Source organism: Anabrus simplex, chromosome 4, assembly GCF_040414725.1.
Source record: "Anabrus simplex isolate iqAnaSimp1 chromosome 4, ASM4041472v1, whole genome shotgun sequence".
Taxonomy (NCBI): domain Eukaryota; kingdom Metazoa; phylum Arthropoda; class Insecta; order Orthoptera; family Tettigoniidae; genus Anabrus; species Anabrus simplex.
This window is the reverse complement of record NC_090268.1, coordinates 331778251-332354966: the sequence shown is the minus strand read 5'-3', so window position 1 is coordinate 332354966 and position 576716 is coordinate 331778251. Positions and strand designations below refer to the sequence as shown.

The window sequence follows — 576716 nt, the reverse complement described above, 5'->3', positions numbered from 1 at the left end:
GTTACATTCTTGGCACAGAAAATGTTGTTGCTGACAGTCTTAGTAGGATGTTCTATCCTGGCAGTTCTGATCCTCAATCAGAGCCTGCAGATCCCTCTCCTGGGCAAGTTTCGGCTTTTGTTAATGTAGTTTTTACCAATTCCCCTTTCCTTTTCAAAAATAATTCTAAACATCAGGAGGATGATCCTGAATTGAAGGCTATTATTGACAGGATTTTTCCTGGTGAGCATGTCAAAACATATTTCATTAAGAATGGTGCTCTGTGTTGTCCTGCCCGTGGCTGCAGAGACCCCAAAATTGTTGTTCCCTGCTAATTTATTTCCTGCTTTTTTCAAATAATTCCATGAATCCCCTGTTAGTGGACACCTTGGTTTGTTCAAAACTAGAGGTTAAATCCGCAAACATTTCATTTGAAAATAAATGGATTGTGAAATCCGCACCATGGTCAAATATTGTAAAACTTGTAATGTTAGTAAACCTCCTCCTAATTCCCGCCTAGGTCTGTTGTCATCTGAGCAAGCATCTCGCCCGATGGAGGGATTGTTTATAGATTACATTGGTCCTTTTCCTTGATCACGGACCGGCCATCGTTTCGTACGTGTGTGTATTGATGCTTTCACTGGTTTTACATGGCTGTTCTCAACTCGTATGGCTAATGCTGCAACCCGACGAAGATAAAACAGATATGATAATAAAACCCATAAATATCACCAAATGAGCACAAGAAGCAAAATAGTTACCATCGACCATCAGCAGCATTAACAAAACCAGCGTGGAGCTCACAGAACATAAGGAAAGGGCAGGGTCAAACTAGTTACTTGAGGTGTTGCCAGGTCAACATTACTAACTACTAAATGAAATCAAGATTAATGTTTAACCCTTATACGCTCAGCGAGCCGATCTATCGGCTCGGGTGGTATTGCTTAAAACACTCAGCGTGCCGATCTATCGGCTTTGTGTTCGGACGGCTGTATAAGTACCTTAATGGACCCCCAGATGTCAGGAAAAGACATTAATAGTAGCTTTTGGATTTAGTTTACAATTTTCTCGAGAGATACAGACACTAAGCTCACCTGTTTGGAACAAATGAAGTGATCAAACCGCGTATGTTCACCGCATGACGAGTTGAAGTGTGCTGCTTGCCAGTACAGTCTCATTTAAGCTTCAAAATACGTGTTTTCCTTCGTTTTATTGTTTACATTTTAATAATAGATTATTGTTCATTATATTTTGTTTATTTTCTACATTTATCAGTGTTCTCAAGTGAATTTTAGTTTAACATTTCGTGTTATTAGATTTTCGTGCCACGAGTAGGCCTAATTTTTTTACATGGCTGGGCCAAGTTCTAGACTAAATAAATCCGATGTTTTGGATTATTTAGATGCTTTAGACGATGACGGTGACGTTATAGCCGATATTGATTCGTATTTCAGTCCGACTCATTGGCTGAATGATCAGCGTTGAGGTATTCGGTTCAGAGGGCCCGGGTTTGATTCGCGGCCAGGTCGGGAATTTTAATCGCCATTGATTAATTCTTCTGACCCGGGGCCTGTGTGTTTGTGTTTGTCCCAATACTTTCTTCTTCATATTCAGACAACACACTACACTACAAACTACCACGGTAACACGCGATAGTGATTACTTCCCCCATATAGGGTTGGCGTCAGCAAGGGCATCCGGCCATAAACCACCAGCCAAATCCACATGTGCGACACAGTTCGCACCCGCGACCCCACAGGTGTGGGAAAAGCTGTAGATAAAGAAGAAGTGATTCGGATTTTACAGGTACTGATGATAGGAGAATGTTTTCCAAAACACAAATGCTGACTCCGGAAGGTACGTGTACAGTTCTTTACGTCAGGTGCTATAACTCATGACTAAATAAGAATACAAAAAACAAAATTATATCATGTTATACAGAATTAAATGCTCTTATTTTCAGAATGACTGAACAACAATATCACTAAAGAACATATTACTTTTTTAGTATTTAAAACAGATTTTTATTTTTTGTAATATATTTTCAAATTTCAAAATTTATTTTGAAGTAAAATATGTCATGAACAATTTTGGGATATTTTTTTCCTAAAATGATATTAAATAGTGTACTACTGTAATTTTTTTCAATTTTGTAACTGGGGATTTCTTTATACGGCAATTTTTTACATTTTAACATGCATAATCATGAAAAATGGCCTGAGTGTTTTGGGCTTGACCGGTGAAAATAGCCTGAGAGCAAAAGGGTTAAATAACTTGAACTTTACTTAAAAGTTAGGCAAATTTTAAACAGAATTGATGAGTGAAAACTGAAGGACAAATAATAATTTGTAAATAACCTCTTTGAATTATGGATAAAATTAATTTTAAAGCAATATATATTATGAGTGCGCATTCGGATAACAACGTAAAATAATTTTTATTTAGTAATAAAAGAGTAAATGGAAGAAAACATGGTAATAATTCAATTCATTAAAATAGGAGACAAATGTCTATTTTTTAAAATAATTAAAATCGTGAAAACACTCTCAGATTACAAACTACAGCATGCCTTAGAATCAATGAATGACAAATTTTAAAACGGATCCGTGCGTTAAATATTAATTATACAACTGGCCAAATATTCCTTGTAAGTAGTTATACTACAATTAATCTCATTAAACTGAAATTTGCTTCCAGACCCAGTACACAAGGATTTCAATCATCCCAGAAACACGGAATCACACAGAATATTAAAGGCAACGATAGCCGACCAAATATTCCACACGTAAATAATTAAGAGAACACAAAAGAAAATCGCACGAACTCGAATAAAAATATGTCTCAAATAAAATACAAATTACGAAGGGAAACACTAATAAAATTTCACAGAAAGCGAACAATGGTACACACGAAGCATGCAGCTCCCCAAAACAAAACCAACATCCCACTTAAGACAATAGGCAAGGCCCACACCAAATTAGCGTACCGGAGATTAGATAAAAAAAGACATGCAATAATGAAAGTAGGAAAGGAAGCACGGACGCGAATAATCTGAGGAGGGTAACAATAAGTATCCTTAAGGAATGGTTGAAACAAATTTCAGCTTCCTGGGACCACAATATAACAATAATATAATTATAATATTTTGAATTTAACATTTCTTTCAACCAGAATATTAATAAAAGATGTAAATGCCGGTTATAAAATTTTAATTTTAGGAGGCCCTTGAAAACGGCAATGGCCGAATAAGACCGGAAATAAACCATCCCATTAAGTAATTAAACAATGACCCATTACGAAAACAACACTAGCACATAACGTCTTTCGAAACATAGATAACAGAGCAAAGGGATACCAAAAATATGAACCAAGAAAAGTAGAAGGAAATCCACCAACTAAATTAATAATAATAATAATAATAATAATAATAATAATAATAAAAATAATAATAAAAATAATAATAACTTTAAGAAACAGAAAAAGGCAGCACAACGATAAATCTCAGTTAAATAAAACGAATGGAATAATTTGCCTCCTACCCGCGCATATACCACGTTCCAGAATTACTCCATTATAATAATTTGGATATAGAACTTTACCAAAATCACGTTAAGGTACATTTTAATATTTAGAAGATACAATTTATATCATTAAAATGTCCGATGCAGAAGAAATTCCAGCTTAATTTAATGAATAGACGATGGTCGATATGTCCATAACCTATAGGCCTAATTTCAATTACGGTCGCAGAGAAAACACGAATTAATCTTGCCGAAATTAGTTTATATTATAGATGTCACAGATAGCATGTTGCACACTTTCATCTTCTCCAAATAATCCGGGAGTAGAACCGTTTCGAAATAATTAAGATGATACTTGTACTTACAGTTTTGGATGTCCAATGTAATATACGGTAATCCAATAGCTTACGTTCTAGACCATATTGCCAAAGGTACACTCACTCAGATACACATTCCACAACACAAATATGAAAGAACGATGAATAGAAACTACAGTAGATATTTAATTACACTATAACTAAGGCCAGCGGCCTATTTCAATGGCTATTAGCCCGGAGAATCAGACTCCATTCTGCTAACTTTCTGTCGATTCTTATACACAACAACTCCTCCAGACGAACCCATCATGGCGCTCAGCTGGTAACAGACTGGTTTCCAGTCAGCGAGAAGCGCATCGCTCAGTTCAAAGCAGTAGACTCGGTGCGCGCGCATTTGTACAGGTTTATTGGGCGAATCACAAATTTCAAAGCTACCGACGTAACAATGGATTTGAAATACATTTTAAATAGGCACAGTTCAGGCACATAAATTAACGGTAATGCAGACAATGGCCTAGAATGGTAGATGAGATCCCCACACACAAATACATATGTCCAACAAATGAGGGTATCGTAAATTAGTCTCAAACGCTAATACTACAATTTCTTGCTGGAAACAGATCATTGCTTCATTTGGACGCTGTCAATTTTTGGTGAGTGATAACGCTAGAGCTTTCACATCTGTGCAATTCCGTAATTTCTATTTGACCTATCTATTTCTCGTGTAACTGCCACCCCTTATTATCCCAGGCCTAATTATGCTGAAAGAGTTAATCGAAACTTAAGATCTGCTCTTATTGCCTACCATTCTTCTGACCACACCAAGTGGGATTCATTACTTAATTAGCTATCATTTGCTTTCAACATTACCAAAGAACTTCTAAGATATGTGTATCACGGAGCTTATAGTTCGTAAGGTTTTTGTGTGGATTTTGTTCGGAATGAATTTGTAAAATTTCACTTATAAATAATATTTTTCAAATATTTTCAAATTTAAGGAACGGCGATTCATTTCGTAATCTGCAATCTAAGCCATGTCCATGCCCTCGATAGGTCCTGCCTGTTTTCACTTTCCTGGTTTATATTCCACTAGTTGGCCCTACTGATATTGCACATTATGTTTTTGTTGACTGAGATCCGCGTAGGCCAGCTGATGTTTCTCTGAATGTATAGTGTATATTGTTTTCTGATAGTTTGTAGTTGCTCTTACTTCCCTCCTTTATTGTGTTTATTACTTGTTTTGTGTAACCACCGTAGTAAAGGTTACACGACGAATTAGATATACTGCTTCATATCGTAGGTGAAGTCGATGTCATGGTTATATCCGAAACCTGGGTTAAAAACAACGAGGCCAAATATTACAATTTTAGCAACTACTCATGTTTGTTTGCTCAGAGAGATACACAAGGGGGTGGTGGGTCAGGGATATTTATCCTTAAAAAGCGGAAATTTAATATTATTAACAAATGTGAAATGAAACATAGCTTGATCTGGGTTGAGATTTGGGGAGACATCTCAGCTGGTAATTCCAATCCAGATAGTTTGCATATAATTGGAGGATCCAATCCCGTGAGGGGCAATGCAACGTCATTATTAACATCTTTGGAAAATTTCCTTTCTCAGACTAACAATATTCCTTGTTTCTTTATTGGTGATACAAATATTGACACTTTTACTGAAGATCATTTAAAAAAGCACTTGTAAATATCCTTTCATGCTATGGGTTCACACTGTGAACAAAATTTATGCAACACGCACGACTGACAATTCATCAACTCTTCTGGATCATGTAGCAGTTAACAGAGATAAAATATATTTCACAGTTTCGAATGTAGATAATGACATAAGTGACCATAACATCCTTATCACAGATACTGTATGGCCACATAAGAGAACCTATATCCAAAACAACACTTTGACGTTACCCTTAAAATGCAGGGATAACATTATTTTAATAACACTAATTTCCTGCCAGGAAGGGAGGTAAAAAGGAAATGAACAGTGTTTTGAGTAATTCAGTTGAACTCATAATAGATCCCAGGAAATCACTGGAGAGGTGGAGGGAATATTTTGAACGTCTTCTCAATGTAAAAGGAAATCATCCTGGTGGTGTTGTGAACAGCCAATCTCATGGGGAGGAGGAAAATGATGTTGGTGAAATTATGCTTGAGGAAGTGGAAAGGATGGTAAATAAACTCCATTGTCATAAGGCAGCAGGAATAGATGAAATTAGACCTGAAATGGTGAAGTATAGTGAAAAGGCAGGGATGAAATGGCTTCATAGAGTAGTCAAATTAGCATGGAGTGTTGGTAAGGTACCTTCAGATTGGGAAAAAGCAGTAATTGCACCTACCTATAAGCAAGGAAACGGGCAGGATTGCAACAACTATCGAGGTATCTCACTGATTATTATACCGGGCAAGGTATTCATTGGCATCTTGGAAGGGAGGGTGCGATCAGTCGTTGAGAGGAAGCTGGATGAAAGCCAGTGTGGTTTCAGACCACAGAGAGGCTGTCAGGATCAGATTTTCAGTATGCGCCGGGTAATTGAAAAATGCTACGAGAGGAATAGGCAGTTGTGTTTATGTTTCGTAGATCTAGAGAAAGCATATGACAGGGTACCGAGGGAAAAGATGTTCGCCTTACTGGGGACTATGGAATTAAAGGCAGATTATTAAAATCAATCACAGGCATTTACAGTATGTTGACAATTTGGCTTCAGTGAGAATTGATGGTAGGATGAGTTCTTGGTTCAGGGTACTTACAGGGGTTAGACAAGGCTGTAATCTTTCACCTTTGCTGTTTATAGTTTACATGGATCATCTGCTGAAAGGTATAAAATGGCAGGGAGGGATTCAGTTAGGTGGAAATGTAGTAAGCAGTCTGGCCTATGCTGACGACTTGGTCTTAATGGCAGATTGTGCCGAAAGCCTGCAGTCTAATATCGTGGAACTTGAAAATAGGTGCAATGAGTATGGTGTGAAAATTAGCCTCTCGAAGACCAAATTGATGTCATTAGGTAAGAAATTCAACAGAATTGAATGCCAGATTGGTGATACAAAGCTAGAACAGGTTGATAATTTTAAGTATTTAAGTTGTGTGTTCTCCCAGGATGGTAATATAGTAAGTGAGATTAAATCAAGGTGTCTTAAAGCTAATGCAGTGAGCTCGCAGCTGCGATCAACAGTATTCTGTAAGAAGGAAGTCAGCTCTCAGACGAAACTTATCTTTACATCGGTCTGTTTTCAGACCAACTTTGCTTTACGGGAGTGAAAGCTGGGTGGACTCAGGATATCTTATTCATAAGTTAGAAGTAACAGACATGAAAGTAGCAAGAATGATTGCTGGTACAAACAGGTGGGAACAATGGCAGGAGGGTACTCGGAATGAGGAGATAAAGGCTAATTTAGGAATGAACTCGATGGATGAAGCTGTACGCATAAACCGGCTTCGTTGGTGGGGTCATGTGAGGCGAATGGAGGAGGATAGGTTACCTAGAAGAATAATGGACTCTGCTATGGAGGGTAAGAGAAGTAGAGGTAGACCAAGACGACGATGGTTAGACTCGGTTTCTAACGATTTAAAGATAAGATGTATAGAACTAAATGAGGCCACGACACAAGTTTCATACCGATGATTGTGGCGACGTTTAGTAAATTCACAGGGGCTTGCAGACTGAACGCTGAAAGGCATAACAGTCTATACTGATAATGTATGTATGTAAATATATATTAACAACACGGAAATAGGTGAGTTCGATACTTTTTAAATATCTGGGTTTAATAGTAGATAAACATTTAAGCTGGGTAGAGCATGTTGATTACATTGCAAAAAGGATAGCTCAGTATCTGGGCTTTTAAGAAGATGAAGATATATTGTCCGTAGGGAAGTTGTACTTACAGTATATTACTCACTCATCCACAGTCACTTACAATACCTAAACGTAATTTGGTCTCGTTGCAGAAAGACAGTCCTTCATGAACTTATGATAATACAAAATAGAGCAATCAAAAATAGCTATAATCTTCCTTTCGACACACCCACTCGAGTTATATACGCTAATAGTAAAATTATGCCCATATCTATGTGCACTGCTTTTAGATCATCATTATTAATTCACAAAATCAAACTAAACAGTGTCCTGCACGATAGTAACTACAGCCTGAATTCAGACATTCATAATTATATCACACGACAAAAAGGTGACATAGCTCTCTTTCAAATACACTCATTGTGGTGTAGATTGAGTGTGCGTGACGTGTGACATGGTGGTTGGTATGGGTAGGTGTTGTGTTGTATTTTATAGATAAAGTATGTACGCTCAGAATATGATCTCGCCATGCACCAGAATGGGAATGGTAAGACAATGCACCAAGAAAAACACAAGGAATAAACCAGGATACTAATCCAACTGACGCAGTACCAATCGACGCACGTGATGGCGTAGCAAAAAGGGTGTAACAACACTCAAAAAAAAAAAAAAATATATATATATATGTTCGTCCGTGCACAAGTTCACAGGTTGTTTACAATTTTCAAGAAAAAAGGTTTTCAGCAGAGCGCATAAATGGAAGCTTTTTCACTGAGTCCATATATTCAGAGGAACCGAGGTAGGTACAAATTTCGTAAGGGCAAGGAAAGGCGTACGACAACAAAAAAGGGGAAAGAAGAAATAGTTTTTTTATAATAACAATATATTAGCAAAAAACACCCAGAAGAAACATTTACAAGCCAAAGAAAACAACAATCATCCAAAGGTCAGTTAGTTTCTGACTTCCAAAAGAGAAAAAGCAGATGGGACAACCATGTTAATTTTCAGATCTGTTTTTCAAAGAGAACAGCTAGACTCGAAACCTTCAATAATAATACAACCTCTTTTACATGAGGAGTGTCCTACACAAAGAAAACAGAAATTTACGTATGAACACGAAAAAACATTTAAATTTGAAAGACATATGGGCCACTGTACAATAATACACGTAGAAGAAAAAAAAAGGGGGCGGAAGGGATGCGGAATAGGAAGGTGGGGAAAGGGGAGGGACGTGAAAGAAAACGGTACCAATGGCTGCCAACAGGGATTTGGAAAATAGGACCAGCCAGTATCGAAGAAATTCCAAAATAGCAAACAGAAGCTAGGTGATAGTTCAATTGATTCTATTCATGCGTTTGCTCGGGAAAACAGTTGAATTTCAATGGTTCATATCGCAGCAATCACTTGACGTATCACAAAGTCCAACTTCGGAGTGAGATGGTAATGTAAATTCCAAAGTAAGGTACCGCTATCAATAGCTGCAGTTAGCTTATTATCAACATGAACTGTCATTGGTAGCCAGTAACGGCAATTTGAAAATTAAGGAAGTGCAGCATTAAAAGAAAGTTCAAAGAACAACATGGAAATGAAATAAATTAAAGTTTTCGCTCACCCGTCCAGCAGTCGTAGCTTTTCAATGGTACACAAAAGCACATTTTAAAAGAAACATTGCACACAGTCCAGCTGGTAGCAAAATAAAACCAAGTCCTCCCTCCACACAAATCGTCGTGTTCATCCCAACTCGCTGCTCAAGCCCAGAGCAGGCCAATTTATATTGAGGTAGAAGCGTCCAGAAAGGACGAGAGCATACAGTACCCAATGCGCAGCGAAGCGGTAGGGGAAGGAAAGAGGGAGGGTAAGCAGCACGAGCAGTTGAAGCTGGACGGGCGAAGAGAGCACAGGCAGGTTAGTAGCGGCATATGCAGCGTAGTAAACGTAGAATCCATAAAACAGTAGAAAAATTCGGAGCACGTTATATCATATAAGTATGACAACTGTAGCTTTAAGTTCTCAGCCATTCAATCATATAATCATCTTCCAGGAGATTTAAAATCAGTTTCCAATCTGTCATCTTTCAAAATTAAATTAAGGAAAGTGCTATGGAATCAGTACCTAAGTAGATGAGTTTCTTGATAAGACTTTGTGCAATGGTAACGTACTACAAATTTATATATTTATTTGCAGCCAATGTATATGTATCATATTAATTTTAGACGCTAAACAAATTGTTTTGTACAAGTCCTTTATATGAGCCTTTGGCTCGTTGGATTTAATTAATAAAGTAATATAATAAAAGTAAAAAACGAATCTCAACTATCATTCATTAATACTTACTTAAAATACGATATATCCTTGGTTTTATTTCTCTGGTTAGTACAAACGTACGCTGAGCATATGGCTGGCATTCTTGAAAGAGCGAATCTATCTTTTCACTTCTTAAAACTTACGAAAACTTAGGAAATTAAATTGGCATACACGATCTCGCAGTCACCTCAACATATGTTCTCGTGTCAATTCAATTTGTTTTGACAACCGTTAACATGGCTGCCCCTTATCAACTTGCTTCCGCAGGGAGCGCTGATGCCAGTAAGCCCCTCTGTGTTATTCTAGATCGTTCAAAGACTTTAATATTACTTATCTACACTCGCCAGAGCGCGCTGATGCTAAGCGGAATATTGAACACTTTCGCGCATCGCCATGTTGCGGGCGCTTAAGCTTCGAATGCATGGGTAGCACCTGATAATGTTTACTGACCCTTGCGTGTTTTCGATTTGAATCATGCCTGTTAGTGGGTTTGGTTTGGTATTATATGTGACGGAGTGATAATATATTGTGAAATATTTTCAAGGAATGTGGGAGCTGATACATTACGGTACGTTAGTTAAATTGATCGGCAATATTAGGCCTAAAGTTAAGCGTTACCTGTGGAATGGAAAGATATACACGAGGGTGAATTCGTGTGCAGCCTTCATTTTGTACAGACTGCTATCAGAAGGAGTCTGGTATTTCTTTTCACATGTGAGTAGAAATTGAACTGTTAAAAAATAATTTTCGTTTACCATAAATCGAGAACTAAACAGGTTATAGGGTGGTTGATCCAGAGAACGCATTGACATGAATATTTAGGTTTCCTTTTCTTGTTTTTCCCCTTTTTCCAATTCATCTGGGATAATTGTTTAGAACTAAAAAGCTGTTCTGAAAAAGACTACATATAATTTCCATACAAACTGTGTAGCGGTATTACAAATTTGATAAACCTGGACCTAGAATCCGTAAGATATGATTGATACAACTTGATAAAACCTTCTAATATTAGGGTAAGGTATTGCTTCAAATTATCAATTATCTGAAAAATGATTTATTAGTATCGTATGTCTTAATTTCTCCATTTTCCCACTTGGTTTAAAATAAAAGAATACAATTGTTAATACGCTATTCCAGAAAAATCTGACAATATAAAGTCTAAACAAAGCTCATTACAATCTTGTCAATCATAGTCAGCATTAGAAAACGCTAATCAAATTAACTTTTCAATATGATATTAACCTTTTTTGTTTGCAAGTGCTTTACTTTCAATTTCTTTTTATTTTCCTTCTGGTGGAGAAAAATTAGAACGCACTTTCAATTTTTATGTGCTCAGATAATGTTAATTCATAATTAGTTTGTAAAAGCAGTAGTATTTAAGAAGATAATATTATGAGGAGTGTTTTACATCTTAAATGACAACATTCTTACTTAAGCCTAACCGGGCGAGTTGGCCGCACTGTTAGGACCGCGCAGCTGTGAGCTTGCATCCAGGATATAGTGGGTTCGAACCCCACTGTCGGCATCCCTTAAGATGGTTTTCCGTGTTTTCCCATTTTCACACCAGGCAAACGCTGGGGGTTGTACTTTTAATTAAGGCCACGGGCTCTTCCCATTCCTTGGCCTTTCCTATCCCATCGTCGCCATTAGACCTATCTCTGCCGGTGCGACGAAAAGCAAATTTTAGAAAATAAAACTTAAGCCTAAACCACGCAGAGAAACTCAAACTAACCCAAGACATTAATCTCATTTTAAGAAATACACCACAGAAGACTAGCACCAGTGTAACGAATGTCAGGCAGCATTTTCCTAAATCCAGATCACACAAACATGATAATTTAACTTCTACTCATCCAATTACGTTATTCCATATCCGGACTAAACCAAACCCCATGGCACAACAGGCCCGAAAGGCCATGACCTACTAAGCGACCGCTGCTCAGCTTGAAGGCCTGCAGATTACGAGTTGTCATGTGGTCAGCACGGCGAATCCTCTCGGCCGTTATGTCACCGTCAGATAGCTCCGCAATTGTAATCACGTATGCTGAGTGGACCTCGAACCAGCACTCAAATCCAGGTACAAATCTCTGACCTGGCCGGGGATTGAACCCGGAGCCTCCGGGTAAGAAGTAGACACGCTACTCCTACACCGCAGAACCGGCATTTCATATTCGGAAAATGATAAAACATGTATCTGATTGTTTTAGAAAGATTTGTGCAGTCATGTAATTTTTAAACAATCTGTTCAGATAATTGAGTAAAATTTGCTGTAGTGACTTATCTGCGAGGAATCATACGCAGTAAGCAATGTACCTTTCATAGAAAGATTTTATTTCACAGGTTTCTTGTTTTGTTGATATTGAAGATTATTGTTATCGGTACAGGAGTTCGTAAATATTTAATTTATGTATTCTCCAATCTACTGAGAGACACGTAATTTTTATCTCACGACATGTGATCATACTTAAGTTGTAGACAGATTTTTGAACATGTCTTCATATTTTCAATAAAGCTAAATAATTGTTGGTCCTAGGTTTCTCAAGAGACTGATTGCCACGCGATTCTTGTCCTTTAAGTCTGGCCTTCTTGCCATACGTACAATGTTCAAACACATCAGTTACAAACACGACCCTTATATTAAAGTGAGCGACATGATAATTTTCGAGGTACTGCTAGTGTACTTTTTTAGTAGTGTATTTTTCAATCTTCTTATTCAGTCTGCTAAAGGTTTATTTTTTTTAGGCGTGCCACCTCTAGGGTATCCAAAGGATTTGTGTAGATTGTTCAGTTTTTATACAGATGTATATTTTAATTTTACCACAGTCTTGATATTATGCATAACTTATTTATTGCGTGCGTACACGGTAGTCGGTATAGGCTGACATTAATTTTATAAGGCGAATGTTTTCATTTGTGCGAAATTTAAGTTAAAGCGTGAATTCCATACGATCTCCGCGTCAAGCTGAGGAGCGCCCGCAACATGGCGGTACGCGCATGGACATGTCTTCCCCAGTCACGCGCTTCTGCGCAGCCAGCGGTGTGGGGACTTGAGCTCGTTGAAGCATTAGCTATATTAGAGTTGAGACTTCAAGGAATATGTATACTTACATGGCGGAGCCCTTTTCAGTAATCCTAAACCACAGAAACATTATTTATAGAAGATTTAAGGATAAGTCACGGTTTACTTTCTACCGTAAACTATGGAAAATTAATTAAAGACAGACATCGAAAGAGATCTGAAATATGGAGTGAGTTTTATTCCACTGATGCTATGACAAGCAATGATTGGAAGCAAGCTAACTTTAACCTCAGAAATATTATAACAAGGTTTGCTACTGATGGGGTCCACTACAAGATATGTGCGAACCACTGCCTGCTCGATCTGCACCCGATGGCTGCTTATACTGCCTGCTCATTGCAACATTTTAACGTGGCACTAAATGAAACACTCCGTTTACAAATACCCACAGCAGGTGGCAGCACCGACTGGCCCCAGACCTGTCGAAGGAAATAGCGGGAAATAGGGTAGTACTGTACTTGTTTTCAGTGAAAATGGTGTACTCCTGCATGCTTTTATGCAAATCAAAGAAAGGGAAACTAGAATGCCGTGGTATTTAATACCTTCATGTACAGAATTGCGACGAAAGTGGTTAAGTATTATATCCAGGGAAGGAAACAGCAAGAGAATTAAATGGATTCCTTCTGACTATTCCGTGGTTTGCCGTCTACATATCGTAAATGACGTTTTCAAAGTGTCCAGCAAACCGCGAAAATTAAAAACGGGATCTGTACCCAGCCTTTCCCTGATTATCCAGCTTACAAACAACCGCTAATTTCAGCAAAGAGGAAGAGAAGGGATTCAAGCACAGAGACGTCTAGCAAGAGCTCTCTAAACATCATTGCAGAAAATGGAAAGCTTTATATAAAGTTTGAAGTATTACATAGTAAGTAATATAATTTCTGGGGACAACTGTATTGTTCATGTGAAGGTACAAAACAGAATATTATGATGTCATAGATTCCATTACGATTCGTTCGTTAGTAGTATAAAATCGTGTCAATATTTTCTTCTTTTTCTTCTTCTTCTTCTACTTATTATTATTATTATTATTATTATTATTATTATTATTATTATTATTATTATTATTATTATTATTATTATTATTATTATTCATAACGCAAGTACGGCCTATTTAGTTGTTTCGTTTTTACAATTATAGCTAAACTAATGTCTGATTCTCTCTCTCTCTCTCTCTTTCCAGTCGACTCTTCGACTACTCATACGGAGGTAGGCCTAAATACTAGTAACAACGAACCGTGTGACGTTGATTGTCAAGTTGATATGTTGGATGGCAGCAGCATGGAAATTCTAAAGGGAACAAATAAAATACTACGTGTTGTGCTATTCAGAATGAAGAAGAAAATAGTATATTTGGAAGAAAAATTACACCGATCAAGTAAAAAGATTGAAGATTGCAATACGCAACTCAAACCGGTGAACATTATAAAGAAATCTGCAGGTGAGGGTGTTGAAAATGCCGTTTATATTAAAGATCAAGTGAAAATCTTTCAGAAACTGCGCCCAGTATGGTCTGAAGAAACTATACGGCATTGTATTTGTCGGCGGATTGCTTCTCCGAAAGGTTACGAGTATGGGCGGAGATCAAAATTAATACTGTCAGCTTCACGTAGTACACTAGACAGACTGTGGTGTCCAAATTCGTGAAACCTTTACTTAGTAATGTAGGGAAGTGCCATACAGATAAAGTTTCCAGCTTTTCTTGTTCGTCGAGACCTCTTTATCGAAAAGTCCTGAAGCTATAACTCTCTACATAACTCTATAACATTAATTTTAACATTTCCAAGCCACATAGGTCTCATTCTTCTGAACAGAATTTAATCAACGATTTCCCTCTATTAGGACATGTTAAGACGTGGTATCTATCACATTCACGATCGCACAATTTACACATGCATCCGAATTCAGGTTCATGAAATGTTTTGGTTTTGAAAAGCTTAAAGTGAAAGCCATGGACAGCCAATCTAATTACAATATATGTCTTAATTCGTAGTTCGCTTCCATCCATCCCCGCGTTGTCATAGCATCTGTTGCATAGAAATCTAACCAAATGTCTTCTCTTTTCTGCTTCAGTTCCGTAAGTAGTCGATCCTAATTTGTCGTGGATGGTAGTGACATCTTGAAGCGTAGCTCTTCGATCAGGAAAGATTCCCTCGTCAGAACATACACAAGTCGAGATAGTGCAACGAGCTAGAAAGAGGACTATAGAGTGGCTATTCGAACGCCATATTTGAATCTTCTTGAACGCCACGTCCGCCATATTATTAGCGATCAAAACAAGTGGGCGTGGCGATCGAGCTACAACTCGTTGGTGATTGAGAACACAAAGTGCACGAAAAGTAATCGTCACAATTTCTTCATTGCGAAAGTACTCAAAGGAGCATAATGTATTCTGCAAGTGCATACATAATTACGCATTAAACAAAGAAGAGAAATCAATGAATTTCCAGTACGGTTCCATAATTACAATAGGAATCAGATTAGGCCTACATTGTCATTAAGCATTACAACACACGGAGAATGAAAATAATAGAAGAGAAATCACTGAAGGTACGAAATAGATACACTCTAAATGTACATTAGCTGCAATAAAACCTTTTTTGCTAGTGGCTTTACGTCGCACCGACACAGATAGGTCTTATGGCGACGATGGGATAGGAAAGGCCTAGGAGTTGGAAGGAAGCGGCCGTGGACTTAATTAAGGTACAGCCCCAGCATTTACCTAGTGTGAACATGGAAAAACCATCTTCAGGACTGCTGACAGTGGTATTCGAACCCCCTATCTCCCGGATACAAGCTCACAGCCGCGCGCCCCGCAATAAACCTATTACCGGTATTAAATGTACATTAGGCCAGCCCAACGATTTAGAAAGAAGACACCTCTTGATACCTCGTGCCTGTCAATAACCGACTCGTAAATGTATTTTTATTTTACAAAATATGGAATATAAGTAAAACTGGCGTTTCATGTTCATTTTGAAGTTCTCCAGAAAAATGGTTTTATATTTAAGCTCTATTAAACAGACATAGGCCTATCTTTTAAAACATTATAAATTGCCTGGTCATGATTTAGGTGGTTTATTACAAAGGCAACCTTTTGTCGCTCATACATTCAAAGTTGTGAAATTTGCGGCACGTTAGGACTCAGGCAAAAGGGAAATGTTCAATAAATTTCCAAGTTTTTTGAAAACATTGGACAAATGGCTAGGTATACTATTGATAGGGAAGCTGCCACCTGGGCGATCTAACACCTTCACTCACGTGCATCTCTGAAGATCCTGATGGAATAAAGTGGCAGTAGCATGGGCATATGACATGCTGAAAGCAACAAATACCGATTCTTCCAGCGAGTTGTTTCACTTTGTCGACCAGCAACAGTTTATTTCTCCCTGAAAATTTTTAAAATTTTGAAGAAATCACTCTCACTCACTCGAACACTAGCGACACACACTTTCACATCCGTGTCACAATTTGAATATGATCAGTAGCAGAAATGGGTACTCTTGCCGTGCTTACCCAAGTCCTACACATGCTGTCTATATACCACCAACCTTACAAGCGATGATGTTGAACTGATGGACAAGACAAATGCCTATCAGACAAATATCAAACCTGATCTGGGGTTAGATTCTCAGTGTATCTCAGATATTGGCCTATAGTACATACTGTAAATACGTCCCAGGTACCATGACATTTTTACCATGTTAAATCAATGTAAAACCATTTTGAGCCATGAACAAAAATTCCTTCATCTATAGTTCTTTTTGGTAGGCTACATTTATTTCAATGTAATACAGATCATGATGAACCAATCCAACTACTGGTGTGCTAGCTGTGGAGACCTTAATTTCAGTCATCATTAATTTGCATTTAGAGCAGTTTATATGTTGAGTGAGGGCATATGATTCTGCTGATGGTGACTCATCTGTTGGATGGGGATGTCAGGCTTGCTCAGACCCCTTGATAGGAGTAAGATAAGTGCCAACACCGGGTTTCATCCTATCCCTACCTTCGTCATACGCAGATGCACAAGTCGCCCATGAGCATAAGCTAGAAAGTCCTGCCTGCTTCTGGCCTCTCCAGAGACCACATAACATCATGTAATGGATTAGAATGATTTCCAATTTCATCCCCAGTGAAAGCATGGTGCCTTTATAATAATCTGCTAATATATTATGACTGTTTCCTTCCTACTACTTACCCTAGTTAACTGCAAATACCAAACCACTTAAGCAGAAGTCATCAGACTGATGGCCATAATTGTAACATATTTATAATTTCATATTTTATAGCTTTGTACCTGTACTGTTTATCGTAGGGACATGCTGCTCATTTTTAGCCTTGCCTGTTGGCTCAGTTTTGACATAAGTTTTTCACTCACCTTTGCAGCTGCCCTTCAAATCTTGAGCCAGTAACATGTAAGATTTTGAATGAAACTGTAGCTTGATGATCTTGAAATCATGAGATTTAGAGTCTTATGAAATTTTTACATTTTCTGTGTTGATCAATATGCTTTAATGTAATGTATTAAGGAGAAAGTAAGTCAGTCAGCTTGTGTTCTTAAAACTGACACATCTGTCTGCATGTATGTATAAATATTAATAAAGAGATGCAGTTTTATTTGGTACACCTATCTAGTACTTCAACAAGATACTGCTAGTTTTACATAGAGAATGTCACAGAGACAGTCAATGTCCAAGCAAAAAGTACTTTTCAGAAAGAGGAAGATATTTGCTTGCTTCATATTGCAAATTCCAAGACAGGTGTTAGTTGGACCGTGAACTTATTTCAAAGTAAAATGTGAATTACAACAGTAGTAAAATGACTGGAATCTACTGAACGAAGGTTATCAACTTTAATCCTGAGTCTGACACTGTGAAACAGTTGACAACCTACCCACACGCACAGGCTCATCAGTATTTTAAGGACCTAAAACAAATGGGTGTGGTGATGAATCAAGGACACAAGGTGCAGGAAAAATGAACAGTACAAAATTTTCTTCATTAGGAAAACAGTAAAGTCTCTAATATATTTTTAGAAAGCAGTAACAATACAAAATTGCTTATTACATAAAGGAAAAAATCATAATATACTCATCAAAAATGTTAAGGATATTTGCAGTTTACCTACCAATTTATGCTGTATTTATGGTTAGACTGAAATGCATTGTGAAGAAGATTCAGTAAAAATTGTGACTGGCAATGGATTGTCCAGCTCCATGACTAAATAGTTAGCATGGTCCAAAGGGTCCGGGGTGTTCACCTTCAACAGTTAATTCCCATGATTCGGGGGATGGGCATGTGTGTGCCATCTCCAGCATTAGAATTAATCATAGGTAAGGCCCCATTCTTGCAGACACGCGAATCGCCTAACAGGCATCAAGTTAAAAGACCTGCATCAGGCCTCTTCGGAGGTCACACAACATAATTATTATAACGTACATTATTTAAATCAATATCATGGCAGCCCTGTCTTCTTCACAGCTAGGGGCATTTGACTCAGAATTGGTAAACAAACCCAGTACACTAGAACTGAAGTGGCGTACAAGCAAACTTGTCAGTGTGACTCGCTTCTATGAACTGAAATACCTCATCCTACACTGTCTACGGCAGATCGTATCACACTAGTTAAGCTGATGATAACATTGCTGACATGAATCAAAGTGTTGGTTCCAAGTTGCGAGAAAAGTTCCAAGACCCCCATTCAGTAACAGATGGGCACTGCGCAGGCCATTCATGCAAATACCACCACCTCAAGAGCAATATATATGAATTTAAGCATGGAAACACCGTATACACACAGCTGCTACTCTGTGGCACGAGCTTTGAGACAACAGAAGAGTTATTGTAAGTACCCAAACTGTGCACAAGACTCCATGGTGGGGAACTAATCAAGATAACCCCCTCAGGACTCCTCCACATGGTGGATTGCATTCGATGGGCTAAAGCACATCAGACTTGGGCACGAGATCAATGATCCAGAATGTGGTTCACTGATGAAGTGAGAATTGGTTTACACCATGATGATACCTCCCCGCATGTGTGGAGGGCAAGAGAGGAATGTTACAATGAATGATTCTCGGTAGAATGTCACCAACATCTTGGAGGTTCGGCGCTATCCTGGACAGGCATTGTTTCACCGCTGGTTCACGTTCAACGTGACGGCTGATGTGTACAATGCAACACTCTCCAACCCATAGCAAGTCATTTTGCAGAGACTGTAGGAGATGTATTTACTCTATAAGACGATAATGCTTGTCCACATCGTGCAGCAGCTGTGAACATAGCTGGAAGGATATGTGATCGGCAGAATGGACTGGCCAGCGTCTTCCCTGGACAGGAACTGCATAAAGCATGCGTGATCCCTTCTTAGAGTAGGAATTTCAAACCATCAACATCCACCACTAACGATTCAGGTCATAAAACATGCTGCCATCAAGAGGTGGGATTGTTTGCCTCAAGAAATGTTCAATAATTTGGTACTGAACATGTCCCACTGCATTCAAGAGTGCCACAGGGTTTGTAGAGGACAAACACTCTATTGACTTGTGGATGCATTAAAAACTATCTTTAATTTGTGGGGTTTACGTACAGACCAAGTGTTTTAATTTTCACTGGATCGTAAGTTATTGAGTATATTTTCATTGTACTTATTATTCTATGTTTCACATGAAGCAATATGATATCGGTTCTACTTGAAGGCAACAGAATCTGGTATATACTGAATATTTTTGATGGTGTGTATTTTTACACAGACGTTAACTATATATATATACATACATACATAATAATTAATTACAAAAGCAATCAGAATACTCTAGCATTAAGTACATTCAGCAATACAATATTTACAGAGAATGAAAATATTACAGCAAACATGAAAGTTCAAATATACATACACTAAATTTACAAACAAAAAATGATATTACACCTGCCAATAACCAACTGTTAAATGCACACGTGGAGCGAACATTCAAATAATATTTTCACCCAAAAATATTATTTGAAAAAAAAAAAGTAATGTACAGCAAGCATTATTTTCAGCTTATTAAGGACTTTCAACTTGTGAGGTTACTTTGATTTTAAACATGATTCTTCACTAGAAAATCAAGTAAAGGCAATATTTCAATCAAACAGGCATGTTTTCGGTTACACTTGGCTTTGAGGTAACAGTCTTTTGGACTGCAGTTAGATGACCACATTGTGGCAATGAGGTGCCTGGTGTCCAGGCTACTTGAAATTTCTGCTCTTGTTTTAATAAGTGAAGCTAATACAGGAAGCACGAAAAGGAAAAAGGGACTGAGCAAGTTGGCCGTGCGGTTAGGGGCGCGCAGCTGTGAGCTTGCATTTGGGAGGTAGTGGGTTCAAACTTTATTGCTGGCAGCCCATAAGATGGTTTTTCTCTGGTTTTCCATTTTTTTGCTATGGGCTTTACGTCGCACCGACACAGATAGGTCTTATGGCGACGATGGGATGGGAAGGGCCTAGGAGTTGGAAGGAAGCGGCCGTGGCCTTAATTAAGGTACAGCCCCAGCATTTGCCTGGTGTGAAAATGGGAAACCACGGAAAACCATCTTCAGGGCTGCCGATAGTGGGATTCGAACCTACTATCTCCCGGATGCAAGCTCACAGCCGCGTGCCTCTACCCTTTCCTATCCCATCGTCGCCAAAAGGCCTATCTGTGTCGGTGTGACAAAGGCAATCGAAAAAAGAGGAAAAGGTCAGGTGGTGACAGACATACAATAGCCAGTTATTCAGCTCCTCATGGGTGCCAGGTAATGCCTATGGGATGTAAATACATGAGATACACCATAGGGTGGTCGAAAACAACATGAACCGGGAACATGAGCATTTGAATGTTGGTCAACCTGATAAATATTTTGAAAAAAGTAATTCAGTATCTCACGTAGTCCTTTTATCAGCTGTTGAAGGTCACTTCGCAAGCAAATTCAAATGGGCTATGCGAGGCAGAGTCGCTAAATCTCCACACGACTTGATACTGCTTGAAAGCACCAATCGAAGAAAAAAATTTGCCAGGGGAGGAATTACACCCTGAAACTCTGAGCGGACAGTATCGCACCATAGCAACTATGCTAAAGTGACACCAGCTGAATCCATGGTGTGTGTGTCTTTGATGATCATTTCTCATCATCGGTACCTGAGGGGCAATAGAAAATGTTCATTAAGCAGTAGTGGACATGGACTCGCACTGTAACGCAAACCTAGTCAGTGTCGACCGCCGTCCTGTCAGCATCGATTCATCAACTGGTGCTGTCAAACTGGTCTTAACCATGTGCAGATTTAGTAACACCTTCTCCTAAAGCCCATTTGAATTTGCCCATGACGTGATTGATTTGCTAATTTCGGCAGCTGCTAAACTGACAAAAGTGAGGAATATGGAATTATTTATCAGTATGGCCAATACTATAATGCTCATGCACCTGGTTCACTTTGTTAACAACCACCCTATATATTCAAAAGCCAATTAAATCCTACAAAGAAAGTCGGGGGAGGCCACTTATCCTCAGCATAATACTCCGTATAACTCTCAAAGGCAACAATAATTTAAGTGTGAAAATCAACTTGTTGGAATAATAATAAAAACATGCCAAAGTAGTCGCAGAACATTGCCAATAAAAGTGCATGAAAGTGCTAAGAGAGTTGCAAAGAAAACACACAATCGGTTTCTCAATCAGCTGAATCTCAAAGTTTGACTATTAGAAATCTAGAGCAGTTTCTAATTTCACACACATTACGGTCAAGGAAATGAACAGGTACTCTGTTAATGTGTATGGTTTAAGAAACTACAGATTCAAAGATGAAAGTGAGCAAAAACATGAGTCTCTGTTAAAAAAGGGCATGAGAAGTAAACACATTCGCTCTACTGAATTGATGGAGCCATTATTGATTCAAAGTATTTCAAAAGATAAATAATGTTATAAACATAACCATGTTTTTAGGAAAGGCCTTGTACATGAATTTATTCTTATAAAATAATAAAATCTATTTCCAGCCACAAGTTTTCTTAAATGATTTACTCCCCTATGTATTTCAAAGACTGAGCAAATCTTTTCAGAGTGAGGGTCCAGAAAAATGTAGACACTCTTTGATAGTCAATATAAATGAACAAAATGACACACCTTACAATCCTTGCATGGAGGTAAGTTCATTTTCCGGGTTCAAATTGACCCCCATTAGCAGCCAAACAACGTCGATGCCACTGAACTGCTGACCGAACTACGGCCGTCAGGGTTGCCAGTCTGATAGCCACACAGGATGAGGAAGCCTCGATGGCTTCTCGTAGTTCGTTCAGTATAGTTGGCTTCTGTCGATAAACTTCATTTTTCAACATCCCCCATATGCAGAAGAGGTGTAAGGTCTGAAGGCCGTGGTGAGTACTCAATACTCCAAGTAAGCTCTGATATTTCTGTGGTAGTAAGGTGGAGCGCCATCTTGTTGTAGGTAATATCTTTCATTTCCAAACACCTCTTGGAAGGCAGGCAAAATTGATGTTCGTAGCACATGAAAATACACCTCACCAGTTACGGTACGTTGAAAGAAGAACAGGCCAATCAAAGCGCGCAATGACAGACCATACCACACATTAACACCAGGTAGATTAACATGTTGTCGACGTGAACGTGAGGATTTTCAGAAGCGCAGTACACGCAGTTGTGGCGGTTTACAGTACAGTTCAGTTTGAATTGCGCCTCATCTGACAAGACAATCATCCCTGCAAACCGTTTATCTTCATGAAACATGCCTTCAAACCACTCGCAGTACTCCATCGTTCGATCCGGGTCGTCCTCGTTCATAGCGTGCAACGATCTTGAAACGTACACTTTCCACTTTACAGCCTTCAGAATTCATCGCATGGTTAATCGGCTTACCCTGCCTTCACGTGCACCCTGCTTCACATATTTTTTACGTGATCTGGTAAAATGTTGCAACACAGCAGCGCTGGAAGCTGGATTTGTTGATGTTTTCGGTCAGCCAGACCTTTTCTTATGCACATCCTGAACAGTACCGTCGGCTTCAAATTTATCCCGAATAAGATAAATTGCTGTACATGTTGGTGGCCGAGTACGCCATTGCCGCTGTACCTCCATGTTTTCATACTTCCAGTACCACTTCAATATGGCTTTGCGTTGTTCAAACGACAATCTTACTTCATTCATTGCTGCACTGTCATCTGCTGGAAAACGCAAGCCAAGATTGTTGCGCCATTCTGTTGAGAATACAATGGACTACGCTACTGTGCAAGAATCGCAATGATATGTCATTTGTTCCAAAGATATTAACTATCAAAGTGTCTACATTTCTTTGGATCCCTCTGTAGAACTTGTGACTGGTAACAGTTTATTTCATAAAGAATTAATAAACTTTGCTTGTATTTTGACAAGGATTGGAAAAGCCTACAAGATATTACAGAAAAAGAAAACCTCTCTCATTTCACATGGTACAGGCCAAGCTACTGCCCTTTAAATAATATTAATTTTGTAAACATCTGTCTCACTTGCTTTCCTCCTTCCTTCTCAGATCTGCTTCTACAAACATGATGCAGTCTACAGGTAAAATACTGATGTAAAATTAATTTAATGAGCGAGGCATAATGAGATTCCTCACCTGGTTCCACGGCAGTGAACAAATGATCAAATTCAAAAAATAAACAATTCGGCAACAAACTTAACACCTCAGTCTGAAGTTTTAACATTACTTTTCTTTCATGCTTTCCCAGTAGTTCATAATTATTTCTAAAAACTTTTTCAGCAATTTTACATAGTTTTACTACATCTTGAGATGGATTCACAAGAGAACCATTCACATTCTTTTCTACTGCTACAGTAATCTGCTTCCGTATGTACTGCTATTAGCCAATAGAACCTCCAAACATTGTAAACATTTCAACTTCTTAGATGCCTGACGAACTACACTCCCTGCAATGTACTCAACTACATTATCAACATATATACTAATAGAATCATAGTTACGACTAAAATAGTCGTGATCCAGTTCCAGTGCATTTAACATAAATCTGTTGTCGATTGTATTCTGAAGAGAACTGATACCACTGGCAGGGACAAGGACATCACAGTCAGAAAGTTCACAATGTGCACTTTCAGATGGCTGCACACGTGCAATCAAACATTTCCTGTACGCCGACCTAAACTGCAAAGCATTTGGATTATTCATGTTCCCACCTCTAGAGCGTAAAGAAGAAAAAAATAATTCCAAATGATCTTGGCTCAACCTACGCGTCAGAAAATATTTCATAATAGGGTCATCATTCCAAACATATGCCTCAGCCAACTCCTTAACAGCCACAAGATCAACAATGAGCCCATGAATCGGCATTTTCCTATTTGAGTTGCAAACAAGTGTTCCATCTGAAAGTTTCAGGTGTTGTAGATAATTGATACAGTCCTTAATTTGATTGCAGACAGTTACTCTGTTCTTTCTGGAAATTGGAGGTTTTGTGCCTTTACCCAATGGATGACAGGAATTCAAAATATCAAATATTAAATCAATAATCTTAACAAATTTAACAGTGAGTTCACATCCTGCAAATTCCTGAAACCCTAATGCATTACAGAAAGACATAGCACAACCCACTGACCTGCTAAATGTCTGAGCAGCAAGGGCAACTTTCATTTTTTGGGTTTCATAGTAGATATGTCGCCGTCTCAGTTTATTTGCAGCATGTAAACCCTCTTTTTCCTGGAGAGTAACTAGACTACAAAAATACTCCCTTTTAATCTTATTTTCGTCACCACCTTGAATAGTGCCATCAACAAGAACTTCCCTTTCTGCCAGCAAGTTCCGCATTAACTTTAACACATGTGCAGCGTCAAAAATACAATACACTTTTCTCTGCTGAAAAGATGGGTGAGAGAACCAGCACTGTACGTTATCACCAGAAAAAGTTACACCTAATTTCTGCATAACAGATTTATTTGTAGGTGTTCCATCACAGACTATACTTACTATACTGACTCCTGTTTCATGCAGTTTCCTAAGATACTGCTCTATTAGATTAGCTTTCATAGAAGCTGATGTGCCATCTACAAGGCAATAACCAACAGGTATCTTCCAGTTACGATTTAAAGCCGTAACCATAAAAACAAGAGCTTCCCTGGCCAAGGGACAGTCATCACTTCCAATAAAACCCTGTCCTAAATTTACATAACCACAAATTTGATTACCGTCCCACACAAGATCTTTCTTTATTGCCATTTCATCAAACATTAAAGATGCAAGGATAGGCTCGGCACTTCCCTCTACCTCCTGTGTAATTTTCCTGAAACGTTCCTCTGTGAAGCCTGGATTACCATCCAGAAGTGATGCCCAACGACGGAGAGTCCTTGGATGAGGAAGTTTAACGTGTTTCCTGAGGTACTGATAGGCTCGTGAGGAATAAAAATGTAGCGTCAAAGCAAATCTTCTTATCTCCTCAGTATAATTCTGTCCACAACCCTTGATCTGAAGTTCTAGAAGTTCCTTCAGTATACCTGTAAAACATTTGTCTAAAATTTCAGAGCCAGATTCACACAGTCTTTTATTAAGTCCTGAAATTAGCTGCTGGTAATTAATTATTTTACTCCTCTTTCTATTAATGTTCTGTTGAAGACATTTAATTTTTTTTCTTTAAATTGGCATTTACTTCCATTGCATTGTCATACATTCTTTTCATTTTGCGTGGACTAGGGACACAGTACGCATGATCATTTCCTATGATCTTCAGTTCAGCACTTCCTGAAAAGAGGAAAAAAAAGTAAAAGTGAAACAAACGAATAAACACAATCCACTGTTACCGGTAGCATTACTATTGACAAATAAGGACTAGATCTTTCTACAAGGAAAAAATTGTCAATTTACTGGATATAGCAGCATTCCGAGAGACTACATCTCTGATGACTTGAGACATGCTAAAGGAAAGCTATACAGTATTCAGACTTTACAAAAGCATTTGATAGTATTAACAGACAATACGTTAAAACCATGATGATACGAAAGGACCACATATTGGTAATTACTAAAATAGTTAGCCTACCGTATTTACTCATGTATTAGACCCCTTCGCGTATTACATCCCCCTTGGCTTTTTGAGACGAAGAAAATGAAAAAATAAAACTTGCATACAAGAACCCCCCCAGATCCCCTTTGCCTGTCCCTATATCACTGGTTTTGTCCAGGTCCTATCCTAATGTCCGCACGGCAAGAACAACTCCTCACCAATCGTGCAACAATAATCACTACCACCAGCTATCGAAGCACCACTCACTCATCAGTTCCTAAGTACAGATGTTGACAGTACGCTACAGAGCACCGCTTGGCAACATCCTTCCTGAGAAGGCCGCGAGCATGTAAACAAACGACAGTCGTTATGCGGGTGTGAAAGTCTTGTCAACCGAGCTGGAGTAATGATGAGCTCACATCTTGTGCAAGTACAGGGCTGCCATATTCGCTAAAAGTGAGAGAACCATCAATTTCACTCTCGCTTCTTGAAATTTTTGTCTAACATATCCAGACCAATGGTTTTGTCACTATCTTACCGTAACCTATCCAGATCAATGGTGGTGTCACGCAGGATACTAAAGGCCTAAGGGCTGGTAAGTGACTCTAACCTGTATGCCCCCCGGCCAATGGTCTAGTAACTAGCCGGACCTATCCAATCCAGACCAATGGTTTTGTCGCTCCTCGGACATAACCCATCCAGCCCAATGGTCTTGTCACTAAGGTTGTGTAAGTTGGCAAGCCTGCCGAGTGTTACATGTGCCATCTCTAACCTCACTTTCACACACCGGTTATGGAAGTTTTACACCGAATACTGTAACAAACCATCCCATAGCGATAATGATGATAGGCCTAGACCGAACACTTCGTACTTTAAACCATTTGAAATAATTATTGTGTTAATGTCACTTATGTTAAATCGCATAGTTACCTGAATTGTTCAATTCCATATTTGTGGACGAAGATTCGAATAGTGGCGGCGTAGGACTGGAGGCTCTCATATTGTTTCGTATCGTAGGTGGAGGTCTAGTACGCTGTATTTTCATAAGGTGACTCGGAAAATCAAAAACTGTAGGGATGGCTCTGGACAGCAAGCGTCTTCTATCATTGTTGATCACTATGTATTTTTCTTCAAAATGTCGTGAACACAGGAAACTGTGCTTTGTCGGAAACCATTTATCACGTTTCATATTTATTACCCATTGTTTCGTGAGTTCCTTATCTTTCAGAGGGAACCTAGAGAGAAAAGCATAGACTTATTTACAAACACTGACAACGGGGAAACATACTCTGCTAATGACCAAACATTGCATTCTTTACTAAAAAAAACTTACCTGAAATATGATATATCCTTTGAGCTGCCTCTACGGAACGTGCAGTTGATTGCTGCACATATAGGCGGCATAATTTATGCAGTTAATTTATCAGATTCAGTGCAAATAAACCACGATAAGAACACACAATAACCAGAATAAACCGTAAAATACGGGCGGATATAATATGGCGTCGCTATTTTGCCTTGGCACCGCCTAGAGCGCTGTAGCAGACGAGTTAGCCACTCTATAGTCCTCTTTCTAGCTCGTTGAGATAGTGTATACTTCGAAAGCCCCAGAGCTCTCTTTAAGTATGCGGCTTTGACTTCTATTCGTCGTAGACTATTGGTATTAGGGATGGGTCCACTTAGTTCATTTGCTCGAACTAGTTCATTAGATAACGTTCATAGCCTTGAGTCGTTCAAATGAACGAGGTAGTTCATGACGTAATATAGGCCTAGAAACAGCCCTCGGGGTACTTCGTTCAAATGAACGAGTTAGTTTATTATGAGCACGAACAGAAAACAGCTACACAATGCTTCCTCCCGTCTGCCTAAGTAAAGAAATTGTATCTAAAACACAGAGAGACATATAAGCTTTCTAATTTTGTATAACTTCTCCCCCAGTTGAGAAGTGCGGCTGATGTGCTGTCACGTGACCATTTACACGTCACGCCATTGGCCATTTTTGTGCAAGCTTATTAGTCGTTCAAATGAACGAGGTACCGTAGATCATTTGTGCTGTCTGCATGGAAACATCTCTCGCGGCACCTCGTTCAATGAGCGAAGTCGTTCAAATGAACGAGGTAGTTCATTTGTACCTTCTCCGTGGAAAGAGCTCACGCAGCACTTCGTTCAATGAACGAAGTCGTTCAAATGAACGAGGCGCCAGCTAGCACGTACATTTTACAATATATGGTGCTTGCTTAGGTCTTCGTCCTCTCTTAATATGAACGACAAAACATATAGCCTTTATAAAAAAAAGCCCCAAAATCATCCGACAACAACAACATATGGCCTTCAACCGCACCGCACCTCTTACGCTATTTAAAGCTCGGCGGTTCGAGGGGCGTATGAATAAGCTGTTTGAGAAAGAAGAAGCGATTTACCTGTTTTATGCACGGGAAAACATTTCTCTAAGATGATAATTGTCCTTTTTAGCTCTTAAAGAGCTGGGGAAGACGAATCCTGTGGAAACGTTCTATTACTAAGGAATGTGCCTGAATAACTAGCTAATATTACAATGTTAGATATACGTCTATACAAGTATTTACTCGACAAAACCAGTGTTTTCCTTATGCCTGACACTACACTCATCAGAATGGGATGTGTCAGGCCCTACCCATTGACGCTAGGATGTATGCAGGTGTTAACTTTTGATATGCTCTATTGGTGTGTAAAATCTAATTTCCTTAATATTTCCATTAATATTACATTGTAATAAGGGGAGTAATTACTGAAATTGTGAACTATAGTTTTCTGTCGATCACCACCTAATTTTAACCACTACTACATTCATATCATGTTATACATCATTACACACGGGGCAGGACAGATAGTAACCGAGAATAAGAATCGTCTCGCAGAAAAAGGAAAAAGGGTTGAGCAGCTATTATTTTATGAACAGTAATATCTGAACTGTTTTACGGCCCTCATTTACTGTTACGGTTTCCATGGAGATCGAGGTGCCGAAACTCTGTCCCGCAGATGTTCTCTTACGTGCCAGTAAGTCTTCTGACAAGAGGCTGTCGTATTTGGGCACTTTGAAATTTATGAGCGTTTTCTATGTGGTATGAACAATTTTAACATATCTTGTTATTTTAGTTGATTATTCTTCTTCGCCAATACACTCATCTTAAGATAACCTATGCGTACTGAATACAATACCGTAGTCTCGTTTCGGTTACTAACATGATTTCGCTACTCCGCTCCAAGTGCGTGTGATTTCGTTGTGCCTCATGTTGTTGACATTGATTTTTTTTGTGTAGACAAGTATTTATTTACCAGTGCCCGTGTATAATTCCCACAACTGTCGTGTATTATAGAACGCTTACAGTACGTAAGTGCCAGACTATAACACGCTTTTATATTTTTCGTAATGTTTTAAGAGGTAAACCAGCCATATTATCACCCCATTGTGTGTATTGTGGACCGTGTTTTGCATAAAATCGGACTCGAACAAACACGAGCTCATTTATAGCTAGCAGGCAAGTACCGGTACGACATTTTGCGAAGATTGTCGTCTTTCGGAGCTCCTAGCACGAGCAGAAAACAAGTACCCAATGCACAGCGACGCCGCCAGTTGAGAAGTGACAGGAAATGTGCTGTCATGTGATCATTAACACGGCACGCCATTGGCCATTTATGTGCGAGCTTGTTTCGTCTTTCAAATACACGAGGTAGTTCAAATGAACGAGGTAGTTCATTGGTGCTGTCTTCATGGAATCAGCTCTCGCGCTTCTTCGTTCAATGAACTAAGTCGTTCAAATGAACGAGGCGCCAGCTAGTACGTACATTTTACAATAGATGGTGCTTGCTTAGGTCTTCGTCTTCCAGTGGCGTGCGGTGGTTTTGAAAAGTGGGTATGCTGTCCAAAGTAGGACGTACTAATTACCGGACGTAGGAAGTATAATTTAACGTACATCATTATATAAAAGAATGTAACCAAGCTGTAACCATTTAGAATTCCCTATGTGTAATCTCATGAAAATTGAAGGACTTCTAACCAGAGCGTGCGGTATCATGTCAAATCCTTGGCTTTTCAGAAAACACAAAATAACTAGTGGAATGACATCTATAGCTTAAAAAAATCGATATAATTTTTAAAGCTGCAATTAACTTATTGAGATGTATAGAAATAGTTTACTTACTCCCAATGACAGTGCATAATCCGTAAGAAAGGAAGACACACGTGTCATGTTGCGTTTTTGTCTAAAAATGTTATTTTAATCACTTCCCTACATAAAAGTGCATATATTAGTAGAAATCACGTCTATTTCATGTATCACCCGTCACTATTCATTTAAAAAAACTTTTTGATCTCTTATGTGCTGTATGTATCAGAGAAATCTCTGTCCTGTTACATTTTTCACCCTTCAGCATAGAAGCCAACTTGAAATGCCTCTGACACTATTGCAACAGTATCACGCATATTACATTGTACACATAGGCCTATCAAAATGATAGTAATTTGCTACGTTTTTGTGAGAAGTACTTCTATTGTCCACTGTATGCTCTACTACTAACAAAACTATGCATTAAGTCCTTCCACAAGATTTTTGGTTGCTTTGAGTCTACTTGAAGGTGAAATCTAGTCATCTCTCTTGTTTTGTGAATGTTGTGATGACATCATAAAATGTGTGTGTGCTTTTTAGTTGGTGCAGATCTTCCTTTTCTATGGACAGAACTGCCAAGCCTGAAAGCCGCTCTTCACTCTGTGTTGACCTCTGATAAGTCTTAATCCTCCTAAGAGCTGAAAATGACCTTTCAACTGACGCTGTAGTGCTTGGAACAGTTACTATAAGTACACCCAATTTATACACTTCAGGCAGGGCTGTATCTAATCGTTTGCTTTTCAGGGAACACTTGAACTGATGAGGGTGTTGACCATAAAATTCATCAAACGAATACAGCACGGTAAGCTCATTCTTCAATCGGATAAAATCAAACAAGTCTTTATAGGGCAATTTAAGATTTTCAAAAGCGGAATGAGGAAAAGTAGCTTTGTACGCTTGATACTTCAGAGGATCCAACAAGGAAATAAACTGTAATTGGTTCAATGACCCAAATCGTTCGTCTAATTGTACAATAATGTTGTCAAAAATAGAGTGGTAAAGGCATTTCCTTGATATTATTGTATCTGCTTGCCGACATTGTCGTTTAGTTGGTAGAGAGTCTCCGACACCATGATAGACCAGAGTCTCGGCCCAAATTATGTCGCACTTATTCCTGAGGTTTAGTATCTCTCTTTTGATTTCCTGAACTTTCTGGGATAAATATAGGACGTCTAAATGCTTGGATTGAAGGATATTGAAAAGGATACCAGTGAAGGTAAAAAATATTGCTAAAAATCAGTAACAAGAAGGAAGTTTCAGTGCAGGTTAGAAATTTCATGAAACCTTATGCCGCTACTACTGTTTCACTGTCCCAGTTTGAGCTTTCATCTAAAACATTTCGAAATAATTCAAGGAATGAAGTGCGATGTTCTTTCACTGTGTGAACAAGACGAGATGAAAAATTCCACCGTGTTGGAGCATTTTCTAGGCATCCTTTTTGCGGTAAATTATTTCAGTCCATGAGATCGTTTAGAGGACTTGTGAAAAAATGATCCTAATACCGTTAAGGTCTGAAAAAATATTCTACATTCCTTGATACAGGAAAATGACTGTGACAAAATAAGATTAAGCTTGTGACTAAAGAAATGGATAAATATGGCCTTCGGAAAGAGTTCCTGTACTTTGGTTCTTAGTCCACTTGTGTGGCCGGCCATCACAGCTACTCCGGCATATCTGGAGAAGGTTTTCCAGATTGAACATTTTCTAGTTTCTCACATGAGCTCCTAAAACGAAACGGTTTGTCCAACAGTTGTTCAATCACACAAATAGAGTCAGACATCCAGTGGCGGCGCGTGACTTTCATCACTGGGGGTTCAAAAGAAGAAAAAATTGCCTCCCCCCCAACCTCTCCTCTCCCCATCTCCGCCAGCTTCTCTTCCGTCGTGGGCCGTAACCTCCTAAACTAAGATGACATACGTTCTAGAAATGTGATCAAATACGAGAGGAGCAGAAAATACGGTAGGCCTACGTGCCGAGTTTTACCACATGCAAAATAAGAAATAACTGCTTCATTGAAGTCCGCAGAGTCTCGAACAAAGTTTCTTTCAATTGACAACATAGCAAGAGCAATAAGTCTATCTTCGGTCATTGTGCTGCGCTAGAAAGTCTTTATTCTCTTCAGGGTAGAGAAACACCTTTCTGCTTCCGATGTCATGGGAATAGTAACAACTATATTTAAAAGTTTTCATTGGTATTGCCTTGCCGCTATTCTTTGCCTCAATGATTTTTGAGATAAGTTTCTCTCCAAAAGGTAATTATTCCAAAGAAGGCACATTAATAGGTGTTTAGTAAGTAATGATATATTTGGGACAAGATATTAATTGGAATTTGACAGTTTAATGTGACTTTTGGTAGTAACGATGCTTTTCAACACTAGCGCTAGTTACGTGCACTATTCTCTGTTGCCTAGTCAAATTCCCGTAAGGCCAACAGATGGCAGGCACATACCCCAACCCCAACAACACGACTAGCTAGTCTTGAGACAGTGGCCTATTGCGTATGCGTAAAGAACAGAGATCCGTTTCTGCGATATCCTGGTCTTGCCTTAGTGCTGGCTTTCGTCCCCTCGCACCTCGCCACTCCCTTCGCCTATGTACGGAAGGAGAGATCGCCTTTGCAACGGGGTTCATTCCAGACAAGTATCCAGCCACAGACCTTGCGCAGCTCACATGAATTGAAAGCCAGTACGAGTATATTACGGATAGAGGGATTTAGCAAGAGCTTCGAGATTGACAAGGGAGTTGTGAAAATAACATAGTTGAGTACAATTTGATATAAACTGGAGGTTCATTGCTCCATTGCGCTATACCAGAAACCGCCACTGCAGACATCGCAAATATTACGATAGTTGAAACTATAAGAAATTACCGTATATTTCACTAAACACTTCTACGTAAATACACAATTACGCACTCACGACACAGCACTGTCCACGTTGCATGTTATTATTATGAAAATCATTAGAACGTACGCTAATACAAATACGCCACATGCTCCACAACAACGCTGGTACCTACTACCGGTAGTACACAAGTTTTTCTCACAGGGTTACATTTAAAAAAGCTAATTTTCAGTTCTAAAATGAACTGGATATTTGTACTTTTAAAACGTTCTTCACTGCTGTCAGTTATCACTCGCAAGAGCTGTTTCATCAATAAGCCAAATCACAATAAATAAACGTATCATAAACCCGCACAAAGTTGCTTCACACTGCTACACCATGCGATCAAGCCGGGCAGCGTTGAGTTGTCGGCTTACCATGCTCACTTACTGGCGCGGTTACTACGCATGCGTCACCTTGAGCTCAACGCTGGCCGAGCGAAGCGGTAGGTGTGTCGCGTACCTTCGCTAATGCAGAAATTCGTACTGCAGAATACACTTACTGCATACTGCAGAAAACCATACTGCAGCAACAAATGTCATTTAAAAAAAAGTATTGCCAACTGACAAGATAAAACTAATTGTTGCACTTTACAGTTTTATTACTGCCTACTTTACTTCTCAAGTCCAACGGGTAAGCCCGGCTTAGCCTGCATACCCACAATGCACGCTACTGTCGTCTTCTAACCTGCTGTAGGCTTGCGTGAACGACCCGTTCAAATTATTTGAACGAAATCGTACTAGTTCAAACAAAAGAGTCGTTCAAATGAACTAGTTAGTTTATGAACCACCCAACTCTAATTGATATTTAGGTATTCCCAGACGAGTTGTAGACCATAGGTGATTATAGGCACAACTTTAATATTGAAGAGCTGTATCGCTGCTTTAACTGACATCTTACGTAAATCTTTGATTTCGTTCACTGCTTTAAATGCCAAGAATGTCATATTCTTGATGTGTTTTGTAAAAAATATCACCTCTGGATTGGAATATGACTCCCAGATATTTGAAGTGTCTAACCCTTGTTAGTTCTTTGCCATTGTAATGGACTCTGTCAGTCACTGCTGGCCTTCCCCCTTTTCTGAAAATCATGTAGACAGTCTTTTGGTCATTTATGCTGAGATCAATTTCATGTTCCAATGCTGCCAGAAGATCAAAGGACTCTTGCAGGTCCTCCAGCCGTTCTGCAGCGAGAACCATATCATCTGCATATACATACAACTTTACACCATCATTGATGCATCGTGTCACATCCGAAGTGATTATTGAGAACAGGAGATGACTTTTGAGGATCTCCTTGTAGTAAACCATTGGTATGTGCTATATTTTCTGTAAATATTAATAATATGTAAATTCCTTGGAATATCTTTTCTTCATTGGTAGATATTCCATGATATTTGCCGAGTATGTTGCCTTTTGTTTGTATCATTCTCTTTGTATTGAAGTCAAGCATTGGCGTAAGTTTAGTTGTGTGGTGAGAGACAAACGTTTGTGGAATAAGGAATGCAGATAAAAACTAATGTGTATAGTGTATTGAACTTTTTTTTGCAGGTGACTGAGTTGCTGGGTCGAGCCGCTGATATTTAAAATCGAAGAAAACAATAGCGTGTACCATTATTTGATTACCGCGCGCCGGCTCTGAACTTACGTTCTTGTTTTGATACATAGCGTGACAGGAAAATCGTAAAGTATGAAGTTAGTCAGGTAAGAAATATTCTATGTACATTAAAGTAATCCTGTTTGAGCTCAGAATGTATTATCCTGTCCCGTGAGAAATACAACCTGTGCATATAACCTCAATGAATTTCAAGCCGTAACCGTTTCGACAACTGCGTTTATTTCTAAAACTAATTTTTTAATACACTCCTATTATAAATGTTTTCTCTTTTTTTCAGATTTCTGATGAAATTGAGTCATGAAACGGTTACAATTGAACTCAAGAATGGAACCCAAGTTCATGGAACTATTACAGGTGGGATATTCTTCTAGCTGCCTTTCCGTTGCTAAAACTGTAGTTTCTTACTACCTTATTTTATTTCTTCAAGTTTGAGTTTCTGTCGGGTTTTATGGGATTCCTTGATAATTTGAGTTAGTGTGATTCATGTTAATTCTTGGCAATTTAACTTTTATCTGACTTCAAGGGAACTATAACTGCACGCTAAAGAATTATTGTACCGGGCGAGTTAGCCGTTAGGGGACTGCATCCAGAGAATAGTGGGTTCGAATCTACTGTCGGCAGCCTTGAATATGCTTTTCCGTGGTTAAATGCTGGGGCTGTACCTTAATTAAGGCCACGGCCACTCCTTCCCAATCCTAGACTTATCAGTAGTTGACCCCTAGCAGCCCAATACTCACTATATTCAGCTGCGCGTGGAACGACTGTTGTTTGTTTACACGCTTGCTGCCTTCTCGGGAAGGGTGCTGTCAAGCTGTACTCAATGCTGCCAACCTCTCTACTTAGGATCTAGTGAGTGGGTGGTGCTTCTATAGGTGATGGTGATTATTGTTACACCTTTGGTTACCGGGTGAGTTGGCCGTGTGGTTAGGAGCGCTCAGCTGTGCGCTCGCATTCGGGAGATAGTGGGTTCGAACCCCACTATTGGCAGCCCTGAAGATGGTTTTCTGTGGTTTCTCATTTTCACACAAGACAAATGCTGGGGCTGTACCTTCACTAAGGTCACGGCCGCTTCCTTCCCATTCCTAGGCCTTTCCTGTGCCATCGTCGCCATAAGACCTATCTGTGTCGGTGCAACGTACCACAAAGGCAAAAGTTCAGTTAGACTTACCATTTTCCAGCGCACGCATCTAGGCGCTGTTGTTCTGTCATTTGTGGGTACGATGCGCATTGGTATCACCCAAATATCACTATAAAATTTGTCACAAATGGAACATAATAATTGCTTTTACACATATCAAGTGAAAAATCTGCGGCAAATTAAGAAATACCGTCATTATTTGAGAAATATGAAAACATACTTAAGGCTTGTAGACAGGACTGGTTTATGTCGTACTCCGCTGCTGGTGCCGTCTTTTCTTACTTTCTTGAGGTCCAGGGCTAGCACCGTGGAATGGGAGGGCTATGTCTGTGGATTCTCATTATCTTTGTCCATTCGCTGCTGGTGCCGTCCTTTGTTACTTTCTTCGGGTCCAGGGCTAGCACCGTGGAATGGGAGTGCTATGTCTGTAGATTCTCATTATCTTTGTTCATATGACTAGAGCGGCCAGTTCAAACAGCAAAATGGAGGTCAACAGAAAAATAGCATGATCCCTGGACCAATAAATATTTTTATTTCTGTTCGAACGAAGGTAGCTCGATCCCTGGACCAATAAATCACTAGTCCACTGAATTTTTCTTATGTACATTGGCCATACCATTTTGTTGCCTATTAAATATTGCATATCGCGATACAATTCATGAAATGGTGTCATTGACAAGTGAAGTAATGAAACGAAAGCAAAGAACTTCAGTGAACACAGATATTACACACAAAATTGTTGAAAGTGTAAGACAAAAGACATACATGTGTCACTGTGAGCGCAACACCAAATGTACTTGTAAAGTATACATATACATAATATTCTCCAAAAATCAAATATTTCTTAATTTGCTGCAGATTTTTCACTTGATATGTGTAAAAGCAATTACCGTATTTACTCGTGTATTAGACCCCCTCGCGTATTAGACCCCCCCTGGCTTTTCGAGACGAAGAAAATGAAAAAAATAAATCTCGCCTATAAGACCCCCAACGTAATTCGTCAGAGAACGATGACGATTCCGCTTCGAAGCGGATACAAGTCTTATTGCAGCACTGATGACATTGCACAAATTTGTGAATAGTTTCGTCCGTACGACCTACGCAATGAAAAACGCGTCAAATCCATGCGTTACATCTGTGTTTCGTAGTTAAGAAATGTCCACCTCTTTAGCGTAGGTCTACTGCAGCTCTGATGACGTCGCACAGATAGGTGAATAGGCCTAGCTTCGTGTCCGACCCGCACATTGCGAGCATGCATCAGTCATGCTATATGTCTGTGTTTTGTAGTTAATAATGTCCGCCAGCGTAATAGTTAGCACAAGAAGTTCCTGTTTTCCGGGGTCTGACTTCGATTCCCGGTACTGTACTGCCAGAGATTCACGAATGGCAGGAAGGTTGATATGCGGTAAAAGCGGTACATGTAACTCCCCTCCACTGGGGGTGTGTCTAAAAAGAGCTGTACCACCTCGGGATGAGGAAACGAGTTTACTTTAGTTGAGAAATATTCGCGGTTGTTGCTATTTATACAGCAGGCGAGATCATTAACAAAGTGGTCGTTAAACATCTCGTAACTCGGGCCAATATAGGTAAATATTTGGAGAGAAGTAAGTTTAAAACGTGATAAAAGCTATTCAACTAAAACGATTGTTTTACTCGCCAACGTACCTAACAAATAATAATAATTTTATGTCCCCACGTACTTTAAACGATTTTCGGAGACGCCAAACAAAACATGCCCGGGTATACGTTAATAAAAAAAGAGACAACGAACGTACAAAATTAAACATTATGATAATAAAACGCATTACCGCCACACCTGTAGATATCCATAAATACGGCATATTTTCCTGTTATTTTTTTTTCATCGAACTTTTGGCACTATCAGGGCGATAATATACGATACCTAACCTAAACAATGTGGTCTGTCTTATCTCATGGACAGCTGTTTTCGCAAATGCTGATGTGATAAATGTAGAGAACAAGCATGAAATATACTTAAAAATAAGGGTCTGTGTTTCAACAGCCGCAGTTATCAAAAGAATGTTTCCAGTTACTATGTATTACATTCGGAAGTACAACTCATAACATACGCTAGTTATCAGCTGATGGTTTGGCATCCCTTCTACAGCACGACTTTACTCGGAAGGAGTGGCTTCTGCTGCATATACACCAACTGCGAATATCAGAGACCATCTGGGAATAGATTTACACTGTTTAGACTCTATAGTCGGGAACGAAATTATTTTTGAAAGGTTCAAAAAGACGGGACCTCGTGTGCTCTTGATTGCAGTGCATGGCTCAAAGAGAATGAACAATGAAGCATGGCTGACGCGACTGACGAGAGATAGCAGTGAAGATGACGTCACTTAGAATGCCGACACGCCGGTAGCAAGGCAGGGAAGTTGGCGGCGCAAGGCGATAATTCAAATGAAAGCAGTGATCAAGTTTACTGTGTGGTAGGCCTTCTGCTGAACTGACAGAGACAAATGACTGGCCTTCAAGTTCTTTTGCATCAATATTTAATTATATGATAACACGATACCCTTATCCCTTTCTTCTATGGGATCGAGTATGAAGTGAGACGAATCTTCGTAGCGAGTTTTTACGGCCGTATGCCCTTCCTGACGTCAACCTCACCAGAGGAATTAATGAGATTTAACGAATGACGTGATATGAGTAACTAAAACGGACTTTTATATGTACCGTAGGCCTAAAAGTCGTGTTCACCATTTTTTGTCTTTTTATGTTTAGAAATACTGCCTTCCGATGAAAATAGCCAGTATAACTTAAATACATTTAAAGTTTGTTAAATAATAGTATAGAATGTTTACACGTACAATTTATAGCTCTTTATAACCTAGAAGTCATGTGTTCGCTGCACAAAATTTTGACGTTATCGCATATTGGACCCCCCTTCATTATTTTTGGCTGTAAAAGTGGGGAAAAAAGGGGTCTAATACGCGAGTAAATACGGTATTATGTTCCATTTGTGACAAATTTTATAGTGATACTAGCTGATGTACCCGTGCTTCGCTACAGGATTCTCAGAAAGACTGACTTTGTGGTTTTCCTAACTGAAATCAACATAGGTCATTACAAAAACGTAAGTATGAATGTAGCTATTAAAAGCAATGCTATCATATAAAATACTCGATCAAATGGAAAGCCGCACGTTTTATCACTTTTAACGAACAGTGCTGCGGTTAGTTTGCGGTGCCAATCTAATAGTCCAAAGTTCCAGAGCTGGGATGACCAGGCCGCAGATTGCCATGAACACTCATCCGCCACTACTCCGCTAAATATGCACACTGTTCATTCCAATCAGTGCCTCAGAGTAGGGATTGAATAGCCCGAATGCTATGATGATCCAGTGTGTTACGTACCAGTAGTATCGGTAAATTTATAAACCAGGGGAATGGCATGCTAAAGAAGAAAGTTATCTAACTCTCCAGCTACTTCCCACCAATATTCAGGCAGGCTGTTACACTCTGTACGACTGGGCGAGTTGACCCGTATGGTTTGCGGTGCGCAGCTGTGAGCTTGCATCCGAGAGATAGTGGATTCGAACCTCATTGTCGACAGCGCTGAAGATGGTATTCCGTGGTTTCCCGCTTTCACACCAGTCAAATGCTGGGCCTGTACCTTAATTAAGGCCTAAGGCACTCCTAGCCCTTTCCTATCCCATCGTCGCCATAAAACCTGTGTGAATGTTCAGTATGAGTGGGAGGATAGATGAAAGTTATGGGGTCCCGGGTGATTGAGACGGTAAATGGGAATGAATGAGCCGGCCTAGCTAATATATATGTGAGGTTTCTAGAGAGGGGGAGAGAGACACACACACACACACTCTTTCTCTCTCTCTCTCTTTTTTTTTTTTTAATGTTGATCAGATCTTGTGAGTATTATGTAAATATGCCTATGTAAATACGGTAACTGTATATAAGAACACCATGTAGAATGTAATTTTATACTTGTATATTATAATTTTAAGTGGTGATGGAGGCACTTTTGTGTATGTGGGGCTATGCCCTTTCTCCATTCACCATCCCTAAATTGTAACTACAATTAGTGGAAAATAAATAATAAATAAATTAAAAAAAACCTATCTATGTTGTTGCGACGTAAATCAAATAAAAAATACTCTGTACGCAGCAGTAATGCTATCTACCGGAGATGAGGGCAACAGAAGACACAGAGCACATCACGACAAACAATGGTCAATGGAATGTTATTGTTGATCAATGTTATGAGCTTTCTATATTGTAGGCCTTCACATTTAGTTTTCTTTCGACTCTGTGATTTGTAAAATATTTTATACCGTAAACTGTAGTTTCTTATTCTCCGATTTTACATACCGATTTTCATTAAATACTGTTTACCCATTTTCTCGTTACTCGGCGCTGATATGGACTTAGTAACAAAAATCCAAATTCATGAATATCTTTGTGATCATAGCCAGTATGGTAACAATGTATAAGACATGAATAATAGGAAATTTAATACTATATAACCTTAGTTATGTAGCATTAATCGATTACACCTCTAATAAGAAATATTTGAGAATTACATTTTAGGCCTTCCCCTAAACTACCATTTTACTCAGCGTGAATAAAATAATTTACGGCCTAGACTAAAGCGACTTATTTCCTGACTTTGCATACCGATTTTCATCAAAATAGGAATACTAATAACAATATTTGAGAATTAAATTTTAGGCCTTCCCCTGAACTACCATTTTTCTTAGCGTGAATACAATTATTGATAGCTTAGATTGTAGCAACTTATTCCCCAACTTTGTATACCCATTTTCTTTAAAATACGACCACTAATAACAAACAGTTGAGAATTCAATTTTAGGTCTTCCCCTAAACTACCATTTCACTCAGCGTGAGTAAAATGATTTATAGCCTAGATTATAGAGGCTCATCCCCCGACTTCACATACCGATTTTCATTAAATTCTCTTCAACCATTTTCTTGTAATGCGTGTACAGACAGACAGAAATTACGGAAAAGTAAAAAGTGCATTTTCTTGTTACTATGGACATGACCAATACAGAAATACCATTATTTTCAAATTCTGAGCAATGTACAGACAAAACTCATATTTTATATATAAAGATTTGGGTGATACCAATGCGCACTATACCCGTCATTTGTTTCTCGTTCGCGTCTCACAATGGGCATGATCCTGCGGTGGACAGAGCTGCCAACTGTTCATATAAAGAACTAGTCCCAGTGCAGCGGCGCTACTTTTGAATAGGTCTGGATTGTTCAAAGGTAGGTTAGTGACAAAGCCATTGGTCTTGTGGCGGCATCAGGAAGAATGAACTCGCCCCACATACAGAACACACCCTTGTGCACGATGCAAGATTGCATCAGGGTATAGCTTGCTAAACTAGCGTCATTCGGCTGCGTGGAGTGAGCATGAGCGTCACGCCTGTTTGTGTCTTGTTGGTGTAATCAGTGTAACCTATCTCCTCACATGCAAAGGTGTACTAAAACTGTGTGTGGTGTAAATAAATCTTATTATCCATGAGGACTGGTTTATTTATGAACGATGTGGAGCCGCCTACAACCAAGACTCCATAAATGGCGACCCCGAGTATGGAGAACACGCTCATACCATAACCTATCTTGGACCACGTGCTTCACCACAGATCACGGTATGTTACCACACTTTATTTCAAAGAGGCATTAGACTGTTTACTTCATTGGAACTACCACCTCTTCCGAGTATGAAACCAAATCGACAAACGACAAAAACAGTCGCCAGAATCCTAACGGCCGTCGGTGATGCGCATCGCTTCAGTCCGCACGCGGCAACTTTACGCCACTTCTCTTTGTTACGCCGCATCTGCTAATCTTTTAAAGATAAAAATTTCATTGTTCCGTATTGAAATTATTGATGTTAAAAATTAAATAACTGGAAAGGAGGTTCAACCTATTCAATACTCAAAAGAAAGAAACGTAGCAATCACATTTCTATTTAAATGGGACCGGTTTCGACCTTAGTCTAGGTCATCATCAGCAACACATCATCTAAAAACTTGTATGTATATAACCTACGTTTTACTGTTCCGGAATATTGCAAATTATTCACAACATAAATTCGTTGTGAAGTTGTACGAACATCACAAAGAAATGTATAGGCCTACAATGGACAGTACCTAGTTTTCTAACCATAATTACAATCTTGGTGTTAAATTGATGTACGTAATCCATCAATCTTCTGTGCAATTTTCTTTCTCTTTTTGCTAATTAAGGCCTAAGATACAGACTACTCCACAACATAGGCCTACCTTATTTGCTGTTCAAACAAGTAAAATTACTTTAAAATAACCTACTTCTCATGCATTACAACTGCTTGAATTGTTGTACTATATATATATAAATCGTAATCGTGCCTTTTAGTGGTTTCTAAGTTGTTACATTACAGGCATAACATACAGTTGCATTATATGGACATTCCTCAAGACTTAAAATGGACATTGGAACCCACGGTTTATGCTTAATATTTTCATTTATAACCAAAATCAGTGTGTAACATCTGCAAGATTATTTTGTTAACTTATAGTTTATATGTTTGTGAATCTCTTATCATATGCTAGGCCTACCTGCATAATATTTAGTTTCCAGCTAACCTATAAGATTGTTTCAAACCATTTGTAAATTTGTGCTTGTGTTGCTCATCTTCACATCTTCATTCACTTACACACACAACTACACATCGTACCTCTGACTACTTCTTTGTCACCTTGTCCGGTATTTTCAGAATTCTTTTTCTCCTTGCCCTTGTGTCGTGTACCCATCTTGATTATGGCGGAGGATCGATTAAAAGCTTTGGAGGAACAAAATAACAACTTGCAGAACCAACTCCAACAACTTATTGCTTTGACGAAGCCTTTGCAAGAGCAGAACGAAGCATTACTAGCCCGGCTCCAGGAGCATGAGTCTACTGGTACCGATGCTACATCTAGCAATGTTGGCCAAGTTGCCAAAATCTCTGCAAAGCTACCACCGTTTTGGTATGACAGACCAACTGTTTGGTTCGCCCAGGTTGAGACTCAATTCAGGCTCGCAGGCATCACGGCCGACCAGACTAAATTTGATAATGTAATTTCACAGCTTGACACCAAGGTCATAGCCGAGGTAGAAGACATTGTCATTAACCCTCCTACCACAGGACGTTACGAAAAACTAAAATCTGAACTAGTCCGTCGTCTTTCCGTATCCGAAGAGCAACGAGTTCGCCAACTTCTTGGTGACGAAGAACTCGGCGATAGGAAACCATCACAATTTTTACGTCACTTAAAGTCATTAGCCGGTAGCTCACTTCATGACGAAAGTATATTAAAACAACTTTTCATGCGTCGACTACCCCAGCACTTGCAGGCTATATTAGCGGCCCAGTTAATGCCTCTAGCTGATGTAGCAGAGCTTGCAGACAAGATCTTGGAACTCTCACCTACTGTCGCACCACCATATAGCCACTTGGCCGTACATGCTACAGCTGCGCTGAACACCTTAGCTGCCCAGATGGAGGAATTGACACGTAAAGTCGATGCCCTGGCCCGTAACCAGCCCCGAGGCAGGAGTCACAGTAAAAGGAGATCTAAAAGCCGTGACCGTTCCCTTACTCCACAGAGCCGGCTTTGTTGATACCACAAAAAGTTCCAAGATAAAGCTGTAAAATGTACTAGTCCCTGTTCCTGGCAGACGGAAAACGGAACGAACAGCCAGTGAAGACGGCAACTGTCTGTTCTACATCGGGCCGCCGTCTATTTATTTTTGATCAGAATACCAAAGCAAAATTTCTGATTGACACCGGATCTGACCTTTGCTGTTTCCCGCGTAAGCTTCTGGGAAGCACTTGCAAAGCTTCTGGGTATGAGCTGAGCGCTGCAAACGGTAGTACCATCAGGACATACGGTAGCCTTTCCATGAACCTCAACCTTGGTTTACGTCGTGACTTTCGTTGGCAATTTGTCATTGCTGATGTTAGCACAGCCATCATTGGTTCTGATTTTCTGGCTTACTATAACTTACTCCCTGACTGCCGTAACAGATGCCTCCTCGACGGCACCACTGGCCTACACGTTAAGGCATCTGTAGCCTCTATCAAACAGGCCAGCGTAAAGACTGCTGCAGTATTCACCGACTCACCTTTCAGCATGTTGCTCGCTGAGTTTCAGTCCATTACTCGCCCACCTGGGATCCAACGTGATATTAAACACAATACTGTACATCACATTAGGACAACCGAAGGTCCACCGGTCTCTTGTCGACCTCGTCGTCTAGGACCCCAAAAATTGCAGATAGCGAAGAAAGAATTCGAGGACATGGTAAGGTGTGGTACAGCGAGACCTTCTAATAGTCCCTGGTCCTCACCCTTGCACCTTGCACCTAAGCGGGACAACTCATGGCGTCCATGTGGCGATTACCGGGCATTGAATGCAAGAACAATACCCGACCGCTACCCGGTACGACACATAGGAGATTTTTGCCATAACATTGCTGGGTCAACCATTTTCAGTACATTTGACCTTATCAAGGCCTACCAACAGATTCCAATTCACCCCAGTGACATTTGCAAAACAGCCATAACAACCCCTTTTGGGCTGTTTGAATTTCCCTATATGTCGTTTGGGTTACGAAATGCTGGACAGACTTTCCAGCGTTTTATGGATGAGGTCACTAGAGATTTAAACTTCCGTTTCCCGTATATCGACGATATCCTGGTGTTCTCACGGGATGCTGAAGAGCATATGCACCATCTCCGCATACTTTTCCAGAGATTAGCTGATTACGGTGTAGTCATAAATCCATCCAAGTGCGTATTAGGTGCAAGTGAGGTAACCTTCTTGGGCTATCGGCTCTCAAAGGATGGTACAAAACCTCCACCAGAGAGAATCCAGTCTCTCTTGGAATACCCTCTACCGAAGACTGTCCAGGGCCTCCGCCGGTTCCTGGGCATGGTCAACTTCTACAGACGTTTCCTACCACATGCGGCTGAATTGCAGGCGCCGTTGGTGAACGTCCTAGCCAATTCTAAGCTTAAGGGTTCTAAACCTGTCCCCTGGACTCCAGAATTGCAACGTGCTTTCCACGAATGCAAAGAAAGCCTAGCGCAAACCACTCAACTCGCTCATCCATTGCCAGATGCGCCCCTAGGTCTCTTTACCGATGCATCAAATACTCAAGTTGGAGCGTGTTTGCAGCAGAAAGTTGGACACCATTGGCAGCCCCTAGCATTTTTCAGTAAGAAGCTTTCAGCGCGTCAAACAACGTGGCCGGCCTATTACAGGGAACTGTTAGCTGTGTACGAGGCTGTCCAGCATTTCCGCTATATACTGGAAGCACAACAATGCACCATATATATGGACCACAAGCCTCTGCTTTATGCATTTTCTCAACGCAGAGAAAAACTACCCCCAGCCCAACTAAATCAGCTGTCCTTCATATCCCAGTTCACAACTGATATTCAGCATATAAAGGGAGCAGATAATGTTGTCGCTGATACAATGTCTCGTGTTGAAGCCATCTCACTAGAAGATGACTACGCTGCGCTGGCTCGATCCCAAGCGGACGATGATGAACTCAAAGCCTTATTGCATGGTGGTACGTCGCTGACATTAGAAAAAGTAACCCTTCCAGGCACCATGACTACCATTGTATGCGATACATCAACAGGAAAACCTCGTCCGTTCCTGACACTTCCTTTTCGACGCAAGTTCTTCGACAAGCTCCATAACTTAAGCCACCCAGGTATTCGAGCCACCTCTCGTCTAGTCTCAGATAGATTTGTTTGGCCATCTATTCAGAAAGACACTCGTGCCTGGGCTCGTGCTTGTTTGTCCTGTCAACGCAATAAAGTGACGAGGCATAATATATCTCCTTTGGGGAATTTCGGAGCACCCACAGGCCGTTTCAGCCACATTCACTTGGATATTGTTGGTCCACTGCCTGTCTGCGAAGGCTATAATTATATCCTCACTGCTGTTGACAGATTTACTCGCTGGCCAGAGGCATGGCCGATGCGCAGCATCACTGCCGAAGAAACAGCCGATACGCTAATAAGTGGTTGGATCTCCCGATTTAGTCTCCCAACTCGTATAACTACTGACCAAGGAAGACAATTCGAGTCTACACTCTTTCGCAGACTTATGACACAATTTGGTACAACAAAAATCCGTACAACCAGCTACTACCCATCCGCTAACGGTATGGTGGAGCGTCTTCATAGACAGCTAAAAGCTTCCCTGATGTGTCATAGTGCAACATGGATAAAAGCCTTACCCCTAGTGTTACTTGGCATGCGTGCGGTTCTAAAGGAAGATCTGAAAGCTTGCCCCGCCGAACTAGTTTTTGGGGAGCCTCTACGCCTCCCTGGGGAAATGGTTACTTCTTCGCCCAGTTCTCCTACTCCACTTGACCCTGCGGATTTTGTAAATCACCTAAGGAAGGTAATGGCCGAACTAAGACCTGTTCCTGCCTCCCGCCATAGTCAAGAGAAAATATTCGTCTTCAAAGACTTGGCAACTGCCTCCCATGTTTTCTTGAGAGTTGATCATGTGAAGCCTCCCTTGCAACCCCCATACTCTGGTCCTTACCCTGTAGTCAGCCATAATGAGAAGACTTCGATGCTAATGATCGGAAACAAGGAAGTAATAGCGAGTACAGACCGTGTTAAACCTGCATACATAGAAACAAACCTTGCTGTTCCTACCCGCACCAACACACCTGACACATCTGCTACCCCCATTTCATCCAGTCAACCTAGCACTTCTTTTACACCTGACTTACCTGATGCGTCATCACCACCCAGAAAGTACACAACACGATCAGGACGCAGAGTTCGCTTTGCCCGTCCATTCGATTTGTGAACTTTCCTTCTCCGTGGGGGGGTGATGTGGCGGCATCAGGAAGAATGAACTCGCCCCACATACAGAACACACCCTTGTGCACGATGCAAGATTGCATCAGGGTATAGCTTGCTAAACTAGCGTCATTCGGCTGCGTGGAGTGAGCATGAGCATCACGCCTGTTTGTGTCTTGTTGGTGTAATCAGTGTAACCTATCTCCTCACATGCAAAGGTGTACTAAAACTGTGTGTGGTGTAAATAAATCTTATTATCCATGAGGACTGGTTTATTTATGAACGATGTGGAGCCGCCTACAACCAAGACTCCATAGTCTGGATCAAGCAAAGGGGGTCTGGGGGCGTAAGACCCCAGGTTAGAAGCCGCAAAGCGACCATAGGTCTCTAGTATCCCGCATGTCACCTTCATTGCAGTTGTGTATTTATTGTGCAGTTGTGTATTTCTTGTGCGCGGGTTGGTAATGGAATTCATTTTACTTCATTGCTGACCGGGCGAGTTGGCCGTGCGCGTAGAGGCGCGCGGCTGAGAGCTTGCATCCGGGAGATAGTAGGTTCGAATCCCACTATCGGCAGCCCTGAAAATGGTTTTCCGTGGTTTCCCATTTTCACGCCAGGCAAATGCTGGGGCTGTACCTTAATTAAGGCCACGGCCGCTTCCTTCCAACTCCTAGGCCTTTCCTATCCCATCGTCGTCATAAGACCTATCTGTGTCGGTGCGACGTAAAGCCCTTAGCAAAAAAAAAAAAAAACTTCATTGCTGGGAGTGACGTCATATCTCATTGTATCTCACCCAATGGAAATGCTGGACGTAGTTAGGCGATGGACCATGGCGCGTGATAAATTGTATTAGCAAAATTATTTCTGGGGGACGGTGGGTGGGTTCTTGGCTGTCACAGTGAACACATCTCTCCTCTACAAGGTATTCCAGTTAAGATTTCTAATATATTGCATCCTTATCATGCTGTAAGAGTGTGGTAAGTCGAACTGAATTTCTACTGGTAGGGCATTTTAACAAGGTCCTTTCAGAGATATATATATATATATATATATATATTTTTTTTTTTTTTTTACGTCGCATCGACACAGATAAGTCTCATGGCAATAATGGAGCAAGAAAAGCCTAAGGTATAAGTTGACACTCTGCAGCCCAAAGTTTAGGAAGTAAAAATAATGCAAATCTTTCGTGGAATTCCTTTCAGAGGAGAGATGTACTCACTGCAATGTCTAGGAACCCACCATCCCGCACCCAGAAGTTCATATAGTTGTGTTGAACAGTGACAAATAAAATCTTTTGGTATATGTCTCGTAAAATTACAATACTGAACAACAATTATCTCAAAATTGAATTTTAAAATCTCTAGTTGGCGAATAGTCCAAGGTTGCACATTTAAAAATTGGTTTATGTCGGATTTTAAACAATGTCCGATGTTTCTATCAAGTTCTAGAAGATATGAAGTTCAACATTAGCGCAGAGGGAAATATTGTCAATAAATCCACAATAGAGGTTAAATGTTGACAAAACTGTTGGACATATCTTGTGGTAGATTGAAATCTTGTTGTGTTACAAAGGAGCAATCCCAATTCAAACCAAATGAACCTGGAGAAAAGAAAGTTTGAGATAACTCAAGAAAGAATTGAAATGAGGGGATGAGACTGGCGAAAAAAGAGAGAACAAACATTGAGGGCTTACCTTGCGCAATGTGAAACAAGCTTGCCGGTTTGAGTGCAACTGACAGAGTGAGAACAGCGTAAGGCAGAAGGGAAGGAAGTTAGTGAGGGGAGAAGCATAGAATGACGTAAGTAGGGAGGGGCGGGGAAACGGGAAGTGGCTTTAGGCGAGGTAGGCGGGAGGGAAGATGGTGATGTTTGTGTTGGAGGGGGACCTTTAATTGACTTGAAGAAAGAATTTTGGTCTACTGACTTGCTTTTTCTGAAATAAGTGATAAAAAGATCAAATAAAATATTAGGTTTCTCGGATATTTCATTGAGATTGTAGTTAGCGTTAAAGTATTGGTCCAAATGTATATAAAAATCCTTGATTATATTAAGTAGAGGGCCTTTATTAGCTATTTCAAGGATGTCCATGTGTGATTCGATGTTCGTAAACTTATGATTATAGTCGACCATATGTTGGCCGATAGCCGAAAATTTGTTATATTTGACTGCATTAAAGTGTTCCGAGTATCTTATATTGAAGCTTCTACCGGTTTGCCCTACATAAGAAATATTAGAACAGGCGTTACATTTAAGCCTGTAAACACCTGATTTTGCGTACTTGTTAACCCTATTAATGTGTGATGTATTATGTAGAATGTGTGTGTTGCTGTTGTTGGTTTTAAAAGCTATTTTTACGCCTCTTTTCTTTAAAATATTAGTGATCTTATGAATTTCGTTGGTGTAAGTGAAAGTAGAAAGGAATTCGTATTTAGGTTGTTTTTTTTTTTTTGTGTGTGTGTGGGGTTTTGGGACGGAATTTATGTTTGTTGATAATACTTTCTATGAAATGGCTGCTGAAGCCATTGAATCTTGCTATGCTACGGATAGTATTCAGTTCAGTATAAAGATCTTTCTTAGTCATGCCTACATTGAATGCTCTGTGAACCAGGCTGTGAACCCACCCTCACAAAAAAGCAACATATAACAGCCTGACCAAAAGATTTTATTTGTCACTGTTCAACATAACTTTGCTACATCTACAACAGTTCATATTGTCACCATTTATATGTATATCATTCCACCACATCCCCAGTCCATTCCTTCATCTCTCTCACTGCATAACTCTGTTTTAGGACTATGGTATACACTTATGTATCTTGGCTAGGCTGATGATGGTCCTTATAGGACCGAAACTAGTATCTTGTAATAGCACATTGGAATGTTTTTGTAAACATCGCATGATTGTTAAGTATTGAGAAGGTGGATTAAAAAATGTATTTTTTTATGTGTCCTCCCTCCAAGCTCGCAAATGTCGACAGAAGCAAAGGGATTGTTGACAAACATGATCACTGTTTCAGGCATTGAAAACTGGCTAAATCTGATACCAAATTCAGACCCAAGAGTTTCAAGATGTTTAGCAAGAGATGAAAAATCACGCTTGCCGCCATTTACTGTATCTGCCATAGATTTCAAATTTGGAAAATTTGAAAGGGAATTTCTATTTAAATGGACAATCCATACCTTAAGTTTCTTTTCAAATGCGTTGACAATACTTATCATACCTGAAATGTTATGATCTTTTCCTTGCAATTCGAGATTTAACTCATTTAATTTTGAGGTGATGTTTGCCAAGAATGCTAATTCGATTAGCCAAGATATATCATCAAGTTCATGATAATATTTCCCAGGAGATGATTTTGTAAAGTCTCGCATCTCATCCAACAGGCAGCAAAACCGTTCCGAGTGTTTTGCCCCTACCTTATGTCTGCATGAAGGATGACGTCACCATACTCCGAATCTGGCATACTTTAAATATTTCTGAACAATCAATGACGAGTAGATGACGATCCTATATAATTCACGACATGAGTTACAATTTTCATGACATGATCAAATTTTAAAACCTTTGCGCATAAAGCTTCTTGGTGAATAATACAATAAGAAAGAAATTTTGGAAATGATTCATCCTTAGCGCAAAATTATTTCTACCAGTCATAGATGGTGCCCCATCTGTTGTTAAAGCGACAAGCTTTGACAGTGGTAAGTTACTCTCTTTCGTGAATTTAACAAAAGCATTAAATATGTCTTCTCCCCTAGTACGACCATGAAGTGGCAATAGCTTGACAAATTCTTCCTTTACTGTAAAATCATTCAAAACCATTCTAGCAAATACACACAACTCAGCAGTGTCAGACATATCAGCACTTTCATCAAACTGGAGTGAAAAATGTTCACACGATTTCAAATCCTGATGTAATTGAGATTCCATATTAGAAATCTGTTCAACGCGCCTAGCAACAGTTTGGTGAGACAACTGAAGTCCTTTGATTGAAGATATCAATTCAGATTTATCTTTGTGAAATTCGAACAGAGATACAGCGGCATTTAGCATAGCTTCCTTCACTACTTCCCCATCACTGAAAGCTTTCTTCCTTTTAGCTAGGACATAACAAACTTTGTAAGAAGCTATTGTCACATTACGCATTTGCTGAACTGGCTTCTTAAACGCACATTGTTGCAATGCTAATTTAGATTTTAGGTCTTTCACTTTGAGTTTTCTTAGTTCACAATTAACAGGAAATTCACTGTCAAATTTTTTGTGATTAGTCAAAAAATGTCACTGTACATTACTTCTTTTAGGAACAGACACGCTAGCATTACACAATAAACACACAGACTATCCTTTGTTTTCAATAAAGCAATACTGGTCCTCCCATTCACTGTTAAAGTTATAATTTCTTTGCCTTTTAGCCATGTTAAGAATTATGTTTAATGAAATATAACTGATTATAAAGTGAATAATTTAAAGTTTAAATAGTAATGAAAAAAAGCACACGAAACACGTTGAATGTACAACTTATCACAACACAAGGCACTCAAAACGTATTCCATAAGCCCTGCATAAGCTCACAAGTAATACTGAATGTTCGCCTGAAAACTAGGAACTGGGAACATTCCAATTGCAAGACTTTCATAAATCGTTTGTTTATTGTTTACAGCACAGCTTTGTTTGGATTAAAGTTACTTTGTGGGCAAATTGGGTGTCCCGTTGTCGTCCTGGTGAAACTCTGTCATGTTAGGTAGTTTATGGCATTGCAATCAAGTAAATCATAAGGAAGCGGTTCTGTTTGGCGGAGTAAATATGTGGCTATATTTGGCTCCGTGAGTAGAGAGGTTTTATCCTCCCCCAATCGCAAGTTTCGGGTCATGGCGAGGTGATGCATGGCTACTGGGAGAGTAGTTCTTAGCGGCCCAACCCAATCACAAGTTTCGGGTCGTGGTGAGGTGATGAATAGCTACTGGGAGAGTAGTTCCTGTCGACCTTTTATATCCCGGGTACTCGTGGGACTATGTATGGTTTTTGAGTTTGATTTTGGTTTTAATTCGTCGAAGGCTGCAGGCCTTAAAACTGCGTCTTTAAATTGTACCGCAAAGAAACGTAAACGTTTCAGCAGAGCCGATGATTTCTTCAATAGGGAAACGTCTGAGGAAAATCTGCCTCGATTCCTGGTTGCCTCCAGAGTCGATGGACAGAGCTTCCTTTCAGAAAATCCGTTTCTAATTAGTAATGCTGTGGAGGATATTGTTGGTGGAGACGTTGATGAGATGCGGAAGCTACGAGACTGCTCCGTACTTATCAAGACCACAACGGTTGTACAGAATAAGAGGTTACTGGAAGCTACAATGTTCGGACCAGTACCTGTTAAGGTGGAAAAGCACAAGTCCCTGAACTCCATTAGAGGAGTCATCTTTCACAGGGACTTAGTCAATGCCTCTGATGATGATTTCATCCGAAGCCTTGCACGTCGGGGAGTTTCCGACATCAAGAGGCGTATCGGAGCTAATCTTCACGACACAGATGCTTTCATACTCACCTTTGACAAACAGACACTGCCCGAACTAATTAAAGTTTCAATGTATACGCTGACAGTTCGACCTTATATTCCAGCACCTATGCGCTGTTACAACTTCCAACGGTTTGGTCACACATCACCGCGCTGGCAAGGCTCAGCAACTTGTGGGGAATGTGGAAAAGGGGCACATACTGGTGTAGAATGCACACCACCACCCGTGTGTGTGTAAACTGCACAGGTGTGAGCATGGCCCCCGATCCAAGAATTATCCTATATTCTAGGAAGAAAAGATCCAGGAGATTAAGTCACTGGATAAACTATCTTATCCAGATGCCCAGAGGAAATTTAAATCAATGGCCCCTCCGGAATTCTCTGTCTCCTTTGCTGAGAAGGCAGTGAAAGTACCAATAACACCAAGTTTTGTAGCAACCGCTCCGGAGAAACCATCAACTAGCAAGCAGACAGTTCCTCACAGCACCAGTAACCAAGAAAAGAGAGAACAAATCCCAACAAAAGCATTGGTAAGCAAGTTATTGCCAAAAAATTATGGAAAGGGCACTTCTCAGACACCTTCGGCTGGAAAGTCCTCTAGTTCAAGAGCGGGGGGAAACGACTTCCCCAAATATGGCTGGAAAACCTTCCAGCCTTCCTACCAAAGCACAGGTCAAGAAGGAGGAGAAAGGGAAGCCACAGCGCTCCCCTAAGAAGTTGGGGAAAAAGTCTTCTCCAACCCCATCGGGGATCTCAGCATCCCCGAAGAAGACTGGCAACCAATCTGCCGGTTCTCCTTCAAAGAATAAGGAAACGGCGGGTAAAAACGAGAGGCCCCGACGGTCTCACGTTCAATCCCTTTCTGAAAAACTCAGTTCTCCCACGAAGAAGGCCCACCGTTCAAAATCAGAGAGCACGCCATCTACGGAGGGCTCAGCCTCCAAGTCACCGCCTGCTGGGGACACAATGGAGACTGAAGCCATTATTATTGTAGATGGTGACGATGACATAACGGACACCGACAAAGACGGCGGAAATTGGCAGATAGCTGACCGAAAGAAGGGCAAGCAATTGTCCGAATTTCCTAACGCTATCTATCCACACAATGGCACTATTGCAGTGGAACTGCAGTAGTTATCGCTGTCGCCTAGCTGAGTTATGTCAATTGATATCCGTCTATGCGGCCTCCATAGTCTGTCTACAGGAATCTTGTTTGAGACCTGGATACGACACGACTATGAGAGGATATCGTCTTTATTCCAAAGATAGATTAGCTGCGGATGGTGCAGCAACTGGGGGCGTTTTTACCCTAGTTTGCTCCGACATCTTCAGCGAAGAAGTACCACTCCGTACTCAGCTAGATGCGGTTGCAGTTCGCACTCCGTTGCCAGTAATGACAACGGTGTGCAACATGTACTTTCCGCCAGACTACGATCTTGAAACGCATGCACTACAAGATTTGATCGCTCAGTTGCCTCCTCCTTTCCTCATGCTGGGAGATGTGAACGCCCGTAACACTATGGGGTTCTCCGTTTTCCTGTGCTAGGGGGAGGATGCTCGAGCGACTGATCAATCTGTTTGATCTTTGCGTGCCTAATACAGGGGAACCGACACACTTCAGCGGCGCACATGGTACATTTTCACACCTGGATGTCACGTTGTGCAGCCGTGCGCTAGTTCCCCTGTGACGGTGGCAAGTACACGATGACCTCTGTGACAGTGACCACTTCCCGATAATTCTATCTATCTTGAATCAAAGACAGTCCGAAGTACCCAAGCGCTGGTTACTTCGGCGGGCAAACTGGCCAGAATTTTCAAAACGCGCAGTGATGACCGATGATATGTTGGAGTCTGTTGACGACCACGTCTCTTCCATTACTACGGGAATTTTCGCTGCTGCAGAGGAAACAATTCCTTCCTTGTCCGGTATTCGTCGCTGGAAACAGGTCCCATGGTGGATGGACGAAATTGCAGCAGCCATACGTGATCGCCGACAGGCTTTTAAGCATTATCGTCGTCGGAATCCTACGATGGCCAATCGTATCACATTTAAGCGTCTGTGCGCGAAGGCCCAGTTTTTTATTCGAGAAAGTAAGAAAGCTACGTGGGAAAAGTATGTGTCTTCTATGATGGCACATACTCCGTCATCACAAGTGTGGATGAAACTCCGCCGTATTGTTGGTGTACAGAATGTGCCCTCAGTACCCGGAATCTCCATTAATGGAGATATAGTTACGATTCCTTCTGTTATTGCCGACCACATCGCGTCACATTTCGCAGATACGTCCAGCTCTGGAAGATACGACCCTGCATTTCTACCAATTAAGCGCGAAGCAGAGGCATACCATCTCTCTTTCGCCTCTAGTGCTTCGCATCCCTACAACATGCCCTTCACGGAGTGGCATTTGCGAAGTGCACTATGCAGGGATACGGCTCCTGGACCAGACAAAATCCATAATAAAATGTTTGAGCATTTGAGTGACAGATGTCTCAAGGATATCACTCACCCTGTTCAACAGTATATAGAGTGAGGGAGTATTTCCATCTCAATGGCGTGAGGGAATTGTGATACCAATTCCCAAGCCAGGTAAAGATCCAAAACTCCTGGATAGTTATAGGTCAATATGCCTTACAAATGGCCTTTGTAAGCTATTTGAAAGGATGGTTAACCGGCGTCTTGTGTGGGCCATGGAGAAGGAAGGTCTCTTGTCTAACTACCAGTGTGGGTTTCGCTCTCATCGGTCTGCCACTGATCATCTGGTCAGACTGGAGAGCTCCATTCAGGAGGCCTTTCTCCGGAAGGAACACCTAGTCGCTGTGTTTTTTGAACTGAAGAAAGCTTACGACACTACCTGGTGATATGGGATTCTCTCCACACTACACCAGTGGGGATTTCATGGAAATTTGCAAACGTTTTTTGAGAACTTCATGTCCCTCCGTCTCTTTCGAGTCCGAGTAGGGAATGCATTTTCTCAATATTACGTTCAGGAAAATGGAGTACTTCAGGGATCTGCACTGAGTGTCACGCTGTTCGCAATCGCCATCAACGGCATAGTTGCCGCTGCTGGGCCTGCAGTAGTTCCATCGCTGTATGTAGACGACTTAGCTCTACATTACAGCTCCGGAAGGGTGGCCTTTGCTGAGAGACAGCTACAGCAAGCTATTAACCGAGTCGACAGATGGGCCCTGCAACATGGTTTTCGATTTTCAGCGGCGAAAACCTCAGTTGTACACTTCTGTCGACGTCGGCCTGTGCATCCCGAACCAGAGCTCCACTTGCAAAACAGTGTCTTACCAGTGGTTGACACCTGCAGATTCCTGGGTCTCCATTTTGATAAGAGGCTAACGTGGCAGCCCCTCATCCGTCAGTTGAAGGTTGCCTGCATGAAGAGACTTAACATGCTTAAGTTTCTCAGCGGCACCTCGTGGGGGGCTGACCGTGCGGTACTGCTACGATTTTACACGGCAACAGTCCTCTCCTGAATAGACTACGGAAGTGCGGCTTATGGCTCGGCATCAAAATCTATGCTGAACCTTTTAGACAGTATTCACCATAGTGAAGTAAGGCTGGCAACGGGAGCTTTCCGTACTAGCCCCATTCCCAGCTTACTCGCTGAAGCGGGAATTCCACCTTTACGGATAAGGAGGCAGCAGTTACTTCTCACGTACGCTGCCAAAATTTGTGAAATGCTGCTACATCCAAGCCATCAATGCATCTATATCCTATACCACCAGAGGTGCCAAGACCGGCCTAATGCCACACGGCCGATTGGGTTTCGGATTGATAGCTTGTGTCATGATTTGAATATCGATATCGGTGGTTGTCTTGAACAAACTCTTAGCAAGGTACCTCCGTGGTTGGTTCCGCGACCGGATATACGTCTAGATCTGCTCCGTAGACCCAAGGTGAACACGGATTCCTCCGTTTATCGGAGGCTATGAGACATATCTTCACGGATGGTTCTAAAATCGGAGATAATATTGGTTGCTCTTTCGTCATTGATGATATGAGCACGAAGATCTCGCTCCCTAAAGTATGTAGCGTGTATACTGCAGAGCTTTATGCCATCTTAGAGGCTCTGCAGTTTGCACTGCGTGACGAAAGAAGCCACTTTCCTGTCTGTACCGATTTGTTAAGCTCTCTGCAGTCTATTGAAACCTGTTTCTTGCAACACCCGCTGGTACAGCAGATACATGACCTTCTAGCCAGGTTAATGGATGCTGGCACCAGAATCACTTTCACGTGGCTACCAAGCCACATTGGGATTGCAGGAAACGAACTTGTGGATGAAGCTGCAAAGGAAGCTGTACTTTTACCTCCAAGACCAGTCAGTGTACCTGCCAAGGATATTTGTTCTCAGCTACATCGAACCATCTTGGCGTCCTGGGAATCGGAGTGGCTAGATATCCGAAGTCCCAACAAGCTGAGAGCAATTAAGAAGACAACTACCGTGTGGCGGTTCTCTTTCCGGAGAGAGGCCATAGTACTGTGCAGGCTGAGGATAGGTCATTTACGATCCACGCACTTATCTCCTGAAGAGGGAAGACCCCCCCCAGTGTGTTCTTGTGGTGCCGACTTCACCGTGGCCCACATCCTCACAGAGTGCACCGATCTCTCTGGCCTAAGACGGAGCCTCGGCCTGCAGGAAACACTCGAACGCAGCTAGGCGGGCAATAGTTCCATTGTGGAGATTTGTCTCCCGTATGCAGTTATCAGACTGTGCCTCTATATAGGCTTCTGATAAACTCACCTGCATACACCCAGCGTCAGTGGGTAGGGTCTGACACATCCCACTCTGACGAGTCTAGTGTCAGACCTAAGACGAAATGCTGGTTAATAGAGCAGACGCCTGAAAAGCCTTACATCTGATATGTTTACTAGCAGATTACGCGACTACTGCTGATCTCGTCATCCGCTTTATGTGCGACTGGACTTATCAAGGGTATATAAATTACAAGTGTACTGTTACTTAGGGAACGTATACGTTCCCTTTTGTTACGCTGGTAATCTTTTCGGCTTAATTCTATAATTGTTTTTTTGTTTAATTTTGTACTGCGTTTCAAAATTCCTTCGTTGAATAAATAATTTTGTTTTATATATTAAATTTCTTTTCCCCTAATTTGTTCAGAGAGGATGATTACCTCGTACTTCCTCTTAAAACAAAAATCACCACCACCCCTTATACCTGGCGCTAGCCGCCGCCCGCGGAGGATTTCCGTTTGTCGCAACTACTTACATGTCGAATAGCTCTCTTTCTGAACCTTTCTTCTATCTCTTCACTAATATCGGACACGAGTCACTTAGGCATAGATCACATTTATGGTTTACTCAAAGCTCTTTGTGTATTTGGAGGTACGGATATAACAAATTTCCTGACTTTGAGGACGGTATTTTTAAGGGAAAAGTAAGAATATTTATTGAAATTCAAAAGTATTGTTTTCAAATTTAATTTGAAAATTAATTGTGAAGGGCACTTCGGGCGCCGCGTTGGACAGGGCTGATGTAGTCTTTTGGTGCCATACTCATTGAATTTTTTAAACGTTGATAATTTTTTGCCTTTCCTTTTCTCTGTACTTCGTTTTCCCTTTCTCTGGCTGACTCGTATGTGTCTTATTCGAGCATACCCGTTTGTCCCTCCGAAAAAACTAAAAGCGTCTGACGGGTATTCCTACTGGCCAGAAATTTGTGTCATTTACTCTTTCTGGGTACTTCAGCAGTATTCCTACCGTGAAAAATTTGGTGTTGTATCTCAATACCATTTCCTCGCATATAACGTTTCCTGCAATTTCCTTCTTGGCAAGGAATTTCTTTATTGTCTCTTCTGTGGTTTCCTGCCTTGTTCTTCCCACGAAAAGCCAAGCCATCTTGTCTACTGCTTGTAGATCTTCGTCTCCCGATCCAGTGCCGGTCACAGTAGCTTGTTGTCGCGCCTGTCGTAGTTTCCTTCTCTGGTATGCCAGCCTCCATGGCTCTTCAGTTGTTGTATCCGTTGACCTGTCTTGTTCTCGGTTTTGGGTTGGTCCGCTTGTTTTCAGTGGGGGGTAATTTTCCGCTTTGATGTATCTCTCACTGCTTTTACCCTCTCCCATGTTGATGTTGGGTCCCTTCTGAATATTGGTGTTAGGTGGATGCTTCTCGGTAAGGTTGGCAGAGTGTAGTATTGTATTTCCTTGTTGAGGTTTCGGGTTCGGGTTGCAATTTCCTCTGCGATCATCTTTTTGATATTTCATGTGAAGTTTTTCATTATTAATTTCATTTGTTGGTTGATGTATTCTATGATTTTGTCTTCCAATACCTTGCATGTATCGTCATTATGGTCGTTCGGCTTTTCCCTGGCAGGTGTCTGTATAAGCTGGCTGCCGCTCTCACTTCCCCATCTAGGCATGAGGCTGCTGTTGCTTGTAGTTGCCTGTATTACGTCATCAGATGGTGCTAGTTGTCCCTCTGTCCTGCTCTCTGTCATGGAGTAATCTGTGCTCTGTTGTCCCTTCTTCCTTGTTCCTCACTCCTTCCATAACCTCATCTTGTAAGATTTTATTATGCCTATTCTCATGTTCTACAACACATTTCAGGGTATGAAAACAGTCTCTGATGACACTCACCGCTTGATAAATGTCTTTTTTTTTTTTTTTTTTTTTTTTTTTTTTTTTTTTTTTTTTTTTTTTTTTTTTTTTTTTCCTGGTAGCCTCCTACTTCCGCGATATTCAATAAACTTTTCAGAGCACAAGTAACACTCTAGTTGTAAAATTTGACCAGGTCCAGCTATGTGGCACAGTTCACACCCAAACCATGACCCCACGAGTGTGGAAAAAGCAGAGAAGAATAATTGTGAATTTGAAATGGCCAATCCCATACTTTGGGAATCCACAAAGTGTTTTCCTATTATTTAAGTTTCTTTTTCTTTCTGAGGCTTGCTTATTATAATGCATACTAAGCTAGGCAGGATAGGAACTCAGGTGAGGTTATACACAGTGGTAGGCCAGTGAAGGCAGCTGAAGGAACAGGAAAGAAAGGCTTGCCCTATTTTTTTACATTTGGCTTTATGTCGCACTGGCATAGGTAGGTCTTACAGCGACGGTGGGACAGGCAAGGACTAGGAGTGGGAAGGACGCGGTTCTGGCCTTCATTAATTTACAGCCACATTTGCCTGGTGTGAAAATGGGAAACCACGGAAAGCCATCTTCAGGGCTGCCGACAGTGGGATTTGAACCCACTATCTCCCAAGTGCAAGCTCATAGCTGTGTGCCCACAGCTGCACGGCCAACTCGCTTGGTCACTTGCCATATTTCTTTTGCACTTTGCTCTTACTGCTCCATTCTTTTATGGCCTGATAAATACATTTTTGTTTTGTTAAATGTAGTCCATGATAATGATGTTAAGGTTATTGAACTTAAATATCAATAAATGTCTTGCTCTGTGAATAATTATTTAATGGACCTGATATGTACACAAGGGTGCACATTTCTGTGAGTGATTATTAATTAATGCATATTTTGTTGATTGAAATATCTTGTGATTGTAAATTATTTGATTATACTCATTCCATTGCAGGACTTTATAATGACCCTGTTGTTTGAAAATAGCTTAATAGTAATATTTTTCTTGTAATCTCTTACACTCTTCTGTGTTATTTCATCTTTGAACTGACCACGATATTTATGTTACAGGAGTGGATGTTGCGATGAACACTCACTTGAAAGCAGTAAAAATGACTATTAAAAACAGGGATCCAGTCCAGTTGGAAACCCTAAGCATCCGAGGGAACAACATTCGTTATTATATCCTTCCTGATTCGTTGCCACTAGAGACACTTCTCATAGATGATACTCCCAAAGCAAAGGCAAAGAAGAAAGAAGCAGCAAGAGGTAATGTTTTATTAATTAATCTCACCAAGAAGTTTGGGAAATCTGAGAAGATATGTAATAATACACATTATAAATTCAGGAAAGGATGGGGGATAGCTTTGTATGCTGCTCTGTGGAAGGTTGTGGCATTGAATCCTAGCACAGTGGTTCTAAGTTTAACTTTTTACTAGTTGCATTCTCAGAAATACTAATTCCATCTCTCATGAACATTTGATCGGCAAATCCTGTTTCTTTTCAACGCTCGACAAGTTTCTTTCTGCTTCCTGGCTTCATCAGGAGGGGCATTCTCAAGAGTTTCATGGACCCTTCCTAAAATATCCCCATGTTGGTGTGGAAACTATTTGTCTTAAGAAATTTGTGTTAATTCAGGAAAGAATACAGGCAAGAGTTTTAGGTGTTTTCTGGTGGTAGAAGACATTTCACACATAAAAACTGAAGACCTTTTAATAATGACCTTCTCAAAGAGAATGGATGGCCGTCTACTTAGAGCTAAGCTGGGAACCAGACTTAAGCTTGTCCAGGAATGAGAAGTGAGTTTGGGAAAATTGGAATTAATTAGTAGAATAGTAGTCTGTGATGGTGCAGCGTGTGGTTATGTGGAATTTATCCTTTGGTCTCCTGTCTGCTCCTGCTTTACGCTGCAGCTTCTCATTGAGCTCATTCTTTGTATACATATTTTCCTGTCCTTGCTTGTAGCTTTATATGCAGTTCAGTGGTGATTGATTGATATTGATTCTTACATCTTCGGTATAGACCGATGCCTTTGAGCTTTCAGTCTGCTAGCCTCTATGAATGCACTAAATGCTGCCACAATCCTCATTTTGTACCTAGTTCTTTGGCCTTGTTTAGTTCTATACCTCTTATATTTAAATCGTTAGAAGCCATGACCGAGTCCAGTATTCTCTTAGGTAACCTATCTTCCTCCATTTGCCTCATATGACCCCACCATTGTAACCGATGTATGCGTACAGCTTCATCAGTGAAGTTCATTCTTAACTTGGTTTTGATCACTTCATTCAGAATATCCTCCTACTACTGTTCCCACCTGTTTTTACCGGTAGTCATTCTCACTACTTTCCTGTCTGTTACTTCTAACTTATGAGTAAGATATCCAAAGTCCACCCAGCTTTCACTCCCATAAAGCGAAGTTGGTCTGAAAACAGACCGGTGTAAAGATCGTTGAATCTGGGCATGTTCCCCCCCAATTGGAATTCTAAAAAGGTTGATGTTCAATTGTTTAATATTATACCAGGTTATTTCATAAACTGAACTTGCTGACAGCCATCTAGCATCTGTTATAACCGGAAATTTCTGTAAACAATTGAGTGTTGCTGACGTTATATTGGCTTTTATATTCAAGAAAATTGTTAATGTGCCCCCTCCCCAGGAAAAGATCCTGCGGGCGCCCATGCATCTGGGAGCTAACTTTCTTCTTACAAAATACTGTTGATCACAACTGCAAACTCATTGCATTAGCTTTGCTGTACCTTGATTCAGTCTCACCTCACTACCGTCCTGGGAGAATACATATCCTAAATACTTGAAATTATCTACCTGTGTCTTGAATATATGGGTTCACAAGATCACAGCTTTTATTGACAGAGGAGAGAAGGATCTTCACAGTGGAAGTAGTCTTGGTCAGGCGCTACGATGGAGAAGAGAAGGATCTTCTCAGCGGAAGGGGTCTTGGTCAGACGCTACTGTAGTGGAGGAGGGTTGCTGATGTCAAGAAATTTATGAAGATTTCCAGATACTGCATAGCTCTTTGTAGTCATACATAGCAAGATAGAAACAGGAACATTGAAAGGAACACATAATAGGATAAGCAAAATGATAGGCCAGTGTGAGAAAATGGAGAAATAGAAAGGAACAGTAAAGGACAAGGACAGTCTCCATACACTGTCATCTTCAAATAGTTTTTGACTTTCTCCTCATCAAACCCAGTTCAACATCCATTTCTTCTCTGTCCCTAACAAACCTGTTTCTGCTTCCCAGCTTCATCAGGGAGGTAAGCTTCAAAACTCATTTAGGGACTATCTTGACAGACCTTCCTTCTTGATGTGAGAAGTGTAGGACAAGAAAAAAAAAAAGGCACATATACACAGGTAAAGGGAAGAGATAAAAAAGATAAAGATGAAAACAGGTGGTAAAAGACCAGGAACTCAGGACAAACACACAAGGAGAAAAGGAACCTAATGGGTCAATATAATTAATGGAAAGAAACAAACCAGTGCCAATCAGATCATATATAGAAAAATAGGAACATCCAAAGGAACACACAATAAGAGAAACACAGCAAAAATTCTGTGTGGGAGGGGGGAGAAATGGATAGAAAACACAAAAGAACAAGGACAATATTCTGCGTTGATGTGACATACAATGTATCATCATCATAAGTCGTTGGACTCATTGCTGAGCGCCGTGACCCCATGAACTAAGCATTGCCGTCCCACTCAGTTCCTAGCTTGTCTTAAACCAGGCTGAAGAAGTGAATTGGTTTTCTTCTTGACTTGGTCTATTCACCTGCTCGCTGTTTTTCCCCTCGGTCTCGTGTCCTCAAAGAACTGGAAGTTTTTTTGGGTTGACATGGAAAGAAAGACATTTGGAGATATAAAGTTCTTTGATAATGGATGCCTTAGTTCCTTTTCAGTCCATTTGATGTGTAGCATGCTGTGCCAGCACCAGAGCTCGAAGGCATTAATATGCAGCTTGTCTCTGGCCTTGAGACCCCAAGTTTTGCAACTGTATATGAAGACAGAAAACACAAGTGTTTCAACAAGGCGGATCTTTGTATTGTTAGTGATCGCCCTGTTTTGCCAGATCTTGATGAGCAGCTTCATAGCCATTCATCGTAGCATAATCCGCCTTCTTATCTTCACAACTTCCCGTGTCACAGATGGCTGACCTAAAATAGACTAAAGAATGCACAACTTCCAAGTCCCTTAATTGATCTATGAGTTGGACCTGTGCTCCTTGATCAATTATCGTAAGTTTGGACTTGCTGAGAAAGTTTAAAAAATACAGGATCTCGAATGCTCTTGATGGCAATGAAGATGCCGTCACGTGGGATGATAACGACGGCAGCGGGGAAAATGACGGCACAGACGATGTTTCAGATGAAAGCAGTGATTAGGACTACTATAATCTGAACATTATAGCTTCTAAATTGACTTGGCTGATTTTGGTCCTAGCTACTATTCATAACAATTTATGGTTGAGCGTAAAGACTTTCATATTGAGCGCGATCTCGAAACCTAGTTTGCACCTGCATTGTGTACATTCACCACGTGCTTGAGCTATCTCGCTCGATGTGTGTGTTTTTCAGTATGGTTCGCAGTCTTGTGCATTTTCATCAGTAATTTGTATTTTTTATTACTTCTAGTCTTCATCTCTCTAGGATAACGTAGTTCACAGCATAAGTTAATACAATAAAGTATTTTTTTAATAGTTTTAATAGTTCATTGTAGCTGTAGTTTTATTTATATTCATGTGTTGGTTAGTGTATCTAGTTCTCATGTGTATACCATGTCTCATTTTATTTCGGGAAAGACACGAGGTAAGAGTGACAGATCACTGGAGTGTTTACTTTGTAGGCCATAACTTCCTGTGCCATCCCTTATCTTTAAGTAATCTGTTATTTCCTCACACTCTTTATTCTTGTATTCTCATTTTAGTGTTGAATGTTGTTAGTAAGTGTATATTTTGTGAATTTATTTTCCCCCATGATTCATTAGCTTTTCTGAGTACAGTATTACATTTTACATGGGCAGTTGTATTGCATCAGCTGAACGCTGGCAACGTAGGTACGACAATGCTCCTGTGTTTTCCGAACTGTCAAATACAACTAACAGTGACGAATGACTGGCCATTAAGTTCTTTTTCTTTATTTTGTGTTAATATTGCTTAATATGGTAAATTAAGCTGATTGTTTATATTTACAATATATTTAGGCCTAAAAGTCATGTGTTCACAATTGTCCTTTCTGAATTTATAGATACAGTAGAACCTCGATAATTCGAAATCGGTTAATTCAAAATCCCGCCTAATTCGAAGCAGCTCTTGTTCCCGGAAACATGAGATACAGTTTTGCATGTTATTTCAATTGTTTAATTCGAAATACGGATAATTCGTAATTCGAAGTACAATGTAGGCCCCATTACCGAAATTCAGACTTTTAATTCGAAACTGCCTTTACATTTTAAAACAATAGTATGTTAGAGTAATTTCAACTCAAAATTTATCCGCTCCGCGTCATAATAGAACGCGCGTTCCGGAACGTGGAGGGGTAGCTTTCCGCGCTTACACTCGGTGGGTCTACAGTGCGCTTCATGATTGCTAAGTTGAATGAAATCGGAATTCTTTTGTATTCAACCTTTTAAGGAACGCCGTAATATCACGCAACAGGCAGTGTGCGGGAAAACAGAATCCGCAAACACTGGCGATGCCGACAGTTGGCGAAAAAATGGCCTCATATAATAAATTCGTAGGCACCGAACAACATTGTCATTGTCGGTGAAACTGCATTGCTTTATTTTAATGCGAGCCCAAACGGTCTTATGGTTTTAAAGGAGAAATTGTCAGCCGGGAAATCGTACAAGGGTGAGGGATGGGGGTCATAGTAGTGCCTTGCAATGCACATGGAAGCGAGATACTTTATCCCCTCGTCATAGGAAAGTTCGATAAGCTACAATGTCGGGCACTTTCCATGCCAGTACAAAGCATCTAAAAATGCAAACAGTACAGAAATCCAAAAAATAATGCATTTGCACAGGGGAACCGGCATAATTTATCCTCGTCTTTGAATTGTGCGATTTTTTCTTTCGTTGCGTGAGGTTATGTTTTCATTGATTTATCCAAGTGCATTATTTGAACATTGTAAATACACCTTGTTGGATACATTTCGGAAATAGTTTTTTCCATGACATGTGAAAGGTTTAAACTGTGAATCGAGGTGATTGCATGTATTAATGGGTTTTAGAATACTTTGTGACGCGGTAAGTGTTTACATTTCTGAAGTACGAGAGAAGTGCCATGGCGGGAAATCGTACAAGGTTAGAGTCATAGGAAAGTTCGATTTTAAGGGCATCGGGTACTTTCTGTGTAAATACATGGCATCTAAAATGCATACAGTATAGTAATCCAATTAATAAAGCACTTGCACATGGGAGCCAGCATAGATTTATCCTCGTCTTTGAATCGTGCTTTTTTTTCTTTCTTTTGTTTCGTGAGGTTATGTTTACCAGTGAGATATCCGAGTGCATCATTTGAATACTGTAAATGCACCTTCTTGGATACATTTTGGAAATAGTTCTTTTTCCTTGGCATTTGAAATGTATAAACTGTGAATCAAGGTTAACTGCATGCAGTAATGGGCCTCAGAATATTTTGTAACACGGCAAGGGTTGGTACTTCTGAATTGCGAATTGGCGGTTAATTCGAAGTCCGATTTTTGAGTCCCAACGACTTCGAATTAACGAGGTTTTACTGTACTGCCATCCAACAAAAATAGCCAATAAAAGTCAGAATACATTCATGTTTGTTAAAGAACAGTGTAGAATGTTTACATGTAAAATTTATAGCCGAAAAGTATCGTATATTGGACCCCTCCCCTCTCGTACCTTTTTGGCTGTAAAAGTGGAAGGAAATTAAAAATTGTTGAACATTATTTTATGGTCTTTGTGTTCCAATTTTCAGTCTAGATGCGATAACAAATTGTCATTTATATATTTTAAATTGTTTTGCCTGAAAACAAATAGCCTTGTAAAGTTTTATGTATCCACAACGGACAGTAGTCCATTAGCGGAACAACACGTCTGCCCCAAAACACGGTTGCCAAAATCTCACGACTTTAGAAAGTCAGTTTGAAATTCACTTTAATTGGAGAGGTGATGTTTGTCACCTCTCCATTGATTGCTGCTTAGATTCGGTGGTCAACTGGGACACCCTTGTCATGAGACCATGACGATGTAGTCCAATAATGCATTGTCATCCTCATGGTACTGAGTCAAAATTGTCGGAGCACTAACACATCTCTCTTTTTTTGTGTTCCTCAGTCAGCATCTTTGTAACCCACGGATTGCACATCTTTCTGTAGTTCAATATTTCTGACATCATTTTGTAGCAAACTGACCTTGAAATGTATGGAAAGTGAAGTGACAGGATATTGTAGACCGTCTGCATGAAAGGTGGTGTCAGCTTCACACACAATATCATCGCTGGTCGAGATGACCAACCAGAGCGTGATCTGTCATGAACATTCTCCCGACCTTCCTTTAATAACCTTTCCTTCTTGTGGACTTCCCTATCACTCACAGTGTCGAGGTCATACACATCACAGATCTGGCGATGAATTTCTTCTCGTGGCTCATTCCTTGCTGCCTAGAACCAGATAACGGACAGTATGTCACGCGATTGGCTGCTTTATCATCGTAAGGAGTTCCATTGCATACTACAAAGCAACTAAGTACCCATGTGGTTACAAGCATGTGTTTAAGCCAAGAAAAGGAAGGAGAACAAAGGGTAAAGGTAGTAAAAGACCTGGTCTTTATCATTTTGTCTCTTCCTCCTTCCTGTGTTTATCCATCTTTATTCTTGTCCTATCCTTCCCACATCAAAGCTGGTGATTTGTCAAGATGGCCTCTCATCGAGTATTGAAGCCCAGCCCTCCAGCTGAAACAAGCTCAATGGGAGTTGAGAAGAGTGTAGAACTGGGATTGAGGACAGAGGCCATCTATATATTAAAGCTTTTTTTTAAATATTTGCTTTACGTCCCACTAACTACTTTATGGTCTTCGGAGACGCCGAGGTGCCGGAATTTAGTCCCGCAGGAGTTCTTTTACGTGCCAGTAAATCTGCCGACACGAGGCTGTTGTATTTGAGCACCTTCAAATACCACCGGACTGAGCCAGGATCGAACCTGCCAAGTTGGGGTTAGAAGGCCAGCGCCTTAACCGTCTGAGCCACTCAGTCCGGCTTAAAACAATTTACTAAAAAACAGTTTTTCTCTGGAATTACCTGCCGGTGAATCGTGGGATATTGATAGGTCTATAAATTTAGCCAACTTTAGCAGTCATAACATCAAATCATTAAACGATCACTCCAGTAATTACAGGTGAAGGCTTACCCTAACCTGCAATATATTCTGTACTTAGGAGATTGCTAAATGACTAACACTTATTCTGATTTATGTAATTTTCATCCTAAATAATGTCATTGCATGCAGCCATGTCCGATTACTACCTGTCAAGCCAGGGAGTATACACTTCCTTTGATCACAGGAGGATACTATTCCCTGCTAGATACTCTTTGATTACCGAGCTGGATAGCTGCAGTCGCTTAAGTGCGGCCAGTGTCCGGTATTTGGGAGGTAGTAGGTTCAAACCCCACTGTCGGCAGCCCTGAGGATGGTTTTCCGTGGTTTCCCCATTTTCACACCAGGCAAATGCTGGTGCTGTACCTTAATTAAGGCCACGGCCGCTTCCTTCCCACTCCTAGCTCCTTCCTGTCTCATTGTCGCCATAAGACCTATCTGTGTCTGTGCGATGTAAAGCAACTTAAAGATAATTTCCTGGTGTTCTGTATTGAACTGTATCACAATTAAATTGAAATAACAAATAACGTGGTTCATCCTATTCAATACAATAAGAAATCTAGTGTTACATTCTTATTTGATTGACTAGTTGTGTGTGTGTGTGTGTGTGTGTGTGTGTGCGCGTGCATGTGTGTGTGTGTGAGAGAGAGAGAGAGAGATGAATGAACTGTGTTGTGAGCCACACAGTTCGAGGCCGGACATCGCTGTTCACTTGAAGGGACTGAGGGTGACATGCTGGGGTAAGATGGCAACGACAAATATGATTTTTCCACTGGTGATTATGATGAATAGAAGTATGGGAGCATATCATTATTGTATTGATTTTAATATTTTATTGCACACATTAAATTGATGGCAACAACAAATATGATTCTTCCCTTAGTGATGATGATGGATGTGATGATGAATAGAAGTATGGAAGCATTAAATTAACTGTATTGACTTCAGTATTTTATTGCACACATTAAGATTAAATAGATAAAAACTGTTCTCAGATGCTTTGCAGCAGCATGTGAAGATTATGATGCGTTTCTTAAAACAGATATATATTCTATTCAGTTTTGGAATACATAAATTATATAGGATCAATTTCTTGTAAATAAATCACAAAGCCAAAATCCTTTCCATTTTTTAATTTTCTCCTAAAATTAGGATTAACAAATTATTTGTTAGCGTGGAGTATTTGCATATATACGGCAGTTCCTGCTTAGTAAGAATTAGAATATCTTGCTAGAGCACCAATACTTTCATTTGTATGTATGAATTGTTAGTTGTCATTCTGTTCAACAAATGTACTGTATTCACCTTTGTTATTTAGCATTAAACTACTTTTGAGTGAATGTCTTTAGATTATTGGTTTCCACAAATTTACTTCTCTTTATCACATGTTGTTATTCTGATTTGTATTCTGAATTGTGTTGCAGGAGCCAGCCGAGGTAGAGGGCGTGGAAGAGCTCGTGGACGTGGTCGTGGAAGAGGAAGAGGCAGGCGCTGAGCTAAAAGACTGGAGAAATTTGTGTCCACATGATTTTGTGGCTATATTATGCCAGAGACCTGTTTTTATGAAACACAAAAGAACTAGGAGAACTTTTATATGAATATTGTGTGTTTGCGTGTGTGCGATGCAGATTTCCAGTAGTAACTTCTTTCTTTTATTTCACTCTCATAGAATATCATTACAGTCTGTTCCACTAGATTTTTGTTTGTTTGTTGTAGTAGTAATTTGTTTTGTCAATATTAGAGAAGTTGGTTGTTTGTTCATTCAATCTATTACTCCAGAAAGTGTTCAGAATATGTTAAGGTAAGAGCCCCTTTGTGAAGATCTTTAGCGTATCTTGTTCTAAATATATCATACTATTTGAAATTCACTACTTGTATGTTGTAGTAATTATTACTCTTCATGGCTACTGTATGTAGTGGCAAATTTTCAGTTTAAAGTACATCAGACTTTTTCTTTATTCTTCCTGGGGTTAGTATTTTTATTTTGCTTGGGTTTGGTGTTCATTATAAACAGTACAGCTATGTGACTATTCCCTTTTACCTGTAATATGAGAAAAAAAGAAGGGATACAACCTTTTGATGAATGAAGGTATGAGCAAAAGACAGAGATGTCCTGCGACGGGCATGAAGATGAGACTTGTATGCCTACAACTGTAATATCACAGTTAACGGAGTATGGTACACTTTTCTCTAGGGCAATCAGCATAAATTTCATTATTTTGAAAGATAAATAAAATGATATCAATCCTATCTTGTTTTCCTTGTAACAGCCACTGCTGTCAGCTGAAATTGATAAAATATGGCATCAGTGCCAGAATTCAATACAGAAGTCATTACTAACTGGAGCACAATAAACAATCCTAAATGACTAATATAAACAAGTGCTCTTTCAAACCTTAATATAGGCTTACACAAAACTTTCTTCAGCTTTCCCCAGTTATTTTTGTGGTTGCTGGAGCCACCCATGCTTATTTTGGTTTTTTTTAAATTTATTTATTTATTGTATGTAGCGAAGTTAGGGCTCACAGCCCTCTTCTGGGGTTTTGAAGCCAGGGGCCTATTCCACGAACAAACTTTGCACTTTTCATTTCAGATTTTGTTCCACCATCACTATTCAGATTTAGCTTGCAAAGTGAAAAGTTAGGAATCTTTTCACTTTTCAAGCCTGTTATGTTCCTCCATTGGTACAGAAATGCAAAGTGCAAAGTAATTAAGTGAAAAGTTTTCAGAAATTTTGCAAAGAGATGATTCACTTTTCAGTTGTGAATTAACAAGTATGTACACTAGTTTCTCGGCCTAGAATTTGGTTTAGTGATATAAACATGTTACGACGAGAGCTTTTGTTATCATCAAGTGAGGACAGTGATGAAGAATCCAACAAGAGAACATACAAAGATAGGATTAATTTTCATAACCTCACTTCGACAGAATTTCGCGAGTGTTTTCGTGTTACCCCATTACAGGCTGACTATATTCTTGAAATGATTGGTCATTTATTGAAACCTGCAACAAAAAGAAGTAAATCCCTTTCCGAAAAGGAACAAATTCTGATATGCTTACATTGGTTAGGAAATGGTGCCCAGCTGCATGGTGTGGCAGCAATGCATGGGACATCAAAATTAACTGTTTGCAGAACTGTTACTAAAGTCGTAGATGCTATAGTACATGTAATATTTCCTAACATAGTACGTTGGCCTGATAATCCACATAATATAGCGACGGAATTTCTAATGAAGGGTGGCTTTCCTTCTGTGTGTGGATGTGTTGACGGTACTCTCATTAATATTGATGCTCCTACTGAGCACGAGGTGGTTTATGTTGATAGACGTGGGCATCATTCTCTCAATATTATGGTGATTAGTGGCGCAGACTTGACCTTCTACAGTGCTAATGCTAGTTGGCCGAGTAGCGTGCACGATTCCAGGGTCTTAAGAAACACTGCCGTATGTAGACGTTTTGACTCAGGTTGGAGGCCCTTCCCAGGAGCAGTTATATTAGGTGACAGTGCCTATGGACTAAAAGAGTGGCCAATACCCCCTCTTAATAGAAATCCTGACGATGCTGTTGAGCAACGATTTAACAAGGCATATTGTTGAGAACAGTATCGGAATTTTAAAGGAACGTTTTCCCTGCTTAAACCACTTTCGATTATGTCCAACAAAAGCGGGAAAGGTGGTCTTAGCGTGTATTGCATTGCATAATATTGCACGTAAGGTTGGAAGAGAAAATGAAGACTTACTTACCTTGATGGATGAAAATGAAGACCCCAATCCTGGAAATGATGTGACACCCAATTTAGACGCCGTTGCTAAACTCAGTTCGTTATTGAGATATTTCACTAACTGAACTGAACAATAATATCTGTTTCTATATTAATAACATTAATTTTTATTTACTATACTATATTTCTACTAATCTACATATAATAAAAATGTTACCATGAAATTTAAGTTCAAATCAATCACTCGGTACTTTCATTGGCTATGTATTCGTCTGTATTATAGACAAAATTCTGCGAAGCAGAAGCTGCAATGTCACTAGTAAATTCTGATGGTGGTATCTCCAATTCCCTTTCCAACTTCAGAGTTTGCAATTTCCTGTGGTAAATTTCCACACGGAGAAGTTCCTGCCTCAGTTTTTTTGTCACCTTATCTTCTTCAATGTTAGCAATAGGACGCGGCGAATTCGACAGCTTCCTTTTCTTTCTCCTCGGTGTATTTTGTAGGTTTTCGAGGTTTTCGCTACTGGGAAGTTCACCAGGAGTCGGTATTGGCTCCACGGTCACTTGATCTTCCATGTAGCTTTCAGGAAGATTCAGCCCGTCTAAAACGGCCGAATCTTTCTGCAGGATGTCAAAGATAGCAGCATCCACCTCATCCAATTGTTTATTTTTCCCTCCTTCACTTCCAGTTTTCTTATCATTATCTCTTTTTGCCTAAAAGCAAGAATTTAATGCTTCAGACGTGATATATAGGTAAGAAGAAATCATTTCATATATTCTTCAATCACTTCTACATTACCTACAATTTTATGTAACATGCTGCATCGACATATGTGAGGTTATATGAATTGATTTAAGCGATATATTCTCGATTAATGCATTTAATGAAAACGTAAATATTTACGTACTAGTGCACAACATTTCCATAATCCAAATAGATTATCCCTCGCGTACGTCCAAGATTTTTCGGCTCCAGCTAACTGCAAAGACTGAGCTTTCTTTAGAACTTCAGTCCAAGCGGATCGCTTGTCATCATGTGATAGATTATTTTTGAAGTTGCCAAAAAGAATGTCCCGTTTCTCCTTGACAACTTCCAACACCGCTAGCTTCTTGTAATTTTCTTTCTTTCCCATGATCAAAACTTTAAAACTGCCGGTACCACAATTATCGTCAAATTCACCGCGAAAAATAAAGTATTAAAATCATGGAGTATTATACAGTTTGACCATGGAATAAACATGATCGGTTCACTCATACGCAAAGACTTTTCACTTTGCAAAGAAATTGAAAAGTAATACCTAGATCATGGTGGAACAGAAAGACTTTGCACTTTGCAAGATTTGAAAAGTGCAAAGTTGCAAAGTGCGTTCGTGGAACAGGCCCCAGATGCTGCTTGATTCTTGAGATGAAAATCTCTACCCATGATCAGCTTGGATTCGAACCTGAGCCTTCTGGGTGGGAAGCCAGCATCTAAGCCACTGAGCTAATCTCATCCCCTAATGTAGGTCTGCACACGTATCCCTAAATCAAGTCTAACTCCTTACACCTCGCTTCAGTGAGCATGCTATAGACAAACCAATATCCAAACTCCTAAATCAAATACAACCCCTTATGCCTCCTTTGCTCGGTGTGTCATCAGTAATTGGTATTGTTAGTAAATACAGTAGTGTCCAAAAGAACAGAACTTGTCCAAAATAGCAGTGTCAGAAAGGTTCTGATAGCTAAGGTACACCTTTGACGACAACTAGCAAAACTTGGCACTGTCTTCCACAACAAAATATGCTGTTATTAGGGTGTATGGTTACTCCTAACGGCCACATATGCTTAGAAGCGACGTGGCATGCTTTCTATCAGATGGTCCAAGGGCTCTTATGGCAGTCGATCCCATTCCTCCAAAAGGGAAATGCAAAGGTCTTGGTGGGGGCTGGCGGGACGCAGTTCGCCTCCCCAATGCATCCCAGGCACGATCTATAGGATTCAGATCCGCAGACCTCGCTGGCCAGTCCATGTGATGAATGTCTTCCTCAGCCAGAAATTCATCCACCAGAGCAGCGCGGTGTAATCAGTCATTATCATCCATTAAGGGGAAGTCTGGACCAATCGGACCTCTTGAAGAGTCGAACATGTGGTCTCAGTACCTCATCATTGTATCTCCGAGCGTTAAGAGTGTTCCTTGGACCACCCATGAAAATGTGCAGGTCCGTACAGCCATTCGACATGATGCCGCTCCATACCACGACGCTACCACCACCATACTGGTCCCGTTCCACAATGTTCCTGTGATTGTATCGGCTACCCGGTTCTCTCCAGATTAATGTGCAACGGGAATTGTTCTGCAAACTGAAGCGGGATTCATCTGTAAAGACCACGAACCTGCTACGCAGGTGTAGCAAGGGGAGAGGTGATCTCCCACGTGGTGCATCCCAGGTGGCGGATAGGGGGGTCCTACCGGCTTGCCGGCGGACTTGAGGGAAATAAAATACCTCTTGCGGACCAAACACTCTACCCTCAGCGGGTGGGGGACGCACATGTAGAATACACCCGCAGTATCCCCTGCCTGTCGTAAGGGGCGACCAAGGGATGATTGAATTAGAACCATGAAACTACTCTTGATTCGTATCATCATGCGGGGAACACCATGGGTTGCATGTACTTGTGAGTAGTATCACTAAATTGGTACGAAATAGGTTTGCGATTAGTTGCAGTAAAAAGCCTGGCCTGGTGGATTCCAGTACCCGTGCGTTGTACCCATGTGAGCAACACCGCGTGTCTGGGCGTAGCCTGTGAGTTGTACCGCTATATGAGCGGCACCGTGGGTCAGCGTTGCCTGTGATTGGTACCCACTATGTGAGGAACACCACGGGAATACCGGCGCCCGTGTCTAGTACACCTAGGTGAGGAACCTTACCGGTTTGCGTTGGCTATGAGTGGCGCCATTGTGTGAGGAACACCATAGGTCTGCATTCCCTGTACGAATTGCAATACTTGTGAGTAGTACCATCTTGTGTGGACCACCGTGAGTCTTCGCTACTTTTGATCAGTACCCCAAAATGACAAATACCATGGTTCTACTTTACTCGCGACATGTACCATTCTGTGGGGCCTTAGACGTGAATTTAGCACCCATTCAGACATCAAGCATCATTATGCTTTATAAATGGTCCCTTGGTCAGTAATACTCTAATTAACTACCTTCTTTTTGAGTCTGATCCACTGTTTTTTTTTTGTAGGGTTCATGTCCATCCATTCATTCTTCATGACAATTTTTTGAAATTTTATTTTGGTCAGTGGATGAATTTGAATTTTTTGTTATTTCATTTTGTACCATTAGGGGACGATGACCTCGATGTTAGGCCCCTTTAAACAACAAGCATCATCATCATCATCATAATATGTAAAGAGCACATGCCTCCATTCATTCATTGTCCAGTTTCGATGTTTGGCTCCACAGTGAACGGGCCCGTCTCTGTGCTAGAGTGAGCGGGACGCACACCGCTGGACGTCGGGCAAACAGCCCTGCTCTGAGCCTCCGATACACAGTTTGCCGGAAAACGGCAACCCCTGGGACGACTGCAAGCTCTGCCGACAATTGTCTTGCAGGTGCACTCCGATTTCGTCGGGCGGTTAAGACCAGATATCAATCCTGTTGTGGGGTGGTTACACTTATCGACCTGGTACTGGCCTACGACTAACATCTCCTGTGTCTCGAAATCGTCTCCAAAGCCCGGAAATGACACTTTGTGACACATCCAAGGATACGGCGACTTCAGTCTGTGTCTGACCTGCTTCCAGGCAGCCGAGTATTCTACCCTGCAAAACGGGGTACAAATGGCGTCGTCATGCCATTATGTTGTCACGTTCACCACGAGGCTACACTCCGCACACTGTAGCAGGGCAAACACGACTGAGGGAATATGGGGCGCAGGCACTGGCTGTGTTTACCTTGCGGTTAAAGCAGGGAACACTCCTTTCCTGTACAGAGCTAACATGTAAGGTTGGTAGGTGCATGTCACACGATTTGCGGTCTATTTCCTGTTGCCCTGCTTACTCGTAACTTATGCTTAACTTTTGGACACTAGTGTAGTTTTTACTTTCAGTTTTAATGCATGTTGCCAAGTGTTAAACAAATGATATTCAACTTTGTTTCTACATAATATCAATGAATAGCAGCCACACCAGCTGAATGAATCACTCACGAATGTCAAGTTCAGTCGAAAAATTGCAAGACTCAGACAGAGGATTAAATGATCATACGCAAGCATTTACATTACTTCGGCTATGTCTATATTCATGAAACATGAAAACAAAGCACTAAGATTAGCAAGGAAAATAAAAGAACTATCCCACACTCACAAATTTAACACACTGAACACTGGCATATCTGTAACCTATTAACCCTTCGTGGGCGGCGATGTATTATGGCTGAGCGCGGAGGGTGAATTTCAGAAAAAAAGTAATTTGATGTAAATTCTGCAAAGAATATCCTGAATTATGCATTCATGTATTAAAAACATATTTTAGGTTACACTGAATTTCAGCACTGATGTGCTCCAGGAACAAAGTTTTATTCTTTTTTTTTTTGTAAATTTCTCACTGCAAAACCAGCACAAGTGTCACTGAACAATTTTACCAGTGAGAAGTTGTTTTGTATGTTTTATTACTGTAATCACAGTTCACTGGCTAAATACAAGTGGGGCACAGAATAATATTAATAAGCAGAGGTGTTTTGAAAAATGAGAATCTTCCACGCGTGACCATATACATTGATGGTACAGGTCATGCAAATAGTGGTGAACACTCGTATGTGCAGGAGGGGAATAACACGGCGGGGAAGAGCGATGCGGTGGAGGGTGACAAGCATGATGAGCATATATAGGAGAGTTTATGCCAAGGATATTTTAGAAGCCCAACCACATGAAACATACAATCTTACGGTAAATTGTGTCATTACTGTTTCACAGAACCTTTCAATAATTACACACACATACAATTGCACATTACACATAACATAGCACGTTAATCGCTTGACAAAAGACTGTCACTATTTCCACACATTGGAACACGTTTAGAAAATGCCTCTCCCGATGTTTCTTCATGTAATGTAGCCGTGTCTGTTTCACTTCTGCTGGCAGTGTCAGTCGATTTATCATCACCTTCGCTTACGGTATCGGTATTGCTTTGATCACTGTCAGTATTCGAGTCCGTGTCACTTCCGGCGTTTATGATCATCTTCTGTGCTTGGTCCAATTTTCATTTTTCATTTTCAATTTTCATTATGTGCTCTCACCGTTTCTTCCAGTCCGCTTTTGTGATGGAAGCCATTTGTTCATCTGTAAGTTTTAATAACGCACCCATTCTGAATGTCACATTATGTTCAGAAACGCTGTTTTTGACACTTGTACATATCAGTTATATAGGATTCAATTCTGGGTGTCATGGAGAAAGACGTAATGTGGTATGACCATGTTTGGCTAAAATAATGTCCATTTTTAAAGTGCACTGGACTGGTTTGTTTATTTTGATTAATGTAACTGAGGTCTAAGCATGTCCTTGTGGAAAGATAATCCCTTTTCTGTTAACCAGGACATCATTTCACTCCTTGTAGAGTTTGATGTGGGAGCACAAGTTGGTGCTTGTTGTGGTAAGGAACAAAGTCCATATCATTGTGATAATCCCCTGTTTTCTGGCCAGATTTAAATCTTATATAGGCATTACAAGATGATATATGTATTGAATAGGAGGGCATATTAAATTTCCTTTGTAAAGTCTTACATAGGCATTCAGTACAAAACTGTCCTCCCCACTAGCATGGTTGATGATAATAATTCTGTTTCCTTTCGAAACAGGTTTAAACAGGCTCTGCAGTGAATTGTCACTCCATCCGTCTGGTGCTGTTTGAGAAGTGCGAACGTGTCTCGTCCATATAGACAATCAGACGACACTCATTCCTGTATATTTGAATAATTGTTAAGTAAGCAATTCATTTGGACCTCACACTGCTTTGTTTCTGGAGTACTTTTAGGTTATTCCTCGTCTTTTTCCACCTAAATCCTAGAATGCGAAAAAATTTATTAAAGTCTGTAGTTTTATGCAAATCTTTAAAGTAAGTATCCTTTTATCTGTGATGCAGAAATTATTTACCACGCAGCAAACAACTTGTTCATTAAAATTTCCTAAGTGGCTTCCATGATCTTCTGGGCCTTTCCTTGCGGTGTTGAAGATGATGAGGATTCCCCTGCGTGGACACTATGATGGTGTAAACGCTAAATAAAAATGTAAACAGAATCTGGGATGGGTTTAAAGAAATTGTTGAGGAATGCGAAAACAGGTTTGTACCTTTAAGGATGGTAAGGAATGGTAAAGACGCACCTTATTATAATAGAGAAATAAAGAGACTAAGAAGGAGGTGCAGACTGGAAAGAAATAGTTAGAAATGGCTGTGGAAGTAAGGAGAAATTGAAGGAACTTACTAGAAAATTGAATCTAGCAAAGAAGGCAGCTAAGGATAACATGATGGCAAGCATAATTGGCAGTCATACAAATTTTAGTGAAAAATGGAAGGGTATGTATAGCTGTTTTAATGCAGAAACAGGTTCCAAGAAGGACATTCCAGGAATAATTAATGAACAAGGGGAGTGTGTATGTGAGGATCTTCAAAAGGCAGAAGTATTCAGTCAGCAATATGTAAAGATTGTTGGTTACAAGGATAATGTCGAGATAGAGGAAGAGACTAAGGCCAAAGAAGTAATAAAATTTACGTATGATAACAATGACATTTACAATAAGATACAAAAGTTGAAAACTAGAAAAGCGGCTGGAATTGATCAGATTTCTGGGGATATACTAAAGACAATGGGTTGGGATATAGTAACATATCTGAAGTACTTATTTGATTATTGTTTGGCCGAAGGAGCTATACCAGATGAATGGAGAGTTGCTATAGTAGCCCCTGTGTATAAAGGAAAGGGTGATAGACATAAAGCTGAAAATTACAGGCCAGTAAGTTTGACGTGCATTGTATGCAAGCTTTGGGAAGGCATTCTTTCTGATTATATTAGACATGTTTGTGAAATTAATAACTGGTTCGATAGAAGGCAATTCGGTTTTAGGAAAAGTTATTCCACTGAAGCTCAACTTGTAGGATTCCAGCAAGATATAGCAGATATCTTGGATTCTGGAGGTCAAATGGACTGTATCGCGATTGACCTGTCTAAAGCATTTGATAGGGTGGATCATGGGAGACTACTGGCAAAAATGAGTGCAATCGGACTAGACAAAAGAGTGACTGAATGGGTTGCTATATTTCTAGAAAATAGATCTTGGAGAATTAGAGTAGGTGAAGCTTTATCTGGCCCTGTAATAATTAAGAGGGGAATTCCTCAAGGCAGTATTATCGGACCTTTATGTTTTCTTATATATATAAATGATATGAGTAAAGGAGTGGAATCGGAGGTAAGGCTTTTTGCGGATGATGTTATTCTCTATAGAGTGATAAATAAGTTACAAGATTGTGAGCAACTGCAGCGTGACCTCTAAAATGTTGTGAGATGGACAGCAGGCAATGGTATGTTTATAAACAGGGTTAAAAGTCAGGTTGTGAGATTCACAAATAGGAAAAGTCCTCTCAGTTTTAATTACTGCGTTGATGTGGTGAAAGTTCCTTTTGGAGATCATTGTAAGTATCTAGGTGTTAATATAAGGAAAGATCTTCATTGGGGTAATCACATAAATGGGATTGTAAATAAAGGGTACAGATCTCTGCACATGGTTATGAGGGTGTTTAGGGGTTGTAGTAAAGATGTAAAGGAGAGTGCAAATAGGTCTCTGGTAAGACCCCAACTAGAGTATGGTTCCAGTGTATGGGACCCTCACCAGGATTACCTGATTCAAGAAGTGGAAAAAATCCAAAGAAAAGCAGCTCGATTTGTTCTGGGTGATTTCCGACAAAAGAGTAGAGTTACAAAAATGTTGCAATGTTTGGGTTGGGAAGAATTGAGAGAAAGAAGAAGAGCTGCTTGACTAAGTGGTATGTGATGTAGATGTTGATTCCCATAGGGAACCTAAAATATTTAACCCGAATGAGTAAATTTATAATACCAATTTAAATGGTCCGCTATTGGACATTATAAATTTATAATGTCCAATAACGGACCATTTAAATTGGTATTATAAATTTATAATGTCCAATAACGGACCATTTAAATTGGTATTATAAATTTACTCATTCGGGTTAAATATTTTAGGTTCCCTATGGGAATCAACATCTACATCATTTGATGGCCAGGCAGGCATCAATTTTTGAAAATGAGACATAGCTCTCATAGTGCATTGGCACTGCTGGTGGCTTCAAGTAGCCTATGCAGTGGCCTCCACGGTATGCACTAGCCTTGCGTCTTGGGTGGTGTGCTAAGTCCCAACTGACGAGCCTAACTTAGCACACGAGGGCAAAACGCAGGCAACCAAGAATGAGTTAGCTGGAAAATTTATAATGTCCAATAACGGACCATTTAAATTGGTATTAAGTGGTATGTTCCGAGCTGTCAGCGGACAGATGGCGTGGAATGACATTAGTAGATGAATAACTTTTAATGGCATTTATAAAAGTAGGAAAGATCACAATATGAAGATAAAGTTGGAATTCAAGAGGACAAACTGGGGCAAATATTCATTTATAGGAAGGGGAGTTAGGGATTGGAATAACTTACCAAGGGAGATGTTCAATAAATTTCCAATTTTTTTGAAATCATTTAGGAAACGGCTAGGAAAGCAACAGATAGGGAATCTGCCACCTGGGCGACTGCCCTAAATGCAGATCAGTATTGATTGATTGATGAGTTCATTCTTTATTCACCAGAAGCAAGTAAAGGATAAGCCAATTGCTTCGGCGACTCATTTCAGTGTTGATTTAAATTTCAATGTAGCACCAAGCACAGATTCTTTTTTCATGAATTGGTAGACATTGGCAACCAAAGAACTTGGCCCTTTAATTTCCTTTGCAACAGTGGCATCTTCAACTCCGAGTACTTTGATAGACACGATGACAACACATCTGCTGCCCTATGTCGAAAGTATATGGACAGATAGATATATCATACATGGTTATACAAATGCCATAAAATCACAGTAAAATATGGGCATATACACATTTATATAACATAGACTCCAAAATAAATACAATATACAATGAAAAGCTGTTTTTTTAATTAGGGGCTCAGCTCTTGTACTGTTATGTGCTTACATGTTTGGCATGTTAATTTGTAAATACGTGATTTCTTATACATACTTTTATTCTCAATTGTATATGAATTTAAAATGAACTTATTAGTTTTGTAGGCAATATTGTTTCTTTGAATGCAAACATGATTATATACAATACAATAATTCGACCAGTACTTCTGTATGGTTCCGAGACATGGAGTATAACTAAGAAAGAGCAGCAGTAGTTGCAAGTCTTTGAGAATAAAGTTTATAGAAAAATATTTGGCCCATGGTTCGATCCCATCTCTCAAAGCTGGCAGAAAAGATCTAATTATGAGATTTGCACCCTCTGTCAACAACACACTATAATGGGTGTGATAGAATCCAACAGACTGCTCTGGGCTGGACATGTACTGAGGATGCAAGATAACAGAGCACCAGTAGATCTATACAAGGGATCTCTTAGACCTTCAGGAAGACCCCGAAGCACCTGGAAGGAGGTGATCAACAAGGTATGCCGGACCCTCCAAATTGATAACTGGGAAGAGCAGGATGAAGATCAAAAAGGATGGAAGAGGATTGTGAGATTGCATGGGAACTTAACGTCCCTCAGAAGCCTACTGAGTGAGTGAGTATTGTTTCTTTGTTTGAAAATTTTAGTCTGCTGATAGAGTGCTTATTTTTAAAGGTCAAGACTGCAAATTTATTTTCCTCCTTTCAATCATTAAATAAATTTGTTTTTGGTTCAATTTTTGCCTTCTTCATCGTTCTGTTAACAAATGTTCAGGAATATCCATTGTTACGAGCAATTTTGTGGATTATATTTCTTTATCATAATTCTTGTTAGACATGGGTATTTTCATAGCTCTATTAATTAATATGTAAAATGTTACTTTTTGTGTTGACTTGGGTGATTAGGGTCATTTCTAATAATAGTATCAGTTTGAGTAGGCTTTCTGAAAATGTAAAAATAAAAATGACCATTATGGCTAGTAATTGTTACATTATTCTCAGACTCCATTGTGAAATGCACGTGTTCATCCAAAGTATTTTATATTCTAATAATCTGTCAGGTTTTACCCCTTGTTCATCAACAATAACAAAGATATCATCAACATATGTTAACCATCCAACCAATCCATCTATTTATTATATTCTTTTTAATCCATGTATATGTTTGCTAAACTTCGTGACGCTGGAGAACCTTTTAACTGTGAATTTTGCTGTTATTATTTTGCTATTATACAAGTCAATACAGGAGTAACTAACACCAAATATGGTGAAATTTATCAAATTTATTTTGTCTTTCCTTTAAAATTTTGCACCCATTTGTTGTATTACTAGCAAATGTAACCGTGCTTTGCTCCTGTATTAATTTTATACGGATTTCTGCATAAATTACTGTACACGTGGTGAGTGAGATTTTATTTAAAGTGCATGTTTCTTAGCGTTATCAATCAAACGTTATGGGGAGGTCCATATGTGTTCTTTCCTGTGTAAGGTTTGAATTGTTACAATAACAGCAGGCCCACTTGCCTACTGCCATTCTCAATTGAGTTGGGGAGTTTCATTATAATGGCAGGCCCCTTGCCTACTGCTGGTCACAGTCAATTTGGGGAGTTTTCGTACTTCCAGACATATTCCATTTGAGAAGTTTTCATTATATTGGCAGGCATCTTCCCTACTGCCAGCAAAATGAAGAAGTTCTGCTGTTATCATTATAATGATGGCCCCTTTTCCTAATACCAGTCACACATGAGTTGGTGTGTTTCGATTATAATAGCAGGCCACTTTCCCAACGCCAGGCACATTTTAGATGGATGAATTTGTTAATAAAGGTAGGCACCCCTGCCTACTCTCAGACACAATCTGGTAAGGAAGTTTTGAACAAAAATTGCATGCACCTCTGCCTTCTGCCAGTCAAATCGAGAAGGAAATTATTCATTACAATGCCAGTTACACAATTGTTGGAGAAAAAGTCGATATGAGGAGTATTGATTATAATTGCAGATGCCCCTCCTACTGACTGTAACTATCAATTTGTAAAGTATTAATGATAATGGCAGACACTCCCTTTCTAGATCGCTACAAATCTACTTCAGTGAATATAGATTGATATGCGAAAGTATATGCATGTTTACAATATTGCTGGACTTCATTCACACATTAACTGCTGCTAAACGGTACATAATATCGACAAACGGATTGCACCATAAGATGCCTCTTTTAGTGATTACGTGGTTGAACCTATGACATTTTCTCCTATCTCCTCTATTTATGGGTTAGATACAGTCAGAAACATAAAAGGGCAAAATTTGGGTACAGTTGTCACTCACTGCATTACTTTTCGGCTACTTATGCGACAGCTAGAAACAGAATTTGGTTCACAAGTGACGACTGTTTGGGCCAATATTCTTGCTGAATTTTATGATTCTATCTTTAATTAAGTGTGTCAACCTATAAATAATACATGAAAAAAGCGCACAATATACGTATAATCAAGAAATACAGTCAAATCTAACGTATACGGAAAAGAGATAAGACAAAAAGTCATAGGACCAATGTTGCAGATCTCATCATGCTGAGTTCGATTGTGCCATCCGTTTTGTGATATGACGTACTGTTTAGCACGAAATACCTTGAAATGAAGGTCTATACCGTCATTAAAATCGTCTCCATACTTCGTTATTTTTTGGGGGGTAAACGTGAAACATTAAACACTTGGAATTTCCCGTCGGTTACAAGCTAAAAGCTATAATTTTCTGCCAAATTTCAATTTTCTCACTCATCAGGCAGATTGTGCCGCCATCATGATTTGGGGGAGGTGGGTAAAAATGACGACTTTCAGGAAACGTTTAAGCTCCCGAAATCTATATTTTATCACTTTGGATAAATATATCCGACTCTGTTCTTATGCTGAGCTTCAAATTTGAAACCCTCCAGTCTGACCCCCTCAGGGAATTTTGAGAATTTTCGATTTTTTTAGGGTTCCTGACATCATCAGCTTCTCTGGCACCAAGTTTTAAGTTTCTAAGATGCCTGGAAGTGCTTCGTTAATTCACATCTACTTTAATTTTTATACCGTTATATACATACCAGGTGTATGCATAAGTTTTTACCGGTTTTTGTCATTTTCAAGGGAAATTCAGTTTTTGTTTATTCAAAATATTGACCATCGGCTTCAACATACTTCGCCCATATTTCAGGTAAGTTATAAATACCATGCCAGAAAAATTGCTTGTCTTTTGTGACAAACCATTCGTCGAGCCATTTTCCTACTTCCTTGAAATTGCTGAAGTGCTGCTCTGCGAGCGCATGCCCCATTGATGTGAAGAGGTGATAAATGGCTCCAGGTCGGGGAGTATGATGGGTGCGGAAGGATGTCCCATCCAAGCAATTTTAAGGTGTCTTTCATCGGTTTTGCTGTGTGAGATGGCGCATTGTCGTGTAACAAAATCACTTTGCCATGTTGTCTGGCCCATTCCGGTCATCTTTCGATCAATGCGTGATTTAAATTAATAATTTTTTGGCGATAGTGTTGTGCATTAACAGTTTTGCCGGGCTTCAAGAATTCATAATACACAATACCGCTCTGGTCCCACCAGACACAAAGCATTGTCTTCTTGCCAAACAATTTGGCCTTGGTGTTGGAGGACTGGCTTCGCCAGGTGACAGCTATGATTTTCTGGGCTTCGGGTTTTCAAAATAAATCCATTTTTCGTCACCTTTCACAATTCGGTACAGAAATTACTTTCTTTCATGGCGTTGAAGCAGCATTTCACAAGTGACTTTGCGATTTGCCATTAATACAAATCATGTGGGACTCATTTACCAAGTTAATTTATCTTTCCCATTGCTCATAAACTTCTGCTGATTGTTTCTTGTGACACCTTTAATGCTTGTGCCAATTGCTGTTGAGTTTGAGTTGGGTCATCATCCAGTAACGCCTGCAATTGCTCGTCTTTGCACTTCTGTGGTCTACCAGAGCGCGCACTGTCTATCACATTGAAATCACCCCATTTAAATTGTCAGAACCGTGTCTCACATGTTCTAATTGATGGTGCTTGTTCATCATAAAGCGGGCCTCGTGGTGTAGGGGTAGTGCGCCTGCCTCTTACCCGGAGGCCCCCGGTTCGTTTCCCTCGGCCAGGTCAGGGATTTTTACCTGGATCTGAGGGCTGGTTCGAGGTCCACTCAGCCTTTGTAATTAGAATTGCGGAGCTATCTGATGGTGAGATAGTGGCCCTGGTCTAGAAAGCCAAGAATAACGGCCGAGAGGATTCACCTTGCTGACTTCACTACACCTCGTAAATCTGCAGGCTTTCGGGCTGAGCAGCGGTCGCTTGGTAGGCCATAGCAAACGATGACTTTCCGCAGCCTTTTTCTTTTAATAATATAAGAAAAGCAATGTGTGTCGCCAGTGTTATTTTTCAGGCACAAACGTTGGCGTGATCACTGAACAATAGAACACAGACGCTAGTGTTCGGTGGAAACAGCATGTGTTTATTGGTAGGTTAATGTCAGATGAACAAACTGATGTATGTGCCAAATTCATGCCCTGCATACTGTTTACTGGTGCCATCTCTTAGTGAAACCAGAAGACATGCATACACTTGTAAGATTGCTCCAAACTGACTTGCATTTATTAATACAGATAATGGAAACCAATACTATTCACCAATACCCAGAGGGATGAGTTACTTCCATTAAACAGTTCAGCCTGTTATAAAGAAGAATTGTTATTTAGTGTAGGATGGTCCATATAGCAATAATAATTGTGAAAATAATGAATTATTGTACCCTCCTGAAACAAGTCTATGTGATTAACTGTCTTGTTACCTTGTCACTTCTTCCCAGGTGTTTCCAGTGGAATTCCAAGTCCAAACTTTTCCTCTTCATATTTCTCCTTGCAAATGTTTATGATAGTTACTAATATTTGCAACGACCCATGTATGCTCTAACACTTCGTCAACTGACAAAAGTTCTCCCACCATTCGCTTTTTTGTGTTTAAAGTACACGTTCACAGCAGTAACATCTTTTGTCTGTCCAAAAAAAGGCACTCGTTTTCCCTTACCTTTTCTTGCAGCAGGAACATAAAAAATGGGTGGAGTTTGAAGCCTGTTAAAACGCCTACAAAATATACACTTCAAACATTCATACTATCTCTTAACTGACAATACTGTAAATATATAAACAACGAAGCTTACCTGCAGAAAACTAATCGCTAATGAAGTTTATCAAACAATTAATAAAATACAATGAGAAATGCAAAAACAAAACTTTAGTATAATTAACTAACCTGAATTTACTCAATAATCTCACTAAAACTCTTATAAGACACTAAACACCACAGTATTTACTACATATCATAAAGGAAAAATGAACTGTAAATTAGTGTTAATGTAATATTGAACAAAATCATACCAAAGTGTCAACCGCAGTGATAGATAAGGCACCAGAAGCATACACACATAAACAAAGCTATGTGCTAGAAACATAATCTGCAACTCACAGTCTGAGCCAATAGGATTGCCTTTTCTTTCTTTTCAACATTGCATCAAGTGTCAAGTAAAAGCTTGATTTGGACAGAGTATAAGCAACTAAGTGACCCGCTCGCAAGAAAAGAATACACCATCGCAGGAGGCTGCTGCGCATTGCAGCTGTGTTGTTTGTGGGCCCTAGAGTAAAGTTCTGTTGAGGAGAAGTGCTAACCAAGGGAGGTCAAATTTGGTTTGGAATTAGTATGCTGAAGTTGATAAAGTGGAACATATCCATAACGATATCATATTATGATACTACATTTTGTCCTACTATGCATAGATGTTTGTTTATGGTAATACAAATCATTACTAAGCTAATTTTATAATGGTTAATTGGTCAAAAATGGGTGACCCTATACAACTTATGTTAATTAAGAGTAATACTTGAACCAAGCGAGTTGGCTCTGCTGTTACAATTATAATAGGTTGAGAAAAAGTCCATCTAATCAATACATGTTTTAATTTATGATTATATATGCATCACATTGTATATCAATACAGTCCAAACATGAAGATTATTTCATATGATATTGGCAGTGCTGTGTACGTAGGCAAGTCAATAAGTATCTGCAATTTTGCTCTAATTGTCTTTATATTGGCTCTATGGCGTTGTGTGCTCATCAGCCGCTAGATGGCACCGATGTCTACTCTGTGGTAGGTTTCAGCATTATCAGATCAGTACAGCTTGCGCTGTTGCGATGTTAAGATGGCCGCGCCACTTTCTGTTTGCACCAAGAAAGAACAGCGTTCTGTAATCTTTTTTTTTTTTTTTTTTTTTTGGTCTGTGGGTGTACCAGGAGCGGAAATTCATACAAGACTTTCAGCACAATTTGGGGACAATGTTTTGCCACAGCAAAGTGTTTACCAGTGGACTGAACAGTTCAAAAGGGGTCGCACGAGCATGAAGGATGAGAAAAGATCCAGGTGTCCATCTGCAGCAGTAACTGATGCCAATATTGAACAAGTGTGTGATAAGATCCTGAATAACAGATGAGTGACTGTTGATGACGTGGCAAACCATATCAACATTAGCCATTATTCTGCATATGGAATCATGCATAACAGGCTTGACTTTCACAAAGGCTGTTCGAGACGTGTTCCAGAACATGAAGAGCAAAAGCGCAATCATGTGAGAATCTGTCGGCACCTACTGGACCATCATGCTAACGAACGTGAACGTTTCTGAAACGGATCATCACTGGAGATGAAACATGGGTTCACCACTTCGAACCAGAGAGCAAACGTTAGAGCATGGAATGGAAGCATCCCAGATACCCAGTTAAAAAGAAATTCAAGAATCAATTTTGCAGGACTCTCAAGGGCCAATGCTGGAAGGTGAAGGAAGTGGGGCATACGTGGCTTGCTGAGCAACCAAAAACCTTTTTTGCAGAGGGTATCAGAGAGCTTGTGAAACAGTGGACCATGTGCATCAACTGTGTTGAAAAATGATATCGATAAAAACTGTGTACTCTTTTTTAATAAATTATAGAAATTGATTGCAGATACTTATTTTTGACTTGTCCCGTAGTTGTATGGTAGGGTTGGTAAATCTCTTCGCTTGAGATTCTCACGGCTGGCGGCCATTATCTCAAGAACCTCATGACTCCTCTTGAGCAAGATAACATAACTGCTTATTTATTAAAACAAATTAAATGGAACAATCCCAGTTTAGGAGCTTACAATGTTTACAATGAAGTAAAAACTGAATTGTTATTCCTTTGAATTAAGTTATGCTTCCTCTTCTTTATTTTTTAAAATAAAATTTGAGTGTTAAACTGTAAAATGATAACTAATAATTTTCACAAAAGAAACAAAGAACAGAACATTGTTTAAGCTTCAAATGTCCCTTTGAATGTGAATCATGCCGATATATTTTTGCTTTTGAAGCTGATGTACCAGGATAATATTACATTGCACTTTACTGGGACCTTTGTGAAACACTCCCAGATCAATAAATTTCTCATGGTAGCCATTATTATGCACCAAAAACAAATAAATTATGAGTAGGAGGGCTCAGATCTTTCTCATCCACCATAAATGAAAGGCTCAGGCTGAAATTAAATGACAAATTCTGCTGTCTACCTCATAGGTTGACTGGGGTAAATCAGACCTACCACCTTTCTTCCCAAGTGCACATACGTGTGCTGCAAATGGAAGACAAACCCTCTCTGACTAATCTGCTTGACTGAGACGTTGCAAAGTGTTGTCGCTCTCAGTGTACCATATGACATCAGGAGAGTCTCATGAGACATCTCTTGTCAGCAAGGCAGTGAGAAATTCTTGGGCTTCTTGAGTCATGCACTGTTGTTTCCCATCCGTAATCTATGTGTTGTATGTTGGGTATTCAGCCCGAAGGCTGGTTTGGTCCTCTGCAGCTCCACCAACAGCTGTCATAAATAACCTAGGCGTCACTGAAGAGGCGTACTAGGGAAATGAGGAGTGAGTGAGTTTTCCGTTGCTTTCCTCACCGAGCCAGCCATTGCTATTACATATCAGTCTGCCACGCCCACTGAAATGCATGCACCAACCGACCCTATGAGTGATATTTTCACACTGTTCATAAGAGGGACTGGCTGCATAAGCAATGGCATTACTAGCATCACTCATACCTCAGTCACTTTCATATTGTCAAAGCCAAGGATGAGACTGAGACAGGTCAATGAAAGTAACAAATTTGATATAGCCCATACCAGAAGACATAGTGCACTGTAAACACTACATCTCGCCAGCAAAGGCATCCCTAATCTATATATATAAAACAACATGTCCTGACTGCCTGGCTGATTCATCATCGCCGAGCCACGAGCCAAAACTACTGGACATAAATGAAATTTTGGGGATAAGTTTATATTGGAGTGTAGGTGCTCACTAAGGGAGATTTTAGGATATTCCATCGCTAAGAGGGTAAAAAAAAAAAAAAGAGGGGGAGGTGAATTGTTCAAATGAGTATATCTATATCTCAAAAACGTCAAAGTTTGCAGATGTAATAAATTTGTATTCAGAATCTCCTTTAAAAATAAACATGTATTTTTTTTTTTTTTTTCGTAAAATCCCATTAGGAGGGGTGAAAAAGGGGTTGAATACCTTTTATGAGGGTACTTATATCTCTAAAACTGAAGATATTACAGACATGCAAATTAGTATTTGGAATCTCCTTTAAAAATAAAGGAACACGTGTTTTTTTGTTTTTGGATAATCCAATTAATGGGGGTAAACAGGAGTGACAAAAGGGGGTGAATTTTTAGAAAGACTATATGAGGCGTCTTAGTATCAAAACAGGCCAAGTCACTCAAGGCATATTTTTCAGTACGGATGAAAAAGCTGTAGAGACAAAGCAATGATGGTCACAAAAGTTTTTTTTTTTTTCCTTCCCTACAATTGGGTATATCCTTAATGGTTTAATATTTAAGTTCTGCTCTTTTGAGAAATCTGACTCATAATGAACCCATCTTTTTTTGTTAATATAAATTTTGAGTTGGCAGTTTCTGTTGCAATTTTATATAATTTTAGGTTTTTTTGTAAAACTGTATTTTTTTTAAAATTCCTAACTTATGAAAAAAGGCAATTAAATGAAAATAAATTGACATTGTAATTACTTCTTTATTGCAATTTAAAAAACATTTCAGCATAAGTGGGATAATAAATATGAAGAAGAACATCAGAAAGCTGAGGAGAATAGAAAATAGAATTTCTCTCACTAAAAGTTTGTAGTTTACTTTGATCTTGAACATAGTAAAAGAAAATAATCAGCAATAATAGTCATTATTAAGATAGATACTGTTTACACATACTAAGTAATATTGTTGTTGAAAGTCTTCAATTTGCTCTCATTTATAATACACTATCAGGCATTTCACGTGGACTGTTGATGCAGACTTCAGAGACGGTGTTGGAACTCTCATGACCAGTGAAAGCTGATTCACTTGCTAATATTACCATGTTGGGCCAAAGTGGTTCTGCAGGAGATTTTTAATATCTTGTTTTAGAGGCAGGAAGAGTAATTCCATTGATCTCTGTTTGAGGTGTCGTTTGAGCCAGCGATTTTCCTGTTTTACACAGACTTTGGTACTGCCCAAGATCATTATTGTAAAATATCTCACCTTTTACACAAACAGAATTTTGTACCTTCTCTGTTTTCTAATAATCTTTTAGGTTTTAGCTAAGGGAAAATGCCATTGAGAAGGAGGCTTCAATACATCAGCAGCCTGTGATTTCCAATCATTGAACTCACAAGCCACACCTAGATGAAAAACAGTTCCATGATTAGATAAGATCTCTTCATATTCATCAGGGTTTGTAAGCATATCATGCCTCTTAACGTCTTTTTCAATTCTCCCAAAAGCACGGTCTGGAGTTAGAAATGAATGGCCTACAATTGAGAAAATTATCTGTATTTCTGTGACCAAGTCAGGAGCAATTGAGACCATTCCTACAACTTACTGTTCTTATTTTGACTAGCACATCCATCTGCTACCAGTCAAAGAGTGGTAATTCCATTGAAGTCATTATTGTTTAGACGATGATATAAAGCTGATGCAATGGCATTGGAATTATTTTCAAACTCTGTTTCATTCCAGGAATAAATAAATACATTGTCCTAAGTCACCGATGCTCTTGAATGGCCTTGAACTATTGGGAAATTGTACACTGGCAATTGCCTACTGTAATATACTGCTTGGTCTGGGATACAGGGCAGAAAAAAATTCTGGCAATCAAAAGAGAAAATCAGTAAGCCAGGTTTATTCTCCCTCAAAAGGCTACAAAATGCTTTAGCCCTAGCACTGTGAATTTTTTTCTTTAGGATCAAGGTGTTTCTCTTTTCTGCATCAGTCTCTGTCTTCAGTCTTTCTTCAAACTGCAAACATTTTGAGCATACATCGGTTCTGGGTGTTCCAAATCTAATATTAAATCTGGTATTGAAAATGTTTCTGAAGAAACTTTCCTTCACTTTTAGCTCTGTAGCTCCTTGTACATTATACATTCACCACATCTTGATATTCAGGTCACTACTTATATAAAAACGGACCGATGATTTAGATCTTCAGTAGTGTGACTCAATACTTTTAAACATCTTTATAAACGTGATGACCGAATTCTGTCTGGAAATGTATTTATTTATTATGTATTTATTTCCACCCCCTGGTCTCTTTCAGAGAAGTTCCTGTGGTAAGGAATCTTGTAGCAACACCTTGAATTCAATGTCTCCCTAAACCTAATATATTCATGAAAGCTTCCTTGCAGACTTGAATTTTGTGTTCGATTTTCCCACATAATATTTCAGAGATAATGACTTTGGTGGCCGATCTTCTTGTTTTGGATGATGTTTGGTGACTCGAGAAGTCTCTAAATATTCCAAGATAAAAGCGCCTTGTTTAGAATTGTCACTAGATGCATAGAACTGTTCGTGGAATGTTCTTGCATCTTGCATTGTCAAAGACATGCAATTGAAAGTTTCTTTCACAGGATGGTGACATGAAGGAAGTTTAGGTGGCCCACTTGCAGAATACCTGTGGCAGAAGATTCATTTTTACTTTCCGAGGCTTTATTGTTATTACTATTACTAGCAAATGTACCCGTGCTTCGCAACGGTGTTCTACATTGTATACGGATATTGAAGTAAGTATTGTACATGCAGTAAAAAAAGATTGTTTTAAAATTGCATGTCTCTTAGCGTTATCCGAGAAATAGCATTGGTAGGTCCCCATACGTTGTTTCCAATGCAAAGTGTGGGTTGCGGAATTGTAATGATAACGGCAGGCTCACCTGCCTACTGCCATTCACAATCGAGTTGAGAAGTTTACATTATAATTGCAGGCCCCATTGCCTACTGCGCGGTCACAATCGATTTGGGAAGTTTTCGTTACAATGGCAGGCTCCCTTTCCTACTTCCAGACAGATTACAGTTGGAGAGTTTTTATTATATTGGCAGGCAACTTCCTTACCACCAGTCAAAACTGAATTGTGCACTTATCATTATAATGACAGGCCCTTTTTCCTGCTGCCAGCCAGCTTACTGCCAGTCACACAGAGTTGGTGGGTTTCCATGAAAATAACAGGCCACTATGCCTAATGCTAGACACATTTTAGATGGATACATTTTGTTTATAATGGCACCCTGCCTTACAGCCAAACAAAATCAGGTAGGGGAGTTTTGAACAAAATTGCATGCTCCCTTGCCTTCTGCAAGTCAAATCGAGAAGTGAATTATTCATTACAATGGTTGGCTCTCCTTACTAATGCCAGTTACACAGGAGTTGTAGAAGGATCCCATTCCTACTGCCAGTCAAAGTCGGTGTGGGGAGTACTGATAACGATAGCAAACACACCCTTTCTCGATCGCTACAAATCGACATCAATGAATATATGTAGATCGACATACAAAAGTATTATGCATGTTTACAATATTGCAGACCTTCATTTCCAGATTAACTGCTGCTAAACGGTATGTCATATCGACAAAGGATTGTAGCATAAGGTGCAGTATTTAGTGGCCTAAATGGCTGGTCCTGTGATATTTTCTCGCATCTCATCTATTCATGGGTGAGATTGAGTTAAGAACGTTGAATAGGGTGAAATTTGTGTAAGATTATCCTACATTGCATTACTTTTCGGATAATTATGTGACATAGCATTTGGCTCACATATGGATAATACTGGGTGGGCCAGTAGAGTTAAATGATTCTATCTTTCCTGTCAGTGATTGAAAGTATGAATTATGCATGTAAAAAGTCCAAATTTACATAAAATCGAGAAAAAGAGACGAATATAACACATAAGGGATACAGATACGACAAAAACTCCAAGGTTGAAGATCACTCCAAATTGAATGGAGATTGTGCCATCCGTTATGTGAGAGGACTTCCCGTTTATCCCACGAAATACCTCGAAACGAAGGTCTGCACCATCATTAAATTTGCCTCCATATTTTGATATTCTTCGGGGATAAAAAGTGAAAAATGTAAAGATCTTTAAAGTTTTCCATCTGTTACAGGCTAAAATGTATAATTTTGCCAAATTTAAATTTTCTTGCTCGTCTGGCAGATTATGCCTCAATCTGGATTTTGGGTGGGGGGGGGAGTAAAATTAGGATTTTCAGGAAACTACACCAAAAAATATGCAGATGGTCATTATTACCCCTCAAAAGAGTAGCTGTACGAAAATTTCACCAAAATAGACACACAGTCGTTACGATTTTATTTAAATAGATAGATAAGGAATCTGCTCCACGTACAACACATTTCAGGCTATGTTCGCTGGACTTAACCTGCAAAACTGACCATTCATGATATCACACTTATTAATCCTCCTGTCGAAAAAATGCACATGAGAAAATAAATTTTTGAAATGGATTAAGGATTGTAGATTTCCATTAACTTTGGATGTGCATATTTTGAGGGGGTGCAAAATATTGGTTTCAGTTTCGGACAAACCCCCAGTAAATTTATGTATTCAGAAATAATATTGGCCCTTAAATCAACTCAAGGACAGGTGGATTCTAAATATCAATTTTGATAGAAATATATTCAGTAGTTTTCAAGTTATAAGAACTCATACAATCAGACACCAAAGCTAAGAAATATGCAGATGGTCATTATTACACCTGAAACGGATACTGTACGGAAATTCCGCCAAAATAGTCAACGTACAGACACACGGTCGTTACGATTATATTTATATAGATGACAGATAAGCATGGGCATGTTTGTAAGTGCAAACCTTCATTTAGAAATTTACTGCTCCTAAATGGTAGATCATATCAACAAACAGTTTGCACCCTCAGACGTCCCTTTTATCGTTCTATACGTCTGGTACAATATAAAAATAATATAGAAGCCTCCACCTTATCAATACAATGTTTATTTACAATATGCAGTAAATTCAGTACCGGTTTCGACCCCTATGGAGTCATCCCCAGCTGTTATACATTAAATCAGTTTCAGAAACATCACATTATAAGGCATAATGCTTTCATATCACTGACCCACTTTGACAGATCATGAAAAAGTAAATACAGTATAACAGTAGTGTGATGGATCTTTCTCATTGACTAAAAAGTTGCTTATTATGTAAAGCGTCATCTCATTGTAGCCTGAGTCTAGTAAACATCAAATGAAGTTTACAACGGTATGTGTGAAATTATACATATTTACATATATATTGATGGAACATACATTGTCTATTAAAAACGAATATATACATGTAAAATTTGACCCGCTATAACAGGCTGTTTAAAAGTGGATGAAATTATAAAAACAAGATAAAATAGGTCCACATTTAACTCTAGTTTGTACTGGTTTGTTGTTGCTGCATTATTCTTGTAATATGGTAAATACACAGTGTTTGTATTATAATGTTTAAACTTGTGATAGTTTTTGTTCATTCCGATGTTTTCTTGATTAATGCTAGGATGATATATTACAGTTGTCTTGATGTACTAAATTATTGTGAAATTGCGTGCACCATTGCTGTGTTAAGATAATGCCTATTATAAACTGGAGTATTGAGTAATGCCGTGCATCTTGGGATTAAAACTATGTCGATGTCAACCAATATACTATGTCGATGTCAACCAATATACATGAGTTCTGGATGATAACGTGAGGGCTTCCTTATATTGTAGATTGTAATATCTGAAATTAGAGATAGATTGTGTAAGAAACGGCATCTAATGGGCTAAGAAAAGTGTAATATATGTATGATATACTTACGTTGAGTGTTGGCACTGTGTGTGCTGCACGGCTGCACATCGAGATCTGTTACGTGTTATTCTGGGGCTGTAGTTCGTGGGTACGAAGGGGAAGGCATCTGTGGAGAAAGCGGAACTCGGGTAGGGAGGGTCTTTAGGCGGTTCATTTGTATGTATGGGCTGTTGTTTTTTAATTCTTTTCAGATAATAATTTTTTAGAAAGGGAATGACTGCATCGAAAAGAATGTTAGTTTTTTCTGTGATTTCATTTAGGTTGAAATTTGGGTTGACGTATTGATCTAAATTAATGTAAAATTCTTCCAAGATGCTGAGCAAGGGGCTTTTGGGGTTTGTATTCAGAATTTGCATGTCATGGTTAATATTTGTAAATCTATGTTTTTGGTCATCGATGTGTTGTCCCATAGTTGAAAAATGTCTGTGCTTAACTGCATTTATGTGTTTGTTATATCGTATCTGAAAGTTCCTTCCGGTATGCCCTATGTAGCTGGCCTCGCAGTCATTGTATTTCAAGCGGTAGACACCTGAGTGGTTGTATTGATTTTTACTGTTGACGGATTTAGAATTGTGTAAGTTGTTGGCGTTGCTATGTGTAGTTTTGTAGGCTATTTTTAGGCCTTGTTTTTTAAAAACATTTGTTATGGGATGTATATGTCTATTGTTGTAGGTGAATAGTACGTAGTCTTTTTTATCTTTCTCGGTTCTGGTTAACTTGGTTTTTAGTTGGTTGTTTATTTTGTTAATAATCTTGTTAATCATTTCTTTTTTGTATCCATTCTGTCTGGCTATATTGTGGATTAAATTTAATTCTTTGTTTAGATCTTCTTTTGTAAGTGGTATGTTGTATGCTCTGTAGATCATACTGTAATATGCAGCTTTCTTGTGTGTATGTGGGTGGGTAGAGTCTATTTTTATTGTATTGGACGTATGGGTAGGTTTTCTGTATATTTTATATGTTAAGTGGTCATTATGTCTAATTATAGATATATCTAGGTAATTTATGGTATTGTTGTTTTCCGTTTCCATAGTGAATTTTATATGAGGATCTATTCCATTTAGTTGTTCTAGGATTTTGTCTTCATTGGTATGCCTATTGTCTATTATAACAAATACATCGTCAACAAATCTGCACCAAAAGGGGATATTATCTAGTTTTTGGATTTCTTGGTGTTCCAAATAGTCTATATATATTTCTGCCAGTATACCTGATGTTGGAGATCCCATGGGTAGTCCTTGTTGGTGATATATGGTGTCATGAAATTTAAAGTAATTGTTGTTGATGGCAAAGTGTAATAATTTTATGAATTCCTCTATTTCTAGCTTACTAAGTTTGCTATGATTTTTGAGATTGGATTCTAAGATTTCTATGGTTTTCTGTGTAGGTATGTTGGGGTACATATTTATTATATCATATGATGCTAATCTGTAGTACTTTTCTATTTTTATATTTTTAGTGATGTTGCAAAATTCTATTTTTTATGGCTTTTTTGGCTTGGAATACATAATGTTTTTTGAGGTATCTTTGAATGAATTGTGATAATTTGTAGGTGGGACTTGGTTTATAATTTATTATGGGCCTCATAGGTATATTGTCTTTATGGATTTTTGGGTATGCTTTAGCAGTGGGTAGTCCTGGGTTCATTGTGATAAGTTTTGTGATTTCCTGTTCGTTTAAAAGAAAGTGAGTGTTTTTTAATAAAGTTTTTAAGTTTCTTTGAATACTGTTAGTGGGATCCTTATTTTTGATTTGAAAATTTTTGTTTTGGAAGCAAGTTTTGGTTTTAGTTATGTATTCATCTTTATCCATGATAACCGTTGTGTTACCTTTGTCTGCTTTGATTATTAGTAAGTTGTTTTGATTAATTTTATTTTTGAGCTTTTTAAGTTGTATGTGGTTCATGATATCTTGTTTATTGTTCTCTTTACTGATTCTATTAATATTTTGTGGTAATTTTTTCTTGATTTCATATCTGATTTCATCCTGTTGTTCATGTGGTATTTTGTTTATGGCATTTTCAGTTTCAGTAATGATAGTAGTAATATCATGGAATATTGAGTCATTTCCCCAATTGTGTTTGGGTCCCTTGCTCAGTATAGTGGATTCAGTTTCATTGAATACTGTATTAGTTAAGTTTTTCATTTGAGGATGGAATACATGCTGATCATTGTCAGTAGATCTAGCCAAGTGTTGTCTATTGGGTGTGTGATTTCGTATGTGCTGATTATGTGATTGTTTTAATACATTTAGTTTCTTATTCAATGTATTCTGTTTATGTATGGTTAGCCCATTAGATGCCGTTTCTTACACGTTCTATCTCTAATTTCAGATATTACAATCTACAATATAAGGAAGCCCTCGCGTTATCATCCAGAACTCATGTATATTGGTTGACATCGACATAGTTTTAATCCCAAGATGCACGGCATTACTCAATACTCCAGTTTATAATAGGCATTATCTTAACTCAGCAATGGTGCACGCAATTTCACAATAATTTAGTACATCAAGACAACTGTAATATATCATATTAGCATTAATCAAGAAAACATCGGAATGAACAAAAACTATCACAAGTTTAAACATTATAATACAAACACTGTGTACTTACCATATTACAAGAATAATGCAGCAACAACAAACCAGTACAAACCTGAGTTAAATGTGGACCTATTTTATCTTTTTTTAAATAATTTCATCCACTTTTAAACAGCTTGTTATAGCGGGTCAAATTTTACATGTATATATTCGTTTTTAATAGACAATGTATATTCCATCAATATATATGTAAATATGTATCATTTCACACATACCGTTGTAAACTTCATTTGATGTTTACTAGACTCAGGCTACAATGAGATGATGCTTTACATAATAAGCAACTTTTTAGTCAATGAGAAAGATCCATCACACTACTGTTATACTGTATTTACTTTTTCATGATCTGTCAAATTGGGTCAGTGATATGAAAGCATTATGCCTTATAATGTGATATTTTTGAAACCGATTTAATGTATAACAACTGAGGATGACCCCATAGGGGTCGAAACCGGTACTGAATTTACTACATATTGTAAATAAACATTGTATTGATAAGGTGGAGGCTTCTATATTATTTTTATATTGTAGTAGCAATCAATACGGAAATGAAGCTCATAGATTATGATGCTATATGTCTGGTATTAAAAAAATTTCTTGTATCTCCATACTTACGGGTTCGATTGAGTTACGATATTTGAATGGGATGAAATTTGGGTACACTTCTGACATAGAATCATGAAATTTGGTTCGCACATATCCATTGGTCCGTGCCAAATTTGATGACTCTATCTTTCCATAAGTGTGTCAAACTATGTAACATACGTGTAAAAAGCACAAAAATTTACGAACATTCAAAATATACAGCCAAATCTACCCTATAAAGGGAGAGAGAGAGAGATGACAAAATCTCACAGGACCAAAGATGTAGATCACTCCAAATTGAATGGAGATTGTGCCATCCGTTTAGTGATAGGAATTACAGTTTAGCCGCAAAATATCTTGAAAGGAAGTTCTGCACCGTCATTAAATTGCCTCCATATTTTTGTATATTCTTCGGCATAAAATGTAAAAAAAATTAAAGATCTCTGAAGTTTTCCGTAGGTAACCGGCTAAAACGTACAATTTTGTCCAGTTTCAATTTTCCAGCTCGTGTGGCAGATTGTGAGGCAATCTTGATTTTTGGTGAGGGGGTTAAAATTTTCAGGAAACTATAGCTAAAAAATATGCAGATGGTCATTATTACCCGTTAAACGGAAAGCTGTACGAAAATTTTGCCAAAATAGTCGATGCACAGACACACGGTTGTTACGATTTGATTTATATAGATAGATAAGGAATCCGCTCCATGTACTACACCTTTTGGGTTATGTCCGCTGGACATAGCCTGAGAAACCAACCTTTCATGATATCTCCCTTATTAATCCACCTGTCGAAAAAATGCACATGAGAAAAAAATTAGAAATGGACTTCCATCAAGTTTGGTCGATTTCCAGTCAGGTTGGTGTTGTACTGTATATATTGTGGGAGAGCAAAATCACCATTTTGGTTCTCTATAAAATCCCAGTCCATTCCGGGAATTTGAAATGGTATTGACCTTAAAACCTACCATTAGACAGGTGGATGTTAAATATAAAATTTGGTTCAAATATCTTCAGTAGTTTTCAAGTTGTAAGAAATACACTTTACGCGTACCTGCTCTTGCGTTAAGTCCAGTGGGAGTTATACCGAAAACGGTCCGTTAATGATATCTTCCTTATTAATCCTGGTATCGAAATGATGCACATGAGAAAAAAAGGTTTGGAAATTAATTTCCATTAATAATAATAATAATTTTGTGTGGCTATTTCTAGCCGAGTGCAGCCCTTGTAAGGCAGACCCTCTGATGAGGGTGGGCGGCATCTGCCATTTGTAGGTAACTGCGTGTTATTGTGATGGAGGATAGTGTTGTGTGCGGTGTGTGAGTTGCAGGGATGTTGGGGACAGAACAAACACCCAGCACCCAGGCCACTGGAATTAACCAATGAAGGTTAAAATCCCCGACCCGGCCGGGAAACGAACCTGGAACCCTCTGAACAGAAGGCCAGTATGCTGACCATTCAGCCAACGTGTCGGGCTTTATTGTGGTGAAGATTACCCAGGGCCATTCTATGGCATCTCTTTTACTGATATAGAGGTTGTTGCATGTGAGCCACATTACACTATAACATGAAGCACTACAAAATAACAAACAACAATAAAGATAATTTCAATAAATAAGAATGCTACTGGTACATCAAAACCATCAATCTTCTCCTTTCCACTCTCTGAATATCACAATAAAGAATTATTCTGTCATAACCTATGAAAGAAAAGTCTTCCACCCCTAGACAGCTCACCCAGATTTCCCATACAATCAAATTACATTGTTATTTCCGGTGCACCTTTCAAATCTTGTCAAGAATACAGAGCAGAATGTTATGCTGACAACTAATTCATTTGATCATGTTTCTTTATTTTTCCTCAAGGACTTCAAATGATTTATATGACAAGTTTCACTCACTAATCTGTTAGGCCTAAAAGGTTGCAGTAATAAAAAGATTTATCACAATGTTAACTATAAAAGCACACTCATTAATTATTAATCATAAGACATGTCTATAGAATTAATTACAATTTTAATCCACTGACTGTGGTGTACCAAGATAAAGATCTTTCAATTCACTGCTGTAGGAACTCACAACAGTCTTGAATGATGTGTTTCACTGTTTGTTTCTCACTGCTGCTGTCATAACTTGGTGAAGGTCTTCTTTTCCAATTAAGGCACGTAGATTTCCATCAAGTTTGGTTGTGTATATTTTGAGGGAGTACAAAATCACGGTTTCAGTTTCGTATAAACCCCCCAGTCAGTCCAGGGATTTAGAAACAATATTTGCCCTAAAACCTACCCAAGGACAGGTGGATTTTAAATATGAAGTTTGGTGGAAATATATCCAGTAGTTTTCAAGTTATAGAAGGACAAACAGACACCAAAGCTAAAAAATATGCAGATGGTCATTATTACACCTGAAATGGATAACTGTACAGAAATTTTTCCAAAATAGTCAATGTACATACACGCGGTCATTACGATTTTATTTATATAGATTATTATTGCGATGGTTCTTAATGTGAGTTAGAACACACACTCACGCAAACATGCATAATTAGATCATCTTATTTTTGTCTCAAACATGCTCATTTGAATTTTTTAATCTCAAAAAATGAAACACAGAAACACATAATTTCATTTTGACAGCTCTGCAAGGCTAATGTCTGAAAAGACATCAACCTAAAATCAACCTAACTGTTTCAAGAATCGAACAAGAAACTCTGATAATCTGTAGTAAAATAAAATGAAATATTATTCTTACCGCTCTTGCTTTCGTTGTTGTGATTTCCACTGTGATGTATCTCTTGTTCTCTTTCTTGCACTTGATCTGGAGGGTTTCATTTATTGATGTTTCCATTATGTAGCACAAGGTATGAAAGTAAATTTTTCAGTTCACCACTCGGAACAATATCCACGTTATAACACACAATAATGACAAAATACGAGCACACAGGAAATAGGATTGCTTCGGCGCAAATGACGGTAAGAAGCCCGCGAATACGTAAATCAGTGTTGCAAACGAACAAAATACGAAATATTATGACTTCAAAGAATATACATTATAAGGAACGATTTTGCCTAATGATATTATCACGTTGTTGCATAATATAACAACACAAGATTCCAGACAATAATGCTGCAACATGAAGATTGTCGCTCGTTCCTTCACATGGCCGGTTATGAATTTACTGCCTACATGACTTGGCCCATTCTGTTGCACGACCGAGAATTCAGTGCTCTGTAACATGAAGACGATTTTAAAGCATATTCTTGTTTCACCTGATAGTGCTAAACTTCTAATTCAAATTGATAACCTTAACTCATTTTCGTAAATTTAGTGACTTGGCCGGTTTTGATACTAGATGCCTCATATATACAGTATATCTCAAAAACATAACATGTTACAGACGTAAAAGTTGGTATTTGGAATCTCCTGTAAAAGTAAAGAAACATAGGTGATTTGTTTTCGGAAAATCCACTTAAAGGGAACTAAAGGAGGGGGGGGGGGGTGAAATTTTAAAATGAGCATATCTACAGTATATCTCAAAAACTTAAAATGTTACAGAAGTGAAAATTGGTATTTTTAATCTTTTAAAAATAAACATGTATTTTTTGTTTTCAGAAAAGCCACTTGGGGGGGGGGGGGGGTGAAAAGGGAGTTGAATGCTTTTAATTAGGATACTGATATCTCAAAAAGTGCAGATATTACAGACGTGAACCAGCCCCGCGGTGTAGGGGGCAACACGTCCGCCTGCCACCCGGCGGCCCCGGGTTCGGTTCCTGACCGGGTCAGGGGTTTTTAATTGTAAATGATTAATATCCCTGGCCTGGGGACTGGGTGTTTGTGTCGTCCTTAACGTTCCTTTTCTCACATTCAACACTTCTGCAATTACACTTACATGCAGATTCCTCTCATATGGTGAAAGTAGTGGAAAAAGATCTGCAGAGGTTGACACCACGAACAAATATCATTTAAAAAAAAAATACAGATGTGAAAATTGGCATTTGGAATCTCCTTTAAAAATAACAAAATATGTATTTTTTGTTTTCGGAAAATCCACTTAAGGAGGTGTGAATGAATTGAAAAATGAGTTGAATTATTTGTATGAAGATTCTTATATCTATAAAAGCTAAGGATGTTACAGACGTGAAAATTGGTATTTCGAATTTCCTTGAAAAATAAACATTTTTTTGTTTTCTGAAAATAGACTTGAAATAAGTTGAAAATAAGTAAAAAAGGAGTTAAATTCTGTTTAAGAGCATACTTACAGTATATGTCAAAAACTGAAGATGTTACAGTCGTGATAATTGGTATTTGGAAGCTCCTTTTTGAATAAAGAAACACGTATTCTTTTGTTTTCAGAAAATTCACTAAAGGGAGGGGGTGAAAGGAAATAATAAGTGTGATTTTTTTTTTTTTTTTTTTTTTTTTGCTAGTTGCTTTACGTCGCACTGACACAGATAGGTCTTATTGCGACGATGGGACAGGAAAGGGCTAGGAGTGGGAAGAAAGCGGCCGTGGCCTTAATTAAGGTACAGCCCCAGCATTTGCCTGGTGTGAAAATGGGAAACCACGGAAAACCATCTTCAGGGCTGCCGACAGTGGGGTTTGAACCTACTATCTCCCGAATACTGGATACTGGCCGCACTTAAGCGACTGCAGCTATCGAGCTCGGTTGAATTCTTTTTATGGGGATACTTGTATCTCTTATATCTCAAAAACTGAAGGTTACAGGCGTGAAAATTGGTATTTGCAATCTCCTTTAAACATAAAGAAACCCGCCTTTTTCTTGGGGGTATCAACTTAATGGGGTGGGGTGAAAAATGAGTTGAATTCTTTTTATGAGGATACTTATATCTCAAAAACTGAAGATGTTACAGATGTGAAGATTTGTATTTGGAATCTTCTTTCAAAGTAAAGAAACACACATTGTTTTTGGAAAATCCACTTAAGGGAGGGGGGGGGGGGTGAATGAATTGAAAAAATAGTTGAATTCTTTGTATGAGGATACTTATATCTCAAAAACTAAAGATGTTACAGACGTGAAAATTGGTATTTGGAATCCCCTTTAAAAATAAAGAAACAAGTCTTCTTTTGTTTTCGGAAAATTGACTTGAGGGGTGAAAGAATTGAAAAATTAGTTGAATTATTTGTATGAGATACTTTTATCTATAAAAGCTAAATATGTTACAGACGTGAAAATTGGTATTAGGAAAATCGAGTTAAGGGGAGGGGGGTGATGAAAATAAGTAAAGAGGAAGTTGAATTCTGTTTAAGAGGATACTCATATGTCAAAAACTGAAGATGTTACGGACGTAAAAGTTGATATCTTTGAATCTCCTTTAATAATAAAGAAACACGTATTTTTTGTTACTAGAAAGTTCACTTAAGGGGAGAGGGGAAGAAGTGAAGATGATGTTGAATTATTTTTATAAGGATATCTCAAAAACTAAAGATATTACAGATGTGAATGTTGGTGTTTTGAATCCTCTTTAAAAGTAAAGAAATATATACTTTTTTGTTTTCAGAAAATCCACTTAAGGGACTGAAAACAATTGAAAAAGCGGGTGAATTTTTAAAATGAGTATCAGTACTACAGTATATGTCAAAAGCTTAACATGTGACAGACATACTTGGTATTTGGAAAGCCCTTTAAAAATACAGGAACAGATATGTTTTTATTTTTGGTAAAGGCACTTTTTTTTTTTTTTTTTTTGCTAGGGGCTTTACGTCGCACCGACACGGTTAGGTCTTTTGGCGACGATGGGATAGGAAAGGCCTAGGAGTTGGAAGGAAGCGGCCGTGTCCTTAATTGAGGTACAGCCCCAGCATTTGCCTGGTGTGAAAATGGGAAACCACGGAAAACCATTTTCAGGGCTGCCGATAGTGGGATTCGAACCTACTATCTCCCGGATGCAAGCTCACAGCCGCGCGCCTCTACGCGCACGGCCAACTCGCCCGGTGGTAAAGGCACTTAACGGGGGTGAAAAGAAATGAAAAAAAGAGTTGTGTTGAATAATTTCTTATGAGGATGCTTATATCTCAAAAACTGAAGATGTTACAGACATGAAAATTGGAATCTCCTTTAAAAATAAAGAAACATGTATTTGTTTTTGTTTTTGGAAAATCTACTTAGGTGGGGCTGGGGGAAGGACTGATAAAGAGGCAGAATTCTTTTTATGGGGATGCTTATATCTCAAAAACTGAAGATGTTACAGATGTGGAAATAGGTATTTGGAATCTCCTTTAAAAATAAACTTTACTTGAGAGAAGACTTTTTCTCACATATGTACAGTTCTATGTCGCATGGTCATCTTAACCGCAAAAGGCAATACCACAAACGTTATTTACAAGGAGTTTCTGGGGTAAATGAAACTTTATTTTTCGGTGACTTTTTATACTTTAGTGATTTTCAGATAATGTGTTAGTTCAGTACCGAGGAACGATTACCTTTATCAAATTACGAAATCCACGCAAGTGAGCATGAAAAAAAGTATAATATATTCAAAGTTGCTCCTTCATGAGCTACACTCATAAGCAGACAATTCAATGATAGTATGGAAGATACCTGTTACTGAAAGCTGGAAAATTTCAAAATGTAATTTTTAAATATATTTTTTGTACAAAAGGACTGCATACTTGCTCATAAATTCTTTTACAATTCAGTCAGTGGAGCTAAAGACATGTGTAATTCAGCTTTGTAGGCCTATATACTGTAGATGGTGTTCAAGGATGAAATTAAAGACAGTTTTACATCAATCCGTTTATTTTACATTTTTATTATTTAATATACTGTACACCCCATAGACAAGAAAACAAAGGAACATAAGTATGACAGCAGATGCAAAAGATTTTCCATTTTCTTTTCGCAGATACTTCAGTTGTGATTCATTTGATTTTAGTAACTCCTTTACTTCTTCAAGCTCATGTTCCAGCTTCTCCCTATAAGAAAAAAGAAATTCATAATTTGGAAGTGCACATGTGGCAGCTGATTTATTAAGACATGGCAACTATTTTTTAATATCTCGACAATATGTCAATTACTGGAAATCTAATACAATAGAGTCCCATTAATCCAAATTAAATGGGATCAAGATCTATTCAGATTACATGATTTCAGATTAAATGCAGTCTTTCCTATAATGTAAATTAAAACTTCACTGTAAAGTGCAATGGGCGTGCGTGCTATTTGCAAGTGCTGAGAGATGGTGGTGGGGTAGGGTGAGTACGCAGCTGCTATTTTTAGAACCACAGACTGCCTGTGTGATAAATCATAGAACGCCTGCGCTATTTGTTTAGCCACTGATTCAGTCGACTACTGTTGTTTTGTCAGTTCATATGCACGCTGTGAGTCTTAAGTACTGTATGTACTGAATTAATTGTGAAGAGTAGTGTTTCAGTGATGAAAAAAGGCAAGCAAACGCAAGCATTCTATGTGTACTCTCCTCTCCTTCTGTCAATCTTCCCTTCCATTATGTGCTAAGACAATTCAAATCTTTCGTGCCCAAGAATGTGATCAAGGTATGCTGTTTTTCTTATTTTAATGCCATGAAACAGCTCTCCCTTTGATCCTACGGAAAACGGCAAATAAAAATGTAAACAGACTCTGGGATGAGTTTAAAGCAATTGTTGAGGAATGTGAAAATAGGTTCGTACCTTGAAAGGTGGTAAGGAATGGTAAAGATCTACTATATTATAACAGAGAAGTAAAGAGACTAAGAAGGAGGTGCAGGTTGGAAAGAAATAGAGTTAGAAATTGCTGTGGAAGTAAGGAGAAATTGAAGGAACTTACTAGAAAATTGAATGTAGCAAGGAAGTCAGCTAAGGATAACATGAGAGCAAGCATAATTGGCAGTCATACAAATTTTAGTGAAAAATGGAAGAATATGTATAGGTACTTTAAGGCAGAAACAGGTTCCGAGAACGATATTCCAGGAATCATTAATGAACAAGGGGAGTGTGTATGCGAGGATCTTCAAAAGGCAGAAGTATTCTGTCAGCAGTATGTAAAGATTGTTGGTTACAAGGATAATGTTCAGATAGAGGAGGTGACTAATACTAAAGAAGTATTAAAATTTACCAATTACAACAATGACATTTACAGTAAGATACAAAAGTTGAAAACTAGGAAAGCAGCTGGAATTGATAAGGTTTTGGGGGATATACCAAAGACAATGGGTTGGGATTTAGTACCCTATCTGAAGTACTTATTTGATTATTGTTTGCACAGTCCGCCTCCGTAGCGTAACGGTTAGTATTATTAGCTGCCGTCCTCGGAGGCCCGGGTTCGATTCCCGGTACTGCCAGAAATTTAAGAATGGCAGGAGGGCTGGTATGTGGCTGAAATGGTACACGCAGCTCACCTCCATTGGGGGTGTGCCTAAAAAGAGCTGCACCACCTCGGAATGAGGACACGAGTTTACTTTCACCCTCATCGGAGGGTCTGCCTTACAAGGGCTGCACTCAGCTAGAAATAGCCACACGAAATATAATATATGTAGACAACCTCGTATTTTTCAGTAGGCCTAATTAAGGACACTTTTTTTTGTCCGTCCCGTGGAGTAGGGAAAATAATAGTAATCCACCAGCTGTAATAATCACATAACCACATTTCAGTAGAATTGTAGTGAAGATAAGGTATAATATATTAGATAGTATCTTGCCAGTTATATTTGTGTTTTTCTTCGTGTACGGCAATCCTTTTGATACTTAAGCATTTAACCAAACGCAGTGTAGTGCAGTGTAGATACATTGTAGTATAGATACAGTACATTTAGATAGTGCCGTATCTTGCGTGCTATATTCGTGTGTTATCTTTCGTGTATATCTATTAGACCGTAATACTAATAATAATTTGTCTAAGCGTTTAGCTTCGTTGGTAATCTTTGAGTACAGTAGTTCTTGCAAATTTCATTTCTGTTGTGCTTAGTAGTGACATACGGTACGGTACCGGTATCGTAATTAGGATACGTCTGAAAGTAGTTTAAAAATTACTGTAGTGTACTGTACAGTAGTATACGAGTAATATCCTATTAGAATTTAGTGTGATTATTTTATTATTGTAAAATATTTGTGTAGTACTGGTGTAGTAGAGGTATCCGTAGAAACTCTTACTAAAATATTGTTGAAATTAGGATAGGCTTAATTGCAGTTAGGAATTGTGTAGTTCTTGTGTATTACTTTCGATATTCAGTAATTAACAGCAGTTTTTATCCTGTTAGGGGTTGTAGGATAAAAAAAAAATAGAGCACGATTAAGTAGTATTGTAGTATAGTCGTATATTAATTACCTTATTGTTGTGTACTATCCCAGACAATATATCCCTCCGTTCATTTTTTTTTTTTTTTTTTTTGCAAATAAGTAATTTTATTTTTTAATTTAAAATTTCCCCCCCGTAAAGAATGGCTAAGGAGCACGAGTGTACTTATTGTGGGTGTGGTGAGGCATTGAGGGGTATGAGGGAGGAGTTGAAAAGTTTGAGGGAGATAATTAGGATTCTCACAGAAGACGGGAAGGAAGATAGGACTCCCTCAAACAATGTACAGGTTACAGTAGGTGTACAAGAGGGAGGGGAAGGAAAGGGAGGAGTTGTAGAAGACAGGTGGTCTAATGTTCTAAGAGGAAGGAGATTGCAGGCCAAGGGCTCTATTCAGGATTGGAATTCAGGACAGGTGTCTGTGCGAAATCGGTACGAGTCACTCCAGGTAGAACAACAGAGGGAAGATGAGGGACAGGGAACTGTTGCTGAGATGCGTGGAAGTAGGAGGAAGGGAAAAGGTAGGAAAGGGAAATGTAGAGTAGAGGATAGGAAAAGACAGGTGGAACAGGGTCATGGGAAGGAGAAAAGGGAGGAGGAAGTAGCTTCTGCAGCTATCAGGAAAGATAGGGCTGACCAGGAGGGGAGGGGATCAAATGATTTGGGTAGGGTTGAGGCTCTAGTCATGGGGGATTCCATCGTTAGACACATGGGGAAAGTGTGTGGAGGAAAGGGAACCAGGGTACAATGTTATCCAGGAATTAGGTTGAGGCAGAAGTTGAGGAAAGTAGAAGAGAGGGAGGAGGGGAAGGAGAAGGTGGTAGTGTTTCACGTTGGTACCAACAACGTAAGGCAAGCTGATATAAGTACCAACATAGTTGGAGATGTGTGGGATCTGGCAAATGCAGCACGGGTGAAGTTTAAGAAAGCGGAGATTGTTATTAGTGGAATACTGTGTAGGAGGGATACTGACTGGAGGGTGATTGGGGATTTAAATGAGACTATGGAGTGGGTATGTGGGAAACTGGGAGTGAAATTTCTAGATCCTAATGGGTGGGTAGGAGAAAGGGATCTGCAATTGGATGGCCTTCATTTAAACCGCAGTGGTACGTATAAGTTAGGAAATTTGTTTGGAAGGGTAATAGGGAGGTACATTCAGGGAAACGGGATGGCCTAGGGAGCGGTGATAAGGAAACAGGGAACTGGAAATCAAGTAGGGATGACATAAAATTGTTAGTGTTGAACTGTAGAAGTATTGTAAAGAAAGGAATAGAATTAAGTAATTTAATAGATATATATTTACCAGATATGGTAATAGGAGTTGAATCATGGCTGAGAAATGATATAATGGATGCAGAAATTTTCTCACGGCACTGGAGTGTGTATCGTAGAGATAGGATAGGAAAGGTGGGAGGGGGAGTTTTCATTCTGGTGAAAGAAGAATTTGTAAGCTACGAAAAAGTTAAAGATGAGACACATGAAATTCTAGGTGTAAGGCTCATTTCTAAAGATAATAGGCAACTTGATATATTTGGAGTGTACAGATCGGGAAAGGGTAGCACTGATGCGGATTCGGAATTATTTGATAGGATAGTCAGCTATGTGGGAAACGACATGGAAAGAAATGTGATTGTAGCGGGAGATCTGAATTTGCCAGATGTAAATTGGGAAGGAAATGCGAACGACAGGAAGCATGACCAACAAATGGCAAATAAGTTAATATGGGAAGGACAGCTGATTCAGAAAGTGATGGAACCAACCAGAGGGAAAAATATTTTGGATGTGGTGCTGATAAAACCAGATTAGCTCTATAGGGAAACTGAAGTAATAGATGGTATTAGTGATCATGAAGCTGTTTTTGTGGTAGTTAAAAATAAATGTGATAGAAAGGAAGGTCTTAAAAGTAGGACTGTTAGGCAGTACCATATGGCTGATAAAGCAGGTATGAGGCAGTTTCTAAAAAGTAACTATGATCGGTGGAAAACGGTAAATAAAAATGTAAACAGACTCTGGGATGGGTTTAAAGAAATTGTTGAGAAATGCGAAAACAGGTTTGTACCTTTAAGGGTGGTAAGGAATGGTAAACACCCACCTTATTATAATAGAGAAATAAAGAGACTAAGAAGGAGGTGCAGACTGAAAAAGAAATAGAGTTAGAAATGGCTGTGGAAGTAAGGAGAAATTGAAGGAACTTACTAGAAAATTGAATCTAGCAAAGAAGGCAGCTAAGGATAACATGATGGCAAGCATAATTGGCAGTCATACAAATTTTAGTGAAAAATGGAAGGGTATGTATAGGTATTTTAAGGCAGAAACAGGTTCCAAGAAGGACATTCCAGGAATAATTAATGAACAAGGGGAGTGTGTATGTGAGGATCTTCAAAAGGCAGAAGTATTCAGTCAGCAGTATGTAAAGATTGTTGGTTACAAGGATAATGTCGAGATAGAGGAAGAGACTAAGGCCAAAGAAGTAATAAAATTTACGTATGATAACAATGACATTTACAATAAGATACAAAAGTTGAAAACTAGAAAAGCGGCTGGAATTGATCAGATTTTTGAGGATATACTAAAGACAATGGGTTGGGATATAGTACCATATCTGAAGTACTTATTTGATTATTGTTTGGCCGAAGGAGCTATACCAGATGAATGGAGAGTTGCTATAGTAGCCCCTGTGTATAAAGGAAAGGGTGATAGACATAAAGGTGAAAATTACAGGCCAGTAAGTTTGACATGCATTGTATGTAAGCTTTGGGAAGGCATTCTTTCTGATTATATTAGACATGTTTGTGAAATTAATAACTGGTTCGATAGAAGGCAATTCGGTTTTAGGAAAGGTTATTCCACTGAAGCTCAACTTGTAGGATTCCAGCAAGATATAGCAGATATTTTGGATTCTGGAGGTCAAATGGACTGTATCGCGATTGACATGTCTAAAGCATTTGATAGGGTGGATCATGGGAGACTACTGGCAAAAATGAGTGCAATTATACTAGACAAAAGAGTGACTGAATGGGTTGCTATATTTCTAGAAAATAGATCTCAGAGAGTTAGAGTAGGTGAAGCTTTGTCTGACCCTGTAATAGTTGAGAGGGGAGTTCCTCAGGGCAGTGTTATCGGAACTTTATGTTTTCTTATACAGGGTGTTAGGTGTATACCTGCAGATATTTCTTCTAGCAATAGAGAACGATGTGACGAACCACTATATATCAAACTTTTAGTAATCCTCGGAAGTTATTTTCGAGAGCAAAAAGATACGATGTTTTTAGAATAGGTAGTATGACTTGTTCTTGTGAATGAATAGCTTCGCATTGAGAACAGGCGAGTCACGCGCCATTCGTGCCAAACTGGTTTCTGTTTATGTTTACAAGCAAGTGTGCTATTGTAACAGCTGAACGCTGCCAATGTATTGCACGAGATGTTACGTAACATACTTGTCAAACTGGTTTTATGTTTAAGAGCCACTGAGCTATGATAACAGCTGAAGGTGACTACTACAGTAGTGTATGCCATATTACGTTACATTCTCGCCAGACTGGGTTCGTGTCAGTATTTAGTTTCCGTCTTAGGGGCTTCAGACAACCCTGGTCATCGGTTTCGGACCCTGACGATGTACCGAATTCTCAGCGTTAATACTGGTTCATTTGCTGTTTTGTCATTTAGGGGGTTGGGATATCTGTGGTCATCAGCCCCGTGGTCTAGTGAGTATGGAAATGACCTGAAAACCTGTATCGGTGCGGGACCAGTACGACTGATATAATTATTGGTTGGGATAAGCGCGCCAGGACGTGAAATACGGTACGATCCCCGTTGTGCATTGCGTAAAGGTAGAAGAAAGATGGCAGTTCCTTACGCCAACGAAAACAGTCATGGGATGCCCAAATGAGTAGCATCGGAATTGAATTATCGAAACACATCGAACGTTTAGTTTCAAATGAATAATGGACATGTTATACAACTAAATAAATTAAACGTACCTATATTTCGTACCTCCTTCCGTGCTGAGTGGCTCAGACGGTTGAGGTGCAGGCCTTTTGACTCCAACTTCTGGCCCAGTCCGGTGGTATTTGAAGGTGCTCAAATACACGTCAGCCTCGTGTCGGCAGATTTTCTGGTACATAAAAAGAACTCGTGCGGGACTAAATTCGGGCACCTCAGCGTCTCAGAAAACCGTAGAAGTAGTTTTTTGCTATTTTGCTTGACGTCGCACCGACACAGATAGGTCTTTTTGCTAGGGGCTTTACGTCGCACCGACACAGATAGGTCTTATGGCGACGATGGGATGGGAAAGGCCTAGGAGTTGGAAGGAAGCGGCCGTGGCCTTAATTAAAGTACAGCCCCAGCATTTGCCTGGTATGAAAATGGGAAACCACGGAAAACCATCTTCAGGGCTGCCGACAGTGGGGCTCGAACCCACTATCTCCCGATTACTGGATACTGGCAACACTTAAGCGACTGCAGCTATCGAGCTCGGTGTAGTTAGTGGGACGTAAAGCAATTATTATTATTATTATTATTATTATTATTATTATTATTATTATTATTATCAGGTACCGTAATTAAAAGCTGAAATACGTGGAAGAAAATAGTAAAATACGCGTGGTTTAAGAGGGAACAAGATGAAATGTATGTCACGTGAGTTAGCATCGGACGCAGTAGTTACCTACAGATTACTATGCTTAAGACGATAACCAGGTCAAGCTCGTAGGGATGAGTCAGCTGTAATCTCGTACTGGGTATAAACATCAAACATACACATCAACAAATCTAAGAAACATAATCAAGGTTACGCGTTAGAGAGATGTAGCTATTAACCTGAACGCCAGGCCGACGGTCGCTTTCATGAGTACAGATGAGTTATCAAATTATACACAATCCACAGATATCGAAGGTATCTAAGAAGATTCCGCCACAACTATATTACATTTTACTATGATGGTGCTAATAACAAATCGCAGCAGCTATTGGCTTTACGTCGCACCTACACAGATAGGCCTTATGGCGACGATGGGACTGGAAAGGCTAGGACAGGGAAGGAAGCGGCCGTGGCCTTAATTAAGGTATAGCCCCAGCATTTTCCTGGTGTAAAAATGGGAAACCACGGAAAACCGTCTTCTGGGCTGCCGAGAGAGGGGTTCGAGCCCACTATCTCACGAATAATGGACACTGGCCACGCTGAAATGAAATGTCGTATGGCTTTTAGTGCCGGGAGTGTCCGAGGACAAGTTCGGCTCGCCAGAAGCAGGTCTTTCGATTTGACACTCGTAGGCGACCTGCGTGTCGTAATGAGAATGAATTGATGATGAGACAACACACACACCCAGCCCCCGTGCCGGCAAAATTAACCTATGATGGTTAGAATTCGCGACCCCGCTGCGTATCGAACCCGGGACCCCTGTGATCAAGGACCAGCACGCTAACCATTTAGCCAAGGAGCCGGCCTGAAAGCCGGTGATGTTGTGGTACATAAGCACCTGTATCCACGACCTGCGCGTCGTGATGAGAATGAAATGATGATGAAGATGGCATATACACCCAGTTCCCGTGCCAGCAAAATTAACCAATTAAGGTTAAACTCCCGACCCTGCCGGGAATCGAACCCGGGACCCCTGTGACCAAAGGCCAGCACGCTAACCATTTAGCCATGGAGCCGGACTTAAGCGATTGCAGCTATCGAGCTCGGTAAATCGCAACAGATTACGCTACTGCGTGTTAAGATGATGTCGGTAGAATAAGACATAAGGCTGCAGTAGAAGAAGTGGCAGAAGAAGGTAACGAGAGCCACATGGTCAAGCAGTACAGAGCCGAACAAAGCGCACATTAGTGACACAGACATAAGAGTGGCGTGGTCGTAGGAACTACAGTCGCATGAGTAACACTCTGTTGTAGAAAAATAACTACCATACAGTATGGGCTCCGTAATTCCAGGTGGACGGTAACAAGACTATCTCGAATAGAAAAGTACGGATTTACGAACGTACACGAAAACGCCTGTGAACAACAAAATGTACCTATGTTAAACATTACAGTACAACAGTTTAGAAAACAAAAACATACAGATTGCCTTACACTAAAAGAAATTTTAATTTTTCTTTTGTAAATTAACAAAACACTCTAGGCAACCTTCTTAAGTTAAATGTTAACTTATACTTCCTATTTCAGTAATGATGAATATAAAACAATTATTTTATTGAATATTTATACGTGATGATGATGATGATGACGACGACGACGATGATGATGATGATGATTGCTGTCTTAATGTCATCGGCCCTTAAAATCAAAGTGTCCTCTGTTTAAACTCGTAGTGAATAAAAAACAAAATATAAATTGCTCGAAGCCTTTCCCGATAGATTCATGAAGGGCGACCCGTGTTCTGTTCTGCCACACGATACACTAGCAGCATATCATGGTATTCGTGGTATTCATACACTGGCATTATTCAAGTAATACTACTGATTCTACTACTACGAAGTAACTCGCGTACTAGTACAGACGATAATTCGCATCTCTGACAGCTGTTATTCAGGTCAAGGTCAGACAGACCGGTTTCATGTAGGGGCGGGGAACCCGTCCAGCCACATCCCCTTCCCTAGGTACAGCAGACAACGGAATCGGCACGAGACACGTTTAGTGCTTTTGTCGAACTGCTTACGTGGAATATTTTCCCACAGTGCGATTTCAATATCATGGTCTTTTGGGAGTGCAACTCGCCGTATGCAGAAACATCCCGCGTTGACGTCTATGTAAATAAAGTTTATTACGTCAACGAAAGAATGCATGGGATATGATTTCCAAGTGAGTAGTATCGGAACTGAAATGTCAAAACACATCGAACGTTTTACTTCATACAAGTAAGGGACATGTTATGAACATAAATGAATTAGACGTACCTTCCTTTCGTGCTTCCAACCGAAGAGAACTTTAAATGTAAATGAAAGCCTTCTAGCTTACTGCTGATTTTGCAGTGCCTATTAAACGTATCAAAATAAACGTTGCCAGGCTGAGTGGCTCAGACTGTTCAAGCACTGGTTTCATGAACTTAGCAGGCTCGATCCTGGCTCAGTCCGCTGGTATTTCAAGGTGCTCAAATACGACCGCTTCTGATCGGTAGATTACAGGCACGTTAAAGAATACCTGTGGGCAAAATTCCGACACCGCGCGTCTCCATTGGCACGTAAAGATGTATTATTATTATTATTATTATTATTATTATTATTATTATTATTACTGGGCGAGTTGGCCATTCGATTAGGAGCGCGCAGCTGTCAGCTTGCATCCGTCGAAAAGCCAGTAACAATATTATTATAAAAACTGTGTTAGTCTATTATTACTAACTATTATGAAAATAAAAGTTAATCGCCCCACTCAAACATCGTAGCTCGTAATCTGTCAGAAAACACTAAAGAAAATAGTGAACTTTTAACAGGTCCGAATTATTATTAATATTATAATTGCAGACATGTCTGCGAAATTACCGAAACATGTACTTACAAATTGTTTTACGTCGCACCGACACAAATAGGTCTTACGGCAACGATGGGAGAGAAAAGGGATACAAGTGGGAAGGAAGCGTTCGAAGTCTAATAAAAGGTACAGTCCCAGCATTTCCCTGATGTGAAAATGGGAAACTACGAAAAACCATCTTCCTGGCTGCCGACAGTGGAGTTCGAACCCACTATCACTAGAATACAAGCTCACAGCTGCGCGCCCCTAACCGCACGATCAACTTACTCTAAGCTCCAATGGCGGTCTGAGTAGCTCGGACGATAGAGCGCTGGTCTTCTGATCCCACCTTGGCAGGTTCGATGGCGGCTCAGTTCGGTGGTATTTGAAGGTGCTGAAATACGCCTGTCTCGTGTCTGTGGATTTACTTGCATTTAAAAAAGTACTGCGGTACAAAATTCTGGCACTTCAGCGTCTCCGAAAACCGTGAAAATTAGTTAGTGAAACGTTAAGATATTATTATTATTATTATTAGTAGTAGTAGTAGTAGTAGTAGTAACATTATTATTACGGAAGTTTTAATTAAACGGGTCCGTTACATTACCTATCGGCACTTACTGTCCAGTAATTAGCCTTCTGTCCACCTCTGTGGTATAGTGGTTAGTGTGATTAGTTGCCACCCCCCAGAGGCCCGTGTTCCATTCCCAGCTCCGCCACGAAATTTGAAAAGTGATACGAGGGCTGGAACGGGGTCCATTAAGCCTCGGGAGGTCAAATGAGTAGAGGTGGTTCGATTCCCACCTCAGCCATCCTGAAAGTGGTTTCCCGTAGTTTTCCACTTCTCCAGGCAAATGCCGGGATGGTACCTAACTTAAGGCCACGGCCGCTTCCTTCCCTCTTCCTTGTCTATCCCTTCCAATCTCCCCATTCCCCCGCAAGGCCCCTGATCAGCATAGAAGGTGAGGCCGCCTGGACGGGGTACTGGTCATTCTCCCCAGTTGTATCCCCCGACCCAATGTCTCACGCTCCAGGACACTGCCCTTGAGGCGGTAGAGGTGAGTCCGGAAACCAACCCTGGAGGGTAAACAGATTAGGAAAATGTCTCACGCTCCAGGACACTGCCCTTGAGGCGGTAGTGGTGAGTCCGGAAACCAACCCTGGAGGGTAAACAGATTAGGAAAAAGAAGAATAAGCCTTCTATTAGAAATGCCCGGCGGCAATTCCACAGTAGACCGAGCTCGATAGCTGCAGTCGCTTAAGTGCGGCCAGTATCCAGTATTCGGTAGATAGCAGGTTCGAACACCACTGTCGGCGGCCCTGAAGATGGTTTTCCGTGGTTTTCCATTTTCACACCAGGCAAATGCTGGGGCTGTACCTTAATTAAGGCCACGGCCGCTTCCTTCCCACTCCTAGCCCTTTCCTGTCCCATCGTCGCCATAAGACCTATCTGTCTCGGTGCGACGTAAAGTAACTAGCAGAGCAAATCCACAGTAGCTATTTTTCCTTCGAGCAATGTTCACGCATATTTGCAGCTACGGTTTTTGAAATCTGTCTCATTAATAACAGTATGACTGAATACTTACAACCTTTTCTTTCAGTGTCCACCGTCCTTTCACTGACCTGAAAAGTTTATGAATAAGCATAGAAAACTCGCATTGTCTATTGTCAGAAATTCATCGTGGACTGTCGCAATAAGAGCACAGAAATGTTGCGCTCATTTTTAATTTACTTATTAACTATTTCCTTTCATTTTGTCAGCTGGGATCACTGAGTAATGCCATTGACGTCTTAAAAATCACACACAACTACACAATACTTGATTCGCATGTATGTGCTGGTACGTATCTTCGAGGTCACTGTAAGAATTCTGTGTACATTTCACACAGAGTACCCTAGACCGCTTTTCGAGTACAGCAAGTGGCTTGGCACGTGAGTCATCCTCTCCTACTTGCCAAGGCTTTAGGGGAAGTGCACAACAACATGCGTTGGCCTGCGATAAGAAACAGGTTCAACAAGCCCTATACTCTGCTACTGTGCTTCCACTACGCGTGGACAGAATGACGTAACCGGCATATCCTGCTACGGCCGTTCAAAACACATTAGGTCCTGAAATATTTGGCTCAGTTATGGGCGAACTAATAGGACAAGGTAAAAAGTACATAGCATATATTGTGAGATGTATTTTTCTTTGCCGTCTAGCTTAATATCTGCACGTATACCCCTAACACCCTGTATATATAAATGATATGAGTAAAGGAGTGGAATCGGAGGTAAGGCTTTTTGCGGATGATGTTATTCTCTATAGAGTGATAAATAAGTTACAAGATTGTGAGCAACTGCAACGTGACCTCGAAAATATTGTGAGATGGACAGCAGGCAATGGTATGTTGATAAACGGGGCTAAAAGTCAGGTTGTGAGTTTCACAAATAGGAAAAGTCCTCTCAGTTTTAATTACTGCGTTGATGGGGTGAAAGTTCTTTTTGGGGATCATTGTAAGTATCTAGGTGTTAATATAAGGAAAGATCTTCACTGGGGTAATCACATAAATGGGATTGTAAATAAAGGGTACCGATCTCTGCACATGGTTATGAGGGTGTTTAGGGGTTGTAGTAAGGATGTAAAGGAGAGTGCATATAAGTCTCTGGTAAGACCCCAACTAGAGTATGGTTCCAGCGTATGGGACCCTCACCAGGATTACCTGATTCAAGAACTGGAAAAAATCCAAAGAAAAGCAGCTCGATTTGTTCTGGGTGATTTCCGACAAAAGAGTAGCGTTACAAAAATGTTGCAATGTTTGGGTTGGGAAGAATTGAGAGAAAGAAGAAGAGCTGCTCGACTAAGTGGTATGTTCCGAGCTGTCAGCGGAGAGATGGCGTGGAATGACATTAGTAGACGAATAGGTTTGAATGGCGTCTATAAAAGTAGGAAAGATCACAATATGAAGATAAAGTTGGAATTCAAGAGGACAAACTGGGGCAAATATTCATTTATAGGAAGGGGAGTTAGGGATTGGAATAACTTACCAAGGGAGATGTTCAATAAATTTCCAATTTCTTTGAAATCATTTCGGAAAAGGCTAGGAAAGCAACAGATAGGGAATCTGCCACCTGGGCGACTGCCCTATATGCAGATCAGTATTGATTGATTGATTGATTGATTGATTGATTGATTGATTGATTGATTGATTGATTGATATATTGTTTGCATAAAGGAGAATGGAGAGTTGCTATAGTAGCCCCTGTGTATAAAGGAAATGGTGATAAGACATAAAACTGAAAACTAGAGGCCAGTCCGTTTGACATGCATTTGCATGTAAGCTTTGAGAAAGCATTCTTTCTGATTATATTACACATGTTTGTGAAAATAATAACTGGTATGATAGAAGGTAGTTTGGGTTTAGCAAAGGTTATTCCACTGAAGCTCAACTTGTAGGATTTCAGCAAGATATAGCAGATATCCTGGATTCAGGAGGTCAATTGGACTGTATCGCGATCGACCTATCTAAGGCATTTGGTAGGGTAGATTATGGGAGACTACTGGCAAAAATGAGTGCAATTGGACTTGACAAAAGTGTGACTGAATGGGTGGCTATGTTTCTAGAAAATAGAACTTAGAGAATTAGAGTAAGCGAAGCGCTATCTGTTCCTGTAATAATTAAGATGGGAATTCCTCATGGCAGTATTACTGGACCTTTATGTTTTCTCATAAATATATCAATGATATGTGTAAAGAAGTAGAATCAAGAGATAAGGCCTTTTTGCAGATGATGTTATTCTATACAGACTAATAAATAAGTTACAAGATTATGAGCAACTGCAAAATGACCTCGATAATGCTGTGAGATGGACAGTAGGCAATGGTATGATGTTAAACTGTTAAATTCTTTTCTTGATATAATCAATTTTCACCTCTGTCATGTTGTGAGTTTCACAAATAGGAAAAGTCTCTCTCAGTTTTAATTACTGCATTGATGGGGTGAAAGTTCCTTTCGGGGATCATTGTAAGTACCTAGGTCTTAATATAAGGAAAGATCTTCATTGGGGTAATGACATAAATATGATTGTAAATAAAGGGTACAGATCTCTGCACATGGTTATGAGGGTATTTAGGGGTTGTAGTAAGGATGCAGGAGCCCATCTAGAGTATAGTTCCAGTGTATGGGACCCTCACCAGGATTACTTGATTCAAGAACTGGAAAAAATCCAAAGAAAAGCTCTTGATTTGTTCTGGGTGATTTCTGACAAAAATGTTGCAAAGTTTGGGCCGGGAAGACTTGGGAGAAAAGAGATGAGCTGTTCGACTAAGTGGTATGTTCCAAGCTGTCAATGGAGAGATGGCGTGGAATGACATCAGTAGATGAATAAGTTTGAGCGGTGTCTTTAAAAGTAGGAAAGATCACAATATGAAGATAAAGTTGGAGTTCAAGAGGACAAATTGGGGAAAATATTCATTCATAGGAAGGGGAGTTAGGGATTGGAATAACTTACCAAGGGAGATGTTCAATAAATTTCCAATTTCTTTGAAATCATTTAAGAAAAGGCTAGGAATCAACAGATAGAGAAATCTGCCACCTGGGCGACTGCCCTAAATGCAGAGCAGTATTGACTGATTGATTGATGATCTGAATTTATATACCTACCTGGGTAAGTTTTTACACAGAATCTCTGATTTATAAGGGTAAAATCAATTTGATTTTGTACTGCCTTCACTGTGGAGGGATGCTGTCCAGGTATACAGCCTTCATGGAGGTAATTTCAAGCAAGTATTGGTCACTATTAAATTCTCTTCTTGACAAAAACAATCAATTTTCACCTCTGTTATTTCTCTCTGTCCGACTCGTTGGCTGAATGGTCAGCGTTCTGGCCTTTGGTTCAGAGGGTCCCGGGTCCAATTCCCGGCCCGGTCGGGGATTTTAACCTTAATTGGTTAATTCCATTGGCCCGGGGGCTGGGTGTTTGTGCTGTCCCCAACATCCCTGCAACTCACACACCACACATAACACTATCCAACACCACAATAATACGCAGTTACCTACAAATGGCAGATGCCGCCCACCCTCATCGGAGGGTCTGCCTTGCAAGGGCTGCACTCGGCAAGAAATAGCCACACGAAATTAAAAAAATTTCTCTCTGTCTCTGGGACTATAATCTTCTACTATAGGAGATACCTTCCCCTTGCATACTGTACTTTAAAATTGAAGTCGCCCATTAACACTTTTACATCTTCCTTCTCGGTATGTTTCAATATGTCTTTTCATCTCCTGATACCAGTTTTCCATATCTAAGGGTTTTTTGGCAGCATTTGGTGCATAAACCTGAATAATATTTATATTAATGGGTTTGGAGGCTAGTTGGATGAGTATGCACTTGTCTGAGAGGGGATTAAAAATAGCTTGTCTTATCATCTAATAGTATGCCTCCTCCATTCTATGATGTAAGGCCCCTTGCTGCTTTCACCACGTATGGTGCAGCATCGGTTAGTAACAGCAAGATTCGTTCTCGCTTAACTTCACCATCCCACAAAAGCTTCATGCCATAGTCAAAAAGTATTGCAATTGTGGAATGGTTAGCTGCATCTAGAACCTCTGAATGAAGTAAATATACTTCGCCCAGACGATCCACGAGAAGTGTGCCAATTATAACATTCACAACATGCCTACCACAAACATCCGTACTTTCATCAACGGATGCCCAGACACTATTGTTGCCTACAATAATTCTAATTTTTTCAAGTGCGTCTTCATAACAGGAGAGCAAATAACTTTTTCACAATGTTGCCTTGTCCGGGATCGACTGTGTTGTGTATTTAGTTAAGAGTTTTCAGAAGTGTTCGTTGTTCATTTTGTTAAGCAGAATATTGGTAGATACCAACATTTTGCACAGGTCTTTTGAGAAATCAGAAAGTTTGGTTGACGAACATTTCACTGTATCAAACAAAAGAGCCTGCCTGCTTTGTTCAGAAGACTTTCGATTCGCGCAGCTGTTATGCTTAGCCGTAGCACAGTGCTGTTGCACATTAAATTGCTTTATCGCCACTACCTTAACTTCATATGCTTTACAAAAAAGAATTGTTCCGTCAGTACTGAACATCTCTTCACTATCTGCAATGGTATTCCTGATAAAAAGCCCTACCCCAGACTCTGCCCTTCCCTAACACCCGTCAAGTGCACTTTATAATCTCCTATCTCTTCCTCGTTATCTCCCCTTACTCGAATATCACTTACTCCTAGCACATCCAGATGGGAGAGAAGCTGGATAAAGTAACCGAACAGGAGTGGAAGGCTTGTGTGTCACATGCTGAAAAATTTCAGGAGGAGGATTACAAAAGGGACGTGGTACTGGACACAGTCATGGATGATATCATCATTAATCTGCGAGACAACAGCCAAAGTGAGGAGTCGAGTGACAAGGATATTCCTGGTGACAGCTCTGGTGACGATGACGAGTGTCGGAGTACTGTAACACGGATACTTCAGCTGGAATAAGGTAAGGTAAAGTAAGAAAATAAGAAAAAAAATGTGTTGTGTAACTCTGTACTTTTGAACGAATTTTTTTCAGTCTGTCAATACACTTGTTATGTGCATTATTAATTAACTCATATCATACTACATCAAAGATATAATAAAATAATAAAAATAAATAAAAATAATAAAACTCATCCACGTAAACTACAACATACGAAGCTTCGTATTTCATGGTTATGTGGATTTCAACACAACTTTTAACACGCGCGGGCACTCCTGGCAACGTTGTAGTAGTGGACTATGTCTCTTTCCCTTAACGGTCTCTTGCCTCGTGCTGGAATAGTCGGCCCCCTGCTCCCCGCTTCCCCTGACAGCATGTAGGCCCCCCGCCATCAGAGGAGAAAAGACCTATAATTTAGACATAGTTGCCAGGTAGTTCAACCCACACATCGTTCTGTATTGTCTACACACACTCAGATCAAGGTAGATGCATGTATATTGTTGTGGTTTCGATGGGAATGTGTGATTTTGATGAAGCTACTGCTGCTGCTGTAGTAGTAGTCTTATTGAAGAACTTAGAAAAATAGTGAAGAAAAAGTTGAAAACTACGGCCATGTAGACAATGGACTGCTCGCAGAGAATATCATTGTGCATCAGACTGTGTGCTTTGTGAATTATCAAATAAAGACCTGCACAAATACAGAAGACATCTTAGACTGTGTGTAGATAAATTTTAGGAGCAGCTCAGATGGTCGAACCTTATATTACTAAACAGGATACGGTTATGAAATGTGCAATTCCAGCAAGAACCTAGCTTGAGGTTACTCTTTGATATCTTGTAAGTGGAGATAGCTTTCCCTCTCTTGCATTATTGTTCACAATACCACCATGCACAATATCAAGATTTTTTTCCAGGAACTCTACAGTCAGTTATCAACTTATTACATTCCTCAGGAAAGCATCTGCTCTGTTAAACCATATCAGTTGGGGATGATAAAATATCATCTACACCAGCTCCACTTCTTTTAGACTTCTCTGTCTTGAGTAATTTTTGCAATAAACATTTTTTATTACTTTCATCTTTTTACATAAGTTCTCTATATTATCTATGCAAATATTGTCTTTCGCCAATGCACTCATTAATTTAATCATGTCAGAATCCTGTTTATTTTCATTGCAATAATAAGAATGTCATATGTTACAAAGGCACTCGTATGACTCATAGATGATGTAGATGTTGATTCCCATAGGGAACCTAAAATATTTGTCCTGAATGAGTAAATTTATAATACCAATATAATGGTCCGTTATTGGACATTATAAATTTTCCAGCTAACTTATGAATGAGTTTATAATGTCCAATAATGGACCATTAGATTGGTATTATAAATTTACTCATTCAGGACAAATATTTTAGGTTCCCTATGGGAATCAACACCTACATCATTTGATGGCCAGGCAGGCATCAATTTTTGGAAATGAGACTTAGCTCTCATAGTGCATTGGCACTGCTGGTGGCTTCAAGTAGCCTATGCAGTGGCCTCCACGGTATGCACTAGCCTATATAAATGGTCCGTTATTGGACATTATAAATTTTCCAGCTAACTTATTCTTGGTTGCCAGCGTTTCGCCCTCGTGTGCTAGGGTGGGCTTATCAGTTGGTACCTAGCACACCTACCAATACGCTGGCTAGTGCATACCGTGGAGGCAACTGCGTAGGCTACTGAAGCCACCGGCAGTGCCAATGCACTAAGAGACTTTGTCTCATTATCAAAAATTGATGCCTGCTTGGCCATCAGATGATATAGATGTTGATTCCCATAGGGAATCTGAAATATTTGTCCTGAATGAGTAAATTTATAATACCAATATAAATGGTCCGTTATTGGACATTATAAATTTTCCAGCTAACTCATTCTTGGTTGCCAGCGTTTCGCCCTCGTGTGCTAGGGTGGGCTTATCAGTTGGTACCTAGCACACCTACCAATACGCTGGCTAGTGCATACCGTGGAGGCAACTGCGTAGGCTACTGAAGCCACCGGCAGTGCCAATGCACTAAGAGACTTTGTCTCATTATCAAAAATTGATGCCTGCTTGGCCATCAGATGATATAGATGTTGATTCCCATAGGGAATCTGAAATATTTGTCCTGAATGAGTAAATTTATAATACCAATATAAATGGTCCGTTATTGGACATTATAAATTTTCCAGCTAACTCATTCTTGGTTGCCAGCGTTTCGCCCTCGTGTGCTAGGGTGGGCTTATCAGTTGGTACCTAGCACACCTACCAATACGCTGGCTAGTGCATACCGTGGAGGCCACTGCGTAGGCTACTGAAGCCACCGGCAGTGCCAATGCACTAAGAGACTTTGTCTCATTATCAAAAATTGATGCCTGTTTGGCCATCAGATGATATAGATGTTGATTCCCATAGGGAATCTGAAATATTTGTCCTGAATGAGTAAATTTATAATACCAATATAAATGGTCCGTTATTGGACATTATAAATTTTCCAGCTAACTCATTCTTGGTTGCCAGCGTTTCGCCCTTGTGTGCTAGGGTGGGCTTATCAGTTGGTACCTAGCACACCTACCAATACGCTGGCTAGTCTCGAGACAAAGTCTCTTAGTGCATTGGCACTGCCGGTGGCTTCAGTAGCCTACGCAGTGGCCTCCACGGTATGCACTAGCCAGCGTATTGGTAGGTGTGCTAGGTACCAACTGATAAGCCCACCCTAGCACACGAGGGCGAAACGCTGGCAACCAAGAATGAGTTAGCTGGAAAATTTATAATGTCCAATAACGGACCATTTATATTGGTATTATAAATTTACTCATTCAGGACAAATATTTCAGATTCCCTATGGGAATCAACATCTATATCATCTGATGGCCAAGCAGGCATCAATTTTTGATAATGAGACAAAGTCTCTTAGTGCATTGGCACTGCCGGTGGCTTCAGTAGCCTACGCAGTGGCCTCCACGGTATGCACTAGCCAGCGTATTGGTAGGTGTGCTAGGTACCAACTGATAAGCCCACCCTAGCACACGAGGGCGAAACGCTGGCAACCAAGAATGAGTTAGCTGGAAAATTTATAATGTCCAATAACGGACCATTTATATTGGTATTATAAATTTACTCATTCAGGACAAATATTTCAGATTCCCTATGGGAATCAACATCTATATCATCTGATGGCCAAGCAGGCATCAATTTTTGATAATGAGACAAAGTCTCTTAGTGCATTGGCACTGCCGGTGGCTTCAGTAGCCTACGCAGTGGCCTCCACGGTATGCACTAGCCAGCGTATTGGTAGGTGTGCTAGGTACCAACTGATAAGCCCACCCTAGCACACGAGGGCGAAACGCTGGCAACCAAGAATGAGTTAGCTGGAAAATTTATAATGTCCAATAACGGACCATTTATATTGGTATTATAAATTTACTCATTCAGGACAAATATTTCAGATTCCCTATGGGAATCAACATCTATATCATGCACTAGCCTTGCTTCTTGGGTGGTGTGCTAAGTCCCAACTGACGAGCCTAACTTAGCACACGAGGGCGAAACGCAGGCAGCCAAGAATGAGTTAGCTGGAAAATTTATAATGTCCAATAACGGACCATTATATTGGTATTACTCATAGATATCAAGAAATCTTACCATTTCATCACAATTCCACTATGATGATATTTTTGTTCTGTTTGCGTTAGCCAGTCACTGAGAAACTCTGTGTTTGCACACGGCAATTACATGTAGCAAGCTTGTCATGTGATGGGTAAGTGGACTGTAAAATAGCCAGGAGTTCAACTCTGCTTGCCACTAGCCCGGTAAGCTGGAATCTAACTAGCAAGTATTTATGGGTAAGTTCACAAGCTGCTAGAACTTGCAGCTCGTAAGCTAGCCCTGTAAAAACGTCTCTTATGGGATGGGATATAGTGTCATATCTGAAATATTTATTTGATTACTTTTTGCATGAAGGAGCGATACCAAATGAATGGAGAATCACAATAGTAGCCCCGAGCTGTCAGCGGAGAGATGGCGTGGAATGACATTAGTAGACGAATAGGTTTGAATGGCGTCTATAAAAGTAGGAAAGATCACAATATGAAGATAAAGTTGGAATTCAAGAGGACAAACTGGGGCAAATATTCATTTATAGGAAGGGGAGTTAGGGATTGGAATAACTTACCAAGGGAGATGTTCATTAAATTTCCAATTTCTTTGAAATCATTTCGGAAAAGGCTAGGAAAGCAACAGATAGGGAATCTGCCACTTGGGCGACTGCCCTAAATGCAGATCAGTACTGATTGATTGAGTGTACAAGGGAAAGGGCGACAAACATCAAGCGGATAATTAGAGGCCAGTCAGCTTGATGTGTTGTTTATAAGCTCTGGGAAGGCATTCTTTCCAATTATATTAGACACATTTGCGAAATTACTAACTGGTTTGATAGAAGGCAGTTCGGGTTTAGGAAAGGTTATTCCAATGAAGCTCGACTTGTAGGATTTCAGCAAGATATAGCAGATATTTTAGATTCAGGAGGTCAAATGGACTATATTGCTATTGACCCATCCAAGGCCCTTGATAGGGTAGATCATGGGAAATTACTGACAAAAATGAGGGCTACTGGACTAGACAAAAGAGTGGTTGAATGGCTGGCTATATTTCTAGAAAACGAAACTCAGAAAATTAGAGTAGGGTAGTTGAAGCGTTATCTCCTCATGTAATGATTAAGAGGGAGGTCCCGTAGAGCAGTATTATCGGACGTTTATGTTTTCTTATATATATATATATATATATATAAATGATATAAGTAAAGATCTGGAATCATAAATAAGGCTATTAGCAGATGATGTTATACTGTATAGAGTAGTAAATGAGTTGCAGCTGTGTGAGCAACAGCAATGTTGTGAGATGGACAGCAGACAATGGTATAAATGTAAATGGAATGAAAAGTGATGTTGTAAGTTTCATCAAAAGAAAAAAGTCCCCTCAGTTTTAATTATTGCGTTGATGGGCTGATAGTACCTCATGCGGGAACACTGTATGTACCTAGGTGTTAGTATAAGGAATGATCTACACTGGGGTAATAATATTAACGAGGTAGCTAAGAAAGGTTACAGATTCTTCACATGGTTATGAGAGTATTTAGGGGTTGTAATAAGGATGTAAAGGAGAGGGTGTATAAGTCTCTGGTAAGACCGCAGTTAGACTATGGCTCCAGTGTATGGGACCCTCACCAGGACTACTTGAGATACAAGAACTGGAAAAATGTCAAAGGAAAGCAACTCAATTTGTTCTGAGTGATTTCCAACAAAGGAGTAGTGTTACAAAAATATTGTAAATTCTGGGCTGGGAAGACAAGATGCTCGACTACGTGGTATGTTACATGTGATAAAAATCATTCTTGGATCCGTATTGAAAGTACTTGTATTAAATAAAACTAGTATGATTTTATTGTTTACCCACCTATACAATACAATAAAGCCTTAAAAATTAGGACTTTGTCCTTTTCAAATTGTCAACATAACAAATTATTAAATTAGATGCTACATGTTTTGCCCCTCATTGTAGGCATCATCAGCCATAGTTTTACCTTAAGAATAAATCAGGTACGTGATTGGAATTGACTTATGAAATACTGTTGATTAATAACTATGTTTCGTAAAATGGATGAGAGGCCATTATACAACGATTAAAATATAAAATGTAGTACATTTTTTAACCCTATTGTAACAACTTTTAATATTACGAATCAACCACCTTATTTCATAATTTCTCAAATAATTGTTATGTTTTTCGACTCAGTATTGCTACAATTATTGTTAATCAAATAATATACTACATCTTATATTTTAATCATTGTATAATGGCCTCTCATCCATTTTACAAAACATAGTTATAAATCAACAGTATTTCATAAGTCAATTACAATCAGGTACCTGATTTATTCTTAAGGTGAAACTATGGCTGATGATACCTACAATGAGAGGCGAAACATGCACTATCTAATTTAATAATTTGTTATGTTGACAATTTGATACGGACAAAGTCATTTTTAAGACTTTATTGTATTGAATAGGTGGGTAAACAATAAAAACATACTAGTTTTATTTAATACGTGGTATGTTTCGAGCTATCAGTGGAGATTTGGGGTGGAATGACATAAGTAGAGGAATAAGCTCAAGTAGAGCTTTTAAAACTAGTAAAGGTTATAATATGAAGATAAAGGTGAAATTCAAGAGGACAGATTCGGGCCAATATTCATTTATAGGATGAGGAGTAAGGGGTTGGAAAACGTTATCAAGGGATATGTTCAATAAATTTCCAAGTTCTAAGAAAATAAGTGAAAAAAAAAAAAAAAAAAAGGTAGGTAAACAACTGATAGGGAATTTGCCACCAGGGCAACAGCCCTAAATGGAGATCATTGATGACTGATATTTTCCCTTCGTGCTTCGGATGAACTTATTTTCACATTAGCAGAAGAATTAATGAGATCCTGGGTATGACAAGGACTGGAAATCCCATCAAGACACAGAGGAATCTGCCTTTCTATTGCGTAAAAACTGGTATTTACGATACCCAGTCAGTCTCAGGTCTGGAATATGTAACGACTGTCCAAAGAGTCTAAAATTCATATTATTTGCAATTAATGAAAGATATTCATATTATGCAAATACCATATGCTGGAGTTGTGCCCAAATTTTGCAAAGATAACCTTATAAACTTAGTAGTACCAAAAAACCAAATGGTAGAATTTTTTTATTGTGACCTTTTTATTTTATTTCATTACCAGCGATTACAGAGCTGTTCTAATTTGCATAGGCCTATATATATATCCATTTCACTGATTTCATTACATTTTAAAATAAATGGTGTCTGAATGTGTAAAATGTGAGGGTTTTTTGGGGGGGGGGGTACCCAGTGCCCCGGTGAACGGTTAGTGTGGTTAGTGTTCTTTCTTGAAACATAGGTGTATAGTTCCTGGGTTAAAATAAAGGTTTCGGCATTTGCATATTATGAAAACATTGCTAACTGATATGCGCACTTAATAAAATATAGACTAACTGATATGCTAGAAGAATTTTTATAAAATATAGGATGTTACATAAAGCAAATTAAATGATAATTTCGTGGGTCATAGTGATCCACCGCGACATTTAAGGTGCACCAAAGGCGCGAGGGCGCGATGGCGCGACATTTGCCGGATTAAACTATCCGAATACTGGTCTCAGGAATTTGCGTACAACGAATACGTTTAAAAATGGCGCGCCCACAAACATGCATAGGCTCGGCCACGGCGCAAGTCAGGTGCAATTTCCTTTTTACATGATCCGTGGACGCAAGTGCAAACTGCAAGCTAATAACTGGTATTCAACAAGAGAAATGTCAGGAACTTCAAATGTTACTAACAAGAATTTAAATTTTTACCTTTCATCAAGAGATAAATGCCGAAACCTCAGAGATTTCTCCAAAGACTCAACTCTATAAAAGCATAGTTTGATTGCGTCTTCGGTTGATTTCATCTGAAATATAAATCGAATTCTAGGTTATTTACAATGATCAATTCAGTCTGTACATTAGTTATATTTTATTTACATGAGAAAGTAAAAATATGGAAAACAGTATAATACAACACCTGTGAGATAATGCTGCCACTTCTATTTTCACCCATCGTTATCTGATGTGTTCAACCACTGATATGAAATTCAAATTGTGCCGATGCTCTGCAAATATTTCAGCGTGATGTATGAAAATGTCTCCTTATTTGGCTTTTAATGAAAGCATGTGTATTGTTCCTTTATAAATATGACAAAAAGCAATGACAGCTGGAGCTTAATTCAATGACACGCGCCCGGTTTGTTGTGGTGTGACGTAACCCACAGTTGAGATAGGACCAGATCAGTCGAATGGTACTCAAGACAAAACCTTCTGTTCCCTACACTCCATTTTTATTCAAAACAAGTTATTACTTAGATGGGTATCATAATATCCATTCATTTAGTGCCACAAACCACAGATTGCTTGGTAATTAATAGGTTACAGTGAGTTCAAACTTCTTTGCGAGAGAGTGTGCAACCAAGTCACAATGACGTCAATATCCCGCAGGAAATAGTAGTAAATAGCCGTATGCCCTTTGCTTTAAGGAGACCGTAGTTTTAAAACAAAATGGAACAATTGATTGTTTTTCGACGGAAAAAATACTTGACAAACGGGGATAGTAAAATGTAGGATACATATTTTATAAAAAGTGGAAACTAAATAAATAGGCCTACTGTGTAAATTAGCAAATAAATCATCTGCATATAAGCCTGTCAGGCAGGTGGCAGTTTCCCTATCACCTGTTCACCTAATCTTTTCTTAAATAATTTCAAGGAAGTTGGAAAATCATCGAACATCTCCCTTGGTCAGTTATTCCAATCTCTAATTCCTCTTCCTGCAAACAAATGTTTGCCCTGATTTGTGCTCTTGAATTCCAACTTTATATTACGATCCATTCTACTTTTAGAAACTTCATTCAAACTTATTGGTCTACTATTGTCATTCCATCCAATCTTTACACTTGATAGCTCAAAACATACCACTTCGTCGAGCAGCTCGTCTCCTTACTCGTAAGTCTTCCTGGCCCAAAATTTACAAACTTTTCACAGCACTACTCTTTTCTCAGAAATCACCCAGAACAAATTGTGATGCTTTCCTTAGAAATTTTCCCAGTTCTTGAATCAATAATCCTTGTAAGGTTTCCATGCATTGGAACCATACTCTAATTGGGGTCTTACCAGCAACTTATACACCCTTTCCTTTATATCTTTAATACAACCCCTAAATACCTCGTGACCATTTGAAAAGATCTGTAACCTTTATTTACAAACTCGCTGATGTGATTACCTCAATGAAGATCTTTTCTTATGTTAACAGCTAAGTACTTTCTCCCCTTCAACACAGTAACTAAGACTGAAAGAACTTTTCTTCTTGCTGAAATTTACAATCTGACTTTACACTTTGTTTACCATCATATGCTATCCACTGATTGAATTCACAACTTCATTGAGGTAGTTTTGCAGCTGCTCACAACCTGTAACATACGGTATTTATTACACTTTACAGTAGCCTACATCATCATCCACAAAAAGCCTTATATGTGATTTCAGATGTTTAATCATATCATTTATACATGCAGGGGTGAAGCCAATTCTTGCACATGGTGTCCCTGCATAGGAACTGATTTTCAGTACTGAACTGAACATGAGCATTCCAGAAGCATACTGTAAAATATCTCATATGATTAAGATTTCCAAAAACTGGACAAGGCTCTTATCACAGCCAAGTATGGTAATTATTTCTATAAATACAGAATGAAAGGCTTGTCAGTGTGTAAAGAACAACTATTACACAACCCTTGCCGTACCCATACATGTGATTTATTGTATGTCCAAGAAACACATAAGGACATTCACTTGCATTGTCCTAAGGTTCCAGGCAAGAAATTAGTGGCCGAATGACCACATGATCAGAATGATAGTGCCATATTCGCCAAACCAGTTCTTCAGATTCTCTTGACTTCAATCTAAGAGGGATACAACATTGAAATTATCACTGTTGAAGTTAGCAAGCTTATAATCTCCTCTGTCTACAAGCCTCCTAATGAGATATTTTCATTTAATCCACCTGCTAATTTCAATGGTCAGAAAGCATCTGTTACCGTATTGTTGGTGATTTCAACAGCCATAGCATTGTTGTGGGCTACTCTTAAGATGATCCAAATGGAGATGCCATACTAGAGTGGGTAGACCTACATCAACTATCTTTAGTCCATGACAATGAACTTCCCCCATCTTTTAATAGCAGCAGATGACAATGCAGATATAACCCTGAACTCATTTCTGTGAGTGAAGAATTAGCTCAACAAAGTGTTAAATCAGTTTGTACACCCACCCCGCACCCACAATATCATCCAATTATGTGTCAATTAATACCAGCAATATGGCCACACACTATACATTTCAGGCAAAGGAACAATTTCAGGAAAGCAAACTGGCAAAAATTCATTGCAATCCTCGATAAGAGTATTACAACAATTCGTCTTGTTCCAGAGGCATACAAAGAGTTGGTAGAAGCCTTCAAGTGCTGTTTCCGAAAAGCTATTCCTAGAGGCACGATCACTTACATTCAAAGCCTTACTTCTGAAACATCTACTTTGTTGAAAGAATACAAAGACCTATTCCACAAGAACCCTTTCAGTGACAAAATCATCTCAAGCAAACAGCACGTCATTTCCTCCATTTCTGAATCCAAATGCAACTTAATGGAGGTTACTCAGACACCTCAGTAATGATACAACTAAGACATCAGTACATAGCAACATCTCAGCAAATCAAATCTCTAGGCAGCTCATGGAGGTACAATAATAATTAAATTAATAATAAGATAAAGTTTGAGGGATGTTCCACCTTTCAACACATTGTAAAATATATTCATTGATAAGAAGACCGGTTTCGACTTCCTTGGAGTCATCATCAGTTCTTGTTGAAAATCAAATCAAGGGGAATCTGATAACAATCATCACAATTAAAATGATATACCGGTACCTAAAGGCGATTGCTTTTATATCACAACCTACGATATTAAATTAATGTTGTATGGTCCACCTTTTTCACTAGTCATTAGTTTAGTAATGTAATTCAATAATATTGCATAATATAGTATTGAAAACCATGAAGTATAAACCCAAGGCAAAAATGAAAAATTGTATTACCAATCAATCAATCAATACTGATCTGCATTTAGGGCAGTCGCCCAGGTGGCAGATTCCCTATCTGTTGCTTTCCTAGCCTTTTCCTAAATGATTTCAAAGAAATTGGAAATTTATTGAACATCTCCCTTGGTAAGTTATTCCAATCCCTAACTCCCCTTCCTATAAATGAATATTTGGCCCAGTTTGTCCTCTTGAATTCCAACTTTATCTTCATATCGTGATCTTTCCTACTTTTATAAACGCCATTCAAACCTATTCGTCTACTAATGTCATTCCACGCCATCTCTCCGCTGACAGCTTGGAACATACCACTTAGTCGAGCAGCTCTTCTTCTTTCTCTCAATTCTTCCCAACCCAAACATTGCAACATTTTTGTAACGATACTCTTTTGTCGGAAATCACCCAGAACAAATCGAGCTGCTTTTCTTTGGATTTTTTCCAGTTCTTGAATCAGATAATCCTGGTGAGGGTCCCATACACTGGAACCATACTCTAGTTGGGGTCTTACCAGAGACTTATATGCACTCTCCTTTACATCCTTACTACAACCCCTAAACACCCTCATAACCATGTGTAGAGATCGGTACCCTTTATTTACAATCCCATTTATGTGATTACCCCAGTGAAGATCTTTCCTTATATTAACACCTAGATACTTACAATGATCCCCAAAAGGAACTTTCACCCCATCAATGCAGTAATTAAAACTGAGAGGACTTTTCCTATTTGTGAAACTCACAACTTGACTTTTAGCCCCGTTTATCAACATACCATTGCCTGCTGTCCATCTCACAACATTTTCGAGGTCACGTTGCAGTTGCTCACAATCTTGTAACTTATTTATCACTCTATAGAGAATAACATCATCCGCAAAAAGCCTTACCTCCGATTCCACTCCTTTACTCATATCATTTATATATATAAGAAAACATAAGGGTCCGATAACACTGCCCTGAGGAACTCCCCTCTCAACTATTACAGGGTCAGACAAAGCTTCACCTACTCTAACTCTCTGAGATCTATTTTCTAGAAATATAGCAACCCATTCAGTCACTCTTTTGTCTAGTCCAATTACACTCATTTTTGCCAGTAGTCTCCCATGATCCACCCTATCAAATGCTTTAGACATGTCAATCGCGATACAGTCCATTTGACCTCCAGAATCCAAGATATCTGCTATATCTTGCTGGAATCCTACAAGTTGAGCTTCAGTGGAATAACCTTTCCTAAAACCGAATTGCCTTCTATCGAACCAGTTATTAATTTCACAAACATGTCTAATATAATCAGAAAGAATGCCTTCCCAAAGCTTACATACAATGCATGTCAAACTTACTGGCCTGTAATTTTCAGCTTTATGTCTATCACCCTTTCCTTTATACACAGGGGCTACTATAGCAACTCTCCATTCATCTGGTATAGCTCCTTCGACCAAACAATAATCAAATAAGTACTTCAGATATGGTACTACATTCCAACCCATTGTCTTTAGTATATCCCCAAAAATCTGATCAATTCCAGCCGCTTTTCTAGTTTTCAACTTTTGTATCTTATTGTAAATGTCATTGTTATCATACGTAAATTTTATTACTTCTTTGGCCTTAGTCTCTTCCTCTATCTCGACATTATCCTTGTAACCAACAATCTTTACATACTGCTGACTGAATACTTCTGCCTTTTGAAGATCCTCACATACACACTCCCCTTGTTCATTAATTATTCCTGGAATGTCCTTCTTGGAACCTGTTTCTGCCTTAAAATACCTATACTTACCCTTCCATTTTTCACTAAAATTTGTATGACTGCCAATTATGCTTGCCATCATGTTATCCTTAGCTGCCTTCTTTGCTAGATTCAATTTTCTAGTAAGTTCCTTCAATTTCTCCTTACTTCCACAGCCATTTCTATATTTCTTTCCAGTCTGCACCTCCTTCTTAGTCTCTTTATTTCTCTATTATAATAAGGTGGGTCTTTACCATTCCTTACCACCCTTAAAGGTACAAACCTGTTTTCGCATTTCTCAACAATTTCTTTAAACCCATCCCAGAGTCTGTTTACATTTTTATTTACCGTTTTCCACCGATCATAGTTACTTTTTAGAAACTGCCTCATACCTGCTTTATCAGCCATATGGTACTGCCTAACAGTCCTACTTTTAAGACCTTCCTTTCTATCGCATTTATTTTTAACTACCACAAAAACAGCTTCATGATCACTAATACCATCTATTACTTCAGTTTCCCTATAGAGCTCATCTGGTTTTATCAGCACGACATCCAGGATATTTTTCACTCTGGTTGGTTCCATCACTTTCTGAATCAGCTGTCCGTCCCATATTAACTTATTTGCCATTTGTTGGTCATGCTTCCTGTCGTTCGCATTTCCTTCCCAATTTACATCTGGCAAATTCAGATCTCCCGCTACAATCACATTTCTTTCCATGTCGTTTCCCACATAGCTGACTATCCTATCAAATAATTCCGAATCCGCATCAGTGCTACCCTTTCCCGATCTGTACACTCCAAATATATCAAGTTGCCTATTATCTTTAGAAATGAGCCTTACACCTAGAATTTCATGTGTCTCATCTTTAACTTTTTCGTAGCTTACAAATTCTTCTTTCACCAGAATGAAAACTCCCCCTCCCACCTTTCCTATCCTATCTCTACGATACACACTCCAGTGCCGTGAGAAAATTTCTGCATCCATTATATAATTTCTCAGCCATGATTCAACTCCTATTACAATATCTGGTAAATATATATCTATTAAATTACTTAATTTTATTCCTTTCTTTACAATACTTCTACAGTTCAGCACTAACAATTTTATGTCATCCCTACTTGATTTCCAGTTCCTTGTTCCCTTATCACCGCTCCCTAGGCCATCCCGTTTCCCTGAATGTACCTCCCTATTACCCTTCCAAACAAATTTCCTAACTTATACGTACCACTGCGGTTTAAATGAAGGCCATCCGATCGCAGATCCCTATCTCCTACCCACCCATTAGGATCTAGAAATTTCACTCCCAGTTTCCCACATACCCACTCCATAATCTCATTTAAATCCCCAATCACCCTCCAGTCAGTATCCCTCCTACACAGTATTCCACTAATAACAATCTCCGCTTTCTTAAACTTCACCCGTGCTGCATTTACCAGATCCCACACATCTCCAACTATGTTGGTACTTATATCAGCTTGCCTTACGTTGTTGGTACCAACGTGAAACACTACCACCTTCTCCTTCCCCTCCTCCCTCTCTTCAACTTTCCTCAACATCTGCCTCAACCTAATTCCTGGATAACATTCTACCCTGGTTCCCTTTCCTCCACACACTTTCTCCACGTGTCTAACGATGGAATCCCCCATGACCAGAGCCTCAACCCTACCCAAATCATTTGATCTCCTCCCCTCCTGGTCAGCCCTATCTTTCCTGATAGCTGCAGAAGCTACTTCCTCCTCCCTTTTCTCCTTCCCATGACCCTGTTCCACCTGTCTTTTCCTATCCTCTACTCTACATTTCCCTTTCCTACCTTTTCCCTTCCTCCTACTTCCATGCATCTCAGCAACAGTTCCCTGTCCCTCATCTTCCCTCTGTTGTTCTACCTGGAGTGACTCGTACCGATTTCGCACAGACACCTGTCCTGAATTCTGATCCTGAATAGAGCCCTTGGCCTGCAATCTCCTTCCCCTTAGAACATTAGACCACCTGTCTTCTACAACTCCTCCCTTTCCTTCCCCTCCCTCTTGTACACCTACTGTAACCTGTACATTGTTTGAGGGAGTCCTATCTTCCTTCCTGTCTTCTGTGAGAATCCTAATTATCTCCCTCAAACTTTCCAACTCCTCCCTCATACCCCTCAATGCCTCACCACACCCACAATAAGTACACTTGCGCTCCTTAGCCATTCTTTACGGGGGGAAAATTATAAATTAAAAAAATAAAGTAACTTATTTGCAAAAAAATAAATGAACGGAGGGATATATTGTCTGGGATAGTACACAACAATAAGGTAATTAATATACGACTACACTACAATACTACTTAATCGTGCTCTATTTTTTTTTATCCTACAACCCCTAACAGGATAAAAACTGCTGTTAATTACTGAATATCGAAAGTAATACACAAGAACTACACAATTCCTAACTGCAATTAAGCCTATCCTAATTTCAACAATATTTTAGTAAGAGTTTCTACGGATACCTCTACTACACCAGTACTACACAAATATTTTACAATAATAAAATAATCACACTAAATTCTAATAGGATATTACTCGTATACTACTGTACAGTACACTACAGTAATTTTTAAACTACTTTCAGACGTATCCTAATTACGATACCGGTACCGTGCCGTATGTCACTACTAAGCACAACAGAAATGAAATTTGCAAGAACTACTGTACTCAAAGATTACCAACGAAGCTAAATGCTTAGACAAATTATTATTAGTATTAGGGTCTAATAGATACTCACGAAAGATAACACACGAATATAGCAGGCAAGATACGGCACTATCTAAATGTACCGTACTGTATCTATACTACAATGTATCTACACTACACTCCTACTGCGTTTGGTTAAATGCTTAAGTATCGAAAGGATTGTCGTACACGAAGAAAAACACAAATATAACTGGCAAGATACTATCTAATATATTATACCTTATCTTCACTACAATTCTACTGAAATGTGGTTATGTGATTATTACAGCTGGTGGATTACTATTATTTTCCGTACTCCACGGGACGGAGAAAAAAAAAAGTGTCCTTAATTAGGCCTACTGAAAAATACGAGGTTGTCTACAATAATTTCTCAAATATTTTTGTCAAAACTACTACTACTATTACTCCAGGGACTTGAACTGCAATTACTGGGATATATGAACTTTATTATTATTATTATTATTATTATTATTATTATTATTATTATTATTATTATTATTATTAGCTAACCGCTCATAAATACTGAAAGATCGAGGGAGCGAAATATAAATTACGGATACTAACTACCTACTCAGAAGTACAAATGAATGGAATACAAGGTCAGCTGATTTTTATTTATATTTACTTGACTACACTACACCCTTTGTTCACGACTCTAGCCAACAATGCAATATTTGAATATGAGGAGCGACAATAATCAGTAACAATACGACTGTTAACTATTACCGTGTAATCTCTTTAACTTCTTTTTAAATGGAAGTTTACAGGCGTATCGTGTTTTTTAATGTAGTAAATTATTACCTTCGCGATAGTTTGAACGTATATCTATACGAAATACCGGAGAAGTTGATGCAGAAGTTACGGTACTATTCCTTATGATAATCTGCCTTTGTAAGTACAACCAACGAACCTACAGATACCGGTATTTACAAATATTTTTAAAGTTAATATTGTTACCTAAAGTATTACCTAAACCTAAATTCGAAACAAGGTGCACCTAGCTAGCCTACTTAACCTAGAAAACGTAATTTACTGAAGACCAGCTGAATTACTTGTTACAAAATTTAAATAATTATTACTACTCCCAATTTCTACCAACAAGCACTACACACCACTGTATAAACAGCACTAAATGAATCAGATATACACAAAATTAAGCTATTTCAATAGGTTTCCACTACTTTATCACTACAATAATGCAAGAGCTCTCTCAACAGCCAACCGTTCTCAAGCGCATCCAACAATGCAAGCCAGGAAAACAGTATTCTTTCTCATCACTTCGCTCTGGAATTTTTCTTTTTTTTTACAATTCAAAAACTACAGACCAATCTCTTTGATGTGCCATCTGTACAAAATCTCAGAATGAATTATATTCGATAGACTGTCTGAAATGGAAGAATCATTGCACATTTCAGAATAAGCAGGCAGAAGTTGTACTTCCCAAATACTACATCCCAAAAAAGCCACTGGGTTAGTTTTTACTGACCTGACATCGGCCTATGACACAGTAAACCACTGCATACTGCTAAGTAAACTCTATAGAATTACTAAGGACTACAAACTAACGTGAATGATTGAGTGCTTTCTGCAGAACAAAATGTTTTGGCTCATCTGTTGGATACCGCACCTTCCCAAGACACTGGCCGGCTAGCACGCTGGTAGCGACACCACTGCAAGCTATACATGTGATAAGCACAATGCAGTGCTGACGTACTAGGGGAGAATTGCATCTCCACTTGCTATATATGCCCTCCTGGACTAGCATGACCAAAAAATATAGCTTCCGATTGAGATAGCTAATTAAATTCAGGAAACTCAACCGTCAAAAGTTACCAGTGTTTCGCCCCAATGTGGCATGGGCTCATCAGTTGGATACCGCACCTTCCCAAGACACTGGCCAGCTAGCACGCCGGTAGCGACACCAGTGCAAGCTATACATGTGATAAGGACAATGCAGTGCCAACGTACTAGGGGAGAATTGCATCTCCACTTGCTATAAATGCCCTCCTGGGCTAACATGACCAAAAATATGGCTTCCGATTGAGATAGCTAAATAAAATTCAGGAAACTCAATCGTCAAAAATGACCAGTGTTTCCCCCCAGTGCGGCACAGGCTCATAAGTTGGATACCGCACCTTCCCAAGACACTGACCGGCTAGCATGCCAGTAGCTACACCACTGCAAGCTATATGCAGTGCCGACGTACTAGGCTTTTGGCTATCTCAATCGGAAGCTATATTTTGGGTCAAAATGCTTTTTTTTTTTGTTGAATTTCAAGGCCAACAGAGCTGATGTAGAAATCTGATGAGTTATCATCCACAAGGAAGTGTGCTAGCTCCTATACTTTTCAACATCTACACTAATGACCAACCCCGCCTGCAAGGAACAAAAAAATAAAAAATAAAATGAAATGGTGTATGGCTTTTAGTGCCAGGAATGTCTGAGGACATGTTCGGCTCGCCAGGTGCAGGTCTTTTGATTTGACTCCCGTAGGCGACCTGGGCATTGTGATGAGGATGAATTAATGATGATGAAGACAACACATACACCCAACCCCCCGTGCCAGCAAAATTAACCAATGATGGTTAAAATTTCTGACCCTGCTGGAAATCGAACCCGAGACCTCTGTGACCAAAGGTCAGCACGCTAACCATTTAGCAATGGAGCCGGACACAAGGAACAAAGAGTTTTATTTATGCGGATGATCTCGCTCTAGCATTTCAAGAGGTAAGTTTTGAACATGCTGAAGAGAAGCTCTCTTATGCTCTGCAAGATCCAGGTGATTATTACCAAGAGAACCAGCTGAAACAAAATCCATCAAAAACACAAGTCTGCAACTTCCACCTCAAAAACAGACAGGCATCAAGAAAACTCCAGGTGACCTAGTAAGGAACACAACTAGAACACTGCTTCACTCCCAAATATCTAAGAGTAACTCTTGACTGAGCTCTCACCTACAGAACATATGCTTGAACACCGAAAGGTAGCAGCAAGGAACAATATTCTTCAGAAGCTATCGGGTACAACCTGGGGGACACAGTCTCGCACCTTCAGAACTTCAGCTATAGACCTTTGTTATTCAGCTCCAGAATCTGCCTGTCCCATCTGGTGCAGATCCAGCCACGCTGATCAAGTAGACATTGCCTTAAAATGAGTCCTGCAGACTCATTACAGATTTGAGATCTACACCACTTAAAAAAGTGTGCTGTCTATAACGTATATCACCTCCAGGTATATGTTGTGAGTCTGCAGCTAGACTAGAAAAATCTAAGGCAGCCACTGATCTCGAAGGCCCATACCGTATATGGATATCAACCTGAAGGCTTAAGTCAAGAAAAAGCTTCCTTCATTCAACAGAAAGCCTCAATGAACTACCTTCAAAATTTAGAGTAAATTCATGGTGTTCTAGATACAGCTACCTCACTAAATGTATGGTACCTTCTGGTCAAAAGGAAAGTTGGTCAACATGGATGACACTCAACAGGCTGTGCTCCAGAGTAGACAGATCAAGGACCAATATGAGAAAGTGGGGATTTGCCTGCAACTCCATACTATGTAAATGCGATGAAGAGCAGACCATCATATCCTTGTCTGCAAGTTGTGGCCAACTATGTGCTCTCCTCAGAACCTGATGCCATCAAGGAAGTGTGCGAATTGGCTAGATACTGGTCACATTATATTTAAATTTTTTTTGTGTAAGGTAGGTCCAAATGATGTGTAGTTACTAGAAATGACAATATGCTTGTAATACTAATTTTTGGATGTATTTTATGTAATCTTTTAATATCTTTGACTCTATATGTTCTTGACACGATTCAATAAATGATAAATTTATATAAGGTAGAGGAGGATTTATTTTGGTTAATAACTTTCTTACTACGCTAACATTTATTCATGAAGCTGCAACACGTGAAAGTAAAACAATCAAACAACATTAATAATTAGTCAGAACACATTACCATTCATGTACAATTACATTAATTTACTTTTAGTAGTTTTGGGGAAATGCGTACTCTTGGCTGTCCTATGCAGGTAAGAGTATGCATTACGGAGGCCAAGAGTACGCCTTTCAAATATTTTATTTATAATTGTCCCTGTAAATAAAAATTATACTGTCCATATATGATAATACAATTAAAACAAGTACCGGTATCTGAAAACAGCTAAGATGTCTGGAAACAACTAACAATAGTCACAAACAAAAGCACCTCTGCCCTCGTAAGAGGAACAGAGTTTGTGCCACCACTCAGAACACTCATTGCACTGCATCCAGTCATCATCCTGCATTTCACCATAACCTGGACAGACGCATTCCTCATTTTCGGCCACCTTTGAAGTTGAGGCTGAAGGTTTGTCAGTGGCTTGGAATGTGACATAGTTAAGTTTCCACCTAGTTGAGCTCCTCAAAAGTGTTTTTCCTCTCTCATTCTTCTCCAATTTAGATTTTGCCCTCCCTTCCTACGAAGCTCTTCCTCTTTTTTTTACTTGTTTCTCCATGTGTGCACTTTTGTATGGAGAATTTGACAACATTTCAGACCTTTTTCATGCATTTCGGTGTGAGCCTTGTTCTCAAACTTCGGCAGTGGGTAAAGATGATGATGTTTGTTGATTAAAGGGGCCTAACAGCTAGGTCATCGGCCCCAGAGTGGGTAAAGAACACTTATTCTAACACTTCCATTAGATTTATCATTTCCTGTTTCTTTTCAGCTCTTTCTACCTATGAGGTCAATTCATAGCTTCTCTCTCTACTTAGTTTTGTTTTGAAGTCCTCTACAGGTATTGTAACATGAGTGACCTCTGGGGGAAGAAAATCTTCCTCCAAAATAATATTAAGGTTGAATGGGTAACTATTCTTGGCAGAAAATGAGTGTGCGGACTGGATACCTGCATTTGAGAGACAGCTCTCCCTAGATGAGAACACACTTCTTCAGCGCAGATCTTCTTGAAGGGAGCAAAGATTACCCTATCCAGTGGCTGCATCACATGACATGTGAGGTGGGAGAGACAGAAGAAGTGATTCTCTCTACAGAAAATAACAGCTGGGAGAGAACAATGGGACACATGATTATCCAGAATGAGGAGAACAGGGTCATTGGCAGAAGGCTTCATGTGATTAACTCAGTGCCATAATTACTGCAAGTAAAGCTCTATGTTCATATTACCAGATTCTGAAATCATAGGCAACGTGCCTATCAGTGCACCCTTGCAAAGTTCCAATTTTGTGCATTTTTTCTAGGGAAGATAAGGCCCACTGGTATGTAATTGCCAGTCGGATTTATGCAGAAAACAGCTGAAATAATCTGACCTCTCTCTGCAGACTTAATTTTGCAAACATTTCTCTTACCGACACCTTCAAGACCTGTAAAGTAAGTTCACATAACTGATCTCGTGTTAAATCTTTGGAAGGATATATACCTACAACATCTTTATTGTTCGACAGTAAAGACGAATATAAATGGTCCGTTATTGGACATTCGGGATAAATATTTCAGATTCACCACGGGAATCAACAGCTATATCACAAGTAAAGACGATACCATAAAAGTCTGTATAGTAGTAGCTACATTTAGTGAATATTCATTGGATGGTTGTACAGAACCCTTAACGAAACACCCTGTCGAAATATTAAGTTACGTAATTGTTTGAACTGAGACCATTTACAAACTTTAGAAGAATTACATACTTTTAATGTGTGTAAGTTATCATTTACCACTAAATCCTCTTTAACAATAGTGAAAGTCAAATCGGAGTTAATTATCGAAGATACATATTTCAATTTTTGGAATCTGTTTTTCCGTCAAACTGTAAATAAACTTTTCCAGTTCTGATGCACACTGTACTGCGAAATTCCTTGTTATTTCTAGGGAGCCATTAATGTCATCTAGTAGTTCCTCTTTTCCCTTGGAATTCTGAATGCATTCTTCTATTTCATTCTGCCTTTGTTCGGGATCGTTTCTTTCCTGAGGCAAAACTTTCCATATATATGCAGGCAAGTTTTCGAGATTTGTGGGTATATCAAAATTATAAAATTTTATTTACAACCACCTATTCAGTACATAAATAAAATTTTATAATTTTAACATATCAACTTCAATACGGTTCCATTATGAGATACATTACATGTGAATTTGTGGGTGTGGCATCATTAGTTAATTTTAACCAGTAATGATTCACAGTTAGCACAGAACCATCAGACCATGTCATCGAACTTTCCTGCACTATGTACCTTTCATCAAAATGTTGATGCATACCTTTGATGAATTATTAATTGTATAATTACTCCTGTGGATAGCTCTAAGCCATATTTGAAATTTAGTGGGATCTTCAGGAAACAAAAATATACTGACAGGATTTCTATGTTCATAGTTACTTTCAAAACCTGGGATGTAACAAGCAGATGGCATATTCAGCCACTGTCGAGTAATTCACATTCGAATTTAACGATATATCACATCACTAGTTCTAGAAATGATTAACTACGTCAAGAGCAGGATGAATTGATCGAAGGAACAACATGCAAACAGTCAAGATTGCTGATAAGAAATGAAAGAGAATGAAGCAAGGCGCTTGCTTCAATTATCCACACTGGTGACGTGGCATCTCAGGTGGTGGAGGAGCAGCATGACCTGTATATCTAGTGTGGCCTTGACCCATACCACCTCAGTTTCGATCTTTGTACTCTCCCCCCAACTCTGCACACACTTACTGTTTCTTGTAGCCTACTACTGTATTTCTTATATGGCCCCACCTTGTCTTGGTCTACATACTTCTAAGGAATTTCATGTCACTTGTGTGGATTTTACTTTCCTCTGCTTTGGTCATTACACAAGTTATAGCACCATACATCAAGATTGGTTGAAAGTAGTTCATGAACACAATTTCTTTGAATTGTATTGGAGCTTCCTTACTCCATATTAGTCCTCTCACTCCCTGGTAAAAATCTCCAACTAACTGCACTCTTCTGCTTATCTTCTGTGTCATTGTTCCCTGTTCTGATATCGCTTTTGCAAGGTACTTCAGTTCTTACCTCTAGTAGTTTTTCGTAGACTATTGTGTATATCACTTCTACCATTTTTTTATCCTCATGTAAGAATGACAGTTTTGCTCTTTTCCTTATTAATTTTCATTCCCCATTCTTCAATCAATTTATTGTCCGACTCGTTGGCTGAACGGTCAGCGTACTGGCCTTCGGTTCAGAGGGTCCCGGGTTCGATTCCCGGCCGGGTCAGGGATTTTAACCTTAATTGGTTAATTCCAATGGCACGGGGGCTGGGTGTATGTGTTGTCTTCATCATAATTTCATCCTCATCATGATGCGCAGGTCGCCTACAGGAGTCAAATATAAAGACCTGCACCTGGCGAGCCGAACCCGTCCTGGGATATCCCGGCACTAAAAGCCATACGACATTTCAATCAATTCATTCTATATGTTTACTTGGTTTTGAACTTCCTCTTCACTTTCATCCAACAGCACAATGTCATTAGCAAATACTCATGCTTTTAGTGTTCCTAGCCTAGTCCTTTTATTAGATTTCTTTAGTACCGTACTGTATTTCATACATGATGATAAAGAACAGGAGAGGTGACAACACACTTCCTTTTCTCAGTCCAGTTCTGACTTCAAATTCTTCTCTTTGTCTGAACTTCACAGGTACATTTGCTGTGCATTTCTCTTATCATATGGATCAATTTATGTGAGACCTTTTTCTTCTCCAGGGCTAACCAGATCATCTCTGGGAATACAATCATGTAGTTTCTTCAAATCGATGAAGGCCAGAATTGGATCTTTGTTGTATTCCCATAATTTTCCACATCTGTAGCATAGCAAATATCAAGTCTGCTGTTCATCCTCCACTTCTAAATCTATGCTGTTCCTCTTCCAGTTGGGGTTCCATCCAATGGCCTTAATTTTTTTTTTCTAGAATTCTTTCAAACACTTTCATTATGTGTGGAGTCAGGGTACTTCCTCTATAGTTCCCACGATATCTCCAGTTTCTTTTTTGTAACCCCTTTATGCCAAACTCCATACATAATATAGACCTCCTGCCGACCTCCAAGCATGACATAGACTCCTATAGGCCTAACCTCATTTTGTCCTAGCTTGTAAAGTTTTAAATTTGTTGAGATGGAAATGGTATATCTTTGAAACTGAAGATTTCTGCCTTCTTTCTATGTATGAATCATTGTTTCCTTCTATGGCGATAGAAACATTCTAATCTCTTTCCACTTGAGAGCACACAAACTAAAATTTCAGCTGCATTCTAGCGTGTTTCACCACATGACATTTCCTTATGTAGATTGATAGTATAAATCACAATCTTTCCATTGATATGCATGTTAAGATGTTATTCTGGTGAGTAATTTTTTTTTTTTCTAATGGAATTTCTCTAAGTCTCTGCTAGTGCCACAGGAATATGCATAGCTCTAGCTTTCTAGTGGATCGGTGACTAACTACTTGAGTTTTCAAATACATATACTGTACAGTAGATAGAATGATCTAGGAATACTTCATTAGTTATATATTTTGTCTTTATTCAAGGTTTCCTACAATTATTGCACTTTGAAACCTCTTATGACCCATAATTGCTTACCTTGCTGTCGCTTTGGGATACGATATTGCATGGTGCAGAAGTATTGAACGGAGCAGTTTGAATTATGACACTACACCAGACCAAACTACTAAGGCGAAGTTTTCCCTACTGAGCAAAGTGAGAATGGATGCACAGCATATGGAATAAGAGTGCATGGAGCATGAGACCAAGTAATAGATGATGAAATACACCACAGTACATGCCCTCTTTCTTAAGAACTAATAGTCCCATTAATCTGAGATTTGTGCTAAATTAATTTTTGAACTATTGTTTCCAGTTCTTCCACTCAAAGTTTCTGAGGCAATGGTTACATTAGTTTTCATTGCATCTTGAAACAACCAATGCAAATACAAGAACATAACTACAGTATAATTCCAACTAAATTATGATGGGTCTCTTAATTAGCATAAGGACAAAATAATATAAAGTCAATTAATACATTATTTTGAATCTCTACTGTGAACACTTGAAAATAATCTGAGCCAAACTGTTGTAACAGTGAATATTAAACAGATCGCTGCATTTTCTTAGTGCTTGCACCTCAATCACCTCTGTCCGCTGGGTAATGTGGCACTCAAATTTCCTGTGTCACTGAAGGAGTTAAATATAGGGACAATAATTCCTCTTTCCAATCTTCTGTCTTCAGGCTGCATTTAACACCCTACCTAACCAATATATTTCCAAATTTCCAGCAGCTGGAATCATTTCTATACTTATTTCATACACTATTCATCTTGTTTAGTACTTCTTTTACTTTCAACAGAGTTACATCTCTCTCTTCCTGTGGCATCCATTAATGTGACAGATTCCTTGTTTGCTTTGTGTAGATCACATTCCACAGTCAGTAGGTTTTGAAAGTATATTTTTCATTTTCTCTTGATGGGAGGAGCTTCAGTGATCAGATTGCCTTGTTCATCCTTTATACTTACTGTTATTTAATATGGCAATCGCTTATTCTTTATGAATCCATAGTTTCTTCTTGCCCTGCTCGACATATCTTGCAGTTCCCTGCACATTTTATCTATCATTTCTGTTTCTCTTATTTTACTACCTTCTGACACATCTTTTAGGCTTCATGGTACTACTTCTTACTCATTCCTACCTTAAACTCACTCCTTCTAACATTTTTTCCTCTCTCACAGTCCTCTTGATTTTCATTCCACCATAGTGTTTCTTTTGCTTTCTTCTTACTGCTAAACCTTCCACAGATCTCTTCACCTAGTTTCCAAAAATGCTTCCTAATTTTTTTTCCATTCTTCTCCCATGTCTTTCATTTCTGATTTTGGGATCTTGTCTTTAAACTTTTCTAAATAAACTAATTTATTCTCCTCTTCCTCTTTCAGTTTTCATACCTTAATTCTTTCTTCTTCTTCTTCTTCTTCTTTTATGACCACGTAGGATCACTTTAGGCAGTCCGTCGTTCAGGTCTCATTGAAGGGATTGTTCGGGCTTGCAGTCTTCCCAGAACTTCTGCAGACGCTCCGATCTTCGTGCCCTATCCTCAGTAGAAAATGTGCTTCTTGTTGGTTTGTTTTGTGTAAGGCTAAAGCGGAGGTTTGTATTCTTGAGTTTTGTGTTCAATTTTATCTTATTTGTGGTGTCTTCTGCTGTAAAGCCTATTTCCTTCAGATCCTCTCTTACTTCTCTTCCTTCTCTAAACTCCTTTATTTCTGTTGTTTTCCAAATCCTTAACTTAGCAATCACTACCCTGTGGTCACTGTCAAATATGTCTGGCATAGTGGTGACATCTAGCAGCTCTTTCCTTTTCTTTTCTCTATTAGAAAGTAATCTGTGAGTGACTCTTCTTTCTTTTACTCTGTGCTCAGCATAAAGGATATTTAAATGTCTTCTATATTCTGGCAGGCTTCCTTAATTTTTTTTTATTTTATGAAATGCTTTGATGACCAGGCGAGCCCTCCAGGCCAAGTTTCCTTAAAGGAAGAAGCACTTTTACAGCTAAATTATTACCAATACTATGACTGGAATTATCATCATCATTTCCTCTTTTCCAGTTGACACCACATGGTAGCAAATATGGTTCCTTTCCACTTCGTCCTGTCTCTCCACTATTCCTCATCCAACATTGTGTTCCACTCCAAGTTCCGTTGTCCTATGCTGTTCTTCACAGAGTCCATCCATCATAATCTTGGTCTTCCTTGTCCTCTCTTCCCTGCCATCTGTCTTTCCAGTGCTTGCCTTGGCAGTATTTCTTCTTTCATTCAATGGACATGTCCAAACCATCTCAATCTGTTCTGTTCCAGTTTGTCATTTAGTTTGAGCACATTTATCTCATTTCATATGTCTTAATTTCTTACTCTAACCCTCCTCTTTTTTTTTGTACCATATTTCACAGGAATTTCATTTCAGCTGTCTGTACTCTACTCTCATCTCTCTGAGTCAATGTCCAGGTTTCTGCTGCATATGCCACACAAGAAGAGCTTGCCAAAGAAAGCTGTGCAGAACTTCAGCAAAGTTCAAGTGGGCTCGGTAGTAACACTACATGTCCCTCTACCGAGCTCGATAGCTGCAGTCGCTTAAGTGCGGCCAGTATCCAGTATTCGGGAGATAGTAGGTTCGAACCCCACTGTCGGCAGCCCTGAAAATGGTTTTCCGTGGTTTCCCATTTTCACACCAGGCAAATGCTGGGGCTGTACCTTAATTAAGGCCACGGCCGCTTCCTTCCCACTCCTAGCCCTTTCCTGTCCCATCGTCGCCGTAAGACCTATCTGTGTCGGTGCGACGTAAAACAACTAGCAAGCAAAAAAAAAAAAACAAAAAAAAAAAAAACATGTCCCTCTCACTTCACTAAATTGGCTTGCTGCCAGCAGTTCTTAACAAACCGTCTGCCCAGGCAGCCTTGCAAGCTGAACTGTCACCAAAGTTCGAGTGAGATCTTAGCACGTATATGTAATGCCTTATAGTTATTGAGCCATGAGTTTGCCCCCTCAATCTCTTCAAATTGTCTGCAGCTCTATGGTAGTATTGCCTACTGCAAAAAAGCATGAATTATCTGATGGAAGAAATGTCAACTTTAAGCAACAGATGTCTCTACTGGTGCATCAATAACACTGTCTAGTATTCAAGGATGTTAACTAACATGAAGAAATTCGGGTTTTCTAGTTTGATCATGTAGTCTGTATGCTTTGTTTATGTTGCCACCCATACTGTACTAGTAAAGTGTCCTCCAATTATATTGCTCCTTTCCTAAAAACCTATTCTCAAATCACATCTTCTCTTTCTTTTCCTTTTCATATGTTTAGCTCATTAGTTGCTTAAGGACAGGTTATTGCTGTATTCGGGTCTTGTCTGGTGGCAGTGTAACTTGTATTGAGCATCAAAGAGGAGGGTCCCTCTGAAAGGTGAATCAATGGAGATGGGGCAATCGGCCAGTGTGAGAATGGACTGACAAGGTCAGCAGAATACCAGACATGTGATTAAGCTGCGTGTATATTAGGGAAGATCTCCACAATCCCTTTTAGATTGTAATTTTCAGGTTCAATTCTCTTATTTCAATGTAGAGTTTTCTTTGGTAATCTTCAACTTCAATGTAGACTTCTGTTCTCCGTCTTCAGACTTCGAATTTTACCATGAAGGGTCTTTGTGACATATAAGGAAGCACGAGTTAAACTTCGTCTCGAGTTATATTTGGTGAGTAAGTTTTTCTAGAGAAAAAAAAATTTAACCTCCTAATCAATACACAATATTATAATCTAAAAAGATTATTTATGGAACAAAAGTGGCCATGTTTCGGCTCTTGGAACCATCATCACCACACAAACAATTCAATAAGGTAGTCGGATTTCTGAAAGGCGGAAAAAAGTCCATTCGACACTCCATGTCGTACGATGTCAGCATGTAAAAGATCTCTGGTGACACATTTGGTGTTTACCCGACAAAATTAATTAAATCTCAGCCATAGACGCCCAAGAGAGTTTCGGTTTACTCGGTCTGCCATCTAGTGGGGGCCTAGAGTAAAACGGAACGTCGAAACTGATGAGCAGACAGCCAGATGGCGTCAAATTGAAATGTCTGCACACGGTAGCTGTGGCCATATGATTATTATTATTATATAGATGTATGAAATGATTTTAACATAAATACATTTGAAGAAAAGATTGTGAATGCAGTATTGGTATTTGAGACAATTCAAAACAAATATTGGACCTCATTGATAAAAAGTTCATAAAATCACCACAAGATGGGCAAATATATATAACTAAATTCATTACAGCCTCCGTGACTCAGGCGGCAGCGCACCGGCCTCTCACTGCTGGGTTCTGTGGTTCAAATCCCGGTCAGTCCATGTCAGATTTGTGCTGGACAAGTGGAGGCAAGACAGGTTTTTATCCAGGTACTCCAGTTTTCCCTGTCATATTTCATTCCAGGAACACTCTCCAATATCATTTCATTTCATCTATCATACATTAATCATTGCCCCAGAGGAGTGCAAGAGGCTTCAATAGTCGGCACAATTCCTATCCTTGCCGCTAGATGGGGGCTTCATTCATTCTATTCCTGACCCAGTCGAATGACTGGAAACAGGTTGTAGATTTTCATTTTCACTAAGTTCACTGATGAAAAGTTAATAAAATTACCACAAGATGGCTAAATATAAAGTGTGAATGTGAAAAGTAGCTACATCAAATGTGGTATCTTCTCGTCAAATAAATGTAGAATTCTTCACACGTCCACCATATCATATATATATATATATATATATATATATATATATATATATATTGTACCAGAAACAACTGGTCACCTGGAACATAAATTCTAAAGTCCGATATTTGTAATGGGACGGCCGGAGTTTAGGTTCTCAGCGGCATGGCACGGCCAAGCATTCAGCATGCAGTACACGTCACCTGTTCCACGTCAGTGATGACACAATAGCACATGAACAAGGAGTGGCGATCTAGAAATTAACAGAACATTTTCTAAAATCTAAACCTGTTGGAATTTCAATTTAGAAACTACATCACCTTGTAGCCCGTAGTTTAAACGTAAACCAATCTGGTGAAAACCGACCCATGGAATTGGTAGATATTCAATGAGATAGAAATGCAATCTTCCACAAGGCACAGGTGATAGCCCGGCTATTGGGTATAAAGGAGAGCCGCATTGAGAGGGTCAGTACTAGTTCAAGTTCAGCACTCACAGCTGTAGCGTGTGCAGGCTGGTGAGAATGAATTTATACTTGGCATTCCAACCTAGTACGGTACGCGAAGGATCTTTGGAACAGACTTGTGTGAAAATTTATAATGTCCAATAACGGACCATTTATATTGGTACTTAGAAATTTTTCGATTGAATATGGACTTGTAAATTCAGTGAGTGCTACGACACTTAGAAACTTTTCAATAACACGGTGACTTAGGATGGTTGTAGTTATCAACTTCATGTTACTAACCACAGTTTAAGACGTCAGTGACAAGAAGTTACTTAAAGCTTTTTAATACTAACAATCACATGTGAATTAAGAACACTTCTTACAAAATTACAGACTACTTAGCCCTCTAAAATAGACTGGTTGCAATCGTACTTTAACATATAAGACTGTGGAATGGTGATACATTAGTGGCGAGTGTGAGACATTGAGTTACATGCTTTCTTTCTTCCACATTCAAACTCTGAATTTTGGAGACTGTTGTAGTCATGAATGGACTTTATTCTCGTATGTTAATACTTCTAAATATTACGAGACAATTCTTCTTCATGAGTATACTCTATCATTGCATGCAGACACTTGTAAAATTATGTGAAGTGAAATTGATTTTTGCAACGATATTTGGGAAATACAATTTTGTTAACAAACTCTGTTCCTAGTGACACTACTTATAAATTTGATTTTGTTCCCAAGTAAGGACACTCATAATTATTCCTAATGAACTATGAAATGAAATGGCGTATGGCTTTAGTGCTGGGAGTGTCTGAGGACATGTTCGGCGCGCCAGGTGCAGGTCTTTTGATTTGATTCTCGTAGGCGACCTGCGCGTCGTGATGAGGATGAAATGATGATGAGGACAACACATACACCCAGTCCCCGTGCCAGCGAAATTAACCAATGATGGTTAAAATTCCCGACCCTGCCGGGAATCGAACCCGGGACCCCTGTGACCAAAGGCCAGCACGCTAACCATTTAGCCATGGAGCCTGACCCTAATGAACTATGTTTTCAATATACTGTAATTTCTGTGTGACATGATTTATGGACAATTGCACTGTGCTATAAATAGACTGTGATATTGATTATGGACGACAAGCGTAGGTGTATTATGGACAAATGATTTCTAGTACAAGAATCTTGAAATATATTACAAGTGATGAAATACCCCACTCGTGTGCACTTTACTAAATAATGTGCCATATTAAAATAGGACACTCCCGAAGTTAAAGATAGTCAGTTGGACTTTCTCGTGTTCTACAAGTATATTTTGAATACCATAAATCCTGATGAGTGCCTATCGCAATTATCTACACCTGTCAGCGAGGGCCATCGGATCGTGGTCCGACAGAGGATATCGGATCGTGGTTCGATGAGGTAATCAAAGGTGGTACCATGGTGGACATCACGACTTGCGACTACAGGGAACTCAACGTGTGGTTCGCTGAACTACATGTTGGAAATTCTGGGCCTCTTATATAGGGCTTCTGATAAATTCACCTGCATACACCCCAGCGTCAGTGGGTAGGGTCTGACACATCCCACTCTGATGAGTCTAGTGTCAGACCTAAGACGAAACGCTGGTTAATAGAGCAAACGCCTGAAAAGCCTTACATCTGATCTGTTTTTTGACATGCTCTATTGGTGGAAAAATATCTAATTCCCTCCTTGGGAATTTAGAATTTCCATTCGGAATTGCTAGGCGGGCAATAATTCCATTGTGGAGTTTTATCTCCCGTATGCAGTTATCAGACTGTGCTTCTTATATAGGGCTTCTGATAAGTTCACCTGCATACACCCCAGCGTCAGTGGGTAGGGTCTGACACATCCCACTCTGACGAGTCTAGTGTCAGACCTAAGACGAAACGCTGGTTAATAGAGCAAACGCCCGAAAAGCCTTACATCTGATCTTTTTTTTTGAACTACATGTTCTCCAATCCAGTCCAGTGTTCCAGTAATACAGGTGATATAAGTGCTTCAAAAACTTTGTAGTTCCACCAGACTAACTTTTCATTTGTGGAATAGTAAACTGAGTGATTATGGAGTGAGTAGCTCGACAAACATTATAAACTTGAACTAGAATCATTTGGGTCTAACGCAATTGTTTAAAGGTCAAGACTGAACTTTACAAGACAAACTTTATTTTCTACTTTCACAATTTTGCAAATCTCAGGGTGTTAAATTTAGGTAAATTATAAGCATAGATTTGCATCTCGAGTGCTATAAACTCAAAAACAGAATTCATGTTACAAGTGATAAAGATATTTTTTTAATTTCCATTCACTAATGAACTTATTTCAAGAGAGACATTATCAGAAGAATTCGTTACCTTAAGATATAATTTATTTTCATTTAAGAATAATTCTAAAGACTTCGAGAAAAGTTCATAATTTTGACAAGCCTATGTGCATGATAAATATTTTACTTTCGATAACTTCTACTAAAGCTAGCCATTTTCAGAATAGAAATCATTATCAAGAAAAAATGATAGGGAATCAACCTTTCAAGTTCAATGGAAAGAATAAATGTTATTAAAGATAAATATACCATCATTTGGCATACCCTTCTCTATATTAAGAGCGCGAAACCCCTTTGACAAACCTCATGCCTAATTGTTCCTGGTACAATATGGAAAATAATAAATGGTTTAAAGGTATTCATAATCAAATATAATGGGATATGAAAATTAAAGAATGTGGTTGAAGGAAGGGGTTGAGGGAAGGTTGAATATTAAATAGGTAGGGGATATGAAGATGGTTTCGACTGGATATTTTTGGTTTGAAGTTGCACTGGAAAAATATATCAAGAAGGGTGTTAATTTTATCTGAGATTTCATTTAAATTAAGGATTGTGTTTTGCTTTTGGTCAATGTCAATAAATGAGTTTTTTTGTAAATATCGAGTAATTTGCCTGTATTACCATAGTAAAGAGTTTCCTTATCTTGATCTATTGTAGAAAAAGAATATCCATAATCAGTCATTTTAACACCTCTAAATATAATAAATATTCAGCTATGAGCAAACACACTGTGATGTTCTTCCCTCATGTCGCTTCCTTTGTTTTGTTCTGTCATTTTCTCTGCATAGTCCAGTATAAAGTCTTTGAATTGGTATTTCTTGGTACTTGTTACTTGTTGTATTTTTGAAAAATAAAATGCAAGTATTCAGTGCTCCCATTTGCAACAAGAAAAATACAAAAAAATACCTGTTTGTCTGTCCACTTGACAGTTTTCTGCAAACATGACTAATAGTGAAGCATTTGGCCAACTCGGCTCATAACCCACCACCCATGTGTTGACTTGTGATTCCCAATCATCTTTGTTATCCTTACCAATTAGTCTTCTCAGTTTTTACCATGCGGAGAGTGCAAATCAGCTTCACATCACTTCTGTCTTTCCACACATTTATGAGAACTTGAACTTTTCTACAGAACACAGATTCTCCCTTCAAGTTTTTTATGGCATTCTTTTCTTCTTTGAATGCTTCACTTTCTACACATATGTATTTCCTTGGAGTACAATTTATTTCCAATTCTATAATAGTAATTATTCCTGGTGTATCTGCACTTTATGCAGTATTGCCTGTGATACTGTAGGTAACACACTCTTCTCTGTCCTCAGAGAAATGTATCGCTGACAAGTTTCTGTAGCAATTAATGGTTACTTAAAAGATTCTTTGCTGAAATGTGCAAAATGTTCTAGTTCAAATTATGCTCATGTCATTCTAGTGTAACTTACAGGGTTATATGAACTGTAATTTGATTTAGTTTTATGGCCATTGGCTGCAATAAAATATTATTATTATTATTATTATTATTATTATTATTATTATTATTATTATTATTATTATTATTGTATTTGTCGTTTATCTAGAAGCTCCCCCAAAAGGTCAATAGCTAATTCCTTAACTCTAGAACTGGCAATGTTAAATTTTGTGGTGGCAGCCATATTTGGCAGCTCTTACTCGTCTAAATAAAATACAAAATATCCATGAGTTATGAAATAAATCTACAAAGTTTTATATATCTACGTAAAGCTAATACACCGAGGATTTTCGTGTTGACACAAAATTACATATATGTTTTGACTAGAAAAATGTACAGTCTGTCCAAAAAGAGGAACTTCCAAATTCAAAATAATAATAATTTTGATCATATGTACTGTACCATTGCATATTCTTAAGGTAAGATTCTGGTTAAATCAGAATAAACGTGATTGTCTGGGGCACAGTTAAGTAGGAGGATTGGATCCACAGTATGTCACAGAAGTCTACATTGACCGGATATAAGTATAGAGTTAATCATCATGGGAGTGAAAAAACAAAGAAATGGAACTTGGATTGTTAAGCCAAGCCACCACTGAGAACAAAATAAATGCAATTTTAGCAGATAGATGTACTACAAGTAAGAGTTGGAATTTAACAAGTAAAAATTCAAGAAAGGAAGAGAATTATATGAGAATATATTAGCAAGAGGAATATATTGAGATCTCGCGATGTAGAGAAAGAAATATCAACTGAGCGAAATATTTCGTCAAATACGTGGCGATATACTACCAACCAACTTGCCCTAAGACGCCTACACTATTAAGAAGAACAAAGAAGAACAAGGCTACATTATGCAAATAACATCATTGAGTTACTGAAAAGAAACCAACTTTAATCAAATATTGAAGTCAAAACTAGCATTATAAAGAATGGAGAGAGAATATAAAGATCAACTTAATCAATCTTGAAAAGAAAAGACAAACTGCAATTTTAGTACCGTAGCCCTTAAAATCGTCATTATGCATCAAGTAATGTCATATGTATTTTCTATTCCTGTGATCATGTAAGAGAAATGGCATCACACTAGATGGGCAAGGGATGGCCTGGAATTATCCACGTCATGCCATAAGCAGCCGAGACCAGAGGTGATGGCACAACCAGCCGCCAGTCACAAGGGTCCCACCCACCAGCAGCAGAGGAGAATGGACCACATCTAAACCATCCTACAGGTGGAGGTCACAAGATAAGTTTCTTGTTTTAAAAATCTTTACATGTTTTGATAGGAAATAATGTTTTGAGTTCATTAGTAGTCGATATATATTCTTATTTTAATCTGTGAAAATTAACCATTAATGTTAGATTCTTACATATAACCTGAATATGAATTGATTTATAGGGAGTAGGTAGTTTTCTATGAATATATAAACAAAGAACCTAAATTCAAGAAGGAAAGAGCGGATAACGATCCAAGCAGTGTTATGCCAAGATTCTAAACTACCTGTGTTTCTTTTCAGGAAGTGAATGTTCTAGGAATAATAAAGATTCCAAGTCACGACTTTATATTAATGCAGATGACAGATCCAGAGAACACATGTAGGTTTGTTATTGTAGTTTATGATTGTTATGTTATTGTATAATTATGATTGTTATTGTAATGTTAAGAAGTATTGAAATGTCATATGATAGGATGAAGGTTATGGCAAGATGAGATTTTATGGATCCAATACAGTAATATAGGAATATGTGAAGAGTGTGTGTCGAGGGAGGCCATTATTAAGAAGAGGTAATGAAAATAAGAAGAGATATGAATTAAAATGTATAGTTATGAAGTTATGGAGTTGATATGAGAATGATATATGAAGTAAATGAGAGTATTATGCGTTGTGAATGGAGAAGAGATGGAATATTTCAAGTTATGTCGACACAAGCTAGGATCACATATGATAGTAATAAATAAGAGTGTATCTCATCAAATAAATACATAAACATAATGGCAATGTATTGTACCAGGAAAAGTTGTGGGCAAAGGGCATGAGTAGGACCTCAGGGAGTGGAACTGGGTTTTGGAGCCGATACAGAGAAGGATAGTCTCGCAGAGCGAATAATAGATGGTAAATAATTTTTTTTCTTAAAACAATTTATTAATTTTTCACCCTGCGGTATGATTATTGACTCAAATTTTGCATAGAAATTAAATGTCGAAAATAATCTCCTTAAAAAAAAAATGGCATAAATATCATTGGTTTCAAAGTCTTTCATATGGGGGAATTTCCACCTAAAGTCTTTTTAAACCTAAGCACACTTTTGTAATTGTAAATGAGAAAATTATCGAAGTTTTCAGTTCTCAGTTCGTCAATCTCGATATATAGCACACTTGAAAGCCTACAGTCTTTCTATGAGAAATGAAACTGAAATTAAATTTATCACTTTTGAGAAATTATGAAAATTGTTCACACGCGACACTGAAGTTTCACTGTTCAAAATAAATGAAAAAGTTTAGTCAGTTTGTTACTCACTTATGACAAGAACTGTTGCTACCAAATGTCGAAAGATGGACGTCTGGAATGTTCCATGTAGAATCAGGATTGGCGATGTTGACGTTCCCAATGAGGTGATGACAGCTGGAACTGGATCACGTTGAGTTGTAGCTTGCTCGGGTGATTTTCGCACACGAAAATTTACTTAGTGTGAGTAGTTTATCACTGACACTGTTGAACACTATTTATGGCGTATGAAGAATCACAGTCCTTTCTGTACGAAATGCTATTTACAGTCGTTATTGAAACGTTCATAATCACACAGTTCACATAAAAAAAAATAAGTCGATAAGCACAGTCTTTGAACACAGTCTGAAGTTGCTAGGGATTATTTTCTGCTAATCCTGTTACTATAATGTTATATTAACACAGAAAAGTTCTCACTTTTTCACTCAAATTACTACTGTGAGTCTTATGTTGATGTGACGTGAATATGAGTTCTGGTAATTCTAAGTATTAGGCTCAGTAGAAGTTCAATGTTACTTGAAGTTACCTAAGTCCACACGTAATGAAATAGTTAATATTTGTACTCCAATAAGTTCACTCGCGTTACAGTCTTAAATGTCTTTAGGATTATATTGTAATCGCGACGCGGTATACTAACTGCAGTGCGACGTCCTTTAATAATTCTATCGGTGATAGAATTTCGCGTTCCGGAGATACGACGGAAAGTACTTCTACCGTGACTGCGCGAACATACTGTACGCGGGCCGGTCTCTTCGCTATCTCACTCACACAGCTGTTTGCTTGTCCTTGTACTAGTTTGCGGGCTGTCTGGCCTTGACATATATAGATACCAGCGCAGGGAGGGGTGGCGGCTCTCTCGGCCATGTGACCGTGATTACGTAATTTCGTTGAGACTTTAAATTATTATAACTCAACAACCGTTTGATGAATTAATTTGAAATTTACAGGGATTAACTTTTATGATGTTTGCTATAATTCAGCGTTTGTCCCGTTGAAATTGGTTAAGGCGTTAAAAAGCTGTTAAAAGAAAATTTCTTTCGAGAAATATCTCTAGGGGAGGTGAGCTTCAAGCGACAGGTGACGTCACTTGACTCCGCCTAGCGCACTCGTAGGGTCTGGCACATACTGGAACATTCTTTACATGGATGTTCGTACGTCGGTCGGATTTTTAATGCTGGAAATAACATTTCTTTCAATTAACATGGACCAGGACCTAGGCCTTCCTGGTACAGTATCTAACCTATGTGAGGCAGATGATGAAGAGTCATGACCATCTAATGACATCCCTACCACAAATAAATATTATTACACTTGAAAATAATAAATTTAAGCTTATTATAGATAGCTGCACCCTTCTAATTGAATCAAGGCATGGTTATATTAGTATAATGGATCAATGCAGATATATAAGATCATATGAATGAATTTAGGTTGTATTATGCGTTCAAAAGGAAGTAATCCCTATGCTTATTGATACCTACAAAATTTTAGTCATATGTAGGACATATTTTGAGGTTGTGAATAACTTTTTTGAACAAGTATTTGACTTTAGGACATACCATAAATGATAGAATAAATGTACGATATTAGCAACAGATTTTGCTTAAGGTAAACAAGAAATTTATTGAGTCGTCCAAAGCTTATTATGAGATAAAAGATCCCATGAAACAATTCGGAAAGGTTGTCAAGTTAAAAATTTAGTAGTGTTATTAAGCAAGTAATTTAGATGTCAAATGTATCAAAGAGAAGGATTGGAGTTTGAAGATAAAAGAGAATGTGATATTCAGATGAGCATTTCACATCAACTGTAAATATTAATTTATCATTTTTTTTTATTCTCGACAATGTTATCATAATTTCCTCTTCCTACATTCCTTTCATCGGTTATTTTAATAAATATTTTTAGTTGATAAAAGTCACTGGAGGTATTATTTATAGATTGTTATTGTAGAATAAGCTGTAATAGAGTTAAGGATAATGCATTTTGAATTATTCTGTCGATCTATCGATACGTCGGATGGAGAAATCCATCGTGTGAACTGAGGAGTTAGGTAGCACCGTACTGGGCGCATCGAGTCTTCTTTGATCCGACATTAAATGATTGAACAAACAAACAAACCCTGAGAGGCTGGCTGTGATTCTTTGCCCGGGAGAAGGGTGGAGTACACAAAACTGAAACATGCCACAAGAAAACTGAGACATATGAATTGTCAACAATGTACCAGTAATGCATTAGCAAAAGTTTAATCCCTCTGAGGGCTATATTCCTGAAAATATTAGGGAAAATGTATTGGCATGCCTTGCTCAGGAGGCGTGACTTTAGACCACTTTGTTACAATAGGTTGCTGTAATGCAGGCTCGTCATCACTTTCTCTTTTTTAACATTTTTAATTACAATTTTCTTTACATCGCAATGACACAGATAGGTCTTATGGCGACGATAGGATAGGAAAGGCCTAGGAGGTGGAAGGAAGCGGCCATGGCCTTAATTAAGGTGTGCCTGGTGTGAAAATGGAAAACTACGGAAAACCATCTTCAGGGCTGTCAACAGTGGGGTTCGAACCCACTATCTCCTGGATGCAAGCTCACAGCTGTACGCCCCTAACCGCACAGCCAACTCGTCCGGTGTCATCACTTTCACTTTCTGATATTTGAAGGGAAGAAATAGCTGATACAAATTCCAAATCCGACTCAGAATCTGTTGGTTCATTCTCTATATCCTCAAAGTCAGATCTGTCACTTTAATCTTCCAACAAATTTCACCATACTTCATCACTAATTTTCCGTCATGAAGATGCCACTTTTAGAGACACACACTGTATTAAAAATTTATATAATCAATCAAATTATACATATACATAAGTAAATAAGTGGCACCAAATGCAAAACTATGAAATAAAATAGCAAAGCAATGCCCATCAAACACTACAGCAATGGCGCTCAAACAGATGGTCAGAAAACTGCACTCATTTATTTTCATGAATTTCCACCCAAAGTGGTTGTAACTATGAATGAAACTGAACTCACGGCTGCTATGGACATCGATAATGTCAAAACATAGACTATCATTTACATTGGTTGAAGAACTGAGGAAATTACATAATGAAATACGAACGTGTTGAACATTCGACAGTGCTACTACAGCGGAGACCAATGTGTCGAATATTGGGCAGTTGCCAGTTCTAGTGTTAATAGGGCTTAATTTCTGCAATAAATTTAATCTACTTTTACTTGCGTTTAGATGCAGATACAGTGTTATTACTTGTCAGGTTTACAGGCATATACAAGAAAAGGTACACTTTCTATGCCATAATTTCCTTATTTATTGACATTTATTTTTCAGGTATGCAAACATTCCTAAGCTTCTCCACCAGGGAATCATCAATTGGTCTGATTTTGAACAATTGATCTTGACAGACAGCTGGTCATGCCTGATTATCTGCAAAATGAAGGAATTATGATATCAGTTGGAAATACCATAAAGAATTTTTTGTTGCACATCAGGTAAGAAAGAAGTATCTAGTGGACCAATATTCTTCAATACGAGACCATCTGTCCACTCCTGTCATAAACACAATCCGTAGGTATATCCACATAGCTACATTCTACTGAATGAGGAAACTCATGTGTAACTGATACCAATTAAGTAATGAACAAAAAGAAATACAAGAGGACTTCCAAGAAATATCTTTTCCTTACAACAGTCCATTCATTCCATTAATATTAAGCACAAAATACTGTAAATAGGATTAAAATTTGATGGACAAAGACATCGTAAAACAGAGAAAAGAAGGGTGAATACATGCACTGATATAATCTAGAGTTCTGAGGTCAGAATTTTTGCCAATGAAGCTCATTGAAATGGCCAATATGTCATGAAATTTGAGGTCATATTGAGTACTTGTACCAGGAAGATATGCTTTAACCCTTTCTTTTTGTCTGTCTATTAGGTTATTAGCCCAAAGGTAGGTTGGGTCCTCAAATAGCATCATCAAAGGTCATGTAGGAAACCCAAAATATCTGATGTTGCTACCAAAACTAAGCATACTATGCATGATGGGAGTGAGGTACTTTGTCATTGCTTTCCTCACCTCTTCTCTTTATACATGCATTATTTACATGAGAAATGAGTCAGAAGATATTCCCAATATATTCTATATACAAGTTTTCAGCCCTTTAGGCTATGGAGCGGAAGGGATGGGATCTCTTGACGTTTCACGTTTGGCATTCTTGTGTGTCTAGTCTCTCCAAAGGTCAGCAGTGGACTGAAGTTCAGCTCACCTGCTCCCTGTATTTATACTGTATTCATTGTATTCACCCTTCTCATGGTATGAACTGCACAGAGAACGAGCGGAGCTCAATATATGGGGAGTAGGCAAGCTAAGCATCAGTCCACAACCGACGTTCAAAGAGAGTGGACTCTTGAAGAATGCCAAATGCAGTCATCAGTGAAACGTTGGAGAATCACAGCCTACAAGCCCGGAAAACTTGTATATAGAACTGGAAAACTTAAGCAATTATATATTCCTGATACAGATTTAGGCTTTCAGAAAAGCACATGAGTGGGGGACAGTGAATTGCTTTTTCTAAAACTGAAAGTATGAGATCCAAGTTTTGTTGTTTCACTCGTTGCAGTAGTTTCATTTAAGTAAAATTATCCACATTTAGAAAAACAATATCAGTTTTTGCATTCCAATCTGGTGCATCTCTATGAGGAAAACAACAAGGGAACAAAAGAATATATCATCTCAAAATTTTTAAATCAGGTTTATTTTATTTAGAAACTGACATAGAATATTAAACAATCACAACATTTAAGTAACTAAAATATGCTATTGGTCAATGAATGAATGAATGAATGAATGAATGAATCAATCAATCAATCAATCAATCAATCAATTACAACTGACCTGCACTTAGGGCTGCTGCCCAGGTGGCACATTACTTATCAGTTGCTTACCTAGTTTTTTCTTAAATGATTTCAAAGAAGCAGGAAATTTATCAGACATCTCCCTTGGTAAATTATTCCAATCCCTAATTATTCTTCATCCTATAAACAATGGTGTAACTTATGAATGAGAATTTTTATTTTAGTCTTCAGACTTTCAGTTCTCAATAAACTTGTAGAATTTTCTTTTGGATCAGTATTTACCCCAATTTATCGTCCTAAATTCCGTTGATTGATTGATCTTTATCTTCATATTCTGATCTTTCCTATTTTACAAACTCCACTCAATCAATCAATACTGATCTGCATTTAGGGCAGTCGCCCAGGTGGCAGATTCCCTATCTGTTGTTTTCCTAGCCTTTTCTTAAATGATTTCAATGACATTGGAAATTTATTGAACATCTCCCTTGGTAAGTTATTCCAATCCCTAACTCCCCTTCCTATAAATGAATATTTGCCCCAATTTGTCCTCTTGAATTCCAACATTACCTTCATATTGTGATCTACTTTTAAAGACGCAACTCAAACTTATTCATCTACTAATGTCATTCTATGCCATTTCTCCACTGGCAGCTCGGAACATAACACTTATTACGAGTTATACACCTCATTATTGATCCATATTGAAAATTGTTATAGTTAAAAAAAATGAAGGTATTTATTAAACCACTTGTTCAATACCTTACATCCACCCACCTTACATCCAGCCAAAAGACCAGCGTTGTAGCGCAATTACTAAAAATTGGTACACTTAATGCGAATAATACATTGATACATTAAAACATGTTATTGGATCATTGTCTATGGTAATTCTAAAATTAAATCCCTCAGTCTCTCCTTCAATAATATGTGTAAACCTTAATCCACTCAAACTTATTAATCTACTAATGTCATTCAAAGCCATATGTCCATTGACAGCTTGGAGCAGTCTGCTTTAATTGAGCTGTTTGTCCTTATCCCCTCACTCCCAATTCCTCTCACTCCAAAGTTTGCAACATTTTTGTACCACCACTTGTCTGTCAGAACTCACCCAGAACAAAATGCACATCTTTATTTTGAATCTTTTCCAGTTCTTGAATCAAGTAATTCAGAGATGACTGTCAAATGACTTGTCACTTTTCCCATGAGCTCATGAATTATTCATACCTTCATTAGCTGAATTCTTAAAGTTATGCAAAGATCACCCAAATTCTGGGTTGTCAACAATAGGTATGATAGCAAATGTCAATATTAAAATACAATAATATAAAAATAAAACATACCTTAAACAAAACTGATTCAAAGGAAAATTCTGCAAGTTGGTTGAGAACTGAAAGTCTGAAGGCTAAAATAAAAATTCTCATTCTAAGTTACACCATTGTTTACAGATAAATATATAGGTACTCTAAAACATTTAAAAATAAAATAAATAATCATCTTCACATGGTTTACAAAAATCAGAGGAATGTCAGGCTCATCCATTCTCATGTTTCATGTTTAAAAGTTCTGTAGGCTAGAAAGAGCAATGACATCCAATTCAATGTTCTTTCCCCTACAGAAATTCATGTATACATATATTCTAATGATAGTTTAACAACTAGATTTCTGTAAATTCTATACTAGGTATACCAAATTCCCCTAAAAATAATTTGATCCAATCACATATTTGTGTAGGTCTCTGAATACAGTTCTTTTCATACACATTATTTACAAGGGAGGATCATGATATATTGTAGCACCAATTACATTTATATACAGTGTAGTTCATAGTGAAACAGCACACAAACACACACACCCATATAAATTTTAGCTGCTATGGTCTATTACAACTGGAGATATATGTTAATATAGATGTAAGTATTTTAGTCAGTAGGAATATACTCATGTATTTAATATTGCAGGGGTTTGTGTCCCTGTGTAAAATGAGCCCTTTCTTGCTTGATCAACAAGAAAAGACTCATTTTCTGGGGGCAGGGAGAAGACGAGACAATACTGGTGTCGCTAAATATCACTACCATGGCCTATGGGCCTCAATTATTCTGAGTTGGTTCAAACTCATTGACAATGATGTATTCTTTCACGAAAGAATTTAGTACCTAATTTGAATTAATGTGGACAGGTGGTGCTGATATCCCATCTTGTTCCAAAGATATTTTCTCCACCTTAACTTCCACGTTTGCAGTTCTTTGATTGACTCTCGGTCTGACCCAAGTTAAAAACGGAGTCCACTAGTCTTGAGATGACCATTTTAAATATGATTTGTTTTCTTCCAAGATCCCACTTCATTATGAAAGTTTGTAAAAGCATATCTTCTTTGGAGTCAAGAGGTAACATAACACTCATAATTTTAATCTAGTTGTAGCATTATTTTCCTACTTGTTTGGGAAAATTGCTATAGATATGTTATGATGCTTGATCTTATATGTTTGAGTGGTGGAGTGTGACTGTCCTTATATGGACCTCTTGAGACTGAACTTCGATTCCCTGTGTTGGGAATGTATTTCTAGTTCAGCCTAAAGCCAGTTTTCCTAGTTTAATTGCCTCAACGATATGCTTGGTTTATTCATCTATGATAGTTGGTTAGAGGCAAGGTTATGTTTTCTGATGGTTATGTGTGTGTGTTGGAGAAAAGGGCTACTGGAGTGTCCAATTGTGGCCGGCTGTGTATGTTAGTTGGCTGTTGAGGGGCTACACGATGTGAGCTATTCATTCCTGGAAATGGATGGGAATTTTGTACCCATGCACATTGATTTAAATTATGTCTACAATGTTTTATTAAAAAAAAAAAAAAATGTTTTATTTATTTATTTTATAGTATACCAGGCAAAGTACTCACTGGCATCTTGGAAGGGAGGGTGCGATCAGTAGTTGAGAGGAAGTTGGATGAAAACCAGTGTGGTTTCAGACCACAGAGGGGCTGTCAGGATCAGATTTTCAGTATGCGCCAGGTAACTGAAAAATGCTATGAGAGGAATAGGCAGTTGTGTTTAGGTTTCGTAGATCTAGAGAAAGCATATGACAGGGTACCAAAGGAAAATATGTTCGCCATACTGGGGGACTATGGAATTAAAGGTAGATTATTAAAATCAATCAAAGGCATTTATGTTGACAATTGGGCTTCAGTGAGAATTGATGGTAGGATGAGTTCTTGGCTCAGGGTATTTACAGGGGTTAGACAAGGCTGTAATCTTTCACCTTTGCTGTTCGTAGTTTACATGGATCATCTGCTGAAAGGTATAAAATGGCAGGGAGGGATTCAGTTAGGTGGAGGTGTAGTTAGCAGTCTGGCCTACGCTGACGACTTGGTCTTAATGGCAGACTGTGCCGAAAGCCTGCAGTCTAATATCTTGGAACTTGAAAATAGGTGCAATGAGTATGGTATAAAAATTAGCCTCTCGAAGACTAAATTGATGTCAGTAGGTACGAAATTCAACAGAATTGAATGTCAGATTGGTGATAAAAAGCTGAAACAGGTAGATAATTTCAAGTATTTAGGATGTGTGTTCTCCCAGGATGGTAATATAGTAAGTGAGATTGAATCAAGGTGTAGTAAAGCTAATGCAGTAAGCTCGCAGTTGCGATCAGCAGTATTCTGTAAAAAGGAAGTCAACTCCTAGACGAAACTATCTTTACATCAGTCTGTTTTCAGACCAACTTTGCTTTATGGGAGCGAAAGCTGGGTGGACTCAGGATACCTTATTCATAAGTTAGAAGTAACAGACATGAAAGTAGCAAGAATGATTGCTGGTACAAACAGGTGGGAACAATGGCAGGAGGGTACTTGGAATGAGGAGATAAAGGCTAATTTAGGAATGAACTTGATGGATGAAGCTGTATGCATAAACCAGCTTCGATAGTGGGGTCATGTGAGGCAAATGAAGGAGGATAGGTTACCTAAGAGAATAATGGACTCTGTTATGGAGGGTAAGAGGAGTAAAGGGAGACCAAGACGATGATAATTAGACTCAGTTTCTAACGATTTAAAGATAAGAGGTATAGAACTAGATGCAAATAGAAGATTGTGGCAACGTTTACTAAATTCACAGAGGCTTGCAGACTGAACGCTGAAAGGCATAACAGTCTTTAAAGACAATGTATATATGTATGTTTTATTTTACTACAGAGGTCTCTGATCGGTTGCCTGTGAGAGAGTGTGATCAATGGGCTGTATATCAGTGAGTTTTGCAATGAGAGTTGTTTCAATTCATTTTTCTTCAACTTATGGTCTCATCTTGTTTTCATTGTGTGTGATATCTTTGGGGATCTTTCCCTATTCCTTTTACATTATAATCCTTTCAGGTAACTATGGCAACTTCATGTTTATATTTGTACGAGTCTCCATTTATTTGGGTTTCGCACACAGGTCCCCCTTTTTTTTTCCTTTGCGTTCAGATCCTTTCAAGTAATACACCTTCAGTTTTATATCTTGACTTTTGAGTATTCTGTGGGAGTGTAACAAGGGTTTTTTAATTCTTCTGTGTGGGTGTATAACTTTTTGACCCACTCATTTTAATAACCTTTCTCCTTTGTGTCAAGTAATTAACAAAGATGAGTGTGTTGTACTCTTACAAACTCAAGAAGATATCTTCCATTCAAGATGGTACAAGCAATGCTGATTAACAGTGAATTCAATTGCAATCACCATTTCTTCGAGCACCTGTAGCACTATGGCATGTTTACATTTTTAACCTCTCCCAAACATATACACAAGAGTGTGAGAGTACCTATGTTATCCTTTAGCCTCCTACTAATTTGGCAATTTCCTATTATTTCCTATCTTGTGTGTTTTGAATAAATATCATACCTTTTATCCTTTCTTGCATTTGAACAGAGTGGCACTTCATAAGTAACTACTATTTAAAGATACATGATGCGAGTTCAACATGACTGTTCTACGTCCGCTCTGGCTGAGTCCACCATAAGTATCCACATACTGCATGTTTCCACTGCATTGTAAATCTCTGCTGCTTTAATAAAATTTGTACGTGGTACTTACCCTTTGTTTAAAATATTTAGAGAGACGAGGTTTGACAAGAAAGAGGGAGGCGTGGTGCAGTTTTTTTATTTTACAAGCTGCTTTACATCGCATCGACACACATAGGTCTTATGCTGATTAGGATAGGAAAGGGATAGGAGTGGAAAGGAAGCAGCCATGGCCTTAACTAAGGTACAGACCCAGCAGTTGCCTGATGTGATAATAGAAAACCATGGGAAACCATCTGCAGGGCTGCCGAAAGTGGGGTTTGAACCCACTATCTCCCAAATGCAAGCTCCCACCTGCGGGCCCCTACAGCATGGCCAACTCACTCGGTAGGTGATCATGCAGCTGCCAGAAGTATTAATAAGCTTGACCGTTTTTGGTTCCTGATAGTTCGGTATTGACTATTAATATTCATCAACCTGTGAGAAATAGGGCTAATAATGGTCTGCCTCTTAATACAATTGATTATACAATTAGTATATACTGCTCACTACTTATTTGATTCATACTACCATTGTACATGTTTTGAGAAATAGATCTATTCTCTTCTTCAATGATAATAACATGTCAAAATCCTTAAGGAGATACTTAAATGTATAACACATAAAATCTTAAAATTAATCTGACTCTTAAAATAAAATATCTACATTTAAAAACCACATTAAAATCTCAACAGTTCTATTTCTTGTCATTGTCTAAAAGATATCTTCATTTTCTTTCTTGAGAAAAATTGTTCAATGTTACAACCTTACAACTTGTTCAATTAGAGTACCATTCACTACGTACAGCATTAAAATTTTTGAGTTGTGGATGCAATTGTCTGAAACAGCTGGTGAAGCATTCAAATTTTGGTATCTAGAAACAAGTAAAAAAGATGTCTATTTGTACACGTATTTGATACGTGGATGTCAGGAACCGATATGGAGAAGTGAAAAGATATATTACTTTATGCCACCCTCAAAACAAATATTCTTATCCTATGATGAAAAGACCTTACTATTAGAAAATCTACATAAAACGAAATAAAATAACAAAAAAGAGATGCTTTAAATAAAGAGGCACAAACTTACAGTGTCAAAAATGTAAATTAAGGTGACAACTGTGCGTCAAGTGGGCTGGATAGGCGCTGAGTAAAGCGTTACCTTGTTACACCAGTGTAGCTTGAACAGCTGAGCAGAGAAAGGAGAGAAGTAGAGGGTATGATTATGTCTCATGTGAGGCAACACAGCTAGGGGTTCAATGTTTCTTTATCTTTATAAATTTTATCCCTTTTCTTTTCCAATATATCCACCTGCTAATTTAAACAATGAATTCTCTTCTGAACCATTTTCCTTAAGACTAAGTTCACTATTAATCCTCTGCGCCAAGTAAATTTCAATACCTTCAAGAACATCCATAAATCTATCTTTCTGCGTCAAATGAATAAGTTTCATATCGTGTTCTATGTCTGTGAATTCATGACCGTTGTCATTAAATAAATAGACCTATGATATTTGATATGATTGCTTATTTCTAAACGTCAAAACTGCATATTTCTTTTCCTCTTCTTTTTGATCTATAGATAAAGTTGTTCTTTCATTGCAGTGGTGTTTTCTGTTAGTCCTAAGAAGCTACGACCTTATTAATTTTATTCTTGATTTTATTAACAAGGATAGTAATATAGTAAGCGAGAATGAATCAAGGTGCAGTAAAGCTAATGCAGTGAGCTCGCAGTTGCGATCAACAGTATTCTGTAAGAAGGAAGTCAGCTCCCGGACGAAACTATCTTTACAGTGTTCTGTTTTCAGACCAACTTTGCTTTATGGGAGCAAAAGCTGGGTGGATTCAGGATATCTGATTCATAAGTTAGAAGTAATGGACATGAAAGTAGCGAGAATGATTGCTGATACAAACAGGTGGGAACAATGGCAGGAAGGTACTCGGAATGAGGAGATAAAGGCTAAGCTAGGAATGGACTCCATGGATGAAGCTGTATGCATAAACCGGCTTTGGTGGTGGGCTAATGTGAGGGGAATGGAGGAGGATAGGTTATTTAGGAGAATAATCAACTCTGTTATGGAGAGTAAGAGAAGTAGAGGGAGACCAAGACGACAATGGTTAGACTCAGTTTCTAACGATTTAAAGATAAGAGGTATAGAACTAAATGAGGCCACAGCACTAGTTGCAAATATAGTATTGTGGTGGTGTCTAGTAAATTCATAGGCTTGCATACTGAATGCTGAAAGGCATAACTTCTATAATGATGTATGGATGTATGTATGTATGTGTGTATGTTTATTAACAAAATTATTTTTTCTTTAGATAGAGGAATCTTGATGACCCTATAATTGTACTATAAAATGCTGATTTTTCTGGTGTCCTAGATGATTTGAATTACAGTTGAACCTGACTTATACGTATATCAAAGGGAAGAGAAAAAACTACTTGTAACTGAGAATTACTTAGAAATCAGACTTGCACAATATTTACTGAAAAACCAATGGAATTGACCTACATGTGTAAATCCTTGCAAATAATAAATACATTAAGACAGAAAATATTATTTTGAACTTGGTTCAGCCTTAAAGAAATCAGATAGTTTGGCTTGTTTCACTTTTCTTGCATTAACTTCCTTTTGCAAACTTGGTAATGAATTCAAAGCATTTTCACTACTACTTTTCACACTGATGTAACGCCTACACACAGTGATTGCATTTAACACTTCACTCAGTTGAGGTGTTTCAAGATTCAAGTCGTTATCTACATCACTGTCACTATCGCTTGTAGCTGGTCCATCACATACATCAGCAATAACCTTTTCATCTGGTAGTTCTTCACGTACATCCAAATTATCATCGAAATGCACAAAAGTATTGAATTCTACATCCTCCAGTAGCGTTAGCTCATTGCCAGACAAAACTTCGTCCCCATAATTGTCATTAGAGGCAGCCTCTTCTAGTATGACACCAGCTTTGCGGAAACAGTTGCTGATTGTGGAGGATGACACCTGCTTCCAGGCAGCCAAAATAAAGTCCATGGCTTGTAGCAAATTAATGGAGAGAGGTTCATATCCTGCATCACTCAGTGTTATCAAATGTTGAACCAGCATTTTTCTGTAATGCACTTTGAAATTTGCAATGATGTCCAAATCAGCGGTTGTAGAACACTGGTACAGCTAGGAGGGAAAAATTTCACTCGAACATTCTCCAGAATGATTTGAGGTGGATGTGCTGCACATTGATCCATTAGAAGAAGGATCTTCTGTTTCTTTTTCATTTTAATGTCCAGCTTTTTCAACCACTGTTTCATTATAAGCATAGTCATCCATAATTTCTGTTCGATTAATATTCTGTAGGTTTTGTTTTCGCACCCTTAAAACACCCCGGATTTTTCGATTTTCCTATCACAATTGGAGGAAGTTTGTCAGATCCATCTGCATTGGTGGCGAGAAGTACTGTTACACAAATTTTACTTTTCTTCCCTCCATGGCATGAGTCACCTTTTTCAGCTAATGTTTTATTAGGAGGGAGATTGTAGAATAGGCCGGTCTCATCAAAATTGTAGATGTTTGGAGGCTAATAATCGCTTATGATACCCGGCAGAACTTCTTCTTACCAGTGTTGCACCGCGACGTCGTCCACAGCTTTTGAGTCACCGCAAATTGTTCTCCCTGTGATTCCATGACGATCTTTAAATCCTTGCAACCGTCCTGATGAAGCCTTGAAATCAGCAGTGATACTCATCATTTTAGCTAAATCTATCGCCTTTGCCTTCAGCATGTCGCCACTAATTGGTAGAGCTGCAGCCCGCTTTTGCTGGAACCATGTGAAAAGTGCTTTCTCCAAATCTATGTACCTTCCTTCTTGCTCATGGCTGTGCTTTGCTGATTTTGAACCCACTTTTAAGAACTCATCCAAAATAGCATTTCTTTTACTGATGACTGTGCATAGTGTGGTATAAGCAATCCCTAAGTCTGAAGCAATTTCAGTTTTTGTTTTGTGTGGATTAGCATCCACTTCTCGTATAAATTTTACTTTTTCATCTAGGGTATAACTTTTCCTTTTTCTGTTCTCCATGGCTAATCAAAAGCAACTGAATGACAAAACTACTGTTCAACAGTAAACACCAGATACCGGCACCATGGACATTTTAATTCTCCGTTGTTCCTCCGAAAGAAATTCTGATATTCAAACAAATTTACTGAATTTTCTTTTGTTTCCACACGGAAACCACCCACTTTCCTTGTAATGTAACTTAATCTTTGGCAGCATTGTGAAGGTAAAAAATGACGAAGGTAGAGGAGGAGCGAGATAGAGAGCGAAGGGGACTCGCTCAGTTGGCCTTTGTTAAGCCACCAGTAAGTAAGTGTCAACCACGTCACTCGGTGAGACTCTGTGTGTTCTGTTTCAGCAACGAAACCAGACCGCTCTACTTTCCGCCTACGCCGACAAAAAGGAAACTTCGTAAATACAGAGTTTCTTTTAAAAAAGCACGTGCTCATTACAATTACGCAAAACTCAGTTATATTTCACTGACACTTAATACATATAACGGCGAATTACGTATAAACGGATTACATAAATAAGGTTTAATTAACACGCTTTTAAATTACATTTTGCCGGGGCTTAAAGGAAATTACATACAAATATGAATTACGCACAATAGAGTTACGTATAAAGCAGGTTCAACTGTACTACTAATTATTGTATCTGTTTGAGTGGGTATATTTGATATTGAAAATTATTCTTACTATGTCTAGTGACTGTTGAATCCAAATAAGTGAAAGTTTGATATCTTCTGATTCTAATGTGAAATGAATATGCTTATCCAAAGCATTTAACTGTTTCAAAGAGTTTGTCAGGTTTTAATTCCTGTTCATTGATCATCACAAATATGTTGTCTACGTCATCCATTTTCCACAATTCCAGGAGGTTGAGATGACTTGCATAAGAAACCCAAGCTAAACAGAGCGAGCTGAACAGGGCTTTCATTTCAATAGCATCTGTTTCTCGAGCATCACGTGGCCAACAACAATGATTTTTTATGGAATGCATATACTTGTTAGTGTATTTCATGATGCATTGTATCAAACAAAACGAAAATAGATATGTCCACACTCCAAGGATACTTGTGATATGTTTGGCTGCCCCAGTGACCCCTGGAAGGTGGAGCAATATATTATGTTTTGCAAACTTTCATTGTAGTGGTGTTTTCTGTTAGTCCCAAGGGGTTACGACCTTATTATTTTGCTTGCAGCGGCTATATACACTTCAGTATCATGGTTTTCATCACTATATTGTTCACTAGATTCCCCATTCTAGTCGACCGTGTCACTGCCATCTAAGAAATCTTTTTCATCATGTTCATCATTCAATAATGCATTCCTGACAGCTTCCACATCCAGAGGACTGCTAAGATTGAAAATTCTCTCTTAGTTTGACATACTGCCTGAGAAAGAAAAAAGTTGTGTAAATGGTTGTACGTATCTGTAGCATACAATAGCTATTTTCTAAGCAGCTATGAAACGAGCAAAACATCAGCCTATTCACTACAGAGTTGAGAGAGCGACTTGATTGTGCTCAGGGTGAGGGGAGAATAGCTGAGAATGGAATTTTCTAATCCTCTCGGTTTCCAGGATATATCAAATAACAGCAGTTCACCGTATGTGCTGCATGTGTGTGCTTATCAGAAGGCTAAAGCATGCGTAATTGTTAAATTGCATTCCGTGGCAATTTCTTTCCACATTTTAGATGTTATGACTCTCTTATGATGATACTGTACTTATTCTTGTGATTCCAAATAGCTGAATGAGATCTTACTAATCATTGAACATTCCTGTGTTCATTTCCATGTCTTTAATAGATGAAACTTCATGGTTATTTCCAGTGTGTTGAAGTGGGAAGCACAAACTTGCTTGAGCTTTGTATTCCTGCTCTGTTCAGACTGGCTTGGTCTGGCAGGCAGGATGAACATAGCCATCTACATGCGTTGGCTTATGCCATTCGTGTGGGTCAGCTGACCCAGCCCAACTTGACTGCCAGCAGTGTGAACACCCTTAGGAAATTCCTCAACTCACCAAATAATGAAAATGTGAAGCCTTTCTTTGAATTATTTGTTTTTGCTTCACCAGTTAGCATTTATTGAAAAATAAATAATTGAAACCACAAAACATTTGTAGGGAAGGAACTGTAACATTCTGTGACAACAAGGCCAGGAGTATTTGGGACCGACAGATGACAGTACTGGTGGAGTGGCAACAATGTGGGTGGGACAGTAGTGAGGAAAACAATAGTGGCAGCAAACTGTTGAGGCTCACAATAAGGAAGCACCTAGAAGAAGCTAGAAGCTGTTAACAATGGAGCAGGTACCCAAAATGAAACTACGAGAAACTTCTGCCGGTCTATATAAAGAGGTGCGAGGGAGTGGACAGTCAGTCTCGAATGAGCCAGTGTTGCATCAGTCGCGAATGAGTGAACATAAGCGGATGGTCGCGAGTATGTGATGAGTCATTCATTGCGAGCGAGTCCTTCAGATGGCTACGTGGAGTTCAACTAGGCTTGCTAGCTGTGAACTGTTCTGGAATAACACTGTGTTGAGAGGCCATATGGAGAACAGGAATTTGACATGCTAGTGTAGTGTGTGTTCGACCACAATCGTGAGTAAAAACTGTGTCGAGTGTTAAACTCCAAACGCAAATTAACTTGTGATTAACTGTAAATAGTAGTTCAGTAAATTTAGTGGATAGTAAAACATGCTACCTCTTGCGTAGTGATTTATGTTTTAAGGACCCTAATAACAATACTCTACTTACTATCACATCTAACACAATGGTAACCAACTTTGAATTTACAGCTTCTTTTAGCATTCAGTTTGTATGTATGTTCAGTCTTCAGCCCTAAGGCTGGTTGGATCCTCAACAGCTCCGCCATCAGCTGTCATAGATGGCCTAGGCATCACTGAAGAGGCGTACTAGGGAAATGAGGAGTGAGGTAGTTTCCCGTTGCTTTCCTCACCAGCAGTTTATAACAGGAAAAACATGACTACTATTTATATAAACATAAAATTAAGTTTCTATCTTTGAATATCTTTTAGTCTGCCCACCACCAAGAACAACAGTAACTGATTGTTTCGTCCTCTGTCTATCCTTCCACCATTCCTCTTCCACTATCTTGTCCCAGGCTAAATTTCGTCTTCTTATGCCGCTCTTCACTGATTCAATCCACCTTCTTCTAGGTCTTCCTCCTGCCCTTGCACTTTGCCTCCAGCATGTGTCTTGGAATTCTATTTTCCTACAGCCTCTTTATATGTCCAAACCACCAATTCTCACAGTTAGCTTCCCTATCCCAACTTCTTTCCTAACATCTTCATTTCTCACTCTGTTTTTCCTATCATAATTCTTAGGAATCTCATCTCACTGGCTTGAATTCTATTCTCTTGCCTGCTAGTCAGAGTCCAAGTCTCAGCTGCATAAGTCATTATGGGTACATAGTACATTTTGTACATTATCTCTCTACTTTTCCTTGGTACTTCTTTGCTCTGAACAAGTTTTCTTACACTTTGGTAGAATGCATTGCCCTACTGTACCCTCCTGCTAATCTCCATGTCCACCTTAGCATTTTGCATTAATTCACTTCCTGGGTATTTAATGCTGTCCAAAATTTTCAGACTCTGACTTCCAATTTTTACAGTGCTCTTTTCTTGCCTTTCCCCTCTTGACGTCACCATAGCCTTGCTTTTATCTGTACTGATTTTCATGCTATACTTCTCAATTTTTTTGTTCAGTACATCTAGTTGTTGTTGCACTTCTTTCCTGTTCTTTCCCCAGATCACATCATCATCTGCAAATAGCAGTACAGTATCTTCATCTCTTTATCTCCATAGGTTTCCTTTGTTTCCTTTACAATTTCATCCATGACCATAATAAAAAGAAGAGTCAGTACCCTGATAACACAGTTGTTACACATTGCTTTCATCATTTCTAACATTTCTCTTCCAAGTCTCTTTTTAACCATGGTTTCCCAAATCTCTCTGGGGGGCACTATCATATGCCTTTTCTATGTCTATGAAAGTCATAACCAGATCCTTTCCATATTCCCAGTTCTTTTCCATCAGCTGTCTCATGCTAAAGGTTGGGTCCACTGTAGATCTTCCTCTCCTGAAACCATATAGTTCCTCTTGTAACTCTCCTTCAATCTTCCTTCTTGTTCTTCTTTCTAATATACTTTGCAGTATTTTAACTACCTGCGATATAAGTATGATTGCTCTATAGTTACCACAAACTTTCTGCCCCCTTTCTTAAACACTGGTATTATTATCCCTCTTTTCCAGTCTTCCGGTACGCATTTGTACTTCCACACACGCTTTAGTAGCTGGTACAACCATTGCATACCAACAGGTCCAGCAGCATTTCCACACTGATTTCATCCGTCCCTGTTGCTTTTCCCATCTTCATCTTTTGTACTGTTAACTCCACCTCCAACATTGTTGTAACATCCTCTGTTATCGAGTCCTCACACTGTACTGGTACTGCTCCTATTTAGATCTGTACGTTATTATTGTGTTTCGATAGGTGTCAATCAGAAATGTACACCACTATCAATGCCAAATATCTCTTTTATGTTATTTAGATTTCCTGACATGACAGGCTGGGCCTTCCCAGCTGAACTTAGAGTCCTTAGGCCATTGAGGAGATATGTTTAGTGATAACTGAATTCTCTTGATTGTTTGTGCTGTACATACTGTGAACATTGGTATTTTTTATTTCATTGTTGTAGTGTGTTTCACATGGCGCAGGGCACAAACACAAAAACTTACAGGAAATGATGTTTTAAATTTATTTCCCAATGCCCCGCTTGCCCACTCCCTTCTGCTACATGTGTTGAGTCATGCAATGCACACTACTGTATTGCTTGCCAACTGCACAGCACATGTAAACAGCTGCTACTGTGCGTTCCTTAGTCACACGCTCATGTGTGTACTCCATCTGCTAGAAGAGATTCTGATCATTTCTGTGTACCCCTTGCATTTTCCTTGGCAGCCAGGGATCATTGTTTGCTAATATTAATACTCTTCACCACTAACGTCCTATTGAGAATTCAGTGCACTACGTTGCAGGACACAAGGAATATGAACCAGTTACCCCTGGCGATTAACCAAACAGGTTAGGAAAAAATGGATGATGGATCCTCTTTTATATTATTGGATTTATTATGCCCATAAATTTTCCATAACTTATTTTCAGACACCCTGTATTGCTAATGGTTTAATGTCGCACTAATTCAGATAGGTTTTTGACAATGATGGGATAGAAAATCAGAAACCACAGAAAACTATCTTCAGGTTTGCCACTGGAAGGTTTGAAACCACCATCTCCCAAATTCAGACTTACACCTATGCAGCCTGTACCACAAAGCCAGCTCTCAATATTTTTCCTGTACATCTTTGATTAATAATACTAATTTAGTATCATCAGCTTAGCTACTAGTTTGCTTCTAAAGTGGTGCTATTTAAGCAGTTAACCAATTTAGTTGTTCCAGATGCAACTTAGGAGTGAAGGTGGAACTCTATAGGATGTCCTAAGACAGAGTAGTTCATTCCATCGAGTAGATGTCAATTGTACCACCAAAGGTCTTTATAACATGCCAAGAATAATGGAATGGAATGCCAAAACTTTTAACTGCCCTCCAAACATTGGCTACCTCAGTAGGAATTGAACCTGTGATTCTGTGATTGGATTTCCGACACACTACATCTGAATCACAGAAGCTAAGTTCACAAGCAAGAGGCTTAAATAGAGAATGGCCATACTAAGGGTTCTAACATACGGTAATCAATATAGCAAGAAGTTATCTGAAGCAGTGAGCTGACCACCAACTGAGGTACTGGATCCTTCCTGCTTTAGAAGAGTGGCCTTGTAGGCTATTGTCAATGTCTTGGTGATGTGGAATGACATAAGAAGATGAAAAAGCTTGAGTGGAGCTTTTAATAGTAGGAAAGTTCATAATATGAAGATAACATTGGAATTTAAGAGGACAAATTGGGGAAAATATTTATTTACAGGATGAGGAGTAAGGGATTGGAATAAATTATCAAGGGAAATGAACAATAAATATCCAAGTTCTTTGAAAATGTCTACTAAAAAGCTAGGTAAACAATTAATAAGGAATCTGCCACCTGGGCAACAGCCCTAAATGCAGATCATTGATTGATTGATTGATTGAAATTTATATAGAGCACACTGTTATAAGCATCTTGTTTGAGTGACCAGAATGCATCTGGTTTTCCGGCAACTACAAGACAAACTTAATAGTGACAACATGTCGTCTAGACACACATTCACGGCCACATGGCCTCAAACTTAATCGATAGCCATCCAGGCATTTCATTCTTTAAGGTGTAAATAGTGTTTGTGCATTTTGTTAATCGTGAATAATTTCAATAAAATTTTTATTACGTGTAATATTGGTGCATGACTTGGGCCCTATGGTCTGATCACATGCATAACCAAACTACAATCCACTACCAGAGTAATCATCGCTGTTTAGTATTACAACATGTGTGCTACAGTATTCAGTTCATCATTCCCACATTTTTTTTGGTCCATTTCCATACCTGATATTACTCGGTAAAAGTGAAAAGCATGTGAAACATCATACAATGCAACATGGGACTCTTCAGTTTACAAAGTCAGATTCCTTTAATTACCTTACGAATTGGAGAAGAAGAGTGGGACAATTTAAGACAGACATTTGTGGAAGCAGCAATTGAGGTATGCAGAAAAGCAAAAGCAAAGGTTAAGGGAAAGGAGACACGGTGGTGGACAGACAAAATAAAAAATAAAATAAAAAAAGAAAGGAACGTGAAGAAATAAATGGATAAAGAAAAGCAAAAAAACGTATCAGAGGGATGAAAATAAGATAGAAAGGTTACACGTGGAATACAAAATATTGAAACTACAATTAAAGAGGAGTAATTGACGATGCCCTGTGTGGTGCGTCAAACATCGCCGAAGCATTATGATTGCAAAATGAACTCATAACCTTACTCAACAAAGGTGGTTTTCCCATCAGGGCATGGGGCTCAAATCACCAAGCTATACTTGCTGCTGTTCCACCTGAAGACAGAGAAATTAACTTACCCTTCCAGTTCAATAATGATGACACCATACAAGCTTTAGGATTATCATGAAATTTTTAAGAACATCGATTAAAAAGACAAGAAGAGAATTCAAAATATTAAAATCAGAGAAGAGCTAAATATAGAACCATTAATACAGAAGATACAGAAAGCAAGACTGAGATGGTTCAAACATGTAAAAAGAATGGGAAAAGAATGGGTAGCAAGAAAGGAATTGGAAGGGAATTGGAAAGAGAAGTTAAGGGAAAGAGACCAGTTGGAAGACCAAGAAGAAGGTGGGTGGATCAGATTGGGAAGGACAATCAATCAATCAATCAATCAATCAATCAATCAATCAATCAATACTGATCTGCATTTAGGGCAGTCGCCCAGGTGGCAGATTCCCTATCTGTTGCTTTCCTAGCCTTTTCCTAGAGAGGCTGGATTGGATGTGGCGGAAGTAATGGAGCAGTAAAAGTGGAAGGATGAGGCTTGTTGACCACATCCGGGTGACTGGAGTGGGACATTGATGATGATGATGAGGAATCATCAGCCCATTTAGTAATAGTGATGGGACATTCGATTCATTTGATTCCGTTCACGTTACTGAATCGATACAGTGATCCGATTCACGGCTCATTGGTCACCTCTCCTACTGCATCTGTGTAGTATGTGCTGGTAAGACAGCAGCAACAGCATTCAGTGCTCGCAGCTGCCATCTGGTCTTCATACTATGAACTCCTTTCTTAGAAAAAATGCTAGTTACTCTAATACATCGAAGGTTTCCGGTGACATACGGTGGGAAAGGTTAGGATTAGGAAGGTAGCAGCCATGGCCTGAATTAAGGTACAGTCCCAGCATATCCTGGTGTGAAAATGGGGAAACTACGGAAAACCATCTTAACGGCTGCCGACGGTGAGATTCAAACCCACCATCCCCCGAATGCAAGCACATAGCCACGCGATATTAACCGCACGACAACTCGCTCAGTCATTTTTGAAAATATGTATTTTTCTATCAGCTGAGAATTTTTTTAAATCGTCATATTTGGTGCATTGGCGCTGCCGGTGGCTCCGATTGGCCTGCGCAGTGGCCTCCGCGGTGTGCGCTGGCCGGCGTATGGGTGGGTGTGCTGGGTGCCAACTGGTGGGCCCGCCCTGGCGCACGAGGGCGGGGCGCTGGCGGCCAGGAATGAGTTAGCTGGAAAATTTATAATGTCCAATGACGGACCATTTATATTGGTATTATAAATTTACTCATTCGGGACGGATATTTCGGATTCCCTGTGGGGGTCAACATCTGTGTCATTAGCTCAGGTGGAGTCATTCAGTGAAGAAATCAAAGACTTACAGAAGGGAGGCATTGTATCAAGAAAGAGTCAGTTGAAAAATCTCTGTCCATTTCTATATGATAACGTACTAAGAGTTGGTGGTATACTGAAGAACACGTTGCTCCCATTTTCAACAAAACACCAAATTTTATTACCATCAAAACATCACCTGACAACTCTAATTGTCAAACATGGACAGTTACAACAGGCTCATGCAGGACTAGATTTGTTGTTAGCAACCCTTCGTCGATGTTATTGGATTCTGAATGGCAGAAATTTAGCCAGACAGCAAGTGCACAAATGCGTAACATGTTACAAATTGAAAGCCATAACTAGTCATCAATTCATGGCTAACAACCTGAGCATGAAGTTCAACCAGCATGTCCATTCAGTGTTTGGGGCATTGATATGGAGGTCCAATTCTACTTCACCCAATTAACAAGAGGAGCAATGTCCGTATCAAGGCATACATCGCACTGTTTGTTTGCTTCACAACTAATGCTATATGTTTGGAAGTAGTCAGCAGTCTTACCACAGATGCCTTCTTAGCCACACTTCACCGTTTCATAGTCAGAAGAGGAAAGTCCACAAATATCTAGTGACAATGCTACTACATTTATTGGAGTTGATAGAGAATTAAAAGATCTTCACCAATTCATGGCAACACAGCAGTATCAAGAGGAAGTTGTAAGCAATCTGGCAAACAAGGGTATCAACTGGCACTACATTCCACTTCGTTCACCCCATTTTGGAGGATTATGGGAAGCTGGCATCAAGTCAGTTAAATATCATTTGCATCGAGTTGTTGAAAACTCATCGTTAACATTTGAAGAACTTAGTACTGAGCTCACACAAATTTAAGTCTGTTTAAATTCTTGTCTATTTACAGTCCTATCCTCAGATCCTGCTGACCCTCAACCCTTAACTCCAGGTAATTTTCTCATTGGAAACAGTTTAAATTCCTTTCATGAATCCAATCTGACTCTTGTACCTAGCAATAAACTTTCACTATGGAAACGGTTGCAGCAAATAGTACAACACTTTTGGACCAGATGGCATAAGGAATACTTAACCCAACTACAACACAGGCCAAAGTGGGCCTCCCAGCAACTCAATATACAACTTGGAACAGTGGTAGTTATCAAGAAGGACAATTTACCCCCGCTTCAGTGGAGACTAGGTGTGGTCGAGGAACTTCACCAGGTTCCGATGGACTTGTGTGAGCAGTCACCATAAAAACTGCTTATGGAAATTTCAAGAGACCAATAGTGAAATTGTGCCCCTTTCCATAGTGTTTTTTACATTTTTTTAAATGGCAATTGATTCTGTACAGTGACAGTGGGTTGACTGGCGAATAAAGTTGCATTTGTATTTATTTTCTACAGGATTTGAAGGTTAATTTCATTCTTTGGTCAGTCATTTAACAAGATGAACAATTCAAAAAATTTCATTGAGCAGGTGTGAACAAAACTGAATGCATCAATCTGCACACCAGTGTACAGTTATGTTTCACTTTATCTAAGTTAATTAATTAGTGATTGAAGTTCATTTAAGTGCAACATTTTTGATGTATTTGTATTCTGATGACATTTTTGTGTTTTTATGTTAGTGTTATTTTCATTGAAACTGTATGTTGTCTTGATTGAATGCAATCAACAGAGGGGAGACTGTTTCGTCCTCTCAGAGAAAATTTATACAGAGTGCACTCTTGTCAGCATCTCGTTTGAGTGACCAGAATGCATCAGAATTCCCATAACTACAAGACAAACTTGATAGCGACAACATATCGACTAGGCACGCATTCGTGGCCACATGGCCTCAAACTTAATCGATAGCCATCCAGGCATTTAATTTTATTCTATAAGGTGTAAATAGTGTTTGTGCATTTTGTCATTTATAAATAATTTAAATAAAAGTTTTATTACGTGTACTATTCGTGAATGACTCGGCCGTATGGTCTCATCACATACATAACCAAACTACAGTCTACTACCAGAGTAATCATCGCTGTTTAGTGTTATAACATGTGTGCTACAGTATTCAGTTCGCCAATCCAACACTGATAATTCACAACCATGTATATGATTATAATTAAGGATAAAATAGCAATAGAAGGAATTATGCACTGTAGCAAGTTAACAGATCTCTCATTTGCTACTATTAAAAATGAAAGCAGAATATATCAGAAGCCTACAATATGAATATGAGAGAGGAGCACATTCAAACAAGGGGTAAATTTTAAACTTTTTTTTTTTTTTTTTTTTTTACATGTTGCTTTACATCACACGACACAGCGGTCTTATGACGACGATGGGACAGGAAAGGGCTAGGAATGGGAAGACAGCGGCCGCGGCCGTAATTAAGATACAGCCCCAGCATTTGCCTGGTGTGAAAATGGAAAACCATGTTCAGGGCTGACAGTGGGGTTCGAACCCACTATCTCCCGAATACTGGATACTGGCCACATTTAAGCAACTAAACAACATTTAAACAAGGCATAGATTTTAAATATTTGTATATTATTATGCTTAATAGCCTTTTTTAAAAAGATTGGTTAACATTCATGACTATCACCTAAGTATTATCCCTCATCTAAACTCTGATTTATAGAGGGTGAACTCGAACTCTACCGACAAACTTTTGGAGGTTATTCAGGCATACCTTCTGAGTATATTAGTATAACGGACCCGTGGTCTCTCGTGGCTCGTTGCAGATTAATAATGTAATTATGATTTATTTGGTTTGTTACCCCAAGCATCCTTATTTTTGTGAAAATACCTTCACAACAGTGAAAAAGCCTGTAATATGCCTTTAATGGGTATTCTAAAGGTAACAATTCTTTGCTGACAGTACTTAAGATCTTCAGTGTCTGGTAGGCAGAATCGTAGCAGAAAAAATTAACACCAACAAGACAAAGGTGACGACCATTTCCAGAACTCGTAACATGTACATTTTTATGAACATTATTGGGGAACAAGTTGAACAAGTATGGAAGTTTAAGTACCTTGGCAGCTGGATTACTGAGGACTTAGCCCTGGATTTAGAGATCTGTGTATGAATAGAAATGGCTTGTGCTAGCTTTCTGAAAATGAGGAATCTAGTGTGTGACACAAGCCTCAGCTTGGAGACATGTCACTACTTCATCATATGCTATGTATATTCAGTGCTTCTGTGCGGCACTTCTGTGGGACAAAATTCCAGCACCCCGGTGTCTGTCAATAACTAACATTTAGGATGAACTTAAAACAAATAAGGTTATTATTTTTGGTGCAGTACAGATACAAAGCTAATTGGGGCAACAAACCAAATGAAATTACTCTGTAATGAGCCACCAGAGATCAAAGGTCCCTTATACAAATATACTCAGAGGGTCTCATATTTAACAGAATAAGCAGCATCATTTTACAGCACATTCCCATGGATCAGGCAGGCTTCAGACCAGGTCGCAGCTGTTGTGCTCAAGTTTTGGCACTTACAACATTCATAGAAATAGGGTTCTAAAGAAAATTGAAAACATCTGTTGCTTTTGTTGATCTCACTGCTGCATTTGATACCATGTGGAGGGAAGGTATGGTCTATAAACTTCTCCGGGTCATACCATGCATAAAGATAGCAAGACTTATTAACAATATGTTGAGTGATAGGAGGCTTCAGGTTATCATCGGGAACAATGTGAGCAAGGAGAGGAAGCTTAAAAATGGTTTGCCACAAGGTTCAGTCCTATCGCCACTTCTGTTCAGCTTATATATATCTGATTTTCCTGAAGTTACATCACGGAAATTCTGCTATGCTGATGATATAGCATTAGCTGTACAACACAAAGAACTGGAGAGAACTGAAGAGATTTTAACAAGGGATTTGTCCATTTTGGAAACTTACTTCAAGAACTGGAGACTTAAGCCCAACACCAATAAAACGGAGGTGTCCTGTTTCCATTTAAACAATCACTTAGCAAATACGAAATTGAATTTAAGTTTCTGTGGCAGGATACTTCACCACAACAGGAACCCAAAATATCTTGGAGTAATCTTGGATTGAACACTATCCTACAAGCAACATCTGCTGGGTTCTGCACAGAAACTGAAAACACGTAATAACATCATTCATAAGCTTTGTGGAACTACCTGGGGTTCTTCGGCAAGCGTTTTACGGTCTTCAGCTTTAGGCTTGGTATATTCAAGTGCTGAGTACTGTGCTCCAGTATGGATGAACAGTCATCACAAAAAACTCATTGATACTGAACTGAATTCCACTATGCGCATAATAACTGGCACAATTCGATCTACACCAACTCATTGGCTCCCGCTTCTATCTGGAATAATGCCATCTGATTTACGCAGATCCACCGCTCTTATCAAGGAATTCAATAAAATCTTAAGCAACCCTGATCTACCTGTACACGAAGATCTACGAACTATCAACCAAAACAGATTATGTTCACGCCATCCAACTTTACGTAACGCCTCAGACATGGTTGCTAGAAGCTACAACCCAACTACAGAGTGGAAAAGACGGTGGGAAGCAGCAACGGAGACGCACCTGCACAGTATGTTCTCGAATGCCAAACTTCCAAGTGGATTCCAACTACCACGTAAAACATGGTCTGCTCTGAACAGAATAAGAACAGGCCATGGCAGATGCAGAGACATGCTGTTTAAATGGAACAAGTTGCCGACACCCGCGTGTGACTGTGGAGCTGCACGACAAACCATACATCATATTGTCAGAGAGTGTGAAACGCGGGCATACACAGGCAACAAAGTGGATTTCCTGATGGCAACTCCAGAAGCAATACAGTGGATCAGTGATCTTGACATTCAGTTGTAGGGAGCCTTTTCTTGTTCATTGTTTTCTTGTTATGTAAATATGTATATAATTTATATCTAAACTCAACTTGATTGTATGGGCCATATGCTAAATAAATAAAACTCAGAGGGTATCCATGATTAATGTCCGAAGTTTGTCAGAAAACAGAAAGAAACAAGTGACTGGAGAAGAGGGTGAAATTTTCTAGCTGCTGTTGCAATAGATCTACACGTTAGTTACCATGCAATCGCATGAGGAAGTGGCATGAGACAGGCAAGTATACTAAGTGTTCTCTACTGTCATATCATGTCCCTCTCCATCAAGAGTTGCAAGGACACAATATTGAGAATTGTGTTAATTTTTGGTCTCATCTAATGGAACATCAGCGTCCATGGAATTTAAATGTGTGGTGTGGAATAGTGAAACATCAGCTCATAGGTTCCCCCCCTTTTTTTTTTAAATATATAAAAGAAACAGTAGATTCTCAAAAGTATCTCAATCTCCTAACAGACCAACTTCCACAGATGTTAAATGTTCTACTGCAGATTATGAGAAACATGTGGTATCAGCATGATGGCTATCCAACACATAGTGCACAACATACTACAGGTTGTCTTCAATGATTGTTTCCGAATCATTGGATTGGACAAAGGGGACCTGCAGATTTCACCAAGATTTCACACCTTTAGATTTTTTTCTATGGGGAAAGCTAAAAGACACTGTTTCGAAGGACACATAGACTACACCAGATGATATGAAATGACTTATTACTGTTTCCTAAGCTGAAATTTCTGGTGAAATACTAGAACGTGCACATCAATCTTTAATCTTTACATGGTAGACTGGAAGCCTGTGGTCATAATTTTGAACACAGCCTTTGAAGGCCAATTCTCTTTCTTCTTCAGAATCCAAAGCATTTGTTTATTCACTCTTTTTCTTAAGTTAGTGCTGGTACATGGAGCAGACAACTGTTAAAATTTTCAAACTACAATAGCCTGTAAACAACTTGTACTACAATCCAGAAAAAAAAAAAAAAAAAACACCATTGGCATTCTAATTTACTCTAGTTTTATTTTGTTAATGCCAATAGCATTTTTGCCTTTGAAAAAAAAAAATGTAACTTTCTAAAATGAACTCTCTGTACCTTTCACGGGGTGTGATGGCAAGTTATGTGTAGTTGCATGTAGTGTAGTTTTGCCATGCTCTTTTATCCTGTGCTAGATGGGTCACATGATGTAGAGACCTCCCAACCAACTCCTTCATCTGGTCAAACAATAAATACACTTTCTAATAATTAATAAAATCTGTGTACGGGCTACAATTACGAGCCCTTGGTTACACTTCATTTCTATGAAAACAGCACATCAATAGCACTTTTCATTTCAGAAATATATATATATATATATACTTCTTGTTACATCACTGCAGCCTACATTAAAGCTAGGCTGAAAAGCATTTCCTTCAGGAGAAATATATTGGTATCACAGAATATCTGATGCTATAGATGTGGCAGAGCCGAAATGGGTGTCACCATTATTTTGATATAAATCTTGATGAAACTTTTAAAATACTGGTCACTGCAATTATTTTACACCTCCATACAATTGGAGATATGGTGTTGATGGAGAATGCTATGTATACCCTGGATATAAAGAACAAATGTTTTAACTGTAGACAAACTAAGCATCAAGGAACGTCTTATCTTCTTGTGTGAGTGAGTGTTACCTCCAGTTCCTTGGCCACATTTTTAGAAGAGAAGGACAGAATTTGGAAAAGACCATTTTGCAAGGCAATGATGAAGAAAGTAGACCATGAAGAGAAAGCAAGTAGATACTTAGATCAAGTGAAGAAGATCAATGGCCTAGCTCTTCAGATTAAGAAAAGCTGAAGACCGCTCTGGACAGAGATATCTTGACAAGGTTGCAACACAGAAATGATAAAGTTAATGACGTCACAATGCTTAGCAATGAGCAGAATGACTAACGATGACAATTTGAAAAAGATGTCAAATTCTAGATTTTGGCTGTAGTAGGGTATACAGTACACTACACCATTATTTTTTGTAGATCATGTTTAATATAAAGAACAAGTGCATATTTATGCATTTTACAATTTATTTGAAAAAGGTCATAGGTCTTTTTACTAATTTTTGAGCTATGAGAGTCCCATTGTTTTTTGCTTGTAGAATTTCATCCTTGATGAGATGTTGCCACCCAAAGTGATCTTCAGCTACTCTCAAGGCTAGCTAAGGAAGCAAACCTGGTGATGTGAGGCTGATCCATCCATCTCCTTGCTGTCCTTCCTTAAGGTATTCCTTAAGGCATTCATGGCATTTTATGATGTACTTATCTAAAATCTTCAAATGTACCCAAGGGAGTGAAGGGTTCTTTCATGGTCACGTGACATTTCATGATATTCAGTTCTTCAATAATAAATGCATTAGTGCTTCTTTCAGTCCAAGCAACACATAGCAATCTATACCAACACTATATCTCAAACACACTGTTGCAATGTTTGTCTTTAGCCTTGACAGTCCAGGCTTCACAGCCGATATAAAAGTATTCCCTCAGAAATAAATTGTATGGTCAAGTAAACATTGAAGAACAGGGAATGAGAATTGGTGTGGGGTAAAACAATAATGATGATGAGAGAAAAAGATCTTCTTGTGGATAGCTGCAAGTACTTGAGAGATGATGTAATGGAGAATTCAATACTGGAAATGGAAATAAGCAGGAGGATACTACTTGGTATTTTCTACCACAGAGAATCAAGTACGGCATCTATAGTAGAACAAATATACGCAGTCGAACCTCAATATCTCAAACCTCCATTATATGAATTTTCAGTACCTTGAAGTAACTTCAATATCCTGGCCATCTGTTCTATTCTTTAGGTGTAATTATTTCTCTATTACTCAAAGCAAAAGTTTCCTTCCAAGAAGCATAAAATATTCTATAACTCAAATTTTAAACAACATTAACTTGTACAATACAGGATTTATGGTTTGTGTGTTATAGTTCCTAAACATACCACAGTACGTGGAATGAATGAACGCGATGTGTGTGTCCTCCGTAAATTAATAATTCTTTTGCTATTTCCTTAAGCTTATAAATATCACTAATTTACCAAATACTGTAATATGATATGATAATCTTTCTTTCTGCTTTGGTTTGCTCTTAGTTAATAGCTTTGTATTTGCATTTGAAGTACATTTCATATTGTATGGTTAAATGTAAGAGAGGACATTACTTTCCAAATTTTGCCACTAATAGACACACCTCCTACTTCAATATATCTTACAGCGGATTATCTGTCCAATCCTGTCCGGCTAAATGCTTAGCATGCTGGCCTTTGGCCACAGGGGAAATGGGTTCGATTCCTGGCAGGGCTGGGAATTTTAACCATTATTAGTTAATTTTGCTGGCAGGGAGGCTGGGTGTATGTGTCGTCTTCATCATCACTTCACTCCAAGTCCAACGGCGATGGGGTAAAGACGGTGGAGGCAGGTTCTCGGGTGAAACTGGAAGCCTTCAGTTTGGACCTGCATGTTGGCAGCAGGTGTGTGATGGCTGTCTTTCTAGAATTGTGATTACTTGGGAATTCGGTCCTGCACCTGTGTTTGGGCAGGTCTATTTAGGTTCACCGCTGCCCTTCCCTAAATGGGGAAGACCCAGAAAAGGGGGACTAAACATCGCAAGTCACACTTTTGTTCAGCTGGGTGATTGCATCCAGTTGGTCACCCCATAGGTGGTCGAAACAATCAAGGAAAACAATTTATAATATTGTAACATGGAATGTCCGAACAGTGCTTGACACAAAAGAGAGCGACAGATCTGAAAGGAGAACAACTCTTGTTGCCCACGAGCTTTCTAGATTGAATATTGATGTAGCTGCCTTGACTGAAACAAGATTATCCAGTGAAGGCAAAGTTATTGAATCCAGTTCAGGATATACCATCTTTTGGAAGGGTGAAGAGGATGGAGAGCATCATATTCATGGTGTTGGATTTGCTGTGAAGACAAATATAGTTGCTAATTACCAACTTGTCCCTACTGCAGTTAGTGAGAGACTTATGACTCTCTGTATACCCCTCTCCAGAGATAGTTATATGACTATCATCTCCGCTTATGCTCCTACATTAGATGCTAAAAACCAGTTCTATAACTTGCTTTCCACAACCATTTCCAACGTACCAACTAAAGATACTCTTCCTACTAGGTGAATTCATCTAAACTTCAAGATGGACTCACTGCCATGAATTTCCACAACATGATCTCTGAAATACTGGTGCTCCAGTCAACACAAAGAATGTAGAGCAGGAATGGGCTACATAGGAAAGTAATCACAGAATCAGTTGAGAAAACCATTGGTTTTAAGAAAAATGTAAGACAAGGCTGGTTTGATGACAACAACAAAGAGATTTTGTGTGTCATCAATGCTAAACAAGAATCCCATCTATCCCTTCTTCTATCCATCCATCTTCAGACACAAAGAAAGCGCACTTTCTCGAACTCAAGCGTAAATGTTGGGGGCAAATAAGAGAGATAAAGAACAACTGGTTGCAACAGGAAACTCAGGAACTGCAAAGTATGTCTGATGCCCGAGTCCTGCACCTGCGTAATTTCTATGCAGGAATATGGCCCAACTTGCTCCTCCTCTGGGACACTGAAAACTGCAGATAATTCTACCACTATTACTGACAGTCAAGAAATCCTAGAAGATTGGAAAGAACATTTCTCCACTCTTCTAAATTGGGGATCAAATGCTGCTAAAGACTTTCTCGATGTTTTGCCTGTACATTCTCAACAACCATGGATGGCTCTTCCACCAACATTCACGGAATTCAATACTGCTCTCAGTAAACTGAAACCTTGCAAGGCTCCTGGCCCAGATAATATTCCTCTGGAACTGATTCAAAGTGGAGGCCTACCTCTAAAGACCAGACTTCATACTCTTATCCTCTTAATATGGGAAACCCGCAAAGTACCTGGTGACCTTAAAAATGCCACTATCGTTACTCTTTTCAAAAAAGGTGATCGTAGTGTTTGTGGCAACTATTGTGGTATATCATTGCTATCTTTAGCAGGTAAATTTCTTGCTAGAATTTTGCTCAATCGCCTGCAGATTATTAACAAGAGAATCTTACCTGAGTCGCAGTGTGGTTTTCGAACGTCCAGAAGCACAACAGATATGATCTTCTGTGCAAGTCAAATCCAGGAAAAATGCAAAGAGCACCAGACTCCTTTATACCTAGTATTCTATGATCTGGAAAAGGCTTTTGACTCAGTCCCGAGCCCAGCTATGTGGACAGTACTGTAAAACTTTGGCTGTCCGCAGAATTTTGTAGATCTAGTCAAGGCTCTTCAAGATAACATCTCTGGGCAAGTCGTTCATCAAAATATCATCTCTAATCCATTTTCAATCACTCATGGATTGAAAACAGGATGTGTGCTTGCTCCAACACTCTTCGCTCTTTACCTACCTGCGATGCTATATGGAACATCTACAGACAACCAAGGTGTAAAGATCAGATATCGCTCTGATGGGGGACTGTTCAATCTGGCTAGACTTTACTCCCAAAAGCTTACTAAGATTTACTCCATTACAGAATTGCAGTATGCAGATGATGCTGCCGCACCTGCTCTCACACCTGAGGAGCTGCAACAGTCAGTCAGTTGTTTCAAGAGTGCTTGTGATCGTTTTGGTCTCTCCATTAATGTTCAGAAAACCAAAGTACTCTCACACCCTGCACCTGGATTGAACCTCCCACCTTTCAATATCTCCATTGTGAATACTTCACTGGAGCAGATCAACCACTTTTTATATCTAAGGAGAATCCTCTCAACAACTGCTAATTGCTCACAAGATGTTGACAGGAGAATTGGTGCTGCCCACTCAGCATTTGGACGTTTATCCCGTTGTGTCTTCATGAATAAGGACCTTACAATGCATATCAAGATCATGGTTTACCATGCTGTTGTCATATCAACACTGCTTTACGGCTGTGAAACGTGGACCCTCTACCGTCAGGATATCAAAAAGCTAGACCGCTTCCATCTGCAAAAACTTACATCTTGAACATCAAATGGTAGGATCGGGTCACCAACTTTGCAGTTCTTGAGAAAGCACATGCTATAAGCATTGAGGCTGTCATCATTCGCCACCTTCTCAGATGGATAGGGCACGTCCATCACATGAGTGAAACCAAGCTTCCTTGTCAAATTCTATAGGGTGAACTCTGTTCCAGCACAAGACCTCATGGAGCCCCTTTGAGGTGTTTCAAGGATCAGCTAAAGCATACTACGAAAAGAGCTGGAATTAACGCTCAATCCTGGGACATGCTTGCTGAGAATTGGACACTTTAGCGCCACACTGTCTCTACATCAGTTTCGGTGTTTGAAGAGGAACGACGTGAAGAGGATAAACAATTAACACGGAAGCTCTGTCAAACTCAGTTCCGCCCTTCCCCAACCATTTCATGTGATCTGTGTGGATGTACGTAATAATATAGGCGTAGGCATGATGGTTTATGGTGTGGGTTACTGTAGTCACGTCCTAGTTCGTGAACCATGGGCAACGGCTGAGTAGCCACGTAAGTGGTCCTGAGAGTCAGGATACCAGTTGCTATGGAATGGAAGTGGGCACCTCAGACATATTCTGAGTCGTGGCCCTCCTTGTGCTCAGGCGGCTAGGACTATACAATCCACCGGTGGTCCCTAACTCGTTAGAGGAGAGATCCTCACTTGGACTATGTGCAAGTAGGGTAGCATCCAGCTTCATGAATTTACCGAGCTCAGAACATTTTAAGCAAGCCTCAGACCTATGGGAGTAATGGAGTCCCACTCTCATTTGACCGCTTGGAAACAACTTGGCGAACGAAATGGTATTCGATGGGAACCTATCAATATTTATGAGGCTTACAGAAGAAAGAAAGTAGAATTGGCTGAGTCAGCAAAGACAATGCATGTGGGTGAACTAGGGGTAACTGATATTCAGGTAAGGGGAGATAACGAGGAAGAGATAGGAGATTGTAAAGTGTACTTGACGGGCGTTAAAAAGGGAAGGGCAGAGTATGGGGTAGGACTGTTTATCAGGAATACTATTGCATGCAACATAGTTTCTGTTAGGCATGTAAATGAGCGAATGATGGGGGTAGATTTGGCAGTTGGAGGAATTAGGACGAGAATTGTCTCAATGTATTCACCATGTGAGGGAGCAGATGAGGATGAAGTTGACAAGTTTTGTGAAGCATAGAGTGACATCGTAGTCAGGGTCAACAGCAAGGATAGGATAGTGGTAATGGGCGATTTCAAAGCGAGGGCTGGAAATAGAACTGAAGGATATGAAAGGGTGATTGGTAAATATGGGGAAGATATGGAAGCTAATAGGAATGGGAAGCATTTGTTGGAATTCTGTGCTAGTATGGGTTTAGCAGTTACGAATACATTCTTCAAGCATAAGGCTATTCTTCACCAGATCCCTAATAGACTACATCTTAACCAACTTCGAATTCAGGAAGTCTGTTAGGAATGTACAGGTTTTTCAGGGATTTTTCAATGAAACACACCACTATCTGATCTGTAGTGAACTAAGTATCTTCAGGCCTAGGATAGAGAAAGTGAAATCTGTCTGCAAACGAATAAGGAGAGAAAATTTCCAGGACGAGGAAATTAGACAGAAGTAGATGGATATTACGAGTAAGTTTCAAACAGTGGACAGTAAGCAGGTTCAGAATATAGAAAGAGAATGGGTGGCATACAGGGATGCTGTAGTAAAAACAGCAAGGGTATGCCTGGGAACGACTCTGAGTAAAGATGGGAAAAAGCGAACATCTTGGTGGAATGATGATGAGAGAGCAGCATGTAAACGCAAAAAGAAGGCTTATCAGAAATGGCTCCAAACAAAGGCCGATGCAGACAGGGATTTGTACACAGATGAAAGAAACAGGGCGAAACAAATAGTTGTTGAATCAAAAAAAGAAGTTGTGGGAAGATTTTGGTAATAACCTGGAAAGGCTAGGTCAAGCAGCAGGGAAACCTTTCTGGACAGTAATAAAGAATCTTAGGAAGGGAGGGAAAAAGGCAACGAACAATGTTTTGGGTTATTCAGCTGAACTCATAATAGATCCCAGGGAATCACTGGACAGGTGGAGGGAATATTTTGAAAATCTTCTCAACGTAAAAGGAAATCTTCCTGGTAGTGTCATGAACAACCAAGCTCATGGGGAGGAGGAAAATGAAGTTGGTGAAATTACGCTTGAGGAAGTGGAAAGGATGGTAAATAACCTCCATTGTTATAAAGCAGCAGGAAAAGATGAAATTAGACCTGAAATGGTGAAGTATAGTGGAAAGGCAGGGATGAAATGTCTTCACAGAGTAGTAAAATTAGCATGGAGTGTTGGTAAGGTATCTTCAGATTGGACAAAAGCAGTAACTGCACCTATCTATAAGCAAGGGAACAGGAAGGACTGCAACAACTATGGAGGTATCTCATTGATTAATATACCAGGCAAAGCATTCACTGGCATCTTGGAAGGGAGGGTGCGATCAGTAGTTGAGAGGAAGTTGGATGAAAACCAGTGTGGTTTCAGACCACAGAGGAGCTGTCAGGATCAGATTTAAGTATGCACCAGGTAATTGAAAAATGTTACGAGAGGAATAGTCAGTTGTGTTTATGTTTCGTAGATCTAGAGAAAGCATATGACAGGGTACTGAGGGAAAAGATATTCGCCATACTGGAGGACTATGGAATTAGTGTAGATTATTAAAATCAATCAAAGGCATTTATGTTGACAATTGGGCTTCAGTGAGAATTGATGGTAGAATGAGTTCTTGGTTCAGGGTACTTACAGGGGTTAGACAAGGCTGTAATCTTTCACCTTTGCTGTTCGCAGTTTACATGGATCATCTGCTGAAAAGTATAAAGAGGCAGGGAGGGATTCAGTCAAGTGGAAATGTAGTAAGCAGCGTAAGAAGTCTGGTCTATGCTGATGACTTGGTCTTAATGGCAGATTGTGCTGAAAGCCTGCACTCTATCTTGGAACTTGAAAATAGGTGCAATGAGTATGGTACGAAAATTAGCCTCTCAAAGATTAAAATGATGTCAGTAGGTAAGAAATTCAACAGAACTGAATGTCAGATTGGTGATACAAAGCTGGAACAGGCAGATAATTTTAAGTATTTAGGTTGTGTGTTTTCCCTGGATGGTAATATAATAAGTGAAATTGAATCAAGGTGTAGTAGAGCTAATGCAGTGAGCTCGTAGTTGCGATCAACAGTGTTCTTTAAGAAGGAAGTCAGCTCCCAGACGAAACTATCTTTACATCGGTCTGTTTTCAGATCAACTTTGCCTTACGGGAGCGAAAGCTGGGTGAACTCAGGATATCTCATTCATAAGTTAAACGTAACAGACATGAAAGTAGGGAGAATGATTGTTGGTATAAACAGGAGGGAACAATGGCAGGAGGGTACTCAGAATGAGGAGATAAAGACTAATTTAGGAATGAACTTGATGGATGAAGCTGTATGTATAAACCGGCTTCGGTGGTGGGGTCATGTGAGACGAATGGAGGAGGATAGGTTACCTAGGAGAATAATGGACTCTGTTATGGATGGTAAGAGAAGTAGAGGGAAACCAAGACAACGATGGTTAGACTCAGTTTCTAATGATTTAAAGATAAAAGGTATAGAACTAAATGAAGCCACACCACTAGTTGCAAATATAGAATTGTGGGAATGTTTAGTAAACTCACAGAGGCTTGCAGACTGAACGCTGAAAGGCATAACGGTCTATAGTGATAATGTACGTATATAAGTGTAGGGATGTGGCGATCCCATCGCCGAGTAGGCAACCACTGCAGTCAGCCTCCCGAGTATTGGCGGGTAAAGCATAGATCTTGCTGACATGAGGAAATGCTTGTTAGGCACTGACAACTTGTGCAAAACCAAACACTTGTGCAAAGATCGATGATACGCAAAGCAAGCCAGTGGTTGCCGTCTTTTTATCACTTTTAAATGTAAAAAGAGCCTCGGATCGAAGTTATTACCTAATGTGACACAGTCTTTGAGCAGATCTATCAGGTATGTTGGCCAACATGCTTCCGATGATAGACAGATTTGTAAGAAGAGAAAAGTACAAATTGGGACCATGAATATATTGACCCTAACTGGTAAGATTGAATAACTCATAGATATTATGCAAAGGAGAGACATATCTATATTGTGTCTGAGCAAAACGAAATGGAGAAAGATAGGTAGCAAGGTTCTCATAGGTGGCTACAAATTATATTGGTGTGGACTGGAAAAGGAGGCCAATAATTGTGTGGGATTTTTACTGACAAAGATATGGATGCCTTGTCAGAAGTTTCCTACAAGAACGACAGGATCATAAAATTATCTATACAATTAGACTCAACAAATTACCTGATTACCTGATTACCTGATTACGCCCCACAGACTGGATACAGTGCTGATGATGAAAAATTTCTTAAAAACTAGACGATGTAATCAATGAAGAAAACTTTATCATTATTGGAGACTTAAATACTCAAGTTGAAGCAAACAGGCAAGGTTCTGAGGATATCATTGGACCACATGGGTTTGGGAACAGAAATGCAGGTGAACAATCGATTGATCTTTGTAGAAGAAATGGCATGATCATGAAGAGCATCTTCTTCAAAAAACGTGAGAGCCACAAAATAACAAGGTATAGCTGGGATGGCAAACATAAAACTATGATCGATTATGCCATCACAAACAAAGGTGGGGGAAATGGTTGACTGATGTCAAGGTCATTCCCAGCGAAAGTATGGACAGCAACCATAGATTGCTGATCATGGACTTGGACCATATGACAAATGAAATTCAGAAAAAAAACAAAAAACAAAGAACAAAAATAAAGACATGGAAATTAGAAAAAGCTCAGTTCCAGTAAGAATATCAGAAAGTTAAGAGGGTAGTAAGAGAAGGGATGGAAAAAGCATGGAATGAGTTTGTGGATAAATTGTAGTAATTAGACAGCAGAGGAAATAGGAAATTATTGTAAAGGGTAGTTAAGTACAGAAGGTGTGAACAAGAGGATATAAGGGCAATAGAAGGGGACAACGGAACCTTAGCGCGAGAAGAAGATGAAATCAGGAATGAATTTAAGACCATTTTTGATAATCTGTTAAATGGAGTAGCAAGCATTATATCAAACAGTGAGAAATCCTGTAGTAGTAAGGAGGAAAGTAGAAGCATAGAACCAACAATTACATGGCTCGAGATAGAAAAGTCCGTGAAAAGTGTGAGGAAAGGAAAAGCAGTTGGAGTGGATGAGTTAAGTACAGATATGTTGCGAGCAGCAGGAACTCCAGCAGTCCAGTGGTTATATAGACTCCTTAACACAGTATGGCAGGAAAACACTATCCCAGAAGACTGGAAGAAGGGTATAATCGTACCTCTTTTCAAGAAGGGGAGTAGTTGGAAATGCATCAACTACCGTGAAATTACTCTGCTCTCTCATGGTCTAAAACTTCCGGAAAAAATCACAGAGAACAGATTAAAAGAAATTGTATAACCTTAACTGAAAGAGGAACAATATGGTTTTAGGCCTGGAAGAACAACTACAGACCTTATCTTTGCTGCCAGGATGTTAATGGAAAGGCACTGGGAAAAAGGGAAACCACTTTCTCTACTATTCCTACACATCAAAAAGGCTTATGATAGTGTACCAAGGGAGCATATCTGGAAATGCTCTTAAAAGAGCTGAGAGTTTGTGACAGTCTTATTGCAAAAGTGAAGATGCTGTATGATAAAACCAGAAGTTGTGTGCAAGTGGTTGTGAACTGTCCAAATGGTTTGAAATAAAGAGAGGAGTACAGCAAGGCAGTGCTCTGTCACTCCTCTTATTTATCACTGTGATGGATGCCATAATAAAGGCTCTAAAAAGGAAGGAGCAGCAGGACTTGCAAGCTTTCATCTCTGCAGACGACGGGGTGATCTGGGGTGAAACCGAAAATGATGTGGAGAAAAAACTACAGAAATGGAGTCAAGAGTTTAAGAGGTGTGATTTAAATATCAACAAGGCTGCTGTTCCCAACATCCCTGCAACTCACAACAAAATCCTCCATCACAGTAACACGCAGTTACCTATATATGGCAATTGCTGCCCACCCTCATCGGTGGTCTGCCTTACAAGTGCTGCACCCGGCTAGAAATAGCCACATGAAATTATTATCAACAAGCCTAAGAAAGAGGTGATGAAGTTACAGAGGGGAGATGACAAATCACAAATCGGAATAAATGACACCAAAATGGACAGTGTTCCAACATTTAAGTACTTAGGTAGTATAGTATCAAAAGACAACCTTGCAAAGTATGAGGAGGACAGTCGAATTAGCAAGGCAACTCAATTTTACCACCAAGTAAGACAACTGTTGTGGGATAAACAAGTACCATTAAAAGCAAAGATGACATTATATAAATCATATTATATACCCATCCTCACGTATAGCTTGGAAACTACCACGTTCATGAGACAAGACAACTCAAAATTCCAAGTTACAGAAATGAAGTTCCTACGCACCATAATACAGAAGACCAGGAAGGACAAGTTCAGAAATGAAAAAGTCCAAGAGGAGGTGGGAATAGGAGACTCCGTACTACAGAGGATTCAGAAAACAAGACTGAAGTGGTTTAGCCATGTAAGAAGGATGAAAGCAAGCAGGACTGCAAGAAGAGAATATGAAAGAGAAGTAAAAGGAAAAAGACCAGTGTGCAGACCCAGAGGAAAATGGACAGATCTGGTGAAGAAAGACGTCAAGGAGAGAGGACAAGGTTTGAAGAAGATTATGAGAGAACAGTGGTTCATGGACAAAGATGGAGGGGGCTCGTACACCAGACCCGGGCAACTGGAGATGGTCGACGACGACGATGATGATAGTTAAATAATACTGTATACAGTACCGGTATCAGTCCCAAGATTCGATTATGGACTATACATGCTCAAAATGGGAATTCTCTATATCTCAAAATTTCAATAATTCGAAATAAAATTTAGCTCCTGAGCTGGAGATATGGAGGTTTGACTTAATATATCAGAATAAAGAAATAATGTACCTATTATGACAGAGAGAGTGACAAAGAAGGATGCAAATCAAACACTGGTGGTGGAAATTAAATTCCTGAAAAGTATGCTATAGAACAGAGGTTTCCAACTTGTAAGGGCTCGAGGGCCACACTAGAAACCTTAGGTATGATCGATGGCTACACTTTAATAATAGGCCAATTTTTGTAAAATTCTACAGAGAGAATGGAGGTACTATTATGCAATAATATGCACAATTAGTTCAGCTGAAACGAAGAAGAGTGAAATGAAAAATAAACAGAATTATTATAGGGCCTACACAGATAACTGAATAGAATTTTGAAAAGGAGCACTCAAAATGTCAGTTTAATTGATTCTATATTTGACAAATGGAAGAAAAAAAAGTAGTCAAAACAAAACTTCAAAAAGGAGAATTTAGTGGAAGTAATGTAGTCGATCAGCCACATCTACCAATGAACGAACGTTCACCTCCAGCTCTGTTGCTGCTAATCTCATAAGGTGGAGCAAGGAAGAATCTGCAAGTCTACTTCTGTTTAAATTTTTAATGAACTTCACAGAGAGAAAAAAAGAAAAAAAAACCTACTTTCACATATGTACATGCTCCCAAACACTGAAATAATGTTTTGTCTAAATTGTCTTAAGTTTGGGTATTTTACGGTAGATAGCAGTTTAAAAAACATGATCCCTTGTCTTATCTGGTCCATATGGAAAGATCTTCCTTGTAGAGAGAGCATTGATATTCAGTTGCAAGAGCCTAAAATCCCAGCAATGTACTTCCAAGACCACTTCGCTGAAAATGTCTTTGAAAGTGTAGCACTGTGTACCGGCCAATACACCAACAAGAAAAAATAAAGAACTGAAACCGACTCCTACCCAATGGAAACTAAAGTATTTTTTAATATTTATTTTAGCCTATGCTTGATTGCAGAAAATTTCCATGGCTGAAGTGGCATGGACTTCAAGATTTGGAATGGATCCCATTAAAATTTTCATGATGATGAAGACCTAACACTGACATTTGAGGGCTTATTTTCTGCCTAATTTTGGGTTTAAAATTTAAATCAGTAAGTATACTCAATTTAGATCAAATTAATACTGACAAACAAGAAATAATATTAAAGAATTAATTAGTTCTCACTACCTAATCTAACCTAACCCCATGGCACTAGAGCCCTGAAGGGCCTTGGCCTACCAAGCGACCGCTGCTCAGCCCAAAGGCCTGTAGATTACGGGGTGTTGTGTGGTCATCACAACAAAACCTCCCGGCCATTATTCTTGGCTTTCTAGACCGGGATTAGTTCTCACTCAGGTCTGTAATGGGTGATGTACCAGGAACCCTGGTTGACCATTACAGTTTAAGTATTTCAAACTTAAAATACACGCTGTGCAACAACGGAGCAGCTGTCGACATAGAGCATGCTGCAAGTAATGTAGGGCATGACGTAGGAGTCAGCCCCGGATTGCCAAGGCTAAGTTACATCATCCATACAACCTTCCAAACCTTCCATCATGAATAACTCATATAGGAATTACAATATAGGAATTAAGGAAGATATTGAAAGAAATGAAACAGCTGCAATCTCCACAACTTTGGTATAAAAGAGGAGTGAAAATTCAACACGACACAGTCTTGTCCCACAGTCGAACCAGGACGGTTGGCTAGTGGAAGTTTGTGCCGCGATGTAATAGTACGGAATCGAAGTCTACAGTCAACGATATGAAGTTACAGTGAGAAGTGACTGAAATATTTCAATAGTGTTGCAAACTTAGAATTTGAACAGTGCAGTAAGACTTGTATTTTCTCAAGTGTTAAATACTTCAAAGTGATTGAAATATTTCTGCAGATAGCAAACTTAGACTCTGGAACAGTGCATTACGACTTAAATCTGAATGTTAGAAAAACATCAAACGTGAACAGAAATAATTTTCACTATCAAAGTATTATAAAGCCTTACCAGCATTATTATTCGTGTTTAAACATGAATGTGAACATGACAGTGCGTGTGAACGGAACTAATTTCACAGGCAAAGCATTTAACTTACTCCACCAAAATGAAGTAACTGCCATTCATAGCATCATAACAGTGTTAAATAAACTCTGTGAATACATGAAAATCGCAAAGCCGTAGAACACTCCAAATAATTGTGCTATATTGTTCAAACGTTAAAAGCTTTAAGTGAACTATTTGAGAATAATATTATAATTATGCTGAGTGACACGTACGTTAAAAGAATGCGGGTTCGATTCCATTGACATTCGGCCGCATGAGGGTTAACTGCTTTATATTCAAGTGACTAGTTTATTTGCAGATTCAATTCCATTGACATTCGGATGCACGAAAGTTAATTGCTTCATTTTCTCAAGTGAACAGTTTATTTGCGGGTTCAATTCCATTGACATTTGGCCGCATGAAAGTTAATTTCTCTATTTTCTCAAGTGAGCAGTTTATTTGTCTTAAAGAAACATTTGTTGTCGACTTCACTGGCATTTGATATGGCATCAGTGCATTTATTTTCTTCAGTTCAGAAATGACACCTCAGACTAACAATAATTAAAATTAATTAATAGGGGTCCTCCTATTCAATATACAAACATTTATTAATGTGAATCAATCACATGTCGTTCACGTAAGGTACTAGTTTCGGCACCAAACTTGTGCCATCATCAGCCACCGAGTCAAATCAAGCAAACACAATAACCAGAAACAACCTTAAAACACACTGTAACACCTACATAGATTAATATTAAATAAAATATGGTACATGATAATATTGTACTTCAATATAAAATCCTTTAAAATATGATGACACCATTGTTTTGTGTTGTACATATGGTTGTTTATCTAGCTTGTATACGTCTTTGATCTTGTTGAAATTACACTGCAGAGTTTAAAGTCATATGAAGTTAACGTTTTGTTAGATCCAAGCAAACACAACAACTAGAAACAACTTTAAAACACACTGTAACACCTACATAGATTAATTTTATAAAAAATATGGTACATATGGGAGAAACTACGTACAACTTAAAACCGGGAAAAAACTCTTTGCAGTGCCAAAATAGATTTCAGTTACTTCAGCAAGTTCCAGAAGAAGACACACCAAGTTTTCCAAATAATTTTAAATCCAGTGGAGGTAACCTACAGAAGAAGAAAACCAACCGAAAGTCAAGATCGCCAAAGATTCATCTCTACGCAGACAGCCAAGGGCGGGGTATGGCAGAAGGCATCAAGGATGAGCTGCAGAATCCAGAAACTGAGGTTTTAGGACTAATAAAACCAGGTGCCAAAACTGAAGACGTCCGTTCAAGTTGTGATCCTGTGTTAGAGAAGGACAATTATGCGGTAATTGTGAGTGGTACAAATGACATTGCTGCAAATGAAGATGAGGAACTAATTATGACTCTCAGAGGTAAGATTTCCAAACTACCTGACTCAAAAGTAATTGTAGTTAATGTGCCACCTAGGTATGACCTTTTAGAGGACTCATGTGTGAACAAAGCTGTACATGATGTAAATATAAAAATCAAGAGATTATGTAAGAGTTTTAGAATTGTCTATGTAGTAGATACTTTAGGTCTTGGCTGGCAAATGTTCACTAGGCATGGGTTACATCTGAATGGTAATGGAAAAGCAAATCTCTGTAGACAAATTGCTACAATTATCAACAGAGATTTGCAAACTAATCTGTACTTAAGAAAACCCATACCACTAAACTGGCACATACAGGGAAACTTGCCAGAAAACCCAGACCCTTAAATCAAGATCTATGTACAAGGATCTGGGTTCCAGGGACGTTCTCAACTCATGAGTCAAACGTTACCCAATTGCAACAGTCAAGTTTTAGGGAGGAAGGAGGTCTGAGATTGCTCTTGGTAAACTGTCAGAGTGTAGTAAATAAACAATTAAAATTTGGTACATTGATGGAATCTTATGAGACTGATGTGGTGATAGGAGTAGAATCATGGTTGAGAGAAGGGCTGGGTAATAGAGAAGTATTTCCAGAAGGGTACACAGTCTATCGTAGAGACCGAGGAGATAAAAAAGGAGGGGGGGTGTTTATTCTGGTGAAGGAAACTTATTGTTCACATGAATGGTTTACCGATGAAAGGGATGAAATATTAGGGATAAAATTAGTTTGTCATAATATGAAGGAGGTGGGAATTATAGGAACATACAGGCCTGGAAGAGAGGAAAGAGACATGGAAATATTTGAGAAAATAATAGGTTATACTCATAAAAACAATAATAATGATATGGTAATAATTGGGGGAGATCTAAACTTGCCTGAAGTTGAGTGGAATGGAGCTGCAAGTGAAGCCCATGAACAGAAACTGGCAAATAAGTTAATTTGGGAGGGAGGATTTACACAAGTAGTACAAGAACCGACTCGTCTCAATAACTTACTAGATGTATTCTTGGTTAAACCATGGGAAATTGTTGATAAAACTGAGGTAATTGAAGGAATAGGTGACCATAAGGCTGTAATAATGGATGTAGGACTGGTACCAAAAAGGCTTAATAAGAGGGTCACACAAGACAAGAAATTATACAGAAAAACTAAAGTTGATGAATTTGGGACTTACCTTAAATCACAATTCAGTTGTTGGATAAGTGAAGGGAGTAATGTGGATACACTTTGGGCTAAATTTAAAGGAATCATTTGGGAAGGAGAGAAGAGATTTGTACCTGTTAAGAAGGGTAAAATGACCTCAGACCCTGTTTATTATACAAGGGAAATAAGAAAATTAAAAATAAAATGTAGAATAGTAAACAGGAAAATCAAAGAGGGTAGGGAGAATAGAGAAACTAGAAAACAGCTAATGAGGGAACTGAATAGAGTGAAAAAGGAAGCAAAAGAGAATTATATGAATGGCATTCTTCAAGAGGGTAATGACCACAAAGGGAAATGGAAAAAGCTGTATTCATATATTAGGAATCAAAAAGGAAAAGGAATCCAAATTCCTACAATGGTGGGAGAAGGGGGTGAACACTATTTAACAGATACTGAGAAAGCAAACCTCTTCAGTAGGGAATTCAGAGATTCAGTAGAAGATTGTCAGGACTTGGAAACCATAACAGAAGATAGAGAGGGAGAGACACATGGGGAAACAAGAAGCTTCTTATTTACAAATGAAGATATTTTCAGAGAAATCCAACTGCTTCAGCAAGGAAAAGCAGCAGGAAGTGATCAAATTACTGGGGAGGTATTAAAGACAATGGGGTGGTATATAGTGCCTTATTTAAAATTTCTCTTTGACTATGTCATAAATAATAGTGTAATACCAAAGGAATGGAAGGAATCTATAATAATACCAATTTATAAAGGAAAGGGTGATAAAAGGAAACCAGAGAACTACAGACCAATCAGCCTAACCAGTATAGTTTGTAAAATACTGGAGAGTTTAATAGCAAAGTACATCAGAGGGATATGTGATGATAAAAATTGGTTCATGAGGAGCCAGTATGGATTTAGAAAGAAATTTTCTTGTGAGGCACAACTGGTGGGATTTCAGCAGGACATATCAGATCAGTTGGATTCAGGAGGCCAGTTAGATTGCATAGCCATAGATCTTTCCAAAGCCTTTGATAGAGTGGAACATGGAATATTATTAAAGAAATTGGAGGGAATAGGATTGGACGTAAGGGTTATACGTTGGATAAGAACATTTCTAAATTCAAGGGTTCAGAAAGTCAAAGTAGGAAATAATATATCACAGGAAGAGAAAGTTTGGAAGGGAATTGCACAGGGTAGTATAATCCGGTCCGTTACTTTTCTTAATATACGCAAATGATTTAGGGAACAATATAACATCGAAAATAAGATTGTATGCAGGTGACATAATTGTTTATAGGGAAATAAATAACATTGAGGATTGCTCAGAATTACAAAGGGACCTTGAGAGTATCCAAGAATGGGTTGAAGAAAATAATATGAAGATTAATGGAGGCAAATCAACTGTTACAACAAAACAGCAGCTTTAAAACTGAATTTGAATATACTTTGGATGAGGTAGTTATCCCTAAAGATGGCAAGTGCAAATACTTAGGTGTGAGATTTGAAAGTAATTTGCACTGGAAGGGTCATATTGATGACATTGTTGGGAAAGCATACAGAACATTACATGTCATAATGAGGCTACTTAAAGGATGCAACAAAGAATTAAAAGAAAAGAGTTACTTACGTATGGTTCGTCCATTATTGGAATATGCAAACAGTGTTTGGGATCCTCACCAAGAATACCTATAAAGATGGTGTGCAGAGGAAAGCAGCAAGGTTTGTAACAGGGGATTTCAGGAGAAAGAGTAGTGTATCAGAAATGTTAAAGGAACTTGGTTGGGAAACTTTAAGTAAGAGAAGGGAGAAAACTAGACTTATAGGATTATATAGAGCCTATACAGGAGAAGAAGCATGGAGAGATATCCGTGAGAGGCTTCAGTTGGAAAATAATTATATTGGTAGAACTGACCACAAGTACAAAATTAGAAGGAATTTTAGCAGAAGCGATTGGGGTAAATTTTCATTCATTGGGAAGGGCGTGAAGGAGTGGAACAGTTTACCAGGGGTAGTGTTTGATACTTTTCCAAAATCTGTACAGATATTCAAGAAGAGAATAAACAACAACAGAGAAAATAAATGAAATGTTAGAGGGCATTCGACCAGTGCAGGATATTGTAAATAAAAAATGTGTGTGATTAAATTAATTCCATCCCCTGGTCTATGGAGTTTGGACAGCCCAAGTAGGGGACTGCCTGTAGGGGTGATGTACAGTGGGGACTTTGAGGGCCCTGGGACCGCTACGGTAGCTGTGAAGGCCCTTCAGGAACTCTGAAAAGTGGTGGCAAAAGGGGCTCTGGTTAAGACGCAGCAGGTCGTTATGCTACTTAGGTTCCAAAATGGGTAAAATATAAATATGTAAATAAATTCAATGTTAATTTTAATCTTATACCAGTTGTATATTATTATTAGAAGTAATTTCACATACTGTATATGAGTTGACTATGTTTGTAAGATATTATAAGTAGAATTTTGTAAACAATATAAATTTATTAAGGATGATATGTGTGTTTAATAGAACAAATTATTAGCGTTAATTGTATAATATTGTATTCTAGGAAAATTTTCTTCGTCTCTTGTTAATTTAAAATTTAGTGCTTGACAATAATGTATTTTAGTGTACCATTTGCCACCGAGGTAGACACCTCATTTGCAAATAAAGAGATTTTGATTTGATTTGATAAGTTGCACTTCAGTATAAAATTCTTTAAAATGATGATGACACTGTTGTTTTGTACATATGTTAGTTTGTCCAGCTTGTATATGTCTTTAGTTCGTTGATCTTGTTGAAATTACGCTGCAGAGTTTAAAGTCAATATGAAGTTAACACTTTGATCTGTGGTTTGGTTCCGAAAACAAACGTGCATATGATGAACTTGGTTAGACTCAAAGAATTAATTCCCACTTCAATATGGTGTTTTTGGAACCTGGAGAAGAAATTGAAAGCCGAATTAGGCAAAAGATAGAAAGGAAAGACTAAAAAGACGAACGGAAAACTAAAAAGAAAAATATAGAAATGACGGGAAACGACTAGAAATGAACTCACCTTGAGCAGCCTGTTTGATTGGCGGACGGAGCTGGACTGATGGATGGAAACATGAGGTTAAGGGCCAAGGCAGAGGGGTGGGGAGGGGTAGAGGCGGAGCCACAGGCAGAGAGCGAAGGTGGAGCGGAGGGATGTGGTATTGGGGGTAACTGATGAAGATGTATATTATGTATGGTTTTAAATATTGAGTTGTTAATATGCGGTCTAATATTTTTTAACCATTTAATTAAGAGATCAAAAAGAACATTAAATTTCTCGGAAATGTCATTTAAATTATAGTTAGGGTTGAAATATTCATCGTAATGAATGAAACAATTTTCAACAATATTCATAATTGGCTCTTTGTTTGCTATTTGAAGTATCTTGAAGTCATGTTCTAAGTCAGTGAACTTATGATTAGCATCGTGAATGTGTTGGCTTATAGAAGAAAACTTGTTATATCTTACCGCGTTGACGTACTCTGAATATCTGTAAGTGAAGCTGCGTCCTGTTTGTCCTACGTAAGAGGCGCTGGAGTCATTACACTTTAATCTATAGATTCCGGATTTAGAAAATCTGTTAGAGGTATTGACAGATGCTGAATTGTGTATAATTTCTGAAGTTCTGTTCTTAGTTCTGAAGAAAATGTTTACGTTATGTTTTCGAAAGATATTAGTAGTATGATGGACATCGTCATTGAATGTAAAAGTAGATGAAATGGTAGTTCTAGGTTTTTCTTTTGTGAGAGTAGTCTTAGGCCGGTGTCTGAATTTATTGATTATCTGTTCTATAAATGATCTGTTGTAACCATTGAATTTGGCGATTGCCCCTATAGTGTTGGGTTCGTTGTTGAGGTCTTTCTTAGTCATAGGTATCGTGAATGCACGATGAACCGTGCTATTGTACGCTGCACGTTTGTGTGCTTGGGAGTGTATGGAATCTTAGCGAACAGTATTGGCAGTTTGTGTCGGTTTTCTGAAGATTCTATATGAAAGAGCAAAAGGGTTTCTGAGAATAGTTAAATCCAGAAAATTAATTACTTTATTATTTTCGGACTCAAACGTAAATTTGATGTGGGGGTCAATGTTGTTCAGTTCTTGCAGGGTAGAGGTCGCATTCTTGATTTCTTCATTTATTATAACAAATGTGTCATCAACATACCTGGCCCAAATGAGGATGTTTGGAAAAGTGTTGTTATTTATTTTTGTATATTCTAGAAAGTCTAAGTAAATGTCTGCTAGAATTCCTGATGTGGGTGATTCCATAGCCAGTCCATTTTGTTGATAAATGGTTTCATCAAACTTAAATTATTGTTGATGACCAGTTTCAGAAGAGAAATAAAATCCTGTATTTCTAATTTGCTTAGAGAACACTGTTTGTTTTTTTCAATAATGGAGGGGAGTTTGGTTATGGGTATGCTTGGATACATATTCACTATGTCAAGAGAATGAAGGGTGTGGTTGGGCTGCACATTAAATGACTTCATTTTTCAATTAATTCGGTGGTGTTTTTGATGGTTTTTTTTAGAGAGAAATTGATAGTTCTTAGTTAAAAAATGTTGAATAAATTTAGAAACTTTATATAGAGGGCTGGGTTTGTAGTTAATAATGAGCCAGATAGGAATGTTAACTTTATGTATTTTAGGGAGAGCTTTGACTGTGGGTAAGCCTGGGTTCATGTTTAATAGTTTAGATTTTTTTTGATCCATAAAAAGAAAGGATATATTCTTTAATGTTTGTTTTAATTGTCGCTGTATTTTCTGTGTAGGATCTTTATTGATTATTGTAAATGTGCTATTGTTAAAGAATTCTTCGTTTTTTGATACGTAATTAGTTTTGTCCATGATAACTGTAGTGTTTCCTTTATCCGCTTTTGTGATAATTAGATAGTTATTTTTAATTTTCTTTTTGAGTTCTGCGATTTGTTTGAGTTCAGACGTAAAACTATTAACATTATAATTGTTACGGGGTCTTTTATTTATGTTATTAGAATTGAATATCTTACCTAATTTTTTTTTAACTTCAAATCTAATTTCATCTTGATCTTCTAGCGGCATTTTATTCATTGTAGCTTCCAACTCAATAATCAAGGTAGTGGCAGTGTTTATTTTATTCATATTGGGCCAATTATGCTTTGGGCCTTTCGCTAAAATGGTGGTTTCTTCCTTGGTTAAAATTACATTCGAAATATTGACTACCGGAGGGTGGAAATTCTCGATTTTCTTTGTAAACTGGTCTCTTTAGGCTGATTTTTTCATGCAGTTCTTTTGATTTTTAATCCGGCTAATCTTCTGGAGTAAAAATTAAAAGCCGAATTAGGGAAAATATAGAAAGAAAATACTAAAAAGACAAACGGAAAACTAAAAAGAAGGTTCCAAAAACACCATATTGAAGTGAGAATTAATTCTTTGGGTCTAACCAAGTTCATCATATGAACGTTTGTTTTCGGAACCAAACCACAGATCAAACAAAGTGTTAACTTCATATGACTTTAAACTCTGCAGCGTAATTTCAACAAGATCAACAAACTAAAGACATATACAAGCTGGACAAACCATATGTACAAAACAATGGTGTCATCATCACTTTAAAGAATGTTATACTGAAGTGCAACTTATCATGTACCATATTTTATATAAAATTAATCTATGTAGGTGTTACAGTGTGTTTTAAAGTTGTTTCTAGTTGTTGTGATTGCTTGGATCTAACAAAATGTTAACTTTATATTACTTTCAACTCTGCAGCGTAATTTCAACAAGATCAAAGACGTATACAAGCTAGATAAACCACCATATGTATAACACAAAACAACGGTGTCATTGTCATTTTAAAGGATTTTATACTGAAGCACAATATTATCATGTACAATATTTTATTTAATATTAATCTATGTAGGTATTACAGTGTGTTTTACGGTTGTTTCTGATTATTGTGTTTGCTTGATTTGACTCGGTGGCTGATGATGGCACAAGTCTGGTGCCGAAACTGGTACCTTATGTGAACGACATGTGATTGATTCACATTAATAAATGCTTGTGTATTGAATAAGAGGACCCCTATTAATTAATTTCAATTATTGTAATCCCACTTCAATATGGGTCATGAAATTTCTAAATATCAACCTCAGACTAACACATCCTATATGTCTAAGGGCCTATATACGTGTGCTCACGTTATTCTTCCGAGTGAATGATCTCGACGAACCAAACTCCGAGACCTCCAAGACCTTCAAGAACTTTAAGAATTTCATGAACTTCTAGAGTTTACCTCTTTGGAGGATACGTGGTTCCATGGTGCTGAGAGTTGATCCATGGTGAGGATGAGAGAAGTGACAGAGCAACACAGGGCATCACCAGCCACAGATCGGAGAAAGGTCGCACCCAATTTATCTTCTACTGTACTGAGGTGATATGAACCTTGACTTTTCACAATAAAACAAACAGTTTTGAAAAATTTTTAGAACTTCACTTAAAGCAAATCCTCTCGCTCTCCACTGTCATCATCATCATCATCATCATTATAATCATCAATGTCCCACTCCAGTTGCTCGGGTTTGGTTAACAAGCCTTCCCCACTCCTTTTTTGTCCTTGCACTTTTCCTGCTCCATTACTTCTGCCACATGGAATCCAGCTTCTCTAATGTCCTTCCCAATCTGATCCATCCACCTTCCTCTCAGTCTTCCAACTGGTCTCTTACCCTTAACTTCTCTTTCCAATTCCCATCTTGCTACCCGTTCCTTTCCCATTCTTTTTACATGTCCGAACTGTCTCAGTCTTGCTTTCTGTACGCTCTGTACTAACGGTTCTCTTCTCTGATTTTTACATTTTGAATTCTATCTCTTCTTGTTTTTTAACCGATGTTCTTAAAAATTTCATTTCTACTGCTTGGATCTTACTATCTTGTCTCTTATTAGTTACCAGCGTTTCTAGTCCGTATGTTACAACTGGTATGAAATACTGTTTATATAATGTACCACTCAAATTAATGTGCCGTACACGTCCTGTGCAACAACTTGTGGTTCTGAAGCCCAAAGTACAGCATTTCCTGTTACAGAGAGGAGAGAGGTATAAAATGGCACCGCAGCCATTGGTTAAGAGACAACAACACGGTTCAACCTGGATAATAAACTAAATAATTCTACGCACCGTGGAAGCTTCACCTCTAAGGTCCTAAATTAATGTTGGATTCGGTGATCCTTTCGTTCAAACTAATCTTTAAGGCTTCTATAGTGGTTAATATATTTTCCATTTTTGTTGGTATTATATTTGAATGACAGAAAACAGCAAAAAATAAAAATAAATATTATTCACTTGGAAAAAATCTGTATTTTACCATTAATGTCCAATATCCACTCAAATGTTTAAACACTCTTTAACACTAGAAAAAATCAAAGTTCAATACTGTTTGAATTTACAGGCTAGTATTGTGCCTTATCATCATCATCATCATCATCATCATATAACTCCTTGAAAACACGTTGTTTTTTTTTTTTCCTTACTTGAAAGTTCACTCAAGTATTGAATGTTATTGTCTGACTGCTGCAAGTAAATTAAATCCCTTTATTCATTGCACTTCAGTCAAGCTCAATATGGCTGCTGCATTATTTTATATTTGACTCCCATCAGAGTGTGCTTATGTCAGCCAGAAAGGCTAGAATATATAGACCAAGGTCAGGAACCTCTCTTCGTAGTGTGATTGCTGCCTGGGAGACTGATCACCTTGAATCGAGCAGGGGTATTTCAGTCGCCTTGACAAAGAATACTGCAATGTATTTGATATGTCGGCAAACTGTATGTAATGTACAGAAAACAACAACATGGTTTAACCCAGATAATAAACTAAATAATTAATTTAGGACGGCAAATAAGCGAATTTAATGCCAATTTGAAAGGTTGCATTAATGAATCTAATGTTAATATAGGAAATGGCATAACTCAGCTCAGGGGATCTAATGCTAATTTAGAGAGTCGCATTAAGGAGTCCAATGCTAGTATCACTCAACTAACAAACTCTTACACAAGTCCAGAAGGGGAATGAAACTAAGTTAGCAGAAGTTAAGGTCAATCTAGAACGTAGGCTCGCTCAAGATGGTACCAAAATTGAAAAACTATTTACCGAGTTCAACGCAAAAATGAATTTTAAGTTCACGGAAATCAATGAACGACTTACACGTGACTTAGAAGTCATGAGGGAAAATATTAAAACTCAAGTAGTAGAGGACTTGAAAGCTGCCTGTCTTACTTCTCAACAAATTATTAAAGAAGTAGAAAGCTTGAAGGCAGACTTCAAGGAGTCTCATGGAAAGTTATCACTAGCACAAGCTAAGATAGTGTCCATTCAAGACAATATCAATGATTCCTTCAAAAACAATTTTAACAAATTAAGCACTGAAGTTAACCTGTTGAAAACACTGCAAGAAGAAGCTGGTAAACAATTAAAGTCTCAGTTAGATAGCGCTCAGACTCAAATTACTCGTATAGGTTGCGATGTAACATTGGTGAAACAGGACCTTGAAAAAGAAGTTAAAGAAGTCAAAAATTCAATACGATGGCAAGTCAAGACTATTAAACTTGAACTACAAGGGAAAATTGAAACACTTAACAACAAAGTATCTCATATAGAAAGAGACGTATCATCATCTAATTTCCACGGAGTTAGTGGAGACACCCCTAACATTTCTTCCGTAATGAGGATATCGGAAGATAAACCAGCAAAATTTTCCGGGACAGAAGAATATCGTCGTTGATGGGACAAAACTTCCTATGTGATAATATTTTTGAAGATATACTGACCCGCAGCACATACATTATGAAGAGCGAGAATGCCTTGACAACTGTCACACAATATTGCACCTTAGATGACAGAACCTTACTGCCCAAAGTTCTAAGCTGAAATATTTCACATAGGAGGTTTTGTCCCGGCAACGACGATATATACCAAAGGAATCTCTTCTTAATGTAGAGGAATATTTCCAGGAAAATCACATAAGTCCCGATTGTCAGTTATGTATAGCGTCCAGATTATTAGAACGGCGGGTGTTAACATGGTACACTGCATTTGAATTTAATATAAAGACTTATGATGAGTTTAAAGTGGCACTAATCAAAAGATTTTGGAATGCAGAGATGCAGCACTTAATTAAACTGCAATTATATTCTCGGAAATATAATACAGCTATAAATTCTTCACGTTATTCTGATTTTCTCATTTTGCAATTAAAGAAAATGCAATTCTTTGATCCTCCCCTACCAGAGCAAGAATTAATACAGGTAGTAATATTGCAATTTCCAGCGACTGTACAGGAAATCTTGGTAGCAGCTAACATGCAAGATCTGGAACAGCTAGACGATGTTCTAAAGAGGCTTGACACTGCCCATATGCAGAATTGACCAAAACCTAGCAAGACAAAATATGTTACAACTAATCATGTAGAAGTTAAGACTCATGTTTGACCGAACCTCGAACCTCAAGAAGTGAGAGAATCTCAAAGAGATCCGCCATGTCCTTATACGAGATTCAGGAGACGCCCGTATGAAAGAAGGACACTATATGAATGAGAGTAAACCTGAAGGAAACCTAAAAACACACCAAACCATGATATAGATTGCCAGAAGGCTGAACTTGTAAAACGATGGAGAGAGTCAGTGAATATGTTCAGAACCGAAATAAGGATGAAGGATTAACAGGTGCTACTTCTTTGGAATACCAAGAAAGTATTACGAGGTGAAACAATATGTCTGAAATGAATCCCAAATCAAAAGGTGCAATTAAAAAACCCACCAATGACACAATAAAGACAGTGCCCAAAAACCAAAGTGATGGTGAGGTACTTTGTACTACAGCTATTAACTACTGGTATCTAGATGATACGGAATTATTGTACGAAGACCCCATACCAGCACAACCAAAAATCCAGCATAGTCTTCCGGTCATCAACATTAAAATAAGCTACATTTATGTTACTTCTCTAATACATTCTGGAGCTCAGGCTTCCCTGATTTCTGACAAATTGATCGAGAACGTAAAAGGGAAAGATGACGTACTTCTAATACCTCACAATTAGAATTAAAGAAGGTTCAACCTATTCAATACAAAGTGTGTTGTACAAGGTGTTCACAACATGTTATTTATTATTACTAGTACCAGTTTCGACGCTTAATGGCGTCATCATCAGCTAGAAATCACAAAGTGGGCAGGGTACATAACATAAAATTGTATACATGATACATGCATTGCACAGTACAAATGATTGACTGATTTTTACATTAAGAGCTAGATGAATAACGAGTAAAATATGATGGCATATTTTGGCGGAGATATACATAGATTCCCTAGAAGACACGGCAATTAATAACAATAATATCTTCTCAAACATACTTTTCTGGTCCAGATATGTCGATGACACTCTGGTTATTCTAGATGACAGAACGGTAAATGCAGCTACCACCCTCAACAATTTAAACAATATAGATTCTAATATAAAATTTACATTGGAGTCCGAGTCCAATAACTCAATAAATTTTTTAGACCTTACAATTAAGAGACTGCCTTCCTCACTAGAATATAATATCTACAGAAAACCAACACAAACAGCGACAACTATCAGAAGAGACTCCACACACCCATACACACATAAGTGTGCCACTTACTACAGTATGGTACACTGAGCATTAAAAATACCGTTATCTAAGGAAAATCTAAAGAAAGAACTGAATACCATACGTGCCATCGCCAAATATAACGGATATAATTCCTCATTCATAGATCGCATTATCAACAAATGTAAACACAGACCAAAGTCAACTTTAACCAAAGAAAGACCTAACCCCGCCCTATACGCCACCTTCACTTTCAATGAAAACATACGCAGTGTAACTAACATCTTCAAGAAACATAATATTAAAATTTCATACAGAACCAACAATAGAAATATAGAAATAGTGCACAATTCAAAGTCAATAAACAAATCTGACATTCACGCAAAGTCAGGTGTTTATTGTTTCAAATGCAATAACTGTTTTTCCTCATACATCGGACAGACCGGAAGAAGTTTCAAAGTTAGATACCTAGAACACGTCAATGCCATTAAGTATAATAGGTTTTCTGCAATAGGCCAAGACATACGTGACTCAAAGCATAATTTCACTACCATAGAACAAGACCTAGAAATTCTCAAGAACATAAACAAAGGCCCTTTACTCGATGTTACGGAAAACTGTTTTATTCATTTAGACCAATTTTTCAATCCCAATCTAAACCTCAATGAAATTTCAGAAAAACCTAATATTCTTTTCGACTTCCTAATCAAAGTCTTTCGAGGTATCAAATCCACGAAGGAGAAATCGATCTTTTACGCTCTGCACAACACTCTCCTATGTTGCACACTACCACTACTCCATCCCCTGACTCGCCTTAAACTCCGCCTTCCCATCCCCTCCTCTCTCCTTCACCCCGTCTCCTTTTCCTGCCCCTCCCACCTCACCTCCACTCACACTCAACTTACTCACATCCATCTCATTCGTCCACAACCCTTCTCACAACACACAACCAGCACGCTGAACAAGGTGAGTCCCATATTCCATCACATTTGGCTGCGAACCCATCTTTAGCTATCCATTTCATTAACTTAGCTTTTCTTCCTTTTAAGCTTCATCACCTACGTTGAGCTGAGATGACCTCAAAATTCAACCTTATTCAACCACTCAACGTCAGGTGTACTGGCCTCAAACAAATATTTGATGGTCTTGCCAACCACACACAACACTGGACCTGGACTTATATATCTCCATTGATAACAACAGAAGAGTGGACAATTTTACCGCATTGTTTTATTATTATACTAAGACTTTTACTCTCATTCATCAGACCGATTTTATTGTACAATACCTACCTGCCTCATTAGACTATAACGCCTCTGCGTTATATTATGCCATCATATTTTACTCATTATTCATCTAGCTCTTAATGTAAAAATCAGTCAGTCATTTGTACTTTGCAATGCATGTATCTTGTATACAATTTTATGTTATGTACCCTGCCCACTTTGTGATTTCTAGGTGATGATGACGCCATTACGCGTCGAAACCGGTACTAGTTATAATAATTAACATGTTGTGAACACCTTGTACAACACACTTTGTATTGAATAGGTTAAACCTTCTTTAATTCTAATTGTGAATCTCAGTTCAATACGGGAAAATGAAGTTCTTAACTTATAATGACTTCTAATACCTGTCGCTCAGGTGAAGATAAAGGGAATTGTACCAGACCAAAGATCAAATGTAAATTACAGGCATTTGCAGAATTTGAAATGGAAGGTATTACTTCTGATGTAGTTCAACGTCATATTGGGATCTGATATTTTTGTGAAATATGGAGAAATAATTGATTACCCTGCCAATATGATAAGGTTTTTTGATATCAGCTCTGTAGAGTTGCAATTGGTTAACTATGAAAATGTGAGGTGCCAGTGATTTGATACCCCAGTAAAAGAAACCGAAGCCAAGACGAGCAATACCCTGCCTGTCGAAGATGAAGGGGGTAGACCCGATGAAGAGGGACCTGTCGAGGGCCAGGAAGTGCCCATCATTCATGATGATTTTGACGTAGGTCATGATTATTTCATTCTCACCAATGCGGCTGAAAGCCCAGAGTTCGACTCCGAAGTGGCAGAGGCAACACGAGAAATCTTCAAAAGTTTCCCAGATGTATTGAATGACAAACCAGGTGTTATTAAGGACTTGAAATATCATTTGAATATTAAGGACAATTCTCCCTATAAAAAGCTACTGTATCCAGTTCCTGAAAAATACCTGGATGAAGCTAGAGTATTAAACAAATGGAAAGCGACGGCATAATCTCCAAATGCGTCACTCCATTCATTAATCCCTTTGCAATTGTCAGGAAACCAAACGGCATCCTACGCATATGCCTTGATGCTTGGGCATTGATGAAAGTCTAGTTTTGGAATATGACCATCCTCCTTTACTTCAGGAAGTCATAAGAAAGTTTCGTAGGATGAAGCTCTTCTCAACCATGGATATAACTTCATCTTATTTTCATATTTTATTAGACGAAGACAGCCGCAAGTTCACTGGATTTATGTTTGAGAATACCACCTATGCCTTTAACAGCTTCCATTTTGAATCAAGAATTCAGGAGCGGTGCTTATTAGGGCTCTCGAAGATCAACTGTCAGGCAAAATTTATGTAGACGACATCCTTATAGCATCTTAGTTCATGGAACACCATGTTGAAGATATTTACTAAGTGTTACACGAACTGAGGGTGAAAATTTTCAAGATAAATGACAGGAAAAATCAGTTTTTCAAGACAGAGGTACTATTTTTAGGTCATTTCATTAGTGGAGAAGGGATCAAGCCTAATCTGTCTATGATTCAATGCATCCTAGACTTCCCGAAATCCACTAAAATAAAACATATTCGACAACTTCTAGGACTCTTTCAGTTCTTTTCTCAGCACTGCCCCGACTTTACTAGAATGGAGGCACATTGCAACAGCTGTTGAAAACAAACAATCGTTGGAAATGGTTGGAGGATTGTGAACAAGCATTTATTGAGACCAAGAGGATGCTCAAGGAGAATGTACAATTAGCCTATCCCAACCTTGAGTGGCCATTTTGCATGGAGGGCGATGCCAGCTCCCTCGGAATAGGTGCAGCTTTGTACCAGGTGGATCCCGAAGAACCCGATGTCCGAATATTTACCTCCTTTACGAGCCGAAAGTTGAAAGGTCTTACACTATCTTCAAACTTGAAGCACTTGCTATTGTTCATTCCTTGCTGTACTGGAAGAAGATCGCCTTTGGTTATCCTGCAATCATCTACACTGATCACAGGGCCCTTACATTCATTATGTCATCAGACATAACCAGCGAGAGAGTAACCCGTTGGGCACTATTCATACAGCAATTCAATATTACTGTAGTTCACAGGCCTGGGAAGAAAAACATCTTAGCCAATGCATTAAGCCGCAATCCAGTAGATTAGATCGCATCTCATACAATAGGAGTGATGAGTGGAGAAGATGAGAAATTTTTGAGGAAATTTATATATCTGCCTCAGGTGTAAGGAAGAGATAGGATGACCCATGAACTCAGTCGATTCTTCAAGGGCTCAATCCCCGTCGACGATGATGACTACCCTGCATATCGCGGATAGTGCGATCATTTTGCTACCATGATGGATTGGTTCATAAATATTTGGATCCCACAAAGACCAAACATAGGATTTATGCTCCTCCAAAGATAAGGTCAGACATTGTGTGGCACTGCCATTCCATCTCAGGACACGCTGGAACAGATAAGGTGGTGATGCTTATTAAGAAAAGGTTTGTTTGGGAATACATGAGACGTGATGTGCATAACATCATTAGGACTTGCAAAGTTTGCCAGTGGATCAAACCCAATGACAGGCTGTTAAGAGAGTTCCCAAGACTTTTGATTCCTGACAGACCAGGTGAGATTCTGGCTCTGGAACTATATGGACCCCTACCTAAAGCAACGCGTGGTAATCGGCACATAATCGTCATTGTTGACGTCTTTTCTAAGTACACAATGTTGTGCCCCATTCAGAAGGTGAATGCTGGGAATATCCTCAGAAGGATTAGAAAAAAAATCATCCCGGAAGTGGGCAAACCGGAATTTTTACTGCCCGATCATGGGACACAATTACTTCTGTGGAAATCCAAGCGGCCTTAGAAGAGCTTGAAATCAAGCATATCATGAACTTCATAAGGCACCCGGAAGCAAATCCTGCAGAATGAGTCATGCGTGAAATTGCAAGGTTTTGTGGACTATACTAAGGTTCACAGCATAGGAAATGGGTCAAGGTTCTCCCCATTATGCAGAAGATCGTCAACTCAATGATTCACAAGTCTATCCAAGATCTCCCTATGAAGGTGCATAAGGATCTTGCACCTGATAGACCATGGGATCAGGTTTTGCCAATATCTCAAGATGCAGTAGTTACCCACCAGACTCGTGTGATGATAGCTAAAGAAAGGCTTCGGCATGCTGCACAAATAAGGGAAAGGTGACAGAGGAACCGTACTTTTAGGCAACTGTTACAAGTTGATGTCTTGGTTTTAATCAAGAAACCTGCTGTCTCACATCCTAAACTTTGCATCTATGCCAAATTTTGTCTTCTCTGCATAGGACCATTCAAAGTGGCTAACGTACTCAACAGCAGAGTGTACAAAGTTGATAAGCTAGATGGTAGCATCGAGGGAATTTACATTTCAGCAAATTTAAAGAAATACTTCAAGAGGGAAAATTGAAGAAAAGAAAATCCCTATAGAATTTTATTTTGCCTAAGGAAGGGGGGAGATGTACCAGGAACGCTGGCCCACCATTACAGTTAAAGTATTTCAAACTTAAAATTCGCGCCATATGCCAACAGAGCAGTTGGCGACAGCGAGCATGTTGTGAGTGAAGTAGGAGCCAGCAACAGCTTGCCAAGGCTAAGTTACATCATCCATAGAACCTTCCAAACCTTCTATCATAAATAACTTGTATAGGAATTACAATACAAATATAATAATATCACCATATACACCATTTTAATATCTCCAATACCACCAAGTTCCATTAAAATCCACCTCGGATTAAGGAAGATATTGAAAGAAATGGAACAGCTGCAATCTTCGCAATTTTGGTATAAAGGAGAAGCGAAAATTCAACACAACACAGTCTCGTCCCACAGTCGGACCAGGCCAGTTGGCTGGTGGAAGTTTGTGCCGCGACGTAATAGTAGGGAATGGAAGTCTACAGTCAACAATATGAAGTTACGGTGAGAAGTGATTGAAACATTTCAACAGTGTTGCAAACTTAGAATTTGAACAGTGCAGTAGGACTTGTATTTTCTCAAGTGTGAAATACTTCAAAGTGATTGAAATATTTCTGCAGATAGTAAACTTAGACTCTGGAACAGTGCATTAGGACTGTATTCTCTTCAGTGTTAAATACCTCAAAGTGATTGAAATATTTTGGCTAATAGCAAACTTATAATATTGAACAGTGCATTAGGACTTGTATTTTCTCAAGTGTTAAATACTTCAAAGTGATTGAAATATTTCTGCTGATAGCGAAATTAGAATATTGAATAGTGCATTAGGACTTGTATTTTTCAAGTTAAATCTGAATGTTAGGAAAACATCAAACTTCACGTGTGAATTAACTTATAATTTCACGGTACCGGTATCTTTAAATTAACCCAGGACTATTAGTGAACGGAACTAATTTTCATTATCAAGTATTATAAAGCCTTACCAGCATTATTATTCTTGTTTGAACATGAACATGACAGTGCGTGTGAACGGAACTAATTTCACAGGCAAAGCATTTATCTTCCTCCACTAAAGTGAAGTAATTGACATTCACAGCATCATAACAGTGTTAAATACACTTTGTGAATACATGAAAAATAATCGCAAAGCTGTAGAACTCTACAAATAATTGTGCTATATTCTTCAAATGTTAAAAGCATAAATGAACTATTTGTGAATAATATCATAATCGTGCCAAGTGACACATACGTTAAAAGAATGGGGGGTCGATTCCATTGACATTCGGCCGCATGAGAATTAACTGCTTTATATTCAAGCGACCAGTTTATTTGCAGATTTGATTCCATTGACATTCGGCCGCATGAAAGTTAATTGCTTTATTTTCTCACTGAACAGTTTAATTGCGAGTTCAATTCCACTGACATTCGGCTGCATGAAAATGAATTGCTGTATTTTCTCAAGTGATCAGTTTATTTGCGGGTTCGATTCCATGACATTCGGCCGCATGAAAGTAAATTTCTATTTTCTCAAGTGAACAGTTTATCTGTCTTAAAGAAACATTTGTTGTCGATTTCATTGACATTCAATACGGCATCAGTGCATTTATTTTCTTCAATTCAGAAATTACACCTCAGACTAACACGTCCGATATGTCCAAGGGCTTAATACGTGTGTTCACGCTATTCTTCCGAGTGAATGATCTCGACGAACCAAACTCCTAGACCTCCAAGATCTTCAAGAATTTCAAGAATTTCATGAATATTATAGCTGCCCTCGTTGGAGGATACATGGTTCCATGGTGCCGAGAGTTGGTCCATGGTGAAGACGAGAGGAGTAGAAGAGCAACGCAGGGCATTGCCAGTCACAGGACAGAGAAAGGTCACACTCAATTCATCTTGTACTGTACTGAGGTGATATGAATTAGTCCTTTCACAATAAAACAAACAGTTTTGAAAAATTTTTAGAACTTCATTTAAAGCAAATCCTCTCGCTCTCTGTACCACTCCAATTTAATGTGCTGTACACGCCCTGTGTAACATCTCGTGCTCTTCAAGCCTAAAGTATGGGTATTTCCTGTTACAGTACGAAAATTAATACATTTTGAATGAGGCATGAAATACTTTTCATAATTTTTTTAAATATTTATTAAAATATTTTTTCAAAAATCTTTTGCAGAAAATGTGTCCTTATAGGCCTCAAGCGGCCCATGGGCTGCCAGTTGGAAACCCCTGCTATCGAAGACAAGAGATAGAGTGAGAAATAAAGACACAAGTAGATAATTTAAAGCAGAAAACAGTGATAAAATGGAGGAAAATACACTGAGATGATTTGGACATGTTAAATGGATGACTGAAGAAATAATCCCAAGACAAACTATGGAATTAGAGAAGAAAGGAAAGAGATGCCTCGGAAGACCCAAATTACAATGGCTGATGAGGTTAGGAATGGCATAAAGCAACAGGACTTGAACTGGAATGAAGTGATGGATAAGGTGTGGTGGAAAGTCTGAGTAAACGAAGGAAACCACATATGTACCAACATCATTGCATTTGCGGGACACTCGTGAAAAGTTACTGTGAGCAATAAAGAAGCTAAATAATTTATATACTTGAAGTATGTGCAATTACAATTATTTTAAAAAAAGGTGAATGCCTAAACCAATGTTCAAACGTGCAGCCCCTCTTCCCTGGATATCCATTACAACAATTAGCAAATGAATACAGATCACTCTGCATTACAGTCGGTTAGCAACTCAGCTGAATCTGCTTCAGAGGTCGTGGTGGTATCACGTTCAGTCTTAATGCGTATAGCTGGTGTAGTCTGAATATTCTGAGTCTCCACTAAGTGAGCACGGCTAATATCAGCCACATCCATTGTTACTTCTCCTGATGAAGTAACTATTGTCAATGTTTGTTCGTCACAGTCTAAAGTAAGAGAACTTCCAGATGTTCCTTCTGTGTCTTCACTTCCCAGAATGTGACTGTGTTCCTGTAATATCTGGAAACAAATAAATATTACGTGAGTACAGAACCAAAATGCTTAACAAACTCTACAATTTTACCATGGTAATGCAATTAGACAGTTGGGAACAAACCTGAGATGACTGAATGTTATACAAGACTTGGATACTTAAGTACTTAAGATGTGTATTCTCCCAAAATGATATAGTAAGTGAAACTGAATCTTGAGGCCGCAAAGCCAATGTAGAGAGCCCATTGTTGAGATGAACAGTATTCTTTTTTTTGCTAGGGGCTTTACATCGCACCGACACAGATAGGTTTTATGGCGACGATGGGATGGGAAACGCCTAAGAGTTGGAAGGAAGCGGCCGTGGCCTTAATTAAGGTACAGCCCCAGCATTTGCCTGGTGTGAAAATGGGAAACCACGGAAAACCATTTTCAGGGCTACACAGTATTCTTTAAGAAATAAGTGAGCTCACAGATGAAATTATCTTTACATCGTCCTACTTTCAGACCAACTATGAGAGTGAAAACTACCGAGCAAGTTGGCCGTGCGATTAGGGGGACACGGCTGTGAGCTTGCATTCGGGAGATAGTAGGTTCGAGCCTCACTGTTAGCAGCCCTGAAGATGTTTTTCCGTGGTTTTCCATTTTCACACAGGCAAATGCTGGGATTGTAATTAAGGCCATGGTTGATTCCTTCCCATGCCTAGCCCTTTTCTATCCCATCATCACTGTAAGACCTATCTGCGTCAGTGCGATATAAAATAAAAAGAGAAAACTAGGTTGACATCTTATTTATAAATTTGAAGTAACAAATATGAAAATAGCAAGAATGATTGCTGGTAGAAACATTGGAAGGATGGTACTTGGTACATACATACATATCCCACGTCATTCCATCCTAAGCGATGGGTCGGCGAACGAGGCTTGATAATACCAATATAAATGGTCCGTTATTGGACATCATAAATTTTCCAGCTAACTCATTCCTGGTTGCCAGCGCTTCGCCCCAGCGTGCTAAGTTGGGCTCATAAGTTGGTAAATAGCACACCCACCAAGACGCATGGTTAGTGCATACCGTAGCCGTTCCCTATGGGAATCAACATCTATATCAGAACAAGGCTTCTCCACCAGTTCCGGTCTCTGAACGTCTCTCCTTCTTCGATGGTTTCCAAAGTATGTCCTCGCTGTTCAATGTCAATCTTCACCATGTCCTTGTACCTGAGTCTTGGTCGCCCTCTTGGTCTTTTGTCTTCAAGTTTTAGATCATACATTTTTTTCGGTAATCTGTTATCTCCCATATGTCGCATGTGTCCATACCATCACAGTCGCTGCACTGTTATTCTGTCCTGCAGTCTTACAACTTGAGCCTGCTTGCTGATTTCCTCATTACGGACTCTGTGCCTCCGTGTTTTACTGATCATGCTATGGACAAATCTCATTTCTGCTGCCTGGATTCCACTAACATTTTTATTTCTCATGGTTCACATTTTGCAACCACAGGTCAGGATTGGTACATAATAGGTTTCATATATGACTCTCTTACATTTTGTTGGTATTTTCTTGTTCCATTCTATGTCTTTAACTATTTTGTAAAAGTTGCTACCTGCCTGAATTCTGTGGGAAATTTCCTTGTCTATAGAACCAGTATCATAGATAACACTTCCATTATATTTGAAGTGATGGTTCATCTGTAGCTGTTTCCCCTCCATTTCAATGTGTCCCACTGGTTGTCTGTATCTTTTCATGACCGTAACCTCACTTTTCTCTTGGCTGAAGACGAGACCATATTCTTTAGCAGCTTCTGTCCAGGAGTTTATTTGTTCTTTAAGCTCTTCTTTAGAGTCTCCCCGCAAGCATATATCATCAGCGAACATGATAACTTTCATTTTCTTACCTCCAATGGTTTGGTGAACTTTTCTCTCAATCTCGTTCATCACAGTGATGAAAAGAAGAGGAGACAAAACACCACCCTGTCTTAACCCAGATTTTATATCAAAGGTTTCAGTCTTTCCTACAGGTGTTTTGACTTTACTTTGGGTATCTTCATACAAATTCTTGATCCTGTGTATCAAGTCATCCTGTATTCCAATTTTCTTCAGTGTTTCCCATACCTTCTCTCTGTTCACAGCATCAAATGCTTTCTTGATATCCAGAAAGGCTAACCACAATTCTCGGTTGTGTTCGTAGTATTTTTCCATTAACTGACGGACGGTAAAGATTAAATCAGTTGTTGATCTCCCTTTCCTGAATCCACACTGTTCTTCGAAGAGGTTCTCTTCAATAGGGGTCTTATTTTATGCTCTATAATTCTTTCATAAAATTTACCAACTTGAGATTTTAAAGTGTTGCCTGTACAGTTGAAACATTTCTTTCTATCTCCTTTCTTGAAAATTGGAATTATGATGCCTGTTTTCCAATCAACTGGTATGTCCCCTTCTTTCCGGATCTTACAAAAGAGTCTGTAGATAAAATGTTTTCCAGAAATGCCCATAGCCTTGATCATTTCTCCATTAATTTCATCAGGACCAGTTGATTTTCCGGTTATGATGTATTTCCAAGGATATTCTACATCACTGTAGCCTCCGTGGCTTAGGAGGTAGCACGCTGGCCTCTCACCACTGGTTCCATGGTTCAAATCCCTGTCACTCGATGTGAGATTTGTGCTGGACAAAGCGTAGGCAAGACAGGTTTTTCTCTGGGTACTCCAGTTTTCACTGTCATAATTCATTCCAGCGACACTCTCCAATACAATTTAATTTCATCTATCATTCATTAATCATTGCCCCAGAGGAGTGTGACAGGCTTCGGCAGCGGGCACAATTCCTATCCTTGCCACTAGATGGGGCTTCATTCATTCCATTCCTGACCCGGTCAAATGACTGGAAACAGGCTGTTGGACATGGTCGTTGACCGGACATTTTTCCCAGCAGCTCAATTTCTTCTCAGGGTATCCGATTGTCAAGTAAAATCTGGAGATTTTACATCAGGTTTCGCTTTACGTGAGGTCGAAGAGAATGCCGTTCCACGGTAAACTTATGTGCGGTCGTTTGATATAGACATAATATCAATCAATTATTTCTCCTAACTAAGGTACCAACGATGTGAGAACTCAGTATATTCAAATCAGGTATCTACCCAGTTGTTAGTTCGCTTATCTTACCAACTAAATTATCAACTATGTCAAGATGAAAGAATTCATAACACACCAAATTATAGAAAAGCACAATAATAGTATTTATTGAATAAACACATGCCCTATGAAAATGTAATCTGATTTGGGGTAGTATTTACTCTGGTATTATTTACAGGTAAAAGTTCAGAGTCAGCGCTGGCTCGTAGAAAAAGGAAATAAATATAATGTTAAGTTATGTACATCAGTTCCATCATGAATTCAAAATCGGATACTAATATTTACCATTAATCACTGGACATCTACGGTCCTCCTTGAAATCAAGTCCTTGAGACGACACCAATATCATTATGTTGTTAAGATTGCTTAGTTTCATTAAAAACCCAGGCTAAATAGACCTGAATAGACGTACAGTTAATCTGAAGTGAATGTAAGATCAACAAATAGATCTAAGCTTGAAAATAATTTTGAATTATAAATCTGAATTATAACTTCGAACTATATATATCTCATTTATATTTGAATTATAATTATATTTGAATTATACGTTGCAAATTATAAATCTGAACTCATTTATTTGATCTTTCTTCTATGTTGCGCATGGGTAACAACTTACGGACTAAGGCATTTCTCCCTAGTGCCTGTTAAATGTGGCTCCTAGCCTATTATTTCCCTAACCATTACTCACTGAAAGAATGTAAATTCCAACAAACTCCGTGTCAGGATAAATAAACTATCTATCTAACTTCAACATAAATTTTTGGTCGACATACACACGTATTTAAGGCTCGATGTGCCCTCTCTCTGTTATATTCCATAACATTTCTCATTTAGGCAAGTTACTGAATTCATATGCGCAGTCGTAATGTAAATAATATATATTTGTACTTGGAAATATATTACCGCATTTATAGGTATCATTAATGCATTTGGTCAAGATCATCGTCATAAAACATATCATAATATTCTCGTAATTGGAACAAAGCATCTACAATTGACATATGATCCCGTCACAAATTCAATTCTACTTCAATGAATTCCATCCATACCTTAGTTTAGCTCATCCCCGCGGTGTGGTCAATTTCACATACCTGTATTCTTTCACATAATTACTTCCCTCTTATAAGTGTGGCATGGCATATTCTAAGCTACAGGCACTCCTTGGCCTCTACGTAATACATAAATAAACCTTCGCATTTCATATACAACAACATACTTCGTCGAGGTACCACTATTGTAACCATATTTCCACATTCACTTAATATCTTAATTATCATAGCCTCCATAACAACATGTCGCGATTACATTCACTTTACCATGTCAAAATGCCACAATTCCTTTCTTATCAATGCATTTCAATATCGCTATTTAACATAACCCTAAAGCTGAGTTCAATGCACTCATTGCGAAGCAAGGAGTACGTGATTCTATACATTCATTACCACCGCGCGTACCAAATTTGACATAGACATATAGCATAACCAATACGAGTTCATTGTAATTCCTCAATGTGTCATTACTATCAGCTGTTATTAAAGACACTTCTTTCAACTTCTCATTACTCACAAGTTATTCTGACCAATATGCGGTGATGTATATATATAACATACAAGAATCTTATTTTACACTGCTTAATCATATTACTATGGACTTAAATATCTCACACTTCATTTTCATTATTCACTTGCACTTTAAATTCCACGGTTTCTATAACCAACTTATCGGCACATGCCAAAGGCACGTGTGTACGCGAACCAAAAATTATGTACAGTAATTAAATAATGTAAATGACTTAGCTCGCTCATCGTTACATCTGGTCCAGCTGTTCCGCCTCCACTCGGATGTAGTTGGCTCTGCGGTCAGGTCATGGGTTGGTCATCTGGTAGATCCTCGGCCTCCTCATCACGGGTTGGTCGTCTGGTTTCTCGTCGCCTTCCTCATCATGGGTCGGTCTTCTGGTAGGTCCTCGGCCTCCTCATCATGGGTTGGTCATCTGGTTTCCTACTGCCTTCCTCATCATGGGTTGGTCTTTCGGTAAGGATGTACTGCTCCCCAGCTTGGTCCATCATGCGTATTTAGCAAGCCATCATCATGCTACTTCTGCTAGCAACAAAAATGCAGATTTCAGAGCAGTAAATAGCCATGGTATGATCCATTCGACGATAATAATTCCTCAATTGTTATTTCTTTTTGCTGCTCTCGGAGATGTGAATTTAATCTCGTCGGGTTTAAGTTCTGCGTATATATATCTACTAGCTGATGTACCCGTGCTTCGCTACGGAATTCTAAATTTAATACAGAATTCTAGGTTAGGTAGTGTAAACCTTGTGAGCAAGATTGTATTAAGTTGCATAGCTGTTATTGTTGCCCTAGAAGCACGACGGTCAAGTCACCAACGTCTTTTCTCATATCAAGACTGGGTTAGGGAATTTTCATTGTAATGGTAGGCCAGCTTGCCTACCATGAGTCACAATCAGGTTGAGGAATTTCCATTATAATGGCAGACACTCATTCTCCGCCTGCCTTTATAGATTCTCAGAAAGACTCTCTTAGTGGTTTTCCCAACTGAAATGAACATGGGTCATTACAATGACGTCGGTAGGAATGGCACGATTAAAAGCAATGCCTTCATATGAAATACTTGATCAGATGAAAAACCACACATGTTCTCACTTTTAACGATCAGTACTATGCTTACAAGTGATGAAAATCATTTTTCGTCCGTATTGAAAGTTTCATAAACTGTATATAGGATAATATCTTTTGTTTATTTCCGCCTATTCAATACATTACAAGAAGTTGGCATTTACTTTAAAACATTATACAGATGAGACATGTTTCGCCTCTCACTGTGAGGCATCTTCAGTCATTATCAAAAACCTTATTATTTTACCAGGCATCTGGTTAAAGATATTCTAAAATGTGTTTGATGATTATAAGAGAGGTAAGATTTACGTTAGTTATAAACATGTTCATGAAGTAACTAAAAATCAAATATATTGATAAAAACATATGTAGTTCTTTGTTGAATAGGACTTGTTTGATTCTACTATAGTAAGAGAAGGTGGCTTGAAGCCATAGTCGTTAATAGATGTCTAATAGATAGTGGAAGGCATAAAATATCAGTTCTATAAGAATATACATTACATTCAAATGATACTAAAAACTAGTGGATTCAAAGGTAGTACATATAAAATGTTCAATGAAATAACTATAGATCTAATAAAATAATAAACACATATGTAGTTCTTTGTTAATTAGGACGTCGTAAGATTGTACGGCTTAAAGCCGTAGTCATTAATAGATGTCTAATACATAGTGGAAGGCATATGAAATCAGTTCAATGAGAATATACAATACAAACAATTGATACATAAAAACTGGTAGATTCATAAGAGGTACATTTAAAAATGAAGGCGTCATGTGACTATAAAAGACAGTTGATGGCTTAAAGCCGTAGTCAAAGTTTGAAATGTAGGTCAAATAACTGCTAAATATATGGTAAAAAGATATAAGTCAAAATATACAGCTTAGTATAAAAAATATGAAGGAAAAACATTCCAATTGCTTGACAAAAGTTACTTGACGTTGGCATGCGTATGTCCGTGATATTTATTGGTCAACATTTCGTAGGTTATTTTAGATTTATTCGGCAAGATTGCGTTGACAAGAAGTTCACCAGATGTTTATAGTTGGCCTAATTTGTAAAAAGAAAGTTGCAGAGATGATGATGGGTGGAAATTCTCAACGTTGGTATGGTTTTTTTTTTTTGACGTGAAGGTTGGAGAGCTGTTGTGTTCTTCTTCGATGACAATATATTTTATAAAACGTTGATTGTAAATAATTTATACTATTGAAGAGTATTATGGAAGTTTGATGAAGCTGTTGAATTATTGTTGTTATAGAATGGTTCTATGGCGTTGTAGGCCCATTTAACAAGCTGTGTGAGGCGCTATTAGGATACTAAGTATACTAGTATACTAGGCGCTATTAGGATATTAAGTATACTGGTATACTAGGATACTAAGTATACTAGTATACTAGTATCCTAATAGCGCCTCACACAGCTTGTTAAATGGGCCTACAACGCCATAGAACCATTCTATAACAACAATAATTCAACAGCTTCATCAAACTTCCATAATACTCTTCAATAGTATAAATTATTTACAATCAACGTTTTATAAAATATATTGTCATCGAAGAAGAACACAACAGCTCTCCAACCTTCACGTCAAAAAAAAAAACCATACCAACGTTGAGAATTTCCACCCATCATCATCTCTGCAACTTTCTTTTTACAAATTAGGCCAACTATAAACATCTGGTGAACTTCTTGTCAACGCAATCTTGCCGAATAAATCTAAAATAACCTACGAAATGTTGACCAATAAATATCACGGACATACGCATGCCAACGTCAAGTAACTTTTGTCAAGCAATTGGAATGTTTTTCCTTCATATTTTTTATACTAAGCTGTATATTTTGACTTATATCTTTTTACCATATATTTAGCAGTTATTTGACCTACATTTCAAACTTTGACTACGGCTTTAAGCCATCAACTGTCTTTTATAGTCACATGACGCCTTCATTTTTAAATGTACCTCTTATGAATCTACCAGTTTTTATGTATCAATTGTTTGTATTGTATATTCTCATTGAACTGATTTCATATGCCTTCCACTATGTATTAGACATCTATTAATGACTACGGCTTTAAGCCGTACAATCTTACGACGTCCTAATTAACAAAGAACTACATATGTGTTTATTATTTTATTAGATCTATAGTTATTTCATTGAACATTTTATATGTACTACCTTTGAATCCACTAGTTTTTAGTATCATTTAAATGTAATGTATATTCTCATAGAACTGATATTTTATGCCTTCCACTATCTATTAGACATCTATTAACGACTACGGCTTCAAGCCACCTTCTCTTACTATAGTAGAATCAAACAAGTCCTATTCAACAAAGAACTACATATGTTTTTATCAATATATTTGATTTTTAGTTACTTCATGAACATGTTTATAACTAACGTAAATCTTACCTCTCTTATAATCATCAAACACATTTTAGAATATCTTTAACCAGATGCCTGGTAAAATAATAAGGTTTTTGATAATGACTGAAGATGCCTCACAGTGAGAGGCGAAACATGTCTCATCTGAATAATGTTTTAAAGTAAATGCCAACTTCTTGTAATGTATTGAATAGGTGGAAATAAACAAAAGATATTATCCTATATACAGTACTATGCTGCCGAACTAACAGTCCAAAGCTACAGAGCTGGAATGACCAAGACGCAGATATCCGTGATCCGTGAACAATTGTCGTCCTTTCTTTCGGCGGGGGGAGGGGGGCGGTATGTGTTCAAATAGTGGATAGTCCCAGGGCAAAAACTATGCCCGTTTACTTATCGGCTTCCTGGGAATACCCTATGAGTCGGAAAATCTCAATTCACTACACTGGCGGGGGAAAGAACTATCTGACGTGGAGGCAATTTTTCCTCCAAGCCAGAGAAGAAACCACATCTTCGCTGCTAATTTGGAATAAAATTAATGTAGATTTAATGAAAGTGAAGAGGAAGAAGCTTTTCCTTAGAAACGGCTCTTTTCAAGGTTGAATTTTGAGTTATTTAGAGAATTCTGGTACTATAATTTGGAATAGGGCTAAATTGTAATTCCAGACCAGTTCATACTACTACTCCTACTACTACTAACTGAGCCTCTGACTCAAGTGCGCACACTGTTCATTCAAAACAGCACGTCAGAGTAGGTATCGAATAGCTGGCATACTATGATGAACCAGTGTGTTATGTACCAGCATTATCAGAAAATGTATGAACCAGAGGATTGGCATGCTAAAGAAGAAAGTTATCTAACTCCTCAGCTATTTCCCGCCAATATTCAGTTAGGCTGTTATACTCGGTACGCAGCAGTAATCGCATCTATCGGAGTTGAATGTCAGCATAAGAGACAAAGAACATTACAACAAACAACGGTCAATGTAATCTTATTGTTGATCTATGTTACGCGCTTTCGATATTATAAGCCGTCACATTATTGTCTTCTGGTTCTGAAATACCACTCTTATCATAGTCGGTACGGTAAAACTGAATAAAACATAAATGATCGGAAATTATATTCTCTATAACTTTTGTTATGTAGTCATTTTCCATAGGACCAAGAACATAGGTATTTAAAAATTAAATTTTAGGTGCCTTCCCCTAAACTACCATTTTACCCAGGGTGAATAACATTGTTTATAGCTTAAACTGTAGTTTCTTATTCCCCGACTCTATATACCGATTTTCATTAAATTCTGTTTACCCATTTTGTCGGGGCTCGGCGTTGATATGGACTTGGCAACAAAAATCCAAATTCATGAATACAGTATCTCTATTATCATAGCCGGTACGGTAAAAATGCATAAGACGTAAATGATCAGAAATTTAAAGTTATGTAGTATTTATCGATATGACCACTAATAATATAAATATTTGAGAATTGAATTTTAGGCCTTCCCCTAAACTACCATTTCACTCAGCGTGAATAAAATAATTTATAGCCTAGATTGTAGCGGCTCACCTCCCGACTCTACATACCGATTTTTATTAAATTCTCTTCAGCCGTTTTCTCGTGATGCGTGTACATACATACATACATACATACAGACAGACAGGCAGACAGACAGGCAGACAGACAGACAGACAGACAGACAGACAGACAGACAGACAGACAGACAGACAGACAGACAGACAGACAGACAGACAGACAGACAGACAGAAATTACGGAAAAGTAAAAACGGCATTTTCTTGTTACTGTGGACATGATCGATACAGAAATACCATTCTTTTCAAATTCTGAGCAATGTACAGACAAAACTCTTATTTTATATATATAGATATCGGCTGCTTCTTGCAAATCTCGAAAATTTCTTCTTCTTCTCTCGAAACAAGACCAAGGTAGTCTTCTTCCCGTAAGAAAATCTTTCTCCTAGGTTTCACTTGGTTCTTCCTTGTAGAATGTAGCTCGGTTGCTGTCGAGATCCTCCCACGCGTATTTCGTCGTATCTTGGCTGGACAATCTTTGGTCAGGTAGGCCAAATCGAAAATAGTGAGAGTGATACTTGACCTCGACTGGATATTACACAGTCAAATTTACGAGCCCATAATAGGAATTGCCTAGGATACTTTTGGTAATAATATTTAAGGGCTAACATAGTTCAAAATTTCTAAATTCATGTGTCTAGGTGTTGATGGTATTATTTATGTGATATACAACATAAGGAGATGTTCAAAATTTGCAGCTGTTAGACGGTTGATTTAAGAACCGAATTTCTTGTATTTGTTAAATAACATAATTGATAAAGGCTGCATGGATTAATGAATTTTATTTTTAATAAGCGTTACTGAGAATCTCATGAGTGCTGACTTAGCGATCTTCCAGTAGGACCTTATGAATAGAGTAATCAGTATGTCTATGTCTATAGGAAGAATTTATGTTGAGGATGGAAGAACAACTACAAGGACTCCAAGAAGAAATAGTTAGTGTAAAAGGTCAGGTAGCTAACAGCAAGGAGAGGATGACTGAACAAGTAGTCAGTTGCGTGGGTGAACTGCTAACCATGACAGAACAATTGTCAAGTAAATTGACCGAGCAGCTGTCCAGTACTGAAGAGAGAATGTCAGGACACTTAACTAATAGTGAAAAGCGAATGTCTGAGCAGTTAACCGCACTGAGAGAATACACTAGCGCACCATTAGAGCAGTTAGTAGTAGAAAATTAGGCTACACAGAAAACGCTGGTACAGCTTGATCAGAAAATAGAGAATGTACGCATTTGTTGTATTGCTAGTACTGAAGCAGCTTGAAGAAGCACGGAACGGAACTCAGGACCAAGTAACGGAAACCAAGGGAGCAATGGATCTTCTAGAGAAGAAAGTTGAAGGGAAAGAAGCAAAAACAGACAAGGAATTGGAAACTACCACTCGTGACTTGCTTGTAGTGATAGAACTAGATAAAAATAGGGAAGACATGGAAGCACTAGGAAAGAACATGGAACTCAAAATAGAAAATGTCTCACAAGAAACGGCAGAAAAATTGGAACAAGCATCAGAGAAAAACAAGGCCAAAGGAGCCGGTTTTGAAATGAGTATTCAACAGACTATGAAGGAAGTAAAAGCAGAAATACTGGGGCTGGAAAATCGAAGAGAACAATCACAGAAAGCGGTAGAGAAGAGAATGCTAGGATTGGAGGATGAAGTGGAGAAAATCGAAGAAAGATTAGCGCAAATATATACACCTCCTCAACCCCGACTTCCACCCCTAATTCCTAATTATGTTTCATAATATGTTATTACATATATATTGTATAATAATACAATGGATTGCATGTTTACCGAGCTCGATAGCTGCAGTCACTTAAGTGCGGCCAGTATCCAGTAATTGGGAGATAGTGGGTTCGAACACCACTGTCGGCAGCCCTGAAGATGGTTTTCAGTTGTTTCCCATTTAAGGCCACGGCCACTTCCTTCCCATTCCTAGGCCTTTCCTATCCCATCGTCTCCGTTAGACTTATATGTTTCGGTGCGACATAAAGCAAATAGCAAAAAATAAAGATTTGATGTTCCGCGGTCTACTTTTCCAATACCGTAAATATACCTTTTTAAATATGTAAATTTTAAGAATATCTAACATTATTTGTAAATATATATAATCCCGCCCATTGCAAAACATTGTCATTGAGTATTATTGGATATATAACCTGTGACAATAAAGTTCGGTGAATAGTCCTGTACTATCAACATATATGAACAATGCATGACAGTGACCTTACTGTCCTTCGAAATAGTCCCCTCCCATAACTATCTGCTGAGATCGGCGATACATCTCCTGGAAACTTTGCAAGAAGGCTTCCTTTGGGACGGTGTTCAAAAGACTCGTCACATTTCGTTGGATGGCAGGAATATAGTCAAATCTCTTTCCTTTCAAACCTAGCGAATAATACCAATATATAAATAAATTTACTCATTCGGGACAAATATTTCAGATTCCCTATGGGAACCAACATCTATCAAACTTAGAGAAGTCATATTTCTGCCAGCGTAGTGTACTGTTCTTGGGAAATGTTGTCGATGCTCAGGGTGTCAAACCGAATCCTGTTAAGATAGCCGCCATACAGAATTTCCCCACACCATCTCGTATAAAGCATGTAAGGCAGTTTCTTGGCCTATGTCAATTTTTTGCGGATCACTGTCCACACAGATACAGTTGCACCTCTCCAAGAGCTACTCAAGACAACCACTGGAAGTGGGGAGAGCAGCACGAACTAGCATTCCAGAACACGAAACTATTAGCGAATTCAATAAAGTTGGGCTATCCTATGTTTGATAGGAAATTCATTATTCAAACAGATGCTTCTGAAGTCAGAATTGGAGCCGTACTATATCAGGAAACACCTGAGAAATCAAACAAAATCACATATTTAGCTTTTATGGGCTGAAAACTGAGAACCCATGAACTCAAGTATACGACGACAGAATTGGAAATGTTAGCCATTGTTACTGCATTGAGCCACTGGAGAAAATATGTGAATGGGTTCCCTACAGTAATCAGAACCGATCATAAGGCACTTACTTTCATTCTAAAGACAGACATGGCCAACACACGTGTGAGCCGTTGGGCGCTCTACGTACAAACGTTTGACCTGACAATGGAACACTGTCCAGGGAAGATGAATGTACTAGCGGATGCCCTGAGTCGCAACCCCAAAACAGAAGAAGTACCCATTAACTTAACAGTTTTGAATCAGGATGCTCAGGAAATGCTTGAGAAACTCATAAACCTACAGGAAGAACAAATTAATGTTCTTGATACCTGTCTCATGATTGACTATTTTAAGAGAGAACTTCAACCAGAACCATACAAAATTTAGGATTGTGGTACCTCCTAGTTTTCAAGTCGATCTTATTTTGGATTACACATAATTCTACGGGGCATTCTGGCATAGAGAGGGTAGTGTCTGTTCTTCAGGGAACGTTTGTATGGCCGAAACTTAGAACTATAGTACTGAAGGTACGTCATATATGCAACATTTCACAGAGAATAAAGTCAAACCCTTACCTTCTGAAACAAGCACTACGACCTCTGACACCCATAGAACCCCGTAAACTCCCCAAAATAGATTTTTATGGACCCTTACGCCCTGCTGGTAAAGGTCTTAGGTTCATCCTTGTGTGCATGGATGTCTTTAGTAAATTTGTGACATTGTGTCCAGTCAAGAAAGCTAACACACAGGCCGTGATTAACCAATTAAAAAATAAGATCATTCCAACAATAGGGAAGGCAGAGAGTCTACTAAGTGACCATGGTTGCCAATTCACATCAGCTATTTTCAAGCAAGAGCTTGAATGCTTAGAAATAAAGCACATTCTGTCAAGCATTAGACATTACAAACCATTATTCTCGTCATTATTCCATATTGAAAAAATAGCTAATCACAAAGTTTATACAAGGAGTAATTTTAATACCACCTATTCAATACAAATTTATTCCACTATAGTGTGGTTAAATACACATGGAAATTATCAGAAATTTGAAGGGCACGTGTTTCGCCCACTATTTACTGGGCATCATCAGCCTCAATCAATCTTAAAACACACATGGTCTAAGGAGTCATAATAACTTACGTAAAACGTATTGATGAATATTTACAAGTGTTAATACTGTGGATGCAAAATGTTTACAGTACAAAAATATTGAATAAAACAGAACTATATTAAAATCACTTTGAAAAATTGAAATGTTCATCTAAAAGTAATAGTCACACATTGTTTTTAAAAAGTAATCCATGTCTGACACTGAAATGGATCTTTTTGATGAAAAGCTTGAACAATATATATTACATTAGTAAAACAGAATATAAAAAATAAGGCATCAACAGGATAAGAACAGGACGGTTAAAAGATACAGTATATGCTCATGTTTGAGGCCAATATTTAAAATAAGGATGGAAATAAACTATACCGCCTTCAATTCAGCTATTTAAGACGTCTTGGAAGGTTGGATAAAAATTGTGGTATGTCGTGAAGTGCTAAAAAACATCGAAAAATTTGCCACAAAACGCTGCTAAAATATCAAATAACAGAAGGTAGGCTGGACGACAATTTCGTGTAAAGACTAACCCTGCAGATACATTAGGACATACATTACATCTTGAGAATAAATTGTTTACTACGGACATCCACGTCTACAGGAGGCATTTTGAGGTCTTAGTGATGTATATAGTGTAAGTACGATGTTGCGATGGAACAACCTACTACATCCATAGGCTCCACAAGAATATTGTCTTTGTTACGGAGAAATTTTAGACCACAATATAAATATTCGGACTCAGAGACAAAAAGTGAAGAGGTACATGATGAACAAAATGAGCAGACTGCAAACAGGCCAGAAGATAATTCTGATATACCAAGAGCCCAGTGTCCTCATTGTAGTGGATATTGTCAAGAAACAAGAGGTGTAAACATTCACATTAGTCACTCTCATTCATGAATACATGGATGTACCTTGTTAATCTACTTCAGTCAACATGAATCTCATCAATACAACCAGAAGATGGTATTATTCCCAATGAGCATCAATAACCTGTTCAAGAGGAGATACTCTTAACTTTCCAATCAGAATTAAAAGAATGGAAGAACAAATTCACTCGTTTCTCCAGTGAAAATGATTCTGAGTTTGATACACTCATGTGGGAGTTGTCTGAATTTCTGAATTACAATCTCCTACCTGGTTTGAAAAAGCCTGCTACAAAATATTATGAAGGCAGGAGAAAACAACGTCTTGGACATCAAGGTAAAACATATAGGTAGTCGTTGAATCCATAACATGCGACCAAGAGAGAACGCCAAGAAAGAAAATGTAAATATGACTATCAGCTCACTCAGTTTCAGTTCTAAAATCAGAGAGGGAAAGGTGTGTGCAGGTTACTGAATCCAAAATCTGAATCTTTCAAGATTGATATTTTCAAAATATTTGCTACTTACTCAGATTTATTTTCCATTGAAAATTTGAATATAAGGCATGATTACTGTTCCAGAAATCAATGACATAAACCATGTAGAGCCAGGTGAAACGTACAGCCCCACAATTACAACAGAAGATATTCCGTAGCAACATGTTGAATTGTAGTAGATACCACGCCTGGTCCTGACCATGTCCTAGTACGAGTCATAAGGGACCACCACACGGTATACAAAATCATTGCGACTCAAATGCTTTCAACAGGCAAAAGATGATGTTGACTGTCTGTCAAACTAGAGACCAGTAACAACTTGTTTGGTAATTAGACGTATTACTGAAAGGGTATTATATCAGTATTTGCATTCCTTTACAAATTTCAGCGAACACCAAAGAGGCTTTAATGACCAGCCAGGAAGCCTTATAAATACTTCCATTCTCAGAGGACTCCTCAAGACAACAGCAAAGACAGATAAGCAAGAAGTTACCGTGATCTTTCTAGACATATCAAAAGCCTTCAACATATCGGACATCAGCATTTAAATCTAACACTATATTGCGAGTCAACTCAAGTCCTAAGCCAGGCTGTAGATCAGTAAAGAGGCTTCTGCAGTGGTAAATAGTTCCTAAGTTTGCTGCTTGTTTTTGAAGCCAGGAACTTCCCTCAGTTTGGTCAAGTATTCTGGTGAAATGACTTGACCAATTAAAAATTTTACCCTGTAAAAATGTGCAAAATATAGCACAAATTGTATATTAATCAGGTTCGCTACCAACTCTTATCTTTCATACGTAGATGGGATGAATGGTTATTGTTCTCAGTGGTAAGTGTAGCAAAATATAATATTACTTCACCTGAGCTTGATATCTAATTGCAAAGTGTACTTTGTAAGCCTTGTTCAAGTTCATTTCCTTGTTACAACTTAGTGACTACTTCGCACAATTTTTTATGACATTGAAGATGGATAAAAGAGAACTGTTGGCAATACTGGCTGTAGGCTACCAATATTCATAGTAGCTGCCAGCTGTGAGGAACATGTGGATTTTGCTGCTTGAACTAAGAAACCTCTTCTTGTCTGTTTATTATCTGGTTTGTCTTACTAATGTGGAGAGATTCTAATATGGTGGTCACAACAGATCAAAGCAAGATCTCTCTTGTGATCTGCGTCGTCTCTGTTAGATCTCTGGTCTCCCTGCTTTTCTCCCATCCCTTGTAGTATCTCACAACTTGGGTGATTGAGTTGAATGACTGTGTAAATATCTTGTCTTGTTTGGTAATAACTTACTAATTTTAATACTTTGATTTTGTATGCCAATACATAACCTTCCTTTCTATTTTATGGGAGGACATTTTGTTATCGTGACATCAAACACCCGGGTAGACATAAACATTTTCTTTATTTGTTTCCCTTTTATTTTACTCCCTGTGGAGCTATGTCTGCCTTACTCCAAAATAGGCTTTACACCAGGAACTTTGCCTTAGAAACAGAGAATAATAACTGATTTTGTGGTGGACAGAAAAGAAAGAAAGGTAATGAGAAGAAACTTAAATGAGATTAATATTATTCAATGATGTAAATTACAAGAGTGATTTCGAGAGGGAGAATTTCAGGTGATAGGAATTCCCTGCACAACAAGGCAAATAGTAAAATCCAGTCAATAGAAATGAAATTCATCAGAACAATGAACCAAAAGACCAAGAAGGACAAGATTAGAAATGAAGCAAACAGGAAGGAGGCTAGCATCAAACTACCTGTTACCGAGTTTTTAGGAAGATGCAGGCTACAATGGTTTGGACATGTTGTGAGAATGGACAGAAAAAGAACAGCAAGGAATTACTTTGACAGCGAAGTGAAAGGGGAGAGGCCAGTAGGGAGACCAAGGAATAGATGGATAGACACAGTGAAATCAGAGATCAGCAAGAGGAACGCCAAGTGGAAGGACATAGAGGAACAGAAACTATACTTTGACAGGAAGAAGTGGCGAACGCTTGTACACCACACCTGGGAAACTGGAGCTACAAAATGATGATGATGTTGACGAAACTTAAAACTCCAATAAATAAAAGAATCAAGAGTCCGTAAGTTGTACCACCAACCTTGTATCCTCTATCCTGTGTATGCCTATGTTATTGATGAGTGTTCAATTATGTTAATTATGTGTTTGTATATATTAGTAATAGAATTGCTCGGCTTCTATTTTTCTCAGTTTCAACTGCATGTTCATAAATTGGTGCCATAATAAATATGTGTGACTTAATCTTATCGTTTCTATGAAGCAGACTCGTTTATTGATGCTTACCATAGGTCCTAAGAGCCTGGATCTGGGTGATTTTTGGTCTGTTCTGAACTACGATCACGGCCATTTTATCGAACAATTTAGGTAGCTGGGTACATGCTGCAATGTTTGTGTCACCTGTAAAATACCTTCAAGTCAATAAAGGTGGGGATAAATTATGTATGAAATTGAAGCAAATTGTTTTGAACGTGTAGAGTAGCTTGTGGGATGAGAATCCAGAGACAGTGGAAGAAATGGTGAAAATGACCGCGCACTTGACTAGCATTTCTACATACAGAGTTTTCGTGTGTCACTATACTCTGATTTTATTCTAAGAGGTATTCAATGGAAAAGATGCCCATTTCAGGAACGTGTCTGAATTATGTAAATAAACAATCAAAGCGACAAGGGAATCAAAGCTGACTAAGCTGCATGCCATACTTATGGAAGAGAAAACGTATGTTCGTTTATCTGTTAGTCAGTATGTGCCAGCTCAATGCAAACTATGCACTCACCGTAAATAAAACAGAAGGGACATTAAAGCGGTATGGATATAGGAGGCATCTGTCTGACAAAATCTTTAGCGTACTCAAAAAATGAAATACTGTAAATAATAAATAAAGTAATCTTTTCTTTATATTTCTTACTGCCCGCTGCAGGAAATTTGTCGTCTTGAAAGGACCACGAGTGCGTTTCTACTTTCCGAATGATGAGACTACAAATGACAAAATTCCTGGAAACTCCTCACAGGAGTGGTTTCAGTGAGAAACTGCCACTGACAGTCAATGCACAAGAGCAGAATCTTATAATCATGTCATCAAAATTTTTGTTTTAAGTTCTAATGTGCCTCACACAAATCTCATAATGAAATAGAAACCTTGCTTCACTTGCAGGAAGATTAATTAAATTTGGTAATCTCACCATCATGTTAGGTACCTCCTGCTACCATATGTGACAGTAGACGGTACTACCTGCGACTGTCTGGCCAAGGGTTGGGCGGCTGTTATCAAATCTCACAAACTAAGGGAGAACCAATGGCTATGGGCAGAGGAGTTCACCTTCAGGGAGATTGTTGAAGCTATTATGTAGGATATGACACATAAATTCAACTGGAAGCTGCTGCTTTGCAGATGTAGCACAGGATTGCTAAAGGCTAAGGGAGATAACCCCGACAGAAAATCTTCTCTAACGCTAGGCCTAGCAAGTCAGTTGGAGAGTAACTGCAATCGCTTAGTGGACATCATGGAGAGAAGGAAAATATAAATCTTAGGACTGAGTGAAACTGAATGGAAAGGTAAAGAGAAGAAAGAGTTGAGGAAAAACTATACCCTCTACTGGAATGGTAACAAGAGAGAGATGAGAAATGGAGTAGGGTTGATATTGTCTAAAGAGTTAGATGGTATTACAGAGATCCAGTACATCAGTGAGAGGATTATAAAGGCAACAGTTCACGTTGGGAAAGAGAAGCTGACACTGGTACAAGTGTATGCCCTTCAGACGGGTTGCAGTCAAGATGAAAAGAACAAGTTTCCCGAAGACCTAGAAGAGACCATCAGTGAAGAGAGGGCAATCATCATTGGGGACCTCAACGCACAGTTCAGGACAGACAGGAATGGCTATGAGAAGGTGATGGGACCACATGGCTATGGGGGAAGGAATTCAGAAGGGGAACATCTCTTAGACTTCTGCATAAGAAACTGTTTGGTAGTAAAAAAACAGTTGGTTCAACAAAAGAGTCAGTCAGGTTTAGAGGATTCGATCCCGGGATCCCGACAGCTTTTCAATCCCGTAGTTTACGGAATTCAGTTTTCTGGATCCTGGGATTTCCATCATTTTTAAAAAATTGATGAATAGACTGCATGAAGCGTCTTTTTGGTGAGTAAATGCTTGTTGTTGTTTAGCGCACGACTGTATTGTACATCTCCTGTGTGTGTGAAAGTCTGACCACAATGCTTGCATTAGTACATTTCCTCTCCCGTGTGAGTGACAACATGAGTGAATGCCTAACCCCACTTCATGCATAAGGCAAGCGTTACTCCTCTATGTGCAACTTCCTGCTGGATGCGCTGGTAGTGCTACAGTCAAGTTGCTCCACTGTTCAACAGACTGGCATGTAACTCTAGCGTGTTACGTACTTGTTTTGCCAGCTGATTTCAGTAGCGTTTGCACCAGCATATTGAGAGGTTGTTTGTGAAAACATACACTTCTTTTTACATGAGTTGTTTATTGCTTTTTAGTTAACTTCTAATTAGTAGGTACTTGAATTTATGAATATCAATAACAAATGAAAATAATTCCTGCAGATCTGAGAGGTTATGTTTATATTGCACTAATGTAGTTTTTTCTCTTTAAAGGTATTTATAACTGACTATAGTGATTATGTCTCTATCTAAAGAAAGTTTTTACGTCAAACATAAAAAAGACAGAGATGCAACGTCGGTGTGGAGCCATTTTTTGGTCCCTAAAGATAGCAAAACAGCGCAGTGTAAATACTGCCTGGCTATATTAAAAACCCATAGACTACACATTCATCTTTCAACCAAACATAGCAAAAAAGTTATTACTGCAAGCCATCAACTAGCCAAAGTGGCGAAGAACCACCGGCATTGAAGAGAAAACAAAGTTCACTTGAGGACTTTTTTGTTAAAACTGTTAATTTAGATGATGTTTTAGTGCGAATGATGGCCTTAGATGGCTTTCCTTTTAGTATCTTTGTAACCTCAAAAGAATTGAGAGCGTTATTATTATCAAAAAGATATTCAGATTTACCGAAAGCTGCTTCAACAGTCCGTAACCGTGCCGACATTTACAGCTACAGAATTAAAAAGCACATAAAATCCCATTTGACAGGCGATGGGACTCCTTGGAAACAACTTGGTGAACGAAATGGAATTCGATGGCAAGCTATCAATATTAATGGGGCTTATGGAAGAAAGAAGGTAGAACTGGCTGAGTCAGCAAAGAGGATGCATCTGGATGTGCTAGGAGTAAGTGATATTCGGGTAAGGGGAGATAATGAGGAAGAGATAGGAGATTATAAAGTGTACTTGACGGGTGTTAGAAAGGGAATGTTTTAGTGCGAATGATGGCCTTAGATGGCTTTCCTTTTAGTATCTTTGTAACCTCAAAAGAATTGAGAGCGTTATTATTATCAAAAAGATATTCAGATTTACCGAAAGCTGCTTCAACAGTCCGTAACCGTGCCGACATTTACAGCTACAGAATTAAAAAGCACATAAAATCCCATTTGACAGGCGATGGGACTCCTTGGAAACAACTTGGTGAACGAAATGGAATTCGATGGCAAGCTATCAATATTAATGGGGCTTATGGAAGAAAGAAGGTAGAACTGGCTGAGTCAGCAAAGAGGATGCATCTGGATGTGCTAGGAGTAAGTGATATTCGGGTAAGGGGAGATAATGAGGAAGAGATAGGAGATTATAAAGTGTACTTGACGGGTGTTAGAAAGGGAAGGGCAGAGTCTGGGGTAGGGCTCTTTATCAGGAATACCATTGCACGCAACATAGTTTCTGTTAGGCACGTAAATGAGCGAATGATGTGGGTAGATTTGTCAGTGGGAGGAATTAACAAGAATTGTGTCCGTGTATTCACCATGTGAGGGTGCAGATGAGGATGAAGTTGACAAGTTTTATGAAACATTGAGTGACATCGTGGTCAGGGTCAACAGCAAGGACAGAATAGTGCTAATGGGTGATTTCAATGCGAGAGTTGGGAATAGAACTGAAAGATACGAAAGGGTGATTGGTAAATGTGGGGAAGATATGGAAGCTAATGGGAATGGGAACTGTTTGCTGGACTTCTGTGCTAGTATGGGTTTAGCTGTTACGAATACATTCTTCAAGCATAAGGCTATTCACCGCTACACATGGGAGGCTAGGGGTACCAGATCCATAATAGACTATATCTTAACAGACTTTGAATTCAGGAAATCTGTTAGGAATGTACGAGTTTTCCAGGGATTTTTTGATGATACAGACCACTATCTGATCTGTAGTGAACTAAGTATCTCTAGGCCTAGGGTAGAGAAAGTGAAATCTGTCTGCAAACGAATAAGGGTAGAAAATCTCCAGGATGAGGAAATTAGACAGAAGTACATGGATATGATTAGTGAGAAGTTTCGAACAGTAGACAGTAAGCAGGTTCAGGATATAGAAAGTGAATGGGTGGCATACAGGGATGCTGTAGTAGAAACAGCAAGGGAATGCCTAGGAACAACTGTGTGTAAAGATGGGAAAAGGCGAACATCTTGGTGGAATGATGAAGTGAAAGCAGCTTGTAAATGTAAAAAGAAGGCTTATCAGAAATGGCTCCAAACAAGGGCCAAGGCAGACAGGGATTGGTACGTAGATGAAACAGAGCGAAACAAATAGTTGTTGAATTCAAAAAGAAGTCATGGGAAGATTTTGGTAATAACCTGGAAAAGCTAGGTCAAGCAGCAGGGAAACTTTTCTGGACAGTAATAAAGAATCTTAGGAAGGGAGGGAAAAAGGAAATGAACAGTGTTTTGAGTAATTCAGGTGAACTTATAATAGATCCCAGGGAATCACTGGAGAGGTGGAGGGAATATTTTGAACATCTTCTCAATGTAAAAGGAAATCATCATGGTGGTGTTGCAAACAGCCAAGCTCATGGGGAGGAGGAAAAGGATGTTGGTGAAATTATGCTTGAGGAAGTGGAAAGGATAGTAAATAAACTCCATTGTCATAAGGCAGCAGGAATAGATGAAATTAGACCTGAAATGGTGAAGTATAGTGGGAAGGCAGGGATGAAATGGCTTCATAGAGTAGTAAAATTAGCGTGGAGTGTTGGTAAGGTACCTTCAGATTGGACAAAAGCAGTAATAGCACCTATCTATAAGCAAGGGAACAGGAAGGATTGCAACAACTATCGAGATATCTCATTGATTAGTGTACCAGGCAAAGTATTCACTGGCATCTTAGAAGGGAGGGTGCGATCAGTCGTTGAGAGGAAGTTGGATGAAAACCAGTGTGGTTTCAGACCACAGAGAGGCTGTCAGGATCAGATTTTCAGTATGCGCCAGGTAATTGAAAAATGCTACGAGAGGAATAGTCAGTTGTGTTTATGTTTGTTAGATCTAGAGAAAGCATATGACAGGGTACCGAGGGAAAAGATGTTCGCCATACTGGGGGACTATGGAATTAAAGGTAGATTATTAAAATCAATCAAAGGCATTTATGCTGACAATTGGGCTTCAGTGAGAATTGATGGTAGAATGCGTTCTTGGTTCAGGGTACTTACAGGAGTTAGACAAGGCTGTAATCTTTCACCTTTGCTGTTCGTAGTTTACATGGATCATCTGCTGAAAGGTATAAAATGGCAGGGAGGGATTCAGTTAGGTGGAAATATAGTAAGCAGTTTGGCCTATGATGACGACTTGGTCTTAATGGCAGATTGTGCCGAAAGCCTGCAGTCTAATATCTTGGAACTTGAAAATAGGTGCAATGAGCATGGTATGAAAATTAGCCTCTCGAAGACTAAATTGATGTCAGTAGGTAAGAAATTCAACAGAATTGAATGTCAGATTGGTGATACAAAGCTAGAACAGGTCAATAATTTCAAGTATTTAGGTTGTGTGTTCTCCCAGGATGGTAATATAGTAAGTGAGATTGAATCAAGGTGTAGTAAAGCAAATGCAGTGAGCTCGCAGTTGCGATTAGCAGTATTCTGTAAGAAGGAAGTCAGCTCCCAGACGAAACTATCTTTTCATCGGTCTGTTTTCAGACCAACTTTGCTTTATGGGAGCGAAAGCTGGGTGGACTCAGGATATCTTATTCATAAGTTAGAAGTAACAGACATGAAAGTAGAAAGAATGATTGTTGGTACAAACAGGTGGGAACAATGGCAGGAGGGTACTCTGAATGAGGAGATAAAGGCTAATTTAGGAATTAACTCGATGGATGAAGCTGTACGCATAAACGGGCTTCGGTGGTGGGGTCATGTGAGGCGAATGGAGGAGGATAGGTTACCTAGGAGAATAATGGACTCTGTTATGGAGGGTAAGAGAAGTAGAGGGAGACCAAGACGACGATGGTTAGACTCGGTTTCTAACGATTTAAAGATAAGAGTTATAGAACTAAATGAGGCCACAACACTAGTTGCAAATCGAGGATTGTGGCGACGTTTAGTAAATTCTCAGTAATGTATGTATGTATGTATGTATGTATGTATGTATGTATGTATGTATGTATGTATGTATGTATGTATGTATGTATGTATGTATGTATGTATGTATGTATGTATGTACTGTATGTATGTGTGTATGTATGTAAAAGCTGAATTAACTGTTTTTAAAAACTGAAGGCCAGCGCTTTAGTTTGAGCTTTGATGAATGGACATCGACTTTTAACAAAAGATACAAGAACGTAAATATTCATTGCGAGAAAAAGTTTTGGAGTTTAAGCCTTATTTGTTTTGATGCTTCTTTGAAGGCAGAAACATGTGTTGATGTTTTTAATTCCTGCAGATCTGAGAAGTTATGTTTAAATTGCGCTAAAGTAGTTTTTTCTCTTTAAAGGTATTTATAACCAAATATAGTGATTATGTCTCTATCTAAAGAGGACTTTTTTTGTTAAAACGGTCACTTTAGACGATGTTTTAGCGTGAATGACGGCCTTAGATGGCTTTCTTTCTCAATTCGATATTTCACTGGACAGCGAAATCATGGCAGTCATAACCGACTGTCCAAATGTCATACTCAAAGTCGGAAAACTTGTCAATGCAGAGCACCATGTTTGTTTTGCTCATGGCATTCACTTAGCCATTTGCGATTTACTTTATAAAGAAAGTATACCCTGTATACCGGCTTCAGAAAATGAGTCCACCGAGCTCCACGATGTAGACTCAGATGATGATGATGATGATGATGATGATGATGATGATGAAGATCTTGAATAAGGATTAGACCTTGAAGAAAGAGAAAATTGCCCGGATTTAACGAATGACCAGAACATCAACGATGTAATAAGAAAGTTTGCAAAGTGGTTCTTATTTTCAAAAGAGTGTCCTTGAAGAATGATACCATTCTTCAAAAATATATGAATATAGAGCATGGCAAGGAGGTTAGTTTACTGCTTGATTGCAAACCCAGATGGAACAGCATCTACACTCTGATCGAGAATTTTGCCTTCTTGAAATTTAGCGTCAAAAAGGCGCTTATTGATTTGAATAATCCAGTACAGTTGGAAGAGTCCAATTTCAAGCTCATTGATGAAATCATTAAGTCTTGGCTCCAGTCAAATTAACTGTAGAAGCACTCTGTCGCACTGATGCAAATTTATGCACAGCTGATGCTGCCTTTAAGTTTCTTTTTAAGCAGTTAAATAACAATAGCTCCGAGTTGGCTTCTAAATTCAAGATACATTTACAAAAGCACATGAAAGATTGCCGAAGAATTGAGTTGAGTGTCATATTATGCTACCTACAAAATCCTCATAGTGACAATGTGGCGTTGGCGTTTGATGATGAAATAAAGCATTCATTTTCAAGCCTGAGCAAAGTCCTGATAAAGAAACCAGATTGTTTCTTTAATTGAGAGATTAAATGGTAAAAAATGATGACAAAGAGGAAGAACAAAATTTGCAAGTCAAGCCTACAAATACAGAAAAAAGTGATTTGACGCTCAAAGGAAAGCTTTAGCTGGAAAAAGAAAACAGCATGAAAATTATGTCTGCTGAAGCATTAAATGAAAATGAATTTTCCACAATTGTTAAAAGGGAAATGAACCTATACGAGTCTTCAAATTCTACTCAGAGCTATAACCTAGAGCAAGCTTATAATTATTTACTAACGATTCCTCCAACTTCCATCGAACCTGAACGCGTTTTCTCAGCAGCTGCATATATGTGCAACAAATTGAGAAGCAGGCTTGGTGATGAGACACTGGATGCGTTGTTATTTCTCAGATCATATTTTCGCAATTCAAATTAGAATGTTCCTATAAAATTAGTTTTCTTCATATTTACGAGAAATGTGAAATGTGACTGATTAATGTTATTTTTAAATACTTTTTGCTAAGAAACTTTCTACCTACTTATTATGTTGTTAGATGAAAGTCGTCTATTTAGTCTATGATCAGAGAGATTGTTGTTCATTTCCAAAGTTTATTTGCATAGTTTGTTACATAACATTTAAAAAAAATTTATGTAAGTTTAAAGAGAGCTCACTGATTCTTCGAAAAGAATAATTTTAACATAGAGACTGAGTGATTTTAAATCTGGTTAGTCTGTCTCTAAGTCTGATTAGTTAAAGTGATTAGATTAGCTAGGTGTATACCGTAAAATATGTTGATTTTGTCTAAATTTCGATTTGTTGATTAAAAAGCTGATTTCTGTAAGATTTTTTTATTTTTTATTTTTAACCTTCAATCCCGGGATCCCGGGACTGACCAAGTGTAATTCCAAAATTCTGGGATTGGAAATAAGGGCCGGGATCGAATTCCCTAGTCACGTTACAGCTGGGATGGAAAGAGCAGGACGGTCATTCACTATGTCATTTCAGATTAAGTAAGTAGACTTGTGACTGATGTCAAGGTTATTCAAAGTGAGAACCTCAATAACGACCACTGGTTATTAGTTGCAGATCTGAAAGACATTAATGTACCAAAGATAACAACCAGGAAATTGCCTAAGATTAAGGTGTGGGAACTACAACAGACTAGAAAAAGGACCGAATATCAGGACCGTATATGAGGACAACTGCCTACAGAAGAAGTGGAGAGTGGTGAGGTAGAGTGGACAAGATTTAAAAACACCTTGATAAAAGAAGCAATAGAGATCTGCGGGAACACAAGTGCGAGAGAAAGGGAAAAAGAGACACCCTGGTGGAATGAAAGAGTAAGATCCTCAATAAAGGAAAGGAACATAGCCTGAAAAGAATGAGACAGAGAGAAATTCAAGCCATAACAGGTAAGGGACAAGGGGAAGATCAGACACCTCGAGCAAGTTTACCAGGACAAGAAATTGAGGGTTAAAAGAGTAGTAGAAAAGGAGAGGATAAAGTCCTGGGAGGAATTTACTAAAAAACTGAAGGAAGACAGCAGAGGGAATATGAAACTATTCTTCAGAGTGATCAAAAACAAAAGGAATTCAGTTGAAACCACCAAAGCAATTGAGGATTCTAATGGAAATCTGGCCAGTAAAGAAGAGGACATCCGAGAGGTTTAGAGGAATCATTTTGATCACCTATTGAACAGGACAGAAGCAGATCAGAGAACAAAAGAAACAGCTGTTGAAACCTGCACAGAGGAACCTCCCATTACATGGGCAGAAACAGAAGCAGCCCTTGAGAAGATGCCACAAGGGAAATCCCCAGCGCGGACATGATTAATCAGCAGGAGTCCAGGGTTTACAGTGGCTACACAGAGTGCTAAATGTAGTTTGGAAAGATGGCAAGATACCTACTGATTGGAGCAAGGATATAATTATCCCCCTATTTAAGAAAGGAAATCGCCAAAAATGCTCCAACTACCAGAGAATAACACTCTTTTCTCATGGGCTTCAGATTCTTGAGAAAATCTTAAGAGAGCAGATTGGGAGTCATCTTAGAGCCACAGTTTGAAGAGAAACAGTATGGCTTCAGGCCTAACAGGTCCACAACAGACCTAATCTTCAGTGTCCGTATGTTAATGGAAAAATATTGGTAAAAAGGGAAAGATCTGTTTATTGTTTTCTTGACATTGAGAAGTCATATGACAGCATTGCATGTCTGAGAAAAAGAGATGTGCCAGAGGGACTGGTGAGGAAAGTTCAGATACTATATGGGAACTGTACCAGCTGTGTGCGATTGGGTGATGGACATTCATCCTGCTTCAAGACCAAAAGTGAAGTCCAGCAAGGCAGTGCACTATCCCCATTATTGTTTTATCACCATCATGGATGACATGACGAAGAACATCAAGAAAACCCCCGGTGAACTAAATGCAATGGCCTTCGCTGATGATGTCATAATCTAGGGAGAAACTGAGAAACAAGTACAGTTGAGACTCAAAGAACAAAAGGTTAAGTTCCAGGAGTTCAATCTCAAGACAAGCAAACTCAAAACAGTAGTGATGGCAATAAACAGAGAGGGACGACCAGCGAACATCATGCTAGGAAACCGCCCACTAGAAAGTGTGGAAAGCTTTACATACCTCGGCAGTAGCTCGGCAGATACACTAGCATACTTGCGAACTTTTGAAAAGGGCTTTCGGGAAAACTCATGAAAAAATCGAACGATTCTCGACATACCCTGGCTTGATGAAAATAATAATACTATTGGGCGACAAAATACAATAATTCATGCCTTAAACAGGATACTTCAATGAAATTATATCTACTTACATCATAGGCCAATGATTTGTAGATAAACATAACAATCAAGAAGAAATCCAAGTTAAACAGCAGCAGGTGTGGTGAATATTAGTTTGGAGCATACATAACAGGACTTCCTTGATAAATTAAGCAGATATGCGATAATTGAAAAAGGCTTTACACAATAAAACTTGTTTAATGTAACACGGGCAAGAAATAATACACAATGCAAATCACACACTGGTTTGACTTTCAAGTCATAGTTGTGGCCTTTTTAGCTTCCTGCAAAAAAAGTCTTGAGAAAATGTTTTGTCATAACAACAGGGACCAGAACTCCTGGTCTTCAAAATAGAAATAGACTCCAGATATTCATTGGACATGGATGATCTGAATTCTGTTCTATTTTTCTTCACAATGCTGAAAACACGTACACATTCTGCATTGCTGTGGGTTATGGTGAGAATAGAGAGCATTACTCTAGAAATTCGGTTATACTTAAGAAGTCCATCGGCTCCACGAATTCTTTATATATTTGTGCCCAACTGGAATCACTTTAAGCATCTTGATTTGCAACCAAAGTGTCATCTACCTAAAGAGCTGTGAACTGCCTCTAAAGCTCATTCACCACCTCATTTTTAGTTTCATTCTCTTCCTTGTATATCATGATAGGAAATTTTCAAAGAAGAAATGAATGGAAGAAAACCGTGCATCTTCAATTTTGTCTAATCTAGCAACTTGAGCATGCTTTAACACATCATCCTTGAGTGGAAACTTGTTCATGATGTAGTCACAGGCAGTACAAAAGTAGTTTCTCACTGATGAAAAGAAAAGAGATTTATCTGTATCCTGGAGATCATTCACTATGTTCTAATTCTGAATGCCAATAACTAACTCATCATCACTTCTTTGATTTTGAATCAAGTACTGTTTCTTGTTGGATTTATTCATGATAATCTACAATATGAATATAACGTATGAAAATGTTCGAAAACAAATGTCTTGATACCTACTGAAACATCGGAAGGAACCTGGATCACTGAACGTCATATAAAATTATAACATAAACACTCAAGGCAATTAAACACTTCATTAAAACATGTCAAAGCACACAAAGTCTTAAACCATTAAATGAACATGACGCCAACCTTGTGAACAAAGAATATGCACATGGTAAAAAACATACAAGTTTTTGTCCGCGAATTCATAAAATGACACCGTCCATCCGTAAAATGCTGCAATTTCCATAAATTTTAAGGATAAACCGTAAAAGTTGGCAGGTATGCACTAGCCATAAAGAAGGTGACAAATAGAGTGCAGAAGAGCTCTCAGTTTTACTAGCAAATACGAACACTCCTTTGCGATCCCAAAGTACCAACAATATTAGAACTGGTGATGTTCAATCAGTACTTCATACTAATCTTAACCTATAGTATTGAACCTGCACCCTCACTAAGAAAGACTCATCAAGGTTGCAGGCATTCGAGATGAAGTTCCTTAGGGCCACAATTCAAAAAACCAAACTGGACAAGTTGAGGAATGATGTGATTAGGAAGGAAGCTGGGATTGTTACATCATTGTTAGATCGGGTTAGCATGTCCAGACTGAGGTGGTTTGGGCATGTAATGAGGATGGAGCCAACAAGGACAGCATATGTTAACTTGGAGAGACATGTGGCAGGGAAACGGATGGTGGGAAGACCAAGAACCCACTGGGTGGACATCATAAAGGTGGACATTGCAGATCGGAGAAGGACACTGGAGGACGTCATTAACAATAGAACGTATCTCAATAAGACAGAACGGAAGAGGCTCGCCAACAGTACCCGGGAAACTGGAACTATAAAATAATGATGATGATGATGAATCTCACTGTAGATTCACAATTAAGTATTTATTTTCCACCTAGTCGATACAATGATTGCTTAAGGCAATTTTTAATGGTCAAAAGTGGTACATGTTTCGTATATTATCAACATCTTCAGCCACATAACACTGTTTAGATGAAAAATGTATAAAATTGACAAAATAATGCTTTAGAGGAAGTGTCCTTAAAATTAACACTTCCTCTAAAGCATTACTTTGTCAATTTTATACATTTTTCATCTAAACAGTGTTATGTGGCTGAAGATGTTGATAATATACGAAACATGTACCACTTTTGACCATTAAAAATTGCCTTAAGCAATCATTGTATCGACTAGGTGGAAAATAAATACTTAATTGTGAATCTATTGAAGTGCGATACGGACCATGAAGCTGATTTTATGGAATCTCACTGTCTCAGTATTCGTCAGTAGCCTGTACGTTACATGATATGGACATGTAATTGGTACAAACAATAAAGGAATAAATAGATGCAGAACATAATAAAAGTACAACGATGTGAAAAAAAGTTATTTCTTTTGATGCTACACTATCTAAGAATGAAGCATGATTCCTTGATGTCAGTAATAGGTTGGTTGTGGTGGGCAGAACCGAGACGGTGAAGGGGAAAGAGGTGAAGTACTCACACGTGGAAGGATACTTTCCTTAGTTCTTGAGCTGACTTCCACCATAGCTGCTGGACCACTCCCATCTAAACTGAAATAACTCATCATCAATCTACAGATTGACAGACTACAACACACACTGAAACTACTAAGGGTAAAACAAAGCCAATTCACTTGTTAAGAGGACTTGTGCAGGGATCACCATTATCACCAGCATTGTATAACCTGGCCACAGACTTCATTTTTGATGAGATAACAGAAGAAAACCTACTGCAAAAATATGGCTAATCGGTTTCTGCAGAATTGCCATCTGTTTCTATTATGGATTTTGCTGATGACACAGTTATTGTTGGCAAAAATAAGAAAGCAGCCCTTCAGTTGATGCACTGCTATCATGTTGTTCAAGAAAATAGGTTTAGATATAAATATACCTTGTAAAATTACTAAATTTATTATTTAACCACCTATTCAATACTTTATGAATAAGTATAGTAATCTTCAATACGGAACTACAATGACATTTATCACTTAGAGATAAATGCCAACAAATGTGTGGGCATATGCATTGAGAAAAGGAAGCTCATAGATAGAGCGCTTGATATTCACGAAAATCTTAAGATTAGTACTATTAAAGAAAGAGAAGAAATTTGATATCTTGGAGTCACTTTTAACCCCTCAGTGCAGTGGATTTAAATGCCTGGTCGTCTCTGTGCTGTGGAAGGAATTCTTAGCACGGTGTTTAAACTTTCTCAGATTTGTAAAGGGCTTTATTCAAAGCAACACAACTTTGGCACTATTTTACAGATTTTAATTATACTGGAATTATTTTTTTGAGGCAGGACATAATCGGATAAAATTTGAAACGGTTGGAGGGTCCCTGATGTGTACCAACGGCCTCATTGCTGTTGAAATGCATAACATTACTAATTGATTCAAATCTATCCATTGAAATAACAGATTCAAGAATTGGTGTAGACAAAATAGAGTTTTTTGAAAAATAGCTCTGCAGCGAAGCCTTTTATATTATACCCATTAGCACATAAAGAGCAATCACAATGTATATCTTGTGTAACGGTTCAAATCCCGTTACAAGATGATATCTGTATTTTTATTATTGTATGATTTTATCTGTATTTTATTATTATTATTATTATTATTATTATTATTATTACTATGTCAGTATTATCATTATGTTATCTGTGATATTGTTACTATTATTGTAATTATCTGTTTTATTCAATTCGATTTTGCAATTGCCTGTTGCTTGCAAGATTGTACTTAGATGTATGCATATATATGTATGTGTAGAATAACACTCAATACCTGTACAGTGAGAATTGTTGTATATATCAGAGATGGGATGTGACGTTGGTACATTGCGCAAGATTGGTGGCGATTCTGCCAAGTCATCGCCGCGCCTTGGCTACGTCATCGTATTTATTTAGCAATGAGCGCACGGACTCAGTCGCCGCGGGGCTATTTCACAACTGTATGTAATATTTGCCGCGTTGTGGGAGTATGTCATGGTTATTTCTGGAGATTACGTAGCTGTGTCAACCAACGTCTATATAAGGTGGGTGCATATTGTAGCGTCAGTCATTACTTATACGGATGCAGTACAGTGAAGTAGTCTACTAGATCAAGAGGCCTTAGATGGTCAGTCAACCAGTGTGAACGAGAGATGGTGAAGACTCAGTGAGCCAATATTGGTCATTGAGAGAGTGAGACCAAATGGTTGGTCCGTCACTTAGTGGAAGACGCGGACGCAAGGCTTACCAAGGAGTCAGAGAGGGCAACCCTGGACCTGCCAAGAGGTCATACCATATTGACTTACAAAGAAGTCAGATGATATGGAGAAGAAGCAGTCGCAAGGATGTATCACCACGTTAGGCGTGACACATCTACAGTAAACACCAGAGCAATGGATTACGTCGTAATTACACTCAAAGTGTTGAAGGTACAGTCAAGTGAATCAGTGAGGGAAATATTTCGTATAAATTGTTAAATGTCCGGTCAAGAATAATTCAAATTCATGCCTAGTTTCTTTCAGTTGCAATGTCATAATTTCATATTCTCATCCGTTTTATCGCAACAAGACTCACTATTTTTTGATATATTATTTAAAGAATATATATATATATATATTGTTCTATCAAACGAATTCATAGTTTTATTTCATTGAAAGTAAAATATCTTAACCTCAAAATTAATGGGGAAACCGAACGCCAATCTCCTTTTCCCAGAACTTATATGGTATGTTGTCAAAAGTAAGCTTATTACCCCACACCCTAGAGATAGTCAAGAGTCTCATTCTATTATTGCTGTACTGAGTGACAGCTGGCGCCCTTCAAATAACGTATGCGTAAGTAAGCAGGTAACAAGTAAATGTGAGTACAAGGTTCGACGAGTGTGTATTTTATATAATGAATATTAATTGTCATAATTTCCATTTTAAATGCAGATATACAGATTTTTCAAGTTAAATGCAGATTTATATGTTTGTAAAATTAGTAAGCGACTTAGGAAACTTTTACACTTGTTCTTCGTGACTGGTTTCCAATCCCGCATTCTGGAGCGAAGTGGTAAAAGCCCCTAGATCGGATTCTTTGCTCAGCATATAAATTTGTTTCATGAACTATTAGTTCCACTATCTCGTCCATAAAGAACGTCTTAAAAACTTGCACGCCATCACATTCCCCAACTGCTTCATTCTGAGGTCCTGGGTTCCCTATAAACTGTTCTGTTTGACCCGCATAACTAGACATGTTTTACCATCGAAATGTATTAGTCGTGACATGCACATTGGCATTTTGCGCACTGCCGTCGTATCTGATTCCAAATCGAGGACTTCGCGTACAGCGATTTCATCCGGATCACTCAAATCGTCATATGAATCTAGAAAACGTTCGTCAGAACCACTCAACTGTTCTAAAACATCCTCTAATTCCACACTCGATAACCTGCACTTGCTTGTAGAAGCCATTTCCACTCACGAACGACAGAATGCAAGACAGCCAGTGTTAGGAAAAAGGATGGGAAAAAACAGTCTCAAGAGAGCCCTAAATAGATAACATTTATGATTCTGTTGACAGTCAGGTTCTTCCCCGAGAGGAAATGAAGGTATAAAGCAAGGAATGTGCAACAGTAGTCGCCAGATAGCAAACAAAAACAGTGCTTGCCCCCCGTGGCAGAGATAAACATTTCTCGAAATATCACTTGAATTTCAGTGACAAAACATTATCAAAATAGGGATCAAGTTATATTGTTCAAAAGCTCAAATGTTCCGCTTCAAGAAGAAATGAGTTGAAACACAAAAAGCTTTGACTGTAACCGCTAGATCGCAGTACAGTACACGCGTGTCGTGCGTGCAGTGCTCTCACTCCACTGCGTGTGATGTTCACTGCTTGACGAGCAGTGCTCGGCACTCCACGCTGACAAGTTAACGATACATCCACCTTTGATGCAACCTCTTCTTTAAAAATCTTGCACAAGAAGTTAGATCGCTTAGAGCCTCACCTTTGTTAAAGACACATCAAAAGTTCATTGTTTTGAACAAAGCAGTCAGCTCTACTCTTGTGTACGCTTTTCAGACTGCTGAAATAAGACAAGTACCGGTTAGCTAATATTCAAAGGCCTCAGACTTTTAAAAGCAATCTGGAAAGTGCATCTGCAACAAATAAGTGCATGCAACACTCTTCGCCGAGCCAGCAATAGCTACGTTTTAAAGATGTGTGATCTGTCATCCGAAAAGATGCACTGTTTATAGGCCCTTAACATTACAGATATTAAAAGGTTCTCCAATAAAGGCAACGACCTTCCAAATCTAAGAAAAATCCGCCAAGATCTAAGAAGTCATGAAATGACAGTTTGGTGTTCTTTGCCTCAGAAGGGGATCAGTGTAGAGTTGTATAACAAACACACTCCAGCCAACAGTTGGATTAGGCATCAACAAGGACTATCTTGTAGTGAATGGCAGGAGGCAATCAAGATGACATGAAATGTTTCTGCAGTACAGAATATTCCGGGCAGAACACAGGATAGAAACCTTTGTCGCAACTGCGTCAGACAGAAAGAAACACTGGCTTACATTCTGGGTTCTTGCCCTTATGGTGAAGTACTGAGAAACTCGCGTCACCACAAGATAAGATAATTGATTGCAGAAGAACTCCACAGTAAACACTTCCATGTGCATGAAGAAGTCCATAGTTTGTCTATGACAGGCGGTACAAGACTAATTGACATAACTGCCTTTAAAGATAACGACAAGAAAGGCTTCATTATTGATCCGATCATCCGATTCACGTCGGCCAGCCAGGCATTTATGCGCCCAAAAATGCCGTTCTACAAAAGCAAATACCAGCTGAATGAAGCAGAGATTATCGGCCTAATGGTTGGTGCCTGTGGCAAAATACCTGCCTTGTTCATGGAATTCTGGAAGAAGTTTGAGCTGCCTATGAACAGCATTGAAAGCATAGTTACCACCACCACCACAACCACCACACATAGATATGTACACATCCTGAGATCTCATTTGTCCGTACGTCCATAATTTAAAAAAACATATTACTGCTATATTTCTATAAGATAAAAATTTCTGGATCCTAATGTGCTATACTTTGTCCATTGTGACAACCCGTCATTGCGGTAAATAAATAAATAAATAAATAAATAAATAAATAAATAAATAAATAAATAAATAAATAAATAAATAAATAAATAAACAAACAAACAAACAAACAAACAAACAAACAAACAAACAAACAAACAAACAAACAAATAAATAAATAAATAAATAAATAAATAAATAAATAAATAAATAAATAAATAAATAAATAAAAATAAATAAAAATAAATAAATAAATAAATAAATAAATAAATAAATAAATAAATAAATAAATAAATAAATAAATAAATAAATAAATAAATAAATAAATATTAGCAAAATATATTATTCACCCATATTCATATGGTTTGAAGACTGGTATTCCATTCAATATATCTACCAATAAAAACAAAATCTTAAAACATGAAGATATTAAACCAATATCTGGACATTTGTAGAATGCTCAATAAATGGTTGGCAAAAATGCAATCATGCTGATGTGAAGTAATTAACTTTACCATATACTCACAGGCAATATCAGATCTTCACTCAGCACCTGAATATTATGAGTCTCTTGAAGTCTAACTAACTGTTCAGGAGTTGCATGTAATACTTGAATATCACCTTGTGGCGTGTGAATCACCTAAAGCAGAAAACAGAGTACTGATAATGATCAACACACATTAATATTAAGAATGTAGAGGAAAAAAACAAAATACAACTGCCAGAAAACATAAATTTTAAAATTATTCTTGAAAGAATGGCATACTTCCAGACATTATTAAAAACGAATGAATAGTGCATGATATGGGTTACTGTAGTCACGTCCTAGTTCGTGAACCATGGGAAACTGCTGAGTGGCCTAGTAAGTGGTTCTGAGAGTCGGGATACCAGTTGCTACGGAAAGGGAGTGGTCATCTCAGACCTATTCTGGGTCATGGCTTCCTTGTGCTCAGGAGGCTAGGGCTATACAATCCATCGTGGTTTCTAAACCGTCAGAGGAGAGATCCTCACTTGGACTATGTGTAAGTAGGGTAGCATCCTGCTTCATGAATTTACCAAGCTCAGAACTTTTTAAGCAAGCTTCGGACTTATGGGAGTAACGGAGTCCCACTCCCATTTGACAGACAAAGGACTCCTTGGAAACAACTTGGCAAACAAAATGGAATTCGATGGGGAGCTATCAATATTAATGGGGTTTATGGAAGGAAGAAAGTAGAACTAGCTGAGTCAGCAAAGAGGATGCATCTGGATGTGCGGGAATAAGTGATATTCGGGTAAGGGGAGATAACGGGGAAGATCTAGGAGATTATAAAGTGTACTTAAAAAGGGAAGGGCAGAGTCTGGGGTAGGGCTGTTCATCAGGAATACTAATGCCCACAACATAATTTCTGTTAGGCATGTAAACAAGCGAATGATGGGGGTAGATTTGGCAGTTGGAGGAATTAGGACGAGAATTGTCTCAGTGTATTCACTATGTGAGGGTGCAGATGAGGATGAAGTTGAAGAGCAAGGATAGGATAGTGGTAATGGGCGATTTCAATGCAAGAGTTGGAAATAGAACTGAAGGATATGAAAGGGTGATTGGTAAATGTGGGGAAGATATGGAGGATAATGGGAATGGGAAGTGTTTGCTGAACTTCTGTGCCAGTATGGGTTTAGCAGTTACGAATACATAAAGCTATTGACCGGTACACATGCAAGGCCAGACTTTGAATTCAGGAAATCTATTAGGAATGTATGGGTTTTTTGGGGATTTTTTACATGAAACAGACCACTATTTGATCTGTAGTGAACTAAGTTTCTCTAGGCCTAGGATAGAGAAAGTGAAATCTGTCTGTAAAAGAATAAGGGTAGAAAATCTCCAGGATGAGGAAATTAGGCAGAAGTACATGAATATTAGTATGAAGTTCCGAACAGTGGACAGTAAGCAGGTTCAGGATATAGAAAGAGAACGGGTGGCATATAGGGATGCTGTAGTAGCAACAGCAAGGGAATGCCCAGCAACAACTTTGGGTAAAGACGGGAAAAAGCGAACATCTTGGTGGAATGATGGGGTGAGAGCAGCTTGTAAACGTAAAAAGAAGGCTTATCAGAAATGGCTCCAAACAAGGGCTGATGCAGACAGGGAATTGTATCTAGATGAAAGAAACAGAGCGAAACAAATAGTTGCTGAATTCAAAAAGTAGTTGTGGGAAGATTTTGGTAATAACCTGGAAAGGCTAGGTCAAGCAGCAGGGAAACCTTTCTGGACAGTAATAGAGAATCTTAGGAAGGGAGGGAAAAAGGAAATGAACAGCATTTTGGGTAATTCAGGTGAACTCATAATAGATCCCAGGGAATCACTGGACAGGTGGAGGGAATATTTTGAAAATCTTTTCAACGTAAAAGGAAATTTTCATGGTGGTGTCACGAACAACAGAGCTCATGGGGATGAGGAAAATTATGTTGGTGAAATTACGCTCGAGGAAGTGGAAAGGATGGTAAATAAACTCCATTGTCATAAAGCAGCAGGAATAGATGAAATTAGACTTGAAATGGTAAAGTATAGTGGGAAGGCAGGGATGAAATGGTTTCATAGAATAATAAGATTAGCATGGAGTGTTGGTAAGGTACCTTCAGATTGGACAAAAGCAGTAATTACACCCATCTATAAGCAAGGAAACAGGAAGGATTGCAACAACTATCGAGGTATCTTCTTGATTAGCATACCAGGCAAAGTCTTCACTGGCATCTTGGAAAGGAGGGTGTGATCAGTCGTTGGGAGGAAGTTGGATGAAAACCATTGTGGTTCCAGACCACAGAGAGGCTGTCAGGATCAGCTTTTCAGTATGCGCCAGGTAATTGAAAAATGTTACGAGAGAAATAGTCAGTTGTGTTTATATTTCGTAGATCTAGAGAAAGCATATGGCAGGGTACTGAGGGAAAAGTTCACCATATTGGGATATGGGATTAAGGGTAGATTATTAAAATCAATCAAAGGCATTTATGTTGACAATTGGGCTGCAGTGAGAATTGATGGTAGAATGAGTTCTTGGTTCAAGGTACTTACAGGGGTTAGACAAGGCTGTAATCTTTCACTTTTGCTGTTTGTAGTTTACATGGATCATGTGCTGAAAGGTATAAAGAGGCAGGGAGGAATTCAGTTAGGTGGAAATGTAGTAAGCAGTCTGGCCTATGCTGATGACTTGGTCATAATGGCAAATTGTGCTGAAAGCCTGCAGTCTAAGATCTTGGAAATTGAAAATAGGAGCAATGAGTATGGTATGAAAACTAGCCTTTCGAAGACTAAATTGATGTCAGTACGTAAGAAATTCAACAGAATTGAATGTTAGATTGGTGATACAAAGTTGGAACAAGTAGATAATTTCAAGTATTTAGGATGTGTGTTCAGCCAGAATGGTAATATAGTAAGTGAGATTGAATCAAGGTGCAGTACAGCTAATGCAGCGAGCTCGCAGTTGTGATCAACAGTATTCTGTAAGAAGGAAATCAGCTCCAGGACCAAATTATCTGTACATAGGTCTGTTTTTTGACCAACTTTGCTTTACGGGAGCGAAAGCTGGGTGGACTCAGGGTATATTATTCACAAGTTAGAAGTAACTGACATGAAGGTAGCGAGAATGATTGCTGGTACAAACAGGTGGGAAAAATAGCAGGAAGGTACTCAAAATGAGGAGATAAAGGCTAAGTTAGGAATGAACTCAATGGATGAAGCTGTACGCAGAAACCGTCTTCGGTGTTGGGGTCACATGAGGCGAATGGAGGAGGATAGGTTACATAGGAGAATAATGGACTCTGTTATGGAGGGTAAGAGAAGTAGAGGGAGACCAAGATGACGGCGGTTAGACTCAGTTTCTAATGATGTAAAGATAAGAGGTATAGAACTAAACGAGGCCTTAGCACTAGTTGCAAATAGAGGATTGTGGCGACATATAGTAAATTCACAGAGGCTTGCAGACTGAACGCTGAAAGACGTAACGGTCTATAATGATGATGTATGATTATATAGTTGGGAGATCAGGAGAATCCATATGTCCGGTGAGGCACAGAGAGAAGTGGTTGTCATCAGTCAAGTCTGTGATGTAATTGTTGCCACAGCAATCCCAGAACTACCCAGGCAACTTATTTTTACTCTCAAGTAGCAGCCCTTGGTGCTATCAGCTGCAATCTAGCCGTCTCTGAGTTCAATGCCAATGAATTATTCCACGTTCGTTCATATTTCTCAAAACGATACATCACTGTAACTTGCAGCCCACAGATTACAGATTGTGAATTTTCCCTGTTTAACTTCCTCATCAGACTGATTTACAATGTTCATTATCACTTCTCTAGTTTCACTGTAAGTCATCTTTCCCTTTTTGTTAACAACAGACATTACGCTTTACAAAAGAGTTACTCGCACATAAATAGAAAGGAAAATAACGGGCAACAGCAGTAACAATGGATAATGGCACACACAAAAATGAGAGAGAGAGAGAGAACCATAAGACCCGCCTGTGTTGGTGTGACGTAAAAACATACCTTTAAAATGTTGACACAGTGAGAGTATTCAAGGAGTTACAATCAAAATAAGCTTTTCAAACAGACTGATGCTCATCCATGCTGGTTCTAAGAGTAGGTTTATTGATGACGCAAAGCTGAGGTTTACAGCAGCAAAGGCTGCAGAAGATTACAATGGCAAAATGGATGGGGGTAAATTTTTATGGGTGAGTGAGAGAGAAACACTTTCCTAATCCTCCCTTTAGAAGTGTTAACAATGTGCCTTACCACAGGATTGAAGAAAACACAGTACCTTCTTGTTATGTTGTTAAAAGTGGTGAAATGGCTAAAAGAAAACATTATTATTAATAATTAATGTTATTTGCTTTACGTCCCACTAACTACTTTTTAAGGTCTTCGGAGACGAAACATTATTATTAAAATGAAGTTTGAGCTAAAAGGCAGTGAACTGGTGATGAGGAAAATGACCAAAAAAAAAAAGTAATTATACTCCAGACTGTATTGTGAAGTACTTGACACAATGGCTGGACATAAAACTAACCACTTTTCTGAACTGAATGAGCAGGGATTTCTAATTGTAACTTATTTAAAACATAAACAGACTCTTCCTCCATGGCCATTCGAGACTCTGTTTAAATTATATGGTAGTTATTTCATCGTCCTGGTGCTCAAAACAGTGTTGCATGCTATCTGTACATCAGCAGAATTCAAGAAGTACTGTATACTAGAATTTCATGAATATTTAACATGCTTAGAATTAAATGTGGTATTATCTGAAGTAACCACTATTCCTTAACTTTGACCATAGCGTATCGAAGAGGAAGTGCGACATCTTCACGAGTTACCGTGGACTGCCGCACAGATGGCACTGCCATCTACAGTGATGACTGAGCGCGAGCATAACAGGCGTTTTCGGGACTACTACTTCAAAATCTACTAAGAAACTCAAGCATGCAACTTATGTTTGAAAATGATTTCATCTGCTGGACACTTTGGAATATTTCCTGGATGATTTCAGTACCTTCGATGTAACCAGCTCCCTTCTCATCTCCTTCGTGCGGAAGAAGAATCGACATTTCAACTAGTGAAATATGAGTTTTGGTAGCAAACACAGAACATGATTTACACAGCACCCCAACTGCGATGACTTCACTTTAATAACATCTAATTTATCCAAGCACTCGGAGAAAGCATCACCCCATAAACTATCTGTACACAATAGCTTTTCCGTAACAACATTTTCCAGTCGCAACAACACATTATAAACACTTTCTGACGCATACGCGAGATATGAGGCACTTTGCATTGAGCCGTAATCTTTAATTAGTGTTAGGGAAGCAGGCACATTATCAGTCAGTTTGCCGAAAAGGAAAGGACGACATAAATCACACTGAATCACTTTTGAAATGTCCGACTCGTTGGCTGAATGGTCAGCATACTGGCCTTCGGTTCAGAGGGTCCCAGGTTCGATTCCTGGCTGTGTCGGGGATTTTAACCTTCATTGGTTAATTCCAATGGCCCGGGGGCTGGGTGTTTGTGCTGTCCCCAACATTCCTGCAACTCACACACCACACATAACACTATCCTCCACCACAATAACACGCAGTTACCTACACATGGCAGATGCCGCACACCCTCATCGGAGGGTCTGCCTTACAAGGGCTGCACTCGGCTAGAAATAGCCACACGAAATTATTATTATTACTTTTGAAATAATATATAAGTAATAATAATAATAATAACGTAAATGTTTCCACCTTTTCAATACAATATATTCACAAAATTACAAAATTATACGGTACTAGTTTCGACCCATCTAGGGGTCATCATCAGCCGTATTGGAGCAAAGATCATTTGTGGCGAAATCCTAAGACAATATTATTTTAAAGAATAACAAGTGAAATGAGATGTTATGGTAATGAAATAGTACGTAAACGTATTACATTGTGGTAAGTTGCCTTGTTTTCTACCATTAAAAAAATGTTTAATAGTGCCTTTCTGCAAGGCGAGTGAAACGGCCTCTGACGTAAGCAGCGCGCTGTGACGTCACGATCCAGTACCGCATGCAGCTCTACCAGCCGTTGTGCATCAGCCGTTGCTAAAAGCCGATTGTTTATTATTCATGATCGCGAATAACTTCGAAATGACAGAAGAAAGGTTCAAAACAGCACAGTCAGACAATCTACCATGTGTAGATGTCATCATTCTTAAAAAATGTGACTTTTGTGGCCGCAGAAATTCGCAGATAACAAGCAAGTTTGTAAGGGGCGTCTTTTAAACGTGCAATGTACTGTAACCCATAGTATTAGGATAACAACGAACCTGGATAGATATCACATCACTTTCAACATTTCCTTCTAGACTGATTCCCCTATTAAAGAATAACATTACACTTTCGTGCTTTCAGCATTAGTAAAGTAAGCAATCGGATTTCACCACTAACATAAACATATAGGTAGCATTATAGTACTAGTCCGCTTCTGTGGTGTAGTGGTTAATGTGTGCCACTCCCGGAGGCCAGGTTTCGATTCCCGGCTCTGCCATGAAGGTTGAAAACAAATAGTACGAGGGCTGGAACGGGGTCTACTCAGCCTCGGGAGGTCAACTGAGTAGAAGGGTTTCGAATCCCACCTCAGCTATCCTCGAAGTGCTTTTTCGTATTTTCCCACTTCTCCTCCAGGCACCTAAGGCCATGGCCGTTTCCTTCCCTCTTCCTTTTCTATCCCTTCCGATCCTCCCATCCTCCAACAAGGCCCCTGTTGAGCATTGCAGGTGAGGCCGCCTGGGCGAGGTAATGGCCCTCCTCACCAGCTGCATCACCATACCCAAAGTCTCACGTTCCAGGACACTGCCCTTGAAGTGGTAGAGGTGAAATCCCTCGCTGAGTCCGAGAGAAAACCAACCCTGAAGGATAAACTGATTAAGAAAGAAAGAAAGATCATAGTACTATAGGGCTATAATCTATCATTCCCAAAAAAAAAAATATATTTATGGTTGGGACAACTGGCCTACCCACTTCTGGGGCTCATGAAAGAGAAACATTAAATATCTTTGTGGAGGGAAAAAGTTAAACATGATAAAGATAAATATGACTTCATCTAGTTTTCACAAGTCGGGCTGAGTGGTTCAGACGGTTGAGGTGCTGGCCTTCTGACCCCAACTTGGCAGGTTCGATCCTGGTTCAGTCCGGTGGTAGTTGAAGGTGCTCAAATACGTCAGCCTCGTGTCGGTAGAATTAGTGGCACGTAAAATAACTCCTGCAGGTCTAAATTCCTGCACATCGGCGTCTCCGAAAATTGTAGAAGTAGTTAGCGGGGCGTAAAGCCAATAACATTAATTACATTTGGCTTTTAACAGGCTGAGCATATCAGGCAAGAAAAGTGTCCTGGTGACATTTTAGTCGTTCAATACAGGAATGTCTTTGGGTGCTGTGACTTTTACTTTTTTTTTTTTTTCTGTTTGCTTTATGTCACACCGTCATATATAGGTCTTATGGCGACGATGGGACAGGAAAGGCCTAGGAATGGGAACGAAGCGGCCGTGGTCTTAGGTACAGCCTCAGCATTTGCCTGGTGTGAAAATGGGAAACCACGGAAAACCATCTTCAGGGCTGCTGGCAGTGGGGTTCAAAACCCACTATCTCCCAGATGCGAGCTCACAGCTGCGCGTTCCTAACCGCACGGCCAACTCGCGCGGTATTTTTACCCTTCGGTTTATTGACTTGGCTTGTATAACCTAAAACTTAGGCTAAGTTGGATAATATTTTAAACACCTACATCACTATTTTCACCTGTGTGCAATTATGTTATTTATTTCATTAATATTATGATAATTATTATAATTGAGCATTGTTAACTTGTAAGACCCCAACAGACAAGCATTGGTTTTGTGTAGAGTTATACATTTGTTAAATTCACGTTGTTTCCTTTCATGATGTACACACCTATTCTTTGTTACATTATAGAGTATTTAGATATAGCCTAAATTTTTTTTACCAATTAAGCTCTTCAATAATGACATACATAACTGTCGCATGCCAAGATAAATTGGTAGAATTAGAGCTGTCAAAATGGTTCATAACCCCTTTGATTTATTATCTTGACATGGATCACCCAAAACACAGGTTAGGTTTGGAGAATACTTTAATAATCAGCATTAATTAATACACTGTTTATTACTTTCATATTCCAAGATGTAATTGAAGCATTTAAATAAAGCATCATACACTAAAATTTAAAGTTTTACCACTAGAACAGCTGACATGGAAAAGTGATTGAAAATTCAAACAAATTCATCTTACGTAAAAATCTTAAAAAAAAATAAACTATAGACTTTTCCGATATATCACCAGCATTTCTCCGGCTCACCAAAATCCATTTCTCCCTAGTTTTAGCGTCTTTGGAACATTTATAAACAATTTGTTGGGTATGGTATGCGATGTGCTATTGCACATTGGAACTCTACACCATTTTATAAGTTTTCTGCCTCACTGTCTGCGCAGGATTCATTTTAAGTGTAAAATATACCACTCAGATTATTATCCAATATATAGACCTCGAATTTAACCATACCAGACACTAACGTAAAGTAGAAATACGCGAAGTGTATCCTGATTCTCACAGCACACTGTGTTATTTCGTCTGCTAATTCAGTCAACCTGTACGATGATGTCAGACCAATGAGATCGCGTACTTGCGTCACGTGACAGTTTCGTACATTGATTTAGAGTTTTATCATGTTTGGAGTTATTATTTGTACATTCTGATCACATTTTTGAATTCTGCATGAAATTTTGAATCAGATTAGCATATTTTTAATTAAAACCCCGGATCATGCATGTTCCCTATTCCACCCACTTAACTCAGGTAAAATGTTTTCCCAGTCTGGTATTTGAATGTCATTTTCAATGTTCACAATTTTTTCCCTGATTTCATCTACAGCTTGTGTCTTCAGTGCACGATTTTTACCTTCAATTTCTCTTGCAAGAATACACATTTGATTAACAAGAGACGTCAAAGGGGATTCAGCTCTGTACTCACAGTTTCTGCCAGACGATAAGGAAAGTTTAGTCGTACGTAAATGATGATGATGATGATGATGCTTGTTGTTTTAAGGGGCCTAACATCTAGGTCATCGGCCCTTGATGGTACGAAATGAGACAAAATACAGTGACAAAATAAAAATCCAAAATCCTCCACTGACCAGAACTCAAAGTGTGAGGACGAAAAATGAACGGATGGATATGAATTTAAAGCAATCAGTGGAGTCGACCCGCAATGCCTCAGTCTCAGAAACTGACGGAAAACAATAGTAATACTGACCAAGGGACTACTTCTATAGCTCAAAATACTGAATCAATGATGCTTGCAAGCTAAAGGGGTCTAAAATATAGGTCATCAACCTTTCATAATGGTACTTATCGCTTGGAAAGTAGAACCATGGTATTTGACATGGTGCGGTACTAATCAAAAGTATCGTAGACTCGCGGTATTCCACACATTACGGTATCACTCACAGGTAATGAAATTCGCACATGTCATACAGACCTATGGTGTTTCGCACATGGCGACACCATATACAGGCAACGCAAACCTATGGTTTTCATCACATAAGTGTACTAACCACAGGGACTCATACTATCCCGTGGTGTTCCGTGTATAGTGGGTACTAATCATAGGCAAGCCAGAACCCTGGTGTTGTTCATATAGTGCTACTAATCACAGGTACCGTAAAAGCCTGACCGTGCGGCGCTCCTGCGTGCTACTAATCACAAACCTATTTGGTACCTAACATAGTGGTATTATACCAATATAATGGTCCGTTATTGGACATTATAAATTTTCCAGCTAACTCATTCTTGGTTGCCTGCGTTTCGCCCTCGTGTGCTAAGTTAGGCTCGTCAGTTGGGACTTAGCACACCACCCAAGACGCAAGGCAAGAATGAGTTAGCTGGAAAATTTATAATGTCCAATAACGGACCATTATATTGGTATTATAAATTTACTCATTCAGGACAAATATTTTAGGTTCCCTATGGGAATCAACACCTACATCATTTGATGGCCAAGCAGGCATCTATTTTTGGAAATGAGACATAGCTCTCACAGTGCATTGGCACTGCTGGTGGCTTCAAATAGCCTATGCAGTGGCCTCCACGGTATGCACTAGCCTTGCGTCTTGGGTGGTGTGCTAAGTCCCAACTGACGAGCCTAACTTAGCACACGAGGGCGAAACGCAGGCAACCAAGAATGAGTTAGCTGGAAAATTAATAATGTCCAATAACGGACCATTATATTGGTATTATAAATTTACTCATTCAGGACAAATATTTTAGGTTCCCTATGGGAATCAACATCTACATCATTTGATGGCCAAGCAGGCATCTATTTTTGGAAATGAGACATAGCTCTCACAGTGCATTGGCACTGCTGGTGGCTTCAAATAGCCTATGCAGTGGCCTCCACGGTATGCACTAGCCTTGCGTCTTGGGTGGTGTGCTAAGTCCCAACTGACGAGCCTAACTTAGCACACGAGGGCGAAACGCAGGCAACCAAGAATGAGTTAGCTGGAAAATTTATAATGTCCAATAACGGACCATTATATTGGTATTATAAATTTACTCATTCAGGACAAATATTTTAGGTTCCCTATGGGAATCAACATCTACATCATTTGATGGCCAAGCAGGCATCTATTTTTGGAAATGAGACATAGCTCTCACAGTGCATTGGCACTGCTGGTGGCTTCAAATAGCCTATGCAGTGGCCTCCACGGTATGCACTAGCCTTGCGTCTTGGGTGGTGTGCTAAGTCCCAACTGACGAGCCTAACTTAGCACACGAGGGCGAAACGCAGGCAACCAAGAATGAGTTAGCTGGAAAATTTATAATGTCCAATAACGGACCATTATATTGGTATTATAAATTTACTCATTCAGGACAAATATTTTAGGTTCCCTATGGGAATCAACATCTACATCATTTGATGGCCAAGCAGGCATCTATTTTTGGAAATGAGACATAGCTCTCACAGTGCATTGGCACTGCTGGTGGCTTCAAATAGCCTATGCAGTGGCCTCCACGGTATGCACTAGCCTTGCGTCTTGGGTGGTGTGCTAAGTCCCAACTGACGAGCCTAACTTAGCACACGAGGGCGAAACGCAGGCAACCAAGAATGAGTTAGCTGGAAAATTAATAATGTCCAATAACGGACCATTATATTGGTATTATAAATTTACTCATTCAGGACAAATATTTTAGGTTCCCTATGGGAATCAACATCTACATCATTTGATGGCCAAGCAGGCATCTATTTTGGGAAATGAGACATAGCTCTCACAGTGCATTGGCACTGCTGGTGGCTTCAAATAGCCTATGCAGTGGCCTCCATGGTATGCACTAGCCTTGCGTCTTGGGTGGTGTGCTAAGTCCCAACTGACGAGCCTAACTTAGCACACGAGGGCGAAACGCAGGCAACCAAGAATGAGTTAGCTGGAAAATTTATAATGTCCAATAACGGACCATTATATTGGTATTATAAATTTACTCATTCAGGACAAATATTTTAGGTTCCCTATGGGAATCAACATCTACATCATTTGATGGCCAAGCAGGCATCTATTTTTGGAAATGAGACATAGCTCTCACAGTGCATTGGCACTGCTGGTGGCTTCAAATAGCCTATGCAGTGGCCTCCACGGTATGCACTAGCCTTGCGTCTTGGGTGGTGTGCTAAGTCCCAACTGACGAGCCTAACTTAGCACACGAGGGTGAAACGCAGGCAACCAAGAATGAGTTAGCTGGAAAATTTATAATGTCCAATAACGGACCATTATATTGGTATTACAAATTTACTCATTCAGGACAAATATTTTAGGTTCCCTATGGGAATCAACATCTACATAGTGGTATTACACGAAAGTGACAGAGACCCATGGTGTTCTCCGCGTCGTGGTACTAATCACAAGTGGTTTCATGGTTCTTATCCAATCATCCCTTGGTCGTCCCTTTTAGTCGCCTCTTACGGCAGGCAGGGGATACCGTAGGTGTATTCTTCGTCTGCGTCTCCCACCCACGGGGGGTTTGTGTTTGGTCCGCGAGAGGTATTTTATTTCCCTCAAGTCCGCCGGCAAGCCGGTTAGGACCCCCCTATCCGCCACCTGGGACGCGCCACGTGGGAGTATCACCTCTCGCCCTCCTATGCCAGTGTAGTAGGTTCATGGAGTCGGTATGTAAATAGACTGCAACGTGTGTAAATGTAGAAAGTCAATAGTAGGCGGATGACCATCACAACTTAGTGATCGCAGGATACCGAAATGACGTTCTAGGGGATCTTGATTAAATTTTCCTGTCAAAACGTAGCTATAATTGTGTTCCCACAAATATTCAGACATTCCTTAGGTACTTTCCACAGTAACCCTTAAAGACTCCAGTGTCCTTTGTGAAGCGAATGAATTTTGAGTATCTCTGAGAACATTCTGCCATTCAATTAAAGTTTCATGTGCCTGTGATCCTTTATACAGTGCCTGAGTGGGAATAGCCAAATTTAATGCGTCACTCAGACAGTTTACATCACTTGTGAAAATTTCCGTTTGTTTACTGTCTTCTAAACCCTGTGTTTTAATACCCTGATAGAATGCTATACCATTAGCGACTGATCTACTGAACAGTTGAAATGCCAGTCTTACATTCATTCGCTGAAGAGAATTAGGATCCAAGTGGGGAGAGGTCAGTTTGTAGCAAACTTTCAATCCAGAAAATTCAGAAGACGAGTCACATTCATAAACTTTCCGGTAGAATGAATAATCAACAAAATTGCCATTATAATTATAATTAATGATTTCTTACACATGTAAATACATGTGGCGCATCTGAAAATGGCCATAATTTTCTGCTGGAGTCAGAATTTTCTGCTGGAGTCAGCTGGATTGGAAATATAACACTTCAGATTCTTTATGTTACCAGATATTCCTAAGCATTTCAACAACTTTTTATTCGACTGGCTACGATCCGATGTGAAACCAATGATTCAGACACCTACTTGCTCTAATTGTATGATGACTTGAATGAGAATGTTTGCAATTATATCATCAGGGATGGCGTTCCAGCTAGATGTGTATCACTATGGGTTGTATCCAGTTATATAGAAAAGGAACAAACATGAAAACCAGAGCATGATTTGCCAACTGACCCTTGCTTTTATCTTCAGCAAATTTCCCAAAATCAACTAAACCATTCACTTGCAACGACTCTGAGTTAAAGCGAATTTCTTCTCGTAACTTTACCTCGTCAAATATCAACATCTCTAAGCGTTCATGTTCCTTATTTCTATTTAAAAAATCTGCTATGGCAGCGGTAGCATGCTCATTTGTGCTGTACAAACATTTTAGGCCTTTCACCAAATTTCTCAAGTGGGATTTAGAAGGCAAAGGCAGCAAGTCATGATTTAAACTGTGCCGGTAAACCTTGAGAGACTTTATTTTTAAAAGAAGTGCATCAAGAAGAAATTCATCGCTGTATCTCATTCCTTTTTTACATTTCGCTTGACATTTCTTTAAACACTGTATTGACTATAATTTTCTGTGTTTTGCTGAGAGAACCGAATTGTTTTGAGCGAGTGAAATTGCTCTGTGATTTTATATCAGAAATATCTTTTTCAAGCAAATATATTTTAGTTTTAGCGACAATGAGTTGATTCTGCATTCTAATGAAATTACGTTTCTGATTCTTCAATCTCCACTTTAATAGCACACACAATTGTTTTCCTAGCATCTGCGACATTAGAGCTATCTTCAACTGCTGAGCATACAGGTTGATCACTATCACTGATATTTACGATCTGTTCAGGGCTTTTATTAGAGAAATGTCTTTGTGTGGACTGCCTATTCGTGGGGGAGTTGCGTTTCTTAACTGCCTTAGAAATATACTTTGTAGATTAGGAAATATGTGAGGAAATGCTTCTAGTTTTAATTTCCAGTGCTGTCGTGGTATCTCTACTCTTTCACCATTCACCATAAACGAGTCTACTTTTACTAGAAAGTCATCACAAAAATGAATGTCACACATGAAACAGTCATGAGTTAATTTTCAGACTTTTCTATGGATAGCCTTCTCCCATTTCAGTAAAACACCACTCTCTTTAGGGGGCCTAAAGAAATGCCTACGTGAAGATGATCGGTCATATCCAGATCTGCAGCCAGGTATAAAACATGAGGACATGATGGGGTAGTTTCCTCCCACACTGATATATGTTGCCTTATAGCACAATAGCGACAAAGACCGAGATATTTAAAACATAACACTTCTCACACCACTCAATCGTGAATACACTAATAATGCAAACTATCGAAACATCTCTGACAGCGACAATAATGAGCAATAACAATTACTACAACTGAAGGCGAATGTAACGCGAGCTAATGGCCAAGGGTCTCTGTTGACATCACAATCGCCTGTGCTGCCACCAAGTGGGTGTCCCACCAACCTCTTGAGCTCTCTTATGGGCGAACGGAGATGATGTCGCACTTCCTTTTCGATATGCTATGCTTTGACTATTCCTACTACTTGTGCCTCTCTTGAATGATCTTATTTTTCAGTAATGAAGTGGAAAAAATAATTACGAGGTTGAAAATTGTCATTAATTTCAAATTACAAAACACCCTGAAAAGCTGTAAGAAGAACCCAGGGTTCCATGATTCTGTTATAGATCATTTTTCTGACAAAGATTGTCAGACAGAGCTGTTTAGCAAGATGTAGGCCTCACAGATGTATGGGGACGACCTCTCCATGTCAATTTAAAAATGCATACCTTGCCTTGAGTAGTGATTCCTGAATGCATGTTTTGTGAGTAAGCTGGTCCACATCATTCATGTTTGTTAATGTTTAGAATTTTCCTTCAATTTTATATGTTCCATAAAAAATAATGCATGTTTCTACAAATTAGCAGGCTAACACTTTGGTACGGGTCACACGCTGTCACTGGTAGATCCTGACAATCTGTTCTTCTCTGATTTTCCTGTTCTTTTCTATGATGTCTTAACGGATTTGTGGCTCCGTCACTGCTGTTCAAAATATTGTGCACGCCCTGATCAGATGCTGTTTCATCCTTCCAGTTGTCTATGTTAATTCGGCACTTCTTCATATTAGCCTTTAGAACATTCTTATATCACTTTGGCTGACCTCCCTGATTGCATTGTCCATCCTTCAATTCAGAATACATAACCTAGTTTGGAAGGTGTGCTAGGCCTCAATGCTAGTCGTACTCTTCCACGGTACTAATATTTGTTAACGGTCCTGTCATTTTACTATCGTATTTCTCCAGCATTTTTCCAGAAATTTTACTGTGTCTTCTGTAAGTAGCCCAAGTGTCACATCCATAGCAAGGGCCGGTATCACTACAGAACTGTAGACATATAACATGGTCTGGAAACTGAAGTCATGGTTGTTGAGAGGTGGCTGTCAAAATAAGGAAACTGTTCTATATTGCTCGAAGTCTTACCACTGACCAAGATGGAAGGAGCTGCCTTGTTGAAGTTTGGTGCAGTTTGGTAAAGAATTTGTGTTTTGTTAATTTTAAGTTCTAATCTGCTACTAGAATATGCATGGCTAAATGCATTCAAAATTGCTTGCTGTATTGGCCAGAACATTATTGTTGTCTCTGTATTGGAGTTCGATAACTAAAGTTGAGGAGATTTTGGCCATGGTTTGCATTTTGCTAAGACTACATCTATCTTCAAATCCATACATGGCAGTATTTCCACACATGGAGGAAGTCTTCCCTTAACAAGATGCACTACAGTCCCCATAAATATAGAGAATAAAGCTGGAGTGATTACATCCCAGTTCGACACCCTCTGTTACCAGAAAGGGCTCTACAGGTCCATTGCTGGTGATAACATAAGCAATCAGTAAAAGTATTTTGATGTATTTCAGTGGACATCCAACTCAGCTAGAACTCTTCAAATAACTCCTTGGTTTGCTGAGTCAAAGGTTTTCACAAGATCTATAAATGTCATGTGAAGAGACTGCTTCTTTTCACTGGATTTTTCTTTTGTGTTTGCCTGGCAGTAAAGACTGTATCAAATGTGCCTCAGCTGGTTCAAAAGCCACACTGGGTTTGTAGTAGTAGCAGCAGCAGCAGAAGCAGCAGTAGTACATAATCAATTAGATGCCAGTGTTTTCTGATCTAGGTTGTTTGTTATGACATTTTGAATATGCTCTTTTTAGCAAGAGAGTGTATATGTAATGACATGAGACTGTGCTCTGAACATTTTGTAAGCAAGAGAATTACATTACATTACTCCTGCCAATGGTTCCTGCCCAGAGTGCAGAATCTCTAACCAACCTAAGCACTGAAATCTCCTAACAGAATAATTTCGTCAGAGCAGAGAATATTTGTTAAGACACCATCCCGTTAGCAGTGTAAGTCTTCTTTCTAGTCAATGTCTGAAGTTAAAGTTGGAGCAAATGCACTGATTATACAATAGTAGCTTGCTGGTTGTTATTGAGCTTGACACTGAGCATCATGAGTCTTTCATTTATTCTGGAATTGAGTTTGCTAAAGTGATTAAAGAATTCACTCCTGACTGCAAGTCCAACTTCATGAAAAGAGGTTTGTTTCCTTCTTTCCTTTCCAAAAGGAAGTGTATCCACTGCCTAGCTCCTTGAGATGACCCTCTCCTGCTCATCTAGTTTCACTCAGAGCAACAAAGTCTATATCAAATCTTTTCAATTCACGAGTCACAATTGTTGTTCAACACCATGATCAAGTATTGGTGTCAAATTTCCATCAGAGTTCCAATTAATTTTCTTTGTTGAGTTTTGACTTTTAACTCACGAGAGGTCACATCAAAAAAGTTACGTGATGGGTCGCGCACGGTCGATCTGACTGGGGAGTATAAAATACCAGTTTTTGAAGACCAGTGCATTGTATTATTAGGGAAAAATATGTTCATGAAACAAAATACCCATTTTTATAGCAAAACACATTATATTATTAATGAAAAATATATCCGTGTAACAAAAAAAGGACTGGGTAATAAGACAATGCCAGGAGTCGCGCACGGTGGAAACTACCAGCTTACAGATAAAGCTCTCCGCTGACTGACTGGTGATGGAAGGGGGGACAGAGAAAGTCAACACGTGTAGAAAATGAGTCCATTGAAAGGTGCAGGAGGGGAGGAAGCTCTATACCGTGAAACTATTAAGAAATAATAAAAAATGTATGTGTTTGGTCTAAAAGACCATGACGCAACCCCTCGTGGGTAAATTCCATACAGCAAATTTCAATATTATTCTTGTAAACTGTCTAGCAAGCTTTCCATATATATCTTCACTCTAAACAAACTGGGGTATATTTTGCAATACTACTGATAAGGAATTGAAGCTAATAATTATTCATTACATTAACGCATTCCACAGTGTGTAATTATGTGATCATGTGGTGTACAACTTTATGTTATTAGTAACTGTTTCAACAATGTTAGTATTAGAATTTGCAAGTGACAGACTCATTGAACTTTTGCTAAATTGGAATGGAGATAAATACTGTGTGATTCAGGTCTGTGTTTTGGGCTTCCTATGAAACCCAGAAGAATAGATTGTAGAAACCTTACTCATCATCATCATACATTTTACCTTGTCCAGCCCCCATCGGGTTGGGATGTTAATGGTACTTTTTCATGTTCCTCTTTCCAACCACCATTGTTCCAACTTAACTGTGTTCCAATCCAGAAACCTTATTATAGCATGCATTTTTAATGCCCAAACCAGGTCACATAGAACAGGATACAAAACCATATTAGATCACCATAAAGAACAGAAACAGCCTGGTTGTAGGCTGCGTGAGCTTTAATAAAAGAAACTTTCATAAGATCACAAGATACAGCTTTTTTATTTATTTATTTATTTATTTATTTATTTATTTATTTATTTATTTATTCAGGATCAGCAACAGCAAAATGCCAAATTACAAAGATCCGAGATATGTATAATAGATATTAATCTAAAATGAAAGATATATAAATATTTACAAAGTACACAAATAACATCAAAATACGGTGACTGTCAGAATCAAATGTGAGAGAATAATTAATGGAGAATATGTTACAACTAAGTATCACACTGGACAGAATAAAACTGGAAGAAAGCATATTACTTCAAATCTTAGTAGCAACATAGCTTAACCTATCAATTCGCATGCAGAATTCACCAGCAGAATCTAAACAAGGAGTTCTGTTCAATCATTAAATCAGATATCAGATTTTAGATCTTGCAAAGAATTTATGTCATTTCTCAAGAACATTCAAGACTGGACTGGAATAAGAACCATCAAACAAATCTACCGTGTTGTTGAAGATAAAAAAAAACACTGTCCATATTGATCACTAATGTCTGGGAGACTGGGCACGGCATGTAGAAGAAGAATGAGTTTACAACCTATAACCTTGAGATATGCACAATTACCAAAAGAGATAGCTGCCTCTGTGGATCAGCGGTAGAGTGTCGGCCTCCGGATTCCAAGATAGCGGGTTCAAACCCGGCAGAGGTAGTCGGATTTTTGAAGGGCGGAAAAAAGTCCATTTGACACTCCATGTCGTACGATGTCGGCATGTAAAAGATGTCTGGTGACACATTTGGTGTTTACCCAACAAAATTCATTAAATCTCAGCCATAGACGCCCAAGAGAGTTTCGGTTTACTCGGTCTGCCATCTAGTGGGGGCCTAGAGTAAAACGGAACGTCGAAATTGACGAGCAGACAGCCAGATGCGTCAAATTGAAATGTCTGCACACGGTAGCTGCGGCCATACGATTATTATTATTATTACTATTATTATTATTATTATTATTTCTTCGTTATGCCCATTCATAGAGCGCGTTTGAACTTGTTAGTTGGTTTGATGGCTTGTGCTTTCTTATCCTCCCAAAATCTCTTCATGAATGCACTGTGTTGCATCTTGCGTTCTGTCGACCACTTCCTACCAGTTGTCTTTTTTGGTTTCTCCCTAAATTTATGATTGGCTACTTTTATTCTAAAAGCTCCACGATTTTCCATGATGTCGTCTGTGATATTTATTTCTTGGAGGTCCGCCTTAGTTTCTTCTAGCCATTTTATTTTGACCTTCTTTGAGTTGATTACTTTGAATAATCTTTTAGTTAGTCTGTCGCTGTTCATTCTGTAGATATGGCCATAGAAATTAAGGCGCCTTTTCTGTACGGCATCAGTAAACCTAATGGAAATTCTAAGTTCCCATGGAGGGAATTAGATTCTTTTCCACCAATAGAGCATATCAAAAATCAGATAAAAAATTAGATGGATGGCTTTTCGGGCGTTTGCTCTATTAACCAGCGTTTCGTCTTAGGTCTGACACTAGACTCTTCAGAGTGGGATGTGTCAGACCCTACCCACTGACGCTGGGGTGTATGCAGGTGAACTTATCAGAAGCTTATTTATGAAGCACAGTCTGATAACTGCATACGGGAGATAAAACTCCACAATGGAATTAATGCCCGCCTAGCAATTCCAAAAGGAAATTCTAAGTTCCCATGGAGGGAATTAGATTCTTTTCCACCAATAGAGCATATCAAAAATCAGATAAAAAATTAGATGGATGGCTTTTCCGGCGTTTGCTCTATTAACCAGCGTTTCGTCTTAGGTCTGACACTACACTCTTCAGAGTGGGATGTGTCAGACCCTACCCACTGACGCTGGGGTGTATGCAGGTGAACTTATCAGAAGCTTATTTATGAAGCACAGTCTGATAACTGCATACGGGAGATAAAACTCCACAATGGAATTAATGCCCGCCTAGCAGTGAAGAGTCTAGTGTCAGACCTAAGACGAAACGCTGGTTTATAGAGCAAACGCCGGAAAAGCCATCCATCTAATTTTTTATCTGATTTTTGATATGCTCTATTGGTGGAAAAGAATCTAATTCCCTCCATGGGAACTTAGAATTTCCATTTGGAATTGCTAGGCGGGCATTAATTCCATTGTGGAGTTTTATCTCCCGTATGCAGTTATCAGACTGTGCTTCATAAATAAGCTTCTGATAAGTTCACCTGCATACACCCCAGCGTCAGTGGGTAGGGTCTGACACATCCCACTCTGAAGAGTCTAGTGTCAGACCTAAGACGAAACGCTGGTTAATAGAGCAAACGCCGGAAAAGCCATCCATCTAATTTTTTATCTGATTTTTGATATGCTCTATTGGTGGAAAAGAATCTAATTCCCTCCATGGGAACTTAGAATTTCCATTTGGAATTGCTAGGCGGGCATTAATTCCATTGTGGAGTTTTATCTCCCGTATGCAGTTATCAGACTGTGCTTCATAAATAAGCTTCTGATAAGTTCACCTGCATACACCCCAGCGTCAGTGGGTAGGGTCTGACACATCCCACTCTGAAGAGTCTAGTGTCAGACCTAAGACGAAACGCTGGTTAATAGAGCAAACGCCGGAAAAGCCATCCATCTAATTTTTTATCTGATTTTTGATATGCTCTATTGGTGGAAAAGAATCTAATTCCCTCCATGGGAACTTAGAATTTCCATTTGGAATTGCTAGGCGGGCATTAATTCCATTGTGGAGTTTTATCTCCCTTATGCAGTTATCAGACTGTGCTTCATAAATAAGCTTCTGATAAGTTCACCTGCATACACCCCAGCGTCAGTGGGTAGGGTCTGACACATCCCACTCTGAAGAGTCTAGTGTCAGACCTAAGACGAAACGCTGGTTAATAGAGCAAACGCCGGAAAAGCCATCCATCTAATTTTTTATCTGATTTTTGATATGCTCTATTGGTGGAAAAGAATCTAATTCCCTCCATGGGAACTTAGAATTTCCATTTGGAATTGCTAGGCGGGCATTAATTCCATTGTGGAGTTTTATCTCCCGTATGCAGTTATCAGACTGTGCTTCATAAATAAGCTTCTGATAAGTTCACCTGCATACACCCCAGCGTCAGTGGGTAGGGTCTGACACATCCCACTCTGAAGAGTCTAGTGTCAGACCTAAGACGAAACGCTGGTTAATAGAGCAAACGCCGGAAAAGCCATCCATCTAATTTTTTATCTGATTTTTGATATGCTCTATTGGTGGAAAAGAATCTAATTCCCTCCATGGGAACTTAGAATTTCCATTTGGAATTGCTAGGCGGGCATTAATTCCATTGTGGAGTTTTATCTCCCGTATGCAGTTATCAGACTGTGCTTCATAAATAAGCTTCTGATAAGTTCACCTGCATACACCCCAGCGTCAGTGGGTAGGGTCTGACACATCCCACTCTGAAGAGTGTAGTGTCAGACCTAAGACGAAACGCTGGTTAATAGAGCAAACGCCGGAAAAGCCATCCATCTAATTTTTTATCTGATTTTTGATATGCTCTATTGGTGGAAAAGAATCTAATTCCCTCCATGGGAACTTAGAATTTCCTTTTGGAATTGCTAGGCGGGCATTAATTCCATTGTGGAGTTTTATCTCCCGTATGCAGTTATCAGACTGTGCTTCATAAATAAGCTTCTGATAAGTTCACCTGCATACACCCCAGCGTCAGTGGGTAGGGTCTGACACATCCCACTCTGAAGAGTCTAGTGTCAGACCTAAGACGAAACGCTGGTTAATAGAGCAAACGCCAGAAAAGCCATCCATCTAATTTTTTATCTGATCAGTAAACCTGTCGGTGAAGGAGTAGAGGTCCGCTGTTCTCCTCTTAATCCACATTCCATTTTCTCTCGTAGGACCATAAATTTTCCTGAGAATTTTCCGCTCCTGCTTTTCAATTTCTGTAATTTTAGAGTGACCACCTAAGCATATGGTTTCTGAGGCATATAAAGCTTCGGGCAATACAACTGTCTTGTAGTGTCGTAATTTTGCATTACGCGATATGACTCTTTTGTTGTAGTAATTCCACGTCAGTCTGTATGCCTTATGTAGTTTGGTGTTTCTTTCTACATTGGCACTACTGTCTAATCCTGATGGTAGTATAATTTCTCCAAGGTATTTGAAAGAGGGCACCTGTGAAATTGTGCCGTTTTCCATCTCTAGCGGAGTTCTTTTGCTATTTTGACGTAGATTTTCCATGTACTTGGTTTTCTCGTAGGATATCTGGAGGCCTGCCTTTGATGCTATATTGTGTAGTCTCTGTATGGCATACCTTGTTTCATCCTTAGTCTTAGTAATGATTGCGAGATCATCAGCAAATGCTAAACATTTCACATTGACCTTGCTTCCCAAATTTCCGATGTTCACACCCTTGATATCCTTTTCCCACTGTCTAATAACTTTGTCTAGAACTAAGTTAAACAGAATAGGGGAGATGCTGTCACCTTGACGAACGCCCGTACATATTTCAAAAGGCTCAGAGATTTCTCCAAGGAATTTCACTTTAGAGGTCGTATTTTTGAGGGTCTGCTGGATAAGTGCTCTGGTCTTCTTGTCCACTCTGAGTTCTTCTAGAGTATCAAATACTGTCTGTCTGTCCACAGAGTCATACGCCTTCTTAAAATCCACAAAGGTGACGATCGTGCTGGCACTTCGGCGAATCCTTAATATCGTCTTCAAGTTCCATATTTGTTCTGCACATGATCGACCTTTCCTGAAACCCGCTTGGTACTCGCCAATCAGGTGATCTGTCTGTTTTTCTAACCGGTTCAAGAGAGCTTTGGAAAGAATTTTGTATGCGATTGGCAGTACAGATATGCCTCTATAGTTGTTTGTATCTGCCTTGTCACCTTTCTTGTGCAGTGGGTGTATTAATGCACACTTCCAATCCTGTGGAATCATTTCCGTTTCCCATATTTCTACTAGGATTGCATGAATTTTGCTTACAAGATCATCTCCAAGTTTACACATCTCCGCAGTGATGCCATCCTCTCCAGGAGCTTTGTTATTTTTAAGCGATCGTATGATCTCTGCTGTTTCCTGTATTGCCGGTGGCTGTGAATCGGGGTTGGGCATGGGCTTTTCAAAGTTCAGTCTTTCCTTTGGAGGATCACAATTGAGGAGGTCTCGGAAGTAGTCAGCTAGAATGGTGCAGCTCTCTTTGGTGTTTCTAATGTTCCATTTGCTCGACGGAAACATAAAGATGGTGGTTGATAACTAGATAAATTCTCACGGAAGGTCTTGTAGAAATTCCTGGAGTTGTTTCTAAGGAAATCTTGTTCGATTTCTATGAGTCTATTTTTGTCATAGGCTCGTTTCTCCCTGCGGATTATTTTTGAGGAGATTTTCTGAACTTTTAGGAATGTCTCCCATCTCTTAGTTGTTTGATGTCCATTCCACTGATTCCATGCTTTCATCCGTTCATCAATGGCTTTATCACAGGTCGTGTTCCACCACCTATGTTTGCGTTTCCTTGGAGGCTGTCCTAATTTCATGGCTGATGTCTGAAGTGTTTTACGAAGGCCTGGCCAGTCCTTGGGGTCCTGCTCTCGTATGTCTTGTAGAAAGGTCGTGGCGTTCTGTCGAAGACATTCTGGATCAACTCTTAGAGATTTTTTGTGTTTAGGTCTGCATCTGTTGGGTTGGAATCTCACTTTGATTTGTGTTAGGTAGTGGTCCGAGTCTACAACTCCCTTCCGTACTCTAACATTTTGGATCTCACACATATTCTTTCTGGAGATTGCGACGTGATCGATCTGGAATTCGCTCAATAACGGGTTTGGTGATTTCCACGTTTTCTTCTTATGTGGGGGTCTCGCAAAATGCGTAGACATTAGTTTTAAGACAAAGGTTTTACAGAAGTCTATAAGACGTTCTCCGTTCTTATTCGTTCTCCAATGTGCCGAGTGATGATGATTATTATTATTATTATTATTATTATTATTATTATTATTATTATTGCTAACAAAAGAGATATTAAGTTGTAGAAATGACTGAAGGATAATTGGCCACATAACAAAGAAGGTTATGAACTATAACAAGAAAAGCTGTCTTGAGACTCAAATTAAAGAGCCACTTTGTGATATCATTGCGACATCAAAACTTAAATGGTTTGGGTGTGTTAAGTAAATGGATCCAGAGGGAGTAACTAGGGAATGGTTGAAGAGAGATCTGGAAGGCCATATACCTAGAGGATGTTCAAGGAAAGAGTAGACCAATAGACCATACACTTGGAGTTGGATCTAGCAGGAAGAGACATAGAATGGTGCTAACTAGAAGAAAATGAGCCTGAACAGATAAAGATAGTGAGTTCATAAACCACACTTGAGTACTGGTGGCCTCATTTTCATAACATTTCATACATTACTAACCTGTGCTTCCATTTCTTCAACAGAATCCTCCCCCGAATAGGGGCCAGCGGTCACAATCAGTGAATCACCGTCTTCAGAAATTATTTGATGAAGCTGATGGCTGTGACTTTCATTCTGACTAGCCTAATTTGAAAAAAGAAAAAAGAAAAAGAAAATGTTAACAAATATTATTGTAATTTTATAACCTGTGCCCTCAACCCATTAGCGCCAGAATTAATTTTTTGCTGAGATTATTATATTTGTTATGTTTTACCACATGTTTGAGACCAAAATAAACTAATAAAACACATTTCAGAACTTTGGGACAAATAGATCATAAGATATTTGATGTTGCCATATGGCAATGCTAGGCACTTGCACTACCTATTTCTTACCAATGAGTTTTGGAAAAGAATTTAGTTTACAAAGTAGTTTTTGTCTGTCATACAATAAGAATGTTGAAAATCTTAGCATTATTTATTGTAAGAATATCAAATATAACTTTTTATTCACAACACAGCTAAAAAATAAATTATTGAACAAAGGAAAAGGTATTTGTTTGCGCTACAGAGACACATATGTATGATTGTTGCCTGTCAAAACAAAACACTCACTGGAACATTAGAATAAAGTAAAAAATAAGAAAGAGAATAATGATGCGGTTACACACTACAGAGTACCGGTAATCACAGTAGTCAATATTTTTTGAGTCAGATAAAAGCCAACTCTCAATACAGGCATGTTAGACACTGGGATAGAGAATCACAGTCTTTTACTGTTTTTTATGGAAGGGAAGGAAGCAGTCAATACAGAGCCCAACTTCACACTTGGAGCACACTGTTCTGACAATAGAAGAACAAGAATGATTCGCACAGCTTCTCTTTTTCTTTTCTGACGTGTGCTGGACAAGATGATCAGTCCCCTCATATCTTATTCTGTCTGAAACACGGCAGTGTGAAAAACATCCTACAAAAGTAGATGGCCTTCCAGAACCTCCAGGCAACACTTTATACCTCCTCAGGTACATGTTAGCTACATCCCTCCTGAACTCTAAATGTGGTACGTTCTGATTTCTGGATTTCCTGTACAGTAGCTATTTTGCATAGCTACATCCAACATCCACGTAAACAGGGACCAGTACCATTTCTTGCCTCGAATCCCGACCCGATAATAGCCAACATTTTGGTCCATTGTATCAGTTTTGTCCATGCCAGAATTGTATTTGGAAATCAACTTAGGTCTTTCAACCATTACTGTTCGTTTTAGATGCTTAGAAAATCTCTTCACGGGAACGACTTCTTGGGTGCTACATGATGTAGACAGCATTATGACGATGGCATTGTCCATCCACCTTATGTAGATTTAAAGTTAAAAACTTCATTTAAAGTTAAAAACTTCATCACTGATCCATACTGAACTAATAGTTATGCTAAAAAGAGAAAGAGGTGGCCATCATTCATTTCCATATCAGTCTCAAATGAACCCCGTTCTTTTTTTGAAAAACGAAATTTGCTTATCATTGGGCATTCCTTAGGAATTCTATTTTCCCGTATAGTCCCAAAGCAGAATATCCAAGAAAGCTCAGATACGAGAACAGCGCTGCACCACTGAATAAATTGTCCATGTATGAATTGTACTGTATATACCTTGTCTCCTCTGGAATTTCATCTAGTAGCACTAGAGGGCTTGCAGCTTTACTAAACACACCTTCATACTCCTGTTTTGATTTAGGCCCCTTGCCTTGGTATAATTCAAAACTGACCAAGTAACCATATTGGCTTACCGTGAATAAATTGTTCACAGCTGTGCCGGCCAAAATATTGAATCATGCACTCATCATATGACAAACCTTGCTCTGGCACAAAATTCTCGACGCATTTCTCCTTCACCATTTTCATTACTGACTGAATTTTCCACACTTTATTTTGCTCATCGACCTGCGCATAATCTGCACAGTGGAGAAATCGACATATATGGAGAAATCTGTCCCTCCTCATCGACTGAGATACCGCAATGTTTATCATATCATCATGCTTGTCTCAATAAGAATGCTTGGAGGGAAACTTATTGTATCCAGAAATGAAAAGTGTGGCAATGAAGCAACGAATTTCATCAGAATTTATTTGTGGGTCCATACAGTTTAAAAATATTGCATACTTTTTGGTCTCTTGAACTAAATGTGACGTCATGCTTGGCTGAGGTCGTGTCGGTTCGTGCTCCGTATTAATTGTGTTATTTCCTGGTGTATATTGAAGTTAGACGCCTAAAACATGTTTCTACTGCTGCAGTAAGTTGCATAGGAGTATTCAATACATAAATTAAATTGGTAGATATTCATATAATTGCCTAATCGTGCAGTTTTATAGTCGTAATGTGTATGTAAACATTAAAACACCAGTGTTGCCAACCTAATTAACTTGAAGTGTCGGAGTATCCTCACTGTCACGCTCTTTTGTCAAGTCAAGTCGATATATCGAAAGAGTGTAGCGATGAGTACCTGCCTGGAATGTACAAAGGCCGTGCCTAGGCAAGACGTGACAGCAAAGATTCAGTGCAATGACTGTAGTAATTGGTTCCATAGCAAGTGTGTTAATCTTAAGGAAACGGATGTGGAGTATATGTTGTCACAGGGTCAGGTGTGGAGGTGTAAACAGTGTTCTAACAAGAGGCGTACGAGTTTACATAGTGATGCGACAGTGGTGCCATCTGTGGGTGATATTTATAAATTACTGCTAACTATGCAAGAGAAGTTGGACAGTGTAAACAAGTCTACTACTGACATCGAGCGACAACTAGGCAATTCAATTAATGTTTGTCATGAGAGACTGGATGAAAACAGTAAACTTATTAGTAAACAACAGGAAATAATAGACAGGCAACAAACTATTATAGACAATTTGGTCACCGAAAATAGGCGACTGGCGAACATGGTAAACAATCTTGCCATGAGGTGTGATGACCTTGAGCAATATTCCAGGTCTAACACTGTTGAAATATTTGGTGTTCCCGAGTCTCCTAATGAGGATGTAGTGCAGACTGTCATCAATATAGGCAAGGCTTTAGACTTAGATTTGAAGGAGGACATGATTGATGCTTGTCATCGATTAAAAAAGGTCTCTAATCGTCCAACTTCTGGAATTATAGTTAAATTTGTTAGAAGGACCCATAAAGAGCAATTACTCGCCAGGCGCAAGGTCAAGCGAACCTTATCCACAACTCAGCTCGGCATGTCAACTCCCAACCCAATCTATATTAATCAATCACTTGCCCCAGCTAGAAGAGTTTTATTTGCAAAGGCGAAGCAGTTGCAACGTGAAAAGGACTATAAATACCTCTGGGTTAGTAGAAGTGGAAAGATCATGATTAGGAAGGTAGACGGTAGTCCTATACATGTCATTAGTAATAATGAGGACCTGAGTAAGCTCTAATCTCCATGCATTTCCTTATACATTTATTTATTTTTTCTTTGAAATTATTTAATTATTTGTATGTAAATATTTGCTTCTATTTTCAAATATTTATTATTCTCTACTAATATTTGATGATGCCTGAGAATGAATTAACAATTTATTATCAAAATGTTCGTGGCCTAAGAACAAAAACTGCTGTATTTCTTAAAAATCTTATATGCAGTGATTATGATGTAATTGTACTGACAGAGAGTTTTTTGGGTCAGGATATCATGGATAGTGAGTTCTGCGATGATCGCTATGTAGTGTTCAGAAATGACAGGGATCTGTTTTTATCTGGGAAGACTAGAGGTGGTGGAGTTTTAGTAGCTGTCAAAAAGGAGTACAAATCCAAACTTTGTTCTAAATATAATGATCAACGGTGCGAGTCAATAACTCTTTACATTCAGGGTCATACTCGTAAGTTATTCATAAATGCTGTGTACATTACTCCCTCTTCTAAACTGTCTGTATATGAAGGATACTTCAATTACGTTGAAAACATAGAGGGTCTTATAACATCTGACTGCCTTATTGTCGGTGACTTCAACATACCTGAAGTTATTAATGCCAGTTATAACTTTAATGAAGGATCAATGACCAGTCGTCGTCTATTTCAGTTCATCTCATATCTTGGATTAACATCACGTAACAATATTCAAAATTGTAATTTCAGGACATTAGATTTAGTATTAGGTAATATTCAAGTTGAACTGAAGCATGACGAATTCACCTTAGTATCTGAAGACTTACATCACCCTGCACTTTGTTTAGTTTTACCGCCCGTTAAAAAAGTTCCATTGCCTCCGATAATTAATCGCGAATATTACAACTTTAAAAAGGCTGATTTTTTGCGGCTGTATTGTAACATACGAGACTTCGACTGGAGTTTATTGTATTCTTTCAAAAATATTGATCTTGCTGTTGATTTCTTTTATGCATCGCTGTACAAATGTTTCGAAAACTGCGTTCCAAAGCAGAAAGTAATTCGAAAATCCAAATATCCAGTTTGGTTCACGCGTGATATTATTCAGTCCATAAAAATAAAGAAGAAATGTGCTATAAAAAGGAGATTTTCGAAATATTACGATACGAGATTTAGACAGATTCGGTCGGAATTGAAAATGAAATTACATGTGGCTTATGCTGTTTATATTCATAATTTAGAAAATGGAGTTAAGAATAATATTAGTCAGTTTTGGACATATGTCAAAAGTAAGCGGGAATCACGTTCATGTGACAACACATTTCTACTGAATGAAAATTGTTATACACCTGGAAACATTGCAAATGGGTTTGCTGAGTACTTTTCATCGGTGTATGTGAACACGGATTTTACTTATAATGTGGAACATCTTTCTTTGAATGAAGTTTTTGTTCTTCCCAGGGTTGATAAATTGAACATCACTCATATACTGGTAGATGAAGTAAGAACAGTCATTAATAAAAAGTTAAAACCTAAGAAATCCAGCGGACCTGATGGCATTCCACCATACGTAATCAAGGGCTGTGCTGACATACTGGTTGCTCAATTAACCTTCTTGTTCAATCTTTCTTTAAAGACATCCTGCTTCCCGGAAAAGTGGAAAATGGCAAAAATTACTCCAATCCTAAAGGGAGGGAACTCAGAGATGATAGCTAACTATCGCCCTGTTTCAGTAATTAATGCTATAGCGAAGATATATGAGCACATACTGTACTCTAGGATTTTCGACCATATTAAAGTAGAGCTATCACAATGTCAGCATGGCTTTATGCCCGGCAGATCTGTCATTACTAACTTGCTGGGTTTTACTCAAAAGATTTACAATGCATTAGACACAAATAGAAGAACCGATGTAATATACATGGATCTAGAAAAGGCCTTTGATAAGGTGGACCACAAAATTCTTTTGATAAAGCTGCATCAGTTTGGAGTTTCTAAATCATTACTTCAACTATTAAGTTCCTATTTAAAATATAGGCAGCAATCTGTTTATTTTAAAAGTGAAATTTCACATAATTTTGTAACTTCTTCAGGTGTGCCACAAGGTTCCAATCTTGGTCCTCTCCTATTTCTCATTATGGTTAATGATTTGCCTGGAATGGTTCGTTCCTCTGATTGTTTGTTATTTGCTGACGACGTTAAGTTATATAAGACCATATATAAATGCAGTGACGTGAATGATTTGCAACAGGATATTAATAATATTATATTATGGTGTGATAGCAACAAATTATTCCTAAATGTTAAGAAATGTAAAGTTCTAGTATTTACCAGGAAAAAGGAATATATAAATCCGACGTATTATATTGGTGAAACAACACTTGAAATTGTAACGTCTATTAATGATCTAGGAATTACTTTCGATAGCAAGTTAACTTTTAATAGCCATATTGCAAAAGTAATAGGCCAGTCTAACAAGATGCTTGGTTTTATTATTAGAAATTCCAAATTATTTACTCAACCTGAAGTTATTATTAAGTTGTATACAAGTTTAGTACGAAGCAAGTTAGAATATTCGTCGGTAATCTGGGACCCCCTTTATAAGGACCAAACACGTCACATTGAGATTGTACAAAATAAATTTCTAAGATATTTGTATTATAAAACTTTCAATGTATTTTGTCCATTTGACATTTCAACCCACTATTTAAGAAGTTTATTCAATTTCACGTCTTTGAAAAACAGGAGAACATTAATTTCGTTACATATATTGAGGAAAATTTTGAATGGAAATATTGACTGTCAAGAATTACTTACCTTCATTCCATTTCATGTACCACAAGTAACATCAAGACAGCAAGTATTATTTCACATCCCAAGATCTAGAAGCGTTCATCACTCTAATTCACCACTAGTCAAAACATTGTCAGTTTATAATTCAATTAGTGCACACGTTGATTTATTTGCTGGCGCTAGTTTGTTCAATAAGCAAATAAAGGCCATGTTTTATTAAATCATTATTAAATTCCTTTTTGCTGAAATGCTAGGTACTCATAAGTTTTTGTTTGTGTTCTTTTTCAACTTGTTTAGTAATTTTCTATGGCTGATGTATAGCCTATATTATTATGTTTTTCAATTGTAGTAATAATTTTAAAATGTTTCCTGCTTATTAGTTTTCTGCTGTACTTCTTTCTATTATTTTTACTATTGTCAATATTTTTGTTTGATGTATTTACACTTTAAAGTCTATATGTCATGAAGGAACGTAATTGGGCTTAGCCTGTGTACCTTCGTATTATCAAATAAATAAATAAATAAATAAATAAATAAATTTGTACTTGCTATAATTAGACTCTGGGAATGTGGACAGTCGCTTGAAATCAGCCCCTTTGCTTCATCTTGGTTTATAATTTGATTTATTTTCTCTGTCACTTATCCACTCTTTTGCTGTTTCGGGTATTGAAACAGATCTTGCATCACTAGACACGAAAGACACTTCGTCCTCTGGTAACACACATTCACTGTCAAAACTAACTCCAATTCTTTCATTATTTGCAAGCTTTATTTCAGCACTGGCATGCAACTGTCGAGAGCTGAGATTATCAATAAGCCCGCCATCATCATCACCACTACCAGAGTCTTCATCTTTAAGTACAATTACATCGGGTGGTTCCACAAAAATAGCACCATCGACATCCTCAGTCAGCAGCATATCCAATGCTACTGAAGGGGCAAATCCCTTCCTGCAAAGAAGATGTATGAATTGGGATAAAGTAACGTGATCTGACAACTGCAGCAATTTTACTATGGTATTGTCCACCTGTAATATTTCAAATGCTTACAACATACGTAATGAAGTGTGCACATCACTATTGCATACATAATCAAATGAAACAACTTCATTTATAAATTGTATATCCTACTTACAAGAAGCTGGCAGCCATTTTTGCAGACTCTGATAATAAGGAACAGTCCACCACACCTTGGGTCACAACAATAGATTTTCAAATTAAATTAATGTGATTACCCGATTCTACAAACACTCCTCTAACTTACATATACAAATATAGAGACGGGAGCCTTCCACCTAATCAATACCTTATTAATATAAGGTGTCTAAAACATTTCTATATCACAGTACCAGTTTCAACCTTTTACTCAGGTCATCTTCACCTGTTTGAAGAACCTGGTACTAATAACAATGTATAATTCTAAAACACTACTTAATCTAATCATGAATGACACATAATTCATTAAAATAATATGTTATAGTGTTAAAATATGCTTCTGGTTTTGTTCTCATAGTCTAAAATGTTCAATAGTATTCTTATGACACACTTAAAAACATCTTGAACTGTGTTGGTAAAACATTATTTCCATTAATTGCTCATGGTAAGTTCTAAGGTGAATAGGTGAGTTATAGTTGTGAAGAATAATCTAGTATGTTCACCAGTACTGTATATTGAGACTCTGTTCTTGATGAGTGCACATGTTCATTTACTTTGTCTGTTATTGTGCAATTAACCTACTTAATTTATACTAACACATCAAAATGTTAAGTTATAAGTAGCTATATTTTACAGTGTCGGCAGCATTAGTAGATTTGGTAAGTGCGAATGCTCCCCTCTTCATACTTGTGTTCCATTGGACATGTCAGATAATCTGTGTAGAAAAAAGAAATGTAAAAAGTTATTTTACTAGTCGAGAATGTCTATTGAACGTGTTAAAAAGTAGAGTTGTGATTACTTACATGCCGTTCTTAGCTTGTCGTTGTGTGTTTGTCGGGAGCACATTGTGTACTGCTTTGTGTACGCCGAGGACTAGCTATTGCAACATAGGAGGGGAGAGGTAGTGGGGGGAGGGAAGCAGCTTGTGGAGGAGGCGGGATAGAGTAAGGTGTGTCTTTTGGAGGTTCCTTTGTGTGTATTGGATTTTATTAACTCTTTTTAAATAAGTGTTTTTTAAGAAACGGATAGCTGTATTAAAGAGGATGTTTACTTTATCTGTGATCTCGTTCATGTTGAAATTAGGATTGGCATAATGGTCCATACTGATGTAAAGTTCTTCCAATATAGTGAGCAATGGGCCCTTGGGATTCATGCTTAAAATTTCCATATCATTTTCAATACTGGTAAACTTATGTTTTATAATCTTCAACATGTTGTCCTATGGATGAAAAATGGTTGTGTTTTATGGCATTGATATATTCATTATAGCGGATAATAAAGCTTCTGCTGGTATGACCGACATAACTGGCCTGATAATTATTACATTTTATTCAATATACTCCTGAATGACTATATTTATTGTTTTCATTGATGGAATTAGCGTTATGCAAAATATTGGCATTATTTTGTGTTGTTTTGTAGGTTTTGTAGTTGTGTCTTTTGAAGATGTTAGTTATGGGGTGGATGTAGGTGTTGTTGAAAGTGAAGAGTACATATTATATCTTAGATTTGTTATCTCTGGTTAATTTTGATTTCGGCTGATGTTTTATTTTTTGAATGATTTTATTGATCATGTCTTTGTTGTATCTGTTTTGCTTAGCTATTTCATGAATCAGATTTAATTATTTTTTTAGTTCTTCATGAGATTTTTTTTCTAGTTGCTTTACGTTGCACCGACACAGATAGGTCTTATGGCAACGATGGGACAGGAAAGGCCTAGGAATGGGAAGGAAGCGGCCGTGGCCTTAATTAAGGTACAGCCCCAGCATTTGCCTGGTGTGAAAATGGAAAACCATGGAAAACCATCTTCAGGGCTGCCGACCGTGGGGTTCAAACCCACTATCTCCCAGATGCATGCTCCTAACTACAGTGCCAACTCGCCCAGTCTTCATGAGATAAAGGTATGTTGAAAGCTCTATATATCATGCTATGGTAGGCTGCATTTTGTGGGCATTGGAATGAGTAGAGTCTATTTTTATTGTGTTAGATGTTTGTGTAGGTTTCCTGTATATTTTATATGTTAAGTGATCTTCATGCTTGGTAACATACTGTATATATCTAGGTAATTCAAAGTGTGGTCATCTTCAGTTTCCATTGTAAATTCTATGTATGAGCCTATTCTGTTTAATTGTTGTAATATGTTATTTTCGTTAGTAAATCTACAGTCTAAATTAACGAAAATGCCGTCCATGAATCTGCACCACCGCTGCTGGAGATCCCATGGGAAGGCCTTGTCGTTTATAGATGGTGTCATGGAATCTGAAATAATTGTTGTCAATAGCAAATTCAAGTAGATTCATGAATTCTTCTATTTCGAGAATACTTAGGTTACTGTGATTTTTTAAATTAGTTCCTATTAATTTTATTGCTTTTTTGTGTAGGTATGTTAGGGTACATGTTGATGATGTCATATGATAATAGGATGTGGTGTTGCTCAATTTTCAGTTCTTTAGTGATATTACAAAATTCTATTGAGTTTCGTAATTTTTTATTAGCTAAGAATACATAAGGTTTCTTAAGAAATGCTTGAACGTTGGATTTGATCTGAAATTTACAATAGGCCTCATGGGCACATTTTCCTCATGGATTTTAGGGTATGGTTTTGCAGTCGGTAGTCTAGGATTCATTATGGTCAGCTTTGTGATTTCTTGCTCGTTTAAAGGGAAATGGGTGTTCTTTAATAATATTTTGAGATTTTTCTGGATGTTGGTTGTGGGATCCTTTTGTTTACTTTGAAAAGTATTATCAAGAAAGCATTGAATAGTTTTAGTTATGTATTCATTTTTGTCAGTAATGATGGTGGTATTAGCTTTATCTGCCTTCATTTCTAATAAGTTGTTGCGCTTAATTTTGTCTTTAAGTCTCTTGAGTTGTATGCTGTTGATGGCATTTCTGTTGTTACTCTTGCTGCTAATCCTGTTTATGTATTGTGGTAGACTTTTCTTAACTTCATATCTGATTTCGTTATGTAGGTCGCGGGGAACTTTATTTAGAGCATTTTCAGTTACTGTGATAATAGTAGTAATATTTTGAAAAGTTGATATATTTTCCCCATTATGTTTAGGCCCTTTGATCAATATATTGGTCTCTATTTCATCAAAGTTTGTGTCTGTTAAGTTCTTAATAGGCAGTTGAAACATGTGTTTATTGTCTTCGTTTGGTTTAATGGGGGTATTTTTGTTGGGGTCTCTGCCTTGTTTACTTTGGCATTAGACTGAAAGTTAAGAATTTTACATCAGTATGGACTAGTATGCCAATCCTAATTTCAACATGAACGAGATCACAGATAAAGTAAACATCCTCTTTAATACAGCTATTCGTTTCTTAAAAAGCACTTATTTAAAAAGAGTTAATAAAATCCAATACACACAAAGGAACCTCCAAAAGACACACCTTACTCTATCCCGCCTCCTCCACAAGCTGCTTCCCTCCCCCCACTACCTCTCCCCTCCTATGCTGCAATAGCTAGTTCTCGGCATACCCGAAGCAGTGCACAGTGTGCTCCCAACAAACACACAACGACAAGCTAAGAACGGCATGTAAGTAATCACACACTCTACTTTTTAACACGTTCAATAGACATTCTTGACTAGTAAAATCACTTTTTACATTTCTTTTTTTCTGCACAGATTATCTGACATGTCCAATGGAACACAAGTATGAAGAGGGGAGCATTCGCACTTACCAAATCTACTAATGCTGCCAACACTGTAAAATAATGCTACTTATAACTCAACATTTTGATGTGTTAGTATAAATTAAGTAGGTTAATTGCACAATAACAGACAAAGTAAATGAGCGTGTGCACTCATCAAGAACAGAGTCTCAATAGAAAGTACTGGTGAACATACTAGATTATTCTTCACAACTATAACTCACCTATTCACCTTAGAACTTACCATGAGCAATTAATGGAAATAATGTTTTACCAACACAGTTCAAGATGTTTTTAAGTGTGTCACAAGAATACTATTGAACATTTTAGACTATGAGAACAAAACCAGAAGCATACTTTAACACTATAAAATATTATTTTAATGAATTATGTGTCATTCATGATTAGATTAAGTAGTGTTTTAGAATTATACATTGTTATTAGTACCAGGTTCTTCAAACAGGTGAAGATGACCTGAGTAAAAGGTTGAAACTGGTACAGTGATAAAGAAATGTTTTAGACACCTTACATTAACAAAAGTATTGATTAGGTGGAAGGTTCCTGTCTTTATATTTGTATATTCTAGAATCATCAATACGGACAATGAAGCTAACAGATTTTAAAACTTCTGTAACTGCCGGGCGACACAACAGCCTTCCAGATCATTTCATGTTGCCAACAGTACTAAAAGAAAAAGGCACGAAAATTGCTGCCATATGGCAACACACGGCGCTAATGGGTTAATAAGAAGCTTGTCGCATCTGATTATAATGTATGTGTAAATTTTATCGTAAGTGCCTAATTTTGTAATTAATCGCATTCAGTTGTCCCTTGTTTTATGCATTCAATTGGTTCTATGAAATAATCACTTAACATGAAATCGTGCAAATTGAGTTGAATTTAACATCTGTGAGAAACGGATAACGGTTTCTTCAGAATGATAACAAAATGAAAACTGTTCACCTGAGAAAAATGAATGAATTAATGAATCAATGAATTATTTACTTAAACTTCTAAAACAAAATATTTCAGTTATAATTAACTTTCGAGTTCCTGAATTTTACTTTCACTTTTGCCTGGATAACGGAACTGCATATTGATTTTCATGGTCATACTACTGGACCAACATTCTTTCCACACACAAGGTGACTGCAAAATTTCTAGCTTGTGATTTTTTAAAATTAATTATTTATAAATCACACTGCAGTAAAAACACACAAAGTGAGATTGCATATAATGAGGGATATCTGTTATATGGAAGTGTATTTATTCATGGTGACAGCATGTACAAGGGCGAATAAAAAAGTAAGTTGCATTAGTTCGCTGCGAGAGCATATTGTGAGTTGTGACCGTGGCCAATGTGGAGCAAGATACAGTAACTGCTGACAAGGAAGATTGGTGTGGTATCCAGTCATGTTGTGTGTGCAGAATGGACTAGGCTCAACGGCATGTCAACTGGATGTTCACTACAAACTGGAGGTGCATGCAATAATCAGATTTCTATGGGCTAAACGGCTCAATTGCACGGATATTCATCATGAAATCACTGCTGTATATGGTGAGCGTGCAATTTCTCGCCCAGGTATTGTAAAGTGGTGTAAGCAATTTGACGCCAGACGCATGGATCTCACGGATGAATATCGCGAAGACAGGTGCGGAATGTCCAGTACTGTTGCAAATGTTGACTCTGTGGATGGGATCATTAGAGAGAATCAGCGCATAACACTGCAGGAAATTGCCAGCATGCTGAATATTTCGTATGGCAGTGTGTTCTCCGTTGTTCACCAGCACCTTGGATTTCGTAAACTGTGTCAAAGATGGATCCCACGTCTGCTTACCGATGTTCACAAGGGACAACGTTTCCAATCGTCACTGGCATTTTTGCAACGGTATTCTGTGGAGGGCGAGTTTCTGCGGCAAATCACCGCAGGGGATGAAACGTGCGTCCACAACTTCATCCCCGAAATAAAGAGAACATTGATGGAATGGTTGCATACAATATCACCACCACGAAAGAAGGCCAAGGTCCAACCTTCAGCAGGAAAGGTAATGGTGACAGTGTTCTTTGACATGGAGGGTGTGGTGCATGTGGAATTTATGCCGAAAGGCACGACAATCAACTCAGCTTCGTATTGTGAAACGTTGAACCGGTTGCGTAAGGCAATTAAAGAAAAGCGGCGGGGAAAATTGAGCGCCGGTGTGATTTTGTTGCACGATAACACAACACCTCACATGGCCCGCCAAACGTCTGAACTGCTGCAGCAATTCAAGTGGGAGGAATAGCAACATCCTCCATACAGTCCAGACTTGAGGCCATGTGATTTTCATGTATTCGGTAAGCTGAAAAATTATTTCAGTGGATGACGATTCCGAAACGATTAGGAGGTGAAAGCAGCTGTCTCCAGGTGGTTACATAGCGCTGGAGTTGATTTCTATGCATCCGGAATCGAAAAGTTGGTTGACCGTTCCGAGAAATGTTTACAGTCTCTTGGGGACTATGTGGAAAAGTGAACTTACATTGTATGTTGTCATAGCTGTGTTGCTTATGTGTAGGTGGTTTCATAAATGGCCATAACTTGGAGTGTAACTTACTTTTAGATTCACCCTCGTATATATAACAGAATGGTATAGGATAATTTTGTTGAGTTGTCGATGATGATGATGCTTGTTGTTTAAAGGGGCCTAACATCGAAGGTCATCGGCCCCTGTTGAGTTGATTGATAAATTTCATTTTTTATTCCGTATTGATAGTCACCATAAGTCATAAATGAAAGAGAAGTTCCACCTAATCAATACTATTTTATTGTCACATGTAGGACCGGTTTCGACCTCTCAAAAGGTCATCCTCAGCTACACTAGAATTGCATTTACATATTATGCCTCATATTGAGAGCTAATGACATACTCTAGAATTCAACGATTTTAAAATGGTTATACCCATGTTGAGAATTCAATATTATACAATTACAAAAATTAATTGCTCTTATTACACTCAAGGTACATATGTGAGAAACTAATATGAGTTCGTCTTTTCTTTAATGTGATGAGTATGTCAGAGTATTTTTAAACATAGGCATTTGCCTAGTCAGTTTAATTGATCTCCAATCTTTTGAATATTTAATCCTGTATGAAATGAACTTAATTGAACAATTGTAAAATAATCAGTATTATAGTTGTTTTAACAATAATTTACACTAAATGTAGAGATATACATGTTGATAGTTCAATAAAACAAATGACTAGCCAAAATAAAACATGTTAAAACATTTTATTGTCACATGTAGGACCGGTTTCGACCTCTCAAAAGGTAATCCTCAGCTACACTAGAATTGCATTTACATATTATGCCTCATATTATGAGCTAATGACATACTCTAGAATTCAACGATTTTAAAATGGTTATACCCATGTTGAGAATTCAATATTCAATATTATAAACATGTTTTATTTTGGCTAGTTATTTGTTTTATTGAACTATCAACATGTATATCTCTACATTTAGTGTAAATTATTGTTAAAACGACTATAATACTGATTATTTTACAATTGTTCAATTAAGTTCATTTCATACAGGACTAAATATTCAAAAAATTGGAGATCAATTAAACTGATTAGGCAAATGCTTATGTTTAAAAATACTCTGACATACTCATCACAATAAAGAAAAGACGAACTCATATTAGTTTCTCACATATGTACATTGAATGTAATAAGAGCAATTAATTTTTGTAACTGTATAATATTGAATTCTCAACATGGGTATAACCATTTTAAAATCGTTGAATTCTAGAGTATGTCATTAGCTCTCAATATGAGGCATAATATGTAAATGCAATTCTAGTGTAGCTGAGGATGACCTTTTGAGAGGTCGAAACCGGTCCTACATGTGACAATAAAATAGTGTTGATTAGGTGGAACTTCTCTTTCATTTATGACCCTGTTGAGTTGTCTGTGAACAGCGTTGCCAGAATATAAAAGTCCAAAACAAGACACTCAAAATTTAACAGTAAAAAATTATGACATAATTAATCTGTTAATAGGGCTATGGCCAATATAAGGAAGCATTTATCATAAGAAAATAACATTAGTATGTTTGCATCTGCCGGCCCCATGGTATAGGGGTAGCGTGCCTGCTTCTTACCCAGCGGCCCCGGCAATGTCATTGCCTGCTTCCTACAACAAATCAGTGCTTGTTATATATCAGACATTAGAGATTTACTTCTTTACCTGAGGTCCTAAGTCAGCTTAAAGACATCATATTATGACAAGATGATCATAACCATAATTTTTGTAATTATATGTATTTTAATGTTATAATTATTCCTACAACATTGTCTTTTTCTGGTATACACATGTTTTGTTATCATAGAATCTGTTTGGCTGAAGAGGGCCACTAAGTGGCTGAAACTAGTCCCAAGACTGATGTAATATAATTTACTTGATATATTGTATTGAAAAGGTCTTGTCAATTTATTTCTTATAATTGAACTTGAATACAGAACAAAAATTAAATTTATAGCTTACAAAAAACAGAGAACGAGTGTTCTACATCAACACACAAGACAGGGGTATACTTCACTTTCGGCACATGTTGAACTGAAATGTTGCAATATCGGGGACACTGAACAATACACTAGTGGTGCTACAGATACATGCAATTTGACAACAGGTACACAATTTGTTAAATTTTAGGGCCATTTCCTCATTAAATACGGGTTAATGGCACAAATCTTCGGATCTGTTTATTTTTGACAAAAATCTGCCTCCGAAAATCTGAATGTCATCAGTGACCACATAGCTGTTAGCTTCCCTTATGAGACAGGATATATATTCCACCATACAATGTCCAGTGTAGCCAATTTAGCTATCTCATTACAGCTCAACCAGCTCGCGGCCTTGCCATTGTTGGTTTCTGCAGGCATTTCTAACACTTCGAAGAACACTAAAAGAATTTGCTATTTCTTTTTATTTTATTGTACCAAATTTTTTTTTGGATTTTAAACTTTAAATAGATAAATGTAGGCAGTAACGTTAAAATAGGCCTTTTTTTACACGGTATAAAATTACCAGTTCCAAGTTTAATTAGCCGTGAAATGTGTGTAAACACATTTCTTTAGAACTGCAACCTAATGATAACCTGCTCCTTTATTAGTCCACTGAGCAGATATAAGATGAGAAAACACCCTCTTCACATTCGCATTATGCCCAGGAATAATATCCTCCATTTTTGTGCGGTTCAGAATACTGTTTCCCAGAGACATTATTATCATTAGAATATTGCTCCAGTGATGACAGTTACCACCTCTGTTCATTATAACTTTTAGATATATGGCAGCATATTGAAATTACCTGAAGTTGATTTTAAAAGCTTTGGAATCACTATAATAAAATATTCCTAATTTTTTCTTTCTGACCCAGATGTTCCTCTTACTCTATAAAACCGGGTATTGTTCATGAAAACCGTGACTTATGGCAACCCCATCTGTGAATCGTGTATTCTGGAATGGGGGAAATTTTCTAAGCTGGGAGAAACATATGAGTCAACAGAATAGATACACGGTGGGCTTCACACCAAACGCAGGGAGTCCTGCCACAAGGAGCGCGAACATGGCATCCAACCCAGAGATATATACCTTGATTTGGGCATTGAGGGAGAGAGTAGCTTGGACAGGCCTCATGAGGAATGACTAGAATCACTGGGAAATTACCGTATTTACATAAATAATCCAGCATATTTCTTTAAAAAAATTGAGGCATGAAATATGGGTGCTGTTTTTATTTGCACCAAGGTTGGCAACATGCTCCTGGCTCACCTAGTTTTTGATGGTGGGTGTTCAATTATGTTTTGTGTAACCACAGATGGAATAATAACTGTCCCCAAATGTCATATTTAAATGGAAAACTATTCAGACTTTTAATTCTAAACTGCCTTTACATTTTAAAGAAATTGTATTTTACAGAGTAACTTTAATTCAAAATTTCTCTTCGCCATGATAGAACACGTCTTCTGAAATTTGCAGGGGTAGTTTTTTGCACTTTCACTTACTTCGGTGTGTCTATAGTGTTTTTCATAGTTGCTAAGTTCGAGTGAAATCTTAACTCTTTTGTATTCAGCGTTTTAATAAACGCCACAATATCACGTTGCAGGCAGTGTGCGAAGAAGCAGAATCCGTGAACACTGGCGATACCAACAGTTGGCGAAAAAAGCGTGACTCATAATTATAATCAATGCGTATGCACCGAACAATATTGTCAATGCCGATGTAACTGCATTTTTGTTTTTTAATTTATTTTTTCACTGCCAAGCCCAGACAGACTTATGGTTTTAAAGAAGATGGGGTCAATATGATACAATGCAGACAGAAGCAAAAGACTTCCTACCTTCGTCATACGAAAGTTTGATAAGCCACGATGTTATAAAGACGCCGGGCACTTTCCGTCCGAGTACAAAGCATCTAAAAATGGAAATAGTATGGTAAACAAAAAAATAAAGCACTTTGTCTTCGTCTTTGAATTGTGTTTTTTCTTTCGTTGCATGAGGTTATGTTCGCAAGTGATTCATCCAAGTGCATTATTTGAATAATGTAAATGCACCTTGTTGGTTAAATTTTGGAAATAATTTTTTACCCATGGCATTTGAAAGGTTTAAACTGTGAATCAAGGTGATTACATGCATTAATGGGTCTTAGAATACTTTGTAATGCGACAAAGGTTGGAATTTCTGAGTTACGAGAGAAGTGGCATGGTGGGAAATAATACAAGGATAGAGTCACTGTCCTGTGTTGCAAAGCATACGGGAGCGAGATACGTCCTACTTCCTCCTCTAGCCACAGGAAAGTTTGATAAGCCATGATGATTTAAGAGCTGCAGAATGAGTTGTTCACCCTAAGCAAATATTTGTACTAGCAAACTGTGGGACTCGTTTGCTGAGACCATCATATTGAGAGAACTTCTATCCTGTGTTAATGGGCAGGAGAGTTTGAAGACATGGCTGTAGCTGTAAGGTGCAAAAGGTAAGTACTCATGGAGGCACTTACATCCGAGAGGCACATCTGGACCCCGTGGGGATAGTGATTTCAATGAGCAATACATGAAGAGCAGGAAGGTGACACAGGAGGCCTGCTGACTTCATTTACGCTATGGCAGCTAGTAGAGGGGTGTTAAAGAAGTTAAATACGAGTGGTGAAGGAGGAAGGAAAGAGGGAGATCAGAAAGATTGTAAATAATGTATTTGAGGAATTTTCTTTTTCATTGTCAAGTAAATTAATGTATCAAGGGAAGAAATAGCTATAAAGTCATATGTGGCTGTGAACATTAAATATATTATTTGGAGAGTTGGAATTGTTATTGGATTGTACTTAATGAAAATATACATACTGTATATATTAGTACAGAAGTAATTTAGTAAAAGCCTAGTTGCATGCTCCAATCTATTTCATCATTTTTTGGGAGCATTAGGCAAGGCCCAATAACAACATACCAAGTTTTCAGTTTATGTACTCATTCTGAGCAGAGAACTCAATGCTCTATCATTATCATTATTTAAAATTGAGAGATCCTACAGTGACCTCTGGTGCTCATTTACGTGGTTTCTGGAACTATTATTATTATGTTTTAATGAGAGGACAAATAGCAAGGCGAAAAGTTATGTACTTATAATTTAATTTGGGTCAAAACCAGGTAATCAGTCCCAAGTACCATAGTAAATGTACACAAAATTATTACTGTTAAAGGCAGAAAATAAATCAAGCTGGATAACAAATAAATAGAGTGGAGGAACTTTGGAGTTCTTGCTAAGGTTAAGTTATACTTCAATTCTACTTATTTCCTCATCAAGCTTGTTTTATTATCAAACATTTTGATTGGTGAAACAGTTAATGACCAAAACTTTTATTGTAATGTAGTACAAAAGAAACAAATTATACCTTTGATTTTGCAAGCGGCAGGCCTCGTACTTTCTTTCTCCATGCTGTACGGCACTTTGAGTCCATATTCTGTTTTATTCGGTACCAGTCTTTCTCAGTAATGCTAAACCTATGACGTAAATGGCACTGAATGCCATATATCTTACAAAAGAAAGAAAAATACAATTTTTGAGAGTTATTAAACTTAAGGGAAAAATATATCAACAAACAAAGGTATGAGGAAATAAAATATTGTTTGATTATAATATTTCAAAATAACACACAACACATTTATTACAATTATGAAAAATAAAGAGACAAAGTTGACTAGAAACATAATTTATCTAGTTTGTTTGAGATAGATATTTGCTGCAATGGCGCTTCCCACGTACAGTTTATTAAATCTTTCTTTGAATAACATAGGTGTTGTCCATTTTGGGATATGCCACAGTGGCGCAGATGGCAAATTTCTACCTGTATATTGTTCTTTTAAATGATGATGTTATTTGCTTTACGTCCCACTAATTACTTTTAAGGTTTTAGGAGATGCCGAGGTGCCGGAATTTTGTCCTGCAGGAGTTCTTTTCAGCTAAGTTGTCCACCTCGAATAACTCATGAACACTTAAAGATATTGATGTTCTGTTTTCACTTTCAGTACTGGTACGTAGACTCATAATTGAACTTGCATTATTTTTTCTTCTGAGAAAATGGTACTAACTTTGTTTTTTAAGTGGAACGGTTTTCTACACATAGTCTTAAACCTATAAACATTACAAATTCAGCACCACAATTATTTTTTAAATCGGACAAGTACTTCTAGAGAAAATGTAATGTGTTCAAGTGTGCTTCATTTGCCAGCTGGGTACTGCCCTGCTCAATTCGCATTACAAGAAATGAGGTAGTTGTTGACATACAGAGTTGCTTCACCTTCTTCTTACAGATAGGTATTCTTTCTACTGTACTTATAAATACACAATGATAAAATATGGTTTAACACATTTTAATATCGCTCTAGGTAACAGATAATTGAATAATGTATATGCAACAGGTACTATGAGAATACATCATTATTTTTCTGACGTGGCATTAAACCACACAGGACCAAATGAGCTAGCTGCATGGTGTGGGCGGCTTAGCTGTTAGCTAGCATTTGAGTGATGGTAGGTTCGAACCCCACTATCGGAAGTCTTGAAGATGGTTCTCCATGGTTTGTCATTTCCACACCATTTTCACTTTAATTAAGGCCATGGCTGCTGCCTTCCCAGTTTTAGTCTTTTCCTAACCCATCGCCACAGAAAACTCACCTGATTTAGTGCTAACATTAGGAAAAACGAAAACCATACATGATTGATGTCACGATGGACATCTCCCCATAAAATGGGGATAAATCGACATGCGTGACATGGATCACAACACATCCCCACCATGCTGTGGGAAAAGAGGCAGAGAAAGAAGGAAACATAGTTTGAATGTATTAAAGTAATGGAGGTAGTGGAAGTGAGTGTTATTTGAAGAAGTAAAACTAGTAAAACTAGTAAAACTAGTACAACTGGGCAATCACCCCTTCTTAACACTAATAAGAAGGGGAAAGGAAAGAAGTGGTTCCATTCTTTCAAGAATGAACAAAAGAAAGAACGCCCAGAAAGGCTATGAAAATGAAAGACTCCTTAGGTGTCAGAAACTTAACACTGCTGGGATCAGAAAAGAACAATGCTTGACTAAAAGGGAATTGGAAACCTGCACATATCTGCTTTCCCTTTACCTGTTACCTATGGCAAAATTAAAGGCGTTAAATCATACATTTTATCATTTGTGTATTTATGAGCACAGTAGAGAGAATACCTAGTTGTCAGAAGCAGGTGAAACCACTCTGTATGTCAACAGCTAGCTCATGCTTCATATGTAGTGTAAATAAAACAGGGCAGTCCCCAGCTAGCACATGAACTACGTTTTCTCCTTAAGTACTTGTCCGATTTTCAAAATAATCATGGTGCTGAATTTGTAATGTTTGTAAGTTTAGAGTTAGGTGTAGAAAACAGTATAGTTCCATTTAAAAGACAACGTTAGTACCAATAACTCAGAAGATACTGACGCCATGAAAAGTAATCCAGGTCCGATTATGAGCCCCTTAGTACCATTATTGAAAGTGAAAACATAATGTCTATAACTTGAACGGTTCACGAGTTATTTGAGGTGGACAACTTAACTGAAAAATCCTTTATTATTATGTAAGAATCCAAGGCCTACTCATTACGCATCCCGTAAGTCATTCCTAATGCAATTTAAAATATGAAGAAAAAATGTGTGTCCTTTTGCTCTACAGGGTTGGGTATGAAATGAAGCGAATCTTCATAGCGAGTGTTTAAGACTGGATGTCCTTTCTGATGTCACCCTCATCAGAGATGTGATGACGATGATGACGACAATCATTATAAAAGTCGGACAAGAAGAAGAAGACGACTACAAGCACAGTGCCATGAAAGCCAATGACGTCACTGAAGCATGGTGTAACAAAATGACATCCTCATAGACTGAGATGAGATCTATAAGAGCCACTTCGAATTGGAAAATCCCTCTCACATTAGGCAATTTATAAACAATCCCTATTAATAACTTTTTATTGTAGTTGAGTTCTACAAACATGTATTCTGGTTGCGAGGGAAGATTTGGGTTCAAGATGCAGGTGACCTTACATTTTAAGTTATTCCTGAAGTAAAGGCTTCTCGTTTATCAGTGCGGTCATATTGTAAAAGTATATATCCACCAAGATTTGCTGCTGATGACGATAAATATCTACACATGCAGGTTTCAGCAATGCTTATACAGAACACAATTGTTCATTTAGGATAATTAGAATTCACTAATTATATTAGGTCCGGTTCTTTACGGTTCTCACATACTCGATTTCTGCCCACATGGTGAAACCCTACAGACTATTCGTCATCACACCATCTGCCAAATGCTGGCTGTCTCTTTTCAGAATGCTGGATATATCACCTATGAGGAAGTAACAGGAATCGCTACATGAGGAGGTACAAGGCGGATCAACATCATAGCCTTAAAACCTGAGTCCATTAAAGGATATATTCTGGATCAAACCGTACATTTTGAAGTTGGGTTGGAACAACAAAGGTTGACAGGGAGAAGAGGGCCATTTATGAGCCTACTATGCCATATTACAAACGGAAGTATAACCTGAGCCAAACTGAAGCAACCAGGTTGCTCATAATAGGTATATGGGACCATTTAGTTTTTACAGTAGTGTCTGCATAAAGCTAGTCATGCTGTCTAGTACTTTCAGAGACATGAAGATATTTTTCAGTGATAAAGGGGTCTGAACCGACCGACCGACCGACCAACCAACCAACCAACCAACCCGTACCACTCCAGTTCAAGTGAAGGCCATCTGAGCACAGATCCTTACCTCCTACCCACCTATTAGGATCTAGAAATCTCACTCCGAAATTCCTACATACCCACTCCATATCTCATTCAAGACGCCGATCACCTACCAGTTGTTATCCTTCCTACACAGTATTGCACTGATAATAATCTCCGCTTTTTTAATATTCACCCGTGTTGCTTTACTAGATCCCACACATCCCCAACTATTTTCGTACTTATACCTACTTGCCTTACATTGTTGATGCCAATGTGAAAAAGTACTGCCTTCTCCTTTCCCTCCTGCTTCCCTTCTACTTTCCTCAACATCTGCCTTCACCTAAATCCTGGATAAAAATTACCCTGGTTCCCTTTCCGTCACACATTTCCCCCGCATGTCTAACAATGGAATAACCCATGACCAGAGCCTCAACTCTATCCATCTCATTTTGTTACGGTTGGTCAAGACTACGCGTACACAATAACAAATTAAAAAATATATATATATAATAAAAATAAATGTTAATAAAATGTGAATGAGGAAATAGTAAATAATATATACACTTAATAATATGACTAAGGAAATAGAAAATGACGCAGTGGCGCTGAATTCACATCAAAACGTGGAAACTGACGAATATCCATCGATACGCAATATTAAATCAAATACAGGGAACACTTACAGGCCTAAAAATGACAACTAAGAGAGGAGAGTGGAAGGTGCTGGAAGCCCTATGAGGGCTATGGGAATGTATGGCATTATGGGGGAGAAAAGACTTACAAGAAATACCCTCTAGATCAACTATATTAATAATAACAAACGAAAAATTACCAAAACAAAGTTAAATCACAAAGCAGGTGATACTTAACGCTTTTGACAATCAGATACAATTACAAATCCAAAAACACAAATGAATGGATTGTTGAATTGAAAAAAAAGGTGAAAGACTTGGAATTATAAACAGCGGGAATCTAGGGCGAACTCAGACACGTTAAATTTACAACATTAAAAATGACATTAAGCAAGGAAATACCGAAATAATTAAATTAAATTAAATTAAACGAAACCAGAAAACATTGAGAATAACATTGAAATAACTCTTACCGCAGAAAGGCAGGAGTTCCCGAGGGAAGCCCTTGAGCTTGCGCTCGCTAGGGCGGTTGGATGTAAATGACGCCGAGCACACGCATGATTATTCCAAAGCTGGCAGAAAGTCCGGAAATGGCCCGATCACAACTGACCAATGGGAAACAATTTCCACTAGATTCCCTATATTTTCACCAATAGGAAATCTCGTTATTCTAGTGAATGAAATTGCATGACCATATATGGTCATATTAAGATAGTTAGCAACTTCTCGAGATTTCCTATTGTGACACCTATTTCAACAGCAATAACCGCGCGTGCGGTATAGGTTGTTTCGAATTAAAGCACCTTTACATTTCCACTTCAAGTTAAAAATGTCCCAAGTGTCTTTTTACATGTTTGCAGACATTAATTAAATTACCAATTACAGAAAATTTACATACAAAAAAAATCACTTCACAACAATTCTTGTACCTTGCAATGTTCATTTACAGTTCCACATTATCTTGATGTTTCCCTAAAAAAAAAGTATTTCAATTTCAAAAATATTCCAGCATCTCACCACATATTACATTCTCCTCCTCCCAACGTCGAGAAAGCTCAAAAAAATTAATTTAAAAAATAATCAATTTAAATGAAAATAAAAAGGGAGGCTTAAATGGAGATTTGCAGATTCTCGCAATGCCACAATTGCACCACAGCCACAAATTTTTATCTTCGTTCTCATCAGGAACGTCCATACAGACAAAAAACGAGTAGAGCGTTGGTATCGCTGTCAAACGAAGGCGCTGACCGCGGCCGTTGCCAACGTCCCCATCCATATTGCAGTCAAACCATAGCTCTCTTACAGACTCAGCACAGCCCACCAGCTTAGTGAACTGGCCCAAAACAGGCGAAGGTTTTTGGCGCAGCACTGCAGACTGCCGCCATCAGAACCACCTTCCCATTCCACCATCAGACATTAGTGGCCAATAGGTGCGTTACCGGCTCCAACCAGATACCCCTGGTTGAACAGAGTCAGTAGTATTGCAGTCACTGGAACATAAACAGACGCAGCGGAAACTTGGAACTGAAGAATTTTTTTTTTCTATTTGCTTTACGTCGCACTGACACAGATACGTTTTATTAATGGTTATGAATTTTATGTTTTTGGTCCGTATTGAACTGAGAATAATATATAAGTAATAATAATAATAACAACGTAAACGTTTCCACCTTTTCAATACTAAAATATATTCGACGATGGGATAGGAGAGGCCTAGGAAGTGGAAGGAAGTGGCCGTGGCCTTAATTAAGGTACAGGATTTGCCTGGTGTGAAAATGGGAAACCACGGAAAACCATCTTCAGGGCTGCCGACAGTGGGGGTCGAACCCACTATCTCCCGATTACTGGATACTGGCAAAAAAGAAGAAATAAGGCCACTGGCCTGAACTATCGAAGACTTAAAATTGAGTTTCAAGGGTGGTTTTTTTTTGTTTAACAATAACAAGACTCCTTAGGGAGTTTCCTTCTCAAAGTTCTGGGATACCCCAGCCCCCTTGGCAAGTGTTATTTCAGAATTGAAAATAATTGAAAAGATTAAAAGAAAATCTTCCAGAGTTTACCCTAGTACCAAAAACATTACAAAATCCCTAACTATGCATATGAATAAAATTCTAATGTTAGCCCAAAATACATTACATTAAGTTATACCTAACATGGTGACAGCGACCATGCTCATTACAATTAATATTCTTAAATAACCTATAAAATTGCCCATGTATCCGGCCGGATGTTTACCCCAAAACTTAAATTTTATTTATAACTACATACCTTATAACTACTAATTTAATTTACTGTGTGCATTCTTAATCACCCAACCAAACAAATAGAAGGAAAAATTTAGAATGTTGCAAGGGAACTCAAAACAGGGAAATAAGTACTAAATTTCGTTAGCTTGCAACCACCTTCAATGAATTGAGGTTAGTAAGTCACTATTCATTTACCATGTCATACACTCAAAATTTTTGCATAGATAAACTCACATTACGTATTACGTGTCACACCAATCAAATTAAGGTGCAATTAGGCCAGGAATACCAAATCAAAATCATATTACTTTACCAACAGGAACTCAAAAATGAAAAACAAAAGCAATGTGAGAGTGCGCATGCAGACATCCAACTCACTGATATATATATTTTAAAAAGGTGCAAGTACAACCTTCATACCAGAGATTACCAGATAACTGCACGACACACACAACTACCAAGCTTATCTGTCCTCCAACATACACACAGACAACATCACCAAACCACCAGTGCGACGATCCCTGAATCAGCATAACCAACCAACGGTAAAAGGCACAGATGACCTCAATACTACTCCATCTCACATCACAAGAACACAGTACACATACACACAAAATACCCGTGCGATGACGCATCAAGAAGTACTCACAAAAGAAAAGGACAATACTATATGCGAACTTTTTCTTGAGCCCGATTTTTACGGGGTGAGGGGTAAGGAAGGAGTGCTGACGGTTCCGGATATACTGCCAACTGGATGGAAATAAAATCTGAATTGAATTGATAATATGATCGATCGATATGAATTTTCTAAACATTTATTATCTTATGCCAACAACTCTATCACATATACATTATTTAACATTATATAACATTTCTCCATGCGAATCTTGTTCCTAGTATGAATTATATAGTTTGGCTTTGCTGTGTAAACAACATCAGTACTAGTTCGTAAAGTGTACGCCAGATGTCGCACAGCGATGCATAGTTTGCGTTTCAAAGGTTGCCAATATGGATGTCGAAGATAACCGAGGTCTACCGATTCAGCACTAGGGAGCTCAGGGCTCAAGAAAAGGTTCGCGTATAGTACATGACCTCAAGTTCACTTGAACTTATCACACGGCAATGAGACTCTTAGGGCCAATATCGTACTCCAGGAGAGGAATGGCCTCTCAGCACCTTAAGCCCTAAGTCTCAGTACACACACATATATGTCTACCCAAGGCACCCAAAACAAACACACAATTATATGCGAAAATGGTAGGACAGATACAGCATGGCTACCCAAATTTTGAACCGTACTCAGTCTAGAGAATCCCATACTTCTTGAAATTGAGTACATAAATTTTGAAGACACGAACCCGTAATGCAAAAACTTTAACATCGATAAAATCGAACAAGACCAAACAAGCAGGAAAATTAACTGACTGGCTTAGCTAAATCGCGATACTTTCGAAATTTCACTAGTGACAAATTAAAATAACAGAAAGGAAAATCTTGACAACCTGCAGACCTACTATGAATTTAACAACAATTTATAGCTCAGCAAAAGGACACCAAAATGAACATTTGCAGAAAATCTTCCTAGTAATCATTCTACAATAACAATGGACATCGTTCTCCATCCAGGCACCTAACACCAAGAAAAAAAATTACGAGGAATCTCATACCAGATACACTAGATTTTGAACGTCACGAGCACAAGTGCAGATCCGTAACCTGTCAAATTTGCCCAAAATGGGCCTCAGCCTCGATGCTGGTCTATTAATATGGTGATCACGTTTCACCCTACAAGACTATCACAGTCAAAGTAGTACTCTCCTAGCAAGTATAGGAACACACAGGTAAATAAATATACGTGACAAGGAAACGGGCACTTACACGCTGGAAAAGCACAAGACAAACTAGGAAACTTTCAAAATTTAGCAGCTGGTCTGGAACCTGTCCTCAAAATAGTCCCATACCTATTCAGAAACGAAGCCAGATCCAGCAAAAGACCAAAAACAACACATGACCTGCAATTTAAATCTATACCGATCTAAAATACGACGTAAAAATTAATTTTAGAAGGTTGCACACAAGGAATTGCACCAAATATACCACACCAGACAACAAGAAACCAAATTTAGAAAATAATTTGCCATAACACGAGATTTATGAACAGAAAAACACTTGAAGAAATAGACGAAAATTTCAAACCTTAACCTCAAAATTGTTAGCGAAAATTTACCAAAAGAGAAATTACAGAAAAACTAAGGAAACACCATGCTAAATTTAACCAGAACACAATGATCACTCTGACAATTCACACCTGATTCACACTACAATTTACGTAGTCTGGAAGAAGAAAAAGAAGATTACGACACGAGAAACTTTTATAAGATTGAAATTGAGCGCTCATAATCTCGGAGTAAGTCAAGCAATCATCTATCTTCAACACATACGCAACTCAGCTGTTTGGGAGATAACATTAGGTCATGCACGGAAGTACAGCACATAGCATAAATTAATGACATAGCTTAAAGCAACAAGTAATCCCACAAATGTTACGATCAAAACACACGTATCGCAAAAAAGAACTTGACATAATCAAACATATTGAAATTTATCACGGAAGACTTTCGGAACGCGAACACAGCACGCGAAATGTGAAGATATCACTTTACAACGAACACGTGGTCAAGCGAAACCTTGCCACACCAGAAAACTTATTAAAATTTACGAAACAAGAAAAAACTTGTTACAAATAGTGATGCACCATTTCCTCCAACCGTCAATTAATACAGCAACACAAACAGCACATCACTGAACAAAAAACATGTGGTGCGTAAACCTCGTGCAAGAATCATGAAAAACAAGAACCGGGAATTAAGAATACACACGTAACACTTACAACCTACATTCAAACTTAAGATTTAAAATTAATTTTAGAAAAGTTAGCCGAGAATGATCATTGTAAGCCCTTTATCCTTCCATAACCACGCTCTGCTACCAATGTTACGGTTGGTCGAGACTACGCGTAAACAATAACAAATTTTTTAAAAATAATAATAAATATAATAAAAATAAATGTTAATAAAATGTGAATGAGGAAATAGTAAATAATATATACACTTAATAATATGACTAAGGAAATAGATAATGACGCAGTGGTGGTGAATTCACATCAAAATGTGGAAACGTGACGAATATCCATCGATACGCAATATTAAATCAAATACAGGGAACACTTACAGGCCTAAAAATGACAACTAAGAGAGGAGAGTGGAAGGTGCTGGAAGCCCTATGAGGTCTATGGGAACGTATGGCATTATGGGGGAGAAAAGACTTACAAGAAACACCCTCTAGCTCAACTATACTAAAAATAACAAACAAAAAATTACCAAAACAAAGTTAAATCACAAAGCAGGTGATACTTAACGCTTTTGACAAACTGATACAATTACGAATCCATAAACACAAATGAATGGATTGTTGAATTTTTTAAAAAAGGTGAAAGACTTGGAATTATAAACAGAGGGAATCTAGGGCGAACTCGGACACGTTAAATTTACAACATTAAAAATGACATTAAGCAAGGAAATACCGAAATAATTAAATTAAATGAAACGAAACCAGAAAACATTGCGAATAACATTGAAATAACACTGGGGAGTTCCCGAGGGAAGCCCTCGAGCTTGCGCTTGCTAGGGCGGTTGGATGTAAATGACGCCGAGCACACGCATTATTATTCCGAAGCCGGTAGAAAGTCCGGAAATGGCCCGATCACAACCGACCAATGGGAAACAATTTCCACTAGATTCCCTATATTTTCACCAATAGGAAATCTCGTTATTCTAGCGAATGAAACTGCATGACCATATATGGTCATATTAAGATAGTTAGCAACTTCTTGAGATTTCCTATTGCGACACCTATTTCAACAGCAATAACCACGCCTGCGGTATTGGGTGTTTCGAATTAAATCACCTTTACATTTCCACTTCAAGTTAAAACGTCCCAAGTGTCTTCTTACATGTTTGCAGACATTAATTAAATTACCAATTACAGAAAATTTACATACAAAAAAATCATGTCACAACAATTCTCGTATCTTGCAATGTTCATTTACAGTTCCACATTATCTTGATGTTTCTCTAAAAGAGTTATTTCAATTTCAAAAATATTCCAGCATCTCACCACATATTACACATTTGAACGCCTCCCATACGGGTCTCCCCTATCCTTCCTGTCGGCTGCGGAAGCTACTTCCTCCTCCCTTTTCTCTCTCCCATGCACCTGTTCCACCTTTTCTTATCCTCTACTCTACATTTTCCATTCGTACCTTTTCCTTTCTTCCTACTTCTGCTCTCCTCAGGAACAGTTCCCTGTTCCTCATCTTCTCTCTGTTGTTCTACCTGCAATGACTCATACCCACTTCTCACCGACAACTGTCCTGAATTCTGTTCCTGAATAGAGTCGTTAGCCTGCAATTTCCTTCCCGTTAAAACATTAGATCACCTGTTTTCTACAACTCCCCCCTTTCCTTCTCATCCCTCTTTTAAACCTACTGTATCCCATTCATTATTTGAGTGAGGCCTACCTTCCTTCCTATCCTCCAAGAGAATCCTAATTATCTACCTCCAACTCTCCAACGCTTCCCTCATACTCCTTAATGCCTGGCCACACCCACAGTTCCTACACAATAATGAAAAAAGCAAAGGTAAAAGAACTTGCACGCACGCACGCACGCACGCACGCACGCACACACACACACACACAAAGGACAGTACACAAAGATCAGACAACAATAAGGTAATTAATATATTAACTACACTACAATACTACTTGGTTGTATTATATTTTTATCCTACAATGCCCTAACAGACTGAAAACTGCTGCTAATTACTGAATATCAAAAGTAATATACAAGAACTGCACAATTCTAAACTGCAGTTATGGCTATTATGGCCTATTTCTCCTACTACACAAATATGTTGCAATAATAAAACAAAATACATAGTTCTCAGGAGCAAGCTAATCTATTGTCTCCTTGGTTCTCATTTTCTGCTTTTAAAAATGTACTTCTTATTCAAATATACAGTAATCCCATGTGAATTTATGTAAAACTTTTTTTGATAAGCTTAGTCAGTCAGGCCATCTTCAAGTTAAGGAAACCACACAAACAAAATCATGATACAATGTAAAATAGTATTCTGTCAACATATTACTACTAAACATACTCACCATAAGAGGATCTAGTTGTTTTTTATTGTGTTTTCCTTTTCCAGAGAGATTGGACACAGCCAGAGTATCACGGGAGAAGAGGTAATCAAGAAGAGTAATGGCCATTTTTTCTGGAGTCTGGCAGCACATATTAATATTTAATAATTTGCTGGAATGTGATAGAATTTGAATTTAAAATTGTCATAGGTTACACAATAAAATAATAAATTACTTTCCATATTACATGTCTATTAGCTTCTAATTGTATGTACACCAATATCAAAATACCACCAGTACAAAAACCTTGATTAATTTGTCATGTACACCTCAGTTATCATGGAAATGTAATGAAAAACTGTACAAGAAGGAAGGTGTTGCAAGCATGAACTCAAAATAACATCTTCTAATGTAAACTATGAGAGATATTATATATGCATAATAAGTGTAGTCTGTACCCTATGTAACTGCTTATTATGTTCCTGCTTTTTCATCCCATTACCTGCTTTAAAGATTTTCAGAGATGCCCAGTTACCAGAGTTTTATCCTGCAGGAGTTCTTTTACATGCCAAAAATGTATCCACACAAGGCTGGAGTATTCGAGCACTTTTAAAAACAACCATTCTCACTGGGCAAATACTGGGACTGTACCTTAATTATGGCCACAGTTGTTTTCTTCCCAGACCTAACCCTGTCCTATTTCATTGTTGCCATAAGACTTGTCTGAATTGATGTGATGTAAAGAAAAGAACCACCGTACTGAGTTGGGATAGAACCTGCCAATGATAATTCAAACAAGAGGTGGCCGATTCCCCAGCAATTGGTTACCTAGCTTTTCCTTCAACATTTACAGAGAACTTGGAAATTTATGAAACATTTCCCTTGATAATTTATTCCAATCCCTTACTCTTCATCTTATACATTCATATTTTCTCCAATTTGTCCTCTTGAATTCCAACTTTATCTTCATACTAGCAAATGTACCCGTGCTTCGCTACGGTATTCTATATTGTATACGGATATGCAAGTAAATTATTGTACATGCAGTGAATAACATCTTTTTTAATTCAATGTCTCACAACGTTATCCGAGAAACAGCATAGGGAGGTCCACATACGTTGCTTCTAATGTAAAGAGCGAGTTGCGGAGTTGTGACGATAATGGCGTGTCCACTTACCTACTGCCATTCGCAATCGATCTGGGAATTTTCATTATAATGGTGGGCCCCATTACCTGCTGCGCGGTCACAATATATTTGGGGAGTTTTCGTTGCAATGACAGGCCCCATTTCCTACTTCCAGACAGATAACAATCGAGGAATTTTTATTGTAATGGCAGGCACCTTCCCTACAGCCAGTCAAAATAAGGTTGTGCTGTTATCAATATAATGACAGGCCTTTTTTCCTAATGCCAGTCAGCTTACTGCCATTCACACCAAGATTTTCAGTTTCCATTATAATAGCAGGCCACTATGCCTAACGTCAACCACATTTTAGAGGGTACATTTGTTTATAATGCGAACACCCTAGCCTACTACCAAACACAATCGGGTGAAGGAGTTTTGAAAAAAATGCATGTTCCCTAGCCTTCTGCCAGTCAAATTGAGAAGGAAAATAATTGTAATGGTACACAGGAGTTGCCAGTTAAAGTCGATGTGGGGAGCACTGATTACAATAGCAGACGTCCTCCTGCTGAGAGTCATTATCGATTTGTAAAGTATTAATTACAAAGGCACGCACACCTTTTCTGAATCGTTACAAATCAACTTCAATGAATAAATATAGATCGACATACGAAAATATGTGCATTTTTACTTTCATTTGAAGATTAACTGCTCTAAAAGGTACATCACATCGACAAAAGGATTGTAGGCCTACGATAAGACACCATATATAACAGTCTAAATGGCTGGTCCTATGATATGTTCTCGTATCTCATCTATTTGTGGGTAAGATTAAGTTAGAAAGGTTGAATACGGTGAAATTTTGGTAAGGTTTTCTCACAGTGAATTACTTTTCGGACACATATATGACATATACAAACACAGAATTTGGTACACATATAGCTACTGCGTGGGCCAAGGTTCACGTAGAAGTTGATGATCCTATCTTTCGGATAAGTGAATCAAACTACCAATTATACGTGTAAAAATTGCAAAAAAATACGTACAATCCAGAAATAGGAGCCACATTTAACGTATAAGGGATAAAGATATGACAAAAAATCATAGGACCAAAGTTGTGGATCACTCCAAATTGAACACAGAATGTGTCATCCGTTTTGTGATACGACTTACCGTTCAGCCACCAAATACCTCAAAAGGAAGGTCTGCACAGTCTTTAAAATTGCCTCCATATTTCGAAATTTTTGGGGGTAAAAAATAAATATTTTAAACATCTCGTAATTTTTCCGTCAGTTATGGGCTAAAAGCTATAATTTAGCTAAATGTCAATTTTCTAGCTCGTCTGGCAGATTATGCCGCCATCATGATATGGGGAGGGGGAATCAAAAATGAGGACTTTCAGGAAACTTTTAAACCCATGAAACCTATAGGTTATAATTTAGGATAAATATATCCGAATGCATTCTTATGATGAACCCCAAATTTGAGATTCCCAGCAAGGCCCCTCAGAGTATTTTGAAAATTTTCTATTTTTCTAGGGATCCTGAAGTCATCAGCTTCTCTGGTACCAAGTTTTAAGTTTCTAAGATGCCTGGAAGTGCCTAATTAATTCACGTCAATTTTAATTTGTATACCTTAACTTATATATACAGTACAGTGCACTACGTATATTGACCGTTCCCGCTTGACTTCCATTTATTAATATAGGTTACATTTGACCCCCTTCCCTAGGGGTTCTAGGGTCATCTTGCCCCCATAGTATATTTTCCATATAGTAGGTAATATTTGTATGCCTCCCACCCCAAAGTGGGCCGAACTTGTACTTTAAAAATATCCTGAGAGACACTATTCATCTCAGAAAGCCCGAAAACTATGGATTCGACACTATTTTTGATTATTTTCATATATCACTAATACCTCGCCCCCCACCCAAAAGGGGGCTGAAGTTGGACTTTTAAAAAAATCCGGAATGTCACTATTCACCTCAGCGATCGCGAAATCTATAGATTCATCACTGTTTTGGATTATTTTTATATATCACTCCCCCTCGCACCCCTCACTCCAAAGGGGGCTGAAGATGGACTTTAAAAATTTCGGGAGTGTTACTATTCATCTCAGTGACCCCAAAATCAATGGATTCGATGCTATTATCGATTATTTATATATATCACTCCCCCTCGCCCCCTTCACGAAGGGGGTTGACTTGGACTTTTAAAAAATCCGGCGTGTCACTATTCATGTCAGCGAACCCAGAAACTATGTATTCAACACTATTTTCTATTAATTTTATATATAACCCCCCTGACTCTCCACCCCTAAGGGTGCTAGGGATGGCTTACCCCCACAGTGCTCGTCTCCAGATAGTAAGTTATGAGTGTATCAAATTTCTTTGATTTTGCTCGAGTGGTTTAGGAGGAAATGTGTCATTTACATACATACAAACAAACATACAAACACTCATTTATATATATATATATAATGATCTTTCCTACTTTTAGAAGCTCCGCTCAACCTTATTTGTCTACTAATGTCATTCCATGCCATCACTCCACTGACAAATCGAAACATACCACATAGTTGAGCATTTCATCTCCTTACTCTCTCTTCTACTCAGACCAAATTTTGCAACATATTCATAACACTACTACTTCAGGGCCCTGACCTATAGTCCTCTCCGTGTAAGGACGTACCCTAAGGGTGCAACCTTACCCTTTCTCCCCTGTAATATTAAGATATTGATTTATGGTTACTTTTCTTGCTGTTGGGTCTTTTTCAGTGTCGGTAACCATACAGTTTAGGGACCCTACTTGCCGATACGACGTCTTACATTTACCGTTAATCTGGCACGTTGGCAACGTTCAATCACTGCTCTAGCGTGAAGTGCGTGTTGCCACCGCATCGCCGTTAAAGTCACTAGTGATACATTTGCGAGAATATTTAAAGCATATTTTCTTTTTCTGTAGGATTGTAAATCTATTTGGCTAATACCAGGTAAGTAGGATTGTGGCATGTTCGGATAATGCATTTAATAACATAGTTTGTGTGAAATGATGAAAGTGCTCAAATACGTCAGTCTCAAGTCTAGATCTACCGGTACATGAAATAACTCTTGCGGGACGAAATTTTGGCAGTAGAACTTATAACATTATTATTTTCAAATCCGCAGTGAACTTGAAAGCTGACCTAAATTCCGTTCACGGAGCTTGGCACATTAGTATTCCTATATGTTTCCTGATAAGCTTGAAGATATAACCAGCCTGCAGGCTGAAAATATGCCCAATAATCTCTCCCCTTACTGGTTACCGGTATTGAAGAGAGAAGGAAATATTCGCGCAAAAGAAAGGGAAGTCATTGGATGTCTGGAACTTTCGAAAATCACACTGCAAAGACTTATTAAATAAATTGCATCGTTTAACACGCCCCTCTTTTCAAGAATATGGTTATAGTACGCCTACTGTATATCAAAATAAAGACAGATAATTTAAGTGAGAAAGTGTGTTTATTTCCTTAATTCCTCATTGAGGAGATATTCATAATTATCTTGATTTATTTCATCTTATCTTTTATCATTTACTAGGGTAGGGAAACATTCATTATCGGTGTTTACATAGAGGTTAGTTTGTTATGGTTATGTCTGATGATTTTAATATGTAACCAGGCAGGTTGGCAGCAGTGATCAGCCATTACAAAAAAAGATAAAAGAAGAGCATCGGGCAGCGATATTTACTTTCTGGGGTATTTCCTTACGTGGCAATTACTATAGTCTTTATGCATTAATGGCTGATGATGTTCGCTATGCCGAACGAAACATATCCCATTATTTAAGATACTTCATGATTATACTACTGTATAATCCAATGAGTGTATTGTAATGTATTAAATAGGTGGTTGTAAATAACATTTTATAATTTTAATATATCAACTTCAATACAGTTCTATTATGAGATTAATTACATGTAACACAACTACATCATCAGAAATCACCCAGAACAAATTGTGCTGCTTTTCTTTAGTTCTTTTCCAGCTCTTGCATCAAGTAGTCCTGGTGTGGATCCAATGCACTGGAACCATACTCTAATTGGGGTATTACCAGAGACTTCTTTACATCCTTACTACAAATCCTAAATACTTTCATACCAATATGATAAAACCTGTAACCTTTCTTAACAAACTTGTTAATATGATTTCTGCTATGAAGATCATTCCATATATTAACACCTAGGTACTTACAGTGTTCGCCATGAGGTACTATTACCCTATCAAGACAGTACTTAAAATCTAGAGGACTTTTCCTCTTGGTGAAATTTACAACCTGATATTTTATCCTGTTTACTATCATACTGTTTTCCGTTGTCCATCTCAGAGTATTGCCTAGGTCCCCCTGCAGTTGCTCACAATTCTGCAACTCATTTACTACTCTATAGAGTACAACATCATCCATTAATGGCCCTATCTGTGATTCCAGTCCTTTACTCATATCATTTATCTTCATTTATAAAATAACATGTCCTGACTGACTGACTGACTGACTGACTGACTGACTGACTGACTGACTGACTGACTGATTCCTACCACCAACCCAAACTACTGGACATACAGCAATGAAATTTTGGGGATACATTTATATTAGAGTGTAGGTGCTCATTAAGGGAGCATTTTTGGATATACTGTTGCTAAGGAGGTGAAAAGGGGAGTGAATGTTTTTAAACGAGTATATCTATATCTCAAAAACTTAAAAAGTTAACAGATGTAAAAATTGATATTTGGAATCTCCTTTAAAAATAAACAAATTTTTTTGCCTTCAGAAAATTCCACTAAAGGGGCTGAAATAAGGTGAAAAAGTGGTTGAATACCTTTTATGAGGATACTTATATCTCAAAAACTGAAGATATTACAGACAAGAAAATTGGTATTTGGAATCTCCTTTAAAAAATAAAGAAATACATGTTTTGTGTTTGTTTTTGGACAATCCAAATAATGGGGGGTAAAGTAAAGTAAACTCGTGTCCTCATCCGGAGGTGGTGCAGCTCTTTCCAGGCACACCCAATGGAGGTGAGCTGCATGTACCATTTCAACCACATACAAACACTACTGCCCGTTTTTTAATTTCTGTCAGTACCGGGAATCAAACCTGGGCCCCCGACGACGGCAGCTAATAACATTAGCCATTACTCCATGGAGGCGGACATTAACGGGAGTGAACAGGAGTCACAAAGGGGGGTGAATTTAAAAAAAGACTATATCTGAAGTATATCTCAGAAACGTAACATGTTACAGACGTGAAAATTGGTATTTGGAGTCTCCTTTAAAAATAAAGAAACACATATTCTTTTGTTTTCAGAAAATCCTCTGAAAGAGTAGAAAAATTAGTTGCATTATTTGTATGAGGTTACTTATATCTGAAAAAGACTAAAGATGTTACAGATGTGAAAACTGGTGTTTGGAATCTCCTTTAAAAATAAAGAAACACACATTTTTGAGGAAAAGTCAACTTGGGGAGGGGAGGGGGGAAGGAGTTGAATTCTGTTTATGAGGATACTTATATCTCAAAAACTGAAGGTGTTACAGATGTGAAAGTTGGTATTTTGAATCTCCTTATAAAATAAAGAAACATGTATTTTTTGTTTTCGGAAAATCCACTTTGGTGGTGGTGGGGAAAGGACTGATAAAGGGGTTGAATTATTTTTATGGGGATACTTATATCTCAAAAACTGAATATGTTAAAGACGTGGAAATACACATTTGGAATCTTCTTTAAAAATAAAAATGTTTTTTTGACTTGAGAGATGACTGTTTCTCACATGTATAGTTCTATGTCGCATGGCCATCTCTTTTCCAAATGGCAATACCACAAACGTGGTTTACAAAGAGTTTCTGGGGTAAATGAAACTCAATTTTTCAGTGAGTTTTTGTACTTTAGGGATTTTCATATAACATCTTAGTACAGTACCAAGGAACGATTACTTTTATAAAATTACGAAATCCACGCAAGCGAGGCCGCGGGTAACTGCTAGTATAATATATAAGAAAACATAAAGGTCCAATAATACTGCCCTGCGGGATGCCCCTCTTAATCATTACAGGATGAGATAACGCTTCACCTGCTCTAATTTTCAGAGTTCTATTTTCTAGAAATTTAGCCATCCATTCAAGCACTCTTTTGTCTAGTCCAATAGCCCTCATTTTCATCAGTAATCTCTCATCTCCTTACTCTCATGTCTACTCGGCCCAAATTTTGCAACATTTTCGTAACACTACTCCTTTGTCAGAAATCACCTAGAACAAATTGTGCTGCTTTTCTTTGGTTCTTTTCCAGCTCTCGTATCATGTAGTCCTGAATCTAAAACATCTGCTATATCTTGCTGGAATCTTACAAGTTGAGCTTCACTGGAATAACCTTTCCTAAACCCAAATTGCCTTATATTAAACTAGTTATTATCATAGGTAAATTTCAGTATTTCGCCAGTATTAGTCACTTCCTCTATCTGGACATTATCCTTATGTCCTACTACCTTTACAACCGGGCTGAGTGGCTCAGATGGTTGAGGTGCTGACCTTCTGACCCCAACTTGGCAGGTTCGATTCTGGCTCAGTCCAATGGTATTTGAAGGTGCTCCTCCTGTTGGTAGATTTACTTGCAAGTAAAAGAACTCTTGCGGAACAAAATTCTGGCATCTCGGCATCTCAGAAAACTGTAAAAGTAGTTAGTGGGACGTAAAATAAATAACATTAATTACTACCTTTACATACTGCTGACTGAATACTTCTGCCTTTTGTAAGTCCTCACATATACACTCCCCTTCTTCATTGAAGATCCCTTTCCTGGAACCTGCTTCTGCCTTAAAGAATCTATACATATCCTTCCATTGCCCTTCTAAAATTCATATGGCTGCCAATTATATCAGCTGACTTTCTCGCTAAATTCAATTTCCTAGTAAGCTCCTTCAAACTCTCTCTACTCCTGCCACCACTCCTAACTCTATTTTTTCTAATCTGCACCTACTTCTTCAGTTGTCCAGTGATACACCTAACAGCACATTATACAATAGCCATAAATACCACGGCAGAGTTGTACGCCAGCATGTCTTAGCCAGTTGAGGGAAAGTCAGTCAAGCGGAGCCCGTGCATAACTATGGCATCAAACAAGAGAAAGTGTGTTTCTGTAAGTGTTTCAGAAAAACTAAACTTATTGAAAAGTTAAAGAGTCCACTGTTTTTGTAGCAAATGTGAGCAAAAAATATAAGACGTCACAAAATAAAGTTTCAGTCATAAGAAACAACAAGGATAAGCTTAAGAAGTTTGCTTTGCAATATGGTGTCAAAACAACAGTTTGCATTTGAAAATGATTGAAGTTGCCTTATGACACAAGTCTGGAAAAGGTACATGGTACATACCTAGTCTTATCATAAATACTGTTACAAAATTTTTATTGAATTATACACATATTTTTGAAGACAGTATAATATCCTTAATGGTACATAAATACTGTTACAAATATTTTTTTGAATTATACACACACTTTTAAAGACAGAATAATATCCTTAATATATGCCTAAATCTAACTTATGTACAGGGTGATACACAATTATATCCCTATTTTTATTTTACTATTATTCTGTCATTAACAATGTTACATGGTTTCTTTTAATTCAATTATATACTATAGTCCTTGCCATTTCATATTTTAATGTAGCCACCAGCATTAGCAGCACACCACTGCAGTTGGGGCCCAATGTTCCTGACAGACCATTGCAACATGCTACTAACTTTTGCTTATCCCATTGTTTCAACCTGAGACGAAGTGGACAATGTACACTTTATGCACGACGGGGCACCTCCCCATTTTGCATCGATTTCACGAGAATGGCCTGACAATGCTTTTCCGGGCCGCATTATTGGACGTCGCGGAAATGTTGAGTGGCACCGAGAAGTCCAGACTTGACGTCGCAGAAATGTTGAGTGGCCACCGAGAAGTCCAGACTTGACCCCATTCGAATTTTTGCTCTGGGGGTATTTGAAAGAGAAGGTGTATGCCAGAAAACCGCGTGACTTGGACACTTTGGAAGCAGTCATTAGGGAAGAGTGTGTGCAGGTACCAAACAACATGTTGCAATGGTCTGTCAGGAACGCTGGGCCCCGACTGCAACGGTGTGCTACTAATGCCGGTGCCTGCGTTGAAATATGAAATGGCAAGGACCATAGTACTTAACAGAATTGAATGCAACCATGTAACATTGTTAATGACAGAATAAAAGTGAAATAAAAATAGGGATATAATTGTGGATGACCAACACATAGCACCAATCATTTCTCAAAATGATTACCACCTGCCTGCACACAGTCCCGAAGACTCGGTGGCCACTCGTCAATTGTGTACAGTATGCTGGGTCTGCCTTCACCGATATAGTGGGGCCCCGACTGCAACGGTGTGCTGCTAATGCCGGTGCCTGCGTTGAAATATGAAATGGCAAGGACCATAGTACTTAACAGAATTGAATGCAACCATGTAACATTGTTAATGACAGAATAAAAGTGAAATAAAAATAGGGATATAATTGTGGATGACCAACACATAGCACCAATCATTTCTCAAAATGATTACCACCTGCCTGCACACAGTCCCGAAGACTCGGTGGCCACTCGTCAATTGTGTACAGTATGCTGGGTCTGCCTTCACCGATATAGTGGTGTGTCCTCTTACATACCACTACCTCAAGCACTGTCCATAATCTGTAGTCAAGTGGGTTAATGTCAGGGCTGTGGCTGGGCTAACCTCCAGGTGAAATGAAGTCAGGCATATTCTTCTGAAGCCACTCCTGTGTCATTCTTGCCTTGTCTGCTGGAATCGAATCCTGCTGCAAGCTCTACTGTTAGTTTCTGAACAGGGTATCGCTATGAGGCTTCACAACAGTCTACAAAATGGCTTCCTGGTATACTTTGACAGACACACCCACAAAAATCAATCTCAAAAACCACCATAGGCCACTCCCCACCAAAGCATGACTGAAGCATGATGATGAGCCCTAACAACCCTACGAGCTTTCTCGCGAGCTTCTTATGAGTTTCAAGCATACACCTGGTAATTCTGGCAGTTGATAAGATTCCTCAATGCTGAAAATTTTTTCAACTGTGAAAAGAATCCTCCTGTGGCCATTGTGGGTGTAACGACGAACGAGACATTTCAATTCAAGCCTCCTTTGGGCTGTGGAGTGAGAAAGTGACCTGTACTGTGTTGATAAGCCCTAACATCCAGGTCACTTCTGAGAACACATGACATTGAAATATCTGAAATGTTCAGCACCCTTGCCATGACCGATTGCTTTCAGACATGTTTTCTCTGAATACAAGCCACCACTGCATTCATCAACTTCTTGATCCTTACACTGCATGGGCGACCCTGCCTCAGGTGATCATTGACAATCCCAGTCCCAGTGAACCGTTGTATGGTCCAGTATGCTTATATTAAGCTTTTAAAAGTTGTGAAAATGTCTGAAATTTTCCAGTCCTACAAAGAGTTACTACCCCATTCCATTGCTAATACTTCCAAATGAAATGAAATGAAATGGTGTATGGCTTTTAGTGCCGGGAGTGTCCACGGACAAGTTCGGCTCGCCAGATGCAGGTCTTTTGATTTGGCACCTATAGGCGACCCGCGCATCATGATGAGGATGAAATGATGATGAAGACGACACATACACCCAGCCCCTGTGTCAAAGAAATTAACCAGTTATGGTTAAAACTCCTGACCCTGCCGGGAATCGAACCCGGGACCCCTGTGACCAAAGGCCAGCATGCTAACCATTTAGCCATGAAGCAGGACAATACTTCCAAAAACAACTTTCTACTCCACAGCACAATTCAGATTGCTCTCCCAATGTGTTGTTGCAAGGCTGGTTTCCAGCCTTGAAAACTGGTCGTACAGTCTGCATCATCAAAAGTTTGTAACAGTATTTACGGTAAGACTAGGTATAGCAACAGTCTAGCATAGTTGTAGTTCATGGTATAGAGTTTCAGGCAGCAGCTGAGAGACTTGCTATGCACCCTAAACATTGAATTTCAAGCAAGCGATGTCTGGCTCTATCGATTCCACAATTGGCATAAACAGGAGAATGTTTGGTGAAGCACTAAGTGTCGATAAAGTTAGTATTGACCCAATTAGAAGACAACTTGAAACAAAGATTAATTCGCGCTCAACTACAAAATGTTAATGAGACTGGGTTGTTTTGGTGTTCTTTACCTGAAAATTGCAAGGTTTTAAACATGAGGATGCGGTACCTGGTTGAAAGCTTTAGCAAAGAGAAACTTTTGGCCTTATTGACTGCAAATGCAGACAGAAGCCATCACCTTAAGTCAGTTATAGTTGACAAATCACACTAGCCTCATATGCTTACATATATCAAGGATATTCTACCTGTACAACATATTAATTTAAAAAATGCATGGTTCACCCAAGAAATACAATTAGTCTGGTTTTAAGAACAGTTTGTTCTTGAACTGTGATGATTCCAAATTGAGGTTCTAAAGATTGCTCCTGGTGACATCAAGGCTGTTTTGCTTCTAGACAATGTTTTATGCTATCCAATTCAGATGTGTAGCAGTGATGGAAAAATTAAGTGCCTGGCATTGATTCCTATTACTGCCTCGCATATCCAACCAATGGATCAGGGTGTTATTTTGACATGCAAGAGATGGTGGTATTGCAGGAATGCCAGGACAAAGAAGAGGACACACGAGGGCAAAGAACACTGCAGAACATCTGCAACTACAACATCAAGTTAGCAATTTTAAACTGGGCTTCTGCTTTGAATGAACTAAACACTTCCATGCTTGGTAACTGCTAGATAAACTTCTTTTTTGACTTAGATGTAAAGTGTAATTCCAAGGGTTGTGAGATAATTGATTATTATCAGACACTGTTGCCAATTGGTGAAACAGGACCCATTAAGAAGACATTCATGAGTGATTAGATGGAGAAGATGGGAGACTCAGGCTACCAGATCCAGAATAAAGAAGAGATTGCTCATGATATTCTGTCTCCAACCACCATGGACGAGAATAGCGTGGACATGGAGAAGGAAGGAAAAACAACCCATGTCTAAGTTGAAGCTGTCAAATGCTTGTGAAGCTCTAGATATACTTATTGGCATTCAACACGTGACTTCAGACCGTGAACTAAATACACTTTAGGACTACACATGAGATAATAATTTGTAAGCAACATCAAAATTATTTACATAAGAAGATTGACAGCTTTTCTAAATGTACATCTGCTGGGGAAAGTATTGTAATGGTTATAGCGTCCGCCATGCCAATTTGCGATGGGCTAGTGATGTCACCATATTGGCCCACCCGCTTTCTCTTCAACCGCACCAATCATGAACAAGGCTTAGGTGCTAGGCCGCCCCCCTCACGCTTCAGCCCGTGGTGGCGCGGCATAAGAGTATTTAATGTCAAGAATTTCATTTTGGTCCGTATTGAATCGAAATTTACAATGTTGATTAAGGATAAAAGGTTTCCACCTGTTCAATACATTAACATAGTGACATAGTGCATAGGAGTATGGAAATTATGAAACGATTAACCTGGAATCTTCTACCTCCCGAGGTTCCTGGATATATCCAGCATCCGGGCTGTTCTGGAAAGACTGGCACAGATATATAAGACAGGAGCGACTTGCCGGAGTTGGTGTAGTTCAGTCGTGAGCTCAGTCAGTGAGTGACTGCCAGTGCTGTGAAGTGCGTGAAATGCCGTGACTGTCGGACTAGCATGCAACAACGTTCACTGACGGCAAAGGAGAGACATTGCAGCTGTGTGGCGTAGGACCTTGTGTGTGAATGTAAAACTGTGTAGGCGCACGCGAACCGTGTAGTGTGTGGCCATTTTTGAAATACATGTACACTGCCCTAAGGTGCAACTGCGTGTGACATGTGACTTTGTGACATAACTGTCTAGCTTGTAAGAATAATCTGTAGTATTAGAACAAGTAAGAAATTAAGAGAGAGAAAAAGAGAGAGAGCAGGCATGAACTGTGTAAGTGTGTGTTATGAGCGAAAGGTTGTGTGCTCAGTAGTCCTGTGGAGTTTTAGTGCTTAGATAATAAATCTTAGTATAGCAGCTACCAGTCTATCATTAATTTATCTTACTACCTCGCCAACTTGTCACAACTGGTGTCAGAATCAGGATCGACTTGTAGCAGTAATTTCATAGCTAGCAATTTGTAGTGAATAGTAAAATAGTAGTAAAATGTATAGTGAACAGTTTCAGGCTCTTCTCAATAGGTTCACCGAACTCTCATCCACCAGGACAAAATCAAGAGCAAACTGAAACTGGAATTAAATGAACTTAAGGGTGGACAATGTAAATTAGAACAGGAAGTTCACTCTCTCGAAAGAAAATTAAAGAGTGGCATTATGCAGGACGTTCAGGAACCAGTAGAAAAACAGATCAAAAAAATACCATAGGTTGTGCAGTCAGGGCTTCGAGGCCTGAAAGAAGAAGTGTGTGCCCTGCGTTCGAGAATGATAGCCATGAAGATTTGTGCCAGGACCACCAGCAGCAGCAGCTTCAGCGCTGCAAAGGTGAAACCCCATGCTTCGACAGGACCAATTTTGGAGGACTTTCCGGGCCCAATTCGAGATCGTGTGCGGACAAAATGGTTATACATTGGAGGAAAGGGCCGTGCACCTAATCGCCGGACTGCAAGGACCAGCAGCGGAGGTGCTACACAGCCTCCACCCGGTTGCCACCTACGAGGAGATTGTTAGAGCGCTCGACAGCCAATACGGTGACATCACTAGACCATCACAAATTGGCATGGTAGATGCTATAAATATTACAGTATCAACATAGGGTCTCCTAAAATAGGCTTACAAAATCAATCTCTGTTTAATATACTTAGTGCAGAAAGTTAGTACATACTGTATCAGTTTTATAACTCCAGTATCCAGCTGTGTTATTTCAATTTCTGTTTTACCTGGAATGTTTTGCTAAAGTTAAAATTAAAGTTCAATATTATTATTTATAGGCAGCAGGTAGGGACCATCTATGGAGGAAACCCTATCCAAGGAGTGGTGGCCCTGCCTATGTGACCCAGTGAGTAACATCTGGTAAGGATCCCCACTCAGGGTTACGAGTGAAGACCTCAATGGCATATACAGCAGAGAAGGTCAGTGTTCTCCCGAGGACCTTTTTAATGGGCGGACCACCCTGCTGTTTTTACAGACCGCCTAGATAACATAACCTAGATATATGTGCTAGTTACATAATGCTGATAAATATCTGAATTATTGGGTGCTCCAAATTAAAATGTAAATACTGTAAAACTGTTTATTTAAATGATAAATCATTACTGTCAGCAAAATTGCATCAACTGCATCGGAGTTTAAATGTTTAGCTTGACTATGACGTAATATCGCGCGCGAGTGGTGTCAATTCTCCATAACGTCAAAAACTTGTATGGCACTCCATGGCAACCAAGTGGTAAACTCCGGTGTTACATGATTATGAACGAGCAGTAGAACAATACAAGATTTTAAAAAATCTGTTATATCTTGTTTGTGATAGTAAAACTAAACTAGTCCAGTTTTGCAGTTAATGTTTACCTATCTGATATTACTGTTAATGCCCTGAGGGGAATAAACTGAAGTTTTATCACATTCATTTTTTACGTAGCATTCCCCGCCCAGCTACTCATTCCTGCCACCCAGCTGACGAATATTTCTGAGGAGAACACTGAAGGTGGATTTTGGAATGGTGCAGAAGAGGCAGCCATGGACTCTGGAATAAATACGAGTGCACCTGTTGCTTCGACATCGTGTGTTACTGACGAAATGGTGGGAAATATCTAACAGCACGCTCTCCCCCACTAGCGGTCATGCCTGTTGATGTTCAGGAACAAAAATTCAGTTTATATTTGATCAACCTTCGTACTCTTCTTTCTTCTTGTTCTTTTTTGTCCCTGTATACAGACAGATCTTGTGTTGTATTTGGCAGTTGACTTTGATAGGGCTTCATTCATTTCACTCAATTTTGTATGTCTGTTTACCGAGCAAGTGGCCATGCGGTTAAATATATATATATTAATTTCATTTTATTAAATGCTAAATTACCTTTTATTAAATGTTAAATATTAATACATGGTTTCCCTGTAAATACGTATTATAAATTTATATAACCTCAAATACGTATTGTGTATAAGTTTAACCTCAAAATCTATGTAGTCGAAAGCGGTAGAAAACTTTCTAATGTTTGTAAATTAGATTTATTCTACTATAATTTGGTATATATGAAGGGTTCTGGAAACTTTCTGTAAGGTTTATTATCCAGATACATGTAGAGACATTAGGCATGTTGGAGAGATTTCTATGTGAATTGGTAAACAGTAATAATTCTAGACGGCTGATCAAACAGTATATATATCGAGCTGTCAGTCAGTGAGTGAGTCAGTCAGGACTCAAAGGCAAGTGATGGATTGCGAGTGACTGTTGGGCTCCGAGGTGGAGTCGGTGAGTTCAAGAGAGCGTACGTTATAGTGCGCAAGTCAGTGTTGTAGTGTAACTTGCTAGTGTGTATAATTGTTTGTTGTGACTTACAGTGACAATAAAGTAATTTACATAAAGAAGTGAGCGTGTTCTTGTGTGATATTTATTTCCGTCAAATAAAATTGCATTTGAGAACGATAATTCCTTTGTCCCAGATCGAATTCTCCTACTACATTGCCTTCTCTTCCGTGATCTACCACCTCACTTCAGTCTCCCCATCACAATTAGATTCTCACCTCATCTTACATATTGTATTAAATCTCTCTCTTCATATATTCTTTTAATTTCTTTATAATACAATGAACTAGTACGGATATAGAAGTGCACCATTGTGATGGGCACTGACTTGATGTCTAATTAGACAAGTACCTACAATCCAGTCACTATGCTGGTCATAGTAGCTTACCCACTTCTCTGAAATGAAATGGCGTATGGTTTTTAGTGCCGGGAGTGTCTGAGGACATTTCGGCTCACCAGGTGCAGGTCTTTCGATTTGACGCACGTAGGCGATGTGCACGTCGTGATGAGGATGAAATGATGATGAAGACAACACATACACCCAGCCCCGTGCCAGCGAAATTAACCAATGATGGTTAAAATTCTCGACCCTGCTGGGAATCAAACCCGGGACCCCTGTAACCAAAGGCCAGCACACTAACCATTTAGTCATGGTGCCTGACTATCCACTGCCCTATTTCTTATTCATTATTGAACTAACTCCTGCATTTCCCATCTGATTTTGCACTGATAATTCTGTAGTCACCTGAACAAAAGTTCTGCTCTTCCTGCCAATGTACTTCAGTTATATCAGCTACATCTAGGTAACTTTAGTCTATCCATTTCCCTTTTCAGATTCTCTAGCCTACCACAACTATTCAAACTTCTAACATTCCACGCTCCAGCTCGCAGAATGTCAGTATTCATCTCTCTGATGACTGCTTCTTCTCATGTAGTTCCCACCTGGAGATCTGAACAGGGTGACTATTTTACCTCTGGATACTTTACCCAAGGGGAAGCCATCGTCAGTATATCATTCATTCATTCATTCATTCATGCAGACAGAGCTACATATCCTCAGAAGTTAGTGAAGGCTGTAGTTTCCCATAGCTTTCCACCATGTAGCAGTATCAACATAGCTAAGCTATGTTAACACATGAGTGACAGGCCCTGAAAATTCTCATAGTACATGTGAGTGGTTGGTGCCAAGTCAAGCCCCAAGAAATCTCATTTGTATGCACCTTGTGTTTCCTTGATCGTAGCTACAATCCGGTGGTGAGATTATAAGTTTCAAATCTAGTGAAAGGCAGCTGTTGATGCTGCATCTTCCTTTCTTAAAACCTTCTTGCAGTTTATAAAATGACATCGGAGATGTAGAGCTATTTCTAACTCTGCCATAGCCGGTCCCAAACCTGGTTGAGAAAGGAGGAGGGACTCTGGTTACACCCTGTACAGATCTAAATCGACAACAGTATGAACAGGGAGTAGCGACAAACACCAAATCGTGAAGTAATCAGTGAGCGGGCATGGACACTAAGGGGCAGCCCCCCCACTGTGCTTTGGAGACTGTAGGCCAATAACACGCATTTCAGAGAAAACGTTATTACTGAAACTGCAACAAAGAGAAACCAGATGGAAAAACAGATCATGATCATTGGCATGAAACAGGTCACGAAAATTGCATGTTGGAATATACAAACATTGCGGCAAACAGGAAGACTAATATTCAACCAGAATACCTGTCAGCTGAAATATTTTACCCCATGTTTGCCAAAGTGTGGGAACAAGAACAGATACCAAGAGGATTGGAAAAGGAAGACCAAGGATGACCTGGAAGAGAAGTGTGGAGGAAGAGATGAGGGAGAACAGCAAATCCTGGGCAGACTTACAGCTGATTGCCAGAAGGCGAAACCAATGGAGGACTTTTGTTGTAGCCCTTTGCTCCAAAAGGGGACACAGGATATAAGTCAAAAAGTAAGTCAAGAGCTACCAGTATTTCTGTGTGTGATGCATGAAGAGATAACGAATGCTAATATTTGCGATGAATTATGTGCAGACTGGTAATAACGTGCACCGATTGACAGTGAATTGGGTATTTCTAATGATGTTAGTGATTCTGAAAGCGATTTTGGATCTTGACGCAAGTGTAATAGATTAATATAACTTGAAAACAATGTTCTTTAACCCATGGGTAAATAATGCAAGTATCGAGCTTGAATCATTATTATTATTATTACTATTATTATTATTATTATTATTATTATTATTACATACATATATTATCATTATAGACTGTTATGGCTTTCAGTGTTCAGTCTGCAAGCCTCTGTGAATTTGTCGCCACAATCCTCGATTTGCAACTAGTGTTGTGGCCTCATTTAGTTCTATACCTCTTATCTTTAAATCGTTAGAAACCGAGTCTAACCATCGTCGTCTTGGTCTCCTTCTACTTCTCTTACCCTCCATAGCAGAGTCCATTATTCTCCTAGGTAACCTATCCTCCTCCATTCGCCTCACATGACCCCACCACCGAAGCCGGTTTATCCGTACAGCTTCATCCATCGAGTTCATTCCTAAAGCACCCTCTTGCCATTGTTTCCACCTGTTTGTACCAGCAATCATTCTTGCTACTTTCATGTCTGTTTCTTCTAACTTATGAATAAGATATCCTGAGTCCACCCAGCTTTCGCTCCAGTAAAGCAAAGTTGGTCTCAAAAGAGACTGATGTAAAGATAGCTTCGTCTGGGAGCAGACTTCCTTCTTACAGAATACTGCTGATCGCAACTGCGAGCTCACTGCATTAGCTTTACTACACCTTGCTTCAATCTCACTTACTATATTACCATCCTGGGAGAACACACAACCTAAATACTTGAAATTATCGACCTGTTTTAACTTTGTATCACCAATCTGACATTCAATTCTGTTGAATTTCTTACCTACCGACATCAATTTAGTCTTTCAGAAGCTAATTTTCATACCATACTCATTGCTCCTTTAGGTAGCAGGTAGGGACCCTCTTCGGAGGCAGCCCTACCCAGGGAGTGGCGACCCTGCCTATGTGAGTCCCAGAGCACAATGACCCGGTGTGTAACATCTGGTATGGGTCCCAGCTCAGGGTTATGAGTGAAGACCTCAACGGCGTCTACGGCGGAGAAGGTGGACTTCGGTACGGCGGAGATGGCGGAGGGGGCATACCCGTAGCGTCTGTACTCCAGAGGAGCGGCTACGAAAGGCGTCTGTCTCCATGTTAGGGGCGGTCTAATTTTGAACCTGGCAGTAGGTATAAAATGCCTTTGGGTGTGGCGAGCCCATCGTAACAATAGCCTATATGGACAAAGCAGATATGGTGCCTCGGAAAAGGTTAGGGCGTCCCCTGCTAAAAGCGACGCGCAGCTCTTCAGGTGCTGGGGGAACTGTGAAAAATGGGCAACCAGCACCAAACTACATCAAAATTGCAACAGTTAATGTACTGACACTGACGGGAAAGACAGAAGAACTGGTTGACTTCATGATAGAAAAAGATATAGCCATACTTGGACTGTGCGAGACCAAGAAGAGGGGTACAGGGGAGATCCCTCTGAGAGAAGGATACAGGCTGTATTACAGTGGAGGACCTGAAGCAAAAAAATGGAGTGGCCATCATACTTAGAAGAGAAATCCAAGAATATCTGGAATATACAAAGTACGTCAGTGATAGGATGATGATGATGAGACTCCAGTTTGAAAATGGCGTGAAATATCTATTTCAGTTGTATGCCCCACAAACTGGTTGCATAGATGAACATCTAGAGGACTTCTTAGAGGAAGTGGAGAGAGAGATAGAAGATAAGGAAGTACTATTCATGGGAGATCTAAATGCACAAGTTGGAATGGAAAGACAAGGAAAGGAAGATGTTGTAGGGCCCTTTGGATATGGAAATGTAAATCCAGAAGGCGAGTTGTTGGTGGATTTTTGCATGAGGAATCAAATGATTGTTGGAAACACCTGGTTTAGGAAGAAGAACAGTCAGAAGATTACAAGGTATGGCTGGGGAGACAGACGAACAAAGACCATGATTGATTATATAATCATAGAGAAAGAACACCGGAAGAACCTTGTAGATGTAACAGCCATACCTGAAGAAGCCTTTGGTGGAGATCATAGAGTTGTGATAGGAAAATTGAAAGTTGGAAAGATTGAAAAACCTCAATTAAGAAGAGAGAAAAGAATTAAAGTATGGAAGTTGAAGGAGAAAAGCATACAAGAAGAATTTCAAAGGGAAATAATACCCTTGGTACCCAGGACAGAGGTGGGGAATGTTGAAGAGGAATGGAAAAGATTTAAGGAAGCACTGGTTGGATGTGCAGAAAAGGTGTGTGGTAGAACATCAGGAAATGTGAAAGACAAAGAAACACACTGGTGGAATGATAGGGTAAAGATTAAAGTGAAGGAAAAGAAAATGGCATGGAAAGCATGGAAAACATCTAAGACTGAAGAAAGTAGAAAATATGTGGAGGCAAAGAATTTGGCCAAGAAAGTAGTGGAGGAAGAAAAGAGGAAAAGCTGGGCCTTATTTACACAGACATTGAGAGATGATACGCAGGGTGGCAAGAAATTACTGTATGGTATCTTAAGAAACAAAAAGAGAGATCAAGTAAACACCAGATTTGTGAAGGATGAAGGTGGCATAATTTTAACAAAGCCAGAAGAAATAAGAAATAGATGGAGAGAATATTTTCAGAAGCCGCTGAACATAACGGATGACAGTCATTCAATGGACGACCAGGAAAGGCAATTAGTTGACGAAGAAATGGATAAAGAAATTACAATGAATGAAATTGAAATGGCAGTAAGAAAGATGAAGAATGGAAAAACTGCTGGAATAGATGAAATTTCAGTGGAGATGATAAAGGCAGCTGGAGCTGTAGGCCTGCAGTGGACATATCGGGTTCTCAGGAATGCCTGGGAGAATAAAGAGGTCCCTGAGGATTGGCAAAAAGGAATAATCATCCCAATTTTCAAGAAAGGTGATAAGAAATTTTTGAAGAACTACAGGGGAATTACTCTAATATCCCATGTTGCTAAGATAATGGAAAGGATACTGGAAAGTAGAATAAGGTTGAGGGTTGAGAAGCAGATACAGGAAAATCAGTTTGGTTTCAGAAGTGGAAGGTCAACAATAGAACCCATTTTCATTATGAGACAACTAATGGAAAAGCATTGGGAGTACGGGAATGATATGGTGATGACATTCATTGATATTGAAAAGGCATATGACAGTGTCCCTAGGACGAAAGTTTGGGACAGTCTGGTGCAAAAAGGAATTGGACAGGGATTAATAAAAATGATCATGGCATTGTATAAGGAATGTTGTAGTTGTGTGCAAACACAAGTTGGCAGGACAAGTTGGTTCAAAATAACTAGTGGGCTGAGACAGGAAAGTGTTCTATCACCAATCCTGTTTACAATAGTCATGGACGACATCATGAGAACAGCAAAAGCAGCATATGGAGGAAGAGAAATGAACATGATGTTATTTGCAGATGATATTGTGATTTGGGGAGAAGACGACAGGAAGGTTCAAGAACAGTTGAATGTGGTGAATGGGAAGATTGAAGAATGTGGATTGAAAATAAGTGTAGAAAAGAGTAAAACTCTTGTTATGACTAGAGGGGAGAAAGAAGGGAAAGGTCAGATTAGACTTGCAGACAAGCACCTGGAAGTAAGTGGAAACGTTTAAATACCTGGGGAGTGAATTAATGGAGAATGCTCGACTGGATGCTGAGATTAGTAAAAGGATTCAAGCTGGAAGTTGTTTCTATCATAGTGTAAGAAATATGTTATGGGACAAAGATGTGCCAATGGAAGCAAAGGATAGTATGTACAAGATGTATTACGTACCCATAACAACTTACGGAGCAGAAACTTGGACAATGACAAAGAAGGATGAGAGTCGAATACAGGCGGCCGAAATGAAATTCTTGAGGAGTATGATACAGAAGAGTAGAAGAGACAAAATAAGGAATGAGAAAATCCGGGAAGAAATTGGAGTGGAAAAAATGAATGATAGAATAGAGAAGAGCCGACTAAGATGGTTTGGGCACATAAAGCGAATGAGCGACGAAAGAATGCCAAAAAAGGTGATGGAAATGCAAATCCAAGGAAGGAGAGGCCGTGGACGACCACGATTGAGATGGAAGGATACCATCCAACGCAGCATTATAGAAAGTAACCTGGACTGGGACACAGTGTTGGAGGAGGAGTGGTGGAAAGACCGAAGAAAGTGGAGAGGAACCATATTTGCACCTACCCGGCTACAGCTGGATAAAGGGAAATGATGATGATGATGATGATGATGATGATGATGATGATGATGATGATGACTCATTGCTCCTATTTTCAAGTTCCAAGATATTAGACTGCAGGCTTTCGGCACAGTCTGCCATTAAGACAAAGTCGTCAGTATAGGCTAAACTGCTTACTACATTTCCACCTAACTGAATCCCTCCCTGCAATTTTATACCTTTCAGCAGATGACCCATGTAAACTACGAACAGCAAAGGTGAAAGATTACACCCCTGTCTAACCCCTGTCAGTACCCTGAACCAAGAACTCATTTTACCATCAATTCTCACTGAAGCCCAATTGTCAACATAAATGCCTTTGATTGATTTTAATAATCTACCTTTAATTACATAGTCCCCCAGTATAGTGAACATCTTTTCCCTTGGTACCCTGTCATATGCTTTCTCTAGATCTACGAAACATAAACACAACTGCCTATTCCTCTAGTAGCATTTTTCAATTACCTGGCGCATACTGAAAATCTGACCCTGACAGCCTCTCTGTGGTCTGAAACCACACTGGCTTTCATCCAACTTCCTCTCAACTACTGATCGCACCCTCCCTTCCAAGATGCCAGTGAATACTTTGCCTGGTATACTAATCAATGAGATACCTCGATAGTTGTTGCAATCCTTCCTGTTCCCTTGCTTATAGACAGGTGCAATTATTGCTTTTGTCCAATCTGAAGGTACCTTACCAACACTCCACACTAATTTTACTACTCTATGAAGCCATTTCATCCCTGCCTTCCCACTATACTTCACCATCTCAGGTCTAATTTCATCTATTCTTGCTGCCTTATGACAATGGAGTTCATGTACCATCCTTTCCACTTCCTCAAGCATGATTTCACCAACATCATTTTCCTCCTCCCCATGAGCTTGGCTGTTTGCAACACCACCAGGATGATTTCCTTTTACATTGACAAGATGTTCAAAATATTCCCTCCACCTCTCCAGTGATTCCCTGGGATCTATTATCAGTTCACCTGAATTACTCAAAACACTGTTCATTTCCTTTTTCCTTCCCTTCCTAAGATTATTACTGTCCAGAAAAGGTTTCCCTGCTGCTTGACCTAGCTTTTCCAGGTTATTACCAAAATCTTCCCATGACTTCTTTTTGGATTCAACAACTATTTGTTTCGCTCTGTTTCTTTCATCTACGTACAAATCCCTGTCTGCCTCGGCTCTTGTTTGAAGCCATTTCTGATAAGCCTTCTTTTTACGTTTACAGGCTGCTCTCACTTCATCATTCCACCAAGATGTTCGCCTTTTCCCATCTTTACACACAGTTGTTCCTAGGCATTCCCTTGCTGTTTCCACTACAGCCTCCCTGTACGCCACCCATTCACTTTCTATATCCTGAACCTGCTTACTGTCTACTGTTCGAAACTTCTCACTAATCATATCCATGTACTTCTGTCTAATTTCCTCGTCCTGGAGATTTTCTACCCTTATTCGTTTGCAGACAGATTTCACTTTCTTTACCGTAGGCCTAGAGATACTTAGTTCACTACAGATCAGATAGTGGTCTGTATCATCAAAAAATCCCTGGAAAACTCGTACATTCCTAACAGATTTCCTGAATTCAAAGTCTGTTAAGATATAGTCTATTATGGATCTGGTACCACTAGCCTCCCATGTGTAGCGGTGAAAGCCTTATGCTTGAAGAATGTATTCGTAACAGCTAAACCCATACTAGCACAGAAGTCCAGCAAATGCTTCCCATTCCCGTTAGCTTCCATATCTTTCCCACATTTACCAATCACCCTTTCGTATCCTTGAGTTCTCTCGCATTGAAATCGTCCATTAGCACTATTCTATCCTTGCTGTTGATCCTGACCACGATGTCACTCAATGTTTCATAAAACTTGTCAACTTCATCCTCATCTGCACCCTCACATGGTGAATACATGGACACAATTCTTGTCCTAATTTCTCCAACTGACAAATCTACCCACATCATTCGCTCATTTACGTGCCTAACAGAAACTATGTTGCATGCAATGGTATTCCTGATAAACAGCCCTACCCCAGACTCTGCCTTTCCCTTTCTAACACCCGTCAAGTACACTTTATAATCTCCTATCTCTTCCTCGTGATCTCCCCTTACCAGAATATCATTTACTCCTAGCACATCCAAATGCATCCTCTTTGCTGACTCAGCCAGTTCTACCTTCTTTCTTCCATAAGCCCCATTAATATTGATAGCTCCCCATCGAATTCCATTTTGTTCGCCAAGTTGTTTCCAAGGAGTCCCTACCTGTCAAATGGGAGTGGGACTCCATTACTCCCATAGGTCCAAGGCTTGCTTAAAATGTTCTGACCTCGGTAAATTCATGAAGCAGGATGCTACTCTACTTGCACATAGTCCAAGTGAGGATCTATCCTCTAATGGGTTATGGACCACCGGTGAATTGTATAGTCCTAGCCGCCTGCGCACAAGGAGGGCCATGACTCAGAATATGTCCGAGATGCCCACTCCAATTCCATAGCAACTGGTATCCCGACGCTCAGGGCCACTTAGCTGTTGCCCATGGTTCACAAACTAGGACGTAACTACAGTAACCCATGAACATGACCTATATTATTATTATTATTATTATTATTATTATTATTATTATTATTATTATTGGACATGAAAAGACGCGTGAATTTCGCAGCTACAAAATAGCTCAAGAAAGCGGGTTTACATTGTGAAGGCGCTTACCTAAACGAGCTTGTATGGTTATTTTAAGCCCCATTTCATGGTAGATGTGTTTGAATACAACTGGAACGACAGAATATTAAGTGAAATATTGAAAAGTTTGCGTTGAAATAATCCTGTTGTGAGCAGCCATCTTGTCAAAGATCAAAATCACGTAGAAGGTACACTGCGGTAGATAGACGATCGTTTTCTAGTGTAAGCGCTCCCAGCGCCCACCCACAACTTCATCTCCTTGACTTAACACACGGCCAACTAGACTCCCATATTGGCATGATGGCAGAAGCAGACATTCTGCGTGATACGGTGGAGCTCCCTGGTGTATCAAGGGAAAGTATCCACAATGGCCGAAATGGTAGGAGTATTGACCTAAATCTGACTGATGATATCAGTCGGCAGATAATGGAGAATCAATACAAAGAAGAGGTGCATCTTGAGACTGCAAGATCACTGTTGAAGAAGATAATGGCTATTCCTCTCAAAAACCTAAAAACGGAAATAAAGAATGGCCTCATGATGCTGGAAGAAACTTTAGAGGCTGGAGCAACATGCAGGATGTCGTGGAAGAAATCTGCGGAAGAACTAGAGCAGAGGCCAACTACCACGGAGAATAAGGAATTGTCCAACACATCACCAGTGACATATGACTCAGAGGAAGATCAAGGAAAATGGGAAACGTTTCTGTCTAAGAAGAAGAGAAAGAAGAAGAGTGAGGATAGGAAGCAAGAAGATATCCCAACAAAACAGGCTAGTAATAATCCTGAAAGTACAGTGCTTAGCGAATGTGGGAAACAACCTCATTCTAAATCTAGGAGTCGTTCAGAAGCCGTAATCATCAAACCAATGAACGGTAAGACTTTCGCTGATGTTTTGAAGGATATCAGGGACAGGGTGAAGCCGGAAGACAGTGGAACAGACATTCGATCTATCCGTAAAACAAGAGCGGGAGCTGTTCTTCTTGAATTTAACAAAACAACTAAGATGGAAAATAGGGAGGTATTCAGTAATTCTCTGAGAGATGCCCTCGGACGAGATGGCGATGTAAAGGCTTTAATCCCCCGAACTACACTGGAGATTCGAGACATGGATGGTGTCACTACCGCCGCAGACGTGGAGGAAGCTGTAAGACGAGATTCCGGCAACCCCCATGGAGAACAGAAAATATCGGTCTCGAAACCAAAGAGCTGGGGACAGAAACTTGCCATCTTCGAAACCAAAGACGAGGATGCTCAGAAACTACTGGAAGCAGGAAGAATCAAGATAGGATGGCTATACTGCAGAGTACGAGCTAGAACTATGATACCTCGCTGCTTCCGATGCCTATCATATCGACATCTGGCAAGGAACTGCACAGGCCCCGACAGAAGCAAGCTCTGTTTTAAGTGTGGAGAATCTGGCCACAAGGCAGTAGACTGTAAAAAGAACAATCCACGATGCATGCTTTGTTCAGACAAGGGTGTCAATGAAGCTGAACGAAATCATATTCCTGGATCGGGAGCATGTGCAATATTTCGTGAAGCTCTGGAAAAGGCAAAAAATCATAGTAAATTATGCGAATACTTCAAGCAAATATGCACAGGAGTCAAGCAGCAAACGATCTTATGACACAGCTGATTTACGAGATGGAAGTAGACATCGTTATTATTAGCGAACCATATCAAGAGCGAGACCATCCAGGGTGGTTTGTGGATAACCTCGGAACAGCTGCAATTTGGATACCAGATCCAGGAAAAGTCCCAGTAACACAGCATGGATGCGATGACGGTTTTGTTTGGGTACAGACTGGGGGAATCACTATTGTAAGCTGTTATTTTACACCAAATGAATCTGTTTCCAACTTTCAGATGAAACTTGATGGTCTTGAGGACGTAATACGCAGAATGGAAAACAAACTAGTGGTCGCTGGTGACGTAAACGCTCAAGTGTTGGAATGGGGCATGCCACAAACAGACTCCAGAGGACGTCGTATAATGGAGATGGTAGCCAGAACAGGTTTGGTGGTCAACAACATTGGAAATGTGCCAACATTTCGACGGCCAGGATGTCAGGGAACAATACCGGATGTAACCTTCTCATCAGAGGATATTACGCCTAAGATTTGCGAATGGAAAGTGATCAAGAACTACACGGGGAGCGATCATCAATATATCATCTTTCGATTGCTCCAAGAATCTCCTCAAGAAAGAAACATCTTGCGCAGGCCAGCACGGTGGAACATAGCCGGTATTGACAAGGAAAAGTTCATTGATGTCATTCGGAATGGAATGGACAACATAACTGAAAAATGTTTTGCTCGTAGAGGGAAAGAAGCAGCTGGTGTATGTGTTGAGCTCACTATGCAGCTAATCCATCAAGCATGCAACGCGTCAATGTCCTGAAGCAGACCGCGAAACAGCAAGCGCCCAGCGTACTGGTGGACCGAAGAGATTGCTGAACTGAGAAAGAATTGTCTGCGACTTCGACGCAGGGCTCAGAGGATGAGAGGCAGTCAAGAGAATACCTCAGTCACAGCGGAGTACAAGTCAGCGAAGAAGGAACTCCGTAATGCAATCAGAAAAAGTAAAGCCGATAAATGGTGGGCACTGGCTAAAGAAGTAGAAGATGATCCATGGGGACAAGGTTGTAAGATTGTCATGAAGAAACTCGGGACATTTTCAACCCCGAGTGCGGATCCGCAAACAATTAAAAAAATTGTGGAAACACTATTCCCAGACCATCCAGAGAGGATTGACTGTGACGACGAGAAAGAACTGGATGATATACCCCCTCTTTACTGTAGAAGAGCTGAATAGAGCTATTAGCTCTCTTAGAAACAAGAAAACTCCAGGACCAGATGGTATACCTGCAGAAGTGCTAAAGATAATAGCAGAACTATGCCCAGAACTGTTGCTGAATATGTACAATCATTGCCTGCAAACGGGTGTTTTTAGTCCCCGATGGAAAATGGCTCGTTTGGTTCTGATCAGCAAAGGAAAATTTGGTGGATATAGACCTTTATGTATGCTGGACACAGCTGGAAAAGGCCTGGAGAAACTTCTGCAGCCCAGAATCCTCTCAGCAGTTCAACTAGCAGGGGATTTATCTGTTTGCCAACATGGATTTCGGAGGACACTCGACGCTAGATGCAGTGTGGGAGGTGGTGAATACAGCAGAAAGGGCACAAACGGGCAACCATCATTCCCGTAAATTGACACTTCTTGTGACCCTGGATGTGAAGAATGCCTTCAATTCGGCAAGATGGAGCGACATGTTGGTAGCTCTTGAAGAAACTTTCAAGCTACCACAATATCTTATGCGCATAATGAGAGATTACTTCAAAGATCGCACTCTGTTGTATGATACAGAAGATGGAGAAAAGACAAAGCGTCTGGTAGAGCGCAGGGATCGATCCTTGGTCCAGATCTTTGGAACATAATGTATGATGGCTTGTTACGTTTGGAGATGCCAGAGGACACGAAGCTTGTGGGCTACGCTGATGATGTGGCCGCCTTGATAGTAGCTCGTAATGTTGAAATGGCTCAAATTAAACTGAACCAGGTGATGCAGCGCATAAAAGAATGGATGATGAGCCACAGTCTAACATTAGCCAAACACAAAACGGAGATAGTTCTTCTGACGAGGAAAAGGATCGAAACTCTTGTACCATTGACTGTTGGAGAGTTAGTGATAGAAACATCTGCGAGCACAAAATATCTAGGAGTGACACTTGACTCCAAACTCACATTCTGGACTCATATTCAGAGAGTGACAGACAAGGCAGTAAAATACATGACAGCACTTAGCAGACTAATGGGAAATATTAAAGGTTCGAAACCCAGTAAACGACGTTTTCTCATGTCGACGGTTCAGTCAGTGCTCTTATATGGTTCTGAAATCTGGGCTGAATCCTTGAGACTTGCTTGGTATCGGAGAAGGATAGCTGCCGTACAACGGAGAGCGGCTTTACGTATTGCACGTGCATACCGCACTGTTTCCGAACCGGCAATCCTCACGGTGGCAGCATAGCCCCAATAGACCTTCTCGCATTGGAGCGGCATGAAATCTGGCGTACCAAAGGAGAGCTGGGAAAGAAATGTGCAAAGAAGCGCGCCTTCAGTCAACTGATGAGGCGATGGCAACTCAGATGGGAAAGTGACCCTCGAGGCAAATGGACCAAGCGACTGATACCACGCTTGGATATCTGGGTTGAAAGGGCCCATGGCGAAGTAAATTACTACCTCACCCAGCTTCTAACAGGACATGGATATTTCCGGAAATTCCTGCATAAAGTGGGCAGAGCGAGTGACGCAGCATGCATATACTGCGATGATATTGACGACGTATATCACACCTTTTGTATGCGGCCATTGGACAATTCAGAGAAGATGTGTGGAAACTGAACTAGGAGAATTGACAACAGATAATGTTATTTCGGTGATGCTGCGAAACCAGGAATCCTGGGATCGCGTGGCAGTACATGTGGAGGACATCCTTCGTCAGAAGAAGAAGGATTTGGAAGCATACGAACATTCGTAAAGGAGAAATGAAGAAAGGAGACGTCTGAAAGACAAAGCACGATATCACCCTGAAGTAAATTCACAATTAAGTATTTATTATTTTCCACCTAGTCGATACAATGATTGCTTAAGGCAATTTAATTGTTAAAAGTGGTACATGTTTCGTATTTTATCAACATCTTCAGCCACATAACACTGTTTAGATGAAAAATATATAAAATTGACAAAGCAATGCTTAAGAGGAAGTGTCCTTATGTTGATAAAATACGAAACATGTACCACTTTTAACAATTAAATTGCCTTAAGCAATCATTGTATCGACTAGGTGGAAAATAATAAATACTTAATTGTGAAACTATTGAAGTGCGATATGGACCATGAAACTGATTTTATGTAACCCTGAAGTAATGCGAGAGCGGTTCCGGGGTGATGACACACATCGTGGGAAAAGGGTGTGTGGTTTTTAGTGGGTAAGAATCCCACACACTTGTGGAGTGCGGACCCTTCACAAGTGTCTTTTTGAAGATTTTCCACAATCTCTCGTAAAAAAATTATTATTATTATTATTATTATTATTATTATTATTATTATTATTATTATTATTATTATTATTATTATTATTATTATTATAACTTGTGAGGTATAGCTATGAAGTGTTTACATTCGCTTATTAGTATTATTTACGGACAATTGTATTATTTGTGAGGTTATGTCATGAAACATGTGCTGTATATATATATATATATACACAGTTGTATGGGACAAGGTTACCAGTGTTATTAAAAAAACCTCTTCTTTCAGTTTAGTTCGAGGGTCCCATTTCCGAAAGGCGCTGGACCAGGGTACTAAACAACTTTACAGGTGGTGCACGGCATGCTGGATATTTGTCGGCATATACTGTACATTACGTTTGGTTCGAGAAGTGTCCTTCTCTAGCTCTTCTTTTCCTTTTTCCTTGCAATTATACCAGTAATGTCTGGAATAAGGAATCGGCTGACAGCAATTCTGAGAGCGTTCTTTAAATTACAATCAGAAATACTAGCACGCAATCTAGTTTTTGTACAAGTCAAAACAGAAAAAACCTTTCACATATACATGTGGAACCAAACATAGAAATAATCTTAGCTGCTTTCCGATGTAGCTTAGGAAAATCTTCCTTCGACAAATTCTGGTATGGAAAAACAGATCTTTTTGACGATCATCGTTTTGCAAATCTATTAATTATAATTGCAAATCAGGAGATACACTTTCAACTGCTACCGAAAAGGGCTTTACAAAGACATCAAGCATTGGCTGCAGGTCAGTAATATCCTGTAACGAGAAACACACTTTTTTTAAATAAAAGTTATGTTTTTAATATATGAAATTACTTTGGAGTACCAAAAGGGACATATTTACATAAAGAGGTATTGTGGACGAATGTTTTCTAATTGCATGTTACGCTTGTACACTTAAAATCATCTACTTTTTTACAGTTGACGGTATACCGGTACTTTACCTGGAATTGGTCGCTAAACTCGTTTTCAAGATTGTAGCACCCCGACGTACTTTTCAAAGCGTGCTCTTTCCTGCACAGATGCTGTCAAACAAAACCATAGTAACGTTTTGAGTAAACCACTTTGTAAAACCTAGAGTATTTATTAAAGATTATAATATGTATATATATCGCTTACCTAGCTCAGGGAAGTGTTCCATATATTTTTCCGAAAGGTTGTGTTTGAGGAGTTGAAGTTTCTGTTGGAAAGCCTTAATCTTGCTGACATTGTAGTTGATTATATGATTTTCTTTATGGAGTTTCAGACTTAGATCATTTGAATCGTGTAGTTTCAAAACCCCCTATCTCCAATTTTCACGAAAATGGAGATAAAGATTGATTTGATTTTGCTCTGGGCATGTCCACCGCTGTATACTATTAGTACGCATCAAAACCCGCTCTAACAGTTCGAAATTCAGTGTCAAAGTACGGGGTTATTTTCATATTCCGCCATCTCCAACGCCTTGCGCTCGGCGATAGATAACATAACCCGCCATCTCCGCCGGCCAATAGGAAGCCAATACGTAACCATGTGTTAGGCGCGTGAGGAGCTCTTGGCGCGACAGTGAGGAAGCATTTGTGTTGACACAGTGTTGTGTATTGTCTATTACTAATGGATTCACCTCATAAATGTATTGAGAAGTGTAGCCCTGGCAAGGGTAGGAAGAAATTACGTAACGAACAGCAGTGGAAATGCAAGGAAGCAAAAATATCAAGGTATGTTTTCTTATAGTAACATTATGTTATTACGTTCCTCTCTTGTGAGCATAATTGTAGAACTGTATCAGAAACTGCACTTTTAGAATAAGCTTTAGAAAACATGTATTGCTGCATGAAGTCGGCGCGCGGTGTTGAGCCGGATCGGTCGTTCTCCTGTCACAAAAATGGCCGCAGTTCGAATCTCGGCCAGTGCACGTTCGATTCCTGAAAGCCCGTACCATTGTGGCTTTGTGCAGCTTCTGATATTACATTCTATGGTCACGTTGAGAAGCGAACTTCCTTTTCATTTTCGATGCAGGCCATTCATAAATACCTATGATATTTTAGTAAACATACATATTCTCGTAAGTGAAAAGGGTGTTTATTACACAGGTACTCGTCGGCTGGACCTCCTGTCACACCAATGTGCGGCCATAAATCCAAGGCCTACCAGTGCGGAGATATTTCTTTGTTGGATGTGAAGAAGTTTCATTCGGTATTCTACCCTACAGCATCAAAACTGCAGCAGGATAGTTTCATTATCAAGCATGTTTCTTGCAAACCAGTGGCGAGACGCAAGCCGGGTAACAGTATCAGGTCCGGAAAAGCTCACACATTCAAGTACACTATTCGGAAACGGGATGGAACGATGGCACCAGTTTGCCGAGAAGCATTTATGGGAGCTCTCCTATTGAAGAACGACAGAATTCAAGGGGTACTAAAGCGTCATTTTGAATCTGGGGAATGCCTGTGGAGAGAAGAGGGGGAGACAGAAGAAACTATGCCAGTAAACAAAAACGTGAGCCCATCTGTAAATTTATTGAATCGTTTCATGCTAAAGAGCCGCACTACTGCCGTACCAAGTCAGCGGCACGTATGTACCTGCCATGTGAACTAAATATCAAAGAAATGTGGAGACAATAAAATACCACTGTTCAACCTGAATTGCTGGCAAAGCACGCCTTCTTCAGGAAGATCTTGAATCGTAACTTTAATATTGGTTTCGGAAGTCCGAAGACTGATGATTGCTCAACTTGCTCACAACTAGACGAGGAACTAAAAAATTGCACATCAGAACATGCAAAAGTGAAGGATGTGTGCAGATTGGTTGAGAAACATTATGGGGCTAGGTGGAGGGAGCTTGCAGATCTCCAGTTTTATGTTTCGCTGGAAACACGACAGGCTGAACATCGTTGCAGTATGACAGAAGAGCAAGAGGAAGAAGAATACTGTGAACCAAGAGATGATCCCGTATCCTTGTTGTATTAGATTGCAATAATATGATTATGTTTTTATTCTTCAGAGACAAACCCCGCCATGTCCACCTGTGACTTTCAAAACCCCCTATGTTCTAGATAAATATTGCCCTAGTGCAAAAATGTAGAGATGAAATTGCATACATTTTGTGTATTTTGTTCAATATGAGCTAATTATAGCAAAAGTAAAGAAAATGTTAAAAAGGAGTGTAAAATGCAGTCATGGCAGTTTTTTGCCCTTCCTGAAAAATTTATTTTCTTGGAGATAGGGGTTTTTGAAACTACACGACTCATTTAGAAGAGCCATAATATCTGCTAAAAATCCTAAGTCAGCTGCCCATTCAGGGTCATGTAAAAGTGGCTCTAGACGTCATTTTTTCACCAAAAACTCAGCAACAGCGTGGCGTATTCGAAAAAAATCGTAAAATCACCTTTCCCTTGTTTAACCACCGTACCTCTGTATGGTTGGGGATATCGGGATACTCTTCCTCAAGTGAAACCAAACATTCTTTGAATTGGCGATGAATGAGCCCGTGAGAACGAATATAGTTAACGATTCGCACAACTACGTTCATCACGTCTTGAAGACCGATAACTTTTGCACAAAGAGCCTCTTGGTGAGCAAAACAATGAATGGATGGCAAATTCGGCATATTAAGCTTTTTCCGCAGTAAACCAGTGAACCCTTTTACTTTACTTTACTTTTCCCAAGTGAGTCCTATTCCTTCAGCTGCCATTTCGACCGCGTCTAAAATATCTGCACCTGTAGTAGTGTCCTTCATTGAAATCATATCTAGGAGCTCTTCCGTTACATGCAGGTCGTCGTCTACGCCACATAAAAAAATGGCTAACTGGGATGTGTTGCTAATATCCGTTGACTCATCAAGTGCAATGGAATACGCTAAGAAATCTTGAGTTTTGGCTGCCAATTGTTCAAGCAAATTCCCTGCAATGTCGCTGATTCGTCGAGTTATTGTCATACTGGACAGTGGTATTCTGCTGTATGCTGCAGCTAATGTAGGGTTCATTGTCTCGACTACGTCCAACAAAATACTCTTTATTAGTGGCCCTTCCATAAACGGCTTCCCAGCTCTTGCCAGCCGTAAAGCAACTTTATAACTAGCTCTAAGAGCAGCGTCACTACACCCTTCATCTTCCTCGCCCTAAATTAGATATATTAAAGAAGTGAATTAGAAATACAGATACATGTTTGAGAGGAATGTAAACATAATTTTTAAAAATGCAGAACCCGTAACCAAACTGATAATGCTACAGTACTGGAACAAACCTCATTTGTGGATATAGAATGCTCTTCTTCAAGATGTTTCAACTTCCTTAATTCTTTCTCTCTGGCGTCTCCTATGATTTCACAATAATTTTCCGAATGTAATCTGTTGTAGTGTCTTTCAGTAGACGATTTTCTTACGCACGTAATTATCGTCCCACAGATTAAGCATTTGGCGTTATCGTCACGACAGGCAAAAAAATACGAAAGTTCCCAGTTCGATTGAAATGGACTATCGGCAGTCTTTGCTTTCTTCGAAACAGGTTGCTCCATTATTATGTTGTTGTTGTGTGCTTATCCGTTTCACTGATAAACATGTCGTCTACCACCAAACGCTTCGTCGCTCTCACCACACGACACCATCCGAGTCAAGCCGAGTTTCGCCGAGGGGGACTGATGCACAGTGCACAGAGCCTATGCACCTCGCTCTGCACGTGTGAGAGTTTCAGCGTTTGAGAGGCCCTGATCTAGAATAATATATCTTTGGCACTAGATAGTTGTAGAAAGTTCTTGACATTATAACTAAGCTATTAGGCACTCTAGAATTTACGAGAAAATATGTTGTATAATATCCTTTTAGAAGCCTGGCCAGGCAACATATAGCCTATAAAGAGACAGTCTCAATGGTGGAGTGGAGTTATTGTTTAAAAGGAGTTGTTTTGATGAGACTTGTGTTGTAGTCATGTTAGCGGAGTATTTGAAGTCAAGTACGTGAATTGGTTTTGTTGTGTTGGTAGTTGACATGCTTTTGCTGCAGTCTCTTCTTATTCTTTTGTAGTAGTGTTTTGTTTCATAATGGCAGTTCATTAGTGCATGTGTGTAGAGGATGTAAATAGAATTTGTGTAATAAATTGTAAATAAACTAGTGGATGCAACTGACAGCATTTTGTGTGCATCTTTGTGAATACATCAACCTTGTACATCATATCATGGACAACAATCTTGTCTGTTGGAACAGAGCAGTGGCTTAGATACAGTTGATGAAGACGTAAACACAATTAATACAAGTCCTCTTCACAAAGGGTACTGCTTTCAAAGGTATCACCCCATACAGAATTACCAAGCAACCTGATGAGTATATGTTCCACCCAATATGTTGATATCTTGAATACATCAAATACTTGGGAAGTGTGATCACAGAAAAAGGAAAGATTACCGAGGAAACTGGAAAAAGAATACAACAAGCAAATAGCTTCTACCAGGGTGTACAGGGAATTTTGTGGAACCAAGATGTCCCGAAGAAATGTAAGAAAGTATTATATTCAACCTATTATGAACCTATACTAACCTATGCAGCTGGCTCGTGGACTACAACAAAACGAGAGGAGAGTAGAATACAAGCAGTGAAATTTCTAAGAGGTATCGAGGACAAGACCAGAAAGGATAGAATTAGAAATGAAGAGATAGGGAAAAGGACAAGAATCTTGAAACTTCAAGACAGGATAGAAACAACAAAGCTAAAGTGGTATGGGCATATGATCAGAATGGGAGAAGAGAGAGTGCCAAAGAAATCTTTGTCAGAGAAGTTAACAGGAAAGAGATCAATATGAAGTCCCCGAAAGAGGTGGACAGATTCAGTGTAGGAGTGCATGGAGAAAAGGGGAGGAAAACCAGAAGATGTATTTTAAAAAAGGAGAAATGAAGATGATGATGATATAATTTTATTCCCGCAAGCAATGATCCAGTTGACAGGAGGTAGCAGCTTCTGTTTGGAGCCCATTATCAATATGTTAAATATTATTACAAGGGCATAACAGCCGCCCTTGCAACTTCCGAAAGGCTGCGATACCCTTTTCGATGAACCATCCATTAGTCTGGTCTTTTGATATACACCCATCTGATATAGTTGCGCGTACGACTCGGCTAAGCTTACATGCTTCACTGGGATGCAAGCCTCCCATAGCAAGGTCACATTGATTCACAGGGGTGGAATGGTTATGAATAGGGCTTGGAAGTTGAAGACCTATATTTTGTCTAAAAAAGACCTGTAAAAAGACCTACTCCATACTTGCAGCAAGTGAGATCTTCCTCTTCAAAAACACTTGCATCAACATTTTCTCCTGAGGAGATAAAGGCTAATTTAGGAATGAACTCGATGGATGAAGCTGTATGCATAAACCGGCTTCAGTGATGGGGTCATGTGAGGCAAATGGAGGAGGATAGGTTACCTAGGAGAATAATGGACTCTGTTATGGAGGGTAAAAGGAGGTAGAAGTAGACCAAGACAACGATGGTTAGACTCAGTTTTTAACAATTTAAAGATAAGAGGTATAGAACTAAACGAGACCAGCACTAGTTGCAAATAGAGGATTGTGCCAACATTTAGTAAATTCACAGATGTTACGTCTTATTTTTGGGATATGTGTAAATGACAGAGTGCTATGAATTAGTAACGTCAACAAGGAGGTGACACTAATGTAAACGAAGACTAATTATCCATAAAGCCCCAGTAAATGTATATCAGTGCACAGTGGAATAGTAAGAGGGGCTCAGAAAAAGAGGACCATCAGTACCGATAAGCATAAGGGTGAAACAAGATAACAGGGTTTCAAATAACATGTTTTTTTCTTCTTCTTTTTGAACCAGCAGAAAGATAACAATATATACTCTAGCAAAAACAATTTGGCAGGACTATATTTTTTTCATAAATAGAAAACCTATACAGTAGAAACAGAGATTAATGTTTGGCAAGATTGAGAAAATGGAATGTTTTTTTTTTGCTAGGGGCTTTACGTCGCACCGACACAGATAGGTCTTATGGCGACGATGGGATAGGAAAGGCCTAGGAGTTGGAAGGAAGCGGCCGTGGCCTTAATTAAGGTACAGCCCCAACATTTGCCTGGTGTGAAAATGGGAAACCACGGAAAACCATTTTCAGGGCTGCCGATAGTGGGATTCGAACCTACTATCTCCCGGATGCAAAAAATGGAATGTACAAATAAATGTATATTAACTCAGATCATAAACAATTTAAGAGGAATAGACTACAAACTGAAAAATTGTACAATGAGAATGGAATGTACAAATAGATATCAGTAAATTTACGATATACATGAATTCTCAAAACATGGCTGATAATTAACAGGGGTACCAACTTGAAGTAAGTTAATATATTTAAAACTTGTTGATGAATAATAGATTTTCCAAATATAATAAATAAACCTAACAGCAACACTAAGAGTAAACATGCACTAAATAAATGCACTGATGGATAAATACGTTATATAGAGGAAGAACATTATCAACAACTCCAAGTACATTTTTAGAAGAAATGGGTTATAAGAAAATTCGTTAAGATAAGATGTGAGAAAAAGTTGATCAAAGGGATCATAGCGCATACTTAGAATGTATGATGATTAAAACTAGTTCTATAATAACATGAGTGTGCCATAAAATGTAAAACATTAATAGGAAAGTAGTTCCAAGGGATCATAGTACATCCTTAGGATCACATGTTCCATGATAATACAAGTACGTATAAGAATGTGAAATATGATGGGAAATCTTATACAAGATTCAAAGCTAGTACAACCTATGGTAATAAGGGTCAGGATGGGAGAAGTTGGATACCAAAGAGGACAATGCAAAGTGTATGTCAGATAGAAGTTATGGTATATGGCCATCCAGTTCTATGGTTGCAATTTGACATGAATAAAGGCAAGTTCTTAGCATAAATGTCTTGATTGTGCACAAAGCATAGACCACTCCCCTAACTCCCGCCAAGATGCCCGTAGAAAAGAAAGGTTAACAATAAAAATTGAATAAGAAGGTCTCCATACCTCTCACCTTAGGGTAGCAGCAACGAAGTGATGGGCAGAGAAAATCTCATGCCTTGACTAGGTCTAGTGCTCTTTTCCAGTTCTCAATTCCACCTGCCGAAATAGGCAGGGTGGCGAGAATTTATAGGCGGAGAATTCATTCTAGAGAATGTCTTGTGACAAACAGCTGAGCAGGTGACGTATGATGTCAATGCGGGAACAGATGAGCATCAAACATGGCAACCAGACGAATATCAGCGGGAGGGAGTGGAGGATTAAACGCGAAAACATATGCAGAGTAGAGATGAAGAGGTAAGCTCACCAAAATTGTAAAGTCAGTATATATAGCACACAAAGTAGGATGGCACACAGAAGCTTGCAGACTGAATGCTGAAAGGCATAGCAGTCTATAATGATAATGGATGTATGTAATATGTATTTCACTAATCTTGCACATCATTTGATCCCCCTGTTTTTTTCAAGCATTAGTATCATTTTTTAATTTCATTTTTTCTCTTACTACAGAAAAGATGTTTAAGAGGTGATGGATGAACTAATGAAGATTCGAATTGAGAATGGGCAGTACAAATGTAGCTGAAAGAAGGTAAAGTTGCAGCAAAAGCCATTAAGACCAAAAAAAAGGTACCTATAAGCCAAGAAAGGACAAATAAAACCAAACCCACAATTTTCTGGCCTACAATGTCTCAGAATTATTATTATTATTATTTTTTTATTTTTTTTTGCTACGGGCTTTACGTCGCACCGACACAGATAGGTCTTATGGTGACGACGGGATAGGAAAGGCCTAGGATTTGGAAGGAAGCGGTCGTGGCCTTAATTAAGGTACAGCCCCAGCATTTGTCTGGTGTGAAAATGGGAAACCACGGAAAACCATCTTCAGGGCTGCCGACAGTGGGATTCGAACCCACGATCTCCCGGATGCAAGCTCACAGCCGCACACCTCTACGCGCACGGCCAACTCGCCCGGTGACTCAGAATTAACAAATATTATGTTGGGCCTCGTCTTCAGACACTCAAGAAAGAAAGAAAGAAAAGAATTTCCCTCAACTTCCGAGCCCTACTTATGACACACAATTGTGAAGAATCGAAGGGTAAATGGCCAAGTACTCCCAAGGAAACAAACAAAGTCTTAGTTCCACCAAATTAGGAAGATAGCAGCAGAACTGAAGAAAAACAAAGCCACCGGGGAAGACATCATAATATCAGAGATGCAAAAAAGTGGTGAAGAGATCACGATTAAGATGTTGAGTATAAAAAAGGAGATAATCTATTAAACAAGAAGATACCAGATGATTGGAAAATGGCACTGATTCACCCTCTCCAGCAAAAAGATGACAGAACTGATGTCAACAACTACCATGGCATCTCCATCATGCCAGACATACATAAGGTACTCTCCAAAGCACTGCAGACTAAGTTACAAGTAGATGATAAATACCACGGGGGGTTTAGAAAAGAGAGATCCTGTACAGTAATGAACAAATCTGGAGCAAGAAAAAACTAGTATTGAAGAATTAACTCCGAAAAGTGGTCTTTGTAGATTTTAAGAAAGCATATGACTCAGATGAGAGCTGCTCAACATCTTACTAGAATTTGGACTGGACATAAAACCAATGTAAATCATCAAAACAAACTCAAACTTACACTTCCTCAAAAGTTAAATTTAGGGGAGAACTTTCCAAAGAGTTTGGAATTAAAACTGGAGTCAGATAAGGGTAAGGACTGTCACTGGTTTTCTTCAACTGTGTGTTGAAAAAGGTTCTTTAAGAAAAAGTAACTTTCCAGGAAAAGTTTACTGAACAGAGGTTCTATCAGAGGATCAAATTATGTAAAGTGGTGCCTTGCTTTCACTAATGACCTGGTGATATTATCTAGGAACACAGACACAGCTGTTGAAGAGAGAAATCTACTAAAGGAACAAGATAAAAAAGCCACTCAAGATTTTCTTTGAGAAAGTACAAGACAAACATCAAAACTGCCCCATCATCTAAGAACAGAGTATAGAAAGAGTGAAGAAATCCTTTGCAAGCTCCATGTCTGGTTACTTGTGTAAGCCTCTGTACATATCAGACAATTGCTTGCGGCCCAGTACTCTTCCTATATGTACAGAAGCTTACACAAGTAACCAGATGTACAGCTTTCCATAGGCAACATTAGCAAGCTGTAGAAGCTGAGCAGGGTGTCTTTTGTCTAGTACACTCCGTCTTCAAATCTCTCCTAGTCAAGGACAGATTGCAACTACATTATTAAATAATAATAATAATAATAATAATAATAATAATAATAATAATAATAAGAAGAAGAAGAAGAAGAAGAAGAAGAAGAAGAAGATGATGATGATGATGAAGAAGAAGTTGCCGTTCCAAACAAAACCGAAGCTGAAAACTGGAAAGGCCTAGATGAAAGAGCGAAAGGAGCAACACCATTTACGAATGAAGAATACTGGACCAACATTAAAACTCAAAGGAAACAGTTGAAATGACGTGATCCTTAGTTGGCTGAAACGAAACAGAAGAAGAATAAGTTGTTTGAGCACAGCCTGTAAGATCTTCATAGTTATTCGTACCTGGTTATGTTATAATCTCCAACAACCACTTGCATATAACTGTATATAGCCAGCAGTAAATAATTATTGAAGCAACAGTCAACAATCTTCTTTGCATGTAGCTAGATCACCCAGACCTGAGGATCATTCCCAAACCACTCGGAGAGCCAACAATCTGACAAGGTAACAGCTGATGGTCGTGCATTCCAGTTCAGATCATGGCAGGGGAAACATCAACAACATTATTTTCATTCAGGATGGTGCACTTCCTTATTTTGCAAATGATGTGCATAAGCAGCTGTATGAGAATTTTCCAGGATGTTGGCTAGGGCAAATCAGACCTCATGAGTGGCCTGTGAAAAAGTCCAAACCTCACACTCTGTGACTTTTTCCTATGGGGTTGGACAAAAAACAAGGTCTACAAGATGAAACCTCATATGCTGGAAGAATTAAAAGCAAAAATCTAGGATGTTATCACGAATGCCCCACACGATTTCCTTCACCAGACTGTGGATTCCATTCTCAGATGTTTGAGGAAATTGGTAGACGGCACAGATACCTTCACAGAATGTTGAAGCATGCATCTGTATTCCCAAGTAACAATGTGCACATAACATTAATTTCAATAAATTACCTTTACAAACATAGAATCCTATATTTCTTTTCAATAGCTAGTTACTTTCAGCCCACCCTGTAAAATACACCAGATTTTATTTATTTATTTACACACCTCTCAAATACACTTTTATTTGATGCTATATCAAGCTCTGGTCTTCTATTAATATTGTTAAAGAGTGTTGGGAGGTGGATTAGGAAAGATCGTTGAAGTATTGGGTGCTGAGTGTGGGGAATGTGGAGAAGGTCTTTGGTTCTGGTGGATCGGGAAGGAACGCGGAGAGAGAAGAGAGAAACAAGATGTTCCGAGCGGTAATGTCCATTTAAGATCTCGTGGAGGAAACTCCGGTCAGCTACCTGTCGCCTGATGTGCAGCGGTGACACATTAATTGCCATTACTACCTGCTGCGTAGACAGATTTCTGAGCTTCGGGTTTCTGTTCCTTACAATTGCAGCAAAGAAGGACGCTGCTCTGTCTAACTGCTTAGTATTGGAGGGGGCGGCTGTTGTCCAAATCGGAGAGCAGTAGTTTAAGAGAGGTTGAATGATCGTGAGGAAGAAGTGACGAAGAGCAATGGGGTCAGAAATTTCTGTGAAGCAATAGAGAATGCCTAGTAATTTCATAGCCTTGGTTGTATATGTTTCTATATGGGTCTTAAATTGTAATTTTGTATCGAATATTACACCTAGGTCACGCTGTTGCGTAACCACGGTGATGGGCTTGTCGAGTAGGTAATATGATGTCGGTAGAGGAGATTTACGCAGTGTTATGGTCATGTGGCTGCATTTTTTGTGGATTGGGGATAAGTTTCCAAGTACGGCACCAGTTCGAGAGGGCATTAAGTGAGGACTGTAGCAGAGCTGCATCTGCTGGATTCCTGATCTCCCTAAATATCTTGCAGTTGTCAGCAAAGAGTAGGGTATTCGCTGTTTCATTGAGTTCGGACGGCAGATCGTCCATAAACAAAGAAAACAGCAAGGGGCCAAGAGTACTGCCTTGTGGGACACCGGAGGTGACTGGTAACCATGAGGATGAAGTGCCTGATATTACCACTCTCTGCCAACGGTTATGTAGGAAGCCAGCAAGAAGGGTCAGAAGACTGCCATGTATATTAAATCGTTCGGAGAGTTTATGGAGCAACAGAGTATGGTCAACAGAATCGAAAGCTTTCGAAATGTCTACGTAGCAGATATCCAGCTGTGATTTAGCTGCAATGGCGTTTGATGCAAAGCTATGCAGAGTGGCCAGGTTTGTTAGACAAGAGCCACCTGGTAGAAAACCATGCTGCTTGGTTGAGATATACGGCAAAGTGAATGCGAGGAGACGCTGGTGTATAATTTTTTCAAAGATAAAGGATAGTGTGGGGAGAATAGAGATAGGTCGGTAAGATGAAACATTAAATTTGTTGCCTGATTTGAGAAGTGGAACAATATTTGGCTGTTTCCAGGTAATAGGAAAATAGCCCACGGCAAAACATCTGTTAAATAATTTAGAGAGAGGGACGCAAAGAGTGCTGGCAGTATTTTTTAGGAAAAGAGGACCTACAGTGTTGGCACCGGTAGCTTTGTTGGTACGAAGAGTTTGAAGAAGGTTATGAACTTCACTTGGTGTGGTAGTTATGCTTGATAGGGTTCTGTTTGAAGCTGTACCAACGGGAGGGAGCGGTTGGTTTTGTAAGGGAGGGGAGAAGTTGGAGAAGAAATACCTGTTGAACAGTTCATTGCGATCGGCGCCATCTGCTGTTGCATCGTTGTGGTTCACGCTGACAGGAATCCGCTCCGTCCTTCTCTGTGTGTTGATGAGACTCCAGTAGCGCATGGGATTGCTGCGGACGTTTTCAGTGACAGTGTCTACGTGTGTTTTGTAGTCTCTTCTGACCATAAACCTCGCGTGGCGGCGGATTTTAATGAAGGTATTGTGAGTGTGTGGGTTAGGGAAGTCTTTCCACAGGCGCCAAGCTCTCTTCTTATTAAATAGCTAGTTGTTTTACGTCGCACCGACACAGATAGGTCTTACGGCGACGATGGGACAGGAAAGGGCTAGGAGTGGGAAGGAAGCGGCCTTAATTAAGGTACAGCCCCAGCATTTGCCTGGTGTGAAAATGGGAAACCACGGAAAACCATTTTCAGGGCTGCCGATAGTGGGGTTCGAACCTACTATCTCCCGAATACTGGATACTGGCCGCACTTAAGCGACTGCAGCTATCGAGCTCGGTTCTTATTAAATAGTATCAGTCTGGTCTCTTGTGATATCCAGTGTTAATGTTTGCTAGTAGTATCCCGTTGTGCAGGTACGAAGTCTTTAATTGCAGCTTGCAGCCAGTCGTACAGCAGGTCAAGAGCCGATTCGATATCAGCTATTTCGAGCAGACTCCAGGGAAGGCATTCCAGGGCACGACACATTGCAGGCCAGTCGGCATGGCGCCAGATGTAGGTAGGGCGGTAGGATGTCCTGCTGTGAGGCTTTGAGGAGGGGTGGGGAAGGAGGAATGTAGCATCGAGGGACTGGTGGTCGCACAGGAAAAGGTTTCTGCCTGGGGTTATTGTTTTAAGTTCTAATGAGGAGAGTATGAAGTCCAGGGTGTTGGGTCCACGGGTTGGGTACATATTAAACTGTTTCAGTCCGAGGCCATTAATAAAACTGTCTATAAACTATGTGTCACAGTTGTTATTATTTTATTCCATGTCAAATTCCTTGAATTGTCAAACATGCATTGTACTTACGCTGGTGTAATTGGACAACGAACTCTTGACTCTGGATTACTTTCATCACCAAGCCAACTTCCATCTGGGTAATCTGATTCAGAATTTAGTGTTATGACTTGAACAGTTGAATCAAGTCCAACTGATGCACTCACTTGGGCAGGTTTGTTACTCCGCACCAAAACAACAGGAGTCTGAACCCTATAAATAGAAATCCTAAGTAAAAATTGTAAATGAAAAATTTACACACAACTCTGAATTATAACAGGCAAATACCTACACTTAAACTATTTTCCAGTCAGATATAGTTCCAAATACAAACGTTTGTGCACATGTAAAAACTCAATACCCTAACTTTCCACTTCTGTAGGGTACTGATAACTAATATGTGATAACTTGGCACCTTAATCTTGCTATGTGCCAATTTACCAATTGAGAGGACTGCAGAAAAATATTCTGGACATGGTGTTGGTAAAACCACATCACCTCTATTGAGAAACTGAAGTGATACCGGTAGGAGGTACAAGTGATCAGGAACCTGTTTTCAACGTAGTTAAAAATAAATGCAATAGAAAGGAATTATTGAGCAGCACCATATGGTTGATAGACAGGTATGATGGAGTTTATAAAAACTAATTAGGATCAGAGGAAAATGGTAAATAAAAAAATATAAACAGCTTATAGGATGGGTTTATAGCAATTGCGGAGGTATGTATAATTAAAGGTGGTAAGGAATGCGGAAATAAAAATAATTTACACTTATAAAGTATTTGTAATGCTTTAAGGAAAGGTTGAGTGTTCCAACTCATTTCCCACATTTTTTTTTGTCTACTTTGTTTCCCAGTTCATTTGATGTAGAGTTAAGTAGTAATTTTCTAACAGAAGAGTCGCTTTATTGAGCATCGTATTGCACTTGTAAAAGTGTAGCAAGAAATATGCTGTTAACTTAAAATGAGTAATCCAGACTGGACTTTAAAAGCTCCCAACTTCAAGTGGAAAAAGCATTAATGCTACATGCAAATAATGCAATTTAGTAATACAGGGATGGTTGCTAGAATGAAGTTATATATTCAGAAATGTAACAGCGCAAAAGATAATAAAATCCCACTATCGGCAGCCCTGAAAATGGTTTTCCGTGGTTTCCCATTTTCACAGCAGGCAAATGCTGGGGCTGTACCTTAATTAAGGCCACGGCCGCTTCCTTCCAACTCCGAGGCCTCTCCTATCCCATCGTCGCCATAAGACCTATCTGTGTCGGCGCGACATAAAGCCCCTAGCAAAAAAAAAAAAAAAGACAATCAAGGAAAAAATTACGATACTGCAACATCTGGCAATGAAGATCAAAATTCAGAGACAGATGCAGTAGTTTCATCTTCAGCATCAAAACACGAGAGACCATTCATTACAAATCAGCTATCTACTACGGGACAATCTAAAAAAACTAAGCAAAGTCAGATTAGTCACGTTATTTTCCAAACTAGTGAAAAACATGAAGGACAACTTAGATTAAATGCAAAATCTGTACCGGTAATCCCATTCACAGTTCCCTCCGTTCCATTAATCGTTCAAAATTCAGAAGACTTGCAAGTATGTTGCAACCTGGCCATACTCCATCATCTGGTGCAGTAGCTGGACCTCTTCTTGAAGAAATTTATTGAAGTGAGAGATAAGTGTAAGTTTTTGAAGGATCTATTTGAATACAGTTTGTATGAGCTTAGATGGATGGTCAAATGTGCACAATGAGCCCGTTGTGTGTGTTACAGTAACTAGTGCTGGGACGTACATCTGTTCCAACATATTTGACATACCTGGACCCCCCCCCCCCCAACTCTCTCACTCACAATTGAACTTGCAATAAATTCAGAGAAAAGTTGCAAAAGCAAATTAAAGTATGTAATGTAAGAAGCTTCGTTAGAAACAATGCAAGCAATATGGTAAAAATGAGAATTGCTCTCAAAAAAACGGAAGTTATTGATTTATAAGGAGCAGTCAAATGAAAACCGAACACCCGCTACAACGTGACCATGGAATGGTTTTATTCAAGAGTAATTACCAAAAGTGTTAATACATTGATCCCACTGGGAGAAAAGACGATCAATTCCAGTTTTGCAGAAAGAGGTAGGTTGCGGACAGATTCACAACTGCATCCACTTTTGCACTTCCTCATCCGAACGAAACCAACATTCACGAATGTCTTCCTTCAGAACGCCAAAAATGTGAAAATTACAAGGGGAAAGTTTTTTTTTTTTTTTTTTTGTTGCAAGTTGCTTTACGTTGCACCAACACAGATAGGTCTTATGGCGATGATGGGACAGGAAACGACTAGGAGTGGGAAGGAAGCATACGTGGCCTTAATTAAGGTACAGCCCCAGCATTTGCTTGGTGTGAAAATAGGAAACCATGGAAAATCATCTTCAGGGCTGCCGACTGTGGGGTTCGAACCCACTATCTCCCGAATACTGGATACTGGCTGCACTTAACTGACTGCAGTTATCGAGCTCGGTGGTAAAAGATCTGGTCTGCACGGAGAATGTTAAAGTGTTTCCCACCCAAATCGCTGAAGCGTAGTGCTCGCCAGATTGGAAGTATGGGGCGAGCATTATCATACAACAGGATGACTCTATCAAACAGCAATCCAGAGCGTTTTGATTTATGGCACATTGCAGTTTCTGCAAAGTGTCTTCATAGTGATGCGTATTGATTGTGGTTCCACGCTCGAGGAACAAGAAGAGGGACCCTGCAGTCAAAGAAGGAGGTCATCATGACTTTACCAGAACTTGTGTGAACAGCTTTGGATATCTTTGCCAGGGGGAGAATTGCGATGTTTCCATCGTTGGCTTGTCGTTTGCTCTTGGGCTCGAAATGGTGGCTGCACGTTTCGTCTCATGTGACGATACAGGACAGAAACGCATACTGTTCCTCGTGATACTGCTGCAGATGACTCAGGCATGACGCCATTCTATCAATCTTTTGTCCCTTCGTCAGTTGAACCCACTGCGTGCAAATTTTGCAGAAATGCAAGTGATCTTTGATAATGGGATGCACGGAGCCATGGCTAATGGCAACCGCAAGACAAATTTCTTCCTCAGTCATTAGCCGGTTTTCCCGGATAAGGCCCTATCACATCAGGAGTAACGGCTTGTTGGGCCTGTCCTGGGCACACATCATCTTGCAGTGATGTGCATTCTTCTCAGAATCTCCTATGCCACTGGTGCACACTCATCATGAACATGCAGTGTTCGCCATACACAGCAGACATGCAACGATAAGTTTCACATACTTCAGCACACTCAGTCACCAGAAAATGAACCACACTTCTCTGCACTTCTTTGCCTGCCTCTATTTCTACAGCTGGACAAACACATTAGACCAGTCCGTGCACGAACAAAGACATAACCCAATAACTGTGTCATTCCATTAAAAGAAAGGTTTGTGACTTTCAAATAACTCAGAGAAGTGCCTGTACCATTGGACAAGCAGTGAAAATGTGGAAAAAAATTAAGTATGACTTGGAGGAATCACAACTGTTAAGGAAATCTGGAACTAAAGGCAAAAATCTAAGATGTTTGGGAAATGTTATAATTAAGCATTGGCTACACTACATTTTCTGGCTTCCCTTGTTCAACCAGTATTAAACAAGTCAAATATGTTTTACACCCATCCGAGTGTCCGCCTCCGTAGCGAAACGGTTAGTGTTATTAGCTGCCGTCCTCGGGGGCCTGGGTTCGATTCCCGGTACTGCCAGAAATTTAAAACTAGCAGGAGGGCTGGTACGTGATTGAAATGGTACATGCAGCTCACCTCCAATGGGGGTGTGCCCGAAAAGAGCTGCACCACCTCAGGATGAGGATACGAGTTTACTTACCCATCTGAGTGCGAATGTGCATTTCAATTTGCCCAGGAAAAATATGCAGGAACTTAATTTCTATCAATACTTGTGAAATTTCAAGCAAAATCTCAATTTCATTCCAACAATGTTCACTGATGAAGTGGTGCAAGGTGTGTCTGCTTTGAAGAGGTGGAAATCTCAAGAATATGTCATTGGCAAGTAGGTAACAGACAAAGTTAAGCAACTCTCAACAGCTAGAGCATCATTGTGGAACATGTGTTTTCTACGTTTGGTGTTGTTTACTCAAAGTTAAGAAACAGACCTGGTGTGTTTTTGTATAAACACTTAAACAAGGAAGCTATAAATGTTACTGAAGGACTAGAATGAATGAATGAATGAATGAATGAATGAATGAATGAATGAATGAATGAATAAATAAATAAATAAAATAGTACATATCAGGACAGTTATATTACAGGTACTCACATTTCACCATTGGAATTCTGAAGGTCTTGACTGACTGTAACATCACTCACTATTGGAAGAGACTTTACTACTTCCTCCACAGTACTTATCTTGGTTAAAATCTCATCACAGCAGGTATGTCTATGATTCTCACACTTCAAAGATCTCTCCACTAATTTCTGAAGTTCGTCAATTTTCTTCAGTATAACATTATATCCCGACAAAATAACACCCACTCTAGTTTCAAGTGATGAGAAACGTTGATTGAAAGCCTCCTTTAATCCCAATACATGACTACAACAAGTTTCAATTGCAGTTAGCAGAGTTACATTTTCCCCTCGTGCTTTCTTCATCACAGGTTCAACTGACATCTTACCTGAAAGGAAAGATAAGAATAAGTAAGCAAATTTGCATAAAACCATTAATTAATATCATTTTATAAAATTAAATATTAATGGCTTTGAACATGTAGAATGGAAGTTCTGATTCATTAAAGTTAAACACATAATTTTCCATAAGCATAACATCAAAGTCAAAATGACCAAATATCAAATAGTGTCACTGCCTTCTCATTCCACATATTGCCATAATTTTTCCCCACTTCTAAATACTCCTGGAGTGGAAGGTTTACCATACAGACAGGAGAGAATCAAAACGAGGGGAAGTATTCATGCTGGTGAAAGAAGAACTTACAAGTTATGTAGCGGGTGATCTCAATTTACCAAACGTAAACTGGGAAGGTAATGCAAATGACAGAAAGCATGGCCAAAAATGGTAAATAATTAAATAGGGAAGGACAGTTGAATCACAAAGTGATGGAACAAACTAGAGGAAAGAAGACATGGTGCTGGTCAAATCAGATGAGTTCTACAAGGAAGCTGAAGTTATGGGTGGTATATGGGTAATATCACAATGATTTTTCTGTCATACTTAAAAATAGATGTGATAGAAAGAAAGGCTGTAAAAGTAGGACTATTAAGCATAAAGATTATTTGGTAAAGAATGGTCAGGACCCACTACATTATATTTTTTTTTTGCTAGTTGCTTTACGTCGCACCGACACAGATAGGTCTTATGGCGACGATGGGATGGGAAAGGCCTAGGAGTTGGAAGGAAGCGGCCGTGGCCTTAATTAAGGTACAGCCCCAGCATTTGCCTGGTGTGAAAATGGGAAACCACGGAAAACCATCTTCAGGGCTGCCGACAGTGGGGCTCGAACCCACGATCTCCCGGATGCAAGCTCACAGCCGCGCGCCTCTACGTGCACGGCCAACTCGCCCAGTCCACTATATTATAACAGAGAAATAAAGAGACTAAGAAGATGGAGCAGGTTAGAAAGAAATAGAGTTAGGAATGATCGGAAAAGAAAAGTGAAACTGAAGGAACATAATGGAAAATTGAATTTAGCAAAAACATTGAGCATAATTATTGGCAATCATATATGAATTTCAGTGAAAAATGGAACGTAAAGGCAGAAATGGATTCCAGGAAAGACATTCCAGGAATCATAAATAACTCTTTCCTGTCTAATTGCAAGCATAGCTCGCAGCGGCCAAAATTATGCTCAGGCCGTGCTGCGGGCTAAGGTCTGACAATTCACTAAAAATCGAGAATGAGGTATGCACGCATTCTAGTGGTTACATCGTGTTTCTTCATGTATTAGTTACGAGAGTATTTAAGCAGATGGCGGTATTATACACTGACTGACAGAGCAAATGCAACACCAAGAAGGAGTGGTCAGAACTTTATGCCAATTGCAGGGTAGACTGACGTCACTGAGGTATGCTCATGATGTGAAATGCGCCGCTGTGCTGCGCACGTAGCGAACGATAAATGGGACACGGCGTTGGCGAATGGCCCACTTCGTACTGTGATTTCTCAGCCGACAGTCATTGTAGAACGTGTTGTCGTGTGCCACAGGACACGTGTATAGCTAAGAATGCCAGGCCGCCATCAACGGAGGCATTTTCAGCAGACAGACGACTTTACGAGGGGTATGGTGATCGGGGTGAGAAGGGCAGGTTGGTCGCTTCGTCAAATCGCAGCCGATACCCATAGGGATGTGTCCATGGTGCAGCGCCTGTGGCGAAGATGGTTGGCGCAGGGACATGTGGCATGTGCGAGGGGTCCAGGCGCAGCCCGAGTGACGTCAGCACGCGAGGATCGGCGCATCCGCCGCCAAGCGGTGGCAGCCCCGCACGCCACGTCAACCGCCATTCTTCAGCATGTGCAAGACACCCTGGCTGTTCCAATATCAACCAGAACAATTTCCCGTCTATTGGTTGAAGGAGGCCTGCACTCCCGGCGTCCGCTCAGAAGACTACCATTGACTCCACAGCATAGACGTGCACGCCTGGCATGGTGCCGGGCTAGAGCGACTTGGATGAGGGAATGGCGGAATGTCGTGTTCTCCGATGGGTCACGCTTCTGTTCTGTCAGTGATAGTCACCGCAGACGAGTGTGGCGTCGGCGTGGAGAAAGGTCAAATCCGGCAGTAACTGTGGAGCGCCCTACCGCTAGACAACGCGGCATCATGGTTTGGGGCGCTATTGCGTATGATTCCACGTCACCTCTAGTGCGTATTCAAGGCAAGTTAAATGCCCACCGCTACGTGCAGCATGTGCTGCGGCCGGTGGCACTCCCGTACCTTCAGGGGCTGCCCAATGCTCTGTTTCAGCAGGATAATGCCCGCCCACACACTGCTCGCATCTCCCAACAGGCTCTACGAGGTGTACAGATGCTTCCGTGGCCAGCGTACTCTCCGGATCTCTCACCAATCGAACACGTGTGGGATCTCATTGGACGCCGTTTGCAAACTCTGCCCCAGCCTCGTACGGACGACCAACTGTGGCAAATGGTTGACAGAGAATGGAGAACCATCCCTCAGGACACCATCCGCACTCTTATTGACTCTGTACCTCGACGTGTTTCTGCGTGCATCGCCGCTCGCGGTGGTCCTACATCCTACTGAGTCGATGCCGTGCGCATTGTGTAACCTGCATATCGGTTTGAAATAAACATCAATTATTCGTCCGTGCCGTCTCTGTTTTTTCCCCAACTTTCATCCCTTTCGAACCACTCCTTCTTGGTGTTGCATTTGCTCTGTCAGTCAGTGTATGTCGAAGTCAGAGAATTTATGATATTTTCGATCAACGTGCATCAGTAGATGATGTCACTCAGTGAGCTCTAAGACATGGCTTCTCACGGCAAACATGTGCTTGACGAAAGTGATATTTTCGGTATTTTATGATATATTATAAGTTTATGCGCAAATGAACATATTACTGACCTATGAATTCGAAACAACTTCTTACATTTCATTATGATTGGAGTTCGTTTTACAGCCTAGCCCATATTCCCGCGTATTTCAAATTTGCGTGAATACATACGATTGTCTACATATTAGTAAAGTTATCCGTTTAGAAGACTGTATTTTCTCTTTCTCAGAATTTTTTTTGTGGTAAATGGAACAATATTTTTTACATTTGAGTAACTTTTGACTCAATTTGTCAATTAAAATAAAATTTCATAAGGGCTCCCATTTTCATTATTATAATTATTACTATTATTATTGAAAAATTATTATTTTTATATTGTACTCATTATTGTGGTTTTGTAATTGCAATGCACATTTTATGTTAGCAAAATAGGGTTAATGTAACAGTATTTCAGAAAACTGTACTTCCATTTGCAAAACGTGGTATAATATATAAACAATTTTAAAATCTCAAGTGACAGTTGACATAATACAAACTGTGTTTTTCAAAACTAGATGCTCAAACAAGCACAAAGAAAAAAGAATCATGCAAATATCTCCTACAGGTACAGAGATCTAATGTTTTAAATATCCTTAAAAATGCCCAGTCCAGAACGTTTGTTAAGGATATTAAGGCCCAGACTGGAATGGGATAGGATAAACAAGAGTGCATTGTGTGTAACAGGTAGCATAACCTCTAACATCAAACAAAATATCTATGTTCATGTTACAATGCTGTGAATTTAATTTATATATAATTGCAAATATTACTCCTATAAACACTTAAAACATTAAGTGATCATATGATCACTCTAGGTACTTGTGTTAGCAATTCACTCTGTACACAGCAATTTTTATTGAAGAAATAAAACAGTGGTTGATTTAAGGTCATAATATTCTACATTTACACAAATTGTGTTATCCTATGTTATCTTCAGTACAATTACATATTCCTATACTTCTTTTAAAAGGGACAGGATCTAGATTTTGATGAAGCATGGTGGAATATTATGGCAGGAACACCTGCAAGCAATTTATCTACGGAAAGCCCATCCACTTTGGGTATAAGATCAGGTGTTTGAAGACTTCCTCAGGCTATCTCATAAATTTTGATATTTACCAAGGAAAAAATCCTTATGGAAATAATGAGTATGAATGACAATCTGGGAAGTGTTACTCCAATGGTATTGATGGTTGATTAGCACCTGGTCATATGTCATACCTGCCCTTTTGATAATGTTTCGATACTGAAACGGCACATCTGGTTCATCTAAAAAACTGTAGATATGATACTACACAGACAGTTCGAGAAAATGGAATTTCCAAAGACTATCCAATCATGCCTTCAAATGAGATAAAGGGACAAGCTTGAAGGATATATGACATGGAAAAGAAATCAGACAGCAGAAGTATTCTTTGCTGAGCTGATAATTCACTGGTTACCATAGCATTGACTTGCCATGGCGCTGAACCAGTTTTTATGGTGACGCGATACTCCCAGGCAGAGAAAAGGAAAGTACGTGTCAAGTGACTGGCTGTGTTTGGAGCTTACAATAGAGCAGTGGTGTCCAAACGATGCACATTTCACAGTGTGTACAGTTACCACACACTGACTTCGCACGCATGAAGAGCTTTGTAGGCAGGTCCACTCTTGGGAAGAGAGAAGCGTAATGTGGTGGGGAGCACTGACCTTAGAGTTGGCCAGGTGTAGTGTATGAGCGTGACGGCTAGGGAACATAGCATACACGGTTCAGGAGTGTTGGAGCATACACGGTTCAGGACAGCGGTTTGTTGGAAGTCCTGTTGCAAATTATCACAGATATTTTCATTTAAGAAACATTTTATATTTAAGAAATTGTGTTACGAGAAACTTCTATTACGCTCTCTCACAAGACTCTTACAGACACTTGAAGTGCGCCTGCGCTGTGAGTGAGTTTCTACATTGGTTGTTCCCCCTCCTGTCCCTTCCCCTTCCCTTCTCAAACGTAGTCTTGGTGGCTGGTTGCATCCAGCGTTAGACTCTCACTAATTATTTGTTGCTCTCTTGAGCAACTACTGGGAGTTTCCTTTCGAACCCAAGGCTTCTGGGCTGCGAACATCGGAGCGTAAGTCGTGAGTGAATGCTGTATGTGTGTATTGAGTGAAAGGTTAATGCTTGTGGCTGCGAATGGGTGTGTGTAAGTGGATTTGAGTTGTGCTTCTGTGTGTGCTGTGCTGTTTGGATGGGCCGGGTTCGTAGTCCAGGGGCCTATGGCCAGTTGAAGGCCGTTTCTTTTCTTTAATGTTAACTACTTGTCTCTATTATATTTTCTGGGGATAACAGATCTCCTGTTCTGTCTTATACGTAAGAGGCCAATAGAAGTTTATTGGTTTACCTTTAAAGAGTGTTTCAGCTATAATGTTATACATAATGTTGTACATATGTTGTTGTCAGTGAATAAAAGACAAATGGATTTACAGATGGAAAGCTCCCTAACCTCGGTCCACCTAGCTTCCTCTCTGGGCATGTTCCTATTTTCCTAGGCCCTAATGCTAGCACCTTCTCAGGTGGTAGCGTCCTCGCGTGGTTTCCATCAGTAAATTCAGTCTTGTCTATTATTCTTTCGTATTTAAAGGAGCAATTATGACTGATACTAGTAAAGATGCACTAGGGTCAATGGGACCCGTTAATGAGGATAAGATACGCGACTGTTTCGGTCTCGAATTGCTACGAACCGAGGAGCTGGGATATGAGTTGTGTATTAGGGGCGTTTCTCCTGCCGGTACATTAGACGATAATATTAGACTTCTTCGTTCCTCGTTACGTAACCCTGTTAGTTTATCGAGCTGTCAACCTTCCATTGTTCGTGAGAGTGCGTTAGGTCGTATTGGGGTTTCGCTGTCTTAAATAGAGTCCACGTTAGATGAGTTTTGTCAAGGTCGAAGTGATGTCACACGAAAGCAGATTCGTCGTATTAAAGCTCGCCTGCTTCATTACAGGAACCGTGTCTCTGATCTCCAGGCATTATTTGGTGATAGTATGGGCGATGATGTGAAAACTTTATTAGTTTTGTGGTCGAATAAAATTGAGACTCTTCTGGGGATGGGAGATAGCTTGTTTTCTGTCTCTGTTGAAAATAAGTCTGCTGATGTTGCTGAACTTACTGAACAGGGACTTTCGCAACCACCGGCTGGTCACCCCATTTCATCCGGCAATGATTCATGTGCGACAGAGAATATTTCTTCAGTCGTTAATTTTGCAAAGCTACCACATCCGCTGCAATTACTTATTAAAGGGATGAAATCTTATTTTATTGACTCTATCGAACAAGTTATTGAGTTCCTGCGCACTCTAATTGAATTTCTCGAGCATAGTGCTGTATATGGTGTCAAAGATGATCTGATATTTCAAATAATTTATCCGCATGCTTCTGGAAACTTAGCCAGTCGCATAGCTGTGGCTATGTCTGAACGTGATTCTCTTGGGGATTTCCACGCGAAACTGTTACGTGAATGTATTCCTACCAGAGCACTATCTTCTCTAGTGCAGCGACATTTCTTTCGAGTACAACGAAGTAATGAATCACTCTCAGAGTACGTTTGGGACATTAAAATGTTTTTGAGAGTTTTCCGCTTGAAATATTCGGAAGGTGAGATTGTGAGTTCTATTGTTGAAGGTCTGACGCCCGAGTATAGGTCTTATTTGTCATTTTCATCAAGGCCTAATTCTTTCCTTGAGCTAGAAAACGCTTGTGTTGCGGCAGAAGGAGTGAAATATGCGGACTCACTCCGTAATATCGATAGACCGTCATCTAGTAGCGCTTCTGTCCCTGTTTCGCCTTCTGTACACAAAACACGACATTGTTTTCTGTGTAAATCGGCTGATCATCTATGAAATGCTTGCCCTCGGCGGCAGTTTTCTAAACCTAGCAGTAGTGACTCCGGTTCTCAGCCCGTAGAACGTAAGTGTTACGAGTGTGGGTCTAACACACATGTACGTCCTAATTGTCCTGTACTTCAACGAAATCGTACCCAATCATCTACAGGTGATCGCGCCAACAGAAGTTGACTAGGAAAGCTATCATGTAACAGAGTAGCAGAAGGAGTGCCGGACGCACTCAACGGTCATTCGCCGATGTTCATTCCTGAAACTGAAGATTGTTCTGATCTTTCAAGTTTGTTTGAAAGCCGATTGTTTGGGTCTCATAGTAATTTGCGAGATTGGACTCGAGTAAAGGCCATTCATCGACCTCAACTGCCCTATTTGAATGTTAAACTAAACAAGGTACCCATGTCTGCCCTAGTTGATTCTGGGAGCGTAGTGTCATTGATTGATAAGGAACTTTATGAACTGTTAAAGAGCTCCAATAAGTTTAATAAACTAGAACCTGTGTCTTCTACGTATGTGACGGCGAATGGCAGTAAGCTAGGTATTCTTGGCAGATTTAGGGTTTCTGTAAGAATAGCTTCCTTTTCTTGGAAATTCAGCTTCGTGGTTGTGAACGAATTATTCTGTGCAGTCATTCTGGGAGCCGATTTCATTACACATTCTGGGCTCATTCTTAATTTGTCTGCAGGATCTATTCATTTTCAGTTTCAGGCGGGGAGGATATAACAGATATTTTCATTTAAGAAATATTTTCATTTTATATTTAAGAAATTGTGTTACGAGAAACTTCTATTACGCTCTCTCACAAGACTCTTACAGACACTTGAAGTGCGCCTGCGCTGTGAGTGAGTTTCTACATTGGTTGTTCCCCCTCCTGTCCCTTCCCCTTCCCTTCTCAAACGTAGTCTTGGTGGCTGGTTGCATCCAGCGTTAGACTCTCACTAATTATTTGTTGCTCTCTTGAGCAACTACTGGGAGTTTCCTTTCGAACCCAAGGCTTCTGGGCTGCGAACATCGGAGCGTAAGTCGTGAGTGAATGTTGTATGTGTGTATTGAGTGAAAGGTTTATGCTTGTGGCCGCGAATGGGTGTGTGTAAGTGGATTTGAGTTGTGCTTCTGTGTGTGCTGTGCTGTTTGGATGGGCCGGGTTCGTAGTCCAGGGGCCTATGGCCAGTTGAAGGCCGTTTCTTTTCTTTAATGTTAACTACTTGTCTCTATTATATTTTCTGGGGATAACAGATCTCCTGTTCCGTCTTATACGTAAGAGGCCAATAGAAGTTTATTGGTTTACCTTTAAAGAGTGTTTCAGCTATAATGTTATACATAATGTTGTACATATGTTGTTGTCAGTGAATAAAAGACAAATGGATTTACAGATGGAAAGCTCCCTAACCTCGGTCCACCTAGCTTCCTCTCTGGGCATGTTCCTATTTTCCTAGGCCCTAATGCTAGCACCTTCTCAAAATGCATTGCATTGTGGACAGCACATCAAAAAAAGAAGGGTGGCAAAAATTTGTAATCCTTTAACCCTCCGTTAGTGACGTGAATTTTACTCTCAACTTTAGTGACTTGGTCCAGTAGACCGGCCTTAAATAATTCCATACTTTTCATTATTTTAGAGTATATTTTTAAGGAAGGGTATAATACATAAGAATTTAATCATCTTAACCTTTATTTAAAATACACTTAAGTAATCTACAAGCAATAATAAGGAGAAATTATAACTGAGTTATGATAAGTGAAATTAGTGAAATATCCAATCATAAACTCTGTTGAAAAGAAAACAAACAATCATGATTGAGATCTAAAGTTTGTAAATTTGCATCAGTACACAGTTAACCATCAAGACAGTCATGGCATACAACATCTGCGTGTTCAAGGCACAAATATTTATGACACTTCTTACAGAAGTACTCTGTCTTCCGGTTCTGCCTAGACATGCAGACCCTGCACCTTCCCACTTCCTCTGATGGTTCTAATGTAGGTTGGACATCTTCCTCGATGTTGTAAATTTCCTTTAGTCTATCTCTGGTTATTCTGGGAATATTGGAAATAGAAGCTCTTCAAATGATACGGTTATTCATTAGGTCAATAGCCAACCCAGTCAGGAATTTATGCCGGACAATTTCGGCAGAGATGTTCAATAAATTTCCAATTTGTTTGAAATCCTTTAAGAAAAGGCTAGGAAAACAACAGATAGAGAATCTGCCACCTGGGCAACTGCCCTAAATGCAGATCAGTATTGATTGATTGATTGATTGATTGATATTGACTGATTGACTAAATATCACCTGAGTATTTATGCCTGAAATATTAACTAATCCAAAGAAAATCACAATTAGCACTCAGTTGATCGATCACATCACAGATCTTAGTCTTCTTGTATGACACAATAATTTCAGCTTTTCCTGTTGCGTCATCGTCGTGCATGGAACTGATGAGGAAAACATTTTCCCCCTTCACAGGAATATGAGAAACTAGCGTGCAATCCTTGTGAAACTCAAACATTGTTAATGGAATAGGCCTTGATTGCTGCTGTAGAAACTCAGGGTAAATCTGACGTTTGTTCTTCCGAATGGTGCCTAACAAAGTTAGATTATATTGACCACGGAGTAAGTCACTAAGCCCAACGCTAGTGAACCAATTATCTGTAGTGACATTTCTACCAATATGATATACTGGTTCACACAGCCTCTCAACAACTGGGGAGAGTTGCTGGTTTGGAAAGGACCATCAGGCTGCTTGCCTACGTAAACTTCTAAATTTGATGTATAAAACATCTTGGCATCACAAAGAGCATATACTTTTAAGCCGTACTTGTTCTGCTTAGATGGTATAAATTGACGGAAACTACAGCGTCCGTGAAATCCCAGCAACATTTAATCGACGGTCACACGTTGAGACATACCGTAATGGGCTTTGCAATTTACTATGAAGCTGTCAAGGATATCTCGAATGGGAGCAAGTTTATCACTGGATCTTCTTTCCTGGCATGTATTTCTGTCATCATATCTTAGGTGCTGTAGGAGAAATCTGAATCTCTGCAGTGACATGACTAGGCGAAATATTTCTGGTGAACTACCATCAGTAGCAAAGCGTTCATCTGCATTCATCTGCATTCAGCCGATTAGATTTGTTCACACCACTCAATATTAGAATTCCAATCAGAGCTTCAATTTCATTACTATAATTTAGTCTGATATAAGTTTCCCTTTTATACCGCCCCAGAGATTTTTGTTCTATGTGTTGATTAGTATATTACACAATCATTTCTATCATAGGACCATCAAAAAATTTCCTCCAGATTTCAATTGGTTCTTTGATGCCCTTCACCGATGCCCTAAATCCTGGAAACTGTGTTATAATGTTTTTGGATCTTGTTCGTACAGCCTTCGGAGGACAATGTATCTTCCATTTGGTCATATCCTTTCTTACACAGAATTGAGAATCACTACCTACATAAAACCGTATTTCATCATTGGTATCTAATTCTCGTTCACTGTTAGAATCTTCTTCTCGTACTTCAGCAGAGTCGATTTCTTCAATGTCGCTTTCATTGTCACAGACATCAGCATCTAAGAAGTCAGCTTCATCCTCTTGACTAGCAGGGTCGGCTAAAACAACTTCAAGGAGCTCCCTAACAGGGGACTCTTCGCTTTCAAAATTCATATCCTTGAATACACAAGAAGAAAAAACATAACCATATTGTCTTGATCAGTAAAGAAACATTAGTGTTAGCACAACAATCTAACAATTCTAACAGTGACCACAACAATGGACACTGCTTAAGCTACTAGGCTCCAGAATATAATGAGCTAATGAGTACACAGAAATCTATATCATACATTTCATTTGCATGCAACCATAAAACGAGATTGGTGAATTTGGTCTATTGGACCATGTACGCTCTTAGACACCTCGATGTGTGAGACTGAAAAGACTTCCAATGACCTGTACAGTTAACGTTCGAACTTGTACAGTGGCGAGTATATTCGAGAATGAAATTGATGAAGGTAACCTGATGCACAGCTAGCTCACTCCAACAGGCAAAGAAGGAAGCGCAATCATTTATGACGTCGGTCTGTGACACCGTGCATCATTAACGGAGGGTTAAGACGAACTGGGAGTTGCAGTTCTTTGACATGCCTGACGGAAACAATTCTAAATGCTTATTATGCCATCGGACTATCGGTGGACACTGAAAATTTACTGCCGAGCGTCACTATAACGCTATCCACAAGGAAGAATATAACACTTTAATAGGCGAAGAACGTGAAGCAAGGCTTAAGGATATGAAAACACAGGATCACAGTCAACAGGCATATTCCAACATAAGTTAAACATTTGAAAACATATTTTAGAAACCAATCTTTCGTGGCTCACAACCACAGTACGTTCAATAGTGTTCTTCTCTCCTACTTTCAGAAAGATGATCTTGACTTGCTGTTATTAAGAGCTAGTTACAACATGGTGCTGAAAACAGCAAGACTGGGAAAGCCATTTGTGGATGGCAAAATGGTGAAAGAATGCTTGGTTGACACAGCAAAACTTCTCTACCCTACAGAAGCCAGTAAGTTTGAAAATGTCCGTCTTTCCGGCCAAACAGCGACACACTGCTTCTGTGCCATGGCTAGCGATGTACATCGACAATTAATTAATGCGGTGCAGGATTTCGTCGACTTTTCAATTGCCTTGGATGAGTCCACACATATATCGGATAATGCACAGTTAGTTATTTTATTCAGAGGAGTGGACAGTAACCTCCGCGTTACAGAGGACCTTTTAAATATGGTGTCCATTAACACCACCACCACATGTATAGACATCCTTAGAGCCGTAGAAGACGTCATCGATGCAGGCGGTTTGGACTGGAATAAATTGGTATCGGTTACGATGTGTGGCGCACTGGCAATGCGAGGTAACAAAAAGTGATTCATTGCTTGTTACAAAATAAACTTGGGCGCAATGAGACTACGTTGCCTGGTGTTCATAGCATTTTGCACCAACAAGCGCTTTGTGCCTTAGAAGATGTCATGGAAGTTGTTACATGCACTGTAAACTACATAAGGTCCCACGGTTTGACGTACCAGCAGTTTAGGAAATTTCCGAGAGAAGGAGATGAAGAATATGATGACATCATGTACCACAGTGACGGCCAATGGCTTAGCCGCAGTAAGGTTTGAAGCAGGTTTTTGGAGTTGAGACTCGCGATAGTTAACTCCTTATATATCGATATATCCCAAGTCATTCCATCTATATGATGGGTCGGAGAATGAAGTCCCTCCACCAACTTCTGTCTTTGTACTTTTCTCCTTCTTCAATGTTGTCCCAGTCCCCTCCTCGTTGCTGAATGTCATTTTTCACCATGCCTGTATATCTCATTCTTGGCCGCCCTCTTGGTCTTGAATATTTTAACTGCAGATCATACATTTTTCTGGGTATGCGATCAGGATCCATCCTTCGCATGTGACCATACCATTCGAGTCTATGCAGAGTTATGTTATCCTGCATTCTGCCAACCTGAACCATGTCACTAATGTTCTCATTACGAATTTAATCTCGTTTTGTTTTGCCAACCATCGCTGGGACGAATCTCATTTCAGCTGCCTGAATCCTTGCTTCATCCGTTTTCCTCATGGTCCAGGTCTCACTCTCATATGTCAAAATTGGCAAGTAATAAGTCAGATAATTGCTCGCTTGCATTTCAATGATCCTTTTGAGTTCCATATTAGGTCACGGAGAACTCTATAGAATGTTCCTCCAGCTTGAATCCTGCTGGTAAGTTCCTCTTCATTGGAGCCTGTTGCTTATATCATGCTTCCTAGATATCTGAATTAGTTGGACATCTTGAGTTGTTTACCCTCTATTTCAACGTAACCTTCCAGTTGACCATTTCTCTGCATAACCAACACTTCACTTTTTTCCTGACTGAATCTTAGGCCGTAACCTTTAGCTGTTACTGTCCATGCAATGATCTGATCCTGAAGTTCCTCCTTGGAATCTCCCCATATACAGATGTCATCAGCAAATAGCATGACTTTCATTTTGTTGTCACCAACGTTCTGGCATACCTGTTGAATCTCATTCATCACAGTAATGAAGAGAAGAGGTGACAGAACTCCACCTTGTCTTAGGCCCGTAGTTATTCTAAAGGGTTCCGTCAATCCTGATGGTGTTTTGATGCGACTACTGATGTCTTCATATAAATTCTCAATTCGTTTTAATATGTCATTATTGATTCCACTGTTTCTCAGCACTTCCCAGACTCTGTCCCTGCTTACAGCATCAAAGGCCTTTTTGATATCCAGGAGGGTCAGCCAAAGGACCTTATTATGTTCATAATACTTCTCCATTAGCTGACACAGTCCAAATATTAGATGAACTGTTGATCTGCCTGTCCGGAATCTGTATTGTTCCTCTGATAACTTTAATTCTATCAATGGTCTTATTTTCCTTTCTAAAATCCTTTCATACAGCTTTCTCACTTGGGAAGTTAATGTAATTCCTCTGTAATTGGAACATTTCTTCCTGTCACCTTTCTTAAAGAGTGGAATGATGATACCTTTTCTTCCCATCTGCTGGTATCTGCCCATCCTTCCATATCTTGTGAAAAAGTCTATACATCCTCTGCTTTCCTGCATCACCCATAGACCTGATTAGTTCACCACACACTTCATCAATGCCTGGTGATTTTCCTATTTTGATATATTTCCATGTGTATTCCATATCATTTCTTAAATGAGAAAAATAAACATGAGTCAAAATTAGGAAATCCTCAGTGGATAGCACACCTTGCGTTCCTAGTTGATATTACCATCATATAAATGCTCTCTATGTTGCTATGCAAGGTGAAAACAACGTAATATCTGATATGGTTTATAAAGTGGAAGCGTTCAATAGAAAACTTGTACTTTGGGAAAGCCAGCTCAAGTGCAGGAACACAGCACATTTTCCAACGTTGGACTGTGTTCGTTAATGTGCTGCATTTGAAGAGTATGTTTCAGTAATCGTAGACATCAAGGAAACAGTTCACAGAACGATTCCAGGATATTAACATTCTATCTCCTCTTCTACAAACATTTGCGAGACCAATCGCTGTTGCAGTTGATGATGCTCCCGTTCATTTTCAGATAGAACTTATCGATCTCCAGTTTACCACACACTTTCGAAATAAGTTCTTCCTCATCAAAAGTACGAAATAATTTTACAAACATTTCCCGCGAGTAGACTTTCCACACCTCCATTACAAGGCTGCTAAAGCTCTCTCAATAATTGGTTAAGCTCACTCAATATTTGGTTCAACATATGTTTGTGAGATGTTTTTCTCTGTAATGAAACTTCACAAGTCACGGTGTCATGCGAGATATCTGGCGAAAGCTTGCAAAACAGGTTGCGCTTGTCTGTGTGCAGTACGTTTGTGCCACACATTGGTTTCATCATTACTTTGACAAAGCGTTGATAAGATACAATAACATTTTGTATGTGATATCTAGTTAAATAGAATGTACTTTCACAGGTTTATCATTTGGATTTGGATTTGTTTATTGTACATGATATATAAACCACAATAATATAATAATAAAATAATGTATGGTGAAAAATTTTTGGACTCAGAAAGGATGACTGCTAGGACTAGATGGCTGGAGTGTCTTACTGTTATTAATCAGTGGGGAGGGGAGAGCAGTATTCCCTCCCCTCCTGAATGACTAGTCTAGTCGGTCATGCTGGGAGGAGCAGTTCCGGAAGGGTGGTAATGTGCAAGCATGAGGCCAGCTCATCGCACAGCATAAAGGTCTGCACATACCAATGCAGGACGCGAGAGCGAAACATACAATCCCACGGTCGCTGCAAATTTTGTCGTTCTGCACACACCAATGCGGGAAGCGGGAGCGACACCTATAAACCCGCGGTCGCTGCAAAGTTCGTCGTTCTGCACACACCAACGCAGGAAGCGGGAGCGACACCTACAATCCCGCGGTCGCTGTGAAGTTCATCTTTGTCTTCACACAAACCCATGGACGTTCATGTGGACACAGCTAAGCTAATCGTTAGAACAACGTGCATTCTACACAATTTTCCGAGAAAAAATTCAGCATATTACGAAGATTTAGATCCACCGGAATCAGGACTTGGAGAGTTTGAAAATTTTGACAATGATGCACACGAGCACTCGCTGTAGCCTTCTCTGATCATGAGAAATGTGTGGAGTTCTTTGGCATGCATAACAACAGTATATATATAGTTTTAGTATACATCTTAAATGTATCTGGAAGTTTACGAACGGATAAATGTGTGCAAAAGAAAGTCACAAACAAACAGTGTTAATTAAAGAATTGATACCAGGTATATGCAGTTCTTTTCCTATTTCATCCCACAACATATCTTTCATCCTTACATTCTTGTAATTTTTGTTACTCATGTCGTAAAGCATTGGATGTTTCTTAACGCACTCTATCAACAGTTCAATCTCCATTGCTGTCATATTGAATGTGGGACATGGGAAAACACAGCATGCTGAAAACTGAAAATGGTTCGCAGCAATCCCATCATGTAGGCGGGAGAGTGATGCACCAGTGTGAATTGATCTATATCCTGCTGTACTCATAATAGTTCGCGACGGGATCGTTCCCGCTTCTGCAGTGGTGTGTGCAGACCTTAAGTGTGTGTTGCACAGGACATTTCTGGCCACCACTGCAATAGAGGAATGGGCACAACAGACAGGATTGGCGGGAATGTGTCATACCACAGAGTAGGTATACGTGGAAAGAGGTGGTGGTGGTCACATGGCTCCTGAACGTTTCCATTCACAATTCTTGGTTTCTTCAAAGTGCTATGGATGTGATTTAGCACATATAAAATTTAATCACTATATTGTGCAGACATATCTCAAGAAATTTAAAATTATGCCAATATGAAGAGGTCAAATCAAGATATAGCATCCAGTAAAGAAATCTCACATTCATTGAACGCAATTACAGTTGACACCTTCATGACAAAGTCATGTCATTTGGCTATCATGACTCTTTCTGAAATTATTTCTAGTGTTCTACAACATCCTTATTTACAATGTTAACAGTTGTATTTCAAAATTACATACAAAACAAGGCTGTAAAATGTGTTTTCAAAACATAATGACCTACAGAAGTGGAGCTATGGATAATGTTACAGTATTTCCAAACTATGTGAATTCTGTACAGGAATATTGTAGTGTGATCTGTACTAATCAAAACTGTCATCTAAAGTGTCAAAATTATCATGTGAAATGTCTGTTTGAAGCAGAAAATTTAAAAGTGATGTGTGCGAGTGTGTTTCTAATACTTAATTGAAAAATGTCCACATTAACACTAACGGTTAAATTTTAATTGCCCAGAATATTTCCTCTGAGGAATTCAAATTGACTCATATGATGTGCTACCTGTCATGCTGAAGATGCATACACTTGTACTGTTCAAAACATTGTTTGCAATTTTATCACAAACTCACCTATATATACTTACAAATATACTGAATGAAACTACAGGATTACCTATAATAAATGTTTATCTCCTTATATTGTTTGTACATTTCTTCACCAGTCCTCCTGAAATCCCATATTTCCTGTCTGAGCAAACCTCAAGGGCTGGAGGCTGAATGATTCTATTAATGTATTTCTACATATTTTCTGTCTCAATGCATTTAATTCTGATATTTTTGATTCCACATATTACTGGATATGTAATGTGATACCCATTATCTTCTGTATCCTGTGACCGAGCTCGATAGCTGCAGTCGCTTAAGTGCGGCCAGTATCCAGTATTCGGGAGATAGTAGGTTCGAACCCCACTGTCGGCAGCCCTGAAAATGGTTTTCCGTGGTTTCCCATTTTCACACCAGGCAAATGCTGGGGCTGTACCTTAATTAAGACCACGGCAGCTTCCTTCCCACTCCTCGCCCTTCCCTGTCCCATCGTCGCCACAAGACCTATCTGTGTCGGTGCGATGTAAAGCAACTAGCAAAAAATGTATCCTGTGCTCTGCTGTCTTGCTTTTAAAGAGATTTATTATTTCTCATAATATCAGTTTTATATTAATGTGTCAATCGTTCATTTCTAAGTAAAGCTACTTTGTGGTATGAGATTATGGATGAGGTTATGCTCTCAATAACATAGTATGCCATATGAACGAGGGGTATCAGATCCTTATTTCTAACATCTTAAGTACTGGTACTTGAATTTTTTTTTCTATTTGTTTTACGTCGCACCGACACAGATAGGTCTTATGGCGACGATGGGAGAGGAAAGGCTTAAGAATGGGAAGGAAGCGGCCGTGATCTTAATTAAGGTACAGCCCCAGCATTTGCCTGGTGTGAAAATGGCAAACCATGCAAAACCATCTTCAGGGCTGCCAACATTGGGGTTCGAACCCACTATCTCCCGGATGCGAGCTCACAGCTGCGCGCTCCTAACCGCACGGCCAACTCGCCCGGTAATACTTGAAAATAAAAATATCTGAATTATAATATATTGGGAATACAAATAGTAGAACTAGAACTGCACCATAATTGTCAGAGGTAGTGTAGGAAAGGGGGCAGGGGCAGAAGGGACAGGCTGAGAGGAGCAGGTCTGGATGGGATTCACAACGTCGGAAGTTACTTCTCTGTGCTATCTGTTAATAATAATTATAAAAATAATTTTATAATGTTGTACAGAAAATGTTCCATTTTTACGCTTCCATGTTGCAATGTTCTGACACAATTAAATAAAAAGAAAGAAAGAAAGAAAGAAAGAAGTTTTAAAAATGCCACAGGCAACAGAACTGTTAATAGAATACCAATATTGCTTGACAATGAAACTTTGACATATTAGCCATTTGATTATTTCTGATGTCAATGCTTTATGACACATTACAGAAAATGAACATTTCAATTGGAAAGTCTGTCACAAGAAATTTGATGCAGGCTTTTGTGCACCAGACAGCATTCCATTGGCAAAAACTTGAAAAGAATTATAAGATCCTTTTAGAGCTCTTTACTTCAATACCATGATGGTACATAGTGCTGTTTCCTATTGGCTAAATCAGTTACTGTATTGATATGTGTAGGGGATAATGCTCAACACCCCAGAAAAGAACACGAGAAATAAAATAAGAAAATTTCAAAAACTCAGTTTTGTAAAAAATAGATATTGTTCTCTACCTCTGATGCACAAAATTGGTGTCTGATTGAGATTTTCTCCATCATTAAGAGTAGTTGAAGAGAGGACATTGGAGAAGAAAATTAGACCTTGTATTGAGCTATCGACCCAACAAAGAGAATCTGTGTCGACTCCAGATACATTTATGAATTCTTCACTGGAAAATAGACATTTCCAAATTCTCAGAAAAAGAGCTGCTGTGTTACCTTGGATATTTCAAAAGCTTCTGATACTATCTTCTTTTAATGTCACATTAATTCCTCATCTGTTTAAGGCTCTGATACTTTAAAAACAATTCAGTCAAATTAGAGACAGAAGTAACTAAGCAAACTAAAGACATTCAAACTTGCAAGGGAATGGCTCACCATTGTCAATACTTTTATTTAATATTCAAATAGAGAAAAAAAGGAAATTGATCACCATGTTAAACAAAAGTGTGTTGAATACGTCGAACCCTTTCAAGAGATTTGTGCAATAATGAGCACCAATCCCAGCTTGGTTATAAACTCTTACAAGACCTAGAAAATCTGGATGCACTCAGCTTTGTGGAAAACTTCGGTTTAGTTTTTAAAGATCTGTTGCTATAATAGCAGAAACAGTTAATCAATCCTTAAATCAAGTTGGTCTCACATTAAATTCATATAAATCTAACACCATAATAGTGGAACATGGTAAATAAAACAGTTCAGAGTTGCAAATGATAATGAAGTTTTTTTAAAAATGGTAAATAAGTAATATCAAACTTAAATATTGGTATATCTAAGCTTGCAAACTTAAACCTGCTTGAACCTGATCAGAAGATTAACATATTTAATCAGTATATTTGATCCAGCTTGATCCATTCCTTACAGCACGTCCCTCTTTTGAAATATAAACATGGTTTTCTAACTGATGTTGACAAATGTTAAATAACAAGTGCTGTCAAGGAAATAATTGGTCTTCAAGCAGGTAGTCCAGACTCTACTATGCTCTACTCCTCTAGGAAAGTTTGCAATTTGGGAATTATGAAAGCATCTTTAACACAGCAACACCTGTAATCGGCTTAGCTCCACTACTCAGTCGAACTAGAAACTTCCAAGTAGAAATTCAGACAAGCTTAAGAAATCTCAGCATACCACAAGAACAACAAACTGACATGCAAAGAATTAGGAAAATAATTAGACATGCAAAGAATTAGGAAAATAATTACGAGATAAAACAGTTTGAGGTGTAAAAAATTTTACCGCATCATGATAGAGGAGTTTCACATTTCTTCTGAAATCAAATTCCTGGATTTCCATCAAGAAAGACCTTTCCTATTCACAATGGACCAATGCAATTAAAAAAACTCTACTGTCATCCCAGTCAACAGTGTCCCTGGCAGGAGTCAAGAAGTCCATTGCTATCGTCATGTGAATGAAACCCTCCTTCACGTACTTGGCTTCTGTAGTGAACAACAGACATCGGAGGGTCAGGAGTACTAACTTATTGCCAAGTCTCTTAAGAAATGTTGTGGATTTGAAGTGTGTGAAGAAGTATCCTGTTTAGCATCTAAAGGGCTCTACCAAACATGTTGGTACAACAGTTAACGTTAGCAAGCAAAACACGTAACAACTGGCCCAACAATAAGATTTGAGAGAGACAGCTAGCAAGACAACAATGAGGGTGATATTGAAAAGAAAAGGCGCTATGAACCTTGCTCCAGATATATAAACGAAAAACATAAAGCAAGAAGTTGGAAGTCAAAGGACTATTGTTTGGTACTTGTGGGACAGTTCCAATTTTTTCCAAAGGGACAGTTCCAAATATATTAATCAACTTTTCCAAACAATTTAAGATAAATTCATCCACAGTACAAGAAATAGCCGTAAGTGTGTCATGAGATTCTCTTCCTCTTCTTTAGTTCCGGTTTCCAGTTCTCTCCTGAGTTGGGTTATGAATCAAGGACCTCCATCATTGACTTGTTCTCCTCCACTTACTTCCTGCTTCCAATATTTATTCTATCTTTCTTCCACTCTTCTCCAGGGGCAGTTTCACCATAAGGTTGCAGGTTTGCGCTACCCCCATTAAATTTTTATGTTTACTTTAGGTAAAGTTTTATCATTTGGATTACTCAACTACTGTATTTTCATTTAACAGGACAAACCTTTCAAGAGCTTGAAAGAGCAAATATTGACTACAGGGTATTTTACAAGCCGGTACTCTAAGATGTTCACTGCAGGAGCTGAAAAGTTTGCAGCGGGAAGTCAACCTGTGGTAGGATGAAACCTGGGCTGCCCGAGGGGTGCGCGGGGAGAGGAAAAGATAGGTGTGGCTTCTTATACATTGCATAAATGGAGGTTTATCAATCTGGCTCCTCCTACCATGGCCGACTGGATCCCTTGCTGCGCTAAGGAGCTAGTTAGAGCGAAGCATCAAATCGGCCGTGCTCCTATGTAACCAAGTACTAGCAAAGTCGCTAGGGACCGTTGCTGCTCAATGTGAGATTCTGTTATAGAACAGAAGTGTCATCTAGCGACACTGGATGGAAGTTCATCTGCTGGATCACGGCCGGTTGGATCCCTCGCTGTGTTCTGTAAGGAGCTAGCTAGAGCTATTTGTCCTGGATAGAGCGACGCATCCAGTCGGCCGTGGCTGGATATATAACTAATGGCTCTAAATTTGAAAATAAACACCGCCATTTCTTTCAGTATAGTCGTGAGCTTTGTTAGGTGCGTACAAGCTAAGTAGCTTATTGATTTCATTGTGTAAACATTCGTGTCAGCATGTGTGTTTATATCATTGTGCGTTTTTATCAGTTAGTGGTATTTTGCCAGATCATGAATTCGGTGCAGTCTTTAATGTCTAGGCCATTTCCGCAACGGACTGCCGAGGAAAAATCCGAGGTGAAACGAATGGGAAAGCCCACGCGATGTATAATTTCTAAACAGATACATTACAAGAGGATATTTTTTCAATACCGGAATTAGGCTACCTCAAAGTGTTTTGTTTCAGTATGGTAAAAGAGTTTTTAAACAAAAAAATTTTAATGCATTATAGTAATATTCCAGAAAATAGAAATGTAAAATGTTTGTTTTATTTTTAATAATAAAAAAGTATTGTTGATGTATCTAGATTTGAAAATTAGCCTGTAATCATATTATATCATTGGTAAAATGGTTCACCACTGAACTTTTAAACCACCAGCCGCCACTGCTCTTCTCTACTGTATAACTAACATCAAAAAGGGATGGGAAGAAAAGGGGTGAATTGTAGAAGACAGGTGGTCTACTGTTTTAAGGAGAAGGAGATTGCAGGCTAAGGTCTCTCATCAGGATCAGAATTCAAGACAGGTGTCTGTCAGAAATTGGAACAAGTCACTCCAGGTAGAACAACACAGGTAAAATGAGGAATAGGGAACTGTTGCTGAGAAGTGTGGAAGTAGGAGGAAAGGAAAAGGTACGAAGGGGTAGAACAGAGGATAGGAAAAGACAGATGAAACAGGGGTATGGGAAGGAGAAAATGGAGGGGGAAGTAGCTTCTGCAGCAGTGAGGAAAGATAGGGCTGACCAGAGGGAAGGGGATCAAATGAGGTTGGTAAGATTGAGGCTCTGGTCTGGAGGATTCCATTGTTAGACATGTGGGGAAAGTGTGTGAAGGAAAGGGAGCCAGGGTAGAGTGTTATCCAGGAATTAGGTTAAAGCAGGTGTTGAGGAAAGTAGAAGAGGAGGACGGAAAGGAGAAGGTGGTAGTGTTTCACGTTGGTGCCAACAACGCAAGGCAAGCAGGTATAAGTACCAAAATAGTTAGGGATGCGTGGGATCTGGTATATGCAGCATGGGTGAAGTTTAAGGAAGCGGAGATTGTTATCAGTGGAATACTGTGTAGCAGGGATACTGACTGGAAGATGATTGGGGATTTAAATGAGACTATGGAGTGGGTATGCGAGCAACAGGGAGTGAGATTTCAAGTTTTTTTTCTTCTTTGCTAGTTGCTTTACGTCGTACCGACACAGATAGGTCTTATGGCGACAATGGGACAGGGAAGTGCTAGGAGTGGGAAGGAAGCGGCCGTGGCCTTAATTAAGGTACAGCCCCAGCATTTGCCTGGTGTGAAAATGGGGAAACCACGGAAAACCATTTTCAGGGCTGCCGACAGTGGGGTTCAAATCTACTATCTCCCGAATACTGGATACTGGCCGCACTTAAGCGACTGCAGCTATCGAGCTTGGTTTCTAGATATTAATGGGTGGGTAGGAGATAGGGATCTGCGCTCAGATGGCCTTCACTTAAATCCCAGTGGTAAATATAATTTAGGAAATTTGTTTAGAAGGGTTATAGGCAGGTACATTCAGGGAAACAGGGTGGTCTAGGAAGGGGTGATAAGGGTACAGGGATCTGGAAGTCAAGTAGGGATGACATAAAAATGTTAGTGGTGAACTATAGAACTATTGTAAAGAAAGGAATAGAATTAAGTACCAGTAATTTAATAGATATATACTTACCAGATATTGTAATAGGAGTTGAATCATGGCTGAGAAATGATATAACGGATGCAGAAATATTCTCACGGAACTGGAATGTGTATCGTAGAGATAGGATAGGAATGGTAGGAGGGGGAGTATTCATTCTGGTGAAAGAGGAATTTGTAAGCTACGAAAAAGTTAAAGATGACAAACATGAATTTCTAGGTGTAAGGCTCATCTCTAAAGACAATAGGCAACTTGGTGTCTTTGGAGTGTACAGACCAGGAAAGGGTAGTGCTGACGCTGATTCAGAATTATTTGATAAGATAATCAGCTATGTGGGAAACAATATGCAAAAGGAACATGATTGTAACAAGTGATCTCAATTTACCAAATGTCAATTGGGACAGTAATGAGAACGACAGGAAGCATGACCAACAAATGGCAATATGGAAAGGGCAGCTGATGCAGAAAGTGATGGAAGCAACTAGAGGGAAGAATATTCTGGATGTGGTGCTGGTAAAACCAGATGAGCTCTACAGAGAAACCGAAGTAATAGATGGTATTAGTGATCACGAAGCTGTTTTTGTCATAGTTAAAAATAAATGTGATAGAAAGGAAGGTATTCAAATTAGAACTTTTTTTTTTTTTTGCTAGGGGCTTTACGTCGCGCCGACACAGATAGGTCTTATGGCGACGATGGGATAGGAAAGGCCTAGGAGTTGGAAGGAAGCGGCCGTGGCCTTAATTAAGGTACAGCCCCAGCATTTGCCTGGTGTTAAAATGGGAAACCACGGAAAACCATTTTCAGGGCTGCCGATAGTGGGATTCGAACCTACTATCTCCCGGATGCAAGCTCACAGCCGCGCGCCTCAACGCGCACGGCCAACTCGCCCGGTAATTAGGACTATTAGGCAATACTATATGGCTGATAAACAGGCATGAGGGAGTATTTAAAAAGTAACTATTATATGATCGGTGGAAAACAGTAAATAAAAATGTAAACAGACTTTGGGATTAAAGCAATTGTTGAGGAATGTGAAAACAGGTTTGTACCTTTTAAGGTGGTAAGGAATGGTAAATATCCACTATATTATAACAGAGAAGTTAAGAGACTACAAAGGAGGTGCAGGTTGAAAAGAAATAGACTTAGAAATGGCTGTGGAAGTAAGAAAAAATTGAAGGAACTTGAATCTAGCAAAGAAGTCAGCTAAGGATAACATGATGGCAAGCATAACTAGCGGCCATACAAATTTTAGAGTAAAATGGAATGGTATGTATAGGTACTTTAATGCAGAAACAGGTTCCAAGAAGGACATTCCAGGAATCATTAATGAACAAGGGGAGTGTGCATGTGAGGATCTACAAAAGGCAGAAGTATTCAGTCAGCAGTAAGTAAAGATTGTTGGCTACAAGGATAATGTCCAGGTAGAGGAGGTGACTATACTAAAGAAGTATTAAAATTTACCTACAAAAATTGAAAACTAGAAAAGCAGCTGGAATTGATAATGTATCAAGGGATATACTAAAGACAATGGGTTGGGATATAGTACCATATCTGAAGTACTTATTTGATTACTAATTGCATGAAGGAGCTATACCAAATGAATGGAGAGTTGCTATAGCAGCCCCTGTGTATAAAGGAAAGGGTGATAGACATAAAGCTGAAAATTACAGGTCAGTCAGTTTGACATGCATGTAAGCTTTGGAAAAGCATTCTCTCCGATTATATTAGACTTGCTCTCAAATTTAATAACTTCTTCGATAGAAGTCAGTTCTGGTTTAGGAAAGGTTATTCCACGGAAGCTCAACTTGTAGGATTCCAGCAAGATATAGCAGACATCCTGGATTCAGGAGGTCAAATGGACTGTATCGCGATTGACTTATCTAAAGCATTTGATAGGGTAGATCATGGGAAACTACTGGAAAAATTTAGTGCAACTGGAATAGACAAAAGAGTGACTGAATGGGCGGCTATATTTCTAGAAAACAAAACTCAGACAATTAGAGTAGGCAAATCTTTGTCTGACCCTGTAATAATTAAGACGGAAATTCCTCAAGGCAGTATTATTCTCAGTTCAATACGGACCAACAACATGAAATTTATAACCCTTAATAGTATTATTTGACCTTTATGTTTTCCTATATATATATCAGTGCTCCTACACTCTTTCCACTGTACATGGCTGCCACGCTGCATGAATCATCTGCAAACAACTTAGGCATGGAGATTAAATTTTGTTTTGATGAAGGCCTTTCCATTCTGGAAAGACTTAGCTCACAAAGACGGACTCTGGTTACCCAGGTGACAGAACTGCAGTATGCCAATGACACCGCATCTCCTGCTCTAACACCTGCAGAACTACAACAGTCAGTCAACTGCTTTAAAACTGCATGTGATCGCTTTGGTCTTGCCATTAATGCAAAAAAAAGCAAAAAAACAAAACAAAGGTACTTGCACAACCTGCCCCAGGATGAACACTTCCTAAGTTCAGTATTTCCATCTTAGACAAAACACTGGAACAGGTTGATCACTTTTCATATCTTGGAAGAATCTTATCTAAACGGTGTATCTGTGAACAAGACGTTGATAAAAGAATTGAGGCTGCTCATGCATCATTCGGACGGTTAATGCACACAGTCTTCATGAATAATGACCTAAAACTGCATACCAAACTCATGGTATACAAAGCTGTTGTCATTTCCACGCTGCTGTATGGCTGTGAAACTTGGACACTCTATTGCTGTGATATCAAAAAACTTGAGCGCTTCCACCAACAGAAAATGAGATTCATCTTGAATATTAAGTTCTCGACAAAGCGCAGCTGAATAGCATTGAGGCAACAATCATCGCTCATCAATTGAGATGGTTAGGCCATGTTCACCGCATCGGTGATGCCAGGCTTCCCCGCCAAATTCTTTATGGTGAACTTCGCTCCAGCAGTAGACCTCATGGAGCCCCTCTTAAGTGTTTTAAGGATCAGCTGAAGCCCATCATGAAGACAACTGGTACAGAAACACAGACATGGGAAGAATGTGCTGTGGACCGCTCACTGTGGCGGAACACTACATCCACCGCTGTCAAATTGTTCGAAAGAAAATGCCACAGACATCACAAGGCCAAGCGACAAGCAAGAAATCTCTGTCAATTACAATCCCGCCTCCTCCATCCAATCAGTGTGATTTGTGTGGCCATATGTTTTATGCCAGAAATGGTCTGTTTAGTCATCGTAAACACATCCATAAACTGAGTTGAACTGGTCAATGTATGCAGGAAGACGTTATATAAACTCGGATCAAGTTACAGCCTGATGACGATCAATGATATGAGTAAAGAAGTGTAATCAGAGATACGACTTTTTGCAGATGATGTTATTCTGTACAGAGTAATAAATAAGTTACAAGATTGTGAGCAACTGCAAAATGACCTCGATAATGTTGTGAGATGGACAGAATGCAATGGTATGATGATAAACGTGGTTAAAAGTCAGGTTGTGAGTTTCACCAATAGGAAAAGTCCTCTCAGTTTTTATCACTGCGTTGATGGCATGAAAGTTCCTTCTGGGGATCACTGTAAGTACCTAGGTGTTAATATAAGGGAAGATCTTCATTTGGGTAATCACATAAATACAATTGTAAATAAAGGGTACAGATCTCTGCCCATGGTTATGAGGGTATTAAGGAGTTGTAGTAAGAATGTAAAGGAGAGGGCATATAAGTCTCTGGTAAGACCCCGTCTAGAATAAGGTTCCATTGTATGGGACCCTCACCAAGATTACTTGATTCAAGAACTGGAAAAAAAAATCCACAGAAAAGCAGCTCGATTTGCTCTGGGTGATTTCCGACAAAAGAGTAGCGTTACAAAAATGTTGCAAAGTTTGGGCTGGGAAGACTTGAGAGAAAGGAGACGAGCTGCTCGACTAAGTGGTACGTTGAAATAGATGTTGATTCCCATAGGGAACCTGTAATATTTGTCTCGAATGAGTAAATTTATAATACCAATATAAATGGTCCGTTATTAGACATTATACATTTTCCAGCTAACTCATTCCCAGTTGCCAGCGTTTCATCCCAGTGTGCTAAGTTAGGCTCATCAGTTGGTAAATAGCACACCCACCAAGACACACAGCTAGCGCATACCGTGGAAGCCACTGCGTAGGCTACTTGGAGCCACCGGCAGTGCCAATGCATTATGAGAGACTTTGTCTCATTTAACGTCAAAAACTTCATAATGGACCGTATTGAAAAAAGATTTACATTCAAAAACAGAGGTAAGGTTATCCACCTGTTCAATACTACTTACAATGTGTTATCATTAAAATCACATTTTGTTATTCCATTTGGTGGGTACCGGTTTCGGCATTATATAATGCCATCATCAGCCCAAGATTTAAGCAAGCAAGGACACTTAATAAAATACATATATATGTACATAGATAGCTAGCAATGGTAGTCGCGTTACATCATAAAACATTAGACCACATAATGTCTCTAAAAACACATTAAAATTCTGAAATTCTGGAATTCTAGATTTAAGATAAGAGTTTTTTATATGCACAATTCAGTGTGTTCTAATCACCCAATAATGTTGATTAATGATTTCTATGTATACAGCTACAAGTTATGTAAGATCTTCATTTTTTCTTTTTTACCATCTACAGTATATAGTTAAATGACGATTATTCTATTGCTAATGAACACCACATAGAGTACTTGAGAACGTTCGAACGTTCTAACGTGTAAGGTTAAATCCTATATACGTAATTATCACATTTTAGACTATTACTGTACAGTATAAAATAGAGAAGACCATTGTACATTCAATGTAAATAAAAATAGTTCCTCTTGGTAAAACTCAGATAGCCATTGTAAACTGGTCAGATGTTTAGAGCAGGTGGACAGCTTGTTCTTAGTGTAATTGTTGTTGGAATCTTACTGAAATGTCTTAACTTGATGAGTCATATAATAATAGAGGCTAAAATTTCAGTAATATCTTCAAATATAGGTGGGTTGAGGCCGAAGGTTGACTTTTTTATGAAACACGGTGTTTTCTATGTTCAAACGCAACCTTAGAGGATCTTAATTCAACCGGACTTAAAAGAAAATAATACCTGTGTAAGGATACCATACACGGATCAAGAAGGGTGTTAGGCGATTTTTTGAAAAGAAAGAACAGAAACTCACCTCAAGCACCACACTATCAACGAAAGGTTAAAACAGGACTAGCGGGCACCACTGCTGAGCGATGTGTCAGACAACAAGCTGCATGCATCAACGGTGAAACGGGGCGTGCCTTGTAAGGTGAAGGGGAGGTGAGGAGACCTGAACAGGAGAGTAGGGGTCGGGAGGGCGTGGATTCCGGTAGGGATAATATGCCAGCGTGTTGCGAACTGTTTTGTGTATTGGTTGTTCTTTTGGAATTTTAAGCTTGCCAATTACTGAAATGAATAAATCAAATAAAATAGTAGGTTTTTCAGTAAGTTCATTAAGTTTAAAATTTGGGTTGTAGTACTGGTCCAAAAGAATGAAGAATTGTTCTGTTAGGTGTAAAAGAGGCCCCTTTGTTTAATATTTCAACGATGTCCAAATCGTTGTTAATGCCGTAAAAGTTATGTTTATATTTGTGCGTATGCTGCCCTATTGCTGAAAATCTTTTGTATTTAATGGCGTTTATATGTTCGTGGTATCTGACTTTGAAAAATCTACCAGTTTGCCCTATGTAGACACTGAAACAATCATTACAGTGGAATCTGTATACTCCTGATTTACAAGTAACAAGTAACTATTCTCATTTTGGTTCCGTATTGAAGTCAAGCTAGCGTTGCTGAAACAACCTGACGTACTTAATACGCACCGTACGAAAAATCCTGATCATTTCTTCCAACAAATGTTTCAACGGAATTATAACATCAACTTGACTGTCTTTTAAATCCAATCGACTACCACATCATTACTGAACTCCGCTAGCTTTGACATACGTTTTATCATTAGCAACGCCTCTACAAGAAGTTCCATTTTCTTTGCGACTTTCAGATATACCAACCATATACATTTTAACATGTTTATTACGTTCACACTTCCGTTTTAAATAACTGACAGTGATTTTACCATCTTGGATTCAAACTATGGGAATTGAAGAAACATCCCCCTTTGATTATTGTGTTTACACTCAAGGCCATCACAGTCTTAATGATATTATAACAAAAAGGATCCATTTTAGTTTTTAAACTCTCAACATTTCATGTTCAACCACGTTTTAATCTTCAAAAACTGTTAATTTACTTTCTTTTAACATACTTTGGTGCATTATCATTGTTTTAGATGTTATTGTATATTGTTTTACGAAATCATTTTTCAACATTTTAACCTATAATTTATAAGATTGGAATGACTCCATATGTATTATTTTTTAAGATTGATATGGCTGATGATGCCCGTAAGGAGGGTGAAACATGTACCACTGACTTTTATGTATTATGTATAAAACATTTTGACCATATGAAATAGTGGATCATATTGTATTGTATTGAACAGGTGGACTTATAATATTGTAATAATATTTGAGACATACTCCTGATTTATCGAAAGGATTGGGGCAGTTGACCCGGGTAAAATTATGGAATGTATCAAGGTTTCTATTGTTAGTTTTGAAGGTGATTTTTGTGTTTTTCTTTTTGAATATATTGGTAACATGGTAAATATCCGGGTTAATGTGAAGGTTGCAAATGCTACTGGTTTCATTTTTTCTTTCTGTAAATTGGTCTTGGGTCGATGCTTAAACTTACGTATTATGCGTTCTATGAAACCATGATTAAAACCATTGTGTATTGCAATGTTACGTATAATATTAAGTTCTTTGTTCAGTTCTGCTTTTGACATAGGAACATTATAGGCACAATGCACTAAACTATTATAAGTAGCCCGCTTATGGCAAGAGGGGTGTAGGGAGTCTTGCTGTATGGTTAAAGCTGTATGCATTGGTTTTCTATAGATTTTATATTTAAAAGCAAGCGGGAGTCTGGTGATAGTTAGGTCTAAGAAATTGAGGGTATTATTAATTTCAGATTCTATTGTGAACTTAATGTTAGCGTCAATGTCATTGAGATGTGCTAGGGTGGTAGCTGCATCAGTGTCATGTTGATCCATGATAATAAACGTATCGTCTACAAACCTAGACCATAAGACTATATTGTTAAACTTATCTTTTTCTATTTGAGTGTACTCTAAGTGATCAAGGTATATGTTGGCCAGAATAGCAAACATGGCCAAAAATTAGTAATGGAGACAGAAGCAGCCATTAATAAATTGCCCATTGATATTAAAGACGAAACCAGACACGAGGCTAAAAAACAAATAAACAACATTTTCAGCACACTGACACACCTTTTATCTTCTACACAACTTCCAAAAAGAAAAAATATTCTTCAGCTTAAAGATAAAATCAGAAATTCAGAACCCATTATCACCAAAGCAGATAAAGGGAATGCTACTGTCGTAATGGACCAAGCAGACTATATCGAAAAAACAAAAAATTTCTTCACAGATAAATCTTTCACAGTTGTGGACAAAGATCCTACCCAGATCATTCAAAGACAATTAAAACAGGTACTTAAAAATACAAATTTTCTACTAACGCATAGTGAAAAGAATAAATTGATTAATATGAACCCTGGCCTGCCAACGGTTAAAGCGCAACCTAAGATTCATAAAGACGGAATTCCTATACGCCCGATAATAAATTTCAGACCTAGTCCACTTTACAAAACAGCTCAATTCATCCAACAGTTTTTGAGCAAGCACTACACTTTCAAGGTGAACAAATCAGTCAAAAACACTCTTGAATTAATCCAACGGCTAGACAAATTTAAATTGCAACCATACCATACTATACATTCCTTTGACATTACCAACATGTATGCAAATGTCAAACCAGAAAGTTACCAATTATTTAAAAAAACTTACGTTCTCATAGTCAGCTCAGCCAACTTGAAATAGCAGATTTCATGCCTATAATGAAACTATTAACTAGTAACAATTATTTCATATTCAATAAGATAATATACAAACAGGACGGATTGGCCATGGGTTCGCCGGCATCAGGCATTCTGGCCAACATATACCTTGATCACTCAAAGTACACTAAAATAGAAAAAGACAATAAGTTTAACAATATAGTCTTATGGTCTAGGTTTGTAGATGATACGTTTATTAACATGGATCAACGTGACACCGATGCAGCTACCACCCTAGCACATCTCAATGACATTGACGCTAACATTAAGTTCACAATAGAGTCTGAAATTAATAATACCCTCAATTTCTTAGACCTAACTATCACAAGACTCCCGCTTGCTTTTAAATATAAAATCTATAGAAAACAAACGCATACACCTTTAACCATACAGCAAGACTCCCTACACCCCTCTTGCCATAAGCGGGCTACTTATAATAGTTTAGTGCATCGTGCCTATAATGTTCCTATGTCAAAAGCAGAACTGAACAAAGAACTTAATATTATACGTAACATTACAATACACAATGGTTTTAATCATAGTTTCATAGAACGCATAATACGTAAGTTTAAGCATCGACCCAAGACCAATTTACAGAAAGAAAAAATGAAACCAGTAGCATTTGCAACCTTCACATTTAACCCGGATATTTACCATGTTACCAATATATTCAAAAAGAAAAACACAAAAATCGCCTTCAAAACTAACAATAGAAACCTTGATACATTCCATAATTCTAGCCGGGTCAACTGCCCTAATCCTTTTGATAAATCAGGAGTATACAGATTCCACTGTAATGATTGTTTCAGTGTCTACATAGGGCAAACTGGCAGATCTTTCAAAGTCAGATACAACGAATATATAAACGCCATTAAATTCAAAAGATTTTCAGCAATAGGGCAGCATAAGCACGAATATAAACATAACTTTTACGGCATTAACAACGATTTGGACATCGTTGAAATATTAAACAAGGGGCCTCTTTTACACCTAACAGAGCAATTCTTCATTCTTTTGGACCAGTACTACAACCCAAATTTTAATCATAATGAACTTACTGAAAAACCTACTATTTTATTTGATTTATTCATTTCAGTAATTGGCAAGCTTAAAATTCCAAAAGATCAACCAATACACAAAACAGTTCGCAACACGCTGGCATATTATCCCTACCGGAATCCACGCCCTCCCGACCCCTACTCTCCTGTTCAGGTCTCCTCCCCTCCCCTTCCCCCTACAAGGCACGCCCCATTTCCCCGTTGATGCATGCAGCTTGTTGTCTGACACATCGCTCAGCAGTGGTGCCCGGCAGTCCTGTTTTAACCTTTCGTTGATAGTGTGGTGCTTGAGGTGAGTTTCTGTTCTTTCTTTTCAAAAAATCGCCTAACACCCTTCTTGATCCGTGTATGGTATCCTTACACAGGTATTATTTTCTTTTAAGTCCGGTTGAATTAAGATCCTCTAAGGTTACGTTTGAACACTGAAAACACCGTGTTTCATAAAAAAGTCAACCTTCGGCCTCAACCCACCTATATTTGAAGATATTACTGAAATTTTAGCCTCTATTATTATATGACTCATCAAGTTAAGACATTTCAGTAAGATTCCAACAACAATTACACTAAGAACAAGCTGTCCACCTGCTCTAAACATCTGACCAGTTTACAATGGCTATCTGAGTTTTACCAAGAGGAACTATTTTTATTTACATTGAATGTACAATGGTCTTCTCTATTTTATACTGTACATGGTCTTCTCTATTTTATATTGTACAGTAATAGTCTAAAATGTGATAATCATGTATATAGGATTTAACCTTACACGTTAGAATGTTCTCAAGTACTCTATATGGTGTTCAAGAGCAATAGAATAATCGTCATTTAACTATATAGATGGTAAAAAAGAAAAAATGAAGATCTTACATAACTTGTAGCTGTATACATAGAAATCATTAATCAACATTATTGGGTGGTAAGAACATAATGAATTGTACATACAAAAAACTCTTATCTTAAATCTAGAATTCCAGAATTTCAGAATTTTAATGTGTTTTTAGAGACATTATGTGGTATAATGTTTTATGATGTAATGCAACTACCATTGCTAGCTATCTATGTACATATATATGTATTTTATTAAGTGTCCTTGCTTGCGTAAATCTTGGGCTGATGATGGCATTATATAATGCCGAAACCGGTACCCACCAAATGGAATAATAAAATGTGATATTTTAATGATAATACATTGTAAGTAGTATTGAACAGGTGGATAACCTTACCTCTGTTTTTGAATGTAGACTTTGTCTCATCACCAAAAATTGATGTCTGCCTGGCCATCAGATGAAATAGATGTTGATTACCATAAGGAACCTGAAATATTTGTCCCGAATGAGTAAATTTATAATACCAATATAAATGGTCCATTATTGGATATTATAAATTTTTCAGCTAACTCATTCCTCAATACCAGTGTTTCGCCCCAGTGTGCTAAGTTGGGCTGATCAGTTGGTAAATAGCACACCTACCAAGACGCTTGGCTAGTGCATACTGTGAAGGTCACTGCGAAGAGTACTTTGAGCTACCGGCAGTGCCAATCCATTATGAGAGACTTTGTCTCATTACCAAAAATTGATGGCTGCCTGGCCATGAAATAGAATGTTGATTCCCGTAAGGAACCTGGCCAGGCAGGCATCAGCTTTTGGTAATGAGACAAAGTCTCTCATAATGCATTGGCACTGCCGGTGGCTCCAAGTACCCTACGCAGTGGCTTCCACGCTATGCACTAGCCATGCGTCTTGGTGGGTGTGCTGTTTACCAACTGATGAGCTCAACTTAGCACACTGGGACGAAATGCTGGGAAACAGGAATGAGTTAGCTGGTATTATAAATTTACTCATTCGGGACAAATATTTCAGGTTTCCTATGGGAATCAACGTCTATTTCATCCGATGGCCAGGCAGGCATCAATTTTTGGTAATGAGACAAAATCTCTCATAATGCATTGACACTGACAGTGGCTCCAAGTAGCCTACGCAGTGACTTCCACAGTATGCACTAGCCATACGTCTTGGTGAGTGTGCTATTTACCAACTGATGAGCTCAACTTAGCACACTGGGGCAAAACACTGGCAACCAGGAAGGTGGAAAATTTATAATGTCCAATAACGGATCATTTATATTGGTATTATAAGTGGTATGTTCCGAGCTGTCAGTGGAGAGATGGTGTGGAGCGACATCAGTAGACAAATAAGTTTGAGTGGTGTCTTTAAAAGAAGGAAAGATCACAATATGAGATACAGCTGGAAATAAGAAGGACAAATTGGGGCAAATATTCGTTTACAGGAAGGGGAGTTAGGGATTGGATTAAATTACCAAGGGAGATGTTCATTAAATCTTCAATTTTTTTGCAAACGTTTAAGAAAAGGCTAAGAAAACAACAGATAGGGATTCTGCTATTTGGGCAACTGCCCTAAATACAGATCAGTAGTGACTGACTGATTGAAAACCACTTACAAGGCCCTCCTTGTGGTCTCGTTCCTGTTGGTTTCTCAGCAAATACTTTCTTTCATTTGCATCATATGTTCATACCATTTCAGCTTGCTTGTATCTATCTTTTACTGTAGTTTTAAGCTCCAATTCTCTTTCTAATCTCTTTGCTTCTGATGCTATCTTTTCTTGACTTCCCTATGATATCTCTAAGAAATTCATTTTGCCTGACTGAACTCTACTCTCATCTTGTTTTGTCGTCGTCCATGTACCTGTTGCATTATGTCAATATAGGTTCATAACAGGCCAAATACAAAATGTCTTTGTATTTCCTTGGAACTTCATTGTTGCAAAGTAGATCCCTTATACTCTGGTAAAAACCACTTGCTTGTAGTACTCTCTTTCTAATCTTCTCAGTTATCTTCCCATCTTCCGTGATCACATTTCCCATGTACCGTACTTGAAACTTTTCATAACTTCTATTGCTTTTGGATTTAATTTGATTTTCCCCCTGCCTCTTGTCCTCACTACTGTTTTACTCTTCACTACACTTATTCCCACTCCAAACTCTTAACACTTGATTCCATACATTAACTTGTTTTTGTACTTCAATTTTGGTGTGTTTCTTCCCATGCAAAAATGTAGATTTCATCCACAACTGTGACGCATAGTATAGAGAACTGCACGCTTCCCTGCCAAAGTTCTATTTCCACATCAAACCATTTTGTTCCTCTTATTTTGGTCTTTACCCAACAAACATATTTTTTGTACAAAAATTTTTTTGCACTTCTGCTCTGTCTATTTGTACTTACCCCAGTGCAACCCAAACCGGCTGCCTTGATACCACTGTCATAGGCCTTTTTGATGTCTATAAGTGTCATTAACAAATCTTTCTCAAACTAGTGTGAGAATCAAATCAAATGTTGATTTGTCTTTCCAGAAGCCATATTGTTCTTCATTCCCTTTTCTAATTTCATCCTCAATTTCCTTTCGAATATCCTGACTACATGTTAAATATGGGCAATTCTCCTGCAGCTGTTACATTCCTTCTTATTACCTTTGTTGAACTTTGTGATTATTAGACCCTTATTACCACAATCTTCAAGAACTTCTTTTTTCTTCCATACTGCTCTAAATAGAGTATACAACCACTTTACTCTTACTAGGCTCACTCACTTTGTCATCTCTGTAGCTACCTCATCCATTCCAGATGTTTTGCCACACTGCTGTACAGCTTCTTCTATAACTTGTTATTCTTCAATCATGCTCCCTTTCAACGGATAATCCTGTGAATCTAATATTCAGTAATTTTGAAAAAATACCCTTCCCATCTGTGGAGCATATCCTCTTTTTGTGTCAAAATCTGTCCTGTTTTTGTCTTTATGAACTTTGTACCCTCTCTTATTTTTTACAATGTTCTTTTTGTTATAGTGGAAGCCATTTTTCAGCTTCAACTTAATCTATAACTGTGAGGTTCTTCACTCCGTCAAAACTAATCCAGAATAAATAAAATTAGAAATACCAGAAAAAGAACATTAAATACAGATTATACATGAGAAAGGTATCATTTAGTTAACATATTGGTCACCCATGGGCATCAACTTGAAAGACCCCCACTAGGCTTTCCAGTGGCCACACAACATCAATCAAAATCCTTCCTTATCTTCTATACACCACTCTAGTTCTTACAAAAATTCTTCTAGACACTCTTTTACACTACTCGTCTGACGTGCATACACATGTATGAAATCTTTTGTTCCACTCTCAAATCCAAGTCTGATATCAATTATTCTAAGATATAAATGGACCTTTTCAATACAATATTTGAACTTCTAATTCCTATCTTTAGTAATCATGTCTTAAATAAAAAGAATCCTTTCTTTTATAATCTCTTTAAATTCCCCTCTCAGCAATAGTCTTGCTTTCCGCATCCTTCAACCCCACTTTAGACATCCCTTCTCTCCTCCCCTCCCAGCTCCCCCCTTCCCTTCCTTCTTTACCCCCCTCCCTCCTGTCCCTATCTACTCCTTTGTTTATATTGCCTGCTTCCTACAACACCTTTTTAATTTTTTTCTGTATGTTTATTCATTTCTAATTCTGGCTATCATTTCCAGATTTACTTTCTTTGCCTTGAGGTCCTAAGTCAACTTAAAGACATCATATTATGACAAGAAGATCATAACCATAATTTTTGTTATATGTATTTTAAATGTTATAATTATTCCTGCAACACTTCACCTGGTATACATATGTTTTAATTATCACATAATCTGTTTAACTTTATTTGGCTGAAGATGCCACTAAGTGGTTGAAACTAGTAAAATATATTGTACTGAAAAGGTAAATTTATTTCTTATAATTGCACTTCAATATGGAACAAAAATTAAATTTATAGCTTAAAATTCTGTTGCTGATTGGGTCAGTTTTATTTTTTACATATTGAACTAGGCCTCCACTCAGAGTAACACCAACACCATTTGTTGCCTTCTTACCTCAACTCCAGTAAAATCTGTATCCTATCTTTAATTCTTTCTATACTTTTCCTCTCCAAATGGCCTCACTCATTCCCAGTATGGCTATGTCTTTCTTTTTTTTTAAATATATATTCCACCAAATTGTCTGCCTTGCCACTAAGAGTCGTCAGATTAATTATTTCAATATTTATGATGTCTGCTTGCCCACTTTTCATAGTTTCCCCAGGACACCAGGACACTCTGCTTCACATCTGGGAGACATCGTAGCATTTTCTTTGTCCTTGATTGACCAAATTTCATACTACAGCCTATTGGTTCAATGAGCTCACCACTTTGGGCTGGGAAGATTTGGGAGTAGAGACGAGATGCTCGACTATGTGGTATGTTGCAAGTTATAAGAATCATTGTGAAATCCGTATTAAAAGTAATTTATTCATTCATTCGCCATTTACATGGACAACCTTGAACACAACAAATTACCGAAAAGTGAAACAATATCTCATTTATAACTAACCAAAGCATAATGTATGATTGTTGTATCTTCAAACTAATTTTTGGGCTACACCTCATGGTAACCCTTGGCTAAGGGCAGCTATCCCTCTCTCTATCACTTATTCTCTAATATACTTTTTTGAATGTAGGTATTATATATATAATTTCTTTTTTTTCACAACCTGTTTTTCTATCCAACCAGTATACATCCATACAATCCTAAAGGTCCCAGCTATCTTAATTGTTTCTACTGCATTTATTCAATTCCCACAGCTTTCTTCCTTGCCATCTTTTCAACAGTCAGTTCGACCTTTCCTATGATAATAGTAATGGATTTCTTCCTTTGTTTAATGGAAATATTCCTTATTCCTATTCATTATATATACTGCTTCAATTTCGTTCTTTACAATAAGTGTTAATATTTTCCTTCTTCCAGTTAATTAATATCTTTTGTTTCAGTTTACCTCCTCTGGTTCTTTTCAGTCTATGTTATTTTTTACTATCACCATAATTTCTTCAACTCTTTCTTTAACTCTGCCATTCCACCCTGGTATCCTTTTCTGTCTTACCGCCCTAGATATTGTACCACACACATCTATTGCAGAACCAACATACGTTCTCCTGAAATTCTTCCATTTTTCTCCAATATTTCTAACCTCTGTTTGGTATTAGCTCTTTCAGTTCTCCAAAAACTCTTCCTGTATGAGCTTATCTTTCAATTTCTGCATTCCTGTTCTCCTATCTCTTTTTTTCCAGTAACAGTAAAATCCTTCCCATTTCCAGATTTGTGATCACTGACCTGTGCTCTTTTATAACAACTAAAGCTTCCTATAGTATGGTTGTAACATCCATCATTTCCTTATGGTATCCTTTTTTTTCCATGAATATGAAGTCATTCAAGGTTTTGGGTCTTCTGTCTTCTAATCCTGTTACGAGCTCCCTAATCATATTCACTGCGTTGATGTTTGATCTTACCTTCTGCCTACTTCGCCGCCTTTCTGCTGTCTATACCGTAACTCAACTCATCTTGTTCCATCTGCTCACTCGGCCCACCTGCGACTGTTTGCTGCCTCTACTTCCGGGCCTGCATTGTACTGTCACGATGTTCTCGGCTCCACTTCTCTTGCGCTATATAAGTCGCCACTGCCCTGTTACCGGCAGTCAGGCATTCTGTGTTAACTCGAGCGGAGGGAGCAGAAACTGTTACGCACGGCTGGTCTGTTGCGATTTTAAAATTTTTCCATCTATCAACGTGACTTTGTGTTATCTTCACTATGCTGGGTGAGCAGAACTTTATTATGTTAATCTAGATTAATCTTCACCAACTTTGCCCCTTATTTGTATTTCAAACTCAGCCCTTTGTAGGGCAGTTCTCACTATGTATTTCATGAACTTTTATTGTCAACCCTTAGTTACTAAATTTTGCACGTTTCTGCCACAAGGACTCATAGCTTGGGCGAACCTTTTAATAATGAATCGAGTGAAAGACTGACTAATACGGAACTTTAATATACGACCTGTGTGCGTGTGATAGAACAACTTTCAATTATTGCAGCCTGATCATTACCATCTCTCACCCTCGCCATTCCTATTTTTTCTCTCTTTTTCTTGTCACTGTAAACATTGTTTATTATTTCCCGTCCTTCCTTTCCTGTCCCTCTAATCTTTTTTTTTCCATAATTTCCGTGATTCTAATTTGTAATAGTGGCCTTCGTGTTTCATCTACTATAAATATCGGTGTTTAGCTATTGCACATATACTCCTAAGGTGTAAAAATAATTATTTTCATCTCTTCTTAATGTTGATAAAAGTGTTCTATTATCAAAGAACTCTAGTCACGATCTCATAAGCATTACCTTTCATGGTCATGTTATTTGTATCTACGTAATTATGCCTAGGTCTAGTCATGGTCTAATGATCAGTTATTTTTATAGTCTTCTTTGTATTGCTAGAGCACAATTGTAAAATTCTAGTCACGATCTTAATGAACGTCTTCCTTAATGAGCACCATAATGTATTTTAAATTCTTTATTTATGGTTTGAAGTAATGATATCACAATTTAATGTTGGTATTTGTGGAAATCCTTGATTGTAAAACTCTTTCTTCTTTGGGTCTTATCAATACATTTTGTAATTTGGAACTTTGTTATTTGAGCTTCCCTAGCTGTCATAACTTCCCCTCTTTTTTCCTCCTGCTTACTATGCGCTTACCACGTCATACCTACGGGAAAAATGGGCCAGTGAACTATGGACTAATTCTGTTGATATGTTGAGGTTTTGCGTTCTGACTATGCTTTACCCTGCTCTTCCCTTGTTTGGTATGGCGCTGGAGCTTGGTAATTTTTTGTGTCAGTCACGTAACTATTTTGCCTAGTGGTCTCTATTGTACACGTCCTTTGGCCCAGGGTATCGTTTCTGCTTCAGCGCACAGGCAGATTGCTACTTAGTTTAGCATTCGTACACTGTTACCCATATTATTTATCATCACCGACTGTTAACTGAGTTTGTACTGTTTAACACACTAATCTGGGTACACTAAATGTATCCCCTGTCCCACCCATAAACCAATACGTAACAATCCATACCTGGTTAATCTTCTTTCTTTCTTTCTACTGGAACCATGTATTTCGTATCTTCAGTCAGTTCCTCCAGAAAAATAAATTAGTAGGTGTCCTTCTTGATTCTAAATCCATAAGATTGAATATTTCTTCTCTCTTTTCTATCCCATCTCATTTGCACATCTGTATCTCTCATAATCATTCCTTCTTTATCTTGTATTTTCTCCATTTAATTCAGTGTAATGTTGAACTGTAGTCTTTGAACAAATATGGTTTATTCTGTACTACGCATAACCCAACATCAACAATACTAAGATATTTGCCGTAATCGATACTTCAATACAAAGAGGTTACACAACACAATATCTTTCTTTTCTTATTAATGAATAAGTAGATGATAACTCTATAGAATATATTTGTTCAATTTAGTACATAATCTTCAAACCTGACCGCCAGTCTTCGAACTCTAGTGCTCGTTCTCGTGTTAGACGCTTCCTGATTCCCAGGTTCTGGTGTCTGCCATTGGTCTTCAGCAAGTTAAGGGTGGAAGATCGTCTTCCACTAATGATCAAAAGCTGTCCTGTGACCTAATGTTGTTGATGACGTATGATCATGCTGCACCTGCTCTAGGAATCTTCTGTTCTAACGAAATTTCCGTCTTGAGTTCTGACCACATATGAACAGGGAATCACAGATTTCCTAATGACCTTTCCATATGACTACATGTCCCAATATAGACCTTGTCTTGGAGAGGTGGAAGTGTTTGCACCCCCTTCCCTTGATCAAAATATTGTGTTTTCCACAGTTTTATTTTAAACTTGTTCTTTCAACTTTGGTTAAACTTCTGCTGAGATAACTGTTGGAAAGTCATTATCGATGATAAAGTGGACCGCAGCTTTCTACCATGCAGCAGCTTGGCAGGTGAAAGACCCAATTCTAAGGGAGTGTTCCAGTATTCAAGAAGTCCCAGGTTGACATCACTGTATTTCGAAAGAATCCTCTTCGCTATATGGACTGCTTTTTTTTTTTTTAGCACCTCTATTTGCAGTAGGTATCTGAGGCTCGATACTTCATATAGTACGGCACATCTTTTGAACTCCTCAGACACAAATTGGGTGCCTCCATCTGAACGGAGAACTAGAGGCACCCCATGATACATAAACACATTTTTTTCAGCCACGCTATAACCACTTGGGAAGTCAAACAGTTTACATACACCAGCTCCAGGAAATGCAAGTAGTAACCTTGAATGACCAGGAACCATTTTCCATTGTGTTTCAACTATTCTGCTGAGACATGCTACCATGGATGTTGTGGCAATTTTCCAAATACTAGGGGTTCAGCAAGGGGCTCCTGCTTGTTTTCCACACATATCCTGGTATCCTGAAATTGGCTACAATACGCTTGATATCCTTAGGACATAAGTAAAATTATTTCAAGAATAAAATTACTGTGTCCACCTATTCAATACAATTATATTTTGTAGTGATTGAATCCTACATGAATTATAAACACTAGTTAGGAACATGTTTTGCCCTAATTTTGGGCATCTTCAGCCTAATACTAATCTTAAGGTCAAGTCTTAAATCCTTTAAACATTGGAACTTAATACTAAATACAACGGTCTTATGCTAAAATTTTTTTTTACAAAAGTTGTGCTTTAGGTGATATTTACATAGTTTACAATATGTAGATTAATTAAAAGCCAGAATTTGTGAACAAGGAAGCAACTAAATTATTTTATTTTACAATGACTAGAAAACGTCCAAAGTGTAAATTGGATTTCTCCTACTGTATGGATGCAAGTTTATGCAAATGTGTTCATATTGACTAGAAATTGATCACAGCATGAATGGGGTTTCTCCAACTGTATGGATGAACATTAGGTTGAAGGTTTTACAGTTGGTTCGTTCAAAGGTGGCTATGGTCACCTATGTTGTAAGTATATTGTTACAAAACCGGAACCGTGGTATAAAGCCGACCGTGTTGGGTTTGAATATTCCTTTAGAAAGAAGCATGGTTGGATGGTAATATTTTATGGTTAAAACATGTATGTTGGAAACATATTGTTGATATCATTCATTAGTGCCCATCTGATAACAAAAATTTTGGAATATTGTGCCATTCTTGTCGATTAACGTTCCTGTTGGTGCATTGTTCAACCTTGGGAGGAATTATGAGTTGTCTGTAACTGAATAAGAGAAAAAAGGAATTTAGAATGATGAATGTAGAGCCCAATATAATAATTGTAAAATGAAAGTTTTTACCCCATAAAAGTGGATGAACTTACTTGTCCTGTCAGATGGAATAATTATTATATTGTGCTCTACATTCATCATTCTAAATTCCTTTTTTCTCTTATTCAGTTACAGACAACTCATAATTCCTCCCAAGGTTGAACAATGCACCAACGGGAACGTTAATCGACAAGAATGGCACAATATTCCAAAAAAAAAAATTTATTACATGTTTGAACCATATTACCATCCAACCATGCTTCTTTCTAAAGGAATATTCAAACCCAACATGATCGGCTTTATACCACAGTTCCAGTTTTGTAACAATATACTTACGACATAGGTGACCATAACCACCTTTGAACGAACCAACTGTAAAACCTTCAACCTAATGTTCATCCATACAGTTGGAGAAACCCCATTCACGCTGTGATCAATCTCTAGTCAATATGAACACATTTGCATAAACTTTCATCCATACAGTAGGAGAAATCCAATTTACACTTTGGACGTTTTCTAGTCATTGTAAAATAAAATAATTTAGTTGCTTCCTTGTTCACAAATTCTGGCTTTTAATTAATGTACATATTACAAACTATGTAAATATCATCTAGAGCACAATTTTTGTAAAAAAAAGAAAATTTAGCATAAGACCACTGTATTTAGTATTAAGTTCCAATGTTTAATAGATTTAAGACTTGACCTTAAGATTAGTACGGTGTTAGGCTGAAGATGCCCAAAATTAGGGCAAAACATGTTCCTAACTAGTGTTTATAATTCATGTAGGATTTAATCACTAAAAAATATAATTGTATTGAATAGGTGGACACAGTAATTTTATTCTTAAAAGAATTTTACTTATTGTATGTTCAATACAAAAATGAAATTAGTCACTTGTATCCTTAGGGCATCATGGCCACCACACCAACTCTTTGGCCCGTCTTTGGCATTTAACCAGTCCCTGGTGTCCACAATGTAATTTTTCCAACATTTCCTGTCAATTCCTGTCAAAGCTCTCGTGGTATAACAATCTGCATGCCATTCATTAGCAAGCTTTACACAATGTTCATTTCTGATCTACAGGGTAAGTCAGAAATACGACTGTATGTATGATTGATTGATGATGTTTATTATAACCCTTACAGATGGCAGAATAGCACCGTTGGAGAGCCAAGGCTCCTTACTATCGATACACAACAATGCAACAACAAAATTGGTTACATTGTTAACCAAAATGGTGCTGAATATGCAGCAGCAAGTTACCGTAGCTGCATGGACGATTGTTTTCTAGAATGATTGTGAGGCTTTGAGACAAGTGAGATGTGATTTTAACATAATATTGCTACCGTCGACTGTGGGAAAGTGGAGACAACAACTGCTGACAACAGGAAACATTCAGAAAGGAAAGCATCCTAGAAGACCTCACAGCAGCACTGATGCAGCAACAACAGAAAGGATCATGAAAGCATTCAGTAATAGTCCCCGGAAATCAAAAAGTTGAGGTGCATGTGAACTTGACATCAGTCAGTACAGTGTGTCTCGTGTTTTGAGACGTGAGAAGTAGAGAACTTTCAAACCGATTTGTGTTCATGAACTGAGTGAAGATGAACCTAACAGGCGGTTGCAACTGTGTGAATTTGTGTTAAGAAAATGTGAGATTGGCAAATCTTGGTACAAAAAATTGCATTTTTCTGGCAAAGCTGTGTTCCAGGTGAATGGGAATGTTAATCGACACAACTGTCATTATTTATGAGAGAGAAAATTCTAAAATTATTGAAGAGAAGCGTATGAAATATGGATCAGTGACAGTTTAGGCAATGATTGGATGGAAAGGATTGCTAGGCATGCAAATTTTGGGAGAGACAGTTAATGATGAACGGTACAGTGAAATCCTCAATGAAGTAGCCGCGCCAGTGATGCAAAGTGTTCAGCACCAACACTGCGTATTCCAGCAGGATGGTGCACCCCCTCACGACGCTGTTGCGGTGAGGGAAATTTTGAATCGTGAATTACCAAACAGGTGGGTGGAAAGGAGAGGGCCAACAGAATGGCCAGCTTGCTCTCCTGATCTCACAGCCTGTGATTATTGGTTGTGGGGGGAATTTGAAGGAGAAAATTTATGCTCTAAAACCACGAGACATCGACATGCAGAAAACAATAATTGAGGAAGAAATTTGTGCTATTCTGTTGTTCATGTATCAGAAAGCAACGAGTGATCCAAAGCGGTCGACTATGCTGTGATATTAACGATGAACAGTTTGAGGCAATTATGTAACTAAGTATTGTTGATGTTTTTGTTGCATTGTTGTGTGTTGATAGCGTCAGGTCCCGACTTTCTAACGGGGTTATTCTTTTATCTGTAAGTTATAATTAAACATAAATAATCAAACATATAGCCATATTTCTGACTCACCCTGTATGTTTCCAAAACACTGGCGATTTTCCCCATTTATCATGTAAAATATTTCTGACAATTTCTTTGCATTACATGTCATCTTCTTGTGCTCGTTTTTATTTTTGGAGTTTAGAGTCGGAGCACAGCAGCGCTCGGACAATGCTATCTACGAAATTTGTTTATAACTGTATCTGCCTTCTGAAATGTGTGCCACATCACAGGGATTGTGGAACAGACAGACAGGAGCAGTGATTAATTTGCCTGGTATATATTTAACAATATAATCTGAATTCAACACACACATTCTGAGTCTCTGTATCTGCGCAGGAACATCACTTAGTGGCTTGCTTCCCAGTAACTCTACCAGAGGCTTGTGATCTGTGTTTAATTTGAAGGACGCACCCAATAAATAGGCGTGAAATCTTTTGCATGCCCACATCAAGGCCAAAGCCTCTTTTTCAACTTGGACAAACCTTTGCTTGATGCATAACATATGGGCAACCAATGGTCTTAATTGAACTGCTCCAAAATGGCTCCCAGCCCATCTGAGAAGAATCTGCTGTAACTCTGGTAGGTAAGCCTTTTCTATATATCCTTAGAGTTGGAGACAATGTAAGAATATCTTTGATCTTCTCCCAGGCCTCCTGTTGTACATGTGTCCAGACCCACTGGCAATTCTTGTTCAGCAATATCAGCAAAGGGGTGGTAAATTCGGCAAGATTCGGGTTGAATTTCACTATATAGTTCACCATTCCAAGATACAGTCGTAACTGAGGTACATTACTGGAGGGTTTAAGGTTTTGTATTGCCAGAATTTTCTCAGGATAAAGTAGGATATTATCATCATCCTCTAGTGTGTGGCCTAGAAATTTTACCTTTCTGACGCCAAATTCACATTTATCTGGGTTGAGGGTAATCCCGTATTCGTTGAGTCTTACTTAATACCTTCACGACTCATTCATGGAGTTGAATTGCATCCTCTTCCTCAACAAATATAACAACCATTAGATTATCAACTGCTTGGAGGCCCTGTAATATCTTATGAATATTATTTTGAAAAATTTCTGAACCAGATGTAATCCCCATGGGGAGTCTCTTAAAACAAAATTTGCCAGAAGTGGTTATAAATGTTGTGAGTTTATAGCTATTGGGGTCCAAAGGGATATGCCTCTAATATACCAAGAGACTCATCAACTTAGGGTAGCTGCCACCTTTCCCACTGGACATATTTGTTTAGCTGAGTGTAGTACTCGCATATCTGAACCCTACCGTCTTTGTATGGCATCACGACCACATGGGCACACCAAGATATAGGTTCTCTACTGACTCGATTGATTATACCCTCCTTAATCATCTTGTCCAGTTCTGCTTTAACTTCATTTCTAAAGGGTATTACATCGTGATGGGGTACAGCTATAGCAAATGGTTATCTTTACTACTCACCTGATTTTATACTCCATTCCTTTCACTGTACCAATTTTGTTTTTAAACATGCCCAGGAATCTTCTAACGACATCAAGGCTCACTTCATCTAAAGTTGACTAGGTTTAATTCTGACAGTGCCTCCCTGCCTAATAGAAGACAGGCTTGATTCTGAACTACATATACATCTATCAAGGTCTGCCTATCCTCATACCTGAGTGAGACACTGGTCACTCCTTTCACAGTGAAAGGCAATTTACTGACACTATACAAGTTCCTATCAGGACGTCAGCACCGGCATCCATCTTAAATATTACTTCCTGTTCAGCAAATTTTATGGGTAACTTCCAAGACTCCGAGTTCAATCCCAGTATTGTCAATTTGCCAAGATAACCATTCTCTTCCTGTTGAGCCTGGCTATCTTGTATTCCAAAGACTGACCTATTTTCTTGTCTACAACACTTTATAACGTGGCCTATTTTTCCACAATAGATATACAGCATTATCAGCAGAGAAAAACTTGTGACTGCTGTTATATCCACAACTAGGACACATATTTCACCTAAGAATGTTAGACAGGGTTTGCCGTGACAAAGTTCTGGGGCGATTTATAGCAGCAACATCAGCAGAACTTTCTTTACTTCTAATAACATGCTGCTGTTGCTTCAAGCTGTCAGCCTGTCTAGCTAACTGTACAACCTTATTAAATTCCAGATTGTCTATCATTTATAGTTTTTCTGAAAGAGCTTGATCTAAGACACCTACTGTATATAATGTCTCTCAAATTTTCAAACTGACATTTGTCAGCTAACCTACAAAGATTAATATAAGAATATATATAAGTTCCCCCTTCATCTGCCTTCTTTTGAGAAATTTAGCTCTTAGAAACACAATATTTGTCTTAAATCCAAGAAACTTTTCAAACTCCACCTTTATCTTGTCATATTTGCCGCTATCAGCCTCATTCAAACTAAAGGACTCCCAACAGATCTCCAACCTCATCCTTCAAATACCATACTTACTCATTCCTCCTCATCCTTGCACTTCAATCCGGACCAAACTCTGGAACTTTCAAACCATCTAATCCATCAAGGCCAGTCTGATGGCTCTTTAAATATCTCAGGAGGGGAGAATTGGTAACGACAGGTAGCTTCCAACTGACGAGCAATGGTAACTTCCATTTGATTAAATAGGTCAGACAGTTCATAAACAACATCACTCATGAAACACATGTAATGTTGAGTGTATCAGTTAATGTCTTAACATACAGGGTTTATTCTGTATTTTTATTTTTTAAATTATTAATATTAATACAACTTCCCCCATGACGAGGCTACCACAAGGACAAAGTATATCAACTACAAAATAATTATAGTATGTCTTCCAAGTCATTAGTAAATTTGCTAGAATGTGCCGGATAGAAATAACAAGCACAAGGCTCAGAAATAAATTTGAAACATAGCATGATGTACAGCTCATCAGATTCTATATAGATGATTGCGGAGCATAGTTACTGAACCTCGTACTGCGGTGATAGCGATGCCATGAAGTCGTGTCCGGTAGAGACCACGAGAATCGTAATGTTGTACAAGAAATTTAGGGATTGTGTCTCTAGCACCGATCACGAGTCCATGGATGGAGATGTTGTCTAGGTGATATTTGCTTTTATAATAATTTATGGTTGGCTGATAAATCAATTTCTTTTCGGTGTCCACCTCCTCTTCAGGCTGGCCAATGTGCGACTCGAAGCATACAGTAGGATCTAAGATCGGTCCTTACTTGCTAGTTGGTTGAGAGGCTATTATTCAATACGCCTGTTACTCTCATCAGCAGCTAGGCCAGAAACTTCTTACTGCACTGCGACACGGTGATCTCTCAGTGAATTCGCAAACATGTGCTGTATCGAATGATGGTGGGAATTTCTCAATACCTCCCCTTGAGGACAGGCACCCAGGACATGGGCAAGGGTTTCGTGCTCTCTGTGGCAATGCTGACAGAGGGTGCTGTCCTGGAACCATCCTGGCACAGTGCCAACAATGCACACATTCGCCGTTATCTTGATGGCCTCACTACATTCCACACCACATAGGATAAGCCTCGGTGATTTCTTATCCATTTGTTCCATGGCATGTATTCCTGGGAGAGCTCAATGCCGTTTACTTTGTGCAGCAGCTTCATCCATGACTGAACTTCTCTGTCTCATAGTAACATTCCTTACATTGGGAAGATGGCTACTTTTGGACATAACTTGATCATTCAATTCTATACCTAGATCTTGCGTACAAGTCAGATGTTCTTGCTCCAAGTTCCTAGTTGCATTAATGTAGCCATTTCTTGCAATCATTAATTTATTACAAATGTTAATATGCTGCAGTTTGGCTTCCCAAGTAGCGTGAAACACTGAGGCCTTTATACTTCCCTTCGGTTTACACCAAGTGATCCAGCTGGTATTTGCATTATTTCTTTAGTTCTGCTCTTTAGTATTTTATCTGCATCTGTCAGAAAAATGTGAGGAAGCTTCTTCAGGGAAGTAACTTGGAGTGGGTAAATAAGAGTAAGTGATATTGAACTATTTAAAATTGAAAATTTCTGGTCAGATTGCAACAATGGTGAGCTAACAAGGGTATCAATCTTGTTTTGCATCTTGTTAAGTACAGCTTGTGGATCCAGTTTTTAAGTTCATTAATGAAGTTCACCCCTGAGTAGTGAACTGCACTTCCATTGCACTGTGATTTCATTTCATAGTCATCATTTAAGGGGATATTCTCCTCTGTTAATTCTGCATTGAATTGAACTTTGTTAAAAGGCGCTCTATAAAGGTTGAGGGCATAAGAAATAAATTTAGAGCTTGAACAGTTTAATCTTTAGAATAATGACGAAGAATATTTTTGATCACTCCAAGTGGGGTTTAAAATAAAATTTAAAGTTGCTAGTTTGTTGTTAATCTCGTGTGATGAGATAAGTCTGCAGTCTTCTTAAAGCACATTGTAGGAGTGAGGAAGAGTGCTCGAAGTTAAGTAGCAGTATTTATATTAGCTAGAAGATGTAATCAATAAAATGTTTCTTTGTTATTATTCTAAAGATTAAGCTGTATAAGCTCCAAGCTAATTTCTTACACCCTCAACCAATACAGGGCACCTTTTAACAAGGTTCAATTCAATGCAGTAATAATTGTGTTCTTATAGAACTACTAATATGCAACTTGTTACCACATTTTTAAACAAGGACATTCATAAAAGTATATAAATTAGGACTGTTTGTAAGGCTTTATAAAGGCTTTATTATATTTTAACTACTGCCATCCCTCTCGCTCATTTTTCGATGCATGTACCTACAATATCATCCTCACATTTATAATTTGTAATTTTTCTTTTAAAAAAATACTACAATTAAGTGCAATCAGGATCCTCATTTATTATCTTTCAGGTTTGAGATTAAGGCTGAAGATGCCCTTAAAAAAAGGGCAAAACATGTCCCTATAATTTACTGAATAAGTTTTAATTCTTAATTAAAATTATTCTTTATGTACTAAATAGCTGGAATTTAATAAACATTAATATTTCATTGGCTTTAATGTACAATTCAGTACGGACCAAAATATGAGAATTATAAAGTGTAACGAGTGTTTTTTGGCGGGGAGTGGGAAGGTGAAGTGAAAGTGGGTAGCACATTGAAAGCTGGTGTGGTTTGTGGAGGGGAATTCCTAGAGAGAACATAGGGAGGGCTTGAGTTTGTTTGTGTAGTGGGATTATTGATATTTTAGGAATGAAAATGTTAGATAATTTATTTATATCCAACTGAAGTGTTTGTATTAATTTTGGTAACTGTTCTGATAGGGGATTCTGTGTTTCGATCTCATTGTTTAGGTTTCGTTCTTTATTAAACTGCTGATCTAAATGAATGTAAATATTTTCTAACTCCGTCATCAATTTTCCCTTTTCGATTTTTCTGATTATTCTTAAATCTCTCTCTATGGTTGTGAAACAGTGTCCAGTTTCTTGCATGTGAGCACTCAGTGTGGAATGTTTATTATGTTTTGCTGCATTAACATATTCTAGGTATCTAGTAAGAAAACTTCGGTCAGTTTGGCCAACGTACGAAAATTCGCATTCTGCACAAGTGATTATGTGGATTCCTTGATATTGGTTATTGTTTGAATTTACCTTATTATGATTGAAAAAAAAAAGTTTGTGTTTTGGGTTTTAAAGGCAATATTGATTTCTCATTTTCTTATAGGATTAGTGACTTGGTATATGGCTGGATTAGTAAAAGTAAATGTTGCAAACTTGGATTTCTTGGTTTTATCTGGGATGAGATTAATAGCCATTTTCAGTTTCACCTTATTGATGATCTTATTGACCATTTCTGTTTTATAACCATTGATTAAAGCTAGGTCCTTTATGAAATTGAGCTCCTTCCTTTAGGGCTCTGTAAACCAAACAAAAAAAGCCGCTTGTTTATGAGATTTAGGATGGAGTGATTCATTTTTAATTGTTACAGGGACATACATCAGTTTTCTATAAATTTGAAAATCAAATTTGTTTCCTGTATGCTGCCCAGAAAATTTATTGAGTTAATGTTTTCCTCCTCTTTAGTGAATTTTATGTTGCAGTCGAGATTATTTAAGAAGTCTAGAATTTTCTCACTGTTATTTTGTTTACTGTCTATTATGACAAAGGTGTTGTACACGTATCTCAGCGATAGACACAGCCATTTTATGTTTGTCAATATTTTGTTATGTTCCAAATGTTCCATATAAACGTTAGCTAATATGCCTGATGCGGGATCTCCCATTCCCAAACACATCTAATGGTATATTTTTCTACTGAATGTGAAATAATTGTTGTTTAAAATGAATCTTAATAAGTTAATAAATTCTTCAATTTTGAACTTGCTAGATGAACTTGACTAGATGAAGTTTGATGATATTAAGAGTTTCATTGATCAGTATGCTTGGGTACATATTAGTTATATCAAACAAACACATTTTATAGTGTGGTTGTAAGCTGAATTTATTAAGTTTGTCACAAAATTCTATTGAATTATTGATTGTGTATTCATTATTAAACTTATAGTACTTTTTCAGGAATAGATGTATGAATTTAAATGTTTTATACGACTGTTGATCATAGGCCGTATAGGTATGTTAGCTTTGTGGACCTTGGGCAGAGCCTAGGCCATTGGTAACTTTGGGTTGATGTTTATCATTTTCTGGTATTCCTGCTCATTAGAAAGAAAAGTGGAATTTTAAAGTAATTTCGTTAAGTTCCGCTGAATCCTGATTTTAGGATCTTTCTGCATTACCGAGTAGGCTCTATCTGAAAAAAGTTCTTCTACTTTATTAACATAGTCTTGTTTATTTAATAGAAGTGTGTTTCACCTTTGTCTACTTTAGTTACTATTACGTTACTTTCATTAATTTTAGTCCTATGTATAAAACATCTAAATTCATACATCAATTCCTGAAAGAGCACTGTAAGTTTAATAATGAATCCACAATCAATAATTCAATAGAATTTTGTGACCAACATAATAAATTCAGCTTACAACCACACTATAAGATGTGTTCGTTTGATATAACTAATATGTACCCAAGCATACTGATCAATGAAACTCTTAATATCATCAAACTTCATCTAGTCAAGTTCATCTAGCAAGTTCAAAATTGAAGAATTTATTAACTTATTAAGATTCATTTTAAACAACAATTATTTCACATTCAATAGAAAAATATACCATCAGATGTGTTTGGGAATGGGAGATCCCGCATCAGGCATATTAGCTAACGTTTATATGGAACATTTGGAACATAACAAAATATTGACAAACATAAAATGGCTGTGTCTATCGCTGAGATACGTGTACAACACCTTTGTCATAATAGACAGTAAACAAAATAACAGTGAGAAAATTCTAGACTTCTTAAATAATCTCGACTGTAACATAAAATTCACTAAAGAGGAGGAAAACATTAACTCAATAAATTTTCTGGGCAGCATACAGGAAACAAATTTGATTTTCAAATTTATAGAAAACTGATGTATGCCCCTGTAACAATTGAAAATGAATCACTCCATCCTAAAGCTCACAAACAAGCGGCTTTTTTTTTTTTAGTTTGGTTTACCGAATCCTAAAAATTCCTCTTACAAACAACAGTTTAAGGAAGGAGCTCAATTTCATAAAGGACCTAGCTTTAATCAATAGTTATAAAAGAGAAATGGTCAATAAGATCAATAAGGTGAAACTGAAAATGGCTACTAATCTCATCCCAGATAAAACTAAGAAATCCAAGATTGCAACATTTACTTTTACTAATCCAGCCATATACCAAGTCACTAATCCTATAAGAAAATGAGAAATCAATATTGCCTTTAAAACCCAAAACCCAAACCGATTTTTTTTTTTTCAATCATAGTAAGGTAAATTCAAACAATAACCAATATCAAGGATCAGGAATCTACAGAATCACTTGTACAGAATGCAAATTTTCATACGTTAGCCAAACTGGCCGAAGTTTTCTTACTAGATACCCTAATGCAGCAAAACATAATAAACATTCTGCAATGAGTGCTCACATGTGAGAAACTGGACACTGTTTCAAAACCATAGAGAGAGATTTAAGAATAATCAGAAAAACTGAAAAGGGAAAACTGATGACAGAGTTAGAAAATATTTACATTAATTTAGATCAGCAGTTTAATATAGAAACCTAAATGATGAGATCGAAGTAAAGAATCCCCTATCAGAACAGTTCCCAAAATTAATAGAAATACCTAAGTCAGACATAAATTAATTTTCTAACATTTCCATTTCTAAAAATATTAATAATCCCATTATACAAACAAACTCAACCCTCCCTATGCTCCCTCTAGGCGTTCCCCTCCACAAACCACATCAGCTTTCAATGAGCTGCCCATTTCCACTTCCCCTTCCGACTCCCCACCAAAACGCATTCACTCATACAATACAAGGAGTGCAAACGGAGCGACAAGCATTTGTCACCAAGCTGTAAACACTACCAGACATATAGGCAACAGTCAGAGGGGTAAGTGAAAATTCTTTTTAAGGCGAGGCTCACACAGATTAACAGAAGATATTTACACGTAATTTTTCCTCGTTACAGATATATCAACAAGCTCAAGTCTAAATTTGGAGGGTTTATATCAAATTTCAACTTTAAGTTAGAGCGTTTCTGGCTTACGTCAGGCAGAAAGATATAAAAGACCAAGGTCAGGAACCACAGCCAGAAAGGCTAGGATATAAAAGATCAAGGTCAGGAACCACCCTTGTTAGTGTGATTGCTGCCTGCGAGACCGATTACCTCAGATCGAGTACGGGTATTTCAGTTGCCTTGAAAAAGAATACTGCAATGTATTCGAAATGTCGGCAAACTGTACGTAATGTACAGATAACAACAAGACGGTTCAACCCGGAAAGTAAACTAAATAATTCTACACACCGTGGAAGCTTCGCCTTTAAGATATTTTAATTAATTAAGATTGTCAAAAAATTTGGTAAAATAGCGTATGTTTGTAAAGTAGCATAAATTATTTCAAAGTTCAAGGACAAGATCCTAATCAGCCTAGAGTAACTATAATGGCTGATGATGCTCAGAAAAAGAGCGAAACATGTACCATGTATAACAATTTAGTAAGGATGTAATCCTATGTATTGTATAGGTGGATTGTAATAAACCATTGTATTTTTACATCATAACTGATCTTCAATACGGGTTCTAAAATGAGAATAGTTACTTGTAACTCACACAGCTAATCGAACCCAAAACCTAATCGCTTCATTTGGTTGGGAACAATTTGATCATCCTCCGTATAGCCCCAACCTAGTGACTACCACTTGTTCCTGCACTTGAAAAAGCATTTAGGTCAGCACCATGACGATAATTATGACCAAAAAACTACTGTGCTGAAGTAGCTGGCACATCAGGCGGCGGATTTCTATGAGGATGGAATTCAGAAGCTGGTTTCACGATATGACTACTGCCTTAATATGCTTGGAACTTATGTCGAGAAGTAGTTTAAAGTACAGGCTTACATGCAAAAAAGGAATTGTTTAAAAAATTGCATTATTTCCTGTTACGGTACTAACTTAAAAAACATGCCTTGTAAGTTGGACAAGAGGGAATCTATGGAGTAAAACACCACCACTAGCAGGCAGAATTCAAAGTCACATCATCATGAAAATGCCATGGGCCAGTAAAGGGCACTAATGCCATATTCCCCAATGATACATGGGATTATTTTGTCTCAAATAGAATACGTGATGAGATAATATACTCCACAAATTTAGAATGATGGTGCATTGCTAGTATGAAGAACTCCATTACACCAGGATGCCAGAATGATATTTCTGTACACGTCAAACCCACCAGTCATCAGCAGTATCTCCATTACAATAGTTTTCACCCATGTCACACAAAACAATCTCTACCACTCAGCCTTACCATCTGTGGCAAACATATTTGTTCAACCTCTGAAGCCCATGCCTCCTTCAACAAACATCTGAGGAGACCTTTACTGCTAGCGGTTAACCCACCCAACTGGTTGACCAGCAAATCTCCTGGGCTATGAACTCTATCACCAGCAAGCAACCTAACCCCTTTCATAACCATATACAGTATCATCCTGCTTTAAACAAAATCAATCACTAAGTAATGAACGTAGGTTTTTGTGGCTCACAGTATTAACATAAATAAATGAATACTGGATTAAAGCCACTATGTTTATTTAATGAAGCCGAGCTTTCAGCCAAATTGCATTGGCCTTCATCAGGGTAACTTAAATTATGCTTCCGACAGTGAGCACAGAAATTCAAAGAAACGTGGAAGTCATGGCCGTACTATCCACAGCCTACCCCACTAATAGGACTCAAGGATCGTCGTGCTGTAACTCACCGCCCTCTGTTGACGGTTTTGTGAGCGCATTCCACTGTTCCATCGTGGTGTTATGCATGTATTTCTGCAGTACAGGTCTCCATGTATTTGATAACTTGAAGCCATCTTCCCTGTTGATGTTATTTGGGTGCAGCTCTATCTCTATGGCTTCTCTTACCAGTCGAGCATAGAAGTCTTTTACAGGCGCGATGACCTTCACCTGGTCCTTGAGTCCTATTAGTGGGGTAGACCATGGATAGTAGGGCTATGACTTCCACATTTCTTTGAATTTCTTTGGTCACGGTCGGAAGCATAATTTAACTTGCCCCGATGAAGGCCAATGCATTTTGGCTGAAAGCTCGGCTTCATTAAATCAACATAGTGGCTTTAAATCCAGTATTCATTTACTTATTTACATTAAAATCAATCACTATTTAAAGCAATCAATCTTCACTCTACACCTGTGATTTTCTTCCAAAAATCCCCACAGTTACATTTAGATATCGGCCAAAGACAGACAAGGGCCAGGAAGGGCGTAAAAATGAAAAAAAATCCCTAGGGCCAGTAAAGAATAAGAGTTGACCAAGATAGGTAGGATAGGATAGATGGAAGTGAGGAGCCTGGCACAAATAAGGGGAAACAATACTATGATTTGGCTAAGGACCCCGTGGTCTCCAACCCACGCTCCCAAGTTGAGCCCCTACGGCCCCTTTTAGTCTCATCTTACGACATACCTCCAGGATAGCAGAATGATATTTCTGTACATGTCAAACCCACCAGTCATCAGCAGTATCTCCATTAAAATAGTTTTCACCAACGTCACATGAAACGATCTCTACCATTCAGCCTTGCCATCTGGGGTAAACAGATTTCTTCAACCTCTGAAGCCTCCTACAACAAAAATATGAGGAGACCATTACTGCTAGGAGTTAACACACCCAATTGGTTGACCACCCTCCACCTCCTTCTGGCTCTTTTTGCTGTGAGCACAGCCGCTGTAAGGCCTGCTGTTTACATGTATCAAGAACAATTTTCAAAAGCAGCATCATGAACAAGTCTTACCCCATAACAGGTTGTCATGACTGCACTTCATCCAGCATAATCTACCAGCTTCAATGCAGACTCTTACCAGCTTGCTGTGTTGATTAACTAAAGACCAAAACCAAAACCCATGGCACTTAACACCCTTGAAAGGGCCTTGGCCTGCCCAGCGACTGCTGTTCAGCCCGAAGGCCTGCAGATAACGAGGGGTCGTGTGGTCAGCACGACGCATCCTCTCGGCCGTTATTCTGGGCTTTTGAGACCGGGGCCACCATCTCACCGTCAGATAGCTCCTCAATTATAATCATGTAGGCTGAGTGGACCTCGAACCAGCTCTCAGGTCAAGAGAAAAATCTCTGACCTGGCCGGGAATCGAATTCGGGGCTTCGGGCAAGAGGCAGGCACGCTACCCCTACACCACGGGGCTGCCATATTGGTTAACTAACAACAAATTAATCAAATGAATATTCAGCCACTGCAGTACCTGCAAAATGCCGAAATGGATCTTCCTATCCCCATACACACCCAGCGCCATCAAACCATTTCTGATGATTGTTTCACTGTTAACGTCCTTAAACACTGACCACCAACCTCCCACCTTCTCTCCCTTAGAGATTCCGAAGTTGGATATCTATTTTTTTTTTCTAGTTGTTTTACGTCGCACCAACACAGATAGGTCTTATGGCGACGATGGGACAGGGAAGGGCTGGGAGTGGGAAGGAAGCGGCCGTGGCCTTAATTAAGGTACAGCCCCAGCATTTGCCTGGTGTGAAAATGGGAAACCACGGAAAACCATTTTCAGGGCTGCCGACAGTGGGGTTCGAACCTACTATCTCCCGAATACTGGACACTGACCGCACTTAAGCGACTGCAGCTATCGAGCTCGGTGAGTTGGATATCAACTGGTGCTCAGGTCCAGGGAAGCACCTGGCCTTAACATTAGATAACTGCTGCCTTTTTATTTTACATTCTCCTGTCTCCCCACTTCCTTTACCTCACACAGTGTTTACTTGCCAGCAATGCCCACTACCATTATTATCCTATCCTCTACTGATGAAGGGTGTAGCCGAAAATTTTGGATTCATGTCTTTCTTTTATGTGTACTTTATCAACGCGTTCTTACACAGCAAGTTGCTGCTCTCAATGTTTCCTACACTTATATACATATATACGGTATGCGCCAAAATATACAGGACTTATTTTCACACAGTGCGCATGCCTGAGCATCGCAGGTTATAAACTTCATTTTCCTTGTCCGTATTGAAGATCTACTTGTGATACAATTCCTTTAGTTTTGTCAATTGCCACCTTTCCAATACAATAAAAATATAGTACAAACTTACATATTTATTATGATGACCATATAAATATGTAAGTTTGTACTATATTTTTATTGTATTGAAAAGGTGGCAATTGACAAAAACTAAAGGAATTGCCTGAACATCTGCGTGTTGTTACATCGCCATGATGAATTGTTAGTCGTGTAAAGAACGTTGTGCTCTGTGATTGGAAGTGACAATGGGTCTCACGACGGAGAAAAAAGTGTTTAGAGTGGAGTATTATTTTCGCTCGTATGGAAAAGGTTATCAAGGTGGGCCGAGTTTAAAGTTAGCGGCGGAATTATATCATGAACACTTCAATATGCCAGCACCTAGCAACACAGTTACGCTATCTATTGTTAAAAAATTTTGTCGTACGGGTAGTGTATTGTGTTAACGCAAGGGAATTCTGGTAGGCCAGTAACTGTGTCCACAAATGAAAATCATGGACGTGTCCTCAATTAGGTGCTGCAGTCTCCAAAGCGAAGTCTTCGGCGAACAGCCCTGAAATTACAGTTAACCAGGAACGCTATAGGAACATGGTGATCAGGCCATTTATTCAGGATCTAAGAAGGTTTTGTCATGTCAGGAACATGCAGATAAATAGACAGTGGTTCCAACAAGATGGGGCGACCTGCCACACCGCTTGACAGACTATGGCTATGATGCAAGAAACCTTTCCAGGGCGAGTAATTTCCCGCGGGGCTAAGTTCCCCTACCCATCACACTCCCCTGATTTCACACCACCTGATGCTTACTTGTGGGGAATGTTAAAAGAGAAAATTTTCAATTGTCCAGATCCACCCAAAAGTGTGCCTGCATTACGTCAGAAGATAGTCTCGTTCTTTGGGACTCTGCAGCAACCTATGTTCCAGAATATGTTGGAAAACCTGCCTGACCATTATGAACACTGCCTACAGCACAATGGAGCACATTTTGAACATTTACACTATCATCTCGATAAGTAAGGTAATAACATACATACATACATTATCATTATAGACTGTTATGCCTTTCAGCGTTCAGTCTGCAAGCCTCTGTGAATTTACTAAACGTCGCCAAAATCCTCGATTTGCAACTAGAGTTGTGGCCTCATTTAGTTCTATACCTCTTATCTTTAAATCGTTAGAAACTGAGTCTACCCATCGTCGCCTTGGTCTAACTCTACTTCTCTTATCCTCCATAACAGAGTCCATTATTCTCCTAGGTAACTTATCCCCCTCCATTCGCCTCACATGACCCCAACACAGAAGCCGGTTCATGGTTCATGCGTATAGCTTCATCCATAGAGTTCATTCCTAAATTAGCCTTCATCTCCTCATTCCGAGTACCCTCCTGCCATTGTTCCCACCTGTTTGTACCAACAATCATTCTTGCTACTTTCATGTCTGTTACATCTAACTTATGAATAAGATATCCTGAGTCCACCCAGCTTTCGCTCCAGTAAAGCAGAGTTGATCTGAAAACAGACCAATGTAAAGATAGATTCGTCTGGGAGCTGACTTCCTTCTTCCAGAATACTGTTGATCGCAACTGCGAGCTCACTGCATTAGCTTTAATACACCTTGATTCAATCTCACTTACTATATTACCATCCTGGGAGAACACAAATCCTAAATACTTGAAATTAATGACCTGTTCTAGCTTTGTATCACCAATCTGACATTCAATTCTGTTGAATTTCTTACCTACTAACATCAATTTAGTCTTCGAGAGGCTAATTTTCATACCATACTCTTGCACCTATTTTAAAGTTCCAAGATATTAGACTGCAGGCTTTCGGCACAATCTGCCATTAAGACCAAGTCGTCAGCATAGGCCAGACTGCTTACTACATTTCCACCTAACTGAATCCCTCCCTGCCATTTTATACCCTTCAGCAGATGATCCATGTGAACTACGAACAACAAAGGTGAAAGATTACAACCTTGTCTAACCCCTGTAAGTACCCTGAACCAAGAACTCATTCTACCATCAATTCTCACGGAAGCCCAGTTGTCAACGTAAATGCCTTTGATTGATTTTAATAATCTACCTTTAATTTCATAGTCCCCCAGTATAGCGAACATCTTTTCCTTTGGTACCCTGTCATATACTTTCTCTAGATCTACGAAACATAAACACAACTGCCTACTCCTATCGTTGCATTTTTCAATTACCTGGCGCATACTGAAAATCTGACCCTGACAGCCTCTCTGTGGTCTGAAACTACACTGGTTTTCTTCCAACTTCCTCTCAATGACTGATCGCACCCTCCCTTCCAAGATGCCAGTGAATACTTTGCCTAGTATACTAATCAATGAGATACCGCGATAGTTGTTGCAATCCTTCCTCTTCCCTTGCTTATAGATAGGTGCAATTACTGCTTTTGTCCAATCTGAAGGTATCTTACCAACACTCCATGCTAATTTTACTACTCTATGAAGCCATTTTATCCCTGCCTTCCCACTATACTTCACCGTTTCAGGTCTAATTTCATCTATTCCTGCTGCTTTATGACAATGGAGTTTATTTACCATCCTTTCCACTTCCTCAAGCGAAATTTCACCAACATAACTTTCCTCCTCCCCATGAGCTTGGCTGTTCGTAACACCACCAGGATTATTTCCTTTTATATTGAGAATATGTTCAAAATATTCCCTCCACATCTCCAGTGATTCCCTGGGATCTATTATGAGTTCACCTGAATTACTCAAACACTGTTTATTTCTTTCTTCCTTTCCTTCCTAAGATTCTTTATTACTGTCCAGAAAGGTTTCCCTGGTAATTGACCTAACCTTTCCAGGTTATTACCAAAATTTTCCCAGGACTTCTTTTTGGATTCAACAACTATTTGTTTCGCTCTGTTTCTTTAATCTACGTACAAATCCCTGTCTGCCTCGGTCCTTGTTTGGAGCCATTTCCGATAAGCCTTCTTTTTTTTTTACAAGCTGCTCTCACTTCATCATTCCACCAAGATGTTCGCCTTTTCCCATCTTTACACACAGTTATTCTTACTGTCTACTGTTCGAAACTTCTCACTAATCATATCCACGTACTTCTAATTTCCTCGTCCTGGAGATTTTCTACCCTGATTTGTTTGCAGACAGATTTCACTTTCTCTACCCTAGGCCTAGAGATAGTTAGTTTACTACAGATCAGATAATGGTCTGTATCATTGAAAAATCCCCGAAAAACTTGTAAATTCCTAACAGATTTCCTGAATTCGAAGTCGGTTAAGATATAGTCTATTATGGATCTGATACTCCTAGCCTCCCATGTGTAGCGGTTAATAGCCTTATGCTTGAAGAATGTATTCGTAACTGCTAAACCCATACTAGCACAGAAGTCCAGCAAACGCTTCCTATTCCCATTAGCTTCCATATCTTCCCCACATTGACCAATCACCCTTTCGTATCCTTCATTCTATTCCCAACTCTTGCATTGAAATTGCCCATTAGTACTATTCTACCCTTACTGTTGACCCTGACCACGATGTCACTCAATGCTTCATAAAACTTGTCAACTTCATCCTCATCTGCACCCTCACATGGTGAATACACGTAGACAATTCTAGTCCTCATTCCTCCAACTGACAAATCTACCCGCATCATTCGCTTGCTTTTGTGCCTAACAGGAACTATGTTGCGTGCAATGGTATTTCTGATAAAGAGCCCTACCCCAGACTCTGCCCTTCCCTTTCTACACCCGTCAAGTCCTATCACTTCCTCGTTATCTCCCCTTACCCGAATATCACTTACTCCTAGCACATCCAGATGCTTCCTCTTTGCTGACTCAGCCAGTTCTACTTTCTTTCTTCCATAAGCCCCATTAATATTGATAGCTCCCCATCGAATTCCATTTCGTTCGCCAAGTTGTTTCCAAGGAGTCCCTCACCTGTCAAATGGGAGTGGAACTCCGTTACTCCCATAGGTCCGAGGCTTGCTTAAAATGTTCTGAGCTCAGTAAATTCATGAAGCAGGATGCCACCCTACTTGCACATAGTCCAAGTGAGGATGTCTCCTCTAACGGGTTATGGACCACCGGTGAATTCTATAGTACTACCCGCCTGAGCACAAGGAGGGCCATGACTCAGAATGTGTCCGAGATGCCCACTCCCATTCCATAGCAACTGGTATCCCGACACTCAGGACCACTTACTAGGCCACTCAGCCATTGCCCATGGTTCACGAACTAGGACGTTACTACAGTAACCCACACCATGAACCATGTAATGACAATAACATAATTTCCAGTACTGTATATTTTGGCACATACTGTATTTCAGTCCTTCTAGCTTTCTTACCTAAGTAGAAATGTTGATTATTTATCTAGAGAACCATTATCAATTCAAAAACCACAGAATGAAGATGTAGATCATATTAATGACATATCGATACATGCAATACTGCAGACACCGCAACTTACAAATCTATCCTGGAAAGAACTAATCAAGATTCACTACCCGCTCTCACAAAAGCATAGACAGAGTTCTTTAATAATTGCATATACACAGGCATGATGCCAGAGTGTGACGGCTAGCCTGTGCCATCCTCTCCTATCTGTGTGATGCTGCAAGAACTTTCAAGAAGCCTTTTCTTCTCCACCCAAGGACAATTTACATCACCACCAATGCATATAAATGGCTTTGCACTGTTTGTTGCTTTGTCTTGTTTCAGTTGTGGTCAGCGATGAGAGTGGCAGAGCGGCCAAGGTAAGCTAATTTACTTTTGATCCGAGATGTTTGGTAAATTAAAATTCACCAGGGTGATATGAGTCTTTTGTTACTCTTTTAGAGTTTTATTTATGGGCACTGATCATTCATCATCATGCACCAGTTATTTAATCTACTCTGTAACATTTTCTACTATCAGTAACTTTATAGTTTGGCTTCCACGATTTCACCCCTTTTCTTAGATTCTTTGTATTTGTCTTATTTTTCTGCTTATTTTGCTAGCGAATACTAATAACTTTGAATCTTTAACATTCCTAATGCCCACAGTTCCCTTTGCCATTAGGCTTGCTTATTACTAACCTATATGTTATTCACTCTCAACCTTTTCTTATTGAATACCACTTGTTGTTTTTTTTTAATAGTGTGTACCTTTTAACAATAGTGTTAGGTAATTTGAAGACTGTATTAGTCCCTTTAAGATTATTACCGTGTGTGAAAATTCAATGAAGGGCATCTATGATATATTGTCAATTTTTTTTCTTTTAAATGGGTCTTTCAAGTTAGCCTTTATGCTCTTAACAATCTGTCTGCAAATTTTCTTTGTAAATGTATTTTAAACTGCTACCCTATCACGTATGATATTTTTAATGAGCTATTGTCATAATTCATGATATTTTCTTCATTTTTATATAGGATGTGCTTTATTTCTTACCTTCATATTTTTTATGTTTTGAGCTATTGATTCCTTTTAAATTACATCATTGTTGTCATATTATCTAGTTTAAAAAACAAGTAAACTCGTGCCCTCGTCCCGAGATGATGCAGCTCTTTTCAGGCACACCGTGAATGGAGGTGAGTTGCATGTACCATTTTAATTACATTGCAGCCCTCCTACCATTCTTAAATTTCCGGCAGTACCAGAAATTGAACACAGGCCTCAGTGGATGGCAGCTAATAGTGCTAACCATTACACTACGGAGTTAATATATATGGTTAGAAATAATTTGGTTATTTCCTTCCCAAGTGAACACCTCTCTTTTTCCTTTGCCTGTTCTCATCGCTTCAAGTCTCTTGACTACTCCTTTCATCAGATAATGCATGCTGATGTTTTCAGTTGTCTACATTTGAGGGCATTTATTTATATTACATTATTTATATTTATATTACATTTATTATTTATATTACATTCTACTTAATGTTCAACAATCCATGGCTTTATTACTTTGGCCCAATGCTTCGATTATTCTCAGCTTCCTCTTTTGTACTTGATTCACCAGCGATGTCTTGTTATATTGAGTGTCATGTAAACACTGTGTGATCTGCTACCAATCCGTCCTGTCATATGCCAGCAGAGAGAGTATCTTTTTCTTTTCTTTTCTTTTTGCTATTTGCTTTACGTCGCACCAACACAGATCTTATGGTGATGATGGGACAGGAAAGGCCTAGGAATAGGAAGAAAGCATTAAGGTACAGACCCAGCATTTGTCTGGTGTGAAAATGGGAAACCATGGAAAACCATTTTCAGGCCTGCCGACAGTGGTGTTCGAACCCACTATCTCCTGGGTGCAAGCTCACAGCTGCATGCTCCTAACCGCATGGCCAACTCGTCTGGTTAGAGAGAGTATCTATACCCATTTCAACAGATAACGACGTCCACTATAAAGTCCTCTAAAAAGGTAAAGGTGATGTACGGGACATGAATGCTTACAGAGGAATATTCTCAGAGTGCACTGCTTTCAATGTATTTTCTAAACTTGTCACACGAAGACTAAATGAGTTAGTAGACAATACAATACCAGAGGAACAGTTTGACTTTAGGTGGCGTCAATCAAATCTTCAAACCATGCAGTATCGACTAAATGACATTACAGAGGCATCTAACGACAAGTAGGAAGAGTAACAACCATCTTCATTGACTTTACAAAAGTTTTCAACATGCTGGATTGACATAAAATGATGCCAAAGCTAGTCAACACTATAGAAGATAAGCACTACATTACAGCCATAGTAAGGAGCAAACTGGCAAGAAATTATGTCCAAGTGAATGACAGTCTGCAAACATCCAGATCCATAAACAAACAATAAAACTCTTACAAGGAGACCCTTTAAGCCTGCTGCTTTTTGACTTGGCAACATGTATGCCAATAACATTGTGAATAGGGGTAACGTAAGTCAGAGTGCACACTTCCTGGACATGCGACACTACTGAAGTAACTCGCCCTGTCCCGTGTCCCACGGGCCATGTACATGCACATCTGTGGGTCATAGTTAAGATGTCCCCTAGTGATTTGGGAGGCTTGTGGTTACTTTGAGAATTACGAAGAAAACGGGTGACTAGAAAGAAGAAAAAGGAGATTTGGGTCCCCATATAATATGGAATGCCAAGAGAATGGTGTTTTCATGTTGGCTAAGAAAACTTCATGAAGATTCTTCACTATTTCATACATTTTATAGAATGAACTGAGAGACATTTCAAGAGTTACTGCATATGGTAAAACCACTAATTGAGAAAAAAATACCAAATTCAGGGATGCTATTCTATCAGCTGAAAGATTATTGATAACACTCATGCTGAATGCTTCTCCTATTTCTCGGCAGATATTTTCACATATAGACCTATTTGAATAATCATTTAATCTGTAATTATACAGCACTTCATGCTTCTGCACTTCCCCTACACATATTTAAATCACTTGACCAAATTCACGTGCGAAGTAATGGGACACGTCCTACGAAATGCAACAGGTGATACCTCGATGGGACATGCCCGCAGACACATGGGCCAGTCCATGCCCTTGACCAATAAGTGTGCGGGCTTCCTCTTGATTGCACGTGCTGCATTTACATGGAACATGTCCTTTTTGTCGCATCCCATGTGTCGTGTTCCTTGTCCATTAAGTGTGCGCTCTGCCTAAGAGTCTATACATATGCAGACGACATGGCAATTCTATCCAAATCCTAAGATTTGCAACAACAAGCCTTCAATTAATTTTTCAAGTGGGTGATTGAGGACAACCTCAGAATAAACAAAGGGCAAACCGTGATGATGGTCTTCACTGAAGGAGGCAGAATCACTCCAAAAGACAGCATACAATGCAATGGACTGCATTACAAACACTTCTGCAATTGAGGCATTGCTCTAAACAAAAGAAACATGTCAAAGAAAAACTAAAAAAGCCATGAATGATATAGCACACCTGAATAAGATCTAACGATGGCACTCCATCTTTCCACAGTAAAAATACACAACTTATGAATATCATTTTTGTCCCATATTGGCATTAACTAAGGTTTAAGGTTAAAGAAAGAATCCCACAGGTTCACCAATTCAAAATTATAAACACCCTGTTGAAATCATATATTTTCACTATTTATTCAGAAGAAAACAGGAACTTTAACACGTCATTCATTTTTCTTTTTCAACACACACACACCACTCTCTAACCCAGACATCTTTCTCTGCCGCCAACCCTGTCATACTCACTCACTCCATAGGCTTCTGAGGGACGTGAAGTTCCCGTGCCGATTTTACAAACCTCTCTCATCCTTTTTGAACTTGAGCCTGCTCTTCCCAGTTATCAATTTGGAGGGTCCGGCATACCTTGTTTATCTCCTACTTCCAGGTGCTTTGGGGTCTTCCTGAAGGTCTTTTCCCATTAAGAGATCCCTTGCATAGATATACTGGTGCTCTGTTATCCTGCATCCTCATTACATTTCCAGCCCAGCGCAGTCTGTTGGATTCTATCACACCCATTATGGTGGGTTGTTGAGAGAGGGTGTAAGTATCATAATTAGATCTTTTCTGCCAGCTTTGAGAGATAGGATTGAACCATGGGCCAAACATTTTCCTATAAACTTTATTCTCAAAGACTTGCATACCGCTGCTGCTCTTTCTTGGTTATACTCCTCTTACAGAAACTTTGCAGGGGTTATTGCCATCAAGTCACTTCCATCATTGGATAGGTAAGTAAGCAGCCGAGAATTCATCACAGCTTCGATGTCACACAAAACTGTCATAATTTCTTGGGACAACAGGCACGAGTTTCCCAGAACTTTCCTGAGCATTTGTTTCAGAACACCAATCAACCTCTCCCACCAACCTCCCCACCATGGTGCAGCAGGAGGATTAAATTTCCATTCAATCTCATTTGCAGAACTATATTCAGCAATTTTATCCCACTGAATCATCTCCAAGACATTACAGACACCACGAAAATTTGTCCCATTGTCACTGTAGACTACTGCTGGCCTTCCACATCTGGATACATTCGAGGAATGTTGAGGTAGCCAAAGATGTCACAAGCTCCAATGGACACCACGAAAAACAGCAAACGTGAACAAAAAGACCCAGACTTTCTCTCCTCCTCTCAAAATCAAGGGTCCTGCAAAGTCTACCCCTGATATCTCAAAAACCAAAGCCTCTCTCACTCTGACAACGGGTAGATGAGCCTGTTCCGCATGGCATAATTCTTTTGTGTTTTCCCCTAATGAGAGCACAAACTAAAGCATGTTTTGCAGGATAATAGGACAGTGGAAAGCGTAATCATCCTGATGTACTATTATCTTTGTTTTCAATTTTATCACTTCCTCGTCATGAGCAAAAACACAGTGTGCTAAATCTCTCGTCCTTTACATCAACAAAACACTCCTTTTGTATGAACTTCATCACACTTTTCTCTGCTATTGTCATCTCCTTAACTGTTAGTTCTGAATATTTTCTAGTCAATTTTTGCTGTCGACAACTGTACAGAAATCTCAAGATCCGCCCATCCATCCAAGATCATATGAACTGTTTTCCTACAACTCGAGAAGTAGTCAAGTGCCACTCTTGAGTATTCGACTTATTTTCTAATACAGTCATAGTGTTGACTTTTCTTCTTTTTTTTTCTTTCAATCACTTCTTCATCGCTTCTTGTTAACTTTGGAGCAGGGTCATTGTGTAGGGAATTGTTTCCGCCATTTTGGACCCTCCAACCATATCTGTTGCAGTAAATGCTTTGGATCACATCCTCTTGAAGCCAGGTCAGTTGGATTCATGGTTCCAGGAATATGTCGCCACTGTTCGATTCTGGATAATCTTTGGATTTCTTGAACTCTGTTCCATATGAAAGTTCCCCAAGGTACCTCTAATTTTATCCAAGATAGCATTGTCAAAGAGTCACCCCAATAATGAACAGTAATCAATCAATCAATCAATCAATCAATACTGATCTGCATTTAGGGCAGTCGCCCAGGTGGCAGATTCCCTATCTGTTGCTTTCCTAGCCTTTTCCGAAATGATTTCAAAGAAATTGGAAATGTATTGAACATCTCCCTTGGTAAGTTATTCCAATCCCTAACTCCCCTTCCTATAAATGAATATTTGCCCCAGTTTGTCCTCTTGAATTCCAACTTTATCTTCATATTGTGATCTTTCCTACTTTTATAAACGCCATTCAAACTTATTCGTCTACTAATGTCATTCCACGCCATCTCTCCGCTGACAGCTCGGAACATACCACTTAGTCGAGCAGCTCTTCTTCTTTCTCTCAATTCTTCCCAACCCAAACATTGCAACATTTTTGTAACGCTACTCTTTTGTCGGAAATCACTCAGAACAAATTGAGCTGCTTTTCTTTGGATTTTTTCCAGTTCTTGAATCAGGTAATCCTGGTGAGGGTCCCATACACTGGAACCATACTCTAGTTGGGGTCTTACCAGAGACTTATATGCACTCTCCTTTACATCCTTACTACAACCCCTAAACACCCTCATAACCATGTGCAGAGATCGGTACCCTTTATTTACAATCCCATTTATGTGATTACCCCAATGAAGATCTTTCCTTATATTAACACCTAGATACTTACAATGATCCCCAAAAGGAACGTTCATCCCATCAACGCAGTAATTAAAACTGAGAGGACTTTTCCTATTTGTGAAACTCACAACCTGACTTTTAACCCCGTTTATCAACATACCATTGCCTGCTGTCCATCTCACAACATTTTCGAGGTCACATTGCAGTTGCTCACAATCTTGTAACTTATTTATCACTCTATAGAGAATAACATCATCCGCAAAAAGCCTTACCTCCGATTCCACTCCTTTACTCATATCATTTATATATATAAGAAAACATAAAGGTCCGATAACACTGCCCTGAGGAACTCCCCTCTCAACTATTACAGGGTCAGACAAAGCTTCACCTACTCTAACTCTCTGAGATCTATTTTCTAGAAATATAGCAACCCATTCAGTCACTCTTTTGTCTAGTAATTTCTTTTGATGTTAATGATGGTAACAATGATGTGACAAGTCGAACACCTACAGTACCTCCTAATAATTCCAGACGTGGTATGGTGATTTTCTTCATGGGCGCCACTTGTGTTTTCGCTTGTATAAATTGTAGATCCACATTAACCAATCCTCTGTACTCGCAAGAATATAACTGAGGCATATGCAGTTTGACTGACATCCCAGAATACACGTACAGAGATATCTTCAACCGATGGCAGCCTTCCAATCAGACAACTAGGAATCTTAATTTCAGCCAGGTGAGGTAGTTCTGCCAACCATTTCAGAAACCTTTTCTTTGATGCTTCATTTACTTCAATGTCCCAATCCAGCTCAGAGGTCCAAAGTTCATGTAGAATTAGCTGATGCTTGCTTGTTGTTTAAAGGGGCCTAACATCGAAGGTCATCGGCCCCATGTAGAATTAATTTAGGGCAGAGATATACAGGGCATGAAAAAACTGATAGAATCAAATACTCTATGAGCAGCTCTTAGTATTGTCCTCTTTGTTATTAAGTCAGGCATGAAATCAATGACGTGTCAGATTCAACTCAATAGTATTGTTTTCTTTATTACGTATGAGTCCTAACACTTGCAACAGGTTTTCAGTTGTTTTGAAGTGAGAATACTCCCGCCCTAGCAGACTGAAAGATGCCTTCTCCATCATTATATTTACTTCTCTTATGAATGGAGTTCAGTTTCATTGCCGACACTTGTAGTACAGTTATCTACATAGAAGCATTCACTCAGCTTTTCTATTGTCGGAATCAACTAGGGATTGTTATCAAATGCCTCTCACTTCATCTCGTTCAAATGGAATTCTATTGTTGCTGACAACAAGAAAGGAGAACATGCAAGACCGAAAACACTCTATTGTGACAAAACACGTTCATCTTTCCTGTACTTTCTCTATCCCACCAAAGAAATCTTAGAAAATCACGGTTTCTAGGATGGACGCTTATTTGGAGAAATGCCTTTTCTACATCTGCAATCACTCCAAATCATTCTCTCTGAACTTCGGTCATGAACTCGGAATCAATGGTTAAGTCCTTTCTCAATACAATCATTTAGAGACGGGGTGTTCCTATACTTCGCAGAGGCATCAAAAACAGGTCATATCTTGGTGGTGCTGTTCTCTTTCAAGACAGGTCGATGTGGTAAATAGTGCCCGCCATTTGCCAGCTCTTCTTTGGCTACTCCTTCAACAATTCCTTGCCCCATCCAATCCTGTAAGATGCCATCGTACTCCTCATAATGTCGTTCAGCTTGTAGTTTCTTCGTGACCATCTCCAATCAGCGCTGAGCTATTCCGCTGTTGTCCGGAAGAGGCGGATGTTGTTCGCTCCAAGGTAGACACACTTCATATCTGTTGTCTTTATTCAGCCTCACAATCTCAGGGAAATTCTTCTTAACTTGTTCATACTTCCCGTTAGTAGATTTTTTCTGCAGGATCAGTAATTCCAAAAATTTCTAAGTCCCAGAGATCAGAATTGTTGTTTGTTTTGAAAACAATGTCAACAGTGACGCTGCATCCCTTCCAGGTCTATTAGTTATAATTTTTCCCATTAGTGTCCACCCTAGAACAGTCTCAACTCAAACAAGACCACATTTTTGTCAATGTCGATGTGTCTTCCCAGTAAGCAATTAAGCTGCAACATCTGCACCCAGCAGAATCTGTTGAGTCCTCGGTCTTGTACATCTGTTATCTCATCACTCCAAGTACCATTCCTAAAATATGGGACATTTTCACAAATCATTTCTTGCAGTTCCTTGGAATAGTTTCCCTCTAATCACCCTAAACTTATGTTGTAACAGTCATGCTTGCCTCTTGGGAATGTACTCCACCAAACAACGAGTGTATTAGAGTTTCCTTTCCAACTGACTGGTACCCCCATTTGTTCAGCTAGGCCACGCACAATGTAATATTTAGTAGACCCGGTATCAATGATCACTTGCACTGTTTAATGTTTACCTGTTCCCATAACAACAACTGCCAGGGTTTGCAAATATACCTCAGGAGAACAAGAGACGTTAGTCATAGTCTGATCTACATGAATGGGATCCTCACTAATTGACTTTCTTTCTCCCTCAAAATTATTTTTGGAAACATTTTCTTTGTCTTTGTTACCAAGTTTATAACACATTAATACCACGTTTCCCAGCACAAACAGTTACGGTACACAAGCCCGCTATCTCCAGTTCACTTGCAGGTGCCGTTATATGCTATTAGATGCACTACATGATCAAAAGTATCTGGACACCTGGCTGAACATGACGTACAAGTTCGTGGCGCTCTTCATCGGTAATGCTGGAATTCAATGTGGTGTTGGCCCACCCTTAGCCTTGATGACAGTTCCCACTCTCTCAGGCATACGTTCAATCAGGTGCTGGAAGGTTGCTTGGGGAATGGCAGCCCGTTCTTCATGGAGTGCTGCACTGAGGAGGGGTAGTGATGTCAGTCGGTGTTCCAAAACATTCCAAAGGTGTTCTATAGGATTCAGGTTGGGACTCTGTGCAGGCCAGTCCATTACAGGGATGTTATTGTCGTGTAACCACTCCGCCAAGGGCTGTGCAATATGAATAGGTGCTTGATCGTGTTGAAAGATGCAATTGCCATTCCCGAAGTGCTCTTCAACAGCGGGAAGCAAGAAAGTGCTTAAAACATCAATGTAGGCCTGTGCTGTGATAGTGCCATACAAAACAACAAGGGGTGCAAGCCCCTTCCATGAAAAGCATGACCACATCATAACACCACCGCCTCCGCACTACACACGCTGGCAGATGGCGTTCACCGGCCATTCGCCATACCCACACCCTGCCATCGGATCACCACATTGTGTATCGTAATTTGTCACTCCACACAACATTTTTCCACTGTTCAATCGTCCAATGTTTACCCTCCTTACACCAACCAAGGCGTCGTTTGGCACTGACCTGCGTTACGTGTGACTTATGGGCAGCCGCTCGACCATGAAATCCAAGTTTTCTCACCTCCCGCCGAACTGTCATAGTACTTGGAGTGGATCCTGATGCAGTCTGGAATTCCTGTGTGATGGTCTGGATAGATGCCTATTACACTTGACGACCCTCTTCAACTGTCAGCAGTCTCTGTAGTCAACAGACAAGGTCAGCCTGTACGCTTTCGTGCTGCACATGTCTCTTCACGTTTCCACTTCACTATCATATCAGAAACAGTGGACCTAGGGATGTTCAGGAGTGTGCAAATCTCGCGTACAGACTTCTGACACAAGTGACACCCAATCACCTGACCATATTCGAAGTCCATGAGTTCCATGGAGCGCCCCATTCTGCTCTCTCACAATGTCTAATGCCTACTGAGGTCGCCCATAAGGAGTACCTGGCAGTAGGTGGCAGCACAATGCACCTAAGATGAAAAACGTATGTTTTTGAGGGTGTCCAGATACTTTTGATCACATAGTGAATGTTCATTAGGGTGAGGTGCGAAAATACTAGGTTTTTGTACTATTACCTGACATATAGAAAACTGAAGAGGACACTATATAGGACTGGTGGAGCACATGGCGACCATATTTCACGTTACTTGGTGACGGAGTGGTGATGACGTCATACCTGACGTCACAGGGTGTGAGAGAGAGACAGGGGATTACTATCCAAAAATTAAGTCCGAATTTTTGCTACAGCGCATGCGCGACCAATTTAATTATTTAACATTTCACTGTGGACAAGAAAAATGATCATGACATCATGAGTATGACGGACGTATGACATCACACCACCCCCTGTTCCTCTATAGGTAACTCATGTGGTACACCTGCGAGAATATGACGTCAGCCAGGGCCGCCAACCCTTCCTCGCGGTAGGAAGGGGGCGTAACACCTGCATTCCCAATGAGCGTGAGTTCATCTAAATATGTACATATTAATGGCACATAATGGAATATTGAAACAAATGCCTAACCATGGCATATAAAACTTGTGAATAGTAGTAAAAATATTCGAGAAACGATGATCATATGATGTACTCTCTTTGCCAATAAACAGGTAAGTAGTGCTGTTAGGGGTTTTGCGCCACATCGCAGAGTGGTACCCTCAATAAGGTGAGTATGCTGCTTATTATAGTGTGTGAATGTATTGCATTCTGCTTCCATGCTATTGAAACAGGCCGCCGTGCACATGTAGATCAAAGATGGAGGGGCGGTGATTAGCTGGAGCTCCAGTCGCCATTACCACGGGGTCGTGATATCTGTGCCATTACTGTTAATTCATGTTTTGGATATTTATTTAAATAATGGTTCGTATATAAGCATTGTGTGGTATTGCGTAATTACCTCCGTTACGAATGATTCCTACATTCCATGAGGATTTATGTGCGCTGTTCTAGGTGTTTCATTACGTATCAAAATGCAATGGAACTAACCTCGTGAGTGATTTCACATGAATGTACGCCAGCCATATGTTCAATGGATACCAAAATAACCTTCTGTATTAATCTGTGAGTACCATTTGAACACATTACTTCATATTCTTGTTACTGTATGCATGTGCAATGTAATGTAGCCTCTGTTTTACTTTTTCTGTGTAATAACATGTTTTGTGGGTGGGTCGGTAGGTCACTGGCAAGCATAAAGGTAGGATCTCTCCTCATTGCTGCTTCACGTATAGTTTCATATCGTTCGTACATTCTTTTCTGATACCTAAACACGCACACGCATTAGTAAATTGGGAACCGTAAATTGCTCCGTAATGATAGGGCGCTCAGGCGGTATCGAAGCGATCTCTGATGTTTTCTTCCTTTGTTTTTAATTTCCACTATTTTAATGGATTATTGTGATTTCTACAGTGAATTTATATAATCAGTATCCATTATGTGATGTGACGTGATCATTTTCTGCTGCAACCCATGGAATGCTTAGTTTGTGTTTGTATGTACATTTAAACGTCAGATGTTGGCTTGTGACATCATAGTTTCATCATGGCTGACCTTCCACAGGTTTACAGGATGAACTATGACATCATAAACATGGCTAACCTGGCAAGAAAGTCGTAGCATTTGGCAAATATTGACATTTAATAATTACATACAAATTGCATAAAATCATAATTTTCGCATAAGTTCCTTTTTTGGACATGGTAATATTCGCCCTTTAGGTTAAACAATTTCTGAGACCTGAACTGGAGATAGCAGGCTTGTTTACCGGACCTGCAGAACAGATACATCTGATTGTTACCGTGTTTTTGTGGATCACAGAGGTGAAAGAAGGTGTGCGCATAAATGGATCTATCTACGACAATCAAAAGATTAATTAAAAGCTCTAAAATGTAGGTTATACTTCTTATGGCTGTTTTTTTTTTTCCAAATGCCAAATTTTAACAAAACACGTCACTCAGTGACAGAACAAAGTTTCAGATACAGAACTAGCTCATTAGCTTAGATACAAGGTAGGGGAAATTAGAAAATCAACAAAATTTGTCAATTAATCATCTGAGCTTAAAGCTCCCAATATCACAAATGTTACTTGAGAACTATGGCTCCATCCATTCAAAAGTCAAGGAGACAGGTCTCCCAATTTCATTTACAAAGTATAGAATTTATAGAATAGAATTTATAGAATTTATGAATTTATCTAGGAGACTGCGCGCTGAACCTTATACCCTTACTGACTTCTCAAGCCAACCTTCAAATTTTACATTTACAACCAGAGCATCTTTGAAATTTACACTTTCCAGGCCTATTACAAGTAATGAAATTCATTTTTTCCGTATTGAAAGAATCTCAATAATAAATGTAAGAAATTTATTTTAACTACAACCTATTCAATCCAGTACAAGATGTTAACATGTTAGTTAAACATCATTAAAGTAATTGAAACATGTTTTGCCCCTATTGTGGGGCATCATCAGTCATATCAATACCTCAAAGTTCTACCAGACATCTGGTTAGAAAATTGTAAAACATGTTGCATAAGTGAATACATTAAAAAATTTTACAGTTTCTTATCATCAACAAAATATCAAATTGATTAAAAATATGCTGCACATGCTTGTGAATTTTCACTTAAACAAGGCTGTCATATGTTGTAATAAATGACAATAGTGATAGTCTAAAATCTTATGCGATGCTAAAGTTCGAAGACAGTTTAAAATTTATATACAAATATTGGGAATGAATATAGAATACATACAATTACAAATACTATACACGTATTTTACATGTGAAATGATGTGGAAAAACATTCCAAATTTGTGCTAATTTCACTTAAATTTGATCTTTATATTACGTTCATGATGTGGTCTAATGGAATTAGCATCAAGATGTGAAAGTTTGTATGTGATTTATAACCAGCTCATGTGAAAGCGTTGCATTACGTCGTAATTCAACCTAGATGTCTAAGTTGCGTGATTATATTTTAGACCCAAATAAGTTAGTTCGCTGAAGTACCCATGGTCTATTCAACTCCATTGGACACTCTCTATGAGACGGAGTGCCTAGTGCATGTAAATAACAGTTGATATTTGATTCAAAATGAGCCTATGTTGGGACAGTTGAACTAATGGTTTGAATGAGGGCGGTTGAAGTGTCGTTTAATATCTTCCCATCTGACTAATATTTTGAAGTTTTAACGGTGTGTTTCAGTTGCTGGAGTATGGGATGTCGGTTTATTAGTTGAAACGGGTGACAGTCAAAACATTGTGCGATGTAATTAATGTTCAGCTGTCTTACGTGTGTGAAAATCTGAAAGGAAGGATAAGTCCTTAATTAATTGAGTGAAATAACGACAGGGAAACTGTCTTACGTGTGTGAAAATCTGAAAGGAAGGATAAGTCCTTAATTAATTGAGTGAAATAACGACAGGGAAAGAAAGACTGAATGTGTTAGAGAATTGAGAGGATATGGACTTAAAGGTTATCTTTAGTGTTGATGGGCTGTTAACTTATTGCCAAGAGGTTTTTGGAGCACTGGCTGTCACTAACGTCTTACTCCTCGTGTTGTACATGTGACGTCTTGGTGGAGGGAAGTGGACCTGAGAAGGCGGGGCTGTGGGCCTGTGATTGGTGCTTGGGAAGGAGTTGTGTGTATTGGAGGGAGAACAGGGGCGTGATAAGTTGAACGGCTTGGTGGGGGTACTTGAAGAGGGTGTTTTGAGGACATCAACAAGTCTTTTGTCTTTCAGATTTAACTTATTAAACAACATTATTAATGGTTCATATAAAGGGCTTCGATTATCTATTGGATCATTTAAGTTTTTATTACTGTTGTATTTTTGGTCCAAGAAAATGTACAAATTATCGAACTCGGTCATGAGTCTGTCCTTATCTATTCTTTTTAAATCTGAAGGTCTTGTTCGATTGTGGTGAAACTGTGTCCTGTGTCCTTCATATGGATGCTCATTGCTGAGTGTTTGTTGTGTTTCTGGGCATTAAAATGTTCAGCATATCTACTTGCGAAACTTCTTCCGGTTTGACCAATGTAAGAACTGTTGCACTCAGCACATTTCAGTCTGTAAATGCCGGAACCCGAATATTTATTGTTGTCCGAGTTCATCTTGTTGTGGTTGAAGAATAGTTTTTGATTTGAATTTTAGGGCTTAAAGGCTATCTTAATATCATGTTTCCTTAGAGGGGTGGCAATTTAATGTATGATGGAATTGGTATAGGTAAAGGTTGCATACTTTGATTTGTTTGTTTTTATTGGGGAGAGGTTTGTGGTCAATTTCAACTTCACTTTATTGAATATTTTATGTATGATTGAGGGATTGTATCCACTGAAACTAGCTACGGTATTTCTTTTATGGTATTTATTTCTTTTTTCAAAAGTCGGCGGTTGACATAGGAATTTTTAGCGCTCTGTACACTAAACTGTAAAATGAGGTTTGTTTGTGTGACTGTGGGTGAAGAGAATTTTGTTTTATAGTTGTAGGGGTGAACAAAGGTTTTCTGTGAATTTGAAAGTCGAAATTGTTAGAGGTCCTAGTAATTGTAATGTCGAGAAAATTGATTAGACTATTGTCCTCGTCCTCTTTGGCGAACTTAATGCAGTTGTCTAGGCTATTTAAGTAGGTTAGTAAGTCTTCACTACTGTTGCAACTTATTCTCGATTATTGCTAATGTGTCATCGACAGACATAGCGTAGCCAAAGACACAATCCAATTAATGCTTTTTATTATTTTACTATTTTCGAGATTATCCATGTAAATTTCGGCAAGTATTCCCGAGATCGGATCTCCCATGGCTAGACCTTCCTGTTTGTATATCTTGTTGTTAAAAGTGAAATAATTATTATGGAGGACGAAGTTTAAAATTTTACGCATTCTTCTATTTCTAACAGACTTAAAGTGCTGTGTTTGGAAAGATTATTTCGTATAATTTCTATAGTTTCCTCGGCGGGATTGTTCGACTACATGTTGGTAATGTCAAAAGAACACATTATATGGTTAGGTTTTAAATTAAATTTATTTAAGTTTTCACAAAGTTCTATTGAATTTTTTATGGGGTATTTGTTGTGGAATGTACAATGTTTCTTAAGAAATTTCTGGAGGAATTGTGAAGTTTTGTACGTTGGACTATTAAGGCTATTTATAATGGGTCAAATGGGAACATCATTTTTATGTATTTTTGGCAATAATCTGACGGTGGGTAATTTGGGATTCATGTTGATGAGTTTTTTATATTTGTGTTCATTAAATAAGAAAGGTGAGTTTTTAGGAATGTTTTTAGACTACATCCTAATGAATAAACATGACTACATCCAAAAAAAAAGAAGATTTCTTTCCGACAAATCTTACCTTAAAAACTCAACATACTTCAGCGAACTAACTTATTTGGATCTAAAATATAATCACGCAACTTAGACATCTAGGTTGAATTACGACGTAATGCAACGCTTTCACATGAGCTGGTTATAAAACACATACAAACTTTCACATCTTGATGCTAATTCCATTAGACCACATCATGAACGTAATATAAAGATCAAATTTAAGTGAAATTAGCACAAATTTGGAATGTTTTTCCACATCATTTCACATGTAAAATACGTGTATAGTATTTGTAATTGTATGTATTCTGTATTCATTCTCAATATTTGTATATAAATTTTAAACTGTCTTCGAACTTTAGCATCGAATAAGATATTAGACTATCACTATTGTCATTTATTACAACATATGACAGCCTTGTTTAAGTAAAAATTCACAAGCATGTGCAGCATATTTTTAATCAATTTGATATTTTGTTAATGATAAGATAGTGTAAAGTTTTTTAATGTATTCACTCATGCAACATGTCTTACAATTTTCTAACTAGACGTCTGGTAGAACTTTGAGGTATTGATATGACTGATGATGCCCCACAATAGGGACGAAACATGTCTCAACTACTTTAATGATGTTTAACTAACACGTTAACATCTTGTACTGTATTGAATAGGATGAAGTTGAAATAAATTTCTTACACTGATTATTGACTTTCCAGGCCTCTCGCGGCACAACCTCCATTTTACTAATCCTATACTACTGGGATGACTAGATGGAGAAAATTTAAGTTGCAGACAGAAAACGGTTACAAAATCATAGTCACCTCAAAGTCAAGTTGATAGGAAACTCGAGAGGGTGTCACACCCTCTATTCCCGAATTTTAGCGAAGTGCTTTTCGGCTTGTTTGAAATTTACGTTAGAAGTAGAAAGTTACATTTTAGAAGATAGGAAACTGAAGGTTACATTATTAACGATGGGAAACTTTCCCCTCGAGCCAGCTTTCAGAGATTATCACACAGTTATTAAATGGCTGCTATTGCCTTAATCTGCTGTAAACTCGATGAAGGGCAAGACACCCCCGCCTCCTCTATGAGCACACACTCAGTAAAGTAAAGTGGACGATCAATAAGACAGAGTGGCTTGAAAAGGTACAAGCTTTTATACCTGAAGGAAGGTTCTAGAGAGCTCTGGTCTAAGGCCTGACACACCCCCAAATTTTATTGGATAATTAAATAACCACAAAACAGATTTGATTGTTTACAAAATAAATATACAAAATTTTCTATTGGCCAACATCACAAGTTGGCAGGAAGAGATAGAAGTGTAGCAAACTGTGATACACAAAAATACAAAGACTAATCAACACAGTTTAGGTAACCTCAAAATAAAAATTACTTTAGGATTTTAATAGTTCCTCTTCACACTAGAGGGCATAATGTAAATTTTTTTTTGGTAGAGACATCTGTAGAGAAAAGTCCAAATTTTTGCACTAGTTTTTGCAATTATTATATTGAAGACAGCATTCTTCAAGGCGCTTCATTTGAATGAACGGGGCGGGTGTACCTCGCGGTACACTAATAATGGATTTACAAGCTTTACTTTGATAACCTCCTTTTAAACAATAAAAACGACAGTGTTTGTTACTCAAGATTTTCCTTCTTTCCTCTACAATCCTTTGTTGAGCGGGTCTGGTACACAAGCCCGCTATCTCCAGTTCAGGTCCCAGATATTGTTAATCTAAAGGGCGAATTCTACCATATCCAAAAGAGGAACTTAGATGTGAAAATTATGATTTTGTGGAATTTGTAATTATGAAATGCCAATATTTGCCAAGCGCTATGACTCTCTTGCCAGGGTAGCCATGTTTATGACATCCTAGTTCATCCCTTCAACCTGTGGAAGGTCAGCAATGATGAAACTATGATGTCACGAGCCAACATCCGACATTTAAATGTACAATACATACAAACACCAACTAAGCATCCCATGCGTTACAGCAGAATAATAAATTCACCACAGACATCACAATGAACCATTAATATACTGGAAATTAAAAACAAAAGAAGAAAACATCAGAGATTGTTTGGATACGCCTAAGCGCCCTATCATAACGGAGCAATTTACGGTTCCCAATTTACTAAGGCGTGTGGGTGTTTACGATATCAGAAAAGCATGTACGAACAATATGAAACTATACGTGAAGCAGCAATGAGGAGATATCCTACCTTTATGCTTGCCGGTGATCTACCAACCCACCCACAAAACGTGTTATTACTCACACAGAAAAATGTAAACGCAGGCTCTATTACATTGCATGTGCATACTGTAACAAGAATATGAAGTAATGTGTTCAAATGGTACTCACAGATTAATACAGAAGATTATTTTGGTATCCATTGCACTTACTGCTGGCATACTTTCATGTTAAATTACTCACGAGGTTAGTTCCATCGCATTTTGATATGTAATGAAATACCTACAACGCACATATACCCACATGGAATGTATATGCAATACCGCACAATGTTTATATACGAACCAGTATTTAAATAAATATCAGAAACGTGAATTGACAGTAATGGCACAGGTATCACGACCACGTGGTAACTGCGACTAGAGCTCAAGCTAATCACCGCCCCTCCACCAACCTAATGAACGTAACCACTTGGCGATAGAGGACATGACGTCACAGATGATGGAACGGCGAACTGTTTCAATAGCATGGAAGCAAAATGCAATACATTCACACACTATAATTTATTTTATATTTATCTATAATACGCAGCGTACTCACCTTATTGAGCATACCGCTCTGCGATGTGGCGCAAAACCCCTAACAGCAAAGAGAGTACATCATATGATTATCGTTTCCTGAATATTTTTACTTAAACTATTCACAAGTTTTATATGTCATGGTTAGGCAATTGTTTCAATATTCCATTATGTGCCATTGTTATGTACATATTTAGATGAACTCGCACTCATCGGGACTGCAGGTGTTACGCCCCCTTCCTTCCGCGAGGATGGGTTGGCGGCCGTGGCTGACGTCACATTCTTGCAGGTGTACCACATGAGTTATCTATAGAGGTGATGATGATGCTTGTTGTTTAAAGGGACCTACCATCGAACATCTATAGAGAAACACGGGGTGGTGTGACATCATACTTATGACATCACGTTCATTTTTCTTGTCCACAGTGAAATGTTAAATAATGAAATTGGTCGCGCATTAGCAGTAGCAAAAATTCACTTAGTTTTCGGATATTAATTCCCTGTCTCTCTCTCACACCCTGTGATGTCAGGTATGATGTCATCACCAGTCCGTCGCCAAGTAACATGAAACATGGTTGCCATGGGCTCCACCAGTACTATATAGTGTCCTCTTCGGTGGTCTATGTGTCAGGTAATAGTACAAAAACCTAGTATTTTTGCATCTCTACTCCTTCCTTGTACCCTAATAAACATATCTAATAGCATATGACAGCACCGATAAGTGAACTGGAGATAGCGGGCTTGTGTACCGTATCCAATGCATTCTGAACTAGAATGAGGTTTAAGATAAACATGTACCCCTGTCTTTTAGAAATATCAGTAGACAACAAAGCAGAAGCGGTGGGAACATTTGGTTCAGAGGCTTCTCTTGGTTTTTTGCCTCCCTTAATCTTGTGCCCTCGGGATGTACTAATGTCAAACCCTTTCGTTGCTAATGAAATTCTTTCCTCACTACCAACTTAATTTTGGAGAAAAGCCATGAGCTGTTTCAAACGATCTTAGGAGACAGAATCACATCTGAAAGAAATATTCCTTTGCCAGGCTCTTAGTAAGTCTTCTGGCAAGGACGATTCCATTAAGGTGTACAACATTGCAATACACTTTTCTGTAGTAACTCCTAAACTTTCCAAAGACCTGATTCTAATTTATCATATAAGCTATTAAGAGTTGTATTATCTGTGGAATTCACTGCATTAGTTAAAACTACTTTCAGTAGTTCACGAACGTAAACTTCTACCACTAAGTCCTCTCTATCAAATCGAGCTTGAAGACTGTCTATCACCTTATGATAACCGTCAGCAGTCGGGGGGGGGGGGGGATACTTGTGATTAATTTGTATGCTCTAGAACTTTCTATCATAGCTTGAATGGGATACTGGAATTTATCTTCCTTCCTCATGTCCTCATCTTCTTGTATTATATGGAACTGACTCCAAAAATATAACCAGTCAATTATTTCCCAATTCCATTTTTGGAAGCCTGTCTTTCTTTCTTTCAGCTATAGTTTAATTTACTACACTTGGGGGTGGAGGGACAGGCACAATGGTATTCAAAAATCTTGTTGCTTTAGCCCTACAGCTCAAGAATTTACATCTATATTCATGAGTTGATTCTTCCTCCTCTGCTATTTGATCAACCTCACAATTATCATCTATCATCTGCTGAAATACTAATCCATCTAAATTAGCGATAATATCATACCTTTCTTGAAGGATTTCTAGTTGTACCTGAATTTCTTCTGAGTCTGGTTCATCATCTTGTAATGATGCCATAAGCTTGTTGTACACACATGTACATAACCGCTGCTTTACAGTCCTTGCTTTCATGACGTTTCCCATTTTCTTTCTTCACGGGAGTCTTCTGTTATTAATGATGTCCTGTCACAGTCACCAGTAAATGTCAGGTTCACCAATTCAAAATTAAAAACACCCCATTGAAATCATATATTTTTCACTATTTATTCAGAAGAAAACAGGTAGTTATACACGTCGTTCATTTTTCTTTTTCAACACGCACACGCATTACTCTTTAACCCAGACATCTCTCTCTCTGCTGCCAACCTTGTCATATTAAATTTAATTTTAAACATGCAGTATAACTCCACATAAGGCTCACCAGGATAAATAACATAGTAATCATGGCTGACGGTGGGCAAATGGTAATTCCCAGGAGTATGAGAAAGGAAGTGCTGACTGAGTTGTATGTGGGCATCACTACTGGCCACCTGGGAGTGAATAAGATGCTAGACCGTGTCTGACAGCAATATTACTGGGCGCACGTGAGGAACAATGTTGAGAGAATGTGCCAGCTGTGCGACACCTGTGCGGCAAGCTGAGGCCCACATACCAGTAGTAGAGGCCAGAAGATGGAGTACAACGTTGGAGCACCTTTCGAAACGATCGCCATTGATATCGCTGGACCATTCCTCAAAACCCATATCAGGAACCGTTACCTCCTCCTGGCCATGGACTACTTCACCAAGTGGCCCGAGGTCTACACCATCCCTAGCCAAGAGGCAACGACAGTAGCCGACATCTTGGTGAATAACTTCTTCTGCTGCGATATGTTATAAATATCTTCCGCCGCTTCAGTGTAATGAGGGAACTGCACAGCAACCAAGGCAGGAAGTTTGAGTCGAGGCAGATGCGATAGGTTCTGCAGTGGTTGGGAGTGCAGAAGACCCGTACAACACCTCTTCATCCTCAGTTGGATGGCATGGCGGAGCGTTTTGTGAAGACCGTCGAGGAGAATCTCAGGAAGGTAGTTCTGGTGCACCAGAGGGACTAGGATGAGGTCTCATTCTTCTTGATGGGCTACTCAACGTCCACTGCTAAGACTACGGGCATGACACCTGTGAATCTAATGTTTGGTCGGCCCCGGACCAGGAGCAGCCAGCGACGGAATGTGTGGGAGTTGGTGGACTGTCTCAACGACATCCACGATTATGCCCAACAGCATCTGAAGGTAGCCAGTGACAGGACGAAAGCTCGCTACTACATGCTGGCAAACTCTGCGGATTTTTAGTAAGGTGACCAAGTTTGGCTGTACCATCTGAAGCGGACAAAGGGAAGTCACTGTAGCTTCAGTTGCCATGGGAAGGCCCAGATACCATTGTCACCAGGATCAATAACATCCTAAGGACCCAGGAGCCTCCCCGAGGGTTGTCCATCTGGACTGCCTGGCACCGTATCACGGAGCAACTTGGGACGAGCAGGCTATTAAGGAGGAGGTAGTGTGGCTCGGAAAGCATCCGCAACGCCATTTTGTAGAGCAAGCCTGGGTGGAGCAAGTCAGCCTGCCTTCAATGGTGGGCTCTCCGTGTTCCATTCCCTACCGTCGTGCCACTACGAACAACCGATTGGAGACAAGACAGGATAGGCATTGCTGCCAACTCCCCCCTCCAGCAGGGTGGAAGCGACGAAAATTCCATCTCCAGAGACTTCCATCGGCTTCTCGTCGTCCGAAGGATCTCAAAAGGTCATTCTCCTTATAAAAAGGCACTGGACAAGTGCAAGCTGGTTCAGTTGGAGCTCAGTCAGTGAGTGACTGCCAGCAATCGTGATGGAAAGTGCAGCTGAGGACAGTGCTGTGAAGTGCGTGAACTGCTATGGTTCGGATTAGTGCGGACTGACTGTGAAGGCGAAAAAGTTCAACTATGCAAAATGGGACCTTGAAGAATGAAGACTATCCTGTTTGTGAATGTAGGAATGTTTATGTACACGTGAACTTGGAAGTGTGCAGCCACTACTGGATAACAGTGTATAGTGAACCGTCATAGCGTACAAGGGACACTTGCAGTAGGGACCGTGGTGTAATTGTTACTGTTTAAGCTTGTATGTGCTCGAGTGATAAGTTGTGTGACTGAACATTAAGAGAGACAGTGCGTTAACTAAGAGTGACCGTGTGTGAACTCTGTACCGCGTACAGACTTGCGTAACTGTGACCCTGTGTGAAAGTGATTTTCAGAATTAATAAATCTTAGGGTAGAAGCTACCAATCAAATATTGATTTATCTACTACCCAGCCATCACGTTTTTAACATATAACACAGATGATTAATATGAAGATTACCTCCCAGCACAAAAGAATTCAATCCTCTTTTTTTAATCATCATCATCATCATCATTATTATTTTTCTAGATGACAAATTTAAGTTAGATGTATGTTTTGTTGTTGTAGTTGTAAGTTAGTAGTTGTTATGAAAACAAGAGAACAGTGAGTTTTGATGTGAATAAATTTCTCTCTTTATAACAAAACTATCTGTTTAAGAAACCATTTAAAAATGAGGTTCTTGCATAGTAGACCTAAGGGATAGATTACATGAAAATATCTTAACTATGATTTTCTTTTAAAAACAAATTTAGATTTGTTTAAAGAGTGGGATTACGGTTTCTTTCCTCTGCCACAGCAGGGCCTCCCACCAACTTCAGAAGTCCTAAACAATAGGCCTATACCAGTAGTTGTAGATATGTTCAGTCAATATCTCACAAGTAAGATTCTTTAGTAGGTACAGAGTTAGGCCTATCTTAAGGGATAATTATTTTCACTTACAAATCATGCTTAGTTAAAGTTCATATTTAAAGGTCTTAAATCTTGGTCATCAGTCCCATTTTTAAAGGAAAGTTCAACCCAATAAAGGATGAGCACAGAAGATAAAGAAATTGGCCAAGAAAAACGGGTTGGGGTGAATACTCCTTACACTTCAGAGGCCTTAATATTAGCACGGTTGGAAGGGAATGACAAATTATAATTTTAATTTCGGGTGGCTATTTCTAGCCGAGTGCAGCCATGTGTAGGTAACTGCGTGTTATTGTGGTGGAGGAAAGTGTTGTGTGTGGTGTGTGAGTTGCAGGGATGTTGGGGACAGCACAAACACCCAACCCCCAGGCCACTGGAATTAACCAATGAAGGTTAAAATCCCCCACCCGGCCGGGAATCGAACCCAGGACCCTCAGAACCGAAGGTCAGTACGTTGACCACTCAGCCAACGAGTCGGACATGACAAATGATGCCATACAGGGATGATGAATGAAAGAGAACTAGAAATAAGCTGGTGGAACTAGTGCCAAATTCAACAGTCATGTCCCATCCCTGCAAAATAAATACACGAGTAGATTTGGGAGTTTTAGCTGATTAATTTAACATCACGTCATCAACTCATTGGAGAATAGCCGTAGGCCTCTACGACAGAGAGGGAATATAAAAATGCTCCTACACAATGTGTTCAGAATATAAGAGCTGATAAAGGGAGGCTAGACAGCAAAACTCTGAGGGATAAATCTGACGTAAATGGAAGTAAAACAAGATCCGTCTCGAGGCCCTTTGGACGCTAACTACGTCCCAATATTTTCAGTCCATGGAAGAGAAAGGGTACACCTTAGTTTTCGGATACAAGCGAATCTGACACCTTCGTTACAAATTGCTTGCTTTATACGCACTACGAAACTGCAAGTTAAAATGACAGCATGACAGCAGTATAATTACTTAACATAACTTTCTTGCTTGCAAGGTCACAATTTGCTGTTCTGAACTGTCATACAAAGTACAAATGAAAAGGTATTCACATGCTTTCAATACAATGTAATTCAACAAATATCTATTAGCTTATAAAATATAGCATCTAATAACCTAAATGAGTCGTCATAAATTAAATAGACTTGCTTTAAATTCCCCTCTTTCTTCTGTTATTCACGTAAGTTCACGCGTTTGGCGATGTAATGGCGTCTGTACGGAAGAGAACTGCTGACCAATAGCGATATTTGTTCCAGTCGCTCCAAAATCTCACAGATTTCTCGGCACAGCCAACCAAACGCAGTATAGCATACGATTTTACTCCAGCATAATGCTTGCGACTGAAGTTGCTAATGAAAGTAAAATGGCAATGGCTGCCGCTCAAATTAAAGGTAGTGGTTGGCCTCGAAGAGCAAGTCAAAATGCTACATTTGACCCGAAGTTCGTCGCAAATCAGTCAATTACTATTAACAGGACAATTAATTTGTAAGTATGAACAATTTTGACTTGCATTGTGTAATTTAAGCCTGCAAGAAACACGTCGGGCCGCAGTAAACATGCACCGCGTATAGGCATAGTTTTGAGAAAAACTTGTTTGTTGATGTTAATAAATAGTCCTCTTGCGAGTGTAATGTGTTTCTAACTGTATAGTGTTACATTATATTCCCATTTGCAGAGCAAGTGATCGGGATCCATGCCGAAGAACAAGTAGGCCCTAATGGAGAACGATGTTATTACCCCTATATTGATTTATTTACAAATTTCAGAAAAAGAAAAAAAAAGTAAATGATTGTAGTACAGATAGAATTCATCAGCGGTAGAGTCTTATAGTTTATTTTATATGGCTTTTGTGTGAATTCTTTATAATAAACTTTAGAACCGGGCCAACCACATCTTTGCTAGACTTTTACAGCATTTCATTTTGAACTCCAGAGAGTTTAGTAATTCATAAAGGCTAGGCGAACAGCGGGTCATTTAGTGCCAGTGTGTTTTCATATAGGCAGATTACCCATGTGAACGGTACCATTTTAACAAATGTACTAAGAGAAAAAAAAATTATCTGCTGGAATACTGTAAAACTTGCTTTGCTTTCCGTGTCCGGGAGATACATTAGATTCTTCCTCTCCAGAACTCTGCAGCTCTTATCCCTCGGTCTGTGGCAAGCATAAGATCTTCCTGGGTACAGGAGTCCTTCATCTCTGGACCTATGAGTAGGTGTTGTGGAGTCTGGATATCTCCACAGTCACATCTTGGATCTTCCACTTAACTCCATTTCACATGATTACTATGGTACTTGGACACGCCTGTGCCTGTTCTCATCCTGTTTAATGACGGCTTCCACTACTCAGTTCTTCTTTAGGAGTAAACCCCTCTGGCAGTACTTGTTTCCAGAGTGATATACGTTGAACTTCTGGTTTCGTAGAGAGGGGTACTCCTCTCTTCATAAAAGCTCTTCCTGGATCTTAGGCGAGATGTGCTCACCTTGTGGTTATACATTGGATGTCTGGTATCTGACTCAATCTTGCGTCTGTCTTTCTCAGGTGCCACCTTGCGTCGAATACCTGGAGGCGCAATACCAGCAAGAGGGTTTCTGCGCTGGAGTAGGTCTTAAACACCCAGTGACAATACGGGTGGACTTGTTGAGAGCTGTATCCACTAGCTTGGTATGGGCAGATGCTCCCCACAGTGATGATCCGTACTCTCCTGCAGCAAAGCACAGTCCCAAAGCAGTTGAACACTCCCCATCTTGAACTCCAGAGAGTTTAGTTATTCATAAAGGTTTGGCGAACAGCGGGTCGTTGAGTGCCAGTGTGTTGTTCACATAGGCAGATTACTCATGTGAACGGTACCATAACTAAAGAGATGTTTTTGTTTTGCTGTACGTTGCACCGACACAGATAGGTCTTATGGCGACTATGGGACAGGAAAGGCCTAGGAATGGGAAGGAAGTGACCGTGGCCTTAATTAAGGTACAGCCCCAGCATTTGCCTGGTTGAAAATGGGAAACTACGGAAAACCATCTTCAGGGCTGCCGACAGTGCGGTTCGAACCCACTATCTCCCAGATGCGAGCTCACAGCTGTGTGCTCCTAACCGCATGGCCAACTCGCGCGGTAAAGAGATGTTTAATTCAGGCAATAGCCATATAGGCCTATATAACATAATATAGAGAACTCTAATCACATCACTGTGCGGTATACAACCTTCTCATTGAAACATGTCTCTCTTTATAATACATTACGCAGTATCTTTCGCACATCTTCTCGGAGAGTTTACAACATACTGATTCTGGTTGGTAAATTCTTGAATTGCCACATATCAATGAATTTCCTCTTAAAACATCAATCAGCAACACCGTCACATATCAGATGGTGAAATCTGTACACTGCAGATCTGGTCATCACATAATTTCCATGCATCCAGTCCTAAAAAATCTTAGCAATGGTGACGTAGAAGTCGGTCCAGATTCTTCTCTTTTTATCTTTAACTCATGTAGGACAGTCTTGTATCCAGTTGTTGCTTGTGGAAGCATTGTAAGCTGTACTTCTACATAATACTGTTCTCTGGGCAATGCCAATACATACACTAGACAGGATGGTGTGAACTTACACATTCGGGAGATAATGGGTTTGAATCTTACCATCGACTGCCCTGAAGATGGTTTTCTGTGGTTTCCCATTTCCACACCAGGCAACTGCTGTGGTCTCTTACCTTAAAGCAACAGACACTAGCGGTAGAAATATAGAGTCCGCTCCACAAGGATTATTAGGCCTACATAATATGTTAGTTTCGCTGCTGCTGTTCGTACCTGGAAATGATTCTGGAGGAGAGATGTGTTCATTACGCCTGCCAGGGTCCAGCCCACCTGCGCCTAGAATTAGATTTACTTTTATAACCTAAAATAATGGTCCAGGCACCATTATTCATTGCTTCTATCAAGAATCGCAGGCATTGGCCGACATTAGCTTACCAACCACTGCAAAAGAAAAAAGACAAAAGAGGCCTTCGAAGTCTGAAAGTGTCATGGCGTCGGATGGTAACCTTACACTTTCTCAATTCTTCAGTGCTACTAGTGGAAACCTAAGTATTAAACAAAGGAGAGTCACATAGTGGTGCCTCATGTTACTAACATTGTGGGGCGGACTCTATAGTTTTGCCAACACGACCTTCCCAATCCTAGCTCTTACCCTTTCTTGCGTCGTCAATAACTTTAACGTGTAAGGTATATATTGCCAGGTGTTTGACATCACGCCAAGATATTTGAAGTGTTACCCTGTAGATATTGGTCCGGTCTTATGATGGAATACAGCTTGTTTTCCTTCTCTTATACATACTGGTAACTCTAATTAGATGAACAAATAACACACAACACGTTTAGGACAAGGCTGTAGGCTATAAGATAGATCAGTGCTTGAACAGATAAAACACAAGTAAAATGAAATGAAATTTTTACTCATCTAGAAGAGCTTGCATTGCTGATAGATTCATTTTCTCCTAAGGAAGGAAGAAAATCCTACAAACGGAATCCACCACTAATTTCTGTTGGCATTGTCAACGTCTGTTGAGGTTTCACATGCTTGACCCTAACAAGATAATAAATTCCTCAATGTAATAGTCTGATACTTTCAGGCTGCCAAACTTCATTTATCATGGATTTTGTGTGTCTCGCAACCATGTTCCAGTCTTTCGCACTTAAACAGCCTATGACTTCCAAAAGAAGTCTTTTGACTTCCAAAGCTCAGAGAGCCTGTTATTTGCAGCTACATAATTCTTCACTTGGGCCCAAATCTATTCTAACTAAACCCATGGCACTACAACCCTGAAAGGGTCTTGGTCTACCAAACGACTGATGCTCAGCCCGAAGGTCTGCCGATTATGAGGTGTCATGTGGTCAGCACGACGAATCCTCTCTGCCGTTATTCTTGGCTTTCTAGATCGGGGCCGCTATCTCACCATCACATAGCTCCTCAATTCTAATCATGTAGGCTGAGTGGACCTCGAACCAGTCCTCAGATCCAGACAAAGATCTCTGACCTGACTGGGAATCGAACCCGGGGCCTCTGGGTAACAGGCAAGACCGCTACCCCTACACCATGGGGCTGGCCCCATATCCATTCTAGGGCGTTAAAATGGCAATGGTATGTAAGGCAAACTAGTTTATGCCCATGCCTCCTGGTTATCCACCATGTAAATTGGGCACTGCGTCTTGTTTTGTTTCACAAGATGCACAAGATCCCCCTTACGCATGTCATCGTGAACTGAAATATTATGCTCCTTCAACCACTCAATCAACTCATTCTTTCTTGCCACCATTGTTGGTGCTTTGTCATGAATGGCAGAGTGGTAGGAGGCATTGTCCATGATTATTATGCTCTTTTCAAGCACGTTGCTCAGCAGTCTTTCCTCAAACCATTTCTGGAATTTGCCACTATTCATTTTCTCGTGATAATCTCCAGTTTTCGTAGACTAGAGCACATACAAGCCGTTTGGCAGGAAACCTTGTGAGTACCAGCGTGATTCACTATAATTCTGCCCCCCCCCCCCTTCAAAACAGGTACTGTCATAGTGCACTCTATCAAATTATCTGTCTAGCCTTTACCCTGGAAATGAGAAGCATTAATCCACATTTCATCCAGCCATACAGTAGAACCAAAATTCTTGTCAGTCTCTCTCAGAAATCTGCATCGCCACATCACTATATCGCTTCTCTCCATCAGCACTCTTTGCCTGTTTATCTTCCTGTACCTAAAACCCAGATTCTTAACTATATCTCCAAGGGAAGATTTGCTCCCACTGAAAAGGTCACTGTTGTCAAGAGAACGAAGCAGTTTCTCAACAGTAGAGTGTTCTTTTCTATGGTAATAAGTGTAAATATGCCGACATTGCATCTTGTTTAAAAGAATCTAATTCCGTTGCCGTTTTAGGCTTATTACTTTTCTTCCCTGGTATTTCCAAGTTTGGACGGCCCCACCGGATGTTGCTCGGCAAAGTATTTTTTCCCAATGTTTATAACCAATCTGGTAATCTTGGTTGCATCAACTATTAAAAATGGTTCTTATGTCCATCAAAAGATGGCATCTGAGCAAGTTGGCCTTGCGTTTCGGGTCGCGCAGCTGTGAGCTTGCATTCAGAAGATAGTGGTTTCAAACCCTACTGCCGGCAGCCCTGAAGATGGCTTTCCGTGGTTTCCCAATTTTACTCTTTCTTCCCACTCCTAGCCCTTTCCTATCCCATCGTCACCCTAAGACCTTTCTGTGTCTGTAGGATGTAAAGCAACTTGTATTTAAAATATACATATATATATATATATATATATATGGCCTAAGTCCCCAGAATCTCGCATACGAAAAGTATAATGTGCCATTCATTTCTTTTGATTAGTGTTCCTTTTTCTAGTAGCAAATGGATTATGTGAAAGTATAGATAAAGGTTTCTTTTTAATATATAGTGGGCGGATTTCTATGACCTAAAAATCTATGATATATGTATGCATTTATGACCTATAAAATTCAAAATATGACTTGATGAATAGCATCTATATTACATAGAAAACTTTTATTACGATTGTTACAGGCTGCAATTAATTTAGAGTTTAAAAAGTTTTAATTCTTCTAAATCTTTAACCCAAAATCAACTAAAATGATGAATATTTCGTGAACTCATCAAGGTTACACTGCATTCTCCTAGACAAGGACGGACTCTGTGGAAGATATAAACACTACGAGGACGGTTTGAAAAGTTCTCGGAATCACCGGTAGATGTCAGTGCTAGAGCAACGAGTTTCCCACGCAATAATCACACATCCTTTGTGAGTGAACACGTGGCGCGTCAGTGCTCTAGCTGCAGGAGTGTGGTAGTGATGACTCTTTGTTGTTGTTTCCACATAGTGATTTGTGACAATGGAAAAAACTGAGATTCGAGCAGTGATTAAATACTTTGTAAAGAAAGGTATAAAAGCAAAGGAAATTCATGCCGACTTTCAGAACACACTGGAGGACTCTGCTCCTTCATTTTCAACTGTTGCCAAGTGGACCAGCGAGTTTAAATTTGGTCGAGAGAGCTTGGATGATGATCCACATAGTGGACGGCCAAAGAGTGTTACGACCCCAGAATTTATCGCAAAAGTGCATAAAATGGTCATGGAGGATCGTCGACGGAAAGTGCGGGAGATTGCTGAAGCTGTAGGGATATCTTCTGAACGGGTATATTATATTTTAACCGAAGAATTGGGTATGAAAAAATTATCCGCAAGATGGGTGCCGCGGCTCCTGACATTGGACGATAAACTCACCAGATTGGAAATGTCCGAATAAAGTCTGGCCCGTTTTCAGTGCAACCAATAAGATTTTTTGCGCCGGTTTGTGACTACAGATGAAACTTGGGTCCACTACTATACCCCAGAGACAAAACAGCTGTCAAAGCAGTGGAAACATGTTGATTCACTACCACCAAAGAAAGCAAAGGCAGTGCGTTCAGCCAGAAAGGACATGGCCTCAGTTTTCTGGGATGCAAAAGGCATTCTGCTGATAGATTATCTTCCTACTGGCCAAACAATTATGGGGCAATACTATGCAAACCTCCTAGACCAACTACAGGAAAAGATACACGAAACAAGGCCTGGTTTGGCAAGGAAAAAGGTTATCTTTCATCAGGACAACGCTCCGCCGCACACAAATGTTATTGCCATGGCAAAACTTCATGAACTGGGGTACGAATTGTTGCCACATCCACCATATTCACCTGATTTGGCACCATCAGACTTTCATCTATTCCCCAAGCTGAAAATTTTCCTCGGTGGACGGAGATTTTCTACAAGGGAAGAACTGACAGCCGAATTGGAGAGGTATTTTTCAGGCCTGGAGGAATATTATTTTCGAGATGGGATCAAGGCATTGGAACATCGCTGGACCAAATGCATTAGTCTACAGGGAGACTGTGTTGAAAAATAAAAGCAGTTCCACCGAGGTAAGATACTTAATTCTAGTACATTCCAAGAACTTTTCAAACCACGTACGTACAGTTACTTTCACTGTTTAATATTCAATCAGTTTTAATTTATACACAAAACGTATGTTATTTGAATGAAACATTCATACCTGATCTAGTCTCCATTATCAGAATTGTTGCAATTTATGACCACATGCATCTTAAGATTGTTGAATGAGAATCCCCTCCTGTTGTCGCTGAGTATCGTCTTGTAGCGAGAAGAACTTCTTTCGACATCACATGATGTAACGGGAGCGTACTTAAACAGAGTTAAATCACTTGGAGAAAATTCCTGGAAATCTGCAGTGAAGGGTTTCCACAAGGAATGTACTTATTCCACGCAGGTACACAAGTCCGTTATTTTTTCCAGTACATTTTCTAATTTTCTACATACTCTAGATGTTATTGTTCCTTTCGCATGCTTTAATTCCTGTTCAATGCACTTTAAACATCCTGTGCATCGCTTAGTTCTGCACCTGAAACTTCAAAATTGGACTTCATGTAAGCCAGGTCTGCTTTTAATGTAGTGCTTGAAAATAAATCTTGAGTGGTTTTTATAGAGGATGATTCTGCAGGATCAAAAGACTTCACGATCTTCTCCACGACATCCAAGTTGTTGCAATAGTATACTGCAGCATCAAGCCAAGTTCCCCATTGCGTTATAACTGGCTGGGGAGGTAGGGGTAGTGAAGTTGCTTCTCCTTAAAGTTTCTGAACGCGAAGTGGAGCTTTGACAAACACTTTCTTACAGTTCGATATTAATTTATCAACTTCAGAGTAGCTACTTCTAACTTCTTCAGCTGGCCTATGCAAGGCATGTGCAAGACATGTCACATGTATCATTTTCAGGTATAGCATTTAAGTCCCTTGGCTGCCTTCACTATATATGGAGCAGCCTCAGTTACAAATAGATAAATGTGCTCCCTCTTTGCCCCGTTTGGCCACAGCAGATTCATTCAGTTGTCGAAGAGAACTGCAATGGCGGAATGATTTGTCTTCTCTAGCACTTCACATGTCAGGAGGAACGTATCTCCAGGCTGGTCTTCCTTTAGCATGCCAATGATCACATTTGCTACATATCTTCCATCCACATCTGTGGTCTCGTCTAATGAAATCCATATCTTACTGTCTCCCACGCCACGCCTTATTATATCCAACATCTCTTCGTAACAAGGGGTTAGATAGTCCTTCCTGAGAGTAGATTCGTTGGGAACAGGATGCTTTGTATATTTTTCAAGAAACTGTCTGAAGCTTCGGCTATTTTCTTTAAAGGAATATTAGACGAAACCATCATCTTGCAGAGATCTTGTAAACACTGTGAACTTGATGTCGGGTTTCAAATACCAGATGTTGCCTATTTTCGAGTGCAGAATATCTAGTTACACAATTCTTGTGTTTTACAGTATTACAGTGTTGTTGCACAGAGAAGCGTTTTTCGGCAGTAACTTTTACCTCACACAATTTACAGAATAATATCACTCCATCCGTACTGATTTCACCGAACTCGCGAACAAAACTTCGCAACTTCCCACAAATTGAGACTTTCGTTTTAGGCATATTGAAAGGAACTGAATGACTGAAGCTCCCTAATGACCAAGGTCATTCAGTGTGTTGAAGGTGGAAGCAAAGACTTTAATATTACTTATCTAAACTCACAGAGTGTGCTGATGCTATGCGGAATATTGCACACTTTCGTGCATCGCCATGTTGCGGGCGCTTCAGCTTCGAATGCATGGCTAGCACGTGGTAATGTTTACAGACCCTTGCATGTTTTCGATTTGAATCATGCCTGTTAGTGGATCTGTTTTAGTATTATATGTGACGGAGTGATAATATATTGTCAAATATTTTCAAGGAATGTGGGAGGTGATACATTACAGTAATTTCGGCAATATTAGGCCTAAAGTTAGGCCTTACCTGTAGAATGGAAAGATATTGACGATGATGAATTCGTGTGCAGCCTTCATTTGTACAGGTTGCTATCAGAAGGGATCTGGTATTTATTTTCACATGTGAGTAGAAATTGAACTGTTATAAAATAGCTTTCATTTACCATAATCGAGAACTAAACAGGTTATAGGGTGGTTGATTCAGAGAACGCATTGACATGAAATTTAGAATATTTAGGCTTCTTCTTTTTTTGTTTGCCTTTTTCTAATTCATCGGAGATAATTGTTTAGAACTAAACAGCTGTTCTGAAAAAGGCTACATATTTTTCACACAAACTGTGTTGCGGTATTACAAAATTTGATAAACCTTGGCTAAAATCCGTAAAATATGATTGATACAACTTGATAAAACCTTTTAATATTAGGGTAAGGTATTGCTTCAAATTATCAATTATCTGAAAATGATTTATTAGTATCGTATGTCTTCATTTCTCCTATTTTTCCCTTTTGCTTTATAATAAAAAAGAATATGATTGTTATTAGGCTATTCCAGAAAAATCTGACAATATAAAGTGTAAATAAAGCTCATTACAATCCTGTCAATCCTAGTCTGCAGTAGAAAACGCTAAGCAAAATAACTGTTCCTTTAATCTTTTTTGTTTGCAAGTGCTTTACTTTCAGTTTCATCTATTTTCTCTCTGGTGTAAATCATGGTGCTCATATTAGAGAAAAATTAGAACACACTTTCAATTCTTATATGCTCAGTAATGTTGATTCAGAATGAGTTTGTAAAAGCAGTAATATTTAAGAAGATGGTATTATGAGGAGGGTTTTACATCTTAAATGACTGAGCTCGATAGCTTCAGTCGCTTAGTTCGGCCAGTATCCAGTAATCGGGAGATAGTGGGTTCGAGTCCCACTGTCGGCAGCCCTGAAGATGGTTTTCCGTGGTTTCCCATTTTCACACCAGGCAAATGCCGGGGCTGTACTTTAATTAAGGCCACGGCCGCTTCCTTCCAATTCCTAGGCCTTTCCTATCCCATCGTCGCCATAAGACATATCTGTGTCGGTGCGATGTAAAGCAAATAGCAATACAAATACATCTTATATGATAACATTCTTAGTTAAGCCTAACCGGCCGAGTTAAACGTGTGGTTAGGACCGCGCAGCTGTGAGCTTACATCCGTGATATAGTGGGTTCGAACCCCACTGTCGGCAGCCCTGAAGATGGTTTTCCGTGGTTTCCCATTTTCACGCCAGGCAAATGCTGGGGCTGACTTTAATTAAGGCCACGGGGTCTTCCTTCCCATTCCTAGGTCTTTCCTATCCCATTGTCGCGATAAGACCTATCTGTGTCGGTGCGACGTAAAGCAAATTGGAAAATTTAAAACTTAAGGCTAAACCATGCAGAGAAACTCAAACTAGCCCTAGACATTCATTTCATTATATGAAATACACTATAGAAGACTAGCAACAGTGTAACAAATGTCAGGCAGCATTTCCCTAAATCCAAATCACACAATAATGATAACTTAACTTCTGCTCATCCAATTACGTTATTTCATATCCAAACCAAACCAAAACCTATGGCACAACAGGCCCGAAATGCCATGGCCTACCAAGTGACCGCTGCTCAGCCTCAAGGCCTGCAGTTTACAAGGTGTCATGTGGTCAGATCCTCTCGGCCGTTATCTCACCATCAGATAGCTCCGCAACTGTAATCGTGTAGGCTGAGCGGATCTCGAACCAGCACTTAAATCCGGGTACAAATCTCTGACGACCTGGCCGGGGACTGAACCCGGGGCCTCCAGGTTAGAAGTAGACACGCCACCCCTACACCGCAGAGCCGGCATTTCATATTCAGAAAATGATAAAACATGTGTCTGATTGTTTTAGAAAGATTTCTGCAGTCATGTCCTTTTTAAACATTGTGTTCAGAGAAATGAGTAAAATTTGCTGTAATGATTTATCAGAGAGGAATCATAAGCTATACCTTTCATAGAAAGACTTTATATCACGGGTTTCCTTTTTTGTTGATATTGAAAATTATTGTTATTGATACAGGAGTTTGTAAATATTTAATTTAGGCCTATGTGTTCTCCAGTCTGCTGAGAGACAGCCACATTTTATCTCACGATATGTAATCATACTTAAGTTGTAGCCTGCTTTTTGAACATGTATTCTTATTTTCAATGAAGCTAAATTGTAGAGTCTGGGTTTCTCAAGAGACAGATTGTCATGTGATCCTCACCTTTTGAGTCTAGCCTTCTTGCCATACGTACAGTGTTCAAACACATCAGTTACAAACATACCCTTACATTAAAGTGAGCGACATGATCATTTTCGAGGTACCGGTGGTGTATTTTTGTAGTACTGTATTTTTCAGTCTTCTTATTCAGTCTGCTAAAGTTTTCTTTTTTAGGTGCGCCACAATTACCTCTGCTTTCATGTAAAGAATAGCCCGGTTTCCAGGAATTGACCCAGCTAGCAAACAATAGCTCCTATCTGTTAGATACATTCCATACACTACTTTAGAATGGTTCTTCAGTAGTATATTCCAGTCTATCCTGAAAAATAATTTCTAGAGCTTATTTTGATTTTTATAAAACAAAATTAAAATTACCAAAATATGCCGTTATAATGATATTTTGTTCAAAATATGCCATAAAGCTGAAGAAAGCCTAAATATGCATTTATATGCCCAATAAAACCTGTTTGATTTTGATTATCGTGCTTGGAAACGTGTTGAAAATAGAAGACTATAAGATATAATGTTAAGGTAAAAAATATGACTTGTCCATAGAAATCCGCCCCCTGTTAATGGGTATAGTTTCCTTCCTTGTGATTCTGATTTAGCTCTTATACACTGAGTCACGGGAAAGGGTTTCCCACCAGAAAATGTGGCTGTATGACCCCTGAGTGTTGCGGCTAGCTACAGCGTATCTGAGCAGTCTGTCACAGACACCCGTGTCATGAAGATGCCAACACGTCGCGAGTTAACAGACTTCGAACATGGGATGATCATCGGCGCACATTTTACGTGTCATAGCGTTGCGGAGATTATACGTGGAAATTCGGGATTCTGAGGACGACAATGTCGAGGGTGGATCTTCAATATCGCACGTAATCTGCTGCATGGGAAGACCACAGGTGTTTAACGAACAGACATCACGTCGCCTCCGCAGAACCACACTGGGCGCTCTACCAGGACTGTAAGGAAGCATTTGGATTGCATATGCTTCATCAGCCAACGAGAAAACTCTTGTCCCTTTCCTGACACTTTGACACAGAGCTCAGTGACTTGCATGGGTCTGCGAACATCAGCAGTGGACCACGGAACAGTGGCAGCATGTGACATGGTCTGATGAATCCCGGTTCAAGTTATATTGAGCTGAGAGTGTGGCGTGTGCCCCATGAAGCTGTGGATCCTGCATGTCAACAAGGTAGTTTCAGGCGGGAGGTGGCTCAGTTCTGGTCTGGGTGGCATTCTCATGGTTGCAATTAGGTCCATTGTCCAGGTGCAGGGAGTGCTGACAGGTGCAAGTGATGTGGACATTCTTTCAGACCATCTGCATCCCTTTCTGGTCTGACCGGGCGAGTTGGCTGTGTGATTTGGAGTGCACAGCTGTGAGATCGCATCCGGGAGATAGTGGGTTCGAACCCCAATGTCGGCAGCCCTGAAGATGGTTTTCGGTGGTTTCCCATTTTCACGCCAGGCAATTGCTAGGGGTTGTACCTTAATTAAAGCCACAGCCGCTTCTTTTCCATTCCTAGGCCTTACCTATCCCATCGTCGCCATAAGACCTATCTGTGTCGGTGTGACGTAAAGCAAATGGCAAAAGAGTCCTGGATTGGCCCTCCAGAACCCACCCCATCTTAATCCAATCAAGCATTTGTGGGATGCTTGTTGATGCTGGTGTACACTCCATGAACCCTGCACCAACTACACAAGACTAATCGATGGTAACAGTGCAAGATGCATGGGTCCAGATCCCTCCAGAACGATTCCAACACTTTGTCGAGTTGCCTTACTGTATTGCTGCAGTTTTGAGGGCTCACTAGAGCACTAATGTACCGTTTACAAAAGCTTTTGACACCATCAATAGGACTATTCTTATAGAGACATTAGAAATGATCATCAGGCATCAAAACTATCTGTAGTTCAGTTCTTAAAAGTTTCAATTTGACATTTGAGTGCTGCCTTTCGGTAAAGGCTAGGGTAGAGAGGGGTAAATATGAGACAAGATCAAAACTTTCATTTTTTGGTATACAAGAAAATATATTTAAATTATTGTCAGTGATAAAAATTGTGTTAAATGGCATGCTCAATTCAATTTTAAAAGCAATTTTGCTCCAGTTTATATACTTCTTTGTTAAAGAAAATTAAACTCCTTTTTTGTCCGACAATTAGGATAAAAAGAAGACAGTGTGGGGCAAATAAAAGACAGCATTATATCTCCATACAAAAAAGAGGTAGAACAATAGGATTGCAGAAATGAGACACAGCATATTTCTTTTAGTATAGTGTGCTGAAAAAAAATATTATTTTCTCCAGTGAAAGTCAATTTTTACAAGAAGTAAATAATCGGCTGATGTGTTTTAGGCACTAATTTATGACAGTTAATAGTTCAAGAAAATATCAAAAACAAACATTGTAGATAATCTGCAAATATTATTTTTCAAATACATCAACAGGCTGAGAGAGTCTCCGTGGCTCAGGCGGCAGTGCGCCTGCCTCTCACCGCTGGGTTCCGTGGTTCAAATCCTGGTCACTCCATGTGAGATTTGTATTGGACAAAGCGTAGGCGGGAAAGGTTTTTCTCTGGGTACTCCAGTTTTCCCTTGTCATATTTCATTCCAGCAACACTCTCCAATATAATTTCATTTCATCTGTCATTCATTAATAATCGCCCCAGAAGAGTTTGACAGGCTTCGGCATTGCAAGTGATGCGAAGGGCGAAACATGTCTCAAATGGAAGTGGTAACAAATTCCTAAATTTTTAAAAATGAAATGTGTTGAATAGGTGACACTATAAACCCTTTAGCATCCTACATATAGGCTTCGGTAGCCGGCACAGTTCCTATCCTCGCTGTTAGATGGGGAATTACTGGAAACAGGCTGTGGAAAACAGTATTGCTCTACAGTAGTTTCACTAGTACCAGTATAGGCGTAGGCTAATTCTGAATATCTGCATGGACTCTTACCTGAACTTTCTCTTTTTTTTTTTTTTCTTTTTTTTTTTTTTTCCGCCTCTTGATTATTTACTTTTTAAACTGAATGGGAAGTCTGGAAACAGCACTTCCCAAATCCTGGTCACTCCGTGTGAGATTTGTATTGGACAAAGCGTAGGCGGGAAAGGTTTTTCTCTGGGTACTCCAGTTTTCCCTTGTCATATTTCATTCCAGCAACACTCACCAATATAATTCCATTTCATCTGTCATTCATTAATAATCGCCCCAGAAGAGTTCGACAGGCTTCGGCATTGCAAGTGATGCGAAGGGCGAAACATGTCTCAAATGGGAATGGTAATAAATTCCTAAAGTTTTTTCGGTAGCACTCCAAAGATAAACCAATATAGATGCTTTCAGCATGAAAACAGAGCAGCCAACTATGCAAATACAAAATAACAAGAGATGTTTTGCATGTACATTTGTAAGTTTTCGTGCCAAAATTTTCATGCATAAAAAATTAATTCAGTGCAAATTTATTAAATCTATTTTATATGATTTCACTGTAAGATATGCTTCTATGCATATTAAAGAGTGCTGTGAATCAATTTTTTTTTCTCCTAGTAAATGGTGCTCATAATAAGCTTGTCTTTTATTTTCTCCACTTTCTATGCGTCTCATATTTACCCCTCCCTACCCTAAAGTGAATGAATAAACAGCCAGTCATAGGCAGCTGACCATTCCGAATAGAGCACGTCAGACTTCAGTTCCAGTTACCAGTGTTGTCAATCTGTTGTTTACTGTAACCATGTGCTATCAACTGTGTTCTGTTGTGCTTTCTTTGTAGGGTCTTTGTGCTGGATTTTTGTTTCGTTTATATATTGTAGTGTACTGTTTATAAATTCATTGTTTAGCATCTTTTAGTAGTATAGCGTAGCTCATTATATGTGGTGAATAGTGTGTAGCAAGGTACAAACTAAAGTAGGTGGGTTTTATTTAGTTCTTCGTGCCACCTTTAAAACTGAATTTTGTTTTGCTGTATCATGTCTGGTTAAATGGCAGTTGTATAAGATATTATTTTGTCATTATGTAAAATGTTCAATACTTAATGTTGATTTAATTACACATGCATAGTAGAGAAATAAAACATACAAACTAAACAAGTCAGCAAGCAAAGTAAATGATACTTTGATAGCTTACTCAGATTTACTCTGTCATGTTTTTCTGTTTCACGTAGAATTTGCATATTTTTGAAGTTCGTGATTACTCTCTGGAAGGGTCACGTGCAGTCGACCAACAGTAATCAGCAATCATATTTACATCCCAAAGTGCCTGGTAGCATCATTCTGCATCTTTGAGATCCTGGTGGAATCCTTCTCCTTGTTCTTCACTTATGGTTCCTAAATTTGGAGGGAAATAGTCCAGATTTGATGCTAAGAAATGCAGCTTTAGGCTCATATTACAACCGAGTTGGTTGAACTCGTCCAACATGTTTCTTACAATTTCTTTGTATGGTCCATCAATTACTCCTTTAATTTTTGCATCTTATAATGTGAAAAATTTTGTGTGTAAATATTTGAAGCAATTTTTGACCAATTTCTTAACATACTGTTTCATTATTCCCAGTTTGATGAATACTGTAAGTGTGGAAGTAATTTTTTTCATTGTCAACGAGACTTACATTCAAGACATTTTTGTATCATTGTTGAAGTTGCTCCCTTTGAGGCCTATGTACAGTATCCCAATGTTTATTCCATGTCCTGCTATCCCATGTCATATCCTACGAATGTGACTGGCTGGGGCCTGGAAAGGGTTCTAAATGCACTAAAGCTCTGCAATGATAACACCAAATAAGAATGGCCTAATGCCGAATCAACTATATTGAAATAGTATTGAATTCACTGTACATATATTTACAAATATATACAATTTTATACAATTGGTAAGATTCGTCTTACTTCTAGGGAACTTCCTAATCTGCACACATTAGAGCTACTTAAGAAGTCTGGTTCCCTATCTGTACTTCAGTTATTACTAGTTGATACTTATCTTCCGTGATGATTGCTGTCTTCCACGACGTAGTCTTTCTTCAAGTTAGATGATCACTCGCTCACATAAACACTCGCTAGTTTCACTTACTTCCTCACTGTTACCCAAGAGAATGCAGTTCTGTTACCTCTACTTGCTAATGTCTGTATGACTCCCCCGGTGTTGGACTCGGTAGATGTACAGGATCTACTTCTTCCGTGGTTACCTCTTCCCAACTGTCTGATCAGTCCTTGGCCCCGCTCGAGTCTATAATATGAATACTCTGCACCTCTGCCATGAGCTTTCCCTTGAACGACTTCTGTAAAGATTAGTGACTACTTGGTGGGCTCCTCCAGAGACCTCCACTTGTCTTTAAAAGGTACAGCCAATGTCTCTTACCGCCACATCCCTTAAATAAGTGTCTTTATATTGCCGATAGAAGATTAAGAGGATCGGGTTCTTACCCAAATACTTGTACTGTTCCCTGGTCGCCTGTTGCTACCTGAAAGGCTTTCCTTTCGTACTCGCAGCTTTAACTAATCCGCTTAAGTGCTTTTTTCCCACCCTATACTCTCTCATCCAAGTGTAGATGATTTCCCGGAAAACTGCCTAAGATTACTTGTTAACAGTGACTGGTAATTCTGACTTCGAGCTCTTTCTGAATATTGTCTCGCGACTTGACCGGCTTACTGTCCTACTGGACTTCCTTGCTCCCGACTTCTCGCTGCGACTCTGCTCCCCAACTTCCAACTCCCAACTAAGTAACTAACTAACTAATCTTCTTGGTCCCTCCTTAAGTCACCTTTGGTGTTCTCGAAACTACCGTGCCCTGTCGACTTCGTATTCCTCGTGATTCTGATTTGTCGTTTTCCTATTGGTCAGTAATATCCCTTCCTTAATGAAGTTATAATCTCTTAATTGTTCCAGAAGCCTGAGAAGCTGAAATTTTCCTTTCTACATGCGTTCTGTAAGCTTCGCTCCATTGCCCTTTTGACCGTGTACGCATCGTGATAAGGGATTCACAAATATCCGGTGTGTACCTAAGTGTTTCACCATGCCTGGTTGGTTTCAACTTTTCAGAACTGCATTGTCTTACATGTCCAATACATTTCTTAAAATTATTTCCCTATATAATTATTTTTTACTCTGACACTTTAATCCTTTGATATACACTTAGATTGCATTGCCTTTTCCTGACTCTTATGACTCTTATTTTACATTACTCTTTGTACTGGGAGGTTGCGGTTCGATTCTGAATTGGACCGTTTGCTTTATTGTGTACAGACTGCGGGCGGCGGCGTGTCAGCGGCTCGACACCCATTCATATAGGAAACAGGGAACTTTTGTGTAGCCTTTTGGTTGTCCCAGCAGAATTCCAACGACCTTCATATCACCACACATTTGCCACTCATCCTCGTGATATTTAATTCTTTCAAACGCGAACTTTAATGTCTTGTGTATTCCGGATAGCATTATGGAGTGTGCAAGTGGTATGGAATCCAGAACGTTGCTGTTGTGAAGCAAAATGGCCTTAAGAGTTCTTTTGGAAGGGTCAACAAAATGGTGCTAGTTGTAAGGATCATATTCTTTCTCTCCCAGTTGATGCAGAAGGTTTCAAACATCCGTACAAAATATAACTTGATCTCCTTGTGTATAATCTTTTTTCAAAATTCTTTCTCCCGATTTCTGTACCAAGAAAATGTAACTCCGGATGCCAACATATTCTTTTAGTGTAGTTTTGAGCCAGTTCACTCTTTTCTTTGGTGGAATCGCTTGTCAAATCATTAAATTCAGGTTGTGTAAATTTGTTTGACCGTGTGTCATATTGATGTGGCTTGAAGTCCATTTCTTCAGCATCCGATTGCAAGGAACTGCTTTCAGTTTCATCACTTAGGTTACCAGGTGGAGTAGGTGCTGGTAAGTCAGGTCCATGAGTAACAGGCTAAATAGCTGACAAAAGGTTCTGTTTTTCTTATTGTAACTGAAGACGTTATTCATACAACAATAATAGTTGTCATGATTGTTCTGCTCTCACCATTGCATGGGTATAGAAAATGGCATTGCACTTTCTTTTGTCATCATATCAGTAGCGAAGTTGCTTGACACAGGTATTGCATGCAATAAAAGGTGCGAAAGATTTGTCTTCATCTCCAACTTTCAGTTGGAATTAAGAAAAATCAAATTTCCTCGCAATGAAACCTATTTGACGCACCTTGGAATCGAACAAACAAATTCCACAAATGTAGCAAAACTTTTGAGGACTTTGTTTACACTGCCTTCTATCTGTTAAACTACCTCACTCCTCATTTCCCTGGTATGCGTCTTCAGTGACAACCTAGGCTATCAATGACAGCTGTTGGTGGAGCTGTGAAGGATCAAACCAGCCTACGTACTGCACCATACCCTGTCCCTGTGTGGTGTATCTCAGCGTAGGCGCTGCGTGGTGCGTCCGAAAAAGGGGTCTGAAAAGTATGTCTAACTAAAATTATCATAAAATTCTGGGACAGGTTCTCTGATACATCTTGGTGAATGAGAACTTGGTCTTACACGCAGTACAAAACACCTTTTCACGTTATTTATCCCCACCGCATCATAGTCAAGACTCCTCACACCCACAAGCACACAAATGTGCCACTTACAATAGTGTGGTCAATCATGCTTTTAAAATACCGATGTCCAAAGAAAACTTAAATAAAGAATTAAATATTGTGTGTGCCATTGATAGGTTCAATGGCTACAGCAACTTTTTTATAGAAAGAATAATCAATAAATTTAAACATCGTCCTAAGACAACATTATTAAAAGAAAAATCCAATTCTTTCACTTTTTCCACTTTTACTTTCAATAAAGACGTCTATGGAATCACGAACATTTTTAAGAAACACAATTTGAAATGGGTTTCAGAAGTATCTAAAATGTAAGATCTGCTGGTTTCCACATAACTTTATTTGTATAATTTCAATTTTGGGACATTTATTGATATTGCAGTTACACAATTAGAAATGTTTTGTATGTCTTTAAACAGTTCATTAGCACATTTTTGACATAGTTTAGACATTAGCTGCATGATATTTCAAAAACCTATAAACAACTACCCTACGGAGGTATTTGTTAGTGAAATTACGTCAGATGATTAGAATTAATAATAATAACTAAACATAGCATTGTTGATCTGATGACATTTTTTAGAAACTAAGAACTGAATTCTGCTCTAAACATGTGTAGTCCTCTGGACCCCACTACACTGATAATGTTCCCCAAGTGTCATTACAGTTGCTGAAGGTGAAATAGTTACTGAGCGTTTTACAGTTGTCTATTACCACCCCTGGCTGGGAGAAAACTGAAGAATGTCATCCTTCAAAAGAAATTTAATGGTTTGTTAACACCGTCTGATAGGCCAGGATGTTTAATGTTTACTGATGCCTGCTAGATATTCAGTGGCCATCTGAATGACAAGAGAAAGAGTAAATGTTTTAGGGACCTTTGTGACCAAATGAGAGGACGCATTATATTTTCTGATAAATAGAGAGTTTATCTCATTTTAAACATAAACTAACAGAAGCAAACAAACAAAAATTTAAATCTCAGCTAGTTCTTTACCTTCCAGGTCCAAAAGTGTTGAAAGGGTTATTAGTGGTAGAATGGGTCGCTGAGGTACTATGATGGTGAATAAAGGGCCCATATTCGGAGGAAGTAAAATTAATGTCTGTATGCCTCTTAGATGGTGCTATCTGTAATAGTGACTACAGTACTCGCCAAGGGGGGTAAGAAATGTATCTGAAAGGGTAAAGTATGTGGTAAAGATATGTTAAGAGATTCTTATAACAGAGATTAGGCTTTGGAACAAAACTTGATCTTTGCTTGTATATGTATAATAAACTATAGACTCTGTGATCTCATATTTCAGGTATCCTTTGACAAATTACACATTTGGGACAAAAGAACCTCTTTTCGAAAAAGATCCCTCGGTACCAGCAAGATTTCAGCGTATGAGGGATGAATTTGAAAAGATTGGAATGCGTCGAAGTGTTGAAGGAGTATTACTTGTTCATGAGCATGGCTTACCTCATGTACTACTTCTCCAGCTTGGGACTACATTCTTCAAGTTGTAAGTCCCTTCTGCTAAGTGATTCAACATTAATTGGCAGGGCTTTTCTTCTTTTTTTCACTTAGTACCTTCTTGAGCCCAGCTTACGTATTTACTAAAAATGCAGATGACATGGGAAGTAAAGTGAAAGAATGAAACTTGAATTTAATTGAGTATATTTTGTATCTAGAATTTGTGCTTACATTCCCCAGGTAAATAATGTTAAGAATGTTAAAAATGAAAAGGGTGAAGGGACACATATTTTGTATGAAGGTAAATGTGAAATCTGTGGTTGACTGTAGTTTGTTACTTTATAATAATAATAGTGTGTACAGTGGCATCTTACAAGATTGGATATGGCAAGGAATTATTGAAGGAGTACCCGAAGAAGAGCTGGCGAATGGCGGGAGCTATTTACTATATCGACCTGTCTTGAAAGAGAACAGCACCACCAAGATAAGACCTGTTTTTGATGCCTCTGCGAAGTAGAGGAACACCCTGTCTTTAAATGATTGTATTGAGAAAGGACTTAACCTTTAAGAGTTGATTCCTAGTTCATGACCGAAGTTCAGAGAAAATGGTTTTGGAGTGATTGCAGATACAGAAAAGGCATTTCTCCGAATAAGCGTCCATCCTAGAGACCATGACTTTCTAAGATTTTTTTGGTGGGATAGGGAAAGTACAGGAAAGATGAAAGTGTTTTGTCACAATAGAGTGTTTACAGTCTTGCATGTCCTCCTTTCTTGTTGTGCAGTCAATGGCTGTTTTAATTAATTTTGTTGGATAAATACCAAACATGTCAACAGATATCTTTTACATGCCAACATGCAGAGTTGAAGGGACTTTCACCCGACCACCTGTTTTGACAGGGTTGTCATGGTTTCTGCCAGTGGATGGGAAAAAAAACTGGTTAATTCCAGCTTTAAACCAACATGAGCATTTTAAATGTAGTTCCTGGTAAATGAAAGTTTCTTTCAGAAGAAAAGTCTTCTTCATCTTCTCACTCTTATCCAGGGAGCTACTAGGTCGGGCAGTGGATCATTGATCTCCATCCACTTCTTTTACTTCTCTGGAAACGCAGAGATATATGTATCCGCTTAGCTCTTCATTCTGATCCACCTTGATGCTTCATATAGACCGTTATTACAGTGGGCTCGCCACATACAGGCATTTTATAACTATAGTTTCGTTTTTATGAGTTTCGACTTGACAGTTAGCCGGAAGTCAGCCGGTGGTGCCAAATTGCTACGAATACAAACAGCTGATTTACGATACGCAACACGAACAGAAATGTAAATAGTGGAATATAAGTCTGCAATCAGTTATTCTTTGTACCAACATACATGATTCACGTAAGATTAATAATAAGCAACACATTTAGGATAAGGCTACAAGATAAAAATATCAGTGCTCGAACAGATAAAACGTGAGAAAATTAAATTTCTACTCACCATATAGAAGATCCCGCGTCGCTGTTAGATTCACTTTCCCGTTACGAAGGAAATCATCCTACAAAGCGAATATACCACTCATTTTTCAGTCACTATCGGCATTGTTGAGGTTTCACTCTCGCTTGACCCTAAAGAGATAATAAAGTCTTCAACATAATTGTCTGAACTACTTTATGCCCTTCCTTCTGGCTATCCACCACATAAACTGGGTACTGGGGCTTGTTTTGTTTCAAGAGATGCATAAGATCCCCCTTCCCCATGTCATCGCAGACCGAAATATTGTGCTCCTTCGACCACTTAATCAACTCATTCTTTCTAGCCGCCATTGTTGGTGCTTGTCAAGAATGACTCCCTAACATTACAAACAATTTCCCGGGCCTGGCTCCTTAGTGGAGTACCGCGTCCAAAGGGCTTTCTTCTCTTGGGAGCTTCATCCTTAGACGTAGGCGTCGACATGACAGAACATCAAATTCACACACGGGCTGAAAATTAACCTACTATATAACTACCGAACGAAATATTAAACTAAGCTACTGTATAAAATAGATCACCTGATACACACTATTTATTACAATATAACACGCTATACCATTAAAAATACTAAACAATACATTTATAAACTCTACACTATGAAATATACACGAACAACAACCTAGCACAAAGACACACACAGACCGCGAAAAGAACTGAGCACAATACAACACACAGCTGATAGCACGTGGTTACAGTAAACAACAGATCGACAACACTGCTAACCGGAACTGGAGTCTAATGCGCTCTATCGGAGCGATCGGCTGCTTATGATTGGCTGTTGATTAATTCACTTACCCTCCGCCAAAAGGCAGCGCTCAAACGTCAAGTCGAAACTCATAATAACTGAACTATAACTGCCAGGTTTCAATGAGGCTGCCCCTAACCTGGAGAACAGATGCTGCCTGCGGATTTTAGTAGCATTTACCCCACCGGGGGACCAGCATCATACTAAAGTAGCTTCTCCACTCAAAGCCATTATTAGCCCAGTTAGAAAGTCAGATTATTTGAACTAATGGCTGTACAGTTCAATTCGTCCTGTAACAGATAACTCTGGCCAGACTACTTTCAGTAGATAGTAAGGCTGATTGATTTTTAAAAAGTGACAGAGAATTGTTTGGTCTGCAAAAAATATTGAAAATTGTAAGAATTGGTAAACTTTAAAAGTGTAAGAATGCCGTTTCCAAACTGTCATACTGATTACTAGACCTCGGATTTTTAGGTGCTAAAATATTATTTTAGGTGCCCAAAATAGGTCAACAAATATCAAAAAATAGTTTCTAAGATATATTTTAGGCAGCTTCAATTTTTACATATTTTAATAGGCATCAGTTAAAATACTTACCACTTGCATTTTGCTAAATTAATTATAACTCATTAGGGGAAATTATAGAACAAATTTTACGGACGTCTTTGTTGTAAACGTCATAAAATGTAATTTAACCATCCGGTGTGAAGTGGGGAAACTCCTGTAACCACTGTTAACTAAAGATGACTTGGAAGCTGACACTTTCAGCATAATGCACATACCAAAATGTTTTCACAGAAAGAAATGAAGAGTTTTGTTTCCAGTGGGTCAGTGGACACTTATCTCCTGCCTCATAACTCACTGACTACAGGCATGTTTATTGCAGGAGGTTCTTAAGGAGTTTCGGGGTGTGTGGTTTACAGCTTTTCGGTTTTAAGATTTTGTTTTAAGTATTTCAAGAATATACTGTTCAAAATACTGGAAATGAACCAGCAAATATTTTAGTTTCTTGGAATAAATTAAAAGCAATTTTAGTCAATTTAGGAGTAAAAAGTAGGAATTAAATGCCTGAAATGTGTAACTACAGCTTTCAAGAGACATGAATATTTTCTTCCATTAAAATGTTATTAAACCCTGACATTTGTAATATCATCAATCAATTCTGATCTGCATTTAGGGCATTTGCCCAGCTGGCAGATTCCTTTTTTTAAATGATTTCAAAGAAATTGGAAATTTATTGAACATCTCCCTGGGTAAATTATTCCAATACCTAACTCCCCTTCCTTTAAACGAATACTTGTCCCAATTTGTCCTCTTGAATTCCAACTTTATCTTCATATTGTGATCTTTCCTACTTTTAGAGACACCACTCAAACTTACTCGTTTACTAGCCTATTGTCATTCCACGCCATCTCTCCGCTGACAGCTGAGAATAATGTCTAATAACGGACAATTCGTATTGGTATTACATAACACTTAGTCGAGCAGCTCGTCTTCTTTCTCCCAAGTCTTCCCAGCCCAAACTTTACAACATTTTTGTAACGCTACTCTTTTGTCAGAACTCGCCCAGAACAGATCGAGCTGCTTTTCTTTGGATTTTTTACAGTTCATGAATCAAGTAATCCTGGTGAGAGTCCCATACACTGGAATCATACTCTAGTTGGGATTTTACCAGAGACATATATGCCCTCTCCTTTACATCCTTAATACAACTCTTACACCCTCATAACTATGTGCAGAGATCTGTACAGTCCCATTTATTTGATTACTGCAATGAAGATATTTCCTTATATTAACACCTAGATACCTACAGTGATCCGCAAAAGGAACTTTCACCCCATCAACACAGTAATTAAAACAGGCAGGACTTTTCTTATTTTTGTGAAACTCACAGCCTGACTTAACCCTGTTTATCATCGTACCATTGCCTGCTGCCCATCTAACAACATTATCGAGGTCATTTTGCAGTTGTTCACAATCTTGTAACTTATTTATTACTCTATACAGAACATCATCATCCGCAAAAATCCTCATCTCTGATTCCACTTCTATACTCATATCATTTATACATATATATGAAAACATAAAGGTCCAATAATACTGCCTTGAGGAATTCCCCTGTTAATTATTACAGGGTCAGGTAAAGCCTCGCCTACTCTAATTCTCTGAGATCTATTTTCTAGAAATATAGCAACCCATGCAGTCGCTCTTTTGTCTAGTCCAGTTGCACTCATTTTTCCAGTAGTCTCCCATGATCCACCCTATGAAATGCTTCAGACAGGTCAATCGCGATGCAGTCCATTTGACCTCCTGAATCCAAGGTATTTGCTATATCCTGCTGGAATCCTACAAGTTGAGCAACTCTCCATTCATTTGAGTCATGCAAGCAATAATTAAATAAGTACTTCAGATATGGTTCTATATCCCAGCCCATTGTCTTTAGTATATCCCCAGAAATCTTACCAATTCCAGCCGCTTTTCTAGTTTTCAACCTTTGTATCTTATTGTAAATGTCATTATTATCAAATGTAAAGTCTAGTACTTCTTTAGCATTAGTCACCTCTTCTATCTGGACATTATCCTTGTAACCAACAATCTTTACATACTGTTGACTGAATACTTCTTCCTTTTTGAAGATCCTCACATAAACACTCCTCTTGTTCATTAATGATTCCTGGAATGTCCTTGGAACCTGTTTCTGCCTTAAAGTACCCATACATCCTTTTTCATTTTTCACTAAAATGTGTATGACTGCCAATTATGCTTGCCATCATGTTATCCTTACCCGACTTCTTTGCTAGATTTAATTTCCTAGTAAGTTCCTTCAATTTCTCCTTACTTCCACAGCTATTTCTAACTCTATTAATGGACGAGTTGGCCGTGCGGTTAGGGGTGCGCAGCTGTGAGCTTGCATCCAGGAGATAGTGGGTTTGAGCCCCACTGTCGGCAACCCTGAAGATTGTTTTCCGTTGTTTCTCATTTTCTCACCAGGCAAATGCTGGGGTTGTACCTTAATTAAGGCCACGGCTGCTTCCTTCCCATTCCTAGGCCTTTCCTAACCCATCATCGCCATAAGACCTAACTGTGTTGGTGCGACGTAAAACATATAGCAAAAAAAAATCTAACTATTTCTTTCCAACTTGCACCTCCGTCTTAGTCTCTTTATTTTTCTGTTATAAGAAGGTGGGTCTTTACCATTCCTTACTACCTCTAAAGGTACAAACTTATTTTCACATTCCTCAACAATTGCTTTAAACCCATCCCAGAGTCTGTTGATATTTTTATTTGCCGTTTTCCACCAATCATAGTTACTTTTTTTAAAGTCCCTCATGCCTGCTTTATCAGCCATATGGTACTGCCTAATAGACCTACTTTTAAGATCTGGTTGTATCAGCAGCACGTCCAGGATATTTTTCCCTCTACTTGGTTCTATCATTTTCTGAATCAGCTGTTTTTTCCATATTAGCTTATTTGGCTTTTGTTGGTCATGCTTCCTGTCATTCGCATTACCTTCCCAATTGACATTTGGTAAATTCAGATCTCCCGCTACAATCGTATTCCTTTCCATGTTGTTTCCCACGTACCTAATTATCTTATCAAATAATTCTGAATTTGCATCAGCGCTACCCTTTCCTGGTCTGTACACTCCAAAGATATCAAGTTGCTTATTATCTATAAAAACAAGTCTTACACCTAGAATTTCATGTTTGTCATCTTTAACTTTTTCGTAGCTTACAAATTCCTAATACCAATATAAATGGTCCGTTATTGGATATTATAAATTTTCCAGCTAACTCGTTCCTGGTTGCCAGTGTTTTGCCCCCTTGTACTAGGCTGGGCTCATCAGTTGGTACCTAGCACACCCACCAAGACGCGTGGCTAGTGCATACCACGGAGGCCACTGCGTAGACTAATTGAGCCACTGGCAGTGCCAATGCACTAGGAGAGACTTTGTCTCATTACCAAAAATTGATGCCTGCTTGGCGATCAGATGATACAGATGTTGATTCCCATAGGGAATCTGAAATATTTGTTCCGAATGAGTAAATTTATAATACTAATATAACGTTATTGGACATTATAAATTTTCCAGCTAACTCATTCCTGGTTGTCAGCATTTCGCCCCCGTGTGCTATGAACAAATATTTCATATTCCCTATGGGAGTAACATCTGTATCATCTGATGGCCAAGCACGGATCAATTTTTGGCAATGAGACAAAGTCTCTCATAGTGCAGTGGCCTCCACGGTATGCACTAGCCACATGTCTTGGTGGGCGTGCTAGGTACCAACTGATGAGCCCAGCCTAGCACACGGGGGCGAAATGCTGGCAACCAGGAATTAGTTAGCTGGAAAATTTATATTGTCCAATAACAGACCATTTATATTGGTATTATAAATTTACTCATTCGGAACAAATATTTCAGATTCCCTATGTATCAGCTTAGAAAATTCTTCTTTCCCCAGAATGAATACTTCCCCTCCCACCATTCCGATCCTATCTACGGTACACACTCCAGTTCCGTGCGAAAATTCCTGCATCCATTATATCATTTCTCAGCCTTCATTCAACTCCCATTACAATATCTGGTAAGTATATATCCATTTACTTAGCCCATATGCACCCACCCGCCCTGTGCGCTGACATTGCTAGGAATCCGCCAACTTTTTAGCATGCAACCTTGGTGTTGAAAGTTTCTGTTAAAATCAGTATAGCGGGTGATCGACTGCATGTATTATCACAGGACCTGATTTATATTATTGAGAAATTCCACGCTGTTGCTCATGACAAAAAAAAAAAAAAACAGAACAATACAGAAATACAATACATTATGGGTGGCATGCACCATCTTGGAGTAAATTACTACGGAAGTAGCATTTACTAAAGAAGTCCATACTACAGAAGTAAATTACTACGGGAGTTATTTACTCCGGAAGTAACATTGGAGAGTTGAAGTACAATTTACTCTTTTAGTTACTACTACAGAAGTAGCGTTCGTTACTCGCGGAGTAGTGCTGTGTTCGTGTATCTTCTTTAAAGAAATCCAAATAGATAAGGTTATGTGCGATAGGAAACGGGGGGAAAAAAGTAAGCGAAAAAGATAAATGCTTGTTAATAGAGATAATGACCATCTATGCAAAGGATATAAGGTGTAAGAAACACAACATAAAGATGCTGGATAAGAGAGGAAATTCATGGAAAGTCGTGGCGAAAGAATTCAATGCTTCGAGTGACGGAAAACGCAGTGAAAAGCAAGTTAAGATTCTGTAGAAGGACTTAAAAGTGAAGAGGAAGCAAAGCAGAAAGTCATGGACACGCGGTATTTTCCGAACGATCATCATCATTTGCAGGCGTACCTCCTTCTTAGCCTCAACTACTGCTTTAACCACGCGATGAAAGATACGGCTAGCAGTTGTGCGGTAAACGTTAATTAGATCACCGGCAACTGTACTGAAATGTTCCGGTACGAAACACTCGTAGGGCACACAGCAACTGTAATTTTAGATATACAACAAAATTAAGACAAGAATTCTGCTGTAAGTGATATCCAAGTACATTTAGAAGGAAAGTAAAGGATTCCTTCCTAAGACCAAAAACGTTCCTGAAACTCGCCGTGTTCACATTACACGGCTATCGCCTTTCACGCACTGTAGGCCTACGCACTATTACATTTCCCATCGTTTACTGCGTCGAGATCGTCAATATCATCTAAGTAATCCATAAACACGTTTGAAACGTCTTTCCTCTCATATACGGCACGATATTATCATTAGTCAACAAGTCTAAACTTAGCTTACTCCATGCACGACGTGAGAGTAAATTCTAACATATGTTCGTACGTTATTTACTTCTTTAGTAATATACTACAAGATGGTGCTCTTCAACATTTTACTCTTGTAGTAATTTAGTCCAGGAGTATCTGAAAGGACTAAAATACTTCGGAAGTAATTTACTCTCGTGTGGAAGTCGCCGAATGCTGACTTCAAGAGTACTTTACTACAGAAGTAGAACTTACTCTTGGTTGGTGCACGCCACCCTAAATATCCCTTTGAAAACTTAAATATTTCATCAACTTACCTTAGAAGTTCTTTAGTGTGTGGAATGGCCTTAATTATACGACACAAGCCTAACATTTGCCAGATTTGGAAATAAGGAAATAATGGGAAACCATTCACGAGGCACCGAATGAGATTCGAACCTACTATCTCCCAAATACGAACTTACAGCCGTATGTCTCACTTGGTATATTATTATTATTAACCTTTTCACCGCCGAGTTTTGATGACCAGGCAAGCCCCTGGGCTGTTTTATTTTGGAAGAAACACTTTCACAGATGCATGTTTAGTGATACAATTAATGGAATGCAAATCGTCCCCTTAGCCCCGCAGCCCAATACGGGGTCGGGGATGAAGCGAGATTATATTTTACACCATATTTTTATAGCCGGATGCCCTTCCCGATGCAAATCTCAATTGAGAAGATAATGAATATGAAATGAATTATGGTGAACGAAACTGTGTAAGGAAGTGGAAAGAATCGGCTGTGGTTTATGAATAGGAACTGTCTCTGCATTTGCTTGGGAGTGCAGAAGGGAAACCAAAAAAAAAAACACATTCTCAGGCAGCTGACGGTAGGGTTCGAACCCACTCGCCTGCCGAGTGCAGAGGTTGGCTCCATAGGCGTAGCGTGTTAATACGTGTGGTGATCACTGAAATATAATATAAAATTGTTGATCCAAGAACTGGTTTATCAAAATCATTTACATTGGGAGGAAAAGGAATTTATCTGAGGAAGGGTTGACAACTCCGCACGAGATTCATCATTACTACTCTGTCTCGCACTTTCTTGTAGTTCAGTATCGCCACTTAGATAATCTCCATCTTCATTATCAAAATACAGCACTCCAGAATCACTATTTATGAGGAAACATTCAATTTCTTCGTCAACAAGAGATGAATGGATACTTCAAGATGTCATGATGGCTACACGTAAGCGGGAAAGATGTTCCACTCCAACGAAGCTGAAATAACACCAGATCACTTTCAAAACACGAAGTGGAGTGGTATATCTACTGTACAGAACTTCCTTGAGCATTTCCATGGAATCTCAAAGCATGACACAATATCGCGTACATTTGTAAGATCGGTGAAGTACACACTGCACCAAAACGTATATATACGTGTTTGGCAGTGAATAGGTTAAGATTCAGTCTGAGGATCAGTGATAAAGTGTTCATATCCAGGTACCAAGATCGTAGGTTCAGATCTGGCAGTCGTAATCATATCTTGTGGGATGGGAGAAAGTCCATTCGGCATTCCATGTCGTACGATATTACTACGCAAAAAATCTCTGGTGTTCCATCTCATGTTCATAAATGCACAGGATCACTAATAACTTCTTCCTCGCTATCACTGCTGAAATCAGAGCCCAAGATCAAGTAAGCTGTGAATTGTGCTATTACTGAGCAGTTCTATTCCTTTCTTTACAATACTTCTACAGTTCAACACTAACATTTTTATGTCATCACTACTTGATTTCCAGATCCCTGTACCCTTATCACAGCTCCCTAGACCACCCCGTTTCCCTGCATGTACCTTCCTATTACCCTTCCAAACAAATTTCCTAACTTAGACCTACCACTGCGGTTTAAGTGAAGGCCATCTGAGCGCAAATCCCTATCTCCTACCCACCCATTAGGATCTAGAAGTCTCACTCTCTGTTTCCCACTACCCACTCCATAGTCTCATTTAAATACCCAATACCCTCCAGTCATTATCCCTCCTACACAGTATTCCACTGATAACAATCTCTTCTTCCTTAAACTTCACCCATGCTGCATTTACCAGACACTCCCATGTTCACAGCAGGCAAATACTGGGGCTGTACCTCAATTAAGGCCACTGTCGCTTCCTTCCAACTCCTAGGCCTTTGCTATCCCATCGTCGCCATAAGGCCTATCTGTCGGTGCAACGTAAAGCCACTAGGAAAAAAGAGCATTTACCAGATCACACACATCCCCAACTATTTTGATACTTATACCAGCTTGCCTTGCTTTGTTGGTACCAACTTGAAACACTACCACCTTCTCCTTCCCCTACTCTTTCTCTTCTACGTTCCTCAACATCTGCCTCGACCTAATTCGTGGATAACACTCCACCCTGGTTCCCTTTCCTCCACACACTTTCCCCACATGTCTTAACAGGGGAATCCCCCATGATCAGAGCCTCAACCCTACCCACCTCATTTGATCCCCTCCCCTCCTGTTCAGCCCTATCTTCCCTGACAACTGCTGAAGCTACTTCCTCCTCCCTTTTCTCCCTCTCATGACCCTGTTCCACCTGTCTTTTCCTATCCTTTACTCCACATTTCCCTTTCCTACCTTTTTCCTTCTTCCTAGTTCCACACATCTCAGCAATAGTTCCCCGTTCCTCATCTTCCCTCTGTTCTACCTGCACTGACTCGTACTGATTTCTCACAGACATCTGTCCTGAATGATATCAGCTCAAGGGCTGTATTTTCACATATTAGGTTTCTATTTGAATTATAGATACAATTTTGCCTTGTCCTATAGACAAGAAATACACTTCTTGCCAACTTTCCCCAATAATTTTATGGTAATAAATGCCTTTTAACAACTTTAAGGAACAATTCAAGATTTTACCAGAGCTCTTTTTTCAGAAGAGGTGCCGGTACTGACTATGTAGGTGTTATTACAGCAACTTTCACACTTCTAACATTCACTGCAATGTATAGTAAACGCACCCTTGTGCTGAATCGGTCAAACTTGGTTAACTTTGAGATTCATATTGGCATCCTTTTAAACACAAAGTATGAATTGCTTATGCATTGCTGTGCGACATCTGGCGTACACTTTACGTACTAGTACTGTTGTTGTTTACACAGCAAGGCCAAACTATAGAATCCATGCTAGGAACAAGATTCGCATCGAGAAATGTTATATAATGTGTGTGTGTGACACAGTTGTTGGCTTAAGATAATAAAGGGTTAGCAAAATCATATCAATCGATCATAATATCGATTCAATACAGATTTCATTTCCATACAGTTGGGAGTATTACCAGAACTGGGAGTGCTCCCTCCTTACTCCTCACCCCTGTACAAAAATTAATCACTAAAAAGTGTGCGAATAATACTTTCGTCGTCAACCTTTAATCTGGGTTTTATTATCCTCTTCACCACATGTACAGTGCTAGTTTTGTGTTTTACTTCACAAGATCACTAGTAGATATTACAGTTTCTGCTACTACTACTTTCAGCCTTCCTAATTTTTCTCATTGATATAAAGTGACTATTGTTTTACTTATTTTGAACAATGATTGCTGTTATTTAACTTACAGTAGATTTATTCAGAACTCACATGGACGCTTGAATGTTGCAGAGAGTTCTATAGAACTGGTAGTCTGACATTGGAAACAATTGAAAAGTGAACACAACTTCCTGTTTCTGGCAGTGTTACCATCCTATGAAGCTTAGGAAACATGCAAGCACAGTACCAGCTTATGAGAATCAACACTGAAAATTAAATTCATGAACACAGTACAATCTGCTGGAATATTTATAATAAATTTCTCTGTCAATAAATTACAGTTTTTTTCTTAAAAACTTGAAAAGAATGTGGTGGTACTGTGTACTATTAAATATGCAGTACCGGTGGTAGAAAAGCACTGGCTTTTATGAATATAACTAGTATTGAACACTATATAAATGTGATCTTTTGTCATTTGTTTGATGTTCTTAGTATGAGACTTCTTGCAGACTTAGTATTACAGCCAGTGACCAATAGTGGCGAGATAAGCCGAAAGCTGTATTCATGAGAGAATTGGAGGGTTTTCAAGAACAATTTGAAATGAGTGGCACAAATTTGAGAAAGAAATGAAAGGATAATTGAATCAAGTGTTTATCACAACTTATTTTCACTTGGCCAACAGGAACAGCATGAGCAAAAGTGCAGTGGATGTTTTCTAGCATACTGGGATGGTCATAGAGGATACCATGGATGGTAAAAAGAATTAAAAGGATATATCTGACAAAAATAAGAATACCAGTGTTCTTCCTAAGACCCTTTTTAATAGGCACACACTGCCCTGCCGTTTTTACAGACCGCCCGACTAACATAACCTAGATATGTGTTAGTTTCATAACATTGATATATACTTGAGTCATTGGGTGTTCCAAATTAAAATGTAAATACTGTAAAACTGTTCATTTAAATGATAAATCTTCATTTTTGTCAGCATAATTGCATCAATTACATCAGTGTTCAAATGTTCAGCTTGACTATCACGTAGTATCCTGCGCGAGCAGTGTCTGGATTAGCATGAAACTGCATGCGAGCAATAGATTCTGCATGGCACTTCACAGCAACCGAGTGAAAAGTCCCGGTGTTACATGATGAACGAGCAGCAGAACACGAGAAGTTCAAAATACTCTTTATCCCTTGCTCATGATAATAGCACTAAAATAGTTTGATTTTGCAGTTAATGTTTACCTGTCTGATATTACTGTTAATGCACTGAGGGGAGTAAACTGAAATTTGATCATACAGTATTAATTTTTTACGTAGTATTTCCTGCCCGGCTTTTCGTTCCTGCCACCCGGCTGGCGAAATCTGGGAAGAACACGGAATACTCGTAAGAAACCTTTCATGATTACCCAAATAGGAAAACTGGCCAGAAATAATCCCTCGGAGAATTTTATGTGGTAAACAAGACATCAAGACATTTATTTAAAGTTATAAGGGATGTGGTACCAAACCACAAAACTTTCCATGCCAATAAAACAAAGGGGAACAATTAAAATGCAGTAATTCATTGCCCTAGAGCCGTAATTTAAACATCCTAGGAATAACACTAGACAGTCTTCATACAATGTAGGGGACTTTGCATTCACCCAGAAAAATTAAAGAGAACCTGGTGAATCTGATGAGCATACAATTGCAAAGAATTAGACTAATATTTGCTGAAGAACATTATAACTCCCGAGTTCAAGTTAGTGATTTTCCTTTTTTATCTCTTGATATTAATTATATTTAAAGGAGAAACAACTTTCTTCACTACATCAAAATTCTAATGAATATGCGTAAAATCAACCTTGTGAACTCCATGAATTTACATAAGGCAATTCTTCAATCCATTTCAATTTAAAAAATAAAAGGTTTAAAATCTAATTAAAAATGGAAAATTGTGAAATAACACTATGTTTACAATTTTAAGTAGCATTCAAAAGGGACTTTCATCCTCATACATTGCTACAATGGAGACTAGAGACCGAAAGGCACTTTAGAATAAGAAGCCATATGAAATACAATTCAGAATTTTTAGAGCATCTAAAAGATTAATCAATTGGCAATCCACACTCATTAACAAGAACTTGTGAACTGTGTCTGATAAAACTAATAAATAGGATAGTCACCGTTCTCATAGTTTTGCCTGTTATTTAACTTAATTAAACTAGCCCAGTTCACCTTAAATTGTGAAGAAACATTCTTTATAATGTGGAAACATCACCATATTACTCAGAAGCAAAGGTTAAGAAAAAAATTGTAAAAGAATTTGAATGGCTTGTTGTCTGTGAATATTCATCGCCATGTTTGTTCCAAGTTCACTTTCATAGTGGAAGTCTGTGTTTTAAAGATAAACAATCATGCTTCTCTCAATAACAAGCAAAATGTGTGTACCATTTACGGCACAGTCCAAATTCAGCTTGCACAGTTCCATGATTGAACCAAGGCTGGTAAAGTATTAACACTGCAGCAGTGAAACAAACAGGAGGAACTATGTCATGAGTAGAAAAGAAAAGCAATAAGCTTAAATTCAGCTACTTTGGAAAAATTAATATTGCTCCAGTCTTTCCTCTACCTTGGTGTAGAAATAACATATTCCAGCTATAATTGTGTAGTGAATGTCCATAGGCTAGTTGCCTGTCTCGTGGCCATGATCGTTAAACGGTCTGACACCGTAGCTAGCTGGTGAAAAATTTTCACCATCAGAATGTTGGCTGGTAGGGGAGGTGGTGCTATACAATTTCTAATCACTAGATTGCGTGCCAAAAGCCTGGAATAAATTCCAAACCTTTGTGCAGTACTTGTGGGGAGTGAAGGCACATGGTGCTGTTGATGGTGATTTGCCCGTTGGATGGTTGAGCAGAACCCTTGGTGCTATTCGACAGGAGTAGGCTATGTACCAGCACTGGGTTTCACCCTCTCCCTTTCTACCATCATATATCACATCATTCATTTCATCTCACTAACTCCTCTAATGAGGTTGACATCAGGAAGGGCATGCGGTCATAAAAACCCACCACAACAGATTCATCTCACCTCATACCCAAACCCATAGAGAAATGGGACAAGGGTTAGACAAATGAACAATGTCCATTGGCTAATTCCAGGTTCACGCCTGAAAGGACCGCTTGCTCTTCGTTGATGTTTACACAAACTGATTAGATTATCAGAGCAGTTCATTATTTATACAACACAAAGTTGAGTGTAGAGTGTACACAATGGTTCGAGAAGCACAGCTGATGATAACGTCAGGCACGTGACATAGCCCGGTTAGAATGCAGTATATGTAAAGTGTATACTGTAGTTGCATGCCACCACAATGTTATAATATGGATTGAATAGTTTGTTAGGATGGATATGTGAGTTAGGATGCTTGACTAGAGGTGCAGATGTATCCATGTTGAAACCAGAAGAGATAGTCAGCAACATGAAGGTAAACTGATGATGTTACAGCATATCTCATCCACCATATAAGAACTAACAAAATGTTGTGGCTTATATTTCCAAATAATTCATGTACGTTGACTGCATTGAATATTTAACCTATTATCAGATTTCATGTCATTGCAAAATAGGAAACCATACTTTATGAAATGGGAGCAGGTTATACTGATTTATATTTGAGGAAGTTGGCATTGTAATAAGTACATTTAATATGTAGAATAATTGCAAGTGGTCATGAGCAATACCCCCCAGCAAACCAAGAAGACTAAACAATAGACTCCCAAAAGTTTTAATGTTAGCCCTTCTGTTATTCAATGTTTTATTTCACAGACATCCCAGAAATGGTGTCAAGACAATTTGTCTATGCTGATTTCTGCATAGCCACCCAACACACAAAAGAACAGCCTTGATGATGACATGTTAATGGAAGATCTCTGCTTGCTGACAAATTTCTGACACCTAGCGCAACCAAAACAAACATCTTGCTTTCATCTGAGTAACATACTGGCCCGGACCCACTTTGAAGTAACCCTCCATGACAACGTTTTACTGTATAATCCAAAATATCTTAGTGTAACACTGGACTGAACACTGTCATACAGTAAACTTCTCTCCACCCTTGCAGTCAAGCAAAGTACTGTACAAGAAATATTCAGCACATGGAAATCCACAGCGATTACTTTGCAAGCTTTTGCGCTAAGTCTGGTGTATACAACGGCCAAATACTGCTCTTCTGTATCACATTTAAAGGTCATTTGAATATGAAAGTCCACCTTGTCAACACTAATGTGAATTCCACGGATCAATTTACTATTGACCATTATGGTTAAGATTATAAATTATACTGCTCTTCTGTCAGGCTGAACAGCACCCACACCAAGAAAATTGCCACTGTCCTGAATCAGACAATGTGGATTATCAGCTCTGTCATAAAAACAACCCCACTGCACTGGCTTCCAGTCATTAGCTCCATCCTTCTACCAGGTCTGCACCTCATGAACAATCTTATCCAAGGAGCAAATGAAATACAGGCCTATAAATCACTTCCCTTTCATCAAGACATTCATAGAATTGCATCAGCCTGACTGGCATTCATACACCCTTATCTGCTGCTGGTTCAAAAACTAAGAAGAGAAAATTATGCTCGGTTGCAAATCTGGAATGAAGAATGCAGTGCAAAAGCCCCTGATGAATGGAAATCGATCTTGGACCCTATGCAGGCCCCCACAGGGATTTAATCTTCTGCAGTGTGTATGGTCCCCCTAAATAGATTGCACACTGGACAGGGAAGAAGCAGCTCTGTGTTACATTCTTGAGGCCTACGGCCAGCTCCAGGGTCTGACTGCAGGGAAGAATTCTAGACAGTGTAACATATTGCCTTCAGATGCTGACACAGAGCCTTCTCCAGACCTATGGACGACCTTCTCTTTTCTGTATTTTACATACCTCTTCCCTTTTCTTTGTGTTTCTTCTTTCACTTTTTCATACTGATTTCTTGTAAATCATTCGTTGTTTTTTTTTCCTCCCTCAATTTGTGTGCGGCTTGTACCATAAGCTAAATAAATCAAATTTGTTCTATTCAGTTAATTTTATGTTAGCTTAATATCATATTTTATTCTTCTTTTCTTCCTTAGTATCATATTTTTTAATTACTTTTTCCTAGTTCAGTGTCATGCAACCTATGTCAGAAACGTTCCAGGACTGAGGTCTTAAAAGAATAGGAAAGTTGCAGTTACCATACAATGATCTTGGCTGCTGTCGAAGTAGTCCCCTTGGCTATCTATACACAATTGCCAGCATTTCTGGAGGGCTTGGAAGCAAGCAGAGAAATTGTCAACTGCGATGCTTGTAAGTTCATGTGTCACAGCCCGTTGGATATCTGCGATAACTTGATGTAACTTTCCTTTCAGTCACAATTTCACTTGCGGTTACAAGAAACAATCGCGAGAGATCGGACGAATATAGTCTGGCCAGATACTCGGTAACAGATATAAAGCACTGTGAGGTCTTGCATTATCGTGCAGTAAGAACCAGTCCTGCGACTGCCACAAATCAGGGCAGCGACGTAAACTTGCTTGCAAGTAATCAGCTTCATTTTCCGTATCAAATTCTAATTGTAAGTCTCTGAGGCCCGGTTTCATCAACACATGTTAGTACTTAACAAGGTCTTTAAATCATTTTAACATACGATTTAAGAAAATTTGCATTTCATCAACAACTGTTACCATTAACAAATGTTAAACTGCGTATTAAAGTTAACATCAGCCATTTCCAATGTTAAATGGCTAACATTAGCATTTAGCAACCTGTTCCAAAATGGCTGCTGTGAATCTTGCTTTCGATGCGGAATTGCTCTATTTAGATATTTTACAAAACAATACTGATCGAAGAAGAGTTCAGCGACGTAATGACTTGAAAATTTGACGGATGTGGAATTTCTTCATAGATACAGGTTATCAAAATTAGTCGTTGCTAAGGTTGTTGACGAAATTCGAGTGAGGTTGGAATATCCTACGAAGAGAAACTTACCTCTTTCTCCAATGTTGCAGGTACTGATAATATTAAGATTTTTTGCTACTGGGTCTTTTCACATAATGGTCGGAGACAATGCTGGAATTTCTAAAGCCACTGTTAGTAGAGTTGTTTGTCTAGTGTCTGCAGCAATAGCATCATGAGGAGGAGGCATATAACATTACATTCCCTTCAGTAGAAAAGCGTCAGCAAATTATCCGCGACTTCTATGAAATAAGCCGTTTTCCTAGTGTTTGTTCTAGGTGCAATAGATTACACACATGTAAGAATACAATCACCTGGAGGCAACTGGGCCGAAATATCTTGAAATCGGAAGGGATATTTCTCTGTTAACACTCCAGTGGTCACGCGATGAAAAGTCACGTCAGTGGTCGCGCAGATCACAAATGTGATTTATTTATTTATTTATTTATTTATTTATTTATTTATTCAATAAATATGATTATGCATTGTGAAAAGAACTTTATTTTCTGTACAATATAATATAATTATGCATGCATTTACAAATAATCCCTGAAAAATTACCGGACATTGTTATTTTTCTCACTTACTCCCTCCATAAGGTACCTCACTGTCTGGTTCGTTCAGACATCGATTTATATTCTTATAGTCACCCATTTTGTACTTATATGCCAACAATTCATATGAACTCATAAAAAGGAGTAGATATATGCACATGAACTGAGATTAGACACCGTAATAAGAAAACAAAGTCAAAAAGAGTCGCACTAGTGGTCGCACGTATCACAGTTGTGATCCACAAGAATAAATTGCTTTATAACGCAACAACAATCAGTCAAGGTTAGCATACTACTGCGTTATCAGAGAGAGGATGGGGCGCAAGGAAGGCACACAGATGCTCAAGGTCAACAGTCATAGCAAAAAAACAGGAGCGAAAAATACAAAACGGCTGGATCACTATAGCGATCCGCGCGACCACTGTAGTGTTAATGTTCAGGTGATTAGTGAGCCTAACCTCCAAATCAGGGATATACTTGCTAGGTGGTCTGGTTCTGCACACGACAATACAGTATTTAATAACTCCCATATCGGAGCACAGTTTGAAGTGGGACAATATTAACGAAGTGATTTTGTTAGGTGTCAGTGGATACCCGCTAAAAAAGTATCTGTTAACCCCATTGAAACCCTCGCGGACTTTCTCCCACGCCTAGTCCATTTCTTTTATCGTCAAGCCATCCGTGCGCCTGCACTCAATAACTTACATATATTTACTAATTCAATTAACAACTCTTTTTCGAAGGAGGAAAAATTAGAACTGCTATTCCGTTTCACTTCACGCGCCATATTTTACAGCTGTACGCAAACAAAAGCGCATCGGAGCGCGCTGTAAAACAGCATGTTCGTACCACCGCCTCCTTGATTCGCACCAGTTCGCATTATTGGGAGAGTTAACAGTCGATTAGTTAACATTTCACAAGAAAAGTTTGATGAAATGCAAGAAACCTAACAAGATGTTAAAATTTTAACTCCGTATTAACTAACTACTTGTTAGTATATATTTAACATGTGTTGATGAAACCGGGCCTGAGTAAACTTGCTTGTCACCGAGCTCGATAGCTGCAGTCGCTTAAGTGCGGCCAGTATCCAGTATTCGGGAGATAGTAGGTTCGAATCCCACTGTCGGCAGCCCCGAAGATGGTTTTCCCTGGTTTCCCATTTTCACACAGGGCAAATGCTGGGGCTGTACCTTAATTAAGACCACGGCCGCTTCCTTCCCAGTCCTAGCCCTTTCCTGTCCCATCGTCGCCACACGACATATCTGTGTCAGTGCGACGTGAAGCCAATAGCAAAAAAAAAAAAAACTTGCTTGTCGCAAACGTTTCAAGACTTCGATGTAAAGATTTTGGTACACTGTTTCACCTGGTGGAACGTACTCATGGTGAACTAACCCTTTACTGTCAAAGAATGTGATCAACATTGTCTTTGTTCTTGAAGGTTGACGTTTGGTTTTTGTCAAGGCCTGTGATCCAGGACTCCGCCATTCTGCACTTTGACGCTTCGTGTGGGGGGTCATTCTGGTAAAACCAGCGTTCATCCCCAGCAATTATCTTTGTTGGAAATGTGGGATCACGTCTGGCTCTATCCAGTAGTTCCGCAGAAATTCTTCACCTCTCCTCCTTCTGATCGTCTGTTAGGATGTGCGGGACGAGTTTTGCATTCAGTTTCCCTAAATTGTCGCATAAAATCTTGACACGTCACGATTCAAATTAAGCTCTTCTGATATCGTGCGCACTGTTACAAGACAGTCTTCTTGCAATAACTGCCTTACACAGTCCACATTTGCATCGGAATGTGCTGTAGACGGGCGGCCAGTTCTGGAATCATCTTGCACTGAATCTTTGCCTTCCCAAAAGCTTAGGTGCAACTCGAACACATGACTTCTTGACAGTGTATCGCATCCATATGCTTGTGTAATCATTGTCCACGTTTCACTAGGAGTTTTCCTGAGCTTAACGCAAATTTTGCAAAATCTCAATGTTTAGACAAGAACTAGAATATTCCAATTTAAGAGCACTTTGTTCCAACAACTTTACAGCCTTCCAGAGAAGCACCTCAATATTGCAGTTAAATTGTTAAATTTTAATACAGTAGAGTCTAATTGAAAATAGATTTGAGTTTAGGACACGTATTACTACATGTATTATGGTATAATTTTTAAAAAGGAAAATTTGTGGCTTTGAACACCATTTAAGCATCATTTTGATGCACAGCGGAGTATAGCTGGTTGTACAATCTGGGTTTATACACACAGAGCATTACTTATTATAAAAACAGCTTGTGAAAATTAGACAACTTGCAACTGTCTAACAGTGTTCAGATATTTGTATACAGCGATATAGTTATTTGCCCTTGTTCCATGACTTACCCTCATAATCGTGCTTTATAAATGGTAATACCATTTTACAACATGTGAGAGGAAAAACAAAAGTAAAGGAAGACAGCACAAGCTGTGTTGTTTCTAAGTTTTTATCATCAGGTGAACATACAGCGAGTTTCTCTCATCGGTTGGCCGGTAGGTGCGCTCAGCTTATCTGCCTCCCGTTGACTCATCACTCCCCACTCCGTAGCACCTCACTCACTTTATCCGTGTATGAGATAACAATTAAAATTAAGAAAATAAGCTTGTACCTAATGAAAATGAAAAATGAAATGGCGTATGGCTTTTAGTGCCGGGAGTGTCCGAAGACAAGTTCGGCTCGCCAGGTGTAGGTCTTTCTATTCGACACCCGTAAGTGACCTGCACGTCGTGATGAGGATGAAATGATGATGCAGACAGCACCCAGCCAGGAATCGAACCCGGGACCCTCTGAACCGAAGGCCAGTACGCTGACCGTTCAGCCAACGAGTCGGACTGTACCTAATGATAGGAGATGTTGGAGTTGTTCTCTTCCTGCATCAGTTTTAACATTTCGCAGCCCCCAGTTTCTTGTCCAAGTCGTCTTAGGGATTTTGTAGGCGAATGTTCTAATCTTTCTGCGATTTCATTTACTTTGTCCTCGTTAAGTACTCGTTTTTGAACACTGTCTTTCTGTGTGGAGGGCGTACTCCTGGAAATTGTGTTACAAATCGCCTAACTACTTCCTTGCAAGACTGTTTTCACATAATCATCATACACAAATACCCTTCCCTCTGCTGTGTACACATGTGAAGGCATTATGAGAATTATATCCCGAAGTAACTAGTAACACTTCATAACTCGAGAACAGTTGGAGCGACAGATTAACACTTGATAGACGTTCTAAGCCCAGACCTGAACTGCGACGTACAAGTATTCCCGTGCTGTCGCTGCGTTGTGTAATGGGAAGTGACGAGTCAATGGGAGGCAGATAAGTTTGGCGCGCCCGCTAGCCAACTGATGAGAGAATCTCACTGTATTAATGTTTCTAGGCTACTTTAGGATTGTCAAAAGATGTTCTTTCATTGTACTGTTTGTCTTTCCTAATAATATTTTTTTTTATAGAAGATACACCACCTAATAAAGAGGAAATGTTAAGATCTCTGCTTGAAACTTACAGTACATATCTTAGCATTTATTGTATTATACACAAATGTTAATGTATTATTTGAATTTATTTTAAACTTGTGTATTGTTTTGAGGTTATTTTTTCTATGTATACTTTTAGACCTGGGGGAGAATTGAATCCTGGGGAAGATGAAGTGGAAGGTTTGAAAAGGCTTCTGACCGAGGTATGTTCTCCAAAATTGAATTATTTGATTACATCATTATAGATTATTTAATTCATTGTATAGTTTTTGAACGCATATGGTTTCAAAATAATCTTTTGACATAACATTGTTTTGTTGGTAAATAATCATAGTTCCTAAAAAAAATCACTTACAAATTCACTTCAGTTCTGAACATCTACCATCTTTTAAAAACTGTATTGAAATGGGTAGGTTGTTGAGAATAGATTTTTTGTTGATAAAACCATTCTGTTTACAGGTACTTTTCATATATATAAAGCTCCTAATCAAAAGGAAATGTTACAATCTCTGCTTGAAACTTACATTACATATCTTAGCATTTATTGTATTGACATATCTTAGCATTTATTGTATTGACACACCAAAATTTTAAGATAGTACTATTAATGAAAGAGAAGAAATTCAACATCTTGGTGTCACTTTTAACGAAACACTCATCTTTTAAAATCTTGCACAAGAAGTTAAATGCGCTTACAGTTTTACCTTTGTTAAAGGGAGATCAAAAATTCATTGTTTTGAACAAAGTAGTCAGCCCTACTCTTATGTATGCTTTTCAGACTGCTGAAATAAGAAAGTGCAGGTTAGCTTCCTGAAAACCGCTGACAGAATGTTAAAGAGCTCCCTAAAGGAAATTTTGCAGTTACCCACGGATACACGCAATAGTGCTCTGCATTCTGATTTAAGATTCAAAGACCTCGGACTTTTCAAAGCAACCTGGGAAGTACATGTGCAACAAATAAGCGCATGCAATGCTCTTCGCTGAGCCAGCAATAGCTACTTTTTAAAGATGTGTGATCTGTCATTCGAAACGATGCATTATTTACAGGTCCTCAACATCACAGACGTTAACAGATTCTCCAATAAAGGCAGCGACCTTCCAAATCCAAGAAAAATCTGCCAAGAACTAAGAAGCTGTGAATGGTGCTCTTTGCCTCAGCAGGGGATCAGTGTAGAGCTGTATAAAGGGTACACTCCGGCCAACAATAGGATTAAGCATCACCAAGGACTTTCTTGTAGTGAATCGTGAGAGGGAATCAAGATGTCAACTGTTTCTGCAGTATGAACTATTCTGGGCAGAACTCAAGACGGAAACCTCTGTTGCAGATGTGTCGGAGAGAAAGAAACACAGGCTCACATTCTGGGTTCTTGCCCCTACGGCGAAGTTCTGAGAAACTCGCGTCACCCCAAGAAGATAAGATCTCTTACTGCAGAAGAACTCCAAAGTAAAGACTTAAGTGTACATGAAGAAGTCCATGGTTTGTCTATGACAGGGAATATAAGACGAATTGACATAATTGCCTTTAAAGGTAACAACAAGAAAGGCTTCGTTATCAATTCGATCATTCATTATCGATTCGAGCACCATGTCGGCCAGTCTACTGAAGTCCACCTTGAAAAGCAGAACAATTACGTGCCCACCATACCGTTCTACAAAAATAAATTCCAGCTGAATGATATAGTGATTATCAGCCCAATGGTTGGTGCTCGTGGCAGAATACCTGCCTTGTTTATAGAATTCTGGAAGAAATTTGATCTGCCTATGAACAGCATTGAAAGAATAGTTACCACCACCATACGTGGATCAGTACACATCCTGAGATCTCATTTGTTCGGTCCTCCATATTTTAAAAAAGTCCACATCACTGCTATATTTCTATATGATAAAACATTCTGTACCTTGATACGCTTTACTTTGTCCATTGTGGCAACCCGTAATTGCAAGAAGTCGTTGAGTCGTTCAGTAAATATATATGAACTAATTGATCTGTCTGGAAGTTACTTTTATTATATTGTTTTGCTAATCTATCTGTCTTTGTAGTAGATTTTAACTTGTTTTTTTTTCACGTGATTTTTCACGGTGGCTTGCAAGACATTGTAGATAGTACAAGTGTTACTTCTACTTGCGTATATCTGTTGTCATTCCCAACGTATAGATCTTCACATTCATTTGACAGACAAAAATTTTATGTATTATGGGAGATGACTTAGAGGATGTTTTTTTTTTTTTTAATACTAAACATCACACTAGCAAATTGAGGGTTTCTGGTGACGGAAGAATGGGAAAGGGCTAGGATTGTGATGATATCGGTCTTGTCCTGAAGGTACAGCCCAAGCATTTGCCTTGTGTAAAAAATGGTAAACCACGGAAAACCATCTTCAGGGCTGCTGACTGTGGGAATTCGAACCCACTATCAGCCAAAAGCAAGCTCACAGCTGCACAACCCTAACTGCCCAGCCAGCTCACTTCATGACCTAAATGTTAGGCACATGTAAGAGACAAGCAAGTCATATATTATTCCAAGTTTATTTGAAAGAATGGAGTATATTTTAAGTTCTTCCTTTCCTCAAGGAATTGCAAGACATTGTAGATAGTACAAGCATTACTTCTACATATATCTGTTTTGTTTTTTTCACATCCTCTGGTATGAAGAGGATGGCAGAAGACAGGAGAGCATGGAGAGATGCCTTGCGAAAACCTGCCTGTGGGTAGAACACACGACGATGATGATGATGATGATGGAGTAGGTCTAATCAATCTCTTTGGAGATATAAATACATTTGGAGATATAAATACATTTTTTTTTAATTAACCCTTTGCAGTCCAGTTTGTATTGCAAGTTCTGGCAGCCTGGACCTTATTCATTTTAAATGTTTGTCTTAATTAAGAGAAGGAATAGAAGTCACCTGAAATTTGAAGATGATGTATGGGCTTTTACCCAGTTGCTTAGAGTAGTCACTTTTTGTGTATTTGGCCCATTCTTATGGATGTCCTTCCTGATGCCAACCCTTTGTGGAGGGATGATGTCACTGTTGTGTGCTTATGTGCTATTTGGTAGTGTGATGTGTAGTGTGTGTATATAAAGATGTGTATTAACCTTTTTGATGCCAGGCTGTAATGTAGTGGTTGCGCTAAGAATGCCTAGACAGTTTTAGTGAAAATGTACATACTTACGAACATCCTACTTACATTTTTGGTGGTAAAACCCTGTTCTTTTTTCCATAGCACAGAGGTGAATAGAGAACATGTGTCACTATAATTGCAATAGAGTTTCATTTTCTTCATTTTAAAATATACATTTTTTTTTTTTTTTTTTTGAAAAATGTAAACCTCAGATTTGACCTACATTTTACTTTTTACTTTTATTGAGTATTCTTTACCTTTGTGAGGATATTCAGTTAAAATTTTAATTAAAAACTTTAATTTTATACAATTCTTGATAGTACTTTTGTGAGATTTATGAATTTTACAAAATTATGCTCACACAGGTTAAAATACACAATAACCTCTTATTTACTTCAAACACGTGTGGTCAGGAAAGCACTCCCCATTAACTCCTCTTTCACACTTCACACACAATGTTTTTGTTTTCCTCCTCTTCCCAACTCCAGTTTTGCTTCTGGTGCTGCAAACAGCAGAATTTTTTTTCCTTCTTCTCAGGCAGCTTCCGAAGGCATCTCTTACCATTTCCTCAATCTCCTGCTCCACCTCCCGAAGATGGTCCACCACCCAAGTTTTGTTGTGTGTGTTTTTTTGCAGCCACTAATAACCTATTGAATTAATCATGTAATAGTAAAATCTAAGCATGACATTGGCTTAGTTCCAGTAGGGATATTTTCTTTATAAATTATGTACGAGTTCAGAATGATTCTTGAAAATATGTTGAAGCATACTTTCTTCCAGTACTTGACTGTGCGTCTCTCATCCAAGTAGATATATAGCATCATGACTGATTTATCTATTCCCCTCATGTGATTATTGTGTGAGTGGATGATGGCAGGTTTAGTTTCATTATGCACATCACCTCGACAGACACGGTTACAGTTTGATTCTATGGCTTTACTGTATGTTGATATAGTAAAACAGGGAAATGCTGTGATCTTTTTCTCTCTAAAAGCTACTGCAAGAACTGGACCTTGCCGAAAGTACTTTCTTCCCCCTTATGGACCCTAGAACTTACTTGAGAAGGCTTGTGGTAGAAATTTTCTATTGCGACAAATGGTTCCTGTTACAAAAGTTTTCTGTTTGTATAGCTGCTTTGCGAAGGGTATAGACATACAATGACTATCCTTAAAAACATGGTAGCCTTTGTACAGATAATTTCTCATTTTCAATCATTTCATAACTGGATGAGTTAGCCCATGCTTCTAACCATCTGCCTTGTCACTGGAAGTGTGCTTTGCACCACGGTATATCAAGAATTCTAAACAATAATTACTAACTGAATGGCATAACATCCAAAATTTTATGCCCTAACGATGGTGGTCAAATAATGCTTGAGCTGGGTGTGATTTTTTTGTGCCTGCTAAACTCTGGTGGAGAATATAACATAGTCTAAATTCACTATTAGCATGGTCTATCTTGGGTTGAATTTTGGAGCATGGATCATAGCTGGGTTGTCTGGGAGTAGGGTGATTTTTTATTTTCAACCAGATGAAAAAATTTTTGAGGATCAGTTGGATGTAATTTCTGGGGAACATATCATGAAACCATGGCAATAGCTGTGAAGGGGTTGTAAACTAATATGATGCAATTGTGGGTCATCTAATGAAACCCATGTTTAGATGAATACTTTCATTTCACTGAGAGTGACATTTTTCCAATCTCTAGCTCTACAAGAAGGTGACAGATTGGCATGGGTCTGGAGAAAACTATTTGCATATCTATTGGTTTCAGCTACAAATTATTTCAGAAGACAGATTGTAAAAATAATAAGGCAATGGTGCAGAATTTTGTGGTGGCACATGTTTTGGTCTTTGAAGTTCATGATAACCAAAGCCAGTATCAGGCAGATTAGCAATGTTACCTGTAACTTCTTCCCGGTGTCTGTCCGAATTATCAACATGCTTGGAGGCAAGATCTGACTGTTCACGTTCACTATCAAAACTATTAGGAATTATTCTTACCTGTGTTGGAGACATTGCCCAGGCAGCGGACTTGCAGAAATATCACTGTTATCAGAAGATGTAGTCATCGCTGTCATCAAATGATAAATCACTCTCTGATGAAACACTTAATGTTAGAACCTTGTGTATTTCATTATCTTTCATATACTTGTCCATCTTTACACTATCAAAGGTGAATAAACAAACGTATTAAAAAGCAAGATAACAAGGAAGTGACATTAAGCGGTTGAATGCAGGGCTACCGTACACAAAACTTGCAATGTGTCAAAAGAAAGTTTTTATAAAACTTCACTGATATCAATATTTCCAAAGAGTAAAAGCTTCAATATTTCCGGTGGTATTACTTATGCTGCCATTATGCAGCAGATATTGAAGACAGTGGCATAAGAAAAACATGGGTGACAGATTGGCCCCCGTCATTTTTAGCAGCAGCTCACATGTCCGGTAGATCGGAACTATAAGAGTAAAGACGATCACAAATTCCCAGTCCTCAAGCTAGAGGAATTAACCATATGCGGGAATTGAACCTGGGGCCTTCTGAACCAAATGCCATTCAGTCAGGAATCAGACATGGATTGAACAACTATTATTTAGTCTAAGATGTTTATAATACATTTTACACTTAACCCTTCCAGTCAGAGATGAAGATTCACTCATAATACTGTTCGACTCGTAGGCTGAATGGTCAGCGTACTGGCCTTCGGTTCAGAGGGTCCCGGGTTCGATTCCTGGCCGGGTCGGGGGGTTTTAACCTTAATTGGTTAATTCCAATGGCTCGGGGGCTGGGTGAGTGTGGCGTATTCAAGATTAAAAATCATCCTAGGTAGGGCCCTGATCTTTACAGACATGCAGGTCGTCTAATAGGCCGTCTACTAGAAAAAGACCTGCACCAGGCCTCTCCGGAGGCCATACGCCATATTATTACTCATAATACTATGATCTGTACTTTCACCTTCACTTGACAGTTGTTGAAATTAGTCATCTAAACTGCTTAAATAATCACTGTACAAATACATTCGCATCATTTTATCGTCTTCATACTGAATCATTTATTTCAGTACTATGCCGTGTGTAAATGCTTCTGTGAAATTCTTATTTTCCTACACGTGTGGGGTCGCGGGTGTGAACTGCGTCGCACATGTGGATTTGGCCCTGTTTTACGGCTGGATGCCCTTCGTGACGTAACCCTGTATGGAGGGATGTAGTCACTATTGCATGTTTCTGTGGTTGTTGGTAGTGTGGTATGTTGTCTGAATATGAAGAGGAGGGTGTTGGGATGGACACAAACACCCAGTCCCCAAGCCAGAAGAATAAAGCAGAAGCAGATAAAATTCCTGACCCGGACTGGAATCGAACCCGAGACCCTCTGAACCGAAGGCTAGTACGCTGACCATTCAGCCAACGAGTTGGACTAAATGCTTCTGTGAACAAAATATAATATCTACAGATCTGATTGTTGTAGCTACAACAAGACCAAGAGATTTCAAGTTGAGTAGCCACTTCTTCAATTGTTATTTGCCTGTTGCCCTGAATAAGCCCATCTGAGCATTGAACAGTCACCAGTGTCACATTTACATGCGGCTGTCCCTAACGTTCAAGATCTGACATTCTTTCTTTACCTTGTTGTGACACTGGCTGATCCTCAATCCCCATTGTTCAATTCTTCTGTTCAGTATATTCAGCTGTTCTTGTATATCTTCCTCATCATCTCCCCAGTTCACATCATCATCCACCAACATCATTATATTCATTCTTTCCTCTCTATACCGTATTTACCCGAATAATCCCCACCGTCGAATAATGCCCACACCCTCATTTTAAAAAGGCTCATTTTGAAAAAATGAAATCTAAAATTCCTTTCATCGAAAGAGTAACTTAGGCATAAACAAATATTTCGTATCACTCCGCGAAGTCCACATGGTCTTTACGCAAATATCACTGCTATGAAATATATTTTCCATGAAAATGAACAAGTAGGTCTACTTACGTGACAGGTATTTCATTAATCTGAACTTGCAATAGGCTCAATTCCCTGTAGATGGGAAGATTCATTGTCTCTTGCATCACCAGAATCCTCTCCTAAATTACTTACAAGTTCGTCAAACTCCACATCTAACGCCCGTAGGCAACTGGAATATCTAATTGAAAGATAAAATCACAGCGACGAGTAATATGATCAAGATTATGCAATTAATAAACGTCCTAGATGGATAAAAGAACGTGCGACATATTTCTAGGACTACGGCGACTCTAATTTTCAGACACATTTTAGTTTATCTAAAACTTCCGAACATAACCTGGAATTCTCAACACATAGGTAGGCCTAAAATGAATTCTCGATTATAGCTAATATCTTGTACGGTACACGACTGGGTGACTTTTAATGAAGAATGAAGGAATACTGACTTTTTTTTTTTTTTGAGTGACGTACAATGTGTAGGCTATAATTGGTTTTTCTTATTCCCTTTGTTAATGCTTTCTGCCACCAAGTTCAATAACAATAAGAAAAACCAATTATAGCCTATACGTTGTACGTCACTCAAAAAAAAAGTCAGTATTCCTTCATTCACTTGAATTAGACACACCGGCAAAATCTGATGTTAGTTTTGCGCTACAGTAAAACCTCGTTAATTCAAAGTCTTTGTAATACAGAAATCAGACTTCCAATTATGTGATTTTGAATTAACAGCCATCTTCTAATTCAGAAATGCCAACCCTCACCAGTTTTTGCAGATTTTGCTTTTTTGCATACTGCCTGCTATGTGGCAAAGTCAGTTTAGAATTAAAAGTCTGAATTGTTTTCTGTTTTAATATGACATATGGGGACAGTTTTCTTCCATCTGCGATTGCACGAAGCATAACTGTACACTCGGCATCGAAAACTAGGTGAGCCAGGAGTGTGTTGACAACCTTGACGCAAATAAAACCTGCATCCCAATTTCGTGCCTCGAATTTAAAAAAAAAAATTGCGGGGATTATTCCGTAAATACGGTATATTCTTTCCTTGCCTTTACATTAAAAGTGAAGGCGGGACAGGTTTTTCTCCGGCTACTCCGGTTTTCCCTGTCATCTTTCATTCCAACAACACTCTCTAATATCATTTCATCTCATTAAACGTGACAGCACACTCCGTTGTCTTAGCCCATTGTCAATTCCAAACCATTCTGATCTACCCAGTGGTGTCTTTACACTGCTGCAACAGTTATAATTTATATTGCTTTTATCATTGTATGAAGGCATACGAAAAGAGCTGAATGTGCAAAAACTGTCGTATGCCTTTCCTAAGTTTATAAAAGTCATTGCTGTACACTTGCATATTCCCAACTCTTTTCCACGATCTGTCTCAGAATGAAAATGGGTTCCACTGTTGGCCTTCCACTTCCGAATCCAAGTTGTTCCTCTTGTAACTGACTTTCTACCTTTTCTCTAATTCTTCTTTCCAGTATCCTTTCCATTATCTTCACAACATGGGAGATGATGGTGATTCCTCGTTTTTTTATTGCACATCTTATCTTTTACTATCTTGAATAGTGGTATTATAATCCCGTTTTCCCAGTCCTCGGGCAATTTTTTCTCTCCATACACACTTGAGTATTCTATTAGTCCACTGGAGTCCCACTGGTCCTGGAGCCTTCATCATTTGTATGGCTACTTCATCTATTCCCACAGCTTTCCCCATCTTCATCTTTTGAACTACCCATTCCACCTCTGTCATTGTAATGACTGAATCCTTCTCTGCTACTTCTATTCCTGCTGCCTGGACACCTCCACTGGTATATCACGTTCAGCAGTTCACTAAACTATTATTTCCATCTGTTCATTATCTCTTAGAGCTTCCGTGGTTCTGGCTCCCATAGTTCAAATCTTCCTTTTTCTCCCGGGTGTTTTTTTTTGTTTTTTGTTTTTTTTCAAACTCTCTTCGCTGGCATGTATCTTGCTGTAATCTCTTCAGTCTTTCATATTTTCCATTCCTTCCAAGATTTCCTTTACTTTATCTTTCACTCTATCATGGTTCCAAATCCCAGTCACTCCATGTGAGATTTGTGCTGGACAAAGTGGAGGCAGGACAGGTATTTCTCTGGTTATTCCGGTTTTCCCTGTCGTCTTTCATTCCAGCAACACACACTAATATCATTTCATTTCATCTGTCAGCCATTAATCATTGCCCCAGAGGAGTGTGACAGGCTTCGGCAGCCAGCACAATTCCAACCCTCGTCGCTAGATGGGGACTTCATTCATTCCATTCCTGATCCGGTCCAATGACTGGAAACAGGCTGTGGATTTTCATTTTCATTATCTCTTCTGGTTTTGTCAGCATCATTCCTCCTTTATTGTTCTCAAACCCTGTGTTCACCTTTTCATTCCTTGAGTTTCTTATAATTCCAAAGACATTCCCCCCCCCCCCCCAATAGTTCAAATCTTTCTTTTTGTCCCGGGTGAATATAGGCCTATATATTTTTTTTTTTTTTTCAAACTCTCTTCGCTTGCAGGTATCTTGCTGTACTCTCTTCAGTCTTTTGTATTTTCCATTCCTTCCATGTTTTCCTTTACTTTATCTTTCACACTAACATTCCACCATTTTGTCTCTTTCTCTCTTCCCTTTCCTGATGTTCTGCCACAGGTTTTCTCTGCTCACTTTACAAATGCACTCTTAACATTATTCCATTCGCGTTCCACATGACTAACATCTGTCCTTGGTATCAGTTTTTGTCATTCTTTCCTGAACTCTTCCTGAACCTGTTTTTCCTTCAATCTCCAGACCTAATCTCCGTTTTCTCTTGTAGTTGTATGACCTTGCCTACTTTCAACTTTGCGATCACTGCTCTCTGGATACCCTCAGAGGCTTCCTCAGGCCTAGCTGTAACATCCAAAAGATCTTCTTGCTGTCCTTTTTCCACTAATATGGAATCAATCATTTTCGTTCTTCTTCCATACCTGGTAATCTTTCTGGCCATTCTTTCTGAATCATGTGTTTCCTATTATTAGTTGGTTCCTCTGGCAAAAGTCCGTTAGCATATCCCCTTTTTGATTCTAGTTGCCATATCCATATGGCCCCAGAATCTCTTCTCTTCCCAATAATGCGTTCAGATATCCCATTATAATTTCTTCCTTGTCTTCTGTATATTTCATCAAGGAATTGTTCTGTATTCTTTTCTCTTTTTGCAGTTGTGGAGCATATACTTGGACCAGATCGCATGTTCCTGTCTCAAACCATATCCTTGCTATGATCATTCTGTCATTGATCTTCTCCACCTCCTCCACAAATTCCATAACATCCTTTCTAATAATAATTTCTCCTCTGTTTACTGTATTCTGTCCTCCACTTTAAAACAGCCTGTACCCTTCCCCTCTTCCTCTCCGTTTTGTTTCACTAAGACCAAGGAAGGCTATGTCCTTGTCTTTCATGAACTCATCAGCTCGTCAGTCCTGTCTGTGAGGGTTAGGATGTTGACTGTCCCGATTCTGATATATTGTGATACTGGTCGCAGACTTCTCACAGATCTCCCAGTACTGAAGAACTGCGCACCGCTTGCAGGGGATGCCCTACCATTTTCTGAGGCCTCATCATATTTGCACTCATTTTAGGCTTTTATTACGATGGGTTCACCGCTCCCAAAGCAATTTTAGAGCTCCGGCCAGCAAGTGATGAGGCCGCTTCTAACACGGAGTACAGACACCTTCTGCAGCCACCCGTAACCTGGAGACACTCTGCTTAATGAGTTCCAGTGTAATTTCCTGCACTGAGAGGACCATCACGCCACCTTAGAGAACTCATCTGCCCGAAACCATTGGTCCTCTTACAGGGTCGAGTTGTTTCTCTCCACGCAACACTTGGTGCCGAGTCGCTGACTGTATGGTCTACTACATAACCATAGCGAACTGGAGTGGTACTAAATCTCAAAAATATGCTCGTTTTAGATTGTTTTCACAGGCACACTACTCAAGAAGTGCAAAAAATATTTTTGAGTACAAGTAGAATGGACTTGTTAATAATTCCTGTAGGCCTGTCATCCATTTTCCAACCACTCAACGTATACATTTACCAACCTTTTAAGGCAGCAGTGACAACAACTGTACGAGCATTGGATGTATATGAAGCCCACGAATTTATGCTTACCGGTGAAATCAAGTGTCCTGAAGTGAGGCAGATTTGCAGATGGATAAAATGTGCTTAGGATTCCATTCCTCTTAAACTGATGCAGAAGAGTTTTAAGTAATGCGGGATCTCTAATTCCCTGGTTGGAACAGAGGAGAATGATGATGGTGGTGATGAAAATACTGTGATTCTGCCAGTATAATGAAAGCTAACAAGATTATAGGTAAGGGAGCATGTAATTACCACTATCAGTGTACCATATCTATATTTTATTTTTTATATTTCCACTCAAATTTAGGATGAACAATTGCAGTAGTATTTTTCTATTGCAGGATGCTGTTACTTCAGTTGTACTGTTACATTGTTAGTTTTGTGCGACTTCTGTACATCACTAAATCATGTACTGTTTATAATTTTTATATATTAATAACTTTTTCTAATAAAGTAAGTCAAAACTATATCATTTTATGTTTTTCAAAATCATCCTTCCTAAAAGTAGGGTGTGGGGATTATTCACATAAATATGGTTCATTGGCATAACTTTCAGATTTCTCAAAATTAAAGAAACGTAATCTCTCTCTTTCTTGCTCGCATAAATAAGTCTTTGACTGTCTTCAATACTCATGATGAAATAAAGTGGATTTGAATGTATGCCAGATAAATCACAGTATCAGAAAATTTGAATTTGAAAATTAAAGTAATCAAGCTCTTTAGGCCTTCTCAATTGTGAAATTACCTTTATTTTTCCCCCACTATGACACACTAGTCACCAGAGTCTTGGAAAGATGTAGCAATCCAACTGACGAGTGCCCTGTCATACTGAAGCAAAACACTTGTAACTTCACAATATTGAAAAGTCATGGTGAGTTTGAATACTTGAATAAACTTCCAATTTCTTTGCAATCATTTAAGAAAAGGCTAGGAAAACAACAGATAGGGAATCTGCCACCTGGGCGACTGCCCTAAATGCAGATCAGTAGCGATTGATATGATTTGTAGTGAGTGGAATTAAGTTATGGTTCTCTTCGTGGAACTATACATTTGACATTTAAAAATTATCTAAGTAGACTGTAGGATGAAGTTACGTGGGTTTGCAATGTTTCCCATTGTAATATTAAAAATAAAGACCTGTGGAAAAATATTAGAACAGGTACTTGAACTCTTGAATGATCCTTAACTTAAATAATGTTCCAAGCAGAAGGTATTGTTAACTTACGGATCTCATTGTCTGTGGAGAGAGAATATAGTCAGCTCTATAAAAAGATGTTTCAAAAATTATCATTCACTTTGCTTCTACATCTTCATGAGCAAGATTTCGATCTCAGACTTAAGCTCACCAGCACCAGTATGCATCCAAACATTGAACGGCTGTGCAAGAGTCGGCAGGCTCATTCATCCCATATAAGTAAGTACCGAGAACGTTTATTTTATTTTTCAGTTGTTAAGGTAAATACACAAATTATCTTCTGAAAGACTGGCTTATAGACCTTTATTTATTATAAAATATACGGATTGCCTTCAGTTATTAAAAAATGTGTATTTTTGTATTACTGTTAATCCTGGTGTAATAATATGAACATTTTAATAAATACCATTCTAAAAGTGATAATATATTGGTATTATATTTAATTCAAGAGATCAGAAAATATGATAAAATTCCTTTTCAAGACAGCAAGCTAGAGTGCCCCATTGAACTTCTTAACTAATAAAGATGGTCCCCATCTGAAAGTAGTTATTAAATATATGGATTCTTGCTAGTTTCATGAGGAAACCTGCTATCCAAAGTCAAAAGATTACACTTTTAACCACAATAACGTATGACAATGAAACCGAACACATTGGTGCCACCAGTTTTGTGAGTTCTTGACCTACCAACTGATTGCGTTTGTTGAGATGGGTCTGAGTATTTTATCACCATGGACAGTCTGTTTTTAGTTTTGGTTTACTTTACAGGGCTTTGAATGATTGTCCTGTGTATTACATTTATTAATTTACAGGTGTAGTCTTAAACCTTTTGCGCACAGCAAAATTCCTTTACTATACTTATTTTGTATACTTCTCTGTGAGGATCTATCTATCTTGCAGATTAAATGAAAGGAAGAACTTTCCATATCCCATTAATAGAGTTGCAAAATATCTTGATGTGTCGTCATAGCTGTAAAGCACCTTGATGGGCGAGGGATCTGAAGTCAGCCACATGTTTCCAAGATAGCCTGTTTTGTTCAGCTGGGATGTTTCCTCTGTCTCTGCTTCTTTCTTCCTCTAGTAAATTAATAGTAATCAAGAATTAATTTGCTATTGATCAGTTTTTTATTTAGAATTCTTTCAGGTTTTATCTATGTAGATTACAATAATTCCAAGCCTGCTTACCCTCCTTCTTTATATATAATTACACTGGATTTTTGGAGTAAGTAAGCTGTTTTATGCAGCATTTAGCTATATATCATTTTTGTGATATTATGGTCCAAACTAAGAAATATAAAACCAGTATAGTATCTATTGCATTTAGTAGCAGTTCTTGCTATCAGCATAAAAGAGCGAGCAAATCTAAATGTGTTAAATTGAATTTTAATTTATTGCAGAAGAGAGTTTAAACAATTAAATGCTTGTATTGTAAAGAATACTGTAATACATCCCCTTAGCTTGGATTAATTTTTGTAATGTGTCATTTTGATCTATTTTGCCCAGGCTTTATTCATGCCTACCTTGTGCTTCTGATCTACAAGCAAAAGTAGACAGACACCCGAAGTGTGCGTTTGCAAATTTCCTTTTTTCTACATTTATATTGTGTTTTTAGTTACTCGCATTCTAGAGAGGCACATCTTTTGATTGTAGGTTAGTAATGTGTAACATAAAAAATCTACTGAACTGACCATAATAGTAATACATTACAGCAATAGGTTGAAAATACACTTAATTTTCTGTACCTGTATCCAAAGTTGATACTTCACAAATAGTTTCTCTTTAAGTTATTTGAAATAACATTTAAGGACAATGTAAGTGGTGTCAAATTACAATTTTTGGAACTCTTTCAGCTAACATGTGTTTGTTTCGTATGGTCAAAATTCCGTTTTATATAATTTTCGTTCATTAATACAATTTTTAACTTGCGCTGTATGCTTTCCTAGGTCTATAAAAGATTTTGCTGTCCCTTTCTGTAGAATGGCATATTCTGAGAGTTGATAAGTAAACATAATATTGTTAATTCAGTTCAATTTCTCTACCACATTAATAGATGCCACTCTTTACTACAGTGTGTATCATGAAAGAGAATGTAATTTCTAACAATTTCTTTGTATATATTCATAACTGAATTTTTTAAAAGTATTGTATGAAGAATTGTTAGAATGAAAGGAACTAAATTCTATACTCGCTTACCTGTTGCTATGTTCTAGTTCTTCAAAATGTCCTTCATTGCTTATGACAGTCTGAAAGTGCATGTTTAATTGATGTGTAACTTTTCCGTTATTTTAATATCACCTTGTTTGTTCCACTCATAAGTCAGCATATCACACTTGTATATTGTAATTGTAATCTCAATATTGCGTAAATATTAAGAAGCATATACAGGATCTAATTCGAAGATATGTTCTTCAGTATTACTTTTGCTTGCTGTTTGTATTACCGGTTATAATGAGTCATAGAATGGAGTTATTTTTATTTGCGAATACACTGCTTATCCTGATCATTAAAACAAATTTACATACAGTGTAATTCTTTTTTTACCTATACAAGCTGTTCATTTAGCAGTTTGCTAGTGCAGTGTCGTCATTACCTTTTGTATTTATTCAGCCTTATTTGTAATATGAAGAATATACAAGTATTTCTGGATAACTGGATTCATTGCTTTAACCTATATTCTTCACCATAATGTGGCTACATTTCATATAAAAGAAGTCTGTCCTCATAAATTTGGTAATATGTCAAATTTTGATTTTACAATATTTGTAGTATACGTTCAGTATGCTGAACAGAAGATAAATTTTCATTCTAGTAATAAATTTATGATTTTACCCAGTTACCCTAGTCCTGTTACCCTTTTTATGGTTTATACCAAAGTATTTACAGATCATTGTGAATAATTGTAGCTAATATATATTTTGTAAGTTGTAAATTACTTTTGTTTTATTAAACACCCTTTAAATAAAAGGATGTTCTGTTTGAACTTCATTTTGTTTATGCACTGTATATATTGTATGTGATCTGTTCTGTGTGTTATGCATTACCTGCTTCATTGTATTACATACATTTTATGTACCTTTTGTTTTATGTCTGTCTGGTAGACTGGATGAAATGGCATAAGAGGATGGCTAAAAGATACATTTTTTCGGTTAACAACAATTACTTAGGTGAGAAATGTACATTTTCAAAATTAAACTTATTTATAAAAATCACAGAAAAATCTTCAAGTAGGCTTACTTATTTGCTTCATACAACAGAAGATTGAAAAGTGATCTTACTTTCTGCCACAAGATTGATAATTTGACAAAATACTATGCAAAACAGTGTATCTTGTCACCAGCTTGCTTGGCTCTATCTTCTTCATTAAGGTCTGTTTTGAGGGGCATGTAATCAGAAGCACACCGTTAAATGTATTCTGTCCTGTGAATCTTTTATCAGTTGGCACTTCCATTATACCCTCTGTTGTGGATTCCAACTTTCTATGTCAGAGCTAAGAAAGGTATTGCATCGTAAATTTGCTGATTTACTTTTCAGTTCCTCATAACAGTCTTATCATAAATTCTATTTTATGATTTTTTACTTAAGATGGTCACAAATACAGTGAACACTGCTTGTTATGATCACTCTGGGATGCGGATAATTTTATAACAGTAGCCGAAAAATAAAAATTGATAGGTAGCCTACTGTATTTATTCATAACCTACATACACTATAATGAAACTCTGATTCATAACCTACATGCACTACAATGAATCAGATAAACGTACACAGCACTGCAATAATGTTAACAGTTTTCAGCTACATAAAATAGTCTCTAATTGTTGTTTGTTTCTGGTTGTCTCTCAAAAGTCCATTAATGAATCTTTCATATTCATGATGCTTTTGGAAGCCCCCTGACCTACCTTGTCGCATATCATCTAGCGCCTGTCGCATTTCAGCATTCATTGGTGTTCGGTAAGTTTCGGCATCATCAGCATTGCTGTCTTCTGCTCCGTGTTTTTCACCGCTCATATCTAATCTGTTTTTTTTTTTTTTTTTTGGCATCTGTAATTATGCCCTCATCAGTGTTCACCCATTCCTGAAATTCATCTTCCCTTAAGCCTGTTGGACAAAGTTCAGCATTCTCCTTTACTTCTGGTAACTTTCTTAAAATCCCCCATGTCGGAAAGAGTTCCTTATTGTATGTGCTGAGACATTATCCCATGACATGGCTAGAATTTGCAAGGCATCGAGAAGGCTGGTTGTTTTGGCAAAGGCATTGGTGCTAGTTTTAAGCGAGTCCTCTATGTTTTCCAAGATTTTTGTGCGCATTTCATGGCAACACACTTTCATGGTGCGAATGATTCCTTGATTGCATTGAATTAATGAATTCGCCGGTAAGAAAACCACACCGATGTTCTTGAGCTCACAATTTACAATGTGTGCTGCTCAGCTGTCAACCAGCAGTGTAAAAATGTTTTTTTTTTTTTTTTAGGTTGGGAGCGGTTTTTTTATGTACTCTACTCGCATACTTAAGAACAAAATCCTTGAAAACAAATGTGATAACATAAACCGAATATATGGTCACAATAAACACAAGATTTTCAATGTTTCAATATATCTCCGTGCGGGACTTTGTAAAAGTGATAATATAATACGGTTGATAACATTATCCGTGATTACATTAAACGACGTCCATTGTATTTTAATATCTCAACTAAGTGCTGCACAGACACTCATCAATCACAGTTGAGAATTACCTACCACCTGTATTGTGCATAAAGCACATCGTAACCCCTTCACATCTGTGCCTGCCATCCCAGAACAATTAATGGACTCCCTGCAACATTCGTTGTTATCCTGCACCGTTGATCAGAGACTAGCAGCAGCCAGACTAGGGAATTACTGCCCCATGTGTATGCTGCCATTAACACTACACACAGCTGAGTTCGGAGTGGTGCCTTGGCCTGGGATGCATGGACTGCTGATAAATGGGATCGCATTGTGTTTGGCGATGGATCATGGTTCTACACACCCCGGATCACCGTCATTTGCGAGTATGGTGGTGAGCTAGGGAGAGGTCCTATTCTACCAGTGTTTTGGAGAGGAGCAGTGGTATTGCTCCTGGCGTCATGGTTTGGGGAGCTATTGGGTATGACTTCAGGTCACGGCTGGTAGTGATCGAGGGAACTATCATGGCACAACGGTACGCTACAGACATCCTGCGTCCTCATGTGTTACCTCTCATGTGACAGTATCGTGATGCTATTTTTCAACAGGGCAATGCTCATCCACACACAGCACGTGTCTCTATGAACTGTCTGTGTGATGTTAAGGTACTCCCGTGGCCAACAAGATCCGAGATCTGTCCCTGATAGAACATGTATGGGACCAGCCCGGGTGTCAACTCGTGCCAGTATCCAGGATATCAAGGACCAGTTACAACAGTTGTGGGCCAGCTTTCCTCAGGAGAAGATACGGAGGCTTTGTAACACCCTTTCCAACAAAATCAATGCATGCCCAGAGGGAGTGCAACTTCATACTGATAAGTGGGCTGGTACTGCCAAGTTCTTTGTAAATTTGACTTTGTAATTTGTAATCACTGAAATAACATCACCTACTCTCTCAATACATAAAGTTTCATGTCATTTCTTACTCACCTTCTGGGTGCTTCATGTTTTTTGTTAGGCAGTGTATTTTAAAACACTGTCACATTATTGGTGAGTATGATTTCAACAGCAATGAGCATTTAAAATTAGAAAGTGTTCTAACATCAACGGTTTGTTGTCACTTTCATGTGAAATTGAGGACAAGTTTATATTGTTCTGAATTTTCAGTTTTTCCCCTCCAAAGTTAGAGTTTCAAGCACTTTTACGACCTTTTCTCATATTAATATGGATAAATAAATGGGTAATCAAACAAAATGAGCCTGTTAAAAGATGAAGGCTGGAATTTGAAAGTGAGATTATCTCTTGCGTTGCGGAGTTTACACTGATAGTGCACATGATACGACAAGCAAGCATAGTGGTACGCAAGGCCCCACACCGCTGGCTGCGATGTACCGCCATGTTGCGGGCGCTCCTCAGCTTGACGCAGAGATCGTATGGAATTCATGCTTTAACTTACATTTCGCACTCATGAAAGCATTCGCCTTATAAAATTAATGACAGCCTGCACAGACTACCATGTACACATGCAATATACATAATATCAAGACTGTGGTAATATTAAAATATACTTCTGTATAAAAACTGAACAATCTACACAAATCCTTTGGATAGCCTATAAGCGGCGCACCTAAAAAAGAAACATTTAGCAGACTGAATAAGAAAACTGAAATATACACTACTACAAAAATACACTAGCGGTGCCTCGAAAATGATCATGTCGCTCACTTTAATATAAGGGTCATGTTTGTAACTGATGTGTTTGAACATTGTACGTATGGCAAGAAGGCCAGACTCAAAGGACGAGAATCACGTGGCAATCTGTCTCATGAGAAACCTAGGATCAACAGTTTTTTAGCTTTATTAAAAATATGAAGACATGTTCAAAAAGTGGTCTACAACTTAAGTAAGATTACATATCGCGATATAAAAATTACCTGTCTCTCATCAGACTGGAGAACACATAAATTAAATATTTACAAACTCCTGTACCGATAACAATAATCTTCAGTATCAACAAAAAAGGAAACCTGTGAAATAAAATCTTTCTATGAAAGGTACATAGCTTATGATTCCTCTCAGATAAGTCATTACAGCAAGTTTTACTCAATTAACTGAATAGATTGTTTAAAAAGTACATGACTGCAGAAATCTTTCTAAAACAATCAAATACATGCTTTATCATTTTCTGAATATGAAGTGCCAGCTCTGCGGTGTAGAGGTAGTGTGTTTACTTCTTACCCGGAGGCTCCGGGTTCAGTCCCCGGCCAGGTCAGAGATTTGTACCCGGATCTGAGTGCTGGTTCAAGGTCCATTCAGCATACGTGATTACAATTGCAGAGCTATCTGACGGTGACATAACGGCCGAGAGGATTCGCCGTGCTGACCACATGACACCTCGTAATCTGCAGGCCTTCAAGCTGAGCAGCGGTCGCTTGGTAGGCCATGACCTTCTGGGTCTGTTGTGCCATGAGGTTTGGTTTGGATATGAAATAACGTAATTGGATGAGTAGAAGTTAAATTATCATGTTTGTGTGATTTGAATTTAGGTAAATGCTGCCTGACATTCGCTACACTGGTCCTAGTCTTCTATTGTGTATTTCTTAAAATGAAATTAATGTCTAGTGTTAGTTTGAGTTTCTCTGCGTGGTTTAGGCTTAAGTTTTATTTTTTACAATTTGCTTTACGTCGCACCGGCACAGATAAGTCTTATGGCGACGATGGGATAGGAAAGGCGTAGGAGTGGGAAGGAATAGCCCGTGGCCTTAATTACAAGTACAGCCCCAGCATTTGCCTGGTGTGAAAATGGGAAACCACGGAAAACAATCTTCAGGGCTGCCCACAGTGGGGTTCGAACCCACTATTTCCCGGATGCAAGCTCACAGCTCTGCGGTCCTAACCGCACGGCCAACTCGCCCGGTTAGGCTTAAGTAAGAATGTTATCATTTAAGATGTAAAATCCTCCTCATAATATTATCTTCTTAAATATTACTGCTTTTACAAACTCATTCTGAATTAACATTATCTGAGCACATAAAAATTGAAAGTGCGTTCTAATTTTTCTCTGATATGAGCCCCATGATTTACACCAGAAAGAAAATAAAATGAAATTGAAAGTAAAGCACTTGCAAACAAAAAAAGATTAATATCATAGTGAAAAGTTAATTTGATTAACGTTTTCTAATGCAGACTAGAATTAACAAGATTATAATGAGCTTTGTTTAGACTTTATATTGTCAGATTTTTCTGGAATAGCGTATTAACAATTGTATTCTTTTATTATAAAGCAAGTCGGAATATGAGAAATTAAGACATACGATACTAATAAATCATTTTTCAGATAATTGATCATTTGAAGCAATACCTTACCCTAATATTAGAAGGTTTTATCAAGTTGAATCCATCATATCTTACGGATTCTAGGCCCAGGTATATCAAATTTCTACTCACAGGTGAAAAGAAATACCAGATCCCTTCTGATAGCAGCCTGTACAAATGAAGGCTGCACAGAAATTCACCCTCGTGAATATCTTTCCATTCCATAGGTAATGCCTAACTTTAGGCCTAATATTGCCAATCAATTTAACTAACGTAATGTACCAGCTCCCACATTCCTTGAAAATATTATCACTCCGTCACATATAATACCAAACCAGATCCACTAAGTGGCATGATTCAAATTGAAAACATTCAAGGGTCTGTAAACATTACCACGTGCTAGCCATGCATTCGAAGCTAAAGCGCCCGCAACATGGCGATGCGCGAAAGTGTTCAATATTCCGTTTAGCATCAGCGCGCTCTGTGAGTCTAGATAAGTAATATTAAAGTCTTTGGTGGTATGGATGCCTAGAACAGGAAGATGATACAATAAAGTTGTTGTCAATAGCATGAATCTCAGCCATACGGCAGAAAAAATAATCCTGAATACTTGTAGGATTTTCTTATGCATGAAGTTAATTTACCTGTATTTTATTTGTCTTCTGGCCCTTTCCACCAGTTCAATGAAGTCATCTTTATTAAAAAACTATTTTCATACAAAAATGAGAACATTAAAAGAAAGCCTCTGTAGATTTTTTAAAGTGACAGGAAGCAAAATAAATTCTGTAAAGAAAAGAAATTGCCTCTTTTTCATCTATGAACATGGATGGCTTGAAGTATCATTTTAAGAACAGGAAAGGCTGGAAAACCCCACTGATGGAGAGTCATACTTAATGCCTGCTACCAAAGATAGATCTTATTGGTGAAAAATAAGCAAAGATACAATGACTAATGATTTGAAGGAGCAACTCGTCGCTTGGTAGGCCAAGGCCCTTCAAGAGCTGTAGCGCCATGGGGTTTGGTTTTTTTGGTATTGTACAATTTTATGTCACAATGTCTTTATCATTGCAAAATTGCCAACTGCGGAGGTGTTATTTCTTCTGTCGAAGCACGTCATTTTATTGGGCCATGAACCTACTAGGCTGACGTAGCAGGAGAGAGGTGATAATCCCAGGTGGCAGATAGGGGGGTCCTAACCGGCGTGCCGGCGGACTTGAGGGAAATAAAATACCTCTCGCGGACCAAACACACAACCCCCTGTGGGTGGGGGACTCAGACGAAGTATACACTCACGGTATTCCCTGCCTATCGTAAGGGGCGACCAAGGTATGATTGTATTAGAACCATGAAACTACTTGTGATTAGTACCACCACGGGGGGAACACCATGGATCACTTTTACTTGCGCGTAGTACCACTGTGTTCGGTACCAAATAGGTTTGTGATTAGTAGGAAAAGGGTACATTGCCGGCTTTTACAGTACTTGTGATTAGTAGCACTATATGAACGACACCATGGTTCTGGCTTGCCTATGATTGGTACCCACTATATGAGGAACACACAGGGCTAGCACAAGTCCCTGTGATTAGTACACTTACGTGATGAATACCATAGGTTTGCGTTGCCTGTAAATGGCACCGCAATGTGCGAAACCCCATAGGTCTGTATTACATGTGCAAATTTCATTTCCTGTGAGTAGTACCTTAGTGTGCGGAAAACCGCGAGTCCACGCTACGTTTGATTAGTACCGCAGCATGACAAATACCATGGTTCTACTTTTCTGGTGATGAGTACCATTATGAGGGGCCAATGACCTGGATTTTGGACCCATCTAGACTACAAGCATCATCGATTCAGTAGAAGCAGTCTCTTGGTCAATAATAGTATTGTTTAACGCTAGTTTCTGGGAATGTGGGGCATTGTGGGTTGGGTTTACGTGGTATGAAGGGTTTTTAATGACATGAACAATAATTGTTCTTAGTTATTTCTCATTGGTATACTTTCAGAGTTAAATATTCTGTTTTAAACTACTTCAATAATTGCCTGTTCTCTGATAAGAAAGGAAAAGGCATTTGGACTTGTATTGGTCCTGAATTTAGTCATCAACTTTGTTAGTGACTTGACTTTTAGAATACTGTTCTGTACGTGGGTGTTGACCCTCATCATGTGTGACCCTGAAAATTGGGACATATATTTTGGAAAATATTTATTGCTTGTATAAATTAAACACAAAATGTTTGTGTGATTTCATATTTTAGAAGCACTCTTCATATATTTCTGGTCTTACAATTTTTCCTGACCATGTTTCCAGTGAACTAGTTTTCATTATCAAGAGACCTCTGGTTATAAGCCTGTCAGAATGTATCTGGTAAATGTCATCCTTCTATGCCTATGTGTGAATGATGTTACCAGGGTTGAGCATTTTAAATATCTTTTTGTAATATCTCCTGTTAAGTTTCTTACATAACTGTGATTAGTAGTCAAAAAGGAAAGAGAATTGAAATTATCAGGTACTGGGAAGTGCATTGTGAGTGAGATTTGCTTACTTGTAGTATTTTGACTCTTTCATTGTGTTAAAATACATATTGATTCAATTGACACCACCAGTGTATGCTTTTCTCATTCTTAATGCATAAATGTTAGACATTATTTTTTAAAGTGAAGGAAAAACAAAATAAAACAGGAAAAAGCCTGTGAATTGGAACATTGATCATAAACTACATTCAGTAACTGGGATGAAGTATGAGAAAGGGTTCATAAACAACTTAAATTAGTGGCTTGGATGATCTGTTAAAATTACATTTTTAATTATTTCTGAATTTTAGGAGACTACAGTATTACTATCATCGTCAACCACGTCAGTTTTTTGCCCGTTGTGATTTTCATAGCAAGAATGACGATTTTATTCTAATTTGAGATGGACATTTACTCCTTGGGACATATATTGTATAACCTATTAAAGTGAGATAAATTACAATAAAACTGCTGTTTTCCTTCAGCCTAATAAGGCTGTTTTGTAGGATTGTGCTGCAAGGTTTATTCTACAGAATAAAATAGCGTATAAATAATAAAGATATTCATATAAATAGGAAAGTGTGTGAGTGATATAGATGTTTGTACAAATAGAAAAGTATATTTGGAGATCATTACACTGGTCAACAACCATTTTGGTGCCAATCATATCTGAGTAATTTTAGGTTGACTTTAGGATGCTGAATTCTAAAATAGCAACAGTTCTGCTAGATTGGCTCTAGTTTGAGTCCTACTGAAAAATATTTTTAAAAACAAGATAATGAACATTAAAAGTATATATACTCACAAACAATATGAAACCGATACCAAATCATTTCAAAGTAAACATGTAAAATAACATATAACACTGGATTCTGTTCTTAACAGAAAGCAACATAGTCTTCACAATTATTGTGTCAAAAAACTGCCCGTATGATTTTCTCCTATGTGAGTGAGGCCGGGACAGTCACATTGGAGATTACAGCAATACCATGCCATCATGTGTGTATCCCATCTTCCTTGATACCTTTCCTCTATAACTTTGATGTCTTGATGGAACCTTTCCCCTTGTTTCTCACTGAAATCGCCAAGATTGCTGGGAAGTCTATTTTAAGTGGCAATAGAGGAAGAATAGAATAGAGTACTACCATCCCCTAATTCCAGATCGCATGAAACTAGCTAGAGAGAGAGAGAACACTCTTTTATTGCAATTCATTATTGATACATGCATTACCTTTTCCTCTTGTAATTTTATGATTATTACTACACTGAATATAATTTACTTGATCTTAGATGTTAACAATGCTATATTGTCTAGGACTACGTATCTTTCCTTAGCTTATTTAATGCTAACTTTTGTTTCACAAGTCTTTTTGGAGTATCCTACCATTAACAATATGCCTTACTTAACGGCTGAATTATGAATAGAAGATAATGACACAACAATACAACCATTTATATATTACCGGTACTACATTTGACATTAATTTTTAATCTACTAGTAAATATATTCAAAATTCTAGGATATGTAGGCGTCCTATCCATCTTATCCTTATCATTCATTACTCATCGTTTGTATTTGTTTTGATGTTTTTAATTTCCTTTTTCCACTTCTTAAAATTTAATATATTAAGACTGTTTTGCATACCGCTGGTGACAGAGAGAGCAATAGAATGTCGTTCGCGAAAACTAGGCCAGGAATTTCTTTACTGTTCATACATGGGCATGTTCTATCCTCCTTCCCTCAATTATCTAATACATCATTAATGAAAAGTATGAACAATATTGGTGATAATTTACATCTCTGCTTAAGTCCAATATTTGAGTGTATCTCTCCTACTGCCAAGTCTTCCTTTATTTTAATCATGCATATCACCTCTGTGTATGCTTCTTCTATGGCCCTGATCATTTTGTTTGACAGCCCTATCCTAGCCAGCTTCGCAACAACAGCCCGCCTCACTGAATCAAAAGCTTTTGGGAGATCTGTCACTGCAATATATAATCTCCCACCTTTTTTCTTTAGAGGAAGTATACCTTTATGTTTATATTAACCCCCAAATTATGAAAGTTTGTAAGCATGTTATGAACCAGTTTCTCATAGTTATGTGCTTTACAGTTGCCAAAGAAGTTCTTTACAACAGGGACAAAACTACACCAGGCAGTTGCTTTAGTATGTCATGACTTTACTGAAATTTTAATCATTAATTAGCTTGTGAATTTGAGGACCATCAAAGATTCCTGCTTAAAGATTTTCACAACTAAGACCAGGGAAGGATCCGCAAATATACTTGAAGCAATTAGAGTTTCTGTCCAAAGCCTTAACAGATTGCTTCATGATGCCTAGCTTTATATGAAGAATAATTTTGGCCCTATCAACCATAGGCTTACATATGACGTTCGCTGCACTAGTAGTCATATTTTCCCTTAAAGGCTGTGTCACCTTTTCCCAATGATCTTGCTTAGCTGTACTATCCCACATGCAGACAAAACATGGGTGTTTAGTGTATTCACTTCGCTGAGCAAGCAAGGCGTTGACCCTCTTCAAGTCAACACAAATGACCCATCCGTATTGATAACAAAGTTTCTGCAGATACTAATGTTCTCATATCAAGTTTTGTGTAGTGGGCCAGTGGAATAGATGCATAGCAATTCCATTTGTGTAATAGCACGCATTCCAAGCTTTTGATGATCCTGTCTATAAAATGTCTCCAATCTTCTGATCAATACTCTGGCAGACCCAATTCAAGAAATAGTCCCGGGTTACCAGTGCAATACAGTACACAATTTCATAATTTTCATTGAAGTATGGAGGAAACCCCTTTTTCTCTAATCTGGTAAGCTGTAATATTAGCTTCTGGCAGTTCTTTTGGCATACAAGCTATTAAAACAAATTAAAGAAGAATTCAGATACTTACTTTGACTGAGGTTTAGTATCAAGTCGTTTGAGTTCTTCATGGGAGATTTGTCGAGATGTCGGAATACTGGCTTCATGTTTACAGTCACCGGTGTTACATTCCACATCATGCAATTCTTCAACATCTGGTGATGATGGTTCAGAAAATGTGGCAAATAGTGGCACTTGATCATTTTTGCTGTGTGGCATAGGTCACCTTGTTGACTCCAAATCAGGATGCTCGTACTTGCGTTTCCTATATTTATTGAAGCCTTTTACTCTTGCAGTAAGAAAATTACAGTCGTATTGGTGGTTCTCTTTATGCCATAGGTACACCCAAGTTCTTTTTTTCTTTTTTCCCACTTTCATAGACCCTCCACACAGTGTTACAAACCTTATGGGGAACCCAAGAGTCCTAATATGAATGCCAAAATATGCTTGCTTTACGGAGTCAGTTCATGCTCTCTATTTTTCAGCGGGGTGTATTCAGTGCACATAGAAGTCATCGGGGCTGTTCAGGCAACCTCGTCGTGAACAACTCTTATTTTACTGCAACAGAACGTAGAAAATGTGAAATTAAAATTTAATTTGACAAAATATGTTACACAAGAATAAACAATAAAACGGAAGTTTAAAAAATTCCCTACATAAACAGCAAAGGCAGGTAATGTCAGAATACAAGGTTTATTTAATAAACTGCCTTTATCTTAAAAACTAGAGTCAATGTGGAAAATCCAATAGATTCGGATTCACCATTACCAAAATACCCCATCTTTGTTGCAAGCTCACTGGCACCTCGACAAAAAGAAATATATATTGTTGGGCTGTGTTGTTGTTTATTATTATTATTTCAGACTAAATGAGAAGCATTATATTCAATCTCTGCCCTCTCACATTGCAGCTTCAAACATTGGTCTGATTATCATATATTTTAGCATAACATTTCAATGTTATTTCCAGGGATAAAACCACAAGTGTGAAAAAATTGCTGTAGTATGAACGTAATATAGATCAAAATGTTGCAACTGCTGTAGACAGATTAGAATCTTGTTTAAATAGTGGGTATATATAGATAATTTTAATTTACTAGAAACTAATAAGGAAACTGACATTATGTTCCATTAAGTGAAGGGTTGTTCAGATGTTTAAAATTGCAAAAATATCTTTCCGGTGTATATTTACAGAAACAATAGAATGGAGGAGAGTTTTGTTTCCGTCTGTATTGTTGGTACAATGTCGGAGACTATTTCCTTGAGCAATGGTTATGAACACACTGCAATGCCTTCATAGAAAGACTTTCAAATGCAATTTTTTAATAAATCAAAACAGGGATGTGTGCAAAATTAACATGTGAATTGAAAGGTGCTTTGGTATATGAATCTCATGTCTTGTGTTATACTGGCACATTAAAAACCACCTCCATGTTATAATTCTAGAACTTGGCATTTCTTAAAACCATTCATACTTCAGATCTAGTGCATTATTATTGAACTGGTCTGAAGTTGATTTTTGCATCAGTATCACCACACATTGTTGTCACGATGTTTCTGGGTGGCAGTTTTTGGAACTAGGTAATTGGGAATATGGTATAGGTGGAATGTGTTGCAGAAATAGATTCTAGTTCTAATGAGAAAGAAATGGAATTGTTCATGTCTTCACTTATATTTACGGTAGAATGATTCTGTTGTGTTCTTTTGTGAAAAGTTTCAGATCATAATACAGTAACTTAAAATTAATGTTTTAAGTATAAAAATGTTTTTCTAACCTAATTTTCCTCAATTGATTAATGATTTATTGAAGGCCATCTGTGTACTTAGTATACTGTGATGGTTAACAAATTTACTGCTCAGAAACTGTAGTTTTTTTTTTTTTTTAATTAATGTTATCCTTTTTCCAAGCCACTGGTGTAATCTGACATAACTTACTGGGATTTGAATTCTGTATTTTATAAATTCAGAAACCTACTCTATAAGGAGTATATTAGGGTTCTGACCAAAATACAGGCTAAAAGTGTTGTTCAGAATTCACATAGTGTGAGCATTCACGAGTGTTCTGACATATTCATTACATTTTCTCAGCGGATATTTCCTGACTTAGTTATATCTTCTGCGATAAATGAAATTAGGTGCTTGGTACAGGATTATACTCATATATTAAATGCTATCCATTTGCTAATTATACTGCTAGACATCTCCATTTAATATTGTCTTCTTTAGTAGGGATGTGTTGCCTTAATGTTGTTTTTATAAAATTCAGAGACTTAAGTCTATATAACATCTACTGTATTGCAAATTAATATCTGTTGACAATATTTAAATGGCAAAACCTATGTATTGTATTTAAAGAGATTTTTTATTTTTTATTGAACTCCCAAGGTATTGTGAAATAATTGCTTCCTATTTCTAACATGTTATCAATTTTGTTTTTATGTAGTAAACCATTATAAATACAGTGGGTTCCTTCTAGTATATGAGCAGTTGGATATGGTACTGCCTGTGATTTTTTAAAACCGTGATACTACTTTAAGCAATGTTTTACACAAATTTCAAATATAAAAATGTATCTACATTGTATTACTATAAAGGAATAATTGGAAGAGAATTAACCTAACCAGAATTCTCTCTCTAATTTTGGTTGCGATCTCAGTATCAGCAGTCACTTAAGACTGAAGACTGCAAACTACTCTTTTTAATTTAAAGTGATGTAATTACCCTGCAAGAATTATTCATTATTCTAAGGAGGATAGTTATGACACTAAAATATAAACATTGTATCCAGTAATTATTGTTTGAAGTACAGAAAAAAAGTCATTGTTGAATCTAACCTCTTTCTATTATTAAGTTATATGATTCCAAGCAACAGAAAATGTGTATTACAGTGCATAAAGAGTATTGCAGTAACAATAGTGAAGGACAGTACCAAACTAAAATTTCTAAATCAAATTGAGAATGGTAATCACAATACTTGCAAAAATTGTTACATCTTTGTAATGACAATTGTAAAAGCCCAACCCTGGTGTGTGTGCTTGCTGTTGCATCTAAATACAGTTTAGTTTGGGCTTGTGTTGTAATCCTACTTGCTTACAGACTCTTGGCAGGCAAGATGGAGTGAAACAAGATTGGGTGATTGAGGATACGATAGGCAACTGGTGGAGACCGAACTTCGAACCGCCACAGTATCCCTATGTCCCTCCTCACATCACTAAGCCAAAAGAACACAAGCGGCTATTTCTTGTGCAGTTGGCGGAGAAGGGTAGGAAAAAAAGACCATTATGCATTGTAGATTTTCCTATATCCTAGTTAATATATAATGTATATGTGTGATTCATTTTAATTTCATACTTTATATAGAGACAGAATGGCAATGTTTTCTTATTCACACACATTTCAACTCATTAGTACATTTATTTCAAGGTATCATGGATTGAAATAAAAATAAATTTTATCTTGTGACATGTAAAGAAAATTCTGTAAACATTTTTCATGTAATAAGGAAGTTGCTTTGTATGTCTTTAAAATTGAAATTATTGCTGCCATTTATCTTTTCAATACTGTGAAACCTGCTGAGTACTTAAGAATGCTAGATCAGAGCAAGAGGCTTAATGCCACTTTTCTCTTCTCCACTTCTTCCTCTTGATATACAGGGTCTGTTTTTTCTCATTTAGGAAATAATATTCAGCTCTATACTTCCTTTGTCTTAGAATGTAATTCTAATCATTTGTTCATCAGTATGAAAGTCCACTTATAGTAAACAATAGTAAACATATTTTGCAGTACTTTTTAAGTCATTATTGTTTGTCCTTGAATAATTACAGCACCTAGCTCGATAGCTGCAGTCGCTTAAGTGCGGCCAGTATCCAGTATTTGGGAGATAGTAGGTTCGAACCCCACTGTCGGCAGCCCTGAAAATGGTTTTCCGTGGTTTCCCATTTTCACACCAGGCAAATGCTGGGACTGTACCTTAAGGCCACGGCCACTTCCTTCCCACTCCTAGCCCTTTCCTGTCCCATTGTCGCCATAAGGCGTATCCATGTCGGTGCAACGTAAAGCAACTAGCAAAAAATAATAATAATAATCCCAGCAAAACCACTGCGTGAAAATAGATTTTTTTCGTTGCAATTTTTATTAATCCGTTCACCTGAATAGTTAAATTATTCCACTCAAGAGTTGTGGTTGAGCCAATTTGGAGTTCAGATGGGGCAGTTTTGATGTCTGTCATAAATTCTGGTTTTTCAGATGAAATTTGTGACCCAATTTTCGCTACTTGTTCTTGCAGGAGTTCAAATTGGTTTTGTGCATTGGGAATGTCTTGGACAATTAGTGCCGAGTTGTTTGCAAATTCTAAACAGTCCAGTTCTGTGCCTTCATGTTTTGGACTGATTATGTTTATTGGTGCACCTGTTTTTCACCATTCTGTTACAACTTTTTCGAGTGCACAATTTGAAGAGTGATGGGGATAATCCATTTACTTGAAGTCGACAAATGTGATAACATTACTTTTGTTTGTCATACTTTGAAAATACTTTAAAGAGATTTTTTTTGTTAATTTGTTTTACGCATGATAGGCCTTTCCTGAATCCACCTCGGTATTTGCCAATTTCTGGATCCAGTTGGGGCTCTGCTTGGTTCAGGGGGGCTTGGGACAGAACTTTGTAAGTTACAGAGGCGAGGCTAATGAAATTCCACGGTAGTTGTTGGAGTTCATCTTGTTTCCTTTTTTGTGCAGCCATCTTCTGATCTTTTGGGATTCTTTTGGTTTGCCAGATTTCTTCTATAATTGATTAGTTTTATTATGAGATTTTCTCCTGCATTTTTTCCATAATTCTGCAATGATTTGGTCTTTTCTTGATGCTTTGATATTTTGCAGCTATACAAGATAATTACTGGCCAGTCAGCCAGGTTTTTGATAAGGTAGAAATTGTTGCAGAAAATGGGGTTTATTAGCTAGATAAAATAGTGATTGGGTTGCTAAATTTCTGGAAAGTAGAACTCTGAAAATTAGAGCGGGTGAAACAATATCTGAAACTGTAATGATTAAAAGGGGGGGGGGGGTTCTACAGGGCAGTATTATTAAGGATTGGAAACGTTTATCAACAGAGATCTTTGATATCATTTAAGAAGTGAACTACATAAACAATAGGTTGACAGCCCTAAATGGAGATCTGTGATGATTGCTTCTGATTGATGTTGGGAGATGGTGGATTCAAATTCCACTGTTGGTGGCCCTGGTTTTGCGTAGTTTCCAGTTTCCACACTAGGAAAATTCTGGAGGTGGACCATGGCCACTACCTTCCTTCCTTCCTTCCTTCCTTCCTTCCTTCCTTCCTTCCTTCCTTCCTTCCTTCCTTCCTTCCTTCCTTCCCAATCCTAGCCCTTTCCCATACTTGCATCGCTGTAAACCTTTGAGTTTGTCCGAAGTTAAACCACTAACAAGAAAAGGAAAAAATGGTCTTGATTGATAATGGACCTGAATGTTTTCTTATATATCTAAATGATACGAGTAAAGAGCTAGAATTACAGATAAAGTGTTTACAGATGATGTCATCGTTATTTTCATTTCGATGTTAATGTATAGAGTAGTAAATTAGTTACAGGATTGTGAGCGGCTGCGAAAAGGCCTCAATAGTGTTGTAAGATGGACAGCTATGATCCCAGTTAGAGTATGGTTGCAGTGTTTGGGACCCACAGCAGGATTAATGAGAATGGGAAAAGATCCAAAGGAAAGCAGCATGATTTGTTCTGTCTGATTTCTGACAAAAAAAAGTAAGGCTAGGGAGTAAGGAGAAGAGCGGTTCAACTAAGTGGTATGTTCCAAGCTGTCAGTAGAGAGATGGCGTGGAAGACTAAGTAAGCAATTGATAGGGAATCTGCCACCTGGGCAACAGTCCTAAATGCAGATAAATTTTATTTGATTGATTGAAGCCTACACTATATCCGTCCTAAATAATGTATTTTCAGTAATATCTGTTGCTTTCTATAGTATTGTACTTATGGGGGTCATTAATAATATTTCATTATTTTATTGTTGTAAAATTTCATTTACATTCCTTGTGCATGCAGTATATAAATCTGTGCAGATAATGGGGCGTTCTTTACGATCATTAACGTTCATTGAATGCTTATGATGATTTCAGCAATGCAGAAGCCAATTTCCTATTGTGTTTGTTTTAAACCTTTGTAAAAATTTGTAAAAAAAAAAAAATTTACTGTACCTAATGCTTATCTGCCTGAAATGGTTAATATTGCTTCTTTAATACCTGTCGGTAAGAAAATTTGGACATTGAGAATGTTTTTTATAGTTTCTTTTTCAGATTATTTTTTATTTTTTAAATTTTCATTTATATGATTATTCTGGTTCATCACTGTAGAATCATAGTATATTTGACCTGTATTTTAAATGTACATGGATGACATCTCCTCTTATTAGCTCTGAATTCAGTATAACAGGTTTCACAGTATTTAGATTACTTTAAACATAAAACACTATTAACAGAAGTCATGTTTGATCACATTTGTAATAAAATTTGTTGTCATTATGCGAGTATTAGGAGAGAAGTTACTAATGGAGAGCAACTCTTTATCTCAGTATGACCATGTGACTAAAGATGTTCAATATAATGCTGGATGCTCGTTCATAGAAAAGAGCTCATTAATATGGTCTATCCAGATGTTGTGTACTTCTTTTACATTTCCCAGTGTTTGAGTTGGATATTGTTTTAACCATTGTTCAAAGTTAATTTGAATCTTTTGACTTACTCTGATTATTATTTGGAAGGTGAACCATGCATCTTGCAGAAAAGTACCGGTATATGTGGACAAACTTCTGATATTTTTGCTTATTATATTTAATTTTATCCACTGAAGGAAACTTACTTGTAATGGTGCAAGTAGTAAGTAAAAAAAAAAAATAGTAAGAAAACAAAAATAAAGTAAGGCAGACGATAGTGTCTGCTGTGGCCTGTTGGGAAACTTGAAACTGCAGGGGCCATGGTGATCACACAAACGCTAACCGTGCACGCTCCAAATACTGTCCGATTCTCAGCTTGTAACTCCTGCAGGTTGAGGGAAGAGGGGAATAAAGTAACACGTGTGAGGTAGGTATATGTTAAGTGACAAGTTGCACAAAAACATTGAACTTCTTTTTCTCGTCAGTTTGCGTGTAATGTAGTACACAAAAAAAAAAAATATGTTAAACTAAACAGTAAAAGTAATAGTGGAACTGTCACCTATCTGGTCCCTTTGGGTTATTAACACTTCCTCGTGTCAGTTTCCTACATTGGTCCGTTTCTTAATTCCATTGCCTAATTTCTCTGTATCAATGTATTCTGTTGTATTTATGTGGAAGAGTGAATGACAAGCAAGCTGCAAACTAAAGATAAATTTTCTCGTACTTGAATGTAATAACATGGTATGTATAATAAATAATTTTCTCTTATCCCAATGTATAATTAACTGTGTATAATTTTGGAGTCTGTAGCATGAATTGTAACCAAAGGGGACTTGATGGTTACTTAATATTGTCAAATGCTGTAAAGAAGCAGACAAGTGCGTATGTAATCAATTTATACCCAGCAGACACCCATGTCCTCCGTGTCAATTGTGGCGCTTAACGTGTTAAGGTTGCAGGATCATAATCTCAGCAGTATGTGTGTATTTTATGATGCATGAATAGAAAGGAGCCTTGTCAGTAGATTGAAGAAATGTTTTCAGTGCAAAATTCTGCTAAAGATATGTTACATCTCCGAAAAACCTACAATACTTTTTGACACTTTTATCAAAATAATGAACACTCTTAAAATACCAAAAAACCGATCCATCTTCAAAACAATACACAACACGCTTACATATTTCCCCTACCATCGCACGCGCCCACCTGATCACAGTCCCGCCTCTACCGCGTTGCCTCCTTCCCCTAACTCAGTAACTCCGCCCCTCCCTGCTCCCTTCTAGGCCTCGTCTCTCCTCAGCCTGTCAGTTCCACTACGTTCTGTCTACCATCAACTTGGCACCTGAGGTGAGTTTCTTATTCACCAATACTTCGCGAAATTTAACTCCCTTTCGTTTCTTAAATACGGTAACTTTATATCGCGTTTTATTTCTTATAGGTTCCGACTTGGATCAGGATCCCTTCTAATCAATTTACGTAATCACAACCTACAATATAAGATCTACAAGCACCATTTCAGCCAGGACTTTTGTTACTTCTCAGCAAGATGATATACAACCACACGTCGACATGTATAATTGTTTAATAGGACTTGCTGATCATCTACATCAACAAGCAGTGACCCATTTAAATTGTTCATTTTTACTTATATTGATATTTTACATAATCATCTGCTCCTCAGGTCCAAGTTGTAGCCTCAGTTGAACTTTACCATATATCTTAAGTGGAACACCATTAACTAAATGTTTTATCAACTTTTAACTTGTCACACATGGATGTATGTCTCGAGTGTTAAAAATACTAAAATCATGGCTATATGTCTCGAGTGTTAAAAATACCAAAATCAAGCCTACAAACATATTTATTACAACCTCAGCTGAACTGCATCACATATTTTAAGTGGAACACCATTTAACTAAATGTTTGAATACCTTCAACTTGTCAAACATAGCTATATGTCTTGAGTGCCAAAACTTCATAGATTTACACCTATAAACATACTCTGCAATAGCTATAATATAACAGCAGATTTTTAACACGTTATTTTAATTAGAAATTTTATAAGTGTACACCCTACAGGACTATGATTTTCTTAAATCGTAAAATTTTTTACCTGGACATGTTCACACCTTTTTGTAGATAGATAATGTATAATTTTATATTCACTGTTATATCATACCTGAAGTATTGTAAGGTTTATTGTCCTCGATTAATTTTTCTTGGCTGATGATGACAGGGACACTGTCGAAACCGGTCCCGAGTGTATAAAAATGTGAAGGTTTAACTGTAACGTAAAACTGTCACATAATATAATGTATTGAAAAGGTGGAACTTATTGTACTTTTCTTTGATGTGAATTCTGCTTCAATACGGAACCTAAATATGAAGTTCTTAACTTTAAAAAAGATATGTTAAACAATGTTAATACTACTTCTCTCGTCAGTTTGCGTGTAATGTAGCCTAGTACCAAAAAAAAATATGTTAAACTGAACAGTAAAAGTAATGGTGGAACTGTCACCTGTCTTGTCTGTTCGTGTTATTAACACTTCCTTGTTACAGTTTCCTACATTGGTCCATTTCTTAATTCCGTTGCCTAATTTCTCTGTATGTCTGAATTTTTACCCCATGCTTTGTTTTGTCTTGGATGAGACAAATAAGTATGCAGTAGTAAAGAGGAAGCAGCTGAATGCATGGACATAAGCAACGGAACTGCACAGAATTAAATTCATCTAGTGAGTTTCTTGTGAGAACAAGGAAGAAAAACTAACTGACCAACAGTGGATACGCTTGAAGAAGGACTGAAGAAAGTGAAAAGTTCGAAATACTTGGCGAAGATGTTATAGGCACGTCAAATGCTTCTAGTATTCCCAGAAGAATGCACGAGGTGGATGGGGGCAAGAGGCCAACTGAGAGACAGTTGGCTAAAGGAGATGAAGAACTATGTTGAGAAGAGAGGAAAAGCTTGAAACAAATGGTTCATTGAAGTGATAGAATCACAGAAAATGATGGAGAGGCTTATATTCAGAACAGACTTTTTTCCAGTGACTGGAAACTTGTTTCATGATGATAAACATCAAAAGGGATTTCAGTTGGATTTTTATTTCCTATAATATGTAAAAATGGCCAGAACATAATCTTATGAAACTGTTTTTAAGTTGAAGGGAAAGAGGAAATGTAAATGAAGTTTCAAACATTATTTTGTCAGTACAGGTTGGAGTGGTAGTTTAAAGGAAAGCCTAAAAATGGATTATTAGGTACCTCTCTTTTTACTGGTCCCATCAATAAAATTGTATGCAATAGTATAGAAAATGATTTCCTATTTTTTATATCTTATAATATTTGTATACAAAGAATGATATCTGAGGTGTCTTCCCCCACCCTGTATTTTGTTTTGGGGTCTAGATAGCCCAACCTGGTGGCCATGATAGTTAAGATCTGACTCTGTGGTTAGCTGGTTCAAGTTCTATTGGTGGGGGAGAATGACTACCAGAATGTTGGCCAGCAGGCTAAGGAAGATGGTGGTGTATAATTTGTAGTAACTACAGGGTCTTTTACTCAAAGTGGGGCCGGCCAGCCAGCGCAGCGCAGTGTGTAGATGGGCGATCTGAAGGTCAGACGGGCACATGGTAACTTTCTGACCTTCATTGGTGTAATCACATAAATATGATTGTTAATAAAGGGTACAGATCTCTGCTCATGGTTATGACGGTATTTAGGGGTTGTAGTAAGGATGTAAAGGAGAGGGCATATAAGTCTCTGGTAAGATCCCAACTAGACTATGGTTCCTGTGTATGGGACCCTCGCCAGGATTACTTGATTCAAGAACTGGAAAAAAATCCAAAGAAAAGCAGCTCCATTTGTTATGGGTGATTTCCGACAAAAGAGTAGCGTTACAAAAATGTTGCAAAGTTTGGGCTGGGAAGACTTGGGAGAAAGGAGACGAGCTGCTCGATTAAATGGTATGTTCCGAGCTGTCAGAGGAGAGATGGCGTGGGAGGACATCAGTAGACGAATAAGTTTGAGTGGTGTCTTTAAAAGTAGGAAAGATCACAGAATGAAGATAAAGTTGGAATTCAAGAGGACAAATTCGGGCAAATATTCGTTTATAGGAAGAGGAGTTAGGGATTGGAATAACTTACCAAGGGAAATGTTCAATAATTTTCCAATTTCTTTGCGATCATTTAAGAAAACTCGACGAAAACAACAGATAGGGAATCTGCCACCTGGGCGACTGCCCTAAATGCAGATCAGTAGTGATTGATTGATTGATTGATTTGATTGAACAAGTTGAACTAATACTTACGAATGAAAATTTCATTAGATGAAGCCAGAAATGTGTAGATGCAGGTGGAGGACATTTCCAACATCTTCTGTGACAAGGTGAGAAATTATTTGACTTAGATTATGCCCGAAGCTCAGCGAGTTGCCATGTGCTTGTCTGACCTTCAGCTCGCCTATCTATCCGCTGTGCTGCGCCAGCCAGCCCCACTTTGAGTGAAAGACCCTGTAGATTGTGTGCCGGGTTCAGTTCCAAACCTCTCCACAGTTTTAATACAGAGTGAGGCATGTGACGCCTCCCACAAGGCCAACCCCTCGCCCACGTTGTGGGAGGTGGGCAATGGCATGAATGATTGCCTGTGTAGGGGTGATGTACGGTGGGGACTGTGTGTGCCCCATGACCGCTACGGTGGCTGTAAAGGCCCTACAGGAACGCTGAAAAGTGACGGCTAACGAGGCTCTGGTGAAGACCTCAATGGCAGCAACGGTAGAGAAGGAGTTCTTTGGGGCGGCGAAGCTGGCGGATGAGGCAACCCTTCTTCTTGGGGATAAATAAAGAAGAAACCACTGCCTTGTGGTAAAGAGGGATCTTTAAAGGCTAAGGGAGATAAACCCTACAGAAAAATCCTGCGGTCTAGCGCAGACAGGAGGCAGCCTCTCCACTGGAATTAGCGTGTTGTGGGCTAATAACTCACACACCTGAATTAAACTTATTACAGAAACCAGACGAAATTTATGCCGGCCGGATTTTATGGAGATAACTTTTGCAATGAAATACAGGACGATAGAACAAGCTGGAGAAATTTCGTCTAGGCCCTATGTTCCACCGGGAATGAAAGGGAATAGACTAGAGGCATGTGACTCTGTTGATAGTGATTAATCCGTTGGATGGGGATGTTAACTCTTAGTGTTATTCGGCGGGAATAGGCTGTGTGTCATCACCAGGTTTTACTCTCTTCCTACCTCATTATCATCATCATCATCATCACACACCCAGATGCACAGCTACCCAGGCTCTAAATACTAGCTATTACTTTTGGAATTTCCTAGGCTGTAAACGTAAATAATATTTTAAACAACACAGGAAACATATTTTGAGATAGTAGTACATGGCATACTCTGGACATTAGGATGGTGAAGGTCGGTTAAGGTCAGAAACAGCTGCATTCAAAGAATCGCCAATTAACTAATGATAGGGAGATCTAATATACAGATTTTTTTTGCAGGCAAAATATTCTAAAAGGATGTTAACATGTGTATATGTGTAAAACACATGGAAATGTGTTCCTTTGAAACAGCTTAAGTTCCACACTTCAAGAGAAATGTTTATAGCATGTTGTGAATCTCCAGTATACCTGAACCCTATCTCAAATTACCTGGGAGTCGACAATAACAACGCCGAACACGTGCACGTTGCAGTACTACTCACATAAAATCATCAATCAAATATGAAGATGGGCCCTACCTATGGTGATTCTCATGATTAAGACATCAAACACACCCAGCCCGCGAGCCATTGGAATTAACCAATTAAGGTTAAAATCCCCGACATGGAGTCAAACCCCGGACCTTTTTTTTTTGGACCAAAGGCCAGCACGGCTCCATTTAGCCATGGAGCCGGACACTGCAAGATTGATAACTAGTTCAAATAACTTGTAACTAGCGTATAAGAAGCGTACATTTATACAGTCACCAAAATGAATCAGCATGATATTTTCAATATAATTCTGGAGATTAATGTTCTCACCAATGTAGCCGGTGGTAGAAAGATAGGTTTCTGAATCCCTGTCGGCTATGTCCCACATTCTTTTCTTCTTTCATCTTAATGACATGTTTTACACAACTTTCCCGGCGTTGAGGAGTCACTAATTTGATGCCTTCCAGCAGCAGTTTCTTACTTCCATGAGGGTAAAAGTTTTGTCGTTTCGCACTACATGCCACCTTTTAAGTGTCTGCTACAAACTACTGGAGAGAGTAATATACAATAGAATCTCAGCCAAAATCCTAGAGCACATACCACTTGAACAAGCTGGCTTCAGACCAAGCCGCAGCTGTACCGACCAGGTGTTAGCCCTAACCACCCATATTGAGAGGGGATTTCAAGATCGAAAGAAGACCGTAGCAGTGTTCGTAGATCTGTCATCAGCATATGACACAGTCTGGCGAAAAGGAATGATCTTCAAATTCCTGAAGTTAATCCCTTGTAAGACGCTTGCCACCCTGCTGAATAATATGTTGGCTAATAGAATGATTGAAGTACACCTACATGGCAACATAAGTAAAACTTACAAACTGAGTGACGGATTACCACAGGGATCGGTATTGGCCCCATTACTCTTCAACGTATATACAGCAGATCTACCTTCAACTAATGCTAGGAAGTTTATATACGCTGACGACATCTGTTTGGCAGCCCAGTCTAGTGATTTTGCTGGAGCAGAAACCACACTCACTAAAGATCTCTGCAGAATTGATAATTATTTTAAAACCTGGCGACTGAAACCAAACATAACAAAAACAGAGGTCAGCTGCTTTCATTTGAGCAACAGACAAGCTAATTATGCCCCTCAGGTTCAATTCAGAGGTCATATACTGAAGTTCAATCCTCATCCAAAATATCTAGGCGTTACCTTGGATCGATCTTTGACTTACAGCGAACATGTACGCAAAACATCTGCCAAGATCAAAACCCGCAATAACATCCTGCACAAACTCACAGGAACAAGCTGGGGCCCATCTGCATCCACCCTCCGAACTACAGCACTTGCGTTAGTATACCCAGTAGCCGAGTACTGCTGCCCAGTATGGCTCAACAGTGCCCATACAAAGAAGATAGACACTCAGTTAAACGATACAATGAGGGCTATATCAGGAACCATCCAATCCACACCTTTGGAGTGGTTACCAGTTCTTTCAAACATTCCACCTCCTCATCTCCGAAGACAAATGGCACTGAAGAAAGAATGGGTTAAATGCTGTGACAATCCTCTTCTACCAATACATCAAGACTGCCTACGTGAAGCTCTCAGGCTGAAATCTAGGAAACCTTCTTGGTTACTAGGAAAGAGGCTAGTCCAAGATGAATTTCATACTAACACTGCCTGGCGCTATGGGTGGGCAGCTTCAAACCCTGACAGATTAGGTCTAATTTCGGATCCAGTTATGCAACCTCCTGGTTTCAACTTACCCAGAAAAATCTGGTCATCACTTAATCGGATCAGAACTCAACATGGCAGATGCAACTTCTGGAAACACAAGTGGAAGATTACCAGCGATCCTTATTGCGACTGCTCTGATGTGCCTCAGACCGTTCAACATATCGTCACAGAATGCCCACTCCGAAGATTCAGTGGGACAATAAAGGATATCCACGAGGCCAGTGATGAAGCTGTGAGTTGGCTAACAAAACTGGACATTCAGCTTTAGCAGCAATGCAGATATTGATGAGCTCAAATGTATAAATATAGTTAATAACCAAATTGTAACAATGTATCCTCATGCCATACGAAATAATAATAACTACATGCCACTTTACTTGGCTCCAAATACTTTGAATGGGATTCAAAATATAATGGTAGAGGTAATCTTAAAACTTGCCTTCCTTATTGCAATGCATATCATATATCTGATATGTGCCGCACAAGTTCTCTTTTTTTTTTTTTAATACACTGCACTGACAGATTCATCTTACGGCGACAGTGAGATAGGAAAGGGCTAGGAGTGGCAAGTAAGCGACTATGGCCTTAAGTAAGGTACAACCCCTGTATTTGCTTGTTGTGAAAATGGAAAAACCATCTTCAGGGCTGCCAACAGTGGGATTTGAACCCACTATTTGTAACTGCTTGGAGAAATTGAAAATACTAAACGGATGAAGGGTCCCTAGGATGAAGTATAAATAACAAAATTGGGCGCCACCTGCAAAAAAAAAATTACAGGAATAATTGACTCACAGAGCATGACAGAACTCCCTCTCCCAAGGCGACGGTCATCAGGCTGAGGATGCTCCAAACTTGCTGTACCTGTTACTGCTTATCCCTGAAATGACATTTAGGTAACGTGCCAGGTTTTCACTCCATCAGTAAAAGTTATAAGTTTAACTATTAAATTTACTGAGAATTAAAGTTTACCAAAAATTCTAACATTACTCACAGTATACAATTACATTTCCATCTTGCCTGTTTCACAAACAACATAATATAATTCTGTAGCCATCACTTTAAAATTTACACTATACATGTGTACCTCATCTGGTATCCCTTATAACAGATTCAAACACACATTATTTTCACTCAACATATTAATTAGTAAGGACAAGGTGTCACAACTAGCGTTATGATTTGAAACCAGTAATTTACTAAGTGCATCCCTAATCTAACACAACACTCACTTCTTAAATCTTAAGTTCTGGGCCTTTCCAATTGCCACAACCATCTATAAGTTGGTTGGTTGCTCCTAAATATCACCCAGGAAATACTGCACCAATTCAACTAATCTTTATCCAGATTACAGACTGCTTGGCTTCTTACTGACCGTTTAGAAGACGAGATCTTCATCCCATTTTGACCTCGTATATACATTGAATAAGAAGCACCATCACCGTTTGAGAATACCAAGTACTGTCACTGTATGAGGTATTAACATAGACACATCAGCATGCTACGTGAAATCAAATCAAATCTTAGCTACATACATATCAAGTCGGGTGTTCGCGAAGAAAATATCAAATTAAGTGAAGCGAAGAGAACTGCAGCCAAACAAGTATAAATGAAAACTGTTCACACACTAAGTCCATACAGATTTATGAATCTGAATGCTCAGTGGACAATGTAACAGAATAATGACCCAGTTACATTCTCGCATAAGTTTATAAAGGCTCTCTCCACATTAAATAGCAACAAGCATGTTGTATTCTTCCAAGAATAAGCAAGTAATGAACAATTGGCCTATTTTTCATCAAGTCATAATTAGTTTTGTGAACCACATATTACCCCCACACTACACATATAAAGGCTACCCACAATGTGCATTTCCACGGCGAGGAAAAAAAATCCATAGTCTTACCAAGCAACAACCGCTCACTGGGAATCTCAATTAACAAGCAAAGCACTCTTGACTCCGTAATTATGCAGTAATGCTCCCGTAAAGAACTCGTGCAGCACCCACTTTGCAGTATCAATTGTCGTCAACAGTAACCTCCATAGCAATAATCAGCAACTGTAACAGTCGTGCACAATAATACCAATAAACTCGTAGCACGCACGCACATTGATAGACTCGCTCCATGCAGCGCAGCGTCTGCCGAAATCCAGCTTCAACTGTCTTTATTGATATAGTAGCTGTTTTCCTGGTTGCATAATCTTGACTGCTATGCCATGTGCAGATTTTTACACAAATTAAAGTTACACCAATATAAAGATACACAGATACAAAATTCCCTACTACCAATTCTTCTTATAATATAATGTTATTACATCTCAATTTAAAACTCACAAGATATTTACTACTTTATATTAAAAATTATTTTATGAAAATTTCCTAACCTAAAATTGCGAATCATACTCTTGTAAGTTACACTTGTGTCTGATATGCATAATTATCAAGAGTTTCCCCTTTGCTGAAAGATTCTTTGTATCGCTAGATAATTCCTTCAAGAATGCATCCAGCGAAATGCTGGCAACCAGGAATGAGTTAGCTGGAAAATTTATAATGTCCAATAACAGACCGACTATATTGGTATTATAAATTTACTCATGCGGGACATATTTCAGGTTCCCTATGGGAATCAACATCTTTATCATCTGATGGCCAGGCAAGCATCAATTTTTGAAAATGAGACATTCTCATAGTTTATTGGCACTGCCGGTGTCCCCAAATAGCCTACGCAGTGGCCTCCACGGTATGTACTAGCAATGCGTCTTGGTAGGTGTGCTATTTACGAACAGATGAGCCCAATTTAGCACACTAGGGTGAAACGCTGGCAACCAGGAATAAGTTGGTAACTTCACTTTATTCTCTCTCTCCTTTTTCATTGGAACAACTGTTCCTATGGTTTCTAGTTCCTTTCTAACACAATAAATACTTAAATGCTATTAGTCACAGCTACTAACCCAGTCACATTCTTGAGAGTACTACCAGGATTTGCATCAGTAAACTTCTTAAAAGCACACTGTTTTTACTCCACCTCTCAATGCTTTTCCCTTCTTATGCTTTACATGAGAAGGAATGGGCTTATCCATCTTCACTTCACTTTGCATGGAACTTTCAAAAAAAGTTATGTAAATTGAAATTAGTTAACTAAATTGTAAACGCCAAAACAAAGACTGCCTACCAACTTAATTAATAATGCTATATTGCTCCATTTTAATACGAAAGAAACTCGTCATGGTAAGTGAATTCACTAGTGTGCCAAGAACAGTCACACGGTAGTAAACAAAATGATATTCTTGTATGTGGGTCGAATGTTAGTTGAATGAGCAGTGACTGTATGATGCTGTTCTGCTGAATTGCATGAGTATCAATTAAGAATTGAAATCGACAACTTTGAAGTGAAAAGTAAAGGTAAACAGATTTAGATTACTACATATAACGTTTGCAAAGAAATAACATTACTTCACACATATAGTCTTTGTAATGTGTTATTTTTTTTAGAATAGAGTTTAGAGAGAGCAACACTATTCACTTCAACTCGAGATGGGTCATGAAGTTATCTTGATTTTGACTGCTGACTTCAAGAGAATTGTGAGAATTCTCATCCATAGATTTAATCATTATCTGATTGTTGTTTGGCTGATGAGGACTGTGATAATTTTACATTGAATTGGCTTAAATATTTGTACTGACATGATGATTTGAGATTAGTTTGTACATCCTTCTCTACGTAGTTTTACTCTTTAGATTTCCAGGAGGCAATACTTAAAATTGTCTTCAGCTAAAGCAGTTTGACACGGGTAATCCACATCTCGACAACGTAACCTGTTAGTGACAGATACGACAGCCAATCCATAAAAATATGGTTGACGAGCCAGGCCTACCTCTCATTCCTAACCAACTAATCCTGGCTGGACCTTAATTCACTCCTTGTCATGAATAGTCAGAAGTTTGAACAGCTGACTTCCTTCACTCAAATGACCTCAATCATACAATGAAAAGTACACTCCTATATTACAATGTTGTCAGATTTAATTATGATTTAAGTTGTTCATATATACTAATTTGCTGGTTGCATGGTTGTTCATAAAATTAAAGTATTACCTCACAGTTAACACAGAATAAATTTGATAGTGTTGTGCACAGTAACATAAATATTAAAATTAGGTCCTGTGAAGAAACAATAGAAGTTTGAAAATACAGCTTGAGGTTGATAACCTGGTTTCATTAGTTTTCTGACAATCCGTCATCATGGTCATATCCGTTCTTTTGTGGGCAATTAGTTACTTTCCATTGGTAGTTCTTTCATAATACATATTTATTACCTCAGATGGTGGCTAGTTTTTTTTTATTATTTTTTTTAAAATGTGATTATGGTAAGTGCATTCATAAAACAAATCCCTCAAGTTATAGAATATTCTTCCTTTGAGATGAAGCAAAATGATTTTATAAACTGTTCTGTGGGACTAATAATCCTGAAAATGTTAAATCTAGGATATTTTAAAAAAAAAAAAAAAAAGGAGATCTACTTTTGTAGTGTAGCTCACAAGTAAGAGGTATGTAAAATATAATATAAAAAGTAGGGCTATTATTACATTGCTCCTTTTCAGAAATAACTGTTATATTTCATTGCCTTGGATCTATGTTTACTCTGTTAGAAAAGATGTGTTAGTTATTTTAACACATCTATCCACTTTTGCATGCTATTGAGCTTTCCATTCTTGGAAATCATTCTTCTCTCTTGTTTTTATATTCGTCTAATATCCTTGTAATTATTTCTTTTTTCTCTCAAAATTTTGTAATCCAGAACATTCTCCATGGTCGTTAAAATAACCTTTTTTTTTACAAACAATGAATTGTTTTTTCTGCCTATGTTATAATGAAAAATATAAGTTTATGAAACATAAATTCCAGCTTTTTCATGCTTAATATTGTTAAGCTTAAAAATATTGATTCGTCGCTGATTAGATGGCTCTTTGATTTCCGACTCTGTGGATAGTTGAATCCATATCTGAATGGCAATTTTATACTTGTAGTATCATTCAAGAAATGTGTTTGCTTTGATATTCAACATTAATATGGTATTGCTTTCTGTTACTACACACAGTTTTCCAGTTGAAGTATTTCAGAATATTTGGCTTACTCATTTTACTCATACAATATATCAAATTCAGTACATCAGAAATCCAGCAGCCAAAGACAAGCTACAACATATCAAATTATGTATTACTTCCTGTTGAGTCTGGCAGTATAAAAGAAAGTGATAAGGGTGTGGCAGCATGGTCATTGTCTTCTTCACTTTCATGTGCAGTATATGTATAGTTTTACAGCAGTGATTTTCCATCTCCATGCTCAATCCTTGATAAAATGAGAATTTCTTTATCATGTAAATATTGGGCGTACACTAATTTAACGATTAGGCCCAAGGAGCCGTATTATCCCAAGCATTTGGCATGCCCAGTTCATGATGATATGTTGATTTTGTTTTTGTGGGATGTGAGCCCAATGCAATTTACTATTCATTATTAACCTTGATTTTCAGTTCAGAGCCAGGCTGAGTGGCTCAGACAGTTCCGACACTGGCCTTCTGACCCCAACTTGGCAGGTTCGATCCTGGCTCAGTCTGGTGGTATTTGGGGGTGCTCAAATACGTCAGTCTTATGTCGGTAGATTTACTGGCAAGTAAAAGAACTCCTACGGGACAGAATTCTGGCACATCGGCATCTCCGAAAACCGTCAAAAGTAGTTAGTGGGACATAAAGCAATAATATTATTTTAATTATTTAATTCACAGTTGCTACTTTTGAAATTGAACCGCTTTCCATTTCTGCTTACAAGACTGAATCAACCCTGTTTTAGTCCACTTACCTTCTGGAATTTTGGCTAGGACCAGACTTTGAACCTGGGACACTTGAGTCTCAGTGGTAACTCTTGGGCCATACTTGCTGAGCTCTGTACACATAATGTTCTTAAAATTTGGCGTGTTAACTTAATTAAATGATGCAGATTTTCTCATGACAGACAGTAATGATGTTATTTACGAAGTTTGTTTGAATTGTATCTTCCTTCACAATAGCTGAGTGAGATAAACCATATAGAGATGCTTTTAAAACAGTAAGATTCTTATGCATTCTGTATAGCTTTTTGTTGTTCTTCATATACATATCTCTCTCACACACATGGATGTGTGCTGTATTTAAAATGCCAATCTTCCTATTCAGATTGTTCATATTCGTAATTGTTATGCAAAGAAAGAAATAAGGTGTGATGAAAATATGTCATATTATGCTGTTACATTTTGTATCTTTGACTGTTAGGAAGTTCTTCAGTGCAAAAACCACCTGTTACCAGTATATGTTGGCTTATGTCAAGAAATCTGTTCAAGAGTTGTAGCTTTCAGAAACTGTCCAGGTTACCAAGTAAGCCTATGTTTCCATGGTGTATGTAAGTACAGTAAGAAAAATATTGGAGGTTGAACATTTACAAACCTCATACTACTGTATATGCATTAAAATCTGTGTATCGTAAACTACTGTTACTGCACATTAGTACAACCTTGACTTAGCCGGAAGTAATGCTTCTTGTATTGCTGGTTTAGTTTTAAGATCTGCTGTCTTCCGTATTGTTAATCACTCGTTATAATTCTGTTTATCTGTATATTAAACTATTGTGTACTAAATATCTATTATGGGAAGATTTGTCACCATGAATCAATTTGTACCAAGATAGTATATTATTCACTTCAGCAAAGTACAGTACATATATTCCTGTAGTAGAATATACCTAGCAGAGTTCTAGCTCTTGCTGTTACTTTCATAATACAGTATATCCTTATTTTGTGGTCCTTTCGGTACAAAAAAAAAATTCAGACTGTACATCTACGTACATAGTACGTGTTTGTTCTTTTTAGATCAATCTGAGGACTACTTATGGAAGTAATGGCTTCAGTATACCATGAGAAGCACTGAACCACTGTTTTAATATATCTTCATTCAGTTTCAGTTATATATTTTTTTAAATGTTAAGAGAAAGTACCCTTTGTCAGTTGATTCACATATTTGTGTTCTGGTATCTTTTCAGTGTGAACCACCTTTGTACCATGAATATAATTTTGCACTGTCTGAATTAATTGTTTTGTTTCAAAGCTGTTCAGTTTGAAGTAATATTATTATTGATTTCATGTTTTAAGAATTCCTAACCTGCCTATTATAAGTTGAATACTTTGTTTTACAGCTAATGGTGAAGCAGAAAGCTGAGATCACTACCTTATTTTATTGTATTTACAATGAAAACAGATTGATTTTTTAAAATCGATGTTAATATGCTAGGGTAATAGACCTGAAAGCTAGCTAACATTCCAGATGCCTCCAAAACTGTAAAAGTAGTTAGAGAAGCGTAAAACATTTCCAATGCTTGAAGAATAAATGTAAATACGAGCCATTGGCTATTTGTTGGCTAGTAAACATGCTTGTTTCCTGCTAGCCTTTAGAAACTGTTCATGGTATTCATAAACTCTCGTCCTAATTTCCATTGGTATTGCACGTAACTGTGCAACACACTGGGAAGTACAATTTTTCTGCAGACACCTTGTTATTGTGGTTCTGATTTTTGTCTAAATAGGAAGTAGACACCTTGTTATTGTCTGCCAATAAATTAGAACTTAAAAGCTTTTCAATCTGTCAAAACACCAAATGTAATATTTAGAACACTATAACATGCCTGTAAAAAGTGGATGACAAAATACAAGTAAATTACTGAACAGTGTCTATACATTTCTTCACAAAATAGGAAGAGTGGTTGTTGTCTTCGTGGACATTTATATATTACAGTACAGTAGATGTTGAGATGATTTTCTAGTTTAATACTCACTGAACAATTATTCAATAAAATTTTATTCAGTAAAATAAAACAGCTAATGAAAGATCAAATTATTTGTTACAGTTAGCAAAGTTAAGTAATGTTTTCAAGTAAAAATTTAATTATCTTCACCTTTCATGCAGTTACACATAAGGTTAGATTTTTAACCTGAAATCCAGGGATACATGTCGATTTCACAGTACGATCGCTGTAATTGTCAATGTTTTTGCTAAAGTATTCACTATTATTATATGCCTCGGTTGTAGAATGTCCAACTTATGATCTCAAGTTTACAGGTTTGTTTCTGGTTTAGTTGGTTGGTTTTTGAAGGACCGTCACTCCATGTCACTGACATGCTCAAGATCTCTGGTGGAGCACTTGTCACCCAGCAACATTAATTAACCTAGCCATAGTATTCATTCCAGTAGAATTCTGCTTTTGTTGCTAGATAGCAGTCCAATCAGACTGTCAAAATTGGTAAGCGGGCCATCTAGGTAGCATCACTTATTATTATTATTATTATTATTATTATTATTATTATTATTATTATTTCGTCCAGGAAGAAGCTGCCCTGACCAAATCATCAGTTTAAAATGGATTATGAAACATCATAGATCTAGAAACAAAAATGTAGTTATTACATTTGTTGATTTTCAAAAGGCGTATGATAGTATACATCGTGAATCACTGTTGAATGTCCTTCAGGAATTTGGTCTACATTCCAAACTTATTAGCCTGATTGGTATGACTCTTAAGAATACTCAATCTAAAGTTAGATTCAGAAATGAGTTATCTAAATCATTTGCAATTACAACAGGCCTCCGCCAGGGAGATGGACTTTCGCCATTATTGTTCAATTGTGTATTGGAAAAGGTCATGCAAGAGTGGACTAAGGTATGTTCTCCAAAAGTCGAAATAGGAAAAAATATCAAACTAAATTGCTTGGCATTCACGGATGATCTTGCAATACTGGCAAATGGTTTCGAAGAGGCTAAGGTTCAATTGGAAGAACTTGCAAATGTAGCGAAAAAAGTTGGATTACAAATTTCGTATGATAAAACAAAAATAATGCCTACTTTCAGAACTTTAAATTCAGAGCTATTATTAAATAATAATAAACAAATTGAAATTGTAAGTACATTTAAATATTTGGGTGAAAATCTCACTTGGAATTGCAATGAAAAACCATCAATAGAGAGCAGAATGTATAAACTGAAGCAGGCACAACGGATAACTTGGCCTACATACAAAAAGAAATGTCTTTCGATTAATGCTAAATTTAGGCATTATAACTCTGTTATTAAACCAGAAGCAACTTATGCTTGTGAAACATTATTTAAACTCAATACTAGATCAACAACAGAACGCTTACAACGAGTTGATCGAAGGATACTCAGGACGATCATAAACACGAAACATCAGGTGGATGGACAGTGGAGATTGTTGCCGAATGAGGTTATCTATCGGGAAAGTGAGTCCATCACAGACACGATGAGAAAAAGAAGAATTGCCTTTTTTTGTCATATATTTCGACTAAGTGATAACAGAGGTTTAAAACAATTATTCAATTACTTTTGGAATAGTAAATCAAAAAACAATTGGTTTAAAGAAGTCCAAAGTGATTTGGAGGAGTTGAATATTACCATGCAAACCATAGAAAACAGAGGCGAGAAAAGTATTTTGAAGAATAAATGCATCAGGCTTCCTCTGACCACTGTACAGAGGAAACAATATGTTATAACGGTTGCGGAGAGGGCAGCCAGGTCAACCAGACTCAAGACTTTTTGGGAGAAGAAAAGGAAGACAAATTTGTTGTAGTCTGATTTAAGTGCTCCAATGTGGGCGTAAACTCTGTAAATAAATAATAATTATTATATATAATATAATTCGCTGGGGCCATCAAGGACCACGTTAAGTCTTGTTGTATTTGACACTGAACTTGGCCTTCTTTAGAGCCCAAATTTCCCTCATTCTTTGTGAGTGGGCCTGCTTATGCTCCTCTGTCCAAGGGGCACCGTGTCTTCTCTTCGGTTGTTCGTCTCTGGTTTAGCCCGTTCGTCAATATTTTCTTGCGGAAGAGATCTCTATTAAGGGCATCTTCAGCTGAGATATGTAGCATTTGCAGGTCTTCTTTGGTATTTCTAAACCAGGGAATTGTGGTTTTGGGGTTTGAATCAAGAAAGTGAAAGATTTCTTTAGTTAACTTTCTTCCGTCCATTCTTTTTAGATGACCGTAAAATCGTGCCCGTCTTTTTCTGATTGTGTCGGTAATTTTCTCTATTTTGCTGTAGATTTCCTTGTTGGATCTCTTTTGATGGATTCCATTTCTGTACTTTGATCCCAAGATTCCTCTCACAATTTTGCGTTCTCTTTTCTCCAGTTCTTCAAGGAGTCCTTTGTTGGCATTTAGAGACAGGGTTTCGGCTGCATATAGAACTACTGGCTTCAGAACTGTTTCATAGTGACATATCTTGGTGTTTTGGGAAAGGCATTTTTTGTTGTAGATTGTGCGGGATGTTTGGTAGGCTATTTCCAGTTTGCGTACTCGCTCCTGAAGTGCTTCTTTGTCCAGTCCATTTTTCATGATGATCTCACCCAGGTATTTGAATTTGTCTACTCGGGTGATGTCCCCGTATTTTGTGTGGAGTTTTGGTGGAGCCTCTTTGATGTTAGTCATTACTTCTGTTTTCTCAAACGATATCTGCAAACCAGTTTGTTCGGCAATTTCCTTTCAAATTTCAACTTGAGCTCTAGCGGTTTCTATGTCGTTTGAGAGAACAGCAATATCATCGGCAAATGCTAAGCAGTCTGTTGCGATCCCCTTGGATTTGGTTTCTATTCTCAATGGACTGTAGTTGGTTTCCTGTAATCTCACCCGCCAGAAGATGTTTAGCAGGACTTCCCGTTCAATGGAGTCGTACGCTTTCTTAAAGTCCACAAAGACAGACACATACTGCTTGGACCTTAGTGTACAATATCTGATGATCGTTTTGAGATTTTGGATCTGTTCAGCTGTTGAGCGACCTTTTCTGAACCCTCCTTGGTATTCACCTATTTGATCTTCGACTTGTGCTTCCAAACGCTCCAGGATGGCAAGTGATAGAATTTTGTAAGTCACGGGTAGCAAAGATATTCCTCTGTAGTTGTTGATGTTCTTCATGCTGCCTTTTTTGTGTAATGGATGGATCAAAGCTATTTTCCAATCTTCGGGTAGGGGTCTCCTTGTTCCAAATTTCTTCTATTTGCTTTTGCAAGATATCAAGTGATTCCTCTGGGGCATATTTCCATAGTTCTGCTACTACTGAGTCTTCCCCCGGCGCTTTGTTATTTTTGAGACGGGCAATGTGGCGCTTGATTTCATCTTTCTCGGGTGGTCTGGAATCTGGGTACCTGAGTAAGGGTTCCTTGGTCTCAATGGCGCTTTGCGGTTTAGAGCAATTAAGTAAATTCTTGAAGTAATCTGCCAGAATGCTGCAATTTTCTTCATTTGACGTCGCCAGTGTGCCGTCCTTTCGCTCAAAGCATAGAGATGGTGGTTTATAGCCAGTGAGTTTGCGTTTGAAGGCTCTGTAGTACTCTCTGCTTTCATTCTTCCTAAAGTTTTGTTCTATCTTTTCAATGAGAGATTTTTCGTATTTACGTTTCTCTGTTGTGAACACCCTAGCTGCTTGGGCACGTTGGGTTTTGTAGGTTTCCCAATCATTTTCTGATTTCGTAGAGTAGTACTGTTTCCACGCATTGAGTCTTTCTTGGAGGACATTCGCAGGTACTATTCCACCAGGCATGCTTTTTGCTTCTCTTGATTTCTGCAATGTCTTTGGCGGCCTCAACAAGGAGACTTTTGGCGTTGTTAAAGTCACAGTCATTTGGTCTAGCCTTCTCCTGGAACTCCTCGACCCTTTGCCGAAGTTTATCATTGTCGAAGCGTGTGATCTGTTTGGTTGTCTTCCTTGTGTTTGCGGGAATTGGTTTGAATTTGATAAGAGACATATAATGATCTGAGGCCACATTGATGCCTTTCTTTACCTTGACATTCATAATCTCAGGGCTGTTTCTCCTGGAGATGGCAACATGATCAATTTGGAACTCTCGGAGAGCTTGGACGGGAGAGCACCAAGTCAGTTGCTTTCTGGGTAGATGGCGAAAGTGGGTCGACATGACCTGCAGGTTGTGATTTTCGCAAATGGACACCAGTCTTTTGCCGTTGGGATTGGTTCTTTTGTGAGCAGGGTAATTTCCTATAACTTTCTTGTACTTCTGTTCACGACCTAGTTGGACATTGAAGTCACCCAAAAGAAGCTTGACATGGTGTTTGGGGATTTTGTTTAATTTTTCATCCAGTAGGTCCCAGAAATTATCAATTTCGTCTGGATCAGACTTGTTCTTATCGTTTGTAGGAGCATGTGCGTTAACTAGGGCGTAGGTTTTATTGAAGAACATCTGAAACGGAAGTACCTAATTGAGGACGGAAATAATGTAACGGTAAAAGTAGTTAAGCAGAAACAAAAAGAGATGTGAATGGATCAAATCTTGGCTAAGTCAATGCATTCCACATTGTTCCCTGAACAACAGGAGAAATTTGTAGACGTAAAACAGTCATCGTTATGGCTAATGAGGAGGAATATATCTCCACAGAAAGAAGGAATGTTCTGTAAGATACAAGACAGAAACATCATCTTTAGTCATGGGAGTATATTCCAGAGGTGCCCACACTGCAACCAGGGCAATAAGACACTAGACCATCTGGCAACACAATGTGGACGAATGTTTAATTTGGATTACAAGAGACTTAAATTAATACAGGACTGAACCACATTGTTTTGACAAAATCACATCTGTTTTTCTGTTTGTTGAATCTTCTGTCAAATGTATTGCCGTGAAGCAAGCTTTGTTACAACATCCTGATGTATAATTGGAAAGTCTGTGGTAAGAATGAACATCGGTTTGACTATATTAAAACATAATCTTGATCATTGAGAACTCCACATCATATTCATAGCCGACAAAAACCTCTTAACAGAATTAGGACTCCTGTTTACTTTTCTGATCTGATATTTTTCACACTATGCAAAGGCTGCACACACTAAATAGAAAACTTTTGCTTAGGACTTACACACTAAAACTATAAATAGGGACCTGAAAAATTAGCATCTATTTGTTTCAAAATTAGCATCTATTTTTTCCAAAATTAGCATCTATTTACAAAGTTAAAAATAATCGCATGGTATTATTAATTTTAACGATTCCAAGTTTATGAAGTGCAATTATTGTCCTTGGTTCACACACAATACAAATTCATTGTTCAAACGAAAGCATTGTCAGTACTTCAGCATTGCTTTGTTTTTCAAATTGCACTGTCTGTTTGTAACCACTGTGTTGTACTGAGACAACACGCTCGCTATCTACATTGTTCGTTGGGGTCCACAACAACTCAAGACAGTATTTAACAAATATGCTGAACTCTGTCTGAACTGCAGTTAATGCAAGGATGACATCACATTTTTCACTTTCTTTCATCTGGGTTTGAATTGCATGTTTCAGAAAACAATAACCAGACCAGATATCATTTCATGAGAGATCAGTTACTCCAAACAATTTCTTAAGCTCATCTAATTTATCAGTGTTATTCAAAATTATATTTTTCGGATACAAAGCTTGAGAAATTGATGCAAAATGCTTATGGTTGGGGTCTGTAGCTTTCAATGTGGCTAGCCTGCACTGTGAAGAATTAGTGCTTTGACAAATGTGTCTCTACATGCAGCCTGCTATAGAGGAGTGAGCTTAATCAAAGCATCATTAGTTGCCACAGAAAAATTCCCTTCACAAATTAAGGTAAAAGTGGCGTCAAGGTTATGCAGTTTGGGGTAAAGGAGATGAGAGGTGGGATACAGAGACCCTTCAAGTTCAGTAAGGAGGTCAATCAGTCCAGCTGCATGATCTGGGAGTGAAGCCTATTCATTTCTCGGTCACTCAGAGCAGTCAGGTACTTAATAACACAGTTGTTGATGTCTTTCATGTCAGACATCTTGAAAAATGTAACATCAGTAAATTAAGCACTCAAATAGAAGACAGCCTGAAACCAGCTATTCCATCGAGTTATGACGGGTGCAGGAGAAAGCTTTGCTTCCTTTGAAGCACCATACTTCGATGTTAAGAATTGTAAATAATTATATTTTCCCTTTCTTGTGTTCAAAAATGCAGTTTACCATCGCTACCACATGATTTAAATCTGGTCATCACTGCGACCCAACTATTGCCAACCAAGCTGATCTTATGTGCCCAGCACTGTACATGCATTAAATGATCCCCTATGAGCACACTTAATGTTTCATAACACCGGGTCATGTACGGGGCACTGTCACTAACAAACACTTTAACTGCATCATATGGTACACTATTACTGCGCAGAGCTTCTAATACAACGCTTATACAAGAGTCGTGTTCTTTGTAAGCATTTCAGTAAATAACTGTAATAGCTCTATACTCAGGAGGCTTATACACAGTTTATTAGTAACAAATTGCACATAAACACTGTATAAACCTGGTATAAAAGTAGTACGCCATTTATTAGTAAGACTGAGAATATACACTTAAATAATGAATTAAACCAATCATATATATGCATATATTCAAGGAAATTGAAATTTACTCTTTATAGAAAGTACACTCTGAAAGTAACGTAGATGGGGAAGGTTTGGTGGGTTCTATTTTCTTTTTGTCAAGACTTCATTTTTATGATATTGATACACAATTGCAGCTAGAAAATAACTAGATAGATGTTCTAAAAGTTTATGTTTATAAGAAAACTAGCATGTGCCCACAGCTTTGGCCGCGTTTAGTAATTCAGCCGTTAGATGTTTCTTAACTCTTTATTTAAAAGCAAATTAAAGCATTATATTTATTAACTCACATATTTTTGACGTAAATTGCATGAAATACATTATTTTGTTTGTATTATATTGTTACTTTCAATGCTTAAGATACCGGATTGAAGGATGGTACAGTTAATATTAAAACCATATCCTGGAGGGGCGTGCCAATCCAGCCGATGAGCCCAAATGGCACGTCTGGGCGAAACTCTGCAAAATGCACACGGCCTAACCACCCAAAAGCTGGTTCTATTCCTGTGATTGATTGTAAGATCTGCGGCCGTGAAAGCCATTTTTGATTTATTTTCCGGGTTGAACCGTGTTGTTGTTATCTGTACATTACGTACAGTTTGCCAACGTTTTGAATACATTGCCGTATTCTTTTTTAAGGCGACTGAAATACCCCTACTCGATCCGAGGTAATCAGTCTCCCAGGCAGCAATCTCAGAACCTTGTTTTTTTTATAAGTTATCCTAGACTTTCTGGCTGATGTAAGCCCCCTGGCTGTCCACTACCTGGCTGTGACACATACCTTCCAGATTTCCCACGAGACAGCCAGGGGGTTTATGTCAGCATGTTCCCCTTTTTTAAACTGTGCGTAATGGGTTTTCAGTTTTCTGTCACTCCAGTACTTCTTTGTTCTCTCAGACCTTAACTTTTTTCTTTGTTTGAAACTGCCAGTCCCATTGTCTGTCTGTTCTTGGTTAGTAGTGTGGTCTGTTCGTGAGTTTCTTTATTTTGTCTGTTTTGCTTTTAAAATATTCTATTGTAATTTATACTTCCCTCATATCTTCCTTGATTTCTGTAATCCATCTAATGTTGTTCTTACTGTTCCATAACTTTTCTCCTGAATTTTTTTTAAATAGTAGATCTCCAAAGAATGAAATTAATTTCCTCCTAATTGTGCTCATTATTGGTTCCATTTCTTGGTAGGCTGTTCCATTAGAAGCTAGTCTCCAATGTCCATTTTCTTGGTAGTTTTTGTTTATGCAATCCTGATTCTTCTTCTTTCAGTCTTGAGTATTCTGTCTATTTGTGCAGTGTTAGTTGTTTTGAAAATGGTTTCACTGTCATATGTTATTTCTGGTTGTGTACCTTTTTTATAGTGTTTTTAATTTCGTGGCTATTGAGAGGCCTTTTTTATTGTATGTGTTCTTGGTGTTAATATTGTGCTCTGGTCAGTTTATTATGCCATGCCTGCTTTTTGTTGATCTTGCATGTTGTTATTTCTCCCAAATATTTAAATTTGTCAGTGATTTTGATTTCTTGTTCATCTATTGTGATTTTATTAACGACTGGTGGGTCACTTTTTTGTGTGCTATTTCCTGTAGTGATTGAACTTGTTGTCGGACTTCCTGAACGTTGTTGGGGAGGAGAGCAAAGTCGTCAGCAAATCCCAGTCAGTTCAAACTTATGTTGTCATTATTAGATTTTCCAATTTGGACGTTCTTTGGGTTATCCTTGTACCGCTCTCTCAATATATATTCCAAGGCACAGTTGAACAGCAGTGGTACCGAGCAAGTTGGCCGTGCAGCTGTGAGTATGGGTTTGAACCCCACTGTGGGCAGCCCTGTAAATGGTTTTTTGTGGTTTCCCATTTTCACACCAGACAAATGCTGGGGCTGCAGCTTAATTAAGGCTACAGTCGCTTCCTTCCGACTCCTAGCCCTTTCCTATCCCATTATCACCATAAAATCGGTGTGGGTGCAATGTCCAAAATAAAACAACGTTGGTGACCGGCAGTCTCCTTGTCATAAACCTGTTTTTATGAGTAGTGGCTGATTAAATTCCCCTTCTGGACTTGTCTTTAGATTTTGTGTTGGTTAAGATAAGTTCTATCAATTTGATAAATTTTGAGTGGAGTCCAAAATTTCTTAAGATTTTCAATATTAGATGAGTTGTTTCAGATTTCCCACGTTATAAGAGGAATTTCACATCGACTCTTTTCATAACTTTGCGCTGTAGTGGTGGTTAGAGACACAAACTGCTCAAATAAAGGTCATTCAAAAAAACAAATTTGGCTGTACATGCATGGATATGGAACAGTATGTATAGGGAAATCCGTCTTAATGTTCATTTTCTTAAAAGCCACTTGTAATCCATCACCGGCTTCCTGGGCCTGTCGTGACTTCCCCATGTTATGATACGGTAAGGCAATATAGTGTGTATATACTAAAACTTCAGATGAAACTTGAAAGATGATTAGATAAGTTACATACATAATCATTATAGACTGTTATGCCTTTCAGCGTTCAGTCTGCAAGCCTCTGTGAATTTACTAAACGTCGCCACAATCCTTGATTTGCAACTAGTGTTGTGGCCTCATTTAGTTCTATACCTCTTATCTTCAAATCGTTAGAAACCGAGTCTAACCATCGTCTTGGTCTCGCTCTACTTCTCTTACCCTCCATAGCAGAGTCCATTGTTCTCCTAGGTAACCTAACCTCCTCCATTCGCCTCACATGACCCCACCACCGAAGCCGGTTTATGCATACAGCTTCATCCATCGAGTTCATTCCTAAATTAGCCTTTTATCTCCTCATTCCGAGTACCCTCCTGCCATTGTTCCCTCCTGTTTGTACCAGCAATCATTCTTGCTACTTTCATGTCTGTTACTTCTAACTTATGAATAAGATATCCTGAGTCCACCCAGCTTTCACTCCCGTAAAGCAAAGTTGGTCTGAAAACGGACCGATGTAAAGATAGTTTCGTCTGGGAGCTGACTTCCTTCCTACAGAATACTGCTGATCGCAACTGCGAGCTCACTGCGTTAGCTTTACTACACCTTGATTCAATCTCACTTACTATATTACCATCCCGGGAGAACACATAACCTAAATACTTGAAACTATCGACCTGTTCTAGCTTTGTATCACCAATCTGACATTCAATTCTGTTGAATTTCTTACCTACTAACATCAATTTAGTCTTAGAGAGGCTAATTTTCATACTATACTCATTGCACCTATTTTCAAGTTCCAAGATATTAGACTGCAGGCTTTCAGCACAATCTGCCATTAAGACCAAGTCGTCAGCATAAGCCAAACTGCTTACTACGTTTCCACCTAACTGAATCCCTCCCTGCCATTTCATACCTTTCAGCAGATGATCCATATAAACTACGAACAGCAAAGGTGAAAGATTACAGCCTTGTCTAACCCCTGTAAGTACCCTGAACCAATAACTCATAAGTTGAAATAGAAAAATTAATTAAGCATATCTGATGTTGTATAGGAAAGTTAAGAGGATAATCCACTATGCGGAGTCACCTCTGGCACTGAGCCACTCATGTAGTCTGTTGCCAAGGCGACGGTATATCGACCAAAAGAATGTCTGGTTATTTTCTAGCTGCACTTCATATGTACGTATCTTTGTTGGAAAAAATAAATTAGCATAAATGTAAAATATGTGATTATTTATATTTAATCAATCTGTTTTCGTTGTTGTGAAGAAGATTGTTAATGAAAAGGCCTTGGATATCAACTATGGCAGTCTTCGTTTCTTTTGATGGAAGTATGTTGTGAAGAGCTTGGTGGTCAGACGTACTTAGCTAGAACTTCATATCTTCATTATTTCCTAGTCATTACATGGTTCACGCTTTATTTTTACAAATAAACCCGTTACATACTTGTAAACGTCTTAATTATACTAATCTGTGAAATATCTTTGTTATTTCATAGTAAGTTTCTAGCTGTATAGAGGCCCATACCAGAGCTATATTCTGTAAATAATGTGCTTCATTCGTGAAATACTTATTATAAACCACAACATAGTAGTTATACTGCTCCGTTTTTGTGTATTAATCTTTTCATATTCCTCTTTCTTTTTTTTTTTTTTTTTTTTTTTTCTTTTTTTTTTTTTTTTTTTTTTTTTTTTTCTCTCTGTATTTTCCTTTGTTTTTAAGTAGATTATCCTATGTTATGTCTGACTCGCCAGTCTGATTTGTAACTCACCACATGTAAGTTGAAATCTTGGGATGTTATTTTTTGTATTCTCTAAATAAAAAATAAAGTTTTATAAAATAACTTGTTTATTTCTTAAAACTTATATTACAGTTTTAAAAATGTTAAATATTATTTTTTAATTTATGTAAGTGATAGAAATTATTTTTTTTACCACCTGTAGTAGCGTTTACATTTTTTCATATGATGTTGCCCTAATTTTCCAGCTCTTTTTGCCGTTCCGAAGAACTACAAGCTAGTAGCTGCTCCACTCTTTGAATTGTATGACAATGCTCAAGGATATGGTCCAATCATCTCCTCACTGCCCCAGGCTTTGTGCAGGTATGTTTGCTTACTTTTCATACCCTTTGAGTGTATAAATTATATAATTAATTTATTGAAGTGTACCTATTTATTTTAATGATTGAAAACATTTATCTTCATTTTAATGATTGGAAATATGTGTCTTAGTCTAAAGGATATTGTCTATTTTCCTTCATTAAAATTCCTCTGCCTCACAAGTAACATAACATAACATAACAATAAAGCATAATTTATTTACATAGAAAATGATCTGAACACAGACAGTATATCAAACGAAATAAGATCACTCTTTCTGTCTTTTTTCCGTATATTCTCTCCGAGTTAATAGTTATATCAAACATATGTTTTCTCAAAGCACTAGTTTGGACAGCAAATGAGAGTAGTGAAGCACGAGTTTCATATGAAATTGTTTACATTACAAATAAGTGGAATTTATTTTCTTCCAAGAAATACACCTTTTGATCATACAAGTTCTGCCATCATCATGAAACCTAAACCTAGGAAAGTATTCTGTGAATGTTAAACATTTTATGATTAATAATACCATTAATATTGTTGATTTTATGAATCATTGACTACTTTTTTATGGGTTTCTGAGATGACAGGATGCCAGTATCTCGCAGGAGTTCTTCTACATACCGTTATATCTTCTGACATGAGGCACAGTTTTCAAATACCACCAGACTGATCGAGGATCAGACCTGTGAACTTGGGATCAGAAGACTAGCACTCGACCACCTTAACTACTCATCCCAGCAATTCTGATCACCCTTCACTTAATACTAGGTTTCATAAAATTCTACCCCATTTATCTGTGATGCTCTAACAAGCAAGCAGATAGATATTTAACTGATCTCGAAATGGAAGATCAACACTAGATTAGACAATTAATAGAAAATCATTGGGAATACGGAAGAGTTATGGCGATGACATACGATAGGCTATGTTAAAGCAATGTACAAAACTTCTTGCAGCAGTGCCCAGACACATTTGGGGACAACAGAGTGGTTTTGGAATGAAACTGGAATTGTATTATTACCGCTGTTATTCATAATGGTTATCGATGAAATTGTGAAGGAGACAAAGGTAAAATATGAGGACAGGGAGCTGAAGGTAATACTGATTGCAGATGATATTGTGGTGCAGGGAGCAAACAAAGAGGTAGTACGAGGGAAACACAGCATATTGATTGAAATTATTGAATATTATTGAATCAAAATCAGCACAGAAAAAAAAGTAAAACAAGTGGTGTTGACTAGACGAAAAGGAAAGGGATAGAAATTATAAAAATAAAGGGACAAAACCGTGAAATTGTGGAGAGCTTCAAGTAGTTGGAAAGCAAACTGGTGCAGAGTTGGACATGGAGATCAGTAAAAGGAAATCTGGTGTTGAGGAATTAAGTACCATTGAAGTGTAAAGAGGTGATGTATGAGATGTATTACTGCCCAGTACTGACATACACAGCGGAGACCTTGACACTGACAAAAATACAGTAGAATAGAATCCAGATCAGTGAAGTGAAATTTTTAAGAACTATGATGCGGATGACAAGAAAGGACAGTAAGAATTGCAGACGTCAGGAAGGAAATTAGAGTGGAGAAGTCTTACAACAGAATGCAGAAGGATAAACTTACATGATTTGAACATGTTAGATGTTAGGAGGATGGGAGAGGGAAGGATGCCAAAGCTGATGATAGAAACCCAGAGAGGAGGAGGATGGGCAAGAGGGAGACCTACTCTAAAATAGTTAAAAATGATCAAGAATAGTATAATTAGAAGAAACCTGCACAGGAACACAGGTAAGGAGGAAAAGTGTTTGGATAGAGGAAGATGGAAAGGTGTTATAAACATAACAACCCGGCGAGAGCTGAATGAGGGAAATGCCTGATGACGACTTTGTTTTTATATTGGACAGGACAAGTAATAGCCTATGTCTGGTTCAGTATAAGTTTTGTCTGTTATAGCATCGCAGGAAAGTGGGAGAAGGATTTTCATAATACTTGGTATTTAAGTTTAGGATAAGGGCGAGTGGGATTTTGGCTATAACTTGTTAAAATAAATTCAGTAGGAGGGGTGGCTTCATAGGCACGGGGGGGGGCTAAAACATAAAACTCTATGCATCGCTCTTATAGTCTTTTCCAGGAAAATTGCGTACATACATTTATACATACAAATATACGTCATCATTATAGACTATTATGGCTTTCAGCGTTCAGTCTGCAAGCCTCTGTGAATTATCTAAACGTCACCACAATTCTCTAGTTGCAACTAGTGCTGTGGCCTCATTTAGCTCTATACCTCTTATCTTTACATCGTTAGAAACTGAGTCTAACCATCATCTACTTCTCTTACCCTCCATAACAGAGTCCATTATTCTCCTAGGTAACCTATCCTCCTCCATTCGCCTCACATGACCCCATCACCGAAGCTGGTTTATGCATACAGTTTCATCCATCGAGTTCATTCCTAACTTAGCCTTTATCTCCTCATTCCGAGTACCCTCCTACCATTGTTCCCACCTGTTTGTACCAGCAATCATTCTCGCTACTTTCAAGTATGTTACTTCAAATAAGATATCCTGAGTCCACCCAGCTTTTGCTCCCGCACAGCAAAGTTGGCTTGAAAACGGACCGATGTAAAAATAGTTTCGTCCGGGAGCTGATTTCCTTCTTACAGAATACTGTTGATCACAGCGGTGAACTCACTGCATTAGCTTTGCTGCATCTTGATTCAATCTTTCTTACTATATAACCATCCTGGGAGAACACACATCCTAAATACTTGGAATTGTCTACCTGTTCCAGCTTTGTATCACCAATCTGATCTTCAATTCTGTTGAATTTCTTACCTGCTGGCATCAATTTAGTCATCGAAAGGCTAATTTTCATACCATACTCATTGCACCTATTTTCAGGTTTCGAGATATTAGACTGCAGGCTTTCGGCACAATCTGTCATTAAGACCAAGTCGTCAGCATAGGCCAGACTGCACACTGCATTTCCACCTAACTGAATCCCTCCCTTGTCACTTTATACCTTTCAGCAGATGATCCATGTAAACTACGAAGAACAAAGGTGAAATATTGCAGTCTTGTCTAACCCCTGTAAATACCCTGAACCAAGAACTCATTCTACCATCAGTAAATTCTCACTGCAGACCAATTGTCAACATAAATGCCTGTGATTTATTTTTTTAATAATCTACCCTTCATCCCGTAGTTCCCCAGTACGGTGAATATAAAAATTGCCGATTATGAAATTGGTTCAGAATATTACACTCTTTTGCTCTAACTTTTTCCGATACATTGAAAAATAAGAGAAATATCAGTGGCAGTTGTCTGAAAGTCCAAGTCCAAAAGACGATAGTTACTCTATTGTGGTCATACTGGCAACGTTTTAAATGTTGTGTACATCTCTTTAATTTTTCAATATTTACCTGATATCAGAAGGAAGAGATAAATTATAAAAGTGATGAAATTACACAGGCCGAGAGAGCCAGGGAATGAACCGCTGACAGGGAGAGACTGTCCACTTATGTGCCTCAAAATGTCAGCAGCAACCTGAGGGGTCAGCAGAAACATATAATCATGCAAATGCTAAGTGATAATTCCATTATTGAAATATATAAAAGCTAGTTGAAACATAAAGATAAAAAATTATATTTTGTACAACTTTTATTATGTACAGTACAGGTTTATTTAAAACATGTATAGCTAATATTAAGAAATGTGACATTTTCTCTTTTGACCCTCTTAACCAAATGTCTGGCATGGAGGGCATTTAAATGCCGTCCAGATCTTGGCTGGCCATTCAAAGGTTCAATCCTTTACATGCATAAAATCACTACCATATAATTCCAAGTGGGGAAAAAAAAAAACTTTCACTCAAATTTATTTACAATATTTTCTACAGAACAAGAATGTCATTTCACTACGTATGTATCATGAATTTTAAATAGTTTCAGACGGTTTTTAAGTGTCCTTGAAATAATACCCAATAAATTATTTAAAACACACACAGAAAAAGTTATCAATCACAGAAGGATAATCAACACTTCATTAATCAGAAGTACCAACTTTGGAGCTTTCACAATCACTTTGACCATTACTTTACCACACGTCATCTTCGCTGCCATCCATAGCCTTAGAAATACTGCACTTCGGGAAACGTTTCTGGACGAGGTCACTAGGGATATGATCCCATGCTGCCTCTACCCACGAACAAAGCAAATGAACGTCCGGGAGCTTACCCGTTGGCGTCAGTGCACGATTGTCAGCCGCCACCCACTCGGTATACAGCTGTTTGAAGGCTGCTTTGAACAGACGGTTTACACAGACATCCAACGGCTGTAACACAGGCATCAATCTGCCTGAAATGATTGATAGATTAATTTCTTTTATCATTGGTTTGCTTCTTCACAGCTTCTGGTTGTGCCCGGTAGCTGTCCCTAACAAGCAAGCTTTTCCGTCCAAGCAGTGCACCAGGGCGACATTGCCAAACACATTTCAGTCAGTCTTTCACTAGTAAACTGTCCATCCAACCACAGTAACAGCTGTGAAATAGTAGTATGCCTTCTAATGCTCAGTCCATTCCTCTTACAGAAATTTCTGATCCACCCTCGGCTTGCTGTAAACTCTGGCGTAGAAAGATCTTTTGGGATTTCTCATCATCTTCATTTCCAGTTTCCAGCTTCCCGGGTCAGGTTGTGAATCAAGGACCTCCGTTGCTGCCTGTCTCTCCCCCAATCTTCTCCTTTTTTAAGTATATCTTCTGGTTTTCCTCCCTTCTTCTCTTTGCACTCCCACTCTGAATCTGTCCACCTCTTTCAGGGGTCTTCCTCATGGTCTCTTTTCTTTTAACTTCTCTGAAAAAGCCTGTTTTTATACTCTCTCCTCTCCCATTCTCATCATATGCCCATACCACTTTAGCTATGTTATTTTTATCCTGTCTTGAAGTTTCAAGATTCCTGTCCTTTTCCTTATCCCTTCATTTCTAATTCCATCCTTTCTGGTCTTGCCCTCGATACCTCTTAGGAATTTCATCTCCGCTGCCTGTATTCTACTCTCCTCTCGTTTTGTTGTAGTCCATGATCCAGCTGCATAGGTTAGTACGGGTTCATAATAGATTGAACATAATACCTTCTTACATTTCTTCGGGACATTTTGGTTCCACAAAATACCCCGTACACACTGGTAGAAGCTGTTTGCTTGTTGTATTATTTTTCCCATTTCCTCGGTTATCTTTTCATCTTGTAACATAGGACTAGAAACGCTGGTGACTAATAAGAGAAAAGATAGTAAGATCCAAGCAGTAGAAATGAAATTTTTTTAAGAACATCAGTTAAAAAGACGAGAGGAGATAGAATTCAAAATATTAAAATCAGAGAAGAGCTAAATATAGAACCTTTAGTACAGAAGATACAGAGAGCAAGGCTGAGATGGTTCGGACATGTAAAATGAATGAGAAAGGAATGGGTAGCAAGAAGGGAATTGGAAAGAGAGATTAAGGGAAAGAGGCTAGTTGGAAGACGGAGAAGAAGGTGGGTGGATCTGATTTGGAAGGACATTAAAGAAGCTGGATTGGATGTGGCAGAAGTGATGGAGAAGGAAAAGTGGAAGGACAGAAAGGAGTGGAGGAGGCTTGTTAACCTCACCCAGGCGACTGGAGTGGGACATTGATGATGATGATGATGATGATATTTTCATCTTCTGCAATCACACTTCCCAAATACTTGAAACTTCCAGAATTTTATTATTCAGTTTTATCTTTCCTCTTCCTTCCTTCCTTCCTTCCTTCCTTCCTTCCTTCCTTCCTTCCTTCCTTCCTTCCTTCCTTCCTTCCTTCCTTCCTTTCCTTTGTCATCACTGTTGTTTTACTTTTCTCTGTGCTTGCTTTCATCCCAAATTTTTCCTCCTTTATATTTCATACATCTACTTGTTTTTGCACTTCCGTTTCATCCTCACCCCATATCACTATATCATCTGCAAACAACATGGCTTTTGTTGCCTGTCTTCCCAATCTCTGTTTAATGTTCTTATGAATTTCATCCATGACTATGATAAGTAGAATGGGGGTAGTACACTTCATTGTCAAAGACCAGTTTCAACTTTAAACCCTTTTGTGTTTCCTATACTAGTCTTCACACTACTAACACAATTTTTGTACATAGCTTTTATCATTTGCACTTCCACTCTTTTAACTTTTTTTTTTTTTTTTTTTTTTGTCCTTAATGTGTCCCATACCAACTGTCTGGGCACACTGTCATAAGCTTGCGATTTCTAATGCTTTTAATTGGTACATTTCGATAGACACGGCACATCCCAATTTCCGCTTTTCTGTTACGTATAGGCTATGTAGTGCCAACAGCCTCCGCGGAGGGCGGACGAGCAGGTAGAGATCCAGGACATCCTCTTGTCCTTGTGGTGGGAAACTGCCCCTAAAGGTGGAAGAGCCACTGGATGGGCGACGGCATAGGATCAGGAAGGCAAGGGGAAACCACCTGATTATCATCCCATGAGTGCATCATCCAGAGTCAAGGAATGAATATTAGTATGCTGCGCAACCTGATAGCGATCGGCGTCAGTTTGGGTCCGGGCCAAACAATGTGAAATGTGCGACCGGACGTGCAGAGGTGAATGAAGGCCTCGCACGGTAAATCGGCCACTGATCGACTAAATGCAGACCAACTTCGCACAGGTAAAGCAATAGCTACATGGAATGTGAGAGGATTACTTCAAACGGGAAAACTTTGCATTGTAGAAAGAGAACTAAAGAAACATCAAATCAACATTTGTGGACTGTCAGAAACTCACTGGAAAGGATGTGGGCATTTGGAAACAGACGACCATGCAGTATACATCACTGGGGCAAATGACACAGGTCAGAATGGCGTCGTGTTTCTTGTTGATAAGCGGATATCCTAATATGTTGAGGAATACAGACCTATCAATGAAAGAATACTGACCCTCACTCTCAACACCAAACCATATAAACTACACCTGATCTAGGTATATCTACCCACCATCGCTGCAGACGACCAAGAGATCGAAGACTTCTATGCAGGCATGGAAAATACAATAGCATCACTTAAACCAGGAGGTATTACCATCATACTGGGAGGCTTCAATGCAAAAGTAGGAACCACCTCGATGGATAACCAGTTGTGAGAAACTGTAGGACAGTATGGCCTGGGTGCACGTAATTAGTGAGGAAATCAGTTGATACAGTTTGCAACCGACAACAGTCTTTCCATTATGAATACCATGTTTAAACACCACAAACTTCGTCTCTTTACGTTGACCTCCCCAAATGGGCATTTTAAGAACCAAATTGATTACATCCTTGTCGATAAAAGCTCGAGAACCTCCTTCCGTAATGTGAAAACAAAACCTAGTGCTGAATGCGGATCGGAACATTGTTTACTCTGGGCCTACCTTAGAATCAAACTGAGCAAACCAGTCGTCAAAATGAACTCGAAAAAGTTAGCGGCCCTTAAGCCAATTGCTTTCCAAGAAACACTACGAAGCACTGGGCCACCTGACCTAGAGGGAAATTGTGACATGGCTTGGAAGAGAATTGAAGAATGGATCACAGATGCAGTGAGCAAGGTCCCAAAGATGAACACCGAAGCGACAACACTGGATGACTTAACGAAACTTTGGAACTGGTTGAAATGAGACTTAACATCCAGCTCACAATTACAGATCCAGAACAACAAGGACGACTAATGCAAAAAATTAACAATGATATCAAACACACTTGTAGAAGAGACAAGAATGAACACATTAAGAAACTGTGTGCAGAACTAGAGGCACATGTGACCAAAAATCACAGCACAGAACTGTACGAGAAGGTGAAATACCTAGCACGAGAGTTTATGCCTAAGACTCAGATTATTAAAGGTGACCAAGGGAATATCATCACAAATGCAGCGGGCGTCGCCAGAGTATGGAGAGAATACTGCATCAAGCTGTTCACTGATGAACCACAACCAATGCCAGGTCACCAGAACCCAACAGACTTTGAACCAATGATCCTTAGAGAAGAAGTGGAACGTGCAAAAAAAAAAAGCTCTGGAACCAGAAAGCACCAGGGCAAGATGAAATCACTGCTGAAATCCTTAAGAACATGGGTGACCTAGGTGTTGAAATCCTCTACAAGTTATGTCAGAAGATGTGGAGATCTGGAAATTGGCCGGACCAGTGGTGCCACTGTATTCGTACCACTGTTCAAGAAAAGTTCTTCACTTGACTGTGCAAACTATCGAACGAGAGCCTTCATCTCCCATGCCAGTAAAATCATGCTTACAGTGCTGAACGAAAGGCTGAAGACCTTTTTACTTCCACAGATCTCAGAGGAACAAACCCGGTTTGTTCCAGGCAAAGGAACTTGTGAGCAGATCCTAAACATCCGGCATCTCATAGAGAAGACAAGGGAGTAGAATATCAAGATGTTCCTGTGCTTCGTGGACTACAAGAAAGCCTTCGACAAGGTAAAATAGTCAAAGCTCTGGGCTATACTCACTGAGATGGAGACATTTAGTGTACCTGATTCAACAATTGTACTCTTCGAACACTGCGACAGTAAGAGTTAATGGCGACTTCTCAGACATCGTTTCTACTAGTGCTGGAGTGCGAAAAGGTTGCATTCTTTCCCCCCTCCTATTTAATATATACAGTGAGTACATTATGAGGGAGATTCTAGAGGACTGGAGTGACGGCATCACAATTGGTGGCAGGAAAATTAATCTCAGATATGCAGATGACACTGTGATAATTGCAACAGATGATCATGAACTAGAAGCCATCATGCGGAGGTTAGGCGAGCGAAGCAGAGAATATAGTCTTGAAATCAACAATAAAAAGACCAAAGTGACGATTGTAGACCATTTTAATAACAACACACCTGCCATAACAAGAATTGCAGATTATGAGATTGTCAGTTGCTTCGAGTATCTAGGATCTATTGTCACAAATACTGGAGACTGTGAACGTGAGATCCGCAAGCGCACTGCGATTGCGAGAAATTCAACTGCAAAACTTACTCGCATCTGGAAGGACACCTCCATCACTTCTAAGACAAAGCTCACCCTCATTCGAACTCTATCTTCCCTATCGCGACCTATGCAGCAGAAACTTGGACGATGAAGACGGTGGATCGCTGCAGGATTGATGCTCTAGAAATGTGGTGCTATAGGAGATTACGACGAATACCATGGACAGCACACCGTACTAATGAATTGATCCTGCAACAGCTCAGCATCAGAACAAGACTGTCGACCCTTATCAACCAAAAACAACTCAGATATTTTGGTCATATTGCCAGAAGACAGGAGGCAATGGAAATACTTATCATAGAGGGAAAAGTCGAAGGCCGAAGACCCAGAGGACGTGCACCGTTACGATGGATGGACCCGATCAAGAACTTGACCAGGATGTTATTACAGCAAGCAAGTCACCGTGCCCAAAGCAGACTCCTGGAGGAAGGTCACCAAAAGGATTGTCGCGTGAGCCACTACACCCTTACGAAGGGTTAGACTAAAAGAGAGATAGGCTATTTATAGAATCCTTTAAATTTCAAGAAACTGTGCACTCTGCCCGTGGAAAGCTCTAGGATCACCACTACCGTTTAAAAGAAAATCTTTCTTCTTTCCCCAATCTCGAATACAAGATTCATTTATATCATTTTTCCTACCGGCGGCACGATTTCCGATAATTTCAGCTTCCTGTATAACTTTCAGTTTTTTACTTGCAGTTAAAGACCGCAAATGCTTTGTTGAATTAATGTTTACACGTGGCATTCTAAGAACATGAGACTGTAGACTGATTGCCACCCAGCGGTTATGGTAAAAGAAAAGTGAAAGTGTGTTTATGGTTGGGGAGCAGGTGTTGAGAAGCTTGGTTACCAAGTCACAGTGACTAAGAATGTCCCGATGTTTGATTTCATGGTTGTTCTGTACTTGGAAATAATTTTATATTATAGAACAAATCTCCTTTATCACATGAAATACATAAATACAATATGGTACACACATGTCCACTTGTTACTTTCAAACAAAAGTTGTCGGAAGACTTGGTTGAATCCAGTGCCAACCCTTAAAACTAAAATACATTAAAAAATGTAACATTCCCTAGGATACATTAAGTATCGCGCTGCAAAATGAAGGGCTTGAATAAGACCCTCACCCAGTTTTTAGAAGCGATATTTTCGAAAAGAAAAGAAAAAAAAACTGCGGGCAGTATTTGAGATTATATGGTAATTCCTGTTTACAGGTGCTTACCTACTAGGCAGATGTTTGAGGTTTTTTTTCCTCAAAAATTCATTACTTCTAACAAAATAATGATAAAACTAATTAAACCTACAGTAGAAGCCTGCTATAGCAAGAACTCCGTTGTAACGACAGCTTCTTTTTGTCCGTTGAAAATTCCTATATTAAACTGTGTATTATCCTTCAGTTACAGCGAGAACCCTATCACTGACACATCCGTTATTATGAGCGATTAAACATTAGTTATTTTTTCGTTCTAGATATTTCTGCACTCCAACGATTATATCGAATGCAAACGATCGTCTTCGGTATAGTTTTCACGCTATGTACACTAGCAATCTCTCTCGTCGACATTCAAACTCGAAGGGAATGCCAGAGTCGATTAGTAATACTCGTCGACTGGTGTTCTGTAAACAGAATTGGAATGGCTCACCCAAACAACGTTGTAACTGACAAAATGAAAATTTTTCCGGTGATGGAAGAAACATTTCTTCACTGTTTATATTGAAAGAATCCCAAACTAATTGCTGCAAGCTGTACTGTATGTTCATATACAAGTTTTAAAGTAGTTATTCTATTCATACAACAATTATGTTTTGAAAAATTTTTGCATTAAATATTTAAAAAATAGAACAACGTTGTAACTGACGAAGATCGCAATACTCGGATTAATCCACGGCTGGAGAATATCGTGACTTTTTCTTCCACGAATGGTTGTTGGGTCATCATTCATGATTTGGAACCAAACATATTCCGTTATCTGGAATGAGCCCTTACTGAAAGAATTTTCAACTATGCTCATATCTTTAAAATCTTCCTTTTCCATGACACAGACTAAAAAATGGGAGCTGGCGTGGGCTATGATTTCCACCCTGTCATTAGGTTCATACACTTTTGCTGATTTCTTCTTTTCCGCTAAGGCAAAATCCTGGTTACAGGGCAGGAAGCTATGACCAGTGATTAGAAATTTCTATTCAACAATAGAGAAATACTTCTACAGTATTAAATGTTGCAAGAGAGCAATAATCCGCCAGTTATTGTTTTGGCCTATACATCTGACCACAGAATGAGGTGCCTTGATTCTCCTATTTTCAGTGATTGGAAAGTCTCTTTAATATGCTTCAGTATTGAAGAAGAATCCTCAACAGAACCCCTTTTGACTATGTTTTCATGCCAAAAGCACATAAAGGCAGTATTATTGCCAGTATTGTGGATAGAAAGGTTATAGCAGGAGTACTGTCTTTGGTAAAATATAGATGAATGATGCAAATTGGGACAGAATAAAACTTGTTCTAAGTCAACACAAAGCACTATAACATCCTTATTTTCCTTACTAACAGCAGTATCAGCTGCCAAAGATTTATATACAGTAGAACCTCGATTATACGTTCCCGGAAGCTACGTTTTTCCGTATTATCCGTTCAAATTACGTGGTCCCGCGAGCGTCCTAATTAAATCACGTTGTAAAAATCCTGCATTATCCGTTCCTCAAAGAAACTATTTCCCGTATCAACCGTTCAGAAATTTCAGTCCCATCAACGTTAAATCTTTGATCACGCGTTTTTCAAGAAACTGTATCACGAAAGGACGGCAGCGCATACTTGCGGATCTTGGTGTTAACATCCAGTCATTGCGATAATTTAAGGAAGTGGAAAAGCGATCGGCGGTGAACTTGCATAAGGGGCCATCTTAACATCGCATTCGGGTGGTATTGTTTAGAGAATAGAAATCACAAAGCAGAGTGTGTCCACAACAATTGGAAGGAGAGCGCATTTTGGCAGCTCTACTTGAAGACGGAACGAGTTTCGTCAAATGTTCGTACTTGCAAAGCGTCTACATTATGTCCAGGGTTAGATGTTTACTTTTTTTTCCCCCGAGTGTATCGCCGAACAGGTTTTCGGCACTTCCCTCAGGGCACTGTATAGTCACTGAGCTTTCAGGCAGGACTGTAAACTGCTCCTTATTAACACAAATTTAGTATTTTAATATTATCGCATACGATTACGTTATCGAGACCAGAACAGATGTTGCACCTTCTTACATACATAAAGCCATGGGAGGTTTTGGGATTGCCTATTACTGTTTTGGTCCTAATGCAAGACGTTGTGTTAAAATGTTAAAACCGCAGTCGTTTTATTTGCGCACGTTACATGTAAAAACCTTTGCATCATTTCGCACTCTTACCGACTTGGAGAGCAAGCGTGTTTTCCAGCTGAGGTCAAGGTCGCGAATAACAGTAAATTCGTAAGTTTCAATGATATTTTTTCTCTGTACAATTTAATCGTGATTAGTGACGGACATACAGTAATTGAATATAATGCATTCGAAAACTTGAGAATCGATACTTACATTCGAAACAATATTCTCGAGTTCATCATAACCTTTAAAAGTTGATGTAGGCCGTAGGCCTAATTTGCGCGGTACAAAATTTCCACAAACTGACTACGAACAGTATACCGGTGACCAAATTACAATAGAAGATTTTAAAAAAAAGGGATTTCGCCATCATGGTGGGCGCTTTTGTATCCAATGTGCTTTATTTTATTAGATTAGAGAATTAAAAAATACTTGTGGTCGATTGTTTGGCCTGCTGTTATTAAGTTTTCCGAACAGTTTGACCGATCAAAGTTGCTAAACTGAAAGAAGTTTTCAGAGGAAACCGACGGAGTTTGCCCGGTAAAACTGAATGTAAAGTTTCGAGACTTTTAAGTCGCGTACCGGTAATTGATGTTTGAAGCCGGCCCCGCGGTCGAACTTGACTGCCTCTCACCCGGAGAACCCAGGTTCGATTCCCGGCCAGGTCAGGCATTTTTACCTGGATATGAGGGCTGGTTCCAGGTTCACTCATTCTACGATTACCTTTAATTGAGGCGCTATTTAATGGTGAGATGGCGACCCCGGTCTAGAGAGCCAGGAATAACGGCCGAGATGATTCGTCACACTGACCATGTGTCACCTTTCTTTTTTGTAATGTTTAGCCAAATTGTTCACGGTTCATTCCCGGATTTTCCGTTTTCCCGTGTTGTACACTTTTTTTTTTTTTTTTTTTTTTTCGGTGGTCCCTCCAAAAACGGAGAATCGAGGTTCCACTGTACTGCCTCAGATCTGTGATGGTGCAGTTGACTTTCCTCCTCTATTTTCTGCATTTCATCATTCAATTCTGCTGAAATGAGGCGAATAAAAAGACGATCGCAGTAAGCACAATCATTGGATCTTGGAAGGCCAAATATCAGCTTAAAATCAGATTTTAAAATATCCCTATAGGTACTTTTTTTTACACTCAACTTCTGGGTAGTGCTCACAGGAAAGTTTGTATATTTTTTCTTAATGTCAAATCGGGATTCAAGGAAAACCGTTCACTTTTATGTCTTGAGTAATGATTCTCTTGTTTTGGAGAAGACTTTATGTGCTGTCTTATTAACGATTTAGTAACATGTGGTACCTTATACGGCCAATTACAGTGTTTCCCACGCTTCTTGTCTTCTAGAGACTTTCGGAACTTAATTTTCTCCAGCAGAATTTACAATCGCCGGGCAATAATCTTCAGTGTGTCACATAGTGTCTTTTGACAAACACGCAATACCTTTTACTGTAGACAAATAATACCTCACGCTGTACTGACGGTGTGAAATATCAGCACTAGTTGACCGACGTTTAATATCGACTAACTCTACACATTTAAGAAGTCGTGTTTGATTATCATAATTTAACTTATTGAATTCATCAAATGCTATCTTCTTATCACTTGCCCTCAGTTGCCCGCACTGAAGAGAATGACGACAGATTCTTTCCTATAAAAATGAAAGAGGTTATGTTTTACGTGTAATCACATTTTATGCATTACTATATAACTGCAGTTTATTAATTAGTTAATATCAATAGGAGACCCTTTTGTTTAAATAATTATCAGAATAACTACTGTCATTACGTCTGATTCGCAAAACTGAAAGTTATAGCACGCAATATAATAATAAAATATTGTAGGTTAGTTGCAATGTTGTTCCACTCAATGCATGTGGAGGCAATTTTCCAGGTATGGGCTGCTTTCACTTGGAGATACATGGACATCCACTATCCCGAAGACGTTTGCGAATATTATCTTTCCACAAACTCAATGATATCTTCCTTCTTTTCCCTTCATTTAACCTTTTTTCATCAGTTAATGTGACACATCTAACCCGTCATTTTTCATGCAATTACTACGTTGCTCTTATCAACGATATTTTCAAATGCAAACAGTATTACCAATTTAATGATTTTAAGCCTAATATTTCTCGAATATGTCCTCCATGGCAAGTTCAACGTTGTTCCACATATATCTCACTTTAACAAAATTTCTCAGTAACAACGTTGTTCGGGTCAGCCATTCAATTTGAAAATGAAAGAGAATATGTTTCCATTAAAAATGTGTGAATAATGTGGCCGATAGTAGTAGTTAACTCTTTAGAAATGGAAGCTGAAGTAAGCGATTGCTTAATTTAATGTTATGTACTTAAATTAAGTAAGAAAGTGATACTCCTCAAAATACGGCGCAGAGTGACTCATTTTGGACGTTAGTTTATTCGGTAAACCCTCATTTGGACGTTTCTGCAGGGGACAAGGAAAGATAATGTGTTAAGCGAGAAAATGTATTATTGAATACACGAATCAGAACTATCCAACAGGGATATGTTATCACTTCATATGTTGGGTGTTTTTTTTCAATATGCCTGTATTGTACGTCTTGTATATACGGGTATGGTGAAAGATATAGGCGATGCACCACTTTTTTTTTAAATGAGGGGATTAAAAGGTGTGAGAAAGACGAGAGAACAAATACGAAAATCTTTTTCACTGGGGCTTCTTAAATACCGGTAACAAGAGTGCATTTAAAAGTGTGTAAAACACCAGACAGCAAATATAAAAACATTTGCACTGGGTTCCATTAATGTATCAGCGCATTAGTTGCAGATCACTCTCTTTCTAAAACAAATATCAGCTGAAGCCTTATATTTCGGACCAGTGGGTTATTAAACATTGTTTTCTGATCACACTCTTTGATCATGAATTATTTGAAGGTTAAATTCGGCCATGTGCGAGAGGATTACTTCGATCAATTGGATCGACTCTAGTCGATACTGGAAGGTGCAAGTTTCAGCATACGCACCACTGTTGACAGATGCGAATGCCTGTCCACTTCCTGGATTTTATTTTGTCCTCATTAGTAAGCGATATCACGACTTTTTCAGTATCCATAACTGGTCTACATAATAATATGATCACTTCACACGATTATGTTCCTAATCCATGCATGGGCTATCATGCGGCAAATATTTCGGTACCCTTCACTGTGTAACTAAACACAATAAATTTCGAACTTGTGATTGGAATGCAAAATACAAGCACAAACAAGCTTTCTGGAGCAAAACTGAACTTTCGTGAGGCTAATGGTTTGTTTCCGAAGGTGTAATGTACTCTGTCAAGTTTAGGACTTCAAGGCCATTCCTCGTTTTCACACAACTTTCTCCAACCGTCCTCCATTGGCAAGGACTCTAATCTGTGTTGGAAATAACGAAGGGTTTTTACTCAAGGGGTGACAAAGAACATTTTCAGGGCTAGGAAAAATGTGATCTACTAAGCGGTAATAGTGAAAATTTGTGATGCGATAAGTGAGGTATTTTAATGTATATTTAATACAACGTGAATCGGTACTAAGAATTTAGGGCGTGCTGAACGAGAAATTGTCTTTATGAGGAAATCTCTAACGAGATTTCGCTGCATTTTCTCGCGTGTGGTTAAATTTCGGAAATGAAGGTTATCATTACTGTTTCTGTTATGCATATTAGGTTAAGTTAGTTTAGATTATGATATTTGAATTTTTAAAAAGCCATGGCACAACAGCCCCGAAGGGCCATGGCCTGCCAAGCAACCGCTGCTCATCCAAAGGCCTGCAGATTACAGGGTGTTGTGTGGTCAGCACAATGACTCCTCTCGGCCGTTATTCTGTCTGGGCTGCATCTTACCGTCAAATAGCTCCTCAGTTGTAATCACATCGGCTGAGTGGACCTCTTACGAGCCCTCAGATTCTGGTAAAAATCCCTGCCCTGGCCAGGAATCAAATCCGGGGCTTCTGAATAAGAGCTACCCTTACACCGCAGAGCCAGTTACGCAATCTGGATAAGTAAACCGAAGTTTGTCACAGAACCCATTGCAGTGATACTAGTCCAATTTTATAGAAAGGAATTGAACATACGGGTTCATGTTTCTCAGAATCAGGAGATAACTAACGATTAAGCCACAGTATGGAAACACACGTAAACACAAATTTTTAACAAACTGATTGCCGTTTCGTGCAGATTTTAATGTGTGTGGATTTTCCCCAATTTTTATGAAAAATCTGATATAACGACAATCCGCTATAGCAAGTATATTTTTTGCCATTATGAATTCTCGCTATAACAGACTTCTACTGTATTTGTAAAGCTTAAAATGTGTTATTTCAGAATATATTGAAGAGTCTGAAGGAATATATCTCTCCTATCCATGTACCCTTTACAGGGTGTGGTGGAATGTCATGCGGTTGCAGAGTTTTTATATGAAATAGTATAAAATTAATTTTTCTTCCACCTATTCAATGCATTCAATCATAAAATCAAGGTTTAATCCTCATTAAAATATGAAATGGTGCATGTTTTGCCCCTTTTAAAGGGCATCAGCCATATCATCACCTCTAAACTGAACCAGGTACCTGTTTAAAATTTAACCTATGACTATTAAAGGAATTGTTAGGAACATTTAAGAATTTAACTTGATATGTAGGTGTTATGTAAGGAATTAGATTAGATACGAGAGGATTTAACATATTGATATCCAGGGCCATAGTCAAATATAAGATATGACTGCAAGGCACACCAACAACATAGGAATAGAGTACAACATAAGAAGATGGCCCAATGACAGCATAACAAATTCAAGTTGTCACTAATTTTTAAGTTCAATAATAGTTTTTAACTAGAACTACGACAAAAAAGTAACTTCTATCGCCACAAGTTGCAAGCTAGAAACACTGGAACTTACATCACTTCCTTCGAAATAAGAACTAATACAAGAATGTAACATATGATTAAATATTACGCCAAAACTTCACTGCGTTGGAATGTATTTCCTCATTAAGTCTTATAAAATATTTTAACTTGGTGTATTACTCATCGTCATTTTGTACCATTTAGTTTAATTAAGTCATATCTTAAATTTGAGTATGGCCTTGGCCACTAATATGTTCATTCCTCTCGTATCTAATCTACCGTATTTCACGGCATAATCGTCGCATCCTTTATTTTCAATACAAAAATCGGACTTTAAACCTTTAATTACATAATCGTCGTTCGTCCAAATTTTGTTCACTAATCTGGTTAAAAGGTAAATGGAACTGCAACGTAAGTTGCACGTGAATGCGCAATTTAAATACGTGTATGGTTTATGGGCAATTTGGCAACACAGTCACGTTTGCGACATGTTGCACAACGTATAAATAAATAATACCGGTATATGTACGACGCATGGCTTACCGGTAGACTATCGGCAGTTTGACAACGTGGTCGCGAGACAGTGTACTATTTATTCACCACCTACATATTATGCTTACCGGTAGGCTATCGGCAGTTTGACAACGTGGTCGCGAGACAGTGTACTATTTATTCACCACCTACATATTATGAGTTCCCATTTGAAATACGTAAGGCTGTAAGTTATCGCTTATCGGCAACGTCGCCAGGAAATACCGGCTAGGTAGGTTGAATGGACCTCGAACCAGCCCTCAGATACAGGTAAAATTCCCTGACCCGGCCGTGAATTGAACCCGAGGCCTCCGTGTAAGAGGCAAGCACGCTACCCCTACACCATGGGGCCGGCTCCTGTGTTATTGCGCACGAAGTGAAATCCAAGACGATAACGCAGATTTCCACGGAATTATTCAGCCGAATTATTTACGATGTCTCAGTTGTCATCGCTAGACTCTTATCTTACTACTACGTCATAAGTGTCCGGGCATGGGATGAAAACTTTTATCCAAGTAGTCAAGATAATTATTATCCAATGCTATTAAAGTTTTATTTTATAAACTCGTCAGTAATGTAATGTAAAATCATCAATAACTGGGAAGAAATATTAACCTAATTACCGTATGTTTAAAAGAAATTGAAAAAAATGAATGTTTGTTACTGACGTCTCGGAATACAGTCAACCAAAGAGAGCAGTCAACTATACAGTAGATCTACACCGCGCTAGCTAGAGCTCCGGTTTGCGAGCTTTGCGCAAGCGCAGTAGTGTGTCGCAACCAACGAGCTAAACTGATAAATTGTTGCATGCTTCCTTGCTGCCTAACAGTATTGGCTGCTCTGGAATGGAAGATCACAGATGCATTTATTTGTTTCAGATTTACGTGATTACTGTAGACATGTGTGCGTGAGAATTTAAGTTTTTAATTTGTGTTTTGGGTGTTTGCAGAAATAATTTGTTTTAATAGTGAACAATTACGGAAAGTCATTTATATCGCAAAACATTAACGTGTGAAGCATTTATAAGCGATTATGGGTAAATATAGAAACTATTCTGCGGGCTTCAAGCTAAGCGTAATTGCCTTCGCTGAACAGCACGGGAACAGAGCTGCAGAAAGAAAATTTTCTGTGAGTGAAAAGTTGGTGCGTGACTGGCGGAAAGTAAAAAACAAGCTAAAAAGCACAAACCCTTCTAGACGCGTGTTTAGAGGTCCTAAAACAGGGAAGTTTCCTATAATTGACGAAGAAGTGTTTAGGTACGTCAGTGAAATACGTAACAATGGCTGCAGTGTATCATATGAAATGTTACAAATTAAGGGACAGGAGGTAGCGCGCAAACACAACATACCGGTAACTCAGTTTAAGGCGACTCGTGGGTGGATTAAGGGGTTCATGCGACGACACAATCTGTCAGTGCGAAGGAGAACAACACTAAGCCAAAAGTTGCCTGCTGATTACACGGACAAGATTGTAAATTTTCACCGATTTGTCATACGTTTGCGCAAGGAAACTTCGTACTTGCTTTCTCAAATCGGTAATGCCGATCAGACTCCAATCTTTTTTGATATGCCTCGCAACAGCACTATTGCGCTAAAAGGATCATGGAGTGTATTAATGAAAACCAGCGGCAGTGAGAAGTTGCGATGCACGGCAATGCTAGCCATTACAGCTGACGGGAGAAAGTTGCCGCCTTACATCATTTTCAAGAGGAAAACGATGCCTAAGAATATACAGTTTCCCCGTGGAATTCATGTACGAGTGCAACCAAAGGGTTGGATGGACGTAGAACTCATGCTGGACTGGGTTAAAACTGTGTGGGATAGAAGACCTGGTGCACTACTAAAACAACCAGCTCTGCTTGTTTTAGATAGTTTCCGAGGTCACCTCGTGAACGAAGTGAAGCAAATTCTCACTACAAATAAGACACGACAGATAGTCATTCCTGGTGGCCATCTGCTTTGCAGCCACTAGACGTATGTGTTAATAAACCCTTTAAAGACCACTTACGTCGATTTTACGACGAGTGGATGATGAGCGGCGATCAGCAATTGACGCCCGCCGGAAATATCAGGCGTCCACCCTTGGACTTGTTATGCTCGTGGGTGAAGAAGAGTTGGGATCTTATACCACCTGAACTAGTCTCCAAGAGCTTCAAAAGGACTGGGATTTCGAATGCACTAGACGGTTCCGAAGATGACGCAGTGTGGCAGGGAGACGAAGAATCTGATACTGGTATTAACAGAGGCGAGGACGGCGCATCAGATAGCGAAACCTGCGATAGCGACACCGAAGATTTGGAATAAATTGCGTACCGGTAAGTCCGCATTTCACAACAAAGCGATAATTTTTTGCAAGTGTAATATTTTAACTTTAATACTCAAATTAATGACAAATTAACTTAATACGTTCATTTTTTTTTCAGGTTGGAAAAACGTTCGCCGAATTGTTGCGAAAAATTATGAATTTTGTTTTAGACTATTTTAATTATTTTGATGTATAAACGCAAGTATTACGTGCATCTTAAATTTGTATCAAATACAATTTACTTATAAATACATTTTTTGAGTAATACAAATACTGGTATTAAATATTCATCGTATAATGGTCGCACCCTACAATTTTTTTCGAAAATTTTGGTATAAAAAGTGCGACGATTATGCCGTGAAATACGGTAGTTCCTTACATAACGCCTACATATTAAGTTAAATTATTAAATGTTCCTAACAATTCTTTTAATAGTCATGGTTTAAATTTTAAATGGGTACCTGGTTCACTTTTGAGGTGATGATATGGCTGATGATGCCCTCTAAAAGGGGAAAAGCATGTACCATTTCATATTTTAATGAGAATTAAACCTTGATTTTATAATTGATTTTATTTGAATAGGTCGAAGAAAAATAAATTTTATACTATTTTATATGAATTACTTTCAGTGCGGATTTCACAATGATTCTTATAACTTGTAAATGCAGAGTTTTTGCCATGCTCTTCTATCTTGTGCTAGATGCATCACTTGATGTACCTCCCAACTAACTCCTTCATCTTATAAAGGAATATAAACATAAATTCTATAAACAATTTTTTGTAACTATTATTACAAAATACAGTAGAACCTCGATAATTCGAAATCGGTTAATTCAAAATCCCGCCTAATTCGAAGAAGCTCTCGTTCTCTGAAACATGAGATATAGTTTTGCATGTTATTTCAATTGTTTAATTCAAAATACGGATAATTCGTCATCCGAAGTACAATGTCGGCCCCATTACCGAAATTCAGACTTTTAATTTCAAACTGCCTTTACATTTAAAAACAATAGTATGTTACAGAGTAATTTCAACTCGAAATTTGTACGTTCCGCGTCATAATAGAACGTGCGTTCCGGAACGTGGAGCGGCAGCTTTCCGCACTTTCACTCACTTCGGTGGGTCTACAGTGCGCTTCATGATTGCTAAGTTGAAGGAAATCGGAATTATTTTGTATTCAACCTTTTAAGGAGCGCCGTAATATTACACAACAGGCAGTGTGCGCGAAAACAGAATCCGCGAACACGGGCGATGCCGACAGTTGACGAAAAAACGTGGATCATATAATAAATTCGTAGGCACCGAACAATATTGTCATTGCCGGTGAAACTGCATTGCTTTATTTTCATGCGAGCCCAAACAGTCTTATGGTTTTAATGGAGAAATTGCCAGCTGGGAAATCGTACAAGGGTGAGGGATGGGGGTCATAGTCGTGCGTTGCAATGCACATGGAAGCGAGATACTTTATCCCCTCGTCATAGGAAAGTTCGATAAGCTACAATGTTTTAAGGGCGTCGGGCACTTTCCATGCCAGTACAAAGTATCTAAAAATGCAAATAGTACAGAAATACAAAAAAAAAAATAATGCATTTGCACAGAGGAACCAGCATAATTTATCCTAGTCTTTGAATTGTGCGTTTTTTTTTCTTTCTTTCGTTGCGTGAGGTTATGTTTGTCAGTGATTTATCGAATTGCATTATTTGAACATTGTAAATGCACCTTGTTGAATACATTTCGGAAATAGTTTTTTTCCATGGCATTTGAAAGGTTTAAACTGTGAATCAAGGTGATTGCCTGTATTTATGAGTCTTAGAATACTTTGTGACGCGGCAAGTGGTTACGTTCCTGAAGTACAAGAGAAGTGCCATGGCGGGAAATCGTACAAGGATAGAGTCATAGGAAAGTTCAATTTTAAGGGCATCGGGTACTTTCTGTGTAAATACAAGGCATCTAAAATGCATACAGTATAGTAATCCAATTAATAAAGCACTTGCACATGGGAGCCAGCATAGATTTCTCCTCGTCTTTGAATCGTGCTTTTTTTTTTTCGTTGCGTGAGGTTATGTTTACAATATTTAAAAATTAAGAGGGTTCCTCCTATTCAATACAAAGATATTTATTAATGTGAAAGAATCACATATCGTTCAAATGAGGTACTAGTTTCGGCACCAGATATGTGCCATCATCAAAGTCAAATCGGGCAAACACAATAAAACCCTAAAACAACTTTAAACACACTATAACATTTGCACAGATGAATATAAAATAAAATATGGTAGATGAAGTTGCATTCCATTTTAAAATCCGTTAAAATGATGACTCCGTTGTTGTATACCATTGCGGTTTGTCCAGCTTATATATAACTTTAGTTTTCTAAAACTGTTAAATTATGCTGTGAGGTTTATTGTCATATGAAGTTGACACTATGTGTGTTCTGTAGTTTGGTTCTGGAAAATAAACGTAAACATGAACTTGGTAAGATCCAAAGAATTAATTCCCACTTCAATATGGGTTGAGGAACCTGGGAAGAAATTAGAAGTCGAATTAGGCAAAAGATCGGAAGGAAAGATCAAAAAGAAAAGTCTAGAAAAACCCAGAGAATACTAGAAACGAACTCACCTTGAGCAGCCGGAGTGATCGGCGGACAGAGCTGGATGCAATTATAAGGTTAAGGGGCGAGGTGTAAGGTAGGAGAGGAGAGGGGAGGGGTAGAGGCGGAGCAACTGTCACGGAGCTAAGGTGGAGCGGAAGGATGTGGTAGTGGGGGTAAATGATGTGGATATGTACTGCGTATGGTTTGGAAGATCGAATTGTTTTTAGGTGGTCTAATATTTCTTAGCCATTTAATTAAGAGATCATAAAGAATATTAGTTTTCTCGGAAATTTCATTTAAATTATAGTTAGGGTTGAAATATTGATCGCAATGAATGAAACAATTTTCGACGATGTTCATAATTGGCCCTTTGTTTGCTATTTGAAGTATTTAAAATCATATTCTATATCAGTAAACTTATGATTAGAGTCGTGAATGTGTTGGCCTATAGCAGAAAACTTGTTATATCTTACCGCGTTGACGTGCTCTGAATATCTGGTTATGAAGTTGCATCCTGTTTGTCACACGTAGGAGGCGCTGCAGTCGATACACTTGAATCTATAGATTCCAGATTTGGAAAATCTGTTAGAGGTGTTGACTGATGTTGAATTATGTATAATTTCTGAGGTCCTATTATTAGTTCTGAAGAAGATTTTTACGTTATGTTTTCGAAAAACATTGGTGATTTGATGGATACCGTTGTTGAATGTAAAAGTAGATGAAACGTTAGTTATAGGTTTTTCTTTAGTGGGAGTAGTCTTGGGCCGGTGTCTAAATTTATTGATTATCTGTTCTATAAATGATCTGCTGTAACCGTTGAATTTAGCGATTGCTCTTATAGTGTTGAGTTCGCTATTGAGGTCTTTTTTAGACATAGGTATCGTGAATGCACGATGAACCATGCTATTATACGCTGCACGTTTGTGTGTTTGAGGGTGTATGGAATCTTGACGAATAGTATTGGCAGTTTGTGTCTGTTTTCTGAAAATTCTATATGAAAGAGCAGATGGATTTCTGAGAATAGTTAAATCCAGAAAATTAATTACTTTATTATTTTCGGACTCAAGTGTAAATTTGATCTGGGGGTCAATATTGTTTAGTTCTTGCAGGGTAGAGGTCGCATTCTTGATTTCTTCATCCATTATAACAAATGTGTCGTTAACATATCTGGCCCACATGAGGATGTTTGGAAAAGTATTGCTATTTCTTTTAGTATATTCCAGAAAATCTAAATAAATGTCCGCTAGAATTCCCGAAGCGGGTGATCCCATAGCCAGTCCATTTTGTTGATAGATGGTTTCATCGAATTTAAATAAATTATTGTTGATGACCAGTTTCAGAAGAGAAATAAAATCTTGTATTTCTAATTTGCTGAGAGAGCTCTGTTTGTTAAAGTTATCTTCAATAATGGAGAAAAGTTTGGTTGTGGGTATGCTTGGATACATATTTACTATGTCGAAAGAATGAAGGGTATTGTGGGGTTGTACATTAAATGACTTCATTTTTTCAACTAGTTCAGTAGTGTTCTTGATGGATTTTTTAGAGAGGAATTGATAGTTCTTAGTTAAAAATCGTTGAACAAATTGGCAATTTGATATAGGGGGCTGGGTTTATAGTTAATAATAGGCCGGATAGGGACGTCAATTTTATGTATTTTAGGGAGGGCTTTAACTGTGGGTAGACCTGGATTCATATTTAATAGTTTTGATTATTCTTGATCTGTAAAAAGAAAAGATATATTCTTTAATGTTTGTTTTAACTGTCGCTGTATTTTCTGTGTAGGATCTTTATTGATTATTGTAAACGGCTGTTGTAAAAAAAATTCTTTGGTTTTAGATATGTAATTAGTTTTGTCCATGATAACTGTAGTATTTCCTTTATCCGCTTTTGTGACAATCAGATCGTTATTTTTAATTTTCTTTTTGAGTTCCGCGATTTGTTTATGTTCGGAAGTAAAATTATTGGCATTAGAACTGATAGGGGGATTTCTTTTATTTACTTTATTAGAACTGAACATCGTATCTAATTTTCTTTTTACTTCAAATCTAATTTCGTCTTTATCTTCTAGCGGCATTTTATGATTGTAGCTTCCGACTCAATCATTAAGTTAGTGACTGCGTTCATTTCGTTCATATTAGGCCAATTATGCTTCGGACCCTTCGCTAAAATGGCAGTTTCTTCCGTGGTTAAAATTACGTTCGAAAGATTGACAACAGGAGGATGGAAATTCTCGATTGAGTTTCTTTGGGCTGAGTTTTTGATGCATTTCTGTTCATTTTTAATGCAGCTAATTTCTTCTCTAAAGTAAATTGTTTTTGTGAGAGTATGTCAAACATTTTATTATTAACCTGATTTAGAAATAAATTCCATTGAATGCCAGGAAGCAGATTGGCTGCTTCAAGGTAAGTCTCGTAAAGTTTACTGTTTAAAAACAATTTTTTCTTATATAAAAAACAAAGTTCGTGTTTCAACCAAATTTTGTTCGTTTTTTGTTGGGCTTGGACGGAATGTGGTGCGGTACGATGTTTTTTGAGCGTTCCTTTCAGAAAGTTTGGTGTTAAATTGTGCATAATACATTGCTTCAAGAAACTAATATCTTTGCCCAATTTGGCGACTTTAATTTTTAAACCCATATATTGATAGGCTTTTCTTTTTGCCTGGTAGGCATTTTCATTAATATTTAGAAATTTCATGATCCGTATTGAAGTGAGATTACAATATTTAAAAATTAAGAGGGTTCCTCCTATTCAATGCAAAGATATTTATTAATGTGAAAGAATCACATATCGTTCAAATGAGGTACTAGTTTCGGCACCAGATATGTGCCATCATCAGCCACAAATATCTTTGTATTGAATAGGAGAAACCCTCTTAATTTTTAAATATTGTAATCCCACTTCAATACGGATCATGAAATTTCTAAATATTAAGGTTATGTTTACCCGTGAGAAATCCGAGTGCATTATTTGAATACTGTAAATGCTCCTTCTTGGATACATTTTGGAAATAGTTCTTTTTTCATGGCATTTGAAAGGTATAAACTGTGAAGCAAGGTTAACTGCATGCAGTAACGGGCCTTAGAATATTTTGTAACGCGGCAAGGGTTGGTACTTCTGAATTGCAAATTGGTGGTTAATTCGAAATCACGTAATTCAAAGTCCGGTTTTTGAGTCCCAACGACTTTGAGTTAACGAGGTTTTACTGTATATTTGTACGTGATTGTTCTACATATAACTATCGTTCTGACATGCTTCCAGTGAAACTGTATGTTTGTTTAGTTGTATACAGTACATTTCAATGTTACGACAGTGATTTATCTATTTTGTGGAGATTGTAGACACGGTGAATCTGGAGGAATAAGATTTGGAACATTTTCCCACTACTGAAAGGTTTCCCCATTCTTCTGTGTCACCTGATCCAGAATTACTTCCAAGTCAGAGAGTGAGAGGAAATCAGAAAGGAACACTTATAATAGGACAGACACAATGGCAGGTCAGTGTGGGAAGATGGGGCAACAGATATAGAAGACAAGGACAGTCTCCACATCCCATTTTCACACCAGCAGAGATGCCAACTACTATGGATTTTCCGTAGTTTCTACAATTTTCTCACTTATACTACGGCAATATGGAAGTGGTGCTAATTGTGACGGATTTAACAAAATCAAAATACTCTGTTATATATTCTTAATTTTGCCCATGATATTAAAGAAATGTTTCATGAATGGGAGACCCACTGTTAGAAAGCAGTTCATGAAAAGTGACTAGATGTTTCTTGTCTACAAACTTTAACACAGAGCATAACGTTCAATAACATTCTTTGATGAATACAGATTCCCAGCATATGTGCTCAGTCATTTGTTCTATTACCTCTGAGTTAGTAATGAGTTTCCTGCACTAATTAATACTTCCATTGCCTACTTTAGTTGAAAATTTTTATCGTATTGTGAAGTAAAGAGCAACATTAGGAGGACGTGATGACTGTCCATGCCATGTGAAATCTATTTTTAAAACATGGAAGTGTGGATGCATCGGCGGGCAATACAAGACTCTACAAAAATTGACGATAACGTATGAATATTATTTCTCGCGTTTCTTGGCTGAAGATAACCTTCTCTTGTCTGCAGCAGACACTGCCACTACGGATAACAAATTTGAAGGTTGGCATCTCTGAGGTTGTGACAAAACTGTAGAAGAGTGGATCAATGGATGATTGCAGGTGCTGACCAACAAATACGAACCCAGGAACATTTTTAACCTAGACGAAACTCAACTGCTTTTCAGTGTATTGCCCAACAAGACTTTGACATTCAAATGGGATAAATGCCATGGTGGGGAACACAGCAAAATAGAGCTCACACTGATGTTGGAAGCCAATGTTGATGGCTCTGAGAAGGTCCTCCACCCCTTTGTGTAAGGGAAATCTAAAAAGCCTCGTTGCTTGAAGCATTGCGATCAATACCAACTGCCTATTATACCAACCGTAAAATGTGGATCACCTTAGGTCTTTTTTGACAGCATTTGGTTGCTCTGGATGTAAAAATAGGTGCACTATAAAGGAAGATCATCATCAACCATTGTCGAGCACATCTCATGGATATTTATTTGAGGAACGTGCAGTTAGAATTTCTGCTTGGTAACTGCACAGGCAAGCTGCAGCCTATGGATTTTGTAAGAAGAGTGTGGTGCAGAGAATTTTATTCCTTATGGATGCTGGAAAGGATCTGTCATCATTTAAAGTTTCAATCCTGGATGTGTTTCACTTCACTGTGAAGGCTTTGAAGCAGACTACTGTCCCAAACTGTGTCTTGAAAGCAGAATTCTTCAAGAATTGTCCCAACTCTCCGCTGTCAGCGGAAGAGGAGGAAGAGGAAAAATAATAAGAAGAAGTGACCTGCTTCCTAATGTATGAAAAGTGTTGAAGTCAAACTGCTCTACTGAAGACTTTCTTTGGGCTGATGATGCTATGATAACTGCAGAGGAAAAAAGTATGTAGGAGTTGGTTGCAGAACAAACAGCAGTCGAGTTTCCCGCCAGTAACAGTGATGATGATGATTTCTAACTGTTAAGGTAATCGCCCACTGTAGGGAACCGCGCCGCGCCGCGCGGAACAAGCTTGTGGAACATTCCACGGGCCATTTTCCGAGACTTCGCCCATACAGCACACCTCACCGCGCCGCCTCTCTCCAGTTGGGGAAGTGCAGCTCACACAGAAATATAAGTTCCAGTTCCGAGGAGGACTTATTATTTGCGGTTGCGATATTTGCTAATGAGGAAGAAGAAAAACGCGAAAGAAAAGTTTGGGTCCACAACATTTATGAGAAAAGGGAAACGTACGGAGAGTTTCGCCATTTATTTCCTGATCTACTAAAGGACCGAAGTAAATTTTCCCACTGCTTTCGTATGTCCCAAGAAAAATTCTATGAACTATTGAACCTAGTTAAGCCGTGTGTACCGAATTCGACAGCTGCAGTCACTTAAGTGCGGCCAGTATCTAGTGTTCGGGAGATAGTAGGTTCGAACCCCACTGTCGGCAGCCCTGAAAATGGTTTTCTCTGGTTTCCCTTTTTCACACCAGGCAAATGCTGGGGCTGTACCTTAATTAAGGCCACGGCTGCTTCCTTCCCACTCCTAGCCCTTTCCTGTCCCATCGTCGCCATAAGACCTATCTGTGTCGGTGCGACGTGAAACAACTAGCAAATAAAAAAGCCGTGTGTAGAGCGAGAAAATAATATCACCTTTCGCTGAGAAAGGCGTACAGTGCACAATATCACTAACCGCGTGAAGGTACGAGCGTGCTGGCACTAGTCGAGGACTCACGAAGACTGCCGAAACGCCACGAAACCACATTCTTTCCGTTATTCCTTCCTTCTACCCTCGCCCATACAAGCGCGCCGAAAGGAAAAAGTTCCGTTCCAGAAACCTGGGGGCTTCTGGTGCGGAAATTCCACAAGCTTGTTCCGCGCGGCGCGGCGCGGCTCCCTGCAGTGGGCGTTAAGCCATTTCATTTCACAAGAAGCAGACCACGGAAATTTCTTCTCGGCTGCGCTGCGCGGCGCGGCGCGGTGTAGTGGGCGATTACCTTTAGGCTCTTCAGTCTGCCAGAACTAACTTTGAGTAAACAAATTTATAACCTATCTGAAAGAGAAACATATGGTAACAGTTTTACACCTGAAAAAGAAACATAAGTAGTGGATTGAACTTGCAATTTTGATTTATTGTTGCATTGTTTCTATTGTTTCTATTGCGTTGTATTATATTTTAAATTTGCAAGGATAAATTGTCCCTTGAAAAATTATGATACAAATACCTGTATATATATGTATAGTCACATTACTCAGTATTCATTACACCCCAAAAGGTACGTATTTTTCACCTCTTCCTAGTGAAAAATCCTCCAATTGATTTCATTACCCTTGTCAATGTCAAAATTCGACCCCTTGTTATCATTAAAGCATTTATCACTGGTACATTCCTACAAATTATTAGGCATAATAATGGTATTTACACACAAACTCGAAACTGCACACAACTCTTGCGGCAACACAGACAGAAACAGACAGAGTTTCAATAAAAAATAGTCCAAGATTGCAAGAGTATGATGCATTCTTAACAATGTTTCACAAATCATTAGTACAATATTCTGTTGAAAACCTATTTTTTGAAAATGATGTAACATTTCTCTTTCGATTTGTACATAATTAGTACAATATTTGATAAAATGTTAGTTTGATCATTATGCTGAAATAAAGAGCCTATCCAAACACCTAACATTATGGTCTGTCACTGGACGAATGGAACAAAAGTCTGATTTAAGGCATTTGCCATCTTGAGAGTTAAATAGAATAAATGATAAAAATGTAAGTTATTTTCTTTATGTTGCTGTTATATTTATTTGTATTTCTCTTTACAGGTTTAATTTTATCTACATGTGAAGGAGTGTGAGTTGAACCTCCAGTTTTACCATGAAATGTTCAGTGCTCTGAGCTGAAAATGAAGGATGATGTCATCCTTCACTGAAGAATTAGTGATGCGTGTGAAAGTTTTCAAGCAATCTCAAAATGTGCGAAATGTGCGTCACTATTTGTTGAAAGAAAAGGGTGGAAACCTACAAAAGACCAGAGTGAATGACTATTAGGACATTTTCTCATTTATGCAGTGATAAAAGATAATGTTGTACCTTTTAGTTCCACAATTGCAAATGTTTCTGTATTATGTTGCACTGTAACTCATCGTTGAGATGTACAATACTTCAACTTTAAATATAATTTGAGAAGGAACTGTCCTGTTGGAAGCACCTGGTTGACTTCACTATCCTCTGCATATGAGGATGACCAGAGGGCAGGTACTCCATTATGTACAAATATTCCTTTGTGTTATTTTTATTTTTAATTCCTTCTTAAATTATTTTATGTATCACCCATTTGTTTTTAATTCTCATTAATGTAGAGTTAAAAGTAATACAGGTTTGAACAAACCTTTATTAGACTTTTGATGATACAAAACATTGTGATAAAATAATTTTTTTCACAATTTTCTTCTTGAATCGTGAGGGGTGTTCACAGGCATTAATTTTATATTGTCATTTCCATAACAGTTTTCCAGAAGAAACATGTATTGGGGGCTGCATATATCAAATAACATTCATGCATAACAGTGGAGTCTGTTGCATTTTATCACTAGTAAGTAGAAGGCTGGTGAACTGAAATCTGTCATTACTTCAGTGTGTAAAATACATGCAGTATTAGTACAAATTGAACCTTCGAAGAAGACTTGTAAATAAAGACTTTACGTTCCAAAGAAGAACAACAAAATAGAAGTTTTATATTCAGGTTTTGAGCAGTGATGTTTCTTCTTTAGAGCTAACATAATGTAATTTGTCTGTTATGGTACACTTTATTATCTTACAATCCATAGGCTCACTGTTCCATTGTGAAAGATGTTTGTAACTCATTTTATGTTTTGTGTTCTTTATGTGTATAATGTGGTAATAGTTATTGATGAGTAGCAAATGAATTTTTGAAAAGTATTCATTCTATTTGTTTTACTTTCTAATTTATTATGGATATTGGTTACATAGAGTACAGTCCGTTCAAGTAGTGAGATATATTTTCAAAATCTATTGTCTGTAGAAACTTTAAAATGCCTTTTCCAGTCGTGCATATCCATTCAGTAGGAAGAAAAGTGTTTAGGAATATTTTCAAAAGACATTGTAAATTTCAATATTTTCACTAATGTGGGGTGAAATTCAGTTAGTTAATGTGCTATATTTAGTTATGCTTATTGCCAAGATTCATTCTGAAAAAAGAAGTATGCATCATTCATGACAGTATCTTGCTACCTAACTGAAAGGACAGCTTAATCATCCCATTGTATTTGCTTTCCATTGACTAGCATTTTCTTTTGAGCAATACTTTATATCTCATTAACCAGGTATGCAGTTATTTTAACCCTAGAACTGCTGCAGGGTTATCTGTCAAATGCTGCAGTTATTTTCCTCAATATACACTATGAAAATAAAATCATGCCTGTAAACTCATATTAATCCCAATAAATCCATATTATACACCAATGGAAAGCTAAAAGATTGATCTACATTAAGATGTCAGAAATAATTTTAAAAATTGTCACGATTTCTAACTATCGAAATATAAAATTATAATTTTTTTGAACAAAAGGAATTGTCGAAATATTTTGCTCTAGGAAAATAATTTCTGATACAGTGAAACCACTATTATCCGCTCCCCGAAACTACGTTTTCCCGTAATGTTCGTTCAAATTACGTGGTCCCGCGAGCATCCCATTTAAAACCTGTATTAAAAATCCTACGTTATCCGTTCCTCGAAGAAACGATTTCCCGCATCAACCGTCCAGAAATTTCAGTCCCATCAACGCTAAATCCTCGATCAAGCGTTTTTCAAGATTTCGGGAATGGACGGCAGGAATCGAATTTGCGAGTAGCGTAATTTAATTTCGTCGGATATCTTGCGCGATCATACTTACGGAACATTCTGTACCAGGCTAACAATGAAGGCCTCCGCCAAGTTGCGCTTTGTTAAGAGCTTTCTGTTGAATGTTTCCTTCAGTTGGCTGTGTTACTAGCTGGTGAAAACCAACAATTTACGCAGTAGAGTTTCGGTTTGCTTACACAGTACAGTATTGAAATGGCGCGACCTGTAAAGCATGTGAAAACCCTGCAAGAAAAACTTCAGATTATAGAGGAAGTTGAAAGAAATCCAACAGAAAAAAAAAGTTGACATCGCGAAACGTTTAGGCTTACCTGCTTCGACACTGAATACAATAATAGCTTAAAAAAAACAAGAGATACGTGAACAAGTAAAAAAATGTGGATCCTCCGCAAAGAATAGAAAAACGGGGAAGGAATCGAGATATTCCAAAATGGAAGCAGTTCTCTTTTCTTGGTATCAGCAAGCTCGGGCGTCGGAGAATTCCTGTGGATGGTAACATTTTGCGCGTAAAAGCTCGAAGCATCGCTGCAAGAATGGGTGTCAAAAATTTTTCCGCTTCGAATGGATGGATTTCCCGGTTTAAGGAGCGTCACGGGCTGGTGTATAAAAAGCTCGCCGGCGAGAGTGCTGCAGTTGACGGTTCGGCTATGGAAGATTGGGGGGAAAATCTCCCAGAGCTGCTTGAAGGATACGAACCGAAGAACATATATAACGCGGATGAAACTGGCCTATTTTTCAACTGTTTACCGGATCGCACGCTGGCTTTTAAAGGAGAATCTTGTCGTGGAGGCAAAAATGCAAAGGACCGCATAACTGTTTTGTTTTGCTGTAACAGTGACGGGTCAGACAAACGTATCCCTATCGTTAGGCAAAGCAGCGAAACCGAGATGCTTTAAGAACGTGAAGAAGTTACCAGTGCGATACTACGCGAACGGTAAAGCTTGAATGACCACAGACATTTTTTTGGATTTTCTTCATGGACTGGATGCTTCTATGGGTGCTCAAGCGAGAAAAATAGTTTTGTTTGTAGATAGCTGTGCCGCCCACCCACAGGAACTTTCTTTCTTACGAAGTGTGAAAGTTATTTTCTATCCCCCGCACTGTACCAGTGTCCTTCAGCCTCTGGATGCGGGAGTGATAAAATGCTTTAAAGGGTACTACCGCAGGCAGCTGGTGCAAAGGGTTGTGTGTATGTTGGACGCCGGGAAAGAAGTGAAGACGAAGTTCAGTATTCTACAGGTAATCAACTTTGTTGTGTCAGCATGGTTCCACGTTTCGCCCTCCACCATTCAAAATTGTTTTCATAAATGTGGCTTTGGCGAAAGCAGCGACACGAACGACACGAACACCGGCAGCGAAGAACAACTTTTCACTGAGGACTGGGAGAAACTCGCGCCGAGAGATGTTAACTTCGAGACGTACGCAACAGTCGATAGTGAGCTCGCCACTTGTGGTGTAAAGAGCATAGAACAGCTGTGTGATGATGCTACTGCCACGGCCAGTGCAAGCGCCGTGCATGAGATCGCGAGCGAGGGGGAAGACGAAGACGAAGATGAAATTGAACCCCTGCCAACATTTGCAGAAGCATTAGCTGCCTTCGACAAAATTCGCGACTATATTACTGCGTATGACGCAGACAGCAGCGAACTACAGAATGTTTTAAATATTGAGGGAGCACTGTACCATGTTAAGGCAAGACAAAATAAAAAACATCTGACGATTAAAGACTTTTTCACTACAAAGTGACTACTGTATTCTGTGACTGAAGAAATGACAAGTTAAGTGTTTTGTGTGTGTGTTATGTGACACTGTTTTTGTGAGTGCGAGTCTGTTTCATTACATATTCTGGGAATTAATGTATTTTGGTATCATGTTTGTATTTGTGCGTTGTGATTAACTTACTTGATTATGTGACTGGACCTGTTACAACCTATGCTTATTTACGTGCTTTCAGGCGATCTTTCCTAACTATAATACCACAGGTAGGTTCATGTGAAATGCACCAGTAATTATGCCTATCACGCAATCCACATTTCTCGCCTGTTTATCGGTCAAAAACATCATTAATGGAAAGTACCGAGGCCTAAAACATGGGCGAACGCGAAGTTAAATTTCGCGCCGTAAGTTCGTAATACAGTACAGCACGAAAACATTTACTGAGAAACAAGTTACATTGTTCTTTTTTTAGGTTATCAAAACAAAATCTTCTAATTTACATGAGACTGTCGTCAGATAACGATTACTGTAAATAACTGTACCTGTTCCAGTTAGATTTATTCAAGGTAAAAAACAGAGGTAACTACCGTAGACGTTTTTAAGTCGTCAAATAAGTGACTGGATTATATGTTGTTTTCCCGATAGGCATAATTACTCCGATACACTCTCCTTAAAGCAATAGTGAAACTGGAGTCTCAGATGTGGTTTTAAATGTCTTAGATATCAATGTAATTCTGATAACTTATTTAGTAGAATATTTTTCGACGAGCTTGGCTGATGAAAGTTGCTGGCCTGAGAGACGTTTTCACGGGAAAGTGACGAAGTTTCTCGGTAAAACTGAATTTAAAATATAAAGATATTTAACTAATGTATTTAATGCAGGCGTTTTTGTACAAATAAAATGATATATATTTCATTACTGTGAAGTACAGTCAAACTGTTGACGGTTTTAATTCGTTCCCGCGTTTTCCGTTTTCCCGTATCGTACGTTGTTGTTTTTGTTTTTTTTCGAGGTCCCTCCAAAAACGGAGAAT

At 38.7% G+C, this 576716-nt stretch overlaps 3 protein-coding genes across 4 annotated transcripts; 2 read left to right on the top strand and 1 right to left on the bottom strand.

Annotated features, from left to right (window-relative positions):
* Positions 1-34446: 34446 nt before the first annotated feature.
* SmD1 (small ribonucleoprotein particle protein SmD1) lies at positions 34447-69012 on the top strand. The gene is made up of 5 exons (XM_067146522.2): positions 34447-34507; positions 34602-34754; positions 34946-35022; positions 59857-60054; positions 68569-69012. The coding sequence occupies exons 2-5, from the start codon at positions 34741-34743 to the stop codon at positions 68637-68639; spliced, it is 360 nt and encodes a 119-aa protein (XP_067002623.1). The 5' UTR covers positions 34447-34507; positions 34602-34740; the 3' UTR covers positions 68640-69012.
* Positions 69013-218083: 149071 nt separating this feature from the next.
* Positions 218084-442003, bottom strand: LOC136871961 (protein BANP). Of its 2 annotated transcripts, none has more exons than XM_067145723.2 (8): positions 441923-442003; positions 356808-357162; positions 352514-352693; positions 308914-309061; positions 297453-297593; positions 278572-278694; positions 254351-254464; positions 218084-218990 (listed from the first exon to the last, which is right to left on the bottom strand). In XM_067145723.2, exons 2-8 carry the CDS (start codon positions 357155-357157, stop codon positions 218718-218720), a joined length of 1329 nt encoding a protein of 442 aa, XP_067001824.1. In that variant the 5' UTR covers positions 357158-357162; positions 441923-442003; the 3' UTR covers positions 218084-218717. The 2 variants fall into 2 exon arrangements, with proteins under 2 accessions (XP_067001824.1, XP_067001823.1); XM_067145722.2 differs by having other exon boundaries at positions 441890-441989.
* On the top strand, positions 441990-573026 carry Cpsf5 (cleavage and polyadenylation specificity factor subunit 5). The gene is made up of 6 exons (XM_067145724.1): positions 441990-442258; positions 461752-461952; positions 483586-483649; positions 512305-512470; positions 542204-542318; positions 571911-573026. The coding sequence occupies exons 1-6, from the start codon at positions 442104-442106 to the stop codon at positions 571930-571932; spliced, it is 723 nt and encodes a 240-aa protein (XP_067001825.1). The 5' UTR covers positions 441990-442103; the 3' UTR covers positions 571933-573026.
* Positions 573027-576716: the final 3690 nt, after the last annotated feature.

What these genes read in the sequence shown, in the direction of transcription:
- LOC136871961 (XM_067145722.2), bottom strand. An exon ending in TGCCGCTTGCAAAATCAAAG is followed by an intron (nt 278,695 to 297,452) that starts GTATAATTTGTT and finishes TTTTCAAATTAG; the next exon opens with GCTAGTCAGAATGAAAGTCA. An exon ending in TTGAAGAAATGGAAGCACAG is followed by an intron (nt 254,465 to 278,571) that starts GTTAGTAATGTA and finishes TTTCTGCTTTAG; the next exon opens with GTGATTCACACGCCACAAGG.
- SmD1 (XM_067146522.2), top strand. An exon ending in AGTTCATGGAACTATTACAG is followed by an intron (nt 35,023 to 59,856) that starts GTGGGATATTCT and finishes TTTATGTTACAG; the next exon opens with GAGTGGATGTTGCGATGAAC. An exon ending in GAAGAAAGAAGCAGCAAGAG is followed by an intron (nt 60,055 to 68,568) that starts GTAATGTTTTAT and finishes ATTGTGTTGCAG; the next exon opens with GAGCCAGCCGAGGTAGAGGG.
- Cpsf5 (XM_067145724.1), top strand. Translation starts at nt 442,104, where the DNA reads ATGCTTGCGACTGAAGTTGCTAATGAAAGTAAAATGGCAATGGCTGCC. An exon ending in ATTAACAGGACAATTAATTT is followed by an intron (nt 442,259 to 461,751) that starts GTAAGTATGAAC and finishes CTCATATTTCAG; the next exon opens with GTATCCTTTGACAAATTACA. An exon ending in TGTGCAGTTGGCGGAGAAGG is followed by an intron (nt 512,471 to 542,203) that starts GTAGGAAAAAAA and finishes CTAATTTTCCAG; the next exon opens with CTCTTTTTGCCGTTCCGAAG.